The 576,716-nt window shown below is 44.4% G+C and overlaps 6 protein-coding genes, 1 long non-coding RNA gene, 2 other non-coding genes and 2 pseudogenes across 15 annotated transcripts; 5 read left to right on the forward strand and 6 right to left on the reverse strand.

The window, feature by feature from the left end:
* Window positions 1–1,164: 1,164 nt before the first annotated feature.
* Window positions 1,165–61,801, forward strand: Ccdc180 (coiled-coil domain containing 180). Its single transcript, XM_045160078.1, is given in 38 exon segments — window positions 1,165–1,279; window positions 2,391–2,581; window positions 4,590–4,678; window positions 6,674–6,783; window positions 7,215–7,343; window positions 7,428–7,538; window positions 7,676–7,771; window positions 9,340–9,503; window positions 10,993–11,112; window positions 13,815–13,894; window positions 15,604–15,692; window positions 16,288–16,410; window positions 17,389–17,562; window positions 19,348–19,463; window positions 20,661–20,787; window positions 21,516–21,555; window positions 21,680–22,206; window positions 23,783–24,012; window positions 25,628–25,803; window positions 27,718–27,898; window positions 29,145–29,291; window positions 34,285–34,429; window positions 34,588–34,704; window positions 37,978–38,076; window positions 40,047–40,166; window positions 41,588–41,763; window positions 42,044–42,123; window positions 42,126–42,203; window positions 42,206–42,281; window positions 44,668–44,745; window positions 45,883–45,949; window positions 46,728–46,869; window positions 50,259–50,419; window positions 51,071–51,208; window positions 54,711–54,822; window positions 59,763–59,868; window positions 60,395–60,530; window positions 61,646–61,801. Coding segments are annotated over 38 exon segments (5,112 nt in total). The 5' UTR covers window positions 1,165–1,174.
* A 57,179-nt stretch (window positions 61,802–118,980) lies between these two features.
* Window positions 118,981–120,319, forward strand: LOC101605611 (annotated as a pseudogene).
* A 5,810-nt stretch (window positions 120,320–126,129) lies between these two features.
* Window positions 126,130–153,017, reverse strand: LOC123463500. Of its 4 annotated transcripts, none has more exons than XR_006638980.1 (6): window positions 152,310–152,435; window positions 151,870–151,999; window positions 129,137–129,491; window positions 128,051–128,750; window positions 127,130–127,206; window positions 126,130–126,759 (listed from the first exon to the last, which is right to left on the reverse strand). It is a non-coding gene; the product is annotated as an uncharacterized LOC123463500 (long non-coding RNA). The 4 variants fall into 4 exon arrangements; XR_006638979.1 differs by having other exon boundaries at window positions 126,130–127,041; XR_006638978.1 differs by lacking the exon at window positions 152,310–152,435 and adding an exon at window positions 152,905–153,017 and having other exon boundaries at window positions 126,130–127,206.
* A 234-nt stretch (window positions 153,018–153,251) lies between these two features.
* On the forward strand, window positions 153,252–226,902 carry Tdrd7 (tudor domain containing 7). The gene is made up of 17 exons (XM_045159483.1): window positions 153,252–153,346; window positions 162,288–162,500; window positions 164,686–164,827; window positions 165,714–165,924; window positions 169,312–169,385; window positions 171,909–172,126; window positions 187,277–187,863; window positions 190,861–191,047; window positions 197,386–197,497; window positions 199,808–200,010; window positions 201,546–201,680; window positions 203,369–203,455; window positions 206,497–206,631; window positions 209,744–209,854; window positions 211,502–212,028; window positions 216,580–216,740; window positions 226,450–226,902. Exons 2-17 carry the CDS (start codon window positions 162,294–162,296, stop codon window positions 226,668–226,670), a joined length of 3,318 nt encoding a protein of 1,105 aa, XP_045015418.1. The 5' UTR covers window positions 153,252–153,346; window positions 162,288–162,293; the 3' UTR covers window positions 226,671–226,902.
* A 5,181-nt stretch (window positions 226,903–232,083) lies between these two features.
* On the forward strand, window positions 232,084–335,751 carry Tmod1 (tropomodulin 1). Of its 2 annotated transcripts, XM_004658304.2 has the most exons (10): window positions 232,084–232,117; window positions 256,141–256,309; window positions 277,691–277,847; window positions 291,007–291,126; window positions 302,287–302,376; window positions 303,948–304,078; window positions 305,918–306,025; window positions 309,108–309,251; window positions 324,445–324,589; window positions 335,326–335,751. In XM_004658304.2, the coding sequence occupies exons 2-10, from the start codon at window positions 256,190–256,192 to the stop codon at window positions 335,388–335,390; spliced, it is 1,080 nt and encodes a 359-aa protein (XP_004658361.2). In that variant the 5' UTR covers window positions 232,084–232,117; window positions 256,141–256,189; the 3' UTR covers window positions 335,391–335,751. The 2 variants fall into 2 exon arrangements, with proteins under 2 accessions (XP_004658361.2, XP_045008109.1); XM_045152174.1 differs by lacking the exons at window positions 232,084–232,117; window positions 277,691–277,847 and having other exon boundaries at window positions 256,202–256,309.
* LOC105944008 lies at window positions 288,028–288,621 on the reverse strand (annotated as a pseudogene).
* Window positions 319,055–319,230, reverse strand: LOC123457814. The gene has a single exon (XR_006635178.1). It is a non-coding gene; the product is annotated as a small nucleolar RNA SNORA23 (small nucleolar RNA).
* Window positions 335,752–362,569, reverse strand: Tstd2 (thiosulfate sulfurtransferase like domain containing 2). Of its 3 annotated transcripts, none has more exons than XM_045152161.1 (10): window positions 362,486–362,569; window positions 356,091–356,290; window positions 354,813–355,126; window positions 353,072–353,192; window positions 348,401–348,526; window positions 346,885–346,990; window positions 341,827–341,945; window positions 341,242–341,400; window positions 340,523–340,661; window positions 335,752–338,243 (listed from the first exon to the last, which is right to left on the reverse strand). In XM_045152161.1, exons 2-10 carry the CDS (start codon window positions 356,247–356,249, stop codon window positions 338,002–338,004), a joined length of 1,485 nt encoding a protein of 494 aa, XP_045008096.1. In that variant the 5' UTR covers window positions 356,250–356,290; window positions 362,486–362,569; the 3' UTR covers window positions 335,752–338,001. The 3 variants fall into 3 exon arrangements, with proteins under 3 accessions (XP_045008096.1, XP_004658509.2, XP_045008106.1); XM_004658452.2 differs by lacking the exon at window positions 362,486–362,569 and adding an exon at window positions 362,168–362,318; XM_045152171.1 differs by lacking the exon at window positions 362,486–362,569 and adding an exon at window positions 361,817–361,908.
* Window positions 362,570–362,739: 170 nt separating this feature from the next.
* Ncbp1 (nuclear cap binding protein subunit 1) lies at window positions 362,740–416,766 on the forward strand. Its single transcript, XM_045145250.1, has 23 exons — window positions 362,740–363,068; window positions 371,049–371,137; window positions 371,961–372,061; window positions 374,380–374,536; window positions 377,067–377,174; window positions 377,822–377,943; window positions 381,461–381,530; window positions 381,835–382,050; window positions 387,783–387,880; window positions 388,654–388,717; window positions 395,518–395,628; window positions 398,196–398,260; window positions 400,847–400,909; window positions 401,092–401,166; window positions 402,003–402,106; window positions 405,982–406,104; window positions 406,538–406,640; window positions 408,104–408,197; window positions 408,885–408,988; window positions 410,929–411,043; window positions 412,967–413,095; window positions 413,539–413,652; window positions 414,944–416,766. Exons 1-23 carry the CDS (start codon window positions 363,035–363,037, stop codon window positions 415,055–415,057), a joined length of 2,373 nt encoding a protein of 790 aa, XP_045001185.1. The 5' UTR covers window positions 362,740–363,034; the 3' UTR covers window positions 415,058–416,766.
* A 1,801-nt stretch (window positions 416,767–418,567) lies between these two features.
* On the reverse strand, window positions 418,568–440,259 carry Xpa (XPA, DNA damage recognition and repair factor). Its single transcript, XM_004656950.2, has 6 exons — window positions 440,088–440,259; window positions 437,556–437,666; window positions 432,281–432,386; window positions 425,737–425,902; window positions 423,009–423,126; window positions 418,568–418,832 (listed from the first exon to the last, which is right to left on the reverse strand). Exons 1-6 carry the CDS (start codon window positions 440,257–440,259, stop codon window positions 418,684–418,686), a joined length of 822 nt encoding a protein of 273 aa, XP_004657007.1. The 3' UTR covers window positions 418,568–418,683.
* Window positions 440,260–572,629: 132,370 nt separating this feature from the next.
* On the reverse strand, window positions 572,630–572,737 carry LOC123458351. Its single transcript, XR_006635620.1, has one exon. It is a non-coding gene; the product is annotated as a U6 spliceosomal RNA (small nuclear RNA).
* Between the last annotated feature and the right edge of the window lie 3,979 nt (window positions 572,738–576,716).

Consider the following 576,716-nt stretch of genomic DNA (forward strand, 5'->3'; position numbering starts at 1 on the left):
TAGCCCAGGCTGAGCTGGAATTCAGTATGTAGTCTCAGGGTGGCTTCAAACTGCAGGCGATCCTCCTACCTCTGCCTACTGAGGGCTCGGATTAAAGGCTTGCACCACCATGCCTGGCTTCATGTAATTTTTTTTAAGTTTGGGGGCAACCAAAATTACATTTGTTCCAAGGCCTAGAACTCAGAAAACTGGGTAGTGTAAACAGTGTGTCCGAACTATGAAGCTCAAGCCACAACAAATGCCTTGAGTAAACAAAACAAGTAATTTATGGACATTTCCTCTTTGAAAACCTCTGCTGTTCGGGTGGAGACATGGCTCAGCCGTTAAGGTGCTTGCTAGTAAAGCCTAATGACTCGGTTCAATTCCCCAGAACCCATGTGACGTCAGATGCACAAAGTAGTGCATGCATCTGGAGTCCCTTTGCAGTGGCTGGAGGCCATGAGGTGCCCGTCCTCTCTCTCTCTCTCTCTCTCTCTCTCTCTCTTCCTCCCTCTGCTTGCAAAAATATATATTAAAACCTATGATTTCATTCTTTGCCTGACTTTTCATTTCCACTGCTGAGCCTGGCTCTCAGGTCTCCTGCTGCCTCTCTGACCAGGGAAGGAAGCTCGCACAGCCCCAGGACGTTCACTGTCTACGGGAAGGAGGTGGCTCTGCAGGAAGGCAGGGTTAAGGGTCCCTCCTCCCCGAGGCCGCCGCTGCTCTGGGTGACCCCGGCTGGGGCAGCAGCGTGGCCCCGCCCCTCGCGTTGCCTGGGAACCCGCCGGCGTCGGCGTCCGGGCTTCCGGGCCGCGCGGGCGGCTGGCGGGCCGGGAACCCGGCGGGAGGAGCCGTTTGGGTCTCGGGCACACAGTGGGTGGCTCGGTAGCGTGCCCGTCGTGGAGCCGTTCCTCTCCTCTGCGCCGCTTCCCGGGACCCCGCGACTGCTGGACGGTGGCGTGCGGTCCGTCCCTCGCTCGGTAGCCGCGGACGACCCCGAGGAGAGCCGGGTTTCCGCCCGAAGTCCCTCGCAGCTGCGGCTTAACCGCGGCCCCCTGCCGACTGCCCCGGGCCGTCTGTCCCGCCCGGTTGTTTGCAGGGCGGCCGCCGGGACGTCCCTGCGGCTCGGTGCTGTCCGCGCGCCCAGGGCGCTAGGGGACGACCGGACACCGGGCCTGCGCGCGGCCCCTGGAGCATGGCTCCGGGCAGGGGCTTCCGGCCAGCGGCCAGGATGTCGCCCCTGGGCAAAGTGACCCGGGTACCCAGCGGCAAAGTCTACTACCAGATCTTTCAGGCTGAGGTAGGCTCCACCTACTTGGGCACCCATTTCTTAGCACCCCCCACACACTTCCCCTGTCTCCAAATTTTCCTTGCTAAGAGGGTTTTCCAGCCTGGGAACCTGATGGAATATATATATGTACGTTGACAATACTTTAATTAAAAAAATAGTGACTATTGGGTCTTACAAAGTGTTAGCAGAAAATGAACATCTATTTTGGAAAGCTAAAAGAACTTCATATGAAATGTAAGTTACTCAGAAATAGTCCGAATTAACCCCTGGGTCTCTTTCTCATGCATAAAGCCGGTCTGACTTTTCTGCTTGAAAACTGGGTTCCATTTGTATTGTGTTTTGAAGCCTGCTTTTCCTCCTGGACTTCATGGCCACGTTCCGGGGCGGCACCTGCCTAACTCTTAGCTGCTGTACACGTGGTCTGCTCCTCTCCTATGCGCTGTACAGACCAAAGCGGCCTTGGAAGAAACCCACAGACCTTCCGCTCTGAAGTTCTATAGTGCACCTTTAAGTAGAATTTTGGTTCCTAACTTAAGCCCTAAGTAATGCTGTCTGTAGCATCTGTGGCAATCCTCAAAGTAGAAAGAAACCAATTTCCTCTCATTCTCCTGCTCCTTACAAGGAATATATTACTCATAACATCTGCTGTATGTTCTGTTGTTTTCTTGAATGCATTTTGAGATTGGAAACAATACTGTGTAGATTTTATTGTATTTTTAGTTTATCCTTTAAATGGATATGTTCAAGAATACATCTTATAAGGATGTCCATCTGTCACAAAAAAATTCTTTGTAATTCTCACCTTTAAGGAGCACCTCACATTATATCTCAGGGGCATACAATTTTAATCCACTAATTTCCAATCACTGAAAAATGTTTTCAGTTTCTTATGGTTACAAAGAAGTATGAGTTTACCATCACCTCAATCCTCATGTACAGCTCTTAAAACATGCCTTACCTGATGTGGCTGTATGTCTGTGCAGGATACACCCAGGATTGAGTGCCTTCCTGGTGACAGGTTCTCATGGTCCTTCTCAGTTAGGCACAGCCAGCTTGAGAGGACGTGGGCACTTGCAGCTCTGCTTATCTGTCCCCTACCTCCCATCTCCCACGGCTTCAGGCACAGCTAGTCCAGTCCCTGGCAGCCACCAGGAAGCAAGCTGCAGAAAATCCTGTGGTCCCCCAAAGTGGCACAACACCCATGATGAAGAAGATGGACATTCCTGAAGGGGAAACAATGACCCCTCGGCAGAAGAAGTGGATGTGCAGCCTCCCCAACAACTGGCGCACAGAAAACCCTGTTCTCCACAGGTAGGTCTTGCCACGGCACCACACTGCAGGTCTCCCAGTGTTGACACTCAGAAAGATGGGTGCTGAGGAGAAATGGAGTCTCAGGGACTTCCTTTAAGTGGTTTTATTTGTTGATTCTGTTGCGAGAGAGAGAGAGAGAAAAAAAAAGCAAGTGTGTGTGTGTGTGTGTGTGTGTGTGTGTGTGAGAGAGAGAGAGAGAGAGAGAGAGAGAGAGAACACAGTGAATGGGCACACCAGGGCCTTTGCCACCTTGGGCACCTGGCTTACAGGGTTTCTGGGGAATCAGACCTTGTTTCTTTGGCTTTTCAGGCAAGTACCACAACCACTAAGCCTTCTCTCCAGTCCTCAAGTATTTCCTTTAAAAAGGAAGGTAATCACACCTATGTGGAAAGGTTGATTCCCTCGCTTCTTCCTCAATAATATTTATGTATTAGAGAGACAGAGACAGAGGGTGGGGGGAAGTCAGAGAGACTGAGTATTGGCACACTAGTGCTCTTGCCACTGCAAACGAACTCCAGACACACGGGTCTCTCAGTGCCTCTGGCTTTACATGGGTGCATGGGAGTCAAACCCAGGCCATCAAGCTTTCAAGCAAGTGCCTATAATTGCTAAACCATCTCTCCAGTCCCCACAATAACTTTTGCTGGGGTGCCCAGCCCAGGTGTTGGAGGGGACCTGCTTATGGAATTTGAATTCTTCATCGTATTAAGGGGCCACATCATCCCAAAGAGTAGAAGGCATTGACTCAGTGGACAGAGGTCAGGAAAGCTTTCTGAAAAGGTACCTCTGCTGAGACCAGAGGCTGAGGGAGAAGGATAGGGGCAAGGCTCTGAGAAAAATGTTCTTAGTCCAGTGCAGAAGCTGGAGGGCAGTGGGTCTGGAGAGAGAAAAAAGGCCTGAGGCAAGGCAGAGAGAGGCTTTGTCAGCCCCTCAGACTTGTGGACTTTGAGCTGATTTGCAAATGCTCGAGCAGAAGTGACCATGAGGACCAAGAAGAGGCAGACCACTGTAGTCATTTATGCAGCGCTGGTGGAGGATGTGGGAGGGAGGGTAGTAGCTTTTGGTGAGTTTTGGCAGAACCCACCAGGCCCAGTGGTGGATTGTATGGTCAGAGAGGGCACTCAGTAGTCTTAGGTCGCCTGCTGGGTGGACAGCGGAGGTGCTGTTCTCTGAGATAGGAGCAGGAAGATCAGGCTTACCTCGTGAACTTCCCAGTGCAGAAGTTAAACTTGAGATTCCTAAGCATACCATTTCTGCTTGCTAAGCTCAGACTCTTCAAACCACATTTCATCTGATTGCTTTTCATGCAGACTGGGTATTTCTAACATCTCTGTCTCCTGAGGGTCCCCTGCTTCCCAATTCTCAGCCTAAGGCCACTTATCCAGATACTGCAAGGTCAGGAGTTGCAGCTGCCCTCAGGACAGAATTTCAGGGAAGGCACTTGTGGATGCTGACTTGCTGGGACAGACATAGTCTGTCCTAGACACACAACCCGAGCACAGCTCTAAGCCCTGAGCTGGAACAGAGATGAGTTTGTAGCCTGCCAGCATTGTCAGCGGCAGCAGGTACGGAGTCTTAAATCCCAGCGCTTGCCTCCAGCAGCCCAAGGACTTCCCTATCTTTTAGGGCCCTTGTCTCAGGTAAAACCCATGATTCTCAGCTTTGCCACAGGGAGTTCAGGAGGCCCCAGTATGAAGCTGATTTGCTAACACAGAAAGATGCATGAGAACGGGTAACCACAGCTGAGAGCGTGGGGTGGGCCCCTGGGGGGAGTCACGACTGAGAGTCTTGCTTTAGCCACATACACCCTTGTGTTGGCTCTCAAGTTACATCTCAAAGGGTTGCTAAGAAACCTTTTGCTTTTCTGTTCTACTTTCTCATTGTGATAAATGAAGATGATAGGGTGGTTCTCAAAGTGTGTCAAAGTGTGTGGTTGTGTGTCTAGGACACTGCCTGTGGCTGGAGTTAGGTGCTAGGGCCCACTCTTGTTCTCTGCTTGTTTCCTCAGGGAAAAGGGAATAGCCAAGAGGGAGAAAATGCGTGAGAATGAGAACATGATTGCGGCCCGAGAAGTGCGGGGCCTCATGGACCATGTTGGTAAGCCTCCCTCCATTCAGTGTGGAAGGCAGGAGAGCCCCCAGACAGTGGTGTCTGCTGGAACTCCTCTAAGAAAGCGCCTTTCACTCCCACTGGAGTCCTCCGCTCAGCTCCCCACCCACTCCAGAGGCCTGTTGTGGAGCACTCCCTCTGCTCAGGAAGCTGGGGGCAGCCAATGGCCGCTGCAAAGTGGCCAATCTCTAGGAAGAATGCTGCTTGCTTTTCTGGGGGTGATTTCACAGTGGCACATTTCAAGCTGTTTTCTTCTTCCCCGCTGCATTTCCTAGCTTAACTCCATCCCCATATGAGTGCCTCTTTTCTTTATGATCAAACGGGAAACAAGCCCACCCGGCACAATCGTACCCGTTGCCCACTGAGAGAGCCCTCAACTCCACTACCCCATGGGCAGCCCGCTTCCTGGGCAGATGCAGGGCATAGAAGAATAAGAGTTGGAAACAGGTGCAGGCCAAGGGCCAAGGGTCCAGGTCCACGTGCTGCCCAACCACCTGAGACACCATGCCCGGTGTGCTCCCTGCCACATGAAGCTAGTAGCTGACTTGCCTCCTGAGAGCCTAAAGTGTAATAATGGCGTCAGAATAATGCCTGCCAGGGGGCACGCGCCCTTCAGTGTTGGTTCTTATTTCAGCAGATGGTCCCTCCCTGGTTTCTGGTGGGTCGTCTTCCCATATTCAATTTCACAAAAAGCATACCCACACACCATTTTGTTTTTCACTTTCCATGTAGATCTGAGTCCATATATTCAACATTTTACCATGAAATAGGATTCAAGTTAGGTGACGTTGCCCATCTGTAGATTAACAGAAGTGTTCTGGGTGTATTTAAAGTAGGCTAGGCTGAGCCTTGACATTTGGTAGGTTAGGTATATTAAATGCATTTTCAACTCAACAGTACTCTCTTCTTATTTATTTTTAATCTGTTTTTATTCATTTGTTTATTTGTATGCATGTTTCTGTGTGTGTGTGTGTGCATGCTTGTTTTGGCACTGCTCAGGAATGCCATAGAGATGCACTACTTTTTGGGTCTGGCTTTATGTGTGTAGGGGAGTTAAACTTAGCCCAGCATTTTTTATTTATAATGAGTGATCAGGCTACAATCCTAATGTAATTCAGCAACCATCTGTGTAAGTATTTGTGCCATTAAAACTTTTTCTGAGACAGAGCCTCACTGTATGTAGCCCAGTAACCTTGAATTGTCCTCTTGCATCAACCTCCTGAGTGCTCAGGTTGCAGAAGTATGCCAGCATGCTCAGCTACATTTTTTGTTTTTTTGTTTTAAAAAAACACATAAATGTGGGGCTGAGGAGATTGCTCAGTGGTTAAAAGTACTTGCTCTGCCAGCCTTATGACTGGAGTTTGGTCCCAGAACTCAAACAGTGCCAGCTGGAAAGTTGGACACATCTGTAATTCCAATGTGCTTAGGACAATGAGAGGCAGGGTCAGTAGAATCCTATAGCCTACAGGCCATCCTGTCTGGTGTTTGCAGCTTCAAGCAACAAGAAAGCCCCTGTCTCAAAAGTGGAAGGCATACTGAAGATTTCCTCTGACCTCTGCATGAGTGCAGTAACACACATAGCTCCTGTACATATGCACACACTGTACCCCCACACACATATACACCCCAAATCAACTAAAACCACAAATGTGTTTCCACAATACCATCTCAAAAGTTTCACCGGTATTCATTAATTTTTTTAGCACAGGGGGTTTGGAGGCAGGACCTCATTCATGCAGGCAAAGCTCTGCCCCTGAGCTATGCCCCCAGTCGCTTGGTGCTTAGCTGTGCCACCCACCCTTGCTCGCTGTTGCACTCATGGGCCAATTGCATCTCTTCTCCTTTCCTTAAGCCTGCGGCACGCTGGCCTGGCTTTGGGCTCCACCTTCTGAAGCCAGCCCTTTGTGCAACTGCTCTTGCCTGCACAGCCTTCCCTGGGAGTGCTGCCTGCTCCTGCTCCCTCAACCCCTCTGTTCTCCCCAGTTCCCGAGAAGTTCAGCACCATCGCCTTTAAAGAGCAAGAAGAGAGAAAGAAAAAGAACTACAACTGTGCGCTGAAAAGCTTTCAGGATGAGATCTCACAGATTGGCATGGTGAGACCTGACCCTCTCACCTCTGTGCCTGTGGCATTCCCCAGGTGGTAAGGTTTGTCACTGTCCCCAACCTCCCTCCTCCTCCTCACTAACTGGAAGGTCCTCAGTGGCTCTTCAGAACACAAGTGGATGGAATCATAGTGGACATATTTGAGGCCTGTTATGAGAATTGTTGTGAGGATAGCTTTCTTTAACTCTGGCAAAAGTATATAAGTCAAGTGCTGCACCCCTTGTTGCAAGACCCAGAAGATTAGGACTCCACCCATGCAGTGTCCGGCATACCTTTGGTGCCCTTGTCCTATGGGTGTGGTAATCAGCAATCCCCGTTATGACCCTTGTTGAGACAGGAGCAGGTCTGACACCTGCGTGCAACAGGCACAGCCCCTCCCTACTTGGGATGTTGATGCCATGGGGCTCACCTCCTATTGCAGGAGATGGAGCCTCTGGTCTTGGAAACTGGGCAACGGTTTTTGAAGACGCTGTCCAAGTCTGACCAAGACATTGACCATCTCTTCCAAAAAATGGAAGACAAAAGCAACTTCAAGGACTACACCATGGAAGTAAGGGTCCGCTTGTGGCCAGTCCTGCCTCTTCTTCCCCTGCCCTTCTAGTGTCTCCCAGACTGACCTAGCTTTTCTGCACAGATCCTGTTGGAGCTGTGGGATAAGGTGGCTGGGATATTTCTGCAGCAGAAGCAAGAAGTGAAGGAGCTGGACCAAGCTCTGCTATCACTGGAGGTCACTCGGGCAGACAAGGTGAGTTGGCTGCAGACGCCCTCCCCCCCCTCCCCCCGCCCATGGCTTTGTCTTGCAGGGTTTGAGGGACATCCTCCTGTTTCCTGTTCATACTCCATACCTGAGAGTCGCTCACTCTGACGTCTTGTCCTCTCTAGCTAAAGGATGTGTTGAAGAGATACGTAGACATCATAGAGAAAACGTCCTACCTCTTGCAGCCCGATGTGTACAGGCTGATAGATAAAGAAGCTATGGTGAGTGCTCATCTGTAGCAGGGAGCCAGGGCCAGTACCCCAGGGTGCCTGAGTCCAGTGTTTAGGAATGGAGGGCAACTCACCCGGTGGACATCTCCACCTGGCTTCTTTGCTGGGTATCATGTCTGTGTGACTGTAAACACGTCAGGAGAAATCCTTGTGGAGCGGGCTTCCTGTTCCTTGCTATCTTGTCACTGGCACACCCAACCTGGAGCCACTGCCTTGAGCACGGGTGATTTTACCCAGCACTCCCTGAGCCTGTCCCCACCGCTGTGTGCAGCACAATGGGCACTGCATTCTGGAGTCATCACCTTGCGGCTACTGGTGTCTCAGGAGTCCCCCACCCTCACAAGCAACCCCAGCTTGCTCTAGGTTTTTAGTTCTCACCTCTCTCCTACTGGCCACTGATATCTGTGGATGAACGACACCTGCCTCTTGGCTCTGTCACCTCACTCGTGGCCTCCCCCAGCTGTCCTCAGGGAGCATAAGAAATTCAAGGTTGTTGATGATGTCTTCAAAGTAAAGCCCAACCCCTCTGCTGTGTGATAGGACTCTTGTACGGACTGCTCACAGGTGCATCTTGCTTTCGTGGGTGTCCTGTGCCTGTGAGTGCACTCTAGGCCCCAAGCAGGACCTGTCTGCAGGATGGTAATCGAGGTCTCAGCCGCGGCCGGGCCCTTGAGAGACACGAGCATCTTGACGAGCAGACACCGTGAGGGTCGGGAGCGGAGTCTTCAGAGTCTGGGTTCTGCTTCCCTGAGGCACCACCCTGTGCTTATTCTTGGCATGGTGACAGCCATGTTTGCTCCATGTGCTGTGTGCAGTGTCCTCGGGGAGCTCACAGAACCCCATAAGCACAGTACAGAGATAGGGAGTTAGGAAGGACTTGACAAGGCCCCTGCTACCCAAGGCAGCTGGCGTTAAGCCTCGGGCCCCACTGAAAAGCCACACTGGACTTGTGCTCACTGAGCCTGGCAGGGCCCTCACTGCCTTCATGGACTTAGCAAATAGCAGAGGCAGGTGGCCTCTTCCTGAGCTAGCCTGAGGTGATGGTGGCAAGGGACTATTTTAAGGTCAGGTCTCTTAAAGGTCAACCGGTGCTGCATAAGGAAGGATTGTCCTTATTCCTGCCAAGGGCATGAGCTGAGAACAGCTACAAGGACCACTGAAGAATGGTCTGGCTGTGGCCTCACTGAGTGTCTGGGTCCTGCGTCTCAAACCACCACACCTGCGTGGGTCCTGATGGCAGAAACACTGGGCATTTGGAGCAAATTCACAATCCCCAGTGAACACACACAACCCGCTAGAGTGCATAGCTCCCTGCTCCTTTCACTAATGACCCGGGGCAGCTTTGGATCTGAGTTGGGGCTCACATGTTCAGGGTCACAGTTAAGCCTTCAAGAAAGACCTGGTCACCCTCCACGGCTGCCCCTCGTCTACTGCTCCCTCAGCACTCCTGCCACGCCGCCACCACCTCACTGAGCTCTGGCCTGCACCTCCTCCTTCTAGCTGGGCCCTATTCTAGCCAGAGCCATCCCATCCCCAGCCCTGCCCACCTGTGACTCCAGGCCATGAATCAAGCTCTGCTGGGTAACCGGAGAGCCATCGCCCAGCTGTTTGTCAACCTGACTGAGACCATCCTACAGCAGGAGCTCAACAGCCACCAGCGCTGGCAGGGCCTGGTGGATGTGTGGAAGACTCTCAAGAAGGACAGTGTGCTACAGAGCTTCAGGTCTGCCCCTGCCCATGCTGTCCCGTCTCCCAGGGCCAGGGAGGGCTTCCTTCTACCTACTGGTCCTTTCCTGAAAACGCTGCCATCTGTCTCTGCTACTTTTTAAAAGTTACAAGTAGATCAAAGTATAAAGAACAGAATGAAGAGTCATCACTAATCCTTCCCAGGAGAGGCATAGTGAATCCTTGGGCATATTTTCTCCCACAATCTTTTTTTTTTTTTTTTTTTTTGAGGTAGGCCGACCTGGAATTCACTATGTAGCCTTAGGGTGGCCTTGAACTCACTGTGATCCACCTACCTCTGCCACCTGGTGCTAAGATTAAAAGCGTGCACCACCATGCCTGGCTGTCCCCTGCTCTTTTAGACTCATCGACACTATGCAGTTTTATATTTTATTTTCTTCACAATCATTGCTTCCTGAGCATTCTCTGAGCACAGTGAAAATTGTTGGAAAACATCCATCTGCTTAGCTGTGTAATTCCCACTCTTGGTTTTTTGTTTGTTTGTTTTTTATAATGAGAGAGGCAGAATTGATACACAGGGGCCTCCAGCCACTGCAGTCAAGCTCCGGATGCGTGCGCCCCCTTGTGTGCATGCACGCCCTTGCACCCTTGCACCGCCTTGTGCACCTGCCTTACTTGGGATCTGTAGATCAAACATGGTTCCTTAGGCTTTGCAGGCAAGCGCCTTAATAGCTAAGCCATCTCTCCAGCCTTCCATTCTTCTTGGTTAGCCATAATCTGAGGCACTGGGCCTGGGAGGGTGAGCACCTTTCGGGGGGATACAGGCCACCCTTCCAAAGTACATTTCCTCCTTGGTGGAAGGTCAAGAAGAACACCCATTTCCATACTTTGTAGACTAAGTGGGGGTTTTCCTGCAAAATAGAAAGCATACTGAGGCCTGGCTCCACCTTGATTTCCAAATGGCTTCAAGTCCCTGGGTATTCCAAGCCTGCTTCCTGTACAGAACACATATCCTAATGCACCTGCGGTGGGATCTTAATGGTGATCCAAGATGTTCTGTGAAAAGAGCCTTCTGGGTTCAGGATTGAGAGTCTCATAGATGTCAATAGATCTTAGCAATGAGGGCCACGGTTGACTCCCCTGAGCCGAGGCATGGGATCCATGTCTTTGGTTACGTCACATTGCTGAGTCCTCACTAGTACCCAGTTAGGAAGGTGCTATCATGAGCCCCATGTTGTAGAGGAGGAAGCAAGGCTCAGCGTGGAGAGGGGACTTGCGCATTGCCACAGACTCAGGAGTCGTACAGACTCTGAGGCTATTGGTCCTGTGCTCGGCGACGGACCCTTACTGTGGCTGTCAACTCTACCTGCCTGCTCACCTTCCTTCCTCCACCTTTCTCCTGTGCTCAGTGTCCTGGAGGGAGGCCCTGGAGGGACACTAAGGGACTGGGTTGGTGTGGGACTGAATGTTCTTCCCTGGCTCTCCTCCATGCCTCTCCCCAATGTGGTGCTGTGCCGGCCACCCAGTGAGTTCATGGCCAGTGAGAATATCCAGGAACCCCCGGCTATAAAGAAGGAGCTGGAGGCAATGCTGAAGATGCAGGGAGCCCTGCAGCGGGCACGGCTGGAGCACCTCAGCACCATCTGGTACAGGCAGTAGCTCCTTTGGGGGTCCAGTGGGGAGGCCTAGCCCAGTATCCCCAGATCAGGCCATCTCTGGTGCTATAGTGTGGGTGGCAATTTGGCCCATAATCTGAGGCTTCCCAGCCCCGATGGCAAGAAAAGGCATGGCTCATTTGCTGTAGAGACCCAGTTAGTGTGGCTGTGGCAGAAAGCTCCCCAAGGAAGCAGTGATGGGGTGAGGAAAGAGGGAGGGGCAAGGCCAGGGCTTTGGGCTCCATCCCAGGCGCTTTGGAGACGTGGATGAGAGGGGCTGCACACCGGAGGCAGAGGGATCCCTGAGGCAGGTAGAGACTGCTGTCACTTAGGAGACCCATTATGCTTCCTTTCGGAGAGTCAGCTTCATTTCCTAAATAGCAAACTCCAGGCAGTCAACGACCTTTTTGTGAGGTGTGTTTGGCAACAAGGAACTCCCCAGCAGAATCCTTAGCTTTTTCAATATTTAGTCAATAATTTTTCTTTTTAAAATTTTTTAAAATTTTTTCTCAATTGTATTAAACATTTTCCATGATTATAAAAAATATCCCACAGTAATATCCCCCTCACCCCCTTTTCCCCTTTGAAATTCCCTTCTCCATCACATCCATTCCCTGTCTCAATAAGTCTCTCCTCTATTTGGATGCCATGATCCTTCCCTCCTCTTATGGTGGTCTTGTGTAGGTAGTGTCAGTCACTGTGAGGTCATGGATATCGAGGCCAATTTTTTATCTGGAGGGAGCACATTGTAAGGAGTCCAACCCTTCCTTTGGCTCTTACATTCTTTCTGCCACCTCTTTCGCATTAGAGCCTGAGCCTTGGAAAGTGATCGAGATGTTACTTGGTACTCTACTCACTTCTTTCCAACACCATGATACCTTCTGAGTTGTCCCAAGGTCACTGCCATCTGAAAAGAGAAGATTCTCTATCCAAAGGGAGAGTAGCATTAATATAAGGGTATGAATATTAAGAGAAGTGCTTACTGGGCAGTTTGATAAGCATAGTATATACACTTATCCAGACATCATCAGATGTTAACAACCCTAGGGCTCATTACTACCCCTGTTTTAAGTTTTCAGTATCAGGGATGTATTCCCTCCCTTGGAGCGGGCCTCCAGTCCAATTGGAGGGCAGTTGGTTTCCAGCATGACAGATGTGCCACTATTGCACCCGTTGGCTCATTTGGGCTAGCTGGCCAATTATAAGGCTTGCAGTGTCCACTGTTGAGTATCTTCACTGGTGGTGTATCTTTCTCCCATTGAACTGCTTCTTTAAGATTTCTGTCAGCTGGTCTACATGGAGGAGATTATCACCTCAGTTCCAGCAGGATTTCTCAGTGGCCTTGCAGCCTAAGTATGTGGAGTCTTCAGCAATAGGGTCTTACCATCTATTCCTGGTGGGAAACCAAGGGCCTCAGCATGGCCTATGTTCTGGGGGTATCAGGGACCTCCCTGGCCAACAACTTACTGGAAGGTATCCCATCCCTGGCACTGAAAATTTTCTAGCAATGATCTATGGCTCCTGAGTGTTCCATTGTCCAAAACGGAAGGATTCCATTTGACTTATTTATATCCTCTCAGATTTTGATTAGCCCTTCCTCCACCTTTCCTTTACTAAATCTCCTCCCCTGACCTCACTTTGGGCCTTTTCACTCCCATTAATCTATTCTACTTACATATATACAATACCAACCTATTAAGTACCCTCCTTCCTTCCCTTCTATTCCCTTTGTATCTCTTTTTTAGCTTACTGGCCTCTGCTACTGAGTTTTTTTCCTTCTCACACAGAAGCCCAATCATCTGTAGCTAGGATCCACATATGAGAGAGAGCATGCGGCGCTTGGCTTTCTGGGCCTAGGTCACCTCACTTAGTATAATCCTTTCCAAATCTATCCATTTTTCTGCAAATTTCATAACTTCATTTTTTTGTTTATTTTTATTTATTTATTTGAGAGAGAGAGGGGGGGAGAATGAATGGGTGCACCAGGGCCTCCTGCCACTGCAAATGACGGCCAGATGCATGTGCCCCCTTGTGCATCTGGCCAACGTGGGTCCTGGGGAATTGAGCCTCAAACCAGGGTCCTTAGGCTTTACAGGCAAGTGCTTAACCGCTAAGCCATCTCTCCAGCCCCGATAATGTTTCTTAAAAATGTTGCCCATTGGGCTGGAGAGATGGCTTAGCGGTTAAGCGCTTGCCTGTGAAGCCTAAGGACCCCGGTTCGAGGCTCGGCTCCCCAGGTCCCACGTTGGCCAGATGCACAAGGGGCCGCACGCGTCTGGAGTTCGTTTGCAGAGGCTGGAGGCCCTGGTGCGCCCATTCTCTCTCTCTCCCTCTATCTATCTTTCTCTCTGTGTCTGTCGCTCTCAAATAAAAAATAAAAAAAGTGTTGCCCATTTGGCCTAGGGATGTGACTCATTCAGTAAAGTGTTTGCCATGCAGGCATGAGGACCTGAGTCCGGTTCCATAGCACCCATGTAAAATTCAGCTGTGTGTTACACACCTGTAATCCTGTCACTGGGGAGGTAGAGACAGCTCCCTGGGGCTTGCTGCCTACCTTGTCCAGCAAAATTGGTTACATACTTGCATGCATACTTCACACACATACACAAGCATGACAGAAAGACAGACCGAGGCTGCCCATGTTGGCAGGTTTCATGTACATATGGCTTACCTGTCACCTCTTCTTTTCCCAGTAACATCCTGCCTCCCAACTACTCGAAAGCCCAGCTGAATGAGTGGTACAGTAACCTCTGTTCCTTGAACAAGCACCTCGGTGAGTGATGTCTAAGGGATACTGAGCCAGAACTCTGTTAAAGTAATAGCTTGTCACAGCTCCCCACTGCCCAGAGTGTTGTTCTAACAGCAGGTAGTGGTACCTCCATCTTGGGAAGAGGGGGAAGTGAGGAGGAAAAAGTGAGCTCTGAGGACCCATAAGCCTCCTTCCCTCCTAAAGCCTCTCGTACTTACCGCCCAGTCCACCCCCACGCCCGCCACACATGATGAGCTTAGATCCAAGCATGGCAATACAGAGGTAACACCTCAGGATGCCCAACTTACCTCTCAGATGCAGCAGGGGCCATGAGAGTCGTGCAGTCAGAAACTCCTTCCTGATTATGCGACCTTGGGGAAGCCAGGGCACGTCATGGTGTCAGCAGTAGTGATGGCCCCTATCTTGTGAGGTTGATGTACAGTCATAGTTCGGTCCTGGCTCAGACCATACGTGCTCAGTCATAAATGGTAACTGTTTAGACTGCTGTGTAACAGGCGTCCTCAGTTGACAGCCCAGGGCCCAGCTGCCTGGTTTAGAGGTAAGTGTTACTGGAACATGGACATGCTCATTTGTTTGCATACCGTCTCTGGCCTCTTTGACACTGCACCAGAGTGAGTGGTTGCAATAGAGACCGTGTATCCACAAGATTGATTTTCTCCTTAGCAGTTTATGGGAAAAGGTTGCTACACATAGCTTTAGATAATCTATAGCCATTTTTTATGGGTTTTTGAGGTAGGGTCTTGCTGTAGCCCAGGCTGACCTAGAATTCACTATGTAGTGTAAGGGTAGTTTCAAACCCAGGGTGATCCTCCTTCCTCTGCCTCCCTAGTGCTGGGATTAAAGGCTTTCATCACCATGCCTTGCCCAAATCCACATTTCCTTTTTTATTTTATTTTTTGGTTTTTGAGGTAGGGTCTTACTCTAGCCCAGGCTGACCTGGCATTAACCATGTAATCTCAGGGTGGCCTTGAACTCATGGCAGTTCTCCTGTGTCTGCCTCCCCAGTGCCGGGACTAAAGGCGTGTGCCACCACGCCCAGCATTTTCACATTTTCTTTGAAGTTCAACACACCTATGAATCAATGGTATTGTGTTAGTTCCTTTTCTGTTACTACGACCAAACACCTGACAGAATAAGTGAGAGGAAGACAGGCTTATTTTGGCTCCTGGTGTCAGAGGCTTGCATTCCATCGTAGAGGAGGCATGGCTGCGTGTGTGGAGTGGGAGCCTGTGGCAGAGACTCCTACGTTCCTGAAGTAGAGAGGGCGTGGGAAGCAGGAGCAGAGCCATGACCTTCCACATTCTCCCCTAGTCACCTACTTCTGCCGCCTTCTCAAATGCTGCAAGCCTCTCACAGTGATGCCACCAGCCGAGGAACACGTGTTCTGAGTGTGCGCCTGTCAGCCGCATTCCTGAGTCAAACCATAGCACTGTCATTGTCCTCAGGGACTGGAGAAAGACTCGGTGTGGAGCACACGCACAGAGACGCGATCCTCCTGCGAGGTCCTTCTCTTGGAGTGCTAGGGACTGAGGAGGGAGATACCAGTCCCTGACCTGAATGGCACCTCTGGTGGCTCCGCACTAAAATTTCTTCACAGTGGAGTCCATCTCCTGAGAAGGAGCTGTGTCCCTTCACAAAGGGGATGGCCCTCTTTCTAACTCCCTCTTCCTCCTAGAAGAGTGGATAACCTGTTTTGTTTTCTGCCCTTGGAGACGCGTACCATGTGGACCGCATGGAGTTGATCCACTTCCTGTATGAAAAGACCTGGCAGGAGTGCCTGCTGCATGTGCAAGAATGCAAGGTGGGCACCTCTCTCTGAAGTCCTGGGAAGCAGGACCACGGGCTGTGATCTGATGTTCTCCACCCAGGTCTTCTCTGCTTCCACTAAACCCTTCAGTAGTGATCTAGCTTTTCTTCTCACATCCCAGGCTCAGGAGCTCACTGGCTTCTGGGTATCCTAGTTTATTAAAATGTCCTCTTCCTTGGTAAAGTTATTTGAAAATACATTTTGAAAAGTGCTAAGCCAGGCATGATGATGATGCATGCCTTTAATCCCAGCACTCAGGCCACCCTGAGACCACATAGTGAATGCCAGCTCAGCCTGGGTTAGAGCAAGACCTTACCTGGTTTTTAGCCAGGTCAGCCTGGGCTAGAGTAAGACCCTACCTCAAAAACCAACAGACAGACCAAAAAAAAAAAAAGTGTTGAGCCCTTAAGACCTCATTTGCTGTCTCTGTGAGTTCATTCTGTGGTTAGCTATGCTGTGCACCCTGACCTCCCTGGAGCAGAATCCAGGGGAGTCCATGCACCCCTTGAAGCTGTGTAGTGACCCGAAGCATACTTGAGTGGCCCGCAGCCCTGAGCCAGGATCTGTGCTCTGCTCCCCCTGCCCGCAGGAGCAGCTACTGACCTGGAAGGCCTTCACTGAGGCAGAGGCCGAGAGCCTGGTGAACCCAGCCTTCTACAAGATAGTGGGAGAGTTCCAGGGCAAGGTGGAGAAGAAGCTGGAGCTGCTGGATGTGCGTGCATGTCTGGTGGGAGCCTTGAGATGGGGCACATCACTCGAGGGTACCGGGCTGTAAAGAGGCTGGAAATCTGGGGTGTCATTTCACAGCCCCCCTCAGCACAGGCATTCTGTACCCCTCACTGTAGACTCTTTTCCAAGATCCTTGAAGCCATCTTAGTTCTTGCACTGCTCAGACTCAGGGAAGCAACTGAGGCCACACATGCTCCTAACGCTTGCTGACCCTGTTGCTGAGGGCTGTGGAAGAGCAGGAGGCCATCAGCTCTAGGAGGCTGACCGTCTTGAGCCAGAGACAGGACATGTTTTCTGTGAAGGGCCAGGGAGTGACTCTCAGGCTATGTGGGCCACTAGGTCCCTGTCACAACTTGTCAGCTCTATTGCCCTATGCAACCCTGTGGGTTTCAATGACTTCATTGATAGACGGTGGACTTTGAAGTTCATACAAATTTACTGTCAATTTTTTCCCATTTCTTTTGATATTTCAACATTTAAGACGGGAAAATGAAGTTTCAAACCAAACCAGTTGGGCAGCCAGCTTTACCCTGCAGCCTGTAGCTTGACAGCCCTGGTCCAGCTGAGCTCCTAAGACATGCGCGCTTTTGTGTGTGTGTGCGGTGCTCACACGAGAACCCTCGGCAACGCTAGGAAAGCCTTCCTTTCCCGGGAACCACACCCCCAGCCCTGCTGTGTGCGGTGGTGCATGAGGCTTTAATAGTAGGGGTGAGGTTGCCCCTGGTCTATGAAATGTCATTCAGGAGAAGGAAGGAGATCCAGACTGAGATAAGTGTGGTGGTGCGACCCCATGACGGGATCACCTAGGAGCACAGGGGTAGCCCAGAGCCAACCTTGAAAAATGCTACAAAGCCATGTGGTTACTTCTGTCCTTGGAGACATGGAGCTCTTATGGGTGGGCCCTCCTCATGACCAGGAAAGTCATCCTTCAAGCACCCTTCTCTTGGTTCTTCCACGGTAGAACTCCTTTGAGGCTTTGGCTAAACAGACGGAGTGGCAGAGCTTGGACCTCTTCAGATACTTCCAGGAGTCTGTGCAGCTGTGGGAAGAGCACCAGGACGTACTGTCGACGCAAGAGGGGGAGCTGGAGAAGAGGATGGAATGCCATCGGCAGAAGATCAACCTGGAGAACCAGGTGACCCAACTCTGAGGAACCCAACAGGGAATGAGGAATGGGCCTACTGCAGGGAGCTCAGGCAGGGTTCAGATGAAAAGAAACAAACAGATAGAACCAAAGAGCTAAAGGAACAAAAGAGCATAAGCAAAACTGAACTCAAAACAGATCTTAGGCCCAAAGGTAACATACTATGTTTAAAACATAAACAGATGAGGAAACTGAAACTTCCTTGGTCATGGAATAAGATAGGAATAGCAAAGCTTTGGAACCAGGTTGCCACTTGTTCAAGTCTTGGAATCAAACCTGTCAGTAAGAGAGGGCACAAGAAACAGAAGGACAGAATAGGGAATATTGTGGATGGTTAAAAATCGAGAGGCAAGGGCTGGAGAGATGGTTTAGCAGTTAAGGCACCTGCCTGTGAAGCCTAAGGACCCAGGTTCAATACCCCCATACCCATTTAAGCCAGATGCACAAGGTGGTACATGTGCCTGTAGTTGGCTTGCATAGCTGGAGACCCTAGTGTACCCATTGTCTTTATATATCTGTCTCTTCCCCCACTCTCCCTCTTTTAAATAAATAAGTAAAATGTAGAAAAATTAAAAATCAAGAAATCATTAAAGAAGGTTTTCATGAGTTGTGGTATGCTGTCATACATACAGCGAAAGTGCCTTTTGTGCATAATGTTCCAAGAGATGAATGTGACAAGTGTCTTGGGAATTATACCTGATGGGCAAGGTGCATTGATGCCCAGAGCGAGTTCCAGAATTACAGATGTCCACTTGGGAGATAAAGTTCACTAAAAACAGAGGTATCCCTGTTAGGAGTAGTTTCTCAGGAGGTGCAGCTGGTTAGACCCCCAATACCCTTCTGGCAAGGCAGGAGTGGTGTTGGCAGGTGGCTTCAAATCTCCAAAGCCTGTGCCAGCCTGAGCTTTTCCAGTCCAGCTGTCAACTCTTCAGTTGATATGACTGCTGAATTCCAGTAGTAGTGGTGTGTAACTCACATAGGTGGTCTGACCAGGTGCAATGTATCTTTCCAGAGGGGATACATTCAAGTTTTCACATATGGTATCTGATAGGATATCAGTCACATTTTCTTACATTTAAAAAAATATTTTGTTTATTTATTTGAGAGAGAGAGAGAGAGAATGGGTACACCGGGGCCTCTAGCCACTATAAATGAATTTCAGACTCACAACTGCCTATGCATCTGGCTTGCATGGGTACTAGCAAATTGAACTTGGGTCCTTAGGCTTTGCAGGCAAGTGCCTTAACAGCTAAACCATCTTTCCAGCCCCAATCGCATTATCAAAAGGAAGAAGGGATACCATCGTGGAGGAGTAAAATGATCAGAAAAGAACATTCCAGAAACAGAAAACTTGGATGCTTGTGCTGGAAAGAATAAGGGCACTTACAGACTTGGTGTCCTTTTCTATGAGGGAGAGAGAGAGATTTGGCAAACCAGGGCCTGTAGCCACTGTGGTCAAATTCCAGACATGTGTGCAACCTTGTACACATGTGTCACCGTGTACATCTAGCTTCAGTGGGTTTAGGGGAGTTTTGGGATTTTTAGCTTTCTCAAACAAGTGCCTTTACTGTTAAGTCATCTCTCCAACCCGTTGGTAGGTATCCTTTTTGTAGAAAGCAAGTACCAGGACTGCCTAGCTGTCTGGACCACAGTGCCAGATGTAAGATCCCTGCATGTGAAGCACTGAGATCTTATCTGTGCTCCTCTCTCTTGGTGTTTTTTGTTTGTTTGTTTGTTTGTTTTTGTTTTTCCCCTGTGGGGCGGTGGGACTGCCAGAACCAGGAGATCTATCTTGATAAGCTCCTGGACCAAATGAGGCAACAAAGCCATGAAGAAGCACTGAGGCTACAGTTGGAAAAAACCACAGCTTTTCTGCAGCACATGAAGTCAAGGTAGGCTGAGAAGAACCCCAAAGACAAGGAGGGAAAGCCTGGGCTCATGCTTATGGTTACAGTAGCCTGCACAGGGCTTGCCCAGCAACCTTCAGCTAAAAACTCTGGTCCCAGTTTTGGAGAACATTATGGTCCTTTGCTGCTTTGCTTTTGGCAGACACAGAATTTTCCAGAGACAATTTTGCAAAGTTTATAGGGAGGAGTTTCAAAGCAATACAAAAGCCAAGAACTCCCCTTTCAAAAATTTGAACAGGTGGCACACACCTTTAATCCCAGCACTTGGGAGGCAGAGGTTGGAGGATCGCCATGTATTTGAGGCCACCCTGAGACTACATAGTGAATTCCAGGTCAGCCTGAGCTAGAGTGAGACCCTACCTCAAAAAACAGAAACAAAAAGAATTTTTTTTTTTGAACAAGTATGGTCTAGGTTAAAGGAAGGCAAACAGGTATTCCCCTCATTTGTGCCCAACAATTCCTTTTTATGGGTATACACATTCAAATACATGGATAGTTACACTAATATAGTGTTTTTAAAATAGGGGACAGATTTTACAATGCAAATTATTCCGTAACTGCAACAATATTTCAGTTAAATGACCATGTAGAATTAACATAGATACATGCTTTTTATTTTATTTATTTTTTCTGGTTTGTGAGGTAGGGTCTCACTCTAGCCCAGGCTGGCCTGGAATTCACTATGGAGTCTCAGGGTGGCCTCAAACTCATGGCTATCCTCCTACCTCTGCCTCCCGAGTGCTGGGTTGTAACCCAGTTTTATAAAGACCATTTTCAGGAACGGAATTGCCCCTCCCAGTGATTGCAGTGCTGAGATCCAGAAGTACAACTCTAGACAAGTAAATAACCTCCTGAGACTTGGTCTCTTTGTCCAAAAAACAAAATTTCTGAGCTTTGGGATGTTCAGGGGTACCTAAAGGTACAGTTAAGATTCTAGACAAAGAAAAGAAGCTCACATTGAGGGCAGGAAACTTGTTTTCAAAGTTTACACAGAATGTGCATTCCTTGCGTGACCAGACAATAGGACAATAGCCGAGGACTTTCCATAAAGGAACATCTCCATGGCACTCTGTGCAGCGCTAGTTGCCTTATGTAGACCCCCCAGCTGTGGCTTCTGGCTGGGGTCTCCCACACTCAGCCTCACTCTCCTGATACAAGGGTCTTACCTCCCTTCCCACCTAGATATGAGTCTTTTCATGCCATCTTGACCGAGGAGGTGATGGAGTACCCAGGGGTCATTCTGAAAGAACTCAATTCTTACAGCTTCAACCTCAGCCAACATTTCTTCATCCGTGAAGTCTTTGAACAGGTATGGAGAAGGATGGGCTACCCCACCCCTGTGGGCAGTCACAACATAGAAAAGAGGAGAGGATCACTTCCTGTCTGATTGATCTAGGCCTTTGAAGCCATTCTTAATCCTGTGGAGCACAAATCCATGTTGGGATGTCAAGAAAATAGAGGGTGAAGAAAGACCACCTTTCCCCAACTAAAGGGTTTAATAGGCTCTGACTTTGAGTGGACTTAATGAAAAAGTTAATTTCGTTGACACTTTGAGTTTCATTCACTATATGTACCACTATTACACAGTTGTCTTAAAATTAATCTTTCACCTCTCGCTCTCCACTCAGATGTCTCTCAAGTACTCAGCCCCCACCAAATATAATTTATAAGAATATGTGAATTATTGTCTGTTCCCATCTACCACCCAGAACACTGTGTTCCTACTCCTGTATTTACATTCTGTAACTTATATTTTTCTTCCCTTTTCTCTAGTTCATTACTAAAATTGTGTCAGAATGAGCTTTGATTCCACTACCACCCAGTGTTTGCTATGAAGGCTTCCTAGCCTGCTTGGAATAACAAAAATCTGCTTGCCTGGATTGGGCAAACCCTGATTCCCCCAGTGAATGAAATGTATCCAATATTAAAGGGGAGAGGAGGCCCTTTTACCTAAAGAGACACAGTGCCTTAGGACTGTCATGGCATTCAGGAGAAAGTCATTGTTGGTCCTTCAGTGACTTGTGTTTTTCCTTGTAGAACTTGGCTGGGGAAGTGATTTTCAAATTCAGGCAACCAGGTAACATTATTACAGTTTAAGTCCAAGTCTCCTTGGTGTGCCTTTGTACATTTGTGAGTTGGGGACCCAATCCAAGCAACCTGGTCATTGCCTCTCCTTTTGCTTTCATATTGGTCACCAACAGAAGCCAATGAAAAGGACATCCTAAGGAGATTGCAGATACAGAAGAACAAAAAAGAGGCTAGAATGGAAATGAACAGAGCTGAAGGAAGCTTAAGTCAAGAGTCAGGTTCTGAAAGGCCAGCTGAAGAGGAAGAAGAAAAAGGTCAAGTAACAGACTCCTCCATAGCTGAAGAGGGGCTGAGCCAGCAGGACAAGTTCCCACAGAGTGATGAGACGAAGGAGTCCAGAGAAGGTGGTGTGCAAGAACCAGAAGAAACGCAGGGAGAGAGAGAGAACGCGTTAGAACCATCCCACAGCCTGGAAATTGCGAGGGTTATAGAAGAGCAGGAAGAGAAAGAGGAGGAGAAAGAAGAGAAGAAAGAAGAGAAGGAAGAAAAACAGGAGGAGAAAGAAGGAGAAGGGCAAGAGGAAGAGGAAGAAATGAAAGAGGAGGAAGAGAAGAGAGAAGAGAAGGAGGAGGAGGAGGAGGAGGAAGACATTATCCAGCACGAGGAGGAGGAAGATCAAGAGAATTTATTTACGGGTCAAGTAAGGCCACAAGTGGTACATTGTTTTGTTTATTGTGGATGTGTCCCTCATATAAGTTTGGTCCTACAATGGCTCACTCTCCATAGAGACGTATAGAAAGACAGGAATATCCTGTTTTATTTAGTCAGGAAGGGTGCACTTCTCTCTTTATAGCAATGAGGCTTTTAAAAAAAAAAAAATTTATCAGAGACAGAGAGGGAGAGAATGGGCGCACTAGAGCCTCCATGCCACTGCAAATGAACTCCAGACACATGTGCCCCCTTGTGCATCTGGCTTATGTGGGTCCTGGGGAATTGGACCTGGGTCCTTAAGCTTCACAGGCAAGTGCATTAATCACTAATCCATCTCTCCAGCCCAGCAATAAGTTTTGAATTTTGCTTTCCTCTTCGTATATCCCTGTAGCCTACTCTGGAGTTACCCATCAACTACGTGACTTTAATTGCCTCCCCCTTTACCACACAGATCACCTCAGCCTCTTCTGCTTCACCCCAACCTGTTCACCCCTTGTTTCCTCCTGTTCACTGTGTAACATGAAATTGATGAGTAAAGCTCCCCTTCAAGGGTTGCCAAGTGACTCATCAATAAATTTTGTCCTCAAAACACATTCAAACTCACAAAACAATTACTTAAACTCTATGTTGACTGAATGGCAAAGGGCCTTTTTCTTATATGAGACTTCTCTTTGAGCAAGGATCCCAAACTCAATGCCCTGCATGTGTATAAGAGAAAGAGTTCTGAAGACATGTGTAAAATAATAACAAGTGTGTAGTCACTACTCAATCCCGGCCAAGGACACTGTGTAAGAACCCAGGCTCAGAAGTCATATACCTTCTGATGTTTTACGAGAAACTAGGGGCTGGGGATGTAGCTCAGTTGGTAGAGTGCTTGCTTAGCATGCACAAAGCCCTGCATTGTCCCAGCACCCCACAAGCCAGGCATGGCGAATATGCCAGGAATCCCTGCTCTCAATATGTAGAAGCAAGAGGTTCAGAAATTCATAGTCATCCTCAGCTACATAGTGAGCTCGAGACCCAACTGAGCCATATAACACTGGGTCTCGAAATTAAAAATGAATAAAATAAAACAACAATTTAAAAAATATCAGAAGCCAATATGGTGATTTAGCACCGTGATTGAGTCCTTGCCTAGCATGCAAGTGCCTCTGGGTTCATTCCCTCGCACTGCAAACAAATGGACAAATACAAATAAGTAAAGAAGAAGCAAAGAACTGCTGAGGGAGAGACTGAGCTGCCCAGGGCAAGGAGAGGCGCTCCCTGGGGGAAGCTACCGTGTGGTCACCTAAGCTTGAGGGGGCTTTTCGGTGACTCATCTGCCTTTGAGTTGCCTGTGCTCCTTCATCTGAAGTCTGCAGGTAACCCCAACAAACTAATTGGTTCACTAAACATAAATAATAAGTAAATAAATAATAGATAAAATCATTTTCCCTGTGTGGTGGAGAAAACAATTATAGGCAGTTTGCTCTACAAGCTTATGATCTGCTGATCTGTGGTGTCAATTGATTGGCACCACAAGTCCACTGGATGCTGTTGATTCTGAGGTCTTGTTGCCTGGATAGGATGAAGCCAAGGAAGACAGCCTGGAGAAGGTATTCCAAGAGGACATGGAATCTTTCACAACCTCAAGTGGAAACACTTATTTTGTCTTTATATCCCTGGAAGAAGAAGAAAAGAGGCACAGGAAGCCTCATTTCTACTTTTCTGTCTTCCCCCTCAAAGACACTTCCAGCACCAAGTACATAGAAGAAGTGATCATTCCACCCAAACTGATCCTAAATATTAAGCAACAGTGAGTCAGAAACCCCTGCATTCTCACTCTTGTGCTCTATGTTTTACTCACCATGTGATAGAACAAAAGATTAGTTTTAGTTAGAGGGATTAAGAGTGTAGGTGGTTGATGGTGGCTGGGGGTGAAAGCAGCGGCCTGCATCGCACTTTCCAGCACCGTGGAAGCTAGCCAGCAGGGACAAACTTCCCGCTCAGTTCCAGTTTGGAGCAGGAAGTGTCTTTGATGACAGGGACTTACTATCTACTATTGGTGGACAGCCAGCACTAGTGACAATAGCCTGTATTGTTTTGGGGGCCTCAGGGACCTCCTGGCTGCAACTCACAGGGAGAGAGCCCTCTCCCAGGGATGAGGTTTCCTTCCTTTGTTGATCCTTGTGCGTGTGTGTGCGCATGTGTGTGCGTCGCGCGCGTGTGTGTGTGTGTGTGTGTGTGTGTGTGTGTGTGATTCAGAGGACAACTTTCAGGTGTTGGTAGTCCCCTTCTAGCCTCCTACTTTGTTGGAGGTGGGGTCACTTAGTTGCTTACGACTATGTAGGCCAGTCAAGCTGGTCTGTGAGCCTTGCAGGTTCTGTGTTCACCCCTCATCCCGTGAGTCTCCCCATCCCATCTCTTCATAGGAGAGCAGGATGCCATATGCTCACTAATGTACCCAGCCTTTACTTGGAGCCTGGGGATCTGAACCCAGGCCAGAATGCTTGAGTCAAGAAACATTTTCGAGTTGAGATCTGGGCTATCTTCTCAGACCTGGAGGTTTCTTTCAATAACATTATATCTTCCAGGAGCTGCTTTATCCAGCCAGTCGTTATTTCTTCTCCTTCTCCCTCTCCTTCCCCTCCCCCTCCTCCTCTTCCTCCTCCTTCTTCTTCTTCTTCCTTTTTGGATTTTAGAGCTAGGTTTCACTCTAGTCCAGGCTGACTGACCTGGAATTCACTATGCAGTCTCAGGGTAGCCTCCAACTCACTGCAATCCTCCTACCTCTGCCTCCCAAGTGCTGGGACTAAAGGTGTGCACCACCACACCCGGCTTTCCTCTTTCTCTCTTATAATTTTCTTTTTATTTGTTTGTGTGTGATGATGATAGTGTGTGTGGGTGTGAATGCGTGTGTGCCACAGCACACACGTGGAGCTCAGAGGACAACTCAGGTGTTGGTCTTGTTCCAGTTTATTCGAGACAGGGTCTTTCTTGTTGTTTTGCCTCTGGGAAGGCCAGATTAGCTGGCCCCATGAGCACTGGGGTTCTCCTGCCCCTCCCCCCATTGCTATGGGCACGTTGGAATTACAGACATGAGTGCCACTCTGTGTCCAGCTTTATGTGGTGCTGGGGGTCCAAACTCCAGTTGGCAGGCTTGCACAGAAGGCACCTTCCCCACTGGGCATGTGTACAGGGTTTTTCATCTCAGCCTTGCACTTGACTACAAAAGGTTGAAAACCACCCCACATCCTGAGCAAGAGTCTGCATAAATGATGTTGGCCCATCCTCACACAGAGACACAATGTACTCAGGAAATAAAATGAAAAAGTGGGTGTGAAAGGGGAAAGTGCTTTGAGTCTCATATGAAAACATCTCTTCCTGGTCATGGTTGTCGGCAGGGCTGACCCATGCTCATCTCCCTCCAGGCTTCGAGCTGGCTTCTTTGAACACCTTGAGAAGTGGTTTGACCAATGTGTCCTCAGTGCTCGGGTCATCGTGGCTGCTAAGACTAATGAGCTGGATTCAGAACTGGAGTTGCGTCTGCATCTGCACCAGCCAAGAGCCCAGTATGTGGAGAAGGACATCCACAACGTCAGGGCAGGTGTGAGCCTGCCTATAAAGACCCAGCCTCTCCCTAGACCTGCCTGCCCTCCCTCCCTTCCTTCCTTCTTTCCTTCCTCCCTCCCTTCCTGCCTTCCTTCTTCTTCACTGTAGCCCCAGCTGACCTGGAATTCACTTTGTAGTCTCCAGCTGTCCTTGAACTCACAGAGGTCCTCCTACCTCTGCCTCTGTGTGTTGGGATTCAAGGTGCCACCACACCTGGCCCCATCTTCCTTCTCCGAGAGAGTGTTAGAATTTTGAGCTCTTGGGGTTTCAGGTCTTCTCACAGCTGTCAGATATACCTCTGCATGGTAGATGCTGTCTAGCAACAAGCTCAATCTCTCTCTGGTGTCACAGGTTGACCTCTGTGACTCCTCTGCCATCTGCAGGAGCGGGTGTTGGAGATGGCATAATGAGCAATCACAAGCACAAGTACAAGACATAGTCCCCCACAGTGAAAACCATTATCTCTTCCTGATCATTGTGCACACTTCAAAAGTGCCCGTTTCTCTCTTAGGGGTAAGCTCCATTAGTGGGGAGGAGCACAATCTTGGAAGTGACCCCCATAGGTTTTCCACTCACATTGTCCCCCACGCCCCACCAGAGCCCTTAGAGCTAGTGGACAGCCCCCGCAAGATCCCCACTCCTGTCATCTGAAGTGGTGAGCACACAGGCCTCCCATCCCCAAGCTTGACTCTGGAATCTTGCGGACGTTGGAAGCTCTTTGTCCTGGAGAACATGCACACTAAACACACTGAGGAAGGACAAGACTGCACTGCAGGCTGGCTCCTTCCCTGCTACAGCTCCCTGTGCCATGTGCAACATGGGAGAGCAGCCCCGAGAAACACAGCCCCACAACCACCATTCATTTCCTGTGTCTTAATTCACATTCAGGATAATGGGTTTCACAATGCTTTATTTCTTTATACAGGTCTTTCAGATTCACCTCCATTACCTTCTATTGTCCCTTCTCTACACTCCTGTTGGATTCTTCCTACCCACAAATAGTTCCCCTTCTACTTTCATCTCACATATATAATATTTACATTCACATATGACAGAAAAATGCAATATTTTTTTTTTCTGACTGTGGTTTATTTTGCTGCATGTGATGATCTCTCCTTTCCATTTCCAGGCATTGCACTAAGGACTGTATGGTCTTCCTCAATGCATTTTCCTTACAACAGAACAAAGTCCCTTTGCATATAGGTATCCCATTTTCGCTCTGTATTCATCCGTTGATGGACATGTAGCTGATTGCAAACCTTGGCTATTATGAGCAGTGCTGCAGTAAACATGAACATGCAGGCTTCCCTGCAGTTTGCTGACACCGCTCGTTCTACCTCTCTAGACAGGAGAATCCCATAGGAGATCTGGGGCTCTCTGCTTGCTTAAGGTCTGTGGAAGGGCTCTAGATTCCTAACCCTTAACCTACCTTTCTACTCTGCCTTGGAGCCAGCTTGAACCTGGTCTCATTGGACCTGAGTATTCATTCACTGATGTAAAGGAACAGTTCCAGACTGCCTCGCTTTGTGCTTGTTGACCCTGGACACTCTCTCTCAGATCTCTGTCTTCCCAGACATTTCTACCCACCCATGTTGCTAGACTGCTCTGGGGACTCTGTTGTCCTGGATTTTCTTCCTGTGCAGTTGGAGAACCTGCACAAGCAGGGTGCTGTGGCCTCACACCCCAGGGGAGCCTGCTCTGCAGTGAGAGACCTTGAGGCACCTCTCACTGAGCTCTGTGAGCTCCAGCCCAGTTCTAGCCCTATCCCTGGGGAGGGCAGCAGGGGCAGGGCAAGGAACCATGACCGGAGTGGTCGTTCTGCACAGCTGGCCTGGGAATGGCAGCGGGTGGTACAGTTGCAAGGAAAGAAGGGGTCCCAGGGTCTGTAGCTCTCCTCACCCTCTTGCAGCCGAGCTCTTACTTCACAAAGAGCGGTTGGACAGCCACTGTGCTGGGGTGATAGAGACGCTGAAGAAGGAGAGGCTGATGTTCTGTCAGTTCCAAGAAGAGCAAGTGGTCAGGAGCACAAACTTCCGCCGCAAGATCTATGACATGGAGCACATCTTCTTGAATGCCACCAAAAGCCAAAAGTAAGGGGTCAGGGCATCTCCTTCCCACTGGCAGGGCTGTAGAAGTGTGGCCATGCCATTTACGACAAGAGAGCAGAAGGCTCTGAGGAGCCCACTTTTGAGCTAACCACTGTACAGGTGTTTGATGTGTGCGTGGTGGGGGAGGGACAGGCGGGGAAGAAGAGAGCATACACATGTTGCCTCTGTGCAAGGGTGGACATGAAGTGTCTGGCATGTCCATGGTAAGGAAGACCACTTCCCTTCAGGAAGAGTCCAGAAGGGCTCCCGGCCTGAGGGCATTTTCAGTGAACGCTGGGCTGTCCTGGTAAAGCTTGGGTAGGGATGTGCTCTAGGTGCCAGAGCAAGGGCCCCAGTGAGGCCACTCATCAGGCCTGTGAGGTAGAGGCCTCAGGTGACTGGAGAACCCTGGCAGGTGTCTAGGCAGCAGTCAGGCACACAGGGGATGAGGGAACAGTTTAGATGGGCTTTATTGCAAAGAGGAAACTTGAAGCAGAGCATAGTCAAGAAACGCCATGCTAGACAGCTGAACATGAGCCCTTCGGGTTCGCAGATTCGGTAGAAGGGTTACAGGAGGCAAACAAATGTTTTCGCATCCAGCACACCAGAGTGACACTGTGTCCTATACACATTTAGAATTTTTTCTTTTTCATTTTTTCCTGTGTGGTACTGGGAATTAAACCCAGGGTCTCATCCATGCTAGGGAAGTGCTCTATTACTGAGCTCGATCCCTAGCTTTTCACTTTCTAAAAATTTTATGTGAGAGAATGAGAGAGAATTGGAGTGCCAGGACATCCAGGCACTGCAACAGAACTCCAGACACATGTGCCCCCTTGTGCGCTTGCATCACTATGTGTCTGGCTTATGTGGGACCTAGAGAATTAAACATGAGTCCTTAGGCTTCACAGGCAAGAGCCTTAACCACTAAGACATCTCTCCAGTCCTATTTTTACTTTTCATTTGAGGCAGGGCCTCACTAAGTAGTCTGGACTGGCCATAACCTCAGTGTGTAGCCCAGGTAGGCATTGGACTGGCCATTCTCTGGCTCAGCCTCGTGTGCTGGGACATGAGTGCTGGTGCCTTTGTTGCCTAGAGAGGCTGCCTGGTGGCTAGGGGCCCACAGCTGGGCACTGCATGTCGAGCTCAGGCAGCATCCCAGGATCCCACACAGGCTCTGGTCACCACCCAGACCTCTCCTGTCCCCCAGGCTGGTCACTCATTGGCCTCTGCCCCTCCCCTGTCCCCATAGGCTGGTGATTCTCACCAACACACTGCACCAGGAACTACTCAGCTTCGTGGATGTCATCCAGGTATCTCTGAGGAGCTTCCGCCAGTACTTGGAGGAGAGTCTGGGCAAACTCCGTTACACCAACATCAATTACATCAAGCACTGCAGGTAGGAGCTGGTGTCCAGCCTCTATTGGCCATGAGAGTTTCCCTATTGGATAGTGGTCTTGTTTTTCCCTCAACTGCTTATGTATCAAAATATACATGGCATAAACTTTACCATTTTGGACTGGAGAGATGGCATAGCAGTTCAAGAGCTTGTCTACAAGGCCAAAGGACACAGATTCAATTCCCCAGGACCCATGGGAAGCCAGATGTACGAGGTGGTACATGCATCTGGAGTAGATTTGCAGTGGCTAGAGGCCCTAGTGTGCTCATTCTCATTCTTTCTCTCTCTTTCTCTCTCTGCCTCTCTCTAACTGCATCTCTTTCAAATAAATTAAATATATAACACATTGAAACAAAATTACTATTTTAACCATTTGTAGGTGTACACTTCAGTGGCATTAAAGGCAATAGTGTTGTGTAGAACTTCCCATTGTCATAGACCGAAACTGTGTAACAACTACTCCTCTCTTTCGCTGAGCCCCAGAGGCCACCATTTTACTTCCTCTCTGTGTGGAAATGTAAAGGAACTTAATAACATTTGTCCTTTTGGATCTACTGTATGTCATTTAGCACACATCGTGTCCTCAAGATTCCTTAGTGTTGCATTGTATTGTTTTTCAGGCTAAGTGCCTGATGGTATATATTGACTGTCAACTTGACAGGGCCTGTAGTCACCTAGAAACTGGCCTGTGGACGTGACTGTGAGGGATCATCTTGATTAAGTTAACTGAGGTGGGCAGCACCAGTCCATGGGCTGGGCGTTTGGTCCTTGTAAAAAGGAGAGCTGGCCCGAGCACCAGCGTCCTGCGCTCCCTGCTTCCTCACTATGGACTGACTGACCAGTGGCCTCAAAGCTACTGCTGCCATACCTTCTCCGCCATGATGGACTCGAACTACAGAGTGGACATAAGCCCTTTCTCCCCTAAACTGACTTTTGTTGGGTATTTTGTCCCAACAGCATCGAGTCAGGTAACTGACAGAGAAACATTCTAGAATGTGGGTGCACATTTTGTTTCTCCATTTGCCTATCCATGGGTAAATTTGGTTGGTTGTACCTTTGGGCTAATGTGAGTAATGGTGTCAGGGACATTAGGGCAGAGATATTTATCTGTCCAGGCCCTGATTTCAATTCTCTGTGTGTGTGTGTGTGTGTGTGTATCTGCACATATGGATTCTAGCCTTGTGTTATCCTCAGGAACACCACCCACCTCTTTTAAAACAGTCTCTGATTGGCCTGGAGGTCACCAGTTAGACTGGACTAGCGGATCATGGAACCATGGAAATCCACTGACTCTGTCGTCCCTGGGCACTGGGATTGCATGCATGCACGCACGCATCTCATTCTGGCATTTTACCCGAGTACAAGTGTTTGAACTGAGGTCCTGATGCTTGCAAAACAAGCACTTTACCAAGTGAGCTATCTGTCGAATCCCCTTTTCAATTCTTTTAGATATATTCCCAGAAGTAGAACTGCTGAATCAGATGATAATTCCCTCATTTTTCTTTCCAGAACTCATTAGTCTGTTTTTCCATAGCAACAGCTCCATTTTACATTCCTGCTAGCAATGTATAAGAGTTTTGGTTCTTTAATTTTAATTTTTATTTAATTTTGTGTGTGTGTGTGACATGCTAGAGTCACTTGTCACTTGCAACTGCAAACAAATGTCTGCCTGGGTTCACATGAGTGACTGAGGAACTGAACCTGTGCAGTCAGGCTTAAGCCCCCAGCAGGTTCCTTATATCCTCACCAACACTTATTCTTCCTATCTCTTTTAAATTCTGACGGATGTTAAGCAATATCACATTTATCACATTGTGCTCTTGTGTTGCATTTTGCTATGGATTAATGATGGTAAGCATCTTTCTGTGAGCTTATTGGCCCTTCTTTCTCTTCTTTGAGTTTTCCCCATGATTCCACCTGGATATAATTCTGTTTAGTCTGACATTTGTGATAGGCTATATTTGCTGCTTCTTTTTTTAAATAAAGCTTCTTAAAAGCTTCTATTTTAAAAATTGCAAATATTTTCTTAATTTTTAAAAATTCATTTGCAAGAAGAGAGAAAAGAGAGAAGGGGTATGCCAGGGCCTCCAGCTGCTGCAAACAAACTCCACTCATGTGCCGTTGCATCTGGCTTTAGATGGTACTGGGGAACTGAACTCGGATCATTAGGCTTGCAAGCAAGCACCTTAACCATTGAATCATTTCTCTAGCCCTTCAAATTGCAAGTTTTTAAAATTCCTTATAGCATCAGCAAACATAAAAGTAAAGAATGGAAGCTTCCCAAAATAAATTTTCTATGTGATATGCACAAGTAAGAACTTGCTAGTATTGCAGAAATGGAAACCTGGTGCATATATATTAGATGCTTCAATCAAAATACCTGACAGAAGTAACTTGAGGTTTGTTTGAGTCTCATGGTTTGAAGGGATACATTCATCATGACAGGAAATGCATGGCTGAGACAGTAGGTCGTAACGTGTCTGCAGTCAAAACACAGAAAATGATGCATGACCATGCTCAAGTGGATTCTTCCTTTTCCGCTCTTTATTCACTCCAGTCCCCAGCTCATGGAATAGCACTGACCACCTTCAGGGTGGGTCTCTCCCCCTCAACTCAGGCTCTCTGGACATGCCCTTACAGACATGCCCAGTGGTGTGTCTCCTGGGTGATTCTAAGTCCAGTCAAGTTGACAGTAATGATTAACCATCACAGCACACTATGGACAGTGTCCATTACTATCCATGAGTCATGGTGGGCTCCAGTCACGACAGTGTCGGCAAGGCTTGCACCTGTTTAAGTATTGTTAATTTCTTTTCTTTTTTGTTTTTTTTTGTTTTGGGGGGTGGGAGGTAGGGTCTGACTCTAGCCCAGGCTGACCTGGGATTCACTATATAGTCTCAGGCTGGCCTCAGGCTCACAGCAATCCTCCTACCTCAGCCTTTCCAATGCTAAGATTAAAGGCAGGTACCACCCTGCAGGGCAAGTATTATTACTTTCTGTTTATAATATACTACTTTAAGGAAAATTTGAAAGAATTAGAATCATTATTATTATTGCTTAATTATTGTTGTTTTTCAAGGTAGGTTTCTCACTGTAGCCCAACCTGACAGGGAAGTTACTCTGTAGTACCAGGCTGGCCTTGAACTCACTGTGATTCTCTTATCTATGCTTCCAGCATGTTAGGATTAAAAACATATGCCACCATGCCTGGCTAAGAATCAGAATTATAATTAACATGTCAGGAATCTCTATCTTCCATATCTCTGCTTGATGCTCACATATTTTAGCTCCATTCTTCCTGATTTGTTCACATCATCTTTTGGTGACTATGCTTAATCTCCTGATGTATCTATTCCTTGAGGTTTGAATTTTAATTATAACAATGTGTTTGTGTTGTTCTCAAATAAATAAAAATAAACACAATTTTAAAAGAAGTTATATGGCCCATCATGGTGAGAAGTTGTGGCATTAAGACCAAGACAATTAGATTGCACAATCACGAAGCAGAATTCTCTTTCATTTCATTATCTTCCACTTACTTGTTTTGTAATTTTAGTATACAATGTATTAGTTACCTTATCACTGCTGGTATAAAATACTAACAAAAATTAGTTTAGGTCTGAAAGATGGCTTAATGCTTATGGCACTTGCCTGCAAAGTCTAAGGACCTAGGCTAGACTCCCCAGAGCCCATATAAGGCAGATGCACATGGTGGTGCATCGTCTGAGGTTTGTTTGCAGTGGCTAGAGCCCTTAGCATGCCCATTCTCTCTCTCTCTCTCTCTAATAAATAAATAAAATAAGATATTAAAAAACATTTTATATATTTAAAAAATAGTTTAGGGCAGGAGAGATAGCTTAGCAGTTAATGCACCTGCCTGCAAAGCCTAAGAACCCTGGTTTGATTCCTCAGGTCCCATGTAAGCCAGATGCACATGGAGGTGTATGCGTCTGGAGATCATCTGCAGTGGCTAGAAACTTTGGCATGCCCATTCTCTCTCTCTCCCTCCACCCCTCCCTCTGTCTTTAGTAAATAAATAAGTTAAAAATAAATCTTTAAAAAAAAGTTTGGGGCAAAGAACAATAGAAACAAGAATTGATTGCCCCTAGTTTTAAAAAAAATAGTTTAAAGAAAAGGAGTTTATTTCAGCTGCAATTCTAGGAGGTAGAGTCTATTGTGGTGGGAAAAGCATGACAGGAGCAGGAGTCCATTGTCACATCATCGAGTCAGCAGGGAGGCAGCAGTGAACCATGACTGCTGATGCCCAGCTGGCGCTCTCCATTTCACAGAGGTCAGGAGCCCAGCCCATGAAATGGTGCTGCCCCTAGTTAATGTGGAGTCTTCCCCCCTCCTCTCATGCATGCCCAGTGACTGATCTAATCTAGATAATACCTCACATTTTGTGATTCTAGGCCCTGTCAACAAATATAAACCAATACAAGTCTACCTCTTGTCAACTTGACATCCAAACATAATCATGTTTAAGGCATAACCGTCCACCCCTTTGTCTCCATGGCATCATGGACATCTCACAATCCAAAAGGCATTCAGTCTGACTTCAAAAATACCCAGTCAGGCACGTTGAGAAAATGAGAAATTCCATACTGTTTATTCACCCCTACCTTCGCATTAATGTTATTTGCATATATTTCCTTCATTTTGCACTTTTTAAAAAACATGTTATTTTTATTTATTTGAGAGAGAGATACAGAAATAGGCAGGTACAGAGAAAGAGAGAGAGAGAATGGGCACACCAGAGCCTCCAGCCACTGCAAACGAACTCCAGATGCATATGCCACCTTGTGCATCTGGCTTATGTGGGTCCTGGGGAGTTGAACGTGGTTCCTTTGGCTTTGCAGGCAAATGCCTTAAGTGCTAAGCCATCTCTCCAGCCCCTCATTCTGCACTTTTGATCTGAAGCCACAGGACTTGGCATGGGTAAGAAATGTTCGGGATTTAGTTGTGATCTTTCTTTCTCCCCAATTATTTTCAGATTGTTTTCAGAGGGTGGCAACTTTTCCTCTGATGAGATTGAGTCACTGTGTCATCGACTGGAGAAGGAAGCTGCCCGGATAGAGTTTGTTGAAAGTTTAATCATGATCCATATGGAGAAGATGGAGACTGAGTACCTGGACCAGGTGGGGGCACCCTGCCCAGGCTCCAGACAGCACCCATGACTGCCTGTCACAGGCTGTCACTTCCGGTGGAAGAACCAAACCCTTGTTGCAGCAGTGGTAGAACCTTCCCCTCCTCATAGGCCCCACTGACCTGCTTTGTTTCTTATCCTTCTCTACAGGCCAATGATGTCATCAACAAATTTGAAAGCAAATTCCATAACCTATCTGTGGACCTTATTTTCATAGAGAAAATCCAGCGGCTGTTGACAAATCTGCAAGTGAATATCAAGTGCCAGGTAGGGCAGGTCCCCCATCCAGTCGGCATTATCACACACACCGTGCTGGGACACCAGTGTGGTGCGTATCTCCTGGGATTCACTCTTTAGCCAGGAAGATAAATATTTTTTTTAATTATCTGTTTATTTAGTAGAGACAGAGAGAGGGAGGGAGGGAGGATGGGTGCACCAGAGCCTCTATCTAGCCACTGCAAATGAACTCCAGACACATGCGCCACCATGTGCATCTGGTTTATGTGGGACCTGGAGAATCAAACCTGCATCCTTAGGCTTCACAGGCATGCACCTTAACTGCTAAGCCATCTCTCCAGCCCTAAATTATTTTTTATATGGAAGCTGGAGACTAAACTCAGGTCCTCATGTTTGCAATGCAAGTACTCTTACCTACGGAGCCATGTCTCCAGCCCCAACAGATTCATTCTTAATGGCCCTGCCTGTTTGCTGTGTCATTTCCCACCATAAAGCTGAGTCATTTTAATTAGTGCCATTAGTCTTCACATGAACTGTATGAGGTGAACATTGGTTTTAAACCCCCATTGTAGAGATCAAGAACCTGAGGTAGACAGTCATGCCATGATGTAGTCAGAACACACAACCCCTTAAATGGTGGAGCCACAGTGAGAGTCCAGATGCTGAGCCATAGATCATGACCACGGATAGGCCATCTGTGCCCAAAAGAAGAAGAGGTGTGGGAGGAATATGAGGGCATCTAAATCATGAGGAGAGGGAGGGGTAGGGAAGGGAGAGGAAGCTTTAGCAACACTGAGGACATGGGCCAGGACATAACACCTTACCCTGCTTACAGTCTCAGTTCTAAGGCCAGCACAGACACCTTTCCTGAGCTGTTCACACAGCTCACACAGTTGTATTTCCAATAAGAAGTATGATTGTTATTGATTACCGCTGTAGATGATCCTGAAACTATAGAACAAACCACAAAACAGAGACGATGATCAACGCTTCTACAACACCCTCATAATTTCTATTAGATTTTGACCTAAGGGACTGGGAGGCGCCTCAGTGAGAAACACCATTTGGTTGTGCAAGCATAGGGTCTTGAGTTTGATCTCCACCTAAAAAGTCAGGTGTGACTATGCACACCTGTAACCCCAAAGCTGAGAGCAACAAAGACAGAAGAATTGCTGGGGCTCACTGATGAAACTGTCTGATTAAGAAAACAATAGCAGCTCCAGGTTCAGTGAGGACTCTATCTCAAGTAAATAAGGCAAAAAAGTGATAGAGGAGGATGCCAGATGTTCTCCTCTGGCCTCTGCATATGTGTGTGCATGCAGAACATGTGCATATGTGTACACACACACACACACACACACACACACACACACACACACACAGATTTTGGCTTTGTGGTGGGAGAGATAGCTCAGTGTTTAAGTCACTTGCCTGCAAAGCCTACCAACCTAGCTTGATTCCCCAGTTCCCAAAAGTCTGATGCACAAAGTGATGCATATATCTGGAGTTAGTTTGCAGTGTCTGGAAGCCCTGGTATTCCCATTCTCTATGTAGGTTTCTTTTTTTCTATCTCTCTCTGTCTTCAAATAAATAAATAAATAAATAGTATTTTTAAAAAGATATTGGGGGCAGGAGAGATGGATTAGTGGTTAAGGCTTTGCCTGTGAAGCCTAAGGACTCCTGTTTGACTCTCTAGGTCCCATGTAAGCCAGATGCACACAGTGACACCAGCACACAGGTCGCACATGTGCACAAGGGCACGTGCATCTGGAGTTTGATTGCAGTGGCTGGAGGCCCTGGTGTGGCAATTCCCTCTCTTGCTCTCATTCTCTCTTTTGCTCTCTCACATTAGAAAAGGCCATTTTGGGGGGCTTGCTTCAAAAAAAGATTTTGACATAAAGTCAAATTCTTTTTAAAAAAGATATTTTTATTTATTTGAGGGAGAGAAAAAAAGGTAGACACAGAGAGAAATGGAGAGAAAGAGTGAGTATAGGTGTGCCAGGGCTTCCTGCCACTTTAGACAATCTCTGAGGCATGCACCACTTTGTGCATCCCTCTTTATGGGGATACTAGGGAACTGAACCCAGGCCAACAGGTTTTGCACTGAAGCCCCTTTAACCGCTGAGCAATCTGTCCACTTCCTCAAGGTCAAACGCCATGTGTGAGAATGTGAGGACACACCCACACTGGTCTTTGCTAGTTTGGCAGCATTGTGAAGTGTAGACTCATTAAAGAAGCATCAGAAACGCCGTCGGGAGGCCTTCCCTGCCGTGGCTTCACCACCACTGTTCCTTTCAGAGAGACACTGGTGGAGTTCCCCTCTTGTCATGATGCCTGCCCAGTGCCTGGGACACTGCCTGTGTCCTTGGGTGTAGCCAGAACTCTGCACCAGAGCAGGGATGTGCCAAGGCCCGTTATACAGTCTGGTGACTTTTACAGACCTAACCATACACTGGGTGCCAGTCTCATTTAAGCCTTCTCTATCCCATAGGAAAATACAGCTTTTATTTACTTACATATTTTCATACAGAGAAAGAGAGAATGACCGAGATAGAGAAAATGGGTATGTCAGGGCCTGTGGTACTGAAGATGAACCCAGATGTATGTGCCCTTTGTGTATCTGGCTTTACATGGGTACTGGGGAATTGAACCTGGGATGTTAGGATTTGCAGGCATGTAATTTAAGCACTGCGCCATCTCTTCAGCCCAAAAATACAGGTTTGAAACCTATGTTGATCTAGGTTATGACACAACTATGTATTCTCCCCAACAATTTCTTTTCTCAATGTTTAATAAGCTTTTTTGACATGTTTTATTGACTATTCCCTTGATCACAAAACATTATTCTTGGGCCAGGGAGACAGCTTAGAGGTTAAAGGTGATTGTTTTCAGGGTCTCTCCATTCAGATTCCATGCCCAAGCCCCCCTTAAAGCTGGGCCAGCATATACTTGCAATAGAAGGGACCTTGGTAGTCTACATACACACGCATATAAATTAATAAGGGATATTTTTAATTTTTTATTGTGGAGAGAGAGACACATACACAGAAAATTGGCATACCAGGGCCTCAGCCACTGCAGTCAAACTCCAGATGCTTGTGCCACCTAGTTGGCATGTGCAACCTTGCACTTGCCTCACCTTTGTGCATCTGGCTTACGTGGGATCTGGAGAGTGAGTTGAACATGGGTCCTTAGGCTTCATAAGTAAGTGTCTTAACCACTAAGTCATCTCTCCAGCCCTAATAAAAGATATATTATAAGCACAGATTGTACACATGAAATCCTGGGACTTTGATTTTACAGGTGGCAAGATCCAATTTGCAAACTGATGGATTAAACACTTCTCTGGAGCAGCTTCAGAGCAAGATAGAAAAGTGTCGAGACCGAACAGGAGAGAAAGCCGTGAGTGCCTATAGATTCCCCACGTGCAGAGTCAAGAATCATAAAGCTGAAGTAAACTGACATCCGGGTACTGGATTTCTACAGCATGAGAGGGTGGGGCATCTCTGGGCCCCCCTACTTATCTCAGTAGAAAGAATAGATACCTCCCCACCAGCCGCAGGCAAGCACACAGGTCAGCAAGGGTGAGGGCCCAAGACTGGCTTCTGGGACCCCATTCCCCCTTCCCTGTCACCAGGCATCCCTCACTGGACTCAGAACTCGGTGCCTGATGAATAATAGACACAGGGCTCTGTCCCCCCAGTAACCACCTCTGTCTGACATGTCACTTGCTGCTGCTTTGACTGTAGTGCCTAAATTCTTGTCCCATATCTAAGTCATGGAAAGTCAGAGGAGGAGATGTTGGTAGGAACACGGTTCTAAGTGTCCCCAGGTTCCTGATCATCAGATGTCTGGGTGTCTGCATGCTTGTTTTCCACCCTGAGTGCACGTCTCAGGCCCCCTCCACATGCACCCTGGCCAAGGTGCCTCCAGAAGCAGAGACCCAGAGACTGAGATGTTTCCACCTCCCCTTCTCTGCCTTTTCTCTCCCACATCAGTCCAGGGGTGCAGAGTTGTGTCTCCACTAAGGAAAACATTTCCTTTTCTCTCTGTACCACTTATTGTATTTGTTTATTAACAGAGAAAGTGAGACAGAGACAGGAAGTCAGAGAGAGAGAGAGTATGGTTCTGCCATGACCTCTTGCCACTGCAAACAAAGTCCAGCTGCATGTGCCACCTTGTGCTTCTGGCTGTATGTGGTACTGGGGTATCGAAACTAGGCCATCAGGCTTTGTAAGTAAGCACCTTTAATCACTGAGCCATCTCAACAGCCCTGTACTGTTTATTCTTATATAGTGCACATGATTCCAGAGAAAAATCCAAATATCCACAGAGCATGAAGTACACAATAAATGTCCCTTTATTCTCATGTTCTGATGACACTTAGCCCCCTTAGGTATATCCGTGTGGGCTTCTATTCTTACATTGAACCCATTGCCCTACAGAGCTGATACCTAGACAAAAGATGGTTTCTATATTCTGCCTATGACTTCCATGGATTCCCTTATGAGCCCACCAGCTGGTATCAAGAGACAATCTGGTTATCCTGATGGTTGACCTTGAATGGGCCCTTTAGGACAAACTCTTGCCTCTCCACAGTAGAAACATTTTAGCTTCTCATTTCCTACCCAAATACACCACATGGTTTCTTGCTGTCAGGGTGTTGGGTAGGTGCCAGGCATGTACCTAGCCTCCCTGCCAGGTGCAAAGGGCATCTGTGTCCCATTTCCCATTGTGGATGGGGAAGACTGGTTTACAGTTTGTAGAGCAGTGACTAGACTACAGTAATGATGCTTGGATAAGGATGTTGAGGATGCATTATATTTTTTTTAATTTTTTTTATTTGAGAGCGACAGACACAGAGAGAAAGACAGATAGAGGGAGAGAGAGAGAATGGGCGCTCCAGGGCTTCCAGCCTCTGCAAACGAACTCCAGACGCGTGCGCCCCCTTGTGCATCTGGCTAACGTGGGACCTGGGGAACCGAGCCTCGAACCGGGGTCCTTAGGCTTCACAGGCAAGCGCCCAACCGCCAAGCCATCTCTCCAGCCCTGAGGATGCATTCTTGTACACCTGCAGCCTGCTCCTCTAAGCATATGCCTGTCAGGTGTTGCCTCGGGAATAGCCAGTCAGCCTCTTGTACAGCTGTACAGAAACAGAGCTCTCCATGCCCCCATCGGTGACGTGTCACCTGCCCCAGAGTAGCTTCCAGAAAGAGCCAGCCAGGGTCCCCACCGTTCTCCCAAGGACTTTGCTGCAAGAGAGGGACCGTGGAGAAACCAAGACGCATCCTCACTGGATAAGCCCCTGTCGCTGCCCTTCTGGTGATGCTGCCTGCTCCCTTTGGTGCTTCTTTGCTCTGTGTTTCCACTAGATGGTGACCATAGATGACCTTCTCGCCTTTGTCCGAACTTGGAAAGAAAAAGTGAACCAGAGAATTCGGTACCTCAACTGTACCCTGGACGTGGTGCCCCTGAATAAAGTGGTCATTACAGTAAGTATAGGGAAATTGGGAAGGGCAGGCAAGCTGTTGTCTGGGCTCCCAGGAGACGCTGGCCCCAGTAGAACTCAAGATCAGAGGACCCTCGTAGGCCATTCCTGAATATCAGGCCTAGTGGGTGCCATGGAGAGACAGCACACTGTGGAGTCAGATCTGAACTGAGATCCCACATGGGCCCGCTCCCTGCCCTGGTTTTTTAAGACTCCACTCCTCCTGGCCCCGACCTTTCTCCTCAAGGCCTTCCAGCCAGCCTATTCTTGGGGTCTCTGGCTAGTCTCATCCACTTCAGGCCCCCTCTCACCTACAGCCATGAACAGCCATGCCCACCCCTCAACCCAGCCCCCAGAGTCTCTCCGTCCTGCTACCATGTCCTCTCACATTGGCCATTGCCTACCGTGGTCACTTCCCTGAGCTGCAGCTAGATCTAATGTCAACCCAGCACTGCCCTCAGGGTCCAGTGCATAGCCCTCAGCCAATCACGAGGCAGCCAGCTTGGTCTAGGCTAGACCTCACCTTCCCTAACCTTCTTTTGCCTGCTGGCCTGGGTGGAAGACTGCTGCCCCATAGCACCTCCCAGGTTCTGCTGCCAAAGACGGTGACCCCCATGAGGACAGGGCCCACATGGCCTGCTCCCGACCCAGACCTCACGCTAGGCTTTGCATACAGGAGGTGTTCAGTAACCCCCCAGGGCTCCCAAGATCCACCTTCTGCAGAAGTGGACCATTGCTGGCCCCAGTGCCAGGCTCTGGTCTCCTTTCTGTCAGGGGAGAGGCTTTCCCCCCTGTGCAGCCAGCACTAACCATTCTCCACTGCCAGTACTGCCGATGGCAAAACCTAGGCTATACGGGCCCAGCCTTGCCTCTTCCTGCCAAGAGCAGGTGGGAGAGGAGCTGCAGAATGAAAGCAGAAGCAGCTCGATTAAGGGCTCACTGTGGGCCCCACTGTTGCCTTTTGTCACAAGGCACTGGCCCCTCTCAGCCTTACTTTTGTTTCTTTCCTCGTCCCATTGGGCCATAAACCTGGATACCTCTCTGGGCAAATCTGGAGGGCTCACTGCACAGTCACAGAAGATGAGGGCACTCTTTCTTTCTGGCACTGTCTGCACATTCAGCGAAGCACCTGTTTGAGTAAGTGAGTGTTAATGTGTGCCCTGGAGCCCAGGCAGAGCCTGTGCAGAGCAGGCACTGGGAGGCCTTTCTGAAAGGCATAAACAAAAAAAAGGAATGAATGCAAAACCTAGCCATCTAAGGGAACTGGAAGCACAACCATTTCATAAGAGAGAAAAGAGAGGCTCCAAGAGGTCAGGTAGCTTACCTCCTGACCCCACTTGGACGAGGTGGAAGTGGAGTATGACCTGCCAACTGCCTTCGCATGTGGGGTGGTCCCCACACTCAGCTCTTCTTTCTGGCCTGCAGGAACCTGATATGAGTGATTTGGAAATGGAAAGTGACATCCAGGTGTCTTCAGAGGCCCTGGAGGAAGAGGGGGCCAAAGTGGCCTTGGTCACTCCTGAGTCCTTCGCCCAGCCAAGCCGCATGGGGAAGCCCATGATTGAGGACCCTGCTGTGGAGGTGATCAAGAGGATCCTGCAGTGAGTGCCTGCCACCATAACCTGTGGCCCTGTCCCCACAGGGGCTGGCTCTGGGGTTCTGAACACTAGGGTTCCTATGGGAATCCCCACCCTAGGAGCAAGTGACTTCAGGCCAGGCGCTTCCCCTCTCAGAGCCTCAGTTCCTACCTGAACTTCTGAGCTCATGGGGGGACTTGGTAGTGTGGATGACCAACAGAGATGGAGGTGGTGGGCAGAGTGTGCCTGTACTGTCCTCCTCATGGTCACCATGGAGAAGCTCATCTCCTTTCTTGGATTTCAGACTGACTTCTACGAAACCACACCTGTGTGATAAAGATCGCTCACATGCAGGTAAAGGAACAGCCTCATGGTCTCAGGGAGGTTGATGGAGGGGGGAGCTGGAGGCAGTCGTGCCTCATCCCGTGTCTTCTGTTCTTGTCCTGGGCACCCGTCTCCCAAGGCTCTAAGCGAAGTCGGTGCAAAGCTGAAAAGTCTATGAAAAAGGCTTTATCCATCACCAGTGCCACCTCAGCAGGCAGGTAGGGATGCAAGACCTCCCAGACTCTTCCCTGCCCTGAAACCAACCCCATGTGCCTCCAGAGAAGGCCAAAGACAACCCCTGTGACCCCGACTCTGACCTCAGAAGGTCTCTGGGGCTCCCACTCTGGACTCATGGGACCGAGGGCATGGGTGGCAGTTGTCCTGGTCCTGTCTTTATTTAGGCTTGAGCTTGTCCTGCAAAGGATACGAACCCACGTGCTGAGAGTTGTGTTTCATAATTAGAAATAAGGACATGTGGAGCCACACCACAGAGCAAAGGGTTTTCCTGCAGCAATATCACAGACACAAGACTTCTGGGCCATGTACTGTGGCCTGTGCGCCACCAACTAAGCCCTGGAGAGTCATTACACTTGAGGCTCTGGTCACCAACTTTCCTGGCAGATTTCAGGGAACGTAGCTTACAGAAGCCACATGGCCAAACCAACTAAGCCCTGGATGACCCGGGTTAGTTCCTGACTTTAAGAAAGGGAAGGGAAGCTGGGTGTGGTGGCGCATGCCTTTAATCTCACACTGGGGAGGCAGAGGTTGGAGGATTGCTGTGAGTTCAAGGACACCCTGAGACTACATAGTGAACTCCAGGTCAGCCTGGGCTAGAGTGAGACCCTACCTTAAAAAAACAAAACCAAAAAAAAAAAAAAAAAAAAAAGAAAGGGAAGGGAAGCCTCCCTTTGCTTCTTGAAACCCTGTGCCTTCCATGATGTGCAGAGAAATGAAGACCAATGAAACAAGAGGAGCAAAGGCTCCTGTCTCAGAGCTGGTGGTAGCAGGATGTTCACCACCATCAAGTACACTTGGCAAATCTAAGGGCAGGTGGGGAAGTGTGGAACTTCTGATGGAAGGAACACAGAAGCCTTGGGCCTTGGTCAGAGGCTATTGCAAGAGGCACTAGAAGCTGGCCCACTGAGAGAAAGACACTGTGTGGTTGGTTAGGTTGCCTGGCTGTGTTTGGTTGGCCTTACATTGGAAATAGTGACAAAAATTAGGGCAGCTGTGATGGTTTGATTCAGGTGTCCCCCATAAACTTACGTGTTCTGAATGCTAGGTTCCCAGATGATGGCGATTTGGGAATTAACACCTCCAGAAGGCAGTGTATTGTTGGGGGCCAGGCTTATGGGTGTTACAGCCAGCTCCCCCTTTCCAGTGTTTGGCATACTCTCCTGTTGCTATTGTCCACCTTATGTTGGCCAGGGGGTGATGTCCACCCTCTGCTCATGCCATCATTTTCCCCTGCCATCATGGTGCTTCCCCATTGAGCCCATAAGCCAAAATAAACCCTTTTTTCCCCACAAGCTGCTCTTGGTCAGGTGTTTTCTGCCAGCAATGTGAACCTACCTGCAACAGTAGCTATCACTTGTTACTCAGTGCTGACCCATTGGAGTCTATGGTTGCAGTAGGTACTGTTTACCTTTCGGGACTATTGTGTAAGACAGCATTGTGACAGCCTGTGGCAGGCTGGCCTCTGGCCATTGATCTTGGGCAAACTAACTGCTGTGGGCACAGCACTGCAGGTTGTGGGGTGGAGATCTACTTTTTAATGTGATCCAACCATCACTTTTGATGTTTATTTCTAAGAGGTTCTACAATGGAAGATTATGTCACTAGTGCTGCCAGATAAAAGAGAGGGTGTCCAGGCCAACTTAAACTTCCTATCAGTAGCACTGGAATATGTATATAATAATGTTACTCATTGTGTATAGAGCATTCACATCTAATGGAGTAGTGTGTGTGTGTGTGTGTGTGTGTGTGTGTGTGTGTGTTACACATGCATGAGTTTGCAAGTACACGTGTGTGAGGGGTTGAGTACCTCCATGTGACTGAGAGGGACCCTAGCTCTGGCCCTTATGGCTAGGTGTCAGTGTTTTGCTCACTGAGCCATCTTTCTTCCCCTGAGAATCATGTTTGTATTTGCTAACTCTGGTGCCCTCACTCAGGGCTCATCCTGTTCCTACACAGAAGAGAGAATGAAAACTTCTAGGCTGGGATTTGGTGATAAACCTCAAGATAGGGCTGGAGAGATTGCTCAGCAATTAAGGTCACTGGTTTGTAAGGCCTGATGGCCTGGATATGACTCCCCAGTACCCATGTAAGGCCAGATGCACAGACTGACACATGCACCTGGAGTTCATTTCAGTGGCATGTGGCCCTGGCATGCCTTTTCTCTCTCTCCTTGCAAATAAATATAAATTTTTTTTAAAAAAAAACTCAAGGTAATGTCCTTTGAAGAGACGGGAAGTACCTCAAAGGGCCCATCCCTAGAGCTGGGATAGGGATCCCCACAGCCACTCTGCACCTCTGATTCCCCAAGCCAGTCTCCTGGGCTATAGACACCATGCTGTAGATTACCGATGTGTCTTTGTCCCACAGCATCACACGGCACTCCAAGTACAGCCGAATGGACAGAAAGTACCTGATGCTGGGGGACAAGCCTCCTCCTCAGGCTGAGTAAGTGATCACACTTTCCTCTTTCCCTCCATGGAACCCATTTCAGTCAAGGCAGCTACGCGCCACTCAGCTGAGAGAACAGGGAATAAAGAGGTGAGGAGGGGACAGTCGTGCTTAGAGGCAGTTTGTCTTAGCCATTCCGTGTTTGTTGAGAGACATTTTTGCCAAAATTTCATATTCTAAGCTAAGAAAGTTATGGTTGCAAGTCAAAGACAACTTGTGATTTGGGATTATTTTTAACCCCCAACCTTATTTCTTTTTTTTTTTTATTGTCACTTTAGTGATTAAAACATAATCTGTTCTATTCAGTAGAGCTTCAGAATGTCAGGCAAACCAGCAAAATGTCAAGTTCAGAAAATTAAAAGCCCTTAGGGAGGGTCAAGCTCTACAATGTAGCCTCAGTTCCCCTAATGAGGAAGCCTTCCACACAGCACTCCTTCTCGGGAGCCTGGAACCCTGGGGATCTTATTTCTGGAGCTAGAAAACCATGCAGAAAAAGTTGGCTGTTTCATACAGTGGCTTAGGAAAGGTCACAACTTAACATGCCCTATTTCCGGGCATTGGTGACATTCCAACATTATGGGAATCCTGACTCGTTTCTCTCTACTTCTGTCATTTTACCCCATGTGGAGGTTACCAATACCCTGAACAGGTTAATTGGATATTTCTCATTGGTTAAGCTTAAGCTTTGTCTTTGCAGACTAGGGCCGTTGATTCTGAGCAGAGCTCTGCTTTGTTTCTATAGGACACCCAGGTGCTAAAGTTTCATCTATTACTTGCCAGTCAGTACTTTAAACATTGGGAGACTGGCTAGAGAGCTGCAGGGAGGCTAACCAGCCAGGCAAAGTAATCAATTTACAGCTCCACCAGATTAGGGCTGAGGGCCACTCAGAGAAGAACCAGGCAATCAGGAAATTGGCGTGGAGCTGGAATCAGAAATGATAAGAACCAATGTGAACAAGATGAGTTTGCAGCCAGGAGAGGAATCATGGTCCGCAAATATGCTGGGACAGATATGAGTAATGACTAGAAGTGACAGAGCCAAAGGAAGAGGCTCACGATATTCTGTCACTTGGCTCCATCTATGCTGCTTGTCTAGATGAGGCCCCTCACACGTCTATGCTGTGTGTGTTGCAGGGATTTTAAGGGCATCATCCAGACCCTCCTGTGGGAGAGCAGCGACCAACTGATGACTGTCGTGGAGGTGAGGGCCACTGCCCGTAGGCCTGTGCCACACTGGATGCCCAGCCCTACCTTCTGTGGGTTGGCAGCATGCTGACCTTGGGCACTGTGCAGAAATGATAAGCTCATACCCTAGGGCCTTCCCCAGTCTGTTGCCTGTTTGGGTTTTCATTGTAGAAACCAAACCCATTCATTGTGTCTTTATCTCTTTATTCTACTCATTTGCTTTACCAGTCAGCAGACATTTCTTGTATAGCATTGCATGTCGGGTACTAGTCATGCCAAGATGAGTAAGTCCAACCTCTGCCCCAAACGCACCCAGAAGCCAGTAGGAGGCCGACAGGGAGATGGCAGCACACTGGTATCTGGGAGAGGTTGTGGGCACAACCTGTGTAGTGCCCTACTTATGGGCCCTCCTCCAGCCTGGCCAGAATGCACCCAGGTCTTCTGGCTGTGCCCCACAGGCTGGGTCCTGCAGGGCAGGCCTGTGGCTCATCCAGGTTTGTGTACACAGTCTGCATCCAGCTTCGTGCTTTCTAGTACACTGCCAGCCCTATCCCATTTTGAGTTACCATGGACTTTGGTCTTGAAGTTTGCCATTCACTCCCTCCTTCAAGAAAAAGGTCCAGGAGTGGCCATGCGAGGTGGGCATAAGATGCACAAGAGCAAACAAGGGCAGAGAGTATGCTCAGATAAAGACTAGAGAGTGTATAGATGAAAATGGGCTCTGGAGTCTGGAACCAGGACCAGAGTCAACCAGGGTGGTTACTCATCCAGTCATGACCACCTCTCTCTGATAGGAATTTTACCGGAAAGAGAAACGCCCCGTCACCAGGCCTGATTGCATGTATGAAACCTTTGACCAGTGTGCTGAGCACATCAACAGGAAGATCCTGGAGTATCAGAGCCAGGCAGATGAGTACCACAACTCCTGCCTTGTGGGTATGTGCAACGGGAGTAGACAGGCGCTGGCTCTGATGGAACTTGACCTCAGCCCATCACATTTGCTTACCATACACTTCACCCATGTAGTGTACCATTCAGTGGTTTTTAGTTTCTTTACATAGTTGTGCAATTGTCACCACTACTAAAACTAGCCCTTGTCACTCCATCCTCTCCCAGCTCTAAGCTGACAGCATCTCACGGTCTGTCTCAGGCATTTTCCTTTCTGAAATTCCATGGGGATGGGTTCATATGCTTTTTCCTGACCATCTTCCTTCATTTTACATGATGCTTTGAGGGGTCATGTGCATTGTTGATCAGATGTCACATCTTCTTTTTATCAATGAGCAATATTCCATGGCACCAGCCTGGCAGACATTGTTGTGCTTGGTTTTGTGTTTTTAGAGGCAGTGAGGTAGGTGGAGAGGAAGATGATGTGATAGCCAGATATTGGTCCAGGATTGGGCCCTGTTATCTACCAACTCCATGCCTTTGGTGAAGCAATCTCTCTTCTCTGACCCCTGGCTTTTGTTCATCTGTAACTGGACATATTAGCCATGCCTATCAATGAAGGCTTTTTTGAGGATTAATTGTAAACATAGAGTAACATTGTACAGGCAATGACTAGCTTATAGGTGTCATCACTGTGATTATAGAATGAATAACACTGAAGCTACAAATAAGATTTCATTTCTCAGGTACAGGCTTTCCACACAAGGCCCAGAGGGATCCCATTATCTGTGACTGTTCCCAATAAAGGCCCTGTGGTCAGATGGGTTGGGAAGTCCCATCAATTGTTTTCCCCTCTGTCATTCACATAAACCTTCCATCACTGGAGAAGTTTATTTCCTTCAATTTGACAGCCCTCACCCTTCCAGTTTCACAGTCCAAACACTGAAAATGTTCAACATAATATTTTGAGTATAAAATCTTTTCTTTTCAGTATATGTCTGTGCGGGCACCTGTGGAGTGCATGTGCTATGGTACATTCGTGGAGGGCAGAGGAGAAGCACAGGGGTCAGTCTTCACTTCCACTCTGCTGAAGGCAGGCTCCCTTCTCGTCAGTGGCTGCATGCGTCAGGATAGCTGGCCCATGGGCTCCTCGTGATTCTCCTGTCTTGTCTCTCATCTTGACACAGGAGCACTGGGGTTTATGATGCTCATGCTGCCAAGTCCGGCTTGACACGAGCTCTGGGGATCCACACTCGGGTCCTCATGCTAGCACAGCAGACACTGTATGCACGTAGCCATCTCCCCAGCCCAGGATAAGATTTCTTAAATGCATTGATGAGCTCTCTGTAACGTCAGAGACACACAAAGACCAAAAGTGAAAGTAGAAACTGATAAATTTAGAAGTGACCCTGGTTTCTGCCCTAAATCAATTTGCTGACCCCCATGTGAACTTGATGCTCTGTGTTCACTCACGGTCTTCAGGGCACTGGGAGTAGAAGGCGCATGCCAAGGAAACCCAAGGCTAGAAGTTCTACATAAAGCTAGGCTCACAAAGGACTCTTTTTTAAATAACTTCTATTATTTTGTTTATTTCAGAAAGAGAGATAGGGAGTGAGAGGCAGATAGAGAGAATGGGTGTGCCAGGGCCTTCAGCTGCTGCAAATGAACTCCAAACGCATGTGCCACCTTGTGTATCTGGCTTATGTAGGTTCTGAGGAATTGAATCTGGGTCCTTTGGGTTCATGGGGAAACACCTTAACCCCTAAGCCATTCCTCCAGCCCTCACAAAGGACTCTTAACTGCAGAGTGAGGCCAATGAGAGATAAAGCCTTTTTGTAGCTACATGAAAACTGTCTGTTCAGAAGTCTTGGTACTAACTGACGAGAACAAAGCCATCCAAAAAGCTCTCATGAGTATCCAGAACTCTTTCCTCGTGTGGTTTCTAAACCAGAAGTCATTACTGACCTACACATGAATTCACATTTGTTTTTGTGGGTCATTCAAAAGAACTCAATAGTGGGTTAGGGAGCTCAGAGATTAAGGCACTTGCCGGCAAAGTCAAAGGACCCAGGTTCAACTCCCCAGGACTCAAATAAGAAACCTGTATAAGGTAGCCCATGCATCTGAAGTTCATTTGCAGTGGCTGGGTGTGCTGGCATGCCCATTATCTCTCTTTGTCTCTACCTGCCTCTTTCTTCCCACATCCCTCTCTAATAAATAAATAAATAAAAATTTTCAAATAGAGGGTTAGGGAATGTAGCTTAGTTGGTAGAGTACTTGCCTAGCATGCAAAAAATAATAATAATAGTCTTGGATTCAATGCTCATCTCCAAATAAACTGTGCTCAGTGTGACACATCTGTAATGATAGCACATGGGACTTGGAAGCAGAAAGATCAGAAATTCAAAGTCATCCTTGACTATATCATGAAATTAATCCAGCATGGACTACATGAGATCCTGTCTCAAAAAAAAAAAAAAAGATGTGAAATATATATTCCAGCTTAAAACTATCTTGAGTTTATGGTGTCCAGAACTTTCTTAATACAAACACTACAAATCCTCTCTGGAAAATTTGTCTTCAACTCAGGCTTCAAGCTGTTCTCACAAATAAAATTCCCAGAGTAAGCCGGCACTGTGATAAGTAGTTAAAAGAGCCCACATAGGAAGCAATACACCAAGGGTAAGAGATGCAGAATGAGAATAGCAAAGACTCTGGATGTCGAGGAATTTCTGACCCAAGGTTGTACATCCTGGCACACATCTGTGATTCCAGCACTCAAGAGGTTGAGCAGGAGTCTGAGTTCAAGTCCAGCCTGGGCCACAGAGTAAGAACTATCAGGCATAGAATAATATACTTATCATTAAATCAAAGAGGAAATTCGAAACACAAGTAAGGAGCAAGAGACTACCAAGATAACCCACTAGATACAATAAAGTATCAAGTAGAAGTGGTAAAATGGAAAAATTAAGAATTGAAATTTCAAAATGATGAATGACTTTGTAGCCAGATTATACAAAGCCAATGGTAGAATTCGTGAAAATGAAAATAGCTTCCAAGATTAAAAATTAAAAGAGAGGTAAATACAAGAGACAAGTAGAGAGAGAGGAGTGAAAGACTAGGTCTAGCCCATGGTTGATTGGAGGTATCAAAAGGAAGGGAGGAGGATAAAATCAAAGGTAATGTTTGAAGGGGTGTTGGATAAGAACTTTCCCCAGTTCTTTATGAGTTGGAAAGTCGACAAGTATACAGGAGGCTCTTTCTGAACTCGCTTAATTAGCATTGTCCATAGGTTTGACTACAGTACTCCCTTTAATGAAATAGCTATTACCACATTGGATATCAAGACGTTTTCTTTGGGAAACCACTCTGGCCCTTGTTGGAGATACCATCTCAGCAGCTTGGCTCCATTCTGTCCCCTTCCTGATCCTCTACAGAATTACGAGCCCAGTTGAGGAGATTTGAGGAACTGCTGCCTCAGGTGTGTTGGCTGGTGATGGAGAACTTCAAGGAGCAGCACTGGAAGAAGTTCTGTGCCTCCATGAAAGAGACCCAGCAACCCTTTGAGCAGCAACAGAAGGAGCTAGAGAAAAAGAAGGTGCATTGAAGGAGGAGGAAGGTGATGGGTGGGGCTAAGTTCAAGGGAAGGAGAGAAGGCAGGTGGGGGATTATTACATGGGGGCTGAGGTACAGGAGGCATTGGTGAATTGATAACCAAGTCAAGTCTTACTCAGGAAACCCCTTGTTGTATCATGTAAAGGCCTGCTGGGTCTGGTGGAGTCATAGTCACTGCAGCCAGTAATGGTTGTACACAGTGGTCTTTGGAGCCATGGGACATAGTTGGTATAGATGTTTCTTTGAGATAGGATGTCACACTAGCTCAGCGTGACCTGGGTTTCACTCTGTTGATGAGGCCTCAAACTCATGTCTATCCTCCTACCTCAGCCTTTGGAGTTGGGAGTGCTTGGATTACAGGGATGAGCCCCCACCCCCAGCTCAGGAACCGATTATGGTGGAAAGAAGTACTGATTGCTGGAGCAGATGCTCAGCCCACCCTCTCTGTCAACCCAAGTAGGCCCCATTCCCAGCTCTTATTTTCCTGTCTGCCACTCAGTCCTCTGCCTACCATGTCCCCTCACACTGCAATCACAGGACACATCTGTTTGGCTATGTCCTTAGTTGACAGAGGACACTAGTCCTGGTCTCAAGTCTGGATCTAAATCCCTCCTGAATTCTGATTTGATTGAAGGCTGAGAATTTCCAGAAGCTCCATCCAAGTCTTGGACACCCCAAATATTCTCAACAAATGGAGTCACTGCGCATCATGGAGGAGAAAAGGCAGGAGGAGCTGGAGGGCACCCTCAAGTTATACAAGGAGGAGCTGGAGGTGAGTGCTGCCTTTGCTTCCACACTCCACGTGCGGAGGACTGTACCGCCATATAACAAAATGTCCTTGATAGTCGTTGGCTACCAGAAATACAAAGGGGGCCCTTAACTGGTTCCAGGGTCAAAGCAGGCACAAAGCAAGAGGACTTGATAGGTGATGGTACTTGTGGGGTATGCAGCAGTCCGCTTCAGTTGCTGGGATGAACTTCCAAACCAGGTACAGTTATGTGGGGAAGGAAAGTTATTTGAAGCTTACAGGTCCAGGGGAAATTCCATAATGACAGAAGTTGGCCCCCTTTAACAAGACCAAGCAGACAGAGAAAAGCCACCACCAGCACCACAAATAAGCACACTTCAGGAATCCCAGGCAAAGCTCAGGTGCTTTGCATTTCTTTAGACTGGAATTCCAAATCCACCCCCACACCTGAGGGCTGGACCCTAGGATCAGCCCAGTGACACCTCCTCCAGCCAGGTGGCTAGAGATCTAAATTACCAGCTTTAATAAATTCCTGAGTATATTGGAAGACATCCATTCAAAGTACCACATTCCACCCCAGCCCCCAGTAGATTCATAACCATCCACACTTAAAATTGTGTTCAGTCTAAATTCAAAGGCCCCCATAGTCTTTACTGATTTAAGGTCGTTCTAATGTGCTAAGTATCATCTAAGATTTAGAAGAGTCTCTTAGCTGTGAGTCTTTTAAAATCAAAACAAATTTTATATTTTCATCACATAAAGGCACAGAGTAAACATTAAACATTTTCAATTGCTATAAGGCGTAGCAAGGAGAGACTAGAACAATGCAAACTCAAGAGCTACCAAGCAAACATCAAACTTCTGCAGCTCAAGTTTGATATACCCAGTGATCAGTCAGATGTGTCTGGATATTCCAGTTCCACCCCTCCAGCTGGGCTGACTAGCCAGAGAAAACTTCCATCCCTAACCAACAGCCTCCATGGTAGCCCTTGCACAGTCCTCATAGATCCAAAACAGCTTCATGTCTCCATGCAAACTACAGCCCATCTTCCAATGGCTTTCCCATCCTGTCAGGGTCACATGCCCTGTCTCACAGCTACTGGAACCATGTACACTTCACCCCTCCATGTATTTCTCATGCTTCCAAAACCAATAACCAGGTGTGAAGGACACAGCTATATTCTTAATTCAGAGACAAAATAAATCAGTGATTTGTAGAGCAGGTTTATTCCTTATAAATATCTCCTTTCAAAAAAGTTTGCATTCCTACCATTCAGTATTTCTGGGGTGGGATCAACTCAGGCATTCTCTCTGTTGTTTTAATGTAAAGGAGTTGGACATCTTCCTTTAGACTGCTAATGTTTTTGACAATAGCAGCTCTCTGTGCTGCTATTTAAATTTGCTTGTTTTTCCAATTTTAAATCTTGCATCTCTTAGTCCCATATCTTTAGCCAAGCATATAAGTCCATGACAAATTTAACCTTGATCAAACTCTCTGGGGCTTGGTAGTAGAACACAGCCAACCCTGATACCAGTAGCCTAGTTTCAATAAGGTTTTCTGCAATATTTCCTTCCCTTTAGAAAGTTCATAAGCCAAACCTCCAAGTATAATTCTCTCTACAGTTAGCATTTTCAAACTCTCATCAGAATAGTCCATAAAACCTGGCTTACCACTCCAGAAGACATCTTCAGTTGCAAGCAACAAGTTTCTCATTCCTCCAGCACACAAGTTCAAAAAGAACAAAATCCACATAGATTCATTTCAGCAACTCCCACTCCTCAAAACCTATCCTGTAGCAGTTAGCTGCAGTTTCTGGGTTGAACTTTCAAACCAGCACAGTTAACGGGGAAAGGAAATTTACTTTATGCTTACAGATCCAGGGGAAATTCCATATGACAGAAGAAGTTGGTCCCCTTTTACAGGACCTAGCAGACAGAGGGAGAAGACATCACCAACTCCAGCACAAGCAAGCATACTTCAGGAGCTCCAGGCAAACTCGGGCACTTGGCCTGTCTTTGGACTGGAATTCCAAATCCACCCCCACACCTTAGGGATGGACCCTAGGATCAGCCCTGTGACACCTCCAGCCACTGGCTGGAGGTCAAAATTACAAGGTTTAAGTTATTATATTTATTGAGGGAAGTATAAAGCCAATAAAAGACACCTACATGGCTAGAAATCCTACATGGAGGGTCTGGAAAAAAACATGGAAAAAAAGAGAGAAAAGAAAGTTCAAGGAGCTCATGCCAAGTGGGGAGTTAGAAGGGATAAAGAACCCATATGGAGAGTAAGGGCTAGGGTGCACCTTGGCTCAACCCAGCTGGGCCTAGGTCAAGCCAGCCCAGGCCCATCTGAGGGAAAAATTCACCCACAGCTGGAAGTTCCCAAGTGGACAGAGAGCCTTCTCTCCCCTTGGAAAGGCATTTATAACTCTATAGTGGTGGGCTGTTCTCCAGCTCAGGTGAGCAGAGGGACAGCTGGCTGGTTACAGCCAGGGGCTTTCTCAAGAAGAGACTAGCCCTGACACCAAGTTCTAGGGGGCTGAACTTGACCAACCACAATGCCTAAACCCTATGAAAGCCCTGCCTCCCAGGAGGGGTCCTGGTTGTTTGTGGAAAATCAGGTCTAAGGAACTAGGCAAGAGATAAGAAGTGAGATAATTTTTGAATTCTAGCAAGTGCAAACTGCCCTGCCTTTTTACCTTCAGAGGTCCAGTCACCCTAACTGTACTCCATTTCATGAGAAGACATCCTAACTGTTGTTAGAGGACAGGGGGTTAAACCCTTGACTGAGGAACATATCTATTTTGTTGAGAGCCTTTATAACCCTTAAACCATAACAAATTAGCATCAGTGTGCTGTTAATGAGTGAGGCCTTAACCACAAGACTCATTTTCTCTACTGGCTAAAACCTTGACATCAAGTAAACATATTTTAGATTTTGTCATTTCTCTGTGGTAAACTGGCTCTATGTCCCTTGGCCATTTCTCTGCTTTTATAAACACATGAGCACAGCTGTTGGGTGCAGGTGTACATGCATGTCCATGCGTGTGGAGGACAGAGAACAACCGTGGGGTCATTCCTGGGAGTACTACAACCTCCTTTGAAATCAGAGGGCCTCTTTCCTGAATCTCACCACTAATCTGGCTGACCAACAAGTCCCAGGGATCATCCTGTCTCCACTTCCCCAGCCCTGGGACTGTAGTCACAAGCCACCACTCTTGCCATTTTTGTGTAGGTCCTAGGTCTTCCCACTCAGATTCTCATGCTTGTAAGGAAGAACTCAGAGCTGTTTCCCCAGACCCTCCATGGTATTTCTCAAAACTTTCTTGATTCTGTGCCAAGTTAGCTGCTGAGTGAGACTTTGGACTCTGAGGACCAGATTCTGGCTGACACATTTGTCACAACCATTTCTTTGAGGGTGGCTCTCCAGTGAGTTCTCTGCAGACACAACTCTGCCTCTTTCAGCCAGCCTGGTCAGGGAGCTCTTCTTCCTGAGGTTTGCCCTTACCCTGTTTCCCTGTAGGAATTCATCAGGAAGTATGGCCGCCTTTTCATATCCAGCTTGGCCACTTTCACAGAGAAGTTCCTGCTACAGCTAGATGAAGTGATCACAATTGACGACATCCAAGTTGCACGTAAGTGGTGCCAGAGCCTCTTGCTCTGGTCCCTGAGGGAAATGAGTGGTAAGATGGGGGACAAAGAAGTATCCGTTGTCCCTCAACCAGGGGGAAACAGTTACTCTCATAAGTAAGCCAATTGGTTTTTGTTTTCATTTAAAATTATGAGATTTTTTTGTTGGTTTTATTGTTTTGTTTTGTTTTTCAAGGTAGGGTCTCACCCTAGCCCAGAATTCACTATGTAGTCTCAGGGTGGCCTCCAACTCACGGCGATCCTCCTACCTCTGACTCCCAAGTGCTGGGATTAAAGGCGTGCACCACCACGCCCAGCTTAAAATAATGTTTTGGTCAAAGATTATTATAGGGAAAAAATGGAACAAATGCAGTAAATATTTTCATTCTGTTGACATTAAGTACACTTAAGTATGGTATAATCGGAAACCTCAGAAGAAATAGTGGCACTTCCCTGAGGCCAAAATAAATACAAAAAAAAAAAGTGATACTGAAAGTAGAATGGAAATGAATTCTTTACAATGTATGGGTCATAGGAAGTGTGACTCTTATCTGTGGTAAAAAGAACTCTCACATGTCACATGTTTTTCAAGAGGATAATTACCAAAGACATGCATTTCAAGAAAAGTATGGGCTGGAGCTGGGTGATAGGCACTCAATAGAGGCCTTGCTTCCCAAACCTAAGGACCTAAAGCCATAGAAAAAAGTCAGTCTGGTATTCTGTACCTGTAATTCCATAGTTTGGGCATCAGAGATTGGTAGCCTCCTTGAATTTTCTGGTCATCCCATCTTGCCTGTTTGGTAAACCCCAAGACAATGAGAAAGTGCCCAATTTAGGGGCACAGTCTTGGGATTATAGAAACTAACCCTTGGAGTCATTTTCCTGAGTAGGCTAGCTGCTTGTATCTGCAGAGCCTTAGAGAAGGAAAGCTGACCTTTGGAGTCACTTAAGCCCCAGGGTGAACTTGCTGCATTTGTTGTTGCCACTGCATTGATATGCTGTGGCTATAGCTTACATTGCCAGGCACTCATTGCTTTTTTATTTTATTTTAGGGTTTTTTTTTTGGTCTTTGGTCTTTGGTCTTTGGTCTTTGCAAGGTAGAATCTCACTCTAGCCCAGGCTGATGTGGCATGCATTGGTAGTCTTCTTTTCTTCTTTTATTGTACATTATGTTTGTTTTTGCAAGGTAGAATCTAGCAAGGTAGTCCAGTCTACTGTAGCCCAGGCTGACCTGACGCACACTTTGTAGTCCCTGGCTGGCCTCAAACTCATAGCAGTCCTCCTACCTCTTCTTCGGGAGTGCTGGGATTAAAGGTGTGGGCCATGACATCTTGCACCCTCACTGGTATTTTTATCAAACAGTCAAAAATCAGTAATGTGTGAACAAGTTGATCATTTCCTGGGAGAAGTGCAAGGAACTTTTGACTTTGAATAATCTTGAAGCATGTATTGGAGAAAGGGGTTTAGAGGTCTGGCTTGTTGGATTGTGCTGATTCAGAATATGCACACTCTGTTCACACACGTGATCACACTAAACCCACCTGCTGCTCTCAACAGATCTGTGGAATTGCTGTGGGTAGCTTTTTACTTACTGTGCCATCTTCAATGCCATAGCCATCAATTCTCATTCAGGCATACTTGTTCCGGGTCAAGAGTCTAACCAAGCCACTGCGAAAGTGGAGAAAGAGCACAGCTTCAGATCAGTCAGCACTGTAAACACGCCTTGTCAATATTGGTCATCTGGGTGGCTCAGGCCAAATGTTCACCAAGACAGAGAGGAGACCTCCTTATGTTGCTTTAAGCTGGTCGATCACGTGGTCTTAAAATAAACTTTCAGGGTAAGTTAACAAGTCAAGAATTTAGCAGGAAATAAATCCTATAGCAGTATTCTCAGCAAAGTTGTCTGTGAGGTCCACAGTAAATATTCCCACAGTTCCTCGCCCAGGTTGGTCTTGAGCACAAGATCCTTCTCCATAGCCTGCTGGGAGTGAGGGGTTGTCCATAGACATGCACCCAGCAGGTGAAGACATGAGGAAGCAGAAGCATCACAGTGGCCCTTCGTGGGAGTGGGAGTTACTAACTGCTGTCTTGGAAAATGTTTTGTTAGTCTCTCTTAAAATTCTGCACTTGTACTCTTATGACTTAGCAGTTCTAATTCTAGAAAATTCTCCAACAGAAATACTTATATGTACATCCCAAGATATATGCTTGAAGTGGCAAAGAACTGGGATCAACACTAATGGCCAGCCCTAGGAGCTGGGTGTATAAACAGTGGGACAGCTGTGCAAGAGAATTCAGCATGGCTGTTAAAGTGGAGGTGCTGCGTCTGCACGCGGTGATGTGGCAGAATAGAAGGACTTGGGAAAAAGCAGATGGGTAACTAGGACATGGCTATGATTCTGTATTTCAAAACACATGTAATCTCAACAAGCATAGTCACAGATTCATAATCTGTGGAAAACATGGAGACCGTAAGAGACAAAAAGTAAGAAGAAACCTGAGAGACTGCTGCTGATCCCCTCTGCTGAGGGGCAGCATCCAGATCTTTCCCCCATACCATTAGGTGACATTGAAAGTTTTAAAATGTGCATATGATCTTTTGCAGTCAAAGGAAATGAAAATCATATCAATGTTACTCATTTATTGCTAACGTAGACAGTGAAATCTATTCCTTCTATTTCTAAAAGTTTCTGTTACAAAGTCAAAAAGGTTTATTACAGTAAAATAACAAATTCAATTCAAATACATTCCTTCCTCCAGAAGTCAATGTTCATCCTTCTGACCCTCTGCCTGTGGGCACAGGCCTGCAGAGTACCAGGGCTGGGTGGGAGAGCTCCAGGGACCGGGAGGTGTGTCACCTCGTTCCCTCTGGTGGATCGCAGCCAATCTCACTGAGGCTCTTCTCCTTGAACAGTTTCAGCTAATGCACACCAATTTAGGAATTCAACCCTGCTGTTGAGCATGGGGCTGTTTCTAATTTTTCACTGCTGGAAAGGTGCTAAAGAAAATATCTGTACCACGTATTGTAGGAAAAAAAACCCCGCAGGGGGCCCCCACGCTCTGCCCGGATAAGGCGACACCCCAAATCACTCACGAGAAGCGCTCTTGATGCAAACTGCAAGAGGATTTTATTCCAAGCGCGCTGGGGCCCACAGTTGTACACCTCACAGGGGTAGAGGACTGCAGAGCCCCGAATGCAGGAACAGGACAGTTTTTATAGGGTTTCTAACAAAGCCTGTGCATTAGACCGATCATTTTCTAATATTAGGAGCCCCGCAGGGTATTAGCCAGTCAGTTTGTGCCACCCCATAGTTTCTAAGCCAATTAGTTTATGACCTTGGTGGTCAGCATTTGCGCAGGTCCTTGGGTGGGAGTAGCAGAGTGTGGTACCAGTCTCCTATGACCTTGGAGGTCAGCCTTTGTGCAATTCCTTAGGTGGGGGTAGCAGAGTATGGTATCAGCCTCCTATGACCTTGGTGGTCTGAGGCAGGCTGTTACAGCTTATGGTGCGAGCTACTAAGGCTAACAGTGTGGGCTATTAAGGCTTATAGTGTAAGGCTTATAGTGCAGGCTATTTACAGAAACCAAATAAGTGGTTCACTTTATTATTCATTTCCCATCCTTGAGGGCTATCTCATGCCCTTTTACCTAGTTTTATATTAGGAGCGGGCTCTGATATAATGAGAAGAGGGATTCTTTACTTGCTTCTAACAGAGAGTAAAGCCTGGAGTTTGAGGTATGCAGGGGGCCCGCTTAAGCTCCCTTTGGAGCGTGATAGTATTTCTGAGCTTCTGAATTCTTGGGCCTTTCAGTATCTCTATTTGAAGACAACAAATTCCTAGCTTGCAGTTTCTGTTCAAACTATATGCCCTTCTTTTTCTTGAGGTGCTAGTCACTTTCCAAGATGAGAAATGTTTTGTGAAGAGTGAGTGTGATTTGAGAATACAAGGCCTCTGGAGACACCGAGTTTGAGACCCCAGTGAGGATGGGTCAGTGAGCTGCATAGGACATGATCCACTGTTGTGTTTTACACAGACCACGGCTCAGGGCATGGGAGACCCCCTGCACCAGGTCCTAGAATGTCTCTGCCTGCTCTCCTCCAAGCTTCTGGAGCAAGCCAGTCTGCTAGGGTGCAAAGCAGAGAACTGTCTATTGGTTCATACTTAAGTACTGTTTTCTCCCCATCAACAGAGCATGTCAAAATAGGGTCATCACGCTAGATCCTTGGGGTTGGGGATTTAGCTTAGTGGCAGAGCACTTGACTAGCAAGGGGCAAGGCATTCAGCTTGGTACCCAGTGTTTGTGTCTCAAAGCCCTTTCCCCCTCCCAACTGGCCAAAAGTGAGGTCTTTCCTCAAAGGGCTAACTCACTCAACAGGGGAGCTAGCTACCCAGTTTCCTTCCCTGAGCACAGGCCCACACTCCCACAAGCCCCTCACATACTTGGCAAGTCCACCACATCCCAAGGGTATGTACATAATTAGTCTGGTGCCAGTCTTTCACCCTCTCTTCTTCCTTCTATCTTGCTTTTCTTATCCTTCTCCATCTTCTTCTGATTCCACCTTAGTCTCTTAGTTTGTTTTGCTTCTAATAGGTACTTTCTAATAGGTCTTCCTGGCTTCTGGCCAGCTCAAAGCCTGAAACCCTCTGGCTCCTCATTCCTCCTCCTTTGCCTAAAGACTCTAAACAGTTAATAAGCTCTCCACCTCCCCAAAATGTGTGGTCTGAGTCCTCTTATCCAAAGCCCCTGCCACTCAGGACCAGAACAAAAAGAATGACTAAATGAGTGAACCATACCAGGCTGGGCATGCAATGGATAACTTTGATAGTATCCTCTCTTCCCCCCCATGAACCTTCCCCCCTTCCCCCCCCTAAATGTTACAATAATGTGGCATTCCTGTATCTCAAGTTGTTAGGAGGCCACATAAGTAACCCATTTCTTCAAGGGGTGGAATCCCAAAAGCAGAAAACATCTATTCTCATTCGGAGGAAGCTGGCTAAGCTCTCCCTGGAAGAAGAGAATGAGAAGCCCCTGATTGAACGTGGGAGCAGGTGAGATCCCAGGGGAGCAAGGGACACCTGGAATGGCCGTATCTGCGGGGGTGGGGGGGATGTCAGGAGCTCAGGCTGGAAACTGATAATCTTGGGAAAGCACTGTGTTCTGAGCTTTAATCTCCTCCTTAGTGAAAAGGGTGGGGCATTCCACCCCACATGAAGAAGCCTTCGAGGACATTCTCCCTGCTTCTAGTCCACATGAGAGAAGCTAGTCCAGGGCCCCATAAAGAAAGGGAGGACGTCTGTCCCAGGGGGAGGCCATGTTCAGGTTGCTGCTGGCACCTTGAGCCACTCTAGTGTCTGTTGTGTGTGACAGGTGCTGTCAATCTGTCTGGTCCTGGGGCCTGTGAGGGGGCTGCAAAGTAGTGATTCGCATTAAAAAGTGTAAAGAAGCATGCAGGAAGTGCTTGCTCAGCGGGGCCTTTTCTTTAATGAAACTGTTTAAACCCATGGTAATCGCCAGGCTTTCCAGTGGGGTGCTGGGTGGACGGTGGATGACAAAGCCAAGCCCATTTGTCTATAGGAAGTGGCCAGGAATCAAACCCAACGAAATCACCATCCGAACCAAGATTCTGACACATAAGACACCCTCAATATGCACCTCTAAGACCACCCTGGGCCACATGGCAGCTGTGGAAGCCCGAGATGCTGTGTACCTGGTGAGTCAGTAGCCTGGGTCATCCCAACCCTGGAGCAGGGGCAGAGCGGGTGGTACAGCAGCAGCAGGAGGAGGAGCTGTCCCAGGGAGCACTAGGCAATTCAGAGTAGCATCCCTGAGAAGGAGGGAGCTATACACAATCAGGTACCCCAACATTTGGCTGAAGCAGCAAGCAAAGCCACAGGTCTCTACGTTCTATAGGAACAAGGACATGAGCATTTAGTACAGGCCCTGTCCATACAGAGGCATAAGGATGTGGTCAAGGGTCATACCAGCCCCAGGGCCACTAGGGATCTGAGGCGCTAGGGAGTAGGCAGCCAAGGGACCCTTCGCCCATGGGCATGCAGAATGGCTTCACAGAGGGACAGTAGAGTCAGGGGCAGAACAGGCAGCACAGCATCAAGAAGAGTAGCAGCTGCTTAGCCATGGGGAATGGGAACAGCACTGCCTGCCTCTGGGCTCTAACTCAGGAAACTTCTGTTCTTGGAGAGACAACTCCCCCACTTCCTCCCTGCAACCCTCGAGGGAAGGAGAATTGTCCTCATCCCACCAACAGGGACACAGATGCCAAAACCACTTTCCCTTCTACGCCACTAACAAGAGCAGAGTCAGGATTTCATACCAGGATCTGGCAGACTGTGGGCCCTGGCCTGGCACTGGGGCCTGAAGGACCTCTCAGCTCTGAAGATCCATGTAGTGTTGGTTTGGGTGCCCAGAGAGAAACCAGTCCTTCCTGGAGGTCCACTGGTCCAGTGGAAAGCTCGCACTGCCCAGAGCTGGTGTGTCCCCAGCTGCCACTCCATGTCCCAGACAGGGGTAGAAACTCTTCCCATAGAGTTCAGTGACTGCTGGGCACCAGAAGTCAGGACTTCTGACCTCCAGAGAGGTTCCTGTGCAGATCAAGGACCAGAAAGGCACAAGGCTCAGAGTCAGACACACACAGGCTGTAAAGGGAGGAAACCACCCACCCTGTGTGGGAGCTTAATGACTTGGGAGCTGGCTGTGTGCCTCTGGGTCAGGAGCTCACTGCTGGAGGCCCCAGGGCTCTTCCTGGTAGTGAGGGAGAAGGGCGGAGATCTCTCCCCATGGGCTCTTCTGCTGCTCTCCCCCCACCAGAAATACTTGGCCCTGCTTGAGGAGGCGCTGAAGAAGAACCAGAATGACTTCACAGTCCTGGAGTTGGAGGCTCGACACTGGAAGGACAACTGGGTGCGCTCTGTCACCACCATCAAGGGCCTGTATTTGTCCCAGCCTCCTGCCGCTGTCAAATAAAGTTTTCTTTGTGCAGAGTCCTTCACTGTCTATCCCTGTGCCCTGTCAAGTGCTGCAGCTTCGTCAGAGGTGGGGACACAGAATGGTCCCTGCCCATGTGGAGCTCGATGTCAGGAAGAATGGCAGAGGGAAAGGGTTGTCCAGGTGGCAAGCAGGGAGGGTTGGTGGGTACCTGGAAAACAGCATTCTGGTAGAAGCTACAGATGAGGTCTTGCCTTGTCCTGGGCCACATGGCTTATCGAGCCCACATTTTTGGGACCTTGCTCATTTTCTCTTCTGTGAGGTAGCAGTGAGTTGGTCAGCTGGGAAAGGCTGCTCAGAGCAGGGAAACCTCAAAGGGATACGAACTCTGCACCTTTAACCCATCCCTTCTGTCACCAGTGTGTATGGTACCCCCAGAGACAAGAAGCCCGTCAGGTCTGAGCATTTCAGGGAGAATGCAGAAGGCAAAAAGATCTCTCAGTCGTTCTTCCTGAGTCTCTTGCCCCAGCAAGGGCCCCTTCAAGACTTCCTTCTATGGGATGGGGAAATGTCTTGATGGATAAAAGTGCTTGCTTACAAAGCTTGCCACTTCAGTTCTATCCCTCAGCCACTCATGTAAAAGCTAGACAGGGGCTGAAGGGATGGCTTAGTCATTAAGGTGCTTGCTTGCAAAGTCAAAGGACCCAGGTTTGATTTCCCAAGACCCACAGAAGCCAGATGCAGAAGGTGGTGCATGCGGCTGGAGTTCGTTTGCAGTGGCTGGAGGCCCTGGCGCACCCATTCTCTCTGTCTCTGTCTGTCTCTCTATCAAATTAATCTTTTATAAAGCCAGACACGTTTATTTGCTTACAGTGCCCCCTCCAAACCATATGTAATAAATAAATGAATAAACAAATATTGCTCCATCTGGGGAATTTCTCATGCCCATGTCCAGAGAAGTCCCTGTTCAGGAGATGACAGCTTTGTTGAAGGTGGAGGCTGACTTGAATAACACCAGGCTCTGCTAACAAGAAAGAATGTAGGCTTGGCTAGATGTGTGGTCACATCTATAATCCCGGCACTGCAGACAAGGCAAAAGAATCATAACCTCAAAGCTTAGCTACAGAGTGAGACCCTATCTCAAAAAAATATACTTGGAACTAATTAGAATAGCTTCCTAGGACATAGAGGGCAGGCAGTGCCTACAGCTACTCATTTTATTTGCTCGTTTTCCACCCAATCACAACATACATATTCACAGAAGTGGCACAGGTAAGAGGTTACTTTTGCAGACAGGGTTCTCATCCTGTAGAACAAGCTGGCCTGGAGCTGAGTGCTGGGGTTACACACATGACCCACCATACCCAGCTAAGAGAACTCTTGATATTCAACTCAGGCATGCCCTGCGCAGACATGCTGTGCATTTCTTACTGAAATAGACTGCTCTGCCTTGCCCTAAGTAGGCAAGTATAGCACACAACTCAAGGCTGGAGTGTAGAATGTGTGACCTGAGAGTTACCTGCAAATGAAAACTCTTGTATCCATCACTGAAGAAGCCAAATATGGAGGTGCAGATGTTGGATGTTCACCTACTGGTGATTGGTCTGCATTACTGCAGCCTTTCCCTATTGCGCCTTCTTTAGGCAATGGGAATTTCTGCTCTGAGCCAGGATGCCAGAAGTATTTAACTTGGATTTTGATTTTACAGGGATCACAATTGACTTTCTTGACTCTCATCTGAGACTTTGGAGTTTGGAATGGTGTTAACCTTAGTAAAAACAATGGGAATGTTTGAAGTTGGACTATGTGCATTTAAAAGAGTGAGATGGTCATGAGTTTATAGGGGCCAGGTTACGAATGTGATGATTTGAATGCAAATGTCCCCCAGACACTCAGGCAGTTTTGATGAAGCTTTCAACTTAGTTTTCATCAGGTGGAGCCCTGCTGGCTGAGGTGTGTTCCTGGGGCAGAGCTTCAGTCCAGCTTACTGTGTGTTCAGAGCCAGCTTGAGCTCTGGCTGTTTGTTCTTCCTCTGCTATGGATGAAGGATAAAGTGAGCAAGCTCCTACATGACGACGAAGGCTTTCCATCTAAACTCTGAGTCAGAGATAAACCCTGTGGTGTCCCTGAGGCTCAATGAGAGCCTCTGCCTCTGGCTTCTCTTACTGCTGCCATGAAGCCTCAGCCCATATATGTCTGCTTCTTCCCTGCTTGGTTGAGGAGCCTTTTGTCCTTACCCACACTGTTCATCACTGTGGAGAACCTGAGGCTTGCTTAGAAGGTTGAAGCTGGTTTGGGACTAGCTGCCAGAGCAGGTAACTGGGGCTTGAGTGTTTGAAAGCCCAGTGTAGCACTACCAGACCGTGAGGGATGAAAACAGTAAAAATGTCTTCATGCCTTTCTCTCAGGACATCTGTGCCCCAAAGAACACAAGACCATAGACGTTAGTATGTGGGGAAGGCCAGTAGAAAATGAATGTGTACTCAGGAATTGGTTACCTGAGGCAGGATCAAGCCAATAATAATTAGCCTTACATATTGTAGGTTCACTATGCCCATGGCCTTGGAATTTGGTGGGAATATTAGTCTTGGGCTGGCCATGGGTGTGGTCTTGACAACATCCCTAGTGGAATCATTTGGTCAGACCAGGGGCATGGAGGTCCCCAAATTCATCAAACAAACACTATGAGAAACAAGGTCACAGGTAACACCAAACACAGTGGGAGTGGGTGACTGTAACACCTCACTCTCATCAATTGACAGGACATCCTGGGAAAAAATAAACAGAGACGCATCTGGACTAAATGAGGTCATAGAAGGAATGGACCTAACAGATATATACAGGACATTCCATCCAAATGCTGCAGAATGTACATTCCTTTCAGCAGCACATGGCACATTCTTTAAAATAGACCATATATTAGGACACAAAGAAAATCTTAACAAATATAGGAAAATTGAAATAGTTCTTTGCATTCTATCTGGCCACAATGGAATCAAACTACAAATCAATAGCAAGAAAAGCTATAGAGCATACACAAAATCATGGAAACTAAATAACACCCTACTAAATGATGAATGGGTCAATGAAGAAATCAAGAAGGAAATCAAAAAATTTATAGAGTCAAATGATAATGAGAACACAACATACCAAAATCTCTGGGACACAATGAAGGCAGTTCTAAGAGGTAAATTTATAGCTTTAAGTACCTATAATTAGGAAATTAAAAAAGGTTGCAAGTAAACAACTTAGTGCTTTACCTTCAAGCCTTGGAAAAAGAAGAACAAAGCAAACCCAAAATCAGTAGACAGGAAGAAATAATAAAGATTAGGGCAGAAATTAATGAAATAGAAACCAAAAAAAAAAAAAAAAAACCAGTCCAAAGAATCAAAGAAACAAAGAGTTGATTCTTTGAAAGGCTAAACAAGATTGATAAACCCTTAGCAAATCTGACCAAAAGAAAGAAGAGACACAAATTAGTAAAATTAGAGATGGAGAGTTCTAGACCTACCAGAGCTTCAGGACAGGTGTACACAATGTGCTGTGAATGTAAAATGTCCCCCACAGCCTCACATGTTTGAGATTAAGCTTTCTCCTTTGAAAGACAGAGCCTTGCTGTGGGTGGTCAGCCATGGGGCTGGGGTTGCTGGATTTTGAGCATAATTATTCCAGCCCATTGCTTTCTCAGAGATGGTTCTCACCTGTACCCTTTCTCTCCTGCTGCTGCTATTACCAAAGAACATGGAAGTGGGATCCTATGCATTTGGCATCCTGATGAGAATCCCCTTGACACGGTAAACTGAAATAAATCCTTCTTCTGAACAGGTGTTTTGTCCCAGAAATTATAAGGTAACTGCTACAGAAAATTGTTACCAAGAAATGGGGTCTTTTCTGCTATGAATGTGACCATGTGGTTTTTGGCCTTTTGGTACTGGTTTATGGGAGAAAAATGGAAGAATTTGGAACTATGGACTAGATAAATCTTGCAGTGGTGTGAGCAGAACTTGAAAGATCATTGTGGTAAGAGTTTGAAAGACTGCAAAATAGAGAGAAATGCACACTATGAAGGCTCAGCTTATAGAGCTTCAGAGTCAGAAAAAATGGCCATTCTGATTCTGGGCTAGAGGATGGCTGTGTTTTGTTTATGTTCTGAGAATTTGAGCAGAGTTGATTCTGGAAGAAATGGACTTATGTATTTGACAAAAGAAAATATCGAGCAAAAACATATTACAACAGGTAAAATTTGATATAGAAAAACAAATGTAAGCACATTTAAAGTCACAGGCACAGGGACAGGCTTAAGGCCACTTCAGGTAGAATTGTTAGATTACTGCCATTAAAGATGGGTCAGCTGATCTGCATTACTACAATGGGAAATATGACCAGAGAGCAAAACATAACCCTTTGAAGGCTCAAGCTAGTGACAAAGCAAATTCTTTGTAAGGAGGGGGCCTGAAGGAAGACTGCTGAAGGGGTTCCTCCTCCTCAAGGTCAAAATTTCACCCCACCCCCTCCCACCACCTGGATTTACAATTTTGTTGGCAAAGTCCTGGTGTTAAACTCATGAGAAGTACAGGAAAGAGGGTCATGAACAACAAATGGTTCTTAAAATGATGATGTGAGGAAGGATTTAACACCCTATAGGTACGGACCATGAAGCCATAGCAAGGAGGAGCCCGGATATCCTCAGGCTGTGGACATCAGCGTGGCCCTCACAGGTCTGCAGGTTCCCATGCAATGTGAAGGGCAGGTTCTTGCTGGCCCCACCCACGCTGCTGCCCAGGGGCAAGGTCACCCTGAGAAACTCTGGCCTCTTGGGATGAGCGACCCTGGATTCCTTCAGAGTCACAACAAAATTACCTGAGGGCTTTTCCACTTCCAGGTACCCTTCTTCTCTCCTTGGGCAAGAGCTCTGCCGTCTTTCTCTTAAGTTAGGTCTACACTCTAAGAAAAATCACTAGAGTTAAAAAAAATGCATGAGTGCAACTTCATAGATGTTAATCTGTCACATATAATGTTTTGTTCTGACTAAACTACATTTTTATTGCAAAAATTAGAAAACAGAAAATAATTCCATGGAAAAAAAATCACAGAAATTCATAATCTCACCATTAAGAGTTTGCTGGCTTTCACCACCAAGTTTCTGGGTTTTTGTTTTCAGGCCCAATGTGGAAATTTGTATGTAGCTTTTGGGCAGCATTTCCATTGTTCTCCCAACTCAACAATGTCCTAACTGAAAGATTAACGAGCTAGAGGTCACTGTTGAGCCTCACTCTGATGTTTGGAGCTGGGCCAGAAATCAAAGACAGGGAAGAGAGGAATGAGACCAGGCTGCTGGACTTGACACTTCTCTTGGGCCTCAGCATCACCTCAGGTTTTCATTTCCCTCCCTCACCTTGAAAATGTCTTTTGAGATTGGTGAGCACTAGATTCAGTTAGACAGGAGGAGTAAGGGTCTATGGCACTGTGGGGTGATTGCAGGTAAAAATATCCATTTGTAGTAGTAGGTAGGAGAGAGAATATTGAATCTTCCTAGTATTAAGAAATTGAAACAGGGGGTATAGCTCAGGAGTACAGCATTTGATGGAAGATATGGAAATTATTTGAGTTGGTGGGTTTGCCCGCTACCTTGATTTTACCATTGCTCATGGACAAGTATCAGATATCCTACTGGATTTGTGCCACGATGTGTATCTGGCTCTCATGGGTTCTGGGACATCAAACCTGGGTCCATAGGTTTTGCAGACAAGCACCTTAACCTCTGAGCCATCTCTGCAGCCCTCATATTGTACTTCTTAAACATATAGTTATTATGTGCTACTTTAAAAGAAAATAATTTTTTAAATTGTTCTTGGCTTGAAGGCCATCAGTCTGCATCCTCAAGGACAAGCGCTGTGGCTCTCTCCATGGTGCTTTCAGAAGGAAGAGCTACAAGGACCTCCACAGAGCTAATGTTTATGGAGAACCGTAGCCCCTCCAGTAATTAATTGTGTTAGGGGTTGGTAGTATAATTGACTCTTTTCAATCATCACTGTCAAGGTGCTAAAAACAGCCAGTAACAACTATGCCACAGACTGAATGCCATGATATTTTAATTAGCCTTTAACCTGTAAGCTCAGCCTCCTACAACATTTCAGAACACACATAGACTTTTTTCTATTTGCTTGATTATTTGTTTTTTGTATAATGAAACATGAATGATCCCTGGTCTATTTCTTTTTTAATTTTGTTTGTTGTTATTTATTTGAGAGCAACAGACACACAGAGAGAGAGAAAGGAGAGGAGGGGGGAAAGAAGCATCAGGGCTCCAGCCACTGCAAACGAACTCCAGATGTTTGCATCACCTTGTGCATCTGGCTTATGTGGGTACTGGGGAAACTAGCCTCAAACCGGGGTCCGTAGTCTTCATAAGCGAGTGGTTAACCACTAAGCCATCTCTCCAGTCCTCTGGTCTAGTTCTTGATCAGTGTTCTATTTCCATCTGAAACCTCATGAACACTGCCTCTATATTTCCGTTTTGTGTGTGTGTGTGCATGCACGTGTGTATACATGTTAATATGCCTGTGAGTGCCCTTCTATTGGGGTGTACGTGTTCCTGTGGAGGCCCAAGGTTGACCAAGTTTTCTTTCTTGATCATTCTTCACATTATTTACTAAGGCAGAATCTAACTTAAGCCCAGAGCTTACCAGATGGGTTAATTTAGCAAGTCAGCTTCCCCAGACATCCAGTCTCTACCTCCAGACTGCTAGGATTTCAGGCAGACTGCCCACCTGGCACTTATGTGGGCACTGGAAATCTGAAGTTTGGCCCTCATGACTATGGGGCAAACATTTTATCTACTGTGACAACTCTCTAGGCCCACAGTCTGCATTCCTATCAGCACCCAGGACTTCTGAGCTCCCACCAGAACAATCCACCCAGCTCTATATTGTAGGACTTCTCTGGCCTACAGCCCCAGACTCTTCCAGATTCCTCTCACAAACCACATCGAAAGGCTTAAGAAATGCCTGACCAGGTTAATCATAGCCACAGCCTATTTCTGTGATGCTGATTATCTATTGAAGTTCCTTTTACAGAAGATGGGGAGGAAAGATTGCAAGAGCCGCATGAGGGGAGGGAACGTCTAGTGCATTGCCCCCATACCATGACTGACTGCTCCTCTCTCCACTCAGAAACCACAACCCCATGGTGGATACCAGCATTCAACAGAGTGAAATGTACCAACACATGACACTGTGTTCACAAAATAGAAAACTTAAAAACAGAAATAGGGCATTACCAACTCTTCATCAAGGCATATGTCCTAAGTCACTGTGCTGCTGCTTCAAGAATAGCAAATGTTCTAGCTCCTGATAACCTTTGCATTTGACCCTTGGTATTTAAGTGGAATCCCACAGAATATGCTTTTTGGCTAAGATTCCATCATTGTGTCCGAACATTTCTCATAGTACTTATCAAGAATAAATAGGATTATTTATAGTATACATTGTTATTTTTTTCCAACTTGGGAATGAGACCATATTGCTGCTGTAACCGTGCTTTTGTGAGCATAGGTATTTCTACTGAGTGTATAATTAACACTGGAATTTTGTGTGTATCTTTCTTTAGGACAGGCGTATGTCCATCAATAGGACAAATTATTGAAAGTGGATAAAACAGTTCTTGTTCTGCTTGGAATGCCTGCCCACCCCGCCTCTGCTTCCTCACACAGATGTCTTTCCCAGAGGATCCCTTCGGCTCAGAAAAAGATCTGGGCATCTTCTTCAAGCAAGCCCAGGGCAGCTTCAATAACCAGTGTACAGGTGACAAGGTGACAAACAGGACTGACACACACATCAGACACTTGGGCCACACAAGAAGAACCTCCCCTCTGCTGGCATGACTGACCATGACCCAGGACTCAATGACAGGAATACACAAGGACCAGCAGGCTGGGTAATCTATTTATTGATAATGAAATGGAAGCATGAAAGATACATCAGACAGATGCCCCCAAATATGCTTTTTTACAGGGGTCATTCCTACTGCAGAATGTACAAATGTACCATATGTGTGTAGTCTGTAAGAATGGAGGCCCAGAAACACAGGAGCCTCTGCCCTCTCCCCATATTGCTCTATGGATGGAAAGCTAGGACAGCCTCACTCCACTCTGCCTTGGCTAGTTTGCAGTTGACATCCTCCACCTAGAGGCCCATGAGTATGGTGATCATCCCCTGCTCAAAAGGAGGGAAGAAAGGAGAAAACAAGAAAAAAAAAAACAACCCAACAAAGTAAAAGAGACAGTGTGAGCCTGAACAAGGCAAGGCTGCGGAGGCCTCTCCTCCTGAGAAAGCCCCTGCACAGCTGATGGTACAGCAGCCCTATTGGATCCAGAGCCCCGGGACTGCCTGAGCTTGGGCAGCAAACCCTGCATCCCCTTCTACCACCACCATGAGACTAGAAACAGGATCATGCCACAGTCCCCACCACGCCTTCCTTCTCAGCCCTTAATTCTTTTTTTTTTTTTAATTTTTATTTATTTATTTGAGAGTGACAGACAGAGAGAAAGACAGACAGAGGGAGAGAGAGAATGGGCGCGCCAGGGCTTCCAGCCTCTGCAAACGAACTCCAGACGCGTGCGCCCCCTTGTGCATCTGGCTAACGTGGGACCTGGGGAACCGAGCCTCGAACCGGGGTCCTTAGGCTTCACAGGCAAGCGCTTAACCGCTAAGCCATCTCTCCAGCCCGTCAGCCCTTAATTCTTAAGTAGCAAGATCAGACCTACTGGCGCTCTGACTAAGATCATGAAAAAGGGAAGGGAGGGAAAGAAAGTGGAACCACAAGCAGGAGCTATGCTGAGCGCATGATGATCCCATCACACTGACCTGCCAGGGCTATGGACCATTAAAATGATGCCCAGCTGATCTTAGTCAGAGTGCCATACCGTCTTCAAGGCTCACCTCTTGATGATCTATGGGAAGATGGGCGGGGACAGTGCTGTAAGGGTCATGCCAGCCCTGCCCTATGTATGTCCAACCCCATGCCAGCACTCCTGCGGGCATGTCTATCCCCTGCTAACTCCTACCCGAGGCTGTACTTACTACCATGTTGGTCAGGAGTGCTGCCATCCTGGGGGCCTGGGGGCCCTGGAGTGGGCTGATTAGCAGGATTCAGGAGGGACCCAAAGAACTTCCTCCAACCCTTCTTTCCCTGTCTTAGTCCGAGCTCCTGCCGCTCCGACAACTTGATCTGGAGAGAGAGGTGCTCAGTGCCAGCCCTGACGTGCCCGGCCCACACACGTGTCAGGGTCCTACCTCCATCTCCTGCTTCTCCTGCCTCAGTTCACTAATGCAGTTCTCTTTTTCTAGGAGCTGTGCCTTCATCGATGCCCTCTGGTGCTGATAGATGGCAATGTAATCTCCTATGCGGATGGCACGCAGATGCACAGGCTCAGACCCTGTGATGCCTGCGGCCCATCCCATGTACAGCCCCCAACGTGGGCCTGGCTCTGCTCACCAGTGCTGTCGGACTCTGCAGAGAGCAACACACACTTATGGTGGACTTCCTCCATGAGCTCCTTGAGCTCCAGGACGCATGCTTCGAGCATCGTGATTTGAGCCTGGGGCCAAAATAGGAATTTCAAGTGTCAGTGGGATCCTGTTCTGGTCCTATTTTCCCAGACCCTTGTTGGGACCGGGAAAGAGAGAGAAGGAACAGGACTGGCACCTCCGCCCACTCGGGCCTAGCCTCACCAAAGTCTCACCTGCGCCTCCCGCAGTTCCTGCTGGGCTCTCTGGGCCTCCATCTTGGCCTGGGCCTCGCTGTGCTGCAGCAGGACCACGTGCTGGCTCTGCAGCACGAACTGCCTGTGCAGCGCCTCCTGCTCACCTCTGAGGTGCTCATAGGCAGCCCGGAGCTGCGGGTGGCGCCCTTCATAGCGCTGCAGGTAGGTCAGGCACTGGTGCAGCTGCTCCTCCAGATCATGAGCCTCGTGGTTCTTCTACTCCACCTGCAGGAAGGGCATGAGGTCAGGAGGGCACAGGGGGACACAGGGAGGAGAGGAGGGGTAGGGGAGAGCCAGCTCACCCTGGTGTCTCCACTACATAGGGTGTCTGTGACAATCAGATCAGTCTTAGCAATGCCAGCTGCCACCCTGGTTTGGGCCTCCATATGCTGCAGCTGGTCCCCATTCCCTCCCTGAGGTGCAAACTGCTCATGCAGGGTGTAGTTTTCACACTTGAGCTGGTGACAGGCCACCCGGAGCTGCTGAAAGGCCGCTGCATATCTGTGCTTCTAGTTTTGGTGGGCAACCAACAGCTTTGGCAAAAACCTGTATTGTGTTGGCTGCATCAGGGCCTTTCCTAGTCAACAACTCACTGGACATTACCCCACACCTGTCTACTACAGGCTAGCTCACCCCACTGCAAATGAGTGAACAGGGCACCACATGGGACATACATGTCCAAATACTAGGAAAGAGAGAAAATCCAAACATGGAAAACAAAAACAAATGGGAAAACAGTTGATGCTTTTACATGCATCATTTGACCCAAGAAAACTGAATTGGTAGAAATAATCCCTTAGTTAAATTTAAGCTAGTTAAATATATACCTACTGAATTATGACATGGATTAAAAATACAAATGAACTGGGCATGATGGCTCATGCCTTTAATTACAGAACTCCAGAGGAGCACTGTGAATTTGAGGCCAGCCTGGGACTCCACAGTGAGTTCCAGGTCAACACAGGTAGAGTGAGGCCCTACCTCAATAAAACAAACAAAAATTTCAAGTAATTTGAATAAAGAACACCTGATCTCTATAAAAATAACTTGAGTGGTTCAAGAACAAATGAATAATCTAGAATTCATTTACTGAGTGCTATGGTTTGTCTATGGTTTAATTATGTCCCCCAGAGGTTCATGTGCTAGTTTTCAGCATGGTGAAGTTTTAGGGGAGGCCTAGTGGTAAGTCTTTAGGTCACTGGGCATGCCTTTAGAAGGGTTAATTTAGCTCTAATAGGACCCCATTCTGTTTCCTGTTCCTCTCTCTACTCCTGTTTTGGTATGCAGTTCCTTTCTCTCATAAAAAGGTGTCACCATGGTGCTATCTTTCCTGAGGTGACATAAGTGGGAAGTCCCTCACCAGAGCTGGCATCATACTATTTGGACTTTTAGCTTCCAAAATTGTGAGCTAAATAAATGATGTTTCTTTACATGTTATTTAGCCCTGGGATGTCTAATCACTGGAATGGAAATGGACTGTGTTATGTGTGTTTAATCCAATATTACCTTATTATTTTGGAAAAATACTGAATGCCCTCACTATTGAAAGAAGTTTTAGGTTTACAGAAAAGCTGAGCAACGAGTTCAGAGTTGGCCTTTACATTTCTCACTCTTGTTGGCAGCTCGCGTTCAGTACAACATGAACAACTGGAAATCTGTAGTTCACATCAACTTACTATGGCATGGTTTTTGGAGTTAGAGGATCAAAAGTATTAAGACCAAATGCTTATCTCTAATAATATCTTTGAATTTTTGTTGAGGTTTTGAAAGTTTCCTTCATGTCAAAAACATTTTTTTATTGATTTATTGTTGAATTTTAAATTCTTTCTACATTTGCATATGTTGATTTGTCATACATTCGTGGATTTTTTTAAATTGGATGGTTTGGTTGAAGAGATAGCCATAGAAAAAAGTTATTGTTGAATTTAAGCCCTGCAAACAAACTACAAGTACAGGCAGCATGGTGAATATGGCTTTACGTTTGGGTCCTTGGGAGGTGAACCAGAGTTGTTAGGTATTGTGGGCAAGCACCTTAACCTCTGAGTCATCTCCCCAGGGTCAAATATTTTTTAATTTAATTAATTAATTAACTTATTTTGAGAGAAAGAGGCAGGTACAGAGAGAGAGAGAGAGATTGAGAATGGGCACCCCAGGGCCTCTAGCCACTGAAAACAAACTCCAGATTCATGTATCACCTTTTGCATCTGGTTTATGTGGATACTGGAGAATCAAACTTTATTCCTTAGACTTCACAGGCAAGCACATTAACGACTGAGCCTTCTTTCCAGACCACAATTATGTTTTGATGTTGTCCTTTATCAGATTTTTTCTGTATTTTTTTTAAGTTAGGGAGAGAGAGAGAGAGAATTGGCATGCCAGTGTCTCAGCCTCTGCAATCAAACTCCAGGCATTTGTGCCACCTAGTGGGCATGTGTGACCTTGTACTTGCTTCACCTTTGTGCATCTGGCTTAATGGGATCTGAAGACAGAAATAGAACATGGTTCCTTAGGTTTTGCAGGCCAGCACCTTAGCTGCTAAGCCATTTCTGCAGCCCCTTTTCAGTATTTTATTTTGTTTATAGTGTTAGGGATGGAATCTGAAAACTTTTGCATGCCAGACAAATACCCAAGCATTGAGCAATAACTAAACATTTTAAAATTTGATTTATTTTGAGACAGGATCTCACTAGGTTGTCAGGATGACCTTGAACTCTTTCTGTGGCCCAGGAAGCCATAAAACTTGTGTTTCTCCTGCCTTGGTCTCCTTAGAAGCTGGGCATATAGGCCTGGATCAGGTGTGTGATCTGCAAATATTCTTTCCTAGTCAAAGGATTGCCTTTTCATCCCCTCCACAATATTCTTCACGGGGGGGGGGGAACTGTAGGAAAAAACCCCCACAGGGGGTCCCCACGCTCTGCCCGGATAAGGCGACACCCCAAATCACTCACTCACGAGAAGCGGTCTTGATGCAAACTGCAAGAGGATTTTATTCCAAGCGCGCTGGGGCCCACAGTCGTACACCGCACAGGGGTAGAGGACTGCAGAGCCCCGAATGCAGGAACAGGACAGTTTTTATAGGGTTTCTAACAAAGCCTGTGCATTAGACCAATCATTTTCTAATATTAGGAGCCCCGCAGGGTGTTAGCCAGTCAGTTGGTGCCACCCCATAGTTTCTAAGCCAATTAGTTTATGACCTTGGTGGTCAGCGTTTGCGCAGGTCCTTGGGTGGGAGTAGCAGAGTGTGGTATCAGTCTCCTGTGACCTTGGAGGTCAGCACTTGTGCAATTCCTTAGGTGGGGGTAACAGAGTATGGTATCAGCCTCCTATGACCTTGGTGGTCTGAGGCAGGCTGCTACAGCCTATGGTGCGAGTTACTAAGGCTTACAGTGTAGGCTACTAAGGCTTACAGTGTGGGCTATTAAGGCTTATGGTGCAGGCTATTTACAGAAACCAAATAAGTGGTTCACTTTATTACTCATTTCCCATCCTTGAGGGCTATCTCATGCCCTTTTACCTAGTTTTATATTAGGAGTGGGCTCTGATACAATGAGAAGAGGGATTCTTTACTTGCTTCTGACAGAGAGTAAAACCTGGAGTTTGAGGTATGCAGGTGGCCCGCTTAAGCTCCCTTTGGAGCGTGATAGTATTTCTGAGCTTCTGAATTCTTGGGCCTTTCAGGACGACACACTGACCTTTCATGACATTCGGCTCACCAGTTGTGTCTTCTGTGGCTCGTGCTTCTAGTATTACATCTAAACAGCACCAGCAAACCAGAAGCCAGTGACACCCCCACATTATTTCCCAACCGTTTTCTGTTACTACAGCAGAATGCCACCAACAGGCAAATTTATTGAGAAGAGAAATTTATTTCTCACTCTTCTAGGGACTGAGAAGTTTGCCAACATCTGGTGAGGGCATTACGCTAAATGAGAACATGGTGGAGGACATCACATGGCAGTGGGTAAGTCTGTCTCCTTATATAGCCATGAATGCCACCATTGCACACTACCTTTTTGACCTCAACTAATTAACACACCAGAACTCTCATTCTAAATATCAACATGTGAACTTCAGTTTTACCATTACTACACATTACAGACTAGTGTGTTACTCCCTGTGAGCATCATCTGTGATATCTATGATATTTAATAGATTGAAAAACCGTGGGTTGGAGAGATGGATTAGTGGTTAAGGTGCCTGCTTGCCAAGCCCAAGGATCCAGGTTTACCCTTGATCCCACATAAGCCAGACACAAAAAGTGATACATCAAGACAAGGTCATGCATGCAAAGAGATGGCACATGTGTGGAGTTCTATTGTAGTGGCTTGCAACCCTGGTGTGCTAAATGTCTCTCGCACTCACTCTTTCTCTCTTGCTCTCACAAGTGATAAACCTTTAAAGTGAATATTTCTCAGTAAATATTGCCTTCAATTATAAATGATCAATGCAAAGGGGAAACATTCTCTTTATCGTGGATATTTCAATGTAAACAAAAATGAAGTTGCCAACAATTGCTGTAATATTACATTGGAAACAAATCAATTACATCCAGATGTGCTCATCAACATATTAAAACTTAAATGCCATTATTTTACGTGAACATTTATAGTCTGGCCATCAAAAAAACAATAGCAAACCCTAGCACTGAAGTAGTACGCCAGCACTTTCTTCTAAGGGTCATCAGGAAAATTCAAAATGTTCAGTTAAATATTATGGCTGAGAAGTCTCCGGTTCCTAAGACAGTCCAAGGACACAAGCTTCAGGACACAGGCGTAACTCCTAGCTGGAAGGGAAAGCACTTGTGAGTGGGCGGTCAGAGTTACTTTGAGCACTGAGAGCTGCTCAGTACTGCGGCTTCTCCCCGAGTCAAGTGCTTCTTAAGCACAGCGTGTCAGCGTCCGTTCTGTTGTCAGTTACCGGGAGATGCTCAGTGTACATCGTGGTCAATTACCCACTTCCCTGCTGACGTCTGCTGGAGACATTGCAAAGCTTAGAGCAACGTTGCTCTAAACACTCTTGTGTGGTCTCCGTGTGGATATGCATTTTCGTTCCTCTAGGGCTAATACCTGGGTGCACTCTTGGCAGATTTGGCACAGCCACACAGTGAAATACTTCTCCACAAGGAAAGATATGCTCTATTACCATTTGCAACAGCACAGATGAATCTCAGTAGAGTCATGCAGAGTAAAATGAGCCTCCCCTACAAAAAGGCAGCGCATTTAGTATATAAAACCCTAACAAAAGTGAGAAATCGGTGTAGGAGCAGGGGAGCAGTTATGGGGCTAAAGGCCAGGATAGGCAGGAGAGAAGTTTAGGGGATGGTAGATAAGAGCATTATGTTAATTACAGTGATTGTTTCATTGGTGTATACATGTCAGAAATATCAAATTGTACATTTCAAACATGAATAATTTACTGGACAACAAGAATACCTGTAGCTGGGGCTGGAGGGATGGCTTAGCGGTTAAGGCATTTGCCTGCAATGCCAAAAGACCCAGGTTCAATTCCCCAGAACCCATGTAAGCTAGATGCATAAGGGGCACATGTGTCTGGAGTTCATTTGCAGTAGCTGAAGTCCCTGGGGCGCCCATTCTTTCTCAATTTCCCTCTCTCTCTCTCCCACCCTCCTTCTCTCTCTCCCTCTCTCTTTCTCTCTCCCGCTCTCTTTCTCCTTCTTTCTCCGTCAAATAAATAAATAAAAAGAAATAAAAGAATACCTCTAGCTGTAAAAAAAAAAAAAATACTGAATGGGAAGTAGAACACAGGAAGAGTTCAAGTTTGGCTAAAGCCAATCACGTGATGAATACATGTTATTGACATTACTGTGAGAAGAATAAGTGAATAAATATTGGGGATTCCATAACTTTACCATGATCGGATAATTTTGACAAATACTTGTTTTACCCGTAGAGCTGGGCTCTATCCGAGGATCTAAGTGCAGGTCAGAAAACCCCCCAAAACCGAAGCAATCCCTGCTCTTGGAGACCTTTAACTTTTAGCATCTCAGATTGTGGAAAGGAACGGAATGCGCACACAGGTGCTAGGGACACATGACAGCCACAGAGCTCAGGGCGCAGGGCTGACTTTGGAAGTGACAGGGGCAAAGAGGGGAATAGAAATGTCTACGAGAATGAGAGTAATTGGCCCCGGGTCTGGAGACAAGAAAGGGCAGAGTTGACTGGAAAGAGCGGCCAGGTGTCCCCGCAGTCCCCGCGGCCGCTGCCCCAGGCTGTCCCCCAGCAGCTGCCCGCCCGCCCCGCAGCCTTCCCGGGCAGCCCTGGGCGGGCGCGCGCCACACCGCTAGGGGGCGCCGGGTCCCTTCGCACGCGGGCCGGGAGGCGGGGCCGGGCGGGGCCGGCGTTGGCAGCCAACGGACGCGGCGAGCGCAGGTGGGCGGGGCCGACGGGGGCGGGGCTCGCGGGCTGCGGCCAGGTGCGCGGCGGCGCGGCGCTGCGTGCTCTCGGGCCGGGCTCGGGCGGGACCGCGGCGCCTGTGGACCCGGACCTTGGCCTTGCCGCGGCGAGCCGGACGCTGCGGAAGGTGGGATTTTAGAGCGTTGTGGTTCAAACCTCCGCCGGCCGGTGGCCGCCTGGGAGGGAGGGAAGAAGGGGGGAGGATGCTGACCTTGACCCCCCTGTCCATCCTCCACTGTGAGTTTTTTTTATTTTATTTTTTGTATTTGAGAGCGAAAGACAGAAGGAGGGAGAGAAAGAGAGAGAGAGAATGGGTGCGCCAGGGCCTCCAGCCACTGCAAACGAACTCCAGATGCGTGCGCCCCCTTGTGCATCTGCCTAACGTGGATCCTGAGGAATCGAGCTTGGAGTTCCTTAGGATTCACAGGCAAGCGCTTAACCACTAAGCCCCAGCCCACTGTGAGTTTCTTAAAGCCATAGACTCTCTTGGTGGTCTCAAGACTCTGCAGAGGAGCCCACGCAGGCCTCTAGAAATGCAGGGCGCCCATAGCGGTTGCTGCCCACCCTCATCAGCGCTGACCACGAATGGGGACACCCGAATAAGTTGTCTCTTACGGCCAGAGTCTCTACTGGACTCGCAGGACAGATCTCAGAGCTTGGTAGGTTTTCTCTGTAACCAACCTGCATGCAATCCCCTTAATATCCAAGGGGACCATTCCCTAGTCATTTTAGGAAACAAGTAAGGGAAATGTCTTTATTAATATAGTCCAGACCCAAAGGACTCTGATAAGCGACCAACGAAACCAACCCAAAGCCCAGGAATATGGTTCATGCCCTGCACCGCCCCTAGCTCTCCAGCCTTACAGGTGGAGGATTGCCCCACAGAGTTTTGCCTGGAGACCTACAATAATTAGTGGCACAAGTGAAATGTGGATCCTAATTCCCAACTCCTTCTGTAGAACACTGATGTTGATGGATGTATGGAATTCTAAAAATAGTTGGGTTTTGCAGGCCTGGATTGGTTGGTAATGGGCTTTTGGGCTGTGTTGATGAGTAAATTGGAAACACTGACTGAGCCTGGTTGGCCGTGTATCAAATGGAAACATTCAACTTACTCTGTAAAGTGTTTTCAAGATAATCACTGTAAACTTTTGGTATGGAACAGTCAGGCGTCATTAACTTGTTTCATTTGATGAAACAGCTCATATTTTACACAGTATGATTTCAGGTGTTTTTGAGGTTAGGAACAAACATATCTTTAAATTCTCTCCATGGGCCAACACGGTGAACAGGTTTCATTTGCATGATCAACTGGCATGCATTGAGTATCAGTTACTTGCAAAGCAAGTGCTTGCACTGTGGAGCCAGAAGAGAGGCCGGACTCGCTGTTCCTGGTGTAGGGGCTGGGGGCTGGGAGGGTGTGGGTATGGAGGGGGGTAGGGAGCTCTGAGGGACCCTAAGACTTTTGAACTTTATCCTAGGAGCGCCCTGCTCATCCCTCACCCTTAGCTGTGCTGCAGAGACAGGGCATCGAGCATCCAGCACCCAGCCTGGGAGGAGTGGGAACTGAGTCCCCCAAAGGGCAGGTATGACAGGCACCCATCACTTGAGCTGAGTCGTTGGTGGATCACACCTTAGACACACTGTCAGCGCGTGACACATCGCACAGGTGAGGGGAGGGTACTAAGCACCTTTCCCACCTCCTTGGTTTTGCACATCTGTGACTAAGTGTTTGGCCTCAGCCCCAGATGCAGCAGCATAGCCAGCCTGCGAGGTCCCTGGCCTGCGCAGGGTGGGCGGGGTATCTTGCATTGCCAGCTGTCCTCTGTCTCTCCCTTTCTGTCTTGGCTTTCTCTCCCGCTGCAGTCCAAGTCTGCCCTGTCCTGAGAGCCCCAGGCCACTCTTTGATCTCCAGCCAGATCCATCTAACTCTTGGAGGTCCCCCTTACCCCTGACCACACAGAAGTCCTGTGATGCCACACTGGGTGCTGTGGGCCCCGATTATCCCCTTAACCTGAGTCTTAGTGCATTCTAGTAGTGAGCCGGACACTGCCACTGATGATGTCAGTGAAATCTTCTGTCCCTCTGTGGTATTGCTCCTGCCACATTCTGTAAATGAATATTCATAATTATGCCCACAAATATGGCTGACACAGCCTCACCTGTGGTGTTGGGAATCTAACACCATAGTGTCTGCTTAAAGTCTTGTGACCACACTACAAGGATGCGCTGTAACCTTGACTTTCACCTCCCCAGTGTGCCACCCAGGTGAACGTCTGTGTCCTGTGGGCCTGGGGCCAGACAGCCTCTTGGATGTGTCCACCCCAGCACCAGGGCACTGTACCAGCAGCTGGGCCATTCTCTGACTGCCACCAGTCTCGCTGTCACATGACTGAGAAGAGCAGCCATTGTGGATTAGGGGGAGCTGTGTATCCTCTGCTAGCTATGTCCTCTGTGGACCTCGGTGGGTGGGGAAAGAGTGAACACTGGGTAGAGGCAGAGCAGGGCTTTATGCAGAGACCCGTAACGTGAAGGGAATTAGGAATCACCTGTAGGTTAGCAGGTCATCATCCTACAGACCTAGCTACACCAGTAGGGAGCAGGACCATGAATTCAGCCTGGGGAGAAGGTGTCAGGTGAGGCCTGCAGGCTGGAGAAAGTCAGGAAGAAGAGGGCCCAGGGGTGGACAGTCCAGGACAGCAGGATGAGGGAATCAATAAGGACTGGCCTGGAATAGACACCTTTATGTGCTGTATCCTGTGTTCCTTCACAACCTGATCAGTCTTGAGTCAGATGAGCATTGGAAATCCCTGCCCCCTAGCCCAATAGTCCTAGCCCCAGAATCCCCAGATGTGGTAGTTTGAATGTGGGGTCCCATAGATTCAGGCTTGAAACTTGAGTCTCCAGTGGGCAGAGGCCTCCTGGAGAAGAGGCATGTCACAGAGGGCAGGTCTGGGGTCCAGCCCTACGGTGTGTGGAGAGCAGTTTCGGAGCTCTGGCTGTGCTTGCTGGTGTTGGCGGACTGACTGGTGGTGACCATCTACTATTCATGTGTGGAAGTCAGCCCTAGTCTTCCACCATTGATGCTGCTTCCCTGGAGCTGTAAGCCTGAAATACACACTTTCACCCTATGAGCTGCTTCTGACTTGGTGTATGTCCAGCATTTTGCAGCTGCCTGCAACTGAAATTGGTGCTGATACAGGGGGGACATTGCTGTGATGTATTTGACCATGTGGATTTTAGAGTTTTGGAGCTTGTATGTTGGAGGAATGTGGAAGGACTTGGTACTTGGGTGTGGAGAATCCTCATAGTGCAGTAAGCCATGTTTTATGGGCTATTCTTTCTGGTGAGTGTTTGAAAATACTAAATATAGGGCTGGAGAGATGGCCTAGCGGTTAAGCGCTTGCCTGTGAAGCCTACGGACTCCGGTGCAAGGCTCAGTTCCCCAGGTCCCACGTTAGCCAGATGCACAAGGGGGCGCACGCGTCTGGAGTTCGTTTGCAGAGGCTGGAAGCCCTGGCGCGCCCATTCTCTCTCTGTCTCTCTGTCTTTCTCTCTGTGTCTGTCGCTCTCAAATAAATAAAACATTTTTAAAAAAATTAAAAAAAGAAAATACTAAATATAGTGAGGATAGAGGACTATGAAGTCTTGGCTTTTGAACTTTCAAAGAGAAGGGCAGACATTGGAGATTTTTGTTAGAAATGGGCTACTGGTAATAACTAGCTCTGACCATGACCAGAGAGTTTGATGACCGTTGAATTTAAAATTAATGTACTGGTATGTTTAACAGAAGAGAAATAGAACTGAAATATATTTTTAAAATGCATGGCTTATTAGAGGAAAAATTTAATCAAGCTTAATGGAACTGGTACAGAGCATAGATTTAGGATTAGGTTAATTGTCAAGCAGATTACCACCATTAAGGGTGGGTCAACTGCTTTGCATTGGGACAATAGAAAAGATGACTGAAGATGAAATACAGGCAGGAAAGGCTGGATGATAGGATACAAACTCTTCTTTAAGAAAGTGACTTGAAACAAAAATTTAAAGTGATGTTCTGTTCTCCCATATCAAGGTCTATATCCCCCCTTGATTAACTAATTTAGCTTGCCTACACCTTGTAATTTTTTTTTTTGGTTTATTTTTATTTATTTATTTGACAGCGACAGACAGAGAAAGAGGCAGAGAGAGAATGGGCGTGCCAGGGCCTCCAGCCAATGCAGATGAATTCCAGATGCATGTGCCCCCTTGTGCATCTGGCTAACATGGGTCCTGAGAAAAGGAGCCTCGAACTGGGATCCTTAGGCTTCACAGACAAGCACTTAACCACTAAGCCATCTCTCCAGCCCCTTGTAATGGTTTTGAAAGCATGAAAAGTGCAGAGAAATATGTCATGTCGTGTACACAGTTCCAGGAGCTGCTGCTAAGTGGAGGCATGTGAAGCAGTGTGACGTCCCTGTGTAGAGGCCAGTGAATCTGTTGTCTGTAGTAGCCACTACTGTGATGTGACATGTGAAATGTGACATGGTTGTTGGAATCCCTTGATTAGATACCAAATAAGACCATTGTATAGGGCTGTGAAATGGAGCTTGGTTTGTAGTAGATGTTCTGGATATAGAAGACTGTGTAGCAGCTACCATGGAGTGCTATTGGCTCACATGAATTTTTCCCGATGCTACTCAGCACAACTGAAGGGCAGAATAGAAATCCAGAGACTAAGGTCACTGGTTATGGATGTTGGACTTGAACTGCAGATGTTTGATGAGACAGTTATTGATTTGTATTGGTTCAGTCTTTCCTTGTTATGCCCTTTTGCAATGGAAATATTTACTTTGTAATATATGTATTTGGAGAATGTAATTTGTTTTGACTTTATAGGATGCACAGTTAAGAAACAGTCTTGAGAATCTTACAACAGACTTGGAACTTTTGAACAATGTTCAAGTTGATAAAGCTTATGGGGGACCTTTGATGCTACACTGAATGTAACTTGCATTGTGAGGTGCCAGGTATGGTGGTGCATGACTTTATTCCTAGCACTTGGGAGGCTGAGGTAGGAGGATTGCTGTGAGTTTGAGGCCAGCCTGAGACTATATAGTGAATTCCAGCCTGGGCTAGAGAAATAGCCTACCTTGAAAGACCAATAAAAACAAGTTGTACTGTTAGATGGTTGTGAGTTTGTGGAGGACAGGAGTTGAATGTAGCTGTTAGAATGTATGGCGCCAGGGTAGGAGAGATAGCTTAGTGTTTAAGGTGCTTGGTTGCAAAGCATTAGAATGTATGTTCAAATCTCCAGGTCCCATTAAGCCAGATGCACAGCAACACAAGAGAACAACTTTGCCCATGTGCCCATGTGGGGCATACACATCTGGAGTTCATCCACACATGCTGAAAGGCCCTGGTTTGCTCATTCTCTCTCCTGGCCTCCCTCCCTCTCTCTCTCTCTCTGTCTGTCTCTTTCTGAAAGATTAAAAAAAAAATGTATGGCCCCATAAACTCAAGTTTCAAATTTGAGTCTCCAAAGGGAGAGCCCTACTAGGAGAGTGGCATATCTCACTGGCCTCTACACAAGGACGTCACCCTGCTTCACATACCTCCACTCAGCAGCTCTTGGAACCTTAAGTCCAACCCTGAGGTGTACAGAGAGGAATTTGGAGCTCTGGCCGTTTGTGCTTCTGGGTGTTTGCTGGCTGTTTGATGGTGTCTTTCTACTATGGATCTATAGGAGTGTGCCAGCCTTGATCACCTTTGGTGGGGTTTTGCTGGATTTCAAAGCCTGATATCAGCCCTTTCTTCCCACCAGCTTCTTCTGCTTGGGTGTTTCTTCAGCAATGTGCAGCTTTGCCAACCAGCAAACAAGGTGCCAAACAGCCCTGCCATGCACATCAGTCCCCCGGACTCCACACAGGCAAGAAGCCTGCCCTCTGCTGGCAGGGCTTATTCCTGACCGGTGCCAACCCCTGACCCAGTGAATGCAACTGGACCACAGGATTAGCAGGATGGTTAACCATTTATTAAAGGTTAAATGAGAAAATGCATAACAGAAACAGCAGGAAGGCCTCAACCTATCATACAGGGGTTATTCCTTTCCTGGAATATACAGAGTGTTGAAATATGTGCACTATAAGATGCAGAGACCCACCACAGTGTTGCCTCTGCCCTGCCCAAAAATGCCTCTAAGAAGATGGACAAACTGGCACAGCCTGACTCTGTTCTGCCTTTCCTAGTGCACAGTTGTCTCCCTCTGCCTTGAGGCTCATGAGAAAAATGCTCAGCTCCCCCCTGCCCTGCTCACACATGCCTCTAAGATGGAAAACCTGTGACAGCCTGACTTTACTCTGCCTTGATCAGTGTACAGGTATACTCTATGCCTTGAGGCCCATGAGAATGCTACTCATGCCCTGTTCACAGGTGTCTCTAAGATGGGAAAACTGACACCCTGCCTCTGCTATTCCTCGCCCACTGTACAGTTAGCACCTCTGCCTTAAGGCCTGGCTATGCTGCTCACCCCTGCGGCTCCTAGGCACCTTCAAAAAGCTCCTGTTTGCACTTGGGTCCCACCGGGCCAAGTCCACTTCAAGAGTCCACATACAAAGCCATAGGGAGTGTTGGGGTGGCACTTAGTTGCCTGAGCAATTGGCTACAATGATGAAGCCTCAAGTTTAAAAGTCAGCCTTGCCTGAACTGGGCACGGAGACAAATGCTTGTAATCCTGACCTTTGTGAGGGAGAGGCAAGGAAATCAGAAATTCAAGGTGTGGAAGTTTCCAGTCCTGCCAATTATACATGACACAGTATTCTCAAGAGAAAAGAGAGAATGAAGGAATGAAAAAAAGTCGGAAAATAAAATGTAAAATAGAAAAGTGATAAAGGAACAAATACATAAAGAAAAATAATAAATGGAAAAGAAGGAAATTTTTAAATGAAAATAATCAATATAGAAAAGAAGATGTAAAAAAAGGAAAGAAATGGAAATAGAATAGTAAGTGGTATTAAAAAAAAGAAAATGGTAAATAAAAAGTACCTTTCCTGAACTGAAATACACAAGACAGTGTCTTAGGAAAGGGAAAAGAAACTGCAAGAAGAAAAAGGAAAATTAAAAAAGACAGAAAATAAGTGAAAAGGAAAGCAAATGGGAAAAAAAAAACAAGAAAGAAAATAGAAATAAAACAGAATGAAATGGTTTTTAAAGATCCACAGTGCTTTACTAAATGCACCATGTTTCCTGCCAGACTGTGCCCTTGTAGTCTCAAGTCCATGGAAATGCTGTCCAGCTGTGCATGCCAGAATACCACAGAATAGGAATCCAGGCCCTCTGGAGGAGGTCTTGTTGGTGAGGAAGGCAGCAAGGTCTACTGGGCCTCAGAGAGGAAGGAGGTGTGCTTGCTGAGTCTCTAGCTCTTTTATTCCAAAAGGAATTTGGAGGAAGAATAGCAGTGGCCAAGAAGGAAAAAGGTCAAAACCTGTTCACTGTCTCTTTTAGACCTGGCTGTCTGCTGACGCATTAGGTAGCTGAGGGTGAGCTTGAACTTCTGATGCACCTGCCCCCACCTCTCAAGGACAAGAGTGCAGAGGTGCTGGGATCCAAGCTATGGCTTCTCACATGCTAGGCGAGCACTCTCCAAACTGAGAGGAAAATATGATTGGCAAGCAGTAGCAGAGACTGGGTTGGGATAGAGCTTTTGGTAGTTTATGAGGCATTTAAACAAATATGATCTCTCAATTTCTCTGTTGTGGGAGAAGAAAGGGAAGCAGGGCTGTCCCCCAAGCTGTGGCATGCCTGAGCATTCTGAACTTGGCTCAACAAATCCTCCTGGCTGGTATCTTCTGGGTGATCATAAGCAGTAGAAAAGAGCGAGTAGGTACAGGGGTGGCCAAGCCTCTCACTGGCTTCACCACACTTTGGTCTCTTGCAACTCCTGGCCAGCCATCCTGGCCTGAGCCTCCTCAGGTTGCGGCTCGTCTCCAGGCTGGCATTGCGGTGCAAACTGTATGTTCAGGGCCTCCGTCTTCGTGGTCACTGCTGGACAGGCAGCTGATAGGCATCAGCATTTTTGTGTAGATGAGAAAGGCCCTGGAGAAGTTCTTCCTGAATATGCTGAGCCAAGTCTTGGCTCTTTGCTCCACTTGAGGAAAACTTGGGCATGGGGGCAGGATGGTCACAGAAGGAGAAAGGGAACAGAATGTGTAGGGCCAAGCCCAGACCCCATGGCATCTCTGCTGCCTAGATCTTCCGGGACGGTCACATTGGGCTGAGGATCCTCCTCATCCTGCTCCTGCTTGACCACTTCTTTATACCTGGGGACACACGGCAGGTTCTCTGGATCCTCCATAGGCATTACAGGTACTAGGGAAGAAAGCTCAGCTCTCCTCTTTCCATGCAGAGTGGACCCTGGTTCAGCAACTTCCTGAACAATGACCAGCTCTTTGCAAACGCTCTTGTGTTGTTTTGTTTTTTGGAGCAGGGTCTCACTCTAACCCTTGGACCTAGACCTAATATGATAGCCCATCCTGCCCTCGACTCTAGGATCCCCCTAACTGAGTCTGTTGAGTACTGAAATGCCTGGTCAGAGAATCATTAAAGAGGTCAATTCTGTTTGGTCAAGAGAACCTCAAGGTCTTTCATTTTGGTGCTTCTTTTGTTTTGCCTTTTGGTCTTAGAGGTAGGAACCCTGTTGATACGGAACTCATGCTGTACCCTCTGAACTCATACTGTGATCCTCCTAACATAGCTTGGTTAGCACTAGGAATAGCCATGTGAAACACCATGCTGCATCAGAGCCATCTTAAAGGGCTGAGTACTCTTAGCCAAGAGTCCCTCAGGCTCTCGCATCTCCTCCTTGTACTTGCCTTCAGCTCCCCAGGGCAGACATGTTTGGTCGTCTGGGTCTGTAGATGCTGGTTCTCCTTTCCCATGGCCTCCAGCTGTTTCAAAAATGAGCAAGAGCAAGAGGGCACAGGGGCGGCCAGCTCTTCCTGCTCTGCCCTAGCATCAGAAATTGCCTTGCTTGGGCCTCCTTAACTTCTGTGGGCCATCTTGGTCTGGAGCTCCTCATGCTGCACCTGGCCCACATTCTGGCTTGTCTGCTGTGCCCGCTTGTTCACACACTCCCTCTTGGAGGATGCTTTTTGACATGTAGCTGTGATCTACTGATAGGCCCTTCATACTAGTGCAGGTGGGACAGGCACTGGGGTAGCTGCTCCTGTAGATGCTCTGCCTCTTGGCTCTGCTAGTCCGTCCCCCTGCAGGAAGACGTGGGCAGGAAGGCAGATTGCCGCAGAGAGATGAAGAGAGAAGGGGTCATATAGAAGGCAGCTCACTGTGGCCTCTTAGTCGCATAGGTCTTCTGGGTTGTTGACACTGGGCTAACAGCCTCCTCATTGTGCACCTGTGTGACCAACTCTTTCCACCTGGTGACGACAGTAGGTTGTATCATCTGTCAACCGCACCAGGCATGCAGAGTGGCTCTGGGTCTCCCCTCCCTGCTCATGCATAGTATATGCCTGGACCAGCTCCTGCTGCAGATTGACAAGAGGTTCTCAGAGACTCCCGTGTTGTTTTGTTCTTTAGTTTGAGGCAGGAGCCCTGCTGAGCTGCAACTCACTCTGTAGCCTAGGATCACCTGTCTCACTGTGATCCTCCTAACAAAGGCTTGTGAGCATGGGCAGTATTGACTTTAGACACCGTGCCTGCTAGGTGCCTTTAAAGAAACCAATTCTATTAGGCCAAGAGTCCCTTGGGCTCTGTCCTTTCCTTTGTGTAGTCTCACTCAGCTTCCCCTGGGAGAGTCTTGCTTGGTCAGCTGGACTTATAACTTCTGGTTCTCTTGTTTGGTGCCCGCTACATTGTTCTACAAGGTGGGGAAAGTGTATGAAGACACAGGTTTTGTGGAAAGACGGCTCACCAGTTTACAAGTCCTTTCTTGATAACCTGCAATCCAGGGTTTGATTCCCCAGTATCAACGTGACGCGCCAAATACACAAAACAGTGCATAGTCTGGAGTTCATTAACAGGAGCCTTGGTATGCCCATGGTGTCTATTTCTCTGTCTCTCATAGAAATAAAATTTAAAAAAGAAGACACACTGGTGGTCCGGTCCTCCTATATGAGCTTGTGCTCAACAGCTGCCTCGCCTGGGCTGCTGGTGACTCCTGGCATGCTCTCTCGGCTGCCATCTTGCATTGGCCTCTCTGCAGCAGGACCACGTGCTGGCTCTGCACTCGAGCAGCCTGTGCGGTGCCACATGCTCACCGCTCCACTGACTGCAGGCTGCCGACCATTCCTGGTGGGCTCTGCATAGTGCTGCATTAGGGTCAGGCACTACACCATGAGCCTTCAAGCTCTTCTGATCCTCCTGAAGGAAGGGCAAGAGCACAGGATGGCACAGGGGAGGAGGGAAGAGAGAAGTGGTAGCACAAAGCCTGGTTCACCATAGCATCTCCACTGCTTAGGTCATGTGGCAAGGCGGGATCAGGCTGAGGAGCCTCCTTATCCTGTTCTTGCCTGAGGACATCTCCCCCTCCTGGGGTCACAGATCAGGTTGTCTGTATCCTCTGACAGCCCCACCCAGCTAGCAGAGTCACTCTGCAGGAAAATGCTTAGGCACCCACAAGCTGCTCACCACATACTGTTTCCCTGGTAGCCACTGTGTGGAGAATCAAACCCCTTTTACACTTATGTATCCTGCCTGGGTTCCCTGGGTTCTCCTCTCCTTTCTGATGTGTGTTCTCACTCCCCTTCTCCACGTAGATTCCACAGGCTCAGCAGTGCCTATAGCTGCTGGTTCTCTTGCCAGTGGTTAACATGTGCTCCTAAGGGACCAGAAAGCATTGAGAAAGCATAAGTGTGGCAGGACCTCCTATTGGGTCCCAGCCTCAGAAGCTGCCCCGGCAGAGCCATGTCTTAGCAGGCTATCTTCAGTGCCACCTTGGTCAGGGCTTCCTTGTGCTGCAGCTGGCCCGTGATCCAACTATAGTGTCAGCTGCTTGTGCTCCGTGAACTTTTCCAACTTCAGCTGCTGCTGGGCAGCTGCATCCCGGTGCTGGTGGGACTGGCACTCCTGTGGCCTCTCCTGTAGATGCTGAGCGTCTTGGCTCTTCTGCTCCACCCACAGGAATACCTGGGCATAAGTGCAGAAGGGCCCCAGAGAGAAGCAGGGATGAGAGCGAGGGCAGGGCAGTGTCCAGCTCACCATGGTCTCTTGGCTGCGCAGGGGCTCTGGGATGCTCACATCCGGCGAGCAGCCTCCTCATCAGGTTCCTACTCACCCACTTCTTTTTCTTGGGAAAGACAGCAGGTGGTGTGTATCCTCTGTCAAGCCCACAGGGAGGCAGAGTGACTCTGGGGAAGGAAGCTCAGGTCTCCTCTCTGCACAAGCACAGTGTCCCCGTGAGCCAGCCACCTTGCTTTGTTCTGCTTTTCAATTCTGAGGCAGGTCTCACTCCAGACCTGTTGGCTTAGCTCTCACTCTATAGCCCAGCCAGATCTCGAGTCGTTGGGATGCCAAAAGTGAGCCTGTTGAGTATTGTATTGAAATGAGTGGAATGAAAGACCACAACTGGTATTTCAGACTGCATGGCATCTACTTGGCCAGGCGTCCACCATGCTTTCTTCTCTCCTCCGTATCCTCTTATTCACCTTGCCTGCGAAAGTCTTTTTTGCTAACTGGGTCTGTAGGTGCTCATTGTCCTTTCTGATGCTTTCTAGTTCTTCCTACAGAGTGGAGAAAGAGTGAGGAAACAGGGAGCCAGGTCCTCAAGTTGGGGCTAGCCTCAGATGTTGCCTCACTTGGCCCTCGGAGGGCCGTCTCGGCTGTGGCCTCCCCGTGTTCCAGTCGGTCCACGAGCTGCTCTGCAGCAGTAGCTCCTTGCTCAGGGCCTCGTTCTTGGAGGTCAGCTGCCGATAGACCTGTGCATTCTGGTGCAGTCGGGGCTGTCAGGCCCTTCTGCTCTTGTTGAGGCCAGCCTCTTGGCTCTCTGCCCCATCTGACAGAAGAACACGGAGCAAGTGGTGTTTGGCTTGTTGATCCTGAGCAAAAATGCACTGGAGTTACAGAGGGCTCCTTCCTTGTGAATGCCCTCTTACACCTCATGAACTTTCTCACCGTTTTAGGCCCTGAACATGGAAAAACAGAGGGAACGAACCCACACCTGCAGTGGCCCTCCTAGTGACCAGTACTTTCCAGTTCTCTCATTTAACTTCATTTAACCAGGTTATGAGGAAACTGCTCATCTCCTTTGAAATTTAGGGAGCAGGATTGGCATTTTACTGGTAACATGTGGAATTAGTATATGAATCCATCCTGAATTTGAAGCCTTGTACCATCATCTTGCACCCTCAATGGGGTTGCTCCAAGGCCTTTTGAAGGGACAAGGAGGGGTCCATAGCTGCCCACCTCTAAGAGTTGGAGAAACAGTTACAGAGCTGGGCTGCATGCTGTTCTTGATCTGTAGTGACCCTCCACTTCCCTCCCCAGAGCCTGGTGCCTAGAAGCCATAGATTACTGCAAGACAACATCAGGGCCAGTGAGTTCTTGGTCATGGCTGGCTCTGCATGCCTCCAAAACTTGGCCGACTATTGCCAAGGTTTAGTTATCCGCCAGCACTAGGCATAGGACCCTGTTGCTGAAGACTCTTCATGCTTGGGGTGCAGGTCACTGAGAAATCAAGCTGGAGCTGATTAGCTATAAGGATGCACGAAAAACCTATGTAGCCTATTGGGGAAGAAAAGTCATCAATGTTCTTAAACAGCAGTGGACCCTTTATGGTTGGCCAGCCAGGCCAAATATGCCAATGAGTACAATGATGGCATGTCTGTTATGGGGAAGTCAAGTGCTGATTGGCCTTGATACCTGCTCCTTGGGCTGGAATTCATGTCTGCTACTGAAAACTTAAACAAAAGACTGTGGCTGGGGAGAGCACAAGATCAAGGGGGAAACTACTACTGTTGTCTGGTTAAATGTCCTCCAAATACTCATGTTTATGCCCATATATTAATGCTACTCTCAGTTTTCATTAGAGAAGCTTCTCATGGCGGTAACCACTGGGGAGACTCAGAACTCACCAAAAATGCTGAGAAGAAGTGACAGGGGGAATGTTCAGCACTTCTTGAGATATTTATGTCACACCCCCAAAGGCTAAGGGACCATTGCAGAAGAGGTGATGGCTAAGAGAAGGGGGAGAATGCTTTGCAATACTGTCTTTCATACACCTAATGGCCTTGATATACATAGTGGCTGATGCTACCCACAGAAGAACTTTATTATCACCTGGGAGGAAATGATGACATCAAAACAGAAGAGAGACTAGTTGGAAAGAAGGGATTCAGTGAAGGGTGTAATTGGGAGGGGAAATGGAGGGTGGTGGGAGGGGATTTTGAGTGTCGCATATTGTCTGTGTGCAAGGAGTTTGTCAATAAACAATTTTTTAAAAAAGACATGGTGTTACTCTTATGCAGACAAAAAGCCCCCCTGCAGTTCCTTCTGACCCTGGGTTCAGTGAGAGAAGGCTTCCTGCTGGGCAGGACAGCAGGAGCAGATGGTGCTGGGATTTGTGACTGTCACCTATCCCGTACCTTCTCTTACCCTAGCAACAGTAACCCAAGTCCTTATCTCTACTTAGGACCTTCTATTACAAGGTTATAAAGATAAGGAATTTCTGTCATTCTGGGAACATGTTCAATTAAACAACTGATAATCTCCCACCTCAGAGAGGCTGGTTTTAATAAAGGAATTTCACCTAAATGTCCTTTTCATAAAATGAAGGGAGAGAGATATGTTGGGAGAGAGGGACAGTGGGAGGTTGGAAAGGAGAAAAAAGCAAAACCAAAAATACGTTAAAAAAATAAAACTTTAAAAAGATGCAGGTGGTGGGGGGAAGAAAGTGGAACCACAGGCAGGAGCAGCTGAGGGCAGGACAGTCCCATTACACTTTCTACCAAGGCTATGGATCACTATGATGTTGCCCAGCTGATCTCAGCAAGAGTGCCAGTGAGTAAGGATCGAGCCCTTACTTCTTGGACCTGCAGAGAGGCAGTCTGCTCCATCACCGAGTTTCTGGCTCTTTTACTCCAATAGTCGTCCACAAGACAGACTCAGCTGTGGCCAAGATGGCAAAAGGCCTGTTCCAGAGTGTATGCCCCTAAACATGTGGGAGGGGCCTTATTTTGTTATTTATTTCTTTTTTTGTGGCAGGATCTCATGTAACCGAGATTAGCCTTGAAATCACTATGGAGCCAAGGATGACCTTCAACTTCTGATGCTCCTGCCTCCACCTCCTTAGTACTGGGGTGTATGTGTGCACAACCTCCGAGTTATGAGGTGCTAAGGATCCAACGCCTGGCTCCTAGCATGCTAGGCAAGCGCTATACGACCTGAGCTGTGTCACCAACCCCTTAGTGGGTCTGGTCTTGCTACTGAAGAATCAAGGGCTGAGAAGGAAGGCGTGGTGGGGACTGTGGCATGATCCTGTTTCTAGTCTCATGGTGGTGGTAGAAGGGGATGCAGGGTTTGCTGCCCAAGCTCAGGCAGTCCCGGGGCTCTGGATCCAATAGGGCTGCTGTACCATCAGCTGTGCAGGGGCTTTCTCAGGAGGACAGTCTCCCGCCACTTCTCCTTGTGCAGGCTCTGTATTGTCTTAAAGGCTCACCTCTTGAAGATCAAAGCACCAACAGATTTGCTGAGGATTACTTCCTAATTCATGGACAACTGTCTTCTTGCTACATCATCAAATGGCAGAGGGTGGACAGGGAGTTAACTTCCACCTCTTATAGGCACACTAATATCAATCAACCTGATCACCTTCCAAATGTTCTCATCTCCAAATACTGTCCCTCAGACAGGTTTCAACACATGAACTGGGGTGGGGGTTATGTATTACCGCATCTGGTAAAACTTAATGGTTAAAGCTAAGGGACAGGGCTGGAAAGGCAGCTCATCAGATAAGAGCACTCCCTGTGCAAGCATGAGAGACTGAAGAAGCCCTGAGTGATGGCTTCAGTTCCATTCCCAGGACCTACATGAAGGGCCAGGTGTGACCATGGATGTGTGTAATCCCAGTCGTACAGGGAGCAGGAAGAGGAGAATCTTGGGGTTGTTAGAGAAAGGTTTGAGAGGGGAGACCTGGCAAGCTCCAGGGTGAGTAAGAGACTCGAGCTCAAGTAAGAACAGGTAGAAGAGGGATGGAGGAAACACCCAACTTTCCCCGCTGGCTACCACAGGCTAGCTCACCCCACTGCAAATGAGTGCACAGGACACCACATGGGACATACATGTCCAAATACCAGGAGAGTGAGAGAGAGAGAATCCAAGCATGGCAAAATATAAATAAGTGAGAACACATTTGATGTTTTTACATGCATCATTTGATACAAGTAAACTGAATTGGTAGAAATAATACCTCAGTTAAAGTTAAAGTAGTTAAATATATATTTACTGAATTATGACATGGATTAAAAATACAAATAAGGGCCAGGCGTGGTGGCACATGCCTTTAATCCCAGCACTTGGGAGGCAGAGGTAGGAGGATCGCCGTGAGTTCGAGGCCACCCTGAGACTCCATAGTGAATTCCAGGTCAGCCTGGGCTAGAGTGAGACCTTACCTCAAAAAACCAAAAAAAAAAAAAAAAAAAAATACAAATAAGGGGCTGGAGAGATGGCTTAGCGGTTAAGCACTTGCCTGTGAAACCTAAAGACCCCGGTTCGAGGCTCAATTCCCCAGGACCCACGTTAGCCAGATACACAAGGGGGTACACTTGTCTGGAGTTCGTTTGCAGTGGCTGGAGGCCCTGCTGCCACCATTCTCTGTCTGTCTGTCTGTCCACCTGCCTTTCTCTCTGTGTCTGTCGCTCTCAAATAAATCAATAAATAAAAATGAACAAAAAAATACAAATGAGCTGGGCATGGTGGCTCTTGCCTTTAATCACAGTGCTCCAAAGGTTCACTGTGAGTTTGAGGCCAGCCTGGGACTCCACAGTGAGTTCCAGGTCAACATGGGTAGAGTGAGGCCCTACCTCAATAAAATAAAAGTTTCAAGTAATTTGAATAAAGAACACCTGATCTCAATAAAAATAACTCGAGTGGTTCAAGCATAAATGAATAATCTAGAATTCATTTACTGAGTGCTATGGTTTGTCTATGGTTTGATTATGTCCTCCAGAGGTTCATGTGCTAGTTTTCAGCATGGTGAAGTTTTAGGGGAGGCCTAGTGGTAGGTCTTTAGGTCACCTGCGCATGCCCTTAAAAGGGTTAATTTAGCTGTAATAGGACTCCCCTCTGTCTCCCGTTCCTCTCTCTGCTTCCTGTTTTGGCATGCAGTTCCTTTCTCTCATACAAGGTGTCACCATGGTGCTATCTTTGCTGAGGTGACTTAAGTGGGATGTCCCTCACTAAAGACTGTATCATACTATTTGGACTTTTAGCCTGCAAATTTGTTAGCTAAATAAATGTTTCCTTACATGTTATTTAGTCCTGGGATGTCTCATTACTGGAATGGAAATGACTGTGTTATGTGTATTTCATCCAATATTACCTTATTATTTTGGAACAATACTGAATGCACTCAGTATTCAAAGAAGTTTTAGGTTTACAGAGAAGCCGAGCAACGAGTTCAGAGTTGCCATTCACATTTCTTACTATTGCTGGCAGCTCGCGTTCAGTACAACATGAACAACTGGAAATCTGTAGTTCACATTAATTTACTATGGTTGTTCATGGTGTGCTTTCTGCAGCTTTTAGAGGATCAAAATATTAAGACCAAATGCCTAGCTCTAATAATATCTTTGAATTTTTGGTGAGTTTTTGAAAGTTTCCTTCATTTCAAAAATGTTGTCAATTAATATATTGTTGAATTTTAAATTCTGTGTACATTTGCATATGTATTTGCATATGTTGGCCTGTCATCTGTGTATATTCTTTGCTGAGGTATCTCCACATACATTTGTGGATTTTTTTTTAATTGGATGGTTTGGTTGAAGAGATCGTCACAGAAAAAATTTATTGTTGAATTTTAAGCCTTGCAAACAAACTCCAGATATATGCAGCACTGAGAATCTCACTTGACTGTTGGGTCCTGGGGAAATGAACCAGGGTTACTAGGTATTGTTGGCAAGCACATTAACCTCTCAGTCATCTCCCAGGATCAAATACTTTTTAATTTATTTAATTAATTAATTTACTTATTTTGAGAGAAAGAGGCAGATACAGAAAGAGAAACTGACACAGAGAGAGAATGGGCACGCCAGGGCCTCTAGTCACTGCAAACAAACTCCAGATGCATATACCACCTTGTACATCTGGTTCATGTGGGTACTTGGAAATCAAACTTTGTTCTTTATGCTTCACAGGCAAGGACCTTAACTACTGAGCCTCCTTTCCAGACCACAATTATGTTTTGATTTCAAACATTATCAGATTTTTTTCCAGTATTTTTTTATTTGAGAGTGAGAGAGAGAGAATTGACATGTCAGTGTCTCAGCCACTACATTCAAACTCCAGACACTTGTGCCACCTAGTGGGCATGTGTGACCTTGAACTTGCCTCACCTTTGTGTGTCTGGCTTTATGGGATCTGAAGACAAAAATAGAACATGGGTCCTTAGGCTTTGCAGGCCAGCACCTTAGCTGCTAAGCCATTTCTCCATCTGTTTTCCTGTATTTTACTTTGTTTATAGTGTTAGGGATGGAATCTGAGGACTGTTGCATGACAGACACATGCCCTACCCCTGAGCAATAACTAAACATTTTTAAAATCTGATTTACTTTGAGACACGATATCACTAGGTTGTCAGGATGACCTTGAACTCTTTCTGTGGTCCAGGAAGCCATTAAACTTGTGTTTCTCCTGCCTTGGTCTCCTTAGAAGCTGGGCATGTAGGCCTGGATCAGGTGTGTGATCTGCAAATATTCTTTCCCAGTCAAAGGATTGCCTTTTCATCCCCTTCACAATATTCTTCACGTGGGGGGGGGGGGACACTGACCTTTCATGACGTTCAACTCACCAGTTGTGTCTTCTGTGGCTCGTGCTTCTAGTACTACATCTAAACAGCACCAGCAAACCAGAAGCCAGTGACACCCCGACATTATTTCCCACGCGTTTTCTGTTACTATAGCAGAATGCCACCAATAGGCAGATTTATTGAGAAGAGAAATTTATTTCTCACTCTTCTAGGGACTGAGAAGTGTGCCAACATCTGGTGAGGGCATTACGCTGCATGAGAACATGGTGGAGTGCATCACATGGCAGTGGGCAAGTCTGTCTCCTTATATAGCCATGAATGCCACCATTGCACACTATCTTTTTGACCTCAACTAATTAACACACCAGAACTCTCAGTCTAAATATCAATAATGTGTGAACTTGAGTTTTACCATTACTACACATGACAGATTAGTGCGTTACTCCCTGTGAGCATCATCTGTGATATCTATGATATTTAATAGATTGAAAAACCTTGGGTTGGAGAGATGGATTAGCAGTTAAAGTGCTTGCTTGCAAACCCCAAGGACCCAGGTTCAGCTCCCTTGATCCCACATATGCCAGACGCAAAAGGTGACACGTCAGCACAAGGTCATGCATGAACAAAAGATGGCACATGGGTCTCAAGTTCTATTGCAATGGCTTGCAGCCCTGGTGTGCTAAATGTCTCACTCACTCTTTCTCTCTTGTGTCACTCTCTCTCATAAATCATAAATAAATCTTTAATGTGAATATTTTTCTGTAAATGATTCCTTCAATTATAAATGATCGATGCAAAGGGGAAACATTCTCTTTATCATAGATATTTCAACATAAACAAAAAATAAAGTTGCTGAAAATTGTTGTAATATTACATTAGAAACACAAATCAATGATATCCAGATGTGCTTATCAACATATTAAAACTTAAACGCCATTATTTTATGTCAATATTTATAGTCTGGCCATCAAAAAAACAATAGCAAACCGTAGCACTGAAGTAGTACGCCAGCACTTTCTTCTGTCATCAAGAAAATTCAAAATGTTCAGTTAAATATTATGGCTGAGAAGTCTCCGGTTCCTAAGACAGTCAAGGACACTAGCTTCAGGACACAGGCGTAACTCCTAGCTGGAAGGGAAAGCACTTGTGAGTGGGCGGTCAGAGTTACTTTGAGCACTGAGAGCTGCTCAGTACTGCGGCTTCTCCCCGAGTCAAGTGCTTCTTAAGCACAGCGTGTCAGCGTCCCTACTGTTGTCAGTTACCGGGAGATGCTCAGTGTACATCGTGGTCAATTATCCACTTCCCTGCTGACGTCTGCTGGAGACATTGCAAAGCTTAGAGCAACGTTGCTCTAAACACTCTTGTGTGGTCTCGGTGTGGATATGCATTTTCGTTCCTCTAGGGCTAATACCTGGGAGCAGTCTTGGCAGATTTGGCACAGCCACACAGTGAAATACTTCTCCACAAGGAAAGATATGCTCTATTACCATTTGCAACAGCACAGATGAATCTCAGTAGAGTCATGCAGAGTAAAATGAGCCTCCCCTACAAAAAGTCAGCGCATTTAGTATATAAAACCCTAACAAAAGTGAGAAATCGGTGTAGGAGCAGGGGAGCAGTTATGGGGCTAAAGGCCAGGATAGGCAGGAGAGAAGTTTAGGGGATGGTAGATATGAGCATTATGTTGATTACAGTGATTGTTTCATTGGTGTATACATGTCAAAAATATCAAATTGTACATTTCAAACATGAATAATTTACTGGACAACAAGAATACCTGTAGCTGGGGCAGGAGGGACGGCTTAGCGATTAAGGCATTTGCCTGCAAAGCCAAAAGACCCAGGTTCAATTCCCCAGAACCCATGTTAGCTAGATGCACAAAGGACACATGTGTCTGGAGTTCCTTTGCAGTAGCTGGAGGCCCTGAGGCGCCCATTCATTCTCAATCTCTCTCTCTCTCTTTCTCTCTCCCTCTCTTTCTCCTTCTTTCTCTGTCAAATAAATAAATAATTAAAAAGAAATAAAAGAATAACTCTAGTTGTAAAAAAAAAATACTGAATGGGCAGCAGAACAACACAGGAAGTGTGCAAGTTTGGCTAAAGCCAATCACGTTATGAGTGCATGTTATTGACATTACTGTGAGAAGCACAAGTGAACAAATATTGGGGATTCCATAACTTTACCATGATCGGATAATTTTGACAAATACTTGTTTTACCCGTAGAGCTGGGCTCTATCCGAGGATCTAAGTGTAGGTCAGAAAACCCCCCAAAACCGAAGCAATCCCTGCTCTTGGAGACCTTTAACTTTTAGCATCTCAGATTGTGGAAAGGAACGGAATGCGCACACAGGTGCTAGGGACAAATGACAGCCACAGAGCTCAGGGCGCAGGGCTGACTTTGGAAGTGACAGGGGCAAAGAGGGGAATAGAAATGTCTACGAGAATGAGAGTAATTGGCCCCGGGTCGGGAGACAAGAAAGGGCAGAGTTGACTGGAAAGAGCCGCCAGGTGTCCCCGCAGTCCCCGCTGCCGCTCCCCCAGCAGCTGCCCGCCCGCCCCGCAGCCTTCCCGGGCAGCCCTGGGCGGGCGCGCGCCACACCGCTAGGGGGCGCCGGGTCCCTTCGCACGCGGACCGGGAGGCGAGTCGGGGCGGGGCCGGCGTTGGCAGCCAACGGACGCGGCGAGCGCAGGTGGGCGGGGCCGACGGGGGCGGGGCTCGCGGGCTGCGGCCAGGTGCGCGGCGACGCGGTGCTGCGTGCTCTCGGGCCGGGCTCTCCAGCGGGATGGCGGCGCCTCCGGACCCGGACCTCGGGCCTTGCCGTGGCCAGTTGGGCGCTGCGGAAGTTGGGGTTCCGGGGCGTTGGGGTTTAAACCTCCGCAGGCCGGGGCCGCCTGGAAGGGAGGGAGGTGGTGGGGAGGAGAAGCAGTATGGGAGGGAAGGAGAGGGGAGGATGCTGACCTTGAACCCCCTGTGCATTCTCCACTGTGAGATTCTTAAAGCCACAGACTGTTTTGGTGGTCTCAGGACTCTGCAGAGGAACCCCGCAGGCTTCTAGAAATGCAGGACACCCATAGTGGTTGCTGCTCACTCTCATCAGCGCTGACCACGAAGTGGGGACACCCGGATAAGTTGTCTCTTAGGGCCAGAGTCTCCGCTGGACTCGCAGGACAGAACTCAAAGCTTGGTAGGTCTTCTCTGCTCCCATTCGGCATGCACTCCCCTTAATATCCAAGGGGACCATTCCCTAGTCATTTTAGGGATCAAGGAAGGGAAATGTCTTTATCAGTATAGTCCAGACCCAAAGGATTCCAATAAGCGACCAACCAAACCAACCCAAAGCTCAGGAATCTGGTTCAAGTCCTGCAGCGCCCCTAGTAGCTCTCCAGCCTTGCAGGTGGAGGATTGGCCACTCAGAGTTTTGCCTGGAGACCTACAATAATTAGTGGCACAAATGAAACGTGGATCCTAATTCCCAACTCCTTCTCTAGAAACTCGATGTTGAAGGATGTATGGAATTCTAAAAATAGTTGGGCTTTGCAGGCCTGGATTGGTTGGTAATGGGCTTTTGGGCTGTGTTGATGAGTAAATTGGAAACACTGACTGAGCCTGGTTGGCCATGTATCAAATGGAAACATTCAACTTACTCTGTAAGGTGTTTTCAAGATAATCACTGTAAACTTTTGGTACGTAACAGTCAGGCGTCATTAACTTGTTTCATTTGATGAAACAGCTCATATTTTACACAGTATGATTTCAGGTGTTTTTGAGGTTAGGAACACACATATCTTTAAATTCTCTCCATGGGCCAACACGGTGAACAGGTTTCATTTGCATGATCAACTGGCATGCATTGAGTATCAGTTACTTGCAAAGCAAGTGCTTGCACTGTGGAGCCAGAAGAGAGGCCGGACTCGCTGTTCCTGGTGTAGGGGCTGGGGGCTGGGAGGGTGTGGGTATGGAGGGGGGTAGGGAGCTCTGAGGGACCCTAAGACTTTTGAACTTTATCCTAGGAGCGCCCTGTTCATTCCTCACCCTTAGCTGTGCTGCAGAGACACAGCATCGAGCACCCAGCACCCAGCCTGGGAGGAGTGGGAACTGAGTCCAGCAAAGGCAGGTATGACAGTCACCCATCACTTGAACTGAGACATTGGCTGGTCACACCTTAGACACACTGTCAGCGCGTGACACATCGCACAGGTGAGGGGGGGGTACTAAGCACCTTTCCCACCTCCTTGGTTTTGCACATCTGTGACTAAGTGTTTGGCCTCAGCCCCAGATGCGGCAGCATAGCCAGCCTGCGAGGTCCCTGGCCTGCGCAGGGTGGGCGGGGTATCTTGCATTGCCAGCTGTCCTCTGTCTCTCCCTTTCTGTCTTGGCTTTCTCTCCCACTGCAGTCCAACTCTGCCCTGTCCTGAGAGCCCCAGGCCACTCTTTGATCTCCAGCCAGATCCATCTAACTCTTGGAGGTCCCCCTTACCCCTGACCATACAGAAGGCCTGTGATACCACACTGGGTGCTGTGGGCCCCGATTATCCCCTTAACCTGAGTCTTAGTGCATTCTAGTAGTGAGCCGGACACTGCCACTGATGATGTCAGTGAAATCTTCTGTCCCTCTGTGGTATTGCTCCTGCCACATTCTGCAAATGAATATTCATAATTATGCCCACAAATATGGCTGACACAGCCTCACCTGTGGTGTTGGGAATCTAACACCATGGTGTCTGCTTAAAGTCTTGTGACCACACTACAAGGATGCGCTGTAACCTTGACTTTCACCTCCCCAGTGTGCCACCCTGGTGAACGTCTGTGTCCTGTGGGCCTGGGGCCAGACAGCCTCTTGGATGTGTCCACCCCAGCACCAGGGCACTGTACCAGCAGCTGGGCCATTCTCTGACTGCCACCTGTCTCGCTGTCACATGACTGAGAAGAGCAGCCATTGTGGATTAGGGGGAGCTGTGTATCCTCTGCTAGCTTTTGTCCTCTGTGGAACTCGGTGGGTGGAGGAGGAGTGAACACTGGGTGGAAGCAGAGCAGGGCTTTATGCAGAGACCCGTAACGTGAAGGGAATTAGGAATCACCTGTAGGTTAGCAGGTCATCATCCTACAGACCTAGCTACACCAGTAGGGAGCAGGACCATGAATTCAGCCTGGGGAGAAGGTGTCAGGTGAGGCTGCAGGCTGGAGAAAGACAGGAAGAAGAGGGCCCAGGGGTGGACAGGCCAGGACAGCAGGATGAGGGAATCAATAAGGACTGGCCTGGAAGTAGACACCTTTATGTGCTGTATCCTGTGTTCCTTCACAACCTGATCAGTCTTGAGTCAGATGAGCATTGGAAATCCCTGCCCCCTAGCCCAATAGTCCTAGCCCCAGAATCCCCAGATGTGGTAGTTTGAATGTGGGGTCCCATAGATTCAGGCTTGAAACTTGAGTCTCCAGTGGGCAGAGGCCTCCAGGAGAAGAGGCATGTCACAGAGGGCAGGTCTGGGGTCCAGCCCTATGGTGTGTGGAGAGCAGTTTCGGAGCTCTGGCTGTGCTTGCTGGTGTTGGCAGACTGACTGGTGGTGACCATCTACTATTCATGTGTGGAAGTCAGCCCTAGTCTTCCACCATTGATGCTGCTTCCCTGGAGCTGTAAGCCTGAAATACACACTTTCACCCCATGAGCTGCTTCTGACTGTGTATGCTTCTGACTGTGTGAACCTGCCTGCAATTGAAATTGGTGCTGATACGGGGGGACATTGTTGTTACGCATTTGACCATGTAGATTTTGGAGTTTTGGAGCTTATATGTTGGAGGAATGTAGAAGGACTTGGTACTTGGGTGTGGAGGAGCCTCCTAGTGCAGTAAGCCATGTATTATGAGTTATTATTTCTGGTGAGTGATTGAAAATACTAAATATAGAGAGGATAGAGGACTATGAAGTCTTGGCTTTGAACTTTCAAAGAGGAAGGGTAGACCCTGGAGACTTTTGTCAAAAATGGGCTACTGGTAATAACTAGCTCTGTACTACCCATGTTCAGAGAGTTTGATGAGCATTGAATTTAAAACTAATGTACTGGTGTGTTTAACAGAAGAAAAATGGAACAGAAACATATTTAAAAATGCATGGCTTATTGGAGGAAAAATTAAATTAGGTTTAAAGTAACTGGCATAGGTTTAGGTTTAGGATTGGGTTGTCAGGCAATTTACCACCATTAAGGGTGGTAATGCTTTGCATTGGGACAGTAGAAAAGATGACTGAGGATGAAATCCAGGCAGGAAAGCCTGGATGATAGGAATGCAAATTCTTCTTTAAGGAAGGACTTAAAACAAAAATTTAAAGGGATTTTCTGCTCTCCAAAATCAAGGTCTATACCCCCCACCCCTTGTTAACTAATTTGGCTTGCCTCACACGTGGTAATGGTTTTGAAAGCATGAAAAGTGCAGGGAAATATGTCATGTAGTGCAAACAGTACCAGGAGCTGCTGCTGAGTGGTGGCATGTGAAGCAGGGTGACGTCCCTGTGTAGAGGCCAGTGAATCTGTTGTCTGTAGTAGAATTACAAGCCACTACTGAGATGTGGCATGTGAAACATGGTTGTTGGAATCCCTTCATTAGATACCAAATAAGGCCATTGTATAGGGCTGTGAAATGGAGCTTGGTTTGTAGTAGATGTTCTGGATATAGCAAGACTGTGTAGAGGCTACCATGAGGTGCTATTGGCTCATGTGAAATTTTTCCCCAAGCTACTCAGCCCAACTGAAGGGTAGAATAGAAATCCACAGACTGAGGACACTGGTTATGGATGTTGGACTTGAACTGCAGATGTTTGATGTGACAGTTATTATTTGTATCGGTTCAGTCTGTCCTTGTTATGCCCTTTTGCGATGGAAATATTTACTTTATAATATTATGTATTTGGAGAATGTAATATGTTTTGACTTTATAGTATGCATAGTTAAGAGACAGTCTTGAGAATCTTACCTCAGACTTAGGACTTTTGAACAATGTTCAAATTCATAAAGCTTACGGGGGACCTTTGATGCTGGACTGAATGTAACTTGCATTGTGAGGAGCCAGGTATGGTGGTGCATGACTTTATTCCTAGCACTTGGGAGGCTGAGGTAGGAGGATTGCTGTGAGTTTGAGGGCAGCCTGAGACTATATAGTGAATTCCAGCCTGGGCTAGAGAAATAGCCTACCTTGAAAGACCAATAAAAACAAGTTGCATTGTTAGGTGGTTGTGAGTTTGGGGGGCCAGGGGCCGAATGTAGCTGTTATAATGTATGATGCCAGGGTAGGAGAGATAGCTTAGTGTTTAATGCGCTTGGTTGTGAAGCATTAAAATGTATGTTCAAGTCTCTAGACCCCAATTAGCCAGATGCACAGCGACAAAGAGAGCCACGTTGCACATGCACACAAGGGGGGAATACACATCTGGAGTTCATCCACATGTGCTGCAAGGCCCGGGTTTGCTCCTTCTCTCTCCTGGCCTCCCCCCGCCCCCATCTCTGTCTTTTTCTGAAAGATTAAAAAAGAAAAAAGAATGTATGGCCCCATAAACTCAAGTTTCAAATATGAGTCTCCAAGGTGAGAGCCCTCCTGGGAGAGTGGCATATCTCTGTGTGTGGACCTTAAGTCCAACTCTGAGGTGTACAGAGAGCACTTTTGGAACTCTGGCCATTCGTGTTTCTGGGTGTTTTGCTGGCTGTTTATAATGTCTTTCTACTATGGATCTATATGAGTGTGCCAGCCTTGATCACCTTTGGTGAGGTTTTACTGGGTTTCAAAGCCTGAAATCAGCACTTTCTTCCCACCAGCTTCTTCTACTTGGGTGTTTCTTCAGCAACGTGCAGCTTCGCCAACCAGGGAACAAGGTGCCAAACAGCCCTGCCATGCACATCAGTTACCTGGACTCCACACAGGCAAGAAGCCTGCCCTCTGCTGGCAGGGCTTACTCCTGCCTCAGGCCAAGCCATGACCCAGTGAATGAAACTGGAGCGCAGGATTAGCAGGATGGTTAACCATTTTTTAAAGGTTAAATGAGAAAATGCATAGCAGAAACATCAGGAAGGCCTCAACCTATCATACAGGGGTTATTCCTTTCCTGGAGTATACAGAGTGTTGAAATATGTGCACTCTAAGATGTAGAGGTCCGTCAAAGAGTTGTTTTTGCCATGCCCAAAATGCCTCTAAGAAGATGGGACAAACTGGCACAGCCTGACTCTGTTCTGCCTTTCCTAGTGCACAGTTATCTCCCTCTGCCTTGAGGCTCATGAGAAAAATGCTCATCTGCCCCCTGCCCTGCTCACACATGCCTCTAAGATTGAAAACCTGTGACAGCCTGACTTTACTCTGCCTTGATCACTGTACAGGTATACTCTATGCCTTGAGGCCCATGAGAATGCTACTCATGCCCTGTTCACAGGTGTCTCTAAGATGGGAAAACTGACACCCTGCCTCTGCTATTCCTCGCCCACTGTACAGTTAGCACATCTGCCTTGAGGGCTGGGTATGCTGCTCACCCATGTTGCCTCCATGAAGCTCCTGTTTGCACTGGGGACACACAGGGACAAGTCTACTTCCATAGTCCACATACAAAGACATAGGGAGTGTTGGGGTGGCACTTAGTTGCCTGAGCAATTGGCTACAATGATGAAGCCTCAAGTTTGAAAGTCAGCCATGCCTGAACTGGGCACGGAGACAAATGCTTGTAATCCTGACCTTTGTGAGGGAGAGGCAAGGAAATCAGAAATTCAAGGTGTGGAAGTTTCCCGTCCTGCCAATTATACATGACACAGTATTCTCAAGAGAAAAGAGAGAATGAAGGAATGAAAAAAAAAAACAGAAAATAAAATGTAAAATAGAAAAGGTATGAAGGAACAAAATACATAAATACATAAAGAAAAATAATAAATGGAAAATAAGGAATTTTAAATGAAAATAATACAGAAAAGAAGGTGGAAAACAGGAAAAATGGAAATAGAATAGAAAGTGGTATTAAAGAAAGAAAATGGTAAATAAAAAGTACGCTTCCTGAACAGAAATACATAAGACAGTGTCTCAGGAAAGGGAAAAGAAACAGCAAGAAGAAAGAGGAGAATTTAAAAAGACAGAAAATGAGTAAAAAGGAAAGCAAATGGAAAAAAAAAAAACAAGAAAGAAAATGGAACAAAGCAGAATGAAATGGTTTTTAAAGATCCACGGTGCTTTGCTGAATGCACCATGTTTCCTGCCAAACTGTGCCCTTGTAGTCTCAAGTTCATGAAAATGCTGTCCAGCTGTTCATACCAGAGTGCCACCGAGTAAGAATCCAGGCCCTCTGGAGGAGGTCTTGTTGGTGAGGAAGGCAGCAAGGTCTACTGGACCTCAGAGAGGAAGGAGGTATGCTTGCTGAGTCTCTAGCTCTTTTATTCCAAAAGGAATTTGGAGGAAGAATAGCAGTGGCCAAGAAGGAAAAAGGTCAAAACCTGTTCACTGTCTCTTTTAGACCTGGCTGTCTGCTGACGCATTAGGTAGCTGAGGGTGAGCTTGAACTTCTGATGCACCTGCCCCCACCTCTCAAGGACAAGAGTGCAGAGGTGCTGGGATCCAAGCTATGGCTTCTCACATGCTAGGCGAGCACTCTCCAAACTGAGAGGAAAATATGATTGGCAAGCAGTAGCAGAGACTGGGTTGGGATAGAGCTTTTGGTAGTTTATGAGGCATGACAAATATGATCTCTCAATTTCTCTGTTGTGGGAGAAGAAAGGGAAGCAGCGCTGTCCCCCAAGCTGTGGCATGCCCGAGCATTCTGAACTTGGCTCAACAAATCCTCCTGGCTGGTATCTTCTGGGTGATCATAAGCAGTAGAAAAGAGCGAGTAGGTACAGGGGTGGCCAAGCCTCTCACTGGCTTCACCACACTTTGGTCTCTTGCAACTCCTGGCCAGCCATCCTGGCCTTAGGCTCCTCAGGTTGCGGCTCATCTCCAGGCTGGCATTGCGGTGCAAACTGTATGTTCAGGGCCTCCGTCTTCGTGGTCACTGCTGGACAGGCAGCTGATAGGCATCAGCATTCTTCTGTAGGTGAGAAAGGCCCTGGACAAGTTCTTCCTGAAGGTACTGAGCCAAGACTTGGCTCTTTGCTCCACTTGAGGAGGACTTGGGCATGGGGGCAGGATGGTCACAGAGGGAGAAAGGGAAGAACGTGTAGGGCCAAGCCCAGACCCCATGGCATCTCTGCTGCCTAGACCTACCTGGACGGTCACACTGGGCTGAGGATCCTCATCATCCTGCTCCTGCTTGACCACTTCTTGTTCTCCTCGGGACAGACAGCAGGTTTTCTGGATGCTGTCAAGGCATTACAGGTTCTAGGGAAGAAAGCTCAACTCTCCTGTTTCCATGCACAGTGGAACCTGGTACAGCGACTGCCTGAACAATGACTAGCTGTTTGCAAAACCTCTTGGATTGGTTTGGTTTTTGGAGCAGGGTCTCACTCTACCCCTGTTGACTTAAACCTAGCTTTATTTCCCAGTCTGCCCTACTGATATGGAACTCATGCTGTACCTTCCTAACTCATACTGTGACCCTCCTAACATAGCCTGTTTAGCCCTGGGAATAGCCAAGTGAGACACCGTGCTGCGTCAAAGCCATCGCAAAGGGATCAGTTCTCTTAGGCCAAGACTCCCTCAGGCTCTTACAGCTCCTCCTCGTGCTTGCCCTCAGCTCCCCCTGGAAGAGTTGTGTGGTCATCTGGGTTTGTAGCTGTTGGTTCTCCTTTCCCATGGCTTCCAGCTGTTTCAAAAATGAGCAAGAGCAAGAGGGCACAGGGGCGGCCAGCACTTCCTGCTCTGCCCTAGCATCAGAAATTGCCTTGCTTGGGCCTCCTTAACTTCTGTGGGCCATCTTGGTCTGGGGCTCCTCGTGCTGCAGCTGGTCCACATTCTGGCTTGTCTGCTGTGCCTGCTTGTCCACACACTCCCTCTTGGAGGATGCTTTTTGACATGTAGCTGTGATCTACTGATAGGCCCTTCATACTAGTGCAGGTGGGACAGGCACTGGGGTAGCTGCTCCTGTAGATGCTCTGCCTCTTGGCTCTGCTAGTCCCCCTGCAGGAAGACGTGGGCAGGAAGGCAGATTGCCGCAGAGAGATGAAGAGAGAAGGGGTCATATAGAAGGCAGCTCACCGTGGCCTCTTAGTCACATAGGTCCTCTGGGTTGTTGACACTGGGCTAACAGCCTCCTCATTGTGCACCTGTGTGACCAACTCTTTCCACCTGGTGACGACAGTAGGTTGTATCATCTGTCAACCGCACCAGGCATGCAGAGTGGTTCTGTGTCTCCCCTCTCTTCCCGTGCATAGAATATTCCTGGACCAGCTCCTGCTGCAGATTGACAAGAGGTTCTCAGAGACTCCCGTGTTGTTTTGTTCTTTAGTTTGAGGCAGGAGCCCTGCTGAGCTGCAACTCACTCTGTAGCCTAGGATCACCTGTCTCACTGTGATCCTCCTAACAAAGGCTTGTGAGCATGGGCAGTATTGACTTTAGATACTGTGTCTTCTCAGTGCCTTTAAAGAAACCAATTCTATTAGGCCAAGAGTCCCTTGGGCTCTGTCCTTTCCTTTGTGTAGTCTCACTCAGCTTCCCCTGGGAGAGTCTTGCTTGGTCAGCTGGACGTATAACTTCTGGTTCTCTTGTTTGGTGCCCGCTACATTGTTCTACAAGGTGGGGAAAGTGTATGAAGACACAGGTTTTGTGGAAAGACGGCTCACCGGTTTACAAGTCCTTTTTTGATAGCCTGCAATCCAGGGTTTGATTCCCCAGTATCAACATGACGCGCCAAATACACAAAACAGTGCATAGTCTGGAGTTCATTAACAGGAGCCTTGGTATGCCCATGGTGTCTATTTCTCTGTCTCTCAAAGAAATAAAATTGAAACAAGGAGACACACTGATGGTCCGGTCCTTCTATTTGAGCTTGTGCTCAAAAGCTGCCTCGCCTGGGCTGCTGGTGACTCCTGGCATGCTCTCTCGGCTGCCATCTTGCATTGGCCTCTCTGCAGCAGGACCACGTGCTGGCTCTGCACTCGAGCAGCCTGTGTGGTGTCTGATGCTCACCGCTCCACTGACTGCAGGCTGCCAACTGCTCCTGTTGGGGCTGTGCATACTGCTGCATTTGGATCAGGCACTACACCTTCTTCTTCTCCTCCTGCAGGAAGAGCATGAGTACAGGAGGGCTCATGAGAGGTAGGGAGGGGAGCAGTGGTAGTATCTCCACTGCTTAGGTCATGTGGCAAGGCGGGATCAGGCTGAGGAGCCTCCCTATCCTGTTCTTGCCTGAGGACATCTCCCCACCTGGGGTCACAGATCAGGTTGTCTGTATCCTCTGACAGCCCCACCCAGCTGGCAGAGTGACTCTGCAGGAAAAAGCTTAGGCACCCACAAGCTGCTCACGTACTGTATCCCTGGTAGCCACTGTGTGGAGAATCAAACCCCCTTTACACTTATGTATCCTGCCTGGGTTCTCTGGGTTCTCCTCTCCTTTCTGATGTGTGTTCTCACTCCCCTTCTCCACGTAGATTCCACAGGCTCAGCAGTGCCTATAGCTGCTGGTTCTCTTGCCAGTGGTTAACATGTGCTCCTAAGGGACCAGAAAGCATTGAGAAAGCATAAGAGTGGCAGGACCTCCCATTGGGTCCCAACCTCAGAAGCTGCCCCGGCAGAGCCATGTCTTAGCAGGCTATCTTCAGTGCCACCTTGGTCAGGGCTTCCTTGTGCTGCAGCTGGCCCGTGATCCAACTATAGTGTCAGCTGCTTGTGCTCCATGAACTTTTCCAACTTCAGCTGCTGCCAGGGCAGCTGCATCCTGGTGCTGGTGGGACTGGCACTCCTGTGGCCTCTCCTGTAGATGCTGAGCGTCTTGGCTCTTCTGCTCCACCCACAGGAATACCTGGGCATAAGTGCAGAAGGGCCCCAGAGAGAAGCAGGGATGAGAGTGAGGGCAGGGCAGTGTCCAGCTCACCATGGTCTCTTGGCTGCGCAGGGGCTCTGGGATGCTCACATCCGGCGAGCAGCCTCCTCATCAGGTTCCTACTCACCCACTTCTTTTTCTTGGGAAAGACAGCAGGTGGTGTGTATCCTCTGTCAAGCCCACAGGGAGGCAGAGTGACTCTGGGGAAGGAAGCTCAGGTCTCCTCTCTGCACAAGCACAGTGTCCCCGTGAGCCAGCCACCTTGCTTGGTTCTGCTTTTCAATTCTGAGGCAGGTCTCACTCCAGACCTGTTGGCTTAGCTCTCACTCTATAGCCCAGCCAGATCTCGAGTCGTTGGGATGCCAAAAGTGAGCCTGTTGAGTATTGTATTGAAATGAGTGGAATGAAAGACCACAACTGGTATTTCAGACTGCATGGCATCTACTTGGCCAGGCGTCCACCATGCTTTCTTCTCTCCTCCGTATCCTCTTATTCACCTTGCCTGCGAAAGTCTTTTTTGCTAACTGGGTCTGTAGGTGCTCATTGTCCTTTCTGATGCTTTCTAGTTCTTCATACAGAGTGGAGAAAGAGTGAGGAAACAGGGAGCCAGGTCCTCAAGTTGGGGCTAGCCTCAGATGTTGCCTCACTTGGCCCTTGGAGGGCCGTCTCGGCTGTGGCCTCCCCGTGTTCCAGTCGGTCCACGAGCTGCTCTGCAGCAGTAGCTCCTTGCTCAGGGCCTCATTCTTGGAGGTCAGCTGCCGATAGACCTGTGCATTCTGGTGCAGTCGGGGCTGTCAGGCCCTTCTGCTCTTGTTGAGGCCAGCCTCTTGGCTCTCTGCCCCATCTGACAGAAGAACACGGAGCAAGTGGTATTTGGCTTGTTGATCCTGAGCAAAAATGCACTGGAGTTACAGAGGGCTCCTTCCTTGTGAATGCCCTCTTACACCTCATGAACTTTCTCACCGTTTTAGGCCCTGAACATGGAAAAACAGAGGGAATGAACCCACACCTGCAGTGGCTCTCCTAGTGACCAGTACTTTCCAGTTTTCTCATTTAGCCTCATTTAACCAGGCTATAAGGAAGTTCCTCATCTCTTTTGAAATTTAGGGATCAGGATTGGCATTTTACTGGTAACATTATGAATAAATATATGAATCCATCCTGATTTTAGAGCCTTGTACCATAATCTTGCATCCTCAATAAGGATGCTCTAAGACCTTTTGAAGGGACAAGGAGGGGTCCATAGCTGTCCGCCTCTAAGAGTCAGAGAAACAGTTACCTAGCTGGGCTGCATGCTGTCCTTGATCTGTGGTGACCCTCCACTTTCCTCCCCAGAGCCTGGTGCCTGTCTCCTGAAATAGCTTCTTCATGACCTCTGGCATGCCCTGGCTGCTCCTTGGAATGTTCCCCCCAAATATGTGAGCTAGAGTCAGTGTATAATTCAGGGTCTGTACCACATAAAGAAAATTCTGGGAGTTAAAGATTCCTGTGCTGGCCATGTAAATGATGTCATTAAATGATGTCTTTGGGGATGGGCAACATGCCAAATACAACAATTGCAGCAGCTTTGCATGTAGGCAAAGGATAAAAGATTGACGATGCACCAAGCTTCACTAGAGCCTGGTGTATTAAGTCACAGAACTCTTTCTATAAGGTTGGTGGTGAATAAACCATATAGAAACCTTCTTTGTTAGCTAAGTAACATTTTTTTTAAAAAAAAAAAAAAAAGGAAGTCTGGGCAGAAGTACCCTGTGAGGGGTAGATACTGTTGTGCCAGGAAGCCATAGATTACTACAAGAGAACTTCAATGCCAGAGATGGGATTCCTTCCAGTGAGTTGTTGGTCAAGGCTGGCCTGCATGCCCCCTAAGGCTTTAGTTATCCACCAGCACTAGGCAAAGGACCCTATTGCTGAAGACTCTTCATGCTTGGGGTGCAGGTCACTGAGAAATCAAGCTGGAGCTGAGCTGGAAGCTTCTTCCCTATTGACTGGCTCTAAGGATGCAGGAAAGACCTATGTAGCCTTTTGGGGAAGAAATGTCATCAATGGTGTTAAACAGCAGTGGACCCTTTATGATGGCCTGCCAGGCCAAATATGCTAACTGGTGCAATGGTGGCATGTCTGTTATAGGGGAAACCAAGTGCTGATTGGCCTTGAGACTGGCTTCATGGGTGGGAATTCATGCCTAATCAAAAGCCTGTTGCTGGGGAGATCACAAGATCTAGGGGGAAACCACTACTGTTGTCTGGTTAAATGTCCTCCAAATACTCATCTTTATGCCCATATATTAATGCTACTCTCAGCTTTTGTTAGAGAAGCTTCTCTTTTCAGATGGTGGTGACCACCGGGGAGACTCAGAACTCACCAAAGTGCTGAGAAGAAGTGACAGTGGAATGTTCAGCATTTCTTGAGATATTTATGTCACACCCTGAAAGGCTCAGGGGCCATTTCAGAGGAGGTGATGGCTAGAATGTAAGAGTCGAGAGAAGGGGAGGAATGCTTTGCAATACTGTCTTTCATACACCCGGTGGCCTTGACGTACATGACCTCAAAGTGGCTGATGCCACCCACAGAAGAACTTTGTCGCCTGGGAGGAAATGATGACATCAAAACAGAAGAGAGACTAGTTGGAAAGAAGGGATTCAGTGGAGGGTGTAATTGGGAGGGGAAATGGAGGGTGGTGGGAGGGAATTTTGTTTGTGGCATATTGTCTATGTGCAAGGAGTTTGTCAATAAATAGTTTAAAAAAAAAAAGACATGATGTTATTCTTCTGCAGACAAAGCCCCCCTGCAGTTCCTTAGAACCCTAGGTTCAGTGAGAGAAAGCTTCCTGCTGGGCAGGACAGCAGGAGCAGATGGTGTTGTGATTTGTGACTGTCACCTATCCCGTACCTTCTCTTACCCCTAGCAACAGTAACCCAAGTCCTTATCTTTACTTAGAGACCCTTCCATTACAAGGGTATAAAATAAGGAATTTCTGTCATTCTGGGAACATCTCCTATTAAACAACTGATAATCTACCACCTCAGAAAGGCTGGTTTTAATAAAGGAATTCTACCTAAATGTCCTTTCTATAAAAGGAAGGGAGGGAGATATGTTTGGAGAGAGGGAGTAAGGAAGAACAAACAACTACAAGATCACCATGAGTTTGAGGCCACCCTGAGACTAAATAGTGAATTCCAGGTCAGCCAGAGCTACAGTGAGACCCTACCTCGAAAAACAAAAACAAAAACAAAAGTTGGGTCTGTTGGGCTTACCCCAAAACAAAGTGCCTTCCATAATATCATGTTTACTAAAGGTTACTTATACCATCTATTAATTTGTAAAGCTCTCAACATAGAAACTCTCATTCCCAAAGTTATTTCTTACTTTCTTATGTTTTCAGTGCATAGTGCAGAATTCTTGAAGGTCACTGATACATGAAACTTATATATTAACTACTCACTGAGCAATTCCCTCTGATCTAAGATCGATCATAAGCAAGACTGCCACAGCATGTCTATAGATGACAATCTTTGTTATCCTGCCAATAAAATAAACTTTTTAGTTATAGCCCTTGTGAATAGCAAGCCTTGGGCTGGGAAGATGGCTCAGTAGGTAAGAGCACTTTCCCCAGTAGCATGAGGGACTCAGAGAGTCTGATTCATCCGAATGTGACTCCCTGGGTCCCATATGTACATGGCCATGCTTGCCTATAACCCACGTCCTGTGGTAAGCAGAGTCAGGAGTGACTACTCAGCCAGTCTTCGTGGAGAAAGAAGACACAGCCTTAGGTTCAGCGAAAGACACATTCTCAAGGAAGGAACACCCCACATTCCCCTCTGGGGTAGAGGAAACACCCCACATTCCCCTCTGGCCTCTCCCACTTGAGTGCATGGGGCTTTCGCATCTGTACACAAAGTGCACATACCACACACTAAACTATACCCACATACAAAATATTAATCCTTAGCCTGGGTATGGTGGCACATCCTATAATCTCAGCTCTTGGGCAGCAGAGGCAGGAGGACCTGGAATTCAAGGGCAGCCTTGACTACACAGCAAGTTTGAGGCCAGCCTGGGTGACATGAGACATCTTCACAAAGAACAAACCAAAACGAAGAGTACTGACCCTGGATACCACGCTGTGAACACACAGAGAAACTAGAGGCAGGACCGGCCTACCAAGACTGTACCATGCACATGCACACGCTGCCTGGCTGGATTCCAGCGCTGTCCACCCTCATGTGAACAGAATCCTTTCACCTCGGCTCAGTGACGGCAGGCGCACAGTGCTTAAGAATCCACCTGATATCTAGCCAAGCACCCATGTCTTCCGAAGCACAAGTATTCAAGGACAAAGGCGTGTCCCTTTACCAGGACCTAGCTCTAGCACTGCATCATGACAAATGCAGAGAGGTTCTTTTCTCTTCACAGGAAGAAAGCCACATGGTCCATGGGGTGATGCCTCAACAACCCCTTTTCTAGACTCAGTTATATGATAAAGCACCCACTCAGGCCCCAGATCCTCCGTCCACTGTCTCACAGAAATATGGGGTCATAATGAAAATGAGCCACAGGGGACAAAGTCCATGTGAGACTATGACTTCATTTACAACTGGAGCATGCTCAGGAGTGAGCCCATCCCAGAGGCTGAGGCCCGCTCTCCACCCCCGCCCACTTTCCTCACATGCTATCTGGCAGGAATCTCTGCAGCCATAACCAAGGTGAAAACAGTTAATGGAGTCTTTCACAAATATTCCTCACCCTCTCCTTGGAGAGCAGAACTCAAACAAGCTTATCTTTCACAGTATGGTCTTTATGTTATTTTAAATTTTTTAAAAATATTTTTATTTTTATTTATTTATGAGAGAGGCAAGGAGGATGGGTGTGTCAGGGCCTCTAGCTACCATAAATGGACTCCAGATACATGTGCCACCTTGTGCATCTGGCTTACATGGGTCCTAGGGAATTGAACCAAGGTCCTTTGGCTTTGCAGGCAAGTGTCTTAATTGCTGAACCATCTGTCCAGCCCTTTAAAAATATTTTTATGAGAAAGGGCAAACCAGGAACTTCAGCCATTGCAAAACCTCAGATGCATGGGCCACTTTGTGGGTCTGGCTTTACGTGGGTGTGGAGAATTGAACCCAGGTGGTCAGGCTTTACAATTAAGTGCCTTTAACCACTGAGTTATCTCTCCAGCCCCCTTAATATGTTTTTAATATCTCTAAAAGCTAAAAAAAATTACACACCTGCCTTCTGAAGCATTTCCCTCCCAGGAACAAGTCTCCAATGATAATCATAGAAGACCCCTTGAAGGGAGAAGAAGCAGACATTCAGCCCAAGGAGTAAAATCTGTTTCCATCTATACCTAGCCGTGGTGGTTATAATGTAAGTCCCCTCTAGACTCAGGTGAATCTATGGGGGCTAGAGAGATGACTCAGTGGTTAAGGGGATGACCTGCAAAGCCCCAAATGTATGTGAGACTGAAGATGGGTGTGAAGTGAGGTTAACAACCTCAGTTTAGTTCCCCACTACCTACTTAAAGCCAGATGCACAAGGCAGCACATGTGTCTGGAGTTCCTTTGGAGCTGCTGGAGGCTTTGGTGTACCTACTATCTCTCTCTCTGCTGGGCAGACGGCACTCGCCTTTAATCCCACTTGGGAGGCAGAGGTAGGAGAATCTCAGAAAATTCAAGACCAGCCTGAGGCTACATAGTGGATTCCAGGTCAGCCTCAGCTACAGTGAGACATAACTCGAAAAACAAGCAAAAATGAGTTTAAAGCTTCAGCACCTAGCAGGCAGACTCTCACTGCAGGGGGAATGCAGAGAGGTTTTGAGCTCTGGCTGCACTTGCTTGTGGTGCTGGCCCTTTGGTGGTGTCTTTCTGCTTGGATTTATGAATGGCAGCCAGCTTCTTCTGTTATTTGATGGAACTTTCCCAGGATCTGTAAGTTTGAAATAAATCCCTTCCTCCCATCAACTGTCTGGTTTGGATGTTTTACCTCTGCAACATGGAGCTACTTCTACACAAGGTACTTTTGACTGGGGCAGGAAACAATCATGGGACTACAGAGGTCCGAGCCTGCAGCTTCAACTGAATGCTTGCAGACAGCTCATTCTAACAACTGAGGCCCACAGAACTCAGGAGGAAGCCTCCAGCAGACAGCCACCCAGGAGGCCTGCTGAGGCAGCAGCGCTGGGCAGTGCAGTCGCCTCAAAAGGAAGCTGTGCTGGGATGTACTAGTGATTGTGAGAGGCAAAGTGGGAAACACCCAACAGTATACATTCAGAAACATATGCGGACATCCTCCTTGTTTCATAAGGAAAGGGGGTTGTCTCACAGTATCGGAATCTTGACTATATAACCAAGTAGATGTGGGCTGAATTCTTAACTCCTAGGTGAACACAGGCGTCACCTAGTGGCCATGTAGGGGAACTGTAAACACTGGGTTCAGCCACTCATGTGTAATGGCTTCATGAGATCCAGCACCCTAACCTCTCTCACAGCTTACTCAGGACGAATCCCAGACCTAGAACAGTGGCTCACAATGTTGGCAACATCTTAGAATTACCTGGAGATCTTAAAAAAAGTATTAATTCCAGCGATGTAATCTAACAATTATATCTTCACAATGGATGCAAACAACTTCAAAAAAGATTTAGTGAAACTGGCCATAGTGGCGCACACCTTTAATCCCAGCACTTGGGAGGCAGAGGGAAGAGAACCTCTGTAAGTTCAAGGTCAGCTGAGCTAGAGTAAGACCCTTCCTTGAGAAAAAGAAGGAAAAAAAGACTCACTGAAAGGCAGCAGGACACACTGACATACAAAGAAATACCTTTTTATTTCTGCACTAACTTTGGGTCTTGCACTCTGACCAAAGACGACCAGCTTTATTTATGATATGCATCAAACAATAAAGTTTCCTTTGAAAATAAAGATATTTTGATAACCAATATCACTTCTTTATATCATATCCCATCTTTAGTCATTTTTAAAATGACTTGGGGTCACTTATGTTTGAAGTAAAAGAGTGGAAATCAGTAAAATCCAATGAAAAGATAAGAAAATAAAAGGAGAAAAAGAGCCAGCCGGGCCTTGGAAATATACCTCAGCAGTAGAGCACTTGCTTAGCTTCAGTGAGTCCCCAAAGTCACTCCCCAGAACCACCAAGCCGACGGAGAAGACAACAGGGAAGGACGAGAAGGAAGAAGGGAGGGAGGAAAGGACAGGAGGATGGTGGTAAGTTCAGCACGTGCACACTGGACAGCACACACACTGCCCAAGACTCATTAGGATAAACGTCCCTCCTCAGTGCTGACCACCACAAGTGAACAGAACTGGTGCCAAAGGCAAGTTGAAGGCTAAACAGTTCAAAGTGGAAAGCACATGTGAAAAGAACAATAAAACTTCCATATCTGGGCTGGAGAGATGGCTTAGTGGTTAAGCGCTTGCCTGTGAAGCCTAAGGACCCCGGTTCGAGGCTCGATTCCCCAGTTCCCATGTTAGCCAGATGTACAAGGGGGCGCACATGTCTGGAGTTCGTTTGCAGTGGCTGGAGGCCCTGGCACGCCCATTCCCTTCTCTCTCTCTCTCTGTCTGCCTCTTTCTCTGTCACTATCAAATAAATACATAAAAATAAACAAAAAAAAATTAAAAAAAAAACTTCCATATCTTCTCAGACTCAGGTTAGGTCCCTGCTCCTTGTACAAAGTAACCTTCACACCCATCCTTAGTCTCACATACATTGGACACAGCCAGAAGACTTAGAGAGTGCTTACATTTTGTTCAGTCCTGAGAAACTGAAATCTGCAATTCCACAGAGAACTACTTACTACTTTTTTTGGTTATTTTTATTTATTTGAGAGCAAGAGAGAGAGAGAGAGAGAGAGATTGAGAATGGGCATGCCAGGGCTTCCAGCCACTGCAAACGAACTCCAGACACGTGTGCCCCTTGTGCATCTGGCTAACGTGGGTCCTGGGGAATTGAGCCTTGAACCGAGGTCCTTAGGCTTCACAGGCAAGTGCTTAACTGCTAAGCCATCTCTCCAGCCTGAGAACTACTAGATTTTAAGGGAATAAAATCTCATCACTTTGGGAGTCTGGGACAGAATTAGGTCAAGTTGGAGGCCAGGCAAGGCGGTAGACCAAGTAAGCTCCATAGAAAGGGCTGGGCTCCATAGAAAGATGTCTCCAACTAAAGCACAAACAGAGCCTTGAATGGAAAAAACCAACCCAATGACTCCTCTTTCCTATTGATGAAATCTTGATCTGAAAGACATTAATAACACCACATACAGTTGACAGATAAACAGAATGTTCCTCAGCCCAGAAAGGCTGAAAGAACCCAGAAATGTGACAGGTTCTGAGCAGAACAAGAACAAAGCCATTCTTAGAGAACACGTGGGCACACAGAATAAAAGGCAGATGACACCGAGCTCTCAGGTGAGCACCTAAGTGTGACACTGTCACTTACTGGTTTGAGGTCCCTGTGGGCATAGCCCTGGCTGTGCACATACGCAACTGCAGACAGTATCTGACGGAAGACCACTCGAGTCTCCTCCTCGGACAGGCGGTCCTGGGAAATTATGTAGTCGAACAGCTCTCCTCCGGGGCAGTACTTCACAGCAACAGACACACAGAAGGTGTTACTCTCACAGAAGTCGCGTTCGAAGAATGGAAATAAACTTTACACTGAACTCAGATAGTCCTCATTCAGCTCTACACACAGGGGAAGTTGGTGAGCACAGGCAAAACTACTGTCAGGATCCAAGAAGTCAGTAATTGCTCCGGGAATGAGAACATGAGTTTTAAGAACCTGGTTTATTACCAGACAACAGACGTAGAAACAAGTCTGTCACCTTAGTGTCACCTTACTGAGCTAACTTAGGACTTGATTTTTTTGAAATTTTTATTTGTTTGCAAAGAGAGAGAGAATGGGCATGCTAGGGCCTCTAGCTACTGTAAACGAACTCCAGCTACATGCACCACCTTGTGCATCATAGGTACTTACATGGGTACTGGGGAATTGAACCCAGGTCCTTAGGCTTTGCAGGCAAGTGATTTAACCTCTGAGCCATCCCTGTAACCCTGGGTTTGATAATTTTATAACAAAATACTAAAACCCACTGTCAGGTTAATATACTCACATAGTCACCTAAAACGCAAAGTCAGCAATAGTTGCTGTTTCTGCAGCAAGTATTATTATTTTCTAACCAATGGTTTTGAGCCTGCCCTAGAAGTACTCCTGTTACTGGAGGGAGGAGGTGCTTCCTTCCTGACCCTTCCCCAAAGCAGCTGCACTCTTCTGGGAACTCAGGTTCCACTTAAAATTGTGTCTCAGGGGCCTGGGGAGATGGCTCAGCAGTTAAAAGCACTTGCTTGCAAAGCCTGATAGCCAGGATTCAATTCTCCAGCTATTCATTTAAAGCCAAATAAGCACTCATTCTCAGTGGCAAGAGACACTGGCATACACACAGACACACATGTAAATAAATAAATGCATTTTAGTTTATCAATGTCAGTCAAAATGATAAATCCACATAGTTTTGAACTGAATAGTTCCACATTTAGGGACCATGTTCGACTCTCCAGGTCCCATGTAAGCCAGACCCATAAAGTTATGTAAGTATGTAAGTCATGCGTGTGCACATGTCTGGATTTCATTTACAGTGGTTGGAGGCCCTATTGCACCAATTCTCTCTCTCTCTCTCTTGCTTTCTCTCTCATACACAAAAAGGCCTGTCTGTTGGGCTTGCCTAAAAAACCAATGAGAACATCATGATGCATACCTGTAATCCCAACAATCAGGAGGTAGGGGCAGGAGGGTCATAAGTTTGAAGCAAACATGGAGTATGTAGTAAGAGACAACCAAACAAGGCAGCACAGTTGAGCATGGTGATGGATGCCTTTAATCCCTGCACTTGAAAAGCAGAGGCAAGAGAATCACCATGAGTTTGAGGCTAGCTGGAGACTACAGAGTGAGTTCCAGGTCAGCCTGGGCTAGAGTGAGACCCTGCTTAAAAAAAGAAAAAAAAGGTTGGGCATAGTGGTACATGCCTATAATCCAATATGTATTATAAAGACATTCCAACGATGCCAGAAGCCACTCCCCTGTGAGGCTGAGGACCCTGAGCGGGTCCCGGGCCCAGGGTGGGGGGTGGGGGATGGGGACTCGCTCAGGTAAATATTTCCATAACCTTATGGAGAGAAAGGACTTGGAGACATGGCTTGATAACATTTCTGTTACGTTTCTTTCTCTGACGGACTTGCAGAAAAATGAAACTCTGGATCACCTGATTCGTCTGAGTGGGGCAGTCCAGCTCAGACATCTCTCCAATAACCTGGAGACTCTCCTCAAGCGGGACTTCTTCAAACTCCTTCCCTTGGAGCTCAGTTTTTATTTGTTAAAGTGGCTTGATCCTCAGGCCTCACTCATGTGCTCCTTGTCTCTAAGCAGTGGAATAAGGTGGTAAGTGCCTGTACAGAGGTGTGGTAGACTGCGTGTAGAAAACTGGGCTGGCAGATACATGATTCTGTTCAGGATGCTTTGCACTGGAAGAAGGTTATTTGAAGGCTATTTTGAGAAAGTAGCAACAGGAAGACCATGAAGCCTTTGAGACCTCATCATTAATTGGACATAGTGCCAGAATGTATGCACTTTACTACAAAGATGGACTTCTCTGTACAGGGTCAGGTGACTTGTCTGCAAAACTATGGGATGTAAGCACAAGGCAGTGCATTTATGGTATCCAGACCCACACTTGTGCAGCGGTGAAGTTCGCTGAACAGAAGCTGTGACAGGCTCTTTTGACAACACTGTGGCCTGTTGGGAGTGGAGTATCGGAGCCAGGACCCAGCACTTCCGAGGGCACACCAGGGCGGTGTTTAGTGTGGACTACAATGATGAACTGGGTATCTTGGTGAGTGGCTCTGCAGACTTCACTGTGAAAGCTTGGGCTTTACCTGCTGGGACATGCCTGAACACACTCACTGGGCATACGGAGAGGGTCACCAAGGTGGTTTTGCAGAGGTGCAAAGTCAAGTCTCTCTTGCACAGTTCTGGAGTTTATATTCTCTTAAGTGCGGGCAAATATGAAATCAAGATTTGGCCAATTGGGAGAGAAATCAACTGCAAGTGCTTAAAGACGTTGTCTGTCTCTGAAGACAAAAGAATCTGCCTGCAGCCACAACTTCATTTTGACAGCAAATACACTGTCCGCAGTTTGGCCCTTGGTCTCTACCAGTGGGACTTTGCCAGTTATGACATTCTCAGTGTCATCATTTGGAGAAGACTTTGCCTTGCTGTTTGACAACCTCTACCTGTACATCATGGACTTGAGGACAGACAGCCTGATTGGCCACTGGCCTCTGCTGGAGTATAGGAAATCAGAGAGAGGCTCCAGCTTCCTGGCAGGCAAAGCGTCCTGGCTGAAGGGACTGGATGACACTGGCTTGGTTTTTGCCACCAGCATGCCTGACCACAGTATTCACCTGGTGTTGCAGAAGGAGCACGGCTGACACCATGAGCCAATACCACTGACTGACTTTGTGCAACCTCTGTGGCAGCCGACTGCGTGAACCAAAGTTCTCACCTACTGGTATCATCATGAGAAGTGCACAGTCATTTATCAGTGTTAGCCAGGGGCCAGGGCTTGGGCAGGGAGGGCTTGTTTTATGGACATACACCACAGCATGCTGATGGGGCACACCGTTGACTTCATTTGTACTTGTTATGTCATTCAGTATAAGAGGATATATTTTGGGGTTTGTCATTCTTGAGTGGTTTTAAGTAAAGAAGGTTAAATGATTCATTAATCTGCTAATTGGTTGCCTATGAAATCATAGTCTCTTATTAAATCTTTTTACCATAGAAGATAAAAATAAAAATAAAGACATTCCAGCCCAGCCTGGGCTACACTGAGACCCTTGTCTCACAAAAATACAAACTATAGCACGTTAAAGACCATCCACTGAGTGACTGGAGATGACCCTCATTATGGTTTAAGCCCAGTATGCACAAAGCCCTGGTTCAATGCTCAGCAACAAATAATGCCTGGCCTTCCTGCCTCCATTATCTAAAAGCATGCACCACCACACTGACCTTTTTTTTTATTTAATGTCTTCTCACTTGTACCTTATAAATTTTGTTCAAACTTCAGGAATAATCTAGATAGTTATTTGCTTGGAATCTTAACCAATTTCCAGTTTAGTAGCAACTGCCTGTTATCCCAATAAGTACTTAAGAAGCCAAGGCAGAAAGATCATGAGTACAAGGCTAGCAAGGCTGTATTTAAAAAAAAAAAATCAACTGTGTATACTGGCCTGCCCATATAGTTCAATGACTTGGGAAAGTGAGGCACAAGAATGCTTGAGCACAGGATTTTAAGTTTGAAGCCAGCCTGCACAACTTGGTAAGATTTAAAATATACATATATTTATATATATACACACACATACACACAGACATGTATGTGAGAGAGAGAAGATAGGGAGAGACAGAGGGAGAGAGAATGGGCACACGAGTGTATGCCAGTGCAAACAACTCCAGATCATATGCCGCTTTGTGCATCTGGCTTTACACAGGTACTGGAGACTCAAACCTAGGCTGGCAGGGTTTGCAGGAAGCGCCTTTAGCTGTTAAGTCGTCTCCCCAGCCCTGTAACACTTCATTTTTTGTTCTCCTGTTTTAAAAAATATTTTTTTTATTTGAGAGAGAGAGAATTAGGCTAGGTGCACCAGGACCTCTTGCCACTGCAAATGAACTCCAGATGTACAGGCTACTTTGTGCATCTGCCTTCATGTGGGTCCTCGGGAACTGAACCTGAGATGACATGCTTTGCAAGCATGTGCTTTTAATTGCTGAGCCACCTCTCCAGCCCTGAGATGTCATGTCAAAAGACAATTTTTATTTTAAGAAAAAGTAACTGTTTTTCCAGGTGTTTGGGTACAAATCCTGGAATCACCCTTGGCCCTCCTCTTTCTCGAGCACCCCATACCTAACCCATCAACAGTCCCATTGGCTCACCTTGGGGAAATCAGAGGAACAATTTTCCTGAGTGAAAGAAAGTCAATACTGGCTGGAATGGCCTATGCTTTACCTGAGCATATATGACTATATTGATGTAAAACCCCACTGGGATCTGGACACTTGCAAACTTGACTGTATCTTACAACTCAACCCATATCTCATTGCCTCCATTGCTATCCTTCTCATCCACACCACCACCATTGTGTCCTAACACCTCTGTACATCTGTCCTTGCCCTTGCCCACTCAACCTCTTTAGCACCAAGTAGCCAGAATAATTCTGGGAAAAGAATGTTCAGATCACACCCTGGCTCAAAACTTGCCAATGACTTTTATCTACTTTAAAGGTAAAGTCCAAACTGGAGAGATGGTTCAGTGGTTAAGGTACTTGCTTGCAAGGTTTGCTTGCGTTTGATTCCCTAGTGCCTATCAGGAGTCAGATGCACAAGGTGGCACGAGCATCTGGAATTTGTGGCAGCAGGAGACCCTGGTCCATTCTCTCTTCTCTCCTTCTCCTTCCTCTGTCCTTGCAAACAAAATTGTTTAAAAAAAAAAATAAAACTTTGGTTTTTTTTTTGGCTTTTCAAGGTCTCACTCTAGTTCAGGCTGACCTGCAATTCACTATGTAGTCTTGGGGTGGCCTTGAACTCATGGCACCCCTCTCACCTCTGCCTCCCTATACTGGGATTAAAGGTGTGCGCCACCACACCCAGCTTTTTTTCAATTTTGAATTATTATTAGCAACGTATTTTGTATGGATACATCACATGTTGCTGTTTGTACTGCCTTTTCCCTCATCCCTGCCCCCATTCCACTGGGGACACTCCTCAGTGAGGTTGCAGGTATCCCCTACGGGGTTTTGGTTTATGCATTATGGGAGCACTGCAAAGTCCTACAAGGCTTCTCCTATACTTTTCTCTGTCCTTGCTCTGCTGAGCTTACTAAAAGAGGTCAAAAAACTTCAAAGCATGGAAATTAGGCTAAAAAGCCCGCGACCACCCAAATAAACTATACTCACAAATATTAGAGCTATACAGATTCCAAGAAAAAATTAACAATTATCTATTCCCATAGTTTCATATAATTCATATTATTTGAGAAGTTCACCATAATCATTCATAGTCCACCAAAAAGTTTATTCAAAATAAAAGGGCAGGGTTGGGGTGAGGAGGAGGAAGCACCCAGACATGATGGGGAATGAACACCAGCCTGGAGAAAATGGAGAGGCTGGGTGGGGCCCTTACTTCAGTTCTGGTCCACCAGGGTCGTAGGGTTGCTTCCTGGAACTGACATGGGCTATTATTCCTTTGGGCTAATGACTGGTGATTTGATGGTTGACTGGCAACTTAAGGTCTCTTGCCTCTACATGGAGATGTATACTCTGAAGGGAACGGGAAGATTTTCCAGGGTGAATCTTTGTGTAGAATATCCTTATACTCAACATTATCTAAGGATTGACTTGCCAGAGAACTCTTTAGACTTGACTATATGACAAGTGCAAGACCAGTCTGGACTAAAAGAGATTTGTCAAACAAACAAACAAACATAAATAAATAAATAGGAAAGAAAGGGGCTAGGGAGATGACTTAATGTGTTTGGTGAGGGCCTGAACTGGATTGATTCACACTCAGTTCCATTCCTCAGCATTCATGTCTCTTGGCATGGCTACGCATGCCTGGAAACTCACATCCGTGGATAGTGGAAAACAGAGAATCTCTTGTGCTCAGTTCAGAGAAATATTCTCTCTCAAGGAAATTTGAGATTGAGCAATACTCCCGTGTTCTCCTCTGGTCTGTGCAAACATCTGCACAAACATCTGCACACACGTGTGTATACCATGTACATCACACCATACTCACATACTACACACACAAAAGTGAAAATAAATAAAAAATAAAGCTGGGTGTGATGACTCATGCCTGTGATTTCAGCACGTAGGAGGCTGAGGTAGGAGGATCACTGAGTTCAAGGGCAGCCTGGGCTATTGAGTAAGTTCCAGTTCAGCCTGAGTTAGAGACTTTTACCTTAAAAAAAAAATACGAGCTGGAAGATGGTTCACCAGTTAAGGCACTTAACCTTAACAAAGTCTAAAGACCCGAGTTTGATTTCCCATTACCCATGTAAGCACAAGGTAGAACATGTATTGGAGTTCATTTGCAATGGACAGAGGTCCTGGTGCACCCATTCTCCATCTGTCTCTTTTTCTCTCACTAAAATAACATCATAACATAACATAAAATAAAAATAAAGAGGCTGGTGAGATTGCTCAGTAGTTAAGGTACTTGTCTGCATAGCCCAACAACCCAGGTTCAATTACCCATATAAGCCTAGGTGCACAATGTGGCACATGCATTTGGAGTTCATTTCCAGTGGCACTATGCCTTGGTGTGCCCATTCATTCTCTATCAATTTCTCTCCACTTACAAATAAATAAAAAAATTTAAAAATAAAGCTGTTATAAAAATTGGCATACAAATTACCCCAACCATTTTTACACTTTCAAAATCTTACTTCTTTGGCTAGGGAAACGGCTTTGCTGTTAAAAGTACTTGCTTGCAAAGACTACATGCCCGGATTCAAATCCCAACCACCATACAAAAGCCAGATGCAAAAAGTGACACAGGCATCTGGTGTTCTTTTGCAGCAGCAAGTACAGCTGCACATGCATGCATGCACACAGGCACTGCCACATACATGTGTGCCCCTGCAACTCCATACCCCTTGCACCAGAAACCCCAGGCTTCACCAACCAGTGTGCAAGTGCAAGCAACAAGGTGCCAGACAGCCCTGCCACACACACCAGGTACCTGGGCTCCACACAGAAAAGAACCTGCCCTCTGCTGGCACAGCTTACTCCCTGCTTGGGAACAAGACATGACTGACCCCAGGACCCAGTCAAACAGACAGGAACACACAAGGACCAGCAGTATGATTAACAATTTATTAAGAATGAAATGACAGAATGAGATGGGGAGGTAATATGATGGAGAATGGAATTTCAAAGGGGAACGTGGGGGGGGGGCTTGGGAGGGTATTACCATGGGATATATTTTTTTAATTATTTATTTATTTATTTGAGAGCGACAGACACAGAGAGAAAGACAGATAGAGGGAGAGGGAGAGAATGGGCGCGCCAGGGCTTCCAGCCTCTGCAAACAAACTCCAGACGCGTGCGCCCCCTTGTGCATCTGGCTAACGTGGGACCTGGGGAACCAAGCCTCGAACCGGGGTCCTTAGGCTTCACAGGCAAGCGCTTAACCGCTAAGCCATCTCTCTAGCCCAACCATGGGATATTTTTATAATCATGGAAAATGTTAAAATTGTGAAAAGAAAAAAAAGGCATAATGACAAAAAAAAAAAAGAGAGAGAGAATGAAATGACAAAGTAAATAGGAGATACATCAGCAGGGTGCCCAAAACATGCTGTCATTCAGGGGTAATGCCTTTCCTGGCATGTTCAAAGTGATATATGCAACTATGAGATGAGAGGCCCACCACACAGTAGCCTCTACCCCAAAATGCCTTTAAGAAGATGGAAGAACTGGGAAAGTTTAACTCTACTCTGCCTTTCCCAGTGTGCAGTTAGCACCTTCTGCATCAAGGCCTATGAGACTAGGGATCATTCCTCCCTGCAACTGCTCACAAATATTTCTAAGAATATCAGAGGTGCAGTGGGGATGTACTAGGACCTTGAACTATTCCCAGAATCACCACATACAAAGAGATAGGTAGTGGTAGGGATGTAGCTAGTTAGTAGAGTGGCTGCCTGGAAGCCCTGATTTGGTCCCTAACAGTGCCTGAACTGAGCATGGAGGCAAATGCTTGTGATCCCAAAATTTGTTAGGTAGAGGCAGAAGAATCAGAAGTTCAAGGCGTGTGAATTTCCAGCCTCGCCAACAACACATGAGACAATATTCTTAAGAGAAAAGAGTGAAGTAAATAAAAATAAGTGAATGAAGGAAATATAAAAAAGAAAAATAAATGAAATTTTTAAATGGAAAAAATATACAAAATACAAAAAGGAAAGAAAATGGAACTAAGTTCTATTTTTACAAAAGGAAAGAAAATGGTCAATAAATAGGTTTGCTAAACAGCAATACATGAGATAATGTCTCAAGAGAAAAGAAAGAAAATCAATGAGAGGGAAAAGAATGGAAAAGTGAATGCAAAACTAAAAAATGGGCAAAGAAAAATGCTTAGAGAAAAAAATACAAAAAAAGGGGAAAGGCAAACTTAAAAAGGCACAAATCAAAATAGAAAGTGGTGAAGAAGAAACAAAATGAAAAAAAAAACCAAAGAAAATTATAAAACAAAATCCACAGTGCTTTGCTGAATGCACCATGTTTCCTGCCAGACTGTGCCCTTGTAGTCTCAAGTCCATGAAAATGCTGTCTAGCTGTTCATGCCAGAGTGCCACAGAGTAGGAATCCAGGCCCTCTGGTGGAGGTCTTGTTGGTGAGGAAGGCAGCAAGGTCTCCTGGGCCTCAGAGAGGAAGGAGGTATGCTTGCTGAGTCTCTAGATCTTTTATTCCAAAAGGAATTTGGAGGAAGAATAGCAGCGGCCAAGAAGGAAAAGGGTCAAAACCTGTTCACTGTCTCTTTTAGACCTGGCTGTCTGCTGATGCATTAGGTAGCCGAGGGTGAGCTTGAACTTCTGATCCACCTGCACCATCCATCTCCAAGGACAGGGAGGCACTGGGGATCCAAGCTATGGCTTCTCACATGCTAGGTGACCACTCAACAATGAGGAGAAGTGGTAAGGAGTGGCAGAGACTGCACTGGGTGCAGCGTTAGGTGTCCTATGGGAGGCTTTTAAACAGTAATGATCTCATTTTCTTCTTCGTGGTAGAAGGAAATGCAGGATTTGTCACCCAGCATGGGCATTCTGGATTTGGCCCAGCTGATTGTCCTGGCCCATGACTTCCAGGCAATCCTAAGGAACAGGGAAAGGGTGAGAGGCCAAGTTCTCCCACGTGGGTCTAGCCCTACCACTGTGTCATCTGGGTCTCTGCTAACTGCTGACCGGCCTGGACCTCATCTGGCTGCAGCTGGTCCACAGGCTGCCTCTATAGAGCAAGCTGCTTATGGACAGCCACCTCATCTGAGAACAGGTGTTGACAGCATGGATTTGCTGACGGGTGGCAGCATACTGGTGCAGGTGGTATGGGCACTGGTGTAGCTGCTCCTGAAGATGCTAAGCTCTTTTTAGCTCCACCTGTAGGAAGACCTGGGCATGAGGGCAGGAATGGCCCCCAGGAAGGCCAGGAAGAGAGTGAACAAGGCAGACCTTCTCACTAGCTCACCATGGCCTATTGGCTGCCTAGGTCCTCTGGATGGTCAGATTCGCTGAGGAGCTCTGGTTCAATCACCTCCTTTCCTCCTGGGGAGACAAACAGGTTGTCTGTATCCTCTGACAACACCACCAGGAAGACAGAGGCTTCAGGGAAGGAAGCTCAGGTCTCCTCTCTGTTCCCAAGCATAGCATAACCCTGGTCAAGCTATTGCCTGAAGAATGACCAGCAATTTTCACAGGCGCCTCTTTGATTTTGCCTTTTGTTTGTTTGTTTTTGTTTTTGTTTTTCCTAGCTAGGGTCTCATTCTGTTCCAGGCTGACCTGAAATTCACTATGGAGTCTCAGGGTGGCCTCGAACTCAAGCGATCCTCCTACCTCTGGTCCCAAGTTCTGGGATTAAAGGCGTGTGCCACCATGCCCGGCCTTGCCTTTTCATTTATGAGGCAGGGTCTCACTTTAGCCCTGCTGACCTGGACCTCCCTCTGTAGCCCAGGCTGGCCTTGACTCTCTGACCCTGTAGAGTATTAAATGACTGGCATGAGACAACATGTCTGGTCAAAGTATCTTTATAGGGATCAATTGTACTTGGATAAGTCTCAGGATCTCCATTTAGCCTCTTGTTCTGTTTTACTTGTTGGATTTTTTTTTTTTCAAGGTAGAGTTTCACTCTATCCCAGGCTGACCTGGAATTCACTGTGGAATTCAGGGTGGCCTTGAACTCATGACGATCCTCCTACCTCTGCCTCCCAAGTGCTGGGATCAAAGGTAGGCACCACCACAGCTGGCTTTACTTTTGGGATTTTGAAGCAGGAGCTCTGCTGAACTCACTCTGTGGCTGAGGCTGGCCTCAACTCACTGTGATCCTCCTAACAGTCTGTTCAGTACTGGTAATACTGTTTTATACTAAAACGACAGACATGAGACACCACACCTGGTCAAAGCCTCTTTAAGGGGATGCATTCTATTCATCCATGAGTCCCTCAGGGTTCCTCCTCCATGTGATCTCCTTCACCTTTCCCTGAGAGAATTTGGTTGGTCAGGTGGACCTGTAGTGGCTGTTTGTCCTGTCTGCTTGCCTCCAGATGTTCCTACTAGGTGGTGAGACAGTAAGAAGACAGAGTGGAGCTGGCAACATAGCTCGGCAGTTAAAAGCACATTCTAGAAAAGACTGCAAGCCTGGGTTCCATTCCCCAGAACCACATGTCCATCTGGAATAAGTACAGAGTAGAAAGGAGCCCTAGCATGCACATAGTGTCTATCTTTCCCTCACATACACACACACCTCTCCCTCTTTCTCTTGAATATGTGAGTGCCTCTCTGTGAGTGTGTGTGTGTGTGTGTGTGTGTGTGTGTGTGTGTGTGTAAAAAGACACAAAGCAGTGGTTCTTCTACTTAGCCTTCGTCTCAGAAGCTGCCTCACCTGGACCTTTTATAATCCTGGCTGGCCCTCTCGCTTGCCATCCGGGCTGAGGCCTGGCTGCAGGAGGACTGCACGCCTCATGCTCGCCACTCAGCTGACTACAAGCTGCCCAGAGCTGCTGCTGGGATCCTGCATCCTGCTGCACGTGGGTCAGGTACTGGTGCAACTGCTCCTCTACACCATGAGCCTCCTCCTGGCTCTTCTACTCTACCTGCAGGAAAGGTATGAGGACAGAAAGATCCCATCAGGAGTCAAGGAGGAGAGGAGGGGTAGGGCAATGTCCAGCCCACCATAGCATCTCCACTGCCTGGGTCACCAGGCATGGTGGGATCGGGCCGAGGAGCCTCCACTCCTGCCCCTGCATGACCAAGTCTTTTTCTCTCTGGGACACTTGTCTGTGTCCTTTGACAACCCAAGCAGGCAGGCAGAGTGGCTCAGAGGAAGCTCAGGGCACTCAAATGCTGCCCACCCCCATACTGTACCCCTAGTAGCACTATCTGTAAAATGACCAGCTATTCTCCAAGCCTCTTCACACTTGTCTACTTTGCAAGGCGTCTCTCTCTCATGCTCTTCTCTCTTCGATGTGGTCTCACTCACCTTTCCCATGTAGATTCTAGAGGTTCGGCTATGCCAGCAGTTGCTGGTTCTCTTGCCCAGAAATTAACATGTGCTCCTAGGGTACCAGAAAAGACTTAGAAGGCATAGGTGGAGGCCTTCCCAAAGCTGCCTCGTTAGAGCCATGTCTTAGCAGGCTATCTTCAGTGCCGCTCTGGTCTGGGTCTCCTTGTGCTGCAGCTGGCCCATGATCTGGCTCTGTAGTGAACTTCTCCAACTTCAGCTGCTGCCAAGCTGCCAGGAGCTGCTGATAGGCAGGTGCATGCTGATGCTGGTGGGACAGGCACTCTTGTAGCCTCTCCTGTAGATGCTGAGGCTCTTGGATCTTTGGCTCCACCTGTAGGAAGAACATGGCATGAGTGCAGGTTTCTTGATCATGAGTCCATAAAGGATGGCTGTCACAGAGCTCCTGTCTGAATACAGCATCACACCTCATGATCTTTCTCATCATCTTAGGCCCTAAACATGGAAAGGCATAGGGATCAACCAATACCTTCAGTACACCCTCCTACTGCCCAGTACTTTGTGCTTTTCTCATTTAATCTTCATTAGGTTGACAGAGAACTGCTAATCTCCTTTGAAGTTTAGGGAGCAGGTTTAACATTTCAACAGTAATGTGTAAATTGAGATGTGAACCATTCCTGAACCTGGGGCCTTGTATAATCTTCCTCTCTAGATGAGCATGCTCCAGGCTTCTAAGGGACAAAAAGGAGCCCGTGGTTACCCACCTCAAAGAGTCAGAGAAATAATTACAAAGCAGGGCTGTGGGCTTCACTTGATATGTAACAGACCTACACTTCCCTCCCCAAATGCTAGGGCCTGTCTCCTGAAACTGCTTATTGATCACCTCTGGGGTGCCTTGGTTGCTCCTTGAAATGTTCTCACAAGGGTATAAGTTAGGATCAGTGTACAACTCAGGGTCATTATTTGTATGTGGAAAAATGCTTATTGCTGTCTTCCGGTCAAATGGCTGGACTTTGACTTTGGTGTGCATCATCCCTCAGGCAAACATTGCGCCTGGAGACCAGCCACTCCTAATACCAACAGAAGGACAGGACAGAACAGAAAGGGAAATACAATTTATCCCCCACTGTTGGCATGGGTATCGCCACAGGAGTAGGAACTGGAGGTGGAAAAATAGGAGCCTCTACACATTCTTATAATACCTAAGTTTATGTATGATGGAGAACAAATAGCTGAGTCATTGGCAGACTTACGAAAACAGCTAAATTCTCTTGTGAAATGATTACACAAAACCAAAGAGTTCTAAATCTGCATACAGCTGTTAAAGGAGATGTTGCTGTCAGCTTCACGTTGCTGGGACACACATCCAACCTGAAGCAGTTTATGGGAAGAAAGGGGTTTATTTCAGGCTTACAAATTCCAGCGGAACACCACCAAAGTGGGAGAAGCTACCTTGTTTCCACAGGTTCACAGCAGAGAGACATCGCCAAGCAGCTCGCAAACACTAAGCCAGCCAGCAGGAACCACCAGAGCTCAGAACTCTCTCCACACCTTAGGGCTGGACTACAAGACCCGCCACCAGAGACACACGCCTTGTATGAGGGATATGCGTTGCAGGAGCTCAAGTAGGAAGTTTAATTTTAAAGAATGACTAAGACTAAAGGGCCATGCATTCAAACTGTCACAGTCAAATTACCACAGGAGAGTGACACCTATTTTTAATTGAAGAACGTTGTTTTTATACAAATAAATCTAGAGTTGCTATGGGTAGGGTCCAGTAGCTAAAAGAAAGTATGGCTAGAAAGTATTGGAAAACACCTGAATGTCATGGGGGAGCTATTGGTCATGAGAACATATGTATATGGTTAAGACCTTTAGTAAAGCAGCCTAAGACTTGTATTTCCCTCCTTTATTGTTTAGTTTTGCAAGGTAGGGTTTCACTCTAACCCAGGCTGACTTGGAGCTCACTCTATAGTCCAAGAACATGGTCATTTTCCAGTCCTCATATTGTGCAAACCACTCCTAGTTTTATTTATTTATTTTTATGTTTTTAGAGGTAGGTTCTCACTCTCGCCCAGGTTGACCTGGAATTAACTATGTAGTCTCTGGGTGGCCTGAAACTCACAGCAATCTTACAATCTCTGCCTCCTGAGTGCTGGGATTAAAGGTGTGTGCCACCATACCCGGCTCCTAGTTTTGACATGTGCCTTTTAAAAAATTTTTACTGACAACTTCCATCATATGGAAAATATACATTGATCATAATACATTCCCACTACCCTCCTTTTTCCTGTAGCCACATCTCCCCTCCACTGAATTTCATTTTCTTTCTTTTTTTTTTTTTTTTGAATACTTTTTATTTTATTTTGAGAGACAGACAGACAGACAGAATTGGCATGCCAGGGCCTCAGCCAGAGCAACTGAACTCCAGACACTTGCACCACCTAGTGGTTATATGTGACTTTACACTTGCCTCACCTTTGTGCATCTGGTTTATTTGGGATCTGGAGAAGCGATCATGGATCCTTAGGCTTTGCAGGAAGTGCCTTAACAACTAAGCCATCTCTCCAGCTCTGAACCTCATTTTCTTTCCAAGTAGGCTCTCTTCATCATTTTTCCCCTTCTATTATACAGGTCTTGTGTAGGTAGCATCAGCCTCTGTGAGGTTATGAAGACCATGGCCCCTTTCTGTTTGGAAGACAGTATTGCAAAGCATGCCTCCCACTCTTTATGGCTCTTAAAGTTTTCCTGATCCCTCTTCCCCAATGGCCCCTGAGCCATGAGGAGTGTAACGGTAAGTGACAAGAGAGTCTTTGTAGACACAATCAAGCCAGCAGGAAAATATACTTCAATACAGGTAGGTCTCATCCAGTGACTTGGTTCCCTGTGACAATAAGGGGAGCTCATAATATAAAACACTGATAGAACACTTGCCCAACATGTGTGAGGCTGTTGGTACAATCACTGTGCCAAAAGGGAAAAAAAAGAATGAGATGGAAATTTTGTGAGTGCAGTAATTCATGTCTCTAATTTGAACACTCAGAACAAACTTATAAGAACATAACTAATTTTATAGCCATCCATGACTACATGAGGCCCTGTCTTTTTTTTTTTAAGTAACTTGGGGTGATGGCTCAGCAGGCAAGAGCACCTTCTTGCCAGTATGAGGACCTGAGTTCATTCATCAATATCCATGTAAAAAGCAGGCATGGCCACACATAATTACAACCCAATGTCAAGGTTGGGAGAAGAGAGATTGTCGGGCCTCTCTGTTGAGGCACTCTGACTGAAATGCTGAGCTCCATGATCAGTGATTCTCTGTGGCTTAGGGAACTCAGCCTGAAGAACACACACCAACACAAACATGTGGAACTGAACCCAGGTGACAAGCACTTGACATGAAGGAAAGCAGGACTGGGTTTGCAGGTGCTTGTCTGTGATTCCGGACTCTGGGAGATGGAGGCAGGAGGTTTGAGAGTTCCCAACCAGCCAGAGCTTCAGGACATGTGTACACAATGTGCTATGAATGTAAAAGGTCCCCCACACCCTCATGTGTTTGAGATTAAGCTTTCTACTTCGGAAGACAGAGCCTTGCTGTGGGTGATCAGTCATGGGGCTGGGGTTGCTGGATTTTGAGGGTGATTATTACAGCCCATTGCTTTCTCAGAGGTGGTTCTCACCCGTACCCTCCTCGCTTTCTCTCCTGCTGCTGCTATTACCAAAAAACATGGAAGTGGGTTCCTATGCATTTGGCATCCTGATGAGAATCCCCCTGACACAGTAAACTGAAATAAATCCTTCTTCTTCTGAACAGGCATTTTATCCCAGCAATTATAAGGTAACTGCTACAGAAAATTGTTACCAAGAAATGGGGTCTTCTCTACTATGAATGTGACCATGTGGTTTTTGGCCTTTTGGTACTGGTTTATGGGAGAAAAATGGAATAATTTGGAACTATGGACTAGATAAATCTTGCAGTGGTGTAAGCAGAACTTGAAAGATCATTATGGTGAGAGCTTGAAAGACTGCAAAGTAGAGAGAAATGCACACTATGAAGGTTCAGCTTATAGAATTTCAGAATCAGAAAAAATGACCATTCTGAGTCTGGGCTAGAGGATGGCTGCATTTTGTTTATGTTCTGAGAATATGAGCAAAATTGAATTTGGAAGAAATGGACTGATGTATTTGACAGAAGAAAATGTAGAGCAAAAAGATATTAAAAGAGGTAAAGTTTGATACAGAAAAAATGTAAGCAAGTTTAAAGTCACAGGTTCAGAGACAGGCTTAAGGCCACTTCAGCTAGAATTGTGAGATTACTACCATTAAAGATGGGTCAGCTGATCTGCATTAAGACAATGGAAAAGATGACCAGAGAGCAAAACATAACCCTTTGAAGGCTCAAGCTAGTGACAATGCAAATTCTTTGAAAAGAGGGGCCTGAAGGAAGACTGCTGAAGGAGTTCCTCCTCCTCAAGGTCAAAATTTAACCCACCCCACCTCCTGGATTTATAATTTTGCTGGCAAAGTCCACCTGGTGATGGTGTCAGACACGTAAGAAGGGCAGGAAAGAGGGTCATGAAGAACAAATGGTTCTGAAAATGATGATGTGAGGTAGGATTTAACACTCTGCATGGAGGGACCATGAAGCCAAAGCATGGAGGTTTGAAGATGAATTGTGGGTTGTAGTGGACACCCTAGATTTTTGAAGATGCCAGAACTATGGGACAGCCACCAAGGAAAACTGCTCATACTGACTTGGTTGGACTGGTCAACCAGCAGTACAACAGAGTGGCCAAGTTGGACATTTTGGAGCACAACAGACATCACAGGTCCCTATGCCTGACATATAAGGTTTGTATTGCCCTGCTGGTTTCTATCTTACATTGGTCCAGTCTTTCCTTGTTATGCCTTCTTAATGGAATGAAAACGTTCATCCTGTCAGAAATATGTAACTTGAGTTTTGATTTTATAGGGCTCATGTTAAAAGAATGTCCTGAATCTCAGGAAAAACTCTAGACCTTCCATTTGTAAAGATTGTGGAGACTTTTAAAATTGGTGGGGCACAAACACCAGGAAAAATGATCATCATATGTTGTATATTCCTCCAAATTGAAATATTCCCTTTTAAAGGGAGGAGAGAGTCAAGAGCCCAACAAATCTGTGAGAACTGGGCTGGAGGGATGGGTTAGTGGTTAAGGCACTTACCTGCAAAGCCTAAGGACCCAACTTTGATTCTTCAAGTCCCATGTAAGCCAGATGCATAAAGTGGCACATGCGTCTGGAGTTTCTTTGTAGTGGCTAGAGGCCCTGATGTACCCATTCTCTCTCTCTAATAAATAAAATACTTTTTAAAGAATATTTATTTATTTATTTGGGAGCGAGAGAGAGAGAGAAAGAGAGACAGGCAGAGAGAGAGAGGCAAATTGAGAGAAAGAATGAACGTGCCAGGGCCTCCAGCCACTGCAAACAAACTCCATATGCATGTGCCACCTTGTGCATTTGGCTTACATGGGTCCTGGGGAATTGAACCTGGGTCCCTTGGCTTTGCAGGCATGGGTTAGCAGTTAAGCCACCTCTCCAGCCCATACAATACTTTAAAAAAAAAAAAAGAAATAAAAAAATCTGTGATAACTGAAACTCAACTCCCAAGTTTGTAGGAGTGGTAAACAACTATTGAGTGGCAGACTTGAGCCAATGTTATGCAGCAATTGGAACATTCATTTCCTCATGAGATGGGTTTGGGGGAAGGAAGTTCAGGAGACTCAGGACACCAACTAATTTGGGAAGAAGTTTCAAGACCCCTCCCTAAGACTATTTAAATGGAAAACAACTGCTTAGGGATGAAACTCTCCTATTGAGCTGCCTGAAATTCATGTAGTCAGACCAACTCAACTGCCTACACGTTACACACTGTGCTCCAGAAAAGCAGCTTCTGTGAGTGGTCACCTATGCTGAGGTGGACTTTCCAGGGATTCAGTTGCCATTAGGTCCCCCTGCTCTGGAAGTAAGCCCTCAACCTGAAGCTGAGGAAGGAAAATCTGTGGAAACAATCCTGATACAGTGAGCCCCATCTAAGCAGGTATGGGGAGGTCACTATCCATGATGAGATACTTCTTGTGGTATGGCTACTTGGGAGGTTCCACATGCCTGCACAAGGACAAGGAGCTCCTTGATACAGCCGTGGGGAAGTTGTCTTCCAGATGAGATGAGACTTCTTGGTGACATGACTGCTGTGGGGGCTCCATTGCTCCTATAAGCAACCACTCACCCTGTTGTGAAAGTACGCCACATAAATTCATTGGTTCACCAAAACTGACTCTGGTATCGTTGTCCTGTGGTCTGTCTTCTGTCAACTATCTGGAATGTGTTCCCTAGGGGGGAAATTTCCTGCAACACCATACTACCTTAGGCTATTGACAAGCCCACCGCCCCCCTGCCTTTTTAATTCCAGTGTACATCCCCTGTTAGGGGATGGGATGGTTTTCTAGGGGACACCAAAGTGCAAGTTTCCAAATAATCAGATTACTTATGTTCTCCTTTGCAGGTCTGATCTGCCTGCAAAGTCTCTAATAGTCACAGCTCTCACTTTTCATCCTCCCCTGCCCCAGTAGCCAATTTCTATCCAACAAAGACAGATGTATACTTTTCTCCTGAGCTTTGTCCTCTTGTTGCATGAGCAATCAAATGCAGGGCCTTGACCATGAGCCTGCTAGACAAGACCTCTACCATGTAAGTATGTTCCCCAACATTTTCTAATTTTTACTAAAATCTGTTGATAACAAAACAAAGCCCCCATATTGGACCCCTTGTTGCTGGGATTAGTATCAACCAGGCTGTGTGTGATAACCTCTCTCCAGCCTATCTCACTCCCAAGCCTGGGGCAGTGAGTAGCACTGGGTTTCTAAAGCCCTGGCAAGTTTTTTACTCCCTCCATGACTGTGCCCACCCCTACCCTTGCCAGGACTCTATCAGCAGTACTATATGAATGTGTGATAAGCCTTTCTCTGTTGCCATCAGCAGGGACACCAAAGCTGATCTAACTCCAAATCCTGGGGTAGTAAGGAGAACTCTTTGATCAGGGCCCTGGTGAACTTCCCTCCTTCCCAGTTTGTGTGCCTGGCACCTCACAAGGACTAGTTATCAGCCATATTCCACATGGCAATGTGGCAGGGGAGGATGAAAAATAAGACCTGTGACTATTAGAAACTTTGCTGTCAGATCAGACCTACAAAGGAGAACCTAAGAAGCGTCGTAACAGCCTTCCCCAAACCTCTGCCACCACCACCAGCGGAGAACCTGTAATTGATCTCACTCCAAACCTCAGCCAGGGCCCAGGAGAGCTTTTCACATCCCCTTCTATGTATATCTCCTCACTCCTTGGCCTGGCATGTCTGCCTACATCTCCATGAGGAGGTACTCCCTTAGCTGATCACACTCTACATCTTGGGCACTATGAATGCCAGGCCTCCCAGAGTCTAGCCCTGGCCCTCATGGAGAATGCCTATACAAGGAGGAACCTATTCAGATTCAAGTGTACTCAACTCAAACCTGTGGTTAGACTGACATCCCATATACACCTTGATAAAGGCTTACCAGGCCACTCAACATCAGCTCCACAACAGCTGCTATTGTGGCAGTGTAGCAAGATAAGAGGACTATCTCAAGATGGGCAAATCCAATGCAAAACAAGTAACACATGACTCCAAGACAAGATATCCTCACCAAGACTACCTAGTGCCAAAGTGGAAGCTTCCAATTAAACACAGAGGAAGCTCCAGGCACTGAATCCATATGATAAGCATATTAAACAAACTTAATGAGGCCATTAACAAATGGCTGGATGAAATGGAAAAGAATCATAAAAAAGAATGCAAAAAGGAACGCAAAGAATGGCTAAATGAAATAGAAGAAAATCAACCAAAAAACCTCGGTAGATGGCTGAATTTAATGGATGATAAACAACAAAAAATGAACACAAAGGTCAGTGGAATAAACTTAATATGGACATGATCAAATGCAAGAATGAATTCTAAGAGACAATAAGAAAATCAAACCAATGAGAATGGGATTCAATGAAGAGATGGAGATGCTAAGAAAAACATAATGCAAAACATAAATCAAATCTCTCATTTGAAAGGCTCCTAGTGCAGTTACTTTCTCATTGCTGGAACAAACATCCTGCCAGAAGCAGATTAGGGGAAGAAAGGATTTATTTCAGGCTTATAGATTCCCTGGGAAGTTACATCATGGCCAAAGAAGCTGGCTCACTTCCATAGATCCATAACAGAGAGAAAGAGGAAAAAAAAAAAAAAAAAAGCAAACAAACAGCCTATAAGCATGAATAGCCAGAGTTCAAATTGGATGTTTTATTTACTTATGTATGTATGTATGTATGTATTTACTTATTTGCAAGAAGAGACAGAGAGATAGAAGAGAGAGAGAGAGAGAGAATGGGCATGCCAGGGCCTTAGCCACTGCAAATGAATTCCCAATGCATGTGCCCCTTGTGCATCTGGCTTATGTGGGTCCTGGGGAGTTGAACCTTGGTCCTTTGGCTTCACTTAAAATCCTTAACTACTATGCCATCTCTCTAGCCCGAACTGAATGTTTTTAGAGGCTTGAATTTGGAACTTTCAGAAGAAGAAAAGACCACAAAGAATTTTGTTGGAACTTGGCTATTGGCATAAGGGCTGGCTGTATTCTGCTGTCCATGCCCAGAGAGTTTAAGCAAGGTTGAATTTTAAAGTTTGGACTTGTGTGCACAACTATGGAAGCATGAAAAGTGCATGGAAGTAGGTCATGAAGTACACATCGTTCCAAGAGCTGCTGCTGAGATGAGGCAAGTGAAACATAACATTATGTCCCTGGTAGAGAGTCCAATGAAGCCACTGTCAGATTAAATGTGGTTTACAATGGAGATCTGAAGATTTGTGGATATACCATCACTATGCAGGGGCTACCATGAAGCACTGTTGGCTCAGGAGATTTACCCTGACTACTCAGCCCAGCTGGAGGGATGAATATTGGAAATCCAGAGACTGTCATCACTGGTTATAGACGTCAGACTTAAAATGCAGATTGTTTGATGTTTGTTACTGATTTTGCATTGGTCCAGTTATGCCTTAGAGCAATGGAAATGTTTGCTCTGTGTCACTGTATGTTGAAGTATGTAATTTGTTTTAATTTTGTAGGACTCCCACTTAAGAGACAGTCTTGAATCTCAGATGAGACTTGGGACTTTGGAACAATCTTAAAGTTGGTAAGACTATGGAGAACTCAGAAGCTGGACTGAATACAATTTGCAATGCAAGATGGCCATGGGTCTACTGGGGGATCAGGGTCAGAATATGGTAGTTTCAATGTATGTTCCCCATAGAATCAGGTGTTTTATTAAAGCTCATAACTTGGGTCTTCAGCCTAGAGGAAAGAAAGAAGGAAAAAAGAAGGGAAAGGAAGGGAAGGGGAGGAAAGGAGAGTAAAGAAGGGAGAAAGGAAGGGAAGATGTGGTGGACTGAATATGAATGAATGTTCCCCATAGCTTCAGGTATTTTTTTTTAGGTTGACTCTCACTCTAGCCCAGGTTGACCTGGAACTTACTCTGTAGTCCCAGGCTGGCCTCAAATTCATGGCTATCCTACTACCTCTGTCTCCCAAGTATTGGAATTAAACATGTGTGCCACCATGCCCAGCTCAGATATTATTGATTAAGGTTAAGCTTTCAGTTTAAGTCTCCAGGAGGAGTCACTGGGGGCAGACCTTGATTCTAGCACAAAGGAGTGGAGAGCAGTTTTTGAGCTCTGGCAATGTTTGTTGTTCGTGGTGTTTGCTTATTTGATGGATTTCTCTCTGCTAGGATCTATGAAAGGGAGCCAGTTTCTTCCATCATTGATGGAATTTCTGCTGGATCTGTAAGTGACATGGAGCTGACTATAGCAGAAATACTACAACAGAGAGGGAATAAAAGGGACATAAGGGAGAGAAACAAATAAAGTAAGGGGGCTGAGGTAATTTCTAAGTGGTTATAGACACTTGCTTGCAAAGCCTGAAAGCCTGGCTCAAATTCTTCAGCACCCACCTAAGGCTGGATGCAAAGTGGTGCACAAATCTGGAGTTCATCTGCAATGGAAGAGACTCTGGTGCTTCAGGAGTAGCACTATGTCTGCACTGCAGAGAGCAGGCAGGAGAAATGAAAGGAGGGTCATTCAGTTCCACACGGGTAGGCTCCCCAAAGTGCCACACCACACTTTTGGTCACATCTCAGCTGTGATCACTCTTGGCTGTGAAAGAAGTCACATAGTCTTAGTCTTTTAGTTTGTTGTTGAATTTCTACCTCAAATAAAACTGAGTTTCTGTATTCAAAATAACTGTGAATGAAAATTATGTATTCTTCTTCTACACTAAACTCTAAAAGGAAGACAAGCACAGAGGGGTATTTTCAGAAGGATTGTTTCTTTCTTTACCAACTACTGCCTCTCTGTTGTTGGTGTTTACTTATGCTGAGAGAGAGTGGGGGAGAGAGAGAGAGAGAGAGGGAGGGAGAGAGAGAGAAAGAGAGAGAAACAAAGTTGATTCCAAACCAGACTGAGATTTCTGCTTCTAGTTCCCAAGCAAAATGGTTGTAAACAGCCCTGAGAAAATCATGTTCTCTTTCATAATGGGTTACCATGAGGACTTGACATTGTGAATCTGTACATCAAAGAAGTATAATGCATTGACCCAACCATTTTTACTTCAAGGACATTTTGGCCTTCATGGTAAATATTAGCAGCAAAATCATTATCCAAAGTAAAGGGGTCTTATTATTTTAGGTGCTAAAAAAATCTGAATGGCTTATAAGCAACTGAAATTCATTTCTTACAGTTCTGAAAGCTGAGAATTCTCATATCAACAGGTTTACTGAGTGATTATTTCTTGGTTCATTGACAACTGTCTTCTTGCTATGTCATCACATGATAGAGGGTGGGCAGGGAGTTAACTGCCACCTCTTACAGGGACACTAATATCAATCATGAGGGCACCACCCTTCCAACCTGATCACCTTCCAAAAGTTGCCATCTCCAAATACTGTCCCACAGACTAGGTTTCAACACATGAACTGGGGTGGAGGTTATGTGTTACCGCATCCAGAAAAACGTAATGGTGAAAACTAAGCAGACAGGGCTGGAGAGATGGCTCAGTGGATAACAGCACTTCCTGAGCAAGCATTAGGGCCTGACGAAGTCCTGAGAGATGGCTTCAGTTCCATCCCCAGGACCTATGTAAAATGGCTAGGTGTGGCCATGCATGTGTGTAATCCCAGTCCTATGGGGAGAACAAACAAAGAGTCTCCAGGGTTTGTTAGGGATGGGTATGAGAGGGGACACCTGGAAAGCTCCAGGATTAGGAAGAAACTCCAGCTTAAGTACTAACAGATAGAAGTATGATGGAGGAAGACACCTAATTTCCCCTTCTGGGTACTACAGGCTAGCTGACCTCTCTACAAATGATTGTACAGGGTACCAGATGGGCACATACATGAGCATACACATCACATCATCATCAACACACATACACACACACATTATATACATGCAATGTAACAAAATAATTATGGAAAAATATAAATAAGTGTCAGAGAATAAAAACATATTTGACATTTTGATATTTATCACTTTACCAAAGAAAACTGACATGGAGGAAATCATGATCTCTCAGGTAAATTTAAACTAGGAGAATATATAGTTCATAAATTATGACATGGATTAAAAACTCGAATCATTTGCTTAAAAACTAATCTTAGGGATAGGTGTGGTGGTGCATGCCTTTAATCCCAGCACTTGGAGTATTGCCATGAATTTGAGACCATCCTGAAACTGCAGAGTGAATTCTAGGTCAGCTTGGGCTAGAGCGAGACCCTACCTTAAAAAAAAATGCCAAACATGGTGGCACATACCTTTAATCCCAGAACTCAGGAGGCAAAGGCAGGAGGATCACCATGAGTTCAAGGCTACCCTGAGAATACACAGTGAATTCTAGGTCAGCCTGGGCTAGAGTAAGACCTTACCTCAACAAACAAAAAAAAGATGATCTCAATAAAAATAACTTGAATGGCTGGGCATGGTGACACATGCCTTTAATCCCAGCACTTGGGAAGCAGAGGTAAGAGAACTGCCATGAATTCAAGGACACCCTGAGACTACATAGTGAATTCCAGGTCAGCCTGGGCTAGAGCAGAAGCTCTACCTCAAAAAAAAAACAGAAAAAAAATGAACAACTTGAATGGTTTAAGAACAAATGAATAATGTAGAATTCATTTGCTGAGTGTTATGGTATGATCACATCCCCCAAAGGTGCATGTATTAGAAGTCTAGTTTTCAGCATGGTGAAGCTTTAAGCTTGGGGGGGGGGGATGGTCTCCTGACAAGTCCTTTGGTCATGGGAGGGGCATGTCTCCATTCTGTCTCCTATCCCTCTCTCTGCTTCTTATCTTAGGAATAAGATCCCTATCACTTGCACAAGGTCCCAACCATGATGCCATCTTCCATGAGGTGACATAAGTAGGAAGCCCCTAAGCTGAGCCAGTACCATACTATTAGGACTTCTGGCCCTAGGTCACATTTTTAATAAGTAATTTAAGCCTAGGTGTAGTGGACATGGATTGTGCTACATGTGTTTCCTCCAATACTGCCTTATTTTAGAAAAGTATTGAATGCACTTCCTTATTCCAAGAAGTTTTAGGTTACCATGAAAAAGTAACAGATATTTCAGAACTCCTATATACCTCTAATACCATATTGCTAGCAGTTTGCATTAATGTGGTTCATTTGTTAAAATTGATGGTTTAATGTCAGTACAACATGAACAGGTTGTTGATGGTGTATTCATTGGAATGCTAAGGATCAAATTGTTAAGAGCAAATACCTAGTTTTTAATATGTTTGAATTTTTGCTGAGTTTGTGAAAGTTTGCTTCATGTGGGAAACCTTGTTTATTAACATATTGTTGAATTTTAAATTCTTTGTACACTTGCATATGCTGATTTGTCATTTGTGTATATTTTTTGCTGAGTTATCTGTACATATTTTGCCTGTTTTAGAACTAGATGGGGGCTAGAGAGATGGCTTAGTGGTTAAGGCACTTACCTGTAAAGCCAAAGGACCCAGGTTTCATTCCCCAGGACCCTCGTAAGCCAGATGCACGCGGTAGTCCATGCGTCTGGAGTGCCTCTGCAGTGTCTGGAGGCCCTGGCATGCCCATTTTTTCTCTTTCTGCCTCTTTCTCTCCCTCTCTCTCTGTCTCTGTCTGTGTGTCTCAAATAATAAAATAAAATAAACATTTTAAAATACGTTAATACACAAATTTGTTTGTTTGAATTGTTATTTTTGGGTTTAAGAGGTGTTTTTTTTTTTTTTGTTGTTAACATTTAACACCTCCCACTTGATTACGTGACACAGAGAAACTGAGGTCTAACAGCAAAGGACGGAGGCAGCTCCCGGTGTGCTGCCTTCATGACACTGACTACCCCATGTGGTTATAGAGGCGGCTAGTTCAGCAGACCCGGAGCAGAGCCGTCAGACCTGCCTTCCACTTTCCCTCCATTACCAACCCCAAGGTGCTCGCTTCAAACCTGGGAAACAGAAAGCAGGAGGCAGCGCTCCAGAGCCCTGAAGGCCTCTCTTCTCCCGGGGCTTTCCTGGCTAAGACACTGACAAGGTCGGCACATGCAAAAGCACGGTGGGAACACGCTGGGGTGCCACCTAGCCACTCTTAGCAGCACCGCTAAGAGGTTTTTATAAAACGATGTTTTGAATCGGCCTTTCACCAGAATATTTTTTTCTGTAGTTTAAAAAAATACTTTTATTTATTTGTAAGGAGACAGAGAACGAGAAGAGAATATGAATCAATGAGTGAACAGGAGAGGGGGAATGGGCAAGCCAGGGCCTCCTCTTGCAGCTACGAAATAACTTCAGACACTCATGTCACTTTATGCATCTGGCTTTACATAAGTTCTGGGGAATTGAACCTGGGTCATCAGGTTTTGCAAGCAAGTTCCTTTATCCACTGGCTATCTCTGCAGCCCTCTATTATGTTTGTTTGTTTACACTGCTAAGGAATGCACCTGAGGTCTTATGCATGGTGGCCAAATACTCACTGAACAATAACTAACCCTGTTTTTTTTTTATTGCTTTTAACTGTTTTTTTTTATTTTTAAAGGGTTTTTTTTTTGTTCATTTTTATTTATTTATTTGAGAGTGACAGAGAGAGAGAAAGAGGGAAGGAGAGAGGGAGGGAGGGAGAGAAAGAGAGAGAGAGAGAGAGAGAGAATATGGGCATGCCAGGGCTTCCAGCCACTGCAAACGAACTCCAGACGCATGCGCCCCCTTATGCATCGGGCTAACATGGGTCCTGGGGAATTGAGCCTTGAACCGGGGTCCTTAGGCTTCACAGGCAAGCCCTTAACCACTAAGCCATCTCTCCAGCCCTTACCTGTTTATTTTGATTGGGGTCTCACTAGGTTGCCAGGATGGCCTTGAACTCTTTCTGTAGCCCAGACAGGTCTTGAACTTATGATTCTCCTGCCTTGGACTCCTTAGGAAGCTCAGCTTTGTGATCTGCTAACATATTTTCCTAGTCAAAGGCTTGTCTTTTCATTCTCTTCACAGTATTTTCCACAGGGTGGACTCACTGATTTTAATGAAGTTCAACTTACTAATTTTTTCTTTTGTAGGTCATGTTTCTAGTGTTATAACTAAAATATTACCAACAAACCCAAGGTCAGCTAGATTTTCTCATATATTATTGTCCAGTCCATTTTCTGTTACTATAGCAGAATGCCACTGATTGACAAATTCATTGAAAAAACTTATTTCTCACTGTTCTAGGATGGGAAAAGTTCAGTGTCAAGGTGCCAGCATCTGGTAAAGGCATCTCATAGAACACCTACTGCAGGAGAACATGGTGCAGGGCACTGCATAGCAGGGTCAGGTCAGTCTTCTTATACAGCCACAAATCCCATGATGGGACCCCATATTTCTGATCTCAACTAATTAGCACCCCAAATCTCCCACTTCAAATATCAACAACATATGGATTTAGTTTTAATACTTCCACATGTGACAGATTAGCATGTTACTCCCTTGTGAAGCATCATTTGTGATTATCTATAATATTTAATAGATTAAAACAATCTTTCAGTGAACATGTCTTCAATTATGAATTATCAAGTCAAAAGGAAAACATTCTGTTCAGCACTTATAAAAATTTCAACATAAATAAATTTGGCAAGAAAGTTAAAATTTTACATTAGGGTACACAAATTAGTGATATTCAGACAAGCTTATCAGCATACTAAAACATAAATGAGATTATTTTATGTAAACATTTATGGTCTTCCTATTAAAAATATAGTAGCAGCACTACAGCAATGGTTCAGCAGTTAAAGGTGCTTGCTTATAAAGCTTGATGGCTTGGATTTGATTCCCTGGTACCCATGTAAAGCCAGATGCATAAAGTGGCACATGTGTCTGGAGTTCATTTGCAGTGGCAAGAGGTTATGGTATGCCCATCCCCTCTCTCTTATTCTCTCTCTCCTTGCAAGTAAATAACATTTTAAAGATACAATAGTAAATTCTAGCACTGAAGTAGCATGTCAATACTACTACTAATACAAGAAAATGGACATATTTTTCCTTATTAAGATATTCATTCAGGGCTGGAGAGATGGCTTAGCGGTTAAGCACTTGCCTGTGAAGCCGAAGTACCTTGGTTAAAGGCTCGATTCCCCAGGGCCCACGTTAGCCAGATGTACAAGGGGGCACATGCGTCTGGAGTTCGTTTACAGTGGCTGGAAGCCCTGGCGTGCCCATTCTCTCTCTCTCTCTCTATCTTCCTTTCTCTCTGTGTCTGTTGCTCTCAAATAAATAAATAAAAAATGAACAAAAAATATTTTAAGACATTCATCCAAATAAAAACAAATATTTTACATTCTGGTTGAGAAGTCTCAATCTCTAAGACAGTCCAAGGATATAAGTTGGACTACACAGGCCTAACTTCTAGCTGGTCAGGAAAAGAGTTCTGAGTAGGTGGTCAGTGTTGCTTTGACCACTAACACAGTTTATAAAATGAGTTTTGTAGCAGTAGGGCTTATGCAGTATGCCAAAGTCTATATCCATGAGTCTTGGGGTTTCTAATAAATACAGCTTGGTCTTTTCAGACACATTAATGATCCCAGATGAAGGGAGGATGACTAGGAATCACCCACAGGCATATTTTTCTTAATTTAGCCCCAGAAAATATCCTGACCAAAACCCAATTCTGCTATTTAGAACACCCAGAAATTGCCTGGTTAAGCTTTAAGTGCTTGCTAAGTGGGTCTTACTTACTTGCAAAGAAATGATCATCCAGAATTTAGGAAGTTTGCTCTAGGTGCCACTTTAAAAAAAATTATTAATGAAAGCTTTCTTGTAGGAAGAAAGGCTAGCATTTAGCTAAAATAAAACACCAAGAGAGGGCTGGAGACATGGTTTAGTGGTTAAGTGCTTGCCCGTGAAGCCTAAGGACCCTGGGGTTTGAGGCTCGATTCCCCAGTACCCACATAAGCCAGATGCACAAGGTGGCGCATGCATCTGGAGTTAGTTTGCAGTGGCTGGAGGCCCTTGTGTGCCCATTCTCTCTCTCTCTCTTTCTCTATTGCTCTCAAATAAATAAATAAAAATAAACCATAACAACAACAAAACACACCAGGAAACTTGTGACAGCATTCTCCAAACATCTACCAAGCCCTGTCCTTTCTCCCCAGAGAGGGATTTACTCCTTTGTAGGAAATGAATTAAGATCCAAGTTATGACACTCTAGAGAGGCTTCTTTGGGGTCAAAATGGCACTGTGATATTCAGAGCTACTTGCCCAATAAGTGCAGAGCTCACACACAGGGGGCGAGTATCTTCTTCACCAATACAGAAATGCACCATGCACAAGTCAGTGTGTTGGAAAAAGGCCAAAAAGGTTTTCCAGTTCTTTGTGAGAGGCACCTGGAGTAGTGACAGTCCTCACTGATAAGTGACATCCTCCAGCCTATTCTGTGCCTCGCATCCTTGATCCAACAGGAGTGGATATAGACAGAGGGCCTGTCTAGCCTCCCCAGGAAGGAAAGCAAGCAAGGAAGATGTGGGCAGGGCTGACTGGAAACTTCTAGGGAGCTAAAGGAGAAATTCTATGGATATAGAATGAGTAAAGATCAAAGTTCTGTTTGAACAACTCTCAATTCTATGGACTATGTGTTTGTGTTCCTCCCCTAAAATCTACATGCTGAAATCCCAACTCCGAATGTGTTGGAGTCAGGAGGTGGGTCTTTGGGAGATGATGCAGGTCATGAGGGTGGAGTCCTCATGGATGGGATTAGTGCCTTTATAAAAGACCTCAGTGAGCATTCTGAACTTTTGTCACTATGTCAGGATACAAGGGGAACATCACAGGATACAATGAGTAGCCAGCAGTCAGCAACCCAGAGGAGGGTCCTCGCCAGAACCAGACCAAGTTGGCACCGAGATCTTGGACTTCCACCCTCTAGAACTGTGAGAAATAAATTTCTGTTATTTGTAAGCTTCCTAGTGTATGGTACTTTGTTACAGCAGCCCAGTATGACTGAGATATTAGTCTGCAACATAGACCCAGATGTGGTACAAGACGTATGCTAATTTAGAAGTATATGGCTGGCTCTTCATAGGCGTTTTTGCTAACAGAAAAAGATTTACTTTGTCTTTATGCCTTTTATGTATTTTCCTTTGTTTCTAAGTCTTTTATTTCGAGCAGAGGGTGTAGAAAGTTAGCACGGCAGAGTAGAAAGTGGTTGTACTTGAGTCCTTCACTCATGTATTCATTAACTGCGAATCTTTACTGTAAGCCTACATGTGCTACACACTAGGGTACTGCAATCACTGTGATGTAGGAGATAAGCAGATAGGTAGCCATACTGCTTTGTAACCAGAGCTGCCATCACTGCAGCTTATTTACAAGCAAGTTTATACTGCAACCTCCAGATACATGTTCAGGAACAAACTGTGTACAAAGGGAGAGGAGAGCCACACAGGTGCAGACATAGCATGTCCCTCTCAAGGCTCCAAACCGGTTCCCTGGGCCAGCCTCCTTTGGAGACTTACCCTGACCCACAGCTGTTTGGTGCTTCTTGGCTAACAGTTACCACCATCTTCACCCTAAGTGTTAGAATGTTCTAACTGCGAATACAACTTATCCTGTAGTAAGGAAATTGATACAGAGGGCAAGAGCTCCAGTATTAAATGAAATGGTGAGTGTGAAGGGATGAGGGAAGAATTGGTAAATGTCATACTGGGCTAAGAGAACTAAAGAAAAGTCCCCTAGAAGGAATATTTTTTAGGTTCCTCAGCTGGAGCCACTGCTAGATCAACAAAGGTAATTTTATAGTGGGGTGAAGCAGAATTCTAATAAGGCGATAATGTGTATCCTTACATATTTTGGTGTAAACTGAGATCTTGCTCAACTTGTCTCTAGGTGGAGTTGGTTGTTGTGGAATTTCTAGCACTATTCAAATATACAGAGCCCAGCAAGACCATCATTCCTTTTCTGACAAATATTTTGAAGCCTCCTTAATTTTGTTTCTCTTGAAATGAAATTCATAGGAAAGCAAATCATCTAGAAAATTCATTGTCTGGTAAAATTATGGAAAAACCACATGTGTTTATATGTAAAGCAGAGGTTTGTTGTCTTTGATAAGACAGTGACATGTTGGCTGGGAAAGGAAAACTTCTGTGATATGATTCTGGGCCTGACCCTGGCCCAGGAACTGCCCAATCATTGTCACAACTAAAATCAACCCCATAAATGTCTAGAATGCCCTGTGAGAAGATCTTACCTCTTTGGAGGACTACTGAGGGATAGGAATTGACCAAGTGGCTCCCCAAAGAAGCTCTGTTGCTACTTACTGTATTAATTCTGCTGCAAAAGGGAACCAAGCTAGAAACAGAGCCAAAGGGTTTTGGAGTTCAATTCCTGTAACATCTCAATTTCACCAAAGATCAAGGTTCAAATGGCAGAGATGCCTCCCACAGCACACTTTTAATCTGAACCCACAATACTTGAATCCTATCTGCATCTGTACTGAATACTTTCTGTGCACCTCTGCATTTTCTTTCATGGCCTCCTCTGTCCGTTACTCCCCAGCAACTAATGCAGCATAATTTATATACCAATGAGTTAGTTTATCAACTATTTCAGAGTTAGTAATGTAGTAGTTTATTACCTTGTTTAATGTCCTACTTACAGCTCCGTGACCTGCTCTTAGGGTACCTAATAACTCTTAATATCTACACCTGGCAAATCATCTTTAGTTGGGGACCTTGTTTAAGGCTGAGCTAAGAGGACAAAGATGATCTTGTAGGTAACGTTCTGCAACTTCTCTCCACACTGTATTGTGTTAAGCTTTTGTTATCCTCTCGTTCCCACTGTTTGTGGCTGTGTGGACTCTAAAGCTTCAGGGATCAGTCCCTCTAGGGATTAGCCCCTTTCAGCTGATTCACCTTGGAGGCCTTTGTGGACAGCTTAGGGGGTTTTGCTTAATCAGCACTTTCTTAGCTTTACCAGGGCCTGGGTTTTAGCAGGGCTCTGGCAGTTCCTCCCTTTGGTTTAATGTTTCCATTTGTCTTTTTTCCTTACTCAGTTAAAACAACACAGTTGTCTCGAAATTTCTCTGCATTTGTTTGTGAGGCAGCAGCTTAAAGAGGGGGTGATTATGTTGTTAATGACTGATTAAAAGCAAATCTATCCAAAGATTCCTTTTGTCATGGATCTATTTTTCCTGACCTTCTATGGACAGTAAGTATCCACAGAGCTGTTTCCATCTGTGTGTGCAATGACTCTGAACATGTTGTCAAACATCAAACAAAAATATTGCCAAAAGCACTTACAACTAAATAACTCAGAATGATGAACACTTTTCAAGCTGTTCACAAGGGAGATGAAATGCAAGAGTCCCTTGCTATGTTTCCACTAAGATGCGCTCAAGGAGCAAACAAAAAGTGCTCAGCTAAAGAAGCAATTTGAGGTGGGGATTACTACCCATAACACTTGGGCCTTGGATCATTTTGCAAAAATACAAACAACTATCCTTTCCTCCCACGATGTCCTTGCTAAAGGTCTCCTACCTACAGAGACTCCTCCTGACATGTCTCAGCTAAAATCTACCTGCAGAATAGATACTGCACTTAAGAACATATATTAAGTGCCAAGGCACTTGCAAAAAGATGTTCCATATCATCAGTTGTAAGGACACTCAAATTACAGTGTTATAGCCCTCATTTCATGGGCCCCAGTACTATATAGATCCACCATAATGCTAATATTATAAACATGGGCAGTGTGATATATTTGGAATAACCAGAACTCCTATCTTTTTGCAAGGGGTGGGGTGATAGGAGTGGGAGTCTAAAATGATGTGCCCACTACAGAAAACACTTTGACTATTTCTTATAAAATTAAGTATACACTTATCCTACCACTGGCAATTCTACCACATGTGTATGCAAGGAAGCCATCTAACTACCCAAAGACCTAGAAATAGTTATTGTCATGGGAAGCTTTTCCCCTAGGAAGACTATTCACCTCAGGGCAAAGACAACACATCAAATTAATCTTACACCAAAACCAGTTTTGGTGAACCAATGAGTTTATGGGGGTCACTTACAGAGCAGGGTGAGAGGTTACTTACAGAAGCAACAGATGACTCAAGGCAACTGCATCACCTAAAACCCACCCCAGCATGAGTGACCACTCACAGAAACTGGGTCTGGAGCACAATGCAACACTTGCGGGTAACACAAACTGACAACCCTATCCCTAAGCAGTTATTCTCCTTTTATATATCCTTAAAGAAGGAGTTTTCCCAGACTTAGTGCCTTCCTGAATCTTCTTAGCTTTCCCTGGCCCCCCAGCAAGGAATGTTAGCATTCCTAACAAACACTGGTCAAACTTTGCCCTTAGTCATTCCAATAACTTTGAGCAGTGGTTATGTGACATTTTAAAAATTTTGATTTATTTATTTGAGAGTGACAGACAGAGAAAGAGGCAGACAGATAGAGAATGGGCACACCAGGGCCTCCAGCCACTGCAAACAAACTCCAGATGCCTGTGCCCCCTTGTGCATCTGGCTTACATGGGGCCTGGAGAATTGAGCCTCGAACCAGGCTTCATAGGCAAGTGCTTAACCACTAAACCATCTCTCCAGCCTGGTCATGTGACTTTTTAAGTTGCATGTTACCCAAACTTGACTTCCCGAATCCCAAGAGCCTCCTTTCTCTCTTCAGGAGGGAATATTCCAATTCAGAGGCATCGGCTACATAACAGTTATCTATAGAAGCTTAATTTGGAATAACCCCAAACCAAAATAACACAAATCTACATTAAATGTGAAAGGGTAAGGCAACTGTGATACATTCATGGAATGACACACTACATAGTGATGGGAAGGAATGGACTACTAACAGGTAAAACACAGATGTTCTTTAAAAAATTATGCTAAATCAAAGAAGCCAGGCACAAAAGAGGACATACCATATGGCTCCAAGTCTATGACACTCTAGGTAAAGCAAAGCTATGATAACAGAAATCCCATCAGTAGCTGCCAGGGGCTGGAGGTAGAGGGAGAGAACGGGGGGGGGGGGTGTAGGTAGAGGAACAGGGGATTTGTTTTTGAAGGACAACTTAGTTTATGTCATAATCATGATGGGGGATACACGGTTAAATACACTGACTCATCACACTATATACACAAACCATTTATTCACGGCAACTGTTCATCAGTAAAGCCAGCAAAAGAAAAGCTGCAGACCATTTTTTTCCTTTGTGTGGAGGGCAGTCCAAACACAGAATACCATTGCAAGGGTAAATTTAAGGTCTCAGACTTGGGGTTCACACACATCATTTTATGATTTCTTTCATATATTGAACTTTGGAGTAGTTTCTAACTTCCTACTTCCTCTTACACTCTCTCTGTTGACAACTGCTTTTTCCATCTTTCCCATTTGCACAGGGAGCCAGATGATGTAATGAATACTACAGAGTCCAAATTGGGGGTTGATGACATTTTAGGTTTGTTAAAGCCACTACAATGTTTGGAGTAGATTGGAGGGTACAGAAGAGAGAAGGCCATCTGAAACACACTGAAATAGAACTGAGGGAAAGAGACGTTTCAGAGAGAGACTTTTAGGCAGATTTAGGTGGAACAAGATGTGAGGTTATAAGAGAATAGTGTTCCAAGAACACTTCTATTCAAAGCCTTTGATCAGAAAGAAACTCCTGCACATGGGGTATCATGATCTACTTCCAATCTAATCATTGATCATTGTAGCTTTTCACTAAATCAAGAGCTTCATGGGCTAGAGAGATGGCTTAGCGGTTAAGCTTGCTTGTGAAGCCTAAGGGCCCCGGTTCGAGGCTCGATTCCCCAGGACCCATGTTAGCCAGATGCACAAGGGGGCGCATGTGTCTGGAGTTCGTAAGCAGTGGCTGGAAGCCAGGGCGCACCCATTCTCTCTCTCTCCCTCTCTCTCTCCCTCTCTCTCTCTCTCTCTCTCTCTCTCTCTCTCTCTCTCTGTCTCTTTCTCTCTCTGTCACATTCAAATAAATAAATAAAAATGATCAAAAAATTTAAAAAAAGAGCTTCTTAAGCACAGCCTTAACAGCATTCCATAACATGTCACTTAACAGCAGATGTTCAATATATAATGGTGAGTTATCCACTTACCTGAAGTCTCTATTTGGGGGCATAACAAGCAGTTGCTCCAAACACTCTTGTGTAGGTCTCTGTGTGGATATACTAGTTTCTTTCCTCTTGGGTTAAACATGGAAGCAAGCTTGATGGCAGATTTGGAACACTACTCAACAATAAAATATATAAAACATTAGTATATACAACAACACAGGTGAATCTCAATACAATTATGCACAGTAAAAGAAACTAGACCCTCTCCCACAAAAAAAGATAGTGCATGCATTATATAAAACCATAACAAAAGTAAGGAATCTGTGCAATAGCAGGAGAGCATTTATGGAGCTAAGGGGCAGGAGCTCAGATACTGAGGCATGGGGATGGTAGATATGTTCATTAGGTGGAGTGCAGTGATGGTTTCATTGGTGAATACATGTCAAATATATCATTCGAAATTGCAAGCATGTGTAACTTACTGTTCATCAAGTATACCTCGAACTGAAATAAACACTGGTTCAATAAGCAGTAGTACTCTACTAGTACACAAGAGAAATGTTCAAGTTTGGTTAAAGCAAAGCACGCGCTAGGTAGATGTTTCTGGCATTACTGTGCAGAAGAAAAAGTGAAGAAATGTTGGGGATTCAACAATATTTGCATGAGTGAACAAATTTGACAAATACGTATTTTTTAATGTTTATAGCTGGGCTGTATCCTAGGATCTAAGTGTGGGTAAGGGAACTAAAATAATAATAATAATAATTAAAAAAAACCTTGCTGTCAGAGGTGTTTAATTTTATCGTGGCAGAAAGTAAAAAGAAAGTAACATACATCTGGTGGGGTATATATGTGCTAAGGAAAACTAGACTGACATATTAGTACAGCTGTCTTCTCGAAAGAGTGAACCGAGGAGAAACGTCTAGAAAGAAAAAGTAATTGCCACCCCACCCCCCACCCCCGGTGTTGGAGAAAAGAATGGGCGAGTCAACAGGAAAGAGGAGTAAACCCAGCAGCCACAGCTCCAGGCCTGGGCCGAGCCGGCCCGCCCCGCCCCGCCCCGCGGCCCACGCGTACCGAAGCTGTCCCCGCGGAGGTGCGCCGGCGTCCGCCCCGCAGCCTCCGTCCTCGGCCGCCCCTTGCGTGGGCACGCGCAGAAACCGCTAGGCGGCGTCGGTTTCCTTTCCCACCTGCGGACGTACGAGGGCGGCGGACGCTGCCGGGACGCGCGCGCGTGCGCAGAGCCGAGCCGGGCTGCCGAGGGGCGTGGCGCGGCGGGGCGGGGCGCACCGAGCGGGGCGGGGCGGCGCCTTGAGGTGATTCCTGAGCCGCGGCCGGGGGCTGCGGCGGTGAGGGGGAAACCGAAAGTGGGCGGTGGCCGCGGCGGGCGCCCCGACCCTGGCGGGGACCGTGGCAGGAGCCCGGCTCCGAGGCTCCGAGACGGGCCGTGAGCCCCCGGGACGAGGCGAGCGCAGGTGGTGCGGGGCCGACAGGTGCGGGGCTCGCGGGCTGCGGCGAGGTGAGCGGCGGCGCGGCGCTGCGCGGCGTCCTCTCGGGCCGGGCTCTCGGGCGGCACGGCGGCGCCTCTGGACCCGGACCGCGGCCCTCGGCCGTGCGGCGGCCGGGCTTTCTGACGCGTCGGACGCCGCGGAAGTTGAGGTTCCAGAGCGTTGGGGTTTAAACCTCGGCCGGCGGGGCCGCCCGGGCAGGGAGGGAGGGAGGGAGCGCGGCCGGGGCGTGTGGACGGCGCGGATGCTGACCGTGACCAGGAAGTGGTTCCCGCGGTGGCGAAGGGGCGTCAGGGCTCCTCCTGACTGTGTGACCCCCGTGCGCACCCGGGGCTCTGAGTTTCTTAAAGCCACAGACTCTCTTGGTGGTCTCAGGACTCTGCAGAGGAGCCCTCGCAGGCCTCTAGAAACGCAGGACACCCATAGCGGTTGCTGTCCGCCGTGAGCGCTGACCACGAAGAGGGGACACCCGAATAAGTTGTCTGCTAGGGCCAGAGTCTCTGCTGGACTCGCCGGAGGAACTCAGAGCTTCGTCTGTCTTTTCTGTTCCCATTTCGCATACACTCCCCTTAATATCCAAGGGAACCATTCCCCCGTCATTTTAGGGATCAAGGTAGGGAAATGTCTTTATTAGTATAGTCCAGACCCAAAGGATTCTGATAAGCCACCAACCAAACCAACCCAAAGCCCAGGAATCTGGTTCATGTCCTGCAGCGCCCCTAGCTCTCCAGCCTTGCAGGTGAAGGATTTGCCACACAGAGTTTTGCCTGGAGACCTGCGATAGATAATTAGTGGCACAACTGAAATGTGGACCCTAATTCCCAGCTCTTCCTGTAGAACCTTGATGTGGATGGATGTATGGCATTCTGTAAATAGTTGAGCTTTGCAGGCCTGGATTGGTTGGTACTGGGCTTCTTGGGCTGTGCTCATGAGTAAATTACACACAGTGTCTGAGCCTGATTTTCTGGGTATGAAACGGAAACATTCAACTTACTCTGTAAGGTGTTTTCAAGATAATCACTATAAATCTTTTGTTCCATAATAGACAGGCATTTTTAACTTGCTTCCTGTCATGAAACAACTCATATTTTACATAGTTGGATTTCAGGGTTTTGGGGGAACACACAAGATGTTTAAATTCTCCACATAGGCCAACATTTTGGAGATTTCATTTGCATGATCAACTGACAGGAATTGAGTATCAGTTACTTGCAAAGCACTCTGCTGACTGTGGAGCCCACATTTCCTGTGCTCCTGGGCTCTTTGTTGTCACACAGTCTCCTCCTTTGCTAAAACAGTGGGGAAGCACTTGGCAGTGCCTTTGGATTTTAATCTGTGTAGAATGGAAGTGAAATGTAATCCCTGCTAATGCCCTTTTAAATGCACTGCTCGAGCTTGGCTCAAGGAACTACTGTGCTTTGCATGAAGAGATTTAAACTCATTGAAAGACTTTTCTTTTAAATGCTCTTTACAGTATAGTTGGATACTTGATAGCAGTGTAAAGAAAAAAAATGCTCTGTACTCAGGTGTGGTGGCACATGCCTTTAATCCCAGCACTCACAAGCTTAAGGTAGGAGGATGGATATAAATTTGAGGCCAGCCTGAGAATACAAAGTGAATTTCAGGTCAGCCTGGGCTAGAGAGAGACCCTACCATAAAAAAAAGAGAAGAAAAGAAAAGAAAACTGCTCTACAGTCTTAAGTTCTGGGTACCTACATTGTGCTTGATCACATGTATATAGAACGGACTGTGAAAATACTATGCATGTAGATGTGTTCATGGAACAGAAGTTCCTTGATACTTGGAGTGAAATTAGCTTTTATTTTTTGTGTAAATTTATTTTGTTTTTTGTGCAAAACCCACTTTCTCCTCTTTCCACTCTTTGTGCTTTTGAAAACTTCATTATTTTTATTATTTCTTCATGAACCAAATATTTCATATGTCTGTGTTTTCAAACAAACTAAAAAATAATTTGAAATTTTTAGCTGAAAAGGTGAATATGGGCCCATCAGAGTTTCTGATGAGGATGATAATTCACAGAGACTTCAAAGCAGCCTTAATGCTTTAGTCTGTGTAGTTTTGTAATAAGCAAGCAAACCCATAATTTTCACTAGTACTTTGGAGCTCAGGTCAGACTCAAGGAAATCTGAGGAAAGATGAGAATCATAGCCTTGCCCACCCTCTCTATCTTCCGTATGAAAGAAACTGGCTCAAAACGCAGTAGTAATTAGTAGTAGAACTAGTCTTAAGCCCCAAACTCCTCACCAAATCAGTTGACTGTCTCTAGGTTTTTTCTGTAGTATTTAAGACTTATAGAAATCTATTGCCTGTACATTCCTGGTATTTACTGGCCAAAATGTGTAATTTAGAATTCAAAATGACAAGAACAGAAGCTCTTCTACTGTCAGAGCATAATTACTATTTTTAATAACCAATTGATGCTGGAGTAATGCAGGTAGACTACAATTAGAAAAGATGACATGTTAAACTATTGCAAGCTGGGTGTGGTTGTTCATATCTGTAATCACAACATTCTGGAGTCTAATGGATGGCTACCTAGGGAGAACTTGTCTTTAAAAAGAAAGAAAAAGACTGTTGCAGGCTGTGAAATCAGTGGGTAAAGTTCTTAAACAAAAAGGTTTCGAGCTCTGGGGCTGTTTATTGCTTTCTAAGATGAAAGGCTTGATATAACCTAGATGGTGTCTAAAATATTTCAGCCTAGACATTCTGGGATTTTAAAGCCCCATCTTTTTACTAAAATGATATCTTAAGGAGAGAGCAGCAAATCATCAGAAGTATATGCCCCAATGTAAGGAGATCTACAGATGCTTCAAAACTTGGCAACTAGTAAGAAGTGAAGAGAGCTTGACCTAATAATTCCTCAGATAGTTGAAAAAAGAGAAACATAGATTAAAAAAGAAACCTAAGCTGGGCATGGTGGCTTATGCCTTTAATCCCAGTGCTAGGAAGGCAGAGGTAGGAGGATTGCTTTGAGTTCAAGGCCACCCTGAGACTCTGTAGTGAATTCCAGGTCAGCCTGAGCTAGAGTGAGACCCTACCTCGAAAAACTAAAAAAAAAAAAAAAAAAAAATCTATAGAGCCAGACTAGCTCCCATAAAGGCCTTTTGGGAGCATAATGTAGGAAGAAGAAGCCCTACAAACAAATGAGTGCACGAGGGAGGGCAGGGGGGAGTGAATTGGTGGTGGAAAGCTTCTGTCTAAAAGCTGAGTGTGGTGTGGTAGTTCTCATCTGGATCCTAGCGCTGGGGTGGCAGAGGCAAGATGATCTGAAGTTTAAGGCTTGCCTGAGCTGCATAGTAAGACCTCCTTCAAACAAACAACAAAAACTTTCACAGATTCTTCAAAATAAGACTTTCTTTGGCCATGTTTTGGTTTATTAAAGAAAAAAGGCAACTTGACAAAATACAGATTTGGAAATACAGTGAGAATTATTTTAGGTTATTTAAATTATTTAAACTTAGTACTTAGAATGTAGCTCAGTGGTAAAGTACTTGCCTGGAATGTGAAAGGTTCAACGCCTAGCACCACACAAATATTCTCTGTTCATCCACATGTTTCCTTCCTTGAGATCTCATTGAACCTGGAATTGACACTGTCTTTTGTTTTATGGTCAGCCTGGCTGAGCATTAAGACCTAGTGATTCTCTAGTCTTTGCTCCCCAAGGCACTGGGATTACAAGTGTGCATGGCCACACCCATCTTTTTCTGTGTGTGCTGTGGAGCTGAACTCAGGGAAAGTCAGGCCCTGTCAGACCCTCATGCTTGTATGGCAAGTACTCTTTCCAATGAGCCATCTCCTCAGCCATGATAATCATTTTAATAACAAATAGGATTCAAGATTATTTAATAGCTAACAAACATATTAACACAATAACATATTGTGTTATTGTTGCAGTTAGCTCCATGTTGCTGGGACAAACATCCAGCCAGGAGGAGGAGGAATGGGATTATTTCAGGTTTAGAGTGCAAGGTAACACCATCAGTGAAGGAAGAGGCTGGCTCCCGTTCATAGATGCAAGCACAGAGACACTACCAATAGCACCATAGCAAGCAGAAACAACCAGAGCTCAAATTGCTTTCCCCACACCTTTGGACTGAATGCAGATCCACCTCCAAGCACACCTTAGGGCTGGACTCCAGGATCCACCCCCAGTGATACCTTCTCTAGCCACATGGCTGGAGACCTAAGTTATAAGCTCAATTTTATTTATTAATTTGGGGTTTTCAAGGTAGGGTCTCATTCTAGCCCAGGCTGACCTGGAATTCACTATGGAGTGTCAGGGTGGCCTTAAACTCATGGCAGTCCTCCTACCTCTGCCTCCCAAGGGCTGGGATTAAAGGCGTGCGCCACCACACCTGGCTCAATTTTAATTTTTAAACTTTTTTAAAAAAATGTTTATTATTAACGTGCTTCGTATGGATACGTCATGTGTTGGTACCCTCTTTTCCTTCATCCCTGGCTCCATTCCTTCTCAGTGGGGTTGCAGGTATTCCCTATGGGGTTGTGGTTTATGCATTGAGGGAACAGCAGTCAGTTATTATTTTTTTTGGGCAGGGAGGGAATGCCTCTGGGCATGATGCCTCAATTTGTGGCTCTTACAATCTTTCTGCTCCCTCTTCCACAAAATTCCCTGAGCTGTGGTGGGTGAGTTTTAAGTCTACTTCAGTGATGAGCTTTTAGGAGCCTCTGGATCTCTACTTTGGCAGATGTTGAGTATCCTCAGAATCTGTCTCCTGTACCCTGGCACTGATATCAGGTTCAGCATGGAAGCAGCTCTCATGCTCGTCTCCCCAGTTCCTATGTGGTTTCAGCTGTGGCACTATTTATTTATTTAAGAGAGAAAGAGAGGCAGATAGAGAGAGAATGGGTGTGCTAGGTTCTCCGGATGCATGTGCCACCTTGTACATCTGGCTTATGTGGGTACTGGGGAATTGAACCTGGGTCCTTAGGCATCGCAGGCAAATGCCTTAACTGCTAAGCCATCTCTCCATCCCCATAAGCTCAAGTTTAATAAAACACACGAGTCTGTGGGGTCATACATTTAAACTATCATATTGAAACTAGCACAGTTAAATTTTAGTGAGCAGGAGAGAATAGGGAAATGGGTACATAGATGGAGAATCTCTCATTCATTCCACATATGTTTATTGAACTCTTGAGGGCTAGACACTGGTGATTTTACAAGGAACAATCAGAGCCGTGCTTTCATGGAGCTCATGTTCAATGAGACAACACACTGAAGAATACTGGCTGGAGAGAAGTGCCAAGGAAAGCAGTAAGGTAGAGTAGTGAATAGAGAGCACTGGGCAGCTGGCGTAGTCCTTATAGTTTTGGATAGGCTAGTGGCTAGGGAAGGTTTTTCTGGGAAGGTGACATTTGAGCAAATACCAAAAAGTGGATAGCCACACAGACCCCTGGAGCAAGAAGCTTACAGACGTGGGAATGACAAGGCCTTGCAGTGAGATTGTCCCAGGCATAATTTAGGAAAGGTAAGGAGCCCAGACTGAGGAAAGTAGAGTAAATGAAAGAAAAGAAAAGAATCAAGGCCAGAAAAGTATGAGTAGGGATAGGTCATATAGGACCCTTTAGGTGACTATAAAGACTTTGGCTTTCAGTCTGAATAAGGCAGGAAGACTTAGAAGAATTTGAGCAGGACAGTGAAATGAGGGATTTAACCTGGAAGTACCACTCTAGCTGACATGTGTGGAGAAGAGATGATAGGAGGTAAACTGGAAGCAGAGACCAGCCAGGAGGCAAGCAGTGTTGCTGGCATGGACTAGGGTAATTACATACGAGGTGGTAAAGTTCCAGCCATCATCTTCATGTGTCACTGGGTGATAAGGTGGAGGAATGAGAACTGCTGATACGGAACTTTCTCAGATGGACCCAAGAGAAGGCACCAGTGAGGAAAGTAAGTACGTTCCACACTGGTGTTGATTTTGAGTTCACAAACAAGAGAAGGCCAGGCACAACCTTCTATGGGCCCCTGGTTCCCTCCCCACCCCAAATCAAAATTACAATATGACTTACTGTTAGCAACTTTGCCATTGAGACAAGAGTAGGAAATGTGTGTATGGCATGAACCTTTTCCAGGTTGGCTGAGGAAATGTTAGTTAGGAAGCAGAATTGCCAAGAAATGGAGTGCAAACATGAAGATAGACAAGGTTGAAACATGAAAAGCAAGGATATGCCTTTCTATGCCACACAGATTAGCACTGTTACCTGATTTGCTAGGTGTACATCTGAAGCCATTCCCGTGTCTATGTGAAACATGCCCATAAAAGGAATCAAAAGACAGGACAATTAGGGCACTGGCCTTAAGACATCTACTGGATATAGGTTGAGATAAATTTTAAGAATAGGATTAATGAAGTATGCATTGGACGCAGCTTCCCAGGCTTGACCATGTTCAGAGACATTTTGAGTCCTGACTGGGATATGTGGCCTTCACCACCTCTCCTACCCCCCTCTAAAATTAAGTCCCTGCTGGCAATTCGTTCTGGCAGCTATATTTCAGAGGGGCAGGATAGAAAATATTCTACTGAGTTTGTGTTAAGGAGTCCCTTTGACTAGCTATATAGGGTAAAGTGAGGCCAGGTCTTTTTCTTTCTTAGATAGGGTGTGTGTGTGTGTGTGTGTGTGTGTGTGTGTGTGTGTCTCACAAGCAACATCCCAGCCCTGCAGTCTTGAATTGGGTGTCAGATTTTCATGAATATTCACACTGTGATGAGTTGTGAAATTTCTAGTCTTACACCCTTGCTCACTGAAACCCTCCTGTCCAAGCCAGTCTAGGAGACCACTGCCCAGGCCCCTAAAAGGACATGTATTCTCATTGTCACATTGCACCAGCCACTTCTACCCCTGGAATTCTGTTCTCTGTTGGGAATCCTCAAATGCCTCTGCTGTTCTTATTTTATCAACCAATTGGTTAATAAAGCTACCATATATTAATGTGTAGGTTTTTATGAACATATGTCAACATTTCTCTTGGACAGATTCTTAGTAGAATTGCTATATTGTATGGGAAGTATATTTTTCATAAGAAACTGCTAAACTGTTTTTCAAAAACACTGTTTTGTACACCCACCAAAAATTTATGTGAATTCCAATCAGTTTGCATTTTCTTCAACACTTTGTACTGTCAGGTTTTATTTTTTTATTTTTATTTTTTGAGGCAGGGTTTCACTTTAGCCCAACCTGACTTGAAATGCACTCCATCGTCCAGGCTGGTTTTGAATTCATGGAGATCCTCCTACCCTAGCCTCCATAGTGCTGGGATTATTGATGTGAGCCACCATACCCGGCAGGTTTTCTTTAAGTTATTTTAATATGTGTCGTGATACTTGATTATGGATTTAATTTGCTTTTCCCCAGTGGCTAATGCTACTGAGTATTTTTCATGTATTGTTTATTTTTGGGAGGGTGGCTTATATATGTGTTTATGGTGTGCCATCATGTGTGTTTCTTTTTGATCTGTGTGGGCATGTGTGGTTGCTAACAGATAGATGTGCTTAGCCAAAATCCCCACTAATAACCAGGTGCTCAAATGTACATGTTTTTCTCTTACTCACTTTGTCTGCTGTTTTTAACTCTTTGAACGTTCCTCCTTCTATCTGCAAGACACAGGAATGCACCCCAAGTTTGTAAGCCTTTTATGGATTGTCTTTCTTGTGCCCATCTCTTAGGCATCAGCCTTCCTCAGACATTCATCCTTAGTTTAATTTTTTGATTCCCTGGATGCTAAAGACCACTGAATCTCACCAGCCTTAAATCTGAGTTCCTAGTGAGCTACCTTGCTTGCAAATGAGCACTTAGCCACCACAAGTCCAAAACAAATCAATTTTTCCCTCTCTTGCAAGCCTGCCTCCACCCTGCCTTACTATGTGACTCAGGTACTTTGGAGCCCCGTGTTGTCTAAACAAATTATGAGTTCTGTGGAATCTGTCTTCTAATAACAAACCTCTCAACTTGATTTTGGCTTATTCTTCATGCCCTATGTTATAGGCAGCTCTATACTGCTAGGATGAACTTCCAAACCAGACATAGTTTATGGGAGAAAGGGGTTTATTTGAAGCTTACCGATCCAGGGGAAATTGCATTGATGGGGAAAGAAGCTGGCTCCCTTTCACAGATCCACACAGGGAGAAAAGCATACCACAAGCAAGAACAAAACCAGCAGCAAACATCAGGGAACCCAGGCAGAGCTCAAGCACGCTGTGTAATTTTAGGCTAGAAATCAGATCTGTTGCCAGTGACACCTCCTCCAGCCAGGTGGCTGAAGACAAGCTGTTTGTTTTAAACACATGCGTCTGTTGGGGGACATAAATTCAAACTACCACACCCTGTTTTCAGTTTCTCCACAGTCTTACAACTGTAAGAAATCAGTCTAATTCATCTTTGTCACTTCTGGGTAGTGATCTTTCAGAGAGCATAGCCAATTGTTTTATTTTTCTAGTTTAAAATCCCTAAATAACACATAATTTTTTGACAAAATGCAAACATACTAGCATAATGTGTGGCCCAGTCTGCTCATTTTACTCTCCCCAGCTTGGACGTCTGTCCAGTTAGGTCCAGTCACATTGCTGCATGGAGTTCTCACAGTACTCCAAGCCCTTCTCTCTCACCTGTCTTCATGTTTTCTCAGCCCCAAAGTCTACCCTTTACCTGCTGGTCTGGCCATTAGGAATCCATTCAGGCCTCCTCTCACAGCCCTTGAATTTTCCCCACCCTAGGCTTCCTCCATGCCTTTCTGGCTTACCTGCATTCTCATGGTATGCTGTGCTTTCCTATCACAACAGTTACTTCCCTGTACTATTATCACATAGTGCGTATTCACTAATTTATGGTGTAATCTATTACGTTTCATCTTTGAAAATCTATTTGCACTAAAAGGCTAATGAACCATAACATAGTACCTTCTGTGTTCTTTAGGCAAAGATGCTGGAAGCAGACCTGATTTCAAAGATGCTACGAGCTGTTCTGCAGTCTCATAAGAATGGGATAGCATTACCTAGGCTCCAAGGAGAATATAGATCCTTAACTGGAGACTGGATCCCCTTCAAGCAGCTTGGTTATCCTACTCTAGAATCCTACCTGAGAAGTGTGCCGGCTGTTGTCAGGATAGAGACTAGTAGATCTGGTGAGGTAAGTAAGACACTTTTGTACATGTCAGAAGACTCAAACTGATTTGAAGGAACCTACTCAGTCCTTCTAATTTCATGCCTATGGTAGAAATCAAAAGTACAAGCTAAATAGTTCAAAATCTGTAGTGATAGAGCAAAATTATCATAGGAACATCCTATGTTCTGATGTGTTGTTTTACCTTTCAGATTCTTTTATTTGTAAAAATGAGATTTTAATCACAACTCAAATTTTTAAGGATTATCAATCTCCCATATCTAAACAAATTGACTGTATTAGAAGCATTAAGTACCTAAACACCACACTGGTTATTACAGACATGCTGCAACAGATGTCCTGATAAGTAGAGCTAATGGATAGTTTTAAATTGTCATCATTTGACCCCACTCCTGTCAACTCCTGGTCTCTAGTCCTAGCTCATTTTCTGTTTGATCATTCACCACTTTATTATGATGGGGCCCTCCCTCCCAAATTTCCTGTCTTCATCCTTTCCCCTACTAGCCTGTTCCCTCCTTCATAAAAGTATGATCACATCATTTTACTTTAGCTCCTTTTACTTCTCCAGGATAGCATACTTTGTGTAGTGTACTGGTGGTAACAACTAAATCTTTGTTGGCACTTTCACTAGGTCTTAGCAGTTTTGTTTATTGGTACCTACCCATTGTGCATTCTGATAGAGATGGACAAACAAAAACTCCCACCCTCCCTGTCCACACACTGCAGGATTCTGGGTATGTTTTGTATCTTTAAGTACAGACTATGTCTGAGATGTTTCTCATCAGAACTAACCGTGTTGGTTCCCCTCCTTACAGATCATCTGATCCCAGTTGTCTCCATGCTTCAAATCTTCTCTTGTAATATCCTACATGCCATACTAATTTCTTAATAAAACATGACCTGAGCCACTGTGTTTGAGGAAGACATGGAGGGTCCAAAGACTAATCCTGACTTCCCTCATACTCTGTCAGTCATAACCCCAAAACTCCCTTGGAATCCTGTTGCTCTAAGGAACACATTTAGAAAATCCAGGTCTAAAGCTATCCTGTTCTACAGCTGAAAATACTGATATTTTCCCAGTTCCAGCTGTTCCAGTGCATGGGCCAGATGAGGATGCAGTACTCCTAGAACCTAGCACAGTACTTAAGGACATACTTTGGACTCAGATAGCCTTACCGTGGGACTTGGAAGCTTGTTTAACTTCTTGGATCCTCTGCTTTTCCATGTGTAAAGTGAGGATAAACTATATCCTGTGGGTTATATGAGATAACACATGCATAGAGCTGAGTACAATGGAAATGTTAAAAAAAAAAAAAACACCTACTAAAAGCAAGCCTTTTTTTGTTTTGTTTTGTTTTGTTTTTTTGAGGTAGGGTCTCACTCTAACTCAGGCTGACCTGGAATTTACTATGGAGTCTTAGGGTGGCCTCGAACTCACGGCGATCTTCCTACCTCTGCCTCCCAAGTGCTGGGATTAAAGGCGTGCCCCACCATGCCCGGTTTAAAGCAACCCTTTTTAAAAATAATTTTTATTTATTTTGATTTGAGAGGGATAGAGAGAATTGGTGTACTGGGACCTCAGCTACTAAAATCAAACTCCAGACTCTTGCATCACCTGGTGGGCATATGCGATCTTGTGCTTGTCTTACCTTTGTACTTCTGGCTTATGTGGGATCTGGAGAGTCGAACATGGATCCTCAGGCTTTGCAGGCAAGCGCTTCAACCATTAATCCATCTCTCAAGCCCCAAAACACATTTAAAGAATAGGTGAGGGCTGCTGAGGAGATGGTTCAGCAGTTAAAGGTGCTTGCTTACAAGGCCTGATGACCCGGATTCACTTCATACCCACATAAAGCCAAATTCACAAAGTGGTGCATGCATCTGGAGTCCATTTGTAGTGGCAAGAAGCCCTGACATGCCCATTCTCTCTCTCCCCTTGCAAATAATAAAAAGAAATGAAAGGAAAAGAATAAGTGAAATTTTCATTTTCATCCTGAAGAAGGATTGTTTAATATGTTAAACCACGCTTGGTTTCTTTTTAGAAAATAGAATAATGTTCTAGCATTATCAAAAAGAGAGATAAACTAGTCTTTGTATTCAGTTTGATTTGAGGTATGTAGGCTCACTGAGACCCACTTTTACAAATATGCTCTGAGAACCTTTTTCCTCTCACTCTGCTGCTCATGAACAGATTACTTGCTGTGCTGTGGCCTGCACGGAAACTGAAAGGATTGCTCAGCTTGTGGCTCGTCAGCGGACCTCTAAAAAGAAAACGGGGCGGCAAATTAATTGTCAAATGAGAGTGAAGAAAACCATGCCATTTTTCCTAGAAGGTAGAGCTTTAAATATGCTGAAAATTCAAATCTTCTTTTTTTGTCATAAGGATTTATGGAAATACTGCTTGTGTTAATGATAAATAAATCATTGAATGACACTAATGTACACATATCAGAACAATCCTGCAGCTGGGATTTTCATTTGAAATGTCTCAGCAAGGGTGAATGGCACTTAAAAAATACAACACATAGTGAAAAATGACTCAGCAGATTTTAACTTCTTCAATGGCAAAATATGGTTTAGTCCTTTTAACTTATCTGACAAGATGCCTCATCTAGAATATTCAATAAACCAAGAACCTATGGGTTAATGTGTTAGCAAATTACATCTTTTGATTATAAGATGTTTATTTTTCAGAGAAATGTGAAATATGTAGCATGAAAAAGTGTTATTGACAACTCAGCCTGTGTTTACTTAACATATCTCAAGGAGCTTATAGTCACTTTGAAAATTAAATTCTCAAGAAGTAGTTTAATAAAAATATAAAAGGGTAGATGATTAAATAGCAGAAGGAGAGTTTTGGACAAGGAAGACATCATGAGAATAAGAATTGCATTGAAAGGCTTCCTGTGAAGGGGAGACTTGAGCTCAGAGGTCAAGCTGTAGGTGGAGTTTGGGATGGTGAAGACAGGAACTATGCTGCCTTCTTAAGAACTGGTGGCTGCTATGGCAGTGCTAAGGCAGTAGGCAAGTAGAGGGAAGTGATGGCTGGTCTGGCATGTGAACCTCATCCACAAGGTAATCTTTCCTATACTTCAGGGGTCCCTCCTTGTGATCATTTTGAGAATAGAGACCCACAAAAACATCTGGTTAGGGGAGTGGCACAATAAAACTGGTTTGAGGGAGGCCAACTGATTCTGTTGTATATGCTTAACTTCATAGGGAAACCAAAGGCCACCCTCAGACAACCAGGGTTTGCTTCAGACTTCTCTATATGCAAGAAACCTAATCCAACTCTGTTAAAAGACAAAGGAAATGCCTTTGGAAAGCCTGATGTTGAAATGCCACTTTATCCAGTACACACAACTCTTGGAAATGAAGTATTCAAAGACATTCCAGTGCAGAGGCACACAACTGTGTCTACCAACAGCAGGTATATTGGTATTGTTAGACTAAAAGGAGAAGCTTAGTGAACCTAGGATAATGTTAAAAATATATGTTCAAATTAGAAAGTTTTTCATTTTATCTAATAAAATTCACAAGTAGTAGAAAAGTACACAATTACTAGCAATTCCTCTTTTCCTGGCTGCCCAAATGTCATTCTGTGTTTTTCTTTATGCTATTCTCAATCTCTCCTTATAAAATTAATTTAAAAAGCTCTCATGTGTTCTAAGATGTTATTTTGTGTTTTAAGTTTTCTGAAAAATCTTTTTTTAATATAATTTGCTAAGTTTTAAGTAAAATCTTACTTAACTACATACTCCCCTTTGCTCCAGTAATTGTACCTGCACATAATGATGCTGCTTTGAATCATAACGCAATATCATCAGACATCAATGCCCCAGAGAACTGGCAAGTGCTGAGACAGCCTAAAAGCCTCAGTTTGGGTGCTGCCATTCACAAACCAGATAAAAATAAGTTAAGCATTTTTATCTTGTGGGTCTGTGGTTTCCTCATTTGTCCAACAAAAATGTAAAACTAGTTTTAAGGTTTTGTGTGGTAGCACAGAGGTCAGCAAGCAATGTTCTATGGGCCAGCCTAGGTTCACTGCCTACTTTTGTAAACACAGATTTATAGGAACATGGCTTACTCTTTAAATTTGCCTGTGTCTGTTTGCAACAGTGATTTAGTTGAGTGATTCTGAAGAGCCTAAGCAGTGATTATCTGCCCTGTTAGACCACTCACAGAAAGTTTGTAAGCCCTGGTGGAGATGAATCAGCGACTCATTCTTCCTTTTCATGTGAAAACTTGTGCCTTTTCATAACAAATTTATAGGATCTTACCCCTTTAAATCAGTGTTGAAAAATTCCTTTTTTGGGTAAAGATAAAATTTTTCCCCTTGGAGCTTTCTCTTCAGATACTAGAATATTTAGTAATAGTTTGGTGAAAAGGAACACTTTTTGTATTACCTATTATTTACTCTTAGGCATTAATATGCAAATATGAAGCTCTGATAATTTCATATAAAAAAGCTTTGGGGGATAGGGAGATGACTCTGGATAAAACATTTGCCACTCAAGCTGAACTATCCAAGTTCAATCCCCAGACTCCATGTAAAAAACTGGCAGCTGGAAGCCGGGCGTTGTGGTGCACGCCTTTAATCCTAGCACTTGGGAGGCAGAGGTAGGAAGATTGCCGTGAGTTCAAGGCCACCCTGAGACTACATAGTGAATTCCAGGTCAGCCTGAGCTAGAGTGAAACCCTACCTTGAAAAACCAAAATAAATAAATAAAAGCTGGCAGCTGGGCTGGAAAGATGGTTCAGTGGTTAAGGCACTTGCCTGCAAAGCCTAGTGAATGGTTTGATTCCCCAGTATCCAAGTAAAGCCAGATGCACAAGGTGGTGCATGCATCTGGAGTTTGCAGTGGCCAGAGGCCCTGGTATGCCCATGTTTCTCTCTCACACACACATTCTTTATCTTTCTTTGTCTCTCTGCTTGCAAATTAAATAAATGAAATGAAAAAAATTTTTTAAAAAGGGTTAGATAGCTCAGAGGCTAAAGGTCTTTGCTTGCAAAGCCTGATGGCCGAGGTTCAATTACTCAGTTCCCACATCAAGTCAGATGTGCAAAGTGGTACATGGATCTGGAGTTTGTTTGCAGTGGCTGGAGGCCCTGGTATACCCATTCTTTCTCCCTCCTCCCCCCCTTCCGTGTGTGTGTGTGTGTGTGTCTGTCTGTCTGTCTGTCTCTCTCCATACTTGCAAATAAAATATTTTTAAAAGCTAGAAGCTGTGGTAGGCTTCTGTAATCTCAGTATGCTGGAAGGTAGAGACAGGAAAAAAATTCCTGGAAGCTCATGGCTAGCACAGCAAAGAACAGTGGAGCAAGAATGCAGAGTGACAAACCTTGCCTCAGATGGGGTGGACAGGCGAGGAATGACCCAAAAGTTGTTTTGTGATCTCTTCCACATGCATGCTATGTATGACATGTACACATATACACATTTACACACATACACACATAAAATAAAATTTAAAAAGGTTTTATTAATGGCAAAAATCAAATCATTTATTTTAGAATTAAAATATTATGAAGAAATATGCTCCATTTGAAGGAATTGATCTAGTTTTTGGAGTCTTCCATACTGGTCCAAAATTGGGAAGGCAATATGTATAGCAAGACATATAGTCATGGATTCATTCAGTTAAGATTCATGTAGCCATTCTTTTTTTTTAAATTATTTATTTATTTGAGAGCGACAGACACACAGAGAAAGACAGATAGAGGGAGAGAGAGAGAGAATGGGCGCGCCAGGGCTTCCAGCCTCTGCAAACGAACTCCAGACGCGTGCGCCCCCTTGTGCATCTGGCTAACGTGGGACCTGGGGAACCGAGCCTCGAACCGGGGTCCTTAGGCTTCACAGGCAAGTGCTTAACCGCTAAGCCATCTCTCCAGTCCATGCAGCCATTCTTATGACATACACTCCCCCTTGCATGTACCCAGCTTGTTCTAGAACTGAGACACAAATAATTATGACAGTAATGAAGGAAAGACACAAGAAGATAAGTGCATGCACACATACATGTATGTACCTGTCTGTCTCAGTGTATGGCTTCTTTGTCCTCATATTTGGAAAAATCTATGTATGTTGAACATAGTTCATAGAAAAATATGGTGCCCATATTTCTTCTTTTTTGTTTTATTTTATTTATTAGAAAGAGAGAGAATGGATGGGCACACCAGGGCCTCTAGCCATTGCCAACAAACTCCAGATGCATGAGCCACCTTGTGCATCTGGCTTACATGGCACTAAAGAATCTAACCTGGATCCTTAGACTTTGTAGGGAAACACCTTAACCGCTAAGCCATCTCTCTAGCCCCCCCCCTCTCTCTTTCATATATTTTGAGTAAACTCTCATGTCTACTTTGAAACACCAGTTTTATTATATGTTAAGGTATATGGTAAATTTGGTGTTTCTAAGCTCTGATCTAAGCTATTTTACTTATCTGCATAACTATTTTAAATGTTGTAACTTTTTAACACATTTCACTATCTGGTCATGCCAGTCCTTCTTTTGTTGTTTTCCAGAATATTATTTCTTTTCAACTATTTATTTATTGTGTAATTTTATTTGTTTAGCTAGCTAGTCCATTAAAGATGATTGAAACTCTGACTTCTAGGTTTTGAAAAAGGTTTACACAGACCTGGTTTAAGTTTAGTTATTCATATATTTCTCTAGGTAAACAGAAAGTACAATGCCAGATTTTTTTTCTGTCTGATTTTGGAATATTTTCATGACTTGTTTTGCTACTTAATGCTTTAAGAGATTTTAAATGAGAAGTACAATGTTTAAAAGTTGATGTTCTTTTACACATTAGGTTTAGCCCAAAGTCATCCCTGCCACCACCTTTCCAGACACATCTCTCAAGAACCTGTACTAAGGAAGTGAGTGGTATGTTTTCCCAACATTTTCATGATACATTCTAACTTCTGGAGCCTCAGAGCCCCAAGAAAAGTATCTGGTAGTGGCTTTTGGCATGTGCTTTCACCTTTTTCTCTTGGAACTATATCTCCCCTCCTCTGTCTCTAGCTTTTTAGAATAAAGGATTCAAGTGATCTTTAGAGAAAAAGAATGCCTCCAGGGATATTGCTGTCATTTTGACTTGAATCTGTCTTCACACCAGACCAACACTATTTCATGTCAATGTTTCACCTGTATAGATCCTTGTGTCCCTCTTTACTGTCTCCCTACGTAGGAAAAAGCCCTCAAGAATTTGTGCTCTGAGGCCTCACTTTAAGGAAACCCACTGTTCTAGATTTAAAGGCCATAAATGTGGGGCTTAAGCTAATACCCCACTGCTTTTGTTGGCACCATAAACTGCAGTGGCAGCTAAGCATCTACAAGTATAAATAATTATATAGCCATAAAATCCAAAAGGGCTATTAAGAACCAGCAGGACACATAAATAAGGCTAGGGATGTGTTTATTTGTCTTCTGTATTTTGAAACCAGTATGTCAGTTTGCTGCTTACGCTGTCCCTCAGGGGGCCAGTTTTACAGAATAAGTGCTTACCATGTGTACTGTAAATGTGATTGAACATGATGTGTTGCTTGTAGTGCGCTTCTGTTGAGCTGGAGTTCCTTTATAAGAATGCACTTCATTTCTTACAAAAATCAACTGAACAGTATAATTTTTGTTTACATGAATTGTTTTTACATGTGTATTTTCTAAACCATGACTACTCAGTGAAGTTGTATACCCTTTTAAGGGGTTTAAATTAGTATAAGCTTTTTCTGCAGAAACAGACAACTGCAGTTCTCCCACCAGAACAGCAATGCAGTACCTGTGCACAGACTCTCCTGCATACTAGAAGTCTAGATTTACTGCCTTAATTTGCTTAGCAAAGATACCAAAGTTTATGTGTCTCCAACAGCCCCACAGAGCAGGTGCATTTTAGACCTGAATCATCTGCTGACCCTCTACCATTATGTAGCATCTGGCCAGTCACAGCAGCCTAGTTTCCTCATTCCAAATCTGAGAAGAACCTGAATACCTTAGCTCTTGTCTTAATAGGAAATACGTGCGGTATCCTAGACTCCTCAGCATTCTTGCAGTCTGAAGGGTAGCAAGGGCAGGTCTTCATGCCCTCTGGTCAGAAGAGTCATGTTAAGACTTTGTTAAGAAAAAGGCCTTTGAAAAAATTTTAAAAATACATTTTAAAAAAGGGCTGGAGAAATGGCTTAGCGATTAAGCGCTTGCCTGTGAAGCCTAAGGACCTTGGTTCGAGGCTCGATTCCCCAGGGCCTACGTTAGCCAGATGCACAGGGGGGCGCATGCGTCTGGAGTTCGTTTGCAGTGGCTGGAGGCCCTGGTGTGCCCATTCTCTCTCTCTCTGTCTGCCTCTTTCTCTCTGTCACTCTCAAATAAATAAGTAAAAAATAAAAAAATACTGAAACCAAAAGAAAAAGGCCTTTGGTTACCTGGCATCCTTACAGGTATCCTCAAACTATACTATATATCTCTGTCATCCAGTTAAATATAAACTCAAAAAAAAAAAAAAAAACAACTTGCTGAATCCAATAGAAGCAGTATCTGATTAAGTTGTGAATATATTTTTATATAAATGATAAATTTTAAAATACTCTAGTCTTTATGTCAATAGAACTTTGAAAATGTTTAGAGTAGCTTTCGTAATTCTTAAAATACCAAGACTAGCAGCTGCATAGAACACTCAAGTTTCTTCGTCTTATGATGTGAACTCAGACATTCTAAGTTTTAATTTAAAAATAAGTGTGCATAAAAAAAACTAGCCCAAACTTTATAAACATGCCCTTTTGAAAGACAAACCTTGGAGAAGTAAGCCCATCAGTATTAGCTGTCTGTGGGCTCCAAACCTTTTACTCATGCCTATAAACTGAAGATAGGCTTGTTCAGGCAGCTGAATCAGGTCTTTGGATTTCTTTGTATTGCTAAATTATTTTTCATTAGCAATGGAGAATAACCATAATTTAAAATCTGGATGACTTTTCTTCTTCTATAAAATGTTCTTCACTCTTAATATTAAAGACATCATTCTTAGGCCTTATGATACAGATTTCACATCAGCATTGTACATATATCTAGGTTATCTAATATGTTACTTTCTTTAGTTACAGGTAGAAAATGGTTGGCTAAGTAATAAGCTTTTTTACTCTTCACCTAGAAAGATCATCCTGATGTTTAAATTATGTGCATTCTTGCAAAATAAAGAGGCTAAGTTTCTCCTTGGGGGAAGGTATCTTGACCTCACTGCTTATTCCAGAGTTAATAGGACAAGGTTATCCTGCTGCTGCTCAGCTTAAATGTGTCCCCTTCTGAAACTTTTGGCCCCAGAAGCCCACAGCATAGCAAAACCCAAGACACAGTGCTAGGTAATGGGGATGATCTAAAGTGTTAAATATTTTTGGTTAATTATATCATTTTTTAAATTTAAAGATAATTTAAATCAGACTGTTGAAAAATCAAATGTCACACTTCCTGCCTCTTACAATAATAAAATGGATGAGATTCAAAACCGCATCAAGGAAATACTAGACAAGCATAACAATGGCATTTGGATATCTAAGCTTCCACATTTTTACAAAGAGTTTTACAAAGAAGAGCTGAATCAAGGAATTTTGCAACAGTTTGAACACTGGCCTCACATTTGCACGGTATGTGTTTCCTTACTCCTCCTGATGCCCCTCCCTCCAGAGTGTTCAGATCTGAGTTGTGAGTCATTCATCACCTTTATCCAGGGACACACGTGTGCTGCTGTACTCATCTTTAATCTACAAGATTAACACATGTTGGTTCTTACTTGTATGAGAAGTATGTCAAGGTTATACTTAATGCTATTAGAGAGCTTGTCTCACACTGCTTCTAAAGTGAATTTCATATTTGAAAATATATACTGTGTATCACTTTGTATTGATTTAACTCCTACTAATAAACACCATTTGTTTTGCCATTTTAATACTTACTGGTAATACTTTTTATTAGTTTCAACTTTTACTTGCTTAATTTTTCAGTACTTTTCAAGGCTTTCAGCTGAACAAATTGTGGTTATTTGGCTAGTTATTTACATATTTAAAACTATATAGTTGGATTTAATTAATTAATTTATTTATTTATTTGGTTTTTCAAATCAGACTCTCACTCTAACCCCAACTGACTTGGATTTCACTATGTAGGCTCAGGGTGGCCTCAAACTCACAACAATCATCCTACCTCTGCCTCCCAAGTGCTGGAATTAAAGGCTTGAACCACCATGCCTAGCCCATATTTGGAATTTTTATAAGCTCTCCAGAGTAAAATTTTAGGTTGAAAGCAATTTTTCAACTTCCATTTCTGTACCTCCCCCTATTTGGGAGGTTATGGTTAGAATAAGATGATGGATCAGAATAGTTTTTTAGACATCTTAGTTTAGCTAGAGACAAAGTCAAAAGATTCTTAAACTGAGTGAATGATTTTTAGATGGTTCTTAAGTTTTTATGTATATAAAACATATTCAAAATGTAACTCTTTTTAAAAATTTTTTAATTTTTAATTTTTAATTTTTTTGTTTTTCGAGGTAGGGTCTCACTCTGGTCCAGGCTGACCTGGAATTAACTATGCAGTCTCAGGGTGACCTCGAACTCTCAGCGATCCTCCTACCTCTGCCTGTCTTAAATGGTAGCATTAATACCTGTTTGGTTCTCCTGTAATTCCTGTAGAATTAATATCATAAGGAGTATATGTATTTTGAAAGTGGCCTGTCTTTAACATGTATTTTAGCTCCCAAGCCTGTTGGGCTTTTTCTATAAGGACCTGGTTAAAGAAAAGCATGTATTTTTGTGACCATTTTTTTTTTCCTCCAGGCCATTGTTCCTCCTGAATCTCATGCTCAGTTCCAGGCAGGAGTCATCCATTCTGTCTGTTCTGTCATTCACTGTAATATACTGTTTTGCTGATCACTGTCCTAGGTGCTGACAACATAAATGATGATGACACAGTCTAGTAAGGGAAGCAGCTATTAAAAAAAAAAAGATTAGATCTGGGCATGGTGGTGCATGTCTTTAGTCCAGGCACTTGGGATGCAGAGGTAGGAGGATCCCTGTGAGCTCGAGGCCACCCTGAAACTACATAGTGAATTCCAGGTCAGCCTGGGCTAGAGTGAGACCCTATCTTGATAAACCAGAAAAAAAAAAGAGAGAGAGAGAGAGAGAAACATGACAAATGTTAGAATACACCATGTGAAGTAGAAAAATAAGAAATGTCAAACTCTGGACACATAACTCCTTTCCTTCTTATAAATGCAGGAACAGTTACTGTTCCGAAGAAAATGACCTATGATTTCTGTACAATGTAGGACCTGTTCATATAATGGAAACTGTTTTCCAATTAATTCAATTTTTAATTAATTTATTTGAGAGGTGGGGAGAGAAACACAGAGAATGGGCACATCAGAGCCTCCTGCTGCTGTGAACAAACTTCAGATATATGGACCACTTTGTGCAGCTGGCTTTACTTGGCTACTGGGGAGTCAAACCCAGGCTGCCAGGCTTTGCCAGCAGGTGCTATTGTCTCATCAGCCCTCATTCCACTTTTTATTGTGTTTTTATTGTATAAATAGTTTTCTCTCTGGATTCAGATTCATTGATACCGATGCATGCTTCAGCTATTTTATTCCTGAGTGGATTTCTTCACCTTCATTCAACCACTTACTTTTCATATTCAGGGATTTCAGCCCTTCTTAGAATATATATAAATATATATCCTCATTTTTTTTATTTATTTGAGAGAGGGAGAGAGAGGTAGGCAAAGTAGAGAAAGAGGCAGATAAAGAGAATGGGCATGCCAGGGCCTCTAGGCACTGCAAATGAACTACAGACTCATGCACCACCTTGGTATCTGTCTGGCTTACGTGGGTACTGGGGAACTGAATCTGGATCCTTAGGCTTCTCAGACAAGTGCCTTAACTGCTAAGCCATCTTTCCAGCCCTTGTTTCCTTATTTTAAAATTCCAGTGACATCCACAAATTTGATAGTAAAGTCTCAAAACCTTAGAGCCCTTTTTATTGTCAAAATACATATATAACTTACTGCTAAGCTTTGATAAACATTTTTTTTGGAGTAATTTTGGTTTTGGTTTCCTGAAGTAGGGTCTCACTCTAGCTGAAGCTGACCTGGAATTCACTATGTAGTTTCAGGGTGGCCTTGAACTCATGGCTGTTTTTATTACTATGGCCTTGGAGTATATCTTGAAATGAAATGGTGATAGTACCAGTAGTATTCTTTTTGCTGAAGTTAGTTTTTGCCTATCAAAAGCCTTTTTTGATTATAACTTTGATGCTATTTTTTCTTTGTCTGTAATGGTTCTAGAACTTTGAAATTGTATTGAATCTGTATAATGCTTTGGTAGAATGACCATTTTCACAATATTAATTTTTCCAATCCATGAGCATGGTAGGTCTTTTCATCTTGTTTCTTTCTCAATTTCTTTCTTCGGTGATTGCATTGTTGAGGTCTTTCACTTCCTTAGTAAGGCATGTTCAAAATACTTAATTTTTATGGTTGTTGTAAACAGGAGTGTTTCCCTGATGACTTGGTCAGTATGTTTGTCATTAGTATATACAAAAGCTACTGATATTTGTGTGTTGATTTCATATCCTGCCACTTTGCTGAAAGACTCTCTAGGAGTTTTTTTTGGTTGAGTCTTTCAGGTCACTTATGTATAGAATCATACTATCTGCAAATAGGGCTAGTTTGACTTCTTCCTTTCCAACTTGTATCCTGGTTTGTTTGTTTGTTTTTGTTTTTCAAGGTAGGGTCTCGCTCTAGCTCAGGCTGATCTGCACTTCACTATGTAGTCTCAGGCTGGTCTTGGACTCACAGCATTCCTTCTACCCCTGCCTCCCAAGCACTGGGATTAAAGGTGTGTGCCACCATGCCTGGCTCAATTTGTATCCCTTTTGTTGCTTTCTCTTGTCTTACTGTTTGTGCTAAGACTCCAAATATTATGTTGGAAATCAATGGTGCTCAATCAAGAGTGAGCACTCTGTCTTGTTTCAGACTTTAGTGGGAATGCTTCAAGTTTTTCCCTATCTAGCATGTTAATGGGGTTTAAGTCTATTATGTATAGCATTTATTATATTGAGATATGATCCCTCCATCCCTAATCTTTCCAGTGTTTTAATCATAAAGGGATGCTGTATATAGTCAAAAGCCTTTTTCTGCATTTATTGGAATGATTGTATGATTTTTGTCCTTAAGTCTATTTATATGATATATTGTGTTTATCCATTTCTATATGTTGAACCATCCCTGTGATAAAACATACTTGATTGAGGTGGATGATACTTTTAATGTGTTCTTAGATTTGATTTGCAAGAATTTTACTGAGAATTTTTGTACCTAATTTCATCAGGAGATATTAGTCCATAATTTTCTTGTCTCTGGTTTTGGTATTAGTGTAATGCTTGTTTCATAGGAGAGTTAGGGAACATGTCCTCCTTTTCATTTGTGTGAAATAACCATAAAAGTGATTTTAATTTTTCTGTAAAGGTTTAGGGGGCTGGAGAGATGACTTAGCTATTAAGGCAATTGCCTGCAAAGCCAAAGGACCCAGGTTAGCCAGATGTATAAGGTGGCACATGCATCTGGAATTCATTTGCAGTGGTTGAAGGCCCTGGTGCACCCATATTCTCTCCCCCCCCTCCCCTGCCACCCTCTCTCTCAAATAAATATATAAAAATAAAATATATTTTTAGAAAGTTTGGTAGAATTCAGCAGAGACTCTATCTGGGCCTGGACTTTTTATGTTTGGGAGGCTTTTAGTCACTCCTTGAATCTTGTTAGTTGCTATAGCTCTAGTCATGTAATTTTTCTCTTCTGGGTTTAGTTTTGGAAAATCATGTGAGCCAAAGATTTACCCATTTATTCCAGATTTTCTAACTTCTTGAAATACAGGTTCTTGAAATATGTCCTGATGCTTCTCCCAATTTTATTGATGTCTGTTGTGATATCTTTTTGATCTCTAATCTTGTTGATTAGAGTCTTATTTCTTTTTCTTTTTATCAGTGGGGCCAAGGGTTTATCAATCTTTTTTTTTTTCTCTCCTAACCAGCACTTCATTTTATCAGTTTTTAAAATGGTTTTCATTCCTAATGGATTTCTGCCTTGATCTGTATCATTTCTTCCCATCTGGTAGTTTTGGGTTTGAATTGCTCATGTTTTTCCAAGCCTTCAAATGAATTATTAAGGTACTTATTAGGGATCTGACTATTTTTGTAATGTAGACTTTTAGCCCTATAAATTTCCTTCTTAGGACTGCCTTCATTGTGTCCCATATATTTTGGTTTGTTGTTTTTTTTCAATGTCATTCAATTCTAGAAGTTTTAAATTTTCCTTTTCAATTTCATCAATGACCCATTTACTACTCAATAGAGTGTTATTCAGTTTTCAGGAGTTGATGTATTTTCTGTTGTTTCTCTTGATTTCTAGCATTATTACAATATGATCCAATATAATATAGGGAGTTATGTCAATTTTTCCTGAATTTTTGGAGTCATCCTTTATGTCTTAATATCTAATTTATTTTAGAGAAGGTTCCATGAGCTGCTAGGAAGAATGTGTACTCTTGCTGAGTTTGGGTGGAATGTTCTGTAGATGTCTGTTAAACCTATTTGGTATTGTTTAGCACCATTGTTTTCTGTATCTATTTTCTTTAAAAAAATTTTTTTGGTATTTTTGTTTTTTATTTGAGAGAGAGAGAGAGAGAATGGGTGCACCAGGGGCTCCAGCTACTACAAATGAACTCCAGACACGTGTGCCCCCTTGTGCACCTGGCTAATGTGGGTCCTAGGGAATCAAGCCTCAAACTGGGGTCCTTAGGGTTCACAGGGAAGTGCTTTCTCCAGCCCTCTGTGTCTATTTTCTATGTGATGATCTATCTATTGGTAGTAGGGAGGTATTAATGTTACCCACTATTATTGTGTTTGTATTTATTTCTGATTGAGTAGCTAGTAGATTTTGCTCTATAAAATTTAGTGCATCTGTGTTTGATGCATATTCATTTATGATTGTAATGCCCTCTTGTTTCTTTCCTTAATGACTATAAAGTGGCTTTCTTTATCTCTTGATTATTTTGGGTTTGAAGTCTATTTTGTGAGATATTAGTATGGCCACGCCTGACTGTTTCCTATTTTCATTTGTTTGTAATCAATTTTTCTATCCTTTTACCCTAAGTTGATGTCTCTCCCTTAATGGTGAGGTAGACAGCAAATGGATGGGTCACGTTTTCTGATGCAACCTGTTAACTTGTATCTTTTGGTTGGGGAGTGGAGCCCACTGATGTTCAGAATTATAATTGAAAGGTGAATTAATTCCTGTCAATTCTAAGTCTTTGTAGAGTATTTTCTTGACCTTTATTTGTTTTAATGTCATGTAGGGTTTTTCTTGTTGTTGTTGTTGTTGTTGTTGCCTGCTTTTTGCTTTTTCAAGGTAGGATCTTATTCTAGCCCAGGCTGTCTTGGTACTAACTCTGTAGTCCCAGTCTGGCCTCCAATTCATGGTGATACCTCCTACGTCTGCCTCCTAAGTGCTGGTATTAAAGGAGTGCACCACCACACCCAGCCCATCTTTTAGTTTTGATTATTCTGTTTTTCTCCTTTACTCTCTTGAGTATGTTCAGTCTTTTCTTCAGTACAAAGCATTCCATCCCGTTTTCTCTGTAGGGCTAGCTTAGTGTTCATGTACTCATAAAGCTATCTTTAATCATATAAAGATTTTCTTTTACTTTCTATTAGGCAAAATTTTCTGGGTATAGTAGTTTGTGTTGGCAGCCATAGTCTTTCAGATTTTGAAATAATTCATTCTAAGCCCTTCTGGCTTTTAGAGTTTCCATTGAAATATTGGAAGCAATTCTGATGGGCTTACCTTTATAAGTGATGAGCTGTTTTTCTCTTGCAGCTTTTACTGTTCTCTCTCTTTTCTGTGTTTAGTGTTTTTTAAATTATGTATTTATTTGAGAGAGAGAGGAAGAAAATGGCTTGCCAGGGCCCTCAGCCACTGCAAATGAACTTGAGATGCATGTGCCACCTTGTGCATCTGGCTTACATGGGTCCTAGGGAATTGCATCGAGGTCCTTTGGCTTTGCAGGCAAACACCTTAATCACTAAGCCATCTCTCCAGCCCTAGTGTTTTAACTGTAATGTGATGTAGGTAATTTCTTCTCTGGTCCTGTCTATCTGATGTTCTATATGTCTCCTGTACCTGTATGGTCCTCTCTTTTTTAAGATTTGGAAAATTGGTTTCTCTAATTTTATTGGAGATATTTTCTATGCCTTTGGTCTATAGTTCTTCCCCTTCTTGTATGCCCATGTTTGGTTTTTTAAAAAAAAAGTGTCCCACATTTTCCTCAGGTTCTGTTTGTATGTTTTGCTTTTTGTAATATTTTATTTATATTTATTTATTTGTTTGACAGAGAAAGAGTGGAAAAGAGAAAGAATGCTTTGTCAAGGTAGGATCTCATTCTAGCCTCCAGCCCCTGCAAACAAACTCCAGACCCTGTTGCTTTTTTTTAACTTGTCATTGATTTTAGCTTCTCGATCTATTTTCTGTGTCTTATCCTCAGCTCTGATGGTCTGTGCTCCACATGATCTCTTCTGTTGGTGAGGTTTTTGTTTTAAATGAGTTATTTCATAAGTTTTTCTTCAGTATCTGCATCTCTTTTTTATTATTATTTTTTAATTTTTGTGAGGTAGAGTCTCACTCTAGCTCAGGCCGACCTAGAATTCACATGTAGCCTCAGAGTGGCCTCAAACTCACAACAATCCTCCCTCTGCCAAGTGCCAGGATTAAAGGCATGTGCCATTACACCCTGCTCTTCATCTCTTTTTTATATATTTTATTTATTTATTTGAGAAAGAGAGAAATAGGCAGATAGAGAATGGGCATTCTGGGGCCTCTAGCCACTGCAGACAAATTCTAGACTCATGCACCATCTGTGCATCTGGCTTTACGTGGGTACTGGAGAATCAAACCTGGGTTGTTTAGCTTTATAGGTCAGTGCCTTAACCACTGAGCCATCTCTTCAGCCCTGCACTATGTTTTGCATTGGTGTTTTTGTCTATCTTGAGATAGTCTTTTTGTCTTTCTGAGAATGTAGCAATAACAGTTCTTGTGGAGCCTGTGTTGAGTGACCTTGCCACCTGTTATTGGTGTGGGTGTGAGATGGCAGTCTATCATATGTTTAGGCTTGGTACACTGGAAACAGGCTCCTCCTTGTGTGTGCAGTCTCTAGGCAGGTCAGGACTATATTGGGAATATATACAGGCTGAGAAGCCTGGTCTACTCAGTGCCAGGATCTGTGGATTGTGATCAGCTTGTGTGGTGGTTTGATTCAGGTGTCCCCCATAAACTTAGGTATTCTAAATGCTAGGTCCCCAGTTGATGGCAGTTTGGGAATTAAAGCCTCCTGGAGTCAGTGTATTTTGGGAGTGGGCTTATGGGTATTATAGCTAGCTTCCTTTTGCCAGTGTTTGGCACACACGTCTGTTGCTGTTGTCCATCTGATGTTGGCCAGGAGTTAATGTCCACCCGCTGCCCATGCCATCATTTTCCTCTGCCATTATGGAGCTTCCCCTCAAGTCTGTAAGCCAAAATAAACCCCCTTTTTTCCTCACAAGCTGCTCTTGGTGGTGTGTTTTCTTTTAGCAGTGCGAACCAGACTGCAACAGTGTAGTTGGTACTGAGAAGTGGTGTCATTGCTACTAGAAACCAGACTCTGGCTTTGGCCTTTTTGAACTGATTTGCAGGAGGATATAGGCAAATTTGAAGTCTTGGCCTAAGAGACGTGTTGCAGTGCTGAACGCACACCTTGATGGACTGTCCTGGTTAGAGTTGAAAGACCTGAATGCAGTAAGAACTACGGACTGTGAAGTTTGGCTTATGAGGATGAGAAAGAGCTTTGTCTGGACTGGGCAAGAGGCAGTTTGTGTGAGAGGCTTGCTATTATGACCATGCCCTGAGAATTTGTACAGGGTTGCATTGCATAGAAATGGACTGGTGTGAGCAGGATATCGCACAGAAAAAAATAAAGTCTTTGAGCCAAACTGCTGCCTGCTCAGCTGTTAATTGTTCAAGAGAGTATAGCCATTGAGATTGGGCCAGCTGACCTGCATTGGGACAACAGGAATATTGCATTCTTTTTGAAGGGGCCTGAACGTTGAAGGAGTGTCCTGTTCTTCAAAGTCTGCTTTATTTCCCCCTGGATTAACAAATTTTCAGCCTACCTGGTGTTATGGAGTACAACAAATGCAGGAAAGAGAGGGTGATTGAATTTGCAACATGGTTTTGTATTTAGGAAGTAGCCATGGGTATTGTGAAACGGGCTTGTTGGATTACCTGCATGGAGACTCAGTGGCACCATAAGGATGAACCATGAGTTTCAGTGGAGACCCAGTGGAGATGCCAGAACTATGGGATGGCTGCCAAGGAGAGCTGCCAGTGCCAGAAGATACTGTCTGGTACTGAGTAGCCTAGCTGGAGGAGTGGAATTGGAACTCAACAGACTTGTCTTTGGTTATAATAATCGGACTTAGAGATTTGTCAATGACTAAAGTTGTTGGACTTGGAGCTACAGAGTTTGATGTTTGCCCTGTTTAATTCTTGTATTGGTTGACTTTTTCTTTGCTATGCCTAGTGCCATCTTTTGCAGTGTGAATGTTTGTCCTATACCATTATGGGGGCGGTGAGGGGATTTTTTTGGAATTATGGCTCAGTTAAAAGACCTTGGATTGTGGGGATGTTTGAACATCATTAGGATTAATAAATTGTGGGGTCTTTTAAAGTTGGACTGAATACTTTGCATTTTACATCATGGATGGTTATCAGTTTATGGGAGCCTGGGGTGGGATTTGGTGGTTTGATTCAGGTGACCCCCATAAACTTAGGTGTCCTGAATTCTAGGTCCCCAGTTAATGGCAATTTTGTCCTGGAAACAGTGTATTATTGGGGGTGGCTTATGGATATTATAGCCAGCTTCCTCTTGCCAGTGTTTGGCACACTCTCCTGTTGCTGTTGTCTATCTGATGTTGGCCAGGAAGTGATTTCTACCCTCTTCTCATGCCATCATTTTCCCCTGCCATCATGGAGCTTCACCTTGAATCAGTAAGCTAAAATAAACCTTCCCCCCCCACACACACAAGCTGCTCTTGGTTGGGTGTTTTCTGACAGCAGTAAGAACCTGACTGCAGCAGCTTGGGAGTCCCTACTCAGGGCAACTCAGGCAGGCACACCAGGCAGTGAGGTCAGGACCAAAAGGGTCTTACCGTAACCCCAGCAAGTGGGAGCTGAGGTTTTATGGGGGAAAAAAAGAAGGAAGGAAGGAAAGAGAGAGGGAGAAAGAAAGAGAGAAAGGAAAGAAAACACACAAAATCAAATTTGAGTCCCTAAGGAATTGGAATATAAACATCCATGAATATCTTCACTAGTTAGTCCTAATGATGCCACATGCAGCCAGTCAAATCCAGATATATTGGTGCTAGCAGAAACAGTGATGAAAGGTAAACTGAGGACTTGATGGTAGCACCATCATATTTTTAAAACAGTTTTAGTTATTTATTTGCAAGGACAGAGAGTAAGTATGAGCATGCCAGGGTCTCCTGCCACTGCAAATGAACTCCAGATACATGAGTCACTTTGTGCATTTAGTTTTACATAAGTACTAGGGAATTGAACCCAGGCCATCAGGTTTTGCAAGCAAGTGCCCTTTAACTGTTGCACCATCTCTGTATCCCATCATAATATTTTTAACCTGGAATCTAATTCCTCTTCCCATAGCTGGAAAGGAAATACATGACAAATACATTATTAAAATTATTAAATTAAAATTAAAATTAAATTTACTAAATAATTAAAATTATTAAATATTTTTACATTTCTGTGAACATGTGAATAGGTGAAAGATGAAATAGCACTTTGGCAAAATCAGGAAGCTAAGAAATTATGTGAGGTTGCTGATCTGAAACTACATAAAGAACCTTAGGGCAACAAAAAGAATTTGAGCTTTGAGTTATATTTGCCCCTTGTAATTTCTTAGCTGTATAACTTCCAGCCTTCAGACTTCACACTTTGAAAACTCTAAATATGTGATTAATTTTACACATGTAATAGGATTGTTGTGAGAATTAAGTGAGGTTAATAAAGCAGCTGCCAGAAAAGCATCAGAAAGATAGGTGCTGTTTTTGAGGGAACACCGAGCCTTAAAGCAGACAAGCCCATTGTGAAACAAGGTCATGCCAAACAAACCCTACACGAGGAAGTTATCTCAGTGAAAACAAGAGAAGCTAAAGAGGGGAGAAGAAAGTTTAAATTGAAATAAGAAATGGTAGGTGAAGTAAGTGAACTTACAAGATGAGCATCTCTGCCATCTAGGAAAAGGATTCCTTGAGTACACACCAAAGGCCACAGCTTCCATTACATTCCTGAAGGAACTAGTGGAGCGGGCAGCCTAACCATAGATCACACTGAAGGAGAATGGTGTGAAAATTTTCCTCATTCAAGTAGTTGTAGTTATAGTATGTATCTAAAGACAGCATCAATGAAGGGCCCTAAGGTAAACAAGTAAAGTGTTGGCATTGAAATGTAGTGTGTGGATAAAGGGACTCACTGATGATGATAGAAAGGAGGTTCTCTGGGTGGATGATTTATGAATAGTTAGGTTATAGCAAGGAACTTTTTACCTTCACCTTTAAGGCCTATGGAATGTATTACAAACTGTTGCACTTTCCTAAATGGAAGCAACTGGAAAATTGTAATCTCCTCTGAATATCTTGGGCTTATTGTTACTAGCATCCGTAAGCTGCTACAGAGATAGATGGAAGTGGTTGGTATCAAACACTATGTTACATGGGCTTAGCTGGTATTGTCCATGTCTTTTCCTGCATGCATGGTCCTTCTATGCCCCTACATGCTTCGAATCAGTACCAACCAATTTGTCTTCATTGTGACTCAGTGATGCCTTTAGGGACCATTTTCTTCTCTCTTTCTCAGTCCTCTTCTAGCCCTTCTCAACATTAGCACAAAGAGGCTACCTCTTAAGGGGGTCATTAACCTGCCTTTCTATGAACTTTCTAATCTTAGGGTACAGGTTCATGACCAGTGACTCTTTGAGACACCTGGAGGTCTTTGATTCACTGCTAAGGCCAGATTTTTTAAATCTCAGTATTCTTTATTCATTTTGAGCCAATAGCCATTGGCTAAATGTTTGAAATGCTAGAAAGAAAATCTATAGGTAAATGTGACTTCACCATACTATCTCAGGTTTCTACTGAGGGATGACCATGGAAAATAAAGTTTGGAACATAATTTAAAGCTTCAACTCAAAACAGCTACTCCATGGAAGCAAAGTTGTATATGAGCAAATGCTTTGGAATCCACTTGATTTGATTGGATGATACTAAATTCTTACAGAATTCTAAAGAAAATTCTAATTCCATAGAGACAGTAAGCTTACCTCAGAGGCCTATGCCACACATTCAGCAGGTGGACCTTGAGAGACATTCAGAGTTTGGCTTCAAGAACCTTAAGTTACAGCACAGGTAAAACTAGAAAGGAAGAAGTAAAGACCTCTTAGAGTTAAGGAAAATAAGTCTGTAGGCATATAAGATAAAGACTTACTTTAAAAAGAAGTTAATGTTTAAAAACTTTGAGCCTAGAGCTAGAGAGATGGCTTAGCAGTTAAGGTGCTTGCCTGCAAAGCCAAAGGACCCAGGTGCCATTCCCCAAGACCCATGTACAAGATGGTGCTTGCGCCTGGAGTTCATTTCCAGTGGCTGGAGGCATGTCCATATTCATATTCTCTCTCTTTCTTTCAAATAAATAAATAATAATAAAATAGTTTTAACAAACAACTTTGAGCCAAAAAGAAAAATCTACCAAACCTGATAGTTCTCCTGTACTTACAGAAACCTGAAGAGATGTGAGATTCCAAATGAGGCAGAAATCAAGATGAATAGAATGAGCTTAGGCACAGCAAGTTTAAGGTATATTTGACAAAATTCTTCTGGTGGACACCAAAAAAGGTGTTATGTCTCTGTGTATAGGGAGTTAACCTACATGCTGAATCACTTGTCTCTTCTGTTGGAGGTGGTAAAAACACACATTGTAGGTACACAATGTAGAAGTTACACATCTTACCAATTCCTAGTCATTGGATGGTATGGTGGTGGATATCCAAAGCCAAAAGAAAAATAACATGTACAGCCACAAAACAAAGTCAGTCATGACAGAGAAGAGCATGAGGAGGATCCTGAGTTATCCTACAGTGGAGGAGGCTTTTGACCCCTGCTCAAGAATATATCTGAATTGGGTGGGCCAAAGGAGCATGGAGTTCTCAAAGTACCCTCTTACGAGATCCACCTGGAGAAGTTGACAGCAGGTTATCATACTCAGGAAATTATAAAAGTCCATGTTAGTATATTGAACATTTGGAAGCCTAGAAGACTCTCTCTTGTGGGTGGAGACAGAAGGTTTGCATCTAAGTCCTGTCACTTGTATTACAGCACAGTAAAGAACAGATGCTACACTCCCAATATAACTACTTAGTTTTAGGAGACCTATGGAGTCTGGAAGTGGGATCTCCTTCCCAAGCCCAGAGAATTAGAGATAGCATGCTTTATGAAGACAGTAATCACAAAGGAATCCCAAGAAAAGCAAGTTTCAGCTTACGTGGAATTTTAAAGGACAACTGACTTTAAGTTGAAAAGTTATGTGTGTTTTAAATTATATCTTTTTTTTTTTTTTTTTTTTTGGTTTTTCAAGGTAGGGTCTCACTCTAGCCCAGGCTGACCTGGAATTTACTATAGAGTCTCAGGGTGGCCTTGAACTCATGGCAATTCTCCTACCTCTACCTCCCGAGTGCTGGGATTAAAGGCATGAGCCACCACGCCCTGCTTTAAATTATATCTTTTTAAATATTTATTTATTTGTGAGAGAGAAAGAGGCAGATAGAATGGATGTGCTAAGGGCTGTAGCCACCATAAATGAATTTCAGATACATACGCCACCTTGTGCAGCTGGCTTACATGGGCACTGGGGAATTGAATCTGGGTCCTTAGTCTTTGCAGGCTAGTGCCTTAACTACAAAGCTATCTCTCCAGCTCTTAAATTTTGTTTTTAGCTCTAAACCAGTTTCATACAGGTTTCCTGTGGAGTTGATAAACCCATAAATTATTCTCAAAAGGTTGGCTAGTGAATTATATGATGCATGCATATTTTCCATATCACTAAACTTGTCTGGGAATACATTTGCCTGAAATGTTGAAAGCCAGCTGAATTAACTGCAGTTATTGTCAAGTTCTGTTCCTAAAGTCAGGCCTGTGCTTAATCTTAGTAAACTCATATGAGTTTAAACAAACCAAACTGTTGGAGAGGAGATGGAATTTAGGCAGACAACCATACTTTTAGAAATAAGGAAGAGAACTGGAAAAATGGCTTAGCAGTTAAGGAATTTATCCACTCAACAAAATACTGTGTTGTTATGTCTAGGGTGATGCACACATGTAATCCGAGCACTTTGGAGGTAACAGGAGGAAAATCAGAAGTTCAAGCCAACATTTACTGTAATGTAGTGAGTTTGAGACCAGCCTGAGCTACTTAAAACCCTATTCAAAAGAATCAGCAAAACAAAACAAAACATTTCTATTCTGTTGGTGGGATTGCCTTGAAACTTGGGTTATTTCAACCCTACTGAGTCCTCTCCAAGGGCTTCAGTTGTAGCTAAGGACTAGCTGAATGGAACTGGTAAAACAGGAACACCCAGAGGGCAGGGCGTATTAACTCACTATAATGGACTAGTGCAAGGTTTAAGAAGCTATTTTTGTAAAAGGCTAAAGAGTAAATGTTGTAGGATTGGAGTCTTTAAAATTTGTTTAGAGCTTTATGACTGTTGCACAGCCCATCACAACTGTACTGCTATTGTAGTGCAAAACCACCCAGAGATAACATAAACCAGAGGGTGATCATGTACACTGAATTCCATATAATTTCACGTGTGAAATCATTTTGACTTTTTTTAAAAGCCATTTAAAAATATAAAAGTCAGTATTAGTTCAAGAACCATGAGCTGCAGTGGGCTATAGACTGGCATTTGCCAACCTATGGTCTAGCAATAGAAAGGCTTAGAACTTGAAAACAGTGATGCCATCTTTTCCTTGAGCTATGCACTTCAGCTGTGTAAAGGTAGAGATTTGATGACATACAAATGCCAAGTATTTTAAATACTTACAAGAGTGACTGTAGTCTCTGCTGCATTTGGGTTATACTTGTAAAAACTTATCTAACTCTGAGGATCTTTTCTAAATGGGCTTTCTCAAGATAATGCAAGAAGTAAGGTAGTGCTCCCATTACATATAAATACTCCTGTTCTTCCTTGTTGTTTACTCCTGACAGCTCTGATACTTTCACATGGCTTCATTTCATACTGAATCCAGTCCATTCTGCACAGTTTTGCTCTGATTTGGCAGAGAGAACCAAGAAAGCACCTCATGGACCAGGGCAGAAGCCTCATAATTCTATAGGGCAATTTGGGTCTAAAGTGTATTATAAGTGAAAGTAGTACTGCTTCATTTTTTTCTGGTTGTTCCTGAACCATGGCTCATGTTATTTGCAGGTAAAGATGAAACATTAACATCTTAGTCTTTATTAAGAATAAAATATATGCTTTGTGTGTGGTCAGTTTAAAACAGTGTTCCTCTTAAATATAAAATATACTAATGTGTTTTTCATGTTGTTATAGGCTGCTGAAATATCTGTCATTTGCTTTTCTATAAAAATTTTAGGTGGAAAAGCCTTGTAGTGGTGGTCAAGATCTGCTGCTTTATCCAGCTAAGAGAAAACAGCTCTTAAGAAGTGAACAGGACCCTAAAAAAGAGCTCCCCTCCCCAGCACCTGCTTCCAAACAAGAACTACCGTCGAGTGGGAGCCTAGCAACTATGCCAGAGGTCAAAGAGAAAGTGGCCAAGCTGCTGGTGAAGTACTCAAGCGGTCTTTGGGCTAGTGCACTCCCGAAAGCATTTGAAGATGTATACCAAGTAAAGTTCCCTGAGGATGTCTTAAAAAATCTTGCCACACTGTCTGATGTATGCACCATAGACTACATTTCTGGAAACCCTCACAAGGCCATTCTCTATGCTAAGCTACCATTGCCTACTGACAAGATCTTACAAGATGAAGGGCAAGCACAAGGAGATTATGATATCAAGTCTATGATTGAACAAGAATATTTGCAGATAGAAAAAAACATTGCTGAAAGTACTGAAACGTTCACAGAGGAGGACATAACTGCTCCTCCTCTAGTCATTCCTACTGAGGCATCTCCTTCTGTGTTGGTGGTTGAACTAAGCAACACAAATGAAGTAGTTATCAGGCAAGTTGCATTTTCTATTCTTTTTTTTTTTTTAAGATTTTTTATTTATTTATTTGAGAGCGACAGACACAGAGAGAAAGACAGATAGAGGGAGAGAGAGAGAATGGGCGCGCCAGGCCTTCCAGCCTCTGCAAACGAACTCCAGACGCATGCGCCCCCTTGTGCATCTGGCTAACGTGGGACCTGGGGAACCAAGCCTCGAACCGGGGTCCTTAGGCTTCACAGGCAAGCGCTTAACTGCTAAGCCATCTCTCCAGCCCGCATTTTCTATTCTTAAAGATGCTGGTGTACTGCTGTCGCTTGAGTGTTCTCATGCATGCCGTTTATTAGAGGAAGAATAATGTATTCTTATGAAGTACATAGTGGAATGCAGCGAGACACAGTATTTTGTAAGTGTGTAAAATATTCTTATGAGGGCTGCAGTGATGGCTTAGCAGTTAAGGCACTTACCTGCAAAGCCTAAGAACCCATGTTTGACTCTTCAGATTCCGTGTAAGTCACACACAAAAAGTTGAGGCAAGCACAAGGTCACACATGACCACTAGGTGGCACAAGTGTCTGGAGCTCAATTGCAGTGGCTGAGGCCCTGGCATGCCAATTTTCTCTCTCTCTCATAAATATTTTTTTTTTAATTCTTATGAGAAAAGATCACTACTAGTTTTAAAAATTAGAATATGAGCTTGAAACAAAAAGCATCATAGAGGCTTGCGCGATGCCTCAGCTAATAAAGTGCTTGCTGCACAGCTTGAGGGCCTGAATTTGGATCTCGAGTATTCACATAAATGCTGGATGTGGTGATACACACCTGTGATTCCAGCACTTAGAAGGTAAAGACAGGAAGGTCTTCAAGCCTCAGTGGCTATTTGGTATAGCCAGATTGGTTTAGTAAGAGACCCTGTCTCTACATAGAAGGTAGAGAGGGGTTAAGGAAGACACCTAATGTCAATCTCTGACCTCCATATACACATGAACACATGTGCACCCACATACACACAAACACGCATGTATACATGCATACACAGCTACACAAACACCCACAAAAACCTAGTTAGTAGTTAACTATGTATGTAGTTAACTATGTCAAAAGCCTACTCTGTAGAAAAAGCAAGCCCCTATAATATCATCTCATCTAGGATTATGCAGAATTTCCTAAAAGTCAGTAGTTTAGCACTGTCTTCCTCATAATACCTCAGATTAGCACTTGGATCCAGAAATGTGCTGGTGACCTGAGCTTTTCAGAGTCATTGTGAAGAGGAGGAACTTACCTTCTTTCTAAATGGCTAATAATAACAAATTGCAAAAATCAGCCTAATTGTAGACACTTGTCTTGGATTTTTGGGAAAACTATAAAGTGCATAGAAAATGCAGAAAGATTTAACTTGCTGATTCCTGGAATGGGAACCTGTGTACTCTAAACTCTGGAATAGCAATCCAGTATGAGGCTGGGACTGGGCAGAGCAGAAGAGGAATCCCTGAGGCAGGACAGAATGCAGGTTCATCCATCCCAAATGACCCTGCGGTTTGTGCTGCCAGAGACCCATTGCTGAGTTGGAATGACTCAAAGAACACACACAAAAAATTAAAACCTTCCATGTAATAAGAGCTCAATGGTACTAGAGCTTTTGCAGTGAAAGTAGCATCTGAGTAGAAAGGAACAAACCTAGTCTCTGAGGTTCCTCTCCACTACCACCACAGTTCAGGCTCTGTCAGTGGGATCCCAGAGCTCAAGCAGCTACAGGAAGACCCAAGGAAATGGGTAGCTTGGGCCAAGTGTCAGACCTTCCAGAAGCCTGGAGCCTGGCTGGCAGCTGTATTCTAGTAGCACCTTAACATTTACAACGCTCCGTAAATGTAAATAACAGACTGTGGCAAAGTGTCTAGCTAGTTCAAGAGTGAATGATATGCGTATGTAGTAGTTAATCTTCAATAGCTGTTGCTTCCAAAGAGGTAGTCTTTCCATTTTATATAGGATTTCTTTGTTAGCCACTCCCCCCTCTTCTTTCTAGTAATAAGCAAGTTGATTGTGGCATATTCTGTCCTGCTGATAAGGTACCAAGACCCCATAGAAACACTCATAAAGGAATAGTTTCTTGTCGTTTCCTTGGCTCGCTTAAGTTTACGCCCTGGGTAAAAATTAGATCAATATGAAAACAGGGTCCCTGTGGTATTCCTCTCTCCCTGGCCAGCCTTGAATCTGAAAGGCTTCATTTACTGCTTGTCTAAAATGACTCCTAGATAACCTAGACTTTGCTTTCCAGACAGTATATTCTGGTTAGAGGCTCTGAAGGAAGGCAAGGAAACAACCATCTACTTCTGGCAGAAAATAATGTTTTAATCACACATTAAAACAAATGGCTGTGTCAACAGTAAAAAAATTAGAAAAGGATAGGGCATGTCTGAAAATAATAACTCTCAGATAGAATACATTTTAGAGGCATTCAGCTAAAACTTTACCACCTCTTTAGAGTATCACAGCTCGATATTTTGCTGTAATTTGTCAGTACTTCGTGACACTGGAGCTTGAACTGAGTCTGGTACAGATTAGGGAAATGCTACATCTCAGAGCCACACTGCCTGCTCTAGGCTATGCTTTTCTCTAATAAAGTTTCCTGGTGGAGCTTGAGGATTGTTTTGATGCAGCTTTAGGGTAAAACCATAGGACAGATTCTCCTGTCTGTATTCTATAGATTTCCAGTAGCCTCAGTCAGCTCCGAAGGCCAACAGGGCTTCTATGGCCTCTTGTGTCTCTGTGTCTCCCTCTTCCCTCTCTGGGTCTCTTGCAGCATGTTCTCTGTGAGGCAGCCTCCTGCTCCAGGTTGTCAAACATTGCAATGTTGGGTGGTGATCTCCCCTGTCTTCCTGCATTGAGAAAAATGTTTCTTGAGCACACATGCTCCCTGTTTGTGAGCAGGTGAGGGAACCATCGATGGCACAAAGGAGACAAGAGCACTACTCCTTCCCCTGAGCTTTAGTATTCTCTTCCTTTCACAAATCCAGGTATGTGGGCAAAAACTACTCAGCCGCTCAGGAGCTTATGGAAGATGAGATGAAGGAGTTTTACGGTAAGAGCCCCAGGATTGCACCCATCCAGACTATGCATGTGGGGCAACTACTGGCGGTCAATGCAGAGGAGGATGCCTGGTTACGCGCACAGATCATATCAACAGAGGAAAACAAGATAAAGGCAAGCTCTGTTTGCTATATATAGCATGAGGAAACTTACTAGTTTTCAGATGTAATTACTGCTTCTCATATTGTATGCTTTGAAATACTACCTGAAGAAATGATCTGTAAAAGATGATCCCTGCCAGCCTTTAAGTCAGTGGTAGTCATGTTATCTCAGTTTCATTAAACAGGTTCCCATGTAGTACCCAAGACCCACGGTCTAATGGTAAAGGATAGTTCTCCCATTCCCAGCATTGACCAGCAGTATAGACCGCATTAAGGCCCAGGCTTCCCATAAGGGATTCAGCCTGATTAGAGCTATTATTCTTCTCACTGTCTCAGCCAGAGCTCAGGGCATTCTCCAGGAGCTGTTTTTAGGATTGTCCTCACAATGGAAAGGGCAAAGGCTCCAGGACTTCAGCTTTGGGTCCCATCTCATCTCAGTGGTAATTGGCCTCTGCCCTTTGCTTCTTGGCTGTAGACACGGGTTCCCTGAGAGCTGTACTACTACTAGCCGTGTAGTTCACTAGAGAGAGCAGTGAGGAACTGCAGTGACTGCTGGAGCAGTCATCTGTATCTGCCACTGTTTTTACTGTCACTTCTTCATTTCTTGGTGAAAGCAATATATTTATTCAGAAAACATACCACTTCTAGAATCTTCTAGGCAGAGGGACTGCCACTTTATGGAGAACCTGATGGAAAAACAGGGTCTTGATTGCTAAGCTGCTTCTCCTTCCCTGAAGGAAAGTGGACTTCAAGGCCTTTGTGCATTGCCATCTGGTTGGCAGGAGGATGGGCCTCTCCTACAAGTGTCACAGCACATCCATCTTCTGTGGAGGACTTGTAGGCTTTTAGGGAAACATCCACAGAGCTTGAGTTCTCTCTGTGTTTTGCAAGCAGGGACATATACTTCTGTCTCTGCAGCCTATATTCTCCAATATAAACCAAGTTCCATGTGCCACTTTTAGCCCCTGGCCATACCCCATGTATGCCACTGAATGTTGAGTGTGCATTATTCTCTACTGGAACCCTTGCCCTGTACATATTGAGACAGCAAAAAGGGAAGCTTGCTGCTCCTCACTTGGATTGTTCAGTACAAAAGAGAGGCCCTGATCCTACCCAGAAATAAGACTACCTAGCCACTCAGTCATCTTTACCTTTCACAAAATTTTTGGAATTGCTTTAGTCTATAGAGACATAATGTTAAGGAAATTTGACTTAAAAATCGAAAGTTAGGGCTGGAGAGACGGCTTAGTGGTTAAGCGCTTGCCTGTGAAGCCTAAGGACCCTGGTTCGAGGCTAGATTCCCCAGGACCCACGTTAGCCAGATGCACAAGGGGGCACATGTGTCTGGAGTTCGTTAGCAGTGGCTGGAAGCCCTGGCGTGCCCATTCTCTCTCTCTCTCTCTCTCTCTCTCTCTCTCTATGTGTGTGTGTTTGTGTGTATGTGTGTGTGTGTGTCTTTCTCTGTCATACTCAAGTGAATAAATAAAAATGAACAAAAAAAATTTTTTAAAAATCGAAAGTTAGAGCCGGTCGTGGTGGCACACACCTTTAATCCCAGCACTCGGGAGGCAGAGGTAGGAGGATCACTGTGAGTTTGAGGCCACCCTGAGAATGCAGAGTGAATTCCAGGTCAGCCTGAGCTAGAGTGAGACCCTACCTTGTAAAACCAAAACAAAAATCTGAAAGTTGGAACACAATTTGGCAGTTCAGCACTTACCCTATGGCCCCCTAGATATTACAACAAAAAGTGAAAATGCCACACAAGTATTACGTTTGCAGAAGCTTTATTACTGAGAATTGCAAACTAAAAGTAGATGGACTGAACAAAAGAACCCTGTCACAAGAGTAATTTATGGCTTCATATAAGTGATGTCTAACAATGGTTAAAATTCATCTACAGTGATAAAATTAGGGCAGGGTTGCCTGGGACAGAAGGGGGCTAGTTATAAAAGACAAGAGGAAACTGGTGGAACAATGGGAGACATCTACATCTTTATTATGATGGTGATTGCATAGGTATATATTATTGATCAAACCCCATCAAACTGACTTAAAGTAGGTATTTACTCATTATATATCTTACTTTGGTAAAGTCTGAAAATTATTTGGGAAAAGTGAAGCCCATATTGATCCCTAGAAAAATAGAAGCATAACTGTGTTTGTTAGAAGAGGGACTGGTCCTGGTCCTACATAAGTTTTGGGTTTTTTTTATTTGTTGGCTTGTTTTGAGTCAGGGTCTCATTGTGTATCGATTAAAGACCCTTCTCCTTTAGCCCCCAACTGCTGGGATTATAGGCATGTGTCATCACACCACATTCTGCCTATAATTTTGTTCCCTTAATCAAGTCTTTCCAATTCCTTTGGTTGGTAGATAAGTGACTGTCTTCAGATGTTCATCAACAGACTTCTGTATCTGCTCATTTCACCTCACGCCCTTGGGAGATTCATTAGAAGTAAAGCTGTGTGCATGGGAATTTCTTACAGTGTTGCAGTCCGGTTCACATTGCTGGTAGAAATCACCCAACCAAGAGCAGCTTCTGGGAAAAAGAGGTTTATTTTGTCTTGCAGGCTCGAGGGGAAGCTTCACGATGGCAGGGGAAAACAATGGCATGAGCAGAAGGTGGACATCACCCCCTGGCCAACATAAGCTGGACCACAGCAACAGGAGGGTGTGCCAAACACTGGCATGGGGAAACTGGCTATAAAGCCCATAAGCCCGCCCCCAACAATACACTCCCTGCAGGAGGCATTAATTCCCAAATCTCCATCAGCTGGGAACCTAGCATTCACAACACCTAAGTTTATGGGGGACACCTGAATCAAACCACCACAAACAGTCATACATAAGTCCTTGTGACTTTTCAAATAGTGAGACAGTGTTTATAGAAAATAATGCACATATTCCACAAAAACATGGCCCTGTCTGCAGTCTGTATTATTTCTGAGACTCATGACTTGGTTGTTAGAAATTTCTTTAAAAAGTAGCTCAGTAACTTATTTAGCAGTGTGTTTGAAATCACTGTGGTTATATAAGTCCTTTCCTCCTCCTATCTCCCATATCCCTGTGTAACTGACAGAGAACTTTTCCCTGTGAAGAATCCCAGCTGCTTAGCACCAGTCTTGGCAGTGAGAATAAGTCCCCTCCTCCTTCTTCATCATATTTCTGGCAGAGAGGAGAAGCCAGAGCATGCAGACACCTTCTAAGGCTGGTACTAGTGGGCCAAGGATGTGCTTTGAGTATTATTCAGGGAGTGCTGAGACTGTGGCCACTTGATGGTGCCAGAGAGCCAGGAATGGCAGCATTGGATGCCTGGCTATGAGCACATATGCTGATCTCAACCCTCTGAGAGCAGAGAACACAGGGCCTACCTGGGACAAGTATTTTATGTGGTTGCAGCATAAACGGTACTGACTAGGCCTGGTAGCACAGGCCTGTAATCCCTGTTACTTGTGAGGCCAGCCTGTGCAACATAGCAAGAACCTGCCTTAAAAGACTGTTTCAGGGCTGGAGAGATGGCTTAGTGGTTAAGCGCTTGCCTGTGAAGCCTAAGGACCCTGGTTTGAGGCTCGGTTCCCCAGGTCCCAAGTTAGCCAGATGCACAAGGGGGTGCATGCGTCTGGAGTTTGTTTGCAGAGGCTGTAAGCCCTGGAGTGCCCATTCTCTCTCTCTCCCTCTATCTGTCTTTCTCTCTGTGTCTGTCGCTCTCAAATAAATAAATTAATTAATTTAAAGAAAAAGACTGTTTCAAAAGGCTAGAGGGTATGGGCTATTAAATAAAGCTATGAACATTCAACAGAGAAAAGGCTAGGGGGATATGACTCAATGGTAAAGCTCTTGCCTAGCACCTATGATGCTATAGGTTCAATTTCCGGTACTGCAAAATAATCGAAACCCCAGAAAATCCCCATTGCAACAACAAAAAATATATGATGTCATGATTAAAAACAAGAAAGAGTGAAGGAAGCAAGCTATAAATATTATATAAACCCTCTGAAGAGTGGAGCAGTCTTACCTCAAGCTATTGCTGAGCTATGAATGTAACCTGAATTTTCCTGGAGTCACTGTGTAATGCCATCAGACTCCATGGTGGGCGGGTCCAAGAAGAACAAATTCCAAGTTGTAGTTGATTGTCACTGTTAATGAAAACAAAATTAAAAGCTGCCTGAGTTTTGAGGCCTACCAGAGGGGAATGGGGCAAATTAGCATGGGAGAGATGGAGTTGTGCACTGAAGTGGCCACTGCCTGCGCTAAAGACCCTGCCAGCAGTTGGCCCAGGCAGCTTGGGGTCAAGTGGACTCTTAGGAGGGCAGGCCCACTCTACATAGTCAGGGAGAGTAGGATACTGCCTCTTTTCATCTTAGGTTCTGCTGGGGAGGAGTTTTGTATCGTGTGTTTACCACCACAGCCTATGCACCAAGAAACTGGTCTGCCTCTTTTTACTGATATTCCCTGGCCAAGCCTCAGCCCTGCTTTTGCTGATTTGTTTGGCTTTATGCTTTATTTTTAATAGCCATCATCTGCTTTAGAAAATCATATTAATCTTTGATACTTTAGGATTCTTAGTTATCATTCTAAACCATATACAGCTCACTGTTTACTACATATTAACAAAAAGGGCTGTGTGCTTATATAGTCCCTTTCAACATTTGTATGCTAATGGTGAGGAAGAGCTGTGCCCAGAGAGCTCTATCCTGGAGTTAGGGCCATTTGCTGGGCTGGATGAAGATGTTATCTAGCTTGTTACACTTGGACCTGGAAACACAATAGCTGAGAGCAGGTTATCACACATGCTGCCCTGGGGTTTGTTGCAGTCAGGTTTGCACCGCTGGCAGAAATCACCCAACCAAGAGCAGCTTATGGGGGAAAAGAGAAGTTTATTTTGGCTTACAGACTCAAGGGGGAAGCTCCATGATGGCAGGGGAAAACAGTGGCATGAGCAGAGGGTGGACATCACCCTTGGCCAACATCAGGTGGACAATAACAACAGGAGAGTGTGCCAAACACCAGCAAGGGGACACTGGCTATAACACCTATAAGTCCACCCTCAACAAAACACTGCCTCCAGGAGGTGTTAATTCCCAAATCTCCATCAACTGGGAACCTAGCATTCAGAATACCTAAGCTTACGGGGGACATCTGATTCAAACCGTGACATTCTGCCCCTACCCCCATAAACTGATAACCATACATGATGTAAGATGCAATGCATGCATCCAACTTTAAAAGTCCCCATAGTTTTTTTTATCAGTTCCAATTATGTTCATACATCCCCATAATCCAAGGTCTTTTAACTGAGCCATAACACACACACAAAAAAAAAAATCCTCCCAAAACCCATAATGGCACAGAATAAATATTCACACTGCAAAAGATGGCATTGGTCATAACAAAGAAATGTTCAACCAATATAAGATTTAAACAGGGCAAACATCAAACTCTGTAGCTCCAAGTTGTTACTGTTAATACGGCGGGGAGGGAATAAAGCAGACTTTGAAGAATAGGACACTCCTTGAGCACTCAGGCCCCTTCAAAAGAGTCTGCATTCTTCCTGTTGCTCCAATGTAGGTCAGCTAGCCCAATCTCAAAGGTTGTAATCTCTCAATTGTAGCTGAACAGGTAGTAGTTGAAGCCTAAACATTTCTTTCTCTGCCATATCCCTCTGCTCATATCAGTCTGTTTCTGCACACTGCAACCCTGTACAACTTCTCAGGACACAAGCATAACAGCAAGCCTCTTACACAAACTGCTTCTATCCCAGTCCAAGTAAAAAAAAGTCCAAAAATCAACTCCTTCTTGCCCTCATCAGCCAAATCTCATAGTCCATAGTTCTTAATGCATTCAGATCTTTAAGCTCTGACCAGAATACTCCATCAAGCTGTACTTACAGCACTGCAAGGTGTCTCTTAGGCCAAGGTTTCAAATATTTCCACATTCCTCTTGAAAATCAGCTCCAAAAGGCCAAAGCCACACAGTCAGGTGTCTAGCAGCAACACCACTCTCGGTACCAACAGGAAGGTGGGGAGAGGGTGAGCAGCAGCATTAGCAGAACCAGTAATATGCTGCTGAGACTAGCCTCAGCAAGGCCTCAGATTTGGCCTTGTTTTGGACTTGTTCTTCCCATTGATCAAGGGTTGAGGCAGCAAAGAGGCTAGGAACAGGGGGTCAAGTTTCCTGGCTCCCAGCCTGTCATTCTCTTGTGGGATACATGGATGGTATCTCTCTTGGGTTTGTGTGGACAACTGTGGTACCACTTGCTGATTGCGGAATAAAATAGACCTGGTTAAATGTATCAAATGATTTTTTAAGTGAAAATAAAGAATTTTGAGTTTAAGCATCATTTTTTTCATTAGGTATGCTATGTTGACTATGGTTTTTGTGAAAATGTTGAGAAGAGCAAAGCATATAAATTGAACCCGAAGTTCTGTTCACTCTCATTCCAAGCTACAAAGTGTAAGCTAGCAGGTAAGAAAAATATTTGAGAAAACTCACTCAATTTTTTTAAAAATTATTTTTTGTAAGCAGAGAGAAAGCCAAGACAGTATGGGCACACCAGGGCCTCTTGCCATGGCAGATGAACTCCATATGTGTACACCACTTTGTGCATCTGGATTTACATAGGTACTGGGGAATCAAACCCCAGTGATAAGCAAGCACCTTTAACCAGTGAGCCATTTCTCTAGTGCTCCAAAATTCATTTGCTTTTTTAAAAATTACTCACAAGAGTAGGGAAAGGAAGAGAAAGTATAGGCATGCCAGTGCTTCTTACCACTGCAAATGAACTGTAGAAATATGTGCCACTTGGTAGATCTAGTTACACATGGGTACTGGGAATTGAACCCAGGCCAGTAGGCTTTGCAAGTAAGTTCTTTAACTGCGAAACCATTTCCCCAGCCCCTCACTCAATTTTCTAGGTTTTGCCTTTGTACTTTTCATTGGTTAAAATTCTGAAATGGCTTGATAGCTCAAAGTGTTACAGTTTGCCTCCCTCCTTCTCCCTTCTTCTCTCTTTATTTTCTTTCTTCCTTTCTCCCTTTCTCATTCTCTCTCTTTCCCACCCTTCCTTTTTGTTTTTGCTAAGGCCTCACTGTAGCCCGGGCTAGCCTTGAATTTGTGATCCTCCTGCTTAAGCCTCTTGGGCGCTGGGATCACAGGCCTGGACACCATGCCTAGCTCATAATGTGTTTTTCTTGAAAAGTTTAAATGAAGTCATCTTTAATGTGTTCTTTATAAGATAAGGTAATTATAAAAATGTTATAATGTTTTTATTATATTTTGTTATATGAAATGTAATTGCATATACTCTTATGTTACATTTTATTCTGAAAAGTTTTTATTTTCATCTGAAAGGTTTTTTGTATTGTTTTCCTAACTTTCCTAGTAATAACCCATAGAGAGACCCTGTATCATGGGATTTGATTTGCTCACTTCTGGGGATGAAATGTGGACAGGTACTTTGCTAGCAAGTTCTGGTGTACCCAAGCTGAATTTTGTAGATCATGGGCAGTTTCTTGCATTACTAGTGAATCATTGTCACTTTTTTTTTCTCTTTACATAACCATAGATGAATATGCATGTGTGAGTTATACTGTAGGGATAAACAAGGTGTGACGGACACAGTGGTTAGGCTAATGGAAATACACATTGGGCCAAGGCTTGCACTAAATTCTGAGAATGATCATCTTACATGCAAATAAGACCTCTGGGGAAATGCTCCTTCATCTTGATGTGGTAGCTCATGGCTATAATCCCAGCATATGGAAGGCTGAGAGAGGGTGCTGGTAACAATTTGGAAGCCAGTGTGAGCTACATAGTAAATTTCAAGGCTATAGAGTGAGACCCTGACTCAAAAGATAAAAGGAAAAACAAGTCCCTATCTCAGTAAGGATGAATCCATGTGTCTCAGGAAAAGGGTCTGAGATTAACTCAAAGAAATCTGAAAAGCCAGTTAGAAACCTGTAAAAGTTGGCTTGAAAGGAATATATCAAGAGTGTAGGACAGGACTCAGATTGAAGGAAAAGGTTTTAAAAAAGGTTATGACATTGTGTGTCTGGATAATGGAACAGAGAAGGTAATGTAGAATCTGAATTATAGCTTGCACATAAAGGGGAACTATAGAAATAGGCATTATAGTACCATGGTGGGAAGTAGTGTTAGTTTTAATTAATATAGAAATCAACTTGTCGTTGCCATATACGTGACATGGAATTGCAGTTTTCAAAGAACTGAAAGAGTAATTAGACTATAACAGAATTTACCTAATACCTGTGTTAGATTAAACATTGATCTTAAAGCAGAGGTTCTCTGTACCCTTAGAGTCAGTTGGTATACAGGAAGGGAAGGAAGGAAGTAGGGAAGTAGATGTTCAACTTGCTTTAAACACAGGTTCATTTTATAAGAAGAAGTAGTTGTATATATTTAATTTGAAAAGAATCAAGGATAAGAAAGATATCGCAGAAAAGATTTATAGCTTCTTACATTGATTTAGTTTTAAAATAATGTGTTTGTATATAAAGTGGAGGCTGTTTCTCCTAGAGTAGAATTCTGGTTGGTCAAGACTTTTTGCTTTAAGAGTGCCTGCCATAGTATATCAAAGAGGCATTCAAGTCATGTTTTTTAAACCTAAAAGTAGGTAAGGAAGATTGTGAAAGAAAACTTGCATAAAAATTATTTCTATGGCAGGGCCATAATTTTAATTAGTAGTTAAACAAGCAGTGAATCATCTTATGATGATTTTGTTAGCAAGTGAAAATTAAAATCATTGCTGTTTTTCAGGGTTGGAGATTCTGAATGATGATCCTGACCTTGTAAAGGTGGTGGAATCTTTAACTTGTGGGAAGATCTTTGCAGTTGAGATACTTGACAAATCAGATATTCCCCTTGTTGTTCTGTATGATACCTCAGGAGAAGATGATATCAATATCAATGCCACTTGCTTGAAGGCCATATGTGACAAGTCACTAGAGGTTCACCTCCAGGTACCACTGTAATCACCATTGTCATTTATCATACGTACTACTTGAAAGAAAATCATCAGAAAAGAATGACACAGATTTTAGACCAACAATTGATACAGATAATCACATAAATACAGAGATAAAAGGAGTGGGAAATGGAAGGGGAAATAGCAAAATGTTAATAGTAACCATTCCTTAGGAGTGGGATACATTAATTTTTTATAAAGTTATTCAGTAAAGACAATAAAAGAAAATAATGCAGAAGAAGGGAAAATTCAATCTATGAAGATAGTTATTAATGGCTTTAGCATTTTTGTAAATGTGTAGGACATTAATGTCCCCAGAGAGCAAGTCTTTAATTTAAATTATAAAACATTCACACTGAAGGATAGGATGAAATGTTTAAAATGATCATTTTAAAGGTTTATATTAACATTGGAGAAAGGGGCACAGTATAATTGTAAATTGTTTTTATATAGTTATTTGACTAAGAGTAATGAAACATAAATCTTGGATTTGATTATCATCTTCTAAAATTGGGGCTGGAGATGGTTTAGTGGTTAAGGCGCTTGTCTGTGAAGCCTAAGGATCCAGGTTCGATTCCCCAATACCCATATAAGCCAGATACACAAGATGGTACATGCATCTGGAGTTCATTTGCAGTGGCTGGAGGGTCTGGCCCATTGATTCATTCTCATTCTTCCTCCCCCACCTCTTAAATCAATAACTATTTAAAATAAAAATTGCTAAAATTTAAGTATCCTGTAGACATAGGTTAGAAAGCAGGCATGTAGAGGAATTGATTTGTGAGTTTTTAATTTTTACTTCCATTAATGTTTCATGGTTTATGAAATAAGATTTATTCTAATAAGTGGAAAACAAGGCAGAGTTAAGAATTTTTTAGCACTATCAGATATGAAATGTGGAAATACATGTAAAATGCCTCTTTTGTGCCTGACAAATGATACTAAATAATACCCCTTTTGGAAAGAAAGGAGACCCAAGATAGTTATTGGTAGGCTTTTTATATTTAAGTAGTGAATTTAATTCTCTCCTACTATCCTTTAATTTAGATGATTTTAAAATGACATATTAGTTACTTTTCTTGTTGCTCTGACAAAATACCTGACAAGAAGCAAATTAAGGGAGGAAGGGTTTGTTCTAGCTCACAGTTTGAGAAGATACATCCGTCACAGTAGGGCAGGGAAGAGATGGAAGCAGGAGCATGAGTTATTGCTCACATTCGGTCTGCAGTCAGGAATCACAGAGAAATAGTGTTTCCCAACTTGCTTTCTTCTTTTTACTCAGGATTCCAGTCTAGGGATTATTGCTGCCCTTATTCATGGTGGGGCTTCCCTCTGTGAAACCTTTCTGGAAGTACTCTAATAGACAACCCTAAAGGTGTATTTTTGTGATGATTTTAAATTCAGTCGAGTTGGAAGATTAACCATCAGTGATGTGTAGGACATAAAAGAGAAATTCAAGTAAATGCCCTCCAGGAGCTGAGAACAACACTCTTTTCTCAAACATTTTTATGTGCCCTTTGCTTGTTCCAGGTGGATGCGATGTACACTAATGTCAAAGTGACTAATATTTGCTCTGATGGAACACTCTACTGCCAGGTACCTTGCAAGGGTCTGAACAAGCTCAATGACCTTCTGCATAAGATAGAGGACTACTTCCATTGCAAGGTATGGTGGAAAACCATCACCTCTAAAATTAGTCCTAAAACAGCAAATGGGAGTGGTTAACTAAATTACACCTGTTCTATAATTTGAGATAGATTTTCCAAAATGGGAGAGGGGAGCCCTAGGCTTCAGAGTTTTAGGGAAAAGCCCATATAATTTCTGCCCTCCTTTTAAAATGAGTGTAATTATAGGATGCTTAAAGGGGATCATCACAAGGTTAATAGCTGCAGTATAGCTTAGTGCAGTGCTTGGAATATGAGAAGTACTCGGAAATGAGTTGCTTAGAGGCTGTGTGTGTGTGTGTGTGTGTGCGTGCACGCGCGCGTGCATGCTTGCTCATGTACACGGTATATGTAGTATGTGGTGGACATCACTATACCTTGTGCCCATACTGCCCGTAAATGTGGTTCTGCAGCTTAAATTGTGAGATTGTGAGTTCTTTACTCTTCAATTCTAGTTCCCCTCTCCTTCCTATCTTCCTTCTTTTCTTTCATCCTGAATCAGTATGCGTAGAGGTTTTAAGTTGCTATTGTTATTTCCTTATATCTAGTAGGATATTATAGTTGTAGCTCAAAATGTGCTATGGTTTCCAGATAACTAAACCCTCTTGTTTCATCAGCTCTGCCCGCCCCCCATCCATGGAAGGGGAACCATGCCCTCTAACTTTGATCAGGCACCTTGGGTTACTCTATTCAGCTTTATATTTTAGCTGTTTAAATACTTCCCTGCCTGAAGAGACTATAGGGTTCTTGAGAGCAGAGACTATTGTCTTGCCTGTTTTCTATATCTGTATCACTTACATTCCTAATTCAGTATCATGCATAGAATAGGAAGTCTGAAGTATTTGTTAGATCAGGGTAAACCCTTATTTAGACTGCCATCTGGAATTGAGATATCTGATCTATATTTACCTTTTTCTGCGTTACAAATGACACAAAACTGTCTCTCTCTCTCTTCCCTCCCTCTCTCTCTCTCTCCTTGCTAGTCTGTCTTAGAGTAATCTGAGACCTCCCAGAAGGGCTAACTCTGGTGAGTCAGTGTACAGATGTCCCCATAAGCATGGTGGTCAGACAGGCACTTGACATGTCCTAGTGCTTTGCAACTTCAGTGGAGTCAGTGTATTTGGAGAAAATGCAAGTACTAGCCTGAACGGAAAAAGAGATGTGGGCCGGCCCCCAACTTCAGAGTGTAGCAGAAGAGGCCTGTAGCTGTGATATGTTAACATTTCGTATGTAATGATAATACTTGTATTGATAACATTTGGAATTAAAATCTTTTATTTTAAATGTTAGAAGTTGGAGAAAAAAGGCCTTCTAGTCAGCTGGCCCAGCAACATTCTAGTCTTCCTAGTTTTGTCAGATTCAGCAGCTCTTTTCATGTGTACCTGGTAGAGCTAGAGCCCACATGAACCCCAGTGACTCTGATGTTTGTAGACATTTTCACAGTGTTGATCTGTGAGCTGTGTGTGTACATGGCAAGTGAGTAAGCTAACATCAGCAGACAAGAATGGTAAGGCAAAGTCCCTCACACCCCATGGTACATTTTCTCTGCTACTTGCCCACTCCCTGGGAGGAACTGGGAAGTTTGTTTACATTGGAGTAAAATGGCTTGCTGTACCTCAGCATTCTATTTCCAATGGTGTAGCCACATGCTCTTTGCTAAGAACAGTATCTTACATTTCTCTTTTGTAGCACATGACCTCTGAGTACTTCATCTCACTACCCTTCTGTGGGAAAATCTGCCTCTTCCATTGCAAAGGAAAATGGTTACGAGTAGAGGTAAAAGCAGCCACTTGACTTTTAAGATTGTGATTTATTTTATAAATACAAACAGGTTTTCTTAAAAATGGAATAAGGGTTGGAGAGATGGCTTAGCAGTTAAGGTATATGCCTGCAAGGCCTAATGACCTGAATTTGATTCCCCAGTACCCACATAAAGCCAGATGCACAAAGTGGTGCATGCATCTGGAGTCAGTTTGCAGCAGCTGGCAGCCTTGGCGCTCCCATTCTGTCTCCTATTTCTTCTACCTCTCTCTGCTTGCAAATAATAAAAATATTTTCTAAATGGAATAAGCATGATCAGACTCCTCACCAATTTCTGAAAGCAAAAATGACCATTGTGGTGGAGCTACCTGTTCTCTTACTTCTGCCCCTGAGGAACCAGCAGCTGACTCACTGGCACTGTTTATGTGTGTTATGTACACACACACACACATACACTTTTACTATTCTTATATCTGTATGCCCATGTATTTACTATTTTACATATAGGTAGTAAGCTGTAGAGACTAATACAAAGTTAAAATATGTACAGTAAAAATAAATAAACACACAGTTTTGAAATTTATGCATATAGTAAAATAGAGGTTCTTTTAAAGCATACTTTTTTCCACTGTGTGTGAGATTCACTACTATAATTCATCTGTCCCTCTACTGCATGACACAGCAAAATGGATGTGCCAGTATGTCACTCTCCTCTAATATTTGGTACTTACATTACAATTTTTTGTTGCCACAGCACCACAGTGAACCTTTCTATGCAAAATTTTCATAAGAATATCAAAGGAACCAACCCTATAAAGAAAAGAGCCATCATTTTGTTGATTTTTAAATGCTGTAAGCAATACTTTAATAAATTAAGCATTCTGACTTTCCCTTTAAGTAAGACTGGGTCACATCTACATTAATGAAAGCAGAAATTCTGGAGTAATTGCTGTCATTAATGTGGATATATATCATCAGAAGGTTGAGATCATCCAGGCGTGGTGGCACACACCTTTATTCCCAGTACGTGGGAGGCACAGGTAGGAGGATCACCATGAGTTCAAGGCCACCCTGAGACTACATAGTGATTCCAGGTCAGCCTGGGCTAGATCAAGAGCCCTGCCTCAAAAAAACAAAAACAAAAAAGGAAGGTACAAACTTAGGGTTATATGATTAGCTATAAACTTCACAAACATGACTTACTGAAAGGAGTAAGCTATTACTTGATTCTTAAAGCATTATTACTTTATAATATATAAATGTGCTTTTAACTTTAAAAATAACTTCACACTTTCTGAAGAGTTGTAAAAGTAGTACAGAGGTCCAATTTTTCCATGCTGACTGTTGGTATAGCTGTTGTATAATTATTAAAAACCAGAATATTACTATTAATACAATACTATTAGCTAATAGTATTGTAGGACTTGCTGTTGTTTCCCAAACAGCCCAACCATGTCCTTTTCTGTTTGAGGATTCAGTCCAGATGCCCATTGAGAATAGCTGTTGTGTCTGCTCAGATCACTCCAAAATGTTGCTGCTTAGTTTTTCTTTGTTGTTCATGATTTTCTAAAGAGTAGTATCTTTTTATAAATCATTTCTCAATTTGAGTGTCTTCATGTTTAAATTCAGAGCTTAGGGGATGTAGCTTAGTAGAAAAGCACTTAGCTTAACATACATGAAGTCCTGAGGTTAATCCTTACCACCACAAATTTAAAAATTAATTACATTTAATTAATTCAGGTTATGCATTTGTGGCAAAGGTATCTTCTTGGTGTATGTCTAAATAGTTGTGGTAATTGTGTATTGCCTACCTTTGAGTAGAGGTAGGTAGAAGGTGTTAGGGCTCATCATTCTAGTAATATATAGAAAGTTAGGGAAGGCAAAATGATTGAGAAGAATGCTTTTTTTCTGTTATTTTTTAGCAAGAGAGAGAGAAACAGAGCAAGAATTGGCACACCAGGGCCTCAGCCACTGAAATCGAACTCCATTTACAAATAACTGCTTGTCTCTTTGTAGTTTTCCCTTTTGAACTATGTTCATTGGGTTTTATTTTACACCTCTTTTTGAGCTTCAGATTTTTCCAATTACCACAAATGATAAAATGACTAGGTTTTATGAGGAAATTGTAAAATATGTTGTGATTTTGAAACATGTATTTACTCATTACAAGTAAAATTCTGTGTTTGAATAATCTGTGTTCTTTATTTTCTTATTGTTAAGATAATGTTTTTCTATCACATTTTTTTTAATTATTTATTTATTTATTTATTTGAGAGTGACAGACAGAGAGAGAAAGACAGATAGAGGGAGAGAGAGAGAATGGGCGCGCCAGGGCCTCCAGCCTCTGCAAACGAACTCCAGACGCGTGCGCCCCCTTGTGCATCTGGCTAACGTGGGACCTGGGGAACCGAGCCTCGAACCGGGGTCCTTAGGCTTCACAGGCAAGCGCTTAACCGCTAAGCCATCTCTCTAGCCCTTCTATCACATTTTAATATTTTAGAAAATGGTCTTCTAATCAGTAGTATTTAATAATATGCCAAATCATTCACAATAAATCATATCCTACAATTAGAAAAATAGGAAATAGTGCTGTCTTTATGAATTTTGCCTATTGTTAGTTTAATGATTGTTACTGATTAGTTGAATTGTCTTGATTTTTAATATTTATTTATTTATGAGAGAGAGAAAGATGGAAAGAAAGAAAGAATGGGCACATCACAGTCCCTAGCCATTGCAAACAAACTCCACCTTGTGCATCTGGCTTTACATGGGAACTGGGAACTCAAACCCCAGTCCTTAGACTTTGCAGGCAAGCGCTGTAAATGATGAGCCATCTCTTCAGCCCTGATCAGTTGAATTGAAAGCTAGATGTTGCAATTAATTGTACTCTAAGAATATTTGATAAATACACTTAATCTAAGAGAAACTATTAATTATTAATACTGACAATCTTTGTTGCTTTTAATCTACATTTGGTATTGTATAAAATATAATTGTATGGAAATCCTTGGTCTTTCTGACATGATAATAAACAGCTAGTTTCTATCTCATTTCAGATCACAAATGTTCACAGCAGTCGTGCTCTGGATGTTTATTTCCTGGACTCTGGCAATGCAACATCAGTGAAAGTGTCAGAGCTCAGAGAGATCCCACCACGGTTCCTGCAAGAGATGCTTGCTATACCGCCTCAGGTACATGCCACACTGGCAAGATTACCTGACTGGAGGTTTGCCTGATGAGGTTTTGTAAGCATGCTCTGAGATAATGGTTCTTAATATTGATCTTGTTAATGAGCAACGCCTTAGTTCTTAGAAGTAAAAGTTGTCTGATTGAGAAAATAAGCCCAGTCACACATTTAGAATTTTATTGGATAAGTATTTGTTTTCAGGTATCCTAAGTTAGTAGGCTGTGTTGTCCAGTTAGAAGTTCATTTTAGGGCTGGAGAGATGGGTTATCCATTAAGGTGCTTGTCTACAAAGCCAGAGGACCCAGGTTCAGTACCCCAGTACCCTCATAAACCCAGATACCCAGGTGGAGCATGTGTCTGGAGTCCATTTGCAGTGGCTAGAGGCCCTGGTATACCCATTCTCTTTCTCCCCCCTCTCTCTCCTAAATAAATAACTTTTTAAGTTCATTTTAAGTAGATGTCTGTGTTCACATCTAACTGACTTCCACACAGTAAATGCTTATGTCCAGGGTTTATGGTTTAATTAACTCATCATTCTCTTTGGGAGCCTGTTCATACTTATTCATTTTTTCATAGGACTTTCTCATACATCTTAGTGAAAATATTAACCTCAGCTTATCTTTCTGCTCTCACTGAACATTCAGATGAGAGAGATTGTGAATTACTAATAACCTATTAATATTAAGAACCACTTACTACCTTTAGGGAAAATCAAAGGTTTTGTATAGGAATTAGTATCTTTTTTTTTTTCTTTTTACCTTTGTTTTTTCAAGATAGGGCCTCCCTCTAGTCCAGGCTGACCTGGAATTCATTATGTAGTCTCAGACTGGCCTCCAACTCACAGTGATTCTTCTACCTCTGCCTCCTGAGTTCTGAGATTAAAGGCATGCACCACCATGTGCAATTTTGGAATTAATATCTTTTTATACAGAGCAGGAGAGAAAGAGAATGGGTGTTTCAGGACCTGTAGCCACTGCAAATGAACTCCAGACCTATGTGCCACCTTTATGCATCTGGCTTACATGGGTATTAGGGAAATGAATCTGGATCCTAGGGCTTCGCAGTCAAGCACCTTAACTGCTAAGTCGTATCTCTAGCCCCCAAATTAATAATCGTTTAAAATACTGTTCAAGGGCTGGATAAATGGCTCAGTGGTTAATGTACTTGCCTGCAAAGCCTAACAACCCAGGTTCAGTTTCCCAGGATCCATGTAAAGCCAGATGTGAACAAAGTGGCACATGTACCTGGGATTTGGTTGTAGCAGCTGAAAGCCCTGGTGTGACCATTCTGTCTCTCTTTGCTCTATTTCTCTCTGCTAATAAAGAAATAAATATTCAACATTCAGTTTCACCAGGCATGGTGGTACATGCCTGTATTCCTATCACTAAGGAGGTAAGGGCAGGAGGATCAGAAATTCAAAGCCAGCCTTGGCTATATTGCAAGCTTGAGGTTAGCTTGTGCTCCATGAGACCCTGTCTCAGAAGAACAAAACAAAACAAAATCAGTAGCAAAATGCCCCCTGACTATTTTCCAGAAGACATCTCACTCTGTTAGTACTCAGTTTATAAAATTTCTAGCATCAATACTCAGAGTATAAAAGATGTTTTGTCACTGTAGCTTTTATAATTCCCAGTCTCCATTGCCTTTTCTAACAGACTATTACGGAAGAGCTGTTTATCCAAGCCTATGTTCATAATCACTTTTACCCCCAGCAATAATCCTGGAAGTTGATGGACTTTAAGTTTTACTGTGGCTGTCACAGCTCTGGAGTGTGCATCTCCCTGCGGACCTGCCCATCCAGGGCCAGTGTCACATTCACAAGGTTCCCTGCTGCTCATCTTAAAGTCACACAGTAGCCTTCTTTACACTGCAGCATTAGTGGACACTAAACATGTTTTTTTTTTTCCATTAATCTTAGCTAGATCCCTTGAGTGACAGGTGTATAAACTACTCTTTGCAGGACCCATAAAGGTTAGCTTGCCCAAGCCACTGCCTACCAACATCTCCTAAGAGCTCTAAGTTACAGAAGTAAGCCCATAATGTAATGTTCTGTTGGTTGTTTTTTTTTTTACTCTTAAAGTGTGAATAGATTGCCAAGATTAAAAACTCATTATTTCCCTCCACACTAAACTGCCTACTTTCAGCATTTTTTTTTTTTTTTGAGATATTTCTCACACTAGCCCAGGCTGACCTGGAATTTACTCTGTTCAAGGCTGGCCTTGAACTCAGCAATCTTCCTTCCTCTGCCTCCACAGTGCTGGGATTAAAGGCATGTGCCACCAATGCCCAGCCAGCATTTTTTTTTTTTTTTTTTGGTCATTTTGGAAAATCTAGCTAATAACTGATCTCCTTTGTGGGGCAGAGCCACTAGAGCCACCTCCCTCTCCATTCTGAGTGACCTATCTACCACCTACAACTGGCCCAGGGGAAAGAGGCTCAGAGCCCAAAGGGGTTAGGAGGGTGCTTAGAGAGCACAGGAGGAATCTGAGAACTAGATTTCATGTTCTTCACAAGAGTTCCTCCCCCAGTTCAAGGTCACATGTGGCTGAAGGTATTCCTGAGATCACCTTGTAGTTCCTACTGTGGCCATTCTGCAGAAGCATGGGCAGTAAAGAACACTAGGGAACATGGGGCTCTGCTCTCTCTCATCCCAACTTCCCTTCCAGTGTTGAGCCAAAAGGCATGGCACCCACAACATTCTCAGGAGATGCTGAGAAGTACAGAAGCTTCCCGCAAGACTTTGCAAAGGAGTGACATTTGTGCAAGCAGAAAGATGTAGATAAAACCTTGAGGGATCTTCCACAGGTTACTCGCTGAGTCATCTCCCCATCTGTAGAGTGGTGCACAGCACTGTCATGACAGAGGATTGTGACATGACACAAGTGTCTGGTATAAGCCCTGTCTCATAGGAGTGAAGGCAATAGAAATGATGAAGTAGCATAGGAACATAGCAGACACCCATACCAAGAGCTGTGATTGTCATTATCAGCGCCTGCAGTTGCTTGCTAGCTAAGCAACATGTGACTTGTAGGAAAACACACTATTCCTAAGTACCTATTTTAAGATGGTGTGCTTGCTTCTCCGTCATGTTTTGTTCTGCTTTGTTTTATTTTCAGGCTATAAAGTGCTGTTTAGCTGATCTTCCGCAGTCTATTGGCATGTGGACACCAGATGCTGTGCTTTGGTTAAGAGATTCTGTTTTGAATTGCTCAGACTGTAGCATTAAGGTTAGTTATCTTACTGGTCCTGGTACTTATGTAAAAGGAACTGGAGCTGGTAAGCACAGGGGTGTATGAGGTTTATGTGCATGAATCTCATCTTGTAATAAGTAGATGCTTTCCCATTGGACATATTCTTATTTTCATGAGATTGGTTTAACATAGCTATACTTCATGGTTTGTTTCTTACATAGAAAATTGTCTTGTATCTCCAGAATTACTTTTAAATCTTTTATTTTTGTCTGTATTAATAAAGTATGCTAGATAAATCTCTACTCCAGTTTTGCTAAGTGATACAAATTATGTTGTTCAAAAAAAAGGGCCATAGATCTCTTTTTAAAAAAATTTTTTAGACCCAGGCATGGTGGCACATGCCTTTAATCCCAGCACTTGGGAGGTAGAGGTAGGGGAATCACTGAGAATATGAATCCACCCTGAGGCTGACTACATATTCCAGGTCAGCCTGGGCTAGAGTGAGACCCTACCTCAAAAAAACAGAAAAAGAAAATTTTTTTAGAGAGAAAGAATATGAGTGGGTGCACCAGGACCTCCAGCCACTGTAAACAAACTTCAGATGCATCTGGCTTGTATGGGCTCTGGGGAATTGAATCTGGGTCCTTTGGCTTTGCAGGTAAGCACCTTTAAACATTAAGCCATCTCTTCAGCCCTAAAGTGTTTTATTTTATTATTATTATTATTATTTTTTGCTTGAGTATGTGCACGTGCGTATGCCAGGTTATCTTGCTAATGCAAAGGGGTCTGGCTTTATGTGGGTGACTAGAGTATTGAACCCAGGCTGGAATGCTTTACAATCAAGCACCTTTAACCATTCAACCATCTTCCCAGCCAGTCTCTTGATAAATATTTCTAAAGATTGGTTAAATCTGCTATTTTTCCCAAGTAGAATGGATTATAAATGTATCACTTGTTCATAATCTTTTTTTAAACAATATTTTTTGTTAATTTTTATTTATTTATTTGAGAGTGACACAGAGAGAGAGAAAGGCAGAGAGAGAGAGAGAGAGAGAGAGAATGGGAGCACCAGGGTCTTCAGCCACTGCAAACAAACTACAGACACATGCACCCCCTTGTGCATCTGGCTAACGTGGGTCCTGGGGAATCAAGCCTCAAACCGGGGTCCTTAGGCTTCACAGGCAAGTGCTTAACCGCTAAGCCATCTCTCCAGCCCCTTTATAAACTTTTTTTGTTTCTTTTTTTTTGTTTTGTTTTTGAAGTAAGGTCTCACTCTGGTCCAGGCTGACCTGGAATTAACTCTGTAGTCTTAGGGTGGCCTTGAACTCATGGCGATCCTCCTACCTCTGCTTCCCGAGTGCTGGAATTAAAGGCATGCGCCACCACGCCCAGCCCCTTTATAAACTTTTGACTTATGTCTTGTTATTGTTAAGCTGTGAGAGATAATTCATCTTACCTTAAATAAAATGAATAAAATGCTGTGTTTTAATATTCTTTTTTATTTTTTAAATTTTTTAAATTTTTAAATTTTTAAATTTTTTATTAACATTTTCCATGATTATAAAAAAAATTCCATGGTAATTCCCTCCCTCCCCACCCCCACATGTGTTTTAATATTCTAATTGTCTCTCAGAATTCAATGTGAATTTGTATTTCTTAAATTGCTTTTTGCATTTTCCAAAGGTTACAAAAGTCGATGAAACCAGGGGGGTCGCATCTGTATACTTATTTACTCCTAAGAACTTTCCTGACCCTCATCGCAGTATTAATCGCCAGATTACAAATGCAGACCTGTGGAAACATCAGAAGGATGTGTTTCTGAGTGCCATATCCAGTGCGGTCAGCTCACCTGGCAGCAGAAATAGCAATACGCCCATGTCCGACATGGGCAACTCGCTCGTGTCAGGCAGCATTGGAGAGAACTTCAGAAAGAGTATCCCAGAAGTCATGAAAAAGTCTGTGCTCGAACACACCAGCTCTTTGTCGGTGGAGGACCTGCCACCTCCTGTCCACTTGTCAAAGCCAGGGGAACACATGGATGTATACGTGCCTGTGGCCTGTCACCCAGGCCACTTTGTTATCCAACCTTGGCAGGAGATCCATAAGCTGGAAGTGCTGATGGAAGAGATGATTCTGTATTACAGCGTGTCTGAGGAGCGCCACATAGCGGTGGAAAAAGACCAAGTGTATGCTGCAAAAGTGGAAAATAAGTAGGTCCTTAGAAACAAAGTCTTTTAGTCTACTGCAATAGAAAGTGTATTTGAATGATAGTCATGGTCCTTATTCTCACCAGGAGGAGGGCTTTGGATTTCACAAATGAGATTTTGATTGTGAAATGTATTCAATGAATTGTGCGCTTTAAAAATGTATAAAATAATGTCGCTTATTTAAAATTCTAACCATATTCCTGTTAAAACCTATATACAAAAAGTCAAAGTTTAAATATGTCCTATATTTTTCTACTAGAAAAATATTTTTATTCAGAAAATGATCAGTTTTTTTCATTTAGAGTTTTTATCCTAAAAATAAAATGTTTATTGTGGAAAACTTAGGGAGAAAAAAGCATGAGAAATGAAAATCTAGGCTAGAGTGATAGCTCAGTGGGTAAAGTACCTGCTTTGCAACCATGAGAGCCTAAGTGTGGATCTCCAGCACCCACTTAAAATGGTGTGTGCCGTGGCTTGTCCCTGTAATCTAGTGCTGAGAAGGTGGAGACAGGAGGAGATTTGGACCTTGCTAGCCAACTAATTTAGCCTAATTGGTGAACTCTAGACCATTGAGAGATTCTGTCTCAACAGAAGTGGACAGTATTTTTTAAAATTTATTTATTTAAGAGCGACAGAGAGAGAGAACGGGTGCACCACGACCTCTAGCCACTGCAAACGAACTCCAGACACGTGTGCCCCCTTGTGCATCTAGCTAACGTGGGTCCTGGGGAATCGAGCCTCGAACCTGGGTCCTTAGGCTTCACAGGCAAGTGCGTAACCGCTAAGCCATCTCTCCAGCCCCATGTGGACAGTATTTTTAAATATAATGCATAAGTTTGTCCTCTGGCCTGCACACACACACACACGTATATCACCCATTTCCAAACACACACACACACACAAAGAAACTGATAGAGATATGGAGAGAGAGGCATCAAGATTAACATACAGAAGAAGCCAGTTGGCAGAAAGACTGGAAACCTATCTTCACCTGGGCTACATATAACAGTGGATCATGCATGAAAAAAAACAGTCTCACCATATACCATTATAGGAGAAGGTAGGAACTATGTAAATGACCCAAGAATGATCTTGTCTCAGCTCACTAGCCCACTTCCATTCTCAGGAGTGCTTTTCTCTTTCTTAATAAATTCTCTCTGTCAACTTAAAAAAAAAAAAAAGAAGCTGAGCCTGAGCCTGGTGGTGCTCGCCTTTAATCCCAGCACTTGGGAGGCACATAGTGAACGCCTGAGCTACAGTGAAACCCTACCTCGAAAAACCAAAAGAAAGGAGGAAAGAAAGAAAGAATAAAGGAAATTAAAATCAGCTTTTCAGTATTTGTTAAACTACTTAATGTATGCTAGTTTTTTATGCATACATATAATTGGCATATTATTAAATAAAGTCATACTTAACTTTTTTCCTCTAACATGCTGTGAATATCTATCTGCCCATTTGATAAAATTCCTCAGGAACAATTTTTTTTTTTTTCAAGGTAGGGTCTCACTCTAGCCCAGGCTGACCTGGAATTCACTATGTACTCTAAGGGTGGTCTTGAACTCATGGCAGTCCTCCTACCTTTGCCTTCCAAGTACTGGGATTAAAAGCATGCACCACCACACCTGGCTATAAATAGTAATTTATTATAAATAATATCATTGTTTACATCTCTGGTTAGATACTTACGAGATAGAGTCCTGTAAGAGAAATTGCTAGTTAAAAATGGTAAGATTCTTGGCACATGTTGTCAGCTGCTTTCTAGCAGCCATGCCACCTTTTATAAGCAACAGCAGCATCATTTACTTGGGGTAGAACCTTTCTTCTTAATTTAACACCTGCATGTTTTCTCCTATTACTGCATGTTTGCCTACACCCTCTTCTCCAGAGCCCTTCAAGATGTGCTGGTTCTGTTTCAGTGGAGTCCAAGCTCTCCACTCAGATTTCCACTCGTGCTTTGGAGTCCTAGGAAATACCGGCTACCCTTTCTAGTCCCCCATGCCAGCCTGTTTAAGAGGGAAGAGTGAGTTTACTGGTTAACGCCAAACAAAGTACACTCCCCTCTCAAGCACACATCCCTCAAAACTCAACTTAAAACAGCAAACTGCTGATTCTTACACAAAATACTTTTGGTTTTTCTTAGCATAGAAAACATAGACATTCATAAAATTGTGTCATTTTATGGAAGGGGAAAAAAACCTAACTTTTAAATCTCAGAATGAGAAGCATGATAGTATACATTTCGAAAAACATGTAACCTATGTGTCGTGAGCTTTTACTCTTTAAAAAATAGTTTTTCTTATGCCATGTTATTTGCAACTGTAATCATAAATGAGTTTAACTCAATTTGTATAAATCTGCCTCAGTAAGACCTCCATAGGATTATTTCATTACAGTAAAAACCATCATACTGTTAATTAGTATTGGAGGATGGATGAATGATGATAAATTGTGGGGAGAGCCTGCCTGGAGGAAAGAGGTTGTATGGCAAAAGAGAACCGAAGACTAGAAACCTGCAGTTTGGGGCTTCTGCCTCCTCTCCACCCCATGGCTGGAACAGCTCTACCCAGAATTCATGGGCAAATTAACCAGTTAATTTGTTCCCCGATAGTCAAGGAAGGGATATTTTATAGGTAATAGCATACTAATAGTGTGTGTTAAATTTCATTGATCAGTACCAAGTGTTTAAAGCTTCTATGTTGCTTAACACTCAAGGCTCTTCACTAACCTTCATTCCCAATCATTTAAGAATTTCAAGCACATTATTTAACTATGGTGGTCTCCAAATATATCTTAGTAAGAAACAGCTATTGAAAAATCTAGATTCTCCCTTCTTACCTTAGGCCTTCAGAGTCAGAATCTATGTGGTAGAACCCCAGAATTTGTTTTTAAGAAACTAAAATTGATAATCTAGTTAAAACAGCCTGCATGTGAACTACTAGCTCCAAAACTTGAAAACTAGAAAGAAACACAGCATATTTTTTTCATTGCTCTATGTCTCATTTATGGGCTAAAACACCAGTCACCGTCATTTGTCCTGTGCAATTTAAAGATGATGATATTGGTGAAAACCAAAAGTTTGTTATCTTTTACATAAATTAGCAACCTGTACCAAACTGGCATTTCCACATCTTAAAGAGTCTTCTCTAATCTAGCCTCAAGTATTTGTTTGTATAGTTTATCTTAAAATGAGGGTTTCCATTTGCTAAGTGCCTAGTATAAGGCCAAGTAATGTGTGAGGTATGTTTAACCTAGCACTTATGCAATGAGTTAAAATTAAATATTACACGTTAGCTAACTCAGGTCCAGGCCAGGATGACACCATTGGAAGATGGCCCATGTGGCACTCCAGATCAGTCATGGCTCCCAAACCTTAGATGCCTATTAAGAATCCTTTCTGTTTCCTAGTTGTGTCTGAGACTCCTGGAATGTTACTCCTGCACCTTAAGTCTATCTGAAGCTTTCTGCATTTCCCTAGAAGCCCCGAGTCACACACAGTATTTACATTTGGCCTCTGTGTGTGGGTTTCTCACTGTATTTCACCCCGCGGCAGCACATAAGTTTCCTGTGCCCATGCAGTCATGCTCCTGCTCTTCCACTGGACTTGAGGCTGACAAACCTGTTAAGTCTGACATACCATTCCAGTGCTGAGAACTCCTCCATAGACACTTGGCTTTGAGCTGTTATGAGCAGTCTTTCTCCCTTAGTATAGAATTCCTTTTTAATCATGTGGCTTAGACAGTAGTACTTTTAAGTGGTCTTTCATAGTCAACCTTGATATCTAGGTTTCTGTCATTTTAACAATGTTGATATGAGGAGAAAAATATATTCACATGAGTTTTTCTGGTGCCTGAACCCCAGATATGAAACTAGGGTCCTCTTCCCTGCCCTCACTTTTCAGGGTTTTTTTTAAAAAATTACTTTAGGGGGTGAGTTGGATTTTGTGGGGTGGTTTGCTTTTTAATGTTCTCACATGTCATAACTAAAATTGTGATGATTTCTCCCTACCTTCTTTTCCAGACTTTCTCTTCCACCCTACACAGAGTCTCCCTTTCAGCATTACTGGAGTGTTCACTCTCTGCTATGTCTTCACTAGTCTCCTTTGCTTACATTTCAAGCACATTTTTTAAGCTCCCATTGGTCCTGCTTGCATCTCATTCAGTCTTCAAACATGATCAGTGTACCAAATGCAGCTATTCTCTGTTTCCCCAGGGTGGAGGGACACCCCCCCCACACACAGCCTCTTTCTGACCGCACTTCATGGCTTCAGTTTCATTCTGTATGGAGGGTGGTAGTGTACCTATCTCTGCCCTTTACTAGCTCCATGAGGCCTGTAAATGTCTTTCAGTTGAACAGGTTCTATCGGATCAGCTGTGGCAGCAGTAACCTTTGAAAAAGCAGCAGCAGTCACTTCAGAAGCATTGATGTAGTATACTTTTATATTCTGATGACCATCATTTGCAGTGATTGTTCTTTTTTATCATAAAACATTTATTTACCCTTAAAGCAGGTATTGACTGTGAGTATTTTTCTTTTTTTAATCTAATGTGCTTCTAGGTGGTACAGGGTGCTTTTGAAAGGAATCTTGACCAATGGACTGGTATCTGTGTACGAGCTGGACTACGGCAAGCATGAATTAGTCAACATACGAAAAGTACAGCCCTTGGTGGATACGTTCCGAAAACTGCCCTTCCAGGCAGTCACCGCCCAACTTGCAGGTGATTTCTGTGGAATTTGACTTAGCAGCAGTACAGTTTCTGTTTTCATTTTGTCCTGGGTACTTCCATTAGTCCATTGAGGGTTTTCTTTTTTATGCTAACAACATCCTGGGAATACTAAAAATAATTTCAATCTCTCATAGTCATGCTCCATCATTACATTTACAGTTTTTGTTTCCTCCTTTGGACCTCTGCTTGTATACTTTCGGTATTACTAAAGCTATAGTCCTGGTTCAGACACAATGTTGCATTCTGCTTTGCTGCTTTTAGCACTTTTCACCATTTGGGGAGTGTTGTTTCATGGTCTTATTCATCGTTATTTTTTATTAGTGCTGGAGGTTGAAGCTAGGATCTAGAGCATGTGACACACAAATTGTACAACATCTAAGCTACACTGCAGCCCATGCTAATTGCTTTAATGGCTGAAAAATAACACACTGAATCAGTGTTTCCCTGTTGGCCAACAGTTAAATTGTTTGTACTTTTTATTTACATTTAAAAATGTGTGTATTGTGTGACAATTTTTATTTTTAAAAATTGTGTGTGTGGGGGGGGTTTACCCCGATGTTCCACCTCATTGGAGGCAGGTTTCTCTGTCTGGATCTTGCTCTGCTGTCCTTGTTGCTGTGCTCACTGAGAGCTTTCAAGAGGTTCTCCTGTCGTCTCCCGTCTCTGCCCTTGTGCTAGTGTCAGGACTATAGAAGTTTGTCACAGCTTCTGGCTTCTTACATGAGCTCTTGAGCTTAGGTGCTCAGGCTTGAGCTATGAGCATGTTATCCACTGAGCCGTCTTCCCAGCCTGTTGTTGCAAAAGAGAGAATTGGTGCACCAGGGCCTCTAGCCACTGCAGTCCAACTGCAGACACGTGTATCACCTTGTGCATATGTGTAAACTTATGTGCATGTTTCACCTTGTGTGCCTGGCTTACGTGGGTTCTGGGGAGTTAAACCTGGATCCTTAGGCTTTGTGGGCAAGTGCCTTAACTGCTAAGCCATCTTTCTAATCCCTGTTTGTACTTTTTTGCTTGTTTGTTTTTATTTTTCAACATAGTGTCTCACTCTAGTCCAGGCTAACCTGGAATTCACTCTGTAGTCTCGGGTGGCCTCAAACTCATAATAATCCTTCTACCTCTGCCTCCCAAGTGCTGGGATTAAAGGCGTGAGCTACTACACCCAGCCCTGTTTGCACTTTATTGTAATGTTAAGAGAGCTCCTCAGGTAAGTATACTAGCTAAAACAAGCAATAAATAAATGAGTAACCAGCAGGAAGAGAATTATAAGTACCAAAATTATTGATTGTATAAACTATGTATCTGCACAATGGAATATTGCACAGGCACAGAAATTCAGGCTGCTTTCATGGCCAAATGACATTCATATGTGCATCATAATGCACAGAATGCATGTATATAACCTCACCGCATCTCACATCAGCCTCTTGACTATCACCAACACTCAAGGAGCTAATTTTAATAGTGTTCAAAGACATCTATGTAATGTTGTCTGGTGAGATGTTCTTTTGCTCTTTTGAGAAAGCTGTACAGATGTTGTGAGGGTTCACCTGTTGTACCTTGCCATTGGTAGCCAGGCAGCTGGAGGAAGCTTGGCTTCATGGACCCTTGCTGTCATCAAATGGCATGGAGGCCAGCAAGGCCTCAGAATGCTGTAGTCTTGACACCTGCACTTTCCTGGGCTCCCTGTGTCCTGCTTTGTGGCGTTTTGTGGCCACCCCTCTTGCTACAGTGTGAGGTGCTTAGTCACGGCTAAACCAAATGTGTACCAGTCTAAGAAGTCATTCAGTCTCAGCAGCAAAAGAAAACTACATCTATTAAATTCTTCCTTAATGTATTGACCATTCCTTATTAGAAGGCTGTATCATGCCTTACTTTGAAATATTTGCCATTTTCTTTTTGCCTTTCTACTAGAATTGACAAGAGATTCTTGTGGTGAGGATATGAAGCAAAAATGCCTTGTGACCCATGGCACAGCCACTAGTCAGTCTACTTTAGAGTCAAACCTTAATCTTTAGTCTTAAACTCAAAGTGGTTTCTTAGATTTAATCATCACTGTTTTTCATTTCCATGCATTCAGTGTTATCATTTCCCTTGAAGTTTTTACTTCATGCTATGAATCTTGATATGCTGTATTTTTAATTTATATTTACCTCAAAATACTTCTAAATTCCTCTTGGGTTCTGTTCTTTGACCGATGAGTTATTATTACAATTGTGATTTTCATTCTTCAAATGTTTCAGGATATTCCAGGCATCTTTCTATTGATTTCCAATTTAACTCCATTGGTGTCTGAGAGCAGATACTGCATAAGTTCTCTTAAATTTGCTCAGGTGTGTCTTATGTCCCAGAATGTGGTTTATTTTGATAAATGTTCCATGTATTTTTCAGAAAAATTACAATCTTCTTTACTGGATGTAGTAGTCCAGGATGTCACTTGCCTCCAGTTGATTTATCATGTTATTGAGATCATTGTGTCCTTACTGATTTGCTACCTGCTGAAGCTGTCCCTCCCTCCCTCCCTCCCTCTTTCTTCCTTCCTTCCCTCCTTCCTTCCTTCCTTCCTTCCTTCCTTCCTTCCTTCCCTTCCTTCCCTTCCTTCCCTTCCTTCCCTTCCTTCCCTTCCTTCCCTTCCTTCCTTTCCTTCCTTTCCTTCCTTCCTTTCCTTCCCTTCCTTTCCTTTCCTTCCTTTCCTTCCTTTCCTTCCTTCCTTTCCTTTCCTTCCTTTCCTTCCTTCCTTTCCTTTCCTTCCTTTCCTTCCTTCCTTTCCTTTCCTTCCTTTCCTTCCTTCCTTTCCTTTCCTTCCTTTCCTTCCTTCCTTTCCTTTCCTTCCTTTCCTTCCTTCCTTTCCTTTCCTTCCTTTCCTTCCTTCCTTTCCTTTCCTTCCTTTCCTTCCTTCCTTTCCTTCCTTCCTTTCCTTCCTTCCTTTCCTTCCTTCCTTCCTTCCTTTCCTTCCTTCCTTCCTTCCTTCCTTCCTTCCTTCCTTCCTTCCTTCCTTCCTTCCTTCCTTTCCTTCCTTCCTTCCTTCCCTTCCTTCCTTCCTTCCTTCCTTCCTTCCTTCCTTCCTTCCTTCCTTCCTTCCTTCCTTCCTTCCTTCCTTCCTTTCCTTCCTTCCTTCCTTCCTTCCTTCCTTCCTTCCTTCCTTTCCTTCCTTCCTTCCTTCCTTCCTTCCTTCCTTCCTTCCTTCCTTTCCTTCCTTTCCTTCCTTTCCTTCCTTTCCTTCCTTTCCTTCCTTTCCTTCCTTTCCTTCCTTTCCTTCCCTTCCTTCCTTCCTTTCCTTCCTTTCCTTCCTTTCCTTCCTTCCTTCCTTTCTTCTAGTTATAGTCTTTCTCTAACCCTGGAATTCACTATGTAGTCTCAGGCTGGCCTTGAACTTACAGCGATCCTCCTACCTCCTGAGTGCTGACATTAAAGGTGTGTGCCACCATGCCCTGCAGAGCTGTCCGTTTCTGATAGAAGGATGGTGAAGTCTCTTATGGTGGTGGATTCATTTGTTTCTATTTGCAGTTATATTTGGTTTTGCCTCTGGTGTTTTGATGCTCTGATGTTAAGTACATCAACATTAAGGACCATTGAGTCTTTTTGGAAAACGTCCTTCTCTTTATTCCTTATAACCTCCCTTGCACTCATGTTTGCGCTGTCTGAAATTAATATTCCTACTCTTGTTTTCCTTTTTTATGTTTTATTTATTTATTTGACAGGAGAGAATGGGTATACAAAGGCCTCTGGCTACCACTAACAGACTCTAGACACATGCACCACCTGTGCATCTAGGTTTATGTGGGTACTGGGGAATTGATCCTGGCTCCTTTGGCTTTGCTAGCAAGTGCCTTTACCACTAAGTCATCTCTCCAGCCCTTCTTTTCTTTTCTTTTTTAAAAATATTTTTATGTATTCATTTGCAAGGGGAAGAGAGAAAGTACGGGAGGGAGAGAGAATGGGCACACCAGGGCCTCCAGCTACTATAAATGAACTCCAGACATATGCACCAGTTGGTGCATCTGGCTTTACATGGGTACTGGGGAATTGAACCCAGGCCAGCAACTTTTGCAAGCAAGCACCTTTAACTGCTAAGTCATCTCCTCAGTCTCTACTCCTGTTTATGTGTTTTTTTAATTAATGTTAGTATAGCAGAGCTTTCTCCAACTCTCTATATTTCTTTATATTTAAAATAAGATTCTTTTAGACAACATATATTAGGTCTTGTTTCTTTTTTTTTTTTTTTCCCACTCCGGCAATCTCTTTTACTTGGTTTATTTGACTAGTAGTATTTAAAGTGATTATCAATATAGTTAGATTATTATCTGTCAGTTTATTACTGATGTCTGTTTATTGTCTTTGTTCTTGTTTTTTTTTCTACTCTTTGCTTTTTTTGTTTTAATAGAGCATTTAATGTTATTTTCTTCCTCACCTTTCTTGACATATCATATATCTTTCCTTTTCTTAAAACATTTTTAGTAGTTGCCCTAGGATTTGCAATATACATTTATAGCTAATCCACTTGTACTGTTTATTTATAGCCTAGGTTAGCCTTGAACTCACTTTGTAGCTGCGGCTGTCCTTTAACTCCTGATCCTCCTACCTTTCTTCACCTCCTAATTGCTGGGACTAAAGGTGTGCACTCCATTCCAGCCTTCAATCCACTTGAGATAATCTTGTATTCCTTCATAATTAGTGAAAATACCCTGTAATAACCAAAAAAAATAAAATCCTTATTTTGTAAATAGTAACAAAGTAGTTCCTCTAAGTATACCAATTTACATAGTTGAATATGTTGTTGCTGATATTTTGAACAAGCTGTTACAGATCTATTAGATCAATTAAGAATAAGGGAGAGGGGTGGAGGGATGGCTTAGTGATTAAGGCACTAGCCTGAAAAGCTAAAGGACCCAGGTTCAATTCCCCAGGACCCACATAAGCCAGATGCACAAGGTGGCTCATGCTTCTGGAGTTTATTTGCAACAGCTGAAGGCTCTGGCATGCCCATTCTTTATCTATCTTCCTCTTGCTCTCCCTCCCTCCTCCTTCTCTGCCTCTCCCCCTCTCCCTCTTTTTCAAATATAGATAAAAATAAAATATAAAAAAAATAACAAAAAAGAATAAGGGAGAGAGCCAGGCACGGTGGTACATGTTTTTAATCCCGGCACTCAGGAGGCAGAGGTAGGAGGATCACCATGAGATCAAGACCACCATGAGACTACATAGTGAATTCCAGGTCAGCCTGGGCTAGAGTGAGACCCTACCTCATTACCTCGAAAAATAAAAAGAATTTTTTTTTAAAGTATAAGGGAGAAAAAAAGCCAGACATATGCCTGCAATCCTAGCACTAAAGAGGCTGATACAGAAGGATTGTGAGTCTGAGGCTAGCTTGGGCTATGTATAGTGAGATTCTATAAACAAAGTATACAGACAAAAGAATAAGAAAAATAAAATTTTACCTTTACTTAGTTATCCTCTGATATCTTTCTTTACTTAGATCCAAATATGGCTTTCTTTGTCTTGAAATTCTTTTAACATAATTCTGGATAGGTCTACCAGCAACAGACTCTTAATATTTGTTTGAGAGTCTATTTCTCATTCACACATTTTATTTTTCCTTCTCTCCCCTCCTCCTGCATTGGATTGAACCCAGGGTCTTGTACTTGCAAGGCAAACACTCTCACTGAGTGACACCCCTACCCTTCCCCTGCAATTTTTTCTTTTTGGTTCTTCGAGGTAGGGTCTCACTCTGGCGCAGGCTAACCTGGAATTCACTATGGAGTCTCAGGGTGACCTCAAACTCACGGTCATCCTCCTACCTCTGCCTCCCGAGTGCTGGGATTAAAGGCGTGCACCACCACGCCTGGCTTCCCCTGCACTTTTTTAAATAAATATTTTTTTTTTATTTATTTGACAGGGAAAGAGTGGGGAGAGAGAGAATGGGCACACCAGGGCCTCCAGCCACTGCAAACAAACTCCAGATGTGTGTGTCCCCTTGTGCATCTGGCTAACGTCAGTCCTGGGGAATCAAACCTGGGTCCGTTGGCTTTGCAGGCAGATGCCTTAACCCCTAAGCCATCCCTCCAGCCTGTCCTGCACTTTTAAAAAGTATATTTGTGTATTTTCAATCAGAGGGAAAAGAAGGGGGAGGGGAGGAATGAATGGGCATGCCCAGGCCTCTTGCCAATGCAAATAAACTCCAGATGCAAGAGCATGTGGCTTTACATGGGTACTGGAGAATTGATGTCAGGCGGGGAAGCTTTGTGGGTAAGCTCCCTTTAACTACTTAGCTATCTCCCCAGCAACCTCTCCTGAACTTTTGAAGAATACTGTTCTAGGATGTAGACGTCCAGTTGGTGGGTTTGTCTTTTTCCTCGTAGCACTTCACTTGGCTTGCTTGCATGGTTGTTAAGAAGTTTAATGTCATTCTTGTCTTTGTTCTTCTATAGGTAAAGTGCTGTTCCCCTCCATCTTTCAAGATTTTTTGACACTAATTGGGGAGCTCTCATCATCATTGTTTCACATGCAACTTCTGTCCCTTTGTCTCTGTCCTGGTTTCCTACTGTACGCTCTTCATATTTCATACTTTTATAGTTGTCCCCAGTTCTTGCATAGTCTTTCCATAGTCTTTTTTGGGGGGGGTTAAGATAGGGTCTCCCTCTATCCCACTGATCTGGAATTCACTCTGTAGTCTCAGGCTGGCCTAGAACTCATAGTGATTCTCCTACCTCTGCCTCCCAAGTGCTGGGATTAAAGGCATGTGCCACCATTCCCCACCTTGAGTCTTTTGTTTTCTAGTCCTTTTTCTCTTTGATTTTTACTTGTAGAAGTTTCTGTTCATTAAGTCCAGATTATTTCCTTAGCCCTGTCCAGTCCACTCTAGTGAGTCCAGCAAGGCATCCTTTCCTATTAGCATTTTTCCCCAATGTTTCTTCTTCTTCTTCTTTTTTTTCTTTCTTAAAATTGCCATCTTTCTATTTATCTATTTTCTCCCTTTTTATACTGAGGATGGAATTCTGGGCCTTATATACTAAGCAAGCATTTTCCACAAGCTGCACCCTGGGCCCTATCCATCTGTTCTTACATGCTGTCTACTTCATCCATCAAAGCCCTTAACATATTAATCATAGTTATTTTAAAGTCCTGGTGTGATCGTTCCAACATTCCTGCCATATCTGACTCTTGATTCTGATGCTTGTTCAGTCTCTTCAAACTATGGGCTTTGCCTTTGGTATCAGGTGTTTTTGTGAAAGGTAGACACAATGCACTGAGAAAAAGGAACTCCTGACACAGGCCTTTAGTGATGCAGTATTTGGGGCTGGGGTGCCATAGTCTAATGATCAGATCCCACCATGAGTCTTGGGTGAGCCTATGCCCCTTCACTACCTCTAGAGGGTTCCTCTTCATGAAGCAGGATGCCTAGAGGCACAAGAGAGGATGCTGGGTAAGAGCTGAGCATTTCCATCCTCAAGGTCGGTAGGCTTAGAGGAAACCCCAGCAGGTCCAAGCTCTGTTAAGCCACTTGTCCCAGATAGTAGGATTGTTAAAAACAGAGTTTTGGTGTACTTCACAGTGTTCCTTGTTTCCACCCTCTGCTGGAAGCTGAGGAGAGCTTCCTGTGATATTCATTGTGAGGGCCTGGAGGGCCTGCTATTGGTTAAACTTTAAAAGATGTAAGTGCCTCCGGGACTTTGTCTCACTGGAGAATTCAGTGCCCTTGTCCACGTGACTGCTAGCAGTTTTTCAGGTCTAGGTTTTCCTGTACCATCACTGGTACTCTGAGGTCTCAGGGCATCGGTTTCTGTATACACCTGTCTGTCTTTCCTTTTGGAGGGCAACAGATTGCCCTGTGCCTTCATTTTTCATTTTGTTTCAGCTTTTTACTTGTTGGGATAGAGTGACAACTACTTAATTCCTCACATGTCAAGCCCCAAGCCATAAGTTCTACCAGCCACTTTGCTTCCTTGCCTTCTCCCACAGCTAGGAGGCTTATAACTCTTGCACAGATCAGGGAGCAGCAGGTCAGAGAAGCTAAGTATCCTGTCCAAGACCCCACAGCCTTGACACCCATGCTCTTCCTCTTGCTTGTACGCCTTTATTGTGTTCTTCCCACTCGGAGGGAAAGCCTAGTTTGAAATTTGTTAGGCCTGGACCCCCACGACCCTTACCTCCTCAACCTGTGTCCATAAGTATTTGTGAAATGACCAGCAAATCCCTGTTTTGCTATGTCCCTGAACTTGTAATAAGGTGGATCAGATTGGAGCCTGGTTAGACCAAGGCAGGCTGCATGAAAGTTTGCCCACCTATGTCTAGAAGCATAGTGTTGCTGCTGGACCCCATCTGTGGCCCTTCCCCAGGCTCCCCTCTGCAACCAACTTGTTTGGAGGCACGAAACCTCTGGTACTAGATTATTGTAAGGCTGAGAACTGGGTGAGAGTGGGTGTGGCAGACTGTGTCACTTCCTCCCACACAGGACCTGCAGGAGAGAGAAGAGTGACATCAGGGACTTAATGGGGTCACCAGTGGTCATTTGGCCATTTAACCCTTCTCTTTCATAGACTTGTCTCACAGCTTATAAAATTTGGGAATATTCCTAGATCCAAGGAATTCTTTCAAGCCTAGTGGAGCCAACAGAGCATCCTGAGTGTATAAATCAGAATGTTTTAAGGATTCTTGGGGAACTTGGGATACCCTTTGCCCGCTTGCAAATTGGGTACCTGGATGCTTACCTCACAAGGTCTCTGGTGAGTTTTTCCATCTGAAGTTGACATGGGCCTCCATTGCAGCATATTACATGGATTTGTATTTGATTTCCAGGCTTACATAAATGAGGACCCATACTTCCCTGAATGATTAGGCTCTAGAGTAGAAGTTCCCCTTTTCCATATTGGAACAGAGGAACAGGGGTCCAGGATTGTCAGCCTGCTGAAGATAAAATGAGACTTCCAGTGTTCACCTGTGGGAAATTAATAATAATCCAAAACTTTATCCTACTTGCTGGGTAGACAGCAGTTCTCCTAAAACTGTGTCTAAAATTTGCAGATCTTCATCTCTACTGGGCATAATTTATAGTTTGCCTAGTTTATGTGGACTTAATTTATGTTGATCTAACAGCATTTTTGAAAAATCTTTAATTTTGTTTTAAAAGTCTTATTTTGAATTGTCACACTTTTCTTTCAACTGTTAGAAGTTTAGAGGCATGAGGTTTCTTTTATGGTAGGTAAACTATGACTCAAGACATAGGCTGATTTTCTCTAGATCATGCGACTTGATAGAAGAAGTGATAGGAATAGTAACTGAATCTCCTCATTGTTAATCAGTTATTTTCATGACTATAGTTTTTTTTTAATTAGCCTGCAAATAAATCATATAGCAAATCTTTTTCTGCTATATGGCCCATCAGGGAAAAAAACCTTTAAGAAAAATGTCACTAATATAATTGATAATTACATTTTATTCCCCCTGGCAATAATATCATTAGTATAAATCTACATTTTAGGTGTGGGAAGTAGGAGTGATTCTTGTTACCTCACTTATGAAACAACACTAAGTCAAAGGAAAGCTACACCTGTAGGTAAAACCTCCCAGTGACCTGCAGCTGTTTTCTGGTGCAAGCAGTCCTGACACTTTGGAATTGGCTAAATAGCTTCCCCTGCTAATGGATTTAAGAAAGGTGCAAGTAACTGCTCACTGCTCTCTTCCCTCCCTGTCTTTTTCCTAGGAGTAAAGTGCAGCCAGTGGTCAGAGGAGGCCTCGATGGTGTTTCGAAACCACGTAGAGAAGAAACCTCTGGTGGCACTGGTGCAGACAGTTACTGAAAACACTAACCCTTGGGACCGGAAAGTAGTTGTCTATCTGGTAGACACATCGCTGCCAGACACTGACACCTGGATTCATGACTTCATGTCACAGTACCTGGTAGAGATTTCAAGAGTTAATTAATCACTGCTTCTGAGACCTTGACAACTAAAGCAGTATATATATATATTTTTAGCAATAACAAATGTAGTGTGCGTGTACTTTAAAAACATCTTATTTCTACATGGCTCTGACTGTTGTGGGGATTGAAAAAAAAATACGCTGTTTGATGAAAAAGATTTAACAAGTTCTGTTTTAACAAAGTTGGCTTTTCAAAAAATTGCACTTGAGTTATTACTCTAATATTAGAATAAAGTGTTTATCAGTATAAAAACTGACTACCTTGTCATTTCTAGGTTGTGTGGGTAAAAGTTTCTTTTTCTACTGGTGTTGTCTTAGTTGCAATGCTAGGATCTTCTCCAGAGAAACTGAGAGTTGAATGGCGACTCAGCTCTATCCTACTGTAGTGATGTGTTCCAAAGCAAGTGACCACAAAGCAGGACTTACCCTGTTGCGGTATCCACACTGCTGCAGGAGCAGCCAGGCAAACCAGCATGTCCCTAGATCCTAAGTGGCTTCTCATTGCCACACCCAAAACCCAAGCCTGCTACAGTCTCCCTCCCCTGCCCTTTCCTCCACACCTGTCTACAGCCACATGGACCTGAGTCCTGAACCCCACTTGTCTCCATCTAAGACTATTGATAGTCTAAAACAAGACTTGCTCACCTCTAAATAATGCTTATTTTAGTCCCTAAGCCTATAAATCCTTTCCTCCACCCTGCCTTGCTTGTCAGTGACCTACCTGACCTTCCAGGCTGTCCCTGGTGCCTCTTTCTACTTCATTGTACCTTATTGTCTTTTTTTTTCCTTTTGGTCTGAAACAAGGTTTTTCTTCGTAGCCCCAGGCCAGCCTGAGAGCCTCTCCCTTCAGCTTCCCAATGCTGGATTGTACCAGGCCCAGCTCCCCGTTGTACATTGAGTATGCCCCTGCTGATACTCACTTCTGACTGCACTTTATAGTTCATAACTCATTGCCTGTGTAGCAATCATCGCAAATATATTGTGAGCCCCTTGAGAAAAGACCAAGCATTGGTTATCTCTACCCAGTAGAACACCGTAAACATTTGACAACTAGTTCTAGGGTGGGGAGGTCAGCTTCGATTTGTACTGCCTGGGAGCAAACCTGGAGTCCGCACTCCCTCCCACTATTGCTGACTTCTGGCTGGCAGTGAGACATTGCTGGATATGGAATTAGGAAGGCCATCACTTCTTGGCTTTTTGGTTAAGCTTAAATGTGGGGTTAGGAAGGCTCTTGTGACTCTATATGATGGCCACTGCCTGTACCATCACATGGACAGAATAACATGCTGACAGAGGTCGTAACACAGTTCAGCACATGCTTATTAACTGCTAGCCAGATGGGTGGGAAGATGGATGGTTGTAGGATTCAGCAGTGGTTAAAGATGAAATGGGGAAGTCCCAGACTGAGAGTGGAGCATTGGAATGAAGAGAAGTACTGAAGAATGAAGCTCTTAGTTAGAATATTCAGGATAGACAGTATAGATGAGGAAAGGGGAAAAGAGCTAGAGCAAGTCTTAAGGTCTGGGAGAGTGGCCCCTACCCAGTTTGAGTGGAAGATTAAAGGTTTGGTTTTGAACGTTCTGAGTTGAACTAACAGATCTCTGTAAAGATACTCATAAACCACCAGAAATATGAAATGGACTTGAGAGGAGATAATGGGTTGGAGATAAACATCTTAACGTCATTTGTTTTTATTTGAGAAAATCTAGGAAAAATGAGAACAGAAAGAGGTAAAAACCAGGTTTTAAAAACAATAAACAAAGCAATCATTCTCACAATTTTGGTAGCCAGAAGTCTGAGGTCAAACTGTAGGCAGGCTGGTTCCTTTTGAGGGCAGTATTAGTCACTTTTCTCATTCCTGTGCAGAATATGTGACAGGACGCAACTGAGGGGAGGAAAGTTTTGTTGTTGTTTTAATATTCATTTATTTGAGAGAGAGAGAGAATGGGTACACCAGGGCCTCTAGCTACAGCAAACACTTGATGCATGTGCCACATTATACTTACATGGGTACTGGATAATGAAACCTGGGCCCTTAGGCCTTGCAGACAAGCACCTTAACCACTAAGCCATCTCTCCAGCCAGGGTCCAGGAGGAAAGGTTCTGTGCAGTTTGCGGGAATATAGGCCACCCTGGCAGGGAAGGCCTGGCAGCAGGAGTTTGAGCAGCTGCTCACCCTGCATCCACAGTCAGCCAGCGGATGGGTGCTGGTGCTCAGCTTGCTTTCCCTGCTGATTCAGTCTGGAACTTCAGCCCAAGGAATGGGCCCACCAACCGTAAGGATGGGTCTTCCCACCTCTATCTGATCCAGGAATAAACAGAGGGTCTGCTCCAGGCTTATGTCCTAAGCTTGTGGATGGCTCCTTTTCCCTGTATCTCTTCAAATCTGTTTTCCTCTGTGTGCATCTATGTGTCTTAAGTTTTTCTCTCGCCCTTTTTAAAAAACCTTAGAATTTATGAGAGATGTGGGGAGAGAACTGGCACACCAGGGCCTCTAGTTCCCGCAGTTGAACTCCAGGCATGTGCGTCACTTTGCATGCCTCACCTTGTGTATTTGTCTTATGTGCATTTTGGGGTGGGGAGGTTGAACCTGGGTCCTTAGGCTTCACAGGCAAACGTCTTAACTACTAAGCCATCTCTAGCCCACACACAGTGTATTTTGATCATAATCCCTTCACACACTTTGTCCCTCCTCCCATATCATTTTCCATATTTTTCATTTTCCATATTTCCATCACTTTCCATTTTTCTTTTTTTCTAACTCATCCCTCTCATTTTCCATCATATGTAACGGAATATTGATGGGACCAATATTGTGAAGGTTTGTCTAAGTCACCGCAGCCTCTGTGAGGTCATGAATGCAATGACCTCTTCATGTCCAGAAGACCGTGTTCCACAGCACTCCTCCCCATCCTCTGTCTCTTACATTCTTTCTGCTCCCTCTTCTAGCACTGTTCCCTGAGCCTTGGAGGAGTGATGGCAATAGGACCAGATGCGTAAAAAAGGTTTTCATCCTAAGCATTGTAGAAATCGCTAACTTTTTAAGAATTCATATTTAACATATACAGCTAAATTGATTCAGAATTGAAGAACATGTATGTCAGTGATTAAAACAACCATGTGATGAAATCTTAAAAGGTACATAAATATTTAAGCAAAATAAAACAATGTCAATGTTTTGTATCGTCTCTAGACAATACAAGGGGCAGAAGTCCAGACATTGTCTACAACCAAAGAAGTGGTTTTTCTCACTGACTTCAGGAATGTTCTGTTACTGTTTTTTTTTGTTTGTTTGTTTGTTTTTTTGAAATTAGGTTTATTGTTGCAGGTATAAAACTAACCTGGTGCTGAGATAGTGCAGCACACAAATGAACTTGGCTTCTGCCTCATGTTGTAGTCCATAGTCAGTTCCTGGTGGATTGGAAGCTTGAGTGAAAAGCTAAGGAAGGAAGGCAACATAGGAAAACACGGCTTTAACCCATGACTAGAAAAGCATTCTCAAGCAGGACACAGAGAACACTGACAGTATGAAGGTTGATAGACTCTTACATCAGGTACAGGTGTGTTCAAAATGGGAAGAAACTAAAAAGGTGAAAAGGCCAAGCACCGAATGGAAGAATATGTGGAAAAAATCTTTAAGTGAGAGTTTCTCTTTAGGAATCAGTATTGAAGGAATGGAGGTGTATGTTGCATATTGAATATATAAACAAGAAAAATGGGCAAGGAATTGCAAAATATTCACAAAAGTATAACCAGCTGGCCGATAAAAATGGTCAACCCATAAGGTCATAGGGAAATGCGTGACACCTGTAGCAGAATGGCTGCCATGCTTCAGTTCTCCTTGAAGTCAAGCGGTGTTGAAGATGATAGTGTTGAGAGTCCAGGATTTCCTTACCTACAGTTGAGCCTATGAACGCCTGTGCTGCAACACTTCACAGCAGAACTAGCTGTAATAATCTGATTTCCACTCACAATAAAATGGACCTTAAAAATTTTGTGTTTAACCGGGCATTCGAGGCCACACTGAGACTACATAGTGAATTCCAGGTCAGCCTGGACTAGAGTGAAACCCTACCTTGGAAAACAAAACCAAAAAAAAATTTTTTTTTAATTGTGCGTTCATATGGAAATACCATATTTGGTATATTCCTATAGTAAATTCATACAGAATGAGAACTCCAATTTTTATGGCAATGAAGTAAAATTACAGGTTCATGAAACAGTGATTAATCTCAATGTAGCACAGGGTTGAACAAATGGAGAAAAACTACACAGTTACCTCCAGGACACAAGGATGTGATTGTTGGAAGGGCAGAGCTCGCAGACATCTTTAGGAGGATGTTGTGAACTTAGGAGGAACAGCCTGGCTTCTGGGCCATGGACAACGCTCCCCCACAGGTGCTTGGTTTGCTCAGGTGTTCTTCTTGTAAAAACTCAGGATGGTATACATTGATGTGTGCTCTTAAATGTTCCTGTCCACAACAAAAATGCTTAAAAACAAAATAGCTGAAATAATAAATCACTGCTTTCAAATAATGTGGCACATAGCTCTTGAAAAGAAAGCCCTCAGTAGCTGTTTGTTAGCCCCGGCAGATTATAAGATAGAAATACATCTTTGTGAAAATATTTTTAAGTGTTTCTCTTTAGGTATCTACAGCAGTATTAAAGAATTCTTTTCTTTGGTTTTTTTTTTAGGATCTTCCCCACAAAAAACGCTCTAATAATCAGAGATATTTCCCTACGTCCCTTTGAATTCCTTGGTATGAACCATTTGTTTATTAGAACACTTAAGGTTTCTGTTTGGGTTTAAGTGGTCTGTTCTGGAAAACACATTAACCTTTTAAGAAAGTGGAACTTTTGTTGCGGTTATTTTAAGTGGCTGTTCTGGACGCTCCCTCCATTCTTTCAGTACAATACGAGGAGAATGCATTCGATTCAGTGTTGGAATTGCGTTTTCACTAAATGATGGTCATTAAAGCTTGGGCACGTGCCAGGCCTGCCGGTCCTGCGGGGGGGGGGGGGAGGGGAGACGGGACGGGGCGCTGCTTCAAGGGAGGCGAAGACGCAGCAGCCTCTGGACAGACAGTGCTCCATCAGTGTGAAGGACCTCTGGAAAATTTCTAGACCCCGCAGGAATAAAAATCTCCGTTACCTCCACGTTGCTTAAAATCCTCCTGTGACAAGTGGGAAGACCGAGACCTCAGGCCAGCCCGGGCCCCTTATCCCACGATCTCCCCAGAGGGTGTCGCTCCCCGGCCGGGGACCGTGCGCCCCGGGAGTGGAGGGGGAGGGCGGGGCGGGGCGCGGTGACAGCGCCGAGCCGGCCCGCCCCTGGCTCCCACCCGCGGAGCCCACTGCGCCCGCCCGCCCGGGAGCTCGTCCAGCCCCGCGCTCCGCTCGCCCGCCGCCCGCCGCCCGCCGCCCGCGCCGCCCCGCAGCTCTGCGTCCCGGTAAGCCCCTCGCCCGCCTGGGGTCCCCCTCGGGTTCGCGGGGCTCCCTGCCGCCGTGCCAGGGCCCCAGCCATATCTGGGCAAAATATTCAGCTGTTGTCGCCTCCGCCAACAGGGACTGAGCGTGGCTCCCTCTATAAATAACCGCCGCCTCGGGCTGCCTCCGGGGCCGGGGAGCCCGGGGGGTTGCGGTCCCGAGCCTGGCGCTCCGGTCGCCAGCGTCCGCGTCCCCGCAGCCCAGCGCGCGTGGCCGCGGCCAGGGCGCCCTGGGCTGTAGACCACAGGGGACCAGGGGCTCTGGAAGAGCGCTGCCCAGGGCCGGGAGTCTGGCAGAGCGGATGCCACCGCCGCAGGCTGCGCCACACTCCCCTCCACCCCCAGCGCAGCCCGGCCCCGCGCCCGTCGGCGGGCGCGGTGCCGGGCACAGGTACGCACCGGAGCAGCCTCCTCCGCCGCCCGCCTGCAGAGACCGGGGCCCGACACGTAGCGGGAGTGCGTGCTGTGCCCGGCCTGTGATGGAAAAAGTTTCCCAAAAGGCGGGAGCTCACAAACTTTCAAGCGCAGCCAGGTGTAGTGACAGAGCCTGGAGGCAGGTGGCTGCTCACTCGCTCGGACAAGCCCTCTGCTTTCTTTGAACCTTGGTTTACCTGTGTGCAAGGTGAGGTTAGGATGCTGTGAGGAGCTGAGATTCCGTGAGAGCAACAAGATGCCCCCACCCTCCCGCCCCATCTGTTCATCCGTTCCTGGCCTGGGACGCTGGGGGCACTAGGGCACGCACCTGGAGGTTACAGAAGTCAGACTTTGGTGGGTCCTGGAACTCCAGTGCTATGCTGGGACCCGTGGAATAGTCTAGTCGGTTCATGTCCAGAAAGTGTACCTGGTATCTTATGAGCATCTCTCTGCCAAGTAGCAGCAGTGCGTTGGCAGAACAGCAAGTGGCCCATAGAACTTTAAACCAACGAGCTAGATAGGGCCAAGAGTCCAGTCCAGCGCTCCCTGGTCTCAGTTTCCGAGTCTTTATAGCACTGGTGATGCACCCTGGGAGCCACAAAGCCCTGCTCCCTGCTCCATCCACTCCCTCCACTACCATAACGGACCCTCTGCAGTGCTCCCCTTGGCTTAGTGTCTGCTGAGAGTCACCTGATCAGAACCAGACCCCAATCACAAGAACTGGGCCCTTATGGAGGGCACCCCAGGAGCCCATCTGTCTCTCCATTTTGTCCGTTAAGGGCCTCAGAGCCCCCTGCTCAAGGACGTTGGGCTGGACCACCTTGGTGCAGTTTCTAGAAGATGGCTTTTCTCATCTACTCCCGATCCTCCCTAGGCAGGACTCGAGACCCTCTGAGCACCCCTCTTTTGTGATCTGCCATCCAGGACTTTTTCTCGTCCTACCTACCATCACATGGTTTCACTGACACAGGGAATTTTGGAGGCCAAGAGTAAGCTTCCCATTAGTTTCAAAGTGAACAACAAGCAGGCAGAGTAAAGCAAGAAAAGCTGTTGACTTTGGTGCGCGCATTATCGCTAGTCTTACAGACCCGCGTTTAGACAGTCATTGGCCCTTGGGTTCCTAGCAGCCTGAGTGGGAAGCTAGAGCCCTCTAAATATAGCCTCGGCCCCACCTACCTTATCAGGGTCTCACACCTTCTCCCTCCTCCAGGGCAAGGCACTTTTTGCAGCTTAGCGCACACACACAAAACAGAGTAGCTAGTGGCAGCTGAGTAATGAAAAGGGGATTGGCCTGGAGTTCTGGGCTCTGGCTCCAGCCTCACCCAGAGTGACCTTGAGTATTGATGAGGTGGATGGGGTGGTCTTTAGTGAAGAGGTCTGAGGCTCTCGGGAAGCCCTCTAGGATGAGGAAAACAGTGCCAGGGAGGTAACCTGGGGCACCTATCTTGTGAAGGGGGTGCAGAACTGGGGAAAAGGTTTCCAGAGAGCCACGTGGAGAAGTGGGCAGAGGGGTAGATAGAGCAGTGAGAACCTGGAGGAGGTAGTGGAAGGAGGAGAGTGCACAGGCAACTTCGCAGGAACTAGCAGAGCAGGCAGGAATAGTCTTCCAGAGTCCCAATCTGCGGCAGTTTGGGTTCTCCCTGTGTACAACAGGGCAGTAGTGCCCGCTTCATGTGGGCCACCGTGGGGACTGAGATAGTATAAAGAGCTGTTAGTGTAGTGATGGGAAGATGGGAGAACCAAAGTGGAGACAGGTTTGAACCCCCCCCCCTCAAAGTTTGAGTGAGAAAAGGAGAGAAGTGAAGAGAGGAGAGGGGAGGTGGACACAAAGGAGAGATGGGTTCTTATGGGATGAGGAGTGGGACGAGATGGAGGGGAGCGTCCTGGAGAATCTAAGGGTGTGCCCATAGCGGGATTGAAGTCCTTCCTTAATGAGCTACTAAATGCCACGGGCTCTAATACAGCCTTCAGCTCTTGGGACCTGGCTGAACAAAAAATTCCTGGCCAACTTCAGGAAGAGGATGGTGATGAGCCATGGAGGGTGATTTGACCCTGACTGGGGGATGACCTTGGCTTGCTTATTTCTGAAATGACATCATCATATTGATGACTTCTGCTGAGCCCAGTCATATGGCCTCTTCCAGTCAATGTTTTGATTTCCCAGCCTTACTAATGAACCAGACAGGCTGCCAACATTTCTAAAGAAGCCAGTTTGCTTTTCCTTGAGGCCAGAACACTGGCTAGATCAATTATCTGGATGCTAAGAACCATTATCTGTTTAAAGCTCGAGGGTCTGCTTCTATGGCATAAGGGGAATTAGATTGCACAGTGCTGGGGCCATCTCCCGTCATTTTGCTTTTTTCCAGGGTGGGAGTGGATTCTGGGTTTATGATGATGGGACCTGAACCCTCGTTGTTCTGAATGGTAATGAAAAGATGAGCTCACTGGAGTCACTCAAGGTCATGGTCCGCAGTTTTCCAGATTGCTGAGTCCTTGTTTCACTGCGATGTCTCGGGTGGCAAAGTACCACCATGGACCTGAGTGGATCTCCAGGACTCATGGAAAAGCCTGGCGTGGTGGACACCCTGTAATCCCAGCACTCAGGAGGGAGGCAGAGATATGAGAATCCCTATGGCTTGTTGGCCAGTTAGTCTGGCTAAATCAGTGAATTCCAGGTTCAGTGAGAGACCCTGTCTCAAAAAAGAAATAAAAATAAGGGCCAGATGGATCTAGGCATGGTATATATATAGTGTATGCCTTTAATCACAGCACTTGAAAGGCTGATGTAGGAAGATTACTGTGAGTTTGAGGCCAGCCTGGGCTACAGAGTGAATTCCAGGTCAACCTGGGCTAGAGAGCCTGCTGAAAAATAAAATATGGAGAGCAATTGAGGAAGACACTCACCATTGACCTCTGCTCTCCACACAGATGCACACACTCATGTGCTCACACATAAGTGAATACACATACACATGCACACACTCAAAGACAACTTAAATATGTCCCATGTTGCTCCTTTCCTTAAGTCTGTTTATCAATATGAACTTTGGGAAAGAGCTGGACATTATAGTACCTGAGGAGCAGAGAGAGAGGGTCCCCAATCCTGGCCACCCCTCACTCTGTAACTATTAGGGTGGTACCTGGAGCTGGTGTAGAGATGACTGTGGTGGGTGGTGGCTCTGACTGCTGGATATTTGCTCTCATGCCCAGAAGAGCCAAGGGAAGTAGAAATGCCTCTTGTCCTCACTCTGTCTTCATCTGGGACTTATCTTTCCACCACCCTTTCAATGCTGGAGACTCTTATACCCCTACTCTCTTCCACTTCACCCCCTTGTCCAAGTCTCCTTCACCCCCATGGCTCCACCCTCCCCACAGCTCTCAAGTTCTTTTTTACAAATATCTTTATTGTTTGAGAGAGAGAAGTAGAGAGACAGAGAGAATGGGGCATTCCAGGGCCAATAGCCACTGCGAACAAACTCCAGACACATGCACACCTTGTGCGTCTGGCTTACATGGGTTCTGGGGAGTTGAACCTGGGTCCTTAGGCTTTGCAGGCAAGTGCCTTAACCTCTGAGCCATCTCTCAGCTCCCAGCTCTCAAGTGCTTTTGTTTAGCCTGGACTGGTCTCCTCAGCCCCTGGCATTTGTGGATCTTACATCCTAAAGGTGTTTCATGGCCAACCTGGAACTCTCCTCCCCATCTTCTTCCTACAGTGTTCCCATCTTGGTTACAAGTTACACCATCCACCAAGCCATTGCTTCCCTTCCTTCACTAATCACGTGATGTACTCACCCCAGGCTATCAATTCCACCTTCTCCAAGACCTTTTATCCATTTCTATCCATTTGTATTCCATGTCTACCAGTCCAGTTAAGGACTTCTGTCATCCCTTCCTCAGGTTGTTGTTAGAGTTTTGCAATCCTGCTATGATGCTATTAAAACAGCTTCGCATAGGGCCTAGGAAAGGGGATGGCTTAGCAGTTAGAGGAGCTTGCTTGAAAAGGCTGCCCTGCTGGCCTTGGTCTGATTCCCCTGCACCCATGTAAATCCAGATGCAAAAAGTTACACAAGCATCTGGTGTTCATTTGCAGCAGTGTGAGATTCTAGTATGCCCATACAGAGAGAGAGAGAGAAAGAGAGAGAGAGAGAGAGAGAGAGAAATTTAAAAACAAAAAAAGAGCATCATGAGCTGGAGAGATGGCTTAGCAGTTAAGGCATTTGTCTGCGAAGCCTAAGGACCCAGGTTCGACTCCCCAGAGCCCATGTAAGCCAGATGCACAAGGTGGCGCATGCGTCTGGAGTTTGTTTGCAGTGGCTAGAGGCCCTGACACACTCATCCCCTCTCTCTCTAATGAATAAAATTTAAAAATAAATTTAAAATATTTTTAAAGAGCACCATGGGGCTGGAGAGATTGCTGAGTGGTTAAGGTGCTTGCCTGTGAAGCTCAAGGACCCAGGTTCCATTCCCCCAAATCCAAGTAAGCGAGATGTACATGGTTGGCACATACATCTGGAGTTCATTTGTAGTGGCTAGAGGCCCTGGCATGCCCATTCTCTCTCTCTCGCTCGCTGTCTCTCTCTCACAAATAAATTAAAAAGTAAAAATATTTTTTAAAAAAAGAGTATTATAAAGTGGAGCTGTGGCTGTACCAATGTGCCCTTTACAAGGACTCCCCATTTTCCCACTAAATACCAGATTCCCTAGTATAAAACAAGATCTTGACACAAGCTACTTTGAAATTATTGCTAGGTCTTTCACAAATTCCGCATCCTTTCTGATCACAGCCCAAGCCTGTGCTGTCGTGTCGTGTTTGCTCTTCCTTCTGCCTAGAATGCTTCTCCCTCTTTCTCAGCCCCCATAAACTTGTTGTAATCATCCTTGAAAGCCCAGTTCCCCAGTACCCTCACCTGTGCTCCCCTAAGCTTCCCCAGCACAGTATTGATGATGCATATATTTTGGCTTCCCTGGCATCTAGCTTGCAGCTTGATACTTAACATGGTGCAAGAGCTTCAAGTTTTAGTGGACGAATGAATGAACGTTATCACTATGACAGGCACACACCACCACCCACCATTCACATGTCTCCCCACCCGCCAGGCCGATCCCCACACAGGGGCGCTGACCAGACCTAGTGTGCTCCCTTCCAACTCCCCAGCCCCCACCGAGCCCATTACAGTAACAGCTTCTCATTTGAAACTCAGAACATTCCAGTGACAGAGAAGCAGCAAGTATTATACCTCTCTCTTGTAATTACACTGGGGACATCAGCAAAGATGGGGTACATATTCCAGAATACTGAAGTGCTTCTGCAGAACTCCATAAACTTGGGCAAGACTCTTCACATTCTCCATCAGTGCTTCCTCTCTCTCTCTCTCTCTTTCTGTCTCTCTCTTAGGTCTTTTGGTCACTTGGGGTCTTGAAAATCATGCAGGTTCTGGTGTGATAGTTATAAGACAGGTCCCGAGAGATTTCTTTGAATATCCTTTTTTAAAATCTTTCCTTTTATATTTTATTTATTTATTTGAAAAAGGGAGAGAGAAAGAGGCAGAGAGAGAGAGAGAGACAGAGAGAAGAGAGAGAGAGAGAGAGAGAAATGGGCATACCACGGTCTCTAGCCATTGCAAACAAACTCCAGGCATGTGCGCCACTTTGTCTATCTAGCTTACCTGGGTACTGGGGAATCACACTTGGGTCCTTCAGCTTCCCAGGCAAGCACCTTAATTGCTAAGCCACCTCTCTAGTGCACCCTCCTCCAGAGCATTTCTAATATGTTCTAATACACTTATCAGAATAAGCCCCCTAGTTCCCAACACTCTCTAATGACCACAACAAAGCGAGGCTGCTCCTGCCTCCACACACCACCACACAATGAGTACCGGGGTGATGCTGGTTATCAATGTCTCCTGCTGCTGCTGCTGCTGTTGCATTCAAGATAGCGCTTTATCAAGTCTACAAATGAATGCATTTGAGCTCTGGCTCAAAGTCATGGGCCCTTTCTGGTTAGCACACAGCCTACAGGTTTGGCATCTATGAGCACAGGATGAACGCCTGGCTGGTGCTGCAGCAGGAACCGGAGACAGCCGAGACTCTGAAATATCAAAGACACTCAGGAGTGCACAAACTGGAAAGTGATAGGGGAAGACAAGAGCACACACTTCCTCCATGCGAACTCAGGGAGATTAAAAACCTTAGACCGGTGGCAATGTTGCATGGCGTTGTGCATGCATTTTATTTTATTTTATTGTTTTGTTTTTCGAGGTAGGGTCTCACTGTAGCCCAGGCTGACCTGGAATTCACTAGGTAGTCTCACGGTGGTCTGGAACTCACGGTGATCCTCCTACCTCTGCCTCCCAAGTGCTGGGATTAAAGGCGTGCGCCACCACATCCGGCCTTGTGCACGCATTTTATAATGCACTCTACTGACACCATTATAAAGGTCTGAGGTCAGCCGGGTGTGGTGGCGCACACCTTTAGTTCTAGCACTTGGGAGGCGGAAGTAGGAGGATCGCTGTGAGTTCGAGGCCAGCCTGAGACTAGTCAGCCTGGGCTAGAGTGAGACCCTCAAAAAACAAGACAAAAGGGCTGGAGAGATGGCTTAGCGGTTAAGCGCTTGCCTGTGAAGCCTAAGGACCCCGGTTCGAGGCTCGGTTCCCCAGGTCCCACGTTAGCCAGATGCACAAGGGGGCGCACGCGTCTGGAGTTCGTTTGCAGAGGCTGGAGGCCCTGGCGCGCCCATTCTCTCTCTCTCCCTCTATCTGTCTTTCTCTCTGTGTCTGTCACTCTCAAATAAATAAATAAATAAATTTAAAAAAAAAAAAAAACAAGACAAAAGACAGGGAAGAAACTCTGAAGATTAGGCTTGTGAAACTCTGAGAATCTGATTATTACTCTGGTCCTTGTTATAGAGCAGTGGAGCAGTGAACGCAGCCACACATGCAGCCGCTCCCATGTCATTTCTATGGGCATGGGGAGACCCCTGGAGCCCATTCAAAAGTGTTAGCGACCAACAGAGAGAACAAATAGAGAAAACCAAGGCCATGTCCTAGCTGAAGAGAACAAGTGTGTCTGGACACTCAGCTCAGCTCTGAGATAAGACCTGACAGCCAAAGGGAGAAGGGAGACAAAATGAACTGGAAGATTCTTTATGTTTGATGCAAGGGCGTACATCAGCCTTTCAAGAGACCAAAATGTTTTCTGAGCTCTAATTCTCCATATCTTGTCACAATGGCACACCAGATGAGCTTAGGAGTTGGACATTTCACTAGTTTGAGGAGTTTAGCATAGTGGTTAAGAACGTGGACTCTGAAGACCACCTCCTTGGGTTCAAATCTCAGGTCTAGCAGGTATAGACTGTGTAATCTCAGGTAACTTTTACCGCCTATGCCTTGGTACCTCATCAGTGCAGTGGGATTGTTAGGGGGTTAAGTTAGTTATAGGTAAAGTGCTTGTGACGGCACGGGGACATTGTCAGCACATTGTAGGCATGGAGCAGTGAAGATAATGTCTAGATCTGAATGTTGGCGCCATGTATTAGCCTTAGTGTCCCCTCACTACTTAGAACCTCAGAATGGGACCTTACTTGGAAATAGGGTTTTTACAGATGTAATTAATTAAGGTGAGGGCATAGTAGATTAGAGTGAGTCATAAATCCAGTGATTGGTATCCTTATAAGAAGAAGAGTGGACACGCTCAGGAAAGAAGCCATGTGATAAAGGACTCAGAGAGACTAGAGAGAAGCAGCGGCAAGCAGAGGGATGCTGGATTGCTGACATTCACCAGGGGCCGAGAGAGACAGAGAGCAGACTCGCCTTTCCTAGGTTCTTCCCGAATGAGCCAGCCTTGCTGATTTGCAGTCTGGCCTTTGAGCTGCAACAGAGTAAGTTTCTGTTGTGTTAAGCCACCTAGGTTTCAATCTGTTATGTCAGCCCTTAAGAACTGACTTGGGGGCTGGAGAGATGGCTCAACAATTAAGGACCTTGCCTGCAAAACCTAACAACCCAGGTTCGATTCCCCAGTACCCATGTGAAGCCAAATGCACAAAGTGATGCATGCAGTGGCTAGAGGACCCTTCTCTTTTTCTGCATGTAAATAAATTAAAAACAAATTTTAAGCACTTAGTTACTTTCATTTCTCTGTATGCAAGTTTCTTCATCTGTTAATCAAGGGTAATAAAAGTCCTACTTCAGAGTTGTTAAGATCTCACAAAGTAGTCCAGATATAGAGCTTGCTTAGCTTAGCATGGTGGCTGGTGTACAATCAGTACAGAACTGGGTTTGGTAGGCTGGGTTGCCACTCAGTGACTGAGTGGCTGCCTAGCATGCACAAGGCCCTGGATTTCATCCCCAGTCCCAAAAATAAGGAAGAAAAATAAAGCTGAGTCTAATAGCACAGACCTGTAATACCAGCTCATGGCCAACCTGGAACTCCCCTCCCCATCTTCTTCCTACAGTGTTCCCATCTTGGTTACAAGTTACACCATCCACCAAGCCATTGCTTCCCTTCCTTCACTAATCACGTGATGTACTCACCCCAGGCTATCAATTCCACCTTCTCCCAGACCTTTTATCCACTTCTATCCATTTGTATTCCATGTCTACCAGTCCAGTTGAGGACTTCTGTCATCCCTTCCTCAGGTTGTTGTTAGAGTTTTGCAATCCTGCTATGATGCTATTAAAACAGCTTCGCATAGGGCCTAGGAAAGGGGATGGCTTAGCAGTTAGAGGAGCTTGCTTGAAAAGGCTGCCCTGCTGGCCTCGGTCTGATTCCCCTGCACCCATGTAAATCCAGATGCAAAAAGTTACACAAGCATCTGGTGTTCATTTGTAGCAGTGTGAGATTCTAGTATGCCCATACAGAGAGAGAGAGAGAGAGAAAGAGAGAGAAATTTAAAAACAAAAAAAGAGCATCATGAGCTGGAGAGATGGCTTAGCAGTTAAGGCATTTGTCTGCGAAGCCTAAGGACCCAGGTTTGACTCCCCAGAGCCCATGTAAGCCAGATGCACAAGGTGGCGCATGTGTCTGGAGTTTGTTTGCAGTGGCTAGTTTCTTCATCTGTTAATCAAGGGTAATAAAAGTCCTACTTCAGAGTTGTTAAGATCTCACAAAGTAGTCCAGATATAGAGCTTGCTTAGCTTAGCATGGTGGCTGGTGTACAATCAGTACAGAACTGGGTTTGGTAGGCTGGGTTGCCACTCAGTGACTGAGTGGCTGCCTAGCATGCACAAGGCCCTGGATTTCATCCCCAGTCCCAAAAATAAGGAAGAAAAATAAAGCTGAGTCTAATAGCACAGACCTGTAATACCAGCTCCTTGGGAAGCTGAGGCAGGAGGGTCACAAGGCTGGCCTGGGCCACAGAGTGAGTTCAAGAACAGTCTAGGTGCCGGGCGTGGTGGCGCATTCCTTTAATCCCAGCACTCGGGAGGCAAGGGTAGGAGGATCACTGTGAGTTCGAGGCCACCCTGAGACTACACAGTGAGTTCCAGGTCAGCCTGAGCTAATGTGAAACCCTACCTCGAAAAACTAAAAACCAAAATCCAAAAAAAAAAAAAAAAAAAAAAAAGACTAGCCTAGGTAACCTAATGAGACCTTGTCTGAAAATAAAAACCAAGAAGAAGGCTGGAGTGTAACTCAGTGGTAGAAGGCTTACCTGGCATATGCAAGAACCTAGACTCGAGTCCTGGGAATCAATCCCTAAACACACACACACATACACACACACACACACACACACACACACACACACACACACACACAAACACACACTGCTTGCTACAGGAAGATACATAAGGGCATAAGGGGCAATAACACTCTCAAGGAGAATGTCAACAGTATTCCATTGTATGTCTTCACTAGAATTTACCCAGAGTCCTGTGGATGAACTTTTAAAAAAATATATTTATTTATTTGCAAGCAGAGAGAGAGAGAGAGAGAGAGTAGCAGTCAGCTTCAGGTCTCTGAGATGAACTTCCAAACCAGGCACAAGTTATGGGAGGAAGGGGGATTTATTGAAGCTGGGGAAATTCCATCATAGCAGAAGTTGGTCCCCTTTTACAGGACCAAGGAAAGACAGAGAAGCCATCACTAACACACCAGCACAAGCAAGCACATTTCAGGAACTCTAGGCAAAGCTCAGGTACTTTGCATATCTTTAGACTCTAAATCCATGCCCACACCTTAGGCCTGGACCCTCGGATCAGCCCACTGACCCTTCCTCCAGCCAGGTAGCTGGAAATCCAAGAAGCTTTAATAAAACTCCTGAAGGGCAGAGGGGAGGAGAATGGGCACACCGGGGCCTCATGCCACAGCAAACAAACTCTGGATGGATGTGCCATTTTGTGCATTTGGCTTTACGTGGGTACTGGGGAATGGAACCGGGGTCATTAAGCTTTGCAGGCAATCACTTTAACCACTGAGCCATCTTCTCCAGCCCATGGATGAACTTTTATGAGGTCTCCAGGATTGGGACTGGCATAGATTAGCAGCAGACAGTAAAGCAGTAGGTTAAATTCTCAGGTCTTGTGGGTCGATGGTGTGGGCACTTTGATGAACAGGGTTTACATAGCCTTGAAAGAGGCCCGTGTCTATGTCTCTTCTGTGAGTGCCCACCTCCCCTCTGGTTGTGCACATGGGCAAATCTTGGGCTTTTAGCCTTTGTCTCTCTGCAGGTGAGCACTGATAACTGCAACATTTCTTGCTTTTCTATAATACAATCGAGTTTCGTCATCTATTCAGATGTTCATTAGCCATCTGTATTCCTTTTTCTGTTAATTGCCTGTTCCTCTTCCCAGATTTTTCTGGGCTGTCCTACTTTTGTTTGTTGTTGAAAAAAAATTTTGTCTATTAAGCAAGTCAGCCCTTTGTTCAATTCACAGCAGATATCTCCTTCCCCGTTTGCCTTTCGCCTCTTGTCATTATTCATGCTCATTTTTATAATAGTCTCTTTGAAAATACAAAGTGTTGCGATGGGGAGATAATATGATGGAGAATGGAATTTCAAAGGGGAAAGTGTGGGGGTGGGAGAGGGAGGGAATTACCATGGGATTTTTTTTATAATCATGGAAAATGCTAATAAAAATTTAAAAAAAAAAAATAAATGTATATTAAAAAATACAAAGTGTACTTCATAAAGCTCTGGCTTCTGTGCACACCTGCTGTGAGGTGAGGTGGGAAAGTTCATGTATGCGAAATAGAACAGGGATAAAGGAGGCACCCAAACTTTTTCCACAAGTTTGCTTTCGGTCTCCCAGCACAATAGTCAAATCCCACAGCGATGCCACTCTTTCCTCTTCTCCCCTCTCTGTTTTTCTTCTTCACTTTCCTCTTTCTTTCAACAGCTCACGAGGAAGGCAGGACTTTGTATAGCGTCCTGGAAGAGTGCTGCTCGCCCTTGAGTTGGGGGATGCTATGAGATGGTGCAGTAGCTCCCCCGGAACTCCGCAGCCTCTCCTCTTTGTATTGTGAGGTCTGGCATCTGGGAGCGACAGTAGGAAAGTAGACCGTGGAGGTGTCTGAATAAATACAGGGAGTAGCCACCACCCTGGTTATAGTGGATGGTGCAGTGACTCAAACGCAGTGATGGTCCCAGGAGATGCAAAATAAAATTGTGTGTGCACCTTTCTAATTGAAACCATCTGACAGCTTTGACTGCGTGGACCTTTGAAACTCTGTGTGCTCAGGAATAGGAGTCACAGCAACTGCGGGAAGTGGCAGGCAAGCCCTATGCTTAGTGGTCCTGCTTTTTTCGAAGGTGCTTTCCCACATGACTAAGAAAATGAGCTCATCCAAAGAAAACAAAAGCTCACGAGCCAGAGAGCGAGACTTCTAATGATAGCTGAGCCTCTTCCACTCAAGGCTCCAAACATGTCTGTCATGATAGAAATAGACCTTGAATCTTATCAACTTCATCACAACCACCGGGACTCGAAGCCTCAGCCCTCTCTGAATGGCCTCATCTTTAATCACAAGCCAGTAGTGAGAGGCACTGTGTACCTCACGAGTGAGACTGGTGCCTCCCTGGGCATTTCTATTGTTAGGGAGTTTCTCGTGCTGATCAGAAGAAAGATCTACATCTTGGTGATTTTAGTAAAGCATGTTTGTTTTGTTTTGTTTTGTTTGCCCTCTGGGAAATCACAGACCACACTGTTCTTTCTTCCCCAGTCAGCCCATTGGAGGTTTACAGAATATGACCATGTTCCTCTTGGTCCTTTAGCTGCTCTACACATGACACCTGCTTAGCTTCTCTGGACTCAGTCAGCACCACTCCAGGGCCGGCCAGTTGACAGAGGAGGTCAAATGCATGGCCAATGGGCTTTTGAATGAGTTCAGCATCATCAGTCTCCAGGGAGGTGCACAATGGGGTGCCACCACCTCCCAGCAGAATGGCTAAACTGATAAATGCTGACAATATCAAATGTTCCAAGGATTTGGAGCAAGTTTGAGGTTTATATATTGTTAGTGTGTGTGTAAATTTACTTTGGAAAACTGAAATATCTACTGAAACTTAACATATGTCTACTTTATGGCCCAGCAGTCATACTTCTAGGTTCGTAGTGGAAAAAATAGTGTCAATTTCTACCAAAAGCTATTCTCATGGCACTATTGCCAATTTTCAAATAATGGAGACTATCTAAATATTCATTAGTCAGTGGAGTAAATACATCCATTACAGTCTGTTTCATGTGGTAGAATACTACACAGCAATGGACGGAGCAAGATGAAGCTCACGGATAAAGTGCCAAATGAAAGAAACCAGACCAAGAACATTTCCAATGGATGCTTCAATTTACATGATGTCTTGAGGATCAGAAGAGTGGGGCCTTTGAGGGAGACTTGGTAAGATGCCGTATGACATAAGAAAGCCTTTGAGGTTGGGGCTGGAAATGCCCTATAGGTTTATCTAAGTGTTTACATAGGCATACACACATATGGGAAATTCAGTGAGTTCTACTGTGTGCTATGCATGTAATCTATGTCTTATTTTAAAAGAAGAAAAAAAATCACTTCCCCAGCCAAATAATAGTAGCCCAGAACTTGGCTGTGTCACTAAGCTGAGCTGTCACTGCCCTTGTTTGGGCCACTCTTGCTAACACAGTCAAGACCTCATCCTGGCTTTGAGGTCAAGCACCCACACTGCTGATTCATGTTGGGTTTGTTCAGCAATGTCACCATCCATGGCTAGCTTGTTGGGCCTCTTGGGAGATGGAAGGAAACAGAGAAAAAAAATGGCTAGCTGTGTCATCCATATTTTATGTCCCCTTCACAGAATGTGACACCACAGCAGGTCAAGAGACAGAGAACGAGTGAAAGATTTCAGTACCTTTAACGGCACTTCCCGCTGCCTTTTGTGCGGAGAGTCCCATCGCTTTATTTTGCATGATACCAAGCAAATTCTGTAGCCAAGTGAGTCTCACAGCAAAGCAGATGGAGGGCTGTGCCACCTTGTGCAAGAGGCTCCTGGGGAGAAGTGTGGGATCTGGACATTGTTGGTTCAGAGCTGCTCTTCCTGCCTTCCTCCTCTCTTTTCTTCTGTCTGGGCTCCATCACAGGTGATAACATAGCCAAGACATGAAATTTGGATCTCTAAAAGTCATTTTTGGTAGAAAAGTCTTTGCACACTGGAAAAGTGCCTATTGACCTGTTGCCCTCTGATAGTTGATGACCTTGATCTCAGCTCTTCACATTAAGGAAGTTCAACTCATCCAAATTTCCATCACCTGTTTGTCTATGCCCGCCTGGTGCTGGTTAATGGCCTTTCCTGGCTGGCAGCTGACCCAGATAGGACTGGCTTGTGTTCTCTGCCCTCAGAGGATCTGTACCCCTCACTGATAATCAGGGGTGACCTGCAACAGTCATGTCCTTCCTCTGAGCCAAGCCGGGGCTGGGTGCCAACATGTGATGTCAGTTGTGACTCACTGGCCCCACCTGACTCACCTCTGTTAGGCAGGGCAAGTGTTGCCTTCATAGCCACCAGTGCTAGGTTACTCAGGGTCGAAGGGGTCATGTACGGAAGTGTATAAGGGCTTTCCCAAGACCTGGGAGGCATGGAGGAGGGGAAGGGAGAGGAGAGGACATTCCAGGCTGCAGGTTAGCATGAGCAGGGCCTTGGGCTGAAGTTTCAGAGCTGTTTGGACACAGTGGGTCTGTACAGCTGTAAGAACACCCCTGCAATGGTCTTATTAGAAGGCATAGAGGCATAAAGGTGACCAGATCTTGATGACCTCAAATCCTACATGGGGAGCTTCTCTGTCTGTCATAATGGGGGCATATCGGGGATAGTCTGGGAGCTACCTGAAAATACTGTTTGTTTGTGTGTGTGTGTGCAAATTCATGTTTGCAAATGCAGGCCAGAGTGTGGCGATGGTCAGAGGATAATTGGGTGCTGGTCTTTGTTTGAGGCAAGGGTCTTTGTTCCGATCATTGTTCACTGCTGTCTGTGTCCACTGTGCTAGCTCATCCCTGAGCTTCCAGAAAATTCTCCTGTCTCCCTCCCTTTGGGTTGTAGGGATGCTGGAATTATAGCAGCACTCCACAGCGTCTGGCTTTTCTGTACGTTCTGGGGACCTGAACTCAGGTACTCATGCGTGCAGGGCAAGCACTTTATGCACTGACCCACCTCCTCCGCCCATGGGAACGCTCTTCACAAAGTCCTTTGAATGTGGTCAGGGAGAAAGGAGATTGACAGCAGTGGGGTGGGGAAGTGTTGGAATAACACAGACAACTGAGACCAAGTGCCTTGAGAGGGAAGCAGGTATGGAAAAACGGGTACTGTAGACACAGGATTCCAGGCACACAAAGTGCACTATGGTAGGGACGGATAAGTGGATGTTATGGACACAGGAGTGCAGTCACACAAAGACAAGTGCATTATGGTTTCACCCCTGCCAACCACAGATCATAGCCAAGCTCATAAACAGGAAGGAGAGTGGCAGTTGCTAAGGACTGGGTAGAGTGGGAAATGGGGGTTATCATTTAATGGGTCCCAAGTTTCAGCTGAGGTAAATAAAAGAGTTCCAAAGATGGAGGGTGGTGATGTCTGCCTAAGAAGAATGTACTGAATTCCATAGAACTATAACACTTAAAAATGGTTAAACCCCCCCCCAAAAAAGTATAAAATGCCAGGTGTGGTGGCATGCCTTAATCCCAGCACTTGGGAGGCAGAGGTAGGAGGATCTCCATGAGCTCAAGGCCACCCTGAGACTGCATAGTAAATCCAGGCCAGCCTGGGCTAGAGTGAGACCCTACCTCGAAAAATCAAAAAAGAAAAGGAAAAAAAAAAAAAACAAAAACGGTTAAGGGCTGGGTCCGGGCTCTGCGGTAGAAGGTGCACTTAGCATGCATGAAACCCTGGGTTCATTGCCAGAACCAGAAAAAAAGAAAATGTTATGTATTTAAGCGATGCCCAGGTGTCTGGCCACCAAAGTGCAGGAGCCAGGTGAGAGGACAGTGGCAGCCAGTTGTGGTGATAGAAGGGCACTCACCCAGGGCTGGCCACATGGAGCCCAAGTGACTCTAATATGCCCAGCAGGGAGCTCAGGAAGGAGGCCCAGGTGGAGAAAGGCCATTGAAGTGTCATTATCACCTTATCACTGGTGACAGAAAGAGAAATGAGACGAGGGTGGGACACAGAGGCAAAGGGCACTGCCTGGGGAGACACAGTGGAAGGGAAGGAGGGAGTCAAGACCTCAAGGTCCTGTTTGGCTTCAGGGAGTCATGATTACTTCAAGCAGCCTCAGTGTAGTGGGAGATCACATAGTCTGGGATGCAGTATCTTCCAAAAGAGGACAGGAGGAGATGACACAACAAGAACAATTATTATTATTATTTTTTATTTGAGAGAGAGAGAATTGGTTGCCAGGGCCCCAGCCACTACAATCAAACTCCAGACGCTTGTGCCACCCACTGGGTATGTGAGACTTTGCACTTGCCTCACCTTTGTGCGTCTGGCTTATGTGGGATCTGGAGAGTTGAATATGGGTCCTTATGCTTAGCAGGCAAGCACCTTAACCACTAAGCCATCTCTCCAGTCACAGGACCAGTTGTTTTTTTTTGTTTGTTTGTTTGTTTTGAGGTAGCCCAGGCTGACCTGAAATTACTCTCAGGCTGGCCTAGAATTCACAGGGATCCTCCTATCTCAGCCTCCTGAGTGCTGGGATTAAACGCATTCACTACCATGTCCCAGAGAGAGGAAGAGAATGGGAACACCAGCACCCCTAGCTACTGCAAATGAACTCTGTACGCATGTGCCACTGTGCATATATCTTTATGTGGGTACTAGAGAATGTTAGGCTTTCCAGGTAAGTACCTCAACCACTGAGCCATCTCTCCAGCCCAAGGACTACTTTTGAAAAGTGGGCTGGAGAAATGGCTTAGCGGTTAAGCGCTTGCCTGTGAAGCCTAAGGACCCCGGTTCAAGGCTCGGTTCCCCAGGTCCCACGTTAGCCAGATGCACAAGGGGGCGCACGCGTCTGGAGTTCGTTTGCAGTGGCTGGAGGCCCTGGCGCGCCCATTCTCTCTCTCTCCCTCTATCTGTCTTTCTCTGTGTGTCTGTCGCTCTCAAATAAATAAATAAATAATTTAAAAAAAAGAAAAAAGAAAAGTGAAATTTCTTTGCCATCTTCAAGATGTTCCCTGGCTGAAAGAAGATGGCATCATTGGAAAATATTCATCTGAATTTGTGACTCAGCTTTTTGTGAAGTTGAAGAAGGTCAGTCATAAATCAACATGGTACCATTTAAGTGCTTCTGTCCCAAGAGTCTCCATACAGCAGACGCTGGAGGAGCCATTGGCAGAATTGCCAGCCCCAATGTCCATGAAAGATATGAAAGACCATTTCTGTGCCCTAGGAGCCCCCCTGCCAGGAGCTTTCATTCCCACAGCTTCCTTGACGGATGATCTCAGCCTTGACCCTCTAATTTTTACTGTGCAACCTGCTAGGTTTTATTTCCTACCACAGCTTGTAAATTCTCTTATTTTATGTTTAGCAGTAGCCCGAGGCTCCTGCTGTGGACAATCGAGTGGCTGGATTGAGTGGCTGGATCAGCTGTAAGTGTGATATACACAGCAGATCTGGAAAACTTGAGTGTGTGGTTTTAAATGTATTTGGCTCTCCTTTTTCCTGCTGACACTTAACTCAGCACCCAGTTTATAAGACAGGTAACAGCTGAGCTCCTCTGCTTCAGGCAGGCCATCCTGGAAACCCTGAAGCTTCATCAACCCTTCCCTCATCCTTCTTTGGGATTCCCAGCACCTCCACAGCCAGCCCAGTCTTTCCGGGTTAAACATAGATAAACAGGGGGTCTGAGAAGCGAAGGAACTTGCCTAAGCTTTCAAGGATGCTAGACCAGAACCGAAGTGGGCCTGTTCTCTGCTCCTCAAAATGGCACCTCTAGCCCAATGTGGTGGCACACACTTTTAATCCCAGCACTCGGGAAGCGGAGGTAGGAGGATCACTGTGAGTTGGAAGCCACCCTGAGACTACATAGTGAAATCCAGGTCAGCCTGGGCTAGAGGGAGACCCTACCTCAAACAAACAAACAAACAAAGATGGCACCTCTGTGCCAGGCACAGGACTAGGCTATGGGGACTTGAAGACAAATAAGACGTGGGTGCCCCTGGAGGAGCCTTATGGCCTGGAAAGAAGGTAGGGGAGACGTAGACTCCAGAAGCTCTGCCTCATCATGGTTTCAGGCACTGAGCTCACACGGACTGTGCTTCAGCTCCAGGTCATGCCCTCATCTGCTTGTTAATATCCTCAGGGCACATGGGTGAGTACCAGCACTCTGTACAGAAGAAACCAGTCCAGTGATTCTCAACTTTTTTTGTTGTTGTTGTTTTTCAAGGTAGTGTCTGGCTCTAGCCCAGGATGATCTGGAATTTACTATGTAGCTTCAGGGTGGCCTTGAACTCACAGTCATCCTTCTACCTCTGCCTCCCAAGTGCTGGGATTAAAGACATGCACCACCACACCTGGCTTGGTTCTCACCTTTTTTTTGAGGCAAGCCCAACAGACTGGCCTTTATGTTGTTGTTGTTTTGAGGTAGGGTCTCACTCTAGCTCAGGCTGACCTGGAATTCACTATAGAGTCTCAGGGTGGCCTCAAACTCACAGTGATCCTCCTACCTCTGCCTCCCAAGTGCTGGGATTAAGGGCGTGCACCACCATGTCCGGCTCAGACTGGCCTTTTTTAAAATGCAAGAGAGCACGAGAGAATTGACACACCAGGGCCTCCAGCCACTGTAATTGAAGTCCAGCCGTGTGCTCCATCTTGCACACATGTGTGGCCTTGTGCGGTTGTGTCACCTTGTGCGTTTGGGTTATGTGGGATCTGAGGAGTCGAACATGGTTCCTTAGACTTTGCAAGCAAGCGCCTTAACCACTAAGCCATCTCTCTAGCCCGATTCTCAGCTTTTCACTTAAGGGCCCCAAGTAAATACGTCACTCAAGGTCGGGGCCGATCTCCTCACTTAACTTAGCCTCCTGCAGACCTGTAGGCATTTTTTCCCAGCAGTTTCAAAACTACTCAGGCAAGCCAGTTCTATCACTTTACAGATAAACGGAGGCCCAGGGAATTTAGAAAGAGTCACCTAGGTAATTGCCATCCAAACCAGCACTCCCTTTGCAGTCATGACCTCACAGCCACTGTCACTCCTGGCACAACATTGAGCTCATCAGCATTCCATCATAGCTGCTGGAGGAAGGCATGAAGCTCCCATTCCTCCCTGAGGTGTTATTGGCAGTTAGTGGTTGCTGTGGGAGTGAGAAACATTTTCTTCGGTGGTGTGGCCAATGGGAAATTGCATGGCATATTGTTTACAATTATGGAAGTTGTCAAAAAAAATTAAAAAAAAGAAAAGAAAAAAATGTCAGTGAAAGAACTAGCACTTCAACCAAAGTCCTGGGCATCCGGGGCCTGGGCTGCATCTCTGACACCTCATCTGTTAGGAATCAAAGGACTTGTATGACAGTTATAAAACTCAATCTCTTCCAAGCCATCTTGAAGAATGAGCTTGCACTTGTGGTGGGATCTATTAACACACTGTTGTCACCTCCCTCTGCCCTGTCTACTCCCTACCTCCAGTTCCCTAGAGCACCGCCACAGGAGGAGAATCCTGCTTTATAGAAACTGTCCTTGAGAGCCAGCGGGATGAGTGTGGCTTGAAGCTGCCGGCTTCATCGTTTACCTTAGGAGTTCTCAGTTCTTCTCAGCTTATTTAATGTAATGCCTCATCCCTGTGTGATATCCACAGGGTATTTGACATGCAAGGTTGTTTTTTTTTTTAACCCTGAGATGCAGGGATTTTGATTTCAACAGCACCTTAGGGGGCATAAGTGATATAACTTTCTTGGGCCTAGTTGGAGAATTCTTGGGGAGATTAGATGATGTCAGTCAGTTGTCATGCTGGCATCTCTGAGGGCGGCCCATCTTCACACCCCATCGTTCCCACCTACCTCTCTCTTCTGGCTTCCTTCCCAGCAACTTGTATGGAGCTGGTTAGGATACAGATTCTCCGCTCTCTCCTCTTGTTCTGCTTTGTCCACTGCCCAGGGCCCATCTGTGATTCTTTTTATAAAGTTTAATGCGAATCATGTAGAAAATGAGTCGGCTGGCAAAAACAAGGATGTTGGGAAGCTTCCAGGTTTCAGAACTGTCTGACTTCCCTGGAGTTGTGCCCTGGCGGGCTCCTGTCACTGTGATATCCCTCTGGTTTTCTGTTTTTGTTTGTTTATTTTATTTTATTTTTTGGCAGGGTCTCACTCTAGTCCAGGCTGACCTGGAGCTAACTCTGTAGCCCAGGTTGGCCTCAAACACACAGTGATCCTCCTACCTCAGCCTCCTGAATGCCAGGATTAAAGGTGTGTACCTTCATGCCCTTCTGACATTCTTTCAAGTGTGGTTCTGATGGTTCACTGATGTGACCCAGAAGTAACTCTAAGTGACTCCAGACTTCATTTCATGAGACTCTAATTTGGGGGGCAATTTCTTAGAGATATTGTATCATGTTAAAAGTGTTGGTGAGCTGGGCATGGTGGCAGATGCCTTTAATCCCAGCACTCAGGAGGCAGAGATAGGAGGATAGCCATGAGTTTGAGGCCACCCTGAGACTCCATAGTGAATTGCAGGTCAGCCTGAGCTAAAGTGAGACCCTACCTCAAAAAACAAAAAACAGGGCTGGAGAGATGGCTTAGCGGTTAAGCGCTTGCCTGTGAAGCCTAAGGACCCCGGTTCGAGGCTCGATTCCCCAGGACCCACGTTAGCCAGATGCACAAGGGGGCGCACGCGTCTGGAGTTCGTTTGCAGAGGCTGGAAGCCCTGGCGCGCCCATTCTCTCTCTCTCCCTCTATCTGTCTTTCTCTCTCTGTCACTCTCAAATAAATAAATAAATAAATAAATAAATAAATAAATAAATAAACAAATAAATAAAAAAGAAAAAAAACAGGATTGATAGTCTGTTCCTCTTGCAGACACCCACTGTGTTAACAGTGTAACAAAGCTTTTGAGGCCCCTATCGCTCAAGTCTTGCGGGATTTGGTTTAACTTAAACCCTGTTTGAACACTGTCTTCTTCGGGTCCTTTTTTGGGTGTTAAAACAAAAATACCTGAGGCTGGGCACTTTAAAAGAGGTTTATTTAGTTCATACTTTTGAAGATTGTGGTGGGATCTATTACCATGGCCATGTGTCTGGCCTCTAGTGAGCGCCCTCTTGCATATATTACAACATGGTGGGAGGCATCATGGTGGAAGAGGGTGCCAGAAGTAGAAATCACATGGGAAGACCATAAGCCGGAAAGCAAGGCAGGGCCAGTCGTGCTCTCTTTATGACCATTCCTTTGGAGAAGAACCATTCCACAAGCCCAGAATTCGTCCCTCCAAAGAACAGTCCCTCCAGTGACCTAACTGCCTCCTGCTAGGTCCCGCCTCTTCAAGGCTTCATCCCTTCAACACCGCCACATGAGACCAGGCTTCCAGCACAAGAGCTTTAGGGGGCGTAATCCGTACATATCGAAACCACAGCAAGCATCAAAGTCTCGTGTTTTGTAGCTGATCTAAGAACTGCTAGCTTGGAGGCTATGTGGACATCTTCATGAGCTGGTTTGGAAGCTTCTGCGTTCTTTATTTGAGTTACTCTTGGCCGTCGGATGGAGATCATGGGTCCTTGTGTTTCCTGGCTTCACTTAGGAAAAGCCACACTAGGTTATTGAGTGAGGCCTTTCAGGAGATTTTCCATCTGTTCCAAGGCACTGTCGGAGGGCTGATGGAAATGAATCAAGGGGCCATGTATGCTCTTGATGTTGCCTTCTTGGGGCCAAAGGAAGGCGTTATCTCATGCAGAAGCTCTCTCAGAGAAAGGATGGCACTGAGTTTCTGTGTTTATCAAGGCAGCTGTCAAGTACTCCAACTTCTGCTGCCAATATGCCCACACATGCCCAGGCGTACACTAGTGAAATGCCCTCTCCTCTCTGGAATGGACACTTCCGTTAGTTTAGTGAACTTTGGTTTTGGATTATTTTAGGTTACTCTAATTGTTTTTAATGAACTAATCTCAGTTCTTAGGTTGGTTAGTTGGTTGTCTTTTTTTAGTTTTCATTTTTCTCTACTGTGGAAAATTCCATTTGTCATTTTGCAGATGAGCCATGGGGTGTGTTTGCTGGCATGGAGTTCTAGAAAGAACTGTTGTAAAGATGAACTGGGAGAAGGCTTGGTGGATTATGTGCTTGCTGCACAAGCATGCGGACCTAAGTTTGGATCCTCAACACCCATGTAAAAGCCAGGCATGGCAGCACATGCCTGTAATCCAGTACTGGGGAGTTGGAGACAAGAGCTGGCTAGCTTATCTAGCCAAATCAGTGAGCTCTGGGTTCAATGAGAGAGACTTTGTCTCAAGAACTAAGGTGGGGCTGGAGAGATAGCTTAGCAGTTAAGACGCTTGCTTGAGAAGCCTAAAGACCCATGTTTGATTCCCCAGTACCCTCATAAGCCAGATGCACAAGGTGGAGCATGCGTCTGGAGTTCCTTTGCAGAGGCTGGAGGCCCTGGCATGCCCAGTCTCTCTCTAGAACTAAGGTAGAGAGTGATTAAGGAAGACATTTGACTTGCATGAGCACAAAAGCACACATGATTACAAGCATGCACACCACACACACACACACACATGCATACACACATGTGATGCCAGTTATGCAAATGTTCTAGGGTGCTGTAACAAAGTACCAAAAATTGAGTGGCTAGAATAGCTGGCATACATTGCCTCTCAGGTTAGAGTTTGGAAGTGCAAGCAAGTTCAAGGTGTTAGCAGCTTTGGCTTCTTCTAAGCTGAGGGGAAGATTGAACTCCAAGCTTCTCCCTCAGCTTCAGTGCTTCGCTGGCAAAATCTGGCTTCTAGAAACCTCTTCATGATCTCTACCTGCATTATCACATGGCCTTCTTCTTATATGTGTCCCCTTCCTACAGGGATGCCAATCATACTGGGTTAGGGGCCCATCCTGCTCCATTATGACTTTGTCTAAACTTAGTCATATCTGCAACCACCCTGAAGAGGTCACATTTCTAAGTAAGGTCGCATTCTTACTTGTAATATACGGGATACTGAGATGCTGGGGATGAGAACTTCAACAAATGAAGTTTGGGGAGACAGAGGTCAATCCATGGCACTCATGGTATATACAGGCCTGCACTTCTGTCTGTCACAGTTAGGGATTCCTGCTCATCAGCTTTAGAGAGGATGGGGGATGGCTTGGCTCCAGTGACAATTCCCTGCATTCATGGTTCCTGCTGTGGTGTCTAGTGAGGATTGTCCAGAAAAGGGTTTCAGCTACTTGAAATATTTTAGTTTTTCTAATTTTTATTTTATGAGAGAGAGATCAGGAGAGAGAGGGAGAAAGAGAGAGAATTGGCACACCAGGGCCTCCAGCCACTGCAATCAAATTCCAGACACGTACCCCACCTTGTGCACATGTGTGACCTTGTGCACCGGTATCACCTTGTGTGTCTGGCCTATTTGGGATCTGGAGAATCAAACATGGGTCCTTAGGCTTCACAGGCAAGTACCTTAACCGCTAAGCCATCTATCCAGCCCAATTTTTTTTTCTTTATGTTATGACAGAGAATGAGCGAGAAAGAAAAAAATACTTTATTAATATTTTTTCAAGCAGAGAGGGACAGACACAGAGAGAGAGAAATCACAGGCACACCAAAGCTCCTAGCCAGTGCAAATGAACTCCAGATGCATAGGCCGCCTTGTTCATATTTGTGCAAGTGGGTACTGGGAAATGGAACCTCATTTCTTGGGCTTCATAGGCAAGCGCCTTAACCACTGGGTCATCTCTCTAGCCCTGAAAAATAAAATTGTTTTGATGGACTCGACAGCTATTGTTAATCACTCAATTAATCCTAATTAATGACCACAACCATTACAGACAAATACATTAAATCACTTGCCCTTTGGACTGTCACCTTGGTGAGGGACAGACAGAGAATTAGTCTTAACTGGTAACTTGTAAAACATGTAATCACCAAGAGAATGATGCATCCTCTGGCTTGGTGGCGAGTCTGACAAGGTTTTTTCTCTTTGGGGTAGGTCCTCAATCAGCACAGAAACTCAGAAGACAGAGGCAAGTCCTTCCGCGATGTCCTACAGACGAGAGCTGGAGAAATACCGTGACCTGGATGAAGATGAAATCCTGGGGGCCCTCACGGAGGAGGAGCTCAGGACACTGGAAAGTGAGCTGGATGAGCTGGACCCCGATGTGAGTAGCACAAAAACGGAATGCTTGTCACAGGCACGGGGCTGACTACATGTGGGAAGGGCAGGTGAGGGCTTCCCAAAGTTTCTTCTGCCTTTTCCCTTATATGACAGTGAAACTGTGATGATGTTGCTCAGGCAGGGCTATTTTGAAGTGTTGTGTTACTCATTTATGGTTCTGTAGAAAAGCACAACCAATATGACACACACACACACACACACACAGACACACACACACAATCTCCTTTGAGAAATTTACAGTAAGCAGTTGGCTCATGTGGTTGTGGAGGCTGACAAGACCTGAGATGAGCAGCTGGCATGCTGGAGTCCAGGAGAGCCCATGATGCCACCGTGCTCTAAGTGATGGTGGGCTGAACACCTCGGAAGAGCCCAAGATGCATTTGGTGCACACACATGCAGAGGCTAATGAAGAATGTCAGGTGTCCTCTATCACATTTCCTCTTTATTTCCTTGAGATGGGGTCTCCAACTGAACCCGGAGCTCAGTAGTTTTTTGGTCAGATTGACTCAGCAGTGAGATCCAGAGATTCTCTCATCTCTCCCCCTCTGCCCTCAGCACTGGGGTTACAGGTAGGCATGTGTGGCCACACCTGGCCTTTTATGAGAGTGTTGGGGATTGAACTCAGACCCTCATAGCAAATGCTCTTATTTGCTGAGCCATCTCCCTAGTCCTCCTGCCCCAACCCATGTTTTGAGTCCAAAGGCAGGCTAACCTTGAACTCAGAGACTTGCCTGTCTCTGCCTCCCAGTGCTGGGATTAAGGTTTGAACCACCATGTCTAATTCTTCCATGCTATTTTTTTTTTTTTTGGTTTATTCTTATTTACTTATTTGAGAGCGACAGACAGAGAAAGAGGCAGAGAGAGAGAGAGAGAGAGAGAGAGAGAGCACACCAGGGCCTCCAGCCACTGCAGACGAATTCTGTGTGCGCCCCCTTTTGCATCTGGCTAACATGGGTCCTGGGGAATTGAGCCTCGAACCGGGGTCCTTAGGCTTCACAGGCAAGCGCTTAACCACTAAGCCATCTCTCTAGTCCCTTCCATGCTATTTTTAAAAATTATTTTTTTAATGTATTTATTTACTTATTTGAGAGAGGGGGAAGATAGAGAAAGAGAATGCACATGTCAGGGCCTCTAGCCACTGCAAACAAACCCCAGATGCATGTGTCACCTTCTGTGTGAGTACTGAGGAATCAAACCTGGGTTCTTATGCTTCACAGGCAAGCACCTTAACTGCTAAGCTATCTCTCCAGCCCCTTCCATGCTTTTTATTTTTAATTAAAGCCAGTTGATGCTGAACTCTGATTTAACAGTAACCCCTAAGGAAAATAGTACTTCAAGCCATTTTACCAGCCCACAAATCATGGCTGCCAAGGTACAGGGAGTCTAGTTCAACAGGAAAAATGGAAAACCAGAGTTTAGATGCCCCATATCCAGACTCTGTGACACACCATGTGACCTTGGGCTGGCTACTGTCTGTCCTTTCCTCGGCCTCATTGTCCCATCCGTGACATGATGGAGTTGGTTGGCCTCTTTGGGCTAAGCTTCCAGACACTCATAACTTGATCTGATCTCCAAACTTGAGGAATTGGCTTCTTTCCAGATAACCCAGAATTCTTCTTGAGGCTGGTCCCAGGCCCCATGGAATGACAGTGTCCTGTTATCAGTATGTCCTTACCTTGATGGTTACAACTGCTCCCCGCCCAGCCAGTAGGAGATGGCTCCTTGGTGGATGTGCTCAAGTTGGAAGACGGCCTTCATGGAGAGAGCCTTGGGCTTCCCTTTCAACTGCCTCCTCCATCAGCCTGTGTTTCAGTTATGGAGGCAAGGAAGCACCCGGCTTCTACCTCTCTACTGTGCATGCTCTGTTCTAACCCTACCCTGGGCCACCATTGCATAGAACTTACAGCGAAGAGCTGTGGGGAATGAGAACACAGGGGCACGGGCCTGCCTCTAGTTGACTCAGTGCTAGGCACCAGCAGTGCTCTCTGGGTGGATCCTACCTACACTTAGTTCAGATCACTTCCTAGGAGCAGTCAGGGAGCTCAGAGGGAATTACTTCTTCCTGTTGAGATCCTCCACAGAGCAGGTGATGTTGGAACTGGGCTTTCCTTAGGTTTTCAAAGTCAAAATAAAAACAAAGAATTCCAGGTCCATGTATGGGAGTTGCCTGTGGGGGGGTGCGGGTAGTCTCAATGTGACTTCTGCAGAAGGTTAGATGTGATTATAAAGGAACGGCGGGGGGAGGAGGAGTTGGAGAAATGGCTTAGCAGTTAAGGTGTTTGCCTGCAAAGGCAAAGGACCTCCATTTGATTCCCCAGGACCCATGTAAGGCAGATGCACAAGGGGGCGCATGCATCTGGAGTTCCTTTGCAGTGAATGGAGGCCCTGGCACACCCATTCTCTCTCTACCTCTTTCTCTCTCTGTGTCTCAAATAAGTAAATAAAAAATAAAGTTTTGGTTTTTTTAAAGGAATGGGTGCTGCATAATGAAGTGGGGGTGGCAAGGTTAAAAGTTTGGACTTTGGGGCTGAAGAGATGGCTCAGCAGTCAAGGCACTTGCCTGCAAAACCTAAAGACCCGGCCTTGATTCCCTAATACTCATGTAAAGTCAGATACATGAAGTGGCATATGCATCTGGAGCTTGTTTGTAGTAGCTAGAGACCCCAGTACACCCACTCTGTCTCTCCTTCTCTCTTTCTCTATCTCCTTGCAAATAAATAAATCAACATATCTTTTTTAAAAGTTTGGGCTTTTAGCAGTGACCTGGGGAGCCCATGAAGGGCAGTGACTCAGTGGGACTTGGTCACTGAGGAGCTACGGACAGAGGGAAGTGCCTGCAGTGAGTTGGGGGAAGGGGTTCATGTAGGAACGCTGTGCCCTGGGAACTGATGGCAAGCAGGTGCTTTTCCTGAAGGTAAGGAAGGGCACTGCCCCTTTCATAGCTCTACCCACCATGCTGTAGAATCGAAGCGGTTGTCAGGGAGAAGTGTGCCCACCAGCCCCGCCCCCACTCCCCCACAGGCCTGCTGTTGCTGGCCTCTTGCTCCTTTGGAATTACCCTGCGCTCCTGGATAGGGATGAGGTCAGACAAGGCTGTGGCTGCAAATAGTGCAGGTGATGACAAGGGTCAGAGCCCAGGGGCAACTCTGGGAGTGATGAGGTGGCAGACGGAGGAGCTTGTCAGAATGGAGATTATAGACCCTAAAGTCTGTGCTGAGGTCCAGTCTAGATGCTCAGCTTCACTCCTAAAGTGGCAAAGTGTTCCCACCGGGCCCCTTCCCCAAAATATCAGGCTATGCAGCCACCGGTGTCCAGGGGCTCTGAACCTCTCACTTATCCAGCTCTGCCTGGCAGGCGGTTAACAGGCAGAGGCCATTCCAGGCACAGAGAGAAGGACAGGGCTCAGAAGGATCAGAATGCTGCCTGGCTTGCCTAGTCACACCACAGAGAGCCAGGAGTCAGATTGCAAACAGGCTAGGGAGAAGCAATTGGGTATGCAGCTCCTAGGGCAGGTACAAGCCACCTGAGACCTGCGGTTCTCAACTACTTTGGTTCCAAAAGTGACATTCTCAAAGACCCCTTTCTGTCCCTCAGTTTAAGGAAAACAAAAAAGAAACCAGAGAGGAAGGCGATAATGGGGGCCCATGGGGCGGTGGGGGGAGGGTTCATGGCTTAGCCCACAATTGGCCCCTTCACAGAGATGGGTTCCCTTACCCGACTTATAAGACAGTGTGTGAGTTTTGAAAGGCCAGTGTGGCGCCCTCCATCCTGAGAACTGAACATTCCAGCTCCAGTTTCACTGGGCCTGGGCCCAGCTCTGTAATCACAGCTCTGGGAGAGGCCAAAGGTATGCAGACCAGGAGAAAGGGAGCCACCAGGCAGGTGTCCAGTGTCCCCATTTACAGATCAGGATCCCAGCCCAGAGAGAGAGGAAGAAACCACCTTAGAACATGTGTAGGCAGAACCAGAGCAGAGCCCAGGTCCCCTGGTGCCTAGGCACTGCCCCTTGGTATAATCCACACACCTGTGTTTATTTTTGTGTCACATGTGCTGGTGTGGCACTGATTATGTGTAGGCACTGTTCTGAGCGCTTTGGAGATATGACTCAACTTCCCTGTGATCCTATGAGGGAAGGTACTCTTGTCATCTCCAGTTTACAGTGAAGAGGTCAAGAGGCACAGTGACTTGTCTAATGGCCCGTACAGGCAGTGGCAGAGCCGCCACAGCCTTAGCTTCATGGGAGTTTTGGAGAAGATAGTATGGGTGGGCTGCAGATGCACCCTGGTTTTGTGGCTCTAGAAAGGGTTGTGTATAGGGACGGGGAGATGGCTTAGCACTTAAGGCACTTACCTGTGAAGCGTAAGGACCCAGGTTCAACACCCCAGAACCCGTGTAAGCCAGATGAACACAGAGGCGCATGTGTCTGGAGTTTGTTTGCAGTGGCGAGAGGCCCTGGCATACCCATTCTCTCTCTCTCTCTCTGTCTCTCTCTCTCTCTCTCTCACACACACACATACACACACACATATACACACACACAAGTAAAAAAGTATTTTTAAAAAGAAAGTGCTGTGTATATAAAGCATCCCCTTGCTTCCTGGAAAGAGTCTGAGACCCAGAAGTTCGTGTCCAGTTCTGTCTTTTCTCTGGACTCAGGTGTGTGCCTTTTCCTTTTTGAATCTCTGTTTCTCTCTCTCTAAAAATAGAACAGTTGGCCTAGATGACCTGGGATGCCTGCTCTGGCTCTACCCATGTGTGCTTTTCTGGGCTGCTTCTGGCTCGCCTACTACCTGTAGGCAGTAAACACTTCAGAGGGTGACATGTTTTTTGGTTATGCAATTGTTAAGCCCCAGAGTCATGTGACAGAGTGGAGTACGAAAACTTGGAAAGTTACTCTGTTTGCAGCAGAGGATTCCAAACTTGTGCACATTAAAAAATAAAATTGTCCTCGAAGCTCTCTATCTCTCTCTCTCTCTGGAAAAACTCGAGCTTATCATGAGATTGTTGCACTCAGACTCCCGCGGGAAAGGAATGCCTCATGTGCTAAAAGTGTCCGCTGTTGACTGGCTCCCCAGAGGATCTGCCCTTTCTCTCTCTCTCTGCAGTTAAGTGGGTACGCTCTGAAGCTCAGCCAACTCCTCTGCTCAGATCACATTTGTGCTGTGCAGTGGGGAAAATAGGTTTGAGAGTGGAAAGTCTTACTGCAGTGTGTGCTGGCGGTGGTGGGCTTATGCAATCCACAGATATTTAACAGATTTTGGATGAGGTTTTGAATAGACTGTCTCATCTGGTCCTCCGTGAGGACTCAAGTCTTTAGCCCTGTATCAGTTACGTTCTCATTGCTGGGACAAAATACCCAACCAAAAGCAGCTGAAGGAAGTTAAGCACGCACGCACACACACACACACACATGAGAGAGTGGTTTCAAGGGGAAATCTATCATAGTGGGGAAAGGATGGCAGGAGCAGACAGCTGATGTCACATCTTCATGTCAGCAGGAGGGAAGCAGTGAGAGTAAGTCCAGAAAGTAGAGCTGAACTATTAAACCTCAAGGCCCATCCCCAGTGACACACTTCCTCCAGCAAGGCTCCATCTCCCAAAGTCTCCACAACCTTCCTGAACAGTGTCATCAACTGGGGAGTAAGTATTCAAGTACATTAGTCTATGTGGGACACTTTACACACAAACCACATTTTCCATCTTAAAGATGAAGAAGCTGAGGTTTAGAGAGAGAGGAATGAACCTGCCCAGGATACAACATAGGTGGCTGCTTAGATCCCAGTTGAGATAATGGTGGCCTGTCACCTGTGTGATAGTCACCAACACTGTGGTGTGCAGAAGGGAACCCAGAGAGAAAACTGAGAATGGCCAGAAAATTCAGTTTTGTCCAATTTGATTTCTTTTGAAATTCTTTTTTTAACTTATTTTTACTTATTTTAGAGAGAGTATGGTGTACCAGGACCTCCTGCCACTGCAGATTAACTTCAGATCAAATGCCATGCTGTGCATCTGACTTTAGAGTGGGTACTGGGAATTGAACCCTGGGCCTACAGGCTTTGCAAGAAAGCACCTTTTTTTTAAAAAAGTATTTATTTATTTATTTATTTGAGAGAGACACAGAGAAAGAGAGGAAGAGGCAGAGAAAAAGAGAGAATGGGCATGCCAGGGCTTCTAGCAACTGCAAACGAACTCCAGACAAATGCGCCCCCTTGTGCATGTGGCTTTCGTGGGTCCTGGGGAATTGAACCAGGGTCCTTAGACTTTGCAGGCAAACACCTTAACTGCTAAGCCATTTTCCCAGCCCACAAGCAAGCCTCTTTAACCACTGAGCCATCTCCCCAACCCTGAAATTATTTTCATCATAAATATTAATCTTATTTTTATTTATTTATTTTTTTTAATTTTTATTTATTTATTTGAGAGCGACAGACACAGAGAGAAAGACAGATAGAGGGAGAGAGAGAGAATGGGCACGCCAGGGCTTCCAGCCTTTGCAAACGAACTCCAGACGCGTGCGCCCCCTTGTGCATCTGGCTAACGTGGGACCTGGGGAACCAAGCCTCGAACCGGAGTCCTTAGGCTTCACAGGCAAGCGCTTAACTGCTAAGCCATCTCTCCAGCACTTAATCTTATTTTTAAAAAGCAACTAAGATTCTACCAACACAAAGAATGTAACTCTATGCAGCACTTGTTAATGAGGCTTTGAGGAAAAGATGGATTTGTTTTCAAAAGTTCTTCTACTAAAATTATCAACATATTTTCAGCAGAGAAGATGGAGGAATAATACAACCTTAGAAAGTAATTGAAACCTAAAAGTTGATTTTAAAGTCAGCTGTTGGGGTCTGGAGAAATGGCTCAGTGGCTAAAGGTACTTGCTTGTAAAGCCTAACAATCTGATACCCACGTAAAGCCAGATGCACAAGTGGTGCATGCCCCTGGACTTTGTTTGCAGTAGCAGGAGGCCCTGGTGCACCCATACCCACTCTTTCCTCTTTCTCTGTGTCTCTCTCTTTCTCAAATAAATAAATAAAATATTTTTTAAGTAAAGTCACCTGTTGGGAATCTGCAACATAACACAACCACAGAAATGGGAAACAACAAGCTCTCTGATATAATACCAACGATTATTCACCACAATGCTCTCACGTGCTAGGCACTATGCCACATCTCATAAAGTCTCCTCAAAGAACCTGTGATTGATCATCATGGGCTGGGGCCCATGCTAATCTATAGCCTAGGACAGGCAGAGAATCCCACAGCTGTTAAATGATAGACTCAGTCCTGGTAGATCCTGCCTTTGCCAGTTCATATGCCAGTGGTTTTGACAACAAAGGACCGTGAATTGCAGGAAGAAATGATGGAGGAGCAAACCTAGAGCTTCTCAGAGCTGCAAGGACATGGAGGAGTCATCAACCCTGCTTCCCCTCCACATACCCCCATATGCACACAAGATAGGGGGTGACCCTGACTATGGAGTTTGTCCTGGGCACGTGCCCTTCACTTGGTGCTTTCTGCCTTTCACTAAACCATAGAGTTGTACCAACCCTATGAGTATTATTATAACCATTGTACTGATGAAATACATAGTCATGATGGCAAGACCCCAAAACTGAGAGAGGGGAAAGGGCTCAACATGTCAGAGGCAGAGCAAAAACCCGGGGCTTCCTGTCACACCTTGGGATTCTGGTCAGACTGCACAAAACGGTATAACCTTCCCTTCGGGTCTTGCAAGGTACCACGCCTGGTCCTCCTGGGAGCAGCCAAGTTTGATCCATGGGCTGTGGTCCTTCCTTGTAACACAAACCGGCAGAATTGCAAGCCCAGGATAGAAGTAAACAGTTGAAATGGAAAGAAATAAATCTCTCCTCTAAAAATAGACTCTCATCCTTAGAAACATTGCTGGCCAGTGTGCACAGGGCTGGGGATGGGCCTGGTGGGCGAGGCCCAGAGTCAGGCCAGGCTGCAGTACGTCTCTGTGCGACCCTTGTCTCCTGCTTCCACATGCCTCTCCTCACTCTTCTCACCATGCTGGCTTCCCAGCATCCTCTCCTTGCTGCCTCCCTCTGTGCCCCCAGTACAGTGCCGGTCCCCAGCAGAGACACGGAGCACCTTACCTTCAATTTTGACATTGTTGGTAACATGCAGGAGAATGCAGACTATACCTATATTCCCACAATTCAAATGGAACAAATGTTAACACTTTGTCTTATTTAACTCAGATCATTCTGCAAAAGAAGTCACTCCAGATTAAGCCTGACTTCTCACCCAGCCTATCCCCTCTCTCTTTTCTGAGCCCCTTCTGCCCTCCAGGCCACAAGCTGAGGACCCGCAGCTACAGGTAGAGAATGTCAATGAAGGAGGGAAGGGTCTGTGGCCATCTTAGGTCATCTTAAACATTTCTAGTCTCCCTCCCCATAGTGCACACCTTTAATGCCAGCGTTAGGGAGGCTGAGGTAGGAGGATTGCCATGAATTTAAGTCCACCTTGGGCCAAAGAGTGAGTTCCAGGTCAGCCTGAGCTAGAGTGAGACCCTGCTTCAAAAAAATTTTTTTTTTTCTTATTTGCCACTTAAACTTTCATGAAGGAAAGCAATAGCATCACCAATGGTGCAGAGCGACTAACTGACCTTGGCCTCTGCATCAGGCAGACACAGGACGGAGTGGTGAGGACTGAGGTCAGTGAGGGTTTGTCTAAAGGACACTTGCTTTTCTGGTCTACCAGTTGGTGCCAGTGTGAGCATGCAGGTTCAGTAATACCAGCCCACCTAACTTTCTGAGAGATGCTGGGTGTCTGGCATGTTGTGTGCAGGTTTAAAAACATTGGCAGTTCATTCAGACTCTCTAGACCCAACAGCCAAAGCCAAGTTCTACATTTCATTGAACCATAGGCCTTCAGCTTGCAACTCTGATCCTGCTTCATATGACAGGGTTTCTCTTTTGGGGGTTGTGTGTGTGTGGCCATGGCACACATGTGGAGTAAAGGTTGGAATACAACTTCAGGTGTTGATCCTCACTTTCTCCCTGTTCTCTCTTTGTTCGCTGCTTCATTCCCTGGGCTAACCGGCCTGTGCGCTTCTGGGCGATTGTGTCTCTGTCTCCCATCTTACTGCAGGAGTTCTGCAACTACAGATGCCTGTGCTACTGTGTCTGCCTTTATGTTGGGGTTAGGGACATGATCCAGGCGCTCACACGCATGTGGCCAGTGCTTTACCCATGGAGCCTTCTCCCCATCCTATACATATTTTTTTTAAGGGGATGGCTCAGGGGATTAAGCACTTGCCATGAAAGCATGAGTATTTGAGTTTGGATCCTCAGACCCCACCCACATAAAGCCTGATGCTGCAGTCTCAGCATGCCGACGGGCAAGAAGGGACGTGAAGACAGGAGAATCTGCTGGAAGCTTGTGGGCCAGCTAACCTGGAGAAAGGAGAGGTGAACCCCTTATGAGAAGACCCTGTCTCAAATGACGTGGAAAGCCAGGGCTGACACACCTGGGCATTATCCTCTGACCTCCACATGCACGTTTTGGCATTTACACTCCCACACTCACACCAATGAACATGACACACAGATATCATACTCATATACACGCACCAAAAATTATATACAAATGCTTGCACATGTGTGCATACATGCATATGTATATAAATATGATTATATCAGAAGCACCTAGATAACTGCCTGGCAATTTTATATATAGAGAGATAGAAAGATAGATAGATAGAGAGATAGAGAGATAGAGATCTAGATATACAGATATATATATGGTTCAGTAAGTCACTAAAATCTAAGTTTTCAGAGCAAATCTCATTGTATCACCACCAATAGTTTGATAGGAGCAAACCCCATATTCTGACTCATGCAAGGAGACCTGGCTACAGGGTCCCACCTGGTTTCCAGGACCTAGCCCTAGGGAAAAACAGGAGGGATGGCATGGTTGCTTGGGCTGTCAGTCCAGTGTGTGGCCTCATCAGTCCTCACCCATCTTCCCAGCACCCAGCATAGAGGCTGCCCCACCTGCTCCATCAAGTGAGGTTCAGTCACAGGACTCCAGGACTCTTGATGCCCAGACTAAGGAGGCACAGTGCATTCTTTTGTTTTTAGACCTCGCTGGTTTATTTGGAGAAAGTAATACAATCGTTTATTTTTGTTACCGTGAAGAATCGGCTAAAAGCCATGCTGTGCTTGGTTAGCCACCAGTCTAAGGACAGGACCCCAAGCACGCTTGCTATAAAACGTGGTATCTGGATATGAATTCAGGCCTCTAGCTGCTCAATTACCGACTTGTGTGACTTTGGCAAGTGACTTCAGTTTTCTAAGTCTCAGTTTCCCCAAAGGAAACCACCGGCCCAAGGGATCTCTTAAGAGTTTGCAACAGAGTTTCCAGAAATCTATGAGCTTGTTTGTACAACATGTGCTCATTACTCACATATATGCGTATGTTATAAGCCAACAGTGGTCTTGCCAACATGGCTTCTCACCCAGCCTTCACCATCTATAGCAATGATAACTCAAGGGTACCTGTTTGCAGAGTCTGAGACCCCTAACGATATAGTTAATTTCCATTTGGATGACTAGCTGCCAGGATGGAGGTGTAAAAGTCAAACTAAGATGATAACCTGTCTGTCTGCACATCTGAGTTTTGTGTATGTGTGTATGCATTCACGTGTGTGTGTGTGTGTGTGTGTGTGTGTGTGTGTGTGTGTGTGTGTTTGAGGAGCAATAACCCCAGGTATTGTTCCTCAGGCAATGTCTAACTTTAAAATTTTTTTTAATATTTTTATTTATTTATTTGCAAGGAAAGAGAGAGAGAGAGAGTTGGGAGGGGGAGAGAACAGGCACCCCAGGGCCTTTAGCCACTGCAAATGAACTCCAGATGCATGTACCACTTTGTGCATCTGGCTTTATGTGGGCGCTGGGGAATCAAACCTGGGTCATTAGGCTTTGTAGGCAACTGCCTAAACTGCTGAGCCATCTCTCCAGCTCCATGTCCACATTTTTTTTTTTTTTTTAATGAGACAAGGCCACTCTCTAGCCTAGAACTCACCAAGTAAGCTAAAATTGATTTCCAGTGAGCCCAAGGCCTTGCTTATCTCTTCCTCCTCAGTCCTGGGATTATAAACCCACACCACCATGCCTGGCATTTTATTTATGTCAGTTCTGGGGCTCAAGCTCAGGTTCTCATGCTTGCAAGGCAAGCACTTTACCAACCGAGCTGTCTCCCAACCCCCGAGAGTTTTATTGTACTACTTAACAGGAAGTCATCATTTAAAGGCAAAAAAACAAAGAAATATCCAGGGATGTAACTTAGTTGGTAGAGTGCTGGCCTGGCATGAATGCACTGGGCTCTATTCCCAACACCACACAAACTGGGCATGGTAGCACACACCTGTAATCCCAGCATTCAGGAGGTAAAGGCAAGAAGATCAAAAATTCAAGGTTGTGGGCTGGAGAGGTGGCTTAATGGTTAAGGCACTTGCCTATGAAGTCTAAGGACCCAGGTTCAATTCTCCAGGTCCCACATAAGCCAGATGCACATGGTGACGCATGCATCTGGAGTTCGTTTGCAGTGGCTGGAGGCCCTAGCGCATGCATTATCACTCTCTCCCTCTCTTTCTGACTGTAATTAAAAAAATCTTTTTTAAAAAATAGCTCAAGGTTGTTATCAGTTACACAGAAAGTTTGAGGCCAGTCTAGACTACATGAAATGCTGTCTGTAAAAAAAACCACTTGCCGGGCATAGTGGTGCACGCCTTTAATGCCAGCACTTGTGAAGGGAGGCAGAGGTAGGAAGATCGCCATGAGTTTAAGGCCACCCTGAGACTAGATAGTGAAATCCAGGTCAGCCTGGGCTAGAGGGAGACCCTACCTCAAAAAAACAAATAATAGGGCTAGAGAGATGGCTTAGCGGTTAAGTCCTTGCCTGTGAAGCCTAAGGACCCCGGTTCAAGGCTCAGTTCCCCAGGTCCCACGTTAGCCAGATGCACAAGGGGGCGCACGCGTCTGGAGTTCGTTTGCAGAGGCTGGAAGCCCTGGCGTGCCCATTCTCTCTCTCTCCCTCTATCTGTCTTTCTCTCTGTGTCTGTCGCTCCCAAATAAATAAATAAATAAATTAATTAATTAATTTAAAAAAAACAAATAATAATAACAACAGTAACAGCAATAACAACACAATTCCAAAAAAAAAAAAAAAAGAAAATAGAAATAAGCTGGGTGTGGTGGCGCACACCTGTAATGGCAACGCTGAGAGGCTGGGCAGGAGGGTTGCAAAGCTGAGGCTACCTTGAGTTACATAGGATGTTTAAGGTCTTGTCTTAAAATTAATTAATTAAAATAAACCACAGAAGTAAAGGAGTCTAGGAAACATGGCCTACTTTTTTCCACCTGTGATTATTTCCAAGAACATATTAAACTCTGTGCTTCTATAATTAAAATAAAAACTCAAAAAACCCCGTGAATGTATGTCTTTCTTCCTGAAGTGGGAAAAACACTCAGTAAAGACTTGCGGTTGAGATGAATGAATGTTTTGACTTGCTTTATGTAGAATGATAGTCTGATGAGAACTTTAGGTCAGATGTGGCAGCCCAGCAGCCTATAGTCACTGAGTCTGGCTTGGAGATGTGTTTCACCTGCCCAGGATATTGTTTTGAAAATGCTTGGATTATATTGCCAGTAATTTAAATATTTCATTTTCATTTGTCAGAGAGAAAGAGGCAGAAAAAGAGAGACAGAGAGAATGGTCCTCCGGGGCCTCCAGCCGCTGCAAACAAACTCCAAACACACGTGCCAGCTTGTGTATCTGGCTTATGTGGGTCCTAGGGAATCAAACCTGGGTCCTCTGGCTTTGCAGGCAAGTGCCTTAACCACTAAGCCGTTCCTCTAGTCCCATTACCAGCATTTTTAAATCAAGAAATTTCACATTAAAATTAGCAGGTCAAATCACATCATTCATATTCCTGCACGTGAACAGTTTTCTGGAGCTGGGGAGTGTAGGGCTCAAAAGCTGTGTCCCACCATTGCCACTACTCCAAATGTCTCAAAGCTGTAATTTTATTTTATTTTTTAAAATTTTGTTCATTTTTATTTATTTATTTGAGAGTGACAGAGAGAGAAAGAGGCAGATAGGGAGAGAGAGAGAGAGAGATAGAATGGGCGCGCCAGGGCTTCCAGTCACTGCAAACAAACTCCAGACGTGTGTGCCCCCTTGTGCATCTGGCTAACGTGGGTCCTGGGGAACCGAGCCTCGAACCGGGGTCCTTAGGCTTCACGGGCAAGCCCTTAACCACTAAGCCATCTCTCCAGCCCAAAGCTGTAATTTTAGATGAAGATCAGGGGAACATCAGGAAATCCCTCCTTCAAACCCACGCTAACTTTCTTGTCAGAGGGTAAAGCGATCATTGGACATTAGTTACTGCCTTTCTACATAAGTAAATTTCTTTCTTTTTCTTTTTTAATGAGAGAGAGAGAGAATTGGTGTGCCAGGGTCTCCAGCTACTGCAATTGAACTCCAGACACTTGTACCACCTTGTGTGCATGACCCACCTTGTGCAATTGCCTCACCTTTGTGTGTCTGGCTTCCGTAGGATCTGGAAAGTCAAACATGGGCCCTTGGGCTTTGCAGGCACATACCTTAACCACTAAGCCATCTCTCCAGCCCCATAAACAAATTTCTAATCGTAAAGAAAGATACTAAGATTTGCTTAGTCTCATATCCAAAGCTCTTGCCCAGAGCAGATCTCATCCTTAACCAAGCTATCTTATCCTTGGAATAAGGATAAGGATGTACAGGTGACAAGCAATGTAGCTACAGGGTCCCCTAACGCAGAACGAGGGCTGCTGTGGTGGAGCCAGATGGATGCTTTCCCCTGAACTCCCTGTGCAGAGCTGTTACACTTTTAGACTGGAGAATAGCATTCAAATCCCTTAGATGGTAAATGGTTCCACCATCCACAGGCACCATGGAAGCCTAACCCTACAGGCGATGCCCAGCCTGGAGACATATTACGTGTGGCTATTCAGTGGAGTAGATCTCCTTAGGACCCTGATCACCATGTGCCCAGGGAAGAACCACATGTAATTGAGACTGTTCTATTACCCTTACCACCCACTTCACCACCTGACTCTGTTATCTCAGAGAATCTGACCAGTTCATGGCCCTACCTCCTACCGTACTTCCTGGGCACATAATTTTCAGTAGGTGTTTGTTGAGTGAATAAAAATAAAGGAATGAAAGATGTATTTCTACATATGGGCAGCTATCAAAAGTTGCCTGGTAAGAGCCAACAAGATGGTGGCAAGGCCTCTTCCCCACTTGTTGGCTACCTGGCTCTGAGGTCAGGTTTGGGTTCTAGTCGTTATGAGTGATCTAATGTAGTGCTTTCTCACCCATTTAGCTCTTTAACAGTAACTGTCTATCACAAGGCATACTGCACAGCATGACACTGTGGCATTTTAAATCGGCCTGCTTCCAGAGAGCCGCAATGGTGTCTGAGGATGCCAACCCACGAACGATTGCTGATGTCTTCTCTTGCTCCATTTACTGTTGTAAAACATAAAGAATGTTTGCACCATAAAAAAAAAAAAAAACAACACTTGGGAGGCAGAGGTAGAAGGATTGCTGTGAGTTCGAGACCACCCTGAGACTACATAGTGAATTCCAGGTCAGCCTGGGCTAGAGTGAGAACCTACCTTGAAAACCAAAAACAAACAAACAAAAAACAAAAAGGCCTGTCTGGCCTGGCCAGTCCCAGCATCACTACTGTTCACTGGTATAAGAAGAGCCTTCCCGGGCTGGAGAGATGGCTTAGTGGTTAAATGCTTGCCTGTGAAGCCTAAGGACCCCGGTTCGAGGCTTGGTTCCCCAGGTCCCACGTTAGCCAGATGCACAAGGGGGCGCACGCATCTGGAGTTCGTTTGCAGAGGCTGGAAGCCCTGGCGCGCCCATTCTCTCTCTCCCTCTATCTGTCTTTCTCTCTGTGTCTGTCGCTCTCAAATAAATAAATAAAAAATTTAAAAAAAAAAAAAAGAGCCTTCCCTTCTCAGCTCTCATGACTTCCTAGTTTAACTGTTGCTTTGGCCATTTTGATCATTCTTTCATAGGTAATACCTGTCATCTAAAAAAGATATGAATAGCCTTTTTTGAGACAGAATTTGCATGCCACCGATGTCTCCATTTTAAGTAACTTCAGTGTTTAAAGAATATTTACAGTGTAGTACAACCCTCGCCATAGTCAGCCTTAGAATGTTTTCATCACCTCAGAAAGGAACTGACTGCCTATCTCCCCAAGTTCCACAGCTGTCTTAGCTGCTGTAATAATACACCATGGACTAAGGACGTAAGCTTGAGAAACTTATTTCCTCACAGCTCTGGAGGCTGGGAAGCCCCCACCTGGCATCTGACAGGGTAGGATTCTGTGGGCAGATCTCTTCCAGGCTTGGGTCAGCTGCCTTCTCACTGTGTCCTCTCAAGGCAGGTGGCTAAAGAGGCTTACTCAGCAAGTTCTGTGGTATCTGCTCTTTAACACTAATCCTGTTGGATCAGAGATCTGTTCTGTGGCCTCATTGGTCCTTCACTACCTCCTTATAGTTCTTATTTCCAAATAAAGTCATGTACGAGGTTAGGGCTTCAGAGTATGATTTTGGGGCGGGGGACACAGTTTAGTCTCCAGTACCACCCCTGGAGTAACCATCAATATACTTCCTATCTCTAGATTTGACTATTCTGAACATGTCATATAAATAAAAGCCTAATATAATATAATATAATATAATATAATATAATATGTGGCCTTTCGTATCTGGCTTCTTTCGCTTAACATAATGTTTTCAAGGTTCATTCACGGTATAATACTTTACTTGTCCTTTTCATAGACAAATAGTATTCAGTTGTATAAATCTACCACATTTGTTTATCCATCAATTGATGGACATTTGATTTATTTATACTTTTGGCTACTATGAATATTGCTGCTATGGGATGAACCTATGTTTTAAAATTATTGTCCACCTACAATTGCAATATCTGGGTTATATGGTTATATGGTTGACTACATTTAACTTTTTCAGAAACTGCCAGAATGAGGTCCAAAGGGGCCGTGTCATTTGTCATGCCTACTAACTTAAGTGAAGAAGTTCCAGTTCCACCACACTTGCCAACACTTGGCTATTATCTGTACTTTTTTTCAAATATTTTATTTATGTTTTATTTATTTGAGAGAGAGAGAGAATGGGCACACCAGGGCCTCCAACCATTGCAAAGGAACTCCAGACACATGCACCACCTTGGGTATCTGGCTTACATGGTGGTTCCTGGTGAACTGAACCAAGGTCCTTGGCTTTGCAGGCAAACACCTTAACTGCTAAGCCATCTCTGCAGCCCTGTTATATGTTTTGTTACAGCCAACTGGTGGCTGTGAGGTGTTATCTCGTCTGGGCTTATTTGCATGTCCCTGATGCCCAGTGGTATTGAGCATCCTTTCATATGCTCACTGGACATCTTGGGGAGGGCACATTGTGTTTTGCTTTTCTTTTTTGAGATAGAATCTTGCTGTGCAGCCCAGGCTAGCCTCAAATTCAGATCCCCTCCTGGGATGACGGGCATCAGCTGATTGGGATTGTTACATGTTCTTTGAAGAAACAGATCCTTCGTGCAGTTTTAAATTGGGTCGTTTGCTTTATATTACTGAATCCTAAGAGAAATGTATGCATTCTGGATAGTGAACTCTTATCAGATACGTGATTTACAAGCATTTCCCCCATCTGTCCTTTTACTAGTATCCTTTGGAGCACAAATGTTTTCAATTTTAATGGCGCCTGTCCAATGCATCTATTTTTTCTTTTGTTGCTTATTGTTTTTGTATCATATCTAAGAAACCATTGCCTAACCCAGAGTCACAAAGATTTATGCCTATGCTTTCCTCTTAGCATTTCATCGTTTTAGCGCTTACATTTACGTCTTTGATCCACTTTGAGTTAATATTTATATGCTGTATGAGGTCATATGCTGCTTTTGAAAACAAGTTGAAGTGATAAATAACCAAGAGTTTAAAAATACACAACTCTCACCGGGCACGGTGATGCATGCCTTTAATCCCAGCACTCAGGAGGCAGAGGTAGGAGGGTCACTGTGAGTTTGAGAACAGCCTAGGCCTATAAGGTGAGTTCCAGGTCAACCTGGTCTAGAGTGAGACCCTACCTTGAAAAAAACAAAACCAAACAAAAATGCACCTCTCTTTCATTTTAATGGAAAATTATATTTTGTTAAATATATCCTTTAATGGAAAGAAAATAAGGTAACGCCTAATGAGCCTGACATACTCATAATTTACTTCAAAAGTTGTTAAGCTAAGAGTTATTAGAAAAGACTGAATTTTTTGTTGTTGTTGTTTTAAGGTAGGGTCTCACTCTAGCCCAGTATGACCTGGAACTCACTCTGTAGTCCTAGGCTGGCCTTGAATTCACAGTGATATTCCTACCTCTGCCTCCCAAGTGCTGGGATTAAAAGCAGGTGCCACAATGCCCAGTGGCATTTTTGTTTTTTTGAGGCAAGCCCAACAGACTGGCCTTTTTTTCTATGCACATGCATGCAAGAGAGAGAGAAAGGGAGGGAGGGAGAGAGAGAAATGGCATGCCAGGGCATCCAGCCACTGTGATCGAACTCTAGATGCATGTACCCCTTTGTGCACACGTGTGACCTTGCACACTTGCATCATTGTGAGTCTGGCTTATGTGGGATCTGGAGACTTGAACATGAGCCCTTAGGCTTCTCAGGCAAACACTTTAACCACTAAGCCATCTCTTCAGCCCACATTATTGATTCTTTTAACAATCAACCTCTTTCAATAGATTTTTAAAATAAATTCAGGCCATGACTTAACATATTAGTAATATTTTTAGACACTTTAAAACATTTATTGTCCTACTACATGCCGTCAGTTTAAGGCAGTGATTCTCAGTCAGAGACAGTGTCATCTCTTAGAGGACATTTGGGCAATTTTGGTGTCACAAGTGGAGGTATGGTGTTATTGCCATCTGTGGGATGAAGAGAAGACCAGAGAGGTTGCTAAGCAATCTCCGCTGCACAGGGCCATCCCCAGGACGAGGACAGATCTCCCTCAGCATGCTGATGGCTGAGGCTGAGAAGCTCTGCTTTAGTTAAATCATTGGCCTCTGCCAGGAAGATGAGAAGTGAGGTGATTTTGCAAATCCTTTTCCAACTTCATAGATTACTTTCCATCAATCTACTGAATGTGCCTGACCTCATCTGATCTTGGAAGCTAAGCTAGGGTTGGGCCTGATTAGTACTTGGAAGGGAAATTTCTTTCCATCACAATACTGAGATTTTGGGGTGCTAGAATGTGCCCTGGCCCCTTACTGCCATCAAATCCCCCTGTGATAGGCTGGCTTAATGATGCACACCTGTAATCCTAGCATTGAAGAGGCTGAGGCAGAAGGAAGATAAGTTTGAGACCAGCCTGGGCTATATAATGAGACCCTGTTTTGTTCTGTTTTTTTAAAGGATAACAAAATCCTTTATTATGCTGAAATCCCTTAAGGGAACCACTAAGGATTTACTTTCAGTGATTAATTGGGGGTTTTCAGTTCTTCAATACATTTGGATGATGTGTATCCTGTTACCCACATATTTGGCTAACTGGCCTCTTGCTTAAGTGTGTCTTATCTGATTATATAACAAGAGTATAAGTAATCACTTTGGAGTATTTAATATATCAGTGTCAAGCACTCTTTCATAATAACTTCGTTTTCCCAACAAGTTTATAAAAGAGCCACTGTCCTTTATTACCTTCTGCAGCCTTGGAAAGCACTGCACACGAGATGAGGGGCCTGAGGCCAACATCATTACTCTAATTCAGGGCTTGGGCTCAACCGTGAAGCACAGACGTGTCACAAAGCAGCCAGGTCACCCCCTATGGATACCACATATGGACATCTTCAGGGCAGCTAGGTGTGCCCTCGCCCCCTCCCACCACAGGAAGCAAAGCTCTACCATGGGACAGGAATACACACACACACACACACACACACATACGGCTAGCCATAAGAAGTGCCACGTGACCCCGACCTGCCTGCAGAACTGTGTGGCTCACCTGGAAGCACTGCCTGTCCTTCCCATCATGGTGAGCTTTGTCTGAGAACTGCTATCTAAGGAAATCCGGGAGCTCTATGGTATCATTTGTAATCAGTCCAGGCTTGCTTCTTGACCTTCGAGTCCTCCTCTCATGTGATGCTCCAGCTGGCAATGTCTGCTGACGTCTGGCCTACATTGTTAGAATGCATCCCAGCCCCTTACCCCTAGCTTGCACACTGTAGACCCTACTTACCCAAGGTGGGGCCCACCCTGCTCTCCTCATCCAGAAGTCTTACACTTATTCAAACAGCCAGGCATTAGACAATGAGAAAACATCTCATGAGAACTCCAAGATCATCGACCAGTATGGTCTCTCCCAAGCTCTGGGTGGGCCGTTCCCATGTGTCTCTTATCCCCCTCCTGGAGGTGGCTTCAGAACAGAATTTGGAGAGTGAGTGAGTGGTGGGACACAATCATCTTGAGACCAGTATGTGAGATGGAATGACTCCAATTTAGTCAATTTGGTGTATAGCATCACAGCACCTGCCTCTAACTCTGAAGTCTGTCTCTCCCTCAAATTTGAGGAAGGACCCTTGGATTAGTTCTTAATCTACCCCTGAAAATCTTCAAGCTTAAGTAAGAACTTCCTTGGGCAAGTCTTTCCTTGCTCTAGGCCTCAGTTTCCCCTTGAAAGGAGGGTGCACTAGCTGGTCTCTAAGCATCCTTGCACCTCTCAACATCTTTTCTTTTTGCATGTTCGTGTGTGTATTTGCATTCATATATGTGTGTAGGCGGGTGTTGAGGCTAGAGGACCATCTTGTATGTTGTTCCTCAGGTATGAAGTCCATCTCCTTTGAGACATGGTCTCTCTTTGGCCTGAATGTCCACCAAATACGCTAGACTGGCTGGCTAGAGAACTCCAGGGATCCACCTATCTCTGCCTCCCTATCACTGGGATTAGAAGGCATGTGTGCCACCACACCCTGCATTTTACATAAGTACTGGAGTTTGAATTCAGGTCCCTGTGCTTGTAAGGCCTCACTTTAGTGACTGAGCCATTCTATCCAATTTTTTTTCACTTTTAAAATATGTGTGTGTGTGTATGTACATATATACATACATACATACATACATACATACATACATACATACATACACACATCCCCTCACCCCCATCACCAGTTGTGAAGGCCCTCCTCAGTAGGGTCCTTGGTATTCACTGTAGGGTAATGAGGCCTCTGGTAGTTTCTAGGGAAGAGGTTATGCCTTAGGATATTGCTACCCACCCTATACCTCTTACAATCTCCCACTCTCCTGCAACACTTCCTGAGCCTTGGGTGTGTTAGCCATTTGTCTTTAGTGTTGAGTTCTCTGTAGCCTCTGGATTTCTGTCATGATGTGTTTCAGTTCACCGCCACGTTTGTTGCTATCTCCCTGCATGTGATCGATGGGCCACCCAACATTTTTGACTCTTCAAGGTGCCTAGGGGTTAAATTAAAGTGAAACCCATTTGGGTGATTAAAATGCACCCTAATTGAGAGTCTGCTTTGGTAGTGATCCCACACCTAGAAGCCCATGTCTGAAGAAAAGAATGCAGCAATTGGTTGATGCTGTCTTTCTTGAGAAACTCATCTCCAGGGGCGACGTTCAAAATATTTAACAACCAATGTGTCATAAACACAGACCCACCAGAGGCTACAAGTCCCACAAGTGTGACCATAGGGGCTCCTGGCTGGGTGTGCGTCACATGGTTCTACCAGGTCTGTCTCCTGCTTGTTGGGGAGTCTGCCTACTTACTCTTGAATTTTATATCCAAGGCCCTTCCAAGACCCCCTCAGGTTCTCTCCCTAACTACTTAATATGTCATTGCTGTAATTATCATTGTGCATCTGAGCACCAAATTAATCCGACTTAACCACTCAAGACATGTTCCAAGTATCCATTAGTACTCAGCATGGGTCAGCAGCCCTGGCCCCAGGTCCCATGTCTTTAAGGACATTATAGGCAAGGACGAAAGCATCCAGGGACCTGAACCCCAGCCTCTCTCTGCCACTTGTCTGATGTGTGACCTTGAGCAAGTTCCTGTCCCTCTTTGGGTTTTCTGATTCCTTGCATGGAAAAGGAGGGACATGGCTGGGTCCACCAGTTCTGAGGCCTCTGCTGGTCTATGATGTGTTTCTGGAGAATTTCAGGTCTTCAGCAGCTGACCACTCTCTTTTTTTCCTCTCCCTCTCCCTCTCTCTCTCCTCTCTGTCCGGCCCCACCACCTCCACTATAGAATGCACTGCTGCCTGCAGGCCTGAGGCAGAAGGATCAGACCACCAAGGCGCCCACAGGCCCCTTTAAAAGAGAGGAGCTCTTGGATCACTTGGAAAAGCAAGCCAAGGAGTTTAAGGACCGAGAAGACCTGGTCCCCTACACAGGGGAGAAACGAGGTACTAAACACCACAGCTCTCATGCGCACGTCTTTCCTCCGGCATCGCAAAGGACTGTCTGTGTACTGGACCCCGTGTTGGGCCAATTGTGCATGAGCCTCCTTGTCATGCTTCCCTCCTGGCCAGGAAATAATCCCAACTCCAGGACCATCATGCATGGTGTGCACTTAGTCAGTTTTCAGATCGACTGAGGAGATTCACTGAGCCCAGTGAAACGTCTCCCTAAGTCCTCTTTAACTAGGGTGTCTTGATTATTTTTCATTCAGATCTAAATAATTTTGAGGACAAGAAGAAACTACTAATAGTGGCATCAGGACAGATGTCTCTAAATAAGGGACGTCACCCTAATTCTCTTTTCTTTCTCTAAACTTTCTCTCCTGCTTCCTGGCAATGATATCTTCCTTCTTCTCTTCTGTCAAGACTCTCTGCTCCAGAAAAGCCATCTAGAAGTCTCCAGAAGAACAGGGAGGTCCTCCCTGACTATCCCCTGCTTCAAGGCCCTCCCTTGCCTTCTTTTATATCATGCTTACCTTGGTCTCTGCCCCATGGTGGGGCTTGGGGAGCAGCAAGGAAATGAATTGACCCATAGTTTGAGTTTTGCTCCCTCAGATTTTCTAAGCTCTCTTCTATCTCAGGAACTTTGCACATGCACCTAGGCCTTGAATGCTCAGCTCCTTGTGGTCCTCATGACCAACCGCATCTTCCTTCTGCATGAGAGATGCAATGGTTGGAAATGGCCTGGAGCCCAGGTTCCATTACTGAGCTGTGTGAGCTCAGTAAATCACTTCCACTTCCTCCTCCATAAGATGAGGGTGACGAGAGTAACGTTGCCAGTCTTCTGAGGCTATTCTGAGAACTGAGGCACATATAAAGCTCTTAGTCCCACACCTGGCACACATCAGATGCTGCGGAGGCATGAGCTATTACTAGCCATTGTGTTCCATCTGTTCTGACTTCTTCAGGGATGCCCTCCGTCCCTAGTCTACTTTGACAGGACACACAGCACCCCCTGGCTCCCCCCTTGGATATTTTGCATCTCGAGGGCCTGGGTGTGTCTTTCATAGCTACTGACGTTCTGTCAGTCTCTTTATTGTCTTCCTCTCTCACCAGCTAGTCCATGAGGACTGGGGTATAAACCAGTTTTGCTTACTTAGTACTCCTGCTCCCAGCCAGCACAGGGCCCAGCTTATAGCGGGGCTGAGCAAGAGAGCTGTTTGCTGAGTGGATGTGATTAAAGTAATGAATGTGGGATAGTCATGTGGTCTACGCCCTTAGAACACAGCCCCGTGAGCGCAAGGGCTATTCCTTGTCCTGTGCCTTGTTACATTCCCAGTTCATAATGCCTTGTGCACAGAAGGCTTGTTATGAATATTTGTTGAATGAAAGCATTCATTTTCATTGCCCGTGTAAATGATGCTTTTTCAGTCTCTTCTATTGTGCCCATCCACAGGAACATAAGCATGATTCACCCTGGTCACCTCTGCATCCTGGCTGTGCCAGCGCAGTGCTCCGTGCAGTATCGTTGCTTAGTAAATGGCAAGCTATAAAGCCCACAGAAGCAGATCTCGTGGGGTGGCCCTTGAGCCATTCCATAAGCTGGGATTGGAGCTCTTTCAGGTTCTACTGAAAACTGGAAGGTCAGAAAACCCCAGTGGGCATGTGGTTCACGGAACTTTGGGAAGGAGGGCTGGCGTGAGGTCTGGAGGTGATGGCAAGTGGGGGAAGAGACAAGATGAGAGCTTCACCATAAAGAGCTGAGTATGCCCAATAAAGAATGTGGGCACCAGGATGGTGTTATCCAAGGGACCTGTGCCAGGAGCAGGGTAGACTCCAGGGTCCTTAGGACTCCCATAGTCCAGTCCTACTTACACATTTGAACGCTGGGGGAGCTGAGGCTGTGAGTCAGCAGCAGACCTCTGGGAATAATAGGATAGCTAGGATTCATTTTGTTTCCATAAGGCACCAAGCTATAAAGGTCCATCAGCAGCATTGTGTATTTACGGAATGTTGGTTGGAGTTCTTATGGGTTGAATGGAGGGCATGGGCGGAAGGTCCTCCAACTCTTTACCTTGCACCCAGGGCCACTCAGTCTAGCCCTTACTGAGCATTTACTCCATAATGGGGGGGGGGGGGCAAAAGAGCTAGCATTGATTGAAAGGAAACAGCCCCCAGCCCCTGCAGTACACACTAGTAGACATGCACCTGCGCACATCCTCAGGAGTTTAGAGCAAGAGGAGAGAACGGAATCGATCCCCATGCCGGACATTTGCATTTGGATTAGAGCTGGCTTCTTGTGCTGTGAAAGTGAATAAAAATGTGGGCTAGGGTAGATGGCTTAGCTGTTGAGGTCCTTGTCAGCAAAGCCAAAAGACCCAGGTTTGATTCCCCCAGTACCCACGTAAAACCAGATGCACAGTGGCACATGCATCAGTACTTTGTTTGCAGTGGCTGGAGGCTTTGGCATGCCCATTCTCTCTCTCTCTTTTAAATAAATAAAATATATTTTAAATAAAAAGAAATCTAATTGAAAGCTGGTAAGTCATACTGGTAGCAATCAGGAACCAAGATTCTTTCCAGATTTTCATTCTCTCATTCCTGCAATATAGCTTTGTTCTTTCTCATAGACATTCTTCTCACATTCCAACTAGGAAGATGAAGAGAAGAATGATGTTCAGGGGCTGGGGAGATAGCTCAGTTGATAAAGTGCTTGCCTTGCAAGCCTGGCATGTGCCGGTAATCCCAGCACTGTGTACTGACTAGCCGCTCTAACCTAATTGAGTCCTGTTATGGGGCTAAGAGCTTTATAGATGTGTTTCAATTCTTGTACTAGCTTCGTTTGCCTAATCTCCAGGCCAGTGTCTCACAAAGAGGTAGATGGTGTGCCTGAGGAAGAACACAGAAGCTTTTCCTCTGGCCTCCACGTGTGTGTGCACACGCACACACACACACACACACACACAGATGCACACCAGTGCATACACATAATGAACACACATGCACACATATGAAGATCATGTGCACACACAAATTTAAAAAAAAAAAGACGTTCAGGTACAGTTTAAAGTGCCAGGAAGGGCTGGAGAGATGGCTTAGCAGTTAAGCGCTTGCCTGTGAAGCCTAAGGACCCCGGTTCGAGGCTCGGTTCCCCAGGTCCCACGTTAGCCAGATGCACAAGGGGGCGCATGCGTCTGGAGTTCGTTTGCAGAGGCTGGAAGCCCTGGCATGCCCATTCTCTCTCTCTCCCTCTATCTGTCTTTCTCTCTGTGTCTGTCGCTCTCAAATAAATAAATAAACAGTGAACAAAAAATATTTTAAAAAATAAAGTGCCAGGAAGTCAGTATCCTCTCTAGAGGAACTTGTCTTAGGGGACAAATATAAACCACAGGTCTTAAATATTTACCGAATGCTCATTTTAAGCATTGCCTCAATCATATTCACAGCTGAATTTCTGCTTAGAAATTTTATTTTCCCCACTTCCAGATCCCCAGAATCTGACATAGGCATAGCAGTTATATCACTTTGCCTCAAGTGATTTTGTTGTATATTTTGCTTGGAGAGGTAATTTGCATTTGCTATAAACAATAATTCAAAAGAGAGTAATTTCTTCCATGGAAAAGAAGCACTGCTCAGATGTCAGTGAAGGTGGCTCTGGATAGTTCTCTGCACATTCACCGCCTCCACCTTCTGGTCCAAGCTACCTTCCCTCTTCTCCCGACCACGACGACATCTCCTTAGCCAGCGCCCTGCTCCCACGCTTGTCCTTTCAACAACGTGAGCAGGGTGTGTTCTTTTTTCAACTGAAATAAAATTCATATAACAGAAAATTCACCACTTTGATGTGAATGATTTGTTGGCATTTAGTACAACTACATCGTTGTACAAGCACCACCTCTGTTGAGATCCAAAACATTCTTGTGACACCAAATTAAAACCAGGCACTGCCCCCCCCCCCAGTCATACCCCACTCTCCTCTCCCTCAGGCCCTGGCAACCACCAATCAGTTTCTTTTATCTTTTTAAGATTTATTTTTATTTATTTATTATAGAGAGAGGAGAGAGAGAGAGAGAGAGAATGGGCACACCAGGGCCTCTAACCACTGCAAACAACTCCAGATGCATGCACCAACATGGTCATCTGGCTTACGTGGGACCTGGAGAATCGAGCCTGGGTCCTTAGGCTTCACAGGCAAGCACCTTAACTGCTAAGCCATCTCTCCAGCCTGCAGTAAGCAGTTTCTGTGGATTTGCTTATTCTCAGTGTTACCTGTGAGCGAGATCATACAATGTGTGACTTTTGTGTCTGGCTTTTTTCATAGGGCATGACTCAACCATATTCCACATGCCTTTATCTCTTCGTGAAAGATATTTTGGTTATTTCAATATGGTTTATTGTGATTAAGCAATCTTGTGCAAGTAGGTTTTGTTTGTTTTGTTTTCTGGTACTGGGGTGGAACCTAGGGCCTTGCTAGCCAAGTGCTCTAACACTGAGCTACATCCCTAGCCTTCCCCTCTCCTTTTTAAAAACCTTTTATTGTTCACTAAGTTATCCAGGCTTGCCTTAAATTTGCTCTATAATCCAGGCAGGTCTTTTTGTTTGTTTGTTTTTTAAGATTTTTATTTATTTATTTGAGAGTGACAGAGAGAGAAAGAGGCAAATAGAGAGTGAGAGAGAGAAATGGGCGTGCCAGGGCTTCCAGCCTCTGCAAACGAACTCCAGACGCGTGCGCCCCCTTGTGCATCTGGTTAACGTGGGACCTGGGGAACCGAGCCTCGAACCGGGGTCCTTAGGCTTCACAGGCAAGCACTTAACTGCTATGCCATCTCTCCAGCCCTCAGGCAGGTTTTAACGTTGTCTCAGCCTCCTGAATAGCTGAGATTGTAGGCCTGTACCACTAGGTACGAGTATTTGTTTAATTAACTGTTTTCAGTGTTTTTTTTTTTTGGTGGGGGGGTGATATACCTAAAGGCAGAATTGACGAATCATGCTGTAACTCTGGTTAATTTTTGAGGAACCCCAAACTTCTTTTCCACAGCTTTAGTGTTTTTTTCTTGGCAGTAATATACAAGGAGCCCAATTTTCCACACCCTTGCCCCACTCACTTCCACATTTCTCCCCAGCATCCTCATGGCTGTAAAATGGTATCTCACTGTGGTTTGACTTGCATCTCCCGAATGCCCAGTGATGTTGAGCATCTGTGCACAACTTTACATGGTCATGTGTACATTCTCCTGGGTGAATTGTCTACTTAAGTTCTTTACACAATTTTTTTTTAATTTTTGTTTATTTTTATTTATTTATTTAAGAGCGACAGGCAGGGAGAGAAAGAGGCAGAGAGAGAGGGTGAGAGAGAATGGGCGCAACAGGGCTTCCAGCCACTGCAAATGATCTCTAGATGCATGTGCCCCCTTGTGCATCTGGCTAAGGTGGGTCCTGGGGGAACTGAGCCTTGAACTGGGGTCCTTAGGCTTCACAGGCAAGTGCTTAACTGCTAAACCATCTCCCCAGCCTCTTTACCCATTTTTAACTCTGTCATTCCTTTTTGTTGTTGTTGTTGTTGTTTTAAGGTAGGGTCTCACTCTAGCCCAGGCTGACCTGGAATTCACTCTGTATTCTCAGGGTGGCCTCGAACTCTTGGCAATCCTCCTACCTCTGTCTCCCGAGTGCTGGGATTAAAAGTGTGTGCCACCATGCGCAGCTTCAGTCATTCATTTTTTGTTGCTGAGTTGAGAAAGTTATTTCTTCATTTTTTAAAAATATTTTATTGATTGATTTGACAGAGAAAGAGGGAAAGAGAGAGAGAGAGAATGAATGGACATGCAAGGGCCTCTAGCCACTGCAAACAAACTCCAGATGCATGTGCCCCCTTGTGCATCTGGCTAATGTGGGTCCTGGGGAATCGAACCTGGGTTCTTTGGCTTTGCAGGCAAGTGCCTTAACCACTAAGCCATCTCTCCAGCCCATTTCTTTATTTTTTTATACTAGTCTCTTAACAGATATTTGATTCATTAATACTTTATCCCACTCTGTATGTTATCTTTGCTCTTTATTGGGAGTCCTTTGAAACATAAAAATGTTTAAATTTGGATGAAGTCCAATTGATCTGTTTTCTTTTGTGGCTTGTGGCCATATCAGAACTCCATTGCAAGCTCTAAGATCATAAAGGCTTATGCCTTTGCTTTCTTAAGAATGTATACATTTTAGTTCTTTATATTTAGGTCTTTGATCCATTTGGAGTTCAATTTTGGGTATGATGGGAAGTAGGGGTCCCAATTCCATTCTTTTGTATTTGAATATCCAGTTGTTCCAGTCCTTGTTGGAGAGACAGTTTTTTCCCATTGAATGGCCATAGCACATTGCTGAAAATAATTTGCCATAGATGTTTGGCTTTTTCTGAACTCTCAACATTAACCTTTTGTTTCTGTGACTACCCTCATGTCAATACCACAGCATTTAGCTTTGTGGTTTGGTTTTGAAGTCATTGAGTGTGAGTCTTCTAATTTTGTTCTTTTTTTTAAAAAAAAATTTATTTATTTATTTGAGAGCAACAGACACAGAGAAAAAGACAGATAGAGGGAGAGAGAGAGAATGGGCGCGCCAGGGCTTCCAGCCTCTGCAAACGAACTCCAGACGCGTGCGCCCCCTTGTGCATTTGGCTAACGTGGGACCTGGGGAACCGAGCCTCGAACCGGGGTCCTTAGGCTTCACAGGCAAGCGCTTAACTGCTAAGCCATCTCTCCAGCCCTAATTTTGTTCTTTTTCAAGATTGTGTTGATTATCTGTGGGCCCTTGCTTTTCCATATACACTTGAGGATTGGCTGTTCCCTGTCTGTAAAAAATACCTGCGGGGTCTTGATAGGGATGACATGGACTCGGTCAATTGCTTTGGGTAGTGTTGCCATTTTATAATATTCAGTTTTCATTCATTCTGGCATGATGAATGATACCTAAATCTCTGTATGACAACTAAAAAATAAAATATGAACTTCTATTATTTTTATTTTTATGTGGGAGACAGAGAGAGAGAGAGAGAATCGGTGCATCAGGGCCTCAGTCACTGCAATTGAACTCCAGATGCATGTTCGCCTTGTGCACATGTGTGACCTTGTGTGCTTGTGTCACCTTGTGTGCCTGGCTTATATGGGACCTGGAGAGTTGAACATGGGTCCTTAGTGTTCGTAGGCAAGCACCTTAATCACTAAGCCTTAAAATATTAACTTTTCTAATCCATGGAGTCAGGACATTTTTCCAGGTATTTAGAGATTTTAATTTCTTTTTTAAAATTTTTATTTATGGGCTGAAGAGATGGCTTAGCAGTTAAGCGCTTGCCTGTGAAGCCTAAGGACCCCGGTTCGAGGCTCGGTTCCCCAGGTCCCATGTTAGCCAGATGCACAAGGGGGCGCACGCGTCTGGAGTTCGTTTGCAGAGGCTGGAAGCCCTGGCGCGCCCATTCTCTCTCTCTCCCTCTATCTGTCTTTCTCTCTGTGTCTGTCGCTCTCAAAAAAAAAAAAATTATTTATTTGCAAGCAGAGAGATAGAGAAGAGAAAGAGAGAGAGAGAATGGGCATGCCAGAGCCTCTAGCCACTGAAAACAAACTCCAGATGTTTATGCCCCTTCTGCATCTGGCTTACGTGGGTCCTGGGTCCTTTGGCTTCACAGGCAAGTGCCTTAACCACTAAGCAATCTCTCCAGCCTGAGATTTTAATTTCTTTCAGCATTGTATAGTTTACAGAGTAAAAGTATTTTAAAATTAGGCCCAAATATTTTATTCTTTGGTTGCTATTTGTAAATACAATTGCCTTTCTAGTATCCTTTTCAGAATTCTCAATGATGTATGACAGAAACACCATACATCTTTAAATTATGTCCTGCAATGTTGCTGGATTTATTAGTTCTAAGTGTTTTGTTCATGTTGTTGCTGATGTTTGGATGTGGGATTCAGTTTTCTCTATAAAAGAGTGTCCGAAAGCAGAAATAACTGCAGGTCTTGTTCTCCAGCTTGGATCACACCTAGTCCTTGTTCTTGTCTGCTTCCTCTAAGACTTCTATGCAGGGTCAAGTAGCAGCAGCAGAACTGGGCCCTGTCTTATTCCTGATCTTCGGGACTCATTTCTCATTCTGTCAGCCCACGTCATAGGCCATCATCTCGGAGCACCCTTTTCAAAATAGCTGTGCCATCTCCCCCACCTCACACTGGCACTTTCTAGGTCCCTTTAGATTCGTGTCTTGAAATCAGTCAGTGTGAGTCTTCTAGTTTTAATCTTTTTCAAGACTGTTTTGTTTATTTGTGGCTCCTTATTTTTTCATATAAATTTGAAGATTGGCTTTTTCCTTTCTTCCTGGCTTTATCGTCCTTCATAAAGCTCTTTGTCATCTAATATCTTTATATGGTTCCCCTTTTCCTTCTCTTCCTTCTGCTCCCCTTCCTCCTCCTCCCTCTCCCTCCTCCTCCCCTTTCTCTTTCTCTTCCTCCTCTTTCTTTCCCTTCTCCTTTTCTCTTTCTCCTTCTCCACCTTCTCCCTCCCCTCCTCCAGGTAGGATTTCACCCTAGCCTAGGATGACCTGGAACTCACTCTGTAGCCCCTAATGAACCTTCTACCTCACCCTCCTGAGAACTGGGATTAAAGGTGTGCACCACCACATTCGGCTTGCCTGACCCTTATCATCTGCTTCCTTTCAGTAAATTGTAAGCTCTTGAAGATCTTCTTCATTACCATCACCTCCCCTCCCTGTGCCCCCCCAAAACCCTGTAATGCATAAGAATTGCTCAGTACATTTCTGCTGTATGGCATCTAGGAAGATGGCTCTGCAGTTAAAAGTGCTTGCTTTCAAATCCTGCAGACCGGGGTTCAGTTCCCTAGTCCCCACATAAAGCCAGATGCACAAAATGGCACAAGTGTGTGGAGTTAGCTTGCAGTTGGCAACAGACCCTGGCATGCCTATATGCTTTCCCTCTTTCTCTCTCTCTCTCTCTCTCAAATAACTAAATAGAAATATTTTAAAATAAACATTTCTGCTGCATGAATACAGATGCGTCCCCACAATCCTAGTCACGGTCCATTTTGTGCTGCGTTAACTGGACACCACAGAATAGATAATTTACAAAGAAAAGAAATGTTATTAGAGCTGGAAGATAGAAGTCAGTAAAATGTGTTCCTCACAAACATGAGGACCTGAGTTCAATCCCCAGACTCCATGAAATAATCTCTGGCCTAGTAGCGTGTGCCTGCAATCCTAGCACTGGGGAGGCAGAGACTGGAGGATCCCTGGGGCTCACTGGCCAGCCAATCTAGCCTAATTGTAAGCTCCAGGCCAGCGAGAGACCTTGTTTCTCAGAGTGGGGGACTTCACATAAGAAGGGGAAAGAAACAGGAACAAGCCTGCTTGCCGACTCACTGTGTGAGCGCCTCACTCTGCCACGCTGCCATGCAGCAACGAGGTCCCTAGCCAGGTTTTGGACGTTGCAAAGCCTTCTGGCCTGGGTTCAATTCCCCAGTACCAACAGAGAGCTGGGTCTTTAGAACTGTATAGAATAGTGAGAAAAAAACGTGGTGTGTGTGAGAGAGAGAGAGAATTTGCATGGCTTCATGGGCATGTGCATGCACAGGCGTGTGGAGGCCAGAGGACAACCTCGGATATCAGTACAACTCTTTGAAACAAGCATGGCAGAGGGGAGGCTTCACAGTGAGGCAGCAAGCAGGCTAGTCAGGTTGCTTTTTCTTTGTATTTTTTCAGTCACTAACACAGTCCTGGAGACTCCCACCCTCATGACTTCTCTAATGACACCTCAGAGGCTCCCTGTCCACATTTCATTAACAAATGCTTTGGGGATTAGGTTTCCAATATGTGAACTCGGGAGAATATATGTAAAAATATTTCTCATAAACGGAATCAAAGTATTCCTCATGCTTTATTTATTTATTTGTGTGCATGTGTGTGTGTGTGTGTGTGTGTGTGTGTGTGTGTGTGTGTGTGTGTGTTTGTGTGTTTGTGCATGTGCCATGACACCTGTGTGGAGCTCAGAGGACAACATTGATGGGGGTCTATGCTCTTCTTCCATCTTCTTGGTTTTTTTTATTGGTATTTAATTTTTACTCATAATCATAAACTTAACTCTGCAATCCAGCTAGACTTGGAGGAGAATAAGGAAAATATGGAACCCCAAAGAACTGCAGTTAGAGCACAGGCTACAGGGTAGGGTGAGCGGATGGGGAGTGCAGGGTGCTCTCCTGAGCTACAGAAGGAATGGTTTGGCGGTTAAGATGGAACAATCAACTGTATTAGAGTTGTCCACAATCAGCGATGGTGACCATCTTGCTCGTCTTGCCGTTCTTAGACCCAAGGCGTTCCATTTCTTCAACAACGTTCATGCCTTCTTTCACTTTCCCAAATACCACATGCTTACCATCCAACCATTCAGTCCTGGCAGTGCAGATGAAAAACTGGGAACCGTTTGTGTTTGGACCAGCATTTGTCATAGACAAGATCCCAGGACGTGTACGCTTCAGGATGAAGTTCTCATCCCCAAATTTCTCCCCATAGATGGACTTGCCACCAGTGCCATTATGGCATGTGAAGTCACCACCCTGGCACATGAATTCTGGAATAATTCTGTGAGAGCATGACCCCTTATAACCAAATCCTTTCTCTCCAGTGCTCAGAGCATGAAAGTTTTCTGCTGTCTTTGGAACTTTGTCTGCAAACAGCTCGAAGGAGACGCGGCCCAAGGGCTCGCCATCGACCGCAATGTCGAAGAACACGGGTGGGGTTGACCATGGCTGACAAGAACCTCCGACCCAGAACAGTGGCGTCTGCAAAGCCTTGTTTTTTTTTTTTTTTAAGAATTCTTTTAAAATTTTTATTTCTTTATTAGAGACAGAGAGAGGGAGAGAGAGAGAGAGAGGAAGAATGGGTGCACCAGAGACTCTAGCCACTGCAATTGAACTACAGACACATATGCCACCTTGTGTATCTGGCTAACGTGAGTCCTAGGGTTTCACAGGCATGTGCCTTAACTGCTAAGCCATCTCTCCATCCCCTCCCGTCTTCTTTGAGACAGGGCCTGTTGCCACTGCAAACAGGAGTGAGTCTAGCTGGCCTTCAAGCTGTGGATTCTCCTTGCTTGGTCTCCCATTGTCATAGGTGAATTGGGATCACAGATGCCTGACCACTTTGCATCTTGCTTTATGTGGGTGCTGGGGAATCAGACTCTGAGCAATCTCCCCAGATCCTCCTGTTGCTTTTTCATATATTTGTCTTGAGCATTTTCCTTCTTAGTAATCTCCATGATCCTTTCTAATAACTGCTGGATTCTCTGGTGCACATGCACCATAACGTCTTCACTAATCCCTACTGATAGTCATACAGTGGCTACCCCCATGGTGACTGTTTGATGCCTTCACTCAGTTATGAACCAGATACTTTAAAAATAGAAGGCTGGCTAGGCATGGTGGTACACGTCTTGGCAGAGGTAGGAGGAGCACCTTGAGTTTGAGACCATCCTGAGACTATAGAGTGAATTCCAGGTCAGCCCGGGGTTCAGTGAGACCCTACCTTGAAAAAAAAAGGACCCTAAGCTAGGCATGGTGGTACACACTTTTAATCCCAGCATTAGGAAGGTGAGGTAGGAGGATCACTGTGAGTTCAAGGCCACCCGGAGACTACATAGTGAATTCCAGGTCAGAATAAGCTAAAGCGAGACCCTACCTCTAAAAACAAAACAAAACAAAAGTAGAAGGCTGGGCTAGGGAGATGGTCAGTACAGTGCTTACTGCTCAAGTGTGAGTACTGGAGTTTTGATCCCCAGCACCCACAAATGGCCCACTTGTAAATCTCCAGCCCTCAGAAGGTAGAGATAAGAGTATTCCCAGGCAAGCTGGCTAGCTAGATAGCTGAGTCAGTGAGTTCTGAGCTCAAGTGAGGGATCCTACTTTAGTAGTGGAGAGTGATCAAAGAAGATTCCACATATCAACTTCCACCCAACGTCAACCTCTGGCCTCCACAGGCATACACACACACACACACACACACACACACACAAACAAACAAGGGCACCCACACAAATACACACATGCACATATACCACATGCACAAGCAAAAAATATAAGTAAAAAACAAAACAAAACAGAAGGTCTGTGCCTGGAGAGATGGCTTAGTGGTTAAAGTGCTTGCCTGCAAAGCCTAAGGACCCATGTCCAACTCTCCAGGTCCCATGTAAGCCAGATGCACAAGGTGATGTAAGTGTACAAGGTCACACATGTGCACAAGATGGCACATGCGTCTGGAGTTCAATTGCAGTGGCTGGAGGCTCTGGTGCATCAATTCTCTCTCTCATAAAAAAAAAAAAAAAGGCCAGTCTATTGGGTTTAGCTCAAAAAAAAAAAAAAGGCCGGGTGTGGTGGCACATGCCTTTAATCCCAGCACTGGAAGGCAGGGGTAGGAGGATTGTTGTGAGTTCGAGGCCACCTTGAGACTACATACTGAATTCCAAGTCAGCCTAGGCTAGAGCAAGACCTTACCTCAAAAAAAAAACCAACAACAAAAAGAATAGATAGACAGTCACATGAAGCTAGGATACATGTTTGCTGACTTTTTCTCTCTTAAAAATCTGAGCGTATTTTATCTATTTGGCTTAAGAATATTTATAAGTAGGCCAGGCATGGTGCGCACACCTTTAATCCCAGCTCTCGGGAGGCAGAGGTAGAAGAATTGCTGTGAGTTCAAGGCCAGCCTGAGACTACATAGTAAATTCCAAGTCAGCCAGGGTCAGAGCAAGACCCTACCTTGGAAAATGGACAAAAAACCCAGAATATTTATGTTTCCTCTCATATCAGAACAGTTGTCGAGGGTATCCCAGACCTTGGCATTCAGTTATCTTTCTCCTTGTGGTTTTTCCTACTTAGAAGCTGGTTAGAGCCATGGCCAAAGCTTCCAATAGACAGCAGTGCATTTGGCCCAGTTATAACATCTTTCCTTCCATGTGGGGAATACTGCATTGGGGTCCCTGACTCGCATCCTGCAGGGAAGGTGGCTCCTGGAGGGAGATGCTCTCAAGCTTCTCCACATAAGACACCACAGGACTCTGCCACACTCCCCAGGGCCATGGCAAAAGGGTGCCCCAGAATAGCTACACATCCTCACAGGTACCCTATGTGTTTGCAGGAAAGATCTGGGTCCCTAAGCAGAAGCCAATGGATCCCGTGCTTGAAAGTGTGACTCTGGAGCCAGAACTGGAGGAGGCCTTGGCTAATGCCTCAGATGCAGAGCTCTGTGACATTGCAGGTAAGAGGCATTCCAGAAGCTTCCTACTGTTTTACAGAGGGAGCAGGGAACCTTGCTTGTTTCATTCAACATGAACACCCTCTCTATTTCTAACAAGGTTGAGATGAAGAGTGTTAAGATAAAAATTCATTATCAAAACCCACAGTGAGGAAAATGAAACCATGCAAACTCATCTGCCACCTGTTGTCCCTTCCCCAGAGTGGTGGCAATGAATCCCAGCACAGGCCCTGTCCTAACCATTTGCTTCAAATCCTTCCCAAGCTTTCTGGTTTTGGAAGCTCATAAAGTTGCTTAGAGAAAAAGACACCTGATTTCACAACTTCGAGCTGGGCTTGGAGGGTATCACCCTCACATCTCATTTTTTTTTTTCACATCTCATTTTTGTCTCGCTCTCGCCACCTTCATGTATGTTTCCCTGTGATCTTCACAAACAACCCAACTGTTGGGTGGCTTGATATTGCAAGCCCTCTGCTGCTTCCTTCTCTCCTAAGCCCTGGCTAGTCCTTAGCACTGCCCGCAGTGCATACGTCCTATTCCATGGGTACCCCAGGTACTGTACCTCTGCTTTAGTGAGTGGGTGCTTTGGGGAGACACTACAGGCCAATGGGCACAGGAGAGGAAAGGAGGGGATGACTGAGGTGAGCTGGCTATGAGTATGGTATGGGTAGGAAGGAGGGTTATGTCTAGAGACTAAGAAGACTCTGAAGTCCTCATTAAGTGCCCTTAATGAAGAAGCCACAGTGATGCATTCCCTTTGGGACCTATAACAACTAAGGTCACTGTGAACCCCTCAGACAGGGGCGGTGGGGCAATAGAGCTAGTGTTCTGCAAGTGGTCCTATTCAGGAGGGCGATCTGAGCACAGTTAGTGTGGCCAGGCTCCAGGCAGAGCATATGTGGAGGGTTGGGGGTTGGGCTTACGGAGAGAGCCTTTGAGGGGCACGTCTAGCATGGGGCCGGTAAGTCAGCCACAGATGGCCTGAAAGCAACTACCAAATCAAGAAGACCCGAGGGCTGGAGAGATGGCTTAGTGGTTAAGGTGTTTGCCTGCAAAGCCAAAAGACCCAGGTTTGATTCCCCAGGAGCCCCGTAAGCCAGATGCACAAGGTGGTGTGTGCATCTAGAGTTCGTTTGCAAGGGCTGAAGGCCCTGGTATGCCTATTCTCTCTTTCCCTACTTCCCTCTCTTTCTCTCTCTCAAATAAAATAAATTTTAAAACTTTCTTAAAATAAGACCTGATATAAGAAAGAGTCAAAGAGACATCAAGGGGCTTCAGTCCAGCTATCAGAGACAGAGGAACTAAGGCCAGACAGAAGTCAGGTGGGTTTGCAGCTGTCTCTTTTTTGTTTGTTTGTTTATTTATTTGAGAGTGACAGACACAGAGAGAATGAGGCAGGCAGAGAGAGGAGAGTGGGCGCGCCAGGGCTTCTAGCCACTGCAAACAAACTCCAGACACGTGAGCCCCCTTGTACATCTGGCTAACATGGGTCCTGGGGAATCGAGCCTTGAACCGGGGTCCTTAGGCTTCACAGGCAAGTGCTTAACCGCTAAGCCATCTCTCCAGCCCTGCAGCTGTCTCTTGCCTCGTCCAGCCCACTGACTTCTCAGCCTCACCTAGATGTTGTGCTTAACTCCTGATGGCATTCAGGTGGTGCAGGAGGTGGGGCTGGCACTGGAGATGGTGCTCCTCTGTTAGCAGAGCCATGGGACAGTGGCTTTAATCCTGTACCAGTAGTGATCCTGAGTAGTGGTGGCCAAGGCCAGATCGCAGGGACCTGGGGAACAACTGGGGAGAGTAGGTACATAGCCTCTGAGCCCAGACAATCCTGTCCTCAAGAGAGAGAAACTAGGCAAGGACAAAGGGGGCAGCCAAAGAATGGAAGGGCAAACAGAGGAAGTTTTCAGTCTGCAGCATGGAGGGGTAAGGACTGCTTCCAAATGGGTACCAGACACTCCACTCAGGAGCTGGGTTTGCTTTGCGGGGCAGGTGGGTTTTGTCAGATGCCACAGAAGTCATCCAGACCCTACAGGATGCCCATATATTTCAACTTGCCACCTGTCCCCCACAGGGTCCCCTTGACTTTGGGTTAATTTGTATAGCAGGGAGGGTGGACGCTTTGTCCTGACTCTCCACATTGACTCACTAGGAGCTGTTTTTATCCAGGGCCTGCTCCTCCAGTCCCCTGCATGACATCACTGCCCTCATTAGGGTCCCCAAGGGGATTATCAAATGACCGCTGTCAGAACAGGCTCCCGCCACTTCCTGAGCCATAGCAGAGCAGCCGCTCTGTGTCGAGTGTCTGGGCTTGGTTTTAGAACTGTTTCTCTTTGTTGTTGTTGGCGGATAAATTGTTATGATCTGCTCAAGATTCCATGCCCCTCTGATGTCCGGGAAGGAGTGGGAGGCTGTGAGTGTACCCCAGTATTAACTGGCTGTCCCTGGATGCCTGTCATTTGACATCAGCCATTGCAAGGTGGCAGTGCCTCGGGGGAAAGAGGATGGGGCATTTGCTGAGCACCATCCATATCCCAGGCAGTACGTAACTTGCTCTTAATACAGTGTTGTATTATTAATATGACAATCCTATGAAGTAAATCCTACTATTGTCCCTATTTTTATACCAAGAGACCAGATGGTCCTAGTACTGGGTTGGAATTGAAGGGCTCAGAACATGTCAGGTTTTGTGGCCTTTTGTGCCAGAATGTAGAGCCAGGCAGGTGACAGAGATCTGCCCTGGGCAGCCAGAGATGCCAGGCTTGGCAGATCCAGAGAGTGGTGACAGCACTCAGGAGAGGGTGGTTGGGCCCTTGAGCGTGGACGACTCATTAGAGGGAGCAAAGCAGAGTGAGGAGGATGAGAGGTCTTCAGGTGCCTCTGGTCTATGTTCTTCCCTGGCAGCAGGGCATTTCCACCAACACTGGCTTTGTGCCATCTCTCATGCACATGGGGCCTTTCTGCCCTCTGCGTGCCAGGCTGTGGACTTGGTGCTGACCAAATCATCCTAAAGGAACAGCCCCGTCCCTGCCCTCATGGAGCCAACATTAAACAGGCAAATGAGACGTGGCTGATGACAGGGAGTGTCATACCAGGCAAAGGACAAAGTAGCAGAGGGGCGTTTGGTGTAGGTGGCGGGGCCAGGGGAGATGAGGGAAGAACATTAAAACTGAACCTAAAAAAAAAAAACTGAACCTACAGGGGATGAGCAGGTGGGGGGGGGTGGCTAGAAAAAATTAGGGGAGAAAGATCCCATGGGCACATTGTCTCTGCGCTGGCTTGGCAAGGAGGCAAGTGTCTTTGGGTCCAGGACTTTGAGGTATGTATATAACACTCAATATCTGGCAGTAGAGGCCACAGCAGGTGTGATACAAAGGCAGGTGTGAACCAGGGAGGTGCATTCTTCACATATTTGAACCCATGTTTATTGTGGTCCTTCTACCTTGCAATAGGGTGAATCAGGTCCAGTCTCTGCTAGAAGGTAATAAAGCAGACCAGAAGCAAGCAGGTGTTGACGTGACTAAATGTGTCCCAACAGGGTGCTAAACAGAGCTCACAGGACCCTGACAGTGTGAAGGTCTTGGCATATAGCCTTGGATTACAGTTTGGAAGCCACTGGGAGTCAGTTGCAAACCCTTGAAGCCATCAGTACCTCCTGTGCCTACTCAGGAATACAGTCCTGGCTGGCCCTTTGGGACCCTTTGTGCAGGACAGGGTCCAGGGAGGGGGGGCTGGGGACACACACTCTCCTTGAACCCTGGCTCCTGTGGCTCTCAGCAGTAGCCCTGGAGAGATCACCCTCTGGACACCCCCTCCCATTCTAAGACTGTCAGGGTGTGTGGCTTATCGAAGAACAGTTTAATGGCACCCAGACCTGGGCCAGAACCAATGTCTACGCCTGTCCCTAGGACTCAGGAACACACCTGGCAGCCATCAGCCTGGAGGCCGCTCAAGCCACTGGTAGGAGCTGGGGATGTGTAGCGTGACCGCTGTGCAGATGGACTGAGCCCTGCCAAGGCAGAGAGAGAGGACGCAGAACTCAGTGTTCTTTTTCAGAGTTCAAAAATAGTCCTTTTCGAGTTTTGAGGAAGATCTGGCTTTTTTTTTAAAAAAAAAAGAAAGAAATCAAGTTCCCTAGAGCTAAAATCGGCCTCGCAATATCTACAAAGAAGGAAGCATCCGGCAGTGTCAGCGTGTGGGCTTGTTTCCACTGCTCCCTCCTGGTGACGTGAAAACAAGTGAGGGAGAAAGGGAGAACGTAATTAAGTAAATGAGTCAGTGAAGTAAGGTTAGCACCAGAGCCTCCCATCCTCCCTCTTTCCCTCCCTCCTTTCTTCCCTCCCTTCCTTCCTTCGTTCCTGCCTTCTTTCCTTCCTGAATCCCTAATTTTCTCTGAGCTACCAAATGGCTTTCTTCTTCTTAAGCCCACTATTGACATATATCACATCCCAGGATACATGTTATTAAATTCTTAGGATTTCCCAATTGAAGGGCTGTTTTAGAAGTGCTAGTGACCAGGCTGGAGAGATGGCTTAGCAGTTAAGGCACTTGCCTGAAAAGCCTTAGAATCCAGGTTCGATTATCCAGTACCCACGTAAGCCAGATGCACAAGGTGGCCCATGCATCTGGAGTTCGTTTGCAGTGGCTGGAGGCCCTGGCATGCCCATTCTTTCTCTCTATGTGCCTCTCTCTTTTTCTAATAAATAAATAATTTTTAAAAAAAGAACCACTAGCAACCTAATGGGTAGAAGGTTGACAACATCAGGAGAGTCCTTGCTCAGTGGATTTGGATTTGGGTAGTGCTGTTTCTAGAAGTTTATTGTAGAATTTCATAGAAGTACTGCATTCTAACCGATTGCACCACTGGAGCTCCTCTTGCTGAATTTCAAACAGGCTAAGAACATGAGAATTACTGCGTGACTGCCAAGTCCCATGAGGAGGTGTTCAGCATACTGCTTCTTAGATGGGAAAATCAGAGACCCAAAAGGAGAAATGACCTGCACAGGGTCACTCAGAAAAGTGGTACCAAGGTGCCAACTGAAACCCAGCCTCCTTTCCTCTTGGTCCCCTTCCACCCCTCCGCACCACTCTCCAGAACGTCAAAGATGCAGGCATCCAAGAACCAGATGCATCTTCCCTTTTTTCCCCTTTCTAAATGCTCTTAGTGAGACCAGTCAGTAAAATAAGGTGACATCTTTCACAGCCTTGACAAATTGGGCTTCCAAATGTGCGAACTCTACAGCAGCCCAGAGCCGCTTTGAGCGCTGTGGGGTGGGGGTGGGGGTGGGGGCACTGGCGTGCTGGCTCCAGAAGGTGACTCTGGGTGATCTGACTCACCTGCTGCTGACTCAGGCCTCTGCTTCTGCGGCCCACGTAGACACAGCCTAAATTAAAACCTCGAGAGCTCGAAAAGCTGCAGCTGCCTCTCCCAACAGTCCTCCTTCGCAATGAGCCAAGCCCACAGGGCTAATTTTAGCAGAGTCTTAGGGAGTGAGAAGCAGAAGGGACTTTGAAATCATCTCGTCTTTTGGTTCTCAGTTTCCATAGAGCATCAAGATCACCCCAAGGAAAAAGGAATGATCACACCCTCCTGTCATCACAGCCTTTGGGAGGCAAGAGGATCCATGTGTTCAAGGCCAGCCTGGGCTATTTAAAAAACAGTCAAGCAAGGAAATTGTATCCATTGGTCCATGGAAGAGCTAGGCACTGATATTGTCTTACATCTCCCTGGGTAGTTTGCATGCATGGTCAAGATTAAGAGCCAGGGGTCTTACTTATATCCCCCATGGAGGGATGGAGGAGGCTGAAGCCCAGAGGGAGGAGGGACTTGTACGGGGTCACACTGAGGACTTGAACTCAGGATTCCTGATTCTTCATTAAGGGTTCTCAGGTTGTCTCTCTAACTGAAAACCATATCCAGTGAAATAGCTTGGGGATTTAAAATATTATCAGGGACTGGAGAGATGGCTTAGCAGTTAAGCGCTAGCCTGTGAAGCCTAAGGACCCCGGTTCAAGACTCGATTCCCTGGTACCCAAGTTAGCCAGATGCACGAGGGGGCGCACGCATCTGGAGTTCATTTGCAGTGGCTGGAGGCCCTGGTGCACCCATTCTATCTCTCTTTCTCCCTCTTTCTCTCTCTGTTGCTCTCAAATAAATAAATAAAATATTAAAATATGATCAGCCGGGTGTGGTGGTGTACATCTTTAATCCCGGCACCCAGGAGGCAGAGGTAGGAGGACCACTGTGAGTTTGAGGTCAGTCTTAGATGACAAAGTGAATTCCAGGTCAGCCTGGGCTAGAGCAAGACCTTACCTCAAAAACCTTTTTTAAAAAAAGCCAGATGGGCTGGAGAGATGGCGTAGCGGTTAAGCGCTTGCCTGTGAAGCCTAAGGACCCCGGTTCGAGACTCGGTTCCCCAGGTCCCACGTTAGCCAGATGCACAAGGGGGCGCACGCGTCTGGAGTTCGTTTGCAGAGGCTGGAAGCCCTGGCGCGCCCATTCTCTCTCTCTCCCTCTATCTGTCTTTCTCTCTGTGTCTGTCGCTCTCAAATAAATAAATAAATAAAAATTAAAAATAAATATAAAAAAAGCCAGAAAACTAGCATTTTCTAGGAGAGATAGAAGAGAGAGAAATAATCTTCTCCCTGACCCTGGGCAGCCCACAGTCCAGCAGAGAAAGCACGCATGTATGCTGATACCTCCATTGTTCTGTTTTATGCTGTGGTGTAGAGAGAAGAAGAGCCCAGGAAGGCTTCCTGGGCAAAAGAGAGTTACTGTCACCTTGAAGGCAGAAAAGATAGGGTGTTTAAATAAAATATAGAATGTCCAGTTTGGTTTGGATTTTAGGTAAATAGCAAACAACTTTTTAGTCAGGTCTGGTGGTTCAAGCCTATAATCCTGGGTATTTGGGAAGCTGAGGCTGGAGGTTTGCAGGTACAAGGCCAGCTTGGAGTATAGAGCGCATACCAGGCCAGCTGGGGTAACTTAGTGAGGCCCTACCTCAAAATAACATAAAAAGTAAAGAGAGAATTGGGAGTAAAGCTCAATGATAGAGTGTTTACCTAGTATACAGGAGGCCCTGGGTTCAATTCCCAATTCTGAAGAGAAAAAAAAAAAGCCCTACAACATCTTACTGTAAGTATATGTCAAATATTTATACTAAAGTATTTTGCATTGTTTGACATTCCAGTTTTACTGGGTGTGGTGACTCACCAGTAGAAGGACAGGCATTGGTGAAAGCAGGAGAACGGACAGTGGGGATGGTTTGTGTCACTGGAACAGAAGGAATGTGGATGATAGGCAAGGCTATTGAGACAAGGCCAACTCAGAGAGGATAGGATCCAGGCTCTGGGGTTTGGCATTGGCTCTTACAAGGCACTAGTCTCCCATGTGGACAGCTGTGGCTGCCTCAGAGTTTCCAGTCCCCACACACATCCATCCTTCCCTCCTCTAAGTTCTCCCTATCAGCCTGAATTTAGGTCATAGCCCCTAACCCCTGCTCAAGCCTCAACCCAGAAGACCACAGGTCTGAGCAGCCTGGGCTGAGAGCGCTCGTGCCAACTAAGGAGGGTCTGTCAGATAGTGGCTCTCAACCCTGGCTGTCCATTGAAACCACCTGGGAAGATGAAAACATGCAGGCATCCAGAGACTCTATACCTGGGCAGTCAGAGCTTCAAAAAAACAAAATCCCTAGCCAGGCTGGAGGGATGGCTTAGTGGTTAAGGCATTTGCCTGCAAAACCAAAGGACCCAGGTTTGATTCCCTAGGACTCATATTAGCCAGATGCACAAGGGGGCACACATATCTGGAGTTTGTTTGCAGTGGCTAGAGGTCCTGGCATGCCCCCCTCAAATAAATAAGTAAATAAAACATTTTTTAAAAAATCGATAGCCAGCTAGGCATGGTGGCGCACGCCTTTAATCCCAGCACTCAGGAGGCAGAAGTAGGAGGGTCACTGTGAGTTCGAAGCCACCCTGAGACTACATAGTGAATTCCAGGTCTGCCTGGGCTAGAGTGAGACCCTACCTCAAATAAACAAAACAAAACAAAATCCAAAGCCAAATGCTCAAGCAGACAAGCAAATCTGGACTCGTGGATTCAAAGTGCGCTGAGCCGCGAGAGTGGGTGTTGCTGCGTCTGTGGTTACGGCTGCCACATATCCAGCTCCATCTCTGCCTGTCCTCCTGTCTGCTCCATCCCCAGCCCCACCGGCTTGCCTTTGGAGAGGTTTTATGTGCCATCCTCTCCCTGTTCTTGACTTGGTCAATACTTAGTCACCCTTAACCTTCCCAAATCCCCTTTATGTTCATCTCTGAGGAAACTGAACTTTCCAACCATTGTCATCCCCCGTGATTATAGTTTATTTGTGGGAGGGTGGTATATGCGTGTAAGCACTGGTGTGTGTGTCTATGTGCACATGGGGGCCGGAGGAGGATGCCGTCTCCTTCTGTATCATCCTCTGCTTATTTCTTTTTTTTTTATTAACATTTTCCATGATTATAAAAAATATCCCATGGTAATACCCTACCTCCCCCCCCCCCACTTTCCCCTTTGAAATTCCATTCTCCATCATATTACCTCCCCATATCAATCATTGTACTTACATATATACAATACCAACCTATTAAGTACACTCCTCCCTTCCTTTCTCTTCCCTTTATATCTCCTTTTTAACTTGCTGGCCTCTGCTACTGAGTTTTTTCCTTCTCACGCAGAAGCCCAATCATCTGTAACTAGGATCCACATATGAGGGAGAACATGTGGCACTTGGCTTTCTGGGCCTGGGTTACCTCACTTAGTATAATCCTTTCCAGATCCATCCATTTTTATGCAAATTTCATAACTTCATTTTTCTTTACCGCTGAGTAGAACTCCATTGTATAAATGTGCCGCATCTTCATTATGCACTCTTCTGTTGAGGGACATCTAGGCTGGTTCCATTTCCCAGCTATTATAAATTGAGCAGCAATAAACATGGTTGAGCACGTACTTCTAAGGAAATGAGATGAGTCCTTAGGATATATTCCTAGGAGTGCTATAGCTGGGTCATATGGTAGATCAATTTTTAGTTGTTTTAGGAACCTCCACACTGTTTTCCACAATGGCTGGATCAGATTGCATTCCCACCAGCAGTGTAGAAGGGTTCCTCTTTTTCCACATCCCCGCCAACATTTATGATCATTTGTTTTCATGATGGTAGCCAATCTGATAGGAGTGAGATGGAATCTCAATGTAGTTTTAATCTGCATTTCTCTGATGAATAGTGACGTAGAACATTTTTTGAGATGCTTATATGCCATTCCCTCTGCCTTATTTCTTCAGGTAGGGTCTCTCACTGAACTTGGAGCTCACCTTTTTTTTTTTTTTTTTTTGTTTTTTGAGGTAGGGTCTCACTCTAGCCCAGGCTGAACTGGAATTCACTATGTAGTCTCAGGGTGGCCTCGAACTCAGTGATCCTCCTCCCTCTGCCTCCCAAGTGCTGGGATTGAAGGTGTGCACCACCACACCTGGCTCTTCTATTTTCTTTTTTAGCTAGATTACCGGCCAGCAAGCAGCAGGGATTCTCCTGTCTCCACTCGTGACATTGCTGGAGTCACAGTGCACTTTTTATGTGGGTGCTGTGTATCCAAACCCTGAGCCATGTCACCAGCCCCTGTGCTTATGGGGTTTGTTTGTTTGTTTGTTTTTAACTTATTTTTAGGCAAGCCTAACAGACTGGCCTTTATTTTAGTTTATTTATTTATTTGAGAGAGACAGAGAAAGAGGTAGAGAGAGAGAAAGAGAGAGAATGGGCACGCCAAGGCTTCCAGCCTCTGCAAACGAACTCCAGATGCGTGCACCCCCTTGTACATCTGGCTAATGTGGGTCCTGGGAAATCGAGTCTTGAACCGGGGTCCTTAGGCTTCACAGGCAAGCGCTTAACGGCTAAGCCATCTCTCTAGCCCTGTTTGTTTGTTTTCTGAGGTAGGGTCTCACTCAGCCCAGAGGGACATGGAATTCACTATGTAGTCTCAGGCTGGCCTCAAACTCACAGCAATCCTCTTACCTCCGCCTCCCGAGTGCTGGGATTAAAGGTGTGCGCCACCATGCCTGGCTCCTGCTCATAGTTTTCATGGCATGGGCACTTGCTTAGGGTGCTTCTTCCTCGGGACACTGTCAGCTAGGTGGACAGAAACCTGACTCTTGTCTTCTGTCTACCCCACCACCACTGCCAGAGCTGGCACACAGCGTGTACGCTTGCTAAATACTGAACAATTGAATAGTCCAAAGAATAGCCGGGCATAGGAGTGCCAAGGTCGCGTTGGCATTTTCAAGCAAGCACCTTTAACCACTGAGCCATCTCCCAAGCCCAGTGCTGGCATTCTCAGAAAGATCTTTCTCACTGCTCTGGGTTGAATGTTGAGAAGTGGAACAGGTAGAAACCAAGCCCAGGACACCAGGGATTCTGCAGTAATGTTGATGCAGATGTGTCTGCACCAACAACGGAGCAATGTCCTGATAACCAACCCCACTGTAAGCTGAAAATATCTGAAGTGGAAATGCATTTGATACCTGGCCTTCCAAACACAATAGCTTAGCAACATGGTCCACGGCAGTGTTGGCTACTCATGGCTGTGGGACTGACTGGGAACTGGGGCTCCCTGCCCTGCCCAGCGTCTCAAGAGACTGTCTTACCTAGAAATGATCAAAGATCAAAACTCAAAGTATAGCTCCTACTGAATGTATGTCGCTTCACACCATCATGAAGTTTGAGATTATGCACAGAGCCATGGTGAGCTGGGAACCATCTGTATACCCAGGAAATGATAAGGCCCCAGTTAGAACAGAGGTGATGGTTGGGGGAAGTGGGACAATTGAGAGCCTCAAGTAGGTCAAATGGACCTGGGAAGAGGGTTCCATATGGCCGAGGTGTTGCCTCAAGGGGCAGACAGGGTGGAAGAGAGACGGGCATTCACGGAAGAGACCCTTGCTGGAAAATTCCTTCTGAGGTCAGAGACTGGAAATTCTGGGGCAGCACTTAGAAAAGTCCAGGGAGAATGGAGGTCTGACACTGAGAACGAAAGTGGGAATAAAAGAACATCACATCTCTACATTCTCCTACTCGTGCCTCTTGCCATTTCTTTAAGCAGAGGTCCTGATTGTGCCATCTCTGCTTATCCCCACAGCAATTCTGGGCATGCACACGCTCATGAGCAACCAGCAGTACTACCAGGCCTTGGGCAGCAGCTCCATCGTGAACAAGGAGGGACTCAACAGTGAGTATACAGTCCTTCTTGGCTGGAACCCCCCCACCCAACCACTGGGCTCCAGGACTGGCTCGCAGAGGAAGGAGAGGCGTGTCCTTGTGCGTCTTGCTGCTCCTGCTCCCTGACATTTGGGCTTCTGACAGAACTTCTAAAATTCTATTGTAGGCAAATCTCTCCATCTTTTCCTTCAAGTTTGCTGGGATGTTATATCGTGTTCACAAAGACCATCCTCACCCCAGTATAATATTTTCTTCTAAAAGTTTCGGAGATTTGCTTCTTATATCCAATATCTTAATCCTTCTGGAATTGACACTTGTGTATGCCGAGGAAAGATTCAACTTGCATTTTAAAAAATTTGGGCTGGGCATGGTGGCACATGCCTTGAATCCCAGCCCTTGGGAGGCTAAGGTAGGAGGGTCGCCATGAGTTGGAGGCTAGTCTGAGACTAATTCCAGGTCAGCCTGGGCTAGAGCAAGATCCAGCCTTGAAAAAATAAAACAAAATAAAAAATAACTGGGGCGTGTGTGGGCATGTATGTACACACATACATGTATGCAGAGGTCAGAGGACAACCTCAGGTGTGTCCTCACCTCTCACCTGGTTTAAGACAGTATCTCTCATTGCTCATCATGTTTGCCAGGCTTTCTGCCCCTCCCCCCGACTTCTGGGGGTTCCCCTGTCTCTTCCTTCCATGCCTTGTAGATGTACTGCATTTCAGCGTTTGGCTTCTAGAGATAAGAACGCAGGTTTTCATGCCCGCGCAACAAACACTCTCCCCTGTGATGTCTCTCCAGCCTTCAACTTCCACTTTTTTATTTTAATTTTTTAAATTTTTTTTGGTTTTTCGAGGTAGGGTCTCGCTCTAGTCCAGGCTGACCTGGAATTCACTATGTAGTGGCCTCAAACTCATAGTGATCCACTTCCAAGTGCTGGAATTAAAGGTGTATGTATGCCACCACACACGGCTCACAACTTTCATTTTTTGATAGATACCCCATTGTCCCCATGCCATTCTTGGTAAAAAAATGCTTCCTTTCAACACTGTGTGAGGCTCCACCTGCATCATCATTTTCAAGGTCCTCTTCTACAAGGTCCTCTTCCTTGTGTCCTTTTTCTGGGCCTGCACCCCATTGTCATAATGACTCAGGTGCACTATTCCAAGCTGTCATCTTGGGGCCAGAGAGAAAAGAGGATGCCTCCCTCCCTTGTTTCTTTCCCCTGCATGCCTCATCTTACCCTTGAGGGAGACACAATGAGGGCAGGTGGTCATAAATCCCATGCCCTCTCCCAGGTGAAGGCTTGCGGTTCAGAGGGTTTATTGCATGACCCAAGACAATTGAACATCCAGTGTCATCCACCAGGTCTTGGAGGGAGTCAGGAGCAGCCTCCAAGGATAGTCCAGTCCTCCTGGCCCCCTCCTGGGCTTTTTCCAATGCACAGCCACCCTGGGGATAGCCTCTGCCCCATGCATCCTCCCCATGTCCTGAACCCAGCTAGTGCTTCCCTCCAGGATGCCCTTGTGTTGGGAGAAAGTGAGTCCTGTTTCTGTGAGCTGCCTCCCTTTTTACCCATCACTCTAGGTGTGATTAAACCCACGCAATATAAGCCTGTGCCCGATGAGGAACCAAATTCAACAGATGTAGAGGAAACACTGGAGCGGATCAAGAACAATGACCCGGAACTTGAAGAGGTCAACCTCAACAATATCCGGGTAAAGTCCCTTGATTTCACTTTACCTGGGTATAGGGGGAGATGTCCATGTCACCCAGATGCCAGCCTTCCAGGCTGTATAGGGTGACAGGATCCTGCTTGGAGTCCAGTGTTTCTGAATTAGGTATAGGGCAACTTTAGGCCCCCACGGTCACCACAGGCTCATCCAGCTTTGATCTGGAAACCTGCCATGTTATTTAAAACACAGATCCTCTGCGATTAAATCCTGAGTCAGACACACGCTGCAGCGCAGGACTTCATGGCTGATAAAGCTTAGTATCCACCGGGCTCACCAAACCCCAGGGTAGGCCCCGAACCCTCCTGAACCACCACAGCGGCTGATGGGTGGTACTCAAATTCAACCCCATTTGTATGGCCACAGAAGGGAGCTGTTGGCCCAAATGCCCAAAGAAATACCCCAACTGTCAGCAGTTTCTCTGTGGACATTTCCCTGTGTGGCCACCAGGGCAAGAGAGGAATATGTGGACAAGCAGTCCCACTGTAGGCTGTAGGAGGAATGCAGAAGCAGACGCAGCTGCCTGCCCACCTGCTCAGTCCTGAGGCCATGGAATTAATCCTGGGGTGGTTGGGGGGTAGACAAGAAGCTAGCCCCTTGTTCCCGCTCCTCTCTCCTTCTCCACTTTCTTTTCAGCGCCTGCCAGCCCCGAGCACAATCAGATTGGAAACCTGTGCCCTAGTCCTCCACATGGTTCCTCACCCCGCTCCATTCCCTCGGGAGCTTGAGTGACACTGTGAAATGAGAGCTCTGCACCAACACAGCCCGGCTCTCTCTCGGTGACTCGGTTGTCTGTCCTGTGCCCGAAAGAGATACTGACACAATTCAGAATTGTACATTCTGGCAGCGGGTACCTCCTCAGACGGGTACAAGCCATAGAACCTCGCCTTGAGGCCTCCACCAAGGGCGTGAACCCTTCTGAGCTTTGGTTTTCCTTCTGCACCATGAGGCAGTTGGGCCAGATCAGTGGTTTTCACCTGAGGAGTTTCAAAAACCCCACACCAGGGCTGGGGCGATGGCTCAGCAGTTGAAGGCATTTGCTTGCAAACCCTGCCGGCCCAGGGCTCCATTCCCTAGTACCCATGTAAATCCAGATGCACAAAGTGACTCATGGGTCCATCCTCTCTCTCCTAGCAAATAAATAAAATATTTTTTTACAAATTTTAAAAAATTAAATAATGAAAAATAAAAACACCATACCACCAATGTCAAGGCCTGCCAACCAAGGTTCCAATTGTGATTTTCAGAGGCAGATTTGAGCTTTAGCATTTTGCAAGTGGTTCTCCAAGAGCCTCTAATGTATATAGTGTTGACCCTCTTGGACTCTCTGGGAGCAGCCCCTGCAACCACCTACTTCTGTTTTCCAGAATTAGGCCCAGAGAGGGTAAGAGAGTTCCCCAGAGTCACACAAGGAAATCAGACACACTACCAGTCACTTAGCGGAGGCCACGTTCCAGCCCTGCCCTTCCCTGAGTCCGGAGACCTTTGTGCCTTACTCCTCCAATGCCAGGCCTAGACTTTTTGCTTCTTCTCTGGCCTTCACATGCACAGAAGAAAGTGTGGATCCTATCTGGAGATTTCAGGGGCAATTTTTGTCAATCTTATATTAGAAAGTTTTCCCTAAGTCTCACTCAGCCATCTGGGTCGAGGGCCATTCAGAGACTTGCTAGTACTCATCAGGGAGCCAGGCTGCGTTGGGAAGACAGTACCCACTCACCCTTCCCACCCTCCACCCTGTGTACCACCCCGCCCCCGCCCCTGCTGCCACCTGCCCCATCCGTCCCACGTGGAGCAGCTGGCAACTCTGCCTTTGTTTCTCTACAGAATATCCCCATACCCACCCTCAAGGCATATGCAGAGGCCCTGAAAGAGAACTCCTATGTGAAGAAGTTCAGCATCGTGGGGACCCGGAGCAATGACCCTGTGGCATTTGTATGTCGCTACCTCTCTGTTCAGCTGCACAGTCACTGGGAACCTTGGGCCGGGTTGCATCTCGCTACTGAAGGGCCTGAGTGGTGTTGGTGAGGGGTTAGGAGCCAGGAGGGGTATAGACGAGACAGCCATCACATAGTGCCCTGCCGTTATCCCGATTAATCCTCACAACCACTGCTCTCAGAGGTATGGGTCTCGACATATGGAACGCTAGGGTCCAGAGATGCTGGGAGACTGGCTTTGTCCAAAGTCACATAGCAAGTGAGAGGCGGACCTGACCCCTAAAGCCGTCTCTCTCTCCACCCAGCACATCACTCTTGTACAAGCTCTGCTTTTCCTTGTACCTCAGTGTCGTTGTCTCTCAAATCTTTGGCTTCACCAGTGGATCCCAATAACCAATTTTGCTTTTACTAGTATCTTTCAATATACTACTGATGGAAGTCAGTTGCACTTAGTACAAAGTAACCATTAATTCTTTTTTTTTTTTTTTTTTGATTTTTTGAGGTAGGGTCTCACTCTAGCCCAGGCTGACCTGGAATTCACTATGTAGTCTCAGGGTGGCCTCGAACTCATGGCGATCCTCCTACCTCTGCCTCCCAAATGCTGGGATTAAAGGCGTGTGCCACCATGCCTGGCCACTAATTCTTTTTTAGGAAAATAGTCAATACATATTTATTGAGTGTCTCTTTGTGCATTGCGCTGCATTAGGCTCTGGGGCCCACTGGGGCCTAACAGTCTCATGTCTTACATTTATGACCATATTTATCCATTTGGATAATTAAAAGACCATCACATTTTAGCTACACCAGCCGTGGGAGCAAAGAAGGGTAGGAATTTGCTTCCCAAAGGTGGTAAGAAACCATATCATGGCAGTCAGTTCTCCTCTCATTTTTAAAGTAGACAAGGGCTGGAGAGATGGCTTAGTAGTTAAGGTGCTTGCCTGCAAAGTCAAAGAACCTAGGTTCAATTCTCTAGGACCCATGTAAGCGAGAAGCACAAGGTGGCACATACATGCCTCTGGACTTGTTTGCAGTGGCTGGAGGCCCTGGTGTGCCCATTTTCTTTCTGCCTCTCTCTCTCTTAAATAAATAAATAAAATAAAATAGGACACTTTTCTCTGTTATTTATTTTTTTTTTTTTTTTGAGGCAAGCCTAACAGACTGGCTTTTTTTTTTTTTTTTTTAATGAGAGAGAGCCAGAGTGAGAGAGAGAGACAGATAGACAGACAGTCAGAAAATGGGTGTGCCAAGGCCTCCAGCCACTGTAATCAAACTCCAGACAATGCCTGGCCTTGTGCGCATGTACGACCTTGTGCATGCATCATCTTTGTGCTTCTGGCTTATGCAGAACCTGGGGAGTTGAACATGGGTCCTTAGCCTTTGCAGGCAAGTGTCTTAACAGCTCAGCCATCTCCACAGCCCGTTCTTGGGTATTTTTTAAATAATGGAAGTAGCTCACAGTGAGAACCTCTGTATCAGTGGCTCCTGACCTCTGTAAATCTACTCTGCCAGTGGCGACCAAGCTGGAAAAGCCCCACACATGATGAGGTGGCAGGCCAGAGACCAGGCACATCTACGCTGGCACTCAGCTCCATGCCACGGATGTTTCGGGGGCTTGGACTCCGTGCCAGGCTGACAGCTGGTAGCATGCTGTTCATACCTGCATGCTCATTGTCAAGGGCTGAAATGCTTCTGGCCGGTCGCTAGGCCAGGTGCCAGAACCCGGCGTGACCTCACAGCCTGCTCGGGCTCGTTGCTTTTGCCCTTGCCCCTCCACGGTGACCAGCTCACAGGAGTTAGCACGCGCCATGACGGGGCCACCACCGTGGCCTGGTGCCCCTGTCTACGGGTCGTCAAATAGATTAGTGCTTAGGTTGGGCCAGACCTTTCTTGGGGTGGGGCACAGGATTCAGTAGACACACAGAACACAGCCAGGGCCTGTCCAGCGGGGGCAACCTGTTCATAGGACAGACACAGTCATAGAGAAGTCGACACAGCATCTCTGTGCCTGCTGGAGGGGGAGCCCAGGAGGGAGAGATGGGTTCAGCATGAAGGCTTCCTGGGAGCTGGGCCTCTGCGAGGATCTCAGCCAAGCCGAGACAACACAGTGGGGCAGCCATTCTTGGCATCACTTCAGACACAGGGGCCCACTGATCCCTATGTCCCAGGCCTCTCAGCTGCTGGTGTCTTCTTTCCCTGTGACACATCATTTCCACCAACTGCTAATTACCTCATTTCCTTTAGAGGCTCCGATTGTCATCTATACCCCCTGGCCCGTCTCTCTGAAACGTGCAGAGGGCTACCTGAGTTCTCCACTGTAGTGGGCCTAGGTCATTTATCTAATGGAGTACTTTCCCCAGCTTCTCCCATGTTCTCTGGGGCTTAGAGGGAGAAAACATTTCAAGAGGGCCAGAGTGAAGGCAAGTCTAGCATATACAGAGGAGGTGGAGACTCCACTGGGCCCTTAGTAATTGTTGCTTGATGACCTACCATGTGCTAGGCACTGTGGGCAACATGGAAATTTAGGTGCATTTTCAGCCCACAAAAGGTACAGAAAATCCTATGGCAGAGACACACCAGCAAAAAAAAACAAAACAAAACAAAACAAAAAAACAGGAGATGCATAGGAGGGAGGTATGGATAATTATGAGGTTCCAGAGGGCAGGCCATAGCTAGCTGGGGCTGTCAGCAAAAGCTCGTGAGGCCAGGAGCATTGAGAAGGCCAGGTGAGGCAGAAAAGGGCATTCCAGGTGGTTGGATGGAGTGAACCACGTTAAGGGGGTGGGAAGGCACTGAGCATGTGCAAGGCTCCCAGGGTCCCTACTGAAAGGAGCAAGGAGAAGCAATACTACATAGGGAAGAGAAGCTATGGACGCAGGCAGGGCAGTGGAACCTTTTGCCATAGGGCTGTTTGGGAGCCGTGACGTGTTGGAGGAGAGGAGAGGAGAGGCAGTCATTCTTGGAAAGGAAGTCTCCAAGATGGTCTTGCCTGTACTCCCCTTGGTTTTTGTGGAGCTATACAAGAGTGGCTCCAGCCTTGTCCAGAGTGACTTTCTGGCCCTTGTCTTCCTCCTGTGGTCAAGGCGCTGGCTGAAATGCTCAAAGTGAACAAGGTGCTGAAGACGCTGAATGTCGAGTCCAACTTCATTTCTGGAGCTGGGATCCTGCGCCTGGTGGAAGTCCTACCGCACAATACTTCTCTGGTGGAACTGAAAATCGACAACCAGGTAATGTGGGTGGGGGATCTCCTTGAGCCCTTCACCGTGTGCCACTTGATGGCCAGCACTTGTTCACGGGCTGCCTAGATGAAACAGAGGGTGCCATGACAGGAGCCCTAGAGTAGCTGTAAGCCGCCGCCAGGTTCTTCTTATCCACACCCCCCACCTTGCCTGCCACGAGTTTTTTCAGCTTGTTTGTGTCCCTCAAGTGATGGTGACCTGACTCCTTACCAATATCACTCTTTACCCTTGGCTTGGAGGACGCCCTTCCTTCAACTTAGGACAAATGAGCTCTCTTTCTAAGTCCTGTGTATTGGCTCGGCTCTGCTGTCTGGTCACCCTGGAGAACTAGATCTTACAAGCCACAAGGCTCTTCCTCACCGGGTCCACTATGCCCATTTTCCTCAGTCATGCCACTCGATGGGGCTCTGAAGCCTCCTCAGCATGGAACCTCCTCTCTGGGGTAATTCCAGTTTGTCTTGATCCCTATGGAGTTTCTCTTTCTTCTGTGGGTCATCTTTGGCCCACTCTTTCAGTCCTGACTGTTTAAGAAGACACTAATAACCTAATAACAGAGCTGTATGTAGTCATAGTTTAGGTATTCTGTGGTTGAGGGCCTTCTGTGGGCCGGGGTCTATGGTGTGTACCATGTGCCCATCACCTCTGATGTTCCTCACCACCCTGTATGATGCAGGTGTGGCCAGGCTCTGTTTTCAGCAGAGGAAGGCTGCTCAGAGAGGCTAAGGAAGGGCAACTCCTCCAGGGTCAGAATCAGCCCTTAGGAGACAAGATTTGATTTCCTGATTCCCAAACCCACACTTCTTCCCCTACTGCATGTTACTTTATGCTAAATTGCTTTGCTCTTTATGGATAGACAGCTGGGTTTTGTTCCTGCATGCACCTTGGTGATTATATAAGTGTGTGCAAGGGAGGAGATTGAGATAAAATATTATAAAATTTAAAACCATCACAAACTGAAGGGAAACCATCAGTACCTTTAAATTTGGTTATTGTAGAATTTTTATTATTGGAAAGTTATTGTAGAATAAATTTGATTATTGTGAGAAACTGATAGAAAAGTGCCAGAATGTCAATATACAGCTTGACCAATTACAACAGGACCATCCAGGTCAGAACGAATCCATCATTGGCCTCCAGAAGAACACGGCAACTTTGTCCCAGTCATGACCCTCTAGAAACTTCCCAACCAGCTCCCACAGCTCCCTGCTGCCATGCCATCCCATGAATATTCCCACCACACACTGCCTCATGAAACATCCTCTTCCTTGGACACCTCTTCTCCTTCCAGAGTATGCAAGAGCAGCCTGGACCACTTTAAAGGGCATTAAGCACATTTGCCCAGCCTCACGTCAATAGTGGCACATGCACGTTGGCACCTTGAGATTGTCCTAGTGAGCAGGAGCATTTACACTGTGGAAGTTGGAGAACACTATATATGTCCTTTTACCTTCTTCCTTCTTCTTTTTTTCTTTCTTTCTTTAGCTCTCTCTCTCTCCCTCTCTCTCTCTTTGTTTTGTTTTTTGAGGTAGGGTTTCACTCTAGCTCAGGCTGACCTGGAATTCACTATGTAGTCTCAGGGTGGCCTCGAACTCGTGGCAATCCTCCTACCTCTGCCTTCCGAGTGCTGGTATTAAAAGTGTGCACCACCACACCCGGCTTCCTTCTTTCCCTTTTTGAGAGCCAGTAAACCAGTGCCTTCACCCATCAGCCTTTGCAGCATTCCTAAGTCTTTCTGCTAGGGAGGGCTAGGTGCTACCCTCCTACCCTTCATCTTCCTTGTGAGCTTCTCAAAAGCTGGTGCTGTGTCTGAGTCATGGCCACGTCCCACTGCTCACTCAGGACCTAGCCCTGTGGCCTTGTGTGGGTGCTCGGTAAGCAAGGTTGCCCTGGATTGTGGTACATGTGGTTCACTGCATAGTTAGAGGTAGCAGAGCAAAATACCACCCACAGTCTACTCTTTGAGTTATTTGCACTTTTTTCTACCATGTTAAGAGTCATGTAAGCCAACAGCCTTCTTGTCGTGTGGACTCTGCGTCTCGCCTTGCTGCTGTACCGCCCACTTCCAGCCCCTCTGATTGTGACCCTCTGCCCCCCACCCCTTGGCCATTGCTGACTCGGCTGCCCTGCAGGCAGATGAGACAGGCAGAGCATATGGAACTAAACACACCTTAGATTTGGAATGGCCCTACACAGGCCCTGGGCTTGGCTACTCATATAGTTCTGACCTGGCCAGGCAGGAGTCAGGGCTGACAGGATTCCAGAGCAGAATGTTAGCCGAAGACACTGGAGCACTGGCCACAGGTCACTGAAGTGGCAGCTGACAACAAGCCACCCATCCTACCTGTTCCAACTCTCCCCCTAGGGCCCAACAGAGAACCCATTCTGATGACTGCCTTCACCCTGAACGAATATCCTGGTATGGGAACATTGGCTTCTCTAGCCTCAGTTTCCCCACTTGTAAAATGAGGATAATAAGAGTCTTTCCTCCTACAGGGATAACAGAGATGAACCAATATATTGGAAACCTTTAGAATCACTGTTCGGGGGGGGGTCTCATGTGCACCATGAGGATTAATGACAGAGCAAGTGTCATGAAGCAGGAATCAAGCTGGGTGCTTTGTGTCCCGTATCTCATTTGATGTTCACTGTGACCCTGCAAATGAGTCCAGCTATGCCAGGCAGATGGTGCAAACAGTTCCAAGGTCACATAATTAAAAAGCAACAGAAGAAGATTCAAACCCAGGTCTAGGTGACTTCCACATCCACGCAGAGTATTTTGGGGGGCTTTTGAAATGACTGTGGTTTTGTGAGTCTAGCCTGGTCCTTTTCATCTGTCCCTTTCCTCTGGCCAAGCTGGCTTCTGTGAGAGTGATACTCCAATAAGCCATGCCAGGTAGGATGAAAGATAGTCTCAGAAATGACCTTCAAACCAGGCACTCTTGCAGGTCACAGAGAGTGGGCCCTGAGGGAGCAACCTCAGTGAGGAGTGGGCCAGGGGGGGCTTCTGTGAGGAAGCAGTGTCGGAGTAAACCTGTAGGGTTCTCAGAAGGTGCAATGGATGCCCTGGCTTTTGAGGGGAGCAGGAACCACATGAATAGAGAAAAGACTGGGGACAGTCTGATAACCCACCCAGGCAAGACCATGGGGCCCCAGAGGAAGCCAGGGGGTCTCAGGAGGGTAAGGGCCTTAAATGAGAAGGTTGCAGAACCGTGAGCTGAGGGCTATGCTCAGCAAGATGTCTTCTAGCTGGCTAGGACAGCTTGAGGGTGGGGAAAGGACATTGAACCCAGGAGGGCAGCAGGGACTATAGCCACCAAGATGATGGGCCTTTGCTGGGTGTTTCTGCTTAGCAGGAGTCTCCAGGCTAGAGTAGAGCCTGATGGGCAGGAGCTGAGTGGGTGGAGGCGAGTCTCAAGTTGGGGGCACCGCTGACCCAGGCTCAGGGGAGGCCCTTGTACCTCTCACAGTGTGTCCCAGGAGGCTTGGGCACAGCTGTCTCTGCCTGACAGCCCAGGGTAGGGGGGTGGGACCCAGCAGAGGTGGTGAGTGGCATTTGATTTATTTCTCTTCCTTGGTTAGCCACTGAGGTCTTCAGAGGCCGGAGCGTTTGCCTCAGTCCTTGGGCTTATAACCTGTGACTGTCCTTCTTTCTCCTTTTACGGCCAAAGAGAGGGACTTGGGAGCTCTACCCATGGTGACATGGAGCCTGGCAGGCAGGGATTCTGAGGCCGTTTGTTTACTCAACCCTGCCCCTTATCTCCAGGCAATGCTCAGCTGCCGCCTGAAGTTGCTCTGACATCAGGCAGGGGTAGGAGGCGACCGACGGGGCTGAAGGACACCAAAAAAGTGTCAGGTGGGGACACTGAGGCCCCAAGGATGGGAGGGGCTTGCTTGTTTCCCAAGTTGGGGCAATGGGTTGGAACAGCAGCATCTCAGCTATGTTTGGGTGGAGAGAAGTACTGTCAGGCTCATGGGACAGGCTCTCGACATGAGATGGTGAGTGGTCGCCCTCCCAAGCTGTCTCCACAGCGCTTCTCTGTTCTCCTGTTTCATACGACAGCCTCTCAGCAGTGCCACCTCTCGGCAGTGACACCTCCCAGCAGATCCTCCCCAGGCTCCTCCGGGCCTCTCAGAATAGAAAAGACCTGAAAACACAACCCTTCTCCCATCAAAATATGTACTCTCGGGCTGGAGAGATGGCTTAGTGGTTAAGCGCTTGCCTGTGAAGCCTAAGGACCCCGGTTCAAGGCTCGGTTCCCCAGGTCTCACGTTAGCCAGATGCACAAGGGGGCGCATGCGTCTGGAGTTCGTTTGCAGAGGCTGGAAGCCCTGGCGCGCCCATTCCCTCTCTCTCCCGATATCTGTCTTTCCCTCTGTGTCTGTCGCTCTCAAATAAATAAATAAATATAATTAAAAAAAAAATATGTACTCTCCAGGACATAGCGGCTAGAGTTCCTGTTTTCCCCTCCCACCTGTGACAAGCTGGTGGTGTTTAATAATTTGAAGAGAAGCTAAAGAAAGTAGATTGAATGTTCTTATTTTTCCAGCTTGGATGACTTGAGTCTGGCTTCTTTTAGTCAACATTGTTTGTGAGTTTATGTATCTGTTATCAATAGCTGTGTAACAGATGATCCCAAAACTGAGCCTGAGAGTCCAGGGTTAAAACAACACTGAACATTTCCAGGTGTGGTAGCGCACACCTTTAATCCCAGCACTTCGGAGGCAGAGGTAGGAGTTCGAGGCCACCCTGAGGCTACGGAGTGAATTCCAGATCAGCCTGGACTAGAGTGAGACTCTACCTCAAAAGCCCAAACAAACAAACAAACAACAAAGAAGCAAAAGCCCAACAACACTAAACATGCATTAGCCCATGGTTTCTTAGGGCTGGGCATCCAGGGCAGCGGGCTAGCTTCTTCCATATCTAAGGCAGAGAAAGAGGAAAACCTTAGCTGTCTTTGATGAGCTAGCCTTGTAAGGCTCTTTCACCATGTTCTTTCAGAAGCAAGTTATTCAGTACAGCCTGGGATCAGAAGGGAGGGGATTTAGGCTGCATTTTTTCCCTGTTTTTTGGGGGGTGTGGAGGGGATAGTGTCTCACTGTAGCCCAGTTTGATCTGGAACTCATTCTGTAGCCCAGGCTGGCTGCAAACTTACAGTGATCCTCCTACCTCAGCCTCCAGAGTGCTGAGATTAAAGGTGTGCACCACCATACCTTGCAAGGCTCCAACTCTTTTTTTTTTTTTTTTTTTTCTGGTTTTTCGAGGTATGGTCTCATTCTAGCCCAGGCTGACCTGGAATTCACTATGGAGTCTCAGGGTGGCCTCGAACTCATGGAGATCTTCCTACCTCTGCCTCCCAAGCGCTGGGATTAAAGGTGTGTGCCACCACACCCGGCTCCAACTCTTTTTTTAAAAAAATATTTTAATTTATTTGAGAGAGAGAAATACAGAAACAGGCAGGTAGAGAGACAAAATGGGTGCACCAGGACCTCTAGCTACTGCAAACGAACTCCAAATGCATGCACCCCCTTGTGCATCTGGCTTACATGGGTCCTGGGGAGTAGAACCTGGGTTCTTTAGCTTTGCAGGCAAGTGTCTTAACCACTAAGCCATCTCTCCAGCCCAAGGCTCCATCTTTTGAAGAAAGAAATATCAAAGAATTATTGCAGGGCTGGAGAGATGGTTTAGCGGGTAAGATGCTTGCCTGTGAAGCCTAAGGACTCGGGTTCGATTTTCCAGGTCCCACATTAGCCAGATGCACATCGTGGCACATGCATCTGGAGTTTGTTTGCAGTGGCCAGAGACTTTGGCATTCCCATTCTCTCTCTCCCTTCATCCCTCTCTCTCCCCTTCTGTCTCAAACAAATAAATAAACAAAACGATTTTTAAAAAGTATGCACTCTTTTTTTCCTTGGTTTTTCGAGGTAGGGTCTCATTCTAGCCCAGGCTGACCTGGAATTCACTATGTAGTCTCAAGGTGGCCTTGAACTCATGGCAATCCTCCTACCTCTGCCTCCTGAATGCTGTGATTAAAGGCATGTACCCCCACACCCAGTGATTAAAAAAAAAATTAGAAAGAATTATTGCAGACCCATGGTAAACCAGCCAGAGTAAGAAACTTCTGTATTACTTAGTTTTACAGTAGCTTGTTGAGAAAGGCCTTTGTAACCAGCATTGCTCCCAAAGCATGAAGCAGGTGCCTCCCGGGTGGCACGTTTTCACTTAGTGGGTGCACCAGTTGAGCGTAAGAATCGGCAGGTTGTAGATCTTGGGAAGTTTAACACCAGCAAGGATTTGTGGGACTCAGGTACTAGATAAAGTAACTTCCCGGCTGTGGCATTGTCAGTATCCCCAGTTTTCCATATCACCTGGATAGAAAGGAATGGTTGGAGTTGGACTAGCAGTAAATTCAGTGAGCTTCCTGATGGCCAGGGTCTCAGAGCTACCAGCTTCAAGTCCCAGACCCTAACTCCTGTGGTACTGATCATATTCCCGCCAGATCAAAACCTCTCAGTTACAGTAAAAGGGCCGGGACACGAGCTGTCTCACACTGCTGCAGGGAACGCTAACCTGTATATGCTTTTGGCAGCACAGTCATAATTTCAACTCAAAACGCGGCCCTCTTTCAGCTCAGTGACCCCTTGCATCCATAGCTGACTGCAGGATAGTCCCTCCCCTCCCCTGCCAAGTCCACGGCCACAATGTGGTGGGAGATGTGGAAGCAGCCTGGGGAGCCTTCTATACCATGGCATCCCAGGAAGTGGCTATAAAGCAAGGGGCACTTTTCTTTTACTGGCTTGGCAAGACTGCAGACTATTGGATGAACAGGCAAGTTGCAGAAAAGAAGTATGATATAAATCCATCTTAAAAGTACAATAAAACAACATAGTACTGCCTATTTCTACCACTTATATCACTTCCAGAAACACAGCCCATTGGCCAAGGTGGTTATGTCTAACGATAGGGGATGGGAGCAAAAGTAAATAATATGAAGACAGACCTTCCATTTCGCTTCCTCTGCTGCAGAATCACTTGAATAAAAAAATTCTTGCCAGGCGTGGTGGCACACTCCTTTAATCTCAGCACTCAGGAGGCAGAGGCAAGAGGATTGCTGTGAGTTTGAGGCCACCCTGAGGCTACAAGGTTAATTCCAGGTCAGCTTGGGCTACAGTGAGACGCTACCTCAAAACAAGCAAACAAAAATCTTACCAGGAGTGGTGTGGTGCACGCCTTTAATCTCAGCACTGGGAAGGTGAAGTAGGAGGATCGCAGGGAGTTCCAGACCAGCCTGAGACTACATAGTGAAGTCCAGGTCAGCCTAGGATAGAGCAAAACCCTACCTGGAAAAAACAAAAAGCTGTGTGTGTGTGTGTGTGTGTTGTTTGCATGTGTGAGTGCAGGTGTGCATATAGCAACAGTGCACATGTGGAGGTCGGAAGACAACCTCGGCTGTCTGAGCTCGCCTTCCACCTTGTGTGCGGCAGCTTGTTCATTGCTGTGTATGCCAGGATGACTGGGTCATAAACTTCTGGGGATTCTCCTGTCCTGTCTCCCATAGGAGTTCTGGGATTAAAGACACCTACTTTAGAGAATTCAAACCATCAGATTTGCACAGCAAGCACTTTTACCCACTGAGCCATCTCCCCATCCCAACTGAATTTTTAAATGAGATTATATTTATTTGCAAGTGCGTTATTTATTTCTCTGGAAAGGAGGCCAGAGTTCTTCACTACTCACCCTCCTGCTGGCCTGTTGCCCAAACTCTGCCAGTACCAGACTGGCAACCTAGTCCTTGTCTCTCTCTGGGGGCCTCTTATTGCCTTTCACCCACTGTCAAGGTCACTCTCCTGACTTTTTAAATGTCAATCAAACAAGCTATTCATAGAGTCAAGGATGCAGGCCCCAGAAGAATGCTGAGGTCATGGAGCCTAAGCTTTCCCCAGTCATTGACAACATTCCTAACAAATTGAAGGAGACCCTTCAAAGAGGAAATTGCCTTCTCCTTGCATCCCTCCAGACACAGGACAGTCCTTTTGTTGTACGGACACTTCCAGCAGGAAGGCCTCAGTCCTATCTAGCTGGCCACCTGTGGTTTGGCTATCAGTCCTACTTTTTGCTTTCCAAGCTTTCTCAGAGGCCCTAGACAGCGACTAGAAAGGATCCTATGTTCCAATTCTCAGAAGCTGACCAGTTCTGGGATTAGGGAGAACATTGTCTTTTTTTAATTTTATTTTTATTATTTGTTTATTTGAAAGAGAGTGGGAGAAAGAGGCAGATAGAGAGAGAATGGGTGTACCAAAGCCTCCAGCCACTGTAAATGAACTTCAGATGCATGTGCCACCTTGTACATCTGGCTTATGTGGGTCCTGGGGAATTGAACCTGGGTCCTTTGGTTTTGCAGACACCTTAACTGCTAAGCCATCTCTCCAGCCCAAGAGCATTCTTAATATTTCTGCACTTGATTTTCTTTGCCTGATAAATGAAAATGATGAAAAACAGTACATATTCCACAGGCTATTAGTGAAGAGAATGAATGAGGTTGGCTCTTGTGAAGAGCTTATGACATTGCTTGGCACACAACCATCCCTAAAATATGTCACCTGAAAAATAAGTCAGAGACTAACACATGCATAATTTACTCACAATTTCTCAAATTTGTGTATATGCATGTGTACATATTTCAGTGTCCTGAATACTAGCTAGTTTCTTTGTCTTTCTACTAGATAAGCTATCTAAAATGTAAGCATCATCTCTTGTGCTCAGAACATATGACTACCCTACATTGTGACCATGAACAGATGAACAACTTCATTCTTATATATGAGTCTTAGAGAACAGTAAGACACGAAAGCCAATAAATGAGAAAAGTGTTCATGATTTTAAAAAAAATGCTGGGCATGGTGGCGCATTCCTTTAGTCCCAGCACTCAGGAGGCAGTGGTAGGAAGATGGCCATGAGTTCGAGGCCACCCTGAGATTATCTAGTGAATTCCAGGTCAGCCTGGGCTAGAGTGAGACCCTACCTTGAAAAACCAAAAAAAAAAAAAAAAAAAAAAAAAAAAGAAAGAAAAAGAAAAATCAGAGCCAGGTGTGGTGGAGCACACCTGTAATCCCAGCTCTTGGGAGGCAGAGGCAGGAGGATTGCCATGAATTCAAGGCCATGCTGAGACTACATAGTGAATTCCAGGTCAGCCTGAGCTAGAGTGAGACCCTTCCTCAAAAAAACAAATAAACAACAACAACAAATCAGAGACCTGTGTTAGTCCTGGCTCCTTGGTCATGTCCCCTTCTCTCTGTAGTAAGAGGAGTCCTTTTAGCCTCAGAATCCCTGGAATCTGTGAAGAAAGCAAGAAAGAAGGTCCTTTGAAATCTTAAGGTTTTTTTTTTTTAGTTTTAGTTTTAGTTGTTTTTAGGTTTTTTTTTTTTTTGTAGTTGGTTTTTTTGACATAGGTTTTCACTCTAGTCCAGGCTGACCTGGAATTCACTCTATAGTCTCAGGGTGGCCTCAAACTCACAATGATACTCCTAAATCTCCCTCCCAAGTGCTGGGATTAAAGGTGTGCACCACCATGTCTGGCTGAAATCTTGGGTTTTATTTTTTTTTTTATTAAGATGTATATATTGGGGATTGAACCCAGAGCCATGTGCATGCTAGGCACATGCTCTACCACTGAACTCTATCCCTAACACAATATGTGCGTTTTGTTTTATTTATTTATTTTTACTTTTAAAACACAGTGGCTGACTGCAGACACCTCACAGTGCATATTCCACACTAAGCTCTTCCTAGAGTTTTGTATGCAAGAATTTGGAGGCCGATCAGGGGGACATGTATCCAAAGACACACACTAGACCAGTACTATGATCTCAAGCTACTCTTGGGCTACATGATGTTTGTGTGGATAGCTAGATCTGAATGCAAGACACAGAAACTGCTAGACCCAGATAGAAACTATGCATACATCACAGCATCCATTAATACGTACATTTTTTATTTTACTCTGTAGCATAAAAATTGTGGGTTTGGGGCTGGAGAGATGGCGTAGCGGTTAAGCACTTGCCTGTGAAGCCTAAGGACCCGGGTTCGAGGCTCGGTTCCCCAGGTCCCACGTTAGCCAGATGCACAAGGGGGCGCACGCGTCTGGAGTTGGTTTGCAGTGGCCGGAGGCCCTGGCACGCCCATTCTGTCTCTCTCTCTATCTGCTTCTTTCTGTCTGTCGCTTTCAAATAAATAAAAATACACAAAAAATAAAACCTTAAAAAAAAAATTGTGGGTTTGATCCTGGATTTGACATTATAAAAGGAAGCCGAAAATGAAAAAAAAAGAGAAAAGAAAAGAAAAGGAGCAAAAAAGAAAGAAAGAAGGGAAGGAGGGAAGAGGGGAGGAAAAAAACTTAAAAAGAAAAAAGAGTTTGGTTCAAGATTAATACCCCAGGAGGATTGAGTTTGGTTATCTAAGGGAATCCTGTATCCTCACACACACCCAGACTCAGCTACACAGATCTCAGGGATTCTGAGCCTTAACTTGAGAATTCATAGCCTCTGAAGTCCTTGCAACCCAGGTCAAGGTCATGCCTTGGCTCTGGCATGAATAGACTCAGAGAACACCATTCAGCTTCCATCTCCACTTGACTGTTGTTTACTAAGTTTCTAAGATGGAGGGACTCCCTCCTGCTCCCGCCCCCCTCCCTGGGAAGCAGGTAGAACAGGGTTAGTTCGAGTCAAGGGGGTGGAAGCTGGACCAGGCAACGTGGAGCGTCGTCTTTGCACTGACATCTCTTGCACACAGCGGAGCCTCCCCATCCCTCAGGGCAGCCTGTGCACTGGAGACCAGCCCGTCTGCGCTCTGGCAGTGTTCAGCACAAGTGGCCTCAAGACGAGGCCGAGCTTCTGGGTAGATGGGGTAGTAGCTAGACCCAGGGTTGTGCTGAGTCCTCTGAAGACAGGCCTGAGCTCTTCCCGGAATTCTTAGGAACCTTGCTAGGTAGGCCGGTGCAATGGTAGGCTTCCCCAGCCACACCTGAACACAGAGAAGCGCTGGGGAATGCCACGCCAGGAAGTTCTCCACCAAGGGCCCTGATCAAGTTGCTGTTCTTCCACAAGGATGCGGATGCTGATGCGGGCTGTGGTCTTCCAGCCCTGTGCATAGCTGTGCTCCAGTGTCTTCCCAGCCTTCAGTTCAGGCCTGCAAAGCTTGACGGAGACACACCGGGTACCATACATGTGGGCATTCAGGTTGCATGTACTTCTGACTAATGAATAATATAAGAATTCATGTGCAAGTTTTTATGTGGACATATTCTCATCTCCTACCTACTGGCTCATATAAACGGCATTTCTACCCTTTGACAGGAATGGCCAAATTATTCTCCAAAGCGACCTCACCATTTCATGATTTCTGCCAGAAGTGTATGGGGTCCTTTTCCTCCACTTGCTAACACTTGGTATTATGTTTCTATTATTATAAACATCCTACTGTGTAAGGTAGAATTTCATTATGGTTCTTGTTAGCATTTGGGGGATTACTGATAAGAATAAACATTTTTCAAATACTCTTCTTAGCTATTTGTGTATCTTCTGTAGAGGAATCTAGTCACTTTGACCACTCTAAAAAACTATTTAATTACTTATTTGAGAGAAAGAGTGTGAAAAAATAAAAAAGAGGCAGAAAGAGAAAGAGAGAGAATGGGCATGGCCAGGACCTTCACTACTGCAAACCAACTCCGGATGCATGCCCTACCTTGTGCATCTGGCTTACGTGGCTCCTGGGGAATTGAACCTGAGTTCTTTGCTTTTGCAGGCAAGTGCCTTCCTTAATCACTAAGCTATCTCCCCAGCCCCACTTTGTCCACTTTTGAGTTATTTGTATTTCTTGTGTTATAATCTGGAGACTACTCTTTATCAGATATATAATTTACAAAAATGCCCCATTCTCTGTTGCTGTTTCCTTTCTGGATAGTATTGGTTTAAGTACAAGCATTTAATTTTTTTAATTATTTATTTATTTATTTGAGAGAGCGAGAGGGAAAGAGGCACACACACACACATACACAGAGTGGGGGGGGGGGCATGCCAGGGCCTCCAGCCACTGCAGATGAACTCCAGACATGTGTACCCCCTTGTGCATCTGGTTTATGTGAGGCCTGGGGAATCAGCCAAGGTCCTTTGGCTTTGTAGGCAAGTGCCTTAACCACTAGGCAATCCCTCCAGCCCAACATTTAAATCTTGACGAAGTTTCATTGAGCTATTTTTCTACTGGTGTTTGTGCTGCAGGTGCCACACTTAAAAAACAATTGCCAATGCTACAGAAGTTTGCTTTTGTGTCTTATTGTAAGAGTTTTATAATGTTTGTTCTTATATTTAGATCTTTGAGCCATTTTGAACTAGTATTCCCATATGGTGTGAAAGGTCTAAATTCATTCTTTTTCATGTGTCATGGCAGAATTTCATTAACTTTTCTTATTGCTCATTTTGTAAAAAAAAAAAAAAGTCTTCATAGATGTATGGATTTATTGCTGGACTCTCCATTCTATTCCATCCATTTATTTTTTTTGATAATACAATTTTTTTATTAAAAATGATTTACGGCATCAGTAACATATATACAATTGTCATTAACTGAACTCATTTAAATGTTTACCTTAACCAGCACCACAGCGACTTCATTACCATAACTAGTGCAGCTTTGAAATCAGAGACTATGAGTCCTCCAACATAGTTTTGACTATATTTGGGTCCCTTGCATTGCCATATGAATTTTAAGATCATTTTGTCCATTTCTGCAAAATTAAAAAAGAAGAAGGAGCCGGGCGTGGTGGCGCACGCCTTTAATCCCAGCACTTGGGAGGCAGAGGTAGGAGGATTGCATGAGTTCAAGGCCACCTGAGATGACAGAGTTAATTCCAGGTCCAGCCTGGACCAAAGTGAGACCCTACCTCAAAAAAAAAAAAAAAAAAAAACCACCCCCCCCCAAAAAAAAAGAAGAAGAAGGAAGGAAGGAAGGTGAAATTTGGATTAAGAATGCATTGGCTCCACAAATTCAATTTGGAAGTACTGACATATTACCAATAATATATCTTCTAGTCATGAACATTTTATCATTTTATGGAATCTTTTTACATTTTTAAGGTTTTCTTTGCTAGCACTCAGTTTTATTTTGTAGTTTTAGCATATTTGTTAAATGTAATCCTAAGTATTTTGTACATTATTACAAGTGAGTCATTTTGAGATTACTTACTCCCAATGTGTAGCAATGCACCTGAACTTTGTATATTGCCCATATTTCCTGCAAGCTTGCTGAACTGCTTTTTAGCACTGCTTTTTGTGTATGTGTTCCTTAGGACTTTTCTAGTTCCAGTGTTACATCATCTCCAAGTACTTCCTCCTTTCTAGTCTAGATCTCTCTTCCTCCATCTCACTCTTTCTCTTTTGAGGTAGGGTCTCACTCTACCCAGACTGACCTGAAACTTAATCTATATTCGTGGCCTCAAACTAACAGTGATTCTCCTACCTCAGCTTCCTGATTGTGGGGGTGATAGAATGAGCCACCATGCCCAGACCTATATGCCATTTTTTTTCTTGCTTAATTGTCCTGGCTAAAACCACCAGAAGAATGTTGACAAAAGCAATCATCTTGTCATTCTCCTAATCTTAAAGGAAAAACTTTCAGTCTTTATCCATAAACAGTCAGTATAATGACAGCTTTATTTCTAAGTCTTTTTCAAATATTTTTATTTTTATCTATTTGAGAGAAAGAAGAATGAGAGGAAAAATAGGGGTACCAGGGCCACCAGGCACTACCAAAAAACTCCAGTCCCGGGCTGGAGAGATGGCTTAGCGGTTAAGCGCTTGCCTGTGAAGCCTAAGGACCCCGGTTCGAGGCTCGGTTCCCCAGGTCCCACGTTAGCCAGATGCACAAGGGGGTGCACGCGTCTGGAGTTCGTTTGCAGAGGCTGGAAGCCCTGGCGCGCCCATTCTCTCTCTCTCCCTCTATCTGTCTTTCTCTCTGTGTCTGTCGCTCTCAAATAAATAAATAAATAAAAATTAAAAAAAAAAAAACTCCAATCCCATACACCACTTTGTGCATCTGGCTTGTATGGGTCCTAGGGATTCAAACCTGGGTTCATTGGCTTTGTAGGCAAATGCATTAACCTCTAAGCCATCTCTCCAGCCCTCTTTCTAAGTCTTTTAAAAGATATTTAAGATTATGCTTAGCCAGGCATAGCGGTATACACCATTAATCCCAGCACTTGGGTGGCAGAGGTAGGAGGATTGCCACAAATTTGAGGCCACCCTGAGACTACATAGTGAATTCCAGGTCAGCTACAACTAGAGTGAATCCCTACTTTGAAAAACAAAACAAAAACAAAAAGATTATGCTTATTTCTTAATTATCTCATACATGGTGACAGAAAATGCAAACAATAAAATATAAAGAACAAAACTTCAAACTTGGAGCTGAAGAGATGGCTCAGCAGTTAAGGCACTTGCCTACAAAGCCTATCCACCCTGGTTTGATTCCCCAGTACCCACATAAAGCCAGATGCACAGGGTGGCACATCTGTCTGGAGTTCCTTTGTGGTGGCTAGAGGCTCTGGTGTGCCCATTTTCTCTTTCTCTCTCTCAAATAAGCAAACAATTTTTTTTGTTGTTGTTGTTTTTCAAGGTAGGGTCTCACTGTAGCTCAGGCTGACCTGGAAGTCACTATGTAGTCTCAGGGTGGCCTCAAACTCACGGTGATCCTCCTACCTCTGCCTCCTGAGTGCTGGGATCAAAAGTGTGTGCCACCACACCCAGCTCATCCGAATTAAAAAAAAAAAAAATTTATTTATTTGAGAAAAAGGCAGAGAAAGAGGCTGTTGTATCGAGAGAATGGGCATGCCAGGGCCTCTAGCCACTGCAAACAAACTCCAGACGCATGTGCCACCTTGTGCATTTGGTTTATATGGATCCTGGAGAATTGAACGTGGATCCTTTGGCTTGACAGGCAAACACCTTAGCTGCAAAACTATCTCTCCAGACCTGCAGCCCAGCTTTTTTCAGGCTAAGCTCCCCACCCACCACACAGGGCTTCTGTGTGGAGAGGAAGTTTAGGTACTGCTCACTGAGTGAATGGCAATCATTATTTTATTATAATAATAATTATTATTAATTGTTATTATTTTTTTTATTTTTCTGACCAAAGAGCCAGCCCCTGGGCAACAAAGTGGAAATGGAAATAGTGAACATGTTGGAGAAAAATGCAACACTCCTCAAATTCGGATACCATTTTACCCAGCAGGGGCCCCGGCTGCGGGCATCAAATGCCATGATGAACAACAACGACCTTGGTGAGTGGTGATCTGCTTTCTGTCTGTCTGCCTGTCCATCCTTCCTTTACTTGTGCTGCTATGTCAAGGAAAAACCCAAGGACAGTCTACAGGAGAGGTTTGGGGAGCTGAGCTCCTGATTTTCCCATGCATCACGACTTCCCATCCTCTGTGTTTGTGTCTCCTCCCCCAGTGTGTAAGGCCTGTCTTCAGGAGCAAGGCCAAACTTCCCCTCCAAGCAGCACAGCTCAGTACAGCCTGGGCCCAGAGAACGTAGCACTTATGCCAGAGGAAATGAAATTGGGGAGCACACAGGCTCACCCTGGCTCTGATCATCTCCTGAAGACCCTTTTCCAGTTCATGCGGCCTGACTTTTGTCACAAATTTCAAAACTCTCAAACCAACACCACTATCAAATTCCTGGGCCCAGAAGACCCCACAGGACTTTTTTTTTTTAATATTTTTGTTTATTTTTACTTATTTGAGAGTGACAGAGAGAGAGAAAGAGGGAGATAGAGAGAGAGAAAATGGGCATGCCAGGGCCTCCAGCCACTGCAAACCGAACTCCAGATGTGTGTGCCCCCTTGTGCATCTGGCTAACGTGGGTCCTGGAGAATCGAGCCTCAAACCAGGGTCCTCAGGCTTCACAGGCAAGCGCTTAACCGCTAAGCCATCTCTCCAGCCCCCCACAGGACTTTTAAGACGTTGGAAATGCCACCTTCATAGTAAAGAAAAAAGCAGGTTACATTCAGTCAGTCTCAGCTAAAGGCACATTTAATTTAATAAAGACGCTGTCAGTCTTCCTTGATGACAAGCATACAGCAAGCAGACACACGGCTTAACAGAATGACAAACCACAGCAGTCACCCACTGTTGTTCACAAGCCATGCAGGCAGGCGCTCTGTACACGTTGCTGCTAGATGCTAAAAAAAAACGGATACGGTGTGCAATAAAGGCTACGATTGACAAGGCTATGGGAAAACCAAAGGAAAAATATACAAGTAGTATGTCTATAGTGTTCAATCTATTGCTACATTTTCTTCTTTCTTTGAGAGAGAAAGAAAAGGAAAGAAAGAAAGGGTATGCCAGGGCTTCCAGCTGCTGCAAACTGCATTCATGTGTCACCTTGTGCCATGTAGCTTTACCTGGGTCCTGGGGAATCAAACCCTGGTCCTTAGGCTTTGTAGGCAAGTACCTCAACCGCTGAGCCATCTCTCCAGCCCTGTTGTTACCTTTAACCCCCAGCAGCATAAAACCCTATCTGAAACAATACAACCTAAATTTCATTATTTTTATTACAGAAGAGACAGAGGCAGAGTGAGTTAAAAGAAAGCTCTCCAGATCAAATGATAAAATCAATGTGTTTTAAAGGACAGTGTCTTCAGTGGAGTTTTCCTAGTTTCTATTGACATGAAACCTGAAGCCCAGTTCACGGTTCAGCTGTGTTGCTTCTAGGGTTGATCTGAGGCTGTTAGATCCTCAGAGAAGAATGGAGATGAGTGTGCACACGCAAGGTACTCAGACATGCTTTAGACTGAGTTACTCAGCTCCATGAGCATGCAAAAATGCTATGAGGCACCAGTGTTTCCTGCTCTTAAGCATACCACAGCCTAAGTGCTGTTCATTAGTACTCACTTCACATGCCACTTGTTCTAGAACGTAAGAGTCTAGGAAAGCTCATTAAGAAAAATATACCTGGGCTGGATAGATGGCTTAGTGGTTAAGGTGCTTGCCTGCGAAGCCTAAGAACCCAGGTTCAATTCCCCAGTACCCAAATAAGCCAGATGCTCATGGTGGCACATACATCTGGAGTTCATTTGTCCTGGCTAGAGGCCCTGGTGCACCCAGTGTCTCTCTTCCTCCCTCCCTCCCTCTGTAATAAACTTCAAAAAAAAGAAAAATATATCTGGTGGAGCTGAGTTGATGGCTCAGTTGGTACAGCACTTGCCATGCAAGCATGAGGACCTGAGTTCAGATCCCCAGCACCCCTGTATAATGCCATGCAGGGCTTTCTTGGCTAGCCTGTCCAGCCAAATCAGTGAGCTGCAGGTTCAGTGAGAGACCCTCTCTCAAAAATAAGGCAGAGACAAAAGCCACATTCAAATTGTAGTTGGTAGAAGCTTCTTCCAGTGTTACTTAGAAGAGGCCGTCCTGAATCTCTGTATAATACCATTACTTACTTACCAGCTTCATTATATGCTCAGTTTTCCATCGACCTTTAGAGTCCTCTGACAGGTAACAGTGATTTGGTGGCATAATCAGGACTGACCAGTCACAAAACCATTAATATAGAATGACTATTTGGTCAGTTCAGATTGATTTTTCTACTTGAACATAAATTGCTGTTGCTCAGAGACCTTCCAGGTTCCCATATACTTGAAGATTACTCTCTTGGCAACTAGGGGATTTAAAGGAAAAGATTCTGTGTGTTGCTAGTATGCAATTATATGGTTTTTAATAGTTGGATTTTGAGGGAACCTACCTAAAGAATGTATTTCCTCAAGAAAATCATGGGAAATTTTGTTCTTCAGTGAATCCTTTTGAATTAATGTTCTTACATTTTTTTCCTAAGTCTGTGTAAGTGGTTATGTATAAGTATATAATTGCATAAATATTTATAAATATATTTATATAATTAAAAAAAATAAGGCAGAAGGCTGGAGAGATGGCTTAGCGGTTAAAGCACATGCCTATGAAGCCTAAGGACCCTGGTTCCGTTCTCCAGGTCCCACATAAGTCAGATGCACATGGTAGCGCATGTGTCTGGAATTCGTTTGCAATGGCCAGAGGCCTTGGCACACCCATTCTCTCTCTCCCTCTCTCTGTCTCTAATAAATAAATAAAAATAAATCTTAAAAAAATTAGGCAGAGAGCAATAGACGAGGGCACGTGACATTGACCTTTAGTCTACACGTGCAGGCACGCACATGTTCACCTACACAAGTGTGACCACATGCCTATAAACGTGCATGCATGCAGGCACACTACACCCATATGCACATGCAAAATAATTAAAAAGAGCACCATACCCACTGGCTTGGTTTATCTTGGTGCCCTCATTTGAAATAAAACCAGAAACCCAAAAGCTAAGATTTGAAATTCTTATCATAGCACACGGTGATTGTTGAAATGAACTGTTGGAGAAGGCCAGCTGTGAAAACGCTGGAGGCCCGGCTGTGACCTGGCTGCCAACCAGCACTGAAAACACCTTTAGACTTTTGTTTTGTTTTGAAATTTTTTTTTTTTTTTTGGTTTTTCGAGGTAGGTTCTCACTCTGGTTCAGGCTGACCTGGAATTCACTGTGTAGTCTCAGAGTGGCCTTGAACTCTCAGCAATCCTCCTACCTCTGCCTCCCGAGTGCTGGGATTAAAGGCGTGCGCCACCATGCCCGGCCCTGTTTTCAAAATTTTTTGAGATAGGGTTCCACTCAAGACAGGCTGACCTGGATCTCACTCTGCAGTCCTTGGCGAGCCTTGAACTTCGAGCAATCCTACTTCTGCTTCCCAAGTGCTGCAATTAAAGGCATGTGCCACCACACCAGCCTTTATTTTTATTTTTTATTTTTTTTAATTTTTATTTTATTATATTTATTTCTTTGAGAGTGACAGAGAGGGAAAGAGGCAGAGAGAAAGAGAGAGAGAATGGGCATGCCAGGGCTTCCAGCCACTGCAAACGAACTCCAGACGCGTGCGCCCCCTTGTGCATCTGGCTAACATGGGTCCTGGGGAACTGAGCCTCGAACTGGGGTCCTCAGGCTTCACAGGCAAGTGCTTAACTGCTAAGCCATCTCTCCAGCCCTAGTTTTATTTTGATAAGAGATAATTTTGCATATTTTTCTTTAAGTTTCTTTTTTTTGTGTGTTTTCTTTTTTTTCTTTTTTTTTTTTAAATTTTATTTATTTATTTGAGAGCGACAGACACAGAGAGAAAGACAGATAGAGGGAGAGAGAGAGAGAATGGGCACACCAGGGCTTCCAGCCTCTGCAAACGAACTCTAGACATGTGCGTCCCCTTGTGCATCTGGCTAACGTGGGACCTGGGGAACCGAGCCTCGAACCGGGGTCCTTAGGCTTCACAGGCAAGCGCTTAACCGCTACGCCATCTCTCCAGCCCTGTGTTTTGTTTTTTGAAGTAGGGTTTCACTCTAGCCCAGGCTGACCTGGAATTTGTAGTCTCAGGGTGGCCTTGAACTCGTGTCGCTCCTCCTACCTCTGCCTCTCAAGTACTGGGATTAAAGGTGTGCGCCACCATGGCCAGTTTAGACTTATGTTTCTTACATGTCCTCTGGTACTTATCTCTGAGCTTAACAGGGGTCAGCACACTGTAGGGAGATAGCGGAATCAAAATTTCTGGACAAGACAGATTAAGCCCTGAGAGTCAGATTCCACATCTCAGGCCTGACTCTCATCACAAGACTCCTGGAGGCCACTGTAGAAGTCTAGAAGGTTAGAGCCAAAGGGATTTAAGCTCACCCTCCAGTTCTCTTCTTAAAAAAGACTGAAGCCTGGTGTGGTTGGGGGTGGAGGCTGTGGCTCAGGTCACACCAGTTGTTAGTTCTAGCAAGCACTTTCTGAGTGACCTTGGTGTTCCCAGACTAATGAGTGCCATGGGGGGCTAGAAAGACTACTTTTAGGACTGAAGAAGCCTTATAGCCTTTTCGGGGAAAAGATTGAGAGGCATGCCTAAAAATTCAGGAGTGCCTGCGGGCTCTGTCCAAACAAAGTGAGGAAGTGATTTATGAGGCCAGAGGCTAGTTAAATGAACCATCTTGGTGGTTTGGGGTTTTAGCCAGCCTTGAAAGGAAAAGGGAAGTTGACAGGGGAGGTTAGAAAGTGACACTGTAGGAACTCTGGGAAGTGTCAGGAAGAAGTACTAGAGTACAAGGCTGGGTGGTGGGCGACCCAGTCCAAAGGATGGCAGAGAAAGGAACTGCTAACGTGCTTGAAGGAGTTGCTATAGAGAACCAGGGAAGGGTGTTCAAGTAGAGGGGACGGCGTAAGCAACGGTGGTATGTGTAGTGTGCACTGCAAGAGGCCTGTGGGGGAGGGGGTGCTAGGGAGGCTGGTCCAAGGCCTCTGATACCATGCCCAGGACTTTGCAGAGAAAGCAGGTGGCAAGTGGGAACAATGGCAGGTTCCTGAACAAGGGTACCGGAATGAGAATGACCCCTGGCTACCCCAGAGAACAGGGCAGCTGTTCCCTTGGGGTTTCCCAGGAAAGGGGACATCTCAGAGGCCACAGGCCACATTCACAGTGCTCAGGGCTAACACACAGACTTCTAATTTGAAAAGCACATTTGTACCCATTTGCTGGTTTTGTTAAGAGAACCACTTCTTTCTTTCTTAAAATATTTTATTTTTATTTATTTATTTATTTGACAGAGAGCGCCTACTTCTTTATTTTTATTCTTATTTATTTATTGGTTTTTCAAGGTAGGGTCTCGCTCTAGCACAGGCTGACTTGGAATTCACTATGTAGTCTCAGGCTGGCCTTGAACTCATGCTGACCCTCCTACCTCTGCCTCCCAAGTGCTGGGATTAAAGGAGTGTACCACCACAGATTTATTTTTATTTTTTAAAATATTCTATTTTATTTATTTGCAAGCAGAGAGAGAGAGAGAGACAGATGCACAGACAGAGACAAAGAATAGTTGTACCAGCCAGGGTCCCTAACTGTTGCAAAGGAGCTCCAGATGCATGCATCTGGTGTTACATGGGTACTGGGGAATCGACCTCCGGTCGCTATTAAGATTTTGCAGACAAGTGCCTTAACTGCTGAGCCATTGCTGCAGCCCAAGAGAACCACTTCTGATTCTGGCATTCATTTGCTTTCTTCTGCAAGAGACATTCTGGCCATCTGGCTTTCTGCTTGCCATGTTGTGGTAAAGCAGGCAGGCTCCCATGTCCCAGCTGAGTATTTATTTCATCATGGAAGCCTCCTACCAGCCTCCTCAGGACTGAGGTTGTTAGCTGAGCTGTGCTGCAACCTGGAGCAGACTACAGGGGTGCCTGGCTCCTGTGTGTCCACCCGTCTAGTGCTTGGATCTTGTCTGTCTGGTCAGGCAGGTGGGCTCCTCCTTGGGGGCATCTGATCCGAGCCTCTGTGGGGTACATCTTGGGTCCTTCCCAACCCCGGGCTTGGGAGCTCTTAACAGATACTGTTCTGCAGGTACATACAGGGTACTCTGGTGCAGTGAGAGTTAGGGTGGAGCTGGACTGTCGCTCGCCATCCACAGCTCCCCACAACAGTACCTCAGATGACTCCTATTTCCACACTATTTATAGCTCAGGCCAGGATCAGTATGGCTCTCAGGTCCTCTAAAGTGCCACAGCACTTTCTTTACTGAAAATCTGTAATTGCTTTTGCCAGGCGTCCTGGCACACGCCTTTAACACCAGCACTTGGGAGGCAGAGGTAGGAGGATCAGTGTGAGTTCTAGGCCACCCTGAGACTCATGAATTCCAGGTCAGCCTTGGCTAGAGTGAGACCCTGCCTCAACAAAACAAAACAAAAATACATACATACATCTGAATCACAGCCTCCAAGTTAGGCAGCAGTGGAGGGAGGGAGGTGTGGAGAGAGCAATACATTTAAAAGAAGAGAACAGCTTTCCCTGAAAACATAACTTAAAAAAAAAATCATATTCTCAAGAAACATTGTTCTAACCAGCATCCCAAACAAAGCACACCCTAAATGAGACTTTACACTTCTGTAATAAACTGATCACTTGCAATTTATATATTTATGAAGCACAAGTGATCTTATGGTTTTAGAACACAACATGGATTAAATCAAGCTAGCTAACATATCCATCATCTCAAATACTTCTTTTTGAAAATAGCAAACTTGCTAAGAACATAAGATTCAAATGACATAATATAGTATCTACTTAACCATGCTATGTGCAACAGGTTCTCCAAAAGAAAAAAAGAAAACCGCACGTGACCTCTGATTCCTCCTAAGAGTTTGCATCCTTTGACCATCATGCCCCCACTCCTCCCACTGCCCTCTAGCCTCAGAAACTACTTCTGTGAATTGGATTTAGGCGGGCACACGGAATATATGTGCCTGGCTTAGTTCACTTAGTTGACATATTCCCCAGCTGGATCAAGATGGGGCAAATACCAGGGTTTCTATGGTTGCTCTTTTTTTTTTTTTTTAAGGTCAAACAGTACCATGCATATTTGATTTCATGCTGCAATGAACATGGGAGGGCACGTCTCTTTGATACACTGATTTTGAATCTTCGAGGTAAACACCCAAATGTGGAATTGCTGGATCCCAAATCAGTTTCTTTAGCTGATATCCGAAAGGGTGCTACCTTCCCCACCCTACTCAGGCTAGACTTCTGGGCACCTCCTTGTACTCGTCCTGACTCCTGCCAGCCAGTCAATGCCAGCAGGGTCTCAAGTCAAGCCCTTTGCATTCCCCTGGCCTCCTGCAACTCCACAGGCCTCCAGCTGCGCAGGGCAGGTGCCTCCCAGCAGCACACCTCAAAGTGTGTCCCTCCATTCTGCTTAGACATCTTGCTGGCTTCTATTGTTCAGGCTCAACCCTCCATCTGACACAGACATTGAACTGAATGCATCAAGCATCACGCACTGTCCTGGACACTTTCCATCTCACTAACTTGTCGCCCTCCCTGCAAACACTTGCTATTATTATCCCCATTTTTCTTGCAGTAGGGTCTCGCTCTAGCCTAAGCTGACTTGGAATTTACTATGTAGTCTCAGGCTGGCCATCGAACTCAGTGCTCCTACTTCTGCCTCCTGAGTGCTAGGATTAAAGGCGTGCGGCACTGTGCCTGGAACTAACTCCCCAGCCTATTATTCCCATTTTTAAGACCCAGGTCTGGGACTGCAGAGACTGCTCAGTGGTTAGGGCACTTGCCTACAAAGTTTAAGGACCTGGGCTCAATTTCCCAGGACCCACATAAGCCAGATGCCCAAGGTAGCACATGCATCTGGAGTTTGTGTGCAGGCCCTGACAGACCCTTTTCTCTTTCTCTCTGCCTCTTCCTCTCTTTCAAATTAATTAATTAAAAAAATACTGGTCTGCAGTAGGAAGTTACCCACAATGTGCTGGCAGAACTGAGATTTGAACAGTCTTTTCAGAGCTGGTGCTTTCCACTATGTCGACCTATGTCATAACTACCTGACAGGCCAACCTCTTGCCAGGCTAACCACCCATCCCGGTGGCCTGAGTGACCTCAGGTGACTCAGGCACAAGCTGGCCTTCTGAAGGAAGTGCACCATACTGCCGTGCCTTCTCCCCTTCCATCCTTTACAACTCAGCTGACCTGTGTCCTGCCCATTGTGGGAAGACAGTACCTCTTCGTTCATGTGCCTCTTGCACTTCAGTCTGCCAGGATGTCAGTAACCCTTTGTCAGGGCTACTGTTTATGCAATTTGGCCAATGATATGCTATGGCTTCATCTCTGATTCCTATACTTGGCACAAGAGCACTGGGTAAACGCAGCTGAGCCACACACCTGAGAACTGTCCCTAGCAAAATCCTTCAGAATACATCTCTGTGGGTCTGCTTCATATGCTCAGGGTCACGTACATGCCAGTTTGGTTCTTATTGCGGCTCATGTCCTCTGATCTGGTGGCCACAATCTACCACCTCAATTTAGGAACTAGTGATGTCATAGAATATAAGGTAGCAAAGGCTACCTACCTCTGTCACATCAACAGACCCTTTGATTGCCAGCTGTGGCTCTATACCCTTTTCTGATGGTTGGGTAGGTGGACTGAGTGGCCAGCCATTTACAGGAATTTAAGGATGTATCTATCCCTATCGTAGACCCTCCCCAGCACTCAGGGACAGAATGGAGGGTCTCTATACAACACATACATAACTGTACTCAAAAAGCCAGACTTCTGGGCTGGAGAGATGGCTTAGCATTTAAGGTGTTTGTCTGCAAAGCCAAAGGACCCCTGTTCAATTCTCCAGGACCCATGTAAACCAGATGCACAAGGGAATGCTTGTGTCTGGAGTTTATTTGCAGTGGCTGGAGGCCCTGGCATGCCCATTTTCTCTCTGCCTCTTTCTCAAATAAATAAATAAATAAAATATATATTTTTTAAAAAGCCTAGCTGGGCATGGTGGTGCACACCTTTAATCCCAGTACTAGGGAGGCAGAGGTAGGAGGATTGCCATGAGTTCGATGTCACCCAGAGACTACACAGTGAATTCCAGAGTGAGACCCTCCTTCGAAAAAAAGAAAGAAAGAAAAAGAAAAAGGCAGACTTCTGAGCTGGAGAGATAGCTCAGCAGTTAAGGTGCTTGCCTGCAAAGCCTAAGGACCTGAGTTTGATTCCCCAGTATCCACATAAAGCCAGATGCACAAAGTGGCGCATGCATCTGGAGTCCGTTTGCAGTGGCTGGAAGCCCTGGTACACCCATTCTCTCTGTCTCTCTTCTTTTTTTAAATTTTATTTATTTGAGAGACAGAGAGAGAGGCAGATAGAGAATGGGTGTGCTAGGGCTTCTAGCCACTACAGATGAAATCCAGATGCATGCACCACCGTGTGCTTATGTGAGTACTGGGGAATTGAACCTGGGTCCTTAGGCTTCGCAGGCAAGCACCCCAACAGCTAAGCCATCTCTCTAGCCCTCTCTCTCTTTCTGCTTGCAAATAAATAAAAATAGCGGTTCTTTTTAAGCTAAACTTCTAGGGTTGGAGAGATAGCTGTAGCAGACAGATTCAGGTTTGCTGAGATGAACTTCCAGACTAGGCAGTTATGGAGGAAGGGATATTTACTGAAGCTTACAGATCCAGGGGAAGTTCCATAATAGCAGAAGAAGCTGGCCTGCTTTCACAGGACCAAGCAAAGAGAGAGAAGTACAAGCCATAAGGCAAATGCCACAGCACAATTCAGGAACTCCAGCTAGGTACACTTTGAATATCTTTAGATTGAGATCTGAAACCCACCACCTCACCTAAAGATCCACCCAGTGACATTGCCACCAGCCAGGTGGCTGCAGAATGCAAACTACAAACAAATAAACAACTGAATCTATTGGGGGCCATCTATTCTATTCAAACCACCACAATGGTTTAGCAGTTAAGTGCCTTGCCTATGAAGCCTAAGGACCCCAGTTTGAGGCTTGATTCCCCAGGACCCACATTAGCACATGCATCTGGAGTTTGTTTGCCTTGGCTGATGGCGCTGGCATGTCCATTCTCTCTCTCTCTCTCTCTGCCTCTTTTTCTCTCTGTCTCTTTGTCTGTTGCTCTCAAATAAATAAATAAAAATTAACAAAGAAAAAAATTTAAAGCCAGACTTCTAGCTGGGTATGGTGGCACAAGCCTTTGAGCCAGCACTCGAGAGGCAGAGGTAGGAGGATTACTGTAAGTTCAAGGTTACCCTGAGACTACATTGTGAATTCCAGGTTAGCCTGGGCTAGAGTGAAACCCTACCTTGAAAAACCAAAAAAAAAAAAAAAAATCCCCAAACAAACAAACAAACAAAAAAACCCTGCCAGACTTCTAGAGGCTAGAGAGATGAGCCAGTGGTTAAGGCACTTGCAAAGCTTAAAGACCCAGGTTCTCTTCCCTAGTACCTATGTAAAGCCAGATACACAAAGTAGCACATGTATCTGGAGTTCATTTGCAGTGACTGGAGGCCTTGGTGTGCCCGTTTTCTCTCTGTGCTTACAAAACAAACAAACAAACAAAAAGCCCTAGAGCTAGAGTGGTGACCCCTGATGGGTAGGGACAGCTGGCTTATGTCTCATCTCTATTCCTTTACAGTGAGGAAGAGGAGGCTCGCAGACTTGACGGGGCCCATCATTCCCAAGTGCCGCAGCGGTGTCTAGTGTATGAGGGGAATCCCACGCCTGTGAACTGGAGAGTTCTACTGACAATCATGTTCCATAGTGGAGACCAGGAGGCAAAATGCTGGCACAAAACTCCTGTGGCAGTTCTTTATGCACTAAGGTTTTAGGTTAACTAGTGGTTGTAGCTGAAACTTTTATAAACTATGGTTAATGTGAAGTTTTTCTTTAGTCACAGAAGTTCAGTCTGGTTAGTATTTAAAAACAAAGAAGTCCTCAAACTGTCAGATCTCACTGCAGATGGCATGACAGTGACAGTGACTTACGCCCAGGAGCCCCGCCCAGTGGCCTTGCTGTGGTGTTTTGGGTGCATTTACAACATGGAATAAAGAGCACTCTTCGATCTGGTTTGGAAAGAACACTTTATTATGAATTGATCTTAGCTGTCCAGCAAAAGAACAGATCATCACCTTCTATGAATCCTTTTACTTTAAGAACTTCAAGATTAAAGCTGCCAAATTGATAACATGATCACAAACCATTTTTCCCTCAACAATGACAAACTGAAGCTCCAGAGCTCTGCCAGGAATCAACACAAACACACACACACACACACACACACACACACACACACACACACACACAATTCCTTTTGCTGGGTATGAAAAACAATGATAGAAAAAGGCAATGGTGAAATTTCAAGTTTCAAAACCATTCTAGGCAACAAACATATTCCTGAGTGTTCTGCATGAACATCTAGGATGTGTTTACTGCAGTCAGAAATCATTTGTCTTTATTGAATGCCAACCTCATTATGGACAAAAACCTATGGCCAAACATATCAAAACATCTTCCTATACTGCACAGTGAGCAAATGGTTTACGTGAGGCCAACCTCAGAGGGGCGAGTTTCTAGTCTGGTGTGGCTGTGATATTTAATGGTCATGCTTACAGACTCCAGTTACCTGTCTGGTCACTTATGAGATAGCTCACACAGGCATCATACCTACAAACGAACCCTCTGAAGGACAACAGTGCAGAAAGTCTATTAATGAAGTAGGAACTCCTGACACACAACCCTAAGGTGATTATTCTGAAAATACACTTTTGGTATTTCCATTGGGTCTTTTTTAATAGCATGGGAGGCAGCAAAAATGTTCAGCCACATTGCCCTTGTGCCTTTTAACATACCACAGTGCCAGTTAAAGTAATGTTTTTGTTTGTTGCTTTGGGGAGTTGTTATTGTTAGGGATGGGCAAATGTTCTGAAGGACAAGGTACAGAGCTAACGGGCAGACTAGAAGGACGCTGATGAGTCCTGTGCGCTGGACTGTAATGATGTGGACAGTACAGGGTAACTAGAGGTGCAGCCTGGGCCTCACCACTATGAAGTGTCTACTGAGGCTGCATACGGGCCCAGGAATGGCACCAAGCTGCAGGGATAGCCAGCCCCACCCGGCTTCTCCTTGAACACAACTGCAGCCGCATTCTGCATCACTGGAAACTGCGATATAATATTAAAGTCATTGGTATATGTGTGGCTATGTGTGTTTCTTGGGATCTGTGTGACAGGGACAGGTGTTTTTGGCATGCCAATCAAAAAGCTGGGCAGCCACCATGCCAGCGCTGAATGGCCTACCTAAGAAAGTGTCTTATGACCCTCCCAGGTGCTGACCTAAAAACTGCTACTCAGCCGGGCGTGTGTCCCAGCATTCAGGAGGCAGAGGTAGGAGGATCGCCATGAGTTCAAGGCCAGCCTGAGACTACATAATGAATTCCAGGTCAACCTGGACTACAGTAAGACCCTACCTCAAAAAACAAACAAACAAACAAACAAAAAACCCTCTATCACTCAAATGCCAGTGCTATCCAGCTGATGTGGATCTCTAAGGAGAACACTTACAACTTAAAGAGGAGATGGTGGGAGATGAAGAACTCTTAGGGAGACATCTCCCACAGAAACCAAATCAATAAAAATGAAGTGGGTCACATCTTTATGACCATCTCTGATAGGCAAACTGTTAGTCTAGGGTCTAGAAAATTTTTTTGAAAAGGGCCAGGTAGTAAATATTTTAGACTTTGTGTGCCACATGGTCTCTGAAGCAACTACTCAGCAGTGCCACAGACTACATGTAGGGGAGTGAGTGGGACTATTCTAATCAAGTCTTCAAAGCAGAGGACCAGATGCCCAGTTTATAGATCTCCCTAAGCAGCCAAAGAAGCCAAAGGCAGGGGAAGAAGATGAGCTGACCTCAGCAGCCTGGTTTAGGAGTCCACTCCCAGGACCCTAGCTTTCACAAGGGCAATGACTACTAACAGCCCTGCTGCTGCATGACAGAGACAGCATGATACAGTCACCAGGCTAAAAGGCCTCTATCCCTCAACAGCACTGGGATCCCACATGACTCATTTTTTTTCATGCTCTACCATCTTCTGAATCAAAATGGCTTGGTTTACAAGTGGTCAACCCTTGGGGTCCCTGTTCCTTTGCCTGTGGCCAGTGTGGCAGTAACCAATAATGAAGTTCTTGATTTCTGTTTCTACAGCCAGATAATCTGTTAGGCGTGGTCACCTAAACCTACTCTGTAAGGCTTTGGGAATGCTGAAGGTGCCACTCATACAAGTCCTTACCAACTTTATGCCCTGACTCTGGGTTCAGAGGCAGTTGAGCAAGCTCTCCCGTGGGACGCGTGGCCGTCGGGCTGTACACTCACATTCCTCTTTAAAACTGTTCTGGGTAAGGCTTGAAGCTTTTCTGTTCCCTTTGTCTTGACAAGTGACACAGCAGGCTGTGAATCCTTGTCCTTGACAGGTAGGACATGTCAAAACAAGCTGGCGGCACTGGGTAGTAGAGCAGAGTTTATACTGGTCCCATGGAGCTCTACAGTAGGAACATTCTAGGGAAGAAAGAAATGCCAGTTATCCATATTCTCTTTCCCTCACTCTAAGACATGAACTTTTCCAGATCCTAAATATAGCTCCTCGCTCATCAGAATCTAATATCCTATTGGCTCTGGGAAAACTTTTTTAATAGTAAGTCTCCTAGGCAGGTGTAGTGGTGCTCAATTATGATCTCAAAACTTTGGAGGCTGAGGCAGAAGGACTGTAAGTTCAAAGACAGTCTAGGCTATATATACAGTAAAACCTGTCTCAAAAACAGAGACAAGAAAGATTTTTTATGCATGCATGCACATATGTATGTACATGTGTATGTGCATGGAGGCCAGAAGATCTCAAGTGTGATCCTCAGAAATGCCGCCCACTGTTTTTTTGAGACAGGATCTCTCAATAGCCTGAATTAGGCTAGACAAACTGGCCAGTGAGCTCCTGGATACATTTGGCTCTACCTTTCTAGTGTTGGCATTGCAAGAGCATACCACAATGCTCAGTATTTTTTACATGGGTTCTGGGGATTAAACTCAGATGCTCCTGTTTAAGAGGCAAGCACTTTACCAAGACCAAGCTATCTCCACAGCCTCAAAAAAAAAAAAAAAAGAATGAATAAATAAGTAAAATAAAAAATAGTAAGTCCCAGTCTTCTAAGAAAGAAAAGAAGCCCCTTGGTTTTTGGAGGGTATAGGGAGCTTGCTTCTGGAAGTTGTCTACAGATTCTAGTATCCACTACTCCATAAAATGGTCTTTCCCATATATCATTTCTCTATCCAGAGGGACTACATACCTGAATACAAATAACTCTGTATTACATTCAACTTGTACAGTGTGTACCCCTCACCCTCAGGCTTGAGTTTCACAGATACATGGCCACCTGACTCCTGAACTGTATACTACTTCCTTCTCAGTCTATGCTTCTGGGCCAACTTCATGTCACCAATGACATCAGTCTTCTCACCTTGCTTAGCTAAGCTATATTTAAAACTTTTCTCCCACTCATAGTCACATGCAGGTACTCATCAAGTATAGCAGTATTTCCTCCATAAAATCTCCGAAATCTACTTTCTACTTAGAGTTTAATACTACATCTAGCTCCAAACAGATCTGAAGTAGTTTTCAGTAAGAGACAATATTAGACCATTATAATGAGTAAAAAGTCCAAAAAGGAATGGGAGTCAAGTCTTACGTATTATCCAAGAGGTATTCCTACCTTAGTCCCTATTCACAAGCATTCTCAAACTATAGCAGCCATTAAAGTTGTCTACCTGTGACCTTTTCCATTCCACACTGCAGTATCCAAGGCAACTCTCCTTCTGAAGGATTGCCTCTCCTTTTACTGACTGTCTGCATCCAATTCCATGCCTCACTGTGGGTCAAAACTGCCTCCAAACCACCCTCAATGGTGCTACCTCTGACCTTGGCCCTAGACTCTGCTCTGATCCTAGAATACTCCGCCCACTGCTTAAATGTGCACACCCCATGTGTCCAGGCCATCTACACCAGGGTTTCTTACTCTTATTTTATGCCATGGGTTTACTTGGCAGCCTAGTGAAGAGTACAGATCCAGCATATGAAAAATTATTTTAAATGAACAAAATACCCAGGATTACCAAAGAAACCTACTGTAGAGAAATAAAAGTAGCAAAATATTTTTCAAAATCTATATATAGTAAGAAATACACTATTTAGTAACACACTAAATAATGAGAGTGGAGCTTAATTAATAGCTTAATACCTATTTCCATTGCGAATCAGTGATAACACTACATTGAAATACCCACAGCAACTGTGATGTAAAAAGTACTGTGAATTCTACTGAGGACAAAGGCCTAACACATCTGGTACAACTTGTCTATTATGTACAATCATATTTAGCAGAAATATTTCATTTTTGTAGAGTTATTGAAAATGAAGATTTAACTACTTTTGTATCTAAATCCACAGAACCCCAGAATTCTATGTACTAACTTCAGGCCAAGCCCCATGTTAGAATGTTGGTCCAACTCCTGGCAGGCAAGAGGCAGGCAGGATTATATCTATTTTAAAAGACTTGCCCACCCAGTACATGGTATAGCCAGGACTTCCTGATGCCTGGCCCAGGATGTCTGTTCCATTCCTGCATCTCCAACTGAGGAGGCAGCAAAATGGTGGTACAGTGATATCTTTTTTCTCCATGTAACCTTCATATAGTAGTCCTGGCCTGCCTTCCCTGTGTAGAGACTCTGGAATGGTGAATGATATTGTGCCTGACTTGAATGTGGACTCTAAACTTAGGGTGACCTACCTGAAACCACAGTATTGTTGTAGGACAGGGCATATCGCTCATCAAAAACAAACAATTTCCCTTTGTAAAAACCGTCAGGAAACTCTTCCAGGTACTTGTGGATGCCACCCTTGAGCTGGAACACTTCTTTACACACTCCCTGGGTGTGGAAAAACATTAGGAAATCCGAATAAATAAGCAGAGACCTAGAAATAGCTCCACAGAGTAGTGGCGGGTGCCCAAGTGGAAGATTCACTGTCTGCTATCATTCCTGGTGGCCCCTGCAGGGCACACAGGAATTGCTGACCAAAGAGTCAAGGAACCAACTAGACAGAACTCATCCACTGGGGGATGGGTGATGACAGCAGTCAGGCCCTTCACCCTCTAAGACTCTGGGAAGCCTAACTATTTTTACTAACCCCTAAATATAGGAAGACATCTGTTGGAACATGTAATGTTACTGAATTTGCTCTTCTCGGGATCAAGCCAATGGACTAGTAAAGGAACTATTCAACTAAGCTTTCTCTTTTGTACTTGATGAGTCTCTAAGACTGCTAAGTGCTTTTCACATCTTGAGATTCAAGAAGCTCATATTTTGTACTTAAAACTCCATGCTTGAACCACACAAGGGAAAATAACTTCACTGGCTGGGTGAGGGTGGAGCAAGGGGTGTGGTGGAAAGTACCCCCAAGGCTCTTGTTGGAGCCTTCTTCAACTCGATGACCTAGGCCATGACTCACCTTGGCTTTGAGGTAGGCAGAACCGCGCTCACAACGGATGCCCCCAGTGCAGTACATCAGCACCCTCTTCTGTCTGAAAATGTCTAGATTTTCATCAACATAGCTAGGGAAGTAACTGAATTTTCTGATGTCAGGGGCTAAGCAGCCCTGGAATCGTCCCTACAACATAGGATTAACAGAAGGAAATTATCAGAAAACATGCCTGGAAGGAACACAGGTTCTTTCCATGTAACAACTCCCACCTTGGTAAGTAGCATTTACCAGATGCTATTCTCACCCCACACTCTGACTTTCTAACTACAGGAGCTAGAACTCTAGCAGGTTGACTGGGGTGTGGGTCCCCTGCCTACAGACTCCTCAGGGGAATGGAAGAGGTTACTCAAAGTCAACTTTTAAAAGATCATTGACACATGTCAAAGGTAGGCATATGGGAGGCAAAAGGCACCTTATGTACTGAGATATGACTTTCTCACAAATCCTGAGTTAAGGACTTGAGTTTTCTCTTTCACTGCATGTACTGAAAGGGGATCCATGTGGCTATAGGTTCCCTTGGTTTCATTGAACTTAATTCTGGTTATTACTTACTATTTTGCTTTCATAGAAGTTTCTGCAATCCAATAGGATTGTATCACTTTGTTCTTGATTTTCATGAGATAAAAACTTTTCAACTTCTTTATGAAATTCATCTGGTGATAAATAGATTCCTAAAACCAAGCCAAAAATTATGTTAAAACAAAATCTAAGCTGGGTGTGGTGGCTCAAGCCTATATAACCCAACACTCAGGAGGATGAGGTGGGAGGATTGAAGTAAGTTCCAGGTCAGTCTGGGCTCTACAGTGAGACCCTATCTCTCTCAATCAATCAAACAAACAAACAAGTGAGCAAACAAAAATCTAATCACAATAGGCCTAACCTGACTTACACATTGACTTTGCCTATTTCTAACCAAACTTCTTCTTACAATTAAAGCTGACTCCAAATCATGGCATTGATGACAATGATAAAATATCATGGTAATAAGGCTCAGGGTCTAATGTGGAAGAGACGGCGGAAAGAATGTAAGAGCCAAAGGAAGGGTAGGACTCCTTACAACGTGCTCCCCCCAGACATAAAATGGCCTGGATATCCATGACTTCACAGTGCCTGAAACTAACTACACAAAACCATCATAAGAGGAGGAAAAGATCATGACATCAAAATAAAAGAGAAACTGATCAAGATGGGGAGGGGATAAGATGGAGAATGGAATTTCAAAGGGGAAAGTGGGGGTGGGTGTTACCATGGGATATATTTTTTAATCATGGAAAATGTTAATAAAAATTGAGGGGGCTGGAGAGATGGCTTAGCGGTTAAGCGCTTGCCTGTGAAGCCTAAGGACCCCGGTTTGAGGCTCGGTTCCCCAGGTCCCACGTTAGCCAGATGCACAAGGGGGCGCATGCGTCTGGAGTTCGTTTGCAGTGGCTGGAAGCCCTGGCGTGCCCATTCTCTCTCTCTCCCCCTCCATCTGTTTTTCTCTCTATGTCTGTCGCTCTCAAATAAATAAATAAAAAATGAACAAAAAAAAATTGAGAAAAAAAATATGGTAATTCCAGGCATCCTCGTTGCGCTCTTCCTAAGATAGAGACTACAGAATATCAATAGTTTAGAAATAAAAAATTTTTGCATCCATATTTGACCTAAACCCAGTGGCAAAAACCAGATACTTGGGGATCTATTTGGATTTGCCAATACACTGTGTGGTCACTAGTGAGTCAGGAAATAGCCACTGTTTTACTGTCAATGTGCATGAAGGGGCTTCAGCATGTATGTGCATCACTATAGGCTTTAAGCTGGCCTATAGCAAGTCTGAGCCCAAACTCAAGGCTAAGAAGCTTGGTTTAGAACATGCAGCTGAGAGCATAATGTTGTGGAATAAAGTTAGAAAGTATACCTGTGTGTGTATATGTTTTAAATGTAATGTTTTAAACATTTTTATTATTTATTTGCAAGGAGGGAGGGCGGGAAGGGAGAGAGAGAAGGGTGTGAGGAGAGGGAGAAAATGGGTGTGCCACAGCTTCCAGCCACTGCAAATGAATTCCAGATACATGCGCCATTTCATGCATCTGGTTGTTATGTGGGTACTGGGGAATCTAACTCAGGTGTTCAGGAAAACAAGTACCTTTAACCACTGAGCCATCTCTCTAGCCCCTACATACGTGTGTGTGTGTGTGTGTGTGTGTGTGTGTGTGTATTTTTTCCAGGTAGGATCTTGCTCTAGTTCAGGCTGACCTGTAATTCATTATGTAATCTCAGGGTAGCCTCAAACTCATGACAATCCTGCTAACCTCTGCCTCCCGAGTGCTGGAACTAAAGGCATGTGCCACCACGTCCAGCTATATGTGTTGTTAATGTAAAAGTGTAAGAAGTATATGTCTCAATTTACATTAGTGAGAGGGAAAGGGGTAAGAGGAATTTATAACAGGAATGACATGTGACCAAGAATAGTGAAGAATACAAAGAAAAGCCAGAAGATTGGAAAGAAAAGAATTGAAGGTAAGAATGAAAATATAAGAAAACTAAAAGAAGAGAACCTGAGTCTGTTTTTTTTGTTTGGTTGTTGTTGTTGTTGCCTCTTGATGCTACAGGACAGTAGATTCTTTGTATCTTTGATGGTCCAAGCAGCTCAGTTGTGATGGACTTCTGGTGAATTTGGTCACATGGGGTGATTACACCCCATGGTGGAGGGCTCTAGTGACACAGTCACCACCCACTCATGACACAGACTTTTGGCACTGTAGAAGACTCACTCTGTAAAGGGATGAATCCCACCAGCCTCCTAACAATGTTTCATACCCTAGAGAGACAAGAATTCCCTGGGTTTCAACTTGTTCAAGTAAAGAGTGCAGGCAGACTGTAACCAGGCTGATGACATGTGGTCAGTGTCACATAATCACATGGACACCTAAACAGTAAGGTAAAAAAGGAAGCCCATATTGTGATGAGAAGCATGGAAATTTGCTATGACTTCTTCCTGAAGGAGCCACAGGGAACCACATCTGCTCCCTCTACTGCTGTTACTGCCGTTGTTTTACTAGCTCTGAGAGGGCCTGAATGGACCCAAACAGAGTGCTAAAAAGAGGTACCTTAAACCACCTGCTCTGAAAGCAGCACAGCACTGCCTGGACACTATGCTCTCCTATACTCCTGAGCAGTGTCCTGCAGTGCCAAGAAGAGATGCTAGTAACGTATTTCCCATCCTGCTAAGCTGGGGACACCCAGAAGACATAGCCCTGTTCTGGTCTTACCTCCTTGTAGGAAAGTCATTTTTCAAACCCTGGTACCTTCCTCCTATCTCCCTCTAGCTGACCTCTTAGCCTTCTAATATTTACATATTAAAAAATAATACCTTAGAGCCAAGCAGTCCTCCCCCTACCCCCAATGAAAGAAGGTAATGCTACCTATGACTGAGTCTTACAGGGTAGAGGGACAAAAGAAGGGAATTGAACCTGAATCTGATCAAGTGTCTGGCCCTTAGCTGTTTAACATGTTAGGCACTAGGCACCCATGGCTGATCTACCTAAAAGGTGGCTTGAGATATACTACAATGAGAGTGACATGCTGGTTGTGGTGGTACATGCCTTTAATCCCAGCACTCGGGAGACAGAGGTAGGAGGATCGCTGTGAGTTTGAGGCCAGCCTGAGACTACAGAGTGAATTCCAGGTCAGCCTGGGTTAGAGACCCTACCTCTAAAACAAACAAATTTTTATAAAAAGAGTGTATAATACTGAATTTCAAGGACTAAGTATAAAAAACAAACTATCTTACTAATAATTTTATATTACATGATGAAATGATAATACTTTAGATATGCTATATTAAGTACATCAAGTTATTTAAACTAATAAGCTAATTTGATCTATTTCCTTTTACATATGACTACCAAATTACGTATTATGTGTCTCACATATTTCTGCTAGTGCCACTCTACATCAGTCTACAGGAAGTACAGAAAACTGAGGAATATTCCATGGGATACAACTAGAATTATATGGATGATGAGATCTGTACAGTGTTTAAGTTTCTGTTCAAAGCTGAACTGCAGGCAAAGGGGTGGCAAAAAACAGAGGGTGAATGTACAAGTTTAGACACTTAGAGATATACTGAAGAATCACAAGGAATGGGTCTTATTTTTTGTTCTTATTGAATAGATCTTATTTAAACCTTAACAGAAGCTTAAGAAATCATGACACCACTGGGAATTCACTAACTAGATATTTATTACTTAAAAGGATCTTAGTCTTTCAGAGGTATTTACTAAAGAATTTGTGAATAAAATGATAAGACATCAGAATTCTCTTTAAAATGCAGAGGAAAGTTTTGTCATAAATGAGTAACTGCTGAAGGTGTGTGATAAGTACAGAAAAGGTCACTCTATTACTTTTTTCTATGATATTTAATGTTTGGACACTTTCACAGTAACAAGACACAAATGTCTTTTGATCATTTATCGTAATCAAGGAAGAGGAGATAGAACATTCTAGAGCACTGAAAATTGATTTGGTTGTGAAAGCAATTTGCTTCCTGTGGCAAAAGCCTATATGCTCTATTCTGCTGATAAACTATTTGTAAGCAATAATTATATTCTTTCCAAATTGCTATCTTTGGTAAGAGAAAATAGCTTCTGGTTAAACCATCACTAAGAATGAGGTAGATAATTCTAAAGGTTGAGTCTTTACATTACCATAAGCATCACAGAGAAGAACAAGTATAAGTGCTGATGGACCAAGTGGTTAGCTATTTCATGAGATATTTGAAAAAGAAGATTCACCATAATTTTTGCAGATCATTGTCTACCTTTCTTACTTATCTATTAAGTTTTTTTTATAATTTATTTATTTAAGAGCAATAGAGAGAGAGAGAAAGATGCAGATAGGTAGAGAGAATGGGTGTGCCAGGACCTCCAGCCACTGCAAACGAACTCCAGACGCCTGAGCCCCCTTGTGCATCTGGCTAACATGGGTCCTGGGGAATCGAGCCTCGAACCGGGGTCCTTAGGCTTCACAGGCAAGCGCTTAACCGCTAACCCATCTCTCCAGCCCTCTATTAAGTTTTATCTCTAACAAAATTTCCTTTATTTATTTTTTTTTTAATCTTTGTGTGTGTGAGTGTGGGCATGCACACGAAGGTCAGAGAACAATGCTGAGTGGTGGTCCTCACCTTCCACCTTGTCTGAGGCTTAGAACAGGCAGCTGTCAGCAGGATGTTGAGGAATAGTTAGAATGTACATGTGGTGCGTGTTTTAATGCAAGGGTTAGAAGATTGCATGAAAACTTACGTGCATGAGTAAGAGAGAAATGACATATGAGAAAGGATAGTAAAAGAGAAAAAGCAAAGCTACAAAATGGGAGAGAAAGGTATCTTTGTTTTTTGTTGCTGTGTATGCCAAGCAATTAGCTGGCCTGCAAGCTTCCAGGGAACTTCCTCTCTCCAACTCCTGTCTTGCCAGAGGTACAGTGAGATTACAGATGCTTGTGCTACCACTTCCCACCTTACATCAGTTTTAGGGATCGAAACTCAAGACTTCATGTTTGCATGGCAAATGCTTTACGTACTGAACCATCTCCCCAGCCCCCAAAGCATGATTCTTTAAAAAACAAGCATACCAGGCTTCTTGTAGGAGATCTTAGTGGGGCTGATCCCCATGGGCACAATTTCTTCAAATACACCAACGCGCAATTCTGGAAAACAGTGAGCTCCTCCTCTGCTGCTCTAGCAAATGAAAAATAAAACAAAATACAGTTTTGTCCCATTGCCTAAGAATTATTGTCTGTTTTATAAAAGTAAGATAAAGTCTCAAGCGCCCACTAATTTTGGGCTATAAGAGGGTCCACACCCTTTAAATTCTCTCTAGAGTAATAATGGTTATCCCATTTAACCAGTGCTGACTTCACTCTCCGTTAGAGAATCTGCTTCTCTTTTTCAAGATGGCAGCTGGACCTGAGGAGATAAAAACGACCCAGCACACTCCACCCTGGCCCCAGCTGAAACCACAGAGGAATTGGGGAAGTGAGCAGGAGTGGTGCTTTCTTAGTGAACCTGATATCAGCACAAGGGTGAAGGAGACAGACAATGAGGACACTCAACACCTACCAAAGCAGAGATCCAGAGGCTCCTAAGAGCCCATCACTGAGGTAGACTTAAAATACACCCAATAAGGCTCAGAAAATTTTGTGGAAGAGATTGTTAGAGCCACAAGTAGGGACATTTTGCACAGAGACATTGCCTCTCCCCCATAACTGACTGCTGTCCCCATAATGCATGACCCACAGTCCCATGGGGTTGACCTGCATCACCAATGAGGAAGGCCTCTTCAGAAAAGGGGCAGGGAGGAGGGAAAGGATGGTACTAACATGTGTTGTTTATATACTAAATGTGTCCATATCTGATAAAAATAAATTGAAAAATTTTAAAAAGTAAGACAAAGTCTTAAGAAACTTCAAATTAGAACTTTAAGAACAGGAAATCTCAATGGAGATAAGGTTAGGGCCCAGAATGGTCTAGATAAGTATTTATCGCATATTTCCCATGTGCAGGAATGTTATCTTTCTATGGCCATACGCATTTAACAATAAAACTGAAGCACCGCTGAGCAATTCCAATGTATGATTACATTTCAGCTTTTTGTTCTGGAACAGTGATTATTTTCTTAGCGCCACCACAGGATGAACACTACCAAGGCATTTCCCATTACCTTGTTACTTATTGCGATTAAGTAAGTCACTCACACATAACTTCTAAGCTATAAGACAGCCACAGCTTTACTCCAATGTAACATAAATATTAACCTTTTAATCTTAGACTAAAAACATAGTTCATCAGTTTTCTGTTGAAACAGTTTTTCAACTGTATGTCTAAGTTATATAGTCCTAGCTTGTATAACTATAACATCCTTATTGTATGAGAGAGACTGAAGTCTAGAAAGAGTATTGGCTAATCAAGGGTGACATGTGACTTCATGAGAGAATAGCAACAAGCACATGCCTATTGTACTGGCTTGTAACCCAGAGGGGAAAGGGATTTATCTGGCCCTGTGTGGCACCACACTGACCTCCTCCTCAATAACCTGCACTGATGCAAAAGGAGATGCTCTAGACCCATTTGATTTTCTATTTCTCTTACCTTAAAATCTCCTTTACACATATAATCCTTAAATAATGGGCAAGAAAGCATGACTTCCACATAGAGTCTGGTGGCCAATTTGCTTCCACCGACAGTTCCATTGATTCCTTCGGTAGCAATTCGCACCTAAGACACAAGTGGGTGAGAAACAGAACAGAATTTTCTTAGCTCAGTGAATTTTCCAGGTAGAACAAAGGTTTCTTGAATGTCAATGAGTTTAACAGGAAAAGCAGAGATTTTGCCATGGCCACTACAGCACTACAAGATAAAGCCATTTGGGTTTCTTGAAAGTAGCATGGCCCACAGTTTATAGAAGATATTCAGTCTATGTGCTGAGCAAGAAAATGTGACTGAAGCCTCTGAAAGCGCAGTTGCTAGAGAGCTCCAATTGTCCATGGCTAAAGAAGGGTTTGCCCTAACTCTAGTTCTATTCAGAGTCCTTCAGAGGTCAGCAGATCTGGGATAAAGATTAGTCCTGCCTCTTATGTGCATATAGCCCTGGAAATGTGATTATCTCTGAACTTCAACATCTTCATGTCAATTAAAAGGGGATGAGATTAAATAATCCAGCTAAGGAGAACTCACCCAAATACTTAAGTACAAAGCTCACCTGAAGGCAGGAAATGCACACGTCATCTATGCATGGGGGCTGTGGGAAAGCCACCACTGCAAAGCCATCCTCACGTAGGAGCAATGTGTGGGTTGTGCTGACATGCCCCCAGTGTCTAGAACCATGCCTGCCATAGGGTGGGTACTCAATTTCTACCTACTGAGTAAATGCAGGTGTACTTACTTCAGCTCTTTGGCTTCTCAAACCTAAAGTTCTCTTTGATCTTTCCTTGATGGGGAATATGAGATCTGGGGCAGGCTCTGAGGACCCTGCAAGTTGGTTGTCTTAGTACTACAAACACCTTTAGAGGAGTTTAAAGATAGATCAGCTTTAAAAGAGACCATCTTTTAAAAAGTGGTAGAAAATGCAGTGCTATGTGGTAAAATGGTGCTCTCTGGAAAGAGGGATTCAATTCAATATGTACTACTCATATACCAAGGCAGCAGAATTTGAAAGTTTTAGGTGGCTGCCCATTTCAGGCTCTAGAAAAGATCCATGAGTTATCTCACTTAATCCAACTTTTTTTTAAAATTTTTTTTGTTCATTTTTATTTATTTATTTGAGAGTGACAGAGAGAGAAAGGGGCAGATAGAGAGAGAATGGGCATGCCAGGGCTTCCAGCCACTGCAAACGAACTCCAGACGCGTGTGCCCCTTTGTGCATCTGGCTAACGTGGGTCCTGGGGAATCGATCCTTGAACCGGGGTCATTAGGCTCCACAGGCAAGCGCTTAACCGCTAAGCCATCTCTCCAGCCCGTTAATCCAACTTTTTAAGACATGAACAATGGGATTCATCCCCAATGCCACAGCCACTGGCAACTCACTGACAGGGGCTACCCAGAGTTCCATGCTGAAGTGTCCAGACTACACTTGACTCCTGGAAAAAGACTATGGTACATGGGAAGTACATACTATTATGTGACTGGTTTTGGGTAGGCAAGCAGATTCTTTTCTATTTCACTTTAACCTCAGAAACCAAGTACACGGCAGGCACACCTGCTGCCTATATAATTAGGACAGAGTGCTTCAAAACTCATGTGCTAGTCTTGTAACATGTAGAATTCTTCAACAAGTCCTTCAGAGATGCTCCTTGGTGAAAAGGCCTTATAACTTAGAAGTTAACATAAGCAACAGTTAATATTTATTGGGCTCCTGCTACAGGACAAAACTTTACATTACAATTTGGAACTAGATATCATAATTGCCATTGTACAGATCAGGGAACAGTGGCTGAGATTGAGATCAAGTATTTTGCCCAAGGGAAAAGGATCGATGAGTGGCAGATCTGGGACTCAAAAGCAGACCTTATGGGTTCTAAATCTTGTAATTTGTCCCTGCCAGTCATGTATTCTCTCAAATTTCTTGAGGCCACAGGACTTATAGTAAGCCACTTTCCTTAATTTTAGAATTTCAGTTCTCTTTTTTCCTGTCTAAGAACTAATACAGAGACAAATCTATCAGTACAAAAGTATCGAAAGTGGGCATATGTCTTTGAAGCCTAGGAATTTGGACTTGAGATCCACGAATACACTGCCACCCTGTGGGCGAGATCGCCAACTGCCAGTGCATGACTCTGGCTGGGTCAATAAAAAGCTGCCTCCTGAATACATCCCTGATACTGAAAACTTAAAACAGGGAGGGGTTCATGAGCCCTAGAGGTATAACATCTGCTGCTGTCTGGCTAAATGTATATACTATGCTTATCAAACTGCCTAGTAAGCACTTCTCTTAATGTTCATACCCTTATATTAATGCTACTCTCAGTTTTGGCATAGAATCTTCTCTTTTCAGATGGTAGTGACCTTGGGATGACTCAGAAGGCTGGAAAGAAGTGACAGAGTGCTTAGTACTGCAATATCTCTATCACACCTTCCAAGGCTCGGGGTCTTTTGCGGAAGAGGTGGCGGAAAAGATGTAAGAGTCAAAGGAAGGGTAGGACTCCTTACAACGTGCTCCCCCCAGACACAAAATGGCCTGGATATCCATGACCTCATAGTGCTTGACAAGACCATCATAATAGGAGGAAAAGATCATGACATCAAAATAAAAGAAAGACTGATTGAGAGGGGGAGGGGATATGATAGAGTGGAGTTTTAAAGAGGAAAGTGGGGGAAGGGAGGGTATTACCATGGGATATTTTTTATAATCATGGAAGTTGTTAATAAAAAAAAAATTGAAAAGAAAAAAAAAACAACGCTGCCTCCCTAAACCAAGAAATACCACCTCCCCCCAACCATACCTCTACCCGTACCCTTTTTTTGGGATAGGGTCTTATTTCTTAGCATTGCCTGACCTGGTAAGTTATGCAGTCTAAGTTTGCCTCTAGATTGTGGAATTAATTTGCCTCACTTTTCCCAGTGTGGGAATCACAAGCATGCACTATTATTCAGGAACTTGGGCATGTGAAGGAGGTGGGCTCTATCCCACCTCTACTGCAGCCAGGGAAAGATACTGAGGAGGGAATGACATGATTTTATTTACCTTCTAAGACCATTCTGGCTACTGTGTGGAAAGCGGATTAAATGGCAGGTGAGGATGGAGGACTGGAGGCTAGTTTGGAAACCATCCCATGGACTAGGTGAGAGAAGGTTATATTGTACTTTAGGTGGAAGTGGAAGAGAACAGAACAGAATGGTGTTGAAGGATATTTTAGGGGTAGAAACAGCAAGACATGGTGATGAACTGAATGAGGTAAACTGTTATTAAAAAACATGGGAGTGGAAAAGGACACTGACCCACCAGTTTATTACCTCAGGTAATTAAAATCTGGGACACACAGAAAAGATTAAGCATAAGATAGGACAGTAAAAATTAAAGGAGATCTTGAAGGGAACACAGTTCACTTCCTTTTGATCTAAATTTCAAAACCTATGTGATACACACAGATACATACATGTAAATATATATGTAACCACAGAGGACATTTTACAAAAATAAAATGATTCAATCATACAGAGATGATCATTATTAACATTTGGGCATATACTGCCTCTCATCTTTATGCATGCACTTAGGTTTTTATTATGAACATACATCCATTGCTTTATTTAACATTCTCCAAACATTTACATAGTACGTGCTCTATGCTAAGCCCCACTCTAGTATTGAGAGTACATCAATTAATTAAGACATAGAACTTATATTTTATGAGGGAGATAGTTTTTACTTTTAGACATAATAAATTCCTTGAGTAGCAAAAAGGAATAGATAGTAATGATAATTTTATGTTACAGTTCTCAGGAGACAATATTGGAGCAGAGCTTTGAGGCAAGCAAGAAGCATGTGAAGAAGGGAAGATTGCTACAAGGAAAAGAGATAGCAAATACCTTGAGATAATAAAAGGCCCTGGTCTAGAAAAATTAAGAAGCTACTTGGAATCATATCTCGATGAACAGTCTCTAAAAGGCTATTTGATTTGTACATCATGAACATTGTTCTATATCAGTGGCCAGCAAACTGCTCCTGTTTTTGCATACACATATATCTGAATGCAGCCATATCTACTCTACCGCATCATCCCCAGCTGCTTTAAAGCTACAACAGCAGTGAGTAGGGTTTTTTTTGTACAAAATGTATTATGTATATAAAACATACATTACATATATATAATATATACTATTTCGGCCTTTAGGAAAAGGTTAACTGACCCTTGGGCTATGCCATAAAATAATCTCATAAAATAACATGGCAATAGCTGTTTAACATTAAAATGCAAAGCAGGATTTCCCTTACCCCTAAGAGCCCACTGGTATGGACTTTTTAAAATTAATTTATTTATTTCAGAGAGTGAGAGAGGGAAAGAGGCAGAGAAGAGAATATGAATGAGCACGCAGAGCCTCCAGCCACTTTAAATGAACTCCAGACGCATGTGCCACCTCATGGATCTGGCTTACAAGGATCCTGCGGAATCAAACTGAGGTCCTTTGGCTTTGCAGGCAAGAGCCTTACGTGCTAAGCAATCTCTCCAGCCCCAATGTGGACTTTTTAATAATGAGAAAAGACACTGCACTCCAAGGTTGGGAGACAGGATAATCCCAGTGAAAGGAGGGAGAAGGGGTTACCTTGCCTGTGAGGTACAGGTGCTGACACAGAGCTGTCTGCCAGGCACAGACCCAATGGGGATCCTCCAGGTCACAGTAGCAGTAATATAGTAGCACCTCCCCTTCCTCACTGCCCTGGTTGCTATAAAGGAACATCAGAAAGAGTATCTGAGTCAGTGGTGTAAGAAGGGCACAATTCATAAAGTATACCCAAACAGTAGCACAGAGAAGACAAAGATGAACAACTTATGCTTGCCTTTATTCTCATTACTGTTCTTCAGAATGAGGAGCATTTCCTTTTTATATTTGCTCTACAGAACACAGTATCTGCACTGAACTTACTTTAGAAAAGTCAATTTACTTTACTTCCTGTACTTACACTCATATCTTAGGGACAGGTATCATTAACCCCACTTTGTAAGAAAGCTGGATATTTGAGTCCATTCTGGCTCATCCTTTATCACAAAGCAGTATCTGGTTTAAACCTCTCACCATACAAAAAAAATTTCAGTTCCACATTTTTTTTTATAACCCACTTAACCTGTGAGACACACTATTCTTAGACCATAAAACAAATTTTTACAGCTCAGCTTACATTCATACTGTTGGCAATAAAACACTGAGAAAAAGTTTAGCCATTTACCACAATGCTTTTACTAGAGAAGAATAATGCAATCTGAAAGACTATACTTAAAAAATATTAAAACAGGGCTGGAGAGATGGCTTAGTGGTTAAGCGCTTGCCTATAAGCCTAAGGACCCCTGGTTCAAGGCTTGATTTCCCCAGGACCCATGTTAGCCAGATGCACAAGGGGACGCATGTGTCTGGTGTTCGTTTGCAGTGGCTGGAACCCTGGTGTGCCCATTCTCTCTCTCTCCCTCTGCCTCTTTCTCTCTCTGCCTGTCACTCTCAAATAAATAAAGAAAAAAAATTAAAAATATCAAAACAAAGTTTAGGTGCTGAAAATTTATTATGTGGGTTACTACATTCCCCAATAAATCCTGATAGATGATTCACTTACCTGGGATCATATACTTGAATTCATCTCATCTAACAAGCCTTTGTTTAACTTTTACCCATTCTAATTTATAAAATTTGAAACAAGCTATAATTTACAATGAAATGCAAACATCTTAAATATAGTTTGTTCAGCTTGACACGTGTATACCTGTGCAATCCACACTACTATCATAACATAGATCACTTATAACTCCACAAAAACCATCTTTTATATATTCTAAGTTAAACCATCCATCAGAAACAACTTTCTATTATCACTCAAGTATATGAAATCAGAAAGCAAGTGTCCTTCTCTGGCTTTTATTCCTACAGCATGAGGTTTTATGAACTTTCCATACATATTCATACTATTGGCTGTCCTAAGCTGTTCATTCTCTCTACTACTATTGACTTCTGCAGTTGTTTTCAGTTTGTCTTTTTAAAACTTAACTAGTTTTAGTTGGCATACAATCATGGATAATAAACTGCCAAGAACATTCTTGTTTAAGACTTCTGTGGACATATGATTTATTTCTATTGATTATATACCAGATATTTAACTTTAAAAAGAACATGGCAAACACTTTTCCAGGTTGATGGTATCATTTCACATTCTCACTGGCAATGACTGGATGTTTTGGCTACTTCACATTGCCACCCACATCTGCTAAGATCTTTTTCATTTGAACCATTTTTGTGGATTAGTTATAGTATCTCACTGTTTGGAAGACATTTTAAAATGAAATAGAAATGCAAACCTTACCTCATCAATTCATCAAGGCTAAAGCAGCTTGTATCAGGGAGCCATGCAGATACTTCATGGCTATGAGGGAGGTACTCCTTTAGAGAGGTTGTTTTGTCCAGAGACGTAAGACTCTTTGAGGTACTCAATGTGGCAGTTAGCTGCTTTACAATGGACGCAGTCTGGTAATAAATGTCTTCAGCATGCTGTGTTGCTACATGTCTGTGGATGCTGCTCTGGGCCACAAACACTTGCTGACAGCATTTCCACCACTTTTCCTTACATTCAGAAGAAGGTGCTGGAACTTGTTTGGTTTTGACAAAAAGGGCAAAAGCCTGCAATTACATTTTAAATATCATCTCTTTAAATAAACTTGGGTTTATGGCTAATGGAAGTTTCTATGAAATTTATTATGTTACCTTCCCATAGCAGGTGTTCATTCTAGTTTTATATCCCACTACTCTCTGGAGAACAGTGTGGGTTTATATTGCTTTTAGCAGCCCATACACTAAAACAAGAATGTTAAGATATGGCATTTTATCCTGGCCTTCCACACTTAAGCCTTCAAGCTCCCCTATCTTCTTCCTCCACATATGTCAGGGCCATGGACGAATCTGGACACCTTGCTGCTTCCACCACCCCAATCTTGCTCACACTGTTCCCTATGGCGGATCTCACTTCAGCTTCCACTTCTGCAACATTCGGAGTCTGTCCTGGAGGCCACCCCTGACATAAGACATTCTATGGTCTTCCTACTAGATACTATTTTTCTATTTCTGGATATAATTTTTTTGATGTAGTTATAAATTTGGCTCTGCTGTTTACTGCTGAAAACAGACATGATAATTTTACTTAACTCCAAAGCACTAATTAACTAAGTAAGAAAAAAAGAGAGTAATTTTATAGTGAATAAACCACTACAGTGCAGCCTGCTGGACAAGATCAAAAATATTCCCTCACTAGTTAGCAGAGGTCAGTAATAGCCTCAAGTATGGTAGCCTTGTCAGATGATAGCTAACCTTCTTCCTGTCCTCCTTATGAGTATGAATCCAAATTACTGGAATTCCTCCCATAACTTTGGGTGGAAACAAAAATCCAACCCTCCTGTCCATGAACAACTCTCAAATACTCTACCATAACTGGCCCAGGGCCACACCTTGCTCAGGATTTTCCTTTGCCTGCAGAGGTTGACATCCCTAGGCAATGCACCTGACTAGACCATACTGTGAACTGAAGAGCATGCTTAGATACTTATTTAGTTAATATACATGATCATGAAAATAGTGATAGCAGTTTTACCTTTTTTTTTGCAAATGAGTATTTCTTCCTTGTATTGCCATCTAGCTCTGCTTTGAGACGGCTGTTGGGATTAATAAGACTGGTATCTTTTAAATCCAGATCAGAAAATTTTAAAACACATGTCTCCAGGTTATCTTTTTGGTTTGAAGTAGAAGGCATCTGGTTTTGTGAAGTGGGACAAACTTTCAGTTAAACAGCACCTGAAACATAAGTAAGGCCAAAATCTTTGTTTACTTCTGGAAGCATGAAGCTAATTAATTATGCAAATTAGCATTGGCCCAATAGTCCAAGGTATCCATTCATTCACATGAGCATGGGGCGTGAGCATCTGCTCTTGTATGTGCATATACCATACATCATCCACCACACACACACACCAGTGAATAAAGTACTTGCTATGAAAGCCTGAAGTCCAGATATCAGTCTGCAGCATATACATAGAGACATGTCCATAGCATGAGCATCTGTATTGCAGTATACTTACAGTGAAATGGGAGGTGGAGAGAGAAGAAATCCTGGAAGTCAAGGACCAGCTAGCTAGCTTGGCATGCCCAGTAGTGAACAAGAGACAAGGTGGAAGATGAGGACTGACACCTGAGCTTGTCCTCTCATCTTAATAGAAATGTGCATGCACACATACACACGTTTAAATAATTGATTTTTGTGAAGCATGTTGGTGTACACCTTTAATCCCAGTACCTGGGAGGCAGAGGTAGGAGGACCACTGTGAGTTTGAGGCCACCCTGAGAATACATAGTGAATTCCAGGTCAGCCTGGGCTAGAGCAAGACCCTACCTCAAAAACCCAGAAAACACTGATTTCTTGTCAGGCTGGTGGTGCATGCCTTTAATCCCAGCACTTGGGAGGTAGACGTAGGAGGTTCAAGGCCATCCTGAGACTGCAGAGTGAATTCCAGGTCAGCCTGAGCTAGAGTGAGACCCTACCTCGAAAAACCAAAAAAAAAAAAAAAAAAAAAGAAATTGATTTCTCACAGCTATGTGAGGTGGCACACACCTATAATATAGCACCTGGGAGTTGGAGGCAGGAGGATCAGAAGTTTAAGGCCAACTTCAGCAACATAACACATTTGAGGCAGGCTTGAACAACATGAGACTATCTCAAAAAATAAAATAAAATATAAACAAATAAATATGAAATGAAATATTTGCTCTAAAAATGATAGCCATGGTCTATTTCCCTTAAGTGTAGACAGCTCTGATTTATTGCTCCCCAAAATAAGATATGGTAGAAGTGATTGACCTAAGGTTTAAGACCAGGTCCTATGCAGGATATGCTTCCACCACCTCTCTCATTTAAGGATGCTCACTCTAAGGAGACCAGCTCCCACGCTGAGTAAGCCAATCTAGCCCATGCACAGACCACATACAAAGAACCATGTTGAAAGAAACCAAACTTCCAGCTGACAGCCAGCATCGTCTGTCAGACTCTCAGATGGTTCCAGTTGCGGTCCCAGCCTTCTAGTTCACAAGAGCTGTCCAAATTCTTGCCCATAACATAATGGATGGTTATTGTACATCATTAGTATAGAGGTGAAGTTGGCCTCTGGAAGACAATCTTAAAGAGATAGCCTGAGGTGGTCACTAGCGGTTCTGAAGAGTGGTGACAGGCAGAGAGCTACTAGGGCCCAGCAGAGGAATCAGAGAAAAGAGACTGCCCCTAAAAAGGAGAAGACTGCAGGTGGGAGGCACAGATGGCAAAACGTGACTATTCACAATTCTGCTTATTAGGTACCTTGGGTGAAAACAAATGAGAAGCAGTTTATTATGCGTGAAGAAAATATATACTGCTTGCTAACCATGCTGAATGGGATTTTTATTTGAGAAAGGGACAGGAGAGTATGAGTGTGCCAGGGCCTCCTGCCACTGCAAATGAATTCCAGATGCATGCACCACCTTGTGTATCTGGCTTTACATAGGTACTGGGGAATCAAATCCAGGCCATCAGGCTTTGCAAGCAAGCCTTTAACTGCTGAACCATCTCTCCAGCCCCAGAATGGGCTTTATAGAGACTAAACACACACTACCTACTGCTTTGTTCAGAGACAGGGTCTTGCTATATCCCTGGATGGCCTGGTACTATGTAGCCCAGGCTTGTTTTGAACGAATGGCAATCCTCCTGGCTCAGTCTTCCTAGTGCTAGATTACAAACATGCACCCTTATGCCCAACTACACCAACTATCTCATACAGGGCCTTTGTTATTAGGATTCAAAAGCAAGGAGGATAGAGAGATGGTTAGGTTAAGGTGCTTACCTGTGAAGCCTAAGGACCTCCCCACATAAGCCAGAAGCATAAGGTGATACAAGTACAAGGTCACACATGTGCACAAGGGGTGCACACATTTGGTGTTTGATTACGGTGGCTGGAGGCCCTGGCATGCCAATTCTCTCTCTCTCTTGCATAAAAAACAACAACAAAATAACAAAAACAACCCAGTATGTTCTCATAGTACATAAACTGCATTGGCCAGCTAGTAAGTGATTACATACATAATACTCAAAATGAGCTTTGTTATAGGGGTAGGGCAACATAATACAATTTTATTAAACCGAGACTGTACCTATATTTGAAAAATGAATGACAATGGGTAAAGAAACTACTTTCTTTAGCTTCTTGTTTTTCGTATAAAGTTCCATAGAAAAGACAAATCGTTAACTTTACCCACTCCTGCATGCCTTACTGATATAAGAAAAACTAGGAGTCTTGTTCAACACACTATTCCATGCCCATGGTTGTTCTGTTGTAAAAGTAGAGAAAATGATTCTCTCATTTTCAAGTGAAAATTCAGTCAACAAATACTTATTATCTTCTCCTATGTGCCAGGCCTTGTTCTAGGTGTGGTGAATAGCTGTTGTTGTTTTTTTTTTAATCAATCTGTCTATGCGAGCAGTATTTAGGAGGAAGGGTCAAAAGAATTGCTATACAGTTGGATCTCCCCACCACTCCCCATTGTTCTTCCTGCTTCTACATGGCTGAGTGGATAAAACAGTCTGTGCAAGCTCTTATGTTGTTGCTTTGTTTACCTCACTCTTCTTTCCCTACTCAAATGCTAACCATATATGCAGAATGTCCTCTTTTACCATATCTTTTCTGCACCTCAGTGCCAGTCCCTGCTCTATTGCTTTCCAGCATTCCATATCACCCTAGGCTCATTTGGGGCAGCACTCACCATCATGTGTTGTCTGGTCACGCTGGACTGTGCCTAGTTCCACAAGTGAGCCAAACACTTTTCCTGCTTTGGGCTTTCCACATACACTTTCTCACCATCCCTAAACGACCTCCCCTCGCTCTGAATCTTCTTCCAGTCTCACCTTCCTATATTTTTATATTTCAAATTCTTTGTAAAGCCTCTGCTATGTGCCTGGTACTGGGATGCAGTCCTGAGAGAAATGGTTGAAGTCCTTGCTCTTTTGGAGCTTATATGTCACTAAGGAAAGATATTTAAAAAGTGAAAAATGAAATAGATAAACAAAAACCCTTGAAACTGCCAGATAGAGCTAAAAGACACTGTGGCTCCTCTTCTGTGCCATCTCAACCTCTAAATGTACAACTTCTCTAGCTACATGTATCCCCTCAGTTATCTCATACAAGCCCTTAAATACAGAGAAGAGGTGGTAACATAGGTGAAATCAGATTGGCCACAAACTAGTTGATGAGTACATAGGGGTTCATTGTAGAGTATTCTCTACTTCTATACATATCTGAAATTTCTGTGAAAAAAAGGAAACAAATACAATGGGAAACTTGTGTCTAGTATACTATGTACTAAATCACTCCACTTTTTTGAATATGTAACCTCCTTCCTGAACTACAATTTTGTATGTCTATTTGTCTAGCAATTGTTCCACAGCAAACTCAGTTCATAGCTCACACACCTCTTATCCCAGCACTTGGAAGGCTGAGGCAAGAGGGCTGCCATGAGTTCAACGCCAGACGGGACTATGGTAAAATGCTGTTTTAAAAACAAAACCAGTGCTGGAGGGATGGCTTAGCAATTAAGGCACTTGCCTGCAAAGCCAAAGGACTCAGGTTTGATTCCCCAGGACCCACATAAGCCAGATGCACAAGGTGGTACATGCATATGGAGTTCATTTGTTCACCCATTCTTTCTCTCTGTCTCTCTCTATCTGTCTCTTCCTTTCTCTCATAAATAAATAAAAATATTTTTTTAAAAAGGGAAAATAAAATGCGTAGGGAAGATGGCTCTGTAGATAAAGAACTTGCTATACCTGACTTTGCATGCCCAGAATCCACGTAAAGCCAGGTGCAGTAACCTGAACGTCTGTAATCCCAGCATACCTACAGTGAGATGGAAGTAAAACAGATTCCCTGAAAGCTCGCATGCCGGCTAGCCTAGTACATGAAGTGGTGAACAAGAAACCCTGTTTCAAAAAGGTTGGAGAAGACCAACACTCAAGGTTGTCCTGACTGCCACACTCACACACATGCACACACACCTTAAACACACTCAAATTAAAGGAAACCAAGCTCTTTTAATTGACTCCACCCAAATAAAGGTGCTTCTCTCCAGTCTTTCTGATCTCAAAAGATGATTCTATTCTTCCTATTTTTTTGTTGCACACACAGACAAAAATCTATAGGCTAATTCAATGATGAAATTCACAGCTCCTAATTTCTCAAAACTCCTCAGAAAATCCTATCAGTTTTACTTTGTTTTGTGTTCCTATGACAGGAGTTCACTATATATTCCAGGTTGGCCTTGAACTCACTATGCAGCCCAGGCTAGTCTGGAACTCACAGCAATCCTCCTGCTTCAGCTGCCTGAGTGGTGAGAGTGGACAAACACATCAAGCATATATATCTTTTTTTTTTTTTTTTTTGGCGCAGGGTCTTTGAACACTCAGCAACCTTGAATTACAGGCACGTGTTACCATGCCTAGCCTTCAGCTTTGCTTTTCAAAGACAGCAGACACTTCATCATCTTCACTGACCCTAGTGTAGATTTCTTTCCAGAATTACTGCAGTAATCTAACTGCTTTCTTGGAGGAACCAGGGAGGTAACAATACATATGTATTATTAAAAACCACCTATGTATGTATTATCTATATTTATCAGGGTTAGGTAGTTGGCTCAGCAGAAAAGAACACTTGCTGTATAAGCATAAGGGCCTGAGTTCTGTTCCCAAAACCCATGAAAAAGCTTGGTATGGTCACATATGCCTGTAACCCCATGCTAAAGAGGGTGGAGAAATGAAGATCACTGGGGCTTGCTGGTCAGCCAGTCCAACTGAAAAATGGTGAGCTTCGGGTTCAGCATGAAATTCAGTCGCAAGGAAATAAGGAGGAACAGTGATAGAGGAATGCATCCTCCTCAGGCCTTGGAACACATATGCACGGGGCCACACATGTATACACCATATATCCTATGCACAGTAAATCAGATAATCTTCCAAAGTCTCTATGGACTTGGACAATCTTCCTCTACCCCTCTGATCTGATCTTGTCATACTCTCCCTTTGCTCTCTGCCTCAGACTGCAATAACTGACCTATTTCTGAATGAGCCATTTAGAACATCGGTTCCAAGACGGCAGGAGCTTCCTCCCCCTGTTCACCTGGGAATCCTCCGTATCCAGCAGTGGGTGGTGCACGGGGGGGGGGTGGGGGGAGAATAGTAAACACAGTACAACAGTTGTTGAATGAAATAAAGCAGTGGCTGGATAGGTGGGGAAATAACTCAATAGTTACCTGGTGGTTGACCTGAGTCAGCCAAGCAGATTTCAGACCACAGACTTTCGGGCAAAACAAACAAGTATAAATTCCCCAAGGTGTGAACAAGCTTGAATTATCAGAGGAAGAAGAAAATAGTGGTCCGAGCTCAGCAACAGGAACAGAAGTCGATATGCTATGGCATGTTGTTTGTGGTTTGTGGTTTGCAATGCAAAGTCCACAGAGTTTTAAAGGAAGCGAGTAATGGATTTGCTTTGAAAGGACAACAGGCAGTGTTGGAGGGTAACAGTTATGGAGGAAGTGAAGGATCTAAGAATGACTACTCCCTAAATTCACGGATTAAGCAATCAACATAAATGTGCCATTTACTAGAATGTACGAGGAAGCGTTCAGACCAGGAGAGCGAACTTTCAAGTGGCCACGAACAAAAGCAGCGTGGTGCTGGTCCAAGACATCTGGGCAGAGAACGTCCATAGACTGTACAGTAAGGAAAACATGACTAAGACACCCATTTGCTGCGGAACTAGGCAGCTCGGAGGCCCGCGCAGCAGGCAGGCAGGGGTCTGCGTGGGCCTGACCATCCCGAGGCCGGCGGGTGCGAGCCGCCGCCCGGCAGGCCCGACGCCGCCAGCGGGCTCGCCCAGCCTCCCCGCCCAGCCGGGAGGTGGGAGTGAGATGAGCACGTACCCGCCAGTCCTAATCCTTCCCTACGTCTCTCTTCACCGGACAGCCTCCGACTGGCTAAGGTGGCACCTTCCCGCCCGTGAGCCCCCGCCCCACCCGGCGCGCGCGCGTGCGCAGGAAGACGCTGGGAACGTCACGTCACCTCGCCCCGGAAGTCCTCGCGGCGTCAGCGCAGGGGCTGCCGGGCAAACACGGTGAGACGCGACTGCTCCGGCTCGGGCTCGTGCTGGAAGAGGCGGCCCTTTCCGCGTGGCCCCGGAAGGACACCGAGCGGAAGGCGGGAGGAGGGAACAGCCGGCGGCGGAGGCAGCCCCTGAACAGGCCGGCTGCGTGCAGACCGGAGTCCCCGTGGTTCAGTGAGTGTCCGGACACCGGCCCTCCGCAGCCGAGCCCACTCGAAGACTCACCCCTCGCGCTTCCGGGAGCCGTCGCGAGCCAGTGCGCCTGCGCGCCGACCGACCCGCGCGCCTCGCTGATCGGGACCCGGCCGGCGGCAGCCTGACCGTCCGGTGTTGCTTGGCGGCTCGGCTCGGCTGCGCAGCTGCGGGCAGCATGTCGCGGAGGCGGCACAGCGACGAGAACGATGGTGAGTGCCGCAGGGGCCGCGTCCTGGTGGGGTCTTTAGGGAAGCCTTGGAGGAAGTGGGCTGGCGCCGTGCGGGTGTGGCCAGGCAGCTTCTGGAAAGAGCCAGCCTCCCCGCAGCCCCGACTGCTCGGATCCTGGGCCGGGTGAAGCCGTGGGCAGCCCCCGTGTCTCCCAAGGACCTTTCAGATGTGTCCCCACACCGCCGGAGGAAAGTGCACCTGCATCGGTGTCGCCACCTCTTCACGGGGGTGATGGCCATCCCCTGGTTCAGAAATTGGTTTTCATCCTCAAAGCAGCACTCTCTTGGAAGACGCAGTCTGCTTAGAAAGAAAGCCGCGACAGAGATCTGATGAATTGCAACCTGAACTCTCCACCCCTGCATCGCTGATCCGCCCTCTCTCGGGCTGCAGGGAACGACTTTAGTCTCTTACCCACACCCGCGAGGCCATCAATAAACACATGCTGTTCCGTTAGATTGGCCTTAAGCATATTTTCCCGTGTAAGAAAGTGCACGAAAACTTAACCCGAGAAGAGCAGGACTTCTCGTGTCCATTTGGATACTCCTGTGTCTGTCTGCCTGGAGGTCATAGTGATGTCATCATAAAAAACCAAGGATTTGCTAGGTTAAACAGAAAAAAGTGTTTAGTTTACAGAAGAGCATTTCAGTCAGTCAGGGGCACATGTCCACATAAAAGCGTGAGAATAGGGCTGGAGAGATGACTTAGCCGTTAAGCGCTTGCCTGTGAAGTCTAAGGACCCCGGTTCGAGGCTCGGTTCCCCAGGTCCCACGTTAGCCAGATGCACAAGGGGGCGCACGCGTCTGGAGTTCGTTTGCAGAGGCTGGAAGCCCTGGCGCGCCCATTCTCTCTCTGTCCCTCTATCTGTCTTTCTCTCTGTGTCTGTCGCTCTCAAATAAATAAATAAAAATAAAACATTTTTTAAAAAGCGTGAGAATAACTGAAGAATGTGTATCCTTAAAAAGGTTGACGGAAAACTTTAGAACCCAAAGGTTTAGGGTTAAAGCCAGACTTCTGTTACTTTGTGATCTTGCTCAGATTGTTAAACTTCCCTAAACCTTAGTCTGTAATGAGGAATACTCATTCTTATTTTTGGTGTGTCTAGGGGTAAAATGAAATAATACATGTAACTAACGGCTCGTGATGGTATTTATTTTATCACCTGTTAACATCTCAGAGGAGGCGATAAATACTGACAAATGCATCACCCTAAGAAAAAAACAAGCAGAAAATTTTCATAGGTTTAATGCTCTCTTGGAATGTTAACAGAATTAAAGGTAGAGATAGAATCACATGTATTTAAATTTTAATTTAATCAGTGAAATACCAGTTTTCTGCTAATTAATGACTTGAGAGACTATTCTAAGGATCTAAAGACTGTCATTACCACAGGGAATGACTTTTAGTGCCTAGATACACCAGTGAGAGCAAATCCATGGCTTTCCAGTATGTAGGCATAACTGTTCTGCATTAACCAGGAGGCATCTTGTAGAACCTTTGTATAGGACATAGACAATACAGTTTGCTTTGCTTTGTATTTGGATAGCCAGAGACTAATCTGCTTGAAGTCATGAATTGGATTTTTGAGAAATTTTTTTTGCTTTTTCCATTTTCTTTGTCATATACTTTCTTCATCCTTTATTTCCAGAGTAGTCCTGAAGTGAGGGTGAAAAATTATTTAATTAAGAAAGACAGGGAGAAAGAGGCAGAGAGAGAAGAGAGAGAGAATGGGCTGCCAGGGCCTCCAGCCACCGCAAATGAATTCCAGACGCGTGTGCTACCTTGTGCACTTGGTGTACCTGTAGTGGCTCCTGGGGAGGTGGGGTTGAACCTGGGTCCTTTGGCTTTGCAGGCAAGTGCCTTAACCACTAAGACATCTTTCCTGCCCTAAAATTGCTTTTGCTTTAGTTATTAGGTTTGCTTAACTTTCTTGGAGTTGGTTCTTTTACTCCCACTGGCAGCTAAATCACTGTCCCATTTGGGTTGTAAATAAGCAAAAGTGATATAAAATTAGGCATTCATTAATCAAAATCTATTATGGTAAGCACTTTAATAATGGACAGAGTTTATAGTTCCTCTTGGTAGTGCAGAAATTTGGAACTTTTTACATTATCACAGTTTGGTGACAGAACAGCTAAGGTTTAGTGATCTTCTATCTTTAGTGATCAAATATTTTGAATGTTTTTTAGTAATGTAGCTACATTATTTTAAAATAAATATTAGAAGCCAGGCATGATGTGCATACCTTTTATTCCAGCACTTGAGAGGTTGAGGTAGAAAGATTAATTCAAGACAAGACTGGACTAGAGTGAATTCCAGGTTACCCTGGGCTAGCTAGAGTGAGACCCTTCTTCAATTGATTGATTGATTAATAGATTGACAGATAAAATTAGGAACTCAACTATTAGAGAAAGTATTTATCTTAAAGACTAGGTATTGCTACAGTTTGAATTAGGTGTATATGTCTAAGCATTTCTGGGTTATTGTCAGCTCTTACCAGTTTCTGATTCCTCTGACCTTCCATATGCTTGGTTGTGTATAGTCTGTCCTCTGCATTTATGGGCTCTGCATCCCAGCATTCAACTAAATGGTTATGAGATATTGGGCGGTGGGGGGGGGGGGAAGCATGGAATTGGCCTTGGCCTTAGTACTAAACTTGTGCTTACTTTTTTGAAGTTATTATTTCCTGAGCAATAAATTAACAACATGCCACTTACATTGTATTAGATACTGTAAATAATCTAGAGATGACTTAAAGTATAGAGATGTGCACAGATGATATGCAAATACTATACTATTTTTTATAAGGGATTCAAATGATTTGTGGGTTAGGGGTAGGGTCCCATGGATACCAAGGACAACTTTATAATTAAGACTTGTCAAACAGTCTCCTAACTAGTTGCTTGCTATACAGCAGGGGACGGTTTAAAAGTGAAGGCTCCTTTCCAGTGTAGTCTGACAAAAAACAAAACAAAACAAAAAAACAGTCAAGTATAGTATATCATGATCACAAGTACTGTGGAGAGGGATAAAGTGAGGCATATGGTGGACAGTGCTGTGAAGGAAAACTGGTCAGATAAGACCGTAGTGATGATGGCATCTGATCAAAGACTTGCAGGATGTAAGGGACCAACCCATATGGCTGTCTGAGAGTAATCACAGGGAAACTGAGTGCAAGGTCATTAAGACTCAAGTGTTCCTGTCTGTTTATAGACCAACAAGGAAACCGTTGTTGCTAGAACAGAGAACATGGGATGAACATTGTAGGAGATAAGATCAGAGTTTAGCAGTCTTCCATTTAAAAACAGTTTTTGTTTTTTGTTTTTCTGAGGTAGGGTCTCACTCTAGCTCAGGCTGACTGGAATTCACTATGTAGTCTCAGGGTGGCCTCGAACTCATGCCAATCCTCCTACCTCTGCCTCCTAAGTGCTGGGATTAAAGGTGTGTGCCACCACGCCTGGCTCATTTAAAAACATTTTTGTATTGAGACTGTACTATCCAGGATTCATGGAGACAAGGTTAGACTGTATCAGTAAAGTTGCTGTATGCATTTTTTGGACAAGGAAAGGAATATCCTAAATGGAAAGTAATGTATATGGAAACTAATCCAGTACTAACTTTATAGACTTCTTAAAACTCTCAGGACTGGAGAGATGGCTCAACGGTTACACAGCTTGCCTGCAATGCCTAATCACCCAGGTTTGATTTTCTAGTACCCACATAAAGCCAGATGCAAAAATGGTGCAGGCATCTGGAGTTCATTTGCAGTGGCTGGAGTGCACATTCACTATATTTTCTTTCTCCTCTCTCCCTCTGTCCTTCCCCCACCCTGTTCTCTCCTCTCCTTACAGATGAATAAATTTTTTAAAATTGTCTCCAAAGCTCTTCAATTTGTGTAGAATATACATTTTATAGGTGTTAAATCCATTGTTTTGTTGATATGAAGGGATTCAGTTTGTTCAAATCTTAGCCAAAACCCCATAAAACTCCATTTGAGCTTAGAGTTAGGTCTTTATCTTTTAGATTTTTTTAAAAAAATATTTTATTTTTATTTATTTGATAGAGAAAGGGGGAGAGAATGGGTGCACCAGGGCCTTCAGCCTCTGCAAATGAACTCCAGATGTGTGCGCCTTCTTTCTTATGCATCTGGCTAACGTGGGTCCTGGGGAATTGAACCTGGGTCCTTTGGCTTTACAGGCAAACACTAACCCCTAAGCCATCCCTCCAGCCCTGTCTTTTAGATTTTGACTATTTTTTAACTTAATTATAGAAAAAAAATGAACAGAGGCAAAGTAGTTGGTTATTCCTAGTGGGTGCATACTTTGTTTCAGATGTGGTATTTTTTTAACTTAAAAAAGTTATTTATTTGAGAGAGAACGAAGCAACAAGCGAGAAAGAGAATGGGCACACCAGAGCCTCCAGCCACTGCAAACGAACTCCAGATGCATGCCCCACCATGTGCATCTAGCTTATGTAGGTACTGGAGAATTGAACCTGGGTCTGTAGGTTTCACATGCAAGTGCCTTAACCACTAAGGCATCTCTCCAGCTCCAGATGTGGTATTTTTTAAAGTATTTTTATTTACTTATTTATTTAACAGAGAAAGAGGGAGAGAGAATGAGAATGGGCATGTCAGGGTCTCCAGTTACTGCAAATGAACTCCAGACATGTGCGCCCCTTGTGCATCTGGCTAACGTGGGTTCTGGGGAATTGAACCAGGCTCCTTTGGCTTTGCAGGCAAAGGCCTTAATCGCTAAGCCATCCCTCCAGCCCCAGATGTAGTAGTTTGATGTTTTAAGTCTTAGAAATCTGCACTGCCATGCCTGGCTCAAGCAGTATTCTTTTTAAAAAAAAATTATTTTAAATTATCTGAGAGAGAGAGAGAAAAGGGCAGATAGAGAAAGAGAGAATGGGCACACCAGGTCCTCTAGCCACTGCATATGAACTCCAGACACTTGTACCCCCTTGTGCATCTGGCTTACATGGGTCCTGGGGAATTGAACCTTGGTCCTTAGGCTTTGCAGGCAAGTGCCTTCACCTCTGAGTCATCTTGCCAGCCCCACAAGCAGTATTCTTTAAAAAAAAAATTATTTATTTATTTATTTATGTGACAGAGAGAAAGAGAATGAGAATGAATGAATGGGTATGCCAGGGCCTCCAGCTACAGCAAACAAACTCCAGGTGTGTGCCCTCTTGTGCATCTGGCTAATGTGGGACTTGGGGAATCTAGCCTGGGTCTTTTGGCTTTGCAGGCAAAAGCCTTAACTGCTAAGCCATCCCTCCAGCCCCACCCACAAGCAGTATTCCCAATGAAGGTATTCTACTTTCCTATGCTCTCACACAGATTCTGCTATTACTGTCTATGGGTTCAGATTATGGTTATATCTCCTCTTCCCCCACTTCATATTCTTTCACTTTTCAGGTGAGAGTATGGTATCTTTTTACCAATTAGTACATTCTGCCTCCTGCCATTCTCCAAATTGACCTTTAGAATAGGCATAGTGAAAGGGGGGGGGTGCAGTTTAGAGATACAACTGTTTGCCTGTATTTTCTCATTTTCCTTAGAAATCCTGTGTTTTCCTGCAATACTGTTTTCCCCGTGTCAGGCTTACAAGGGGGTCTGAGAAGATTGTTAAAAAGACAGAAATAAATCTCAACTGGAACAAGCTAGCCATATAGTTAGAAAGACTGGAGGTGAGATAAAGGGTTAGTAAAGTAGACGAACCAGAAAGAAGAGAACAGTGGTTGTGGTTAAAGGAAGAGAGAAAAAAAAAAAAAACTCCTCATTTTTCAGTGCATGTCTTCCCTGAATCTTACCTAAAATTTGTTTTTGAAGAATAATGAAGATTGCTATTAATACAATATGCTTTGTAGAACGGTTTCTCAACAGCAACACTGTTGGTATTTGGGCTGGATTACTTGTTGGGATACCCTATGCAGTGTGGGGTGTTTAGCATCATCATTGGTCTCTACCCACTACATGCCGGTTGTACTCCCTTGTAAAAGTTGAAAATGTCTCCATGGACTGCCAGGGCCACACCCAGTTGAAAACTGTTGCTCTAGAAAGCATTTATTTATGTCCTGGTCAGTATTTTATAAACATTATGTCAAATAAGTTTTCTTTGGTATATGAACCCTGGAAACAAAAGATCTTTGTATGGTTGGTTCTTCAGGTAGTAGACCTTTAATAGATGATGTGGCTTAGATTTAAACTTAAGAATCAAGGTTACTGATTACTCTGTTTCACAAACTTCCACAACTTTGCATAGACAGATATTTCAGGACTACATTTCAGTTGTGCCTCTGCATGAATGTTACATTTTTTTGTGGCATTATTCCTTCAAAGTTAAATGCAATCGTTATTTAAACCAAATTAATGCTGGTATTAAGGGATTGGAAACTGGAGCACGGTATGTTGCCTTTTATAATAATAATTCCTTTGATCCTGTTTGAATAGCAATTAATTGGTTTTGATTAGAACTTCAGGTTCATTTTGTATGTGAAGATCAAACATATAAGTCACTGGAAAAAAACTATTTTTTAAATATATTTTCTTTATTTATTTGAGAGAGAGAAAAAGAGGGAGAGAGAGAATGGGCACATCAGGGCATCCAGCCACTGCAAATGAACTCCAGTTGCATGTGCCCTGTTGTGCATCTGGCTTATGTGGGTCCTGGAGAATGGAGCCAGGATCCTTTTGGCTTTGTAGGCAAATGTCTTAACTTCTACGCCATCTCTCCAGCCCTGGAAAAACTTTTAACATCCAAATATAGGATAGCTGGATGCTGTGTTTTATGAGAAGCACCATACATTTCAAGCCAGATATTTCAAAGTCCAGTAGATGATTAGAACTCTATAAAAATAGTTTAATTCCACTCGCTGTTCAGGTTTAAAGAAGACTGAAATTACATGTAACTTACTGTTAAATAATGCTATATCCAGCTGCCAATTTTTTCTTAGGGCAGATTGCCAGCCACATGAGAGCTATATTATAAATTTCTTATGCACGTGCTATTTAATAATAATATAATTGCTGGAAATAAAAAATTAAATTATCAGGAGACTAGCCAATATTAATGTAACGACAGTATCATGTTCAATTGTATACTATTAACGTTTAAGTCTCATGTTATTTCTCAGGAAGATTTAAGAGTTAATTGCTCAGACACTTGTAAAGCAAATGAGGAATCTTAGTGTTTTATATTCTCTTTTTTGGTAGTTTTCATCTTCATACCTAATGCAAGAGCTTTCTTGTTCTTTTTTAAATCAAAAATTTCCAAAGCATTTAAACTTGCTTTTGTAAGCTTATTTTACCAGTTTACACAATGATCAAATTGCATCATTAGATTAAAGTACTGCTGGCATTATCAGGTCTAAGAACAAGCAGTTAAGGGTCAGTAAACAACACAAGTTGAAAGAATAGAGTAGGAATGTTCTATTATTAGTGTTTAGCATGTGTTGGTGCCAGTTCAATCTGCCCACAGAAAACCACATACACTTAATGTGACTAAATAATGCTTTCTGGAGTTATTGCATATAGAGGCCATAAGAGTGGGTGAGACTGTGGTTAATCTAGTCTAGTCAGAAACAAGGATCAGTAAAGAGCTTCTACTCTGTTAAAAAAAAATATGTACATAGATGGGAGGAGGGAGAGTGCATGAGCACAAGCAAGCCTGGTAGAAAAGATTGAAGTATAAAAACAATTTTTGTGATAGCAGATTTATCATTTTTTAAAAATATTTTATTTATTTGAGAGAGAGAAAGGCAGACAGAGAGAGAATAGGTGCACCAGGGCCTCCAGCCACTGCAAACTCCAAATGCATGCCCCACCTTGTGCATCTGTCTTACATGGGTCCTGGGGAATTGAACCGAGGTCCTTTGGCTTTGCAGGCAAATGCCTTAACTGCTAAGCCATCTATCTCTCCAGTCCTCATGTTTGTTTGTTTTTAATGTTGCTGAAATAGGTGGACAGCCTCACAAAAGAAGAAAAACCTTTGATGCAAATAAAACGGAAGAACATTTGGAATTTTTAATATGCAAAGTAGGAGAAAAGGTATGCACCAAGTTACATAGATTGCCAAAAGGTTAGGATTGTGATTGACTGTACTTTAATTTCTGCAGTTGAAAACTGGTTGATCTAAGGTTTAGATAAAACTTTTATTACAGTGCAACTGTGTTCACAAAGTGAATGCATTTTGAAACTCCTGGGATTCAGATAATTGAATTTCTAATTATTAGTAATTTTCGTAGATGCCTTAAAACAAACCTAGGGAATAATTCTTTCAGTTTATAAATGACCTGAGCCAGAGAGTTGGATACTTGAGTCAAATAGTGAATTAGTAAGAAAGCTAGACCATAGCCTATAGTATCCTCCCTTTTAAAAAAAATAGATATATTTTTAACATTTTTTTGTTTATTTTTATTTATTTATTTCAGTGACAGAGAGAGAAAGAGAGAATAGGTGCACCAGGGCCTCCAGCCACAGCAAATGAACTCCAGATGCATGTGCCACCTTGTGCATCTGGCTTACATGGGGACCGGGGAATCGAGCCTTGAACCAAGGCCTTAGGCTTCACAAACAAGGGCTTAACCACTAAGTCATCTTCCATGTCCTCCCATTTTTAATTGTTATTCTCCCTAGACCACTATTTTTTTTGTTGTTGTTAGATTTCATTGATACTCTTTAATGAAACATGCTTCTAAAGAGTAGCAACTATCTCAGTTGTTTTATGCCATTAGTTCTTGCTCTCTTCACCACAAAATTTTAGTACTTTATGCATAGAAGACCCTAATATCTTTATGGTCATCTAGAAAAGTTCATTTAATTCACTGATTACTGAGTACTTGACAGATAATTAATGTGTTGTCCTCTACAGAGTGCCTGCTCTTTGGAGAGCAATCTGGAAGGTTTGGCTGGTGTTTTGGAAGCTGATCTTCCTAACTACAAGAGCACGATCTTAAGGATTCTTTGTACAGTGTATGTATGCAAAAGATTTATGAATCTAGGTGGTAATATATTATCTACTCTTATATACTTTGGGACATGTTCAAAAGATGTGTTATGTATATAATTGGCTTTCCTTCTATCCAAAAATTTGTACTAATGAAATGTTCACCTAAGGCCTAATTTTTTTTTTAAAGATAAATAGGAAGAAAACTGTTTTCCCTGTTTTGAATCTTAGAACTTTAGAATCATTTGAATTAACTTTCAAAATAAGAAAGCAAATGACAGTAGACTTCTCAGATACACACACATACTTTTTTTTAAAGTATAGCTCGTTTTTGCATTCTAAAAATGTACATGCAGAGGAGGCTTGGGAGATGGCTTTATGGGTAAGAATACTTGCCATGTAAACATGAGGGCCTGATTCACCCTGGTTTTGATTTTTCAGCTTCCATGTAAATAGCTAGGTGTGGCCACAAATGCCTGTAATCCCAGTCCTTTATGGAGCAGAGACAGAGAATTACTGTGGTTTGCTGGTCATGTACTTTGACCTAAAATGACATCTCCAGGTTTAATGAGAGACTCAGTCTCAAAGAAACACATATGAGCAATAGAAGAGGACACCTATTCTCCTCTGTCCTCTGCAGAGTGTATGTATCTACATCCACACATAAATAGATACCATACCATATATATGTACACATGCTTGTGTGCGTGCAAAAAAAGTCCGCACAAAGAGAAACTACCAGTGGATTTCATTTTAACCTCACTTAGTTGAATTTGGTTTAAGTTTTTTTTTTTAATTTTTTTTGTTCAATTTTTATTAATTTATTTGAGAGTGACAGAGAGAGAGAAAGAGACAGGGAGAGAGAGATTGAGAAAGGGTGCGCCAGGGCTTCCAGCCACTGCAAACGAACTCCAGACGCGTGCGCCCCCTTGTGCATCTGGCTAACGTGGGACCTGGGGAACCGAGCCTCGAACCAGGGTCCTTAGGCTTCACAGGCAAGCGCTTAACCGCTAAGCCATCTCTCCAGCCCTGGTTTAAGTTTTTTAAAGGAATCCAATTACTATTCATAAAGACATATCCCTAGACTACAAGACTATGAAAAAATCATTTTTGGCTATCCCTTTGTTTTGAAAGTATTCATTAGAGAATCATACTAGCTAGTGTGAAAATTTCATTGGAAGCCATGTTTACTTGCTTGTATAAGACTGGGTTGGTATTGCTTGCAGTGTTTTATTTATTTACTTATTTTTTATTTGCAAGCAGAGATAGAGAAGACACGGACAGACAGGTACACACCAGGACCTCTAGCTGCTGCAAAAGAACTCCAGATGCATGTGCCACTTTGTGCATATGGCTTTACATGGGTACTGAGGAACTGAACCAGGGTTGTTAGATTTTGTAGGCAAGTGCCTTAATCACTGAGCCAGCCCATTATTATTTATTATTTGCTTTTCTTATTTTGAGCTAGTATCTGAAAGCCACCTTAATTAGGAAGCAACATTTGCTCTCTCCTTTTTCCAAAGGCTTATTATTATAATTCTTTTCTCTACTTTTCAAATGACTCCAGTGAAATCAGCACAGAGTAAGCAATTTTATATTTACACTAGAATATCACATATTAAGAATTATGCTATGACCTTGAATGAAACTGGATATAATTGTTAACTTTTTTTTTTCTTTTAGTTTTTCAAGGTAGGGTTTCACTCTAGCCCAGGCTGACCTGGAATTCACTATGTAGTCTCAGGGTTGTGGCAAACTCAAGGTGATCCTCCTACCTCTGCCTCACGAATGCTGGGATTAAGGACATGTGTCACCACACCTGACTTTATCTTTCATGAACAAGTAGAATAATGTTTTTCAAAGTGGAATTTTAGTCACATGACATTTGGTTAGCTAAGATTAGAAACTCAGAATGCTCTGTTCCCCCTTAATGATTCTGCATTAAAGGATCTTTTTTTTGTGGTACATTTCTGAGATAGTTTGCCATGGAAACCTTTTTCTGTGTAACTATTACTCACTTCCACCAAACACATTTGAAGAAAAACAGGTCTTAGCGTTAGTTATATTTGTTTTAGTGTGGTAACTTCACAAGTAAACTGTTTAACTTTTGAATTAATAACTAAATAACTAAAATGAAAAATTGTGGGGACTATATCTATGACATAGGACTTTTAACTTTACTGACAAACTCCGCATATAATATGCTTTTCTGAAGTTGTTTTGAAGACATAGTTAAAAGTAATTGTGTTCCTAAGTTAATTGATGAAAAGAGCTTTATATGAAATCAGTAATTTAACATAATGTCTTTGTTTTGGGGATTGTCTTGTATGGATTCTCAAATCAGTGCACGTCTGTTACCTGAGAAGTTGACAATTTATACAACACTAGTTGGACTGCTGAATGCCAGGAATTACAACTTTGGTGGAGAATTTGTAGAAGCTATGATTCGCCAACTTAAAGAGTCACTAAAAGGAAACAATTATAATGAAGCTGTATATTTGGTAAGTTACTTTTTTGTAAATTAGAACTTGTGTTGGAATGTAGGGAAGGGTCCGAGCCATAGCCAAATCATTACCCTTTATACTGAGATTTTCCCCCACCCTACTCATTCCCGGAGCTTCTGTTTGGGAAGCCATTCTCATGGTTATTTAAGGTACCAAAGAGCTCCTTACTGAACCTATGGCTTGTTTTTGTTGTGAAAACTGGTCCACTTTCTTACAGCAGTGATTCTCTGTATTATTTTCTGACCCCCTGGTTCCTGCAGTACTACTTCAAAAGTCCTGCTGCCCAGCCCCCAATCTTTGACTCCTGTCTCCTTTTCACTGAATCATCTTCCTTTGCCCCTTAAACTTTTGTGTTTCAAAAGATTGTATCTGCACTGTCTTTTAAACATTTTCTCATAGCTTCATAAACCAACTTTATATTGATGGTACCACCAAATTTATAAACTGTATCTCCAACTTTACCCTTTTTCTCAAGCTCCAAACTTGTGCCCCAAGTGAGATACAAGTATACCCCTGAGATACTTTACCTAAAAGTTCATAGATTTATATGTTATTTTTTACATCTTTCCTCTCTTCAGCTCATTCACAGTCTTCTTACCTAATTGTTTTGCATCTAAGTTTTCTGCTTTTCATGTTGTAGTAGCATTAGAATGATCTTTCTGTAACTAGCCTCTGCTAGTGTTAGCTACTGGCTAAAAGCCTCAGTTTCTGTTTTCTACAGTGGGTAGTATTTAAAATCTAGCGCAGGTAGGTTGCAAGAAGTAAATATTAGAACCTTTTTATCTTCAGTGGAAGTAGAATTAAGCTTTACTAACATTTGCTACATAGGTTAATAGTAATCCAGTATGTATTATATAAAAATATACATATGTTGAAGATAAGTGATAAAATTATTTTTTATTGAGTATACACAATCAGAAATCTGTTAGGCTGTTGGATTAAATTCCTGACCTTTCATTATTGCTCCAATCTGCTTTCCTTTTTTGTCTTTTAAATATATATTTGTAAGCAGAGAGAGATAGAAGACAGACAGAATGAGCACAACAGGGCCTTAAGCCACTGCAAATGGACTCCATCCAGATGCATGTGGCACTTTGTACATCTGACTCCACATGGGCACTGGGAAATCAAGTTCTGATTGTTAGGCTCTATAGGCAAGTACTTTAACCACCGAGCCATCTCCTCAACCTTCCAATCTGCTTTCTTTTTCCTTGCCTCCATACACCCTCCAGCTATATGAAAATTACTTGCATAGGCTGTGGAGATAGTTCATTCAGTAAACTGCTTGCCTCACAAGCATGATGATCTGAGTTTGATGCCAAGTACCTACATGGTTGCCAATCCCAGTACTGGAGAGACAGAAATAGGCAAATCCCTGAAGCTTGCTGGCCACCAGTCTAGTCTGATTGGTGAGCTCTTGGCCTGTGAAAAACACTGTCTTAAGAGGCAGATGGCATTCCTGAGGATGATTCCTGAGGCTGTCTTCTAGCCTTCTCTTATACATCTGTGCACATACATCCAACCACAGAAAGAAAAAGAAAACAAACTTGCAGAGCTCTGCAGCTTGTTTTTAAACCCCTCTGCCTAGAATTGCTTCTTTGATCTTCACTTGAATGCTTTACTCATGCTTTATGACCTAGCCCAATATGTTCTCCTCATGATGCTTTCTCCTAGCTCATTTATCACTGGTTCTGAGGGCACTTTTTAATATACTTTTTCATATAGGAGTCATCTCTTTCTGTTTGAAATTATGCTTGTCCCAAAGAGACTGAGTCCTCCTAAATGTCTATTTAACCTTGGCACACAATAAATAATCTCTTATAATTTCTCCTTCTCTGATTCAGTGAAAATTATTCCCAGCCAAACAGAAAAGCCGACTTAAGACTTCAACAGTAGGTTGAAGTGATTAGAATATTTTACTGTCTAGATACTATAGTATAGCAGAGACACCTGTAAATTCACATATACCTGCCTAACACTAGTGTCTCTGTCCCAACTATTCAACTATGTTGTTGCAGCACAGAAACAGCTGTGGACAGTAAACCAGATGGGCATGGCTGTCTTTAAAATATGTATTTATGGGCTGGAGAGATGGCTTAGCGGTTAAGCACTTGCTTGTGAAGCCTAAAGACCCCAGTTCGAGGCCTGATTCTTCAGTACCCATATAAGCCAGATGCACAAGGTGGCGCTTGCATCTGGAGTTGGTTTGCAGTGGCTGGCGGCCCTGGTGCTCCCATTCTCTCTCTCTCTCTCTCTTATCTCTCTCTCTCTGTCAAATAAATAAATAAAAATGAACAAAACCAAAAGTGTATTTATGACAGTGAAGTTTGAATTTCATGTAATTTGTATATGAATAACCTTTTGAATTCTTTTTTCCCAAGATTTTAAAAACTTTGGTTTGCAGGTTTTGCAAACACAAAGGCAGTAGGCTGAATTCAAGTCTCAGGCTTTAGCTTTTCTGATTATGACTAGACTATTAAAAGATTTCTTAGACAGATTCACTAGCAGAAATTGTTTACCCTAACAGGTCCGTTTTTTATCTGATCTTGTGAATTGTCATGTGATTGCTGCCCCATCAATGGTTGCTATGTTTGAGAATTTTGTAAGTGTAACTCAGGAAGAAGACGTGCCTCAGGTAAAACTACCCTTTATGTTAAATCTTGCTCATACAGTACTGGAACTTTTCAGCAACAAACAAAATAGTGCTAGAATATCACACCATAAAGGCTTAATAATCCACGTTACATTAATCAAAATACTAGTGGGTTCTTTTGCTAACTGTGTGTTAGTTCAAATGATTATGTCTAGTAAGATTAGAAATAATGTGAATAGAAATGCTGTGAATGAGCTAGATGTCTTTTTAAGTCCTATTAAATTGCTTACATGGAATTTCATTTTAGAATAAATAAAAGGAAATAATTTTTTTCTGAGGAGATTGCTCAGTGGTTGAGGGCTTTTGTTTGTAAAGCCTGCCTGCCAGGGGTCTTAATTGCCTTGGTGCCCATGTAGACCTGGATGCACAAAGTGATGCATGCACCTGGAGTTCACTTGCGGCAGCAAGAAATGCTGGTACACCCATTCTGTCACATACACACAAATAAATGGAACAGATAAAAGGTGGGGCTTTAGCTAAAGGTAGAACACTTGCCTAGCTCATGTAAAACCTTGGGTTTTATCCCTAAAGTTGAAAAGAAGGAAGAAGGGAGGGAGGGAGGAGGGAAAAATATAAATAAAGATTAATCAATATGGATTTTTAACTTAACCTTTTTAAAAATTCCTTAGGTGCGACGGGATTGGTATGTGTATGCATTTCTGTCATCTTTGCCCTGGGTTGGAAAGGAATTGTATGAAAAGAAAGATGCAGAGATGGACCGCATCTTTACCAACACAGAAAGCTATCTTAAGTAAGGGTGTAGCTCTTAGTACTCTTTGTTTATAATACGATTATCTTACTGATAATAATAAATACATATTTTGTTTGTTAGCACTAATACCATTTATTTCTTCTCTTCATTTTATTAGTTTTTTATTGAGAACTTTAATATATGAACATATAGTAATTTCATCATGTTCCTGCCCCTTTATCCTTTTTTGTTCCCTCTCACTCACCTCAATCCCTTGAGGACCCTCCTCTTTCAAACCCTCCTGTGTTTTGTTGTCTAATCAAAATGATGATGGGCTTATAACTTGCTTGGTCTTGTTTAGGGGTATTGGTAACGACTGTGGTGTCATGAATGCACCATAATAGTTCATGTCCAGAGGACAGTGCCCCAAAGTACACCTAAACCTACAGCTCCTACAGTCTTTTTTTCTTTCTCTTCTACAATGTTCCCTGTGCTTTGGAAGGTATGGTAGAACTCTCCTTTTTTTTTTCTTTCTTTCTTTTTTTTTTCCAAGATGGAATCTCAATCTAGCCCAGGCTGACCTGGAATTCACTATATAGTCTCAGGGTGGCCTTGAACACACAGTGATCCTCCTACCTCTGCCTCAGGAGTGCTGGGATTAAAGACATGAGCCACCACACCCGGCTTTGCATTTTCTCTTAAAAAAATTAAAGATAATGAGACAAAGAGTATGTGTGTGGGCACTCCAGAGCTTCCTGCCACTGTAAATGAACTCCAGATGCGTGAGCCATTTTGTGCTTCTGGCTTTACATGGGTATGGGGAATTGAAACTGGGCCATCAGGCTTTGCAAACAAGCACCTTTAACCACCAAGTCATCTTTCCAGCCAGACAACCTCTAATTTCCTACTTTGATGAGTTTTGAATCTCCTCAAGGTCTACCATCATCTCCATAGAGACTGATCTCTGGCTACCAGTTAAGAGTCGTACTCATATTCTTCCCCTTCTACCTCTGTAATGTTCCCTGAGCCCTAACAGTGTGTAGAGGTGCCTCATTCAGTGCTAAGCGCTGGCTCTTTCTCTTATTTTAATGAGACCTAGGACTCTGGTATTTGCCTCCACCCAGCACCTGTATAGAACCAAGACACTTGATACTTTATGGTGCTCTGGCTGGTAACCCTGCCCCCTTTACAGCCAGGTTGCGGGGGTCAGTAGGGGAGCTTCGGGGACCAGGAGCTTAATAATACATTCTGTACATGGAGAACCACTGCCCTGGCACATAAGTTTATTTTGTATAAATTAATCCTAAGCCAAGTCCTATCAGTAGTAGTCCTTTCCTCTCATACTATGCAAATGTTTGGCTTATTTTGTTAGATATAATAAAATAATAGATCCTGTGAGTAAAATGTATGCCTTGCCTTATTACCCTGCAGCATGCTAATGGTTATGTGTCCCTTAAGTTTTTGCATATTGATTTTGTTGTATCATTTTCTATTAATAGATATTTGAATACCATTAATATTTGGTTTGTTTAGTATAAATAAGTCTTAGGAATCTTTCTGGGACTGGGAAGATGGTTCATTTAGTAAGAATATTTACGGCTTATGCATGAGGGCCTGATTTGCCCTGAGTGCAATTCCTCAGTCCTCAGATAAATTGCTAGGCATAGCCACAAATGGCTGTAAGCTCAGTTCTGCTAGGAGCAGAGAGCAGAGAATCGCTGGGTCAGCAAGTCTGATGGAAAATAGCATCTCTGAGTTCAGTAGGAGACTCCATCTCAAGCACATGGATGAGCTAAAAGAGGAAGACATCTAACATTCTTTTCTGGCTTTTATTCACAGATATGCATGTGCCACACCACACACACATTACATTACATTTTGTACATATATACAACAAAATACCAAGAATCTTTTCCTCCCCTCTTCCCCCCCCCCCCCCGTGTATCTTTGATGTTATGCAAATGCTAGTACATATTCACTGTTATTCACTGTTCTTCACGTGCTTTTTTTTTCTTACTGTAGCTTGGATTTGTTGTATGAAAGTATATAGCTCAATCTAATTAATTTTAACAGTAGCATGGTATTCCATTGTTTAAATGTGTCATGATTTCTTTTGACTTGTTCCTGGTAGACATTTTATATTGAGTCCCTATTGTAAACAATATTTCAGGGAATATTTTTATATGTATGTCTTCACATAGGTATGCAAATATACTTCTGGGGGCTGTGAATTCTTAGAAATGACTATTGAGGGCTGGAGAGATGGCTTAGTGCTTACCTGTGAAGCCTGTGGACCCAGGTTTTATACCCCAGTACCTATGTAAGCCAGTTGCATAAAGGGATGCATGCATCTGGAGGTTTACTTGCAGTGGATGGAGGTGTGCCTATTTTCTCTGTCTGCCTCTCTTTTCAAATAAATAAATAAAATGCTGTCTTTAAAAAAAGTGATCGAGCTGGAGAGATGGCTTTGCAGTTAAGGTACATGCCTACAAAGCCTGTGGACCTATGTTGGATCCCATGTAAGCAGGACGCAGAAGGTGGCACACATGCCTGGAGTTTGATTGCAGTGGCTGGAGTCTCTGGTGTGCCAATTCTCCTCTTCTCTCTCTCCTTAAAAAAAAAAATAAAAAGAGGCCAGGCGTGGTGGCGCACGCCTTTAATCCCAGCACTCGGGAGGCAGAGGTAGGAGGATTGCTGTGAGTTTGAGGCCACCCTGAGACTACAGAGTGAATTCCAGGTCAGCCTGGGATACAGTGAGACCCTACTTCAGAAAACTGAAAAAATAAAAAGAAAGCCAGGCATGGTGGTACACACCTTTAATGCCAACACTCAGGAGGCAGGGGTAGGAGGCTCTCCATGAGTTTGAGGCCACCCTGAGACTACATAGTGAGTCCCAGGTCAGCCTAGGCTACAGTGAGATCCTACCCTGAAAAACCAAAACAAAACAAAAAAAAATTAGCTTTTTAGAACCTTCAACTCAGCAGTCATTTCTTTTTATTTTATTTATTTATTTATTTTGGGTTTCCAAGGTAGGATCTCACTCTAGCTCAGGCTAACCTAGAATTCACTATGTAGTCTCAGGGTGACCACCTCCTGAGTGCTGGGATTAAAGGCATGAGCCCCCACACCTGGTTGAAAAGCTGAAATTTTGATATAGTCCATTTGTCTTCCAGAAATGGTACCATTTAACCCCCATCCTTTCTTTTTTCTTTTTTTCAAGGTAGGCTCTCACTCTAGCCCAGGCTGACCTGGAATTCACAATGGAGTCTCAGGGTGGCCTCGAACTCATGACAGTCCTCCTACCTCTGCCTCCCAAGTGCTGGGATTAAAGGCATGTGCCACCACGCCCAGCTCCCATTTAACTCCTTTGCCAATAGAGTTTGAGGCTTTTCATTTACCTATAACATAATGGTGCATATATAGCACATTATCAAAAATGTTGCTATCTGTTGATCTCTAGTAAGCAAAAGTATTTTTAGTTTCTTTAATTTGTATTTTATTATTTAAAATAAAAACCACCGAGTGTCTGTTCATATTTCTACAAGTCTTAAGTGTATCTTTTCTTTTTTACCTATAGAAGACGCCAGAAGACTCATGTGCCCATGTTACAAGTATGGACTGCTGATAAACCACATCCACAAGAAGAGGTAATTGTGATCCAAACTCAGGAATGTAATTAAAGCAGCCCCTCGGTTTTTTATATATATACCAGCTTTTACAGGATTGACTTTAAAAAAAAATTGAATGCACAGTTTCAAATATCAGGTGACAATTCCAGAGTTCGTAAGACATATTAGTTTTTAATGTTAAAATAAGAATTCAATACCATTTATTCTACTGTATAGAACTTAAAATTAGCTTCCTCTTATGTCTTGTATTTTAGAGGTTGGAGATTTTTTTTTTTTGCCTAGTCAAAATATTATTTATGTTAAAAAATTAATCTGCTTTCAGTATTTAGATTGCCTGTGGGCCCAGATTCAGAAATTGAAAAAGGATCGGTGGCAGGAACGGCACATCCTAAGACCTTACCTTGCCTTTGACAGCATCCTCTGTGAAGCACTACAGCACAATCTCCCTCCTTTTACGCCACCTCCTCACACGGAAGATTCAGTGTACCCAATGCCCAGGGTCATTTTCAGAATGTTTGATTATACTGATGATCCAGAGGTATGTGACCATTTAAAAAGTTCTGGGAATGGTATGGCTTGCATTTTACTCATGGTTTAGTCTTATTTGACTTACAGCTGATATACTTTCCTTCCTTCCTTCCTTCTCCCTCTCCCTTCCTCCCTCCCTCTTTCCCTCTCTCTCTCTCTCTCTCTCTCTCTCTCTCTGAGGTAGAGTCTCATTCTAGCCCAGGCTGAGCTGGAATATTCACTGTGTCATCGCAGGCTGGCCTCAAATTCTCAGTGATCCTCCTTCCTCTGCCTCCCAAGTGCTGGAATTAAAGGTGTGTGCCACCATGCCCAGCTTCCTTTTTTTATTCTATATTGTTTTTATTTTAGATGGGGTCTTGCCTTGAACTCACAATTTGTGTCAACTTCCCAAATGCTGGGATTACAGAATTGTACAACCTCACCCAACTGTGAGATAACTTAATTTGGAGTTAATTTTTTTTTTTAATCTAAGAAGGTTGATGACAAATTAACTTTTACTTCAGCACATGACATCACTTGATTATGGAAAAATTCTATTTAATATATGTAAGTAGATAGCTTAGCGTACAAGTGAGGATGGCATGGCAGGGAGATGGCTCAGTTGATAAAGTGCTTGTTTCACAAACAAGGAGACCTGAGTTTGGAATCCCAGAACCCATATAAAAGCCAGGTGTGGTGTCATACACCTATAATCTCAGAACTGGTCAGGGAGAAATCAGTGGGCCTGCTGGATAGCTTGTCTAGTCAAATAGGCAAGTTCCAGGTTCAGTGAGTAACCTTGACTCAAAAAAGGTGGAGGGTCTGGTGAGATGGCTCAGCAGTTGAAGTACTTCCTTGCAAACCCTCCTAGCTTAGGTTCTACTCCTCAGCATCTACATAAGACTGTACATAAAAGCAAAGGGTGGTGTACCTGCCTGGCATTCATAGGCAGTGGGAAGAGACTCTGGCACCTGCACGCATGTACACACACGCACACACACACATGCAAATAAAAATATTTTTTATGGGGCTGGAGAGGCGGCTTAGCGGTTAAGCTGTTTGCCTGCAAAGCCAAAGGATCCTGGTTCGACTCTCCAGGACCCACATAAGCCAGGTGCACAAGGGGGCACATGCATCTGGAGTTCATTTGTAGTGGCTGGAGATCCTGGTGCACCCATTCTTTCTTTCTGTCTCTCTCTCTGCCTCTTTCTGTCCCTCAAATAAAGAAAATATATTTTTTTATGTATATATATACTAAATTTACCAAATGTCAACCTCTGGACTTCATGTGCACGTACATGTGTTTACAGTACACACATGCAAAACTCAAGAGGGTAGGTTTGAGAGCCATATTTATTTGCATTTTAGTATAAATACTGTGATCACGAGTGAATTACCTCAGAACATAAGTTTCCTTAAGAGAATAATAAGAGTTTATTTCTCATACTATTATTAGGAAGATTGAATTGTGAACACATTTAAAATGCATCTGACAATGACACATATATGATGAATGCTCATTAATATTATACTTTTTTTTTTTTTTTTTTTTTTTGGTTTCTTGAGAGAGTCTCACTCTAGCCCAGGCTGGCCTGGAATTCACTCTTTATTCTCAGTGTGGCCTCAAACTCATGGCGATCCTCCTACCTCTGCCTCCCGAGTGTTGGGATTAAAAGCGTGTGCCACCACGCCTGGCCCTATTTTTTAATTGTTTTTATTAACAACTTCCATAATGGTAAGCAATATCCCATGGTAATTTCCTCCCTCCCCCAACTTTACCCTTCAAAACTCCACTCTCCATCATATCCCCTCCCCCTCTCAATTAGTCTCTTTTATTTTGATGTCATGATCTTTTCCTCCTCTTATGATGGTCTTGTGTAGGTAGTGTCAGGCACTGTGAGGTCATGGATATCCAGGCCATTTTGTGTTTGGAGGAGCAGTTGTAAGGAGTCCTACACTTCCTTTGGCTCTTAAATTCTTTCCACCACCTCTTCCGCAGTAGAGATATCTCAGTGCTGAGCACTCCTCTGTCATTTCTTCTCAGCACTGTGATGCCTTCGGAGTCCTCCCATGGTCAGTGCCATCTGAAAAGAGAAATTTCTCTAACCAAAAGTAAGAGTAGCATTGATATATGGGTGTGACCATTAAGAGAAGTGCTTACTGGCCCGTTTAGTGAGCATAGTATATACACTTCTAGGGCTCATGACTACCCCTGTTGTATGTTTTCAGTATCAGGGATGTATTCCCTCCCATGGAGCAGGCCTCCAGTCCAATTATAGAGTGGTTGGTTTCCCCTCAAAACAAACATGCCACTGTTGCGCCCATTGGCTCATTTGGCCTGGCTGGCCAATTATAAGGCTAGCAGTGTCCACTGTTGAGTATCTTCACTGGTGATTGCTCTTTCTCCCATTGAACTTCATACAGCATGGTTTTTCCAGCTTTCTGTCAGCTGGTCTGCATGAAGGAGGTTTTCAGCTCAGCTCCAGCAGGATGTCTCAGTGACCTTGTAGCCCAAGAATGTGGAGTCTCCAGCAGTAGGGTCTTACCATCTATTCCTGGTGGGAAGCCAAGGGCCTTGGCAGTGGCCTGTAAGTCCCCCCCCCCCCCCTTGGTCTTTGGAGATAGGATTTCACTGCAGCTCAGGCTGACCTAGAATTCACTACTATGTAGTCTCAGGGTGGCCTTGAACTCTTGGCAGTCCTTCTACCTCTGCCTCCCAAGTGCTGGAATTAGAGGTGTGTACCACCCCACATGGTCAGTTTCCATGATTTTGTGTATGCTCTATGGCTTTTCTTGCTATTGATAATATAGTTTGACCCCATTCTGATCAGATAGAATGCAAGGAATTATTTCAATTTTTCTGTATTTGCTAAGATTGGCTTTGTGTCCTAATATATGGTCTATTTTAGAGAATATTCCATGTGCTGCTGAAAAGAATACGTATTCTATAGCATTTGGATGAAATGTCCTGTAGATATCTGTTAGGTACATTTGTTCTATGACCTCATTTAATCCTGATGCATCTCTGGTTATGTTTTGCCGGGATGACCTGTCAATTGATGAGAGTGAGGTGTTGAAGTCATCTACTACAACTGTGTTTGGTATTTGTGACCTTAGTTCTAATAGCATTTGTTTGATGAAGTTGGGAGCCCCTGTGTTAGGTGCATATATGTTTAGGATTGTAATATCTTCCTGTTGGAGTGTTTCTTTAATCAATATAAAATGACCTTCCTTTCCTAACTAATGTTGGTCTGAAGTCTACCCTGTCAGGTATTAGGATAGTGATCCCTACTTGTTTTCTAGGCCCATTTGCTTGAAACACTGTTTCCCAACTTTTCACCCTAAGATAGTGTGTCCATCCTTTGTAGAAAGGTGAGTTTCTTGAAGGCAACAAATTGAAAGATCCTGCTGTTTAACCCAGTCTGCAAACCTATGTCTTTTGGTTGGGGCTTTGAGGCCGTTGATATTAAGAGTTACTATTGAAAGATGTGTAATTACTTTTGCCTTTTTCCTGTTTTGTAGTTCTTTCGGTTTTACCTTTGCTGTCTTGTCTTAACTAGTATTTGAGTATGGTTTGTTTTTTCCAGGTTCCTTATATGTGTTCTTTTTCTCTTTAGCATGGAGGATCCATTCAAGTATTTTCTATAGTACTGGTTTTGTTTTCAAATATTCCTTTAGCCTGCTTTTATTGTGGAATGTCCTTATTTCTCCATCTATTTGAATGGATAGTTTTGCACGATAAAAGTAACCTTGGTTAACACTTGTTATCTTTCAGAACTTGGAATAAATACATCATTCCAAGCCCTTCTGGCTTTTATGTGTTGAGTAATCTGCTGTGATCCTGTTGGGCTTGCCTTTGTATGTAACTTGATTTTTTGAACTGCTTTTAATGTATTTTCTCTGGTTTGTACATTTGGTAATTTAGTTATAATATGGTGAGGAGAGGTTCTTTCCAGGTTTTGTCTGTTTGTTGGTGTTGAGTAATCTGATGTTATCCTGATAGGCTTCCCTTTATAAGTGACGTGACACTTCTCTCTTACTGCTTTTAATATATTTTCTTTGGCCTGTGTGTTTAATAATTTGAAAAAAGATGGAGGTGGCTCAGGTATCTGGAAGAGGGAGGTTGGGTACTGTTAGTTTCAGATTTTAGAAGTTGTTGAAGTTACATAAGTTTGTAGTTCAGGAGAATAAGGAGGAAATGGTGTGGAAAAGGGATTAGAAAAGAGAGGAATGTAAACAAGTTGTGGGTGGGAAAACTTGTAGAAATATACCATTGGTAAACCGGGTGGAGAAAATACAGAACAATTTTAAAATCCAACTGAGCAATATGCACACACAAATATGGGGTATTTATGCAAAAGTGGGGATTAAAACAAGCAGGCAAACTAACAAAGCAAATGCCCAAACTGGCTGGATTTGTTGATTTACATCCTTAATCCTGTCAACTGGGAGGCTGAAATTCCTGGACTGGTCTGGGTTTTAGACCAGCCTGGCTAGAGTGAGACCCTGCCCCCAAGAAAGACAGATGGAAGGGGGGTGGGGAGAACACAATAGGTCAGGAAGTATCAAAGGCAACAACAGTCAACCCTACCTCCTCCCTCCCTGCTATGATTACCCACACCTGATGGTCAACATGGCGGCGGGGAGCAGTACACTAGCCTCACTAAAAAAAAAAAGCAACAGTAGTCAACCCCAGAACACAACTTACTTAAGAATGGCAAAGGAGACTAAAGTGTTATCCATCAAATCTAATACCAGTATTTTTGTCTTAGTGGTCTAAGTTTTGAATTCTTTCCCTCCTTGAGATTCTTTTCTTTAGCAACCTGCCCTGATATGGAAGGTAAAAGCAGGCTTGTATACCTGGCTTTGGGGTAGGTATTGCCCCAGTGCAAAACAGTTCTGTTAGCCTTTGGGGTGGCTTCCTATCTCTATGTTGAGTGCAAGACTGGTTTCCCTTTTGTTGCACTATGCGCTTAGCTCAGCTGGTTAGGTCCGGAGAGCTACTCTCCCACAAATAAATAATTAAAAAATATTTTTAAGTATAGAGGAAATTATTGTAAAAATCACCATTAAGCCTATAGTATGCTTTTTGAATCTCCCTATTATGCATGTATCAGTAAAAGTTAAACAATATCATGTAGGTAAATTTTTTTTGAGCCAAGCCCAACAGGCTGGCCTTTTTTTTTTTTTAATGAGAGAATTGGAGTGTCAAGGCCTCCAGCCACTGCAGTCAAACTCCAGACATGTGCACCACCTTGTGTGCATGTGTGACCTTGCATGCTGTGTCACCTTTTCTGTCTGGCTTATGTGGGACATGGAGAGTCAAACATGGATCCTTATGCTTCACAGGCAAGTGCTTTAACCACTGAGCTATCTTTCTAGCCCTCATGTAAGTAATATTTTTAACTTGGCAAATAGTGTATTGATATCTTCTAATGCATACATAATTTTTTTATTCTTGTATAGGATTTGAATAGAATTTTTCTCTTCATGTTATAGTATGAAGTGATGTGCTGATGGTTAAAAAAACTATGTGACTTGTACTATACAGAAATTTTCTGTAACAGTTGGTTTGTACAGTGAACACTTGTAGCATGGTATCTGGTGTGTAGAAGCAGCACAACAGCCGGTATGCTGTTCTTGTGTTAAGTTTGTGAATATGATAATGGAGTTTTCTAACATATAGACCCTTAACATGCCTTAACTTTTATTCCCAATACACAATATAGGTCTCTGTGTGAGTACATTTGTTTTTCTTCCCAGGGTCCTGTTATGCCAGGGAGTCATTCAGTGGAGAGGTTTGTTATAGAAGAGAATCTCCATATTATCATAAAGTCTCACTGGAAGGAAAGGAAAACTTGGTGAGATACCCCATAATGGTACTTTTTTCAAAAAGGAAGGAAGCCATTTTGATAAGTTCATAAGAGCAAAATATGTTAAGAGTGTATGACAGTCAAGCTGGGTGTTGTGACTCATGCCTTCAATACCAGCTCTTGGGAGGCTAAGGTAGGAGGAGTGCTGCGAGTTTAAGGCCTGCCTGGGTTACAATGTGAGTTTTAAGTCAGCCTGAAGCTAGATTGAGACTCTGCCTCAGAACAAACAAACAAAATAAGAGCATATGATAATCATTTTACCTTGTCTCTAAAACATTTGCCCTGCTTTTTCAAGAGGTTGGGAGGTTTTTAGTATTGTGCATATATGGTGCCAGACTTTTTGTTTGGATATTCTCATAAGATGTAAAGGATTGAGTGACAAACTTTTAATTTTTGATGTTATGGCAAAAAATGAATACTAATGGCTTTGCTCTGTTTAGCTTTTAAACTAATCCCAAGTATTGAGAGTTTAGTAAATTTTTGTATAGCTTGGAAAGTTTAGGTATAGATTTCAAAGTGAAAAAAATGTAATATTAGTAGACCACTGTGTTAAGTTAGCAGATCTGAACATGTTTCCTTAATATTGCTTAGATTCTTTTTTTTTTAAGTGGGAGACAAAATAATTTCTTTCGTAGTTTAGTAACTGAAAGAACGTTTCAGGAAAGATTTCTCTCTGTTTATATCTAAATTTCCTGTATTTGAAACTTCGATATTTTCCTGTATCTTTTCCGCTTACTAAACTTGTGTTTTACTTTTTATAGTGCTGCGCAGCTGGTGAGTTATCCGGGAAAGAACAGGATCCCCTTGAACTATCACATAGTTGAGGTATGCCTTCCACTTGGTGCTTATTTCTAAGTTTCAGAATCCTTTTGTTGACTTAAGCAGGTACTCCTGGTTTTTTTGTTTGTTTGGGTTTATTTCTTGCAACTTAGCCTTGCAGTGAAAATTAATAGAGGAATGTCAGTTTTTGTTGCAGTATTAGCCATGTTAGTAAAGCGAAAGGGAAGTTGAAACTCATAGCCAAATGGAATTTAAGTTGTCTATACACTATTTATGTGCCAACTGTGGTAGCACATGCCTTTAATTCCAGTACTTAGGAGGCTGAAATAGGATCTTTGTGAGTTCCGTGCCAGCCTGAGACAATATAGTGAATTCCTGGTCAGCAAGGGCAACACCAAGACCCTACATTAAATAACCAAATAAATAAATAAATAATTTATGTAATAATATACTTCATTCATGGAGTTGTCATTGATAATTTAAGTTACTTCTAGTCCTGTCAATACATCGTTCATTTAACAGATGTATAAGTGGCTTTTAAACACTTGAAAATGTTACTTAGGAAGATAATGTATCTTACTGTCAACATACACCTGACTAGTAAACACAGGGTCAGAGTGAATTCTTACTTATTGTTGGAAACCAGTCATTCCAGAGTTGTAGGAATGATTTAATATACACAAATCAATTATATCACTTATATTTTATATATATTATATACACACATGTGCATTAAATCACATAAATGAACTCAGTGACAGAAACCACATGAACATTGCAATAGATGCAAAAAAGACTTCTGGAGCCGGGCGTGGTGGTGCACGCCTTTAATCCCAGCACTTGGGAGGCAGAGGTAGGAGGATCGCCGTGAGTTCGAGGCCACCCTGAGACTACATAGTGAATTCCAGGTCAGCCTGGGCTACAGTGACCCTACCTCAAAAAACCAAAAAAAAAAAAAAAAAGACTTCTATAAAAAACCAACACCTCTTCATAATAAAATCCTTAAAGAAACTAGGATTAGAAGGAAATATCTCAACATTATAAAAGCTATATATCACAAATTTATAGCCAGCATTGTACTAACTAGACAGAAAGTCCTAATGTTTCCACTAAAATTGTATACAAGACAAGGGTTTGCACTTTCTCCACTCTTAATACAGGGACTGAAGTTTTTGCTAGAGCACTTAGATAAGAAAAGACATAAAATGAATATAGCCAGGCGTGGTATACACCTTTAGTTTCAGCACTTGAGAGGCTGAGGTAAGAGGACCTTTGATTTCTAGGCCAGCCTGGAGCTACAGAGTGAGCTCCAGGTCTTCTAGGGCTAAAGTGAGAACCTGCCTCAAAAAACAATAAAAAAGGAAACGAAAAGGATATGTACCTAGTGATGCAGGATTTTGGGATTCAGGAGAGGTCCCCAAATTTATGAACCTCAGTTGTGGTTATGTTCTTCATTTAACAAATAATTGATAAAGATGAATTCAAAAAGGATAGGTTACTAATTAGTAAATTATTTAGGGAGAAATCACAAATTGTGGGTTTATTTAAGGGAGACTGGGTTCTAGGAAGGAAGGCTGGAGCAGAGTCATAAATATACAGAAACTAAGAAACACTCATGTGGAAGACTGCATATTTTATAAGGTTCCTTTCTAGAAAAACTGAGGTTTTTACAGAAGGATTGGAGTAGAGCTGTAAGCATTTGTAGGATATACAAAGCTCATGTAAGAGAAGTTGAAGCTTTCAAAGAAAGACTGGAGTAGAGTCACAATCACTTGGAGGATAGAATTTAGTAGCTTTTGTGGGAAGATTTGGAAGGAACATCTATGACATCTGCCATGTGCTTTCCCCATGGAAGAAAGTTAAGGACAAATGGTGGTGACTTAAGGAAAAATAGCAGAGAGAAAATACCAAAGCAGATACCAAGAAAAATTCAGTGGAGAAATGAGTAATAAATAATGAAGACAGTTACATTTATGGTTACCCCAAGTTTAAATAAGTAATGCAGGTAGCAGGCCTGGAGTTAGTGAGAGCTCCCATGTGGTAGATCTAGAATGTAAGGGAAATATGTGTGGTAGCTTCAATGACCAATGTAATCAAAGTGAGAAGTTGCCCTGAACTATTGTTGCATTCAGATTTCATTGCTGGCAGAAAACACCCAACCAAGAGCAGCTTGTGGAAGAAAAGGGTTTATTTATTTTGGCTTACAGACTTGAGAGGAAGCTCCATGATGGCAGGGAACAATGATGGCATGAACAGAGGGTGGACATCACCTCCTGACCAACATCCAATGGACAATAGCAAAAGGGGAGTATGCCAAACACTGGCAGAGGGGAAGCTGTCTGTAACACCCATAAGCCTGCCCCCAACAGTACACTGCCTTCAGCAGGCTTCAATTCCCACATTGCCACCAGCTGAGGACCTAATCATTCAGAACATATAAGTTTATGGGGGACACCTGAATCAAACCACCAAAACTATAAAGCACAGGCAACCAGAAACATTATCCTAGACCAAGAAAATGTATTATGCTCTTTCCCCCCACCCCCGACTCACCCAACCAAGCTGGTTAAGGGGAAAGCCAGACTCATATGTGTCCCTGTGGCCCTAGCAAAGAGAGGCAGGTTTGCTGAGCTGAGCAGAGCCAGAAAAACAGAGTGGAACTGAGCTGGGTGGAGCTAGCAACAGAAAGAAGATAGCAGCCTTTATAGGCAAGGGGAAGACCTGATTGGTTTGTAGATTTGGAGGGCAGATCCTTGGGCCAGCCCAACTATGCCATCCCATTTGCACTATCTAGGTAGTGTGTTAGACTTTGGACGGGGGGAGGAGGGGGGTGGGGGGGGGGGGGGGGCACTGTAGGTCAATCCTGATCAGACACAGTTCTATTTCTGCTAAGAGTTCTGTAAGGGTAAGGTGTCATGTGGGGTGGCTTCTGGTTTTCTCTCAACTGACACTGCTTAAAAGGAGCTAGCTTTCTTCTATCCTTCACTAGAAAGCAGTTGAAGTGTTTTTATTTGCAGATATTTAAAAAAATATTTTATTAATTTATTTGAGCAACATAGAATGGGTGCACCTCTAGGGCCTCTAGCCACTGCAGACCTACTCCAGATACATGTGCCACTTTGTGCATCTGGTTTATATGGGTGCTGGGGAATCAAACCTGGGTCCTTAGGCTTCACAGGTAAGCACCCTAACTGCTGAGCCAACTCTCTAGCCCTGCAAATGATATTCTATGCATTAAATATCCTATTCAACTAGAAAACTCTTAGATCTAATCAATACTTTTCAAAAAAAAAAGAAGTTGCTGGATACAAATATTATACAAAATCAGTAGGCTTATATACAAATAACATGCTGAGAACAAAATCAGTAAAATATCCCCATTTACAAGTGCTTCAAAGAAAACACAAAAACACACTGAAAGAAAAAACTTGAAAAATTTACTAAAAGATGGAATGACCTTTCATGTTCATGGATTGCAAAATTAAAATCGTGAAAATGGCTATACTACCAAAAGCAATCAACAGATTCAGTTTAATCCCCATCAGAATTCTAATACTATTCTTCACAGAAATAGAAAAATTATCCTGAAAGTCATATGGAAGCACAAAAGAGCCCAGGTAGACAAAGCAACCCCAAGCAAAAAAGATAATGCTGGAGGTATCATTATACCTTATTTCGTGCTATAGTACAGAACCATAGGAATGAAAGCATCATGATATTGGCACAAAAATAGACACATAGATGATCCAATAGAATAGAAAATCCAGCTATCAATCCACATAGCTAGCACCTGATTTTTTTTTTTGAAAGGTGACAAAAATATACTTTGGAGAAAAGATAGATTTTTTTCAACAAATGAATATCCACATATAGAAGAATGTGAAGATGCATCTGTATCCCTCACCCTGTACAAAAATAACTCCAAACAGACCAAAGGCTTTAGACCTGAAAGTCTTAAAACTGTTAGAAGGGCTGGAGAGATAGATGCCTTAGCAGTTAAGGTGTTTGCCGGCCAAGCCAAAAGACCTAGGTTTGGGGCTGGACCAATGGCTTAGCGGTTAAACGCTTGCCTGTGAAGCTTAAGTTCAAGGCTCAGTTCCCCAAGACCCACGTTAGCCAGATGCACAAGGGGGCGCACGCGTCTGGAGTTTGTTTGCAGTGGCTGGAGGCCCTGGTGCGCCCATTCTCTCTCTCTCTGTTGCTCTCAAATAAATAAATAAAAATAACCAAATAAGTTTTTAAAATATTTAAAAAAAAAGACCTAGGTTTGATTCGCCAGGACCCACATAAGTCAGATGCCCAAGGTGGCGCATGCATCTAGAGTTTGTTGACAGCAGCTAGAGGCCCTGGTGTGCTCATTCATCGTGTCTCTCTTTCTCTTTCAGGTAAATAAACTTGAATTTAAATTTAAAAATGCTAACAAAGCTTAAAAAAAACTGTTAGGAGAAAAAGTAAGGAAAATACTTCTAGGAGTTCCTAAATAGAACTCCATTCATACAGGAAATAATACCAACAACTGACCAATGGAATCTCAGTATCTAGTATATGCAAAAAACTAAAAACCAAGAAATCAAATAACCCAATCAATGAGTGGGATAATAAAATGGACAGTTCTCAAAATGAATTACAGATGGCAATAAATGGGAAAAATTATGTTTGGGATTCTAGACTACATTGAGATTCCATCTCACCTTAGTCTGAATGGCAGCCATGAAGAATGTAGATAACCACAAATGTTAGTGAGGATGTAGGTAAAAAGGGAACTACCCTGATACACTGCTGGTGGGAATGTAAACTAGTCCAGCTTCTGTGGAAGGCATTGTAAGTAGATGTATGGTACAGCTTAGCCATGCCACCTCTGGGTATTTACCCAGGGGACTCTAACATATCACAGAGATAACTGTACATGTATACTGAAGCACTGTTCATAATAGCTAAGCTATAGGGCCCACTTTGGTGTCCAGCTAAAAAGGAAACTTTTTCTACCATAAAGAACAAAGTTATATTATTTGCAGGAAAATGGATGCAATTGGAGATAATCATATGAGCAAAGTTAGTTCACCTTAGACAAATGTTATGTTTTCTCTCTTTGGTGGTTCCTAGATTTTATATAAATATATGACATTATGTATGTAGATATGTCATGAATGAAAACAAGTGAAACTGTCTAGGGAAACAAAGGGACTAATGGGAGGGGAAGGGGAAAGATCAAGATAGGGTATATGCTTAAAGTAAATTATGTACTTGCTTGAACATGGTCTTATATAGGCCAGTCCAAGTACAACCAATAAAACATTTAAACATAAATACATATAAAGATCTGTAATTGAATACCATAATGACAGTTCTTTTTCTCTATAAAATAAAAGCATTCAAGATAACTGATTATTTGATGTATATTTCTGAAATATGTGTGCAGTTTTTCTGATTTGGGGGGAAAATATATATAGTACCAATTGTTTTGGAAATAGGAAAGATAGATGTTTTGTCCTCCTGTTAATATATGATGATGATATTAATAGTGTAGCACCTGAAGAAATTGTGTCTGGATAAAGTGTTTCTGCTTGATACATAAGTTAGACTGCCAAATACATTTGTTTCTTGAGTTTTTTGTTGTTGTTTTTGGAGGTAGAGTCTCACTGTAGCCCAAGCTGACTTGGAACTCACTCTGTAGTGTCAGGCTGGCCTTGAACTTTCAGTGATCCTCCTACCTTTGCCTCCCAAGTGCTGGGATTAAAGGCATGCACTACCACACCCAGCTACATTAGTCTTTAAAGCAAAAGTATATGTAGCATGTATTATTTAAAACTCACATTTTACTCATTGTATTTTTCATGAGTTTTTAAAAAATGCATTTGTAGAAGTATTGCATCTATCTTTGCAAAAGGGCTAAAGTATGTTTATACTGTGAACTTGGCTGATAGATATATCACCTAAGATATAAAATATGTCTTGTCTTTTTTTTTTTTTTTTTTTTTGGTTTTTAAATGGAATGTTGATGTTCCCTCCTCTAGCTTCTCATGATCCTCCTGCCTCAGCCTGAGTTGCTGGGATTATGGCATATGCACAGCACCTGGTTCTAAGCCATATATATATATATATATATATATATATATATATATATATATATATATTTTTTTTTTTTTTTTATGAGAGAGAATCAGTGCATCAGGACCTCCAGCTGCTACAGTTGAACTCCAGATGTGTGTGCCCCCTTGTGCACATGTGCAACATTGCGCGCTTGCGTCCCTGTGTTGTCTGGCTTATGTGGAACCTGGAGAGTTGAACATGAGCCCCTTAGGCTTCACAGACAAGTGCCTTAACTTCTAAGCCATCTCTCCAGCCCCCTTATTTCTTTAAAATACACAAAATATGTATAAGGCAGACCAGAGCCTTAGAATCCTAGGTAGGGGGTCACAATAAGGATGGTGGGAAACAGTAAGACTGTACAAAAGATCTATCATGAATTCCAAGTAGCAGTGTTTCCATCTTGTAGTCTAAGGATTCTTACTACTTAAAGGAATAAAACTAATGGAGTGGTTGAGCCCCTCAGTACACTGCCTCTCTGAGTCAACTTTGAAACTTCCCAAATTGGAATTATTGCGCACTTGTTTCAGAGAAATGTGGATCAAATAAGTGCTAATCTTGTATGCTCTTGATTTTTACAGAACAAGAACTGTCATTATGGTATTCAGTTTTATATCTCAGAAAGCATAATTTTTAAAAACAAAAGGTATTTCATTGTCAGAGCCATGGAATTCAGATTTATAATATCTCAATCTTTGTAATAGTACAAATGCAAAGATAGCAGTTGGATTGTGCTCTGACTCCGGATTCTTTTGTAGGTGATCTTTGCCGAGCTGTTTCAGCTTCCAGCACCCCCTCACATTGATGTGATGTATACAACACTGCTCATTGAACTGTGTAAACTTCAGCCGGGCTCCTTACCCCAAGTTGTATCCTTTCATTTGCTTCTGTATTGTCTTTATGTCTTTTAATTGTTTGTGAGGAGAGAGAGAATGAGAAAGAGTGGGCATGCCAGGGCCTTTTGCTGCTTCAGAAGAACTCTAGACACATGTACCAGTTTGTGCATTTGGCTTTATGTGGGTACTGGGGAATTGAACCCAGGCCAGCAGGCTTTTTAAGCTAGTACCTTGAACTGCTGAGCCATCTTCCTGACCCCCTTCATTTGCTTTTAAATTTACTCTCTTTGGCTGGACTTAAAAAAATATATAAACTATTTGAGCTGTCTTTTCTCAGTTTGATCTTTGTGCTCCCAACCTCTGTGTTTAGGGAGGGTTTTAGTTATTTTTTTTCTTTGTATTTATTTATTTACGGACAGAGAGAGAAAAAAATGAGAATGGATACCTCTGGCCACTGCAAACAAACTACAGATACATGTGTCACTTTGTGCATCTGGCTTTATGTAGGGAATCAAACCTGGATTGACAGGCTTTCAAGCAAATGCCTTTAACTGCTGAACCATTTTCATAGACCTTGGCTTGTCTTAATGATGATCTGTATCATTTAAAAAGGTTATGAAGCCAGGCATGGTGGGAAGCAGAGGTAGGAGGACTGCTGTGAGTTCAAGGCCACCCTGAGACTACTTACTACATAGTGAATTCCAGGTCAGCATGAGCTAGAGTGAGACCCTACCTCGAAAAAACAAAATAAATAAATAAATAAAAGGGTCATGAACTAAAATGAACACAAACACCTCCTACTGTTTAAAATGAAAATGCCCCACATTAATAATTCTGACATTTTGATAATCATCTTTTGTGTACTTTTAAAATTTATTTGTTTGTTTGTTTAGATGCCATCACAGAAAGTCAGAGAACGAAATAGAAAGGCAATGGGCGGGCATGCCAGGGCATAGTGCCACTGCAAATGAACAGTGAACTCCAGATGCATGCACCACTTCGTGTGTCTGGCTATATGTGGGCACTGGGGAGTCAACCATGGGTGTTAGGCTTTCCAGGCAAGTACCTTAACCACTGGAGCCATCTCCCCAGCCCTGTTTTGTTTTTGTTTTTGTTTTTGTTTTTGTTTTTGTTTTAGGTAGGATCTGGCTCCGAACTTTACACTAGCTTGGAACTTGGTATGTAGCCCAAGATGTCGCCAGAGTCACAGTTTTCCTGCCTTAGCTTATCAAGTTGCTTGGATTACAGGTGTGGGTCATCATGCCCCTTTTTTTGTTTCTGTTTTTAAATATTTTATTTATTTGAGAGAGAGACAGAAGCACGGAGAGAGAGAGAGAATGGTTGTGCCAGGACCTTCAGCCACTGTACACAAACTCCAGATGCATGTGCCACCTTGTGCACCTAGGTCCTGGGGAATCAAACCTGGGTCCTTAGACTTTGTAGGCAAGCACCTTAACCACTAAGCTATCTCTCCAACCCATACTCTTGTTTTTTAAAATAAGTTTTACTATAAATATGAAAAGAATGTAGTCTGCCATTTGGGGCTTTGGTTTCTCATCATTAAATCAGGTCCTTATTTAATTTTTTTTTCTTGTCTGTCTGTCTGCTTCTATGAGTTACTAAGGAGAGATTAGATTCTCCTACTGTACCTATAAGTTTGCTTGTTTCTCTAGTACTATCACTTTTGCCTTGTGTGTTCTGAGTTAATAGGTATGCATCAGCTCTTTGGGGAAATGAGTGTTTTACTATGTTGAGGTGATTGCAACTTAGACAGTTTTGCCTTAAAGGGTCTGGTATTTCAGATACTTATAGAGAGTGTCCCAAACTTTTTTTAGATTACTCTTTTTTTCTAGCTTTCTGCATCCATGTATTTTCTTGTTTTATAAACAACTGGATTTATATTGTTTGACAAACTGTCATTTAACTGGGCCCTATTTGTCATGCCCATTTTTTATTTCTCTGCTGTATGTCTTTTCTATTATGAAAATAATTTGAGTCTTTGTTTACATTTTAATTTAATTTTTTTAAATTTATTTTGTTTGGTTTTTCAAGGTAGAGTCTTGCTCTAGCCCAGGTTGAACTGGTTCACTGTGTATCTTCAGGCTGGCCTTAATCTCACAGCAGTCCTCGTACCTCTGCTTCCCAAATGCCGAGATTAAAGGCATGTGCCATGATGCCTGGCTTTCATTTTAATTTTTGGTTTTTAAGTAGGGTCTCGTCTCTAGTTCAGACTGACCTGGAACTCACTCCATAGTCTCAGGCTGGCTTTGAACTCACAGCAGTCCTGCTACCTCTGCCTCCCAAGTGCTGGGATTAAAGATGTGCACCACCATGCTTCGCTTTATTTTATTTTTCAGTGTTTCTGTGCACGTGTTTGTTTTCTCAGGTACATGTAAGAACAACCTTAAGTGTCAGACTGAGAAATACGTGTTTTGTTTTTTACTTTTTGAGACAAAGTCTTACTAGCCTGAAAAGATGAGAGATGCTTAAAGTTAATAGTTATAAAGACATAATAGATGTTTTGCTTTTCATTTCTGCTGTTACAACTTATTTTGAATGAGATTATTGTAGACTAGTTTTCCTTATCTTCAAATGCACAGCTTGCACAGGCAACTGAAATGTTGTACATGCGTTTGGACACAATGAGTACTACATGTGTAGACAGGTACAGTAGTGACTTCTGTGCAAAGATTATTAGTACCTTCTAGATTTTTTGTACTTTATGCAAATTAATCAAAGCACTTTCTTTTTCAAGACTTTCCTGGTATTTATTTTATGCTTTCCAAAAAATTCCTTTGTATATAACAAGAAAGTTCATACTTGTAATATAACATTACATTTTCTAGTTTATTTCAGCATGAAGTGATGCCCACACTGTGTTATAGTTGTATTTTTTTTTCTCTCATTTATTGCTTAGGTGTTGATGCTTTGGCATACTTTAACTTTTTTAAAAAAATTATTTATTTATTGGTTTGTCAAGGTAGGGCCTTGCTGTAGACCAGGCTGACCTGGAATTCACTATGTAGTCTCAGGGTGGCCTTGAACTCTCCACAGTCCTCCTACCTCTGCCTTCCAAGTACTGAGATTAAAGGTGTGCACCACCATCCCTGGCCTACTTTAACTTTTTAATTGCATATATATAAGTATTTAAATAACTTATGCTAATAACTATTTTTGAATATAATCTAATACTATATGTGATAAATTAATACATTATAGTTATGTCTGCCTTGAAAATAACTACATAGAAGAATTTTCAAATTTATGGCCTTTTAAAAACTATTTAGACCATACTGGATTGTTACAGTTGTGGTGGTTTCCTCCTTATTATTTTCTTTGTGAGAGGTCTGTGTGATTATCAGATTTTTCTATTTTCCAAATTAGATTTAAGTATTATATATTTTTCTACAACTTTCTTATCTTGTGTCTGAAAATTATCAGTGAGGACTATCCTGTGTCACTTATCTTGACTAATCGAGTGATTGAAATTACAGATTTGTGAGGGATATGCTTTAAGAAAGTATCTTCTTTAAAAAAAAAAAATAAACTTACGTATTAGAGAGAGAGATGGGTACACCAGGGCTTCCAGCCACAAACAAACTCCACATGCATGTGTCACCTTGTGCATCTGTCACACGTGGGTATTGAGGAATTAAACCTGGGTCCTTAGGTTTCACAGGCAAATGCTTTAACCACTATGCCATCTCTCCAGCCCTGAAAGTATCTTCTTTAAATATTTTAAAAATTTATTTCTGAGCAAGGTGGAGGATGAGTGAGTGTGCCAGAACTCCTACCACTGCAAATGAAGTCCAGTTGCATGTGCTACTTTATGCATCTGGGTTTACGTGGTTCTTGGGAAATTGAACCCAGCCTGGCAGGCTTTTTAAGCAAGCTCCTTTAACCATTGAGCCGTCTCCCCAGCCCTAAGAAAGTATTTTCTGAGTTTCTTTACCTACTCCAATAAAATACCAATTGTGTTGGTCTTTCCCATTGTGCCATTCATTCAGTAAGTATTTTGGGTGTTCTTAGAACATTGACAGCATTAGAACAATAAGATATCTATTAGAGAGCTAAGTGTATTCTTAAGGAAAAGGGGCGTCTTCACAGGCATAATCTTTGGTGAAAAGGTCACGTTGTAAATTTGAGAGTCTGTACATAGGCTCTGCCATTTTAAAATGACTTATAAATGTTTATCTACTGTTCATCTTCTGCCTTCCATTCCACCAACAGTTATTTGGAAAATGTTACTCCTTCATGATTGTGAAAAAGATGTAAATATATGAAACTGGTGCTAAAATTATGTCTGTTGCTCACCTATAAAGCATAAGGCATAAGCAGGTGTGCTAGTACGCCCCTTTAATACCAGCACTTGGGAGGCAGAGGTAAAAGGATCACCGTGAGTTAAGGCTACCCTGAAGACTACAGAGTGAACTCCAGATCAGCCTGGGCTAGATTAAGACTCTACCTCAAAAAAAAAAAAAAAAAAAGGTAGGGGCTGGAGAGATGGTTTAGCAGTTAAGGCACTTGCCTGCTAAGCCTAAGGACCCAGGTTCGATTCCCCAGTACCCATGTAAAGTCAGATACACAAGATGGCACATGCATCTGGAGTTCATTTGCAGTGGCCAGAGGCCCTGGTGCACCCATTCTGCCTCTTTCTGTCTCTCAAATAAATATTTTTTTTCAAAAAAGAATAAGAGCTGGGCATGGTGGCACACACCTTTAATCCCAGCACTCAGAAGGCAGAGGTAGGAGGATCACCATGAGTTCAAGGCCACCCTGAAGCTCCATAAAGAATTCCAGGTCAGCCTGGGCTACAGTGACACCCTACCTTGGGAAAAAAAAAAAAAAAAAGAATAAGATAGCACTTAAACAAACCAAGATATGAGATCGATAGGGTGCTATAAAAAATGAGTTATAAGGCAGGCATGATGGTGCATGCCTTTTATCCCAACACTGGGGAGGCCAAGGTAGAATAGAAGTATTGTTGTGAGTTCAAGCCACCCTGAGACTACATAGTATATTCCAGGTCAGCCTGGGCTAGAGTGAGACCCCACCTCAGGGGGAAAAGAACAAGTCATAGAGGATTTGCTGAGGAAAGAAGTTAATTAAGGCAGGAGAAGATAGAGTTACAGGTGTGCTTATCAATCATAAAGCAGGGTTTATTTTGTGAAAGATTATATAAATTATACAAATTCCTGTTCTAAATTCTATTTTTCATTTTCTCCTCACCCCTGCCCACTCCCCAATGTAGGTTTATTAATTGGTTTTCTCATCATCTCAGTAACTTTCAGTTCCGTTGGAGCTGGGAAGATTGGTAAGTGTAATTAATGTTTTATCCTTGCTTCTAAAATCATACTTAAAACTAAAATGCCTATCTGAAGTCTTTGACATTTAGTACTGTGTGTAGATTAAGTAGTAAAAGAAAATTATACTTAGTACATGTTAAGTATATGTATATTATATATGAGAACTTATAAAACTACATTTCTTTATTAGGTCAGATTGTCTTACTCAAGACCCTGAAAGCCCCAAACCAAAGTTTGTAAGAGAAGTTTTAGAAAAATGTATGAGGTAAGTTCTTTATGTTTTCTTCTTCATTTAGGTCTTCTTATTTCTCTAGAAGGATTTATCTTCTGCATTTATGATGCATGTCTACAGTACAGTTTCTTAAATCCAGATAATTTGCCAACTTCCATTTTTTAGTCAGGAACTAGGCTAAAAAAAATTGGCAGGGGATAGGCTACAAACTTTTTGATGGTATAAGATTTTTCTAATTCATATTTTGTTTCATTGGCCCTCCTTTAGAATCAACTTTCATGGACTCCTAATTTCTAATGTTAGAATATAGTTTTTAGGAGCCATGATATTGGCTCTTGGTATGTTTGTCTTTGTGGTATTATTTGTTCTAGGCCCTCAGTAAACACACAAATACACACGTCTGTAAATATTTTTACATATACCTGTGTATGTGTCTGTTCTTCACTTCAGTCCAGCGTATTGTTTCTAGCCTTGTTCTTTGTCATGATATGCAAATGCTTCCTTAGATAGTAAGGAACTTGGCTTCTATTATCCTTCATGAATATATTTCTTTGATGCTTTACAACCAATGTCCCAGCCATACTGACTTACCTCTTCCACCTACCCTACTTTACTTCCCATCTCTAGCCACCAGGCCTGTGGGTCCCCTAGCCCACACCTCACTATACAGTATATTGTGTGTGAAAGCTGGCCTTAGAGTTTTCCTCTGCTGACTCATTCGGACACCTAAAGGATTTTTGCTCATCCATTTACTGATTATCAGCTAAATTCAGGGTCTTAGATAATATTGCTGTTCAGGTAAGTTTGGTGTTACCAAGGATAAAAAATGATGAGATAATTTCTGAAGTTATTAATTATTTGTATTACAGGTTGTCTTACCATCAGCGTATCTTAGATATTGTTCCTCCTACCTTCTCAACTCTATGTCCTGCAAACCCAACCTGCATTTACAAGTATGGCGATGAAAGTAGCAGTAAGTAATATAACAAAGACAAATTCTTGTCTTTCAAAAGTATCAATGCAAGCATGCTCTGAAGTCAGTTATTTATGGATGGAGAAATTAACTTTTCTTGGACTTTTTATTTCCTCTACTTGAAAAGTAATCCATCACTAGCCACAATATTAAGGACTTTTTATAATCTAATTAGTTATTATTAGATTATAACTATTCTTTTTATATTGTTGATAGTGTTATCCCCATGACATTTTAAATGTCCCAAAGATAACAAGATAAATGTATACCTAGAATGTACTAATGTGAAAGTGTTTGCTTGTTATGATGTGGATTGCTTTAATTGATACCATATGACAAATTCATATCTGGTATTGGGAATACTAGGGCTCATGGTAGTATGCCCCTATAATTTTATAATGAGGACTTTCTTACCTTTTAGTCACTTTGTCTCTGAGATTACACTATGAATCCAATAGGCTAGAACTTGTTATGGTTTTGGGTTTTTTTTTTGCTTTGCAATATTTTTATGCTTAAGAAAGACATGTACAGTGGTGACCACTGGTGCAGAATTAGATGTCAGTGTTTTCCAGCTTGTGCTGTTCAGACTGCACTAACCCAGCACCTCTATGTGCCTCACATTTTCTGCTGCATGGAGATCCTCTATTATCTGAGAACTCTGCCTTTTCTTGCCTTGGCCTTTACCCCAGTATAGAAAGCCATTTCTGTCTCTAGTTCTTGTTGTTTTTTTCCCTTGAGTCTAGCCCATACTGCTTCTGTAACTTAACTATATTTTAACCTGTAGCATGCTTTCTGACTGCCTCTAAGGTAAATGTCTTGATTCTTAGCTTAAGTTTAAACTCCTTGGTGACAAAGGATTCTCATTCTTTTGTGTGTGATGTGAGTCTTGTTGTTTGTACTGAAGTTTTTTTCTGTTTGTTTTTGTTGTTGTTGTTTGTTTGTTTTTTGTTTTGTTTTTACAACATGTCCTACTTTTAGGGAAAAGTTCATGGCAGGCATTAGTTACATGACTGTCCTATGTCAGTACATGTCTACAGGTTCTTACTAACTCATACTTTATATGATCTTGTGTTAAGATTGTTTTTTTTATTACCTTGCTGTCTACATTACAGGGAAAGTAGATTTCCTGTCATCCTGGTAATGCCTTTATCCTAAAACAAGTTCTATACAATTGGCATTCAACAATTATAAACTGTTGCAGTCAGGTTGGCATTGCTGGTAGAACTCACCCATCCAAGTGCAGCTTGTGGGAAAAAAAGAAGTTTATATTGGCTTATGGGCTCAAGGGGAAGCTCCATGATGGCAGGGGGAAATGACAACATGAGCAGAGGGTGGACATCACCCCCTGTCCATCATAAGGTGGACAATAGCAACAGGAGAGTGTGCCAAACACTGGTAAGGGAAAACTGACTATAGCACCCATAAGCTTACCCCCCACAATACACTACCCCCTAAGGCTTTAATTTCCAATTGCTATCAGCTTGGGAACCTAGAATTCAGAACATCTAACTTTATGGGGGACACCTGAATCAAACCACCACATTCTGCCCCGGGCCTCCTAAACTTATAACCGTACATGATACATCCCCACAGTCAAGGTCCTTTAACTGGGTCATAATACCAAAAAATAACCTCAAAAACCCCAAAATGGCACAGAATAAACATTCATACTGCAAAAGACGGCATGGAGCACAGCAAAGAAATATTCAACCAATATAAGATTTAAAACAACCAGGGCAAACCTTAAACTCTAGCTTCAAGTCCAATAACTCTAGCCAGTGACAAATCTCCAAGTCTGATCATTCTAACCAGCAACAAGTCGCTGGCATTCCAATTCCGCCCCTTCAGCTAGGCTACTCACAATCCTGGGAAACTTCATTGGGCCGGCAGCTTTTCTTAGCAGCCATCTCATGGTCCCAGCATCTCCACTGGGTCTCCACTGCAATTCAAGGTTCATCCTCATGGCCCCATGGGGTCTCCATGCAGGCATCCAGCAAACCTGCTTCACACTGCCCATGGCCATTTCCAAAACACAAGACTGTATTGTAAACTCAGTGACCCTCTTTTTCCTGCTTTTCTTATATTCCACAGTACCAGGTAGGGTGCTAGTTTGTGAATCCAGAGGGAAATAAAGCAGATTTTGAAGAACAAGACACTCCTTGAGCATTCAAGCCCCTTCAAAAGAGTCTATATTTTTGCTATTGCCCCAGTGCAGATCAGCTCGCCCAATCTCAAAGGTTGTTATCTCTCAATTGCAGCTGAACATTTTTTTTCTGTGCCATATCCCTCTGCTCACACCAATTCATTTCTACGCAAAGCAACCCTGTACAGATTCTCAGGACACAGGCGTAACAGCAAGTTTCCCACACAAACTGCTAGCCCAGTCCAGGCAAAGCTCTTTTTCACCCTCATAAGCCAAACTCCACAGTCCATAGTTATTACTGCATTCAGGTCTTTCAACTTTGACCAGAATACTCCATCAAGCTGTATTTACAGCATTGCAAGGCATCTCTTAGGCCAAAGCTTCAAATCCTTCCATAATCTTGAAAATTCGCTCCAAAAGGCCATAGCCACTCAAGTCAGGTGTCTAGCAGCAATCCCACTTCTCAGTACCACTTTGCTGTTACAGTCAGGTTCACAATGCTGGTAGAAATCACCCAACCAAGAGCAGCTTGTGGGGGAAAAAAAAGAGCTTTATTTTGGCTTACAGGCTTGAGGGGAAGCTCCATGATGGCAGAGAAAACGATGGCATGAACAGAGAGTGCACATCACCCCCTGGCTAACATCAGGTGGACAATAGGAACAGGAGAGTGTGCCAAACACTGGCAAGGAGAAACTGGCTATAACACACATAAGCCCGCCCCCCAACAATATACCACCTCCAGGAAGCTTTAATTTCCAATTGCCACTAGCCGGAGAAACTTACATTCATCACATCTAAGTTTATGGGGGACACCTGAATCAAACCACCACCGTAGCTCTTAGTATGCGTGTGAGGTCACCTCATGTAAGCATCCATCTGACTTTCCAGGTATGTGGACTCAAAATAAGAGAACAACACATAGCCACTCTTAAGTTGGCAGCCTTTACCTGTTTAAACTCAAACTTAGTTTCTATTGGCCCAGAGGAAAGAAGGAAGAAAGGATCGTTGACAAAAAGAAAGCTTTTGAGCTTTACAGAGGCTAAGGAGAGTTGAGGACTAATTTAAGACAGTTGTTAACTGTCTTAAAGATCGCCACCCTTCTTACTCTGAATTTCAGTTAGTAAAGTGCTCATAAGAAGTGTTGACCTGGGTGTGAGGGCACACACCTTTAATCCCAACACTTGGAATGTAGAGGGAGGAGGAGTGCTATGAGTTTGAGGATAGCCTGAGACTACAGAGTGAGTTCCCCTATCAGCCTGAACTAGAATGAGACCCTACGTCAAAAACACCAAAAAACAAAAAAAAAGTGTTGAAACAAGAATTATTTCTATTTTAGATGAAAACACGATTAGGTTTAATTTTTTTTGTTTTGTTTATTTTTATTTATTTGAAAGCGAAGGACACAGAGAGAGAGAGGCAGATAGAGGGACAGAGAGAAAGGGCATGCCAGGGCCTCTGGCCACTGCAAACAAACTCCAGATGCGTGTACCCCCTTGTGCATCTGGATAACCTGGGTCCTGGGGAATCGAGCCTCGAACTGGGGTCCTTAGGCTTCACAGGCAAGCACTTAACTGCTAAGCCATCTCTCCAGCCCAGGTTTAATTTTTAATTTCTCAACCTAACGATTTATAATCTTTTGGCTTGATCTACTTTCTCCTCCATTCTGTGTTTAGATTCTCTTCCTGGACATTCTGTGGCACTCTGTTTACTTTCTCCTCCATTCTGTGTTTAGATTCTCTTCCTGGACATTCTGTGGCACTCTGTTTGTCTGTTGCCTTTAAAAGTAAGGCAACCAATGATGAAATCTTCAGCATTCTGAAAGATGTACCAAATCCTAACCAGGATGATGATGATGGTAAGAGAATCACATATGTCTGCAATGGACCTATGCACAGGCCAAGTTAAGGCATAAATAAAGTTCTGGCACAATGTGAGTTCCTCATAGATCCTATGTGGTGTTCATAAAGGAATAGATCAGGTGTTCTTAGAACCTAGCCTTATCCCCTTAATAAATACCTGTGAAGTAGCTTATACTAAGAACACATTCTACATACAAAAGAAAACAAAAATTAAACTAAACTAGTGCTTATATTTATATTTTGAGTACCTGAAATAAGTGATGGACTTTTATTGTGTATTATTATTGAAAGATATATCAATGTGTGATTATCACTTGAATGAGAGTATAGAATCTGCTTAGCATTCTAGGTGTGGCATCATAGAATTTGTTACTACCTTACTACCTTTTTAAAAAAAAATAAAAAATCTTAATGTAAAATATTTTTCAGATGAAAGGTTCAGTTTTAACCCACTGAAAATAGAGGTCTTTGTACAGACTCTACTACACTTAGCAGCCAAATCATTCAGTCACTCCTTCAGTGCTCTTGCAAAGTAAGTACAAACTTTGAAATGCCAATGCTGTAGTAATTTTTTGCCGCCAGTTGTTGCATATAAAAATCACAGTATTACATAATTTAATACATTGTGGCTTGGTGGTGGTGTCTAAAAATTCTTTTCCTTTAGCTTCTGTCCATCTGCATGCATAGCTTGCATACATGCATGGAAGTTATGTTTTTTCAATAGACATTAAGAGAAACTGGTGAGAACCTAGGTCAAACTGTTAGAAGATTCCTAACCTATCTAACTATCTTTGCAAAGGAGAGTAAGCAGAAATGAGAGTCTGCCCCAAAATTTAGCATCTAAGGACACATCTTTTTGATTTGTCAAGAATCCAAAAAAGCAAAAATGAAAAAGAAAGAAATGGCAGTATATAAAAGGCATTTGCATACACAGCCTGCTGACCCAGGTTCAAGTCCCCAGCACCTATGTAAAACCAGATGGAAAAAGTAGTGTAAGCATTTGACATTTGTTTGTAGTAACAAGGGACCCTTGCACATCTATACACATGTACACATATGCAGTAAGTAAAAATAAACAATCACATAGGGCTGGAGAGATGTCTTAGTGGTTGAGGCACTTGTCTGTGAAGCCTAATGTCCAAGGTTCAAAGTACCCACGAAAAGCCAGATGCCTAAAGTGGCATATTCATCTAGAGTTCATTTGCAATGGCTAGAAGCCCTAGTGCACCCATTTTTTTCTCTCTCCTTGCAAATAAATTACATTAAAAAAAATTTTTTTATCCCAGCACTTAGGAGGCAGTGGTAGGAGGATTGCCGTGAGTTCAGGGCCACCCTGAAACTACATAGTGAATTTCCAGGTCAGCCTGAGCTACAGTGAAACCCTACCTCAAACAAACAAACAAAAATTTAAAGAATGATTTAAAAGGGGGACCTGGGAAGATGGTTCAGTGATTAAAGATGCTTCCTTGCAAAGGCTGCCTGCCTGAGTTCAGTTCCCCAATACCCACATAAAGCCAAATTTGCACAAAGTGGTTCATTTGCAGTGCCTAGGAGACCCTGGTGCACCCATTCTCTGTCTCATCTCTCTATTTACAATTAAGTAAAAATATTTATTTAAAACAAGAAAAAAAGCTGAAAAACTAGAGCATACAAATATTGCTCTGAAATTTTGTGTTAGAGAGATTGCTCAGTGGATAAAGGTATTTGCTTGCTTATAAAGCCAGATGCACAAAGTCACGCATCTGTTGGAGTTTGTGTACAATGGCAGGAAGCCCTGACATGTTCATATTCTCCCTTTCTCTCCCTCATCAATCAATCAATCCATAAATAAAAGAATTTTGTGGTAGCTTCCTTACAGACCAGATTCCTGATCATCTTTTATATCCTTAATGGTCAATATTTGCAATATTTGGTTATTTTACATTTATATTTTATATTGCAATTTGAGCAACATTGAATTAGCTGATATGTGTTATTTTCCCCCATTACCCAAAGGTTTCATGAAGTCTTCAAAACCCTAGCAGAAAGTGATGAGGGAAAGTTACACGTGCTGAGAGTTATGTTTGAGGTTTGGAGGAACCATCCACAGGTAAAAATTAATTAGTTGAAGCCTTGGCTATGCAGATAGGAGAATTAAATTTGATTCTTCCTTTAGAATTTTTTCAGCTCTATAAAATTTGTCGATGTTGTAGGAACAGTGAATTGGTGCATTCTTTAAAAAGGCAGTGTAACTGGGTTTATTTTACTGTGGTTTCTGCACACATACTAGATGTGTGTTGCTTGACAATCTACAAATTGAGTAGTAGATGATTATCTAGTCAGCTAGCTTTGTACGAACAAGATCTAGATTTTTCAAGTCTTGGTACCTTTATTTTTTAAGCTGTGTATTTTAACAAGGCATTGAAGTACATGCTAATAAACTTTATTTTTGTCTTTCGGTCTTTATTGGTAACATAGTGTTTCTTATAGTTCTATAGGACAGTTCAAAGACAGGGTGCAATGAATCTTAAGACCTATTGGTTAGGCCACGAATGGTGGCACATACCTGTAATTCTAGCTATTGGGAGGTGGAAGCAAGAAGATCAGGAGTTAGGAGTTGTAAGCCAACCTTGGCTACATGAAACCCTATTTCCAGAAACAGTAGTCCTACTTTTTAAACTGGTTGTCAGCTTTACAACTAAAAGTCATTTTTGTAGCCTTCCTATTTTATTTCTATGACATTATTACTATTTTTCCCACATAAATGTGATTTACCCTAATTCTTTTCTTATTGTAGATGATTGCTGTACTAGTTGATAAGATGATTCGTACACAGATTGTTGACTGTGCTGCAGTAGCCAACTGGATCTTCTCTTCAGAACTCTCTCGTGACTTTACTAGGTTTGGACCAGAATTAAGAGCTCACTAAAGAAAACACATGTTTCAAAATTCTTAGAGAACATTAAATTTGTAAAATAATTCATATTAGTAACAATGTTTTTTTAAAAAAATATTTATTTATTTGAGAGAGAATGAATGGGCACACCAGGGCCTTCTCTATTAAAAATGAACTCCAGAAACATGTACCACTTTGTACATACGGCTTTATACCGGTACTGTGAGAATTGAACCCAGGCTGGCAGGTTTTGCAAGCAAACACCTTTAACCAGTGAGCCATCTCCCTACTCCTACTTTTTTTTTTCAAGGTAGGGTTTCACTGTAGCCCAGGCAAACCTGAAATTCACTATGTAATCTCAGGGTGACCTTGAACTTGCAGCAATCCTCCTATTTCTGCTTCCTTAGTGCTGGGATTAGAGGTGTGTGCTACCACACCCACCTACCTTTTTTTTAAGTAACCATTTTTATCTGTCAAACTGCACATATTTTAGGAATGGGACAGTAGGAATTGACAAAAAGCCGGAAACAGAAGCAAATCATTGATTTGCAAAAGAATAAGAAAAAATCTATCACAGTTATTTAATTTTTCCACTGTATCTATTATTGCCAGAGCACACTGGTCTGAAATACACTGAATCTTAAGATGACAAGGTGTGATCAAAGGTTGTTATAGTAACTAAGTTGACATTCACAAATGAAAGTTGAGAACATTCAGAAAACTGACTACCCAAATATGTGTTAGACATTATCATGAGTGACTACCATTATTGTCTACATTATTTAGAGGTTTCAGTTGCTTGCCCAAAGTATACAATGACACATAGAGCCAAGACCTCATACCCAGGCATTCTAAAATTGCTGTTAGAGATTGAACATCTTGCTCAAATATTTCTAACTTTGTAAAGCCTACTCTGACTTCTACCACAGTTAAAGTGCTCTGCTCTTTTATCCTGTCTGCTAGTAACTTGGAGTTTTATGGTCAGGTTGTTTGATAATTTCCCACCTAAATTATCTACTCTACTGTGTCCTGAAATTAGGAGACCTAGTCTGTGGTCACTACTTTTTTAAAATAAGCCATTTATAGGGCAAATAGAAGATGCACTTAGATGATGTTTGTATTTGGACTATTACATTTGAAGTATTGTCTGGTGAGAGCTAACATGTTGATCTCTCTTTTTCTTTTAATCTCATTTTTAACACCACAGTTCCTTATCAACTAATGAATTTCTTGAATATCTCAAGAGAATTGGCTGAGTGTGCATTGACTTAACAGTTATGCTAAGTATGCCAAATGAGCCTCATATTGGGCTCCATGTTAAGAAAAGCTCAACACTTAATGTATACATTTAAAAGAGAAATAAGGGCTGGAAAGATGGCTTAGTGGTTAAGCGCTTGCCTGTGAAGCCTAAGGACCCTGATTTGAGGCTCGACTCCCCAGGACCCACATTAGCCAGATGCACAAAGGGGCACACATGTCTGGAGTTTGTTTGCAGTGGCTGGAAGCCCTGGCACGCCCATTCTCTCTCTCCCCCTCTCTGCCTCTTTCTCTCTCTGTCACTCTCAAAATAAGTAAAAATATAAACAAAAAGAGAAATATATTTTATATTGGTACCTAATAGTGTTTTTTATAGTTTCCTTCTTCATTTTTATAGACAAGGACAGTACATGGTATGGCCTTCTGGGAGTTTATTAGAGTCTAATGGGTGGAGGCAGATACTTGTACAAGTTACAATAAAAGGCAAATCATAACTGCTGCTGGACAAGCATGCCTTATTTTGACAAAAGGGTGAAAGGCTGTATCTGTCCTTAAGAGTAATAGGCTAGAGAGTTAGGGATATAGCTCAGTTGGTAGATCTTTGCCTACTGTGCACAAATCCTTGGTTCAGTTCCCTACAATAAGTATACCTTAACATACAATAACCAGATGCTGCATTTCTTTTAAGATTGTTTGTTTGGGAAATCTTGCACTCTACAATTCGTAAGATGAACAAACATGTTCTGAAAATCCAGAAAGAGCTAGAAGAAGCTAAAGAGAAACTGGCAAGGCAACACAAAAGAGTAAGTTATATGCTGAGTTTTTGTTTTAAACTTGACAACCTGTGTACATGTAGATAAGATCCTAAGCCCCTCCCACCACCCTCCCTTTTCCCCTTCCCCCCTTCCCTGTGCCTCCTACACCAAAGGCCTTCTTTCCAACTAGTCTCTCATATCTTAAGATTATTTTTCCCCTTCAGTTATGCAGGGTTGTGTAGGTGGTGTCAGCCATTGTAAGGTCATGAATACCACAGCTACTTTGTGTCTGGAAGACAGCATTGCAAATCACTCCTACCCCTCCTTTGTCTCTCATTTTCTGCCTCCTTCTCTGTAATGGTCCCCAAGCCTTGGAGGTGTGGTAGAGATGTCTCATGCAGTGCTGCCACTTCTTAGCAGTTTGATGAGTTTTGAATCTCTTCAGAAGTCATGGCCATCTAAAAAGAGAAGCTTCTCTAACCAAAAGTGAGAGTAGCATAAGTATGGGCATAAACATAAGTATTTAGGGGCAGTTTGGTGGGCATAATATATTCATTTAGCCAGGCAACAGTAGTAGTGGGTCTGTGACCTCCCTAGCCATAGGCTTTTGATTAAGTTTTCAGTACCAGGCATGAATTCTCTCCCATGAATTGGGCCTCAAGTCCAATTAGCGAGCAATTCATTTCCCCCATATGACAGACATGTCACCATTACACCAGTTGTTAAATGTGGCCTGGCTGGCCAGCCTTAAAACTTGCAGAGTCCACTGCTGGTTAAGACTGTTGATGAATTTTCCTCCCCAATAGGCTACATAGTTCTTTCTAGCATCTTGACAGAGAGTCAACAGAGAGGTAGGTGGTTTCCAGGTCAACCGCAGCTTGATTTCTCAGTGTCCTGTAGCCCAACCATGTGGTATCTTCAGCAGTAGGGTAATACTACCGTTCTGGTGCACAACCAAAAGCCTTGGCAATAGCATGTAACATTTTGGGGTCACCAGGGACTTTCCTACAACTTACTGGAAACTATCCATCCTATCTCTAGGACTGAAATTGTCTGTGGCCTCTGGACACAGCATTATCTACCCTTACAGGATACTTCTACTGAAACTCATTTTTTAGCAGTATTTCGTCAGGTTATTATATTAATTATATGTATTAGCTAGCAAAGAAGTAGGTTTCCATATAGCTTGTTCATATTTTTCATGTTGATTAATTAGGATTTATAGGGAGGGGTATAGTTGCACCCATTTTTGTCAACAGACTCTTTAGCAGTCTGCTTCGAATTATTACACGACAGTCAAAGGCATGTAATAATTCAAAAAATGTAAAAAATCAGTCTAGATTAATTAAGGTGATGATGAGTTGCTTGAGGAACTGCCCAGCTTTTTCATGTGACACATTATGTGAAAGATTAGCCAAGTTCCTCTTTATTGATAAGACCCAGTGGTCAAGAAGTAATATCATATAGTCAAAACCCTCCTGCTGTTACCAAGACAAAGACACTACATTTCCCAGCCTGGCAAATAAGAAAGGTAAGAGAAAGAGCTTTCATTGTAAACATATAACATAAAACCCTTCTCCTGAGGCTAGGGCCATAGTTCAGTGATAAAGCATTTGCCTAACATCTGGGTTTGAGGTTTGGATTTGCGCCCCAGAACAGAAAACAAATCTCAACCCCAGGAGGATCCTGAGTTCACGGCCGGTCAGGGCTACATAAGGACTGTGTCTCAATAAAACAAACAAGCAAACAAAAACTTTCTAGCTGGGCATGGTAGCATATGCCTTTAATCCCAGCACTCGGGAGGCAGAGGTAGGATCACTTTGAGTTGGAGGCCACCCTGAGACTACATAGTGAATTTCAGGTTAGCCTGAGCTACAGTGTGACCTTAACCTCGAAAAACCAAAAAAAAAAAACTTTCTATGGATTTAATACACCGTTTTGTTTTTTATTTTGTTTCTGTACCTTCTACAGCGAAGTGATGATGAAGACAGAAGCAGTGACAGGAAAGATGGGGCCCTTGAGGAACAGATAGAAAGACTGCAGGAAAAAGTAGAATCTGCTCAGAGTGAGCAAAAGAACCTCTTCCTTGTCATATTTCAGGTAACTTAGCTTAAAATAATGTTGTTTTTAATCACAAAAATGCTTATTTACAGAGAAGCTTAAGAAATTTACAATGGAAATAGTTTTACAGTGTGGAGGCCACTATGGTTGTTTTGTTTTCTTAGCATTTAAATGTCTAATCTCTTATTTATTATCATAGATTTTTTTAAAACATTAACTACTACTTAGAATAGAAATCAAGGTTATATTACTAGAAAAGGATAAGGAGTTCAGTACCAAAGGTCTATATTACTCAAAAGGGATGTACTATTTCACATTATTACCAGTCTTCTTTCTAGACTTATTTACAGCATTGCAGTGAATCATGAGAAGTCAGGAGCACAGAGTGCAACAAGCAATTCTTTGAGGACTCTTGGAGGTTTTTTCCTCAAATGCTAACGTTCTCTCGCTAATGCTTCTTGAACTTCATTCATCCTTTCCAGCGTTTTATCATGATCTTGACCGAGCACTTGGTACGATGTGAAACTGATGGGACCAGTATATTAACACCGTGGTATAAGAACTGTATAGAGAGACTGCAACAGATCTTCCTGCAGGTTTGTGAGGGCTTTGAGTTGATGGCAAATACTATTTCTCAGCCACAAAGTTTTTCTATTTTAAAAATTTCCAGAATTTGTTCTATGCAAAATAAGTAGACAAATAAATCCTCATAATTGCCAGGAAGCTGTGTAGCTTCTGTAGGCCCCTTTAAGTCATGTTCATTTGCTGCTACTATTTGTTCATCAGAATATTTAGGCTTAAATAGGGTTGCTTTTTTTTTTTTTTTTTAACTGGTTTTACAAGGTACGGTCTTGCTCTAGCCCAGACTGACTACATAGTCTTAGGCTGGCCTGGAACTCACAGCGATCCTCCCACCTTGGCCTTCTCCCAAGTGCTGGGATTAAAAGACTTGTGCCAGGCTGGAGAGATGGCTTAGCTTGCCTGTGAAGCCTAAGGATCTTGGTTCAAGGCTCGATTCCATTAGCCAGATGCACAAGGGAGCACATGCATCTGTAGTTCGTTTGCAGTGACTAGAGGCCCTGCACCCATTCTCTTCCCCCCCCCCTCGGTCTGTTGCTGTCAAATAAATAAAAATAAAATAAAAGGGTGCTAGGGAGCCTAGCTATAATCCAAAATGTAGAAAGGGAGCAATAACTGAATCAACAAAAGTACTTAAAAATCATGTTCACATAATCAACAGTGCTCATGGAAGTGAGGTAAGCTCCCTGAGTTAGGCTACCTAGAGCGTATGGAAGAGGTTCTTTTATTTCCTGATGCTTTGGATCCTTTGTCAGTCTGCCTGAACTGCTTTTTTAAGTCAAAATATTGCCCTAATTGGAGATAACTGGCTCAACCTGTTCTCTAACAGTAATTAATAGCTGCAAGTGATGGCCTTCATTATATTTACATAGTAGCTATATTCCTTTTCCCATTTCCCTATATAATTTCTTTTTTTACTTTAAAGATTTTATTTATTTATTAGAGTCAGAGAGGAAAGGGGAGAGAGGGAGTGAATGGTTGGCTTAGGGCCTCCAGCCACTGCAAATGAACTCCAGACGCGTGGGCCACCATGTGCATCAGGCTTATGTGGGTCCTGGAGAATTGAACCTGGGTCCTTAGGCTTAGCAGACATGCGCCTTAACCGCTAAGCCATCTCTCCAGCCCACCCTGTATAATTTCTTAATGCTGGGGCTTTTCAGGAAGTCATTTTATTCCTATCAGCATCAATATCCACCCCCCCTTACATCTTTTCATTTCAGTGTGGGTGGGCTGCCAAGGGAAATGTACGAGATTGTTTACATGCTTACATCCTGACCTGACACAAACACCTCTTTTCTGTGTCTGCAGCATCACCAGATAATCCAGCAGTACATGGTGACCCTGGAGAACCTGCTCTTCACTGCTGAGTTAGACCCTCATATCCTAGCCGTGTTCCAGCAGTTTTGTGCTTTGCAGGCCTAACAGTCATGTTTTCCCTCATGTCAATTTTTTTATTATTATTATCTTAAAATAATTTGTCTTATTTTTGATGGTTTGAATGTTTGCTTTCTTGAGTAGCCTTTCACTTCTTAAAGGAAACCAAGGGAGGGAAAGAACAGTGAAGAATATATCACCCCTAATTGCCCTACAGAGCAATGACTTGATGATGACCATGATGTAATATATATGTAATGGATACAACTTTTCTGTGGTGAATTTGATATTTTTTTTCTCATTAAGGCACAAAACAAAGATTTGAGGTATGAGAAAGACTAGCAATCGAACTTAAAAGTAGGAAATAGAACTGAGAGGTTTATTACCAGGTAGCCTAACTTTTCATAGCTCCTGGTTAACCAGACATGGGTGAAATAAAAACTAAAACTTATGTTTTTAAAACTTTTTTATTTCATGATTTATCATCGTAATTTTTTTATTGGTGGTTTTTACTGAAGGCATACTTCATTTAAAATTTTAAAATTTCTTTTCAAAAAAAAATTTTCTCCTGTATATCTTATGGCACTCCTTTTTAGCATATAAGAGTATTGTTAGAGTACTAATTCCCAAATTTGTCTTAAACATAATCACCTGTGAATCTTTAAGGTTATTTTAAACCATGATCTTGAGTTAGAGCATAGGTGTTATCAGTTTTTAAATTTCTCCAGGTAATTCCAAGTTTGTGTTAAAGCATCTGGTCATTTCCTATAGCCTTTGAGAGAGATTTGTCCAAGGTCCTATAGTGATTCTGTGCTAATGTACAATTAGAACTAGAAAGATTAGCTAAAACTGTACTTGGAATTAGATGTAGGTTTGGGTTTTTCTCTGTAGCGCCTAGTTCAAATAACTAATTCCTAAGCCTGCTGAGGCTCAAATAAAAGCAGTTTTGTAAAATTATGTAATTAACTATCTGACATTTCCAAATTTCTAGGGGTTTTAAACTTTTCATTAAACTTTAGAAAAAAATCACTAAAAATCCTACTATTAATGGTAGCATTTTTGTGTATTTGATATCTTTTCTTACCTGTGACATCCTAATAAGTGGTGCATTAAGCATTGTTCATTTTTGGATATTAGTCTCTTTAGTTTACAGTACATCTTAGTGGCTACAGAATATGGTCCACTCAATGGATAATTTCTAGGACTTTTAAATACCTGTCATTTGAGGCAGGATATGGTTATCTAGTGGCAAGTACTAGCACAAAGGACAAAATGTGGGTCCTTGGCTAAAGATTCTCTATTTACACTGTTCCTCCTCCCTCCTTTCTTAAACCCAGCACACACTGTATAATTAATTTCAAATGGCTCCTGCCTCAAGAATCCAAAGAATAACTATTTAAGGCATTGGTAACCTTATTTGATCTTAAATTGTTTTGTAATCCTTTCATAATACACAATGGAGTTTGACTAGTTGTATTTGCTCTACATTCTAGAAAATTTTGTGGCCCTTCATATTTCATATTGACCCTCTCTTCACATGTAATTGTTATTTCTAGAAACTGTTCATTGATGTGCCTCTGCTCTATCTCAGTATGGCAGCTGGAAAAACTGAACTGGGGATTCAATTTTGATGGAAGTCCAAATGTAAGAACAAGTACTGAACAGTTGTTCTCCCTTCTGGTGGAGCTCACACAGACAAAAGGGTAGCATGTTCACTGTACATCATACCTCATAATAAATTGTTAAGTTGTACTGATGCCAGTCAACATGCTTTTGTAAAGGTGAACATTTCTGCTTTGCTAATCTATAGTTATACCGGCAAATGAAAGGGGAAGAGAAGCCTTCCCAACCTGGGCAGAGCAGATGGGGCTTTCAGAAATACCAATCAATGCAGCTAAAGAAGAAATAGATGCACACCTCAACTAAACAGATCTCACTATACTGGACTTAACTAGTACAAGTGTTATGTACCAGTTTTTCCATCAGGCCTCTAATAGATGATTCTGCCACCTCACCAAAACTGGCCCATGAGAATGTTGTTCAAAGTCCACAGCTAGGAAGCAGAATTTGAACTTAGCTTAAGAATTGCCATGTTCCCTCACAATGTAGTCATGCCTAGCAGCAGCCACTTAACTACTGCCATCAGGCTAGCTTTCTCCCACGTATATGGAAATCTGGTTGCCTTCTCAGAATCTTTGCACTGAGCTATAATGTTTACATTTACTTGAAAAATGCACTGGACACTTCTGTATTGAGCGTTTATATAGTGAACAATTAGTAATTTTAGACTCAAGTGCCTGGCTACTTGGATTTGACTTGGTTTTGATCTTGGTCTTTTTCTCATATAGAGAAGTCAAATGCATAAACCTCCTATTCTGTTTGTATCCATGGGATAAAAAGTTATGCCAAATATCAATTTAAAAGTCAGCTTATCTCAACATGAATTTGTCAAAATTATACATGTACTCTTAGCTGAATACCATGTTTACACTGTTCTTCCTTCCCACTACTAAAACACAGGATACAATATAATTAGTTTGTAATGACTGCTGTCCTCAAGTCAGAGGACAACTGTTTAAGGCATTGGTTTTTGACCTTAAGCTGCTTTGTAATCCTGTTTGAATGCACAGTAGTTTGTTGATCTGCATTATAGAGAAATGTGTAGATCTTTGTCTTTTTTCTCTTGGTTGTCTCTCCATATGTATGGTTCTGGCTAACTAAACTGATTCATATGTTTGGAGACAGGAGTGAAGTTGTAGGTTGTCATTTTCCTCCCACAGAAGTGCAAACTAAGCATAGAAGCAAGTTGTCTTTCCTCCCAGGATTGAGTGAGAATCTGTAAGCCATGTCACAGCAGTTTGTGTTGAACTTATTAATACCTTCTTCGATGAATAGATGTTCAACTTTGAATAGCTGTTTTCCATTTTGATCTAGGTTTCAGAAGAGTTGTCTCTGAAGGCCTGGATGTGTAGACCCATCTGCATACAGAAAATGTAATCCCATAGTTCATTGTTTATTCCTGCTGTATGTCAGTGCCTTTTCTAGCAATGGCTTCCCACCTCTTCCACAGCCTAAAGAGAAGTGCTCCCTAGAACCTGAGCCAGTCTGTATAGCAGTGTATACCCCATCAATTGGTTTCTTAGGTTCAGTTCAATTCAGTGAGCTTTGGCCTTCATTGAAAATTCCTTGTCCTGCCCCAATCTTGGTTTACGTAGGTCTCTTGCATCTCAATGAGTATCTCTGTCCTACCACTTTTTAAAGCATATCTATCACCTTACGTCAAATTTGGGGGTGGGGGAATTAAGAATAACCTGCCTCTTCTGAATTTACTCAGTCACTAAGTTCCCACAGATTTGACATTGCCTTCAACCAGGCGAGCTGGACTTTAAGTCACAACATCCCTTTTTTTTTCTTTTTTTTGAGGTAGGGTCTTGCTCTAGCTCAGGGTGACCTGAAATTCACTATGTAATCTTAGGCTAGCCTCGAACCCAGAGTTCTTCCTACCCGAGACCTCCCGGTGCTAGAATTAAAAGTATGCACCACCATGCCAGCAACATCCCAAGTTCTAAAGCAATATTTTATTCAAGTATTGTATCTATGAAGACTACATTGTAGTAAATTTTGAATGGGAACAATTTAAATATATATAAAATACGTTTTTAAATTTTTAAAAATCACATTTTTTCATATGTCAGTTCATGGCCACACAAAATACAAGTCTTACGGTACATGTCATCATCTAAGTTTTCTTCTGGTCCATACTCATGTTGGTGTGCAGTTGTTTCTCTTTTCCACACACTGCTTCTTACTGCTCTCCGTAGTTCTTAAAAAAAAAATCCAATTAGACAACAATTTTGTGTATGTTTAAAACACTGTAATATCAATGACTGTTGGTTATACAAGTGTGAAGTGAGAAATTCAGAAGTAAATGTGTGCATTGAAAATAAATCAAGAGCCAGGCATGGTGGCACACACCTTAAATCCCAGCACTCAGGAAGCAGAGGTAGGAGTTCAAGGCTACCTTGAGACTACATAGGGAATTCCAGGTCAGCCTGGGCTATAGTGAGACCCTACCTTGAAAAACAAACAAACAAACAAAAGCTTATACATACACACACACAAAGATTAGGGCTGGACAGACAGCTTAGCAGCAAAGGCACTTGCTGGCCAAGCCAAAGGACCTAGGTTCAATTCCCCAGTACCCACATAAAGCCAGGTAGGTGCACAAGGTGGTACATACATCTGGAGCTCATTTGCAGTGGCTAGAGGCCCTGGTGTGCTCATTCTCTCTCCCCTTCTCAAAATATTTTTTAAAAAATTAAAGATGTAAGTTTTACATCATTTCATTTAACAAGGAAATTATATGTTGCTGAGACTGAGGAGAGAGAAAGGTTAAGAGGTACAAGAGTGGGTGCATGTCTGACATGCTTCAGGAGTGGCAGCTGGGGTGGGGCACATGGCTGCACTGCACTGGAAGCCTAAGGGAGCTGGAGAATCAGACTGGCTTGCCATGTTACAGCCTCATGCTCCTGGTGGTGTAGAACTTCACTCACAAAGCAGAAGGCTGGTATTTACGGACCACTCCTGGAAATGGATCACAAGGTTCCTATAACCAGTCTCACTTCTGACAGCTTCAAAGAATGCTTGGACTCACCCAATGAGATTTCCCAGACATCCTTGTTTCAAGGAAAAATATCAGTCTAAAGCTAACTTTCAATTGCTAAATTTTTACAGAAGGTAGTTATAAGATGACAATGCAAGAATACCACAAAGCCTTGATCTTTTTTTGTCCTTCCTGAACTAAAGGAAGGTGATGGAACTTTGTCCCTCAAACTCTCCTGAGAAGCCCCAAAGCAGCCATACTTAACAAATAACCATAAGCCCAGGACATACAGTGTCCACAAAAATAGATGGGATTTTCTTATCCACTTCTTTTTGGGAAGTTCCTAGTCATAACGAAGATGCATTAAAAATGTCCTTTTAGGGGGAAGCTCAACAATATTGAGAGAAGGTGGTGGAGTATAACATGGAAGAGAAGCCTTACCTCTGCCTTGTTTATGATGGGGCGGGGAGGGACAGTGGTGGTGGCATGCAAACTCAAAACTTGTGTATTTGCACCTGTTCAAAGTTCTCATCCAATATAAGGTCAATGAATACTTCACTTTCTGAAGTCCAGCTACAGTGAGCAGCACCAGTGCCACCATTTGGTATTAGGTATGAGGTTTATAAATCCTACTTGTATGTTTTGTTTTGTTTTTCCGGTAATGTAATGATCTGCAAAAGTGCATTCCTAAAAGCAGGTAAATACAATCTCTTACCTTCCCCAAAAGAAGTAAACTTTGTGTCAGCTTCTTTGTGGATCAGGAGGAACCAGGTTCCAGCTTGTTTTCAACTAAAAAAAATCTCTGGACTTGCTTTTATGCCTCTCTGTCCTGAGACTTCTGAGCAAGCTGTACATCAGATCCTCACTTCTAAGCTCTACAGTCTACTCTCAGCCCTCTGTGGCCTAGTCAGGGCAGGAGCATGTCCACCAAGCACTAAAGTGAATCAACAAGAAGCCATAGTTAAAGACAGAATTGCATTGACCTCTCTGTGTACTTAACACCAGAAGACAATGAGTTTATAGAACCTTTAGAACTCATGGATTTTCATATGCAAAAGGAAAAAAATGTCAACTATTCTTACTTAAAGAGGTGTGGAAACCATCTTGTAACCACCTCAAATAGTTTTCTGAAAAGGCATGCTTCATCCAAAAAGGAATCAACTGAAATAAAGAACGACTCCTAAGAAAAGCTTCAAGGCAAATCTCACCATAAGAATTAGCTCTCCGTGGTATTTATAGAAGTCTACCTTGTTCCCCAACAAATGCTCTTACATGGCAATTTCCTACAGGAAACCTCTACAAAGTCAAAAATGTGCTTATCTCCTGATGCATTAACTATCATATATATAGAGGTTTCACATGAGGTTGGTGAACTTCAGGTGTCCAACAGTGTTGCATTTTTATAAAAGGTGCTTAAGGGTCTGTGCATGGGAAAGAACTAGAAGGACACGAAATGTTACTAAGGACTCCTTGGGATCATGGAGTAGGAAGTCTTCATAGTGTTTAAATTTGTATTTTAACTTTTCTACATTCTTATATGAAAACTGGAGTGAAATCTTTGCAATGATAAGGTACAAAGAAGGCTTACATTTAGTTTTTCCTTTTGCCTTTTTTTTTTTTTTTTTTGGATTGGTTATCCTTTTGCTTTTTTTTAATCTCAGCAAAGAGCTCAGTATGTAGCCCAAGCTCACAATCCTTCCTGCCTCAGCCTCCAAAATTTATACACCACACTGGTTCACTACAAAATTACTACAGGAAGAACACTGATTTTTTTTTTCCCCCCTCGGCAGGGTCTTACTCTAGCACAAGCTAACCTAGAACCCACTCTGTAACCCTCCATCCCCTGACACACAAACACACCCCTCCCCCCAGGCTGGCTTTAATCCTGTTACCTCAGCCACCTGAGTACTGGGACTGAAGGCATGAGTCACCACACCCAGTTTCACTGATAGTACTTAAAGACGTCTTGGAATTTTTAGAGTAAAAGAGTCCTATGCTCCTGCTGATACAGTAATCTGGGACGTCTTTGGTTGTATCAGACTCTGGAGCTAGGGTCCCAGAAGCTCAGTAGTCACACAGCTCTCAGTTTTATGGATTTCAATAAATGAATCCTCAGAGCAGAGGGTAGTTTAGCACTTAGGAGAAAGAGCTTGGAACTAAAGAAAAGAAATGGAAAGCTGCCCAGGAAGGACTTCCCAGGAAATGGGAAAGCAGTTAAAATGCTTGCCAGCAAAACCAAAGGGCAGGTTCAACTGCCCAGTACCCATGTAAAGCGAGATACACAGGTAGTGTAGTTCATTTGCAATGGCTAGAGGCCCTGGCATATCCATTCTCTATCTGCCTCATTATCTTTTTCTCAAATAATTTTTTTTAATGGGAAAGAACACCCTGAGACCCAGGTTGGGGTCTTCTGTGGCAATGAGAACTGAACTAGTCAGTCCAGCCCTGAAACCAAATGTCTGTGGTCAGGTTTCTGGGAAAGGGCAATCTTCCCAGGAACTTAATTTTCCAGGAAACTTCAAAAGGAAGTGTTTATCCCCTAGGAAAGGGAAACTCCTCCTTTAGGAATGAAGAGATAAGGCAAAGCCAGGCCCTTCAGACATCTAGCAAGGTGGAATGACCCATTCTTTCCCCTGCAGGCTCAGAAACAACCGGGTTTTTACTTTCAAGGGGCCTTCAGTTTAAATTACCTTACTGCATGCCCTGTGTTCATCACTAGCACAGTACCCATCATTGTTATTTCAAACTTTCTGATACTACAGCATTTATGTTAGCACAGTGCCTGGCACAGGGTAAGTACTGAATATATGGGTGGATGGACAGGCTCAAGGATACAAACATGGAGCGAGACATGGCTATTGAAGACAGAACAGCCGTGGGGTACAGAGATGCATGGAGACAGACAATGTGGATGGCAAAAAGGCCATTTCAGTCATGAAAATCTAATTCCTGTCCCATGCATGCAGCAAGTCACTCCAGCTTTCTTAGTCTTTAGCAACATAAAATAAAGGTATTTAGACTAGCTAGATATCAGAGCGTTCCTTCTAGCTACTAAATTAGGTGACTTAAGACAGGGAATGATTTTCATTTTAAGCAATTCAGAGTTTGGCTAGTGAGAACCTTGATTTTTCTTAAACACTCTGGGTCACATATAACATCCACCTAATGCCCAATTCTTGGCCAGAAGTACCATCCCCTTCCATCTCTAGCAATATGTGACTTACATGAAAATGGCCTACATGCTTTTATAAAAGGCAGTATTGTGAGGTTTGGGGTCAATCTACTTGAAGGCAAACTTCAAGTCACTTTTCCAAATATTTTTAAATAGGAACAACCTTAAAGATTGTTGGCTCAGTGATATAAAATGGTTCAGGTATATAAAATGTAGCCACTTACCTTTTACTTTTTTGTCAAACTTTTTCTGCTTCATTTTTTCTCGGTTTTCCTGCCTCACTTCCTTTGCTTCTTCCAGTGCTTCCTGACTACCCCAAACTTCAAGAGACCTCTTCACAATCTATAAAGCAGTCCATATTTAAATTGGTTGGGGTTCAGCGTTGCTCAGTATTATAAAGGTGTATCAAACCTATAGGTACCATTAAATCACCCAACACCTGAGGTACTCTGACCACCACACATGCCATGGCACACATGTGCCTGCACTCAAACACATTTTCCTTCAAGTCCCTCTTATTCCAGAAAGGGTTTGAAATAAAGAGTAAATACAAATTATATATATATGTATATATATATATGAATGAATGACTGGCTCAATGAGAAGGAAAATATAAAATTGCAAGGTTAAGAGGGTTAAGCATGGTGGTACATGCCTATAAGTTCAGTGTTCAGGAGGCTGAGGTAAGTTCAGGGCTGAAGAGTTGGCTTAGCAGTTAAGGTACTTGCCTGTAAACCCCAAGGACCCATGTTCTGCTGTCCAGGTCCCACACAAGGTGGCACACATGTCTGAGTTTGATTACAGTGGCTAGACGCCCTGGTGCCAACTTTCTAACATAAAAAAAAAAAAAAGGCCAGGGCTGGAGAGATTGCTAATGGTTAAGGTGCTTGCCTGAGAAGCTAAAGGATCCATTTTTGACACTAGATCCAACATAAGCCAGATGTACAAAGGTGAGGCAAGCGCAAGGTCACACAAGCCCACTACGCAGCACTACTGTCTGGAGTTCAATTTTAGTGGCTTAACCCTGGCATGCCAATTTTCTTCCTCTGTCTTTTTCTCTAAATAATTTTTTAAAAGAAGGCCAGTCTGTTGGGCTTAATTTAAAAAAAAGATTGCAATTTTAGTCTGGACTTCTTAGTAAGACCTTGCTTGTCTCAAGCAGAGAATGGCCTAATTCAAGTAAAAATTTAGGCTTATTTGAATTTTAAAATACTTTAAATAGTAAGAATTCCTATAATATGCCTATCTAAACTATATTCTAATAGAAACTGCTCAGAAGCAATGGCTCCCAATATTTTGATATGACAATACAAGAAATATGTAATTCTGAAGCATATATGAGGATATTTGTGACTCCAGACAGGAGGCATGAGCACTAGAACCCCACCACTAAGGGGGTTGCTGCCATGGCTTGTGTAGAACCTGCTCAGAGCAATCACTGAAGAGATCTGCTCAGCGGTATGGGAAGTCACATAGATGCTGGCTGACTTGGGCATTTTTGATTAAGCTTCCTACTTGAGCTCCTACTGGGCATACCCCTGCTATAGGGAGTGTGTTTCTGGGGGGTGGATCTTGAGTTCAGCCCTACTAGGTGTGAGGAGAGTAGTTTCAGAGCTCTGGCAATCGTTTTGTGGTCCTTGCTGTGATGGTGTCTCTCTGCTTAGATCTATGGAAGTGAGCCAGCTTCTTCCACCACTGATGTTGTTCCCCTGGAATTCGTAAGCCTGAAATAAACTCCTTCCTATACGCTGCTTCTAGTAGGAGGCCTGTCCCAGCCATGTGAAACTGACTGCACTACCAAGTACAGTTAGATTTTAGGAATTTGTGAAATTGCTGAAATGTTAATCTTTTTATTTTATTTTATTTTATTTATTGTAATCTCCATACACAAATTCCTAGATTCTCCTTTTCATGTGTTTGTATCTTGTAATACTTCTTTTTTGTTGTTGTTCATTTTTTATTTATTTATTTGAGAGCAACAGACATAGGGAGAAAGACAGATAGAGGAAGAGAGAGAGAATGGGCGCGCCAGGGCTTCCAGCCACTGCAAACGAACTCCAGACACATGCGCCCCCTTGGCATCTGGGGAACCGAGCCTCGAACCGGGGTCCTTAGGCTTCACAGGCAAGCGCTTAACCGCTAAACCATCTCTCCAGCCCATGTTAATCTTTTTAAGATTTTCTTTTTTTGCTAGGTATGGTGGCACATGCCTTTAATTCCAGCATTGGGGAGGCTGAGATTGGAGGACTGCTATGAGTTCAAGGCTATTGTCAGGCTACAGAGTGAGCTCTAGGTCAGCCTAGGCAAGAGTAAGACCCTGTCTCAAAAAATAAGAAAAAAAAGTTTATTTTTCCTTGGGGTGGGGAGGCTGTCAGATATGGAAATGGAGACTAACTCTTATTCCAAACTTGCACTCTTAACACCACCCACTAGCAACATATTTGTTCCAAAGTGCCACAGCAAAACACAAAATCATGCTTTTAAATATTAGATAGGACTGTAGTGCACATGTAAAACAAGAAAAGGGGAAGTCCTTTTTACTCTATAAGCAAAGTGGAATTAATCATAATTAGTTTATTGTTAAACGTCAGGGCTGGGGAGCTTGCTCAGCCAGCAACGTATTTACTGCACAAGCATGAAAACCTGAGTTCAGATCCCACCACCATATAAAAGCTGGGTAGGGTGGCCTATGTCTATAATCCCAGCACTGAGGAGGCAGAGGTAGGAGGATCCTGGGGGCTTTCTGGCTAGTTAGCACAGGCAAATTATCAGGTTCAGTGAGAGACCCTGTCATCAAAAAATAGGTGGAAAACAGAAGACATCTAATGTTGACTTCGGGCTTCCACATGCACATATGCCCATACACATAAGAACACAAAAATGCACATGCAAAAACAAAATAAACTTTATGTAAACTAGTGACTGACATTGCCAAGTAGAATAATGAGAGACCTGCAGTTTTAAGTAGAGTTTCATGTCGCCCCACTGTGCATGATGAGGGTTCTTCTTCACAATGAACCTCAGAGCTGGCTCTCTCTTCTCTAGGTCACAGTCTTTCAGAAGGTATTCTTGCTTTGCTTCTGTTTTGGTTATAAGCTGGTGTTTGTCATCAGCATCTCTGAAAACAGATTAAGTCCACTTAATAGATTATTTTAGATAAATGACTTAGCAGCCACAGGGCATGCACACCAAAATCAACATGAAACACCTTTTCCTGCCTATGCTTCTCATGTTTAAATGCTCATAAAAATTCTAATAGAAAAAATGCCTAATTTTTTATTTATTCTAAGTCATATTACAGCAGACTAGGGTCATTAAGAAATTGAAGAACTGCTGTAAAGTACCTCTTTATTCCAGAAAGGACTTGAAATAAAAGTAGAGAAAATGTACTGAAAGACTCAATGAGAAAGAAAATACAAATTAAAACACAAGGTCAAGAAAGAAAAAAAAAAAAATACCAGGCATGGTGATGCATGCCTGAAATTCCAGTGTTCCAGAGGCTAAGGTAAGAGGATCAGAAGTTGAGGTCAATGTGATCTACAGAAGAGTTCGATGCTTATCTGGGCTACATAGTGAGACCCTATCTGAAAAGCAAATAGATGAGTATGAATGTAAGCATGCAAAGTCCCTTCTTCCAAACACAATTAAGTTCCATCTGGCTCTGGGAGAACTCAAAACCAAGGGAAAACAGACAGAGTGGGTAATTAAAGCACCACATAGAATTTTATTTCCATCAGAAAATCAGTTGTTAGTTTTCCTCATTTATTTGTTCTCCATCCACATGCCAGGCACTGTTCATGGCAGGAAGACAGCCTTGATTTAATGAAGAATAAAAGAAAGCCTTGTTTTAATGAGGCTTAATTCTAATTAGACAAAAGTCAACACAACAATGACAAGTCAGAGCTGGAAAGATAGCTTGGTGGATAAAGGCAATTGCTTGCAAAGCCAGATGGCCTAAGTCCCTCGTACCTATGTAAAGACAGATTCACAAAGTGGCATATGCCATGGCATGGCCATTCTCAAATAAATTAAAATGTGGAGGAAAATGACAGGTCAAAATGCTCTAAAATGCAATGCACAGTGAAGGAACAGAAATGTTTAGTAGGAGAGTAATCAGAAGCCCTGGGTACAGGAACATGTGAGCACAGCCTGAAGAAGTCTATAAACAGTCACAGAAAACCATCCCAGCAGTGGAAACTGAGCACAGAAGCTGTAGAATGGGTGAACTTTGCCCCTGGAACACAGAAAGCCTGCAGTTAAGTGATGGACAGGTGTGGTAGGAGACAGTCAAAGGCATCCAAGGGTCATGTAAGCAGTGGTGAAGACAATCATTCTATAATCAATATAAAGTGCCCTCTTTTTTCCTCACTAATGTTGGTTTGAAGTATATCCTGCCAGATATTAGGATAGAAACACCTGCTTGTTTCCTAGGCCCATTTGCTTAACATACCATTTTCCATCCTTTCACTCTAAGATAGTGTCTGTCTTTTTATGGAAAGGTGAAACACAAGAATTTTGCCTTTTAATCCAGTGTGCAAGCCTGTGTCTTTTGGTTGGGGCACTGATATTTAAAGTTATTGAAAAAAGTGTATTCTTACCATTCTTCTTGTTTGGTAGTGCTTCCTGTTTTCCCTTTACTGTCTTGTATTAACTGTTATTTGAGTATGGCTTCTTTTTTTTTTTTTCCCATTTTCTCTTGTGTGTGCTTTCCTTTCTCTTCAGTATGAAGGATCCTTCAAGTATTTCCTGTAGAGCTGGCTTAGTAGCCATACATTCCTTTAACCTGTTTTGTTGTGGAATGTCCTCATTTCTCCATCAATTTTGATAGATGGCTTTACTGGATAATGTGTTCTTAGTTGACAGTTGTTCTTTCAGAACTTGGAATACATCATTCCAAACTTTTGGCTTTTAAAGTTTGTGTTAAGTAATCTGCTGTTATCCTGATGGGCTTGCCTTTATAAGTGACTTGCTTTTTCTAACTGCTTTCAATATATTGTTTTTGGTTTGCATGTTTAATAGTTTAATTATAATATGGCCACAAGTTTCTCCAGGTTTTGTCTGCTTGGTTTTCTAAGTTTCCTGTATCTTCATTGACATCTCTTTCCCAATTTGGGGGAAATTTTCTTCTATGATTTTGTTGAAAACACCTACTATACCTTTGGAGTGAAATTCTTCTCCTTCTACTATAATCTGAATTCTTACGTTTGATCTTTTCAGTGTCCCGAATATCTTGACAAACTTCCCATTCATACCTTCTCATTAACTTGTCTTTCTTTGGACTGTATTAGATCTGCCACCTGGTCATCTAGTTCATATATTCTGTTCTCTCCTTCATCCATTCTATTGGTGAGACTTTCTACAGAGTTTTTTGACTTACTTTGTTTATCTTTTTTTAAATATTTTATTCATTTTTATTTATTTATTTGAGAGTGACAGAGAGAGAAAGAGGCAGAGAGAGAGAATAAGCGTGCCAGGGTCTCCAGCCACTGCAAACGAACTCCAGACATGTGCATACCCTTGTGCATCTGGCTAACGTGGGTCCTGGAGCATTGAGCCTTGAACCTGAGTTCTTAGGGTTCACAGGCAAGTGCTTAACCACTAAGTCATCTCTCCAGCCCCCTTAATTTGTTTTCATTTCTAGTATTTCTGATTGGTTTTTCTTTAGCATTTCTATTTTCTTACTCATGTCTTGTGTTGACCTTATTTCATTAAGTTGGTTTCCTGTGTTCTCCTTTAGGAGTTTGTTTTCTTCTTTGATTTCTTTAAACATAGTTACAATCATTCTTTTGAAATCTTTCTTAGGCATTTCATGTAAATCAGTCTCACTGGAAGTCATTTCTGATGGATTTATCATTTTTAGTGAAACTGTGTTGTCTTGATTTTTTGTGTTTCTTGTATTATAATGTATAGATTTTTGCAGCTTGAGTTAATTTGATGCTTGGGTTTTCTAATTATCTGCAGTATTCTTAAATATATAAATGTGACTATGTATCTTCAGGGCAGGGTCTTAAGGTGCCAGGTGTGGCTCTTAAATGACTCCTAGAGTAACAGCAGAAGTGACCCTAGGTGTTGGGTTTGCCTACTATGCATATGTTTTAGTAGGCTGGGTGGAGCAAAATACAGGCAAATTCTAAAATTCAACTGAACAATATACACATTAAATCAAAACCAGCATGGAGTATTTATGTAAGAGTTGGAATTAAACAGAAAATCTAACAAAGTCAAAACCCTAAGGGTGTGTGTTAACTCAATCATGTCAACTGGAAGGCTGAGATTTCTGGCTTGTAAAGGGTTCCAGGTTGGCCTAGGGCTGAGGTGAGACCCTGCACCTACAAATGACAGAAGACAAAGGCACTATAAATCAGGAAGCAACAAAGGACAAGCCCAAAGTATAGCTTATTTAAGAATGGCAAAGCCAACCATCAATCAGCTCTAACACATAACCTGCCCTGACATGGAAGGTGTAATTAGCACTTCTGATGCAGGCCTACATGCCAGGGTTTTTTTTGATGGGTACCTGACCTGGTGTAAGTAGGCCCTGTTACCTTTTGGGATGGCTTTGGTTTTCAGCTGTGCTGCGTCTGCGTGGGTCCTTATTTACTACTGCACTGTGGACTTAGCTAGGCTGGCAGGTCCTCTGCTCTCATTGCCTTTGCTGGATACTGTGTGGCTGATCTCCCTTCCCCATGTCTCTAGTGATGGCCAGCACTGGCAGTTGGGGGAGGGGAGACTGTGGAGGGTACCTGAAGTTGTATCAGAGCTATACAGCTGGTCCCCATGATCCCCTTCCTCACAAGCTGCTCAGCTGGTCCCTGATGTCTTCCTCTTCAGGTTTCTTAACTTTGTGAGGAGACTAGTGTGAGTGGAAAATCGCTTCACCTGGCTTCTCCTGTGGGTCAGGCTGAGCCTGGCAGAGTGCAGACCAGCACCACTGCTGGAGCCACTTCTGCCTGGTTCTGTGGCCTCTAGAAGCTCTGGGTGTCTCCTACTTCTCTGCTGAGGTTGATTTCTTATACACCTTCACTTTTTGGTAAAGAGTATATTTTGCTATTTTTTTTGTTTGTTTGTTTATTTCCTTCCTTGGCTGCTTAGGCATGGCAAATATGCCAACATCTGATCCAAAAGCCAATGAAGACAATCATTCTAAATGGAATTAGAAACCATTTCCCCAAAGGTTTTGGTAAAGTGTTATGTAGAGAGAATAGAGAATAGCCACAATGGTCCAGGCAAATGCTGCTAGTGGCCCAGATTATGTCAGTATTAGGAGAGGGTGGAAAAGAAGTACATGGAATCAGGAAATAGTTTTAAAACAACCAAATAGATCTGAACTCAAGCAAAACACAACAGAGAGCCAATGACTGAAACTGGGCTTTAGAGTTGGTAAACACTAAAGAACATGTGTACTTTGGGGAGGAAAGAAACCAAAGGCTCTATCAGAGGACCCTATCATAAAACCTGCCTAAAACTGGGAACAACTTTAATTAAACTAAGTAATTTGGAAGTATAGATGAGGAGAAAAGGATGTATACATTACTCAATACTAAAATCATAATCAAAGATGCTGGAGCCAGGTACAATGGCGCACACACTTGCTGGTTCCCTTAAGGTTTTTTTGTTTTGTTGGTTGGTTTTGTTGTTGTTTCTTGTTTTTTGTTGTTGTTGTTATTGTTCTTCCAGTGCTGATGACCAAACACAGGGCCTTGTATTTGCTAGGCAAATGTTCACTCACTGAGCTAAATCCCCAACCCTGAAACACACACTTGAAATCTCAGCACTCAGAAGGCTGAAGCAGGAAGAGTGATGTAAGTTCAAGGCCATCTTGCACTACCTAGCAAGTTTCAGGTCAGTTATGGCTACACAGCAAGCACCTATTTCAACACTAAGGGCTCAGTGATACAGCCAATGCCCAGAATGCACACGACCCTGGGTTTGATCCTCAGTGCTGCAATAAACAAACCAAAGTAAATAAGTATATGAAGGCTAAAGAAAAAATGATACGAGTTTTCCTCATTCTCTTGATGGAACAAAAGGCTGAGCTTCCTTTCAGTATAAGCCCTAGTCCTCTGACTAGGAAGGTCTGCACACAGGGATGACCAATGAGGCTCAGTAAGTATGAACGAAAAGAAGGGAGAAGAACCTGCTACTCTCCTGAGAGATGGGGGCTAAATCAGTAACAGGACAACAGAAAGGAAAAGGGAAGGACATTTCTATGGCAAACCAGGACATCCTTTCTGTTTTATGGGTCAGATCATAAACTTTGATCAGCACAAGCTTCCTGTATTTCTTTTCTTTTCTTTTCTTTTTTTTTTTTTTTCTGTGTGTGTATTCACCTGTGAATGTGGAGGTGAAAGGACAGCTATGTGTGTCAATCCTTACCTTTTCACCTTGTTTGAAGGGTCTCTTGTTCACTGCTGTATTCATCAGGCTACCTGGCCTGTGAGATTCTCCTGGCTCTACCTCCCCTCTCACTGTAGGCATGCTAGGATTATAGACACTAGTACTACAATATCTGGCCTTTTACATGGGTTCTGGGGACCCAAACTTACATACTCAATCTTGCACAGGAAGAGTTTTATCTACTGAGCTATCTCCTGAGCCCAGTTCCCTGTCTCCCCCCCCCCCCCACTCAAAGTAGGGAGTCATGCTAGCCCAGGCTGATCTGGAACTAACTCTATAGTCCCAAGCTGGCCTTGAACTCATAGTAATCTTCCTAGCTCTGCCCCCTGAGTGCTGGCATTAAAGATGTGTACCACCATGCCCAGCTAGTTTTCTGTATTTCTTTGGCAAAATGAAAACCACAGGAACTTCAGGAAGCCCTCCAAATAAAAATCATAATTACTAGGCTGGAGAGACGGCTTAGTGGTTAAGCACTTGCCTGTGAAGCCTAAGGACACCGGTTCAAGGCTCGATTCCCCAGGACCCATGTAAGCCAGATACACAGGGGGGGTGTGCATCTGGAGTTCGTTTGCAGTGGCTGGAGGCCCTGGCACGCCCATTCTCTCTCTTTCTGCCTCTCTGTCTCTCTCAAATAAATAAGCAAAAAGAAATTTTAAAAAATCATAATTACTAAGAAAATATTAAATCTAAACATATATAACCATTGCTTTAATATCAACTTATTCACAAATATTAAATTCTAGAAAATAGGAACACTCTGTAAAGCCAGGCATGGTGGTACATACCTGCAATCCCAGCACCTGGGAGGCTAAGTTAGGAGGATCTCAAATTCAAGTCCAGCCTTTGCTACATCACAAGACCCTGTCTCATAAAAGTAGAAGAAAAAGGAGCACAACCTGCCCTATGATCCCAGCTATTAGGGAGGCTAAGGCAAGAAGACTGCAAATCTGACACCAGCTGAGACACTCAGAGAGGCCCTATCCCAAAATATCAAAGGACTGAGGGTGAGGCTTAGTAGTAGAGCTCCTGACTGGAACGACTGAGATCCTGAGTTCAGTCCTCAGCACCACACAAAAAAAGTCTGAAATGAAGTAAATACCTGCAGTTATCACAAGTTGCCAAATCAAAGTGGTTCATAAGATATGAATCCATAAATTCTTTCCCACACTCTTCACATACTGCATAATCAAACTCCATAACAGGTCCTACAGAAAGGAAGATGAGTTTTTTATCCTTTAATCAGTTCAACATTATATACTTTCTGCTTGACACAAATCACCTATGAACAAAATAAAACTCTGATTAAATAATCTTATTTTATTTAAAATTTCTTTCTCTTTTTTTTTTTATTTTTGGTTTTTCGAGGTAGGGTCTCACTCTGGCCCAGGCTGACCTGGAATTCACTATGTGGTCTCAGGGTGGCCTCGAACTCCTGGCAATCCTCCTACCTCTGCCTCCAGAGAGCTGGGACTAAAAGGCGTGCACCACCATGCCAGGCTTTAAAAACTATTTTCTTCCTTAAAAATATTTTTATTTGGGCTGGAGAGGTGGTTAAGCAGCAAAAGTGCTTACTTATGACACCTAAGGAACCAGGTTCAACTTCTCAGGACCCATGTGAGCCAGATGCACAAGGTGATGCATGCACACAAAGGGGCATACGCATCTGGGTTTGTTTGCAGTGGCTAAGGCCCTGGCATGCCAATTCTCTAGCCCTCCCCCCCTATAAAAAAAAAAACTTTAAAAAAAAAAGGCCAGGTATAGTGGCACATGTCTTTAATCCCAGCACTTGGGAGGCAAAGGGAGGAGGATAACTATGAGTATAAAATAGTATAATAAAAATAATCTTTCATGGAAAATGCTAATAAAAATTTTTAAAAAATAAGTAAATAAAAATAAAATATTAAGGAAGTCAAAAAAATAATAATAATCTTATTTGTAAGCAGAGAGATACACAGAGAGATTGGGCATACCACAGCCTCCAGCCACTGCAAACAAACTTTAGACACATGTGCCACTTTGTGCATCTGGCTTTATATGGGCAACTGCCTTAAATGCTTACATCTCTCCAGCCCCTAAAACTATTTTTTGTTTTGTTTTTTAAGGTAGGGTCTCTCTCTAGCCCAGGGTGGACCTGGAATTCACTATGTAGTCTCAGAGTGGCTTCAAACTCACAGTGATCCTCCTACTTCTGTCTCCCAAGTGCTTGGTATTAAAGGCATGCACCACCATGCCTGGCTCTTAAAACTATTTTCTAGAAGGAAAAAGCCTGAAGTAATGTAAGGAGGGGAGATCTAGCAATTCATCAAGTAGTTCTGACCCCCAATCATGAGCCCAATAGCTGCACTGGTATTACACCACTGCTTGAATAACTTACGGCAAGCTGAGGCACTTACAATACAAATCTGTCATCTTACAGATCTGTGTTTTGGCAGTCTGGTGAGGCTCAGTGGGTCAAATTCAAGGTGTTCTATAGCCTGTGTTCCTTTCTGGGGATACTCCCAGCTCTCTTAGAAGCCACCTGCATTCCTTGACTCCAGACCCCCCTTCTTCCATCCTTGGGAACAGGGACAGCAGTACTCTTTCATAAGCTCAGCCCTTTAAGGAAGGCCTCTGACCACATGAGGCCCATTTGGATTATTCAGGATGATCTTCCTGTCTCAAGGGCTTTAACATAAATCCTGTCTAAAAGGTCTGGTCTATGCAAAGTAATATGTTATCAGACTCTAGGCTAGTTACAGTATGGACATCTTTGAGGGCCTTTATTCTGCCTAGTACAGTAGTGCTGAAAATACAAAGAAGATTAGCCCCAAGATGGACAGGAAAGAAGGGATCAACCCACACAGGCCACCAACATATCAAAGCTACAGCAAGAGAGAGGCATCAAAGTTCATGCCGGACAGGAACCTTCTTTTTTCCTCATCCACTCCACCAACAGAGCAGCCAGCAATCTCAAGCATCAATTCCTGGATTATAATTCCTCCAGGGAGTGATCACTGAGCCCTGTACCCTCAGCACTTAGCACAGAAACTGCACCCACAGGGTAAGAGCTGAATTCCCTGACGAACCTCAATGCCGAGCTAAGGATCAGTCTTCTAAGAACTGATACTCCAGCAAATTGAAGCTTTACTAGAAAGACCTTAGGATGAGTGCTACTGCTGAGCCCCAACTCCAAGAACTGCCACAATGTCCAGTGGGAAGAAAAGGAGGCTTTTACTCATTCACTATTTGTTCAACATATTCCTACTAATGCGGTCCTTAGCTACCTCTATTTTTTTTTCTTTTTTTTTTTGGTTTTTTGAGGTAGGGTCTCACTCTAGCCCAGGCTGACCTGGAATTCACTATGTAGTCTCAGGGTGGCCTCGAACTCACAGTGATCCTCCTACCTCTGCCTCCCAAGTGCTGGGATTAAAGGTGTGCGCCACCACGCCCGGCTCCTTAGCTACCTCTAAATCAAGGCTTGTCTTGATCCCACTACTCCTTACTTAATCTCTAGGCTCTTCAAAAACCCTAACTATTTTGGAACAGGGCTGGTAATATCTTCAAAAATTTACCAGGATAGTTAGAATGAAGACAAACTGTAGTCTGCCAAGTAGACCATTATTTCATGGCATTATTATCTAAAAGCCATAAAATATGCTTGGTTCTGTCTTTTGGAGGAATCTTCAAAATGTAATTGTTAAATATACAAAATTCTATTTTCCAACTCTATTGTCCCTTCTACATTTACCACTCAGTAGCTGGCAGTGAGCCATGAGTCTCTACTCTATTCATTTATTCTCTGACTCACTCACTTGTTGTTACTGACATAGACCTGGGGGTTCCTATTTTGTTAATGATGTATAATGTGTTACTGTCCTTCATTACTGTCAGATTTAGCCAGTGACTTCTATGGCCCTGTCACATACCCTTGTTGCATTTTTTTTTTAATTTTTATTAGAAAGGCAGATAGAGGGAATGGGTGCACCACGGCCGCTACCCAAACTCCAGACACATGTACCACCTTGTACATCTGGCTTACGTGGGTACTAGGGAATTGAACCTAGGTCTTTAGGCTTTGCAGGCAACTGCCTTAACCGCTAAGCCATATTTCCAGCCCACCTCTGTTAATTTTTAATACTTACATATTTTCTAGCATTAGAAGATGGTCCAAAGTTACCTTGAAGCCATATGCCCAAACCATAGAATTAGCTATTTTTCTGATGAAAGGTTCTGACTTCTTTTTTTTTGTTTTTTTTTTTTTAAGTTTATGGTAGAAAATGATTTATTTTGGCTTATAGGTTCAAGAGAAGCTTCACGATGGCAGGGGAAAATATGACATGAACAAAGGCTGGACAACATCTCTGCCAGAGCAGGTAGGAAACAGCAGCAGGAGTGAGCCAAACCAACACTGGCAAGCTAGAGCTAATAAACCTCTTGGGCCACTAATACCATTTCCATTAAAAGGAGTCAGGACCATGGAATGTGGTGGCTTGAACTTGATATCCCCCATAAATTTGTGTGTTCTGAATGCTTGGTTCCAAGCTGGTGTCAGTTTGGGAGGTGTAGCTTTGCTGGGGGAGGTATGCTGCTGGAAATAAACTTTGTAGGAAATGGAAGTTCTCCTAGGTCCATGTTGGGATTCTTCCTAATCCTCAGAGGCAGGAGACCCACTCATATCCTCTCCCTGGGGCACCATGGATTTGATGAGATGCTCCTTTGTCTCTGGGTCTACCCAGACCCCTACTCTGGGCTGGCCGTGGGGGCTGAGGATCCTATGTTGCCCAGCACCCTCCAGTACCAGCCTATAAGCACAGAAAGCTCTTCAGACTCTCCTGTGAACACGTGGGTTCTGTCTTTAGGTTCTTATAGTTCTTTAAAGTAACTGAGGAGGAGAAACAACATATCTCTTGGAAAGATTGGCTCCATCAGGTCCTCCAAGCCAATGAGGACACCCTAGTAAGGAAATAAGGTCTCTACCAGGGATGGCCACTGGAGTACCTCTTAATAGCCTTAAAGTCAGGGACTCCTGCTTCCCAGGGCATGCTGTCCTCTTTCAGATGGAAGGGTGGCCAGCCATACATCCCATAGGGACTGTGAACTTTACTACAGAGCCACCAGGAGTTGGGTCTATCCTCTAAAACAATAAAAGCAATCACTCAGAGGAGGTTGCCAGTGGAAGCCACTGGTCTGTCTGCTTGTACAACTTTCTTCTAACACCTGGCCACTCAGAAACAACTAAGAACTTTCCTAGACCTCACTGGCTACTGTAGACTATGGATTCTGAGATATGGGAAAATTGCTGAGTCTTAAGACCTTAGGTCCTTAGGGCACTAAATGACACCCAGTCTTTAATCTGGAAAAAAAAGCTCACATGATATATTCACCAACAATCTGTAGGTGTCCAGTGCTAAATACACTTAGGCACAGCCATATAACACAGGGCTGAACTCTCCCTCTCTACAATTGCCCCTCACTCTCAAGTCCTGCCCCCAGTGGAGATCAAAGAAGAGAGTATTTCTTGCACATGCAGGCAGCTGGCAGTACTCTCCAAGCTAAGTCCAACCAGTTTTGACCACTCTCTCTCATATGTTGACTTCAAGACTTCCATTCTAGCCACTTTGCTCTAGAGACTACACATCTGCCTATATCCCTCTTAAAATACACCACCGAAACAAGCACAGATCTTTTACTCCTTCAAGCCCCAGCTTCTGAAAACAACAGTTTACACATATATAGAAAGGGGCTATTCCCCCATTCTAGTGCGAACACACTTCTGCCACAGCTAAAGACTATGCTGGATTTTTTTTCGAGGTAGGGTCTTATTTTTTAAGCTTCTGTGCCATTGGCTATTAAACTTATGATCAAATAAAACTTTTGGGATGGGCTGGAGAGATGGCTTAGCGGTTAAGCGCTTGCCTGTGAAGCCTAAGGACCCCGGTTCGAGGCTCGGTTCCCCAGGTCCCACGTTAGCCAGATGCACAAGGGGGCGCACGCGTCTGGAGTTCGTTTGCAGAGGCTGGAAGCCCTGGCGCGCCCATTCTCTCTCTCTCCCTCTATCTGTCTTTCTCTCTGTGTCTGTCGCTCTCAAATAAATAAAAAATAAAAAAAAATTTAAAAAAAATTAAATTAAATTAAAAAAAAATTAAAAAAAAAAACTTTTGGGAGGGGTTCTCATTTTTTATACCAGGTCTAAACTTCAAGCATAAATAAAAGAATGTCGAAGACTTTCTCTCTCAGGTTCTGGCAGCATTTCAGCTCCTCCTACTTCTTGCTCTTCTGTTCACTCCTCATCCTTCTTTCTTCTCCTCCTGCTACTTCCTCTTCCTCCTCTCACTGATCAAAATGCAAAGAAGTATGTTTGTTATTTAACTAATTTTCCAAAAAGCAAACTTTACCTGGTTGATGAATAACATTGGCAAGTTTACATTTTTCCTCTTCCTCCTCTTCTAAAATGAAGCCTCCTCCTGTGTCAATTATTTTTGGAGCTGCTTTGACATTAGCCATGCCTACAGAAAGCAAATAAAGGTAGTTATTGATTGAACTAGGTAAGGCCGTTTGCTCTCTTGTTAGTAAACAGGAATTTTCTTTATGCTTAGCTCATCAAACAACACAAGGATGTATCATCAGTGCTTCTATTCAATACTGTCCTGAGGGTTCCTGCTAGTGCAACATGGAAAGAAAACCAAAAAGACTAAGTGGGAAGAAAGAAGTAAAATTATATTTATCCTCAGATGTGATATGTATGTAAAATACCCACAAACCCAATTAAAGAATAACAGCAACTTAAGAAGAAATGTATAAAATCTCTTCAGTGAGAGTTAGAACATTAACAAATAAAGATAACCAAGAACCATGGGATACATCTGGCATAACTCACTCCCTTCTAGACCAGAAAATGAAGCCTTCTCCAAGTAAAGCCCAGTATGGCTCCTATGACTGCAACAAATCCAAACCAAAGATGAGGTCTCTGAATTCCCAGGCCTATCTGAGGACTTAAGAGAAGACAAATATCACTCAGTAAATCACTGATATAAGGTATTTGGGGACTCCCCCACCCCTCTTGTCCGTACCAATTCTCCAATAGATTCCCTAGAGTCAGTGTAGGTTGAAGGCTCAGTCTCTAACCACTCGATTTCAGATGCTAGTTGCAGCCCAAGTACTTTGACCAACTGGCTAGAAATTGAGGATTCCATAGCTCCTTCCTTGAGTTCAATCAGTGTGTTACAGCAACTTCACTTAAATTTATCCACTGATGTACAGACTTGGGGAAGATGGACGGAGATCATATCTGACAGCCTATAACTGAAAGAACAGCACTAACCAGTACTTACTACATGCTCACTCCATGCTAGACGCTTGTCAACGTCACTTTAAGGAGATTATTTTAGCCAGAATTAAAAGTGAACAAACAGGATAAGCTTGATGGGGAAATGTTTATTTAAGACTTGCCCCGAGGGTTCAGAGGTAGAAGCAGAAGTGGTTCTTTTAGCAGCAAACTAAAAATTGTGAAGCACAAAATAAATTAATAATGCAGGGCTGGGAAGATAGCTCAACAAGTAGAGTATTTGCCAGGGCATGAGGGCCTGAGTGGGCCTGAATATGAGTCCCCAGGACCCACATAAATGGCTGGGCATGGTCATGGCCATGCACCACAACTGAAACCCCAGTCCTGCGGTAAGCTGAGACTGGAGAACTGTTGAGGCTCACAAAAACCAGAACTCTGCATTCAGAGATTCCACTCCAAGGAAATACATGGATGAACAATAGAAAAGGACATCTGAGGTTCTTTTCTAGTCTCTGTGACCCTGAGAACATTGTGTATATATGTGCATATAGTACACACACATACAACATATACTACACATGCAAAAAACTCATCATGTACAAATTCCCTCAAATGCAAAGACACCAACAACCTCCACTGGCCTTCACATATATGCAATCCTACACCAAAACAAGAAACCAGTAGTTAGGCGTATAGTAGCGCATGTCTTTAATGCCAGCACTAGGGAGGCAGAGGTAGAAGGATTGCTGTTGGAGGCCAGTTTGGGACTACAAAATGAGATCAAGGTGAGCCTGATCTAGAGAGAGACTCTATCTCAAAAACACTTAAAAACAGCAACAGTAAACTACTGCAGCAATAAAACGGCAGAAGAGGGAAATGAAGGAACGGACCACAGAAATCTGTAGCTATAATTCAGGTGAATTGCTTCCAAGAGCAATGCCAAAACCTAGAGGTATGATCTACAGATTTAAAACGTGGCATATCGACAGCCAAGCGCAGCTCTCAAATGACTAGGGTAGCAAGATTTGATGAATCTGAGTAAATGCCTTTCCACCACGTCTGGTCTCAACTGACAATTCCATAAAACAGTGGCACCAAGTCCTGAACTTTTTGTTTTCCAGGATGACTGTGAGAATCCAATCAGATACTATCAAAGTGGGGGACTCGACAGGTGTGTTAGACCGTTACCCCATGAAGGAGTGGCCCATGTCTGTCTGCTGTCTTGTATGCCCATGGAAAACTGATCCTGCAGGGCTGGAGAGAGAACTCAGCGGTTAAAGGCACTCGCTTGAAAACTGGTCCTCCGGTCACTTCTGGTTGGACCAAGGAGCAAGTACAGGCTTGTCACTGAAATAGGTTACACATCTTAAAGATGTACAAGAGGACCACGCTGGGAATACCGAGGCGCTGACAGTCACTAGCTGGAACCTCCAGACCCGGACGGCTGCAGCCCGGAAGAGGGGCGAAGCTGGGCAGCCGGGGTGCAGAGAGAAAGCCGGGGGCTCTGGGCTCCGTGGGGATCCCACCCGGGACTGCCGGAGCTCCTGAACCGGACGCGGAGTGCGTGTCGCGCGTGCACGCGCCGCGCGCGCCCGTCTGGGAACCCGGGAAGGGAAGGGAGCGGCGCCGCCGCGACCCAAACCTCCAGTGGCCGCAGCCGCTGTCGCCGGGTAGGGCCGGGCCGCCAGCCGGGCCTGGCGCAGCATCAGCGCCCGCTGCCGCTTCCGCTCGATGTTCGCGCGCACGGCGGGCGGCAGCTCCGCCCGCTCTTCCGAAGCCGCCAGCTCCGGGGACGTCCGCTCGGCCCCCGCCATCGCCAAGCTCGACGGTGGACCGGGACTCCAGCCCCACGTACGCGCAAGGCACGCGGGAGCGCGCCCGCCGCCCCGCCCCGAGCCTCCCTGACCCGCTTCCGCGTCTCCTAGAGCCGACTTCAAGGAAGGAGTGCGCCTGCGCAGCCGGGTGGCGAGGGCGGAAAAGTGGCAGTGGATGGTATCTGCGCATGCGCAAAACCTGTAGGCAGTAGGTTTCGATTAAGGCTAATTTTTTTTTTTTTTTTTTCCAGGTAGCGTCTCACTCCAGCCCAGCCTGACCAGGAATTCACTCTGTATCGTCAGAGTGGTCTCGAGCTCACAGCGATCCTCCTACCTCTGCCTCCCGAGAGCTGGGATTAAAGGCGAGCACCACCACGCCTGGCTCTTTTTTTTTTTTTTGGCTAATAATTATGGATTTTTGAGTTTGTTTAGGTAGAAATCATAATTCGTGAAGTTTATTTAGGGTAAATTGATATCTAGGAAAAGGTTGGAACAGTTCCACACACATGTGGAAGATTGGAAATAGGATCTCCTTCAAGTAACAGACCAGAGGGGATTAAGAAATAGTGAAGGTGGTGGATTAAGAAATAGTGAATATGGCTTAGTGATTAAGGCACTTGCCTGCGAAGCCTGAGGACACAGGTTCAATTCTTCAGGTCCACGTAAGCACATGGTGGCACATGCATCTGGACTTCCTTTGCAGTGGCTAGAGACCCTGGCATGCCCATTCTCTCTCTCTCTCTCTCTCTCTCTCTCTGTCTAATAAATCAATCAATCAAAATAAATAAATATTAAAAAAATAGTGAAGGGGTCTGAGGAGATGGCTTAGCGGTTAAGGTGTTTGTCTACAAAGCCAAAGGATCCCTAGTTCCATTCTCCAGGTCCCACTTTCGTTTGCAGTGAGTGGCTAGAGGCCCTGGTGTGCCCATTCTCTCTCTCTCTCTTTCTCTCATAAATAAATAAAATAAATTAGAAAAAGAAATACACACTTGATACAGTTCCCACTAATCAAAGGTTAGAGTTTGAGAAGTGCTAATAGCCACATAGATTATTTACATACAGACATACATATACACACATTATAGATATACACATATGTATGCAGAATCTTGATTTAAAAATACTTGTTTACACCTTCTGGATGAATTGGAGATAGAAAAAAAAAATCAAGTCATCTGTTGCAGTCAGGTTCACATTGCTGGCAGAAAACACCCAACCAAGAGCAGCTTGTGGGTGGGGGGGAAGGTTTATTTTGGCTTACAGAGTTGAGGGGAAGCTCCATGGTGTCAGGAAGAAACAATGTTATGAGCAGAGGGGTGGACTTCACCTCCTGGCCAACATCAGATGGACAACAGCAACAGGAGAATGTGTCAGACACTGGCAAGAGGAAGCTGGCTATAACACCCATATGCCCGCCCCAACAATACACTGCCTTCAGAGAGAGTTTAATTTCCAAATTGCCATCAGCTGAGGACATGGCATTCAGAACACCTAAGTTTATGGGGACACCTGAATCAAATCACCACATTCTACCCCTGGCCCCCATAAACTGATAACCATACATGATGTAAAATGCAATGCATTCATCCAACTTCAAAAATCCACATAGTTTTTAATCAATCCCAATGATATTCAAACATTCCCATAGTCTAAGATCTTTTAACTGAGCCAAAATACCAAAAAATTAAAAAAAAAAAAGCCATAAGGCACAGAGTAAATACACTGCAAAAGATGACACTGGACATAGCAAAGAAATATTTGATCAATATAAGAATTAAACAGGGCAAACATCAAACTCTGTAGCTACAAGTTCAACAACTCTAGTCAGTGGCAAATCTCCAAGTCCAATAATTCTAACCAATGACAAGCCTCTGGAATTCTAACTCTGCCCCTCCAGCTAGGCTACTCACAGTCCTGGAAAACTTCATCTGGGGCTTGCAGCTTTCCTTAGCAGCCATGGTCCCAACATCTCCACTGGGTCTCCACTGCAACCCACAAATCATCATCATGGCTTCATTGGGTCTCCATGCAGGCATTCAGCAAACCTGCTTCACTCTGCCCGTGGCTGTTTCCAAAACATAAGACTGTGTTGAAAACTCAATGACCCTCTCTTTCTTGCATTTCTTATACTCCATAATACCAGGTGAGGTGCCAATTTGTTAATCTATGGGGGAAATAAAACAGACTTGGAAGAATAGGACATTCCTTCATCATTCAGGTCCCTGAACAAGAGTTTGCATTCTTCCTGTTGTCCCAATACAGGTCAGCTGGCCCATCTCACTGGTTGTGATCTTTCAAACAGTTGCAGCTGAAAGGGCAGAAGTTTTGGCCCAAATATTTCATTTCTGTGCTATATCCCTCTATACACAGTATAGTGCATTTCTATGAAATGCAATCCTGCACAAGTTTTCAGGACATGGGCATAACAGCAAGCCTTTCATAAACTGCTTCAAGCCCAGTTCAGGCAACGCTGTTTCTCACCCTCATAAGCCAAACCTCACAGTCATAGTTCTTACTGCATTCAGGTCTTTCAGCTCTGACCACAATAGTCCATCAAGCTGTGCTTACAGCACTGCAAGGCGTCTCTTAGGCCAAGGTTTCAAATCCTTCCATAGTCCTTCCTCAAAAAGTAGCTCCAAGGGCTGGAGAGATGGCTTAGTGGTTAAGCGCTTGCCTGTGTAGCCTAAGGACCCCGGTTCGAGGCTCAGTTCCCCAGGTCCCACGTTAGCCCAGATGCACAAGGGGGCGCACGCGTCTGGAGTTCGTTTGCAGAGGCTGGAAGCCCTGGCGCGCCCATTCTCTCTCTCTCCCTCTATCTGTCTTTCTCTCTGTGTCTGTCGCTCTCAAGTAAATATATTAATTAATTAATTTTAAAAAACGTAGCTCCAAAAGACAAAAACCCACACACTCAGGTGGTCTAGCAGCAATGACCCCACTTCTCAGAACCAGCTTTACTGTTGCAGTCAGGTTCACATAACTGGCAGAAAATACCTGACCAAGAGCAGATTGTGGGGGTGGGGGGGAGGGCTTATTTTGGCTTACAAACTCGAAGGGAAGCTCCATGATGGCAGGGAAAATGATGGCATGAGCAGAGGGTGGACATCACTCCTGGCCAACATCAGGTGGACAGCAGCAATAGGAGAGTGTGCCAAACACTGGCAAGGGGAAGCTGACTATAACACCCATAAGCCTGCTCCCAACAATACACTGTCTCCAGGAAGCTTTAATTCCCAAATTGCCATCAGCTGGGGACACGACATTCAGAATACCTAAGTTTATGGTTGCCAGGGCGTGAGGAGAGGGACCCTTGGGAGTAGTAGGTATAGGTTTCCTTCTGAGGAGACGACAGTGTTCTGGGCTAGATAGTGGTGATGGCTGCCTTGACATGGTGAGTGCATTGCATGTGACTAATGTGCATTTTACTCTATGGATATCATATCACAGTGATAATGTTGTTACACTCAAGTTTGAGCTGGCCCATGGCCAGTGCTTTAGCGGTCTCATCCATGAATCAAAGCTGATGGACACCGTCAAGAGGGACACTGGAGCAACCTGGAGTGGAGTGTGAAGGTCCTTCTTAGTCACGTGAGGTCAGCTGTCATATAACTGCAGAGGCTGCAGAGAGAATTTGGGCCTATTGTGGCTGGAGTATCTGATCTTTCAAGAAAAGTTATACTTCTACAGTGTGTGTGTGCGTGTGTATGTGTGTGTTCACATGTGTGAATATGTATGTGCACAGATATTCATGCACACATATGTGTGCATGTCAAGGCCAGAGGTTGATGCCAGGGGTCTTCCCCAGTCATTCTCCATCTTATTGAGACAGTCTCTGCTGAAACTCAGCAGAACTAGCTAGCTAGCAAGCCCTTGGGGATTCTTCTGTCTCTAACTCCCCAGGGCTGAGATTACAAGCCTATGCTACCACACCTGGCATTTCACTTGGGTGCTGGGGACCCGAACTTGGGTTCTCATGCTTGTACAACCAGTGCTTTACCCACTGCGCCATCATTCCCAGCTCCGCACCTCTGCAAGTGTCAACAGACATTCAAATTACCTGTCAATCTTGATCCAGATTTGAGTTAGTGAGCTTGTGATGGGACTTGAGAATGCGCATTTCTAGAACACTCCCTGGTGGCAGCTCTTCAGAGCACACTCTGAAGGGTAAGAGTCTGGGTCACAAGTTCCTGAACTTGCCTAAACATTGGAAACATCTGAGGAACATTTAAAAAAAATACTGATAATCAAGCCCCATGCCCAGGGGGCACCTGATATCACAGGTGAGAGAGGGGATGTGAGCATCAGGGTTCTGTAAAGCCCCATCATCCTTTCCCTGGGTCATTCTCATGGGCTCAGCACACCTTGAATGGCAGCTTCTTAGATGACCTCCAAACTCTGCACCATTCTGGCTGTGAGATGTTTATGGAGGACACGGTAACAGTTTCCCCTACAGTCAAAGCAGTCCATCTTGCATTTGGCGGGATGTGGAGCTCAACACGGACCTACACATGCCCCCTTACCTTATAAGGCCTGGCAGCCTGTTGGTCTTCAGGTAACTCCCTCTCCTTTGGCGTAGGGACCTTTGTCCATGAGTTTTGTGATCGGGTCTGAATTGTGAGTTGGTGCCTCAACCAAGCCTAAAACTAGACTCCTTCTTTCGAGAAAAGAAGAGTGCACACCTGAGCGGTACTTCCCACAGGGTGACAAAGGCTGTGGGGGTCACCTGAACAAAACCCGTGAGTCATCCTGGCGAGGGCACAAAAGGAAAGGAGACAGGACAGCAAACCAGGGGCTGTATTCTTGCTAATCCCCACTTGGCTGGGGGGTGGGGGGCATGGAACCCAGGGCTGCATCCACCTTCCAGCTTTGTACTGCTTGTCTCCCACTCACTGAGCCTGACTCAATGAGGGGCCTGCGCAATGGACAAGAGGAATCGAGAGCCCCCATGGAAGCAGAAGAGAGAGCAGGCGCGTAAGCAAGCAGGGAATCCAGGACTAGGGGGAGAAACCTGAGTTTCCTGCCAGGGCCTGCTCCCCAACTGCATGAATGGGATTCATGCCTGGCGTGATAGGCTGCGAACACAGTGGTCTTGATCTAGTAACTGGTATGTGTGTGTTGCATTCTTTTTTTATTTTAATTTTTCCTACGATTCCCTGGGGCTGTCCTTAATTGGGTTACTTCCAACGTCACTGGCCATTGATTCACAACAGGCAGGCTTATGTACCTGTGATTATAGGAAATATTCTGTATTGGTTATCCTATTGTTTTCTGGCTTCACCCACTCTTTATTATACTAACAATAATAATAGAAGACATGATGCTTACCATACACAAGCTTTGGTTATGTTTTACATTGTTTTGAGAGTTAACCTTGTTAGATAGCCCAAACTGGCCTTAAATTCACAATCCTATCACACTTCTGACTACACGAGGTAGATCTAAAGTATTTAAACTTTTTTCTGAGGCAAGCCCAACAGACTGGCCTTTTTGTTATGAGAAAGAGAGAGAGAATTGGCACAGCGGGGCCTGCAGCCGCTGTAATCAACCTCCAGACTCATGCACCACCTTGTGTGCATGTGTGACCTTGAGCATACGTCACCTTGTGCATCCGGCTTAAGTGGGATCTGAGGAGTCGAACATGGGTCCTTAGGCTTCGCAGGCAGGCACATTAGCCGCTAAGCCATCTCTTCGGTCCTAAAGTATTTAAATTTTACTAATCAATCAATATAATCATTATAATCAATCAGTGCATGTCTTCACTAGTCCCAGTTCGTAGGTGAGATGCCAAGCAAGTTGTTCAAGACCCGGGCTGGGTTGAAGGCTCAGTAGTTAAGAGCACTTCCTGCAGAAGCCTGAGGGCCAAAGGGAGCTTGAGACTGCTGGTTTCAATTTCCCCAGAACCCATGCACATAGCTGGGCATGGCCACACACAGCTGTAACTCCAGAGCAGAGACCGGAGAATAGCTGGGGCTTGCAAAACCACTAAAAGCCCCAGCAGCAGTGAAGAGACTCTGTCTTGAGGAAACAAGCAGATACGTGATGGGGCACCTGACATTCTCCTCTGACCTCTGCAAGTGCACGGGGCACTGCATCTGCACACACACCACATCACACCTACCACACATGTGCACACACACAGAGCTCATGAGTGTAGATCTATCTGAGTTCAAGTAGATATAGCCTAGCCTCAGCATGAATAGTCAACCGAAAATGGTAAGCCTATGCACGAGCACAAGTCTTTCTTTCTAAAATATTTTTATTTATTTATTCGAAAGACAGAGACATAGACAAAGAGGCATACAGAGAAAAAAAAGAGATAGAGAAAGAGAGAAAGTGAGTATGAGTATATCAGGACCTTCTGCCACTGCAAATGAACTCCAGACACATGGGCTGCTTTGTGCATCTGGCTTTATGTGTGTACTGGGGAATCACACCTGGGCCATGAGGCATTGTAAGCAAGCTCCTTTAATCATTGAGTCATCTCTCTAGCCCTACTTCTTCTATCTTTTATTTATTTATTTATCTGTATATTTTTGGTGTGTGGTTGTGCATACGTGTGTATGTGTGTGTTCATATGTGGGTGGGCAAACATGTGCAGGTTCATGTGCGTGTCTATGCATGCATGCGAAGGCCATAGGTGGACATCAGGTAATTGTTGCCCCCACCTTGTTATTATTATTTTTTTTTAATTTTTTTGTTCATTTTTTATTTATTTATTTGAGAGTGACAGACATAGAGAGAAAGACAGTTGGAGGGAGAGAGAGAGAATAGGCGCGCCAGGGCTTCCAGCCACTGCAAACGAACTCCAGACGCGTGCACCCCCTTGTGCATCTGGCTAACGTGGGACCTGGGGAACCGAGCCTCGAACCGGGGTCCTTAGGCTTCACAGGCAAGCGTTTAACTGCTAAGCCATCTCTCCAGCCCTATTATTATTATTTTTATTTTTGGTTTTTCAAGGCAGTGTCTCACTTTCGCCCAGGCTGACCTGGAATTCACTATGAGGTCTCGGGATGGCCTCGAACTCATGGCAATCCTCCTACCTCTGCCTCCCGAGTGCTGGGATTAAAAGGCATGCGCCACCACGCCAGGCTCCACCTTATTTTTTTGAGTTAAGGTTTCTCAGTCAACCTACAGCTCACAGTTGGGTTAGGCTAGCTTACCAGCAAACCCTAGAGAACCTCCTGCTACCTGCCTCCCAGCACCAGGACTGAAGGCACTTCTGCCACACTCAGCTTTCACATGGTTGCTGGCAGTCCAAACTCAGGTCCGGACACTTGTGCAGAGAGCATGTGACCACCTGAGCTGTCTCCTCAGCACTCTTACTTCTTTAACCAGGTGAATGTAGAGTGGGGATCAGGACAAGCCTGTGCAGCAACCTAGAGCCTGGAGTGACCGATGCCCAGCTTGGGTTGGATGAGGGTGGATGAACATGATACGAGATTCACATGTGACATGTTTGAATGCCAGCCCACACAGTAGGGCTAGGGGCTTGTGGTTTTGTGTTCTCTCATTACCCCATTGAGGTTTTCAATTGCTTTTATAACACTTGCGGTCACAGCTTCAAGCCACAAGCTACTCGGTTTATTGGCACATGCTTCCTCTGATGGGCTCAGTTCTGCTGAAGAAGTGAAACACTAACAGATGTAACGATGATGAAAGATGTTTCTGCAGTCTTCAGCATGCCCAGAAAGTAGCTGAATGTTTCTGCCTCAGACCCTTCTCTGGACCCACGGCTGCTGGACTACTTTAGTCCCTGAACAGCCTCTGGCCTAACCCCCTAGCCTCCAGGCTGAACCCCACCAACACGACCTCCACACAGGCTGATGGAACCATCTTTCTATTCTTTTTTTTTTTTTTTTTTTTTTTGGTTTTTCGAGGTACAATCTCACTCTAGCCCAGGCTGACCTGGAATTCACTATGGAGTCTCAGGATGGCCTCAAACTCACAGCAATCTCTACCTCTGCCTCCCGGGTGCTGGGATTAGAGGCGTACGCCACCACGCCCAGCTGGAACCATCTTTCTAGAATGCAGCAATAGCCATACTTGTTCTCTGCTCAGACATCATTGACTTCCAGTCATAGATCCTTCTAAGTTCTGGTCCCAGCAGCCATAAAACTTCATCATAAACTTAATGCTTTAGTCAAACTAGATGCAATTGCATCTTCTTTTTCTTTTCAAGGTAGGGTCTCACTCTGGCCCAGGCTGGCCTGGAATTCACTATATAGTCTCAGGGTGGCCTTGAACTCATGGCGAACCTCCTTCCTCTGCCTCCCTAGTGCTGGGATTGAAGGTGTGCACCACCACGCCCAGCAACAATTGCATTTTCTACACCTGCCCTGCCCTGCCCTCCTCTGCACCTGGCTTTGCCCACGCTGGTTTTTCTGTTCCTACACTGGAGCCTTCTTCATTCTTTTATCTGCACAGTTATTTACTCTGCATCTGCCCCACACCAGGTCCTGGGCTGAGGACCAGGAACACAGCAATGTGTTCATCATATCATCATAATCCTCCTAAGAATATTTATTTGAGAGAGAGAGAGAGAGAGAGAGAGAGAGAGGGAGGGAGGGAGGGAGGGAGGGAGGGAGGGAGGGAGGGAGGGGGAGAGGGAGAGGGAGAGAGAGAGGGAGAGAATGGGCACACCAGGGCTTCCAGCCACTGCAAATGAACTCCAGATGCATGCACCACCTTGTGCATCTGGCTTATGTGGGTACTGGGGAATTGAACTAAGGTCCTTTGGCTTTGCAGGCAAGCACCTGAACCGCTAAGCTACCTCTCCAGCCCCCTGAATCCTAACTCTTGCTTTTCATCTCCATCTTCCAACCTTCCATCTTTTGTGATAACCATGCGGGTAACTTATCTCCTCAGAGTGATACAAGATGCATTTTAGTTTGAGGTAGAATCCTTGTGCATCCAGGGACCAGAAGAGGGGCTTACTCGGAGTGGACACGCTATGAAGGCCATGCTGTGCAGCGACACTGCAGCCACCGTCAGCCAGTGAGGTCATGACTCTGAGAGGTGGCACAAGCTCTCATGAAAGGCAGTGCCTCTCAGCTGTGCTCAGATGTAATTTATATGCTACTCTACTTACCCACACAAGCAATTCAGTCATTTTCAATATAGTTTCATGTTGTGCAACCTCTCCACAGTTCACTGTAGAACATTTCTTTAACCTAAGAAGCAAATTCTATCCTCACCCCCTTTCTTTTCAAACCTTTTCAGCCCCGAGCACCCCACCCATCTACTCTCTATGCTCAGTAGATTTGACTGTCCTGAACATCTAGGAATAGAGTGGTATAATACATGGCCTTTTGTGTCTGGCATCACGCACTTAGAAGAAGGGTTCAAGGTCATCTATGTTGTAGAATGTGTCGATATTTCTTTTCTCTTGGTGACAGTCCATTGTGTGAATATGTTTTATTCATCCATTCATCCATTGGTGGACATTGGGTTGTCATTTTTCATTTGTTTGTTTGTGTTTTGGTTTTTCAAGGAAGGGTTTTATTCTAGCCCAAAGAATTCATTATGTTGTCTCAGGATGGCCTTGAACTTATGGCAATCCTCCTACCTCTGCCTCCTGAGTGCTGGGATTAAAGGTGTGCACCACCATGCCTAGCTTGAATTGTCATTTTTAATATTGTATTTATTCATTTATGAGAGAGAAAGAGGCAGAGAGAGAGCGAGAATGAATGTGTCAGCACCTCCAGCCATTGCAACCAATTCCAGACACATGCTCCACCTTGCACATCTATCTCACTTTGTAAATAATCTTCCCTCCCTCCCTCTCTCTCCATATATGTGCTCATGTGTGAGTGTGGCACGTGTGTGGAGGCCAGAGGACAGTCTTGAATGTCAGTCCTCAAAGGCAGGGTCTCTTGCTTGTCATTTCATATGCCAGACTAGATGGCTTGTGAAATTCCAGGGAGTCTCCTGTCTCCACCTTCGATCTTGCCATAGGCATGCTGGCATTCAGATGTGTGCTACCACATCTGGCTTTACGTGGGTCCTCAGGATCCAAACCCACATCATCATACTCACATGGCAACCGCTTTACCCACCAAGCACTTCCTTTTGCTCACTTTCAAATCAGTCAGTTTCCCCTTTTAGGGTATCTGAAGTAGTAATTATTTTCTGTATATTTTATTATTTTATTTTTTTCTCAATTTTTATTAACATTCATTATTATAAAAAATATCCCATGGTAATATCCTCCCTCCCCCACTTTTCCCTTTTCTGTATATTTTTTGCTGTTTTTATATTTTCCACAACCTTCATTGATAAGAGGAATGCATAACTGATATATGATTTGGTGTATGTGAAAATATAGAAACTGCCATGATCAAATTTATAAAATGGGAAAGATGAATAGCATGTCTTTTGATAATTAAGAGCCATTATGAGGGAACTGAAGCAGTGAGTTTAAACTAAAGGGGACAAATGTGAATGTCCTTATTTCAGTCCCCACATTCTGCTAGGTGTGTGGTGAAGGGGTCCCTTCGTGCTGGCAGTGGATCTTAGATTACTCCCAGGATCATGCTTAGCCTCTGATGTCTGTGATTTTTCAGTGTAAGTGGGGCCAGGTGACAGGTTTGTGCAGCAACAATCTGAAAGATGTAGTGTTTCACACACTGAGACTAGTGTGGCACGACTATGGCGAGAGAGATTATGTGCCCTGTGCCCAACATGGTGGAGCACGCCTGTAATCCCAACACCCTGGATGCTGAGGTAGAGGGATGATGAGCTTGAGGTCAGCCTGAGCTACAATACCAAGTCCTTGTCTCAAAAAAATGAGAGGGAGGCTGGAGAAATGGCTTAGCAGGCAAGGCATTTGCCTACAAAGCCTAAGGACCTGGGTTCAATTCCCTAAAACCCACGTAAGACAGATGCACAAGGTGGCACATGTGTCTGGAGCTCATTTGCAGTGGCTGGAGGCCTTGGCGTGCCCATTCTCTCTCTCTGACTTCCACAGATTCACCATGATGCGTAGGCACTTACACACATGAACACATACACACCTCTCTCTGTCTCTGTCATTCTCTCTTACACACAAACACACACACACGAAGCAATCTGTATTAACGTTTTTTAAAGCTTAGCACATACACACTGTTAGTGGTTTGTTTGCTCTGAGCCCCATTCTTTATGCCCTGGAGGAGTACAAGAAATTCTTTTTAGTTTAATTTATTTGAGAGAGAATGGGTGCATCAGGGCCTCTTGCCACTGAAAACAAACTCTAGATGCATTTGCCACTTTGTACATCTGGCTCTACGTGTGTACTGTCATGGTTTGCAAGTAAGTGCCCTTAATCACTGAGTCATCTCCACAGCCATAGACTCGGCATTTCAAGAAGTTTCTGAGCTCAGACAACCAGGCAATGAGGGAAGAATACAGGGATGGTAACTAGACAGGCACAGACATCACAGATTTCGGAAGTCTTGCTTGGGCTACAGCAATAGCTCCATAGTTAAAGGCACTTTTTTATTTTATTTTATTTTATTTTATTTTATTTTTTAATTTTTAAATTTTTATTAACATTTTCCATGATTATAAAAAAATATCCCATGGTAATTCCCTCCCTCCCCACCCCCACACTTTACCCTTTGAAATTCCATTTTCCATCATATTACCTCCCCATCTCAATCATTGTACTTACATATATACAATGTCAACCTATTAAGTACCCTCCTCCCTTCCTTTCTCTTCCCTTTATGTCTCCTTTTTAACTTACTGGCCTCTGCTACCAGGTATTTTCCTTCTCACGCAGAAGCCCAATCATCTGTAGCTAGGATCCACATATGAGAGAGAACATGTGGCGCTTGGCTTTCTGGGCCTGGGTTACCTCACTTACTATAATCCTTTCCAGGTCCATCCATTTTTTCTGCAAATTTCGTAACTTCATTTTTCTTTACCGCTGAGTAGAACTCCATTGTATAAATGTGCCACATCTTCATTATCCACTCATCAGTTGAGGGACATCTAGGCTGGTTCCATTTCCCAGCTATTATAAATTGAGCAGCAATAAACATGGTAGAGCACGTACTTCTAAGGAAATGAGATGAGTCCTTTGGATATATGCCTAGGAGTGCTATAGCTGGGTCGTATGGTAGATCAATCTTTAGCTGTTTTAGGAACCTCCACACTGTTTTCCACAATGGCTGGACCAGATTGCATTCCCACCAGCAGTGTAGAAGGGTTCCTCTTTTTCCACATCCCCGCCAACATTTATGATCATTTGTTTTCATGATGGTGGCCAATCTGACAGGAGTGAGATGGAATCTCAATGTAGTTTTAATCTGCATTTCCCTGATGACTAGTGATGTAGATCATTTTTTTAGATGCTTATATGCCATTTGTATTTCTTCCTTTGAGAATGCCCTATTTAACTCCATAGAAGGGCACTTTTTATGTAAGCTTGAGGGCCAAAGGAGGCCTGAGAGACCCAGTAGAGTCACATAAACTGCTGGGTTGGCCATGTGAGTCTGTAATCCTAGTCCTGTAGAGGAATAGTGAGCCAAGCATTGCTGGAGTTCATGAAAACAAGCAAAGAAAAAAGAAAAACAGGGCCAGGCATGATGGCACACGCCTTTAATCCCAGCACTCGGGAGGCAGAGGTAGGAGGATTGTGGTGAGTTTGAGGCCATCCTGAGACTACCTAGCCTGGGCTAGAGTGAGACCCTACTTCGAACAACCAAAAAAAAAAAAAAAAGAAAAAGAAAAGAAAAACAGGGATGGATAGATGACCCAGCAGTTAAAGCAACTTGCTTGCAAAGCTCAATGGCCCAGGTTTGATTCCCTATTACCCATGTAAAACCATGTAAAAATTGAAAGTTCCTGTGGTGGTTTGATTCAGGTGTCCCCCATAAACTTAGGTGGTCTGAGTGCTAGGTTCCCAGCTGATGGATATTTGGGAAATAATGCCTCCTGCAGGGAGTGTATTGTTGGGGGTGGGCTTATGGGCTTTATAGCCAGTTTCCCCATGCCAGTGTTTGGCACACCCTCCTGTTGCTGTGTTCCACCTTACGTGATGTCCACCCTCTGCTCATGCCATCGTTTTCCCCTGCCATCGTGGAGCTTCCCCTCGAGCCTGTAAGCCAAAATAAATCTCTTTTTCCCAGAAGTTGCTCTTGGTTGGGTGATTTCTACCAGCAATGAGAACCGGACTGCAACAGTTCCCTAGAGGGCTTTGTATGCAGTTTTCCCCCTCAGCCGCCTTGCATTTGACTGGACTTGGGGCCTGAGCAGGTCACTGATGTTCCAGCCTCTGACTCCCCAAGAGATAGATCAAGCGTTTATACCCACTCCATGGCACATGCATCTGGAGCTCATTTGCAGTGGTTAGAGGCCCTAGCATGTCCACTCTGTCCCTCCCACTTTCTCTCCCTGTCTCTCATTCTACCTGTCTCTCTGCTTGCAAATAAATAAATACAGTTTTTTAAAAAACTCACAAAAACAGTAAGTTGTGGGAACACTAACAAACTCTAGCTCATGCATTTGCATATAACACACCCACTACATATACCATATTATACACACGCAAGCAAAAAAAAATCTTTAAAAATTGTCATTGACAAAATTATATTTGTTTATAGGATACAAAGTGATATTTCGAAGAATATATACATTGTGGAATGGCTATATCAATAAACACATATATCATATTACATGTCTATCTCTCTCTGTCTCTTTTTTTTTTTGGTGTGGGTATGGGTGCTCACATACATATATATGAATGTGGAGGCCCGAAGTTGACATCAGGCATCTCCCTTGATTTTACTGAAGCAGGGTCTCTTGCTTGAGCCCAGAGCTCGCAGACTGGCTGATCTAGCTAGCCAGATTGTCTCAGGGATCCCATCACTTTCTCAAGTGCTGACGTTACAGGAGGGCTTCCAGGCCCACCAGGCATTCATGTGGGTGCTGGAGACCTGTACGCTCCTCTTTATGCTTGGGCAAGTTTTTTACTTACTGAACCATCTCCCTAGCTCTCTCACATACTTTAAATTTTTTAAATTTATTTTAGAAACACACACACACACACACACACACACACACAGAGAGAGAGAGAGAGAGAGAGAGAGAGAGAGAATTGGCAAGCCAGGGCCTCCAGCCACTGCAAATGAACTCCAGACGTGTGCGCCCCCTTGTGCATGTGGCTAACATGGGTCCTGGGGAATTGAACTTGGGTCCTTTGGCTTTGCAGGCAAATACCTTAAGCACTAAGCCATCCCTCCAGCTCCCACCATTTTCATTCTTAAAGAAATGCCCTGTTTTTCTTAAAACACATGATTCTTTTGTGATCTTGCTTTTCCTCTTTTGATAAATACCTGATGAGAAAAATGTTTGTTTTGATTTTTGGGGTCCTGGGGTTGGACTCCAGGTCCTTGTGAAAGCTAGGCAGGCACTTCACCACTGAGCTACATTGCCAGCCCCTCCCCACCCCCTTTTTAATTTTGATACACGAGCTCTCTAAGTTGCTTAGGTCAGATTTGAACTTGCTATCCTCCTGCCTTAGCCTCCCAAGTAGCTGGGATTACAGGTGTGTACCACCTGCCCTGCTACTGTTTTTGTTTCATAGCAAGAAAGGCAGCAGCCCATGCTTAAGGTAAAATGTACCTGCCAGTCATCAAAAGGAGGCAGGCTGGCAGCAGTGACAGGCTGCAGCAGGCCCAGTGAGGTCAAGTCTTGCATATTGTTAAAGAGGAGCTAAAAATCTGGAGGTTTGTGTGAAATCTTTCATTTCTACACGTTGACACCAATGTCAGAAAACACGTACAGGCTTGTACTCCCTTCTCAGTATCTCACTGTGAACTTTTTAACTCTTGAGTATCTCAGGGATGCAGAACTAACCCAAGGAGGCAGGCCTCTTTCCCCGTGGGCGGCTAGTGACAGCAGAAATAGATGCCTCCACTTAGACTGAAAGCCATCTCACTGGAGGACACCTGCTCACCTACCCTGACCTCGACTGCCTCTGTGATTAGTCCTCACGCTAGTCTCCAGTCCACGCAGCATCCATTCTTCCACCCATTCGCCTCTGGGCTCAGTGTACAGCCTCCGTGGGATAGAGTGGGCTGTGATGTGTCTTTTAGCTCCAATCCCTTGGAGCCTCCTTCCAACCTACAACCAGTGAGTGCCCAGACATCCTAGACTCCCCGCCCCCCCATGGAAACATGTCACCTTCCCGTTCCTCCTCTGGATGAAAGTGGTTCAGGGGGAAAAATTGAAAGTTCCCTAGAGGGCTTTGTATGCAGTTTCCCCCCCTCAGCCGCCTTGCATTTGGCTGGATTTGGGGCCTGAGCAGGTCACTGATGTTCCAGCCTCTGACTCCCCAAGGGATAGATAAAGCGTTTATACCCACTCCATGGCTTATGCGAGACGTTTGCGGATCAGTTTAGAGAAAGCGCTACTACACAGCATGTGGACTAATGCGTGGTATTGGCGCTATGGGAGAGGGAAGGACAGGACAGAGCCGACTGAGCCCTACCGGACTGGATTTGAACCCAGGCTCAGTCACTGGGGAGGTTATTTCATTTCCAGGAGCCTCAATTTCCCCGTCCATAGTTGGGGCGGAAACTGCCCCACAGGCCTGGATTCAGCATTAGAAAGACTGGTGCTTGTCGGACGTCGGGCTCTAGGTTTCCTGAAAGGCGCAGGGGTTGTTGCCACCCGTGGCCACTAGAGGGCAGCAAACTAAACGAAACCAGCCTCAGGTGTCCGGCCTTTATAACAAGCCACGGGATCCACCAAGTGTGTCGGTGGATATGCACACACACACTTCTAGTGTGCCGGGAAGTTATAAATTGCACCTTGCATTATATTGGTGTGGGCATCTAAAAAAAAAAAAAGGAATTTGCGGAAAAAAAGAAGAAATCTGAGGAACACGGGGTTTTGTCCTTGCCAGAGTCCTTGTGCTGGGCGACCTTGGCAAGTCACAAACCCCTTTCTGAGCCCCTTCTTGTAGACCAAGCAGAGAGGTCAGAGTGCCTCCAAGGAACCTTGCGGGTGTCTCTGGCGCACGGTGGCAAAGGGCACGGACCAGGGACCTCCGGATGCCCTCGCTGGTGCTGCGGGCTGGCTCCTGGTTCCAGCGCCAGCCCGGGGAAGCCACTCCCAGGCCCCTGGGAGTCGCTGGGTGGCGGCGGTGTTTTCCTGCGAGACAGAGAGCGCGTGAGCGAGCGAGAGAGCGCACCCGATGCTTATCATCTTTTGTGCGGGTTGCTGCTGAGCCGCGGAGACCACCCAGCCTGACAAAGAAAGGCATTCTTGTCTGCAGTTGACAGCCCTCAGGTTGACGGCTGTGCATTTGCCCCGGAGGCTGTCACCCGCAGAACAATGGCAGCGAGCCGGGTGGCTCTCACCTGAGCCGCGCTGCCGCCGAGGCGGGGCCGCGGGGCGGGCGCTGCGCCCCGGCCCATCCCGGGGGCGAGAGGCTCGGCTCGGCTCCCCCGCGGCCAGCCGGGCGTGCAGGCCTGCTGGACGCCGTCGCACTCTGCGGCCAGAGAGCTGTATGCAGCGAAGGCGTTGCTCCCCGTTTTTCAACGGTCGTGGCGATTTATTTCTACAAAAACAGTACATCTCAAAAAAGCATCATTTTGAGCGAAAGAAGCTGGATGCAAAAATACTGTACGCTTTCCATTTCTGGGACGTTCTAGAGCTGGCAAAACTAAGCTAGGGTGATAGACTTCTGTTCGGTGAGGCTTCCTTAAGGAGAGGGGAGGGCTGTGAAGGGACTTTCTTGGAGGATGGAAATATCCCGGGTCCTGATCAAGTGGCGGCTCTACGTCCCCTTGTAAGACTCAATAAACTACTCTCTTAAAATTAGTGCATTTTAATCTACGCAAATTACACCTCAACACTTTGATTTAGAAGTGGAATTGCAAAAATTAGTAAGAAATACAAGCGCCTCCATTGGCTGAGGATGTGACTCAGTGATAGTACACTTGCCTAGCAAGAGCAGAGCCCGGGTTCCACCCCCAGCACTGAAAAACAAAACGCAACAAAAGACTGCAAGAATACGGATAATGACATAAAGATCAACCAAAATCATCACACTACCTAGAGGTTAAAGTGGTTATTTTATATCGATAGTACCTGTCCTTTATGTGAACAAAGATCAGGTCAGGTTTATGATTTCTCACATATATACATTTAACTGACAATATATGTACAGTTAAACCTCAAGATACAAAAAAGTCATCAAGTAAAATTTTTCTGTCTCACCTTCCCTCTAGAGCCAGTCACTTCTAGCAGTTACTTGTAGATTCTCTTAACTACATACTACACATTAAATAGCCCCTGGCTGATTTGCTTGACTGACGCTTGAGCTTTATATGGTGGAATGATGTGGTGCTTGTTTGTGTGTTTATATCCTCCCAGTGAGTAATATATGCATGAGATTCATTCATATAGCACAAGCAACAATTTATTCTTGTTGCCACGTGTAGTATTCCTTTGTGCAATATGTTATAATTTGTGTTCATTCTACTGTTCATGTGGCCTGTTTCCAGATTTGGGCTTTTTAGTCAGTATAAACAGCCTATAGACATTCTTTCAATGTCTTTTGGTGAATCTTCTCTCTCTCTCTCTTTCTCGTTAACTACATGCCTAAGAGCACAATTGTTAGGGCATAGATAATAGATACGTTTAACTTTAGCACAAAATGTCATTTGTCTCCAAAAACTGGTTGTCCCAATTTGCATTCCTGCCTACAGGGTATGAGATTTCTGATTGCTCTGCATTCTTACTTGTGTCCATTTTTTTAAAAAAATTTTTATTTATTTATTTGAGAGCGACAGGCACAGAGAGAAAGACAGATAGAGGGAGAGAGAGAGAATGGGCGCGGCAGGGCTTCCAGCCTCTGCAAACGAACTCCAGACACGTGCGCCCCCTTGTGCATCTGGGCTAACGTGGGACCTGGGGAACTGAGCCTCGAACCGGGGTCCTTAGGCTTCACAGGCAAGCGCTTAACCGCTAAGCCATCTCTCCAGCCCTTGTGTCCATGTTTTAATTTATTGATTTTTTAATAAAAGGGTTGCACACATAGATTCCCTCTCCCCCACTCCAATTCTGCTGAGGGTCTTGGGTGGGGTTATTGGTATTCTTTGGGGAGGGAGGGTACCAAGAGTCCTCAGTCTCTGCGGGAATGGGGAGACATGGTGTTTCAGGCTATTCCCACCCACTCTATGGCTCTCACAATCTTTCCTCTATGGTGGGCAAGATAGAGATCTGACTTAATGGTGCTTTCTCTGTAGACTCTAGATCTCTGTTTTGATGAAGTTTCAGCAACCACAGTGTCTATTGACATTTCCCTGGAAATGGATTTCAGGCTCGCAGTGAAAGCAATGTTTGTGTCACTGCCTCCCCTGTAATGACTTCTGGGCTCAGGCAGATGAGGTGGAGGTGACCCACCTCCTGGCAGACAGTTGGCACTCTCTCCTGGATGTATCCTTGTTCTTCCCAGTATTTCTCCTCCATCTGTGAAACAGAATAGATTCTCCATCCTACATCTATTTTAATGGTTACATAGCATCCCATTATATGGTTTTAAGGCCACTGTTTTGCCAGATTCCTCTAGGTCAGGGATTCTTTGCACAGACCTCTGGCATCCTGATGATGCATGAGGACCCATCTTTCAAACATGACATAGTGAAATATGACCTTTATTTTGAACACATTAAAAGGTACCATCTAGAAGAAAGTCTAATAACCACAGTAATTTTACAATGAGAATAAATAAACAAAAACAAATTATTGTACTGCTTCTACTATGATTGCATGTCCTGATTTTTAAAAATATTTTAAACTTTTTATTGAAAACTTCCACAATACAAACAATATTCATACCCCCTCCCATCACTCTCCTTTTTCTCCCTTCCACTTCCCCCCTTCAACTGAATCTTTTCTTCTTTCCAGCTAGACTTCTATTTTGGCAAATCTTGATTTTTGGCAATTACTAAAATGACATTTATTTATTTAGTGGTATTGAGGATTAAACCCAGGGCTTCATGCATGCTACGCAAGCACTCTAACACTGAACTACATCCCAGCCCCTTTTGCATTTTTTTAAATTTTTAGACAGGGTCTCATTAAGTTGTCCAGGCTGGCCTTGAACTTGCGGTCCTCCTCCCTGAGACTTCTGAGGAACTAGGACTCCAGGCAAGCCTGAGCCACCAGACTTGGCTTGTTTTTAAATTGTTATACAAGAACTTCTTGTGTGTTGTGAATATTAGCTCTCCGTGAAATGTTACCTCTTTTGTTTGCCACCGTGTGGTTTTTTTTTTAGGATGAATGGAAGTCCTATGTTTGGTGAAATTGCAAAGATTGGCTAACTGCTGGATAAAGGAGGTAGGAAAAGCATGTTTGTTTTTGCTTTTGTTTTTGTTTTTCAAGGTAGGGTCTTGCTTTAGTTTACGCTAACCTGGAATTCACTATGTAGTCTCAGGGTGGCCTCAAACTCGAGGTGATCCTCCCACTTCTGCCTCCAGAGTGCTGGGATTAAAGTTGTGCGCCACCACGCCCGGCTAGGAAAAACTATTTTGTCCAAGTCCTGGAACATTTTTTTTTTTCTTTTCTTAAGTCCTCAGACGTTTTAGTCCAATTTTGCAGACGAAGAAACAAAGACTAAAGAGGCCAAAGCTGAACTCACAGGGCAAGAACATTTCTGAGCCACACTATAACAGCCCCCCACCAGGCCTCGAAATCCCCTGTTCCCCTGGGAAAGGGAGTCAAAGGTCCAAGGTGTGTACACAGACAGCCCTTAAAAGGAATGTGGGGTTTTGTGGCTTGGGATTTTCCTCCCCTTTCTAAGCACGCTTCGCATGCCAGCAAAGGGTGTGCATATAGAGGGAAGCAGGGGGAGTTGCAGGGTTACATGTCATTCCTAAGCCATTTTATAAAGGAGGGCCAAGCCTGGAACCTGTGATGAAGTTCAAAAGTCCCTCCCGGTGTTTGGGTGTCTCATCAGCGCCTCAGTAGAGCTGAACTCCCGCAAGCGAATGTCTCAGGATGAGATGCAACCCAAGGGTGGGTGGGAACTGAGCTTTGGTTCCGCGAGCTGTGACTCATGAAATGGCTTATTGCGTTCTGTGCATGGGTTTCAGCTTCATAGAATACCCCTTTTGTTACAAGAGATCAGACACACTCTCAGCCTCACATCCTCGAAACTAAAAACTAAAAAGATGGAAAGAGTCTTTGCATGCTTATGACACCGCATATCCCTGTAGCAGTCTCCTTTGTGGGGCTAGAGAAAGATTTTCTGCACAAATGCTTCAGGCAAAAGCTACAAATTGCATACCCCTCTTGAAAATTCACCACAATAATCTGTACAGCTGAAGCTCCGGGAAGTCACACGAGGATGGGCCTGTGAGCACTTTCTAGGGCTGCCTGCATCTGGCCTTTGAGGCTTGTTTCAGGTAACATCCATAGGCTTTTGGTCAGGTTTTCCGTGCCAGGCATAAATTCCCTCCATGAAGCAGGCCCCAAATCCAATCAGAGAGCTGTTGCGTTCCCCCATAACAGACATGCCACCATTGTACCAGCTGTCACAATGGGTTTGGCCGGCTAGCTGTCAAGCTTGCAGGGTCCAGTGCTGGTTAAGACCATTGTTGACTTTTCTCCTTCCACAGCCTGCATAGCTCTTTCCAGCATCATGACAGCTAGTCAACAGGGAGGAGGCTTCCAGCTCGAGTGTTCAGTGACCTGCTGCCCAAGCATGTGGGGTCTTCAGAAACAGGGTCTTCCCTGTTTCTAGTTCTGGTGGGCAACCAAGAGCCTTGGCATATAGTGCACTTTAGAGCACCTCAGGCTTGGTTGGCATCTTTATTAGTGTCCATAAAATGTCTTATTTTCAGGGCTGGAGAGTTTGTTTAAGGGTTAAGGTACTTGCCTGCAAAGCCAAAAGACCCGGGTTTGATTTCCTAGGACCCATGTAAGCCAGATATATAGAAGGTATTGCACATACATGTCTGGAGCTCGTTTGCAGCAGCTGGAGACCCTGGCATATTAATGTTATTCTCTCTCTCTCCCCCTCTTTCTCAAATAAATAAATAAATAATTTAAAAAGATATTTAAAAAAGAAAAACAATCTTATTTTCAAACCGCTTAGTAATAATATCATCTTTATTTTTTCTTTTTCTTTCTTTCTTTTTTTTTTTAGCGTTAAAAATCCAACATCTATTACAAAGGTGAACCTAATCCTTGCGATGGACTTCTGGTAGGATTTCTGGTAGCCCAGGGGCCTCCAAACTTCGTGGCTTTGCAGCGCGGGGAGGCCGGGGGTGGGTACCCGCAGGGTGTGGTCATACTGGATGAGGATGTCTTTGATCTCCTTCTTGGAAGCCTCATCCACATGTTTCTGGTAATAGGCCACCAGGGCTTTGGAAATGCACTGCCAGATAGCATAGATCTGGGCCACATGACCACCACCCTTCACACGGATCCGGATGTCCACACCAGCAAATTGCTCTGCCCAGAAGCAGAACAGGCCCCAGTAGCTTGTACTGCAGCGAGCGCAGCTCGATCATCTCCAGCGGGCGTCCGCTCACCTTGATAGGGCCGTTCCGCAAACGCCGAGGCCATCTTGCGCGCGAACCGGCTGCAGCGGACCCTTGGCGTGGCAGCGAGCGTAGCACACGTGAGCTCCTCACCGCGCGGCGCCCACACCGGAAAAGGAGTATCCTTTTTTATTATTATTAAATTTTATTTATTTGAGAGAGAGAGAGAAAGAGGCGGCGGGGTGTGGGTGGGGGGAGAGAATGGGTGCGTCAGGGCCTCCAGCCACTGCAACCGATCTCCAGACGCATGGGCCCACTTGTGCATCTGGCCTACGTGGGTCCTGTGGAATTGAACTGGGGTCCTTTGGCTTTGCAGGCAAATGCCTTAACTGCTAAGCCAGTTCTCCAGCCCAATATCAATTTTTATGTCGCTATATTTATGATATTGCTATATAGCCCTTTTGTTACAACAGAAACAAAGTCTCAACTTCACAGTCTCAAAACTAAAAACTGAAAGCCAGGTGTGGTGGCACACGCCTTTAATCCCAGCACTCCAGAGGCAGAGGTAGGAGGATCGCTGAGTTCGAGGCCACCCTGAGACTACATCATGAATTCCAGGTCAGCCTGAGCTAAACTGAGACCCGACCTCAAAAAACCAAAAAAAAAAAAAAACTAAAAATTGAGAAAAAGTCTTTGTGGGCTGAAGAAATGCCTTAACAATTAAGGTACTTACTAGTAAAGCCAAAGGACCTAGGCTTGATTCCCCAGTACCCCCATAAAGCTGAATGCACAAGGTGGTACATGCATCTGGAGTTCATTTGCAGTGGCTAGAGGCTTTAGTCTGTTCATTCTCTCTCTCTTAAATAAATAAATAAAATATTTTTAAAAGTTTAAAAAATTTATTTTATTTACTTGAGAGAGAGGTAGAGAATGGGCACGCCAGGGCTTTCAGATGCTGCAAACAAACTCCAAACACATGTGCCACCTTATGCATCTGGCCTGTGTGGGTCCTGGGGAATCAAACCTGAGTTCTTTGGCTTTGCAGGCACGTGACTTAACCGCTAAGCTATCCCTCCAGCCCCAAATAAAATAAGTTTTAAAAAGTCATTGCATGCAAACATCAGCAATAGATTCCCCTTAGGACTTGTGACCTCCCTAGTCATAGTCCTTTGATTAGTCTTACAGTACCATACCTGTACTCCCCCCGTGATGTGTGCCTCAGATATGATAAGAAAGCAGTTGGTTACTCCCCAAACAGTCAGCCGCTATTATACCAGCAGGCATCCTTTGCTTGCACTCAGACTTGGTGAGGGAAACTTCTTTTTGTAGGGGGTGATGGTTCCAGCAGAGAGTCATAGTGGTTAAAGAGCTGAGAGCAATGAGTGTTGAGGTTCAGCCCTAGGCGGGCCATCCTTGTCACCACTCACCTCCAAGGCTCTGGGAGCATCAGAGAAGAGGGAGTGCAAGATTGAAAGTGCCAGAGAATGGGGAAGAGTGTGTGGAATGCTGTGTTCTGAATGGACATGGTCACTGCCATCATATATTAGCTGTGGCCACCTGCAACAAGACCTGTGTGCATGTGCATGCATACAAGCAATGTGAAAGCAGGAGGGGACTACTTAGGAAGAAGGAAGATATCAACAGGAGTGGGAGATAGAGGACAAGTGTGGGTAATATGGGATGGATATGATTATAATACATTGCATACATACATGAAATTACCAAAAAAAAAAAGTCATTGCATGCTTATGACATTGCATATCCCTGTAAGAGCCTCCTTTGTGGGGAGAGAGGTTTTCTTTATCCCCACAAAGAAGACTACAGTACGTGAATGGGTTTACTCTTTGGACACTAAAATATTTCTAAATAAAAATATTTTTAGTACAGAATAATTTATGAACCTTTTCAAGATTTTATAAAACTTAAAAAGGTAAGAAGTTGAGTGTGGTGGAAAAGATGAGGTAGGAGGTTCTCGTGAGTTCCAGGTCAAACTGGGTTAGGGTGAGACCTGGCCTTTAAAGAAAAGAAAATTCAGAAAGGTAGAAAAGTGTCCATCATCTACTCTCAAAAACAAGCACTATTGCCATTTTCATCAATCCTGTTCAGCATAGTTTTTATTTATTTATTTATTTATTTGGTTTTTTGAGGTAGGGTCTCACTCTAGCTCAGGCTGACCTGGAATTCACTATGGAGTCTCAGGGTGGCCTCGAACTCATGGCAATCCTCCTACCTCTGCCTCCCGAGCGCTGGGATTAAAGACATATGCCACCACACCCAGCCATTCACCACAGTTTTTACATAGTTGAAATTCCACGTTGTAATTTTGCAGACATTATTGACTCAATGTTTTAGCAATAGCATTTAGCATATCCTTTTATATATTCAATGAATATATAACAAACAAACAAACAGGACTGAAGAAATGGCTTAGTGGTTAAGGTATTTGCCGGTGAAGCCTAAGGACCCAGGTTCAATTCCCCAGTACCCACATAAACCAGATGCACAAGGTGGTGCATGCATCTAGAGTTTGTTTGCAGTGTCTGGAGGCCCTGATGTGCCCATTCTCTCCCTCCCTCCCTCTCTCTCTCTCTCTCTCTCTCTCTCTCCCTCTCAAATAAATAAATTAAAAATTAAAAAACAACAATTTGAGATGAGGCTCTGCCTTCCAAGAGGTATTGGTGAGTTTTGGGACCCAGAAGGAATATCCGTGATGTACTTCAGGGAAGGCGGAGACAAACAGTTGTTGTCATGGTGACCTTGATTATTCACAAGGTAGGAAGCACCTTGCCCTCAGCAGAGCCTCCCCACCCCAGTTAAGTCTACCTGGGTCTCTGGCAAGCTTGTCCCACCCAGGTACTAGGATATCTCTCCACTAGTCACTAACACATAAGTCAGAGGACTGAGGTGGGGAGGGATGGGTGATTTTGAGCTTTATGAAATGGAGAAAATCCAGATGAAGGGCTCAGTTGCCAAAGGCTGCTTTTCTTTTTCTCCCCAGTGGTCAATGACATGACCACGTTTCACATTACCTTAGAGCTTGAACTCATGGTAAAACTCATGGTATGAGCCTCCTGGGAACCAGCGTCTGTGTGGGAGTTGACACCCAGGGGACAACTGTGATTTGACCAAGATCCCATGGGCTGATAATGGCAGTTTCAGAATCTGAGGCCTGCTACCTCTCTGGGCTCCAGCAGGCCTCTGGTCTGGTACCTCTGTGCAGACCTGTTCTTGTTTTCAGGCAGATATAACATGTTAGAAAAGTGCAGCTCTCCTCGGCTGTGTGGAGCTGGGAGACATTTCAACACATTTCCTCCTAATTCCTTAGTCAACTCCTCTGAGCCCATTCTGGGTCCTCCGTGACTGGGTTTCACCTGTGGCTGACATGTGCTGCACACAGAGGGTGAAAAGCACTCCAGCCTGGGAGGTGGCTTTGGGTTTCATAATGGCCACAGGTGTCCCGGTCTGCCAGCCCGCTTCAGCCCTTTCACACTTTGCCGGTGACAAAGACGAGTTGACGGAGGCTGATCTGCTTTTCTGAGCCTCTGCAAGACTGGGAGGATTTGCTATAGAAGGCAACTTGCATTTTCTTGTCTGTTTTTCCTTTGGGAAAGTGGAACTCTCAAAAACAGCTCCAAACTATGAAACCTGGAAGGTGATTCAGGCTTAAACCTGGGTAAAGAAAGGTTTAAAAAGAAAAAGAAAGAAAGAAAAAAAGAATGAAATTAAAAGCAACATTCCGACCAAGGCTCATGGGAGATTAGGGTTGGAATCTGTTAGGATCAGCTAGGTATGATGAGAAAGAAACTGCATTCTCCTTGTTCTTTAACAAGTACATTTCGTCCTGAAAAGCACACCCTTTGTCGTTTGACATCATTACAAATGAATAGATCCCCAAGCCAGAGGCAAATAGAGCTTTGAGCCAAACATTTCCACTTTCTCCTTCAAGCACTTAGAGCACAAAGATGTGTTGTCTCCCACACTGGGCCTCTGTTTCCTCATCGGGAATATGGACTTTTAGCTTGGTTTATGCCTTTAATCCCAACATTCAGGAGGCAGAGGTAGGAGGATCGCCATGAGTTTGAGGCCACCCTGAGACAACAGAGTGAATTCCAGGACAGCCTGAGCTAGAGTGAGACACTATCCTGAAAAACCAAAACAAGAAAGAAAGAAAGATGGACTTTGAACATGTGGCCACTGAGGATCCTTCCAGAACATAGTTGGATATATCAGTCCAGTTTTTGAAACACTGTGGAACACGTGTCCTACAGCTGCCTTGCTCATAGCTGTCTGGCTGCGCAGGATACAGCTGCAGGGACCCTGCTGCCCAGTATGGGAGGCTGAAGCCATCAAGTCACTGCTCACACACAATGCCTCAGCCATGGTAGAGTGCCCACGTGCAAGGGCATCACGGAGGAGGCAGCGTAGCTTCACCTTGAAGAATGAGAAGAAGGGAAGGGATTCTAGGCAGGAAGAGTGGGGGCCGTGCTAGGACAGCGGGTGACTTGTAGCCTGGAGGAGCCCTCCCGTCTTTTGTGCTGATGTCCCTGCCGCTCTGGTGTCTGGTGAGAGCACTTCCCAGGTCGGACTTTTCTCACCCAGAATCCCTTTGCCATCGTGCCTGAGGGAAATGGTACATTCTCACCACTGCAGGCCTGTGGTACTGTCTGCCCTTGCCACCGGAGCCACAGTGACACGGTAGCCATAAGACGATAGAAGCATAATGAAGACAGCTCGCTCGTGCGCCTGGGCTGCAAAGACAGGACCCGGGGCCCTTTCCCATGCTGTGCCTTTGTCTGCCCTGCCTTTTTTCTGGAGTGTAAGCTTTCCAGAGCAGTCATGGAGTCTGCTCTGTGAGGTGACAGTTAGGGCCTTCCACCCCACTGACTTACTCCAGGATGCTTGAGCCTCGGCCTGCATCTGCAAAGTGAAGTTCATATTCCTGTCCTTTTTTTTTTTTAGGTTTTCAAGGTAGGGTTTCACTCTAGCTCAGACTGACCTGGGATTCACGATATAATCTCAGGGCGGCCTCCAACTCACGGTGATCCTCCTACCTTACCTCTGCCTCCCAAGTGCTGGGATTAAAGGCGTGTACCACCACTCCCGGCACATGTTCCTGTTTTGCTCAGACTTGTCAGGTGGGTTGTAAAGAAAGGGTCAGGGACCAACTTCCATCTGTCTCCTCCTCCTATACTTTATGAGTGAAGAAACTGGGATCAGAGAAGGTAAGCTACCTGCCTGAGATCCCACAGCAAGCCTGTCTGGGCTGGGGCAGGAACTCGGCTTCATATCACAACTGTTTCCTTCTCAGCTGGTGAAACAGACAGGATAAGCTGTAGCATTCTATGTAAATGACATCCGAGGTCATCCCATCTGAAGGTAGATAGACTTCAATCTACCTGAAGGGTTTTGGTTTTTTTTTTTCCCCAAAGTTGTGTCCAGAATGGATGAAGCCCCCTGCCTCTGTTTCTGAGCCTCTGAATGGAGAGTTGGCGTATTTGAGTTGTCCCTGCACCGTGGGCCTCTGGTCCTAACCCTTTCCCAGCCACTGCAGCTGTGACAGCAGCAACTTCACCCTCCCCTTGTGCCCCTTAATCAGGAATGCAGGGAATTAGCCAGCACACAAGGCCACTTGACCTTCTGTGGAGTGATGTGATGATAGGGACAGGAGGGGGCTTGCTTTTAGTGGCAAATGATTCTTAGCTGGACTGGGTAAACACTCTTTAAAAACTCGACATCACTCAAATATTTGTCTCTCTGACTTGTGCTTCATTCTTGCCAACTTGTATGATATACGAAAACAGCTTGGGAGGTTTCCAATCCGTGTTTTCTATAATCCAGAATGAAAAGCCTTCTTCCTTTTTCCCTAGCATTAAAAATAAACAGCAGAACACAGTCTCTTAGGGAGCAGAAATGGATGGAAAGAATGAACACCTGGCTCTCAAGCAGCTAGAAACATCTGACACTCTGTGACCCTTCATTCATATCTAGAGACACCAAGAAAAAGTAATTAGAAGTAATTAAACTCAATAGAGTTAAAGCTCAGGTTAATTTTCAAGTCACTCAAATGAGATGGTCGAGGCTGGAGCAGTGACCATGGAGAAGGCTCCTGTGTGATCAGAGATGTCCCAGATGCAGCCAGGTGCTCTGTAGTGTGCCCAGCCCAGGTAACAGCCCATGGAAATGGATGTCAACCAAAATCAGCAGCTAGCCCCCTCCAGACAAGGCCAGCCTGACTTGGTTACAGCAAAACTCTGGCTGGCAGTTTCCATAGATGTCAATACTACTGGGCTGGAGAGATGGTTTAGCGGCTAAGACACATACCTGCGAAGCCTAAGGACCCAGGTTTGATTCTCCAGATCCCACGTAAGCAAGCTACAGATGGTGGGCCCTGGCATGCCCATTCTCTCTCTCTCTCTCTCCCTTTCTCTGTCTGTAATAAATAAATAAAAATAAAATCTTTTAAAAATAAAAATTAAAAAGAAAAGATGTCAGTGCTACAGTTGCTGAAATATGAAGTTTTCAGTGAGGACTTGGGATCCATGAGACGTTCCTACCAGCTCCCTTTGAATTACTGCAGAGACAGCCACTGAGAAACTACTCTCTTCAGAGGGTGCAGATTAGCCCTCCTTCTTGACCCACTGTTTTTAAATTTTTGTGCTGTTTTTTTTTTTTTTTTTTTTTTTAAATTGGCCAGGCGTGGTGGCACACACCTTTAATCCCAGCACTCAGGAGGCAGAGGTAGAAGGATTGCCATGAGTTCGAGGCCACCCTAAGACTCCATAGTGAATTCCAGGTCAGCCTGGGCTAGAGTGAAACCCTACCCGCCCCCCCAAAAAAAAACAACCCAAAAGTTGTATTTATTTATTTGAGAAGGAGGCAGAGAAAGAAAGGGAGAGAGAGAGAGAATGGGCGTGCCAGGGCCTCCAGCCACTGCAAATAAACTCCAGATGCATGCGCCACCTTGTGCATCTGGCTTACTGGGTACTGGGAAATCAAACCTTAGGCTTTGCAGGCAAACACCTTAACTGCTAAGTCATCTCTACAGCCCTGTTTTTTTTTTTTTTAATTTATTTTTGTTTTTTAATGTTTGGTTTTTGAGATAGGCTTTGGACTCGCTATCTCTCTGTGTAGCCCAAGGTAACCTAGAACTTGCTGTCAAGGTTCCCACTCTCCAGACCCCTGGTAACACACTTGTCTGGCCTCAATCTCTCCATATAACCCAACAAAGCCTGGGATTCACTGTGTAGCCCTGTATGCCCTTGGGTTTATAATCTTCCCATCTCAGCCTCAGAGTGCTGGTGTGCCGCCACGAGAAGCCACGCTCTCTCACCACGCGAGAGGAGGAGATTCCAATGCCTCCGTCAAAAGAAAGGGAACAAGCCGCATGTGGTGGCGCACGCCTTGAATCTCAGCACTTGGGAGGCAGAGGTAGGAGGATTGCTATGAGTTTGAGGCGACCCTGAGTCTACATAGTGAATTCCAGGTCAGCCTGGGCCAGAGTGAGACCCTACCTTGAAAAGCAAAAACAAAAACAAAACAAAACAAAATTTGGAGCCGGTGTGGTGGCGCACACCTTTAATCTTAGCACTTGGGAGGCAGAGGTAGGAGGATCATCATGAGTTCGAGGCCATCCTGAGACTGTATAGTGAATTCCAGCCTGAGCTAGAGTGAAGCCCTACCTTAAAAAAAAAAAAAAAAAAAAAAAAGCACAGACGGTCTGAGCATTGAGGAGTAGGTGGAGGGAGGAATGAGAAGATCCATCCATACCCTGGGGAGTTGAAGGTGCCAGGATTTGGAGCACCATCTTTATTCTGTAAGGGCTGAGGACCTCTAAAGGTATCTAAGCAGGGAGTGATGTCATCAGAGAAAATGACATCCAGAGGGGAATGGTTTCCTCAGAGGTGTATGGCATTATTAGAGAGGAGTGATATAACGAAAGGAGTCTTAGGAAAAGAATTCTAATGGTGTATGGACAGCAAACCAGATCTGGGAGAGGGAGCACAGGTCTGTTTGGGGTGTCATGGGAATTTTGGTGGGGTGGAGTGGAGTTTAGAAATGAAGAGGAGCCAGAGAGGAAGTCATCTCCTCCTAAATGAGCTTTTCTGTGTGACTCTGCAGAGCTTTCCATGGACGAGCAGAGTCCTGCCAGCACCGAGACGCTGACTTTTAGGAGTCAAATCACTGGGGGAGAGCGTTATAGCTCCGAGGGCCAACCAATGTTTCAGGCTTTGGTCTCCTGCTAAAGATATGGATAAGGACCGGAAAAATGGCTTAACATTTTCCATGATTATAAAATATATCCCATGGTAATTCCCTCCCTCCCCACCCCCACACTTTCCCGTTTGAAATTCCATTCTCAATCATATTACCTCCCCATTACAATCATTGTAATTACATATATACAATATCAACCTATTAAGTATCCTCCTCCCTTCCTTTCTCCACCCTTTATGTCTCCTTTTCAACTTACTGGCCTCTGCTACTAAGTATTTTCATTCTCACACAGAATCCCAGTCATCTGTAGCTAGGATCCCCATATGAGGGAGAACATGTGGCGCTTGGCTTTCTGGGCCTGGGTTACCTGACTTAGTATAATACTTTCCAGGTCCATCCATTTTTCTGCAAATTTCATAACTTCATTTTTCTTTACCGCTGAGTAGAACTCCATTGTATAAATGTACCACATCTTCATTATCCACTCATCTGTTGAGGGACATCTAGGCTGGTTCCATTTCCCAGCTATTATAAATTGAGCAGCAATAAACATGGTTGAGCATGTACTTCTAAGGAAATGAGATGAGTCCTTTGGATATATGCCTAGGAGCGCTATAGCTGGGTCATATGGTAGATCAATCTCTAGCTGCTTTAGGAACCTCCACACTGTTTTCCACAATGGCTGGACCAGATTGCATTCCCACCAGCAGTGCAGAAGGGTTCCTTTTTTTCCACATCCCCGCCAACATTTATGATCATTTGTTTTCATGATGGTGGCCAATCTGACAGGAGTGAGATGGAATCTCAATGTAGTTTTAATCTGCATTTCCCTGATGACTAGTGACGTAGAACATTTTTTTAGGTGCTTATATGCCATTCGTATTTCTTCCTTTGAGAACTCTCTATTTAGCTCCTTAGCCCATTTTTTGATTGGCCTGTTTGATTCCTTATTAGTTAACTTTTTGAGTTCTTTGTATATCCTAGATATTAATCCTTTATCAGATATATAGCTGGCGAAGATTTTTTCCCATTCTGTAGGTTGCTGAGGCCACCTGAATTTGATTCCCCAAAGTGTCTACCCACATGAACAGCTGGTCATGGCCATGCACATCTGTAACCATCTCTAGGGCTTACAGAACAGCAAGCTCATACACGTCACACATACTACGTGTGCATGTACGCGTGCGCCCACACACACCAACAAAAGATGCTCATGGGTCCTTGGGGAAGAAGTTCCACTTCCCTGACACTCTCCATCTGTAAAATGAGTGGAGCGTGGCAGTTGTCTTTTGCAGTCTTTAAGAGGCCAAATGGCAAAGCACAAGTACAAACATTTAACCTGACACTGGCCCAGGACAGACGGTCACCACATTCCAGCTGCTGTCAGTATGACAGCGATGTGACCTGAGCCCCAAAGAAGGGCTCATCTTCCAGGACGGGTTGTAGGGGGTGGTGACCCGCCCCTAGTTGGCTTCAGGAAGGCAGCCAGGTCCTCCTGCTGGCCTTGCCCTTTGTGAGCTGCTACCGCGCTGCCTTCAGGAACCCACACCCCTGCTGGGCTGTTTGCTTACCCTAGCTGGTTGACGGGTCATCAGGGCATGCTACTGATCAATCAAAAACACCCACTACCTTGCCACAGAGTAGGGAGTTGTGTGGTCCGGTCTTCTTTTCAAGGCCACAGTCTAAGCCTGTAGCCCTTGCAGCCCAGGGCTGTTCCTTTTCTTTTCCTGTCAAGGTTCCCACTCTCCAGACCCCTGGGCACTACAGAAATGGCCAGCTTCTTTTGGATATAAGAAGCCAGTTACTCAAGTCTTCAACTCAGCAAAATATGGTCACAAGGGCACACGTATGTCCTGTAGAGTCTTCTGCATATGTCAAACTTACATACAACATTCAACTTCCAGGGCTGGGGAGATTGAGATTGTTCAGTGGTGAAGAGGTGCTTGATTGCAAAACCTGTCGACTGGGTTTGATCCTCCCCAGCCCCCCGAAAGCCTGATGCAAAGTGGCAAATGTGTCTGTGATCTCAACACACCTGTGACAATGGTAGGCAGAGCCCAGAACCTCTGAAGCTCATGGGCCAGCTAGACTGGCATTTGTTTGCAGTGGCAAGAGGCCCTGCCTCTAAGAAGGTAGAACAAGAGCACAGAAGCCTCTAGGTTGTTCTCTGACCTCCACATGCATGCCATGGCGTGCGTTTATACACCCATGTACACACACACACACACACACACACACACACACATAAATAAAAGTTTAAAAAAATGTTTAGTCTTTTGTGTGTGTGGGGGGGGGGTGTATGATATATGTATGTTTGTATGTGTGAGTGGAGGTGCATGCATGCCACGGCACAGGTGTGGACATTAACGGACAACATTGGGTGTCAGTCCTCACCTTCCCCTTGTTTGAGGCAGGGTCTCTTCTTGGTCACTATTGTGTACATGGAGCTAGCAGGCCTGAGAGCTTTTGTGGACTCTATGTCTCCATCTCACCACAGAAGCACCAGGCCACCACGGCCAGCTTTACGTGGGTTCTCAAACGCAATCACTCACACTTATGCATCAAGTGCATCACCCACTGAGCCATCTCCCCGACTTCCAATCCTTCAAGTTTAATTTTTTACTTGGAAATAATTGCAAGTTTACAAGAAAGATCAGAATAAAGGACTCCTGCATACTCTCCACTTAGATTTATTAATTCTTACCACATTGACCTTCCCTATCTCTCTAAGCCATGTCAAAACCATTTCAGAAACAAAAACCTTTAAGGGTAAGTTGCAAGCATCATGTCCCTTAAATTCTAAATTCCTCAGGGTGCTTTATTTAAAAAAAAAAAAAAAAGCCCTTTCCTGGTTACTGATTTGTTTGTTATTAATACAGACTCATAGGGTTCTGTTTTGCCAGTGGTTTTGTAAACATTATTTTTTGAACAAAGCTAATATTCAGAGTCTTCCAGGCTTGGGGAAGTCTCTTCGGGCTGATTCCTTTGTTCTTTTGACAATTTCCCATCACTTTGTAAAGCACTGATTTTCTTTCCAGTACAAATGTTCCAAGGCTGTCTCATGGATAAAATCAGAAACAGGGGCTGAAGAGATGGCTTAGCAGTTAAGCGCTTGCCTGTGAAGCCTAAGGACCCCGGTTCGAGGCTCAATTCCCCAGGTCCCACGTTAGCCAGATGCACAAGGGGGCGCATGCATCTGGAGTTCGTTTGCAGAGGCTGGAAGCCCTGGTGCGCCCATTCTCTCTTCCTCTATCTGTCTTTCTCTCTGTGTCTGTCACTCTCAAATAAATTAAAAAAAAAAAATCAGAAACAGGAAGTGGGCCTCACAAATAGCGCAGGTGCCTGAGCCCTGGCAATTCCAGCGCATCACCCTGAGTATGCAACCCGGGAAGAAATGCCCATGCGCAGGACAAAGGGAAGGACAAATCAGTTTGGGAACTGTGAGAAAATAAAAATTCTGATTGCTGCTTTTCTCTATACTCCAAATTTTATGTGATGAGACTGTATTTTATTTTATTTTTAAAGATTTTTTTTTATTTTCAAGGAGAGAGAGAGCAAGAGGAGGAGGAAGAAAGGAAGGAAGGAAGGGAAGAAAGAAAGAAAGAAAGAAGGTACAGAGAAAGAAAAAAGAGACAGAGAAAGAAAGAAGGAAAGAAAGAAAGAAAGAAAGAGAGAGAAGAGACAGAGAAAGAAAGATAGATTGGGCATGCCAAGGCCTCTCACCACTGCAAATGAACTGCAGATGCACGCGACTCCTTGTGCATCTGGCTTTACATGGGTTCTGGGAGCTGCCTGGTAGGAGGGCACAGGTAAGGGGCGGATGAGGACGTGCTCCAGAATGCTGGGCACAGTGGCACACGTCTTTAATTCCAGCTCTTGGGAGGCAGAGGTAGGAGAATCGCCGTGAGTTCCAGGTCAGCCTGATCTAGGGTGAGACCCTGCTTCAGGAACCTGGAAGTGGGCAAGTGGGATGGGCAAAGAAAGGAAGTCCACAAGGGATACCTCAGCAAACCAGCTACAGCTCAGTCCCACCTGGGAGCTCCACAGAAGTCACATCCCCAGGTCGACCTAGTCAAGAACAAGGGTGTGCATACACCTCAGCACCGGTCAGTTCATGGAGAAGATTGGGGAACAGCCCAGGTGCTTTAGCACCCACTCCCCTGTGTCAGCAGCCCTGAGCTCTGTCCTCGGACCAAGAGAGGCCGATGGGGCTGCAGGCAGGCCTCCAAGGGGCTGTGGGGAAGCACTGGCTGTACCAACCCAAGGAAGGGACTGATTCCTCAGGCTGGGCATCCAAAGCACAAGAAATAAAGTGGGAACAGTGTTACACACAAGTCAGGCCTTTGTCAAGCACCATAGTTAGGCACGTGAGCATGGGACTCAGAGAAGATGAGTGACCTGCCCAGGGTCATACAAGTAGCAAAGTCAGGATTCCAGCCCTGTTGTCTGACTCAAAGCCACATTCTCTTTACTGTGACTGCTGTCTCACTGCCCTGGGACCTTGTTTTCTGAAGGGCCACTCATACAGAATCTGTCATGTACCACAGAATCCTACAGATGCCATCTGTCTTCTGAAATGGGTGACCTCCAGTTGACAACAGTGGCCCCTTTTCAGAGCCCCTCCCCATTTTCTTGAATTTGCCCATCACAAGGCACCAGGGTGGATTGAATCATGACCTTATGAACTCAAGAGAAACGCCCATGTCTCAGATGCAGGGTGGCCCAGCTACTGGCTACAAAGGCAGTATTAGCAATCTGGGGAGAGTCCCTTAGATAAACAGGTACCATCCCAAACAAAAAGCCGTGTGAGCTCATCTGCTCATTGCTCCTTTATTGTTACTAAAGGCAATTTCCCCACATCCTGTGTTTTGAGCATGAGCAAACATGTGAGGGAGACAGACACAGAAGCCCAAGTCACGCAGACCTCACATGTAGCTCCGGCAGTGGTCCCGAGCTGTTGTTGGCCTAGCCTTGCTGACGGGTCTTGGGTAAGACCTGCCAAAACTTTTTAGGTCTGTCTGAGCATCCTCACTGGTAGAACTGTGAGGCCATGCCTACCCCACAGTGATACCACGAAGATCATTGACGTCCCTGAAGACACCACACAAGTTCAAGTTCACTGCACATGTAAATGTATTATTATCTACATTTGGGCATGATTTTTACAAAACCAAGTATGATCACTCTTGTTTCTTCTTAAGACCATTAATACAACATCCTGGAACACCCAGACTTGAATGGTGATACCTTTGGGAAGCTGTGCAAGATTATATGAGCCCACATACCTCCTTTATAATGAAACAACCAGGCTCTACTGCCCACTGTGTGTGTGTGTGTGTGTGTGTGTGTGTGTGTGTGTGTGTGTGTGTGTGTGTACTCACGTGTTTGTACACACCTCACGTACTGCTAACAGAAGTTATTGTGCCTGTGTTTTTCAGAGTAGAAGCAAACTCTCAAGAAGCTGTCCTACTGACCACAGAAAAAAAAGAAATATTTAACAAACTCACAAGAAAAATGCCTAAAAGAGTAAAAATGGCTCTGAATTCACTCAAAAATCCTAGTGCAAGGCAGAAAGCCCACACATTCCAGAAACCCTGGTAATGGGTAGTGTGCCAAGATGCTAAGAACCAAGTGGCTTCATGATCTGTATTCTGTGTAACAGGCGACCAACAGAAAACTTGACTCAAGAATGTCCAACAGTATTGGTCACTAAAACAAGACCATAAAACAACAACAAAGCTTGGAATATTTTACTTAAATGTATATTTCTGAACTGAAAGTACTATGCTGGTTGTAATAAGATGATATGTGTGTCAAAGAAAAGATGAAGTGAATTTTGATTAAATAGAATATGAAATATTCAGGGCTGGAGAGATTGCTTAGTGGTTAAGACATTTGCCTGTTAAGCCAAAGGACTCAGGTTCAATTCCCCAGGGCCCACGTAAGCCAGCTGCACAAGGTGGCGCATGCAGCTGGAGTTTGTTTACAGTGGCTAAAGGCCCTGGAGCACCCATTCTCTCTCCCTTCTTCCCTCTCTCTCTCAAATAAATAAACCAATGAAAACTTTTAAAAATATTTAAAAAAGAATATAAACTATTCTGCATCTACTCCTAGTGGAGACTTTTTAAAACCTTTTATTGACAAACTCCATACATATAAACAATAGACCATGATCATAATCCCCTCCCAGCATCCTTTCCTTTCTCCTTCTCTAATCCCCTCTCCTGAATCCTTTCTTTCTAACGATCTCTCTTCTACTTTGATGTCATCATTTTTCCCTCCTATTATGCAGGTCATGTCTAGGTAGCCTCAGCCACTGTGAGTCATGAATGCTGCAACCACTTTGTATCTGGAAGACAGTATTGCAAAGCGCTCCTGTTGCAGGCAGGTTCACATTGCTGGTAGAAATCACCCAACCAAGAGCAGCCTGTGGGAAAAAGGTTTATTTTGGCTTACAGGCTTGAGGGGAAACTCTATGATGGCAGGGGGAAATGATGGCATGAGCAGAGGGTGGACATCACCCCCTGGCCCACATAAGATGGACAATAGGAACAGGAGAGTGTGCCAAACACTGGCAAGGGGAAACTGGCTATAACATCCATAAGCCCACCCCCAACAATACACTCCCTCCAGGAGGCGCTAATTCCCAAATCTTCTTCAGCTGGGAATCTAACATTCAGAACACCTACATTTATGGGGGACACTTGAATCAAACCACTGCATTCCACCCATGGCCCCCATAAACTGATAACCATACATAATGTAAAATACAGTGCATTCATCCAACTTTAAAAGTCTCCCTAGTTTTAATCAATTCCAATGATGTTCATACATTCCCATAGTCCAAGATCTTCTACCTGAGCCATAATACCAAAAAAACCCCTCCCAAAACCTACAATGGCACAGAGTAAACATTCACACTGCAAAAGACAGCATTGGGCATAGCAAAGAAACATTCAGCCAATACATATTTAAAACAACCAGGGCAAACATCAAACTCTGTATCTTCAAGTCTAACAACTCTAGTCAATAACAAATCTCCAAGTCTGATAATTCTAGTCTTCTTTTTTTTTCCCCTGGTTTTTTGTTTTTGGTTTTTCAGGGTAGGGTCTCATTCTAGCTCAGGCTGACCTGGAATTCACTATGTAGTCTTTGGCCTTGAAATTATAGTGATCCTCTTACCTCTGCCTCCCGAGTGCTGGGATTAAAGGTGTGCATCACTATGCCTGGCTCAAGTCTGATAATCCTAACCAGCAACAAGACTCTGGTATTCCAATTAAACACCTCCAACTAGGCTACTCACAATCTTGGAAAACTTCATCTGGGCTGGCAGCTTTCCTTAGCCATCTCGTGGTCCTGGCATCTCCACTGGGCCTCCACTGCAATCCATGGTTCATCCTTATGGCCCCATAGGGTCTCCATGTAGGCATCCAGCAAGCCTGCTTCACAATGCCATGGCAATTTCCAAAACACAGGACTGTATTACAAACTCAATGACCCTCTCTTTCCTGCATTTCTTAAAAAAAAAAACAAAAACTTTTTTAAATTTTTATTTATTTATTTGAAAGTGACAGAGAAAGAGGCAGAGAGAGAGAATGGGCGCACCAGGGCCTCCAGCCACTGCAAACGAACTCCAAATGCATGCGCCCCCTTGTGCATCTGGCTGATGTGGGTCCTGAGGAATGGAGCCTTGAACTGGGGTCCTTAGGCTTTACAGGTAAGCACTTAACTGCTAAGCCATCTCTCCAGCACTCCTGAATTTCTTATATTCCACAATACCACGTAGGGTGCCAATTTGTTAATCTAGGGGAAGTAAGCAGACTTTGAAGAACAGGGCACTCCTTGAGCACTCAGGCCCCTTCAAAAGAGTCTATATTCTTCCTGTTACCCTAGTGCAGGTCAGCTGGCCCAGTCTCAAAGGTTGTAATCTCTTAATTGCAGCTGAATGGGCAGCAGTTCACCCAAAGATTATTTTTTTCTGTGCCATATCCCTCTGCACACACCAGTTCATTTCTATGCAAAGCAACCCTGTACAACTTCTCAGGACACGGGCATAACAGCAAGCTTCTCACACAAACTGTTAGCCCAGTCCAAGCAAAGCTCTTTCTCACCCTCATAAGCCAAACCTCACAGTCCATAGATCTTACTGCATTCAGGTCTTTCAACTCTGACCAGAATAGTCCATCAAGCTGTACTTACAGCACTGCAAGGCATCTCTTAGGCCAATGTTTCAAATCCTTCCATTCCTCTTGAAAATCAGCTCCAAAAGGCCAAAGCCACACAGTCAGGTATCTAGCAGCAACTCCACTCCTGGTACCACTTTACTGTTATAGTCAGGTTTGTATTGCTGCTAGAAATCACCCAACCAAGAGCAGCTTGTGGGAAAAAGAGGTTTATTTTGGCTTACAGGCTTGAGGGGAAACTTCACAATGGCAGGGGGAAACAATGGCATGAGCAGAGGGCAGACATCACCCTCTGGCCCACATAAGGTGGACAATGGGAACAGGAGAGTGAGCCAAACACTAGCAAGGGGAAACTGCCTATAATACCCATAAGCCCACACCCAACAATACACTGCCTTCTGGAACTGTTAATTCCCAAACCTCCATCAGCTGGGAACCTAGAATTCAGAAATCTAAGTTTATGGGAGACACCTGAATCAAACCACCACAACTCCTCCCCTTCTTTTGGCACTTTTATTTCTACCATTTCTTCTGCAGTGGTCTCTGAGCCTTGGAATGTGTGACGGAGATAACACTTTCATTTCTTTATCTGAAAAGAGAAGCTTCTCTAATCAAAAGTGAGAGTAGCACTAATATATGAGCATAAACAAAAAGTATTTACAGGGGAGTGTGGCAGTTATAGTATGTTCATTTATCCAGACAACAGTAGTAGTTTCCCCTTTAGGGTTATGACCTCCCTGGCCATAGACTTCTGATTAGGATTTCAGTACCAAACATGAATTCTCTACTGTGGAGTGGGCCTCAAGCCCAGAAAGCAGTTGTTTTTCCCCCATAACAGACATGCCACTATTGCATCAGTTGGTGTATTTGGCCTGGCTGGTCAGCCATAAAGCTTGCAGGGTCCACTGCTGGTTAAGGCCATTGATGACTTTTCTCCCCTAACAAGCTATCTAGGTCTTTCCAACATTCTGACAGCTACTCAAGAGGGAGGAAGCTTCCAGCTCAGCTCCAGCTTGACTTCTCAGTGACTTGTAGCTCAATCATGTGGAGTCTAGCAATAGGGTCTTGCCATTTAGTTCTGGTGGGCCACCAAGACCTTGGTAATAGTTTTTAATGTTTTGGAGGCATCAATGTCCTCTCTGACCAGCCACTCACTGGAAGGTATCCCTGACTCTGGAAATTTCAAGTAACAATATATGGTTTCTGGGTACAGCATTATCCACCCTACAGGGTACTTTTGTCCAGAATATATATATATAAAATCAGCTAGCAAAGAAGTCCTAGGCTGACCTGGCACTCACTTTACAGTCCTAGGCTGTCCTTGAACTCATGGTGATCCTCCTACCTCTCCCTCCAGAGTGCTGGAACTAAAGGTGTGCACCACCATGCCTGGCCAAAAGCAGGTTTCATATGGCTTATTCATAACATCTTTTATTTTGATTAACCCTGCTCCCACTCGTACATCCCTTCCCCTGACCCCACTTGGACCATTTCACACCCAGTATTCTGCCCCTCAATTTAAAAAAAAAAATCTATTTATACATATATATGTGTGTGTATGAGTATGTCAGGATCTGCAGATGACCATGGCTCTATATGAGTGGCTAGGGAACTGAGCCTGAGCGAGCAGGTGTAACAAGTAATAGCTTTTAACCACTAAGCCACTCCCTCAACCCCCTTATCTTAACTTTTCTTTTTGATTTTTTGAGATAGGGTCTCACTCTAGCCCAGGCTGGCATGGAACTCACTCTGTAATTCCAGGCTGGCCTCAAACTCACAGCAATCCTCCTATCTATGCCTCCCAAGTGCTGGTATTAAAGGCATGGGCCACCAGGCCTAGCGCACTTAACTTTAAAAAAATAATATTTTATTTATTTATTTGCAAGTAGAGAAAGAGAGAATGGGCATTCCAAGGCCTCTAGCCACTGCAAACATACTCCAGATGTATGTGCCACATTGTGCATCTGTCTTTATATTGGTAATGAGGAACTGAACCCAAGTCTTGAGACTTTGCAGGCAAGTGTCTTAACCATTGAGCCATCTCTCCAGCCCCCTCTTAACTATTTTTTAAATTTTTTGTTTATTTTTATTTATTTATTTGAGAGCGACAGACAGAGAGAAAGAGGCAGAGAGAGACAGGAGAGAGAGAGGGAGAGAGAATGGGTGTACCAGGGCCTCCAGCCACTGCAAACAAACTCCAGACATGTGCGCCCCCTTGTGCATCTGGCTAACGTGGGTCCTGGGGAATCGAGCCTTGAACTGGGGTCCTTAGGCTTCATAGGCAAGCACTTAACTGCTAAGCCATCTCTCCGGCCCTTAACTATTTTTTTTTTTTTTTTTTTTGCTTTTTGAGGTAGGGTCTTGCTATAGCCCAGGATGACGTGGAATTCACTATATAGTTTCAGGCTGACCTCAAACTCACAATGATCCTCTTACCTCAGCCTCCCAAGTGCTGGGATTAAAAGTGTGCATCACCATGCTCACTCCTCCCCGCCTTAACTTTTTTCTTTTGTATTTATTTTATGAGAAGAGAGAGAGAATTGGTGCACCAGGGCCTCCAGCCACTGAATCAAACTCCAGACACGTGTGCCGTCTTGTGTACACGTGCATCCTTGTGTGCTTATCTGTGCGTCTGGCTTACGTGGGCTCTGGAGAGTTGAACATGAGTGCTTAGTCTTCACAGGTAAGTGCCTCACCTGCTAAGCCATCTCTCCTGCCCCCCCTTACTTTTTCTTGACAATTTTTATACATGTGTATAGTGTATTTTGGTCATAAGCACCTCCCTTTCCCTTCTGGTGTCCCTTCTTCCCTACCTTTCCCCATGTATGGTGGGAAAGGTTTTAACTCTACAGAAATATGGAGGATTACCTATAAATTCCATGAGAAGATAGAACAAGGAACTAGACTGCATGTACAGGGTTAGCAAGTCCCTCTGTCCTTAGAGAAAGAGACTAGAATGTCAGCGTGCTGTCCTTTCTCCCATCCTGTCCCTCCCTAGCACTTTGCCAATGGGGAAACTGAGGCCAAGTGGCTACCCCTGCTGTGGAGAATCTGTCCTTACAGTTTCTTTTCTTTTCTTTTTTTTGTGGGGGGGAATTAGAGGTAGGGTCTCACCCTGGTCCAGGCTGACCTGGAATTAACTGTGTCATCTCAGGGTGGCCTTGAATTCATGGCGATTCTCCTACCTCTGCCTCCCGAGTGCTGGGATTAAAGGCATGCTCCATCACTGTCCTTACAGTTTCTATGTGTCCTGAGGGGTCGCTGCAAGGGTGGAGGGGTGGGGCTGATCACTATGCACCAGAGGATGGGGTCACCAAGACAGCTGGGCCAGGGTGGAGAGGGCCGGTTGGCTTTACGAGCCAGCACCTTTGCCGCTGAGCCATCTGTCCAGGCCCACAGCTTGATTTTGACCGTGGACGATGGAAGCAGAAAGCCTGGTAGTGAATTTGACAAGGAACAGCTGCGCTGAGTTGAAGGCGTGGCATTCACAGTGAAAAGCATGGCATATCATCACTTGTACATTTGCAGACCACACACACCTTATGTCAGAAAAAACTCCTTGTAAACTCTGGCCATCCACTCCTTGAAGGGCAAGGCAAAAAAGATGGGACAGGAGTAAGTAAAGGAAATAAAGCAGTGGGGGTTAGCAAACACCAAGTCTGTTGCTGCTGCAAACACCTCCCCCTCCAGCTTTATGTATGTGGCTGAGAATTGAACTCCAGGCCTGCAGGCTTTGCAAGCAAGTTCCTTTAACCACGGAGCCATCTCCCCAGCCCCCAGCCCCCAGCCCCCAGCCCCCAGCTTTTTTTTTTTTTTTTTTTGTTGTTGTACTGTCTTTTGGTTGGATTTGGTTGTTTCTATTCTAATACTTGTAACTTCACCCTATTTTCCTTCCTCTGGGTCTGTTTATTTTACTTTTTTTTTTTAATATTTTATTTATTTATTTGAGACCAAGAGACACAGAGAGAAAGACAGATAGAGGGAGAGAGAGAGAATGGGCGCGCCAGGGCTTCCAGCCTCAGCAAACGAACTCCAGACGCGTGTGCCCCCTTATGCATCTGGCTATCGTGGGACCTGGGGAACCGAGCCTCGAACCGGGGTCCTTAGGCTTCACAGGCAAGCGCTTAACCGCTAAGCCATCTCTCCAGCCCTGTTTATTTTACTTTTAATTATTTTATTTTTATTATTTGGGAGACAGAGACAGGCATTTAGAGAGAGAGAGAGAGAGAAAGAGAGAGAGAGGGAGGGGAGAGAAGGGGCTCGTCAGGGCCTTCAGCCATTGCAAATGAACTTCAGACGCATGTGCCACCTTGTGCATCTGGCTTAGGGCGTGGGTCTTGGGGAATTGAACCGCGGTCCATTGGTTTCATAGGCAAACACCATAACCACTGACTGCAATACCGTCTTATTGTATTTTTACTAGTCTCTTGGATCAAAAGTGTAGTTGAGAGCTGGAGAGATGGCTTAGAGGTTAAGATGCTTGCCTGCGAAACCTAAGGACCCAGCTTTGATGTTCCAGTACCCACTTAAGCCAGATGCACAAGGTTATACATGCATCTGAAGTATGTTTGCAGTGCCCATTCTCTCTCTCCCCCTTTTTCCTCTTTCTCTCAGATAAACAAATAAAAAAAAATATTTTTTTAAGTGTAGTTGAAGCCGGGTGTGGTGGCACACGCCTTTAATCCCAACACTTGGGAGGCAGAGATAGGAGGATCGCCATGAGTTCAAGGCCACCCTGAGACTACATAGTGAATTCCAGGTCAGCCTGAGCTACAGTGAAACCCTACCTCGAAAAACAAAAACAAACACACATTAAAAAGTGTAGTTGATCTCACTAATTTTGTTTTGTTTTGTTTTGTTTTGTTTTGAGACAGGGTCTATCTATGTAGCCCAGGCTGGCCTCATACTCTTAACGATCCTCCTGCCTCAGCTTCCCAAGTGCTACAATTACAGACATGCATCACCATACTCAGTATCATTCCTTATTTTATTTTTTACTTTCAACAGTGAGGACAGTTACATGAATTTCCCTCTAAGTGCTGCTTTGACAGTACCTCACAAGTCTGATATCCATTCATCCAACAAATGTTTTCTCTAGCTTTATTGAGGAATGATTGATAAACAAAAAAAATATTTTAAGTTATATGATATGATGTTTTTATATACATGTACATTTTGAAATGATTACCACAAATAAGCTAATTAATATATCCAGCATTTCACAGTTACTGTGTGTGACTTGACAATGTACACACACACACACACAGTATTGAGAACACAAGGAGAATTTGAAACACACAGCACATCACTATTAACTACACTCACTATGCTCTACATCAGCTCTCCAGGGCTCGCTCATTTTAAAGCTAATGACAATCAATATGACCAAGAGCTCACCCTCCCTCACCTTCACCATTCTCCTCTCTTTTACTATGAGTTTGGCCTGTAAAAATGCACATCTAAGGAAGATCATGTGGTCCAATAAATATTTAAGAACTCAGTATGTCCCTGGAGATAAGAATGGTGCTCTTGTCTTTAGTTCTGACAGGTGTTTTTGTCTGTTACACTATTATCTATTTACAGGCACATTCCTGTGGCCAGGTGTCTGCATTTTTAGCAAACCTACCTTTCTTTCTTTTTTTTTAAACTTTATTTATTTCATTATTATTCTAGAGATAGTAAGAATGAAAGCTTGTGTGTGCACACGCATGCGCTCGTGAGAGATAGAGAGAGAGACAGAGACAGAGAGAATTGGTGCCAGGGCCTCAGCCACTGCATTTGAACTCCAGATGCTTATGCTACCTAGTGGGCATGTGCGACCTTGCATTTACCTCACCTTTGTGCATCTGGCTTATGTGGGATCTGGAGAATCAAACATGGGTCCTTAGGTTTTGCAGGCAAGTACCTTAACTGCTAAGCCATCTCTCCAGCCCAAGGACCTATCTTTCAACAGTGGACTTCAATTGATTGTTATCTAGTCAGTGGACATGGTTTGATGTCTCTGACTTAGAATTGATTGGGATTTTTCACTACCTACTATTTTTTAAGCTTTGTTTTATTTGAAGTATAACCCACAGTCAGTGAGAGACACACATATTAAATGTACAGCTGGATGAATTTTCCCTTGTGTCCCTGCCATATGGATCAGTATAGGGAACATATTCACAACTTGGGTTAGCACCCTCAAATTAACCATCTTGATGAAATTTTCTATTTACAAAGGTTTTAAGTGGGATCATACACTATGTATTTGTTGTCTCAAGATTCTTTTATTCTATGTTATCTTTGAAGACTCATCCATGCTTTTTCACACAGAAATGGTCTATTTCATTTCCACTGAAGCACAGAAGTCTATTGTACAAATATATTAAAATCCACTATCAGTCCCACTGGTGAGAAACATGTTGCTAACAATTTGTGGTTGCTCTAAAATGTCCTGCTATGAACATATTGTAAATGTCTTCCAATATACACATAGGCAATAGATCCACATCTAGTAGTATTAGCTAGCTTTTTTTGGTTATTTTTAAATTATTTTACTTATTTAAAAATATTTTTATTTATTTATTTATTGGAGAGAGAAAGAGGCAGATAGAGAGAGAGATAATGGGTGCACCAGGACCTCTTGCCACTTGCAAACAAGCCACCATGTGCATCTGGCTTACATGGGTAGTGGGAGACTGAACCTGGGTCCTTAAGTTTTGTAAGCAAGTGCCTTAACTGCTAAGTCATCTCTCCAGTCCAAATTATTGTATTTTTAATTGTATACAAGTACCTATTGTACAGTGAGCATATCCTTGTCCCTTCCATCCCCTCCTGCTATTCTTTGCTCACCCCTTCTTGCTAGTCCTCTTAAGTAGCTTTTATTTTGGGGGTCTGATTTTTTCCTCCTCTATCAATTTAAGTATTATTTGGATATAGAACAAAAAAATAAGGGCTGGAGAGATGGCTTTGTGGTTAAGGTGTTTGCCTGCAAAGCCAAAGGATCCCAGTTTGACTCTCCAGGACCCATATAAACCAGATGCACAAGGGTGTGCACACACCTGGGGTTTGTTTGTAGTGGCTGGAGGCCCTGGCATGCCCATTGTCTCCCTCTCTCAGATAAATAAATAAAATATATTTATAAAAAAAGAACAAAAAATAAAATCTTCTCACATATAACTATGTCCAATGATTTGGGGCTTTAACTCACAGTGATGCTGTCCTCTGTTGAAGTTCTCCCAGCCCCTGGGAAGAATCTGGGGGCCCGGATCTCCCAGGCTGTGGCTCCTCTTCTGCCTCAAAGCCACTGGAGGTCTGTGTTAAAGATGCATCACTCAGAGGTCGAGCACTTGTCTATGATCTGCGTTGCCCTGGGTTTGATTCCCAGCACTTCCAAAATGGAAAAATGCCATCCTGTTCTGACCTCAAAGCACCTGCCTTGGTCTTCTCCAGAGCAAAGCGCAGGAATCTGCAGTTCAGCAAGTATCATCGGGTCCCTTTCCTCACTGCCCCAAGGAAAGACCAAGCTGAATGTGGACAAGCATATGAGGAGTCTGGGTCAGGGAGAAACCGCCCCGGACACACTGAAAGGGAAGGGCCTCACTCCCAGCCTCAGAGAGCACTGGCGCATTGTGAGAACTCTGTGTTACACTGAATGAGCATGGACAGGGAACCAGACCTGAGGCCAAAGGTAGTTCGTCTTGTTGCAAACGATTACGGCCTCTGAGCCCTCGGTCCCTCATCTTGAACATGGGAGTAGGGCAGGTATCAGCATTCACACTAATGCACATGAAGTGCCTGGGGGGGGGGTGTGAAATATGTGAGTGTGATGAGTGTGTTTAAGGAGGGCCTAGATCATCCAGGAAGTCTTACGCTATCTAGAGTTTCATAGGCTGGACAGCAGAGCACACAGAAGGAAGAACATTGACTTTTCTGGTGCCCTGCCTGTGTCTGTAAGTTCTTCCTTCCTCTTGGGACCTGCATGTCTGAACTTAAGTTCACCAGGGAGCCATTCCACTGGGTACTCGCTTCCAGAGCTGCTGCCCCGGGCGGGGTCCTGGAAGGGGACAGAAGGCAGCCTTTGAGGAGCACCATCCAGACTGACAGATGAGTGTATATATGGCGAGCAAGGTACAGGGGATAAAGTGAGAATTGGAGTGAGAAAACAGGCATTCACTGAGGAGAGCTACAGGACGCATGGACAAGGGCCAGCTCAGTGGTTTGCCGACTGGCCATCAGAGGGGAAAGGACTGGAGCAAATTCTCTTACGTCCCTAACTCCTGGCTCCCCCTCCTCCCAGGACTCCATCTTTCCACCTATTCTGGAGTTTGTCTTTTAGGGAAAGTTGAATTCATATAAAGCAGCCAGCAGATAGGCAAGGACTTGGCATGAACTCACAGGCATACAACAAATAAACACGCTAAACAAACTGAAAGACAAGAGAGCCCTTTGTTGTGTGAATCTGAGCTAGTATTCCCCCATGCCAGAACCCATGTGAATTTGCATTAGTAAGTGATATTTACAAAGTAGGTTGTCCTCAAAATAACATCCACACGGAGAGTCAGGAGCAAGCTCGCCTCTTGCAGATCTTGACGTTTTCTTTCCAGGGCTGTGACTGAGCTTAGCTCCTGGGAGTCAGGAGGCTGTGGTTCTGAGCAGTCCTTGTGGGACTTGCTCTGTGACTTGGGGGGATTCCCTTACTCTCTCTGGGCCTCGTGAGCCCTGTCTATGAGATAAAAGCTTGAGGCTAGGGGCTGGAGAGATGGCTTAGCGGTTAAGCACTTGCCTGTGAAGCCTAAGGACCCCGGTTCGAGGCTCGGTTCCCCAGGTCCCACGTTAGCCAAGATGCACAAGGGGGCGCACACTTCTGGAGTTCATTTGCAGAGGCTGGAAGCCCTGGCGCGCCCATTCTCTCTCTCTCCCTCTATCTGTCTTTCTCTCTGTGTCTGTCGCTCTCAAATAAATAAATAAAAAATTTAAAAAAAAAAAAAGCTTGAGGCTAATTGTCTCCCAGTGTTCCTGGGTCCTATCGTCTAAGTTGGAATTCTTGCAGTAGCCCGGAAGGCAGGCATCATTCTATCCATTCTCCCAGTGGATAGTCAAGACTCAGAGGAGAAAGTCAACAGATAAGAGGCTGAGCCAGGCAGAGCTCAAAGCCTGTACCTTTCCATGTGTGTACCCCTAGGACGTCACTGGTGTGTGCACGTGGTGTACATGTGTGCTTATGTGCAGGAACGTGTTTCCACATGCACGCACAGCTGCCCTGCACTTGTTCCCAGGATGCTGCATGTGTGGACTCGCTTAGCCGGTCCAGGCCTGCTCTAGACAGTTCCACCCAGTAGGCAGAGGAGCAGGAAGGGGAGCTATACCTACATTTTTGTGCAGCTCACTGATTTGAGCCGCTGAAACTCGGGCTCCTGGCTGCTGTGTATTTAGCTAAGTCTGAGTGACTCCAAACACAGCCAGTGGGCCGGAACGTTCCCCTCCAAACAGCAGAATGACAAGCTCCTTACAGCTAGGATCTGTTCTCAGTAGTTATGGTCCTTCTTGCACACACACACACACACACACACACACACACACACACTTGCACTCCTGCACACAATGCAGCCCACTCCCCTCCCCTCTGCCGGCTTCAGCTGTCCTTGCCTTGCCAGAGGATCTTTATAGTCATGAACACAAAAGTGGAGTTGTCAAATGTGAAATAGTGGGAGACCCTTCTGAGATCACACTCATCAAATCAGCACCCCACCACCGACATGAATGGCAGAGAATGAAGCTTCCTTCCCTTTAAGTAATAATATAAGCCACATAAGCTGACTTTAAGTGGCTACTAGATGCATTACTCTAATCCGCAGGTAATGCTCTTTTACCACAATACAGAGTTACTGATTTCAGTCTCATAACCATGATGATGTGCTCTCCGCCATCAAATCCAAGATGGCTTGGTGGCCAGAGAATAACCTGATTCACACTCCAAAGGGAAGATGCTGTACTGAGGTGGTTAACAGAATGGATGCTGGAAGCCAAGCGTGGTGATTCGCACCTAAAGTGCAGCTGCTGGGGAGGCTCAGGCAGGATGATCAGGAGTCTGTGGCTAGCCTGGACAACATGATATCTTACAAAAAAAAAAAGAGGGCTAGAGAGATGGCTCAGCTTTGAAACACTTGCCTGTGAAACCTAAGGACCCCAGTTCAAGGCTTGATTCCCCAGGACCCATGTTAGCCAGATGCACAAGGGAGTACACGTGTCTGGAGTTTGTTTGCAGTGGCTGGAGACCCTGGCGCACCCATTCTCTCTCTCTCTCTGCCTCTTTCTCTGTCTGTTGTTCTCAAATAAATAAATAAAAATAAACAAAAATATTAATTAAAGAAAAAAAAAGGGGCTGGAGAGATGGCTTAGTGGTTAAGCGCTTGCCTGTGAAGCCTAAGGACCCTGGTTCGAGGCTCGGTTCCCCAGGTCCCACGTTAGCCAGATGCACAAGGGGGCGCATGCGTCTGGAGTTCGTTTGCAGAGGCTGGAAGCCCTGGCGCGCCCATTCTCTCTCTCTCCCTCTATCTGTCTTTCTCTCTGTGTCTGTCGCTCTCAAATAAATAAATTAAAAAAAAATTTAAAAAAAAAAAAAAAAGAAAGAAAAGACTGAGACCAAAAGGCCAGTTTCAAATCCTAGGTTTGTGACTTGCTAGTTGTTTTGCATTGGCTTAGGCATGTTACATAATTGCTGTATACCTTTGGCTTATTTGACATAAGGAAGGACAGTAATATCTACTCCGTGGGGCAGTTGTAAATGTCTGCATATGTAAAACTGTTGTGTAGAATGGTTTTTGCTTTGACCCTGGTGAAAAGTAGGTGGTAGTCATGGCGGTGGTGGCACCAAGATTCAAGGTGATTTATCACCAGTGCCAAGGCCGACCCTGAGCTCGCCTGCATCCCTCCAGCCCGTACTAGCTTGGGAGGCCCTCGAGGGTTGGAGGGAAGTATGTGCACTCCGCCCACAGCCTTGTCCACAGGAGGATCCAGTGAGCAAAAGGTCAGTGCTTTTTGCAAGGCTCACCACAGTCACATAAGCCTGTACCCTGCGGCAGAAGGTTTGGAAACCTGAAGGTTGTCAGGACCCAGAAAAGGACTACACTAAATGAAAACTTGTGTTGCTGTACACCTGACATGCTGGTGACCTTCGGCAGTGGCTTCACCTTTTCCAACCAAGTGCTGGTCCCACGAAGGACTCTCTAGGTTTGGAATGATAGACGTCAAACTCACGTGAATGTAAGTAAAGAAAGTATTTTGTTGTTTCAAGGAATCAAGAAGGGCAGGTGTGGAGCTGGCCTTAGGGAGGTCTGGGATCAGGAACTCAGACAGTAATAAGAGTCTCCCCTCAGCTTTTCATCTCTAAGTGTTGACATCCTTCTGTCCTACCATAGAATTTTCCTATGGGAACAATCTCATGGCTTCCAGCAACTCTGTTTTCACTGATTTCCTGACAGCTAAAGGAATCCCAAGGCAGTGCTCTGCTAGGAACCACACCCAGAAGCTGGGAGGTCAGCATTCCCTGTGTTGCAGTCATATTCACGTTGCTGGTAAAAATCACCCAACCAAGAGCAGCTTATGGGGAAAAAAGAGGTTAATTTTGGCTTACATGCTCTAGGGGGAAGTTCCAAGATGGCAGGGGAAAATGATGGCATGAGCAAAGGGTGGACATCACCCCCTGGCTTATATAAGGTGGACAACAGGAACAGGAGAGTGTGCCAAACACTGGCAAGGGGAAACTGGCTATAATACCCATTAGCCTGCACCCAACAATACACTGCCTCCTGGAGGCATTCGTTCCCAAATCTCCATCAGTTGGGAACCCAGCATTCAGAACACCTAAGTTTATGGGGCACACCTGAATCAAGCCACCACATTCCACCCCTAACCCCCATAAACTGATAACAATCCGTGATGTAAAATGTAATGCATTCAGTCCAATTTTAAAGATCCCCATAGTTTTTATCAATCCTAATGATATTCCAACATTCCCATAGTCCAAGGTCTTTTAACTGAGCCATAATACCAAAAACTCCACCCCCCAAACCCATAATGATACAGATAGTCACACTGCAAAAGATGGCATTGGGTATAGCAAAGAAACATTCAACCAACACAAGATTTAAACAGGGCAAACATCAAACTCTATACCTTCAAGTCCAATAACTACTCAATGTCAAATCTCCAAGTCCAGTATTTCTTTTTTTAAAAATCTTTTGTTTATTTTTTATTTATTTGAGAGCAACAGAGAGAAGGAGGCAGAGAGAGAGAGAGAGAATGGGTGCGCCAGGGCCTCCAGCCACTGCAAATGAACTCCAGATGTGTGCGCCCCCTTGTGCATCTGGCTAACGTGGGTCCTGGGGAATTGAGCCTCGAACCGGGGTCCCTAGACTTCATAGGCAAGCACTTAACTGCTAAGCCATCTATCCAGCCCCTCCAAGTCCAGTATTTCAAACCAGAAACATGTCTCTAGAGTTCCAGTTCTACCCCCCCAGCTAGGCTACTCACAGTCCTGGGGCCACAGTACTTCATCTGGGGTCAGCAGTTCTCCTTGGCAGCCATCTCGTGGTCCTGGCATCTCTACTGGGTCTCCACTGAAATACATGGTTCATCCTCATGGTTCCATTGGGTCTCCACGAAGGCATCCAGAAAACCTGCTTCACACTGCCAATAGCCGTTTCCAAAACAGAAGACCGCATTGCAAACTCAATGACCCTCTCTTTCCTGCATTTCTTATATTCCACCATACCAGGTAGGGTGCCAATTTGGTAATCCAGGGGGGAATAAAGCTGACTTTGAAGAACAGGACACTCCTTGAGCACTCAGGCCCCTTCAAAAGAGTCTATATTTTTCCTATTGCTCCAGTGCAGCTGGTCCAATCTCAAAGGTTTTAATCTCTTAATTGCAGCTGAACGGGCAGCAGTTTTGGCTGAAAGATTTCATTTCTGTGGCATTTCCCTCTGCACATGCCCACCCATTTCTACAAAATGTAACCCTGCACATATTTTCAGGACACAGGCATAACAACAAGCCTCTCACACAAATTGCTTCTAGCCCAGTCCAGGCAAAGCTCTTTCTCACCCTCATAAACCAGCCTCATAGTCTTTAGTTCTTACTGCATTCAGGTCTTTCACCTCTGTCTAGAATGGTTCATCAAGCTGTGCTTACAGCACTGCAAGGCATCTCTTAGCCCAAGGTTTCAAATTCTTTTGCATTCCTCTTGAAAATCAGCTCCAAAAGGCAAAAACCACAGAGTCAGGTGTCTAGCACTAACCCCACTCTTGGTACCAACTCTACTGTCGCAGCCAGGTTTGCATTGCTGGTAGAAATCACCCAACAAAGAGCAGTTTCTGGCAAAAGAGAGCTTTATTTTGGCTTACAGCCTCGAGGGGAAGCTCTATGATGGCAGGGGAAAATGATAGCATGAGCAGAGGGTAGACATCACCTCCTGGCAAATATAAGGCAGACAATAGCAATTGAAGAGTGTGCCAAACACTGGCATGGGAAAACTGGCTATAATACCCACAAGCTGGTCCCAACAATACACTGCCTCCAGGAGGCGTTAGTTCCCAAATCTCCATCAGATGGACATCTGGGTTGATTCAGCTCTTAGCTACTATGAATTGAGCAGCTATAAACATGGTTCAGAAAACATCTCTGAGCTGAGGTTTGGAGCTTTTAGGGTAAATGCCCAGTAAAGGAATAACTGGATCTGTTGGTACCTGTATAGTCATCCTTTTTAGTAGTCTCCATATTTCTTTCCATAGTGGTTGTACCAGCTTGCATTCCCACCAACAGTGAATGAGAGTTCCTATTTCGCCACAACCTCACCAGCATTTGTTGTCATTAGATTTTTTAATGCTTGCTATCCTTACTAGGGTAGGGAGGAATCTCACAGTTGTTTTAATTTGCATTGCCCTGATGATTTGGGATGTTGAAATTTTCTTAAGTATGTGCTTGCCATTTGTATTTCTCCCTCTAAGAACTCCCTGTGCAATTCTGTGCCCCATTTTGTGAGTGGGTTGTTTTGACTTTCTCCTTTTTTTTTTTTTTTTTTTTTGGTTTTTCGAGGTAGGGTCTCACTCTAGCCCAGGCTGACCTGGAATTCACTATGGAGACTCAGGGTGGCCTCACAGCAATCCTCCTACCTCTGCCTCCCGAGTGCTGGGATTAAAGGAGTGTGCCACCACGCCTGGCTTTGACTTTTTATTGTTGTTTAGGTTTTTTAAATTCTTTGTAGATTCTAGAAATTGGACCTCTGTCCAATGCAGAACACCTAAGTTTATGGGGGACACTTGAATCAAATCACCACACCCTGCTTGGTCCAGCCTGAGTTACATGCTCATCCCTGGGGGTGGTGCATGGCTGGAAGAAACAGGAAGGGCCTGCCTTGGAGTACAGACTGTAGCATATTGGGCTAGGAGACATGATTCTCTGCACCAGGTGCTGGGGGTGGCATGCAGCCACATCCACTCAGCATGGTTTTGGTAGTGTGTTTATTATAAGATGTGCTCTTTATAGAAACATGGAGACTTAATATAGTTTAATGCTGACCAAATCCCCCATCTTCAGCCACTGTTTGCAGAGCTTACACAGTGCTTACAACAGATGAGGCCCAGGCTCTGTGGTCCTCTCCCTGGAGGGACCAGTGTGAGTCCTTTTCTGTCCCAACCCTTGGGCCCCAGCCTCAGCAAAGCCTTGGCCTTCATTTCCTGGCAGGTCACAAGAAGACAAGTTGAAGCAAATGACCAGTTGAAGCAAAAGGTGATGGTGTTAGAAGAGACTTCAGGAACCACCCAGCCTAAGAGAGAGCCAGTGTCTGCCCATCTAAGGATACGGAGCCCCTTGGGACTTCTGCCCTTTGTGTTTGCTATATCCTCAGTAACAAAGAGGTGCTTCAGGGGCTGGGAGTGACGTATCTCAGTGGTAGAGTGCTTGCTTAGCATGCACAAGACCCCTGGGTTTGATCTCCCGGAAAACACACACACACACACACACACACACACACACACACACACTGAATAAATAGATTTGAATCCAGGTTTTCTACTTCCCAGGCCAATATTACTTCTACCATTATCATCCTCCTACTTAAAATATAAATCTTAATTTCTAGGTTAAATGTGCTTTCTTGTAAGGGAAATGGGTCATGGACCAGAATGGGGTGCCCACGGTGCAGTGACAGAACCTCATGTGGCATTGTGGGAGGCACATGGAGAAGAGTGACTCAGTGAGGCATCAGGATCCATGCATTCCCTGGTACATCAGGCATCAAAGGCTCCTTGGCATTTGTTTTGCCGTTTTTCTCTTTTTATGGTCACAGTGGGCTTTATGTTAAATGTGTTTTTATACCTTGTAGGCTTTGATGTTGTTGCTACAGAGTTGGTTTTCTCCTATCCATGTGGAACTGGAAATGGAGACTTCCAGAGCAGACAACTCAATAAGAAGATCCCCAAATATGGGCTGGAAAGATGGCTGATTCGTTAAAGGCACTTGCTTACAAAGCCTAATGGCCTGGGTTTGATTCTCCACTGCCCATGTAAAGGCAGATGCATAAGATGGCACATGTATATGAAGTTCACTTAAAGTGGAAGGAGCCCTGGTGCTCCCATTCCCTTGACTCTCTTTCTCTCTCCCCCCCCCCATTGCAAATTAATAAAAATATTTTATATTGCTGAAGACTCCACATACTTGGGCTGCAAGGTCACTGAGAAATCCTGCTGTAGCTGAGCTGAAAACCTCCTCAGTGTAGAGCAGCTCACAGAGAGCTGGGAAAAGCCACACCGCATGCAGTTCAATGGGAGAGAGAGAAATCACCAGTGGAGATACTCAACAGTGGACACTCTAATTGGAATGGAGTCCTGTTCCATGGGAGGGCATACATCCCTGATGCTAAAAACCTATGATAGGGGTAGTCATGAGCCCTAGGGGTGTAGCATCTGCTGGTGTCTGGCTAAATGTACATATTATTCTCACCAAACTGCCTGGTAAACACTTCTCTTAATGTTCATACCCATGTATTAATGCTATTCTCACTTTTGGTTAGAGAAGCTTCTCTTTCCAGATGGCAGTGACCTTGGGATGACTCAGAAGGCACCATGGTACTGAGAAGAAGTGACAGAGGAGTGCTCAGCACTGAAATATCTCTATTACACCTTCCAAGGCTCAGAGTCCATTGCAAAAGATGTGGTGGAAAGAATGTAAGAGCCAAAGGAAGGGTAGGACTCCTTACAACTCGCTCCTCCAGACACAAAATGGCCTGGATATCCATGACCTCACAGTGCCTGACACTACCTACTCAAGACGATCATAACAGGAAGAAAAGATGCTGACATCAAAATAAAAGAGAGACTGATTGAGAGAGGGAAGGGGTATGATGGAGAGTGGAGTTTCAAAGGGGAAAGTAGGAGGGGGGAAGGAGAGAATTACCAAGGGTTATTGTCCATAATTATCGAAGTTGTCAATAAAAAATAAATTAAAAGATATTTTCAAAGTAAAATAATAAAACTTGAAGAGAATGTGGGTGTGGTGGTGCATGCCTTTAATCCCAGCACTTGGGAGGCAGGGGTAGGAGGAACACTGTGTGTTTGAGGCCACCCTGAGAGTACATAGTAAATTCCAGGTCAGCCTGGGCTGGAGTCAAACCCTACCTTGAAAAAACAACAACAACAACAACAAAAACCTTGAAGAGCTATCCCAACCAACAAACGTGCTAATCCTAATGCAGAAACATAAGAAATATGAAAAGCAAGCTGAGCGTGGTGGCACACACCTTTAATCCCAGCACTTTGAGGCAGAGGTAGGAGGATCACCATGAATTCAAGGCCACCCTGAGACTACATAGTGAATTCCAGGTCAGCCTGGGATAGAATGAGACCCTACCTTGAAAAAAAAAAAAAAGAAAAAAGAAAAGAAATATGAAAAGCAAAGATCCGGGCTGGACAGATGGCTTAGCGGTTAAGCGCTTGCCTGTGAAGCCTAAGGACCCCGGTTCGAGGCTCGGTTCCCCAGGTCCCACGTTAGCCAGATGCACAAGGGGGTGCACGCATCTGGAGTTTGTTTGCAGAGGCTGGAGGCCCTGGCGTGCCCATTCTCTCTCTCCCTCTATCTGTCTTTCTGTGTCTGTTGCTCTCAAATAAATAAATAAATAATTTTTTTAAAAAAGCAAAGATCCTAAGATAGGTAAAATGTCAGGTAAAGATTTCAAGTTTAAAAAAGAAAGAAAGAAATCTGGGCATGGTGGCACACACCTTTAATCCCAACACTCAGGAGGCAGAGATAGGAGGATCGCCATGAGTTCAAGGACACCCTGAGAGGACATAGTGAATTCCAAGTCAATCTGGGCTAGAGAAAAACCCTACCTTGAAAAAAACAAATAAAACAAATTTCAAGTTTGCTTGTAAAAATGATCAAGTACCTGAGAGAGGAGACAAACAAGATGAATTCAACCCAATTCCAGAAAGGAAAGTCAGCAACATGGGAGAAACCTTTAGCAAGTACCTGAGAAGCTAATAGAAAAAGCAAATAGAAGCATTAGAAATGGAAAACTCAGGTTGGAGAGATGGCTCAGCCATTAAGATACTTTCCTGTAAATACTGAGGACCCAGGTTCAATTCCCCAGGACCCATGTAAGCCAGATGCACAAGGTGGTGCATATGTCTAGAGTTCATTTGCAGTGGCTACAGGTCCTGGCATGCTCATTCTGTCTGTCTATATTCCCTTTTTCCTTCCTTCCTTCATTCCTTCGTTCCTTCCTTCTTTCTCTCTCACATAATATATATATATATATATATATACATACATACATACATACATATATATATATATATATATATATATATATATATATATATATATATATATATGTATATATTAGAAAAGAAATGGAGCCAGGTATGGTGGTGCACACCTTTGACCCCAGCACTGGGGAGGCAGAGGTAGAAGAATTGCTGTGAGTTTGAGGTCACCCTGAGACTCCATAGTGAATCCAGGTCAGCTTGGGCTAGAGTAAGACCTACCTCAAAAAAAAAAAAGGAAAATTCAGTGAATCAAATAAAGCATCAATAGACTGGACCAAACAGAAGAAAGAGAATCAAGGATACAGGATGAGCTTGACGAAATACTGCTGTATCAATTGTTTTTCTCATTATTATGACAAAATACCTCACAAAAGCAAGCTAAGGAAGAAAGACTTTATTGTGGCTCGCCATGTGAGGATAGGGCATGTCATGACAGCGAGGACGTGGCATAGGAACACGAGTGAGGAGGCGGACAGGGGGAGTACTCATACCCATGCTCTCCCAGGACCGCAGTTCGTGGAATGGTACCATCCACATTTATGATGGGTCTTCCACTTCAGTTAAACCTCTTGGGCAATACCCTTACAGCCAAGATTTGTCTCTTAGGTGATTATAAACCTCATGAGTTCATAATCAATATTAGCCCTTGCAGGTACTGCGGAGATGGCTCAGTGGGTAAGGCTTTTACTGTGTAGGCAGGATCTCTAGAACCCACATAAAGCCACACATAGAAGTACATGTCTATGATCCCAGCACGGCTATAATGAGCAGACACAGGAGAATTCTGAGAAGCTTGTGGGCCAGCTAGTCTGGCACATATAACAGCCAACAACAAGAGAGCCTGTCTCAAACGAGGTGGAGGGTGAGGGCAGATACTCAAGGTTATCCTCTCAGTTCCACACGTGCACGTCTACACACACACATCATACACACTCAATATTAATCACTCCCAGTCTACCCTTTGTCAGCTTGACCCCAAAACATATCACTTTTAAGCTGTAATCTTCCATCCCTTGTCTCAATTGGCTCATGGCCATCTCATAATGCAAAATACATTCAGCCCCACTTCAAAAGTTCCCATAGTCTTTAACAATCCCAATACTGTCAAATGTATAAAGTCTCTTCTGAGGCTCAAGATAAACTCTTAACTTTGAGCCTCTATAAAATCAAGAAAACAAGTTATGTATTTTTTCAATACAACAGTACAGAGTTAACATTCCCATAGCAAGGAAAGATCAGACAAAAACATGACCAAAACTCAGCAGGGCAAATATCAAATCCTTCAGCTCCATTTCAGACATCCAGGGCTCATGATGGAATATCCACTCCCACACACATCTCCAGCTCTGCCACCAGCAGCACACATAGCCTCCTTCTTGGGCTGGTTTTACTCCATGCCTGCAGCTTTCTTTGGTGAGCGTCTCGCAGTCCTGGCATCTACAACATCCTGGGGTCTCCAGGGGAACTTGGGCTTCACCTTCACAGCTTTACACAGTGGCTTCTTGGGGTCTTCTTGAAGAAAATCTGATCCTTCTTGGCCTCAGAGGCTCTTTTGAACCATGGCACAAGTCTCCATGATCCCCTCCGCTTGCATTTACAATGTCTATACAACTGGTACCACTCAAATGGCATTAACAAGTTCTGTTGCAAGGTTGAAGTATACCCTGGCCCCCTTGGACCACAGTAGCATAGGCCTCTGTGCACCTTTCCATGCTGACCCTCGGGAAACACTTCCCTAGATGGCTGCTTTCCAGCAGAGAACCCTTCAGTGGCATTCTCAATTTAGGTTCTCTCCTTTCAAATGAATGTGTGTGCTCATAAAATAGAGCCTTCAGTGGGTGAAATCTTGCTCTCAGAGCACCTCTCCTATTGTCCCAGTTCAGAGTAGGTTTCTTTTTAATGGTGCTAATCTCTTAGAAATTGCAGATGCTCTCTCAGAATCAGCTTTGTCTACAAATTTAAACTTTCTTGGGCTGGAGAGATGGCTTAGCGGTTAAGCGCTTGCCTGTGAAGCCTAAGGACCCCAGTTCGAGGCTCGGTTCCCCAGGTCCCACGTTAGCCAGATGCATAAGGGGGCACACGTGTCTGGAGTTCGTTTGCAGAGGCTGGAAGCCCTGGCACGCCCATTCTCTCTCTCTCCCTCTATCTGTCTTTCTCTCTGTGTCTGACGCTCTCAAATAAATAAATAAATAAAAATTATTAAAAAAAATTTAAACTTTCTCTTTTTCTCCATACAATAGCAAATTTTCATCTTTTTGTTCCATATACCACTCTCTCTCTCTCATTCTCTCCCTCTCTTTCTCACTGGACAGGAGCAGTGAGCAAGCCTAGATGCTATAATGTCTTGAGATTTTCTCCACCAAACAAATCAGTCCATTACTTTTGAATTCAGCCTCTCTCAAGTTCTCAGGACATGGATAGAATACAGCCAGGTTCTTTGATAGAAACTAATACTAATAGTCCCTAGGAAAGTTCCCAGTGGAGCTCTTGTTCACCTCTGAAACCTCATGAATCAAGCTTTTACTATTTGCATTTCTCTCAGCATTCTGCTCTTCCAAACACCCATCGGCATAATTCATTAAAGTCTGTTTATAGCATTCTAGGGCTTTTCTTGCCCAGAGTTTTGAATTTTTTCACAATCCTCCCTCAAACCTGTTCCAAAGAACTAATAACCACATGATCAGGTTTATCCCAGCAACAGCCTGACTTCTTAGTACCAATTTTCTATATCAGTTACTTTTCTCATTGCTGTGACAAAATACCTCACAAAAGAAATTTTAGGAAGGAAGGAAGGAAGGAAGGAAGGAAGGGCTTGCTTTGGCTCACAGTTTCAGGACATACAGCCCATCATGGTGGAAGAGACATTGCAGTAGGAGTTTGAGGCAGCTGGCTACATTGTATCTACAGTTAGGAACCAGACAGACAAAAATGCTGGTGCTCACCTCACTTTCTCCTTTTTGTTCTGTCTAGGACCCCAATTCATAGGATGGTACCACTCACAGTTAGAATGGCCCTTCTTACGTCAACTAACCAAATCTAGAAATTCCCTCACAAACGTGTCCTGAGGTTTGTCATCTGGGTGATTCTAGATCCTGTTAAGTTGACAATATTAACTATCACATCTACATGGAGGCAGAACTAATATTGCAAAAACTTAGCTTTATTATCAAAGATACTCTACAGATTCAACTGGATCCCCATCAAAATTTTAATTGCATTCCTCATGAAGCTAAAAAAAAAATCCTAAAATTCTTATGTAAGTGTAGAAGACCCCAAACATCAAGAGCAATCCTGAGCATAAAGAGTAATGCTAAAAAAGTAATTCTGGGGCTGGAAAGGTGGCTTAGCGGTGAAGCACTTGCCTGTGAAGCCTACAGACCACAGTTCAAGGCTCAATTCCCCAGGACCCACGTTAGCCAGATGCACAAGGGGGCGCACGGGTCTGGAGTTCATTTGCAGTGGCTGGAAGCCCTGGTGCGCCCACTCTCCTCTCTCTCTCTCTGCCTCTTTCTCTCTATGTCTGTCGCTCTCAAATAAATAAATAAAAATAAACAAAAAATAAAAAAGTAATTCTCCAGGCATCACAATACCTGACTTCAGATCATACAACCAATCTATAGCAACAAAAACCATGCAATACTGAAACAAAAACAGACACACAGGCCAATGAAATAGAGAACCCAGAAATAAACTCATACAGCTTCAGCCTCCTGGCTTTCAATAAATGCCAAAAACATAAAATGGAAAGAAGAAAGCCTCTCTACAAAGGGTTCTGGGTGAGTATGTAGCAAATGGAAGCTAGACTGTATCTCTCACCCTGCACAAAATGTAACTCAAAATGGAAGAATGGCCTTAACACAATCATGAAGCTTTGAGACAAGAGGAACACACAGGCAAAACACTTCAAGATGCAGAAATGGGCAAGGACATTCTGAGAACTTCAATAGAAGAGGAAATAACACCAAGAATTAACAAATGGGACTATAAATGAAATGAAAAAGCTTCTTCCCACAAAGAAATAATTACCTGAGAAAAGAGAGGGTACAGATTTGCAAAAAGCTTTGCCAGCTATATATCAGGCATGGAATAATAATACTGATACTGCTACTACTAATAATAATATGTATCAACACATGGAATACATAAAGAACTTAAAAATTGAACACCAAAGCCTAGGTCATCTAATAAATAAATGGGATAGTGAACTGAATAGAATTCTCCGAAAAAGAAATGCAAATGGCCAATAAATTCTTGAAAAAGTATTCAACTTAGTCATTAGGAAAGTGTAAATTAAAACTGATTTAATATTCCATTCCAAAATGGCTATTATCAAGAAACAAGCTGGAAATGGTGGCTCATGCCTTTAATCTCAGCACTTGGGAAGCAGAGGTAGGAGGATTGCTATGAGTTTGAGGCCAGTTTGAGACTACATAGTGAATTCCAGGTCAGCCTGGGATAGAGTGAGACCCTACCTTGAAAAGAAAAGAAAAAAAGTCTTTAAAAAAATAAAAGTAGCTAGGCATGGCAGTCCACACCTTTAATTCCAGCACTTGGGAGGCAGAGGTAGGAAGATCGCCATGAGTTTGAGGCCACCCTGAGACTCCATAGTGAATTTCAGGTCAGCCTGAGCTAGAGTGAGACCTACCTCGAAAAAACAAACAAAAAAAACACCTTAAAATATATAACTACCATATGATCCAAAAGACTATTTAGTCCACATACCACAGAAATATATGCACATCCATGTTTATTACTGCACTCTTCCATAGTAGCTAAGAAATGGAACCAGCCTAGAAGTCCATAAACAGATGATTGGGTAAAGAAAATATGGGACACATGCAGTACATGTTTCATAACAAGTACAGAAAAGTGGATGGAGCTGGAGATCATTTCGTTAAGTGAAATAAAACAGACTTTTAAAGACAAATGCTACATGCTTTCTCTCTTCTGTGGCCTCTATATGTAAACGTGTGTACGTGTGTGTGTTCTGGAAAGTAAGAAAGGGAACTGAGGTGGTGTGAATGTAAACTGTCCCCTATAGCCTCAAGTATTTGTGAGTACACCTCCTACCTAACCCCAGCTGGTGGCACCTTTGGGAGGTGGAGCCTTGCTGAAGGAGGTGTGTCACTTGGGGACAGACCTTGGAGCTTATTAGTCCAGCCCACTGGGTGTTCAGAGCTAGCTTCCTCTTGCTGATCCCGCTCTTCTGCTAATGTGTGTTGATGTGAGCTGCTTGCCATGATGAAACTTCCCTTTAGAACTGTAAGCCTGAAATAAACGCTTGCCTCCCAGAAGCTGCTGATGGTCCAGTGTTTTGTACCAGTAACTAGAAGTAAACTGCTACAGAGAGCTATGAAAGCAAGAGATCATCAAGGAGGGAGGAAGGGGGGGAAAGTATAATTGAACACATGTTGCCATGAACATAGAAGGGAGGACTATTGTTGGGAGAAGAAAAAAAAAACCCAGCAAGTGATGGGCAGGGAAGATGAGGAAGGGAGGAAGATGAAAAAGAACAGTATATACTATATATGTATGAAAATATAATGAAACCCATCACTTTGTGTGCTGACTTAAAAAATTAATTAAAAAGAAACCTCTTGGGCTGCAGAGATGGCTTAGCAGCTAAAGTGCTTGCCCATAGAGCTTAATGACCCAAGTTTGATTCTCCAGTACCCATGTAGATGTACAAAGTAGCATTTGTAGCAACTAGTGGCCCTGGTGTGCCCATTCTCTTTCTTTCTCTTGGACATGGTGGCGCACACCTTTAATCTCAGCACTAGGGAGGTAGAGGTAGGAGGATTGCTGTGAGTTTAAGGCCATCCTGAGAATACATAGTGGAGTCCAGGCCAGCCTGGGCTAGAGTGAGACCCTCCCTCTAAAAAATATCTTTTCCTCCTGCTATAACCAAGAGAACATATAACTTTCCACAATGGACATAGAACAAAGCAAGACAAAATGTCCACCAGTGAAGATCAAAGCTTGTCCTTATATGTAAATTTCTCCTGTCATTCCTGGGCAAAAATTATAGCCCAACAAAGAAGCACAGTTCAACATCCTCGCTGGTACCTAAGAGCAAGCCCTCACCGGGACACCACATGACAGAGTTCATATTCACCATTTTGCAGAGGTGCGAGTGGCCTCTGAGAACCCTGTGGGGCAAAATAGTAACCTGCATTTTGTAGATAGAAAAATGAAAACTGATGGAGATGAGGAAATTGTCCTGTGGTCACATGCTCATGAGTTGCAGAGCTGGGGTTCATGAGGCTCCAAGAACAGATCTAACAAATGCTGTTTAACCCCAGCACTGCCTGCTGTTCTACAGGCCTCTCATTGACACCTGTTTTCACCTGCATCCTTCGTTTGTGTGAAAGGTCCTCTCACATTTCAGGAGGCTGGTCTACCTTTCCCAAGCTGATGGGTGGAAGGTGTCCTGCCATGTTTCAGGCCCCAACAGATACAACATTCCACATCTCAACACCAACTTGGCCCTGTAGATCAGGTCCCAAGCTAGCTGAGAGCAGTCTTCTAGGGGACAAGAGTTGGGGGCTGAGGGTTCAGACCCAGAACTGCAAAAAGACACAAGGAATATGGCAAATCCCCACTCCAGGCAATTGTGTGGTCAGGGTGCTGTCCACCTCACAGTCCTGACCAGTGTCCCGTTGCTGGGAAAGAACAGACCTACAGACAGAGCTTATGTTTGGCCTTCCAGTTTCTAAGCTTGACTGGCCAGAGGCCAAGGGAGATGCTGACACTATCTTAGCTGAGGGAGAAGAGGGAAGCGGAGAATGAAGGGCTGCCCCCAGGTTCTCCCCGTACGCTGCCCTTCAAGAACCTGTTTTTCTCATTCTTCCTCTTCTCCTCTCACTCCTTGCGGTTACCTCCCTTCCATTTCTCCATGGTCATTTGATTTCCACTTCTCTCTATTGCTCCTCCCTTCCCTGTTACTTCATAGTTCCCCCTCTCTTCTTCACCCACTCACTGTGCGACTTCTCACAAGTTTCTTGCCCTCTCTGTGTGAAAGCATGGCTATAAAGCTCAGTGTCTGCCCTTGAGAAGATGCTCAATCCAAGTGTTTCTGCTCCCCCAGTCCTCTTTCTCCCAGATGGGGAGGAGGACAGGTAGGGACCAGAAATCAGCTCCTTTTGTCTTTACAGGCTGAGTCTGCTATGCTGGTGGTCCACCAACCTTGGAGGATGGCCAAGGGCATGACTGGCCTCCTCTCTAACCTGAAGAGAGAGACCATGGCTCAGCTACATTCAGCAAAGCCACTGGGTGATAGTTAGATAAAGAGATCCAGAGTGGGCAAGCAAGGCTTCCTTTGCACCTGGATGCTCTGGCATGGGCTAAGCACCATCATCCATGGTCATCATGGATGATGGAAACACATAGGAGTCAGCTGTTACTAACTAATTTAACATATGAGTGAAGAGGTTCAGTGACACAACATGTCACACAAATGGCAAATGGTGAAGACAGGTGACTCTGCTTCTAAATGCCCTGTTCTTATTTAACTTTTTTTTCAAGGTAGGGTTTCATTCTAGCTCAGGCTGACCTGGAATTCACTATGTAGTCTCAGGGTGGCCTTGAACTCGTGGTGATCCTCCTACCTCTGCCTCCCAAGTGCTGGGATTAAAGGTGTGTGCCACCACACCCAGCCTTTTTATTTAACTTTTTTTTTCTTTTTTAGTGTTTTGAAGTAGGGTTTCACTCTAGCTCAGGCTGACCTGGAATTCACTATGTAGTCTCAGGGTGGCCTCGAACTCAGGCAATTCTCCTACCTCTGCTTCCTGAGTGCTGGGATTAAAGGTGTGCGCCACCACACCCAGCTTTTATTTAACATTTTATTCCACAAAATGTGACCAAACACTGGGGAAGGGCCGTTGAAGATTATAACCTGTCTATTTCTGGCCAAGATCCATGCTTCCTGTTGGCCTGAATGTGAACAAATGACAGCATTCTCTCACTGCCCCAGGTGGAGCCTCTACATCTGCTATTAAAACCATTGAAAACCGTGAGCCAAAATACATCATTCCTTAAACTGGGTTTGTCAAGTACTGTGTTGTATGATGAGAAAAGTAACTAACACACTTAATGACTCAGAACTTCTGAGGGTCAAGAGACCTGGGTATGGCTTAACTGGCCTTGAGAACTGTGGCAAGGTACCAATAAAGGTGTCATATTCAGGGCTATAATCTATCTCATTTGAAGGCTCAGCCAGTGTGACCTGATTCCCAGCCCCCTCCTGTGTGCACTACAGAATACAGTCTCTCATATTAGGCTGGGTCTTTACTTCCTTGACAGGTAGCCTCTCTACAAGGTGGCTTACTTTCACAGCTGTCTTATAGCAGAACTAGAGAGAGGGAGAAAATAGAGAAGAAGACCAAAGACCTCAGTCTTTCTGTAATTTTACATTTAAATGGCATCCTCTGACATACCTCTCATTAGAATCACATTGCTAGGTCCAGCCTGCACTCAAGAGGAGGTTACTCAGCTGCAAGAATACAGGACACAGGCTGAGAGATGGCTTGGCAGTTAAGGCACTTGCCTGCAAAGCCAAAGAACAATTCAATTTTAGATTTTTAATTCCCCAGAACCCACATAAGCCAAGCCAGATACACAGTAGCACATGTGTCTGGAGTTTGTTTGTAGTGGCCAAAGGCCTGGTATGCCCATTCCCTCTCTCTCTCTCTCTCTCTCTCTCAAATAAATAAATAAAAATTAAAGAATGGTTTCATTTTTAAAAAGAATACAGGAGGCAACAATCTTATACTTTGCCTTCCATGTTTAATATTATAAGCTGCCATCCCTAGGGAAATATAAGCAGGCAGAGAAAAATAAGAAAAATCCTAAGAAGGGCTGGAGAGATGTCTCAGCAGTTAAAGACACTTTTTGCAAAATTCGACATCCCAAGTGCAATTCTCCAGGACCCATGTAAGCCAGATGCACAAGGGAGCACATGCATCTGGATTTCGGTTGCGATGGCTGGAGGCCTTAGCTTGTTCATTCTCTCTCTCTCTTCTTCTTTCTCTCTCTCAAATAAATAAATAAAATATTAAAAATGAAATAAAGAAAAATCTGAATACAACAGAAAAAGAAAACCACAAACCAAAACCCAAAGATTTTTATGCCACAAGGAAAGCAATTGATCAGAGAAAGAACAGATATTTGAAATAAGCCTCATGCCTTCAGATAAAGAGAACTGGCATTTGATAATGGGATGACATTTATGAAAGTTTTCAAAAATGATGGCTGGCAGCATCTCACCATATATGTAGGATATGCATAAGGACACATGACAAGGTGCCACGGCTGACAATAATATCTGAAGCTCCCAGGACAGAATTCCCCAGATGCATTAAGAATTAGCAGACAGGGAAATATAAGAGACAAACTGAAGAAAAATTTTAAAAGCACCCATTCTTGAGTTTACAGAAGGAAAAACAGTGAGTATCAACGGGGATGCATATTTGAAGAAACAGTGACTAAGCATTTCTGTGATTGCTTCTAAAAGTCTAACCTAGGTGTTTCCGCATCCCTCTATAATTATACTATCTATAATTACCACCTATCTCTATCTATCTAGCTATCATCTATCTATCTATATACCATATATATATATAATCTATAATTAGTACTTACATGCTAAAGTCAGTAAAAGAGAATTTTGTTCTTGTACCTAAGTCCTACCTAATATTATGCTACTTACCAGTCTGAAAGAATATATAACTTCAACATCAGGAGAAAAAAGGGTTATTAAAAATTTATTAATTTTTATGAATATGATTAACCAACACTTATTATTAATTATTCGTAACTACCATAGTACACTAGGACATACGGGACAGGGCAAAGATCAGGACAGGAGGCAAACACTCTCATGTTTGCCTCATGTGGCATAGGCATTCCTGCTTTCAGATCATGTCAAGCACTGTATCTTCTCTTGCACAGAGAATGTTAGAAAGCTGTCACTGTTCTGGTACTTTCTCCAATGAATCCCCTGACAGAAGGTGTGCTCACATATACCTAACCCTCCTGCGCTAGGGGGCGGAGCCTCTGGGCTGCATGTCCTGGGCACATAGCAGTCAGTCTCCTGTATGTGGGGGCTTGAGCCCACATGCCTGGCTGATGCCAGACATGATGACACCAAGACCCCTGAAGCTCCGGGACACTGGATCTCCATTAGTCCTTCAACACTCCCGCAGGAGCAATTCTGTTGGCATATCATTGACTTGTTAGGCAACCCCAGATTCTCTGCAGGAATATAGTAAACCCCCTGCATATTCCTTTGCGGCCCACTCACAGGGGAATGGGAGGGCCGGGAGCAGCTGCGCTCCTCCTCTTCAGCTGGCCCTTGCCAGATCATTCTGCTTTCCATTTCTCCTTTGCTGTTCTCACAGGAGGCCGGGGAGATGGCATCTGCCACCCCCTGCCCTGGGGCTGTGCTGACAGGCCACAGAGGTGAAGAGCTGGCATGCTGGCGCCAGTGCCATCCTTTGGGCATGCTGGCAGATTGCTAGTAGGTACCTGAGCTTTATCAAGGCCAGGGCAAAAGCTAAGGTCACAGACTCTCCATCTGGGTGGGAGGGCAGCAGTGGGAGGTTTTGTGGAGGCTGGCAAAGATGTGGACCCTGCATTTGAAGGCCAGACTGGATGACAAGTTCTTTCTCTCTGTGCATAGCGTGTTGAATGATTGTGTGGCCATTTCTGATTCAAAATGCCTGTTAGAACAATATGTTTGGAGATCTGTTTGTATCAAGCTCAGTTGACCCATTCTTTCTATGATGGTGGGATCTAGATTCTCAGGGTCCAGCTCACTAGAAGGTGGTGGCAAATACTTCACTTGGCCTACCCATAGATGTTGTAATATAGCTTCTAGAGTTGACCTCTTGCTGGTCTCAGGAGCTTACTAATCGTATTTGTAACTTCTCAGAAAGATGACCTGGCTTTTCATAGCTCCCCACCATGATCTCCAACTTTAGCTCTTGAATGATGTCAGCTTGAAGAGGGTGGTTGCCTATTACCATGAGATCTAAACTAATCCCTAACCTCCAGATATCACTTTTAGGGTCATCATGAGATGTACATTTAAAGAGATCTGTAGGCTGGTTCAACAGTTAAGGAGCTTGCCTGCAAAGCCTAAGGACCCAGTTTTGATTCCCCAGTACCCACGTAATGCCAGACGTACAGTGTGGCACGTGGGTCTGGAGTTTGTTGGCAGTGGGTAGAGTTCTGGCGCAGAATATTTGATGGTGTGCTCTTGTGAGATGACACGCTGCCCTTCTTTAAATCATAAACTGAATCCAAAGTCTGAAAGCTTGATCCTATTAACGTCCCAGAGTATAATTTTGGGCTTTAAGTCTGCGTGGGCTCCCCCAATGAATGACAGTAGAGTAAGCCACATACTTTTTGCTTAAATATGTGGCATACTCCTGCCTCCACCAGGTAGCCAGCTCTCTTATATATTTGTCCCTCTAAATGCCATCGCCATGACAAGACAAGCACACCCCTTCAAATGAATGACTTGAAATAACTTGATGATGTTGCTGTATAGTTTCCCATATGTTGGTTTCTGATAAGATAAGTTGGGAGAACTGTTTTGTCTTTTCAAACACTTTGATGACAACAAATATTCTATTCAGGTGGTGGTGGGCTAACAAGACCCATGAAAACCACCTCTGCCAATTACATTGAACGAGTCATACTCTGTTTTTCCATTTCAGATATTGTGAAGTCTTGGAACCACTCTCTTATCAACTTACTTAGAGGAGTGCATATTGTGGAAATAAATAGCAAATATCAAGGCTAAATAAGTTTTAAAAATATTTTAAAACTTATTTGCAAGTAGAGAGAGATAAGGAGAAGAGAGACAGACAGAGGATGGGTGTGTCAGGGCCTCCAGTTCCTGCAAACAAACTCCAGATGCATGTGCCACATTGTGTACCTGGGTTTACATGGGTACTGGGGAATTGAACCTGGGTTGTCAGGCTTTGCAGGCAAGTGCCTTAGCTTTTTCATTAGCTAACAAGGAATAGGTCTCCACATGACTTTTTCAAAAGTCTTTGATTCTGGCTAATCTTCCCCTCCACTTATTCTCCTCCATCCCCCAATTTCCATTCCCAGAATTCCACTGGCCCTGCTTTCATATCAAATGCATTCTAGTACTGCCTCCCTTTAAGCACCTTTGTATCTTCCTGACCCCTATTGCCTCTTATCCCAACCTATATACAAGTCTAATTTTTCCTTTGAAGTAGGGTCTTACTCTAGCCCAGGCTGACCTGGAATTCACTATGTAGTCTCAGAGTGGCCTTGAACTCACAGTAATCCTCCTACCCCTGCCTCCCCAGTGCTGGGATTAAAGGCGTGTGCCACCACAGCTGACACAAGTCTAAAATTTTGAAGCTCAGATCTGTGTATGAGAGGAAACATGTGGCTCAAGAGAAGAAAAGTTAATCTGTCCAATTAAAGGAGGGGGAAAGATGAAACAAGAACAGATAGCACAAAAGAAGATGGAAGATATATCACAATTCTTAAAATAATAAATATGACAGGCATATTTATTGTCATTATTCAATATCAAATGAAAGTATGTGTACATCTTGTCATCTAGTGTCCCTGCTCCTTGGAGTATGCACCAGAGAAAGTATGGCATTGGTTGATGGAGAAGCATGTGCCATGGTGTATATTACCCATTGGCTTGTGATTATAGAGATTCAGAAACGTGAAGTGGTTGGCTACAGTTTTAGCACCTAGAAGCAGTGACTCACATGTTCAAAGATCGATTTGGATGGATCTTACAAAGCAGAATCAACAAAAAGATCTATAGCATAATGCCCATGTTGATATAAATTAAAAAGAAATTATGGATAAAATTCCATTTTGTAGCAACCTGAAATAATAAACTAGGAGAACGTGCAAGTAAAGAAGTAGAAATATGTGGTCACCCAGCCTCTTTAGCCAGCTGTTGTCCTAACAATTTCTATGTGTAGCCACTTCACCCTTTCTTATTTTCAATCATGTCTCAGGCCTCATATAGTTTTGTTCACAGATATTTCAGTATGTCCCTTTGTAAGATAAAACTAATCTCAAAAACACAACCAAGAGCTGGGGAGATGGCTCAGCAGTGAAAGGTATTTGCTTGTGAAGACTGTTGGTCAGAGTTCAACTCCCCAGCACCTACATAAAGCCAGATGCTAAGTGGTCCATGCCTCTGTGATCCCATCATGGCCTACAACAACGGGAGATGGAACGAGGAAAATCGGAAGCTTGCAGACCAGCTAGTCTGACATTGCTTTGCGGTGTGATAGTTCATTTTGCAGTGGCAAGGGATCCTGTTGCAAAGAAGGTGGAGCACAGACACTTCAAAAGTGTCCTTTGACCTCCACACGGCATGCATACCCATTCACCACACCCCCGCCACACACACAGAAATGAAAGATGCATTTTTAAAAATATTTTTTGTTAATTTTATCTATCTATCTATCTATCTATCTATCTATCTATCTATCTATCTATCTATCTATCTGAGAACGACAGACAGAGAGAGAGAAAGAGGCAGATAGAGAGTGAATGGGCATGCCAGGGCCTCCAGTCACTGCAAATGAACTCCAGACACATGCACCCCCTTATGCATCTGCCTAATGTGGGTCCTGGGGAATCGAGCCTCGAACTGGGATCCTTAGGCTTCACAGGCAAACGCTTAACCGCTAAACTATCTCCCAGCCCTGCAAATGCTTTTTTAATTTAAGCTTTATTTATAGTTATTTATTTAAGAGAGAGAGAGAGAATGGGCACGCCAGGGCCTCTAGCCACTGCAGACAAACTCCAGACATATGTGCCCTCTTGTGCATCTGGCTTACATGGGTCCTGGGGCATCAAACTGAGGTCCTTTGGCTTTACAGGCAAACACCTTAACTGCTAAGCCATCTCTCCAGTTCTTTTTTTTTTTTTTAACTTTATTAGTATTTATTTACTTGAGAGAGGAAGAGAGAGGGAGAAAGAAGCAGAGAGAGGGAGAGAGAGAGAATGGGTGTACCAGGGGAAAGATGTTTTTTAAAAATAAAATTTTAAGGCCATTACTGTGCTTTAAATGTGATAATTTCAAAGGACTGCCATGTGATATGGTGGCACATCTGAGTCCTGCATCCAGTCACTGCCAAGCTCTTGTGGCTTCTGTGCAGCCAGTGGTCATGAAGCTAATGATAGCTCTTCCATGGTGAGACCCTTCTACCCAAACCCTATTTCATGATTTCCTTCCCTTGAAGGCACACAGGACATTTTGAGGAAAACCGAGGCTCATCTGTGCTCACTCAGCAAGTTAGGGGCAAAATTAGTGCCTAACCCTGGCCCTGTGTCTCCCAGCCTCCCCCTCCACCATAGGGTTTTCCCTGTGAGAAGATCCACTGCCAAGCCCCCACTGTTGCAGGCAGAAAGCATCTTGCCCAGGGATGGCCGGTGGAGAGTACCCCCTCCAGCCAGCTCTTCCACTTGGTAACAAGTACCCATTCCCCTCACAGGTTTGCTTGCACACACCTAGCCTGGTGGTCAGCATACCTTAAGCCCCCTGCACTATGGCAGATTGGACCCTGAGGTCTGAAGGGCAGCCACAATAGTGGGATCACTTGGGGGACCCCATGCTAATTCCACCTTTCACCTAAGTGCAGGGGAAGGGCAAAGGTCTCCCCGTGACTCTTCTGGGAACCTCCTTGTCCAGCCAGTCCTGCACATGCGGGGCATGCCATGGATTCCATTCTAAATCCCTGGCTTTTCTGACTGACTCCCATTAGTCGGCAGGCTACAGAGCAGACCCTTGGGCCTGGTGCACAGGGAAAGGCTTCAGTCTGTCCCATACCACCACTGTCCCCTGTTGTAGATACCTAGGAGACTGAGCTGCAATGTCAGGGGACAAGAAAAGAAAGTATTCTGCCAGCTAGCTCCTGGAATTCTCCAGGTAGAGTTTCACTTCTCCAACTTTATAACCTGTGTTTTCTGTTGAAATGCAAGCACCATTCCCACCAACTTTGCCCATTAAGTCTCCTTCCCGGCTTCAGATTTAAAGTCCTAATGACAGAACTGGGAACGGAGCTCAGTGGGAGAACAAGTGCCTGGTATGCAGGAGATTCCTGTATTCAATCCCTAGGATGAAGGTGGGAATAGAAAAAAAAAATAAGAAACGAAGGAAGGAAGGAAGGCAGGAGGAGCCTAACGATAGCTCTCACCCTCACTCACCATCATTTCACTTCTCTGTGAATCTGGGCATGCTGCTTTCTCTGCCTGGACATTTATTCCTTCCTTCTTCACCTGTGTCTCAGGACTCGCTGAGACACCATCTCCTCCAGGAAAACTTTCTGGATGCTGCTCTCCCCACCCTCTGGACCACCACCACAGTGGGTGATTGTCATGGACAATCACCAGCATCCTGCTTAGCAAGCTGGGTCCTGTCAAGGCCAGGGACCATGTAGTGTCCATCTCCATCTTCCCCCTCCACACCCCCCAGCCTAAACACTGGTCTGGGCACATAGGAGGCTTTTGGTGTGCCTGTGGCAGCACTGTGTTTCCCTGGATCCTCACTGCCATTCGTGGTCCAAACTTCTCCATGGTTGTGAATCTGTTGATCGTATGGGGAGCCACCCTCGTACCCATGTCTCCTGTGTCCTGGCCCCGATGCCATCGCTGCTGCCACCCTTCTAAACTGGACCTAGATGCCTGGGCCAAAGTAGCCAAGACAAGGTGGATCAAGAGGCAGTGTCTTTGTCTTGTGGGCACTTGAGAGCATAGGCACTTCCAGAGCCCCGAGATGAACCCCAAATCCTTGGACCTGGCTTTGGGGCTGCCTCCCTGATGTGCCCCAGGCCACCTCCCTGCCTCACTCTGCAACTCCTTCCTGCTGAGCCACAACTGCCTGTTCACATGCTGGGCTCACTTGAGCTTTCAGAACCCTGAGCTTGGGGCCTGTATTCCTTGCTTTTATGTCACGGTGACCAAATGCTTGAAGGAACAACTTAACGGAAGAGGGATTTATTTTTGCTCGTGGTTTGAAGTGTCATAATCCATCATGCAGGGGAAACAGGGCGGTGAGAGCGACTCGCGGCTGGGTCGGCAGGAGCATGAAGTGGTCTCCTCACATCTTGATGGACCAGGATGCAGAGGAAGCTCAGGCAGAACCAGTGTCTGGTGTACCCCTCCAGCCATGCCCCTCAGCCCTGCATCTGCCAGTGAGGCCTCATGTCAAAGAGGTTCCATCGTCACCTACAACAGCACCACAGCTGGGGACAATGCCCAAACTCTGTCACCATCATGTCCTGAGACTCCAAGATCAGAGTAACTGGATAAGGAGAGGGAGCAGACGCTCACAGAGTCTTCTAGCCTACAAAACAGCCAAGCAGTCACTTGGGCACCTCCCCAGCTAGCTCATGGGGTACTACTGTCTAGGAAGATGCTTAGCTGCCCATCAGGCTACAGAGTGACAGGACCTGATATGTACGGGGAACTGTGCACAGTGTCTACATTCAATACTATATTTCATCCCCACTACACCCTTGTGTGTGTGTGTGTGTCCACTTTGTAAATCTACCTTTCTGTGTATAGCAATGTCCTTTGAGGAAATTCAAGATGCAGTTAACATATGAAACACCCCAAAGATTCTTGTATAAATTAAATATCCCACACACTTATTTGAAGTTGTAGCGACTCCTTTCTCCCCTTTCCCTTTTTTTTTAAAATTTTTTTTAAAAATTATTTATTTATTTATTTGAGAGCGACAGACACAGAGAGAAAGACAGATAGAGGGAGAGAGAGAGAATGGGCACGCCAGGGCTTCCAGCCTCTGCAACGAACTCCAGACGCGTGCGCCCCCTTGTGCATCTGGCTAACGTGGGACCTGGGGAATCGAGCCTCGAACCGGGGTCCTTAGGCTTCACAGGCAAGCGCTTAACCACTAAGCCATCTCTCCAGCACCCTCTTTCCCTTTTTATTGAGCCCTTTTGACATCCCACAGAGCACTGTTTACTGACCAGTTTATGAAAACTTTATCAACCTAAACGCACTGGACGAGAGATGAAGGAAGCCTGAAGTCCCCGTGTTGTACACTGGAAGCCCAGAGAGTGCTAGGCGCTCTCCTCAGGTGCACAGCCAGGGAAGGGAAGAAGCAGGTACCTGCTTCCCAGGGGCCAAGACAGGCCTTCACTGCCAGATGAAATTCCCACACCCTCCTGTAGAGGCCACCCAGGCTTCAGGAGATGGAGACTTGTCAGAAGGAGCACTGTCTTAATGAGACAAACGGTTAGCAAGCAAGGACCACAGACCCTCATGTTTCCAGAGACCACATCAGATGGAACTGCCCAAAGCCCCCCAAAGGGGAAAGGTTTGCCCACGGCCACAGAATAAGTTCAGTGCACAGCTGTCACGAGAATCCAGGCTCCGGGTCTCCTCTCCAGGGCTCACATCTGGCTCTCCCTGTGCCCGGAGGTCTCTCAAAAGCACTGAGAGAATTTACAGCTCTTGCCAGACTTCTAGCTGTTGATATTTGGGGCTAAGGCAACAAGGATTACATGAATAAAAAAATAAACATACTTGAAATTTATCAAAACAATTATTTCTTATTTCGATCACTTCTATGACTAGGTTTCACTTTTGGTTTATCCTGAAAATGGTGGTAACCTCGAGGGATAAACATTTACTGGCAAAGAATAAGAGCAGCACTTACACATGCTCAGTGTGCGCTTGTGTAGGCACACACATGTGAATACACACACACACACACCCACGCACACACACATGCATACACACGCCAGCCCCAGTGTAAAAAGCACAGCAGAGAACAGAACAGACACTGTCCCTCCCTGTAGAAAGCATACATTCTGGGGAAAATGGATGCTCATTAAACAATTCGTTTCATAATTAATTAGCCCATTAAAACTCAGTAACTGCTACACGGGAGAGGTGATTAGCTTGAGCAGCGTAGAAAGTGCTGGTTAATCTTCCGGATGTTTTGAGAGCCGCCATTAAAACAAAGTTCCATGCTGCCTACAGCACTTGTAAAGAAGAGAGCGGGCGGAAGAAGTTCTTGGTTATCTGAGGGAAATAAGAAGGTATCCTTGGTCAACACACGCTCCTGGCAAACAGAACCGCTCGGGAGCACACGAAGATTCCAGAGCCCTTGTGGAGCACCCATGTGCTGGGCCGCTGCCCACTGGGCAAGCTGCGTTATCCCACTCAGAGAGGAGAGGCCTAGGGATCAGAGAGGTCAACCAGCTCTTCAAAGGTCAGCCAACAACTTCTAAGCAGGACCACAGTAACCTCAGAATCTTTTCCAGACCCCGGTGTAGCTTCTAATCTTGAGAGCTGCGTGGAGCATTGGACTCTGACATCACACAGTCTCCTTGTCAGTACCACCTCACCTCCATGGAGCCCTGGAGAAGAAAACAGTGCATTTTCTGGGAACTAAGAGAACCAAAATGAGAAGATCATGGATGATGCAAACCACACTTCTTGGGGGGAATGGTTAATGACTGGAATGATCGCATTCCTTTCCCCTGAGATACAGGGTTCTTGGACAAAAAGCTTTAATATTTCATGTATGCAAATGGTGGAGCTGTCTATCCCCCAAACAAGGTGCCCCAGTGTGGTCTTTGACTTTCCAGAGCAAGTTCACTTCTTCATGGAGCCAAACCTTGCCCAGAGATTCTTCCCCACTTCCAGGAGCAAAGCCCTTTCTTCCTCACCCAGTTAGCTCATAGTTTCCAAGGGACATCAGGGCTTTCTTTCTTTCTTTCTTTTTTTTTTTTTTTTTTTTTGATTTTTGAGGTCACTCTAGCTCAGGCTGACCTGGAATTCACTATGTAGTCTCAGGGTGGCCTCAAACTCGTCACAATCCTCCTACCTCTGCCTCCCAAGTGCTGAGATTAAAGGTGTGTGCCTCCACACCCAGTTAGGGCTTTCCTTTTCATTGGATAAGAAAAAGACTCATCTTTTCTGGGTTCATCTTCCCTCCTGGAGACGGTCTATCTTGTCATGCAGCTGGGTCTTACCCCACGTGTGCCTTTGCTTATCGACAACAGGCTCTCTAGAGCCTGTGTCAGCAGCCGGAATGAACCCAACTTTGAACACAGAGTGAAGATACTGCCTTGGTCAAGGTGCCTCCTCGGAAGCTGATCCACCATCCATGCCAGCCCCAACATGGGGTCTGGAAACCTGAATGTCCACTGCTCTTTTACTCCAGAGGCAGCCATTCAGCCTTTTCAGAAAGAGCCAGGAAGAGGGCACCCAGACTGGCATGTCCGAACAGCCCTCCTTCCAAGGAGCCTGCCTTTCAGGTTTCCTAAGAGCCCTGTGCCTGTGGATTCCATAATGAGGAGGGATTTGTTTGCTGAAGGATCTTTTCAGCTTTATTGCTTAACTCAAAGGTGAGAAGGAGGTGGGGGCAAGATGAGAAAGACTCTCCTTGGCCTTCTCAAATAGTCCACATTAAGCTTTGTCTGCAGCCGCCTGGAATCAGCAGCCAAGAGTTTTGAGGATGAGGACTCAGGAGGTCCTAGTCTGGCTTGGCCCCTTGCTTGCTTCTTGACCAGGATAAAGTCTTTTGTCTCTCTAGACCTCACTGTCCTTTTCTGTTGAGAAGATGGGACGGTACAAGGGCCCGTGCCTGTTTTTTCATCTGTGTGATAGATGTTCACCCTCCTATTCTTAGAAAAACCCACAGGGAGTAATATTGAGTAAATGAGATTTGAGAACCCAAGGCCCTATTTTGTCAGTGGGTACATTAAAACCAAAAATCAGAGCTAAAAATCTCTTTAGCTTTGAGAAAATTTTTTGGTGGTAGCTAACAGACATGTTTGTGCAACAACAACAAAAGCATTTTTTTTTAACTTTTTAACTTAAACTTTAAAATTTTTATGTGTGTGCACATGTTCATGTGTATGAGTGTGCATGTGGAGGCCAGAGCACAGCCTCAGGTGTCCTTTCTCAGGCACAGTTCACACCAGTCGCCAGCTTCCCAGCACTGGGATTATAAGTGCATGCCATCTGACTTTGTTATGTGGATACTAGGGATCCAACTCAGGCTTCACTACAAGTACTTTACTGATAGAGCTACCTTAAACAGCTCAAAACCACATTTTGACTTGCAGAGAGTTGCAAAAGTTACAACAGCTCCCACACAGTTTCCCCGTGATGTTTACTTCTTCCATAACTGTAGTGTGAGAATCTAAACCAAGAAGTGAATATTGCTGCAAAACTATTTTTAATTTTTTTGTTTACTTTTATTTGTTTATTTGAGAGCTACAGACAAAGAGAGAAAGAGGCTGAGAGAGAGAGAGAGAGAGAGAGAGAATTGGGCGAGGCAGGGCCTCCAGCCATTGCAAACAAACTCCAGATGCGTGCACGCCCCCTTGTGCATCTGGCTAACGTGGGTCCTGGGGAATTGAGCCTTGAACCAGGGTCCTTAGGCTTCACAGGCAAGCGCTTAACCGCTAAGCTATCTCTCCAGCCCCAAAACTATTGATTAAACTATAGGCTTTACTCAGATTTCACCAACTTTTGCACCAATGATCTTCTTCTTCCAAAATCCAACAAAGGATACTAAAAATTTTATGTAACTATTATGTCACCTTATTGTCCTCCAATTCGTGAGTTTTTCAGAACCTTGATGTTTCTGAAGGATAGGCATTTTGTAAATGCCTTCAACTTGGGTTTGTCTAGCTCTTCACGTGTGTGTGTGTGTGTGTGTGTGTGTGTGTGTGTGTGTGTGTGTATGCAAGCAGCAAGAGAAGAGAGACAGACAGAATGGGGGCACCAGGGCCTCTGGCCACTGTGAACGAACTCCAGATGCATGAGCCACTTTGTGCATCTGGCTTTTCGTGGGTACTGGGGAATCGAACCCAGATTGTTAGGCTTTGCAGGTAAGCGCCTTAACCACTGAGCAATCTCTCCAGCTGTGTCTAACATGACCTGGCAGAGCTGATGAACTTGGGGGAAGAATGGCACAAAGCTCTCCCAGTCAGTGTGTCACTTATCTTATCACTGACGGTGTTCCATTGGTTATTTGGTCCATCTGTCAAGTTGGCCACTGTAAAATATTACTTTTTCCTTCCCCCAGAAGAGAATCACCAAGTTCAGCATAAGCCACACACCAAGTTCAAGGAGAGAATTAAGCCCCATTTCCCAGAGGGAGGAATATCAAAGACTCTGTGGATGTCAAATCACCACAGTGACTAACAAACATTTGAGGGGAGCGTCTTTGATGCTACACAAATACCTCATTTCTCCTTCAAGCTTTACCTACCAATGTTATCATAATCAGGGCTGATGCAATTCCTGCTGAGGTGTTCTAATGGCAACTTTAGTGGGTGGTGTTTTTCAAGGTAGAGTCTTTCACCCTAGCCCAGGCTCACCTGGAACTCCCTCTGTAGACCCAAGCTGGCCTTGAACTCACAAACCTTCTACCTGGGCCTTCCAAGGACTGGGATCAAAGGCATGCGTCACCACACCAAGCCTAATGACGACTTTCTATTGCCTTTGTTGTTCACACCCACTGCTCACAGTTCTGTGATTTATCCATGCTTTCCTATCCCTGTATTTATACCAATATCTACTTCGTTCTCTGGGTTATAATCCCATCCTATACTTGTTTCCTTTGTTACTCAACTTTAGCCCTTTGGGAGCTCTTTTCTGCTGACTCTTCTACCCTTTTGCATGCCCTAACTTTATGTTTTAAAAACATTTCTCTAGGCTTAAGAGCATCATTTTTCTTGGCTCAGCCCGAGAACCAGCCATTTCTCCTAGAAGGTCAGGCTTCTTTCACTGGAGAATGGCATTTAGGAACCGAGGTGGGAACACTCAGCGTGCTCACTGCTCCTGGAGTGTCATTGCTTGTGAGCCCTTTCAGAGGCAGAGAAAGGAAAAATGTATGTCCCTAATCTCCAAAGCCAAATCTGAAATACTCCGAGATCCAAAACATTTTGAGCCACTCGAGGGCAATAAATTTCTTTTTTAGATTTTGGAGCCTTTTGGAGTAGGGGTATTCAACTGGTAAAGCTTATACAAATATTCAATGATATATATTTTTTTAATCCAGGGCTGGAGAGATGGCTCAGTGGTTAAAGGCGCTTGCTTACAAAGCCTGACAGTCCTGGTTCAGTTCCCCAGTACCCATGTAAAGTCAAATGCACAAAATGGCTCATGTGTTTGTTCTCTCTGTCTCTATTTCTATCCTCTCTCTCTCCTTGCATATAAATAAGTAAATTTTGAAGAAAAAAAATATCCAACTCCAAAATCTAAGATATCTCTGGTCCCAACTGTTTTTAGGTAATACTCAACCTGCACATGTATACGCACTACTGTATATGTGTTTTTGTGTATGTATGTACATGTCTGTATTAAAATAAACAACTCGGGTGTTGTTGCCAAATCTAACTTTGCCCTCTTCTCATTTCTGATTTGTTCCCCTCTAGTGGTAAGAAACTTGCTTCCCATTCTTCTTTCTCTATCTGTTTCTTCAGCCCTCAGATCCATGCAAATTAGTTTCTTAGTATTACCCCGCACCCCTAAGAGAAATGCATTTGCCATCTACAACACAGCACTTATCGACACTCCCTTCTGCCTTTCACCAAACACCATTTTGAATAGTAAAGACAGCCTGGGCGCAAGTTCCCCACTCTGCTGCCCCTTGGCTGCCTTAATGTATGGTACATGCTAAGCTTCCCCTCATCTCAGTCTCTGTGTGTAATACAGATGATCATGAGAAGCTCTGTTCCACTGCTCCATGGTCCTGATGGGAATGGGATCAGAGGAGACACAAAGGGGTTCGCAGAAGGGTCCCAACACTTTGCCAGTGCCCTAACATCACAGACTCCTGGCTCCAGTTTGGGCCCTGTGGATGGCAGTCCCTGCCCTCTTAGTCTTGTCCTGCCCCTAAGGCACATGTGAGGGACACAAGTGTCCACTCCTTTCTGCATCCAACTCAGTAAGTCTGCGCCAGCCAGCCTGGGAAGGCACCAGCTCTCTGGCTAAATAAACATAGACGTAAGAGTATGTGGCTCCTGGAGGCTCTTGCTACCCACTGAGGCGTCTCGTCCAACCAGGCTGGCAGGACGCAGCCCACTACAGCCTCTGTTCTCACCACCTCTTCTTCTGCCAGCAATAGGCCTTCCTAGGGGCCTTCCTTTATCGGAAAGACCTCCCCATCCCCAAAGATGGGACGCTTTGTCCCGCTCGGTGCCCCTTCTCTGGTTCTGTTGTCCCATCTGGAACATAAGGGAGTTAGGTTATTTAACTGTCACAACCCGGCAGCTGGACACAGCAGACCTTGTTCCCGAGTGTTTGAGTATGAATTTTGTTTGTTTCAGGTAGTTTTTTTCAGCTTAATATTTTGTTAAATGTTTTGTTTATTTTTATTTGCTTATTTGAGAGCGACAGACAGAGAGAAAGAGAGAATGGGCGCGCCAGGGCCTCCAGCCACTGCAAACGAACTCCAGACGCGTGCGCCCCCTTGTGCATCTGGCTAACGTGGGACCTGGGGAATCGAGCCTTGAACCGTGGTCCTTAGGCTTCACAGGCAAGAGCTTAACCGCTAAGCCATCTCTCCAGCCCTATTTTTTTTATTTTTTAAATGTTTTATTTTAATTAATTTATTTATTTGGCAGAGAAAGGGGGGAGAGAGAAAGAGAGAATGGGCACGCCAGGTCCTCTAGCCACTGCAAATGAACTCCAGATGGGTGCACCCCCTTGTGCATCTGGCTAACGTGGGTCCTGGGGAATCAAACCTGGGTCCTTTGGCCTTGCAGGCAAACGCCTTAACCGCTAAGCCATCCCTCCAGCCCTTCTGTTTAATATTTGAGACAGGTTCTTATGTAGCCCAGGCTGGCCTCAGGCTTTCTATGTTGATTAAGATGACATTTAACTCCTGATTCTTCTGCCTCCATTTTCCAAATGCTGCGGTTACAGATGTGTGCCACTACATCCAGCTTCAATGTGTTTTTAACATATGTTATATATATTAATTACATTACTATATATATTTCACATTTTTATGAAAAGCCATAATGAAACCATGATTTTGGATGAAACCTTAAAAAATAAGATTTTACATTTTAGAGTATTTATAGAGAGTAGAGAGCTTATCCACCCCCTTCCTATTCACCCAAGTTTTCCTTACTAATCTTTGTATTAGTATGGTACACTTCTTAACAACTGCTGGGCCAATGTTGATACATTATTATTATTAACTAAAACCTATCATTTGTTCATGTTTTAGGGTTTTCTTTTTGTGGTGCTGGGGGTTTAATCCAGGTTCTAGATGGTGCTGGGAAAGCACCCTACCACTAAGCTAACCCCAGCCCCAAGGGTCTGTTCAATGTGTTGTAGAGATCTGTGAGTTGTGACAGATGCGTGTTGTTTATTATTATAGCTACATGCTGCATCCGCGCTTCATCCAATACACTCCCTTCTTTTCTTCTGGACCTCTGTCAAGTCCTGTGGTGTTTTTTTAAACTTTTTAAAAATTTATTTACTTGATAGACACAGAGAGAGAGAGAATGGGGGTACCAGGGCCTCCAGCCACTGCAGACAAACTCCAGACACAGGCACTCCCTTGTGCATCTGGCTGACGTGGGTCCTGAGGAAGTGAACCGGGGTCCTTTGGCTTTGCAGGCGAACGCCTTAACCACTAAGCCATCTCTCCAGCCCCAAGTCCTGGTTTTATAAACTGTATCTATGGTTTTCTTTCCCAGATCTTCCCATATCTCTTGTGGCTTGATATTTTTATTGCTGAATAATATTCCACTATATGGATGTGGTGCAGTTAATCCATACACCAGAATGATATTGAAGTGAAAGTATTTTCTAGCATTCACAGCAGAAGGCATTACATTGAAATTCAGGTTTTTAGCTTCTTCCAAGGAATTGGGAGATTTGGTAGCACTGGTTCTATCTTCCAGATGACAAGCGGTAGAAAGGAAATGCCCTCTTTGGCATAGGGAACTAAAGCATCACATTCTCTTCCCGGCCCTCTTATATGCCCCCCAGGCTCTGAGAAGCATTTGGACCAGGCTCTGCATCTGGTTAGCAAGACAATGCCAAGAAGGTGAGTATGTCACATCTGCAGCATTTCCTGGGTCCTGGTCCCAGCCCCTGCCCTTTCTGCCTGGGGACACTGACTTTACCCTGTGTCCCAGGCTCTCTCACTGGGTCCAGGTGACGGAGTGTAGAAGGCAAGTGCCCAAGGGTGAGAGAGCAGAGGACCCACTGTATGGTCCCACCATGCCCCCTCTGCTGGGCACCTCCTTACTGGCAGTAGCTGCAGCTGGCAAGATGGTGGCTTCTACCTGGCATTGGGCTCCCACAATCCCAGTGCCCTCTGGCACTGGTAAGTCGTACCTCCCTTTGCTTCTTCCCTCTACAGCTAGCCTCTGAGTCTCTTCCCTTAGCCCTACCACTCTATGGGGCTTGTCCATGAAAGTCTCCAGGGAGCCATCAGGGGACTCTCTCCTGCTGAGACCAATGTAGCAAGCTGCTCATTTCTACCACACCTCGGCTTTCTCCAGTGAAAATGAAACTGCAGAGAGATGAGGGGGCAATTAAATGAGAAAGAATAGGCACGATGCCTAGCTCAGTGTTTGGCACCTATGAGGGCTCATTGAGTGTTCATTAATAAAATCATCACCATTAGAATTTATGACCCTAGCTGGGTGTGGTGGCGCATGCCTTTAATCTCAGCATTAATCTCTGGGAAGCAGAGGTCAAAGGATCACTGTGAGTTCAAGGTCAGCCTGGGACTACAGAGTGAGTTGCATATCAACATGGGCTAGAGTGTGACCCGACCTCAAAAAATAAAATAAAATAAAGGAAAAGAAAGAATTTATGACCCTGAAGTTGCCTGACACCCGTAGGTCCTTAAATACAGCTTGTGAATTGAGTAATTCAGTACACACTCACAGAAAGGCTGCCAATACACCCTCAGGGGTCTTTTTAATCTCAAAGTAGCATTAAGCTTAGATGGTGGAAGCTATAATTATGTCACTATTCATTTACTTTTATTTATGTGTGTGGATGTGTATGATAAATGTGTGCACATTGGTATGCATGTGCCACAGAGCGCTTGTGGAAATCAGAGGACAACCTTGGGTTGTTTTTCCTATCTTCTCCTCTTCTTGAGATAGGGTCTTGTTGCTTTGCCACTGCATGTGCTTAGCTGGCTTGGAAGCATCCAGATTCTCCTAGCTCTACCCCACATTGACATAGGCTGATTGGGATTACAGATGCATATGCCAGCTTTATGTGGATCCTGAGGAACTGAACTCTTGCTAGCAGGCTGCCTTTATCCATTGGGCCATCGACCCAGCCCCTATCTGTCACTATTTATAAGAATGAGGACTATAGGCCCAGAAAGCCAAGCGCCACATGTTCTCTCTCATATGTGGATCCTAGCTACAGATGATTGGGCTTCTGCGTGAGAAGGAAAATACTTAGTAGCAGAGGCCAGTAAGTTAAAAAGGAGACATAAAGGGAAGAGAAAGGAAGGGAGGAGGGTACTTAATAGGTTGATATTGTATATATGTAAGTACAATGATTGAGATGGGGAGGTAATATGATGGAGAATGGAATTTCAAAGGGGAAAGTGGGGGGGGGCGGGGAGGGAGGGAATTACTATGGGATTTTTTAAATATAATCATGGAAAATGCAAATAAAAAATTAAAAAAAAAAGAATGAGGACTATACTCCTTTTTATTTTTGAAAATTTCATACCTATCTACAATGTATTTTGACCTTATTCACCCCATAGTACCCTCTCTTACACCCTCTACTCCCCCTGAACCACTTCTTCCCAACTAGTTCCCCTTCTATATTCCTATCTCTCTTGTGACCAACCGAGCTTATTTAGGGTCGTTTGCATGAATGAGCATGGGGGTTACTTACTACAGCGTGGTCAACTTTCCTGTGACTACACCACTGAATAAAAAACGTAACTACCCCTCCGCTGGCAACCATTAACTTCCAATAGCTTCCCCGGGAGAAGTGGGCCTTTTGAGCCCCTCACCCACCCATTATGGAATATTGATGGGCCCAGTCTTGTTCAGGTGACCCCAACTGCTTTGTATTCATGAGGACTCTGGTCAGGTCATCTCTAGAAGACAGCTCTTTGATTCTTTGTTTGTTTGAAAGAAGGAATAGTTTGTTTCAGCTTGCAGTCCAAGGATACCATCCATCGTGACAGGGCAGCAGGAGCTCTCAGTGGCTGGACTCATGGTACCCACAGTGGGCAAGCCGAGAGTGATGAGCATGGCTCTTCTGTTCTTACCACCTCTTCTGTGTCGGGCCACTGGAGGGGTGTCTAAATGTCCTCTTTAGGGCTGGACACTCAACAGTCTCTTACTCTTAGCACTCAGACCAGTTATGAGCCTTCACATTAACTGCCACCCACTGCAAAAAGCAGCTTCTCTGACAGAGGCTGCAGGCAATACTGGTCCATGAGTGTAAGCACAGAGTATTTAGAAAGCGATTTGACTACATAGAACCATGCCTTTTAAAAAGTTTATTTATTTATTTGAGAAAGTCAGAGAGAGAGAGAGAGAATGGGTGCTCCAGGGCCTCTAACCACTGCAAACAAACTCCAGATGAATGGCCACCTTGTGCATCTGGCTTATGTGGGTCCTGGGGAATCGAACCAGTGTCCTTTAGCTTTGTAGGCAAACACCTTAACTGCTAAGCCATCCCTCCAGCCCCAGAACCATGCTTTTTAAAGAAAGCTTTGATATCCATGCTTTCCATACGTCACCAACCCCATGGAAGTCCCTCCACCTTACAGCTAAGATCCATGGAATACCCACTTCATGCCCACTACCTAAGTCTTCCTCTGCGCAGTTGCACAACACTGCACATTTCTGCCCTCAGAAGACAAAGCAGAGGAGGTTCAAAGAGACTAAGTGACTTGTCCAAGGTCACAAAGTCAACAGATTTCTGCATAGGAGCTAAACCCAGGTCTGGTCTCAAGCTTAATGCATTTCCCAGCATAAACCCTGCCCTTTCCCTGGAAGACTTTGCCACATCGGCACCCACAGAGTTGCCCCACCACAGAAATCTTCCCACTTCTAAATAGAAGTGTCATTCAGCCTTGCAAATTCCCTAATTAAGTGTGTGAGGATCTTGAGAAATGTAAAGTGATATTGTTGAAGTTTGACCACCTCCTTCCTTGCTGAGTTCCAGCAAACAGCCTCCTTCCTCACTTCCTGATGCCAACCAGTCTCCTGAGCCTACACCCAACTTGATTTGATCCCCTCTGATGTGTTTCCTATGAGAGGAAAAAGATTCAGAGAGGAGGAGGTGGAGGAGGCTCAGAAGAAAAATCAAATGCCTCTACTGGATAATATCTGTGGAGTCATTGAAAGGAGGAATGAAGCCAGGCATGGTGGTGCACACCTTTAATCCTAGCACTCAGGAGGCAGAGGTAGGAGGATCACTGAGAGTTCGAGACCACCCTGAGACTACAGAGTAAATTCCAGGTCAGCCTGGACTAGAGTGAGACCCTACCTCGATAACCAAACAAACAAACAAAAACAGAAGGATGAATGCTGAATAAATCCTAATGCCTCGGAGCTGGGGTTACTCCAGGGGCTGGACTTCCTCTACTGCTCCCCTTGTTGAGCCTGTTTCCTCCTCTGCAGACAATGAGCTGTTGCTGCCTGCCTCTTGGGACTGAAGACCACATGTGCACAGCACTCAGCACCCAACAGACCCTCAGTGGTAGTAGCTCCTCTAACCCTGTGCCTTGGTACACATTTTCCCATGTCAATGCTTTGACTTCTCTCAGCACTCTGAAAACCTATTCCAGCTTGATGCCTCTCAGTAATGATGGTCATATTTGGAACCTGTAGAAACCCAGAGACCAAAACTTCTAACTCCTTAGACATCTATCTGGGTGTGGTGCAGTGTCTGTATGCGCATGCTGAGTGCTCATGACCTGTTAGTTCACTTAACGACTTAAAAGTAGACGAGGCTGAGGTCTGGATTGTAGTCATAGCCGCCTACTTAAAAAAAAAGCAAACATTTTTTATTTTTTATTTTTATTTTAATTTTTTTTATATTTTGGTTTTTCGAGGTAGGCTCTCACTCTAGTCCAGGCTGACCTGGAATTCACTATGGTGTCTCAGGGTGGCCTCGAACTCACGGTGATCCTCCTACCTCTGCCTCCCAAGTGCTGGGATTAAAGGCGTGCGCCACCACGCCCGGCTAAACTTTTAAAAAATAGTTTAATTAACTTATTTATTTGAGAGAGAGGCAGATAGAATGAGAGAATGGGTGCACCAGGGCCTCTAGCCATTGCAAGTGACCTCCAGATGCATGTGCCACCTTGTGTATCTGGCTTATGTGGGTTCTGGGGAATCAAGCCTTAAACCAAGGTCCTTAGGCTTGCTTCACAGGCAAGTGCTTAACTGCTAAGCCATCTCTCCAGCCCCCAACTTTTCTATTAACAACTTCCATAAATATAAATTATATACCATGATCACAATCCTCTCCCCACCTCCCTTTTTTCCTTCCTAGGTCCCCCTCCACTGAATCCCTTCTTTCCAACTAGTCCCTCCTCTATTTTGATATCATCACTTCTTTCCTCCTATTTATGCAGATACTGTGTAGGTAGCATCAGACACTGTGACGTCATGAATATCCAGGCCACTTTGTGTCTGGAAGACAGTATTGTAAGCATTCCTCCCCTTCTTTTGACTCTTACATTCTTTCTGTCATCTCTCTCTTAATGGTCCCTGAGCCTCAATGGTCCCTAGAGTTGTCTCATTTAGTGCTGAACACTCCACTGTCACTAAAGCACTTTGGTGAGTTTTGAGTCACCACAGTGGTCACTGCCGTCTGAAAAGAGAAGCTCCTCTAACAAAACACGAGAGCAGTGGTAATATATGGGCATAAGGGCTGCAGAGATGACTTAGCAGTTAAGGTGATTGGCTGCAAAGCCTAAAACTCTGGGTTTAATTCCCCAGTACTCACATTATGTCAGATGTACAAAGTGGTGCATTCATATGGAACTTGTTTGCAGTGGCTAGAGGCCCTGGCATGCCAATTCTCTCTCTCTCTCTTCTTTGCAAATAAATTAATTAAAATATATGGGCATAAGCATAAATATTTAGAGGACAGTTTGGTGAACACAATACATCCATTTATCCAGACAACAGTAGTAGTTTTCCCCCTAGGGCTTATGAACTCACAAGCCACAAGCTTTTGATTAGGTTTTCAGGTACCAGGCAGGAATTCCTTTCTGTGGAGTAGACCTCAAGTCTAATCACAGAGCAGTTGGTTTCCTCCATAACAGACATGCCACCATTGTACCAGGTGGTACATTTGACCTGACTGGCCAGCCATAACCATTGTTGGTTAAGACTGTTAAAAGTCATCAGACTTTTCTCCCCCAACAGGCTGCATAGGTCTTTCTAGAATCCTGACAGCATGTCAACTCCAGCTTGATTTCTCAGTGACCTGCAGCCCAGGCATATGGAGTCTTCAGCAATAGGGACTTAGTATCTAGTTCTTTGGAGCAACCAAGAGCCTTGGCAGTAGCCTGTAATGTTGAAAGGGCATCAGGCGCCTCCCAACAAGTTGCTAGAAGATATTGAAATTTTTTTGGCACCAAAAATTTTTCTAATAACAATCTATGACACTTGGGGCACAACATTAGCCACCTCCATAAGCTTCTTCTGCCTAAACTCTTTCTTTTTAACACACACACACATGCTAGTAAAAAAGTAGGTTTTCATATGGCTTATTCACAATCCTTAAGTTCTTCCTACCTTTTTTGTGTCCTTTTATTTCCCTTTATTTTCATGCTGCTTAATTTACTCCTGTACCATGACTTCTTGTTTCTTCCTTTTTTTTTCTGGGATATCTTTTTCTTCTGTGCAACCTCCTCTTCTGGTTTAGGAACAATCTATTCCTTTTCAGTGAGGATCGTCTCCATGTGGCAGGGAGAGCTCAGGTAAGGATTAATTCGACCATGAGCTGTAAGTACGGCGGCAGTGCATCTTGGGTGCTTTGTTCACCTGGATATGTTCAATGACCAGAGAATCCACGTCTAAACCCTTAAGTTCAGCATTGCTCTCTGCATTTTTAAGCATGTGCAGCAGAAACTCAGCACTCTTTTTGGGCCACTGACCCTGTGTCCAGCTCCACTGTTTAGCCTGGGCACATGTACAATCTCCAACATTGTCTCGTCGGAATGGCACACACTGCTTCTTTAAAGTGACATTTCTCAGATACTTAGTGGCTTTTCAGATATGCATACCCTTGATGGCCTGAGCAGTTCACGTGTGTTCTTAAAGTGAACATGAAGATTTGAACCCCTTGACTTGCATGAATTTTGTGGAGTTTTCTGGGTCAAGAGAGTAGCAAACCATTTTCACAGGTCACTTCAGGCCGCTAACAGGAAGAGCTCTTCCTATTTTTATATTAACACTTCCTAGATGCTTCAACATTTACAAAATTACTATCCTGACAATAGGCTGAAGTGGTCCAGAGAGTATGTGCTATCATCCATTACATGGACGGGAAAAGCGGGTCTCTCAGAGACTGGGTGACTTATCAAAAGTCAAAGAAGTCTCCTGATGCAGAATCCAGTGGTCTTCATACCTTAGTGGGCCAAACATTGACCTGGCTTCCTAGGAATGTTCCTGTCAACCTTAAAGTTCACCCTATGATCAGGGCCCACCACAGTGGGAACCAAATTGGAATGAAACTTCATGCTTTCCAACTCTTTCCATTAGACCCTTCCCTTTCTTCTGTATGTCTTAAAATTAGAAAGAAATACACACAAAGCAAGGAGTAGTTGTAACTAGCAACTTGAGAGGTATATCTCAGTGCTTCATATACTTCCTAATCAAACTCTCTTACAGTGACTATGTGAGGCACGTCTAGACCCAAGGACCAAAGGCTGGCTAGATTCCCTAGAGTCTGATCCTGCCTGCCTACTAGCTGCCTGACTCAAAGATAGTAGTCAGCCTCAAAACAGTGGGAAGGAACCAAACTTGGGGACCCCAGGGTGCCTGGATGCACACATTTCCCTTTCCAGGCTACAGGTCACTGGATACTCAAGCAGGGGCCAGGAGATAAAGGTGGCTGGGCGCCTAGGAGGAGCCAGGACTCCAGGACATGCTTGACTTGTCTCTCAATGGTGTCAGGGAACTCCCGTGACACCCATGGCTATTTTCTTGTAAAACACCCTGCCTCTCTGGAGACTGCCTTTGGTCCTCCTAAGAGAGCCTCCTAAGAGGGTCTAGATGCTCCTCACATAGTCATTGTAAGACAGTTTGATTAGGAAGTGTATGAAGAGCTGAGAACTACCTCTCAAGGATATCAGTGAATGGAGTAGCCTAATGGACCTGAGTAAACTGAGAAGTTGTGGACAGACTTGTGGAGTGATTTGCCCAATTCAGTGAATATTTCCCAGCTGTCTGCTCTCTGCCAGACTGCACTGGGACCCCTGGGGGTTTTGTATGAAATGAGTATGATGCTTGTCTTTGATAGACTGGTAAGATCTGGGCCCAAGTAGCCAAATTACAAAGCAGAGTGTCACAGAGCCTTGTAGAGGGACCCTGAGATTGTTATGCATGGTTAGTCTAAGTGTAGCCCTACAGCACTGGGGACCTGGTCAAGTGGTTTATTCTGTTGCTTCTCAGCCCCACCCTGCACCCCAACAGCTATTCTAGACATGAAAGTAGACAGGAGCCCTGAGAATCGGAGGCTGAATGAGGGGAAGTGGTGATGCTGCTGTTGTGAACGTGGGCACAGTTTCTTCAATAGCTTGTAAATTGCCAGGTGTCCAACTGGTGTCCTGTGCAACCACATTGAGATGCCTGCCCCATACGGCTCTGTTACCACCTGTGTTTGAGAAGTGAGAACTGCAGACTGAGGAAGGAGGAGGTGATTTGCTCAGGATCACACAGCTGTCAGGGACGGCACTGCAACTGGAACCAGGTCACCAGAGTCCAGAACTGCAGCTCCTTCTGGACTTTCTCTTGTGGCTTCCCTGTTCCTCGTCCCTTGTTCACGCAGCGATGACCTCCTGATCCCATTCTCTCTGCTGGGCATTGTGCCTGGTTCCAACCACACAGAAGTGGGTAGCACAGCCCTAGGGCCTTGCCCCGTGGACTGGCTCTGTCCAGTGGGGGGTGGGGGGACCGACAATGAACAAGCACAGCAACTCTCTCTGAGGTGGAGCATCAAGATCTCTTGGAAGTGGGAGCTGTGTCTGGAATCCAGCAAGGCTTTTCAGAGACCTTTTGTGAAATTGAACTGATGGCTGGTCAACTGGCCAGACAAGAATCAAGGAGGAGAAAGCAGCCTGGGGTCTGGAATCAAGAGCATTCACAGGCACTCACATGTAATCTCATCACTCAGGAATCTGAGGCCAAAGGATTGGGAGTTCAAGGTCAGCCTGGGTGGCAGGGTAAGACCAGGTCTCAAAATTTTAAGAGCTGGAGAGATGGCTTAGCGGTTAAGGCACTTGCCTGTGAAGCCTAAGGACTCATGTTCGACTCTCCAGATCCCACATAAGCCAGATGTACAAAGTGACACAAACGTGCAAGGTTGCACATGACTTTGTAGTGGCTGGAGGCCCTGTTTCACCAATATTTTCTCTCTCTCTCTTTCACTCTCTCTTGCTTAAAAAGGCCAGTGTCCACTGGGCTTTCCAAAAAACAAAAACCCTTAACAGCAGGGCTAGGGAGATAGATAGTTTAACAGCAAGAGTGCTCACTGTACAGACATGAAGACCTAAGTTAGATCCTCGGCACCCACATAAAAAGCCAACGATGGCCACACATGCCTTGAAGGGCTCAGAAACATGCATCTGCACACATGTGCAGACACCTCGCTCACACATAGACATACATACCAACAAAAAAAAAAGAACAAAAAATGCATCCAAGGAACAGTACAGATAGAATATCTCAGCCAGAGAACAGAAAGACAGTAGGTGCACACGCAGGAGGAAGTAGTCTTGGGATTGGCTGAGGATCGGACAAGAGTGTGTGACACATTCTCCTTTGCCTGAAGGCCCTTGAGAGCTGGTTCCTAAGGTCTTCAAGCCCCTCATCTTGTGGTTTCATGGCTCCTCATTGTCCTCTGGCTGGTTGACTCAGCAGCTGAGTAGGGTCAGGGGACAAAGAAACAAAGGATCTGACAGTAGTCAGGCAGGCAGAAGTAAGCCCAAACCTTCTAGAAGGACATGAAGGAGCCAGGGCAGGGCAGCACCTGGGACAGCTCTCAGTAGCTCTTGGGACTCAAGGCAGTGAGTGATCATATGGCTTCCTTCACTCATCCCATATATATTTATAGAGTCCCTACCATGGTGTGGACCAGAGAAAAACGAACAGACAAAATCCCCTGCCCACTTGGAGGTTACTTTCTAGTAGACAGGAATAGAAAATAAGCCTACCAAATGTACAGTGATATGTTAGATTAGAAGGCAGCTTGTGGCTGGGAAGGAGGTAAGGAAGGGGACCCGGACAAGGCTATCTTGAGTGCTTGGGCTGTGATCATTGGAGGCAGGAGCCCATCTGGTTTATAGCCAAGTGTGTCTTTGAGTTGGTCACTGTCCAGGCAAGGGGCAGAGAGAGACTAGCTTGTTCATAAATTGTTACTGTGTACCGGGCACTTGACCCCGCCCCCCCCCATGAGTACTGCAGGCCACACCACCAGGTGGGAATTAGCCCTCCTCCTTGCAGCCATGGGGAGTAAGTTACTCCTCCGAACTCCCATTTGCTACTGACAGAGGTGACATCTGGCTTCCTCCTGCCCCCATGCTCTGGCAAGGCTCTATGAACAACTGGCACTTTCCATGGCTTTGAAAACCAGGGAAAGCTGGGCATAGTGGTACACACCTTTAATGCCAGCACTCAGGAGGCAGAGGTAGGAGGACCACTGTGAGCTTGAGGCCACTCTAAGACTACATAGTGAATTCCAGGTCAGCTTGGGCTAGAGCGAGACCCTACCTCAAAAAACAAGAAACAATTAGAGACCCTGTTTGAAACAAGGCGGCTGACACCAGATGTTGTCCTCTGACCTCCAGACACACACTGTAACACACACACACACACACACACACACGATTTTTCTTAATAAACATAGTCCCCAGAGGATTTTTTTTATTGATTGATTATGTGTATGTGTGTGCGTGGTGTATGTATGGACACACACTGCCATAGAGTATATGTGAAGGTCAGAGGACACCCTTGGGGCGTCAGTCCTCATTGTCTATGCTGTTTGAGACAGGGTCCGCCTTACTGCTACAAACACCAGACAAACTGGCCCATGAGTTTCAAGATTCTCCTGACTCTCTCTCCCGTTGCTGTAGATGTGCTGGGATTATAAACACGCATGCTACTTGCATCTGGCTGTAAGTGAGGTCTGCGGATCCAAACTCCAGTCACTGGGGCTTGCACAGTAAGTGCTTTTAATTGTGCCATTCGCTAGATCCTGATTTTTATTTTTATTTTGGAATAGAGTATATAAGTGAGCTAAAATGTGAGAAGGCCAACCAGGAACAGCTTTAAAAAAAAAAAAAAAAAGCCAAGCTGAAGAGATATCTTCATGGTTAAGGAGCTTGCCTGTGCAGTCTGACAACCTGAGTTCAGTTCTCCAGTATCCAAGTAAATCTAGATGTACAGAGCTGCTCATGTGTCTGGCGTTCATTTGCAATGGCTAAAGGCCTTGGCACTCCCATTCATTCTCTTGCTCTCTCTTTCTCTCTCTCTCTCTCACTCTGTGTTGGATATGGTGGTGCATGCCTTTAATCCCAGCACTTGGTTGGCAGAGATAGGAGGATCACAATGAGTTTGAGGCCAGCCTGAGACTACCTAGTGAATTTCAGGTCAGCCTGGACTAGAGAAAGACCCTACCTTGAAAACAGACAGAATAAAAAGCTTTGAATGCCAGGTAAAGGCAAGGGATTCAGGAGCAGCCCTTTCTCTTGAACTCAGAGTCTCTAAACTGGCAGCCTTGGCAGAAAGGAGAGAGCAGAACTCAGCACGAAATGTGGCTCTCATGTTGTATGGAGCTAAATGATCTTAGGAGACATTTAGAGGGGAAAAAGATCATAAAACTTGCCAGGCTTTGCTTGCTAATGTCTACAAGAGAATTTTGGAAACAGGCAGGCTTGTGGATCAAAAATCTAATGCTTACCACTTAAATAGCTTTATTTCTCAACAACTGCACTAAGTCCCTAAGCCTTTTGCACTCAGCAAAGGGTAACCACTGCTCTTTGCTCCTGCTAGCTACATGGCCTGGCTCAGATACTACAGGAGAAGTCGGGCTCATCCCATGGAATGGTCCAAGAGGTCAGAAGGGCTGCTGAATGGCAAATGTAACTTCATAGATCTTGATTCCCCGCCCACAAAGCCCATGGTAACCCTGATAGTGGGGTCTCTATTAGTTTCTTTTCTCATTGCTATGACAAATTACCTGACAGTTGGAAGGAAAGGTTTAGCTTGATTTGTGGTTTAAGAGGGAATACTGCTCACTGGGGAAGGGAAGGCATGGCAGCAGAACTTGTAGGTGGCCGGCCACACTGTGTCTATAGTCAAGAAGCAGAGAGTGGACAGGAAACGAGGCTAGCTATAAAATCTTAAGGTCCACATCCAGTGACCCACTTTCTTCAGTGGGGCTCCACTTTCTAAGGCTCCCACAACCTTCCAAAACAGCACTAGCAGCTAGTGACCAAGTGTTCAAACACAGGAGTCCATGGGGGACATTTTACATCCAAACCACAACAAATGGAAACTATTTGGAGGCCCATGAGGGGTTGAAGAGTGGCTCTCCAGAGTCTCCACTGTCCTCCACTCCTGGATCCATCTTGAGTTCCTACTTGCTTTGCTCATCTCATCAGCAGTGCTGTGGAACTGCAGTGTAGATCTCACCATGCAAAGCTGTGAGGAGCCTACCTTCTCATCTTAGTGCACCTCAGCATCCTTCAATGACCCATAAGGCCTGATATGTCTACCAGCCACTGCTGGCAGCCGTGGAAAACAATAGGGAGTGGCAGGCCTGAAAAAGGATTCCAATACATACATACATACATCTCTTCCAAGAGTTTAAAACAAAGAAACAGTGGGCTGTAAATAAAAATAAATTAAATTAAATATTTTTTAAAAAGAAAAAAAAAAGGCATGGTGGCTCATGCCACTAATCTCAGCACTCAGGAGGCAGAGATAGGAGGATTGCAGTGAGTTTGAGGCCACCCTGAGGCTACATAGTGAATTCCAGGTCAGCCTGGGCTAGAGTGAGATCCTACATTGAAAAAAAAAAAAGCAGGCTGGAGAGATGGCTAAGTAGTCAAGCTCATGTCTTACGCAAGCATGGGGGCCTGAGAACAGCAAGTTCAAATCTCCAGGTCCTACTCAAACCGCTGGGGATGGCCACACACCTTTACTCCAATTCCACAGGGGAACAGAGACCTGAAAGTCCCAGCCTCATAAGTCAGGAATCAGTACAGAGACTCTGGCTCAAAACAAGACCAGGTAGAAGAGACACATGACGTTCTACTCTGGCCACCACAGGTGAGTGATCCCCCACCCCACCTGGAGCATTGCAAGTGCACAGATATGTGCAGAGAGAGAGAAAGAAACAAAAATAAATTTAAGGGACTGGAGATATGGCTCAGCAATGAAAGGCACTTACTAGAAAAGCATGGTGGCCTAAGTTTCATCACTCCCCAATACTGACAGGAAGCCAGATGCACAAAGTGGCACATGCATCTGGAGTTCCTTTGCAGTGGCAGGAGGCTTTGGTGTGCCCTTTCTCTCTCTCTATCACACACAAAATCTCCCTGGCTAGAGCGCTCCTCACATTTGTGCCACATCCACTTCTTCAGCAGGAAGTTTTCCCGAAGGCACCTCTACCAGGGAATGGTGAGCAGCGGAGGCCTTGAACGCTTCTGCTGAGGCCGTCTTCGGGTCTGAAGTGTGCCCTTCCAGCCACATTAAGGAATACCAGTGGGGGCTGAAGCCGGAATACTGGGTTGGAAGTCAGCTCTGTAAAGCCAGGGGACAGTCCACAACTGTAGAAACATGACTCACGGGACAGTGGAGCACTGAAAGGAGTTCTCTCAGAGAGCAAATTCTTAGGGATCCTGCCACAGGAGGACGCCTTCCAGGAGGATGGGCAGGAAAGTGGCTAGGTGAGGAAGTGGTATAGGGAGTTGGCCCCAAAGCCAGAACTTTACTTGTCCTAACTAGTGCCAGGCAGTTCCTTAGTAGTTGGGTTGGACCAGGGACTCAAGTCACACCCCAACCTGTATTATTTTTGACACAGCATCTCATATAACCCAGACTGGCCTCAAACTCACTACAAAGCTGAGGCTGGCTTTAACTTTCTGATCCTTCTGTCTCAGCTTCCCAAGTGCCAGAATTACAAGCATGTGTCACCATACATGGCCTTCTTTCATTTGGGGGATCGAATTTCATTCTGTAGCCCAGGCTGAACTAGAGGTCACTGTGTAGCCCAGCCTGGCCTTGAACTCAGCAATTTTCCTACCTCAGCTTTCCAGGAACAGGATTCAGGGGTGTGTCACCACACTCAGCTTTTAACCTGTATTCATGGCAGACATGTTCTTTTGTTTTGTTTTGTTTTGTTTTTATTTGAGAGAGAGAGAGAATTGGTATACCAGGGCCTTAGCCACTGCAAACAAACTCCAGATACATGCACCACCTTCTGTGCATGCACCACCTATGTGCATGCATCCCTTTGTGCAGCTGGCTTATATGGGTTTTGGAGAGTCGAACCTGAGTCCTTTGGTTTCTCAGACAAGTGCCTTAACTGCTATGCCATCTCTCCAGCCCTCCATGTCCTTTTATACAGTCAAGCCTTTTGATCTATTCCAGTCCCTCATCAGAAAGGCTTGTCCTGCCCTTTTGCACTCACAGTGTAGGCTCCAGAACCCCAGCTGAATGCTTCCAGGTTTGCTCCCACCCAGCTATAAGCTCCCATGCCTCCTTCTGGCTTGCAATTCCTGTCCAAATACTACTCTGTCTTACAGAAGAGCTGTGATCTCTGTGGGATTGGTGACTCTGTTTCTTTCATCTTGGAGATCTCTTCAGTGTTCAGCACAGTATATGACCACAGCAATTGCCTAGAAAGCAAGGACAGGACAGGCAAGAAATACAGAGGCTCCTCTTGCCTTTTCCAAAGCTAGATGGTCCCATATGGCAGCTAGGAGTCACATGTGACTATTTAAATAAAACTTAATGGGGCTGCAAGGTCACTGAGAAATCAAGCTGAGCTGAAAACCTCCTCCCTGTGGACCAGCTGACAGAAAGCTGGTAAAAGCTATGCTGCATGCAGTTCAATGGAAGAGAGAGCAGTCATCAGCAGTGATAAACAACAGTGGGCACTGCAAGCCCTAAGTTTGAGCACCAGGCCAAATGAGCCAATGGGTGCAATAGTGGCATGTTTGTTATGGGGGAAAATAGCCACTCTCTAATTGGACTGGAGGCCTACTTCATGGGAGGGAATACATCTCTGATACTGAAAACCTACAATAACTACTCTCTAATTGGACAGGAGGACAGCACCATGGGAGATAATACATGCCTGGTACTGAAAACATAGCCAAAAACCTATGCCAGGAGAGGTCATGAGCCCTAGGGGAGTAACACCTGCTGTTGTCTGGCTAAATGCATATATTATTCCCACAAAACTGCCCTGAAAGCACTTTAATACACACACACACACACACACACACACACACACACACATACATACATACATACATACATACATACATACATATACACTCACCTTTGGTTAGAGAAGCTTCTCTTTTCAGATAGCAGTGACCCCTGGGGTGACTCAGAAACTACCACAGTGCTGAGAAGAAGTGACAGTGGAGTGTGCAGCACTGAAAGATCTTTATCATACCTTCTAAGGCTCAAGGTCCATTGTAGAAGAGGTGGTAGAAAGAATGTAAGAGCCAAAGAAAGAGTAGGACTGCTTCCAGTGCACTCTTCCAGATACAAAATGGACTGGATATCCATGACCTCACAGTGCCTGGTTCTACTTACACAAGACCCTCCTATTAGGAGGAAAAGATGCTAACGTCAAAAAAAAGAAAGAAAGACTAATTGAAAAGGGGAGGAGATATGATAGAGGGTAGAATTGTGAAGGGGAAATTGGGGAGGGAGGGAATTATTATGGTTTATTGTCTATAATTATGGAAATTGTCAATTAAAAAAGTTTAGGGGCTGGAGAGATGGCTTAGCGGTTAAGCGCTTGCCTGTGAAGCCTAAGGACCCAGGTTCGAGGCTCGGTTCCCCAGGTCCCACGTTAGCCAGATGCACAAGGGGGCGCACACGTCTGGAGTTCGTTTGCAGAGGCTGGAAGCCCTGGCGCACCCATTCTCTCTCTCTCCCTCTACCTGTCTTTCTCTCTGTGTCTGTCGCTCTCAAATAAATAAATTTAAAACAAATTAAAAAAAAAAGTTTAGAAAAAAGATTGACAGCTCTCCAGAGAGAGAAAAAACTAACTTAATGGGGTTGGTCATGGTGGCACATGCCGTTAATCCTAGCACTTGGGAGGCTGAGGTTGGAAGATAGCAGTGAGTTGGAGACCAGCCTGAAACTACATAATGAATTCCAGGTCAGCTTGGGCTAGAGTGAGACCTTACCTTAAAAAAACAAACACAGAGGCCAGTAAGTTGAAAAGGAGACATAAAGGGTGGAGAAAGGAAGGGAGGAGGATACTTAATAGGTTGATATTGTATATATGTAATTACAATGATTGTAATGGGGAGGTAATATGATGGAGAATGGAATTTCAAATGGGAAAGTGTGGGGGTGGGGAGGGAGGGAATTACCATGGGATATATTTTATAATCATGGAAAATGTTAATAAAAATTAAAAAAAAAACACATACACACACATAAAACCTTAATGGGCAGAAGAACAATAGTATGGACACCCAACATCCGCTCCAGCCACTTAGATGAGCACATGGCTTGCCACATGGGCACCTACATTGCATGTACCACACACACAAGACATACCCACTGGTGCAATAGTGGCATGTCTGTTATGGGGGTAACCAACCGCTGATTGGATTTTGAGGCCTGATTCATGGGAAGAACTTTGTTCCTGATACTGAAAACCTAGTCAAAAGCTTATGGTTGGGAAGATCAGAGACCCTAGGACAGACACTACTACTGTTGTTTGGCTAAACTGATATGTTGTGCCCATCAAACTACCCTCTAAGTATTTATACTTATGCCCCTAGATTAGTGTTGCTCTCATTTTTGATCATAGAAGCTTCTTTTTGAAGATGGTAGTGACTACTGACTAGGGAAGACTCAAAATTTATCAAAATACTGAGGGGCAGTGACAGTTGGTGGTTTGGATGTAAATGTTGTCCCCCAGAGCCTCAGCAGGGGGGTGGTTCAGCTTCCTCTTTAGTGTCCAGCAGGCAAAGCCTTCTGGAGGAGAAGTGACTGGGGGGTGAAGATTTTGTCCAGCCCTGTGGCATGTTCAGAGCCAGCTTATGCTTGCTGTTCACTCTGCTATGGTGCCTAACATGAACCAGCTTCCACAGGCTTGAAACTGGAAGCTGAAATAAACCCCTTTCTCCCAGCTGTTTCTGCTCAGGTATTTCATTCCAACAATGAAAAGGTAAGTGCAGCATACCCCCTTCAAGTCTCAGAGAACGTTCCAGAAGATGTGACAGCAAGAATGTAAGAGCCATAGGATGGAGTGAAGTGCTGTGGGGTGCTGTCTTATGAACACAAAATAGCTTTTGCATTCATGAGCTCACAGTGGCTGTCATTACCTGCACAAGACCTATGCAATATTGGGCCCATCAACATGTCACCATGGACAATGAAGGAGGACCAAAAAAAAAAAAAAAAAGTGAAAAAGTGAAAGAAAAAAGAAGCCAGGTGTGGTGGCACATGCCTTTGATCCCAGCACTCGGGAGGCAGAGATAGGATCGCTGTGCATTCAAGGCTATCCTGAGACTACATAGTGACTTCCAGGTCAGCCTAGACTAGAGTCAAAAAAAGAAAGCCCTGCTTGGCAAGTCAACTGCAGCAAACTTAATGTATTTCTGCAGCTGCATGGGGCCAGGTCCCCTGCCACAAGTGCCCTTCCTCTCAAACCCATCACCCAGCACAAAAGCTCTCTTTCTCTTTCTGCTACCAGTGGTCTTGTCTGCACTAGATATTTCCAGATTATTAACATCTTATTCAAAGAATTTTAAAAGCACACCTAAGAGCTGGAGAGATGGCTTAGCAGTTAAGCGCTTGCCTGTGAAGCCTAAGGGCCCTGGCTCAAGGCTCGAATCCCCAGAACCCACATTAGCCAGATGCACAAAGGGCACACACATCTGGAGTTTGTTTGCAGTGGCTGGAGGCCCTGGCATGCCCATTTTCTCTCTCTCTATCTGCCTCTTTCTCTTTCTGTCTGTCACTCTCAAATAAATAAATAAGTAAATAATGAACAAACAATATTTTAAAAGCACACATAAATAGCAGAATGGCAAGAAGTTTGGGGAGCAAAGCAAAGTAGAGGCTAGATGTGCAGCAGGCTCCTTACATCAGTCTTCAAGACTGTCGTTATTGTGTGAGGCTTCCTTCCCTGGATCTAGAAGGAGGAGATGATTGCTAGTGGGCGAAGTTTTTCTGTTTTGACTGACAGGCTTAGATTATAGAAGCCTTGATTCATTCTGCATATCTTTTCCCATGATGCATCTGATTTTTAAATTTTACTTATTTGGTGCATATGCCTTGTGTGTGAGTACAGGTGCATGTGTTTGGAGGTCAAAGGACACCTTATCGAGTCATTCCTGCGCATTCAAGAAGGGTGTCTCATTGTACACTGCTCCGTTTGCCAGGCTAACTTCTGGGAGCTCTCCCCCCGCCAAATTTACTTTTGTTCTCACTGTAGGCGCACAGGAATCACTAAAGTCCTCCACAACTGCTGGCTTCCATGTGAGGTCTGAGGTATGAAGGGAGGTACTCACCGTAGCACAACAAGCACTTCATCCGTGGAGCCGTCTCCCAGCCCTGATTTTAATCAGGTATACCCCAATCATGAATAGGCATAAGGTGGTAAATAGGGAATATTCCTTAAGGATTCACTGAAGCTGGGCGTGGTGGCTCACGCCTTTAATCCACTTGGGAGGCAGAGGTAGGAGGATCACCATGAGTTCGAGGCCAACCTGAGACTACATAGTGAATTCCAGGTCAGCCTGGACTAGAGTGAGACCCTACCTCCAAAAAAAAAAAAAAGTTCACTGACACAATTTGTTGTACTGTGCATGCATCAGAACTGAGTCCAAGGGCTAGAGAGATGGCTTAGTGGTTAAGGTGCTTGCCTGCAAAGCCTAAGGACTCAAGTTTGATTCCCCAGTACCCACATAAGTCGATGCACAAAGTGGTGTATGCGTCTGGAGTTGCAGTGGCTACAGGCCCTGGTGCACCTATTCTCTCTCTCTCTCTCTCTCTCTTAAATAAATAAACAAAATATGTTAAAAAAAAACACAACTAAGTTCAAGATGTATCAGCCCTCTGCCTCTAGTTACAGGACGCTGAATATAAACCAACCACAAAATGGGGCTTGCTAAGAAATTACTGGAAGCTATTAGTTTGGGGTGGTTTGCTTTGGTTAGAAAGGGATAATTGTACAGCTCAGTGCAGGCGAGGGGCACCGGTTGCTAAGCACCTTGTTAGGACAGGAATGCATAGTACAGTCCCCAGTGGCTAAGCTCTCTGCACGCTGGTCTGTGTCACACCCTCCCTGCCCATTTTTCTCCAGCCCACCTCCCTCATCCACACGGGGACAAGTGAATGGTTCACAGCAGTGTTGCAGGTGGCAAAGCCTTTGCACAGCTTGAGTCCCACAAGGCAAGAAAGGCCTGCAATTTTTGTTTTATAGTTAAGCAAATCAGATCCCAGAGAGGTGATGATGCTTGCCCAGGGTCACCCAGCTGGCAAATGTCAGAGCCTGGAGCAGACCCTGAACCCAGGCCTCTTCTCCTTCAGAGCCACGTCACTGCTCACTGCAGCATTCTCTAACCCAACCTGCTGACACATTCGCTAATGCCTTTCACACCTCCCAGGGCTCCAGATGGAGGAGTTAAGAGGGTGTGGCGGTTTGATTCAGGTGTCCCCCATAAACTTAGGTGTTCTGAGTGCTAGGTTCCCAGCTGATGGAGATTTGGGAATTAATGCCTCCTGGAGGGAGTGTATTGTTGGGAGCAGGCTTATGGGTGTTATAGCCAGTTTCCCCATGTTTGGCACACTCTCCTGTTGCTATGATCCACCTTATGTTGGCCAGGGGGTGATGTCCACCCTCTGCTCATGTCATTGTCCTCCCCTGCCATCATGGAGCTTCCCCTTGAGCCTGTAAGCCAAAATAAACCTCTTTTTCCCAGAAGCTGCTCTTGGTTGGGTGATTTCTACCAGCAATGTGAACCTGACTACAACAGAGGTACACAGAATTTTGGCTGTGTGCACTAGCCTCAAGGGCAAAAGAAGTAGGTTTAAACTACAGCCGTACCAACTGTGTAACCTCAGGTCAGTATGATTATCAGCATTGCAACAGAGAGGTATTGTAGTCAGCTCCGAGCTCATGAGTTAAAGGCACTTGCTTGCAAAGTCTATAGGCCTAGGTTCAATTCCCTAGTACCTACCTAAATCCAGGCGCACAATGTGGCACATGCCTCTGGAGTTCATTTGTAGTGGCAAGAGGCCTTGGCATGCCCATACTTTTCTGTCTTTCTCCATCTGTCTCTCTCTGAAACAAACAAACGAAAACTTTTTAGCCAGGGGTGGTGGCACACTACTTCAATCCCAGCACTCTGGTGGCCAAGGTAGGAGGATCACTGTGAGTTTGAGGCCACATTGAGACTACAGAGTCAGCCGGGCTAGAGTAAGACCTTACCTCAAAATAAATAAGAAGGGCTGGAGAGATGGCTTAGCGGTTAAGTGCTTGCCTGTGAAGCCTAAGGACCCCGGTTCGAGGCTCAGTTCCCCAGAACCCACGTTAGCCAGATGCACAAGGGGGCGCCCGCATCTGGAGTTCATTTGCAGTGGCTGGAGGCCCTGGTGTGCCTATTCTCTCTCTCTCTCTCTCTCTCTCTCTCTCCCTCTCTCTGCTTCTTTCTCCCTCTGTCTGTCACTCTCAAATAAATAAATAAAAATAAACAAAAATTTTTTTTAAATGATTTATAAAAATAAATAAGAAAAAAATAAAAAGACACCATAGAGGGTGGTTGTGACTAAATGACGATGTGGCTAAGCAATGGAATGCTTGCCTAGTATGCATGATGTCCTGGATTCAATCCCTAGCACCCAAACAAACAAAAAAATATATATAAACAAAAAACTAGAGCTTGGGTCGGAGAGATGGCTCAATGGCTAAGGCACTTGCCAGCAAAGCTTAATGACCCAGGTTCAATTCCCCAGTACCCACATAAAGTCAGATGCACAAAGAGGTGTCCATTCTCTCTGTCTGTTTCTCATCTCTCTTTCTCTCTCTGCTTGCAAATAAATAAATAAATAAAAATATTATAAATTTATTTTTTAAAAAAAGAATAGAGCTGGTTGGTGATAGAATGCTTGCCTAGCATACACAGGGACCAGGGTTCTGTCCTCACCACAAGAAAGAGACAGGGAGGGAGAAAGGGGGAGGAAAAGGAAAGAGGAGGGAGGTAGGGAAGGAAGGGAGTGAGATAGGCAACATAACAGTATAATAAGATAATGCCTACTGTTTCCTTAATGCCATCACTGATCCAGTCTCCAGTAACCTTTAAAAAAGGTCATTATGAAACAAACTAGCAGGAAGCAGGGTGATGTGCCCAGGGAGCCAAGATGCCAATCAGAGCACCTATGCCAGACTAAAGGCAAGTCCAGATATGGGTCTCTGTGGGCCAGGGTCCAGAAACCTTGCAGGCTACATTGTCCATCTTGGCCCAGGGACCGCTTCCTCAGCCCTGAACCCCAAGCACAGGGCAGAGCGGAGGAGCAAGAAACACAAGCCCACAGCCCTGGCTTCTGCTGCCCTTTCTACCGCAGAACAGCTGCATGGTCCTCAGTTTCTCTTCCCCTCTTTGGCCTCAGTTTCTCCATCTGTGCAGTAGGGGTCTTGGAATTCGGATGCTAACTCTCTGGGGGTGGTGCAGCAGCCTCAGGGAATCAGAGGGGAAATCATCTTCAATAACAGAGCCAGGGTTCCGCCTCTGAACAGCAGGAAGAGTTAGTTAGCATGTGTCATTAGGCTGGGTTTACAAGCGGGTGGTTAAAGCAGAGAGGGAGTGGCCCCAGGCTCTGGGCTCAGGGCAGGGAAGGGATGGGTGAACACCCAGTAGATGCTACAAATTGCTTCCTGATTGAGGGAGGGATGACAGCGGGGCTCGGAGGGGAGGAGCTGACAGGAGCCTGCTATTGTCCTCACAGAGTTGAAGCTCCTTTGAGGGCATCTGAGCCAGTCCTTTGAGTGCACAAGTGGCTAGATTGCGGCCCTCCAGAGAGGAGAGACGGGTCCAAAGTCCCCCAGCCAGGGCTTTGGAGCTGAGTTGCTCTCCTGGCTCCTAAGTAGGAGCTCCTGGGGAGCCCTCCCTGAATTCCTAGAGAAAGCGGCCAGCGGTAAACCCCTGGGATTATGTGTGCGCTAATGGCTTGTGACAAAGGCAGCTGGGATAATCTCTTGCTCTGCAGACTAAACAAGGCTCAAGGGACCAAGTCAAACAAAGCTGAGATTTTGCATTGGCCCTAGCTGGTTGGCAGGAGTGGCCCAGGCTCTTAGAGCCCAGAATCTCCCTTTAGCCACTGAGGGTCAGACAGAAGCTTGTCCACAACAGGTGTTCGCGCTGTAACCATCCTGGCTTTGCGGTACAGAATGCACCTCTTCTTTTAAAAATATCTAATTAACTTATTTATTTGCAAGGGGAGAGAGAGAGAGAGAAAAAAAAAAAACAATACAGAATGGATGTGCCAAGATCTCCAGCCACTGCACACAAAGTCCAGACGCTTGTGCCACCTTGTGCATCTGGCTTTACGTGGGTCCTGGAGAATAGACCGTGGGCCGCTGGGGTTTGCAGACAAATGCCTTGGCTGCTGGGCCATCTCTCCAGCCCCCAGAATGCACTTCTAACGCATGGCTCTAAGGGGAAGAAACTGAACCTCAGAGACGGGAGGAGGATGCTGTCCCAAGTCACATGTCAAATCAGGCAGAGCCCTGGGGCACAAGACCTTCTAACTTTCCACTTCACCAAGGTCCCCAAATTCTTCCTTAAATTAGTGTGCCACATGAAATATGCACTTCAGAACAGATGGGTTCGGAGTCCCCACTTTATCCAGGGGGGTGCACTCCCAGACTCTTGGAAGCTACAGATAATGCCAAACCTTTTGTCTACTATGCTTTTTCCTACATACATAACTGTGGCCGAGTCTAATTTATAAATTAGGCACAGTAAGAGACTAACAACAATAATGATGGACAAGCATAACAATAATCAAAGTCATGGGATGTCATCTATCTCAAACTATCTTACTGAGCCAGGCGCGGCAGAGCACACCTTTAATCCCAGCACTTGGGTGGCAGAGGTAGGAGGATCAATGGGAGTTCAAGGCCACCATGAGACTACATAGTGAATACCAAGTCAGCCTGAGCTACAGTGAGACCCTGCCTAAAAATGCCACACATATACACATGTGTACACAGACACACACACACACACACACACACACACACACAATTTTTGTGGTAGTGTAGATGTTGGGAACTTTAGCAAACATTTTTTAAAATGTTTTTGTTATTTTTATTTATTTATTTGAGAGCAACAGACAGAAAAAGAGGCAGATAGAGAAAGGGAGAGAGAATGGGCACGCCAGGGCCTCCAGCCACTACAAACGAACTCCAGATACGTGTGCCCCCTTGTGCATCTGGCTAACGTGGGACCTGGGGAACCGAGCCTCGAACCGGGGTCCTTAGGCTTCACAGGCAAGCGCTTAACCGCTAAGCCATCTCTCCAGCCCCATTAGCAAACATTTTTTTCTTTCCCTATTAAATTGAGAATTTCCCTTGTTCACTTAAAGAGGGCCCAAGTGTTCAAACACTTGAGCCTATGGGAACATTTCTTATTCAAACCACAATAGAGGAGCTAAGAAAATAGCTCAGCCTCATAAGCATGACAATTTGAGTTCAGATCCCAGAACTCATGGATAGATAGATGCAAGGTATAGAGGTGTGCCTATAATCCCAGCCATGAGGAGGCACAGAGGGAATCCTTAGGCCAGTCAGGCTAGCCTAATTGGTGAGCTTCAGTCCAGTTAGAGACCCTGTCACACACACATACACAAAAAAAGGCAGACGGGGGCTGGAGAGATGGTTCAGTGGCTAAGGTGCTTTTCTGCAAAGCCTAACAACCCAGGTTCGATTCCCTAGTACCCATGAAAAGCCAGATACACAAAGTGATACATGCATCTGGAGTCTACTTGCAGTTGCTAGAGGCTGTGGTGAACCAATTCTATCTCTCTCTGCTTGCAAATAAATAAATAAATAATTTTTTTTTTCTAAGAAAAGTTAGATGGTGTTTCTGAGGATAACACCCACAAAACAAAGCTCTGGTCTCCATATGCATATGCACACATATGCACGTGCACCCACAAAATGTACCCGCACGTATGTGAATGTATACACACACACACACACACACACACACAATGCTCGCATAAAAGGAAAATAATTTAGATGGGCTGGTTTTATAGTTCGGTGACAGAGTACTTGCTGCAAGTTTAATCCCCAGCACCACAAGAAGGAGAAAGAAATCAGAAGCCCTTCACCACCCCTCTCAGCAAAAGAGGAGTCTCCAGCATCGCTAGTCTTGCACCTTGCAGCCGTCACAAAGTAAAGTAAGGGTGACCCGCGCCTGGTGCTATTACCCTGAACAGTTGCTCTAGTAACTCAGACACATACTGCGTGACAAATGAGTGGGCAGCATATACAGCGTGGACACTCTGGATAAAGGGGTGACTCACCTGCAGCAGCAGGGTTCATCACACTAAGAATGGCACACAACTTTAATTTTGCATATTATTTATTTCCAGAATTTTTTTTAAATATTTTTTGTTCGTTTTTATTTACTTACTTGAGAGTGACGGAGAGAGAGAAAGAGAGGCAGATAGAGAGAGAATGGGCACGCCAGGGCTTCCAGCCACTGCAAACAAACTTCAGATGCATGCGCCCCCTTGTGCATCTGGCTAACGTGGGTCCTGGGGAATCGAGCCTCGAACCGGGGTCCTTAGGCTTCACAGGCAAGCGCTTAACCGCCTTCTTTCCCAAGAGGGATGTATGTCTAAAAGATAACTTCCACCAGGCATGGTGGCGCACGCCTTTAATCCCAGCACTCAGGAGGAGAGGTAGTAGGATTGCCATGAGTTCAAGGCCACCCTAAGACTACACAGTGAATTCCAGATCAGCCTGAAGTAGAACAAGACTCAACCTCAGAAGAAAAAAAAAAGATAACTTCCAACTCCAGAGCTCTATACTCTCCATAATGCAACCCAAATGAGACTTGGGGACACCAGAATTGGGGAAAAGGCCAGAGATGTGTTGGTTCCCTGGTTCTTTTCCCAGCCCAGCTGCCTGACCCAGGCTCCACACACCTGTTGCAGGCACTCTGGTCCCCGAGTCCTCACAGCAGCCACTCTGTCTCTTCCCAGAGCTGAGCTGAGTCACTTCTGGCGCTATTCCAGAGTGCGCCATTGCCGCTGAAAATTGTGACCTTCAGCCTCCAAGAGCTGGGGCCAGGAGGAGGGTCAGGGACATTTGAGAACTGCAAGGGGAAGGACCACACCCCTCGTCCCTGGCACCTCGGGGTGTCAGGAAGACAAGTCTCCTGCCCCTGAGTGAGAGTCACAGGGATCCTCCGCCTCCAGATGACTGGGCTGTCTCTCCCCATTACCCTCCTCCCCTTGGGTTAGAGGCACCTCACTCCAGCCTCCAATGGGTGGGGATCATTCTGGTCATTCTGAATGCCACATCCATTCTGTATTGTTGGGGTCACTGCTGAAAACTGAGGGTGATTTGGCCTCCTGGGAGGGGGTGTGGGAGAAGGAGAGGCATCTCTCTCCTTCCCTCTGGCTTCCAACTGGAGTGAGATGAGATCTGCTTCCTGAGGATTAAGATGGGACTGGCCTCTGCCAGCCAGGGAAGTGCAGCAAGACCTGTGATTACCTACCCGGCCCTGCTCACCTGAATGTGTGTCCAGTTTGAGGCCCTGGAGGGGTACTGCAACTCCTCCTGCGGGGCTAGAGGGTGTGGAGATGGTTTTCACCCAGCAGGTGGAGGCTTCAATGGCTGACGTTCTGCTCCGTGCACAGTGGCTAGGCCCATTTGTATGGATTTATTACAGTGTATCTATAACTAACATCCCCGGAACCTCTTGTCCTTAAAATATCTTCTGCCATTGGCCAGGGCAGATTACAAGGAATGTACCAGACATTATAGCTGGGGAAATGCTGACTTGATGTTAAAAGCTCTGCTCCACCAGGGTTTGCTGTGCCACTAGGCAAGTAATTGTCCCTTTCTGGGCTTCCATTTCCTAAGCTGTTACCAGAACAAAATAACCCCTACCCATATTCATTGTTCATGGAAAAAAAAGGGGGGGATTTCCCTCCCTCCCTCCCTCTCTCTCTCTCTCTCTCTCTCTCTCTCTCTCTCTCTCTCTGTTATTTTTATTTATTTATTTATTTGAGAGCGACAGACAGAGAAAGAGGCAGATAGAGAGAGAGAAAGGGTGCACCAGGGCCTCCAGCCACTGCAGACGAACTCCAAACACGTGGGCCCCTTTGTGCATCTAGCTAATGTGGGTCCTGGGGAATCAAGCCTTGAACCAGGGTCCTTAGGCTTTACAGGCAAGTGCTTTACCACTAAGCCATCTCTCCAGCTCCCTCCCCCCGTCTTTTGAGGTAGGGTCTCGCTCTCTAGACCAGGCTGACCTGGAATTCATTATATAGTCTCAGTGTGGCCTTAAACTCATGGAGATCCTCCTACCTCTACTTCCCAAAGGCCGGGATTAAAGGCAGGTACCACCGTACTTGCGGCTAGAAGGGGTTTTCTGAAAGGCATAGTGTGAACAAGTTCAAGAGCTGATCATCGTCTCTGGAAAAGGAAAAGGAAAACAAAATGCTTAGCACAATAGCTTCCAGACATCAGACTCCAGAGGAAATATTGGTGTGAGACAGGGAGGCCCAATCTTTTGGCTTCTCTAGGCCACATTGAATGAAGAGTGGTCTTCATCAGAATAGGAGGAAAAGATCATGACATCAGAATAAAATAAGAGAGACTGACTGAAAGGGGGGGGGAGATATGATGGAGAATGGAGTTTCAAAGGGGAAGGTGGGGGGAGGGAGGGCATTACATGGGATATTTTTTTATAACCATGGAAGTTGTTAATAATAAAAAAAATTTTGAAGAGAAAAAAAAGAGTGGACTCGGTGGGACTGGAGAGATGGTTCAGCGATCAAAGTGCTTGTTGCACAAAACTGACCACTGGTGTTCTGATCCCCAGAACCCAGCTAAAGCCAAACACAAGGACATGATCCCAAAGCGCCTGTGGCAACTGGAGGCGGAATCAAGCCACTCCTGAAGCTCATGGTCCAGTTAGTCAGGCGTTAGCAGTGGCAAATAAGAACAGAGACCCTGTCTCAAAGGGGGAGGCAATGACCAACACCCCAAAGTTATCCTCTGGCCTCCATATGAACCATGGCATGTGAGCGCCTCTACATACACATACACAGTAGCTGTCCCAGACCACACATTAAGTATACAGACACTAATGAAGGCTGATGATGAAAGATTGTATATAATTTTGTGACATCAATGACCACAAGTAAGCAAAATGTCTTCACATAAAATAATTCTAATAACATAGTTCCAAGTTTGGAGAGTCTTAAAATTGTTGAGCAGGTCCAGCATTTGTGATCACCAATAAAGAAAATGAACTTAGATAGGTAATAATACTTCATTAATTTCTTTGTTTTTTTTTTTTATAATAAAAGAAGACAACATAAAACTGACGGGATATTTGCCACTGTATTTGAGAAGCCAAGGCAGCCAGGCCTGGTTTGATGGCGCAGTGGCAGGGCTGTGTGTTACCAAGGTGATCGGGTATGGTGGCTTTCAGTTCCCTGTCAGGTACCATCCTTAAAAACAGCTCCCCACTCATGTACGCACTGCCAAATGTGACGATGTGAATAAGGCTAACTATGAAGTAATGGATATTTGTCTCCAGAAATACAAGGCCTATGAAAGTGTAGTAAAGCCACATGACCAAACATCTCTCCAAGTTGGATGTCAGCTTACAGCTCTCTGCATTTCACTTGAAAATTGTCAAGTAACATAGTTATATCAACTGAAAATGGAGTGACAAATATACCAAAATATTGATTATTTTCCCAGAATTCTTGAAATCTATTTTCAAATTCTTGCATGCAACCAAAAGGCAAGGGAACAAAAATGTCACCATTCATAAGACTATGTTTAGCCAACTTGTAGAAAGGCATAAAATTGTTTGCCTTAATTTGTTTGTTTGTTTTTGTTTGTTTGTTTTGTTTTTGTTTTTGTTCAAGGTAGGGGCTCACTGCAGCCCAGCTGACCTGGAGCTCACCCTGTATCCCAGCTGGCTTCTAACTCACAGTGATCCCTCTACCTCTTACTCCTAAGTGCTAGGATTAAAGGTGTGCACCACCGTGCCTGGCTTGTTTGCCTTAATTTGAATTTGCTATAACTTCAGTTTCATTTGGAATGCTGTTATTTTTGAAAAATTGTCTTGATAAGTTGATTTTCACCTTGAACATGCATGTTTAACTCTCTTAGATGAGTGGTTAAATCCAACTGCAAATGCTAAATCTGCAAGCCAGGCCTAATCATGAGTCCTGGCACAAATTTTGTTTTTGTTACCATAAAAGATGCCTTCCTGCCTTCCTGCCTGCCTGCCTTCCCTCCTTCCTCCCTCCCTCCCTCCCTCCCTCCCTCCCCCTCTCCCTCCCTCCTTTCTTTCTTTCTTTCTAGGAGAGAGAAAGAGGGAGGAGGAAGAAGAAGAGAGAGAGAATGGTACACCAGGGCCTTCAGCAATTGCAAACAAACTCCAGATGCATGTACCACCTTGTGTATCTGGCTTACGTAGGCCCTAGGGAATTGAACCTGGGTCCTTTGGCTTTTCAGGCAAATGCCTTAATCGCTAAGCCATCTGTCCAGCTCACCATGAATGATTTGATAACATGTCACAGATTATAAAATCTTTTCAACATTTGGCCTTGACTTAGTAAATGGTACAGCCATAGCCAGCATCAACAGTGAGGAGTTCTTGCAACTGGCAGTGATAATCCCATGGCCCTTATGAAAGTCATAGTCTTGGTGACAATTTGCTTGATGTCATCCTTTTTTTTTTTTAGGTAAGCCAATCTTTTTGTTTATTTTTATTTATTTATTTGAGAGCGACAGACAGAGAAAGAGGGAGAGAGAAAGAGAGAGAGAATGGGCACACCAGGGCCTCCAGCCACTGCAAACAAACTCCAGATGCATGTGCCCCCTTGTGCATCTGGCTAACGTGGATCCTGGGGAATCGAGTTTCGAACCAGGGTCCTTAGGCTTCATAGGCAAGCGCTTAACCATTAGGTATCTCTCCAGCCCAGATTGGCCTTTTTCAATGTGAAAGAGCGTGAGAAAGGGAGAGAGAATTTACATATCAGGGCCTCCAGCTACTGCAAGTGAACTCCAGATGCATGTGCCACTTTGTGCGCATGTGCAACCTTGCACACTTGTGCCACCTTGTGCATCTGGCTTACATGAGATCTGGAAAGTCGAACCTGGGATCTTAGGCTTTGCAGGCAAGGGCCTTAACTGCTTGCTAAGCCATCTCTCCAGCCCCGATGTCATCCATTTTTAGTGCTCTTATGGATATATTTCCTTGATACACTGTGTAATGACATTGCATTAAACATGAGTTTTAACCAGCAATTACGTCATCTTATATTAATTTCACAGGTCCCTCTCTTCTACCCACCATTGATAGGACACAATACCAGATATGCTAACAATGGAGAATGAAAATTACTTTAACATATTTTACTGCTTTCTATAAATCTATTAATTTAGTTATAATGAAATGGCCCTCAAAAAGCAATTTCTTTGGTGGCATTATATTTGTCAGCAATATCTGTAATAAAAATAGCAAGTGGATGGGCTGAGGATATAGCTTAGTTGGCAAAGGCTTGTCTAGCATTACATGGCCTTGGGTTTGATCTCCAACACTACATAAAACAGGATGGTGACACATGCTTATGAGCATAGCACCTGGGAGCCAGAGGCAGGAGAATCAGTTCAAGGTCATCTGCTACATAATGAGTTTGAGGCCATTCTGGGATACATGAGTCCCTTCTCAAAAAAAAAACACCAAAAACCAAAAAACTCAAATTGAGCTATATTTGTAACACCAGTACTATGGTCCATCACTGAAGTATAAAATTTATAAAATATCTTCCATATTCTCTATAAATTCTCAATAAACTCACCATTAGTAAATGGCTTTGGCTTTTAAAATAGATTCCATCTGATTGTTCAGAAGACAGATTTTTTTTTTTCCAATCACTACAAGGTCTGAAAATATTGGTGCTAAAGAGAAGATCCTGGGCTGGAGAGATGGCTAAGCAGCTAAGCGCTTGCCTGTGAAGCCTAAGGACCCGGATTTGAGGCTTGATTTCCCCAAGACCCATGTTAGCCAGATGCACAAGGGGGCACACGCATCTGGAGTGCGTTTGCAGTGGCTGGAGGCCCTGGCGTGCCCATTCTCTCTCTTTCTCTCTGTCTCTTTCTTTCTCTGTCTGTCGCTTTCAAATAAATAAATAAATAAATAAATAATAAAAATAAGAATAAAGAGAGAAGATCCTGTAAGTTTCCAGAGAGCAAAACCAGGTTGTATGTAAATGATCAACAAGTAAAATAAAGACTTCTCAAAAGCAATATTAGTGGGGCTGGAGAGATTGCTCAGCAGTTGAGGCACTTGCCAGCAGAGGCTAATGACTCCAGTTCCATTCCCCAGTGCCCATGTAAAGGCAAATGTATAAGGTGGTGCATGCAACTAGAGTTTGTCTGCAGGGGCTAGAGACCCTGGCTTGCCTCTTCTCTTCTGGTCTTGTCTCATCTCTTCTCCTCTCTTCTCTTCTCTTCTCTTCTCTTCTCTTCTCTTCTCTTCTCTTCTCTTCTCTTCTCTTCTCTTCTCTCTGTCTCTCTCTGCTTGCGTATAAATTTAAAAAATTTAAGGAAAGAGCACATACCTGTTTTCTTTATGTTTTATTTTTGGTTTTTCGAGGTAGGGTCTCACTCCAGCTCAGGCTGACTTGGAATTCACTATGTAGTCTCAGGGTAACCTCGAACTCACAGTGATCCTCCTACCTTCTCTGCCTCCTGAGTGCTGGGATTAAAGGCGTGTGCCAGCATGCCCTGCCCTTTAACTTTTTATTTACTTGCCAGCAGGGAGAAATGAGAGAGTGAGAGAGAGAAAGAGAGAAAATGGGCCCTCAGGGCCTCCAGCCACTGAAAATTAACTCCAGACATACGCACCACCACAATGTGTATCTGGCTTATGTGGGTACTGGGGAATTGAACCTGGGTCCTTAGGCTTCACAGGCAAGTGCCTTAACCCCTAAGCCACCTCTCCAGCCCAATAAAAAATATATATATTTTTAAAGAAAATGATGTTAGAAGCCAAAAGAGAATGGAATACTACCTTCACATTCTGAAGGAAAATTCTTCAATTCCAATTTCTAACTAAGTGTAAAATTAGAATAGAAACATTTTCATACCAGTAAAGTTTAAAAATACGTGCTTTCTGTTTTTGGCATGTGTATGTGTAAGTGCCCATTTGTGCCCACTGTGCATGTATATATGGAGGCCAGCATTCAGCATTGGATGTCATCCTCAATTATTCTCCAACTTTTAAAAAGATTTCTTTGTTTCTTTTTATTTATTTATTTGAGAGTAACAGATAGAGAGAGAAAGAGGCAGAGAGAGAGAGAGAGAGAATGGGCACTCCAGGGCCTCCAGCCACTGCAAATGAACTCCAGACGTGTGGGCCCCCTTTGCAATCTGGCTAACATGGGTCCTGGGGAATCCAGCCTCAAACCAGGGTTCTTAGGCTTCACAGGCAAGTGTTTACCCACTAAGCCATCTCTCCAGCCCCAACTAATTTTTAAGACAGGATCTCTCACTAAACCTGGAGTTCACAAATTGGCAAGATTAGCGAGGTCGTAAGCTTCCAAGACCCACCTATCTCTGCCTCGCTAGCACTGGGATCATAGGTGTGTACTCCCACGTTTGCTTTTTGTTTTAAATACCTGACATTTACATGGGTTCTGAGATCCAAACTCAGTTTGTCAGGCTTCATGGCAAACACTTTACTGACTAAGCCATCTCCCCAGCTCCCCAAATATTCACTTCCTGTTAGAGCTGTACTAAGCCATATTGAAGGTTAGACAAAAGAAAAAAATCAATAATACTGATTCTTTGTTTAAAATTCTTTTATCCATCCGGAATTTTTTTTTTTAAACAGAGAAGCTCATTCAGAGCCTCCATCTTTTTATTTATTTATTTATTTATTCATTCATTCATTCATTTATTTGAGAGCAACAGACAGAGAGAGAGAGGCAGACAGAGATAGTGAGAATGGGCGCGCCAGGGCTTCCAGCCACTGCAAATGAACTTAAGATGCGTGCCCCCCCTTATGCATCTGGCTAATGTGGGTCCTGGGGAATCGAGCCTCAAACTGGGGTCCTTAGGCTTGACAGGCAAGCGCTTACCCACTAAGCCATCTCTCCAGCCCCCATCAGCAATATTTTACGTTAATTCTGGATTTTGGAAAGTCCCGTATTAAAACATTGTTTTTTGAGCAGGAGAGCTCAGTGGCTAAGAGCACTTCTGTGCAAGCACGAGGGCCTGAAGAAACCTGAGAGCCTACTCAAGTCTGATCCTTAGGAACACATACACAAGCTGGGCGTGGCAACACCCACCTGTAACCCCACTCCCATAGGGGAGAAAACACCCAGAAGTTGCCAGAGCTCATTAAACAACGGCACACTTCAGGGCTGGAGGGATGGCTTAGCGATTAAGGCGTTTGCCTGCAAAACCAAAGGACCCAGGTTCGATTCCCCAGGACCCACGTTAGCCAGATGCACAAGGTGGTGCATGTGTCTGGAGTTCGTTTGCAGTGGCTGAAGGCCCTGGCATTCCCATTCTCATTCTCTCTCTCTCTCTGTCAAATAAATTTTTAAAAATTGGCAAACTTCAGAATCAGTAAGAGACTCCATTTTAAGTGAGAATGGGCAAAAGAGTGATGGAATGGGATACCCAGTGTTCCACTCTGATCACCACGGGTATGCACATGGGGTGCCACATGGGCTCAAGGGGAGGCAGGCATCTGGAGCTCAATGCAGCAGCTGGAGGCCCTGACATGCCAATTCTCTCTCTCTCTCTCTCTCTCTCTCATAAAAAAGGCAGTCTGTTGGGTTTGCCTCAAAGAAAAAAAAAAAAGACAAGAAGTAACATTGCCCTGGTTCAGCTGTGAAAGCAGTTACATAATCATATATTAGCCAGGCATGGTAGCGCACGCCTTTAATCCCAGCATTTGGGAGGCAGAGGTAGGAGGATTGCTATGAATCCAAGGTCACTCTGAGAGTATGTAGTGAATTCCAGGTCAGCCTGGGCTAAAGCAAGACTCTACTTCAAAAAGAAAAAAAAAAAAAAAGACAACAAAATCATATATTGACCCAACTGTAATCAATGCATTGATAGTCAGGTTGCCACTATTGTCACAAATACCCAAGATCAATGAATTTATGAAGAGAAAAGGCTGGGAGCTAGGGAGATTAACTCAGTTGACAGTAAAATACTTACCTCACAAGCGTGAGGGCCTGAATTTGATCCCCCGAGCCCACATCAAATACCACTGTGGCACGCCCCTGTAATCCCAGCACTGAGGAGGCAAAATGACCGCATCCCTGGGGCTTGCTGGCCAGCTAGACTATTCATTACATGAGCTCCAGGACAGTGAGAGACCCTGTTTTCTTTTAATTTTTTTGTTCATTTTTATTTATTTATTTGAGAGTGACAGAGAGAGAAAGAGGCAGAGAGAGAGAGAGAGAGAGAGAGAGAGAGAGAGAGAGAGAGAATGGGTGCACCAGGGCTTCCAGCCACCGCAAACAAACTCCAAATGTGTGTGCTCCTTGGGCATCTGGCTAATGTGGGTCCTGGAGAATCAAGCCACGAACTGGGGTCCTTAGACTTCACAGGCGAGCGCTTAACCGCTAAGCCATCTCTCCAGCCCCAGAGACCCTGTCTTAAAGGAGATGGACAGTGTTTCTGAAGATAGCACCTAAGGTTATCCTCTGGCTTCCACACACATGTGCCCACACATACACAAATGCAGGCATTACACACGCACACTTGTAAAAGTAAATAAAGAGAAAAGTTGACTTTGGGTCATAGTTTCAGAGGTTCCGGTTCATGACCTGTTACCTGTGGGCCTGTGATGAGGCAGTACGCCCTGGCAAGAGCACAGGGCTCTGGGCCTTTAAGAAGACAGGAAGTGAGCAGAGAGGGAAAGCACCAAGGTCTTAGCACTCTCTTCAAGGGCACACCCCCAATGACCTAATTTCCTCCCAGCCCCACCTCCAAAAAGCTGTGACACCTCATGAGGTATGGTGGTACACACATATAATCCCCCACTTGGGAGGAGGAGGCGGCGGCAGGGAGGTCAAGAGTCCACAGTCAGCCTTGGCTACATAGCAAGTCTGAAGCAATCCTCCCTATAAAAGCATGCTAGGAATCAAGCCTTTAACACATGGGCCTTTGAGGTGCACACCAGATCCACGCTGCAGCAGACAGGGAAGCAGGAACCAAAACCACAGTGAGATACGCCCCGTGCCTGGTGGGATGACTATTATCTTAAAAAGTCAAGGGGCAGCTGGCGAGATGGCTCATTGGTTAAGGCACGTGCCTGCGAAGCCTAAGGACTCAGGTTCAATTCTCCAGGTCCCACGTAAGCCAGATGCACATGGTGGCACATGCGACTGGAGTTCATTTGCAGTGGCTGGAGACCCTGGTGAACCCATTCTCTCTCTCCCTCTCTCTCTTCTTCACCCCTCTTTCTGTCTCTAATAAATAAATAAATAAAAATAAATCTTTTTTTAAAAAGTCAAGGGATAACAAACATTGGTGCCCACGTAAAGAAAGGTGAAGTTTTGATACTGCTGGCGGGAATGTAAGTTGGTGCAGCAGTTTTGCTTAGTGTTTCTTCCAAAAGTTAAAACTAGAACAGTCAGTGGACCCAGCACTCCTTCTTCTGCATGCTTATCCAAAGGAAATGCCAGCATGTCTGAGTGCTCCCATGTTACGCTCACTACAGCCAAACGACACAGACAGCCTGAGTAGCTCCTACATATGAATGGATGGAGAAAATGTACACATACAAGTATTATTCAGACTGGAAGGAATTTCGGCTATTTGTAATAATTTGCAATAAACCTGGAGGACATTGTGTTCAGTGAATTAAGTCAAACTCAGGAAACTAATACTCCATGATCTCGCAAGTGGAATCTGGAAAAAGCAAGGATAGAGTGGTGACTACCAGGAACTGGAAGATGAGTATATAAAAGATACAAGCCAGGCGTGGTGGCGCACGCCTTTAACTCCAGCACTCAGGAGGCAGAGGTAGGAGGATCGCCGTGAGTTCGAGGCCACCCTGAGACTACATAGTGAATTCCAGGTCAGCCTGGGCTAGAGTGAAACCCTACCTCAGAAAAAAAAAAAATTATCATATTCAATATTAAATATATTCAATTTTTATCAATGATACCTCAATGTTAAAAAATTAAGAGTAGGGCTGGAGAGGTGGCTCAGCAGTTAAGGTGCTTGCCTACAAAACCAAAGAACCCGGGTTTGATTTCCCAGTACCCACATTATGCTAGATGCACAAAGTGGCGTATGTGTCTGGAGTTAATTTGCAGTAGCTAGAGGCCTAGTGTGCCCATTATTTCTCTCCTTTTCTCTCTCTCCTCTCTCTGCTTGCAAATAAATAAATATATTTTTTAATTGAAGGTAACAATGTAATCCTGCTTTGTAGGGATGTGGTAGAAACATACTGAAGGAATCAGTCAAAGGAGTTAGGGGAAAATTGCTTTTGGAGTTCGGGGAATGGGAAGCAGGGAAGCACAAGGGTTGACTTCTTTATTTGGTACTAAATCTTGTGGAGTTTTTTGACTTTTTAACATATGAAAATGGATAAATGATAAAAATTAAAACTTAAAAAAATACGTTGAGGGGCTGGAGAGATGGCTAATTGGTTAAAGTGCTTGCTTGCAAAGCCAGAGGATCCTGGTTTGACTCTCCTGGTCCCATGTAAGCCAGATGCACAAGAGAGCACATGCATCTGGAGTTTGTTTACAGTTACTGGAGGCCCTGGCATGCTCTCTCTCTCTCTCCTTCTTTCATCCTCTCAAATAAATAAATAAAAATATGTTTTTAAAAATACATTGATAGAGGGCTGGAGAGATGGCTTAGTGGTTAAGCGCTTGCCTGTGAAGCCTAAGGACCCCAGCTCAAGGCTAGATTCCCCAGGGCCCATATTAGCCAGATGTACAAGGGGGCGCACATGTCTGGAGTTTGTTTGCAGAGGCTGGAGGCCCTGGCGCGCCCATTCTCTCTCTTTCTCTCTCTGTCTGCCATTTTCTCTCTCTGTCTGTCGCTCTCAAATAAATAAATAAAAATAAACAAAAAAATTTTAAAAATACATTGGTAGGGGCTAGGGAGATGGTTCAGTGGAGTACACACTACTTAAGCCAGAGCAACTGAGTCCAGTCCTCAGACCCCACACAAATAGTCTGAAGCTACAGTAGATCTCTGAAATCCTAGCACACGGACAGACACTGACAGCAAAATGGGAGGCAGAGAAAGAACTTCCTGGAAGTTGTGGTGAGAACAAAAAAACAAAAACTGCAGTGCAAGAATTGAGAGAGAGAAACTATGCCTCAACTGGAAAGGTGAAGATGGACACAAAAGACCAAAGTGGTCCTCTGACCTCCACACATATGCTCTGCTAGGCACACACTCACACACACGTGAACCATGTACACCATATACACAAATACATGCATACAAATACATGAATATGTTGATTGCTATTTTACAGCTTAGTTGAGCCATGAGGAAAGAACTGGAGAAAGGTACATTAAAAATGCATCAAGGGGCCAGGCGTGGTGGCACACATCTTTAATCCCCACACTCGGGAGGCAGAGGTAGGAGGATCACTGTGAGTTCAAGGCTATCCTGAGATGACATAGTTCAATCCCCTAGAACCCAGGTAAGCCAGATGCACAAGGTGGTACATGTGTCTGGATTTTGGTTGCAGTGGCTGGAGGCCCTGGTACGCCCATTCTATCTCTTTCCTCTTTCTACCTCTCCCTGTCTCAAATAAAAATAAAATAAATTTAAAAAATAAATCTAGAGGCAGATGAAAGCTACGGAAGCTGAGATTCCAAGTCAGGATGTATTCTAGGTCTATGCAACTATGGAGCTCTCTGGTCCTACAGCAGGTCCCCTCGCTATCTAACAAAAGTAGCTAAACAGAAGATCACAAAGTAGGAAGTTTATACTTTGGCTGGGAAGTTAGACTTAAGGAGACTTCCCATGCGTTTTAGTTCTATGCATCTATAGAAGCTGGGCATTTTTGTCTTTTGACTCTGAACTAATTAGCTATGCACTTAATAAGGATTGCTCCATACCTATTCCGTTTCTTGGTCTTGGGTTGGAGGTGGGGGAGCTGGAATAGACATGGTGTCTGCCACAAGAATTACTAACGCGGGCTGGAGAGATGGCTTAGCGGTTAAGCGCTTGCCTGTGAAGCCTAAGGACCCCGGTTCGAGGCTCGGTTCCCCAGGTCCCATGTTAGCCAGATGCACAAGGGGGCGCACGCATCTGGAGTTCGTTTGCAGAGGCTGGAAGCCCTGGCGCGCCCATTCCCTCTCTCTCCCTCTATCTGTCTTTCTCTCTGTGTCTGTCGCTCTCAAATAAATAAATTAAAAAATAAATAAATAAAAATTTTAAAAAAGAATTACTAATGGGCTTTTCTGGATCATTTGTGTGATCCAACCTCTCCTTACACTGAGAATTCAACCAAGGATGCAAAAGAAAAATAGCTGCACATGTCACACAGGTAGTAGTGAGGACCTCATCCTGACCTCTGGATTCTTGTGCCTGGACTCCTCGTCACGATCCTTCTCTAGGGAGCACTTCCTTAAAAGTAGTGCTAACAAAAATGAAACTGACTCTTTATGGTGCATTCCTGATCTCACAGAAACAGCACTTTGCAATGAACATATTATATTAATTTGAGCAACTTCTGGCTGCTTGGCTATGTTCAGAAGGGCATATGGGGAGCCTTCTGGATACACCATAAATGTTTACTGGACCCAAAGCGACAAGTCACTCACCAGAAAGATCTAAAGCATCAGAAATAAAGTCACTGGTGTCCATTTGTCTTTCCAGTTTGAAAGATGCATGAGAATTCTGTGATAGAGCATTACTTCCAGTGTCACAAGCAAAGTCCCAAATCATTTTGTGGAATTTGTTATTGTTCCAGCAGGCATGAGAGAGCCAGTATCGGCATGTACCAACATCTCTGACTGGTATCATTTCCTGGATCCTTTTCCTCCCTTGATTTGGTAGGCCTCTTGTTGCCACTTTGGAAAGCACCCCATCATCTCCCAGGACTTTGATTCCCTTCTTCTTTTTGTCTTTGTAAATAAGAGTTAGCACGAGCATTAGGCTAGACCAGCACTTTTCATCCAAAGGTAATTTTGCCTCCACTCCTTGGAGACATTTGGCCATGTCCAACGCATTTTTGGTTGACACAGGGGAGGCCGCATATTACCAGCTTCTCGTAAGGTAGGGAATGGGGCTGCAGCTAAAGGCTCTGCAGTGCATAGAGCAGCCGCTCCTGACATGGGTTATCTGGTCAAAAATATCAGCAGTGCTGTTACTAAGAAATCCTAGGCTAGCCTCTCACTTCAAGTGGCAGGGATCCAGTTCCAAGTTGCTGAAGCAAAAGAAAAACAAAAAGAAAGAACAAAATGGCTATTGGATAGATAGTAATGGATATTATCATTGCGGTTTTTTTTCTTTAAAAGGCATTTTTAATATATTTTTTACTTTATTTATTTGAGAGAGAGAGACTGGAAGAGGGTGAAAGTGAGTGAGAGAGAGAATGGGTGTACTAGGCACTTCAGCCTCTGCAAATGAACTCCAGATGCATGGGCCACCTTGTACATCTGGCTTACATGGGTCCTGGGGAGTCGAACCGAGGTCCTTTGGCTTTGCAGACCAGTGCCTTAGCCGCCAAGCCAACTCTCCAGCCCTAAAAGGCATTTATTGATCATATACAAAATAAAGAAAACCTTAGGTATCACAAACATACACTATGTATAGCAATAAATACCTGGGGAACCAGGCCCAGTGCCACCCCAGTCATTGCTTTTTTAAAAAGGTGACTGAGAGGGCTGGAGGGATGGCCTGGCAGTTAAGGTGTTTGCCTGTAAAGCCAAAGACCCAGGTTTGATTCCGCAGGATCCACGTTAGCCAGATGCACAAGGTGGGGCACATGTCTGGGATTTGTTTGCAGTGGCTGGAGGCCCTGGCACACCCATTCTCTTTCTCTCTCTCTCTCTCTCCCTCTCTCTTTCTCTCTCTCCCTCTGTAAAATAAATAAATAATAAAATATTTGTTTAAAAAGGTGACTGGGGATGTAGTCAAAAAGCAGTTCAGTTCAAGGAAAGGGAGACAGGGAATAGGAAAGGGTAAGAAGGATGAAGACAGGAAAAGAGGAAAAGGGTTAAGTGAAAGAAACGTATGTTTATCGTGCCTTTTGCTTAGGAACTGAACTTCAGAGTAACCAAATAGTAAATGAGTGCAAGCTCTTAATCACAACTACTGAAGAAGGAGCCTCAGCATTAGAATATCATCTAAAATCTCAATGATACAATAGTAGTCATGCCAGGATCATCAATGGCTGCTACAGTCATTAGGCAAAAGCTCAACATTGCAGTGGCCCAGGCTGTGAACACCTGCATCCACTGGTTAACATCTAACTGAGCCAGGTGAAGCAGACAGACCACATGCGTGTGAGGCAACAGCGTGCGGCACTGCCTCCACAGCTTTCCCACCTGCAGATTCGGTGCCCTGGGATCTGACCACACTTCTAGAAGTGACCATCGGGAACTACTGGGGCTTGAGAAATGAGCCCCAGCGAATGCAACCAGCAAGATCCAGAGCAGGAACAATGCTCTGTGACAACCACATTTCTTCAAATAATGAATATTTGAAAAGCAGATGAAGAAAGTCAAACGCGGTGGCTCTCTCTTGTAATTCCCAAGACTAGAAAGGCTGAGGCAAGAGGATCATGGGTTTGCTGCCAGTGTAGGCTACATGGCAAAACCCTCTCTTATAAAAAAGTAAAAGGGGGACTGGAGGGATTGCTTAGTGGTTAAGGCATTTGCCTGCAAAGCCAAAGGACCCAGGTTCAATTCCCCAGGACCCAAGTAAGCCAGATGCACAAGGGGGCGCATGCATCTGGAGTTTATTTGCAGTGGCTGGAGGCCCTGGCACACCCATTCTCTCTCCCTCTCTCTGTCTCTCTCTCCCTCTTTCTCTATCAAATGAATAAATAAATAAAATAAAATATTTTTTAAAAAAGTAAAAGGGAGCTGGGCATGGTGGCACATGCCTTTAGTCCCAGCACTTGAGAGGCAGAGGTGGGTGGATCACCATGAATTTGAGGCCACCTTGAGACTACATAGTGAATTCCAGGTCAGCCTGAACTAGAGAAAGACCCTACATCTAAAATACCAACAACAAAAAAAAAAAAAAAGTAAAAGGAGGCTGGAGCGATGACACCGTGGTTAAGGTGCTTGCCTGCAAAGCCAAAGAACCCAGGTTTGATTTCCCAGGAGCCACATAAGCCAGAGTTTGCTTGTATTAGCTGAAGCCTTGGTAAGTTCTAGGTTCAGTGAGAGACCCTCCCTCAAAGAAATAAGACAAAAGTGCAATAGAAGAGGACATGTAATTTCTACTCTGGCCTTCACCTGTGTGCACACAGGCTTGTGCCACATGTGTGCACACACCTCCATGTTACACACACACAAAAGAACTTATATTTGATCTTTAAATATGATGGGATATTATGGATATTTTTAGAAAGTATTTTATTTATTTTTGAGAGAGACAAAAAGGCAGAGAGAGAGAGAGAATGGGTGCACCAGGGTCTAGCCACTGCAAACAAACTTCAGACGCAGGCACCACCTTGTGCATCTGCCTTACGTGGGTCCTGGGGAATCAAACCTGGGTCCTTAGCCTTGGCAGGCAAATGCCTTAACCACTGAGACATCTCGCCAACCCAGTATTCTTTTTTTTTTTTTGAGGCAAGCCCAGCAAGACTGGCCTTTTTATGTGAGAAAGAGAGAGAGAGAGAATTGATGCATCAGGGCCTCCAGCTACTGTAATCAAACTCCAGATGCATGTGCCACCTTGTGCGCATGTGCGACCTTACACACTTGCATCACCTTGTGCTTCTGGCTTATGTGGGACCTGAAGAGTGGAACATGGGACCTTAGGCTTCACTGGCAAGTGCCTTAACTGTTAAGCCATTTCTCCAGCTCCAGCCCATAAGTTTGTTTTTGTTTTGTTTTGTTTTGTTTTGTTGGTTTTTCAAAGTTAGGGTCTCATTCTAACTCAAGCTGACCTGGAATTCACTATGTAGTCTCAGGGTGGCCTTGAACTCATGGTGATCCTCCTGCCTCTGCCTTCCAAGTGCTAGGATTAAAGGCATGAGCCACTACGCCTGGCTATAAGATTTTTTTTAAGATAAAAATTTAGAGACCTAAGGTGTGTGCACTTAAGATGTATAAATTAATCTGAAAGTAAAGAAGTAGAGGTGGGTAGAATATATTAAGTCAAGATTTACCATATATTGATATCATTGAAGCAAGCTGACAAAGGTATTTTAACAACTCCTCTTATAATTTAATGTTTTAATTTAAAAACATAAAACCAAATAACCCTGGACAAAACAATAAATCCAGATGGGGTGGGATGTTTTCTTTTGTGGAGTATCTCTGAGTGATCTGAATGTAACAAAAGCATTCTGTCCCTCTCCCCCCTCACCAAATCCCCCTGCACTTATGGGACTGGAAACCTAAAAGGCAACTGAAGTCACAGTTTAAGGATGTATAATGGAAGGGAGTCTGGAGAGAGAACAAAATTATTAAGGAGGATTATACTGTCACCACTCGACACAATGGGGATTGCAGCTCTTACTGCCTTAAACAAGTCTTACTTCATACCAGAGCTGCGACTCAAGCAGGCGTCGCCATGGGAAGTGGATTCTGCCCAGGAGATCAAATCTTTCTTCCTGGCTAGGTCTTTAAGAGCAGGCTCCCTGCCTCTACAGCAGGAGAATGGATGTGGTTCTTAGAATGCTCTTGAAATTCTTTTCCTCTTCATGGTGTCTTTGTAGCCAGGTATCTTGAAAAGCCCAGGAATGAAGGTGCCTCTGGGTAAAGTTGGCCAGGGCTGCATCTGTAGGGCAGACTTGGGGACATTGCTGTGTTTAGTTCCTCCAAATATAGTAGGAAACAGGACTGCATGGGGTTAGCCAGTGGGATCTCCTCACAAGCTATGCAAACTTGGTCAGGCTGAATAAACTCTGTATCTTCCTATTTATAAAGTGGGGATGATTTCTACCTTCTATCATTGTTGAAAGGATAAACTAGATAATGATTATCAAGTACTCAGCATGATACCTACCAGAGTCCTCTCTCAGGAGTTATTACTATTGTTTATTTCTCCAAAAAATGTACATTGGATCTGATGATCACTAAAGTTCCACCTATTTTAATGCTGGAAATTTCTCCATTTACACACCAAGCTGTCCATAAGGTGCTGGTACTAAGATAGAGACAGACCTGATATTGGAGTGAAGGACTAAAGTCCACAAATTAGTAGAAATTTATCATATCAAAATGACTCCTGGCAATCCCTCTGCATTCATCTAGCTGCCCATTCATCTTCTCTCTCACTCAGAGGTGCTGCAGCAAGTGGGGAGCCGGTGAGACCCGAACAGTGGAGTGATGATGGAGGTCTGCAGATCTGTCGGAATGTGGTGTCTTGTCTCCCAGGATCTGTAACATGAACTCAGTAAAGTCTCCTCCTTTCAGAACACAGTTGAGGTTTCTCCATGGCCTCTGAGTCCTCAGCCCCAGCACCCATTGAGAGAGTGCAGAGCAGCCTTAGTGGTCACCTTCTGTCTAGTTCACACTGGCCATGAGATGGTCATTGCCCTGTGGCCAGGAAGACACTAATGCTTTGGTGGATTCTCCGTACCTCCACATGGCACCGTGATCCCTGCAATTTATCCTAATCCTTCCACATAAATATGCTACCCACCTGCTGGGGGTATGGTAGTGTGTGCTTAGCATGCATAAGGCCTTGGGCTCTGCCCCAACACCAATAAATGAATAAGCAAACAAACAAACCAAGATGCCACGCCAAGCACTGTTGGCACACATGCAGTAGTGTATATAGCATGAATGCCAACAATAGCGGGGTATGGTTGACAGGACAACAGGAAGAGTCAGGGATGAGTTACGGGAGGCTGAGGGACAAGAAGAGTGTCTGCCTTTCTGGGAGATGATATTGCAGCTGGCCCTTGGCAGTCAGGGAAGATCTGAATGGGAAAACATTGGGGAGGCTGGGGAGATATCTTATTCAGTAAAATGCCTGCCTTACAAGCATAAGGACTTGAGTTCAATCCCCCCAAACCAAGTAAATGCTAAGTGTGTTGGCTCTTGCCTGTAATCCCAGAGCGAAGGACATAGAAACAGGAGTATCCCTGGGGCTTGCTGTCCAGCTATTCCAGCTTAATGGGTGAGCTCCAGACTCTCATAATAAAAAGATGGACACCCCCTAAGAGTGTCCCTGGATATTGTTCTCTGGTTTCCATACGCACATGTGTCTGTACACACATGCATACACATATATATAACAAAAACCTTGGTGGCACCTGCCTTTAATCCTAGCACTCGGGAGGCAGAGGTAAGAGGATCTCTGTGAGTTCAAGGCCAGCCAGAGACGACATAGTGAATTCCAGGTCAGCCTGGGCTAGAGCGAGATCTTACCTCAAAAAAGGAAAAGGAAGTGGGAAGTGGAGTCCTAAGTTGATGAGAAAGCACCAGGCAGAGAGGACCTGCAGATGGATCCTATATTTAGCTGAAGGTGGGGAAGAGGTGGCAGTGGCCATTAGGGCAGGTGGCAGATGGCTAAGGCCAGGCCAAGGCAGCAGAGCAAAAATATCCCAGCTGGGTGTGACATTCTTCCCCTCATCCCTTCCTGCCCCACACCTCTTCCTCCATTAGAAAGCCCCATCTCTGAACCTTTCAGTACCCACCAATCCTTCCTACAGTGGCTTCAGCAATGACTTTGGGGTCAAGAGATGAAGTGCATTGCATTTCTCTATACATTTTCCATCCGCCTCTGGAGAAATCACACCAGGCAGCATGGACTAGAGGATGAGATGAAGGCTAACCACAACAAAGAATCTAATGCAGGGGGCTGAAGGGATGGCTCAGTTGGTAAAGCACTTGCCATGCAAGCAGGGACAAAATGAGTTCAGATCCCCAGAACTCACAAAAGCCCAGGGCATGGCAGTGCACACCTGTGATGCCAGCTCTTGGGAGGTGGAGGCAGGAGGATGGCTAAGGCTCTCAAGCTCTGGATTCAGTGAGAGACCCCCATGTCAATAAATAAGGTAGAGAGCAATTGAGGAAGACACTGACATTGACCCCTGGCCTCCATGAACATGGACACGTGTGTGCTCATGTGCCCACACACGTTACCCACGCATACAAGCATGCATACAAACACCACATACATGCAAAACATAATGACCACAAAAGTGTAAATAGGGACTGGGGAGATGGCTCAGTGGGTAAGGATGCTTACTGTGCAAGCATGAAGACCCACATTCAATGCCCAGCACCCACATAAAAACACGAGAATCGGGCTGGAGAGATGGCTTAGCGGTTAAGCGCTTGCCTGTGAAGCCTAAGGACCCTGGTTCGAGGCTCGGTTCCCCAGGTCCCACGTTAGCCAGATGCACAAGGGGGCGCACGCGTCTGGAGTTCGTTTGCAGAGGCTGGAAGCCCTGGCGCGCCCATTCTCTCTCTCTCCCTCTATCTGTCTTTCTCCCTGTGTCTGTCTCTCTCAGATAAATAAATTAAAAAAATGAACAAAAAAAATTTAAAAAAAAAAACACGAGAATGGCCATGTATGCCTCTAACCCCATAACCCCAGTGCTGAGAGAGTAGAGATAGGAAGATGGCTGAGACCAGTCTACCCCAAAAATAGGGGACCCCAGGTTCTGTGAGAGACACTGTGCCAGGAAACTAGAGGAAGGCACTTGATGTCTTCCTTTGGCACCCACATTTGTGAACTAGGCGCATGCATCTGCACCCACGTGCATACAACACACACACAACACATGCACACACAAATAAATAAATAGAAGCTAACTGTTGGAAAGTGGAGGTATAACCAGAGCGCTCAGTCACACCCATGCAGAAATGCTGGATACAAATTTTTTGGTGACCATTTTAAACGTATATCTGCGCTTTGCAGGAAAATGAGGACATTTTCAAGTCAAGGCAAGGCAAGGGGAGAGCTGAGAACTGGAACAAGCAGCAGAAGCTTTGCAGATTTTGAAGCAGGAGATATTGGGGTAACAGGAGGGAAGTCTAGCAAGGTCTGTTCTGGAAGACACTCAAAGAGTCTACCTGGCTGCTCTAGTCTGACAGTGTATACAGAAGCAGGGCTGGAGTGGAAGGAACCCCTGACTTGGCTCTTCCTTTAAGTTCCCTCATTCCCTCTTCCCTTTTCATGTCTCAATGTTATCATCCATTTTAAAAAATAGTTTGGGGCTGGAGGGATGGCTTAGCAGCTAAGGTGCTTGCTTGCAAAGCCAAAGGATCCAGGTGTGATGCCCCAGGACCCACATAAGCCAGATGCACCAAGTGGTCCATGAGTCTGTAGTTAGTTTGCAGTGGCTAGAGGGCCTGGTGTACCCATTCTCTCTCTCTCTCTCTCTCTCTCTCTCTCTCTCTCTCTCTCTCTCTAATACAGAAATATAAAAATAGTTTATTTATTTATTTATTTATTTGAGAGAGAGAGAGAATGAGCATGCCAGGGCCTCTAGCCACTATAAACTTCAGGCACCTGCTCCACCTTGTGCATCTGGCTTTATGTGGTAATGGGGAATCAAACTGAGGTACTTAGGCTTTTCAGGCAAGTGCCTTAACTACTGATCTATTTTCTCAATCCACGATGTTCTCATCTTTTAAATAGAAATGATGTCCCCACAACTGACCTCACAAGGCCACTGGGAGAATCCGTCTATTCAAATATGTATCAATCAGGGAGTGTGACGAGTGCTGGGACATGGAGATGGTCGGAGAAAACCTGTGCCTGTGAAGGGCACATGTCCTCGTGAAGAAAGATAATAAATAAGTGGAAAGGAAGTGGTAGCAATAAGAAGTAGGGAGAGGAGAAATGTTCCCCCAGCCTTGTCCTAAAGGTCAGCAGTCTCTGGGAACAGTAAGTAGGCCCAAGCTCAGTATGAGGGGCCAGGAGAAGTGGCTTACAAAAATGAGTGGGATTTCCCGGGATTAACAAAGGTCAGAGTTCAGAGCAGCTTAACATGTAGGGAAATTGTATGTGGTGCAGGGCTACTGGGTGATAAAAGAAACAGGGTGAAGACTGAGGGGATGGTTCGTAGGTTAAAGGCTCTTGCTTGCAAAGCTTGACAGCCTGGGTTTGATTTCTCAGTGCCCACCTGGTACTATGGAAGTATAACATATGCAGCAAAGAGGGGATCATTGAATTTGCAGCATGTGTTCTGTTGTTTGGGGTTTTGTTTGGAAATGGCCACTGAAAGGAAGAATAAAAGGAAGGGGAGAGAAAGTGACTCAAGAAGCAATAACAAATAAACACAAGTCCTTTACTAGAAATATCAAGAACATGGACTGAGGAGATGGTTCAGCAGTTAAAAGCACTTGCTTGAAATATCTAGAACACAAGCTGGGGAGATGGCTTAGTGGGTAAGAGTGCTTGCTTGCTATGCGAGCATCTGGAACTGAGTCCAATCTCCAGTATCCACATTGAAAAAAAAATCAGGGGGGCTGAAGGGATGGCTTAGCAGTTAAGGCATTTGCCTGCAAAGCCAAAGGACCCAGGTTCAATTCCCCAGGACCTACATTAGCCAAATGCACAAGGGGAACACATGCGTCTGGAGTTCATTTGCAGTGGTTGGAGGCCCTGGTGCAACCATTCTTTCTCTTTCTCTCTCTCTCTCTCTCTCTCTCTCTCTCTCTCTCTCTCTCTCTCTCTCTTTCTCTCTTTCTCTCTCAATCTCCTTCCCTCCCACCCTCACTGTTTCTCTGTCAAATAAATTAATATTTTAAAATATTTTTTAAAAACTCAGGGGCCTGGAGAGATGGCTTAGTGGTTAAGGTGCTTGCCTACAAAGCCTAAGGACCCATGTTCAACTTCCCAGGTCTCATGTAAGCCAGACATACAAGATGACACAAGCACCCAAGGTCACACGTGCACACTAGGCAGCACACGTATCTGGAGTTGGATTTCAGTGGCTGGAGGCTCTGGCATGCCAATTCTCTCTCTCTCTCTCTCTCTCTCTCTCTCACATAAAAAGAGAGCCAGTCTATTGGGCTTACCTCAAAACAAACAAACAACAAAAACCCTCAGGGTGGCTGCACACACATGTAATCCCAGCACTGAGGGGGTAGAGACAGGATCACCAGGCTCACTGGTCAGACAGTCAAACCAGAAAACAGTAAGCTCCACGCTCCACATTGAGTGAAAGACCCTGTATCTTGGAAATAAGGCAGAAAAGCCTTGGAACATGACACCTGATCTATTTCTAAGGCCTCTACATGCATGTGCATGAGGCATGCACATCTGTACACACCTGTGCATATAACACACATACACACACACGTATCTAGAATAGGCAAATTAAAAAATGTATATATGAATATATGTGTGTGTGTGTGTGTGTGTGTGTGTGTGTATGTATATATGAAGAGAGAGAGAGAATGGACATGCCAGGGCCTCTAGCCACTACAAATAAACTCTAGATGTACATGCCATCTTGTATCTCTGGCTTACATGGGTACTGGGGAATCAAACCTAGTCCTTAGGCTTCGCAGACAAGCACTTTAACTGCTAAGCTATCTATCCAGCCCAGGCAATTGTTTTAAAATGATTGCCTAGGGGCTGGTGTGGGAATAGGAAGTGGTGATTAATAGGAACAGAGTTTTCCTTTTGAGATGACAATGCTCTTAAAATTATGGTGATAAATCCACATCACTCACACATATAATAATGTGCATTTAATTATACACTTTAAATTAGTGAGTCATGTGGTATATAAATTAGATCTCAATAAATCTAGTTCAAAACAAGTGTTCACACAATTTTCCTAATTTTATTATAACATCACATGATATTCCATTAATATATGTAATGTTTAATGTATCAGTTTATTCTATTAATAATTTTTTGTTCATTTTTATTTATTTATTTGAAAGTGACAGAGAGAGAGGGAGAGAAAGAGACAGATAGAGAGGGAATGGGCGAGCCAGGGCTTCCAGCCACTGCAAACGAACTCCAGATGCATGCCCCGCCTTGTGCATCTGGCTAATGTGGATCCTGGGGAAACAAGCCTCGAACCGAGGCCCTTAGGCTTCACAGGCAAGCGCTTAACCACTAAGCCATCTCTCCAGCCCCTATTAATAATTTTCAACTCCCAATTGTGTTGAAAAGTATAAATGCAATACACTAACAAGATTAATGAATGTCAAAATTTATGAATAAAACCATACCAAGGCACATCACAATACAATTGCTCAATACAAATGATCAAATCTGGGAAGCAGAGAGATATATTATATATAATGGAAAAAGACAATCAGAGCAGATTTGTTTTTGGAAGGGATGCAAGCCAGAGAAGAGTAAGGCAAATGTAGAAGACAAAATAATGTCAACCTAAAATTCTTTACAAAGGGAAATTACCTTCAAATATAGGGCTGGAGAAATGGCTTAGTGGTTAAGGTGCTTGCCAGCAAAGCCTAAGGACCCAGGTTCAATTCCCCAGTACCCATGTAAGCCAGAGGCACAAGGTGGCATGTATGTCTGGAGTTTGTTAAAAGGAGAAAAAATGAAAAATAAAACCAACATAATGTGTTATCACTTCACATCCATTATGATGAATGTTACCCAAAACCTGGAAAATAAATTGTTGGCAAGGAAATAGAGAAATTGGAACCATTATGCCTTACTGCAGAGAATGCAAAATGCTGCAACCACTGTGCAAAACAGTTTGATGGCTGTTTATAAAGTTAGCCATAAAGGACTGCATGGTCCAGCAATTACAGTCCAGGATATATACTCAATTGAAAATAGAGTTCCACTGGAGAGATGACTCTGTAGTTACAGATGCTTGCTTGCAAAGGCTGCTGATCTAGGTTCAGTTCCGCAGTACCCATATAAAGCCAGATGTACAAAGTGGCACATGTATCTTGAATTCAGTTGCAGCAGTAAGAGACTCTGGTACAGGGGCTGGAGAGATGGCTTAGTGGTTAAGCGCTTGCCTGTGAAGCCTAAGGACCCCGGTTCGAGGCTCGATTCCCCAGGACTCAGGTTAGCCTGATGCACAAAGGGGCGCACGCGTCTGGAATTTGTTTGCAGAGGCTGGAAGCCCTGGCGTGCCCATTCTCTCTCTAACTGCCTCTTTCTCTTTCTGTCTGTCACTCTCAAATAAATAAATACAAATAAACAAATAGAAATTTTTTTAAAGAGACTCTGGTACACCCATCTATTCTGTCTCTCACCATCTCCCTCCCTTCCTCCCCCACCCTCTCTCTCTCTCTCTCTCTCTCTCTCTCTTGCCTAAGGTCAAACTCTGGCCTCCATACCCACACACATACAAGTACCCACATTTATACATATACATGCAAACCACATACATACATGCAAAAAGTTTAAAATGGTAACTTTTGTATTTTGTATATTTTATCACAATTTTCAAAACCATTGTGAAATATATCTTATTTGAATGATTAAATAGAGGTAGAGAGACAACTCAGGGTAAAGGTGCTTGCTGACAAAGTTGATGGTCCCAGTTTGACTCCCCAGTGCCCACGCAAAGCCAGAGGCACAAAGTGGCACATGAGTCTGGAGTTTGTTGGCAGTGGCAGAGGCCCTGGCACATCTATTCATTCATATTCTCTCTCTTTCTCTCTCTTCAATAAGTAAATAAATATTTTAAAAATTATTAAATAATTGAATGTGTAGTGCATGTCCATAATCTAGTACTTGGAAGATTATAAATTTGAGGCCAACCCGGAGTACAGCATGGGACTTGATCTCAAAATGGGGGGTAGGGTTGGGAAGATTGCTCAGTGGGGAAGAACATTTGCTGCCCAAGCATGAAGGCCTGAATTTGATTCCCAGCACCCACAAAAAAAAGCCGGTATGCCCATGTATATCTGTAACCCCAGCACTTAAGGCATGGAGATAGTAAGATCACTGAGGGTCCCTGGGTCAGCCACTCTGACTGAAAAACAAGGAGTTCCAGGTTCTGTGAGAGACCTGTGTCCCAGGGAAACAAGGTGGAAAAGTGACAGAACAGGTACCTGTACTTCCCCTGGCCTCTGCACATGTGTGCACACAGGACATACAGCTACACATACATGTATACAACACACACACCAAGAAAGAGGGGTGAAATAAAGTCTAACCATAACAAGTGTTGGCAGGGATGTAGAGAGAAACTTGAATTCTCCGCTGTACATCACTAATGTGTAAGTATGTTACAGCATTGGAAAACAGCTTGGCAATTTTGTACAAAGTTAAACGTATCTACTAGCATTTCTCTCCTAAGGTATCCTAAGAGAAATGAGAGCACATGTCCACAAAGATTGCTCAGTGGTTAAGGCGCTTGCCTGCAAAGCCTAAGGACCAGGGCTCAATTCCTCAGTGCCCATGTAAAGACAGATGCACAAGGTGGCGCGTGCATCTGAAGTTCATTTGCAGCGGATAGAGGCCCTGGCACATCTGTTCTCTCTACATCTGTCCACAAAGTCTTGTATACAAATGTTCACAGCAACTTTATGAAATGGCCCAAACCTTGAAACATGTGAAGTCCATCAACACAGGAATGAATAAGGAAATGGTAGTATCCCCATATAATGGAATATATTACTCAGCAATACAAAAAGACTGAGCTGTTTACATGTTTAATAACTGGGTGACTTTAAGTTAGACTGCCCAAGAAGCCAGACAAAAAGGTTTTAAACGATGTAGTATTTCATTGATATAAAATTTTAGAAAAGGCAAAGAAAGGTATGGTGACTAAGCAGCTCAGGGGTCGTCCAGTAGTTGCACGGGCTGTGGAAAGGGATAGGTGAGAGGGACTTGGAAGGAACACAGGAACCAGGAGTGCTGGCGCACCCCTGTAATGTGGCACGTGAGAAGCTGAGGCAGAAGGATCTCAGTGACTAAGGCTAGCCTGTGCTACCTACCAGTGGACCTGGAAGACTTTTGTAGGTAATGGAGAGATTCACTGAAGTGGCCATGGCAATGGTTTCATAATGCCAAATTTTATCAGATTGTATTATTTGGGCTGGAGGGAAGCCTTAACGCTTAAGACACTTGCTCGCAAAGCCTAACAACCTGGGTTTGATTCCCCAGTACGCACATGAAGACACATGCACAAAGAGGTGCATGCATCTGGAGTTTGTTGGCAGTGAGTGGCTGAAGGCGCTGGCATGCCCATTCTCTTTGTCTGTCTCTCTCCTTGCAAATAAATGAAAAAAACATTTAGCTGGGCATGGTGGCGCATGTCTTTAATCCCAGCACTCAGGAAGCTGGGGTAGGAGGATTGCTGCGTGTTCGAGGCCACCCTGAGACTACATAGTGAATTCCAGGTCAGTCTGGGCTACATTGAGACACCACCTCAAAAAGCCAAAATGAAAATATTTTTTTAATTGTATTATTTAAATATGTGATATTTATTGTATTTTTAGATACCTTTTTAAGGAGTTTTTTTCTCTTTTTAAATTTTTTAAAAAATATTTGATAGATAGAGAGAGAAAGAGAATAGACACTCCAGGGCCTCTAGTCACTGCAAATAAACTCCAGAAACATGTACCACCTTGTGCATCTGTCCTATGTGGGTACTGGGGAATCTGAACCTGGTTTCTTAGGCTTTGCAGGCAAGTGCCTTAACTACTAAGCCATCTCTCCAGCCCTTCAGTTATATCTTGATGAAGCTCTTAAAAACATTTTTTTTTTGAGGTTGGATATCGCTCTAACCCAGACTGACCTAGAATTCACAATGTAGACTCAGGCTGGCCTCGAACTCGCGGCTATCCTCCTACCTCTGTCTCCAGAGTGCTGGGATTAAGGGCATGCACCACCACACCCGCCTGACTTAAACACATTTTTAAAGAATGTGTGATAAGAGATATTTACAAAAGATGGCATAAAACAAACATATTTCCTGCTAGATTTCATTCTTGCACAGAGGCCATGCCATGCAATCGTCTCTGTATCATTCCAATTTTTGTGTATGTGCTGTCAAAGCGAGCAGTCCTACTAGATTTCACAATCCTGTTTTCTTTTGTCTTCAAAAGTATTTATTCCCTAAAGTCAAAGTTATGCTTTTAAAAATTTCCCAAGGGCTGGAGAGATGGCTTAGCGGTTAAGCGCTTGCCTGTGAAGCCTAAGGACCCTGGTTCAAGGCTCGGTTCCCCAGGTCCCACGTTAGCCAGATGCACAAGGGGGCGCATGCGTCTGGAGTTCGTTTGCAGAGGCTGGAAGCCCTGGCGCGCCCATTCTCTCTCTCTCCCTCTATCTGTCTTTCTCTCTGTGTCTGTCACTCTCAAATAAATAAATAAAAAATATGAACAAAAAATATTTTAAAAAAATTTCCCAAGACTCCAATGAGTTGTGCACATTACTGTCCTAGTTAGAATACACTAGATCAAGCTGCATCTGTAACAGCTGAAAGCAGGGCAGCTTAGTACCATCTGGATTTACTCCTTATGTTTATTCAGAGTGGCCTCTTTGTAGCCCAGGCTAATAAAGCCAGAACAGCCTAGAATGTATTGTCTCTTTGGCCCAAGCAGCTGGAAAAGACAAAACTAAAGAGCTGACTAACAACAACTCAATTTTCTGAACACTAAATTCTAAACATATTGATTAGCAAAAAACTAGTCACCTGGGCTGGAGGGATGGCTTAGCAGTTAAGGTGTTTGCCTGCAAAGCCAAAGGACCCAGGTTCAATTCCCCAGGACCCACGTTAGCCAGATGCACAGAGAGGTGCACGCGTCTGGAGTTCATTTGCAGGGGCTGGAGCGCCCATTCACTCTCTGTTTCTCTCTCTCTTTCTCCCCCTCTTTCTCTGTCAAATGAATAAGTAAATAAAATATTGTAAAAATAAAAAACCAAAATTACAAATACTGTCAAAACATATAGTCACTTGACCACACTTTACTTCAAGAAACCAGTAAGAACTGGATATCAGTGAACATTAGTAGTCTATGACAACTACTCATAATGTTTCCACACCAATATATTATAAAAGGACAGAAAGAGAACCTACTCAAAGAATACAAAGTATCCCTGAGCTAGAGGTTCCACCTGGAAAAGAAGGGAGAACTGCGGCTGTAGCCCCTCTGAGAAGTTACATAGTCACTGTGTGGATAGCCAAACTTCCAGACAACCAGAGACATCTTGGTGGCAATGCTTTTTAATCAAGAAGTCTCTTCAGAGATACCACCAGTGAAGATACTCAACAGTGGACACTGCAAGCCTTATAATTGGCTAACCAGGCCAAATGAACCAACAGGTGCAATAGTGGCAAATCTATCATGGTGGAAACTAACTGCCCTCCAATTGGACTGGAGGCCCACTCCATGGGGAGGAATACATCCCTGATACTGAAAACTTAAAACAGGAGCCCTAGGGGTGTAACATCTGCTGATGTCTGGATAAGTGTATATACTATGTTTATCAAACTGACCAGTAAGCATTTCTCTTAATATTTATACCCTTATATTAACACTACTCTCACTTTGGGTAGAGAATCTTCTCTTTTCAGATGGCAGTGACCTTGGGATGACTCATAAGGTATCATAGTGCTGGAAAGAAGTGACTGGAGTACTGAGTAACATCTCGATCACACCTTCCAAGGCTCAGGGTCTAATGCGGAAGAGGTGGCAGAAAGAATGTAGGAGCCTAAGGAAGGGTAGGACTCCTTACAACGTGCTCCTCCAGACACAAAATGGCCTGCATATCCATGACCTCACCATGCCTGACACTACCTACACAAGATCATCATAAGAGGAGGAAAAGATCATAACATCAACATAAAAGAGAGAGTGATTGAGATGTGGAGGAGATATGATGGCGAATGGAGTTTCAAAGGGGAAAGTGGGGGGAGGGAGGGTATTACCATGGGATATTTTTTATAATCATGGAAAATGTTAATAAAAATTGAGAAAAAAATTAAAAAAAAAAAAAGAAATCTCTTCAGGGTTGAAGAGATGTCTCAGAGTTTAAAGGTACTTGATTGCAGCTGCCGGGCGTGATGGCACACGCCTTTAATCCCAGCACTCAGGAGGCAGAGGTAGGAGGGTTGCTGTGAGTTTGAGGCTACCCTGAGACTACATAGTGAATTCCAGGTCACCCTGGACTAGAGTGAGACCCTACCTCAAAAAAATCAAAAATAAATTAATTAAATAAATAAAGGTACTTGATTACAAAGCCTGTCTGCCTGGCTCCAATTCCCTAATACCCATACGAAAGCAGATGCACAAAGTCGTGCATGCATCTGGGGTTCATTTGTGGTAGTGAGAGGCTCTGGTGTGCCAATTCATTCTCCCTCTCTTCCCAAATAAACAAATAAAGAATTTGAAGTAAAAAATACATGTCAGGCTGGAGAGATGATTTAGCCAAAGGACCCAGGTTCAATTCCCCAGGACCCATGAAGGCCAGATGCATACATCTGGAGTTCATTTGCAGTAGCTGGAGGCCCTGGCATGCCCATATTCTTTCATTCTCTCTCTCTCTCTGCCTCTCTCTCTCAAATAAATAAAAAATATTTTTAAACTATCTAAAAACATTTTTAAAAATGTCTCTTCGGGGACTAGTGAAGATGCCTTAGCGGTTAAGGCATTTGCCTGCAAAGCCAAAGGACCCAGGTGCTATTCCTCACGACCCATGTAAGCCAGGAAGGAAGGCGCATGCAGCTGGAGTTCGTTTACAGTGTTTGGAGGCCCTGGTGTGCCCATTCTCTCTTGCTCTCTCTCCCTCTTTCTCTCTCCTTCTCAAATAAATAAATAAGATATATTTTTTAAAAATATGTCTCTTCACTGCCTAGATATCAGCATTTTTGTACTTGCACTGCATGCCATCAAATACCTCATTTGACCACTCACTGCCTTTGTATCTAAATTCAACAAGTATGGCCTTCCTGCAAGGGTCCACCCAGGTGCTATAGGAACACAGAAGAGAGAGGAATGACCTTTTCCCAAAAAATATTTTAAACTTGGACCGTAGCCACACACACCCCCCACACACAGTCTTCTGATATTAATTTGGATTCCCACTTTGCCTTCTCCACCGCTTAGCAGCCAAATCCTTCTACTCTCCGAGGCTCAGTTTCCTCACCTGCAAAATGGGAATAAGAAGGCCTACCTCCCAGGATGGCTGTGAGAACAAGCATGAGATCATGTCTATGGAGGTGCTTTCTACACTGCAAAGTTTTCTACCGGGGCCAGGTTATCATCACTATCAGCAGCGTCATAGCGGCTACTTGTAGGGTCTAGAAGGGGAGCCCCAGGGAAGGGGAAGGCCCAGAAGAGAGAGGGGCTCCCAGCCCGACCCTCTGAGTCTATGGGAGTCAGAGCCGTCTCTAATTAACTCCTGCTGGCAGGAGTTTGTTGCAGGACATGTTTGCCTACCACGAAAAGCCAGGTGAGGCTTCCAGGGGCCGCCCACTGGCCCTGACGCACGGGGGAGGAATGATGACTCACAGCCCTCTAACAGCCTTGCTGACAGGCCTCTTGGCCCAGCCTGCCAGGAGCTGCCAAGGGCTGCCAACAGGGCAGCCCGGCCACTGGACTATTAAGAAACCAAAAAAAAAAAAAAAAAAAAAAAAAAAAAGAGGGACGGGAAGAAATGGGGAGATAAAGGAAAAGAAAGCACAAAAGAGGGAGAGACGAACTGAAAGCACAGCAAGCAGAACGTCCTCAGCAGGCTGGAGAGGATGGGTGATGGAGAGGTGTTGCATGGGTACGCAGTTTGTTTTGCAAGGTGAAAAACTTCTAGAGGCCTGTTGCACAACAGTGTGGATACACTGAGCATTTCTACACTCTGAACTTAGTTCTAAGATGGTTTGTGGGTGTTTTTTTTTTTAACCACAATTAAAAATAAATTATTTTTTTTCAATGCTGAGGAGATGATTCAGTGGGTAAGAGTGCTTGCCACTCAAGCTTGAGGATTTGAGTTCCATCCCCAGCACCCGCGTAGAAAGCCGTTGCCCAGAACTGATGCAGGTGGAGACA

Source organism: Jaculus jaculus, chromosome 1 (assembly GCF_020740685.1).
Source record: "Jaculus jaculus isolate mJacJac1 chromosome 1, mJacJac1.mat.Y.cur, whole genome shotgun sequence".
Classification (NCBI taxonomy): Eukaryota; Metazoa; Chordata; class Mammalia; order Rodentia; family Dipodidae; genus Jaculus; species Jaculus jaculus.

Bases quoted from the DNA above. Each gene is read 5' to 3' on its own strand.
- Xpa (XM_004656950.2), bottom strand. From the start codon at position 440,259: ATGGCGGGGGCCGAGCGGACGTCCCCGGAGCTGGCGGCTTCGGAAGAG. The intron at 432,387-437,555 runs GTAAAGTTTGCT...TCCTTTCTGTAG, and splicing joins CAATGTTATTCATCAACCAG to GACCTGTTATGGAGTTTGAT. The intron at 425,903-432,280 runs GTATTTACTTCA...ATCTGTTTTCAG, and splicing joins GCAACTTGTGATAACTGCAG to AGATGCTGATGACAAACACC.
- Tmod1 (XM_004658304.2), top strand. From the start codon at position 256,190: ATGTCCTACAGACGAGAGCTGGAGAAATACCGTGACCTGGATGAAGAT. The intron at 277,848-291,006 runs GTACTAAACACC...ATGTGTTTGCAG, and splicing joins CTACACAGGGGAGAAACGAG to GAAAGATCTGGGTCCCTAAG. The intron at 309,252-324,444 runs GTAATGTGGGTG...TTCTGACCAAAG, and splicing joins AACTGAAAATCGACAACCAG to AGCCAGCCCCTGGGCAACAA.
- Tdrd7 (XM_045159483.1), top strand. From the start codon at position 162,294: ATGCTGGAAGCAGACCTGATTTCAAAGATGCTACGAGCTGTTCTGCAG. The intron at 164,828-165,713 runs GTAGAGCTTTAA...TTAACTTCATAG, and splicing joins CATGCCATTTTTCCTAGAAG to GGAAACCAAAGGCCACCCTC. The intron at 212,029-216,579 runs GTAGGTCCTTAG...ATGTGCTTCTAG, and splicing joins GCTGCAAAAGTGGAAAATAA to GTGGTACAGGGTGCTTTTGA.
- Ncbp1 (XM_045145250.1), top strand. From the start codon at position 363,035: ATGTCGCGGAGGCGGCACAGCGACGAGAACGATG. The intron at 401,167-402,002 runs GTAAGTTCTTTA...TTTGTATTACAG, and splicing joins GTTTTAGAAAAATGTATGAG to GTTGTCTTACCATCAGCGTA. The intron at 408,989-410,928 runs GTTTGGACCAGA...ATTTCTTTTAAG, and splicing joins CTCTCTCGTGACTTTACTAG to ATTGTTTGTTTGGGAAATCT.
- Tstd2 (XM_045152161.1), bottom strand. From the start codon at position 356,249: ATGCCTTCTACTTCAAACCAAAAAGATAACCTGGAGACATGTGTTTTA. The intron at 355,127-356,090 runs GTAAAACTGCTA...ATGTAATTGCAG, and splicing joins ACTCATTTGCAAAAAAAAAG to GCTTTTGCCCTTTTTGTCAA. The intron at 353,193-354,812 runs GTAAGGTTTGCA...GTTCCTTTATAG, and splicing joins AGCCTTGATGAATTGATGAG to CAACCAGGGCAGTGAGGAAG.